The sequence below is a fragment of the Manis javanica genome, chromosome 4 (assembly GCF_040802235.1).
Source record: "Manis javanica isolate MJ-LG chromosome 4, MJ_LKY, whole genome shotgun sequence".
Taxonomy (NCBI): Eukaryota; Metazoa; Chordata; class Mammalia; order Pholidota; family Manidae; genus Manis; species Manis javanica.
In genome coordinates this window covers 72080487-72657202 of record NC_133159.1, presented here as the reverse complement: position 1 = coordinate 72657202, position 576716 = coordinate 72080487, and the positions used below count along the sequence as shown (strand labels likewise).

Below are 576716 nucleotides of genomic sequence, written 5' to 3'. Positions count from 1 at the left end.
GGGCAGCTGGGCACAGATGGGGCCTCTGATTCTTGCCCAGCCACTATGGAGTTTATCTCTGCTGTTGCTGTCGGCGTGGCCTGCCTCGGGCTGCTGCTCCAATATGGTAGAGCTGTGTCGAAGGGGAAATGGCCGGGAGGCTGTTTATCTCTGTGAGGAGTCTCTGAGCCACCCTGCTGCACAGGGGGTTAGGGTGCCCAGAGTTCCCCGGGATTCCCAGCTGCTAGGCTAAGTGTCCCAGGAAGCTTCTGTCCAGGTGTGGGGTCCCTGTCCCTTTAAGACTTTCAGAAAGCACTCACTTTTCTTTGTCCCAGGGGTGCTGGCTGCGGAGACCTGCTCACAGGTCTTACTGTCCTGTTTCCCTAGTTCCAGGACCCCCCCCCCCCCGCCACACACACACTGTGTGTCTGCGCTCCAGTGCAGATGGCTAGGGCTGGGTGATTAGCAGTCCTGGGATCCCTCTCCCTCCCTGCTCCAACTCCTCTCCTCCTGCCGGGAGCTGAGGGGAGGGGCGCTCGGGTCCCACCGGGCTGGGGCTTGTATCTTACCCCCTTTGTGAGGCGCTGGGTTCTCGCAGGTGTGGATGTGGTCTGGATGTTGTCCTGTGTCTTCTGGTCTCTCTTTTAGGCAGAGTTGTATTTGTTGTATTTTCAAAAATATATGTGGTTTTGGGAGGAGATTTCCGCTACTCTACTCATGCCGCCATCTTGGCTCCAGCTCCTAGATATGGACTATTTTTATTGCTACTCCATCAAGACTTTTCAATAGCTTTTTTTAGCTTAATGACCTTTAATGGTAGTAAAACTATATATGTAAAAATATAATCTTAGAAATTAAGGCTTTCTTTTTTTATTCTCATTTAGGAATATTTTAGACTGGTAAAATATTTTAGGCTTGCTGCCTACCAAGACATTTTCTTTCAGAACATTAATTTGAACCAATCTTTTGCTAACCACTGCCGTCTCAAATGCTACTCCTGCCCCTTTGGAACACACAGTCCATGGTGTTTTGGTGGGTGATAACCTTACAGTAGCTAACCTCACAGGGATGTTAGGAGGATTGAACGAAACAATGCATCTAATATGCCTAACATAGTACCTGGAACATATTAATCACTCCATAGATGGCAGCCATTGTTTTATTTATAATCCTTATTATCGTTACCACTATTACTATTTTGGTTAAGTGTTCCAGGCAAAAGAAATAACATATACAAAGAGGCTGGGGGTGAGAAGGCCAGCAGGCTAGGTTTAGGGAGAACACACAGAATGGTTCTGGACTGGATTCATAGGAGGATTCAAGTCCTGGCTCTGCCATTTCCTTGCTGTGTGACACTGGAAAGTGTTTCCTCATTTTCAGAATGGGATAATAATAGCACTTACCTTATGGGGAGATTGTGGCAATTAAATGAAAAATAATGTAAAATTCTTTAGCCCATAGCTGACACAAAGAAGCTTTCACCAAGTTTTAGGTGAGATAAGAACAACAGGTCAGATAGCTTTTTCATAAATTGAGCCTTCTCCTTTTCATCTTTGCAATACACTGTAGTACTAACCTAGGTAATGGTCTCTTGGTTTGACTCAAGGATTTCCTCCCCAGACACTTGGAGTGCTTCCACCTAACTTGTCTCAGCATCAAGGGAACACTTAAATAGTGGGATTCTTGATATTACTTTTGTATCTTTGTTGCAAAAAAATAGTTCCTGTTGATCCTTTTTACAGGCTTAAGTTCATTTTTCAACAACTGTACCTATGGCTTGTATTGTACTTGTTAGGTTTTAAGATTATAGTTATGCTAGCTTTCTAAAATGAATCAGAGTTCACCACCTATTTTTAAGGCTTGGAATAATACAAGTAATATAGTTATTACCTGTTTTTAAGGATTAAATAGAACCCAATTACAAAACCATCTGGTCTTGGTAAAATGCTATGTGACATATCTTTTTTTTACCTAATGGGAGATCTTTAATTATTTTTCCAATCTAGTATATAGTTATAGGTCTACTAAGGTTTCTGCTTTTGTTTTATTTTCTTTACTTTTTGTTAGGTCAATTTTGGCTCCTTATATTTTCATAGAAAATCATACAATCATACAGTTGACCCTTGAACAATATTGGTTTGAACTGTTCAGGTCTATTTATGTGTGGGTTTTTTTCATTAAATATTGTATAGTACTGTAAATGTATCTTCTTATCCTTAGGATTTTCTTAACATTTTCTTTTCTCCATCTTTACTTTCTTGGAGGAATCAGTAAGGCTTCCTGTCACCAGTACACTATTAGTAGTTAAATTTGGGGTGATTCAAAAGTTTACATGGATTTTTGACTGCATGGGTCATTAGCACCACTAAGTCCCACTTCATTTAAGGGTTAACTGTAGTTCTTCCAAACTTTCAAATTTGTTATCAGACAGTCACACAATATGATTTTATAGTTCTTTCAATCTACTTAGTATTTATGGTATCTTTCTCATGGCTAATCTCATTTGTTTTTGTTTTTCCTTCTTTTTAATGAAACTGGGTCTTTTCAGTTTTTAACATTTTTCTGTCTTTTTGGTAGTTTTTATTTCTTTCATTATTTTAATCTTTTATCATTAATAATTCATGTCTCCTGCTTTCTGTTGGTTTATTTTGGTACTATTTTTCTAATATTTAAAGTTAAATCTTTTAATTTGTGTCTGTATTTTAATAATGTAAGTTTTGAAGGAGCAAATTTTCATCTGAATTTAGCCCTAGCCATATCTCATATACTTTAATATGATATGGGCTTTTGTTACTTTCTAAATAGTTTGCTTTCACTTTGGTCTGTTGAGGATTATTGAGAGTGTTTCTTAATTTCCAGTATTTAAGTTTTTTCTATTCTTTTTATTGTTGATTACTAGTTTTGTTGGATTATAATCAGAAAATAAGTCCTGGACATTTCTGTTTTCTATACTTTTTTAAGGTTATTTATAATCAAATTCATAATCAAATAGCATAATTGCAAGAATATGTATTCTTTGTGATATATATTTTTATGTGTTTATCTATCAGATATATACATACATGTTCCCAAAATTGTCCCTATTTTCAGTATTGTAATTGAGTTCATTTGGGCCAAAGAAACCAAGAGTTTGGTGCTAACATTGTTTGGCACAAAAATATTATGTCTTGTTTGTGAATGGTACCTTTTGTTATTTCATAATAACCTTTTTCTCCTTGAATTCTTGTTTAGTCTAATATTAATATTGTAGCTATGTATTCTTTTTGGATGTATCTTCCTGGCACTTTAAAATAATCACTTAATGTTTGCCTTTTCCTTGTCCTTTCTGTTTAGGTGTGTTTCTTATTAATAATGTTGAACAGTTAGGAGGCAGATGTGCCTTTTCTGAGAAACCCACTGGTGACCACTAGCCTAGTATTTGTTTGCACAGAGCTGTAGCAGCCAGAGTCTCTGTCTTAGGCTTCCAGCAAGGACAGGTCTCCTCTGTGCTTGTGTTTTTGCTTTCACTTGAATCCATAGAGAATGAACTGAACCTGATGAGTTACTCGAGATACCTGGGAAATGCAAAGTTGCAGGCCCATTCTCCAGCAACTGCCAGCATATTCTGGAAGTTCTCTTTGATGCCTTGCCACAAGGAGCAAGGTTAGATCACGAAATAAATGCTGATGACAACGTCTTCTCTTGTTTAATAAATACATTTCAGGTGTATCTTCTTTTTAAAAGTAGCTTAAGTACATGGTAAAAAATACCTACTAAATAAAAGAAGGTTTCATCTTGGGAGATCACATGATGTTTTGTAAGCTGCCAGGCTTTACTGAAATTGAGACTCTGTGACTAATTTAACTCACTGTGTAACCTTGGTCAGGCAAATTAATATCTCTGAGACTGAATGGAGATTATAATACTTCACAGGGTTACTATGAGGATTAGATGAGTGAATACATCTAACAGTGCCAGACTGTAATAGGAATTCACTGTTTCCTTTTGATTCCTCAGGAAAATTTGATTGAACAGGAGTAGGAACTCTGTTTCTAGGGAAAGAGGGTCTTCAGAAGCCTTCTAGACCAGGGAGCATTATCACAGAAATGTTAATAAGTTCATTACAATTTTGTCACCTTAATGTATATACAAAGTATGTGTATATGAAAAATACAGCAAAGACTGCCTCCTTCAGAAGCCAAGGGACATTACTACTTGTGGTCAGACTGTCTGATTTAGGGGGTTTCTTACTTCCTTAAGTTATTTATTTATTTATTATCTATTTATCTATTTATTTATATTAAGGTATTATTGATATACACTCTTATGAAGATTTCACATGAAAAAACAATGTGGCTACTACATATTATCAAGTCCCCACCCATACTCCAATGCAGTCACTGTCCATCAGTGTAGTAAGATGCCACAGATTCACTGTTTGCCTTCTCTGCACTACACTGTTTTCCCCGTGACCCCCCACATCATGTGTACTACACATATACCCCTCAATCCCCATCTCCCTCCCTCCTGACCCACCCACCTATACCCCTCCCTTTTGGTAACCACTAATCCCTTCTTGGAGTCTGTGAGTTTTCTGCTCTTTTGTTCCTTCAGTTTTGCTTCATTGTTATACTCCACAAGTGAGGGAAATCATTCGGCACTTGTCTTACTCTGCTTGGTTTATTTCACTGAGCATAATATCCTCCACCTCCATCCATGTTGTTGCAAATAGTAGGATTTGTTTCTTTCTTATGGCCGAATAGTATTCCATTGTGTATATGTACCACTTCTTCTTTATTCATTCATCTACTGATGGACACTTAGGTTGTTTCCATATCTTGGCTATTGTAAATAGTGAAGCAATAAACATAGGGGTGCATATGTCTTTTTGAGTCTGAGAAGTTGTATTCTTTGGGTAATTCCAAGGAGTGGGATTCTCAGGTCAAATGGTATTTCTATTTTTAGTTTTTGAGAAACCTCCATATTGCTATCCACAATGGTTGAACTAGCTTACATTCCCACCAGTAGTGTAGGAGGGTTCCCCTTTCTCCACATCCTCAGCAGCATTTGTTGTTCTTAGTCTTTTTGATGCTGGCCATCCTAACTGGTGAGAGGTGATATCTCATTGTGGTTTTATTTTGCATTTCCCTGATGATTAGTGATGTGGAGCATTTTTTCATGTGTCTGTTGGCCATCTGAATTTCTTCTTTGGAGAATTGTCTCTTCATATCCTGTGCCCATTTGTTAATCGGATTATTTGCTCTTTGAGTGTTGAGGTGTGTGAGTTCTTTATATATTTTGGATGTTAACCCCTTGTCGGATATGCCATTTACAAATATATTCTCCCATACTGTAGGATGCCTTTTTGTTCTGTTGATGGTGTCCTTTTGCCATACAGATTGACGTAGTCCCATGTGTTCATTTTTTCTTTTGTTTCCCTTGATTGAGCAGATGTGTTCAGGAAGAAGTTGCTCATGCTTATATTCAGTAGATTTTTGCCTATGTTGTCTTCTATGAGTTTTATGGTTTCATGACTTACATTCAGGTCTTTGATCCATTTCAAGTTTACTTTTGTGTATGGGATTAAACAATAATCCAGTTTTATTCTCATGCATGTAGCTGTTCAGTTTTGCCAACACCAGTTGTTGAAGAGGCTGTCATTTCCCCATTGTATGTTCATGGCTCCTTTATTGTATATTAATTGACTATATATATGGTTGGGTTTATATCAGGGCTGTCTAGTCTGCTCCATTGTTCTATGGGTCTGTTCTTGTTCCAGTACCAAATTGTCTTGATTACTGTGGCTTTTACTAGAGCTTGAAGTTGGGGAGCATAATCCCCCCAGCTTTATTCTTCCTTCTCAGGATTGCTTTGGCTATTCAGGGTCTTTTGTGGTACCATATGAATTTTAGAACTATTTTCTCTAGTTTACTGAAGAATGCTCTTGGTATTTTGATAGGAATTGCATTAAATCTGTAGATTGCTTTAGGCAGGATGGCCATTTTGACAATATTAATTCTTCCTATCCATGAGCACGGGACAGGTTTTCATTTATTGGTATCTTCTTTAATTTCTCTCATGAGTGTCTTGTAGTTTTCAGAGTATAGGTCTTTCACTTCCTTGGTTAGGTTAATTCCTAGGTATTTAATTCTTTTTGATGCAATTGTGAATGGAATTGCTTTCCTGATTTCTCTTTCTGCTAGTTCATCATTAGTGTATAGGAATGCAACAAATTTCTGTGTATTAATTTTGTATCCCACAACTTTGCTGAATTCAGATATTAGATCTGTAGTTTTGGAGTGGATTCTTTAGGGTTTTTTGTACAATATCATATCATTTGCAAGCAGGGACAGTTTAACCTCTTCATTGCCAATCTGGATGCCTGTTGTTTCTTTGTGTTGTCTGATTGCTGTGGCTAGGACCTTCAGAATTATGGTGAATAAAACTGGGGAGAATGGGCATCCTTTTCTTGTTCCCGATCTTAAAGGAAAAGCTTTCAGCTTCTTGCTGTTAAGTACAATGTTGGCTGTGGGTTTGTCATTTATGTCCTTTATTATGTTGAGGTACTTGCCCTCTATACCCATTTTGTTGAGAGTTTTTATCATGAATGGATGTTGAATTTTGTCAAATGCTTTTTCAGCATCTATGGAGATGATCACGTGTTTTTTGTCCTTTTTGTTAATGTGTTGGATGATGTTGATGGATTTTCAAATGTTGTACCATCCTTGCATACCTGGAATAAATCCTGCTTGAACATGATGGATGATCTTTTGATATATTTTTGAATTCAGTTTGCTAATATTTTGTTGAATATTTTTGTATCTATGTTCATCAGGAATATTGGTCTGTAATTTTCTTTTTTTGTGATGTCTTTGCCTGGTTTTGGTATTAGAGTGATGCTGGCCTCATAGAATGAGTTTGGGAGTATTCCCTCTTCTTGTACTTTTTGGAAAAGTTTAAGGAGGATGGGTATTAGGTCTTCACTAAATGTTTGATAAAATTCAGTGGTGAAGCCATCTGGTACAGATGTTTTGTTCTTAGGTAGGTTTTTTATTACCAATTCAATTTCATTGGTGTTAATTGGTCTGTTATGACTTTCTGTTTCTTTCTTTGTCAGCCTTGGAAGGTTGTATTTTTCTAGAAAGTTCTCCATTTCTTCTGGGTTATCAAGTTTGTTTGCATATAATTTTTCATAGTATTCTCTAATAATTCTTTGTATTTTTGTGGTGTCCCTAGTGCTTCTTCTTTTCTCATTTCTGATTCTGTTTATATTTGTAGACTCTCTTTTTTTCTTGATAGGTCAGGCTAGGGGTTTAGCTACTTTATTTTCTTGAAGAACCAGCACTTCTTTCACTGATTCTTTCTATTGTTTTATTCTTCTCAATTTTATTTATTTCTGCTCTAATCTTTATTATGTCCCTCCTTCTACTGACTTTGGGCCCCATTTGTTCTTCTTTTTCTAGTTTTGTTAGTTGTGAGTTTAGAGTGTTTATAATGGATTGTTCTTCTTTCCTAAGGTAGGCCTGTATTGCAATATAATTGCCTCTTAGCACGGCTTTTGCTGCGTCTCACAGATTTTGTGGTGTTGAATTATTGTTGTCATTTGTCTCCATATATTGCTTGATCTCTGTTTTTATTTGGTCATTGATCCATTGGTTATTTAGGAGTATGTTGTGAAGCCTCCATGTGTTTGTGGTAATTTTCATTTTGTTTGTGTAATTTATTGCTAGTTTCATACCCTTGTGGTTTGAGAGCTGGTTGGTACACTTTCAATCTTTTTAAATTTACCGAGGCTCTTTTTGTGGCCTCATATATAATCTATTCTTGCAAGTGTTCCATGTGTACTTGAGAAGAATGTGTATTCTGCTGCTTTTGGGTGTAGAGTTCTGTAGATGTCTGTTAGGTCCAGCTGTTCTAATGTGTTGTTTAGTGCCTCTGTGTCCTTACTTATTTTCTGTCTGGTTGATCTGTCCTTTGGAGTGAGTGGTGTGTTGCAGTCTCCTAAAATGAATACATTGCATTCTATTTCCCCTTTTAGTTCTGTTAGTATTTGTGTCACATATGTAGGTGCTCCTCTGTTGGGTGCATAGATATTTATAATGGTTATATCTTCTTGTTGGATCGACCCCTTAATCATTATGTAATGTCCTTCTTTATCTCTTGTGACTTTCTTTGTTTTGAAGTCTATTTTGTCTGATACAAGTACTGCAACTCCTTCTTTTTCCTCCCTACTGCATGAAATATCTTTTTCCATCCCTTCACTTTTAGTCTGTGTATGTCTTTGGTTTTAAAGTGAGTCTCCTGTAGGCAGCATATAGATGGGTCTTGTTCTTTTGTCCATTCAGTGACTCTATGTCTTTTGATTGGTGCATTCAGTCCATTTACACTTAGGGTGAATATCAATAGTTATGTACTTATTGCCATTGCAGGCTTTAGATTTGTGGTTACCAAAGGTTCAAGGTTAACTCCCTTACTATCTAAGAGTCTAGCTTTACTCACTTAATATGCTATTATGAGCACAATCTAAAGGTTCTTTTTTTCTCCTTTTTCTTCCTCCTCCATTCTTAATATATTAGGTATCATGTTCTGTACTCTTTGTCTATCCCTTGATTGACTTTGGGGATACTTGATTTAATTTCACATTTGCTTAATAATTAACTGTTCTACTCTCTTTCCTGTGGTTTTATTACCTCTGGTGACAGCTATTAAACCTTAGGAACACTTCCATCTATAGCATTCCCTCCAAAATACACTGTAGAGACAGTTTGTGGGAGGTAAATTCTCTCAGCTTTTGCTTATCTGAAAAGTGTTTAATCCCTCCTTCAAATTTAAATGATAATCATGCCAGATAAAGTATTCTTGGCTCAAGGCCCTTCTGCTTCATGGCATTAAATACATCATGCCACTCCCTTCTGGCCTGTAAGGTTTCTGCTGAGAAGTCTGGTGATATCTTGATGGGCTTTCCTTTGTGTGTGATCTTATTTGTCTCTCTGGCTGCTTTTAATAGTCTGTCCTTATACTTGATCTTTGCCATTTTAATTACTATATGTCTTGGTGTTGTTTTCCTTGGGTCCCTTCTGTTGGGAGATCTGTGCACCTCCATGGCCTCAGAGACTGTCTCTTTCCCCAGATTGGGGAAGTTTTCAGCAATTACCTCTTCAAAGACACTTTCTGTCCTTTTCTCTCTCTTCTTCTTCTTCTGGTACCCCTATAATGCACATATTGTTCCCTTTGGATTGGTCACACAGTTCTCTCAGTATTCTTTCATTCTTAGAGAACCTTTTTTCTCTCTGTGCCTCAGCTTCTTTGTATTCCTCTTCCCTAACTTCTATTTCATTTATCATCTCCTCACCATATCTAATCTGTTTTTAATACCCTCCATTGTTCTTTTCAATGATTGGATCTCCAACCAGAATTCATTTCTGAGTTCTTGAATATTTTCCTGTACCTCCATAAGCTTGTTCATGATTTTTATTTTAAAATCCCTTTCAGAAAGATTCATGAGGTTGATTTCATTTGAATCTTTCTCAGGTTTTGAATTCATAATTTTACTTTGAACTAGGTGTCTTTGGCATTTTATATTTGTATATGATGCCCTCTAATGCCCAGAAGGTCTACTCTCTCAAGCTGCTCAGGCCCTGGAGCAATGTTGGGGGTCATAGGGAAGCGGTGTTGGTGTCTGTGGGGAGGAAAGAGCTATTTCCTGTTTCCCAGCTGCTATGCCTGCCTTCACTGCCAGAACCAGTGGGCCAATCACAGAGGTATTGTAGTTGCTGTAGATGGGGCTTCCCTCTGGCTGCCCTAATGCCAGAGTAGGGTTTGCCAGTTTGTGAGCCAGGTGGGGCTGGCTGGGAGAAAGGCACAGTAGGCTGCATATTGTGGAGGGGATCCTTCAAGCTGTGTAGCCAGCCAGGGACCTGGAGCACCTAAAGATTAAGAAATTTCCCAATCTCCTGGGCAGAGTGCACCTGGACAATTTTGTCTACCTGTCCTTTCTCATGAACAGTCAGCTCTATGAAATCCTTGCCCCCTTAGCAGCCCTCTTACTGCTAGGAAGTGTCTCAGACTGCCTGCCTTTCTTCTTCCCCAGAGCAGCTGGATATGGATCCCTGCTTTCCACAAGTGGCTGGGATCTCAGTCCCTCCAGGTATTCTGCCTGTTTTAGCTTTCCAACCCCCTAGTCATGACAGTACCATGAAAGCACCATGAAATGTAGGTTTGTGCTCCCAGAGTAGATCTCCAGAGTTAGGTATTTAGCAGTCCCAGGCCTCCACTCCCTCCCTGCTCTGTTTCTCTTCCTTCCGCTGGTGAGCTGGGGTGGGGGAAGTGCTTGGGTCCCACCAGGCCACAGCTTTGGTATGTTACCCTGTTCTGTGAGGTTTATTCTGTGAGGTGTATGCAGTTTGGCGCAGCCCTCTTTCTTGTTGCTTTTTCAGGATTAGTTGTAGTAATTATATTTTCATATTATATGCGGTTTTAGGAGGAAGCCTCTGTCCCACCTCTCACGCTGCCATCTTTAATCCTCCCCTTAAGTCTTGCCAGTCCACTAGGGGGCTTCAGTGCAGCTCCCCTTTTCCTTTGAGCTGGTTCACTTTCACTGGCTCCTGAGTCCTTGACGATTCACACCTCAGACATGCTAGAAACCTGAATTATTTTATGCAAGTCATTTGAAGAAGCAGCGTATCAAGTGTTCTTTCTTGGGTTTCCTTGTAAATATGTTTCTAATTTATCCACCACTTTTTCTCTATCCAACTTGTGATAGGTTGTACTATAGATTGTTTGGAAATACAGAATTAAAAGGCCTATCTGTAGCTCTGTTGTTAAAATGAGCATTTAGAAAATAATTTTATTGTAAAATGAAATTCCTTTGTTCTCTCAAAATGGCAGTTATAAAAATCATTCTCTAAGTATTATTCTATTAACTAGCATTATTTAATGATATATATTTATCTTAAAACAACAGGAAATTTTTTGCTTAGGGATAACTGCTTTAATACACATTAGGTAACATAGGACTCTTCCCTAACCTGGCCTATGCAATACCTTAAATAGCATATGACCTCATTTTTTATTTTTTGTCTGTAATCTTTTGGTTTAAATATTTAATGAGCTTTCATTGAGTTTTGTTTTTGTTTTTAATTTTTCTTCCACTGAATCATTAAGACCTTACATCAAAGATACCATCTCAGATAAAAGTTTGTTTTGTTTTTCACTGTATTTTGATGTCATATACAGTGACACTCACAAATACTCATATACAAATGTAGGGCAATTATCAGTGCCCTTTCATTTAGCCATTGGAAATTGAGACCTGGCAGGAGTGATAAATATTGGAATTAATGTTTTTAAAGCACAACATGTACAGCATTTACTCCATTTAGGATCTTAAATACAGTGAGCCATATATACTCTCTCTGTATTACCCTTGAGGTTCTTGCTTACCCTCTGCCACCAAAGAGGAAGCAGCAGCTCTGGGGCCACCTTCAGAGAAATGGCCATACACTGTGACAATTTCATGCTGCCAAAGGGCTGTTGGAGTGGCCCTGGGAAGCGCTGGCCTGGTGTGATATCTCACATGCATGGGCAGCACCAAAAAAGAGCTAGACTTCCGCATGAAAGTTATTTATATCAAACTGCCTTCGCAGAACAACATTATTTTAATGAGTGTTTGGCTTCTGATTTCAGCCTCTTTCATTCACTTCAAAGAACCTTAATGAATTTGGAGTTTGTGCTTATCGTGGTACCTGGAGGCAAACAAGCCACAGAGACTGAATGTATGGCAGGCTCAAGCCTGGTGCCAGGCACATGGAGGCACTCAGTAATAGTAGTCGTTGTATCATGGGAGAAAAGCTCAACTGTGGAAGTAGTTGTTAGACCTGGTGCCGACCTTGGATTTTCCATTTCATGGTAGAATTAGTTTTGCTGACTGAATTCTTATAGAGAGAGGGAAATCTACACACTTGCTTGGATTCACGATCATGTCTCTCAGAAACAGACTTCACCTCTCTGGGCTTCAGTCTCTTCAGTTTACTAAAACTTCCCACACTGTGGTCTGGTCTGATTCTTGTTCCATCTGCCTTCTACAGCTCCCAGCAGTCATTGTTTCCACCTCCTCACCATCCAGTGAGGCCTCTGTTCTACTGCCTCTTGCCCATGTTTTAACAAGCTGTCAGATCTTTCTTGTTCTTGAACTCTTTGCAGCAGTTAACCCAGGAGATACTTCCTCCGATTTGAAACTCTTTCTGTCTTGGTTTCCATGACAGCACATGACTCCTTTTCTAATTCCTCTCTAAGTTCCTCCTCTTCTAGACCCTTAAATGTCTGTCCTTAGTTTTCTCATTCTACAGACACTCAGCAGAATCATCCATTTCCATGACTTCAGCTACCACATACATGCTAATAATTCACAAATCTGTTTCTTTGGCAATTAGAGAAATTCAAATCTTGACATCTGAACTTTTATTCAACATCTGCACTTAACATATCACAGGCACCTCAAGTTTACATGTTCAGAATGGAGCTCAGCATCTCCCTCAAACCCAGTCCTCTACTACCATTGTCCAAGCCCCACCACACATTGCATCTAACTCTATTAAAACATGTCTTTTATATATTGTAATTGTCTTTTTTCTTATCTGTCTTGCCCATGAGACTACTTTTCATCATTGATTCCCATCATAGAATAAATGATTAAATGACTCAGAATAAAAGAATTCTAGAAAATGTTCTAAACTACTTGGGTTGTACTCATTTTAAACTGGAACACCCATGTTACCTCCTCAAAGTGTAAAGTCATGTTTAAGTTCATGATTGCAACTTTAAAGATCGAAATGTCTGCTCTTCACATGGGTAATAGATTTCTTTGTATTTAGTCTTTCTTAGGTAACATTTGATAATATTTTTAAAAGCATTCTTTGTTAAAAGTATAATTTAAATACAATAAAATATACCCATTTTAATGCAAATATGCACACCTATCATCCCAATCAAGATACAGAATATTTCCTCACTCCAAACTGTTCCTTTTTTGTAGTCAATTCTCCCTCCCTCCCTCCCATACACACTTGACTCTAGGTAACTTCTGGTTTTCTTTCTGTCCATATACATTAGTTTTGCCTGTCTTATAATATGTAAGTGAATCAAACTGTATATATTCATTGATATATGACTTTTTGGCTCAGCATAATTTTTTCAGGATTCCTCCATACTAGCATGGATCAACTGATGCTGTCGATTCATGGTATCAGTTGATTAATCCCTTTGTATTGCTGTATCAGTCAATTCATCCTTTTGTATTGATGAGTTGTTCATTACAGGTTTATACCACAGTCTATCCATTCACTTGGATTGAGAGATATTTGGATTGTTTTCAGCTTTGCACTAATATGAACTAAGCCACTAGACATTAATGTACAAATTTGTACATGTGTGGACATATGATTTTCCTTTCCTTTGGATAGTAACCTAGTAATAGAATCAAAAGACCATGTAGTAAGTGTCTGTTTAACTTTAAAATAAGCTGCCAAACTGTTTCCAGAGTGGTTGCATCATTTCTATTCCCACCAGTAATGTATGAGAATTCCACATGTTCCACCTCATCCTCTCCAGCAGTTAGTATTATCAATCTTTTTGATTTCAGCCACTCTGCTTTATATTTAATGATACCTAATTTGCATTTCCCTCATAGTTAATGATGCTGAGGACAGCCTTTTAGTATGTTTGGTGTTATTAACTGATTAGTATTAACACTATATTAGATATTACTTATTAATGAGTTAAACTTTAGCTAGAACATAAATCCTTTGTGAAGCAGTAATAATATCATGCCTTCATGTCAAATTTAAGTTTAAGTATTGATTGCCACTTACTAGTTAGGACTTTGGATAAGTTATTCTTAGCTTTATAAAATGGGGCTTATAATACCTATTCTCTAGCATTGTTCTGTGATTTAAATAATAATTATGAAACTCCTAGCATAGCACCTAATAGTAAGAGTTCATTAAGTGGCAGCATTAAATAAATAAATAATTAAATATGAAATAATTATGTAAATATAATTATTTTACCTGTACTCATATCTGTAATTAAAATAGGTGACCTTTTTTCATTTGGGAAAGCAAGTTCAAGAATATGGTTGGCATTGATATTCTCTCCAGGACAGGTGTGTAGATCAAATGTCAAGCTACACTGCTGGTTCTGATGCAAAATTAATACACACTTGAACATTTAGCATTTGGTAGCATGGAACTGAATACAGAAAATTAAACACAACTTTGAAAGCTTACCATGTGCTCTCTTCCACTGGTTTTGTTTTGATACACCAGATGAATGGTTTTGTACCATCTCTTCTTCTCTATCTTTTGCACAACAGAATTAAATAATGCTACTTTCCACTTCACTAAGCACCATGCAACTTACAAAGTACTTTTACATGTATTGCTCATTGAACCCTCACATGTGCATGAAGTGGAGTTTGTGAAACTAGCAAGGAAATCATTATTACTCTCTATTTTAAAGTTAAGAAAGGTGAAGTGACCTAAACAAAGATACAGAGAAAAACAATAAACTCAGAACTTTCTCTTCAGGTGTTCCAACTGTCAGAGCAACAACAAAATAAAAAGTTGGCAACAAACAAAAAAAAATGTTGGCATTTTGAGCATTTTACATTAAGACCATGGAATATCTCAAATGAATTAGCAAGCTCTATTTGTAAAAAATGTTATCCCAAGTATTTTTATGTATATTCAGCATTTACTTTGATAAAATGTTGTTTCTGAAAATAAACTGACTTCAGTGCTTCCAGCCTCCTTCTTATCACTATCTGAAGGGGCCTTGTTCTGATGTCCAAAAATGAATAGTGAGGCTTGCCACCAAATCCCATCACACTGTCTTTAAGCACAAAACTGTAACTCATAGATAATTTTATATAAGAAACATGTAAGTATATATTCATAAATATTCATTTATTTAGTATTAAATATTAAATGCATTAAAATATTGAATTATTTATAAAATATTTTGTTGTCTGGAATGCAAACTTCAGGAGAGCTAGTAGCTGTCCTGTCTTGTTCATGGCTCTGTCTTTGGTATGCAATAAATGGTGCTGAGGCCACAGACCTGTGGGTGTTCAGTAAATAGCTGAAGAATTATTAGTCAATCAATCAATTAATAAAAAACAGGCTCTAAGTTGCTGAGATATGAAAAAATCATAGCCTATTCCTGGAACTGCATGTTATTTAATTTAAGGGCTATGTGCGGAGTCCTTTTAGCACTTCATCTGTACTATCTGTACTGTCTGGTACTATCTATGACTTTCTACTTACCTTACCTCATTGAACTCTGATGACAACCTTGTGAGATCAGTACTATTATTATCCTCATGTATAGATGAGGAGGCTGAGGCTCAGAGAGATTAAGGGCCAACACCGGTCAATGACAGAACCAGATAGATTCCCAAAGTCTTTTGGAAGGAGTTTGAACTCTGTCCTGTGGTCAATGACAGGACATTGGAGACTTTCAGGTAAGAGTTAATTTGTATTTTAGGGGGTTCATTATAATGCAATATAGAGAATATAATGGAGGAGAACAAAAGGGAAGTCAGGAAGCTCAGTGAGAAGGCTGTTAGGCACCCCTACCTAGCAAGAGAGACCATGCAGTGACTCCAGAAAAGGCAAGAGGGGTTAGATTTAAAGGATTTTCCTAGAAGCCAGATAGAATTCAGCAGCCAAAAGATTGTGAATATAAAGGAGGGAAATGCTGAGCATGACTCAGTGAATGGATATGTGGTTTAAATGTCTGTTATCTAGTTCTTCATATGCTCCCAATCCCAATGTTTGTCAGGGTTCCCAAAGCCAAGTTAGGCATGCCTGCAGTTCCTCTGTTAGCTGGGTAGGCCTGAGAGTCAGTGCGTGAAGTATTTGGGCTGTTAGTGGTCACTGAGATCGTGCTACATCACAGACAGGAAGCACCAATGTAGAAATAAATCAGGGAAAAACAGCTTCCATAGTTCCATCTTGTAGATATCTTGTTTTCACTGACATTGCAGAAGCATTTCAAGTCTTATTCCTGTCCCATAAAACCAAGGCAGAGGTGGTTTTCTGTGTGTGTGTGTTGGTGGTGGTGGTGTTTTCTTTTCAGAGAGTTTTGTGGGCACATTTTTTTAAAGCTACACTAGATGTTCATTCAATTAGTTCATTGTTTCTTATTTACTTACTTATTCTACAGTTATTTCCTATAGTCAGAACTCTGAGAAGGAACTGAGCCCTTTCAAGGGTCTGTGTTGTGATGTGCCCAACAGTGTATTTCTGGCTCTCTGTGAAAGGGGTCAGAGCTTAGCTCCTGCCAGCCGTGGCCTCCCTTTCACTCTGCATAAAGCAGCACTATGTTGTTGCCTCTGAAGCCTTTCTTAAGATACTTCTGAGGCTTTGCTCAGCCCCAGAAATGTTCCCAGTTCTTAAACATGAATCAAGGCAGGCTCCTACCAGCAAACCAGATTATGCCATGACAAACAGCTTACAATACAAATTCTGGGCAAGTAGACCCTGAAATTGAGCTCTTGCACCCTTGAAGTTGTTTTTATTGTCTCCAGCCTGTTAGATGGTTGAAGGGAAGTGCTAACGAACAAATAATGGTTTCCGAGGGAAACCTCCCATTTCAGTGAAAGAGTGTGTCTTCCTTATTATGGGAAATGCTGTGCTGTGCTGTGTCCTAAGTGGGTGTTTTGTACTCAGTTGAATAAAAAACCAAAAAACAAAAAACAGGTCAGTCTTGAAAACTGTTAATGATAGAACACATGGCATAAATTATACCGTAAACTCCAAACAACTCAAATTATAAACATTGCTTAGTCAAGGCTTTTCTTTTAACGATGCCCTGATGTTGCTGGCATAGCCTAGTGATTTCAGTCAGTGTTATTTTACTTGAAAGGAGAAATTTCTTTTCCAAAAAAAGTCTCTCTAAGAAAAAGTTGTTTTCCTGGCCGACTTCATGAAACATCTTGCTCCACTGGCCTGTGTCATGTCTTGCCTGGGGCCAGGGCCAGGCAGTATGAGATAGAAGAGAAGGTCAGAGAAGAGAACGAGTCATGGGATGAGGAGCAACTGCGGGCTCGGTCCTGCCTTGGGAAGGAGGCTGACTCAAGTCAGCGGGAACTATGCCTAAACAGACTGTCAGGACTCTGAGCCAACATCCTTGAGACCTGGTGCAGAGTAAGCATTTAATCCAGGTCTTCCTTTGTTTGCCTATCAGAACTACTCTCTAGGGGTGGGGAAGCAGAGGGTAATATTTACATTGTTTACAACTGTCGTTTTATTAAGCACTTATGATAAGCTAGGTACTATGCCAAATACTTTATATACATTATCTTACTTAATAACCTTTGAGATAGACACTATTACTACCTCTTCCTTACAGATGGTAACTGGAGCTCTGAGAGGTTAACTTTGCCTAAGATCACACTTCCAAACAAGTACAGGAAAGCCAGGCTTCTAACCCAGGTCAGTCTGACTCAAAACCTATGCAACAATCCATTCACAGCTACGTGATATTTCCACCACAATGATTAATTAGGAAAATGTGTGTAAAGTGTCTTGGAAGCAGCAAATGCTATCAAGTGCTAGTGATGGGCTCTGGAGTCAGAAGAGCAGACCCATGAGAACTTTTAACAATTCCGAGTGGAGGTTTTTGTCAACAAGATACTTGTATTCTAGTCTGGAGAACCAGAATTCAGTCCTGGAGAGCCATAGACTAGTTTACAAGCCAGAGACCGAAGACCAAAGGCCAGCTCATCTTTGGTCACTATAGTGAGAGAGCCTTTTCTTTCCTTGCTGATCTGTAATGAGTGGTCCACTTGCCTTGAGCCTGATTTAGCTAAAGCCGCCTTACCTTTTAGGATAAATGGGAAGCAATTCCTTTTAGAAGCATTGACGCTTGTCAACCTGTAAATCCGCACGTGGTTTGCAGGCGTGGAGGGAGAGCGTGTGGATGGTTTGATCCAGCACATCCCCACTGTTGGAGCAAGGATGTGGGCCTGCCCTGTGGTTTGTGGAAAGTAACTCATTATCTGTAAACAAAGACTCTGTGCATGAAAAGTAAATTTAAGTGAACAGGAATATTATTCTTCTAAGTCGAGGACATTTTCTTCTGGCCAGAAATGGATTAGGCCATTGATCTAGCCAGCACACCTCTCCAGCCTGACCGATCCCTGCCGCATGGGGATGCTTCAGCACAGATGTTCCAAACACTCTGAGTTCATTCACATAGCAGATCTCTCTATCGTTGTACTCAATTCATTCAGTGAGCGTTCATTAAGCCTGTGTTCCTGGGCCAGGTGCTGTACTGTTTAGATGATTAACAGCCCTAGCCTCAGAAGGGGTCATAACATAGTGGGGGATTATATGAAATAAAAAATCTTAATAGAGCAAGTGTCAGCTATGAGAAAATTGTGGATAAAGTGCTATGGTGACCCAGGAAATGGAACCTGTAACTGCTCCTAATTCAGGGTAAACAGTGGAGTCAGAGTAGCTTCTCCCTGTGTTAGTCCAACGGTAGGTCTCAGAGAAGGACGAGGCAGAGACAATTTTGGTTCCCAAATCTGACTCATTTCTCATTCTCAACAGCAGACTGGGGGCATGTTGAATGGCCAAAGAAATAGGCATTTAATTAAAATCTAACATTTTTACTCCTTTGAATTTCAGTGAATGATAAATTGGCAGTCACAGCGCTCCTCCCGGGTATTGAGGCATGAAGGGAAATATCTGCATCCCTCTTAGAGGTGGTACCAAACCTAACACAGAGCAAATTCAAAAGCTTTAGTTCCACATGGCACTGCATATTTACGTAACTAATGAGAAGCCTTTAATTTTTTAAAGAATTACTTGTGAGAATCATTAATATGTCATGAATGTAGCTCATGCTTCCAAGTCAGTCCCTTTGTGAGGAGCTAAGCAAGGTGCTTTGCTTTGCTGAGTCTCAGTTCCCCCACATGTGACAGGGATAATGAAAGCCACTTAAGAGGTTTACATGTGGCATTGATAGGAAAAGCATTTTCAAATTTTAAAATGTTATGCAAATAATAATTAATGTTTAATATCTCCTTGAGCTAGTTATCACTGTTTATGTTGCCAAGAGCTGTTTTGTACCCAAACTCTGAAGGAAACCCGTGGTGGACAGGTTGGTCTTTAGAAGATGTTTTGGGAAGTACAACAAATGCTCTGAAATGTGAGCTCCTCTTCAGCCCATATTACATTTCCGTAATTTCCAGGGTAGCAATTCCTAATGACATTCTAGTAGTTGATCTGTGCTATTTAGAACAATTATCTTTGAAAAAAGATGCTCTGATCATTACCAAAAATAACTTGTAATAAGTTGGACTTGTGTCTTTTTTCCCTATTTTTACTTGCAACCTAAAAACTTTTTTTAAAAGCCTTTGTGGAGAAGAATTTTTTCTTTTAAATATGAGGACTGTGGCCCAAAATTCAATCCAAACCAAATTTCAGATGTGGAATTATAACCCCTAACTCTGAATGGAAACCATGGAACCCCTTAGCCAGAGTGGCAATTGGCAGTTCTGCCTCGGTCTCCTAGGACACATGCAGTGGGACACCAACCAAGAAAAAGAACAGGGAAGGAATATGAGGGGAAATGCTAAAACCATCTGTCCAGAGTTGGGTTTTATATGCTGCTGGTACAATAGGGTTCTTATTATTATCTTTATTAGAATCCACTCTCTCTCCCATGAGTACATTGAGAAAAAGAAACAGTAAACCTTTCTTACAATACTGATTTCAAGAGAATTCAGAGGGCTCATGGAGGGACCTCAGAATGGGGTCAGGAAACAGGATTCTACCCTGGCTCCATCATTAATGCACTAAATACTTTGTAGCAAGCCCTTTGCCATCTCTGAGACTCAGAGGCATCATCTGAAAATGAGGGTATTAAAAGTTATACCCACTAGAGGGGTCATAGTGAGGAAAACACACAGCAGTATTTACAGTATTACTTCAGGCTTTCTGCACTAGAAGGAGAGACCCGGGCATAACCCCTCTACAGACTCAGACTCTGGATGCTTCTGAAAAGAAAACATACTTGTCCTGGAGCTTACACGATGCTGTTCCTCCATTCCTTTTTCCCAGAGTCATGCCTAGAGTGGGGGATAACATACTTCTCCTGTGGCTGTGCCCACCAGCCTTACCTGAATTCAGGTGAACCAGGCAATGCCAGCAAGACAAACGGGTTACTACCTTAGTCCTGCCCTTCCTACTCCAGGAGCCCCAGTGATGGGGCCTGGCCCTGCGCCTGAGGGTGACCGTCCCTTGCCACTGCCAGCCTGCATCTATGGTCATGGACCTCTGGTCCACACAGTCTCGGGGTTATTTTTATTTTCTAGCAAGAGTTAAGCTTGTCCATTTTGAACTTCCCATTCTCTGAAGCAGGAAAATTGGTTCAAACACAGACATAAATATATGGGTCCAAAGGTAGGTTATAATGAGCTCTAAGTAAAACTAGAGAGATAAGCAGAAAAACAGAGATAAATGAAAAATCATCTGATAATTAAAGAATTATCTAATAAAGCAAGATTTGAAAGATTTAAATATGAATTTTAAATAAAAAGATAAGTAAAGGGCCTAGAAGATACTATGCTAAGTGAAGTCAGAGAAAGACAAATACCACGTGATTTCACTTGTATGTGGAATCTAAAAAAATAAATGAACAAAACGGAAATAGACTCATAAACACAGGACAAACTGGTGGTAGGGGTTAGGGGTGGGAGGATGGGCAAAAGAGGTGAAAGAAGTAAAGAGTTAAAAGCTTCCAATTATAAAATAAATAAGTCATGGGAATGGAAAGTACAGCATACGGAGTATAGGCAATACTTGCAATATCTTTGTATGGTAACAGATGGCAACTACACTACACTGATGGTGAGCATTTCATGTTTGTAATTGTCAAATCACTATGTTATACACCTGAAACCAATATAATACTGTCTTACCAAACTATACCTAAATTAAAAGGCTATTAAAACAAAAATTAGCAAGTACCTTTTGTATTTGGATATGGAAGATGCAAGTATCTGGCTGCAATTGTGCTACAGCAATATCATTTTGGTTTATTGGCTTATTGTCCCACTAAGTGGCATCTATATGCTCTTTTATGGAGAATGGTTCACCTCATGGTGGTCTTAGCTGAAGATACCCTTTGGCAACAACTGCTCAGTGAAATGGATTAGATTTCTTATTATATCATCCTTTGGTCATGGCTGCCTTCTTAACTTTCTTGCAAAATGCATTTTTGTGTAACGTGTGTGCATTTTTCAAAAGTCTCTTATAACCCATGCAGGCATAGGTACAAATAAAAACTGCCCTAGTATTTACTTGTGGACTATTTTCTACATTTTTTCCATTTCTAAATCCTCCCAATAGACCAGTTTTCTTTGGTAACAGAGAATATAGTTCTCTTTAAGGAGCTACATAAAATTCTCTAGACACATGTTTAAAATGTGTGGTCAAACTGGTATCTGTACTTGGAAATGGCCAGTGGTGGAGAATTTTTAAGTTTGTCTGATGATACCTCAAAGAGATTTTTCTAATGGAACCTTAGGCCCTCAATTATGAATTGTTCCCACATTTCTGATTTACCCAGTGGGCCTTTCAACTTTATGCTCTTTTTGTTATTAATGAAAAAAATCCATTATTTATTTATGAAGCCTGGTTTTTCTTAGTGTTTTGACTTTAGAGAAGGATTTCATTTGGAAGGTGAACCTGTGGAATAAACTATATTTCACGTGAACCCATTTAGAGACAAATGTTTTTATAATATGCACTATGTGATCAATTTATTTTCTCCAAAGAGTTGCCATATTCAGCGGACTCAAAAGGCCTCCTGTTAATGCAGAATTTAAGCTATGGAGAACTTGCTTTCCCAAACACTAAAAATATCCCTTCATTGCCTTGGAGTCCTTTGCTTTGTTGATTCAAGATGTCAAGCTATTGCAGTTACCTGATGCAGTTAAAGATTAAAACACAGCTGAAACACAGCTGAAGATTAAGAAACACTGAAGCATAATAATTGATGGGAACATATGACCCAGGCAGGAAGGAGGAAAATAAATTCATGTATTTGTAAAGATACTAAAGGAAAGAACTATGGGAGTTAGGTAGTCTATTTCACATATCAGGCAAAGTCAGAATAAATTTGCTTTAAAGTCCACAGACAGACATGAAGGTATAGTGATTAAGAGCCTAGGCACTGATACCAGGCAAATCTGGGTTCAAATCCCTGCTCTTCAGATTACTAGGTGAGTGACCCTGGATGTTTGCTTATTTTCTCTGGCTGCTTATGTAAAATTGGAAAATAATTCTGACCTTAGAAATTATTTGTTATAATTTAATAAAGATACTATTTATAAAGCTCTTAACACAACCCTTATTTTGTATTCAATAAATAGGAAGAAGCCCAGAATATTTTTCTTATATCCAAGAACTGTACAATTTACCCTTCACTCTGTTATTGAGGCATTTATATACCATAAAATCCAACTACTGTTTAATTATATCATTCAGTGATTTTTTGGTAAGTTTATAGATTTGTACAACCATCTAACAATCCAAGTCTGGTGTTAGAACATTTTCATCACCACAAAAAAATTCTCTCGTATGTTTGATCTCTGCCTGGGCAACCAGTGACCTGGCTTCCTACCCCTATATATTTTGTTTGCTGAACATCTTATATAAATGCAGTCATACAACATGTTGTTATTTGCCTCTGGATTTTTTTCACTCACAGTGTTTTTGAGATCCATTCATGTTGTAGCATGTATCAGTTTCTCATTCCTTGTAACTGCGAAATAGAATTCTATTGTATGGATATATCGCATATTGTGCATCCAGTCACTGGTTGTCGGACTCGTTTCAGTTAATTTAGATTGTTTCCAGTTTTTGGCAATGATGAATAATGCTTCTGTGTACATACACAGACATGTCTTTGTGTGGACATAGATTTTCATTTCTCTTGGGTTAGGAGCAGAATTTCTGGATTGTATAAATTTATATTTAACTTTTTAAATAACTGCTAAACTATTTTCCAGCTTTCTGAACTGTTTTCCATTCCCACCAGCCATGTAAGAGGGTTGTAGTTTCTCTACATCTTCACCAGTGCTTGGAATTGTCTTTTAGATTATAGTCATTCTAATAGGTATGAAATAGTATCTCATTGTGGCCTTAATTTGTGTTTCCTTAATGAGTAATGATGTAGAGCATCTTTTCATGTGCTTATTAGCCAGTTTGTATATCTCTGCTGGTAAAGTATCTTTTGAAATCTTTGTCCACTTCTTAATTAGGTTGCTTGTTATTATTTAGTTGTAAGAGTTCTTTGTATACACTGAATACATATCCTTTATCAGATGTGTGATTTGCAAATATTTTATCAGTCTGTGGCTCACCTTTTGCATTTAAAAAGACACCATTAGGAAAATGAAAAAAATTCAATTTTGAAATGAAAATGAAAATTTGCCTAATTGTTATCAATTTTTAATGGACTTAACGTATTATACTCTTGGTGTCATATCTAAGAACTCTAATCAGAGGCCACAGAGATTTTCTCCTATTATTTTTCCCAGAAGTTTTTTAGTTCTAGATCTTAAATTTAGTTGTATGATCCATTTTGAGTTAATTTTTGTGAAAGTTGTGAGGTTTGGATCTAAGGTCATATTTTTTTATGTGGCTATTCAATTGTCCCTATGCAGTTTGTTGAAAAGACTATCTTTTCCCCCATTGAATTATTATAATGGCTAAAAAACAAATATCCATACACATAGTTTATATTTTTAGACTTTAATTCTGTTCCATTGTTCTATATGCCTATCTGCAAGTGTCTTGATTACTCTGCAGTCCCCTCTTATATCAGTAATATAGCATCTTGATTACTGTGGATTTAAAATAAATTTTGAGATCAGGTATTAAGGCAGTGTAAGTTCTCCAACTGTGTTGTTTTTATTTTTTGATCAATGTAGAGCCTGTGCATTTCCATGTAAATTTTAAGATCAAATCAAATTCTATTAAAATGTCAAATGGCATTTGATAGGGATTATTTTGAGTCTATAGATCAGTTTGGAGAGAAGTGTTATTCTGGCAGTATTGAGTCTCACAATTTATGAACATTGGATGTGTCTCCATTTATTTCTATTTTCTTTAATTTCTTTCAACAATGTTTTGTATTTTTCCATGTATTAGTCCTTTATCAATTTTGTTAAATTTAGTTCTAAGTACTTTATTCTTTTTGATACTATTGTGAATGGAATTGTCCTCTTAGTTTTATTTTTAGAATGTTTGTGTTGCTAGTATTGCAATTGATTTTTGTATATTGATCCTGCATAATGTGAACTTGCTAACTTACTAATTCTAATAGGTGTCTGAATGGATTCTTTGGTATTGCCTAAAAATAGGAACATGTTTTCTGTGAATAATAACAGTTCTATGTCTTTCTTTCCAATATAGCTGCTTCATGGTTTCCCCCTTTTTTCATTCACTAGAACTGCCTTACAATATTGAGTGGTGAAAGCACTCATCTTGTCATGTTTCTTCTCTTAGGCCGAAAGTATTCTGGCTTCCAGCATTAAAGATGATGTTAGCTGTGGCTCTTCTGCAGATGCCCTGTCAGGTTGAGGATGTGTCCTTTCAGTCTTAGTTTGTTGGTAGTTTTTATCATGAAAGGGTGCTGCATTTTTTTCAAATGCTTTTTTTTTTTGGCATTTGTGGAGATTATCATGTGGTTTTTGTCCTTTATTCTATCAATATGGTACACCACATTAATTGATATTTTAAGCCAACCTTGTATTTTTGGCATGACACCCATTTGGTCATGGTATATAATCCTTTTTATATGTTGCTGGATTCAGTTTGATGAATTTGTATTTGTATCTATGTTCATGAATCTATATTCATGTATAATTTGTTCATGTTTCTTTCTGGCTTTGGAATCATGGCAATACTAGCCTTACAGAATGAATTGGGAAGTATTCTTTTCCCTGTTGTCTGAGAGTTTGTCATTAGCATTATCTTTTCTTTAGATATTTGATAAATTTCACCAATAAAGCCATGGGCACCAGAGCTTTTCTTTGTGGGAAGATTAATTGCTAATTGAGTTTGTTTATTTGTATAGGTCTATTATATTTTCTGTTTCTCTTGAGTCAGTTTGGTAATTGGAGTCTTTCTATGAGTTTGTCTCCATCTGAATTATCTGATTTGTTAGCACAAAGTCATTCCTTTTCATTTATATAGGGTCAATAGTGATTTCCCGTATTTCATCCTTGATTTTGTTAATTTCTGTCTTCTCTTTCTTTTACTTTGTCAATCTAGGTAAAGGTTTGTAAATTTTGTTGATCTTTTCAAAGAACCAACTCCTGGTTTCATTGTCTCTCTTGCTTTTCTGTTTTCCGTTTTATTCATTTATGCTCAGATACCTTGGAAACCAGCACAGTATTCCATATCTTACTGTTCCCTGTACTCTTAAAAACTGAAATTCTGATCCATTCAGAAGACTTTTTTAAGCTGTAAATAATGACTGAAATTGAACCAAAGAGAATCTTGGAATATGATGCTGGTCATTGAGGATTTAAAGGTGTCCTCAGGCATTCTCCAATGAGCTTTTTAAATCCTTGAACCTCCAAATTACTCTTCTGACATGTGCAGAACTTTCAATTTATTTAATTTCTCTACTCAATTCAATTGCTCAGGCAACCTCCCCCAAACATAATTTCCATAAATAGCCAGTACATGTCTCCTCTTACAATTCTATTTTGGGGAAGTCCTTTGCTTAGCAAGAGAGTGTGTTAAAAAAATAATAATCTGACAAAGGTGAACATGGTATATAATCTACAAAACAGAAGATTTTTATCTTTACCTCCTTCTTATATCACCTCATAAACCCACTCAAAACAGAAAAAGAATAAATGAAAGTCATCTTATCCCTCAGTATATAAACTTCTGGAGGAAGCCTTGGTTTTGCTCTTTTTCTGCTATTCTAAGGGTTTGTTGAGAGCTGGTAATGAGGTCAATTCCAATAAAGGCATCTGCTTAAGGATGAAGATAGAAAGGGACTGGTAGTTTTCAAAGCATAATAACTTGACAGCTGGGACCAGAAATGTGGCCAGATAAATAGGGTGATTACATGTCTGCAGGTTGTGAATACAGTTTATTTTCAGGAAGCCCTCTAAGTGGTCAAGCTTTTCCAAGGAAAACACCAAAGAAAGGAATCAAACCAAGAATACAAATTAAAGTTTCAAAACAATAGACCTAGACTGTCCTCTGGAAAACTGCCCCCTGTAAACTAAAAAATGTTAGTCAAGTTAAATGCTTGATGACCACTTTGGCTAATTTCTCCTCCCTTTTTTAGCCTCAAGAATTTTTTAAGGATTTTGATGTATTTTACAGTTTGATCAGTGGTGCCCAAACAGCTGTCAGACTGTACCTGCCCCAATCCTATTCCATGAGTGTGATAAAAGATTTGCATTCTGTGCACCAAGTATGGCAGGTTACAAGGAGCACGTTCTGGACCTAAAGGAGGGTTCTAGAATTAGTGTGGTACGAGACCAAAGGTGCGTAGGAGCCTGCTGGGCTGTCCTCCACAGTCCGTGTGTTCTGGGTTTCACTTAGCTTCCTGCTTTATATTCCATGTCTTACCTAGCTCACTCCTTCTAGCCCCACTTCCTCAGGAGTTGGCTCAAGCTTCCTGCTTCAACCTGGATAGAATCCTTGGTGCCAATACTCATGTGCAGATGAATACCACCTCTGCTCAGGGAGTTCTGGACTATCACCAGCCTGAACCAGATTGGTGAACCTCCTTGTGATCTGGATTGCAAGTGTTCCAACTCTCTCCCCTATCAGTGGTTACTTCCATCTCCCCAGCTGCCCACAATTCAGTTTAGAATTCTTGGCCACACAGAACATGACTATATCCAGAGTTTTGAGTAGCTATAAAGCAGAGGTCTTCTCACTCTTTTGGAGAAAGCTGGTTTAGGGGAAGGTCAATGGGCTTAGCAGTCCTTGTTTTTTCCCTTCTGTTCTTGGGAGCAAATCAAGAAGTCCTTCACGTTGTAATACGAAACACAGGATTTTAGTTGAGAGGTAGTAGTTATTTTCTTCTTAATTAGCCCCCAGAATAGAAAGCCAATTCTGTATCTAGCATTCTACTGTGCAATATTAGGTTTCAATAGTAGCTACACATGTGTAACCAAGCTAGGCACTGGCCCAGCAAACGAATCCCAGAACATAATCAGGGAGGTAGGATTTGCTTGGAGTAGAAGCTGGAAGGAATTAATGACAACTTTTGGTAAAGGCGGTAATGCCAGGAAGACTGGAATATGGTGTAGGAAGGGACATCTGGCAGCAGAATGCCCACCTCCTTGCTACTCTTCAATCCTGCCCCATCTAAAGCTTTACTTGCAGGAGCCTGGCATGTGAAGGAGTCCCTCAGTAGCTTTCAAAATCAAAGAGGCATGGTTGCAATCTGAGCTGAAATACCCATGACAGCAATCATAAAAGGCAAGCAGTTAAGAAAAAATTGTGGTGAATTTTCCAAGAGGAATTTCTGTGTCTGCCTGTCTCTTAATGAATCTGTCTGCTTCTTTTCTTGAGTGCTAACCAAGTGAACATCTGCATGACAGAATACTGAACAGGATGCTCAGTGGAAGCCCTCAAGGGAATACTAATAATTGAAAGTGTTTTTGCCCCTTTAAAAAATAACATCTCTGGTAGTAATAGACTTAGCTGTATAGCCAACAGCTCTCTTCCATTAAATATAATTTTAGAATTTTCTGTGTGTGGAATTCCAATAGCTGTTTCCTTCTAGTTTCTGTTGCAATATTCCAAGTGATGCCATGTCCTACCTGCCACAGAGGCTGGCTGGCTGCTCATTCCTCCATGAGCTATTGTGCATTTGGTCATTGTTTATATTCCTGTGCAGGTGTGTGAGACAGGGATATTACCTCTCAGAGTTTACCTCTAAACTTCTTAATGAAGGTCTCATTTGGCATTAAATAAATGAATAACAAATTCTACTTATTTCAGAAGACAAGCATTAGGCAAATGCATATTACAACTTTCTGTCACACAACAGGCAGAAATGGACAGTTTTGAGTCATTGTATAACCATGCACCTTTAGGAATTGAAAGTGCTGTGAAAGGGCATATAATCTAGCCCTTAACTATGGCAAGCCCTTTCTACCTGGACAAAATACCTCCAACTTAAGTACATATGGAAAATGTAGGTTTGCAGGAATTGGTGTGTTTCAAATCAACTGCCTATTTTAAGGAAGGAAAATGTAGGTTTCTCCCCTTCTTTTCATTGGGAGGCTACCAAACTGCAAGTTCCACCCCAGCTGGAAGGAGCCTCTGGCTCCACTGTAACCCTGCTGTATTTAATGGATTTAATACTTACCTGGATTTTATTTTATCTGGTCTTGATGATAGAAATTTACATGTGCATATACGATCCTCCTAATTAATTTGAAAATATAAGTATTTTAACTCTGGCTGCTTGGTAATCACTCCCCTCCAACTTCATTTTGGTCTGCTGGTCTATGGAAAGTTCTTAAATCTAACTTTTTACTCCTTGAACAAATTATGGTTTTCCCAGATACTTTTGAAGAAATGGGCTTCAGGATACATCATGAGGAGTTTTCGGCTGTCTAACTCTGACCTCAGATAAACCTTATAAAGAAAAGAGTCTAAGCCTGAGTTTCCTCACCTGCAATGTGAAGAAGCATTGAGAGATTCTTTTAGTGCTTCTCAAACCTCTTCACTTTGGAACCCCTGATGACAGGAAAATGTGTATCTATTCCCTGAGTTTGAGAATGCCTGCTGTAAGCCTGCATTTTCTTTAAATCTCACTTTTTTTTCTTAAAAATAAAGTTAAATTTGCATTGTATTCTGCAACATATCTTCTTATACAGCAGGATAACTTTTGCACCAAACTTCAAGTGAAATTAAAACTCAAGGGAACTGTAAGATGTTTATTCAATGGTTTTATGCACCCCCGGGTACTGAGAAATCTTCCTTGGCTTGAGATGCGTGAGTCAGCACTCTATGCTCTTACACTTCATGTATTCATTGTCATCTAGCCAGCATTGGTAAAATATCTACTATATGCAAAGCATATAGCCAGACTCTAGTCTTGGACAAGGGTGTTATATACCAGTACCACACTGAGGCTAACTGTTGGCCATGTTTATAACACAACTGCCACACAGAGTAGGGTCTCAATAACAATGATTTGGTACCATGATTCCCGATGGCCAATAGTGGTGATTTTCAAATCATGGCTCCTGGGCTCTCAGAGTTTAGAGGCAGGGCGCTAGGCCCCACATGGAGGGAGGACTGGGAATGGGAGGAAAACTTTCCTTAGTCAAAACAGCTTTGCTTTTTGTCTGTTTTATGTAGTAGATTTTTATATAAAGCTTTGTGTTTTGAAATATTTATCCATTCAAGAAGTTCCCTCTACTTCTAGACTTCTGAGAGTTTGGCAAGTAATTGATGTTGGACTTTATTAAGTTCTTCTTCTGCAACTATAGATATTATCATATAGTTTTCTTTTTTAGTTTGTTAACATGGTGACTGACATTGATTTTTAAATGTTAAACCACCCTTGTATTCCTGGGACATTATATTTTTTACATGTTCAATTTGTTAAATTTTCCTATATTTCCCTCTTTTCATAATGTCTGTCTCCTTTTTATGTCAGAGTAATGCTGTTTCATAGAATATATTGGTATATATTCCCTCCTTTTCAATTTTCTGGAAGATTTTGTGCAGAATTAGTATAATTTCTTCCCTAAGTATTTACCAGTGAAGCCATCCAAACTTAGAGTTTGTTTCATGGGAAGATATTTAACTATAAAATCAGCTTATTTAATAAGTACAGGGCTAATCAGCTTATCTACTTCTTCTTGAGTAAGCTTTGGTAATTTTTGTTTTTGAAGAAGTTTATCCATTTCATCTAAGTTGGCGTATTCAGCGGCATGAAGTTGTCATAACGTTCCCTTATCATACTTTTAACATCTGTAGAATCTGTAATGTTGCCTACGTACTCTCTGATGTTGGTAATTGTGTCATCTCTTTTTTTTCCTTGATCAGTCTACCTAAAGGTTTATACATTTTAGTGATGTTTTCAAAGAACCAGTGCTTGGTTTAATTGACTTTTCTCTGTTGTTTGCCGTTTTCTATTTTATTGATTTCTGCACTGATGTTCATTATTTTCATTCTTCTACAATAACCTTGGGTTTAATTTGCCCTTCTTTTTCTACTTAGGTAGAAGCTGAGGTTGTTGATTGGACACTTTTCTTTTTTTCTAATATAGGTGTTTAAGTCTAAATTTCTCTAGTAGTACTGCTTTAATCCTACACATTTAATCATCCTACACATTTTCATCTGTTGCATTTCCAGTTTCATTCAGTTCAAAATATTTTCTGGTTTCTTTTTTGAGTTCTTGTTTGACCCATAGGTTATTTAGAAGTGTGTTATTTAGTTTTTGAATACTTGGAGATTTTCCAGATATCTTTCTGTTACGTATTTCATTGCACACATGCACTGATCAGTACCAGCTGAATACTCAAGGGGATCCCTCTGCAGATTTCCCGGGGTTTATCTCTGTGCAGCTCTCTCCTCTCCTCTCTAGCAGCCTGCCCTGTGATCTCTGGCTGCCTTGCTCTCCCAGACTATTAGCTACATCACCATAACTCAGGACCTTCTTCAGGTGTCTCCTGGTGCTTTCTCTTTCCTGTCCCATATCCAGGAACTTCTCTCAAAGTATAAAGCTGGGGTAATTGTAGGGCTCACCTTGTTTTCTTTCCACCTTTTAGAAACCATTATCCTTCATTGCCTTGCCTGATGCCTAGAGTCTTGAAAACTGTTATTTTTACACATTCTATTTTCTGGTTGTTTCAGGTAGGAAAGTAAGTCTAGTTCCTGTGATTTCATCTTGCCTCTAAGTAGAAAAACATCTAGACTGTGTTTTTAAAAATTTGTTTTCATCCTTTGCTGTTTCTAGCATAGTACCATTTGCATGGAGAAACACCCCATGTGCGCAGAAGTATATAGGGGTAGGAGGCAGAAGGCCAAGGTTCTAGTCCCCTGTGCCTGGAATAACTGATTATGTGCCCTTGAGCACTCATATAACCTCTCTGAATGTAGTCATCTATCCTGCCCAGTCTGATTATTAGTAAGAATTACATTTAATGAGCATATGTCATATGGCAGGCCCTATGCTGAGAACTTTATGTAATTATCTCATTTATTACTCACAAGACAGTTTAGCAGAGTTATCTCATTTAATCCTCACAGATTTCTCTGAGTAAATTTTATTAACCCCTTTTCAAGATGAGGAAATAGTCTTTCGCCTAGTTAAGTAGCTTGCCTCAGGTCACTTATCTGGTAAATTCCATAGCAGGGTTCAAACCAATCTGTGACCTAGGTCTTATTGCCACACACTTGATAGATTTGTGAAAACTAAGAGGGGTAATGGATATAAACATGCCTTACACAATGTAAAACTTAGTGAAAAATAGCAACTACTTGGTGATAATAATTCACTATCAGTGAATTAATCTCATTTCTGACTATTTCTGCATATACCGCTAAGGAAAAAAAAGTCAGTATTACCAGTTTCAAGAAAAAAGATTCAAGAACTTGAGATACTTTGTTATTCAACGTGTTTATATTCGTCATGGGTTATATGCAAGAAGAATTAGAAGTTCCCAGGTTTGCTCAAAGTGAAGAATATTTCTCCTTATTGACTTAAATCAAAATTGTACAGATAAAGGGCCCAGTTCATTGCAGCCTTTTGATTGTCTTCACTGTACTAGTTAGTGAAGGACTTGAAGAGAATATTTTATCTTGTCATCTGCGTATCATACAGAGCTGGAGCAACAGAGCCACTTTGCCTGCCAACCCAAACTTCAGGCCACATTAGGGCCTTTGCTCCATGGGGGAAAGAATTTGATTTGACATGATCTAGGTGATGGACATTTGGACTGGCTTGCAGACCATTTCACATTTTGTTGTAAACAGCTTGGGAATCTACAATCTCATCTGAGGTTAGTATGGAAAAAAAGTGTGTTTTTTTTCTTTTCTTTTTGTTGTTGTTGAGTGAATTGTACAAGTAAGAGGAAGGAGTTAGTTGGCCCACTCCTTTCTGTCTACCCAAAAATACTGACCCCACAGTTGGGGTTACTAGAGGGAGAAAACAACTATGGGCTTTATAGACCTATTGATCACTTTTTAAGTTTTAAAGGCATGCTGTCAGGTCAAATAGCTGATTGCAAACGTCAATGCTGTGTTTTCAACGTGCTCACTTGAAGGCTGCTGAAATTCAAAATTCTACTTGTCTGAAAGGACTGTAGTGACAAACTAGGATGCTATTTATTTATCCATTTTGGAAATGAAAACCTGCTAGTTTGCTGATTGGTTTTCCCTTCAGCTTTTAAGAGCTTCAGATAGCTCTTCCTACCTGAAGAGCCTGGGCATGGAATGGATTCCTGTCCATCACTTACTTCTGGTCCTACAAGCTGTCTCATGCTAAGTAGGATTTTTCAGGACAAAGAAGTCAGACAAGCTGAGTTATATTTTCCAACCAGAAAATACCAACATGCAGCTTAAAAGATCAATGCTGCAATACTTGGCTGGCCAACTACAAATGTTTCTGTTGAAATAACCCAGAATTATTATATTTTTATTCATCATGCATCCACTAGTCTGAAAATAATTTTTCTATTCTGTTAAAATAATATGTTCTTTACATAAGCAGCTACTAGATATTCTGGTCCTATCACACAGTCTTTTCCCAGTGAGGAATAGTTTTCCATTTCTGATTTTGGTTTTAGGAGTTTTTGTCGGCGTACTAAGGGTGTCCAGGGACTAGGTGGTTATGGCAATGTGTCCTTTGGATCATCTGTGGATCAACAAGAGTAAGATATATTTCATTCCTCTTTCTTTCCAGTTGTCCAGTTCAGGGCCTTACATAGGGTAAGTACTCAATAAAGGTTTGTTGTGTGAATAAATTATGAAGATTTTCCTGTTTGGCTTCCAGTGGAAGATGACCAAAGAATCAAGAAATTATTTGCATGTTCCTTGAAAAACAGATCTTTTGGGGTATTCAGTGATGATTCAGGTTGGATATCTAGGGTCTTTTCTAGACTTACGATTCTATAATTCTTTTCAACCTTAAGGTGGTAACACTTTATTGGTTGTAAGTTGAAGTATTTCTAAGCCTTTTCACTGAAAAAGCCTTCTTGATCTTGATACTAAACTGTTTATGCATAAGACCCAGAAAGTTTCAAAAAGGTCTTCTCTCACATCAGGCTTTATCACCTCAACATTAGCAGAGCCCAGCTGTCTGAAACCAAATCAGAAAGATTGTTTGGGTGTGAAGTGATACCTGCTAAAAACATCTGAGCTCTAGAACCTATGTAAAGGCAAGTTGAAGTAATCATTCATCATCGGCATGCCCAGCCTTGTCCTTAACGCTTTGTCTGTTGGGACTTTGCTCTTGTCAGATTTTATGAGCTTCACAGGGATGATTTAGAAAGGCAATGCTGTGAAATATACTGCTGATTAATTAAGCTACATGTATTTCTTTTTCATTTTTTCACACTTCTTTAAAAAAACTATCAAAGGTGTGATTGACACAGAAAACTGTAATAAGCTACCTGAGTGGTGTACTTGTAGATCATAAGGACAAAGAAAGAAAGCATGGGTTCTCAGCCTCTCCTTGCACATGGCTCCCAGATACGTCTGCCTGCGGCCTGGCCATACCTTTTCGTCCTCACCAATGTGCCCCTTCTCTCTTTCTTGCTACTGCCTACTTCTGTCTTTTCATTTGTTTATGATTATGTCAATGGACTAGAGTAAGCATCTACATGCTACAAATGTTTTAGACCAGTGCTTCTCAAAGTTTAGTGTTTATATGTTGTTAAAGTGCAGATTCTGATTTAATAGCTCAGGGGTAGTGGAGTGGTATGAGATTCTGCATTTCTAACAAGCTCCCAGAGGATACCAGTGCTGAGGGGTGCCCTTTGAGTGCTGGGCTTTAGACTGGAACAGCTCTACCTACTATTATGTTTGAATCACCTGGAGGAGTTTTAAAAATCCTGATGCCCAGACTGTACTCCAGACCAATTAAATCCGAAGCTTTTAGGGTAGATGCAAGAGTGGTAAGCTGGTAAATGTTAGCAACTGGCTCTACTGGCAAAAACAAAAACAAAAACAAAAACATCTCCAAAACACCTGGATGTAAATACTTCCATCATTTCCTGTAACTAATGTGATGCCTCTGAACACAGAGGTGGGAAGATTTGCTAACATTCAGCCTACGAACCAGTACCAGCTGGCTTCAGCACACTGCTGGACCCTGGCTTTTGCATTTCTCACACTTCCCAAGTGGGTAGGCTATAAATGGGATTCCAGTATGCAACCAAAATGGAGGACTGCTGTTTTAAAGTTAAATGATCTCTATTATTTAAAGATATAAAAGCTTCTGTTTCTTCATTCATCCTTGGGGCCCTGGACTTTTGTATCAGCTTTTTACTATGTTACCTCATCAGCTAACTTTCATTCTCAAAACCACCTTAGGACCTGCCCAATATCACACCACCTCTAGCACAATATTGAGTTAAGTACTTATGAATTTCAATTTAATTCTACTCCTAGGACCTACTTCTACTCAGCCCCACCCCACGAGCTGGAGGATTATTCCACTCAACTATACCTGCTTTTGTGTAAGACAGTAGAATAGCAGCAGCCATGATCTGAAATCCAAAATGAAAATTTTTCCAGAGTCAGAGTGAGGTCATCAGAAACAGCACAGCAATTTCCTTCCAATTTTGACATGCAGCAACTCCATTCACTTCACTCAAGTGACATGTGGACCAGGGAACAAACATCCTAAGGATTCAACTTCTGATTCTGCTATTGACTGTTCAGTGACCCTGGACAAGTGACTTATCCTTTCTGAGACTCAGTTTCCTCATGGGCAAAATGCAGATAATAATTGTACATACTTCCTAAGTTTATTGTGAGAATTGTATTAGTTATGTAAATATATAGCCACAGTGCCTGGCACAGGGTGAGCATGCAATAAATGTTAATTATTACTACAACTGTTACCACTAGTGTTATTGTACTGCTGATGGTAACTTCATGTTCTAAGAACTCAGGGAGCACAGATAAGCATCAGAAGAGACATTGAGAAGGAAGGAGGTAACCCAGACGGTGTTCACGGCTGGCTAACAACTCAGCACGTCAGGGACAACGTGGATCCCAGGAAATGCCCATCCCCTGCCACAGCACAACACCAGTAGTTTTGTCTTCTTTCTAACCCTGACTCATAACCTCAACCTTACTTTCTTAAAATTCGGGGGATTTTATGGATTGAAACAAAGTAAAATCTGATATGCTTCCTTTTAGCCTTTCCAGTACAGTAGCATTTATATGATGATTTATTTGTGGCAATCTGGATCAGAATGAGGGAAAAGGAACTAATTTTCTATTCATTTGTTATAATCAGAAAGAAGTCTTGGTTTTAGTGTCATATGTGGCTCCCAGGGTTACTCAATACACCATGAGGACTATTTTTTAAAGGACAGACATAACATTTCTATTCAGGAAGAGGAGGTGAATGACTAAATGAAGAATTGATGTTTCTGGGGAAAGAAGTGTGGACAAATAGAAACCTCCCACATGGAAACTTTTCCTCTTCCTGCTTACTCCCTTAAATGGGAAGCTACTTCCTTTGAATTGTAGGCTGTCATTTTTCTTTTGAAATACATCCTGCTTTATGATTTATGATGATTATGTATGAAAAAAGGTCTGTTCCACAGAAAAATACAGCATGCTCGTTGTAAGTGATATAGTACACTGGTCATAGCAGTTTGACTTTAGTGAGGGGTTACATAATTCATTTTGCAAAGAAGCAAAATTTAACCTTTGGTAAACAGTACATGTTTTATCACCAAATATAAAATAAATCTCTTAAGCAAAGGGATTTTCTCTTTCAAGGCCTGCTTAAATTTCACCCCCTCCAAACTAACTCCTTGGTCCCTCTCCCCCAACAAAACAAATAAATAAACAAAATTCCTCAAACGTGTTTTGGGAATCGATTATGTGCCAGATACTGTGCTGGGTTCTCTCACATAAATCGCCTTTAGTCAAAACTAATTGCTCTCCTCCATTTTCCTAATACATTTTTTTTCCTCATTGTTTGAAGTGGGGATAACTTGAGAAAGGGAGATTGAAAAAAGACTACATCCATCCGGGTGACATGTGAGTGTCTGAGCTAAGGCTGTGGGAAGGGAGAGAAGGAACAGATTAAAGAGATGGAAATAATGAGGCTCAAGTTTGAGTAGGTGTGGAGGGAAAGGGAACGGTGGAATGACATATGAGCTCTCTCTCTCAGCTTGGGTGATTCAGAACTGAGAAGACAGAGTTCTGTGAGATTCCTGGCTTCAGGTAGAAATAAAATAAGCTGATGATTATCCATTAAAATTATAAAAAATGACTGCAGAGTCATTTTTTATATATAAATTATACATATAATTATATACATATACATATAATTATACAAGTCCTTCAGAGAAAGGATTTGTAAACATTGATACTTGATTAATAATGCCCCTCCAGTGTCTTCTAATTAAACCATCAACTATCTGGATTCACTAAGGATGGGGGGGAATTAGGTATAACCAGGTTTGTCCAGAAAGAACATCAACTACTTTTAATGCCTTAGCCTGACTTACTGCATATTTCTGGAGCATTTACTGTGTGGCAAGCCATGTACTAGGTACTGAGCCTGCACAGATGAAGAGAACTCACTGCCTGTCTGGTGAAGCTTATCAGTCTGGAGAGATGGATGTGCAAATGATTAGCTATGATAAAATGTGATAAATCCTATGGTAGAGACACAGACTAGGTAGGGCAAGACACCTTACCATCCACCCACTAGCCAAGGCCAGATGGTGCCACATGCCCTACTGGACCCATCTATAATATATAAGACTTGATCCTTGATTGCTGCCACCTCCATGCCCCTTTTTAGTCAGGTGAGGAACAGAAGCAGACTTAAGCTTTGGAGTTAGACAAATCTTGGTTCCTTGGCCAGATCCACACTTAGCACCTGTGTGATCTTGAGCAAGGTAATCTACCCTTAGATGCCTCAGTTTCCTCATTTGTAAAATGGGGATGGCTACTACTTCATCAGATTGTTGTGAAAATAAAACTTAAGATATTTTAGGTGGATGTCATATAGTAGGGATTCAAGGAATGTTAATTCTGAAACTGTATTCATGTTTCTCATTAGTGTTCATATACCATCATAGAGAGAAGGAATAGAACTCCATGGATGAATATTTAATCACAGCCTGATAACTCCTTACTGTAGAGTAAACTGAAGTCAGAACATTGGGTCTTAGCAGTGTGTCTGTCTCCAGTAAGTAATTTAACCTTGGGTAAAGCCTCTTACACCATCTGCCAATCTCTTATTTTATCTCCAAGCCTCAACTTTTATCTTTCCACCAGAAATCCCCTGTTAAAAGGAGATATTTCATACTTGCCATAATATTTCTTTTAATTTAGTTGATGTTATTGAATAATTTAATTTTTATTTTTACCCAAGTCGATCATGTAAATTTAAAAGGCTAATAATTTTATGAGTCTTATAATGGAAAAGTTAGCATTCTCTCCATCCTCCAGCTCCATTTTCAGTTAGGCACTCTCAGCACTTAACTGTTTCTTTGGGAAGTTACCTCCATATAGCTAAATAACACCCTTACACTACAGTTCTTGACTATATTTTGTTTTAGTTATTATTTATTAACTTCCTATTTTGGGAAAAGAGGATTTAACACTACTGCCATAGCCACACACACACACGTACCCCTCCTCTTCCATTCTTCATATACAGTAGATCATCAATTTTGGTTAGATGTTCAAATTTTATATTTCAATTCACAACTCAGTCAGACAATGAATATGATTACAAGCAATTGAATTTCTTTCCTTATACAACATTCTTGTTTCCCTGAAGCTAATAATTGCATTGCTTTCCTGTTGGCTTAGTTTTCATCCTTGTATCACTAATTCATCCCAAAATCTTTACAGAAAGTATAAATATCCTTTCACTGCATTTGGACATATCTGGTAATCTCTCAGTTCATGGAGGAAATTTCTCTTGAGCTTCTCCACCCTCTCATTCCAAACTGGGCTAGGTGCTTCCTAGATCTCCTCTGTGTTCTGAATTCCTCCTGTCACCATACTCCTGGGATACTCTCCCACTCATTCTGGTAATAGGTTCTCTGTTTCCTGGATCACATATCTTCTTCCTATGTGTTTTGCTCTCTCATTTTGGGGAACATATTCTCCAATTGTGTTTTCTGTAGGAGGAACCATGGCTTTTGTTTTTTAGACATTGCACATCTGAAAATATCTTTATTCTACTCTTACATTTAATTGATAGTTTGACTTTATATAGAATTACAGGTCAGAAATATTTTACCCTGATTTTAAAGCATTGCTCCATTAAAGTTTTGCTATTAGAGTGAGGTGTTATTCTGATTTTCAGTAATTCCTAGATTAACTCTTTTTGTATTGTTTTTTTGTTTTGAATCACTGTAAACTTTAAACACATTCTCTTTAACTCTAGTGTCTTGAAATCTGACAGTTATATGTTTGGTCATAGGCTTATTTTCATTTATTGTGCTGGATTGTTAGTGGACCCTTTCCAACTGGAATCTCATTTTTCTTAAATAGTGAAATTTTCTAATACGCTCTATAGTCACAAGCTCAAAAGTTACTTCCAGCTATATTTTACTTATTATTAGAATTACTGGTTCACATTATTTTAAGTGGATTAAGAGGCTGGAATTAGGGGCATATAGAAGGTATTTCTCAATAAATACTGAGATTGAATTTTCTGCAACAAATTTCTTTAACCTGTTTTAAAACAAGGTCTTAACTAGGTATGAGAGATAAACTAAACTTCACTGATTTGGGCTGTATAATGAGTAAGATCTATCCTGTTTTCTAGCCTAGACACATAACCAGGAAATCTCTTTTCAACTGAACAAAATGGAGGCCATGCATGAATAGTTTAAGTGAGAGCAATGTGCCTAGTGACTGAATGCCATGGATTTATTTCTGTCCTTAGTTCAATATGCCATTCTATCAATGAATAGACATCATTCACCCTAAGACAGGGTAATAATTAGATTTTCATTTGAACTTGTGGTAAATGTAAATTTGGTTGGGGTGTGCATTAACATGACCCTTGGAAAAATCTTGACATGTGTCTTACAAATCATTTGTTAGTGCCCCTTTCCATCATCATTCCTGTCTGGAACTGTAAAAAGAAAAGAGTCTTTCTAACATAATGAAAAAATGAGTTAAAGATTAGTTCATCTAGCATATAGTCTCACTAATTATGTTTATGAAGTCACTTGTTCTATGAAAACTCAAGGTCATTTTTTGAATATCTTTAGAAATTATCAATTCCATTGAGAAATTTTTGCATAATCCCATTTTCATTTTACCTATTTCTAATTTAACTCTTCCTCAAGTATATTTATTTGTTAACTTAACCCAGGATCATGCTTTAACAGATTCTCCCTAATATTTATTTATTCATTCATTTTGTCAGTCAACAAATAGTGTATGTATTTTCCTTGGTGAGTCCCGATCATCATTCTAAATCACTGATCAAGTCAGGCTTTAAGACTGCTTTACTCTAAAGCATCATAACTTTTTTAGTCTGAGCATCATTTCATGTACTCCTTGTGATTGTACATGATTGTAAAAATTACGTTATGTTTTATACACATTTCATGTCTTACATATTTAACAATATATATGTTTTTAAAGTAAATATGCTCCATCCAAGGTCTGGTGTTTCAGCAGCCTAACCAAATTTTACTTTCTTATCCTATTTCATAAAACCAAAAATTATTTTTTTCCTCCTTCCTATTACATTTTTACCCCCAGCATATGAACTGTCAGAAATGGCACAAAATGGCTCGACTGACTTGGGAGAAGAAGTTGCAAAGTGTCTAGAATAAATGGAAATGTAAGATTCAAGAAGAGATGTCTCTCATGAGCATTAACGATTTTTTTACCCACCATTTTCCTGAAATTAGTCCCCTGCAAAGGAACATCAACAGCACAGGAAAGGCAGGAAGGGAAGGGAAGTTGGAAGGGATGGAATGAAAAGGGGAAGGAGAGAAGGAGAACCTAAAGGTCTGCTGGCTCTGTTGAGATGACACAAAAGCAGTATCTGTAATTGATGAGGAGAAATTTTGTCAGATAAATTTCATTTCTCCCGACGTTACTAAAAGGACAAGAGAGAAAAAGAGGAGTAAAACAAGATCCCTCCCTGGGGCTGGATCTTCCTGTGTGATCAGTAGCACTTTGACAATGGTGGTGAATCCATTTGCAGTAATGTCATCTGAAGTAATGTCAGAGAGAGGCAAGGAACTGGGGTTTTCAATATCATTCAAGAGAAGCAGAATATAAAGTGCCTTATAGATGTTCAAAAGATTCATACAGATCTTGGAATCTTAAGGAAAAGCAGCCGTGGTTAGGAATGAAAATGATTCTTGCCCCCATAGAAATTTACAGTTTAAGGGGAGAAGACAGATACATACAAAAGCAAAGAAATGAAGGAGGTGGGTGGGAATGTGGAACCCCAGGCAGTCTGGACAGACTGTAGCTTAGGGGCTCCCGTGTGGGCTGCCTCTAAATTCCAGTCCCTCCGGAGGCTCCTGAGGCTCCTGAGTCTGAGGGCAGAGAGAACCTTTACCAACGATTCTGGTCTAGAGCAGGTTGTCCAGTCCCCTCCCATATTTCATCTGATAAATCAATCCCATTGAATCTTAACATCGAAGAGTCACAGCCTTGCCCTGAGCTGAAATTCAAGATCAGACCTAAGTCTGAGAGGAAATAAAAAATGTATTTTCCTGACACATCTAAGACAAGGAGAGATACCAAGGTGAAAGATTCAAACTAAGCCAGAAAACATGCTGGGGAGCCCAGCAGAGGGAGCTTCCATGGAAACATTAGTAAGGGTCCTAATCCCGTGCAGTGTAAATACAGGGAGAACCAGAGTTCCTAACTAGATTGATGAGAGTGAGCACAATTAGGCCAGGATCAAAGGGGAGGTGAGGGTGGGAGCCGAGAGACTGCCGAACATCTGCTAGCATTTGCAGCTTGATTTTATGGTTTTCTGTGGGCGTGTTAGCCTGGCTCAAAAGTATCACGGGTGGGGCAGCCACTTGGCACAGACTGGAACCACATGGACCTCCAGTGGTGGAGCTGACACACAAGGCTGGAAAAGGACTCATGGGACCACTCATTCCTTGGGGTTGCACGCCAGAAGCAGGTGAAGAAGTTTCAAATAGGGAATGTGAGAAAAAAATGGGAAAAAAAGAGTGCTTAGTATAACTGTATGAAAATGGGCGCTGAAATTGTGTTCCAACCACATCTTCACTTACTAGCTGTGTGACTTTGTGCAAGTAATGTATACTTGCTGAGCCTAAGAATTGAGATTACAATAGCCAACTCACAGTTACTGAAATAATTGCATATAATAATAAAAGTATATAAAATATACATTAACAAAATATATCAATTATATATACAAAAATTGACTTGCATGGTGCTTAGTATATAATAGGTGCTCAATAGTTAATAGTTACCTTCTTATTCTCTTTTTGTTGTCATTTCTTGACAAATGATTATATTAGTAAGTGATTACTTGTTAAGAGGTATTATTTGTATAAAAATACCTTTGTGTATTGTATTTGTATTCTAATACAGACTTTGGACTTAAGTTAATAATAATGTATTAATATTAGTTCATTGATTTAAAAAAATGTACCAGTAATGCAAGATGTTAGTAAACCTAAGACTACTATAAAAAAATACAGCCTATTAAGTTTTCCAAAATGTATGAAGCAGTACAGGTAAAAATAAAAAAAGTGAAGGATATGGTCTCTATTCTCTAGAATTTTGCAGTTTAGTTGAAAACACAGATATGCCAAAGGGAAGAGCCAGTGTAGGGGGGCAAAGCATACCTGTTTAAGAAGTTAAACCAGGGTTTCTCAGCAGCAGCCCTCTTGACATTTTGGACCAGATAATTCTTTGTGGTCAGGGTTGTCCAGTGCAGTACAGGAAGTTCAGCAACATGTCTCCGTATTTTGTCACGTGTCCCCTGGGAGACAGAATTGCTCCTGAGTGAGACTTAATCAGTTAGATAAGAAATCCTCTTCTTGCATGTCTCCCTCTCACTGACCCATTAACAAGCCCTATATCATCTCACTCTTACTTACTTGGGTCTTATTTTCTACCATGATATGTATTCATAATGGAAGCTACAAACAAATACTGATGCCTGTGTCCCATTCCCAAAAATTCTGATGTACTTGGGTACTAGGGTGATTTCTGAGTTCTAATCTTGATATTTTATACTGACTTTTCAGTTTAAGTCTCCGTCTGTGTCTAATCTGCTATAAAATCCATGTATCAAATTTTTAATTTCAGTTATAGTATCTTTTGGTTCTAGAATGTCCATTTGATTCTTCTCTCTCTTTTATTTCTTGAACATTTTAATAGTATTTCTTGAATATTAATCAGATATTAGAAATATTAGATACTTTAAAATAACTGAATCACCTGTAGGTCTGTTTCTATGTTCTTTTGATTTTTAATAAGTTGGTTGCTTTTTTTTTTTCACTAAGTGCCAGACATTCTTTACTAAAAATTATAGTCCCTGGATGGTGTTACCATGTTCTTCCAAAGACTGTTAACGTATCTTCTGGCCAACATATATAGAGCCAGAAGATCACAACAGGGCTGGTTTCAGACTTTGTTAGGGCCCGTCTATTTCAGTTTTGTTCCCACTCTTGGGTATATATCCATTACTCCTAGAGGGTAGCCTTTCTATGGTTTATGAAACTGCAAAGTATTTACCTAGAACTCAGCACCTTGTTGGGGAACTCTAATCTCCATCCCCTTAGCACTGCGTGGCTGCTGATCTCTGCTCAGTAGTTTAGCCATCATAGGTTATTTTTTGCTGAGTTCCTGGACCCTTGCCCTGTATATGCACAACTAAGCAGTTACCAGTACTCTGAGGAGAATTATACAAGACTTTCAGGTTTGCTTTCCTGAAGTCCTCACCTCTCTGGGATTTGTCTTCCGAGGAAAACGTCAATGTGAACTTGAAGCTGTGCTTCCTTTCTTTCAGGAGCCATGTCACGCAAGTTCTTCCAGAGTTCATTGCTCTTCAGTGACTTTCCACCTTTGTTTTGAAGGATTACTTTAATTCAAGTTTCTCTATCATGTCTGGTATCAGAAGCCTTGACACTGAGATTTTTTTTAAACCTTTCCAGGGGATTCTAAAGTATAGCTAAGACTGAAAACCACTGCTGGTGGTTTCAACTCTATTCATAAACAATTTGCAACAATTTGGTTTGGCCCATAAATTCAACAAACCCCAGGGATTTCACTGCCTTATTCATTGCTATATCCTTATCATCTAGAACAGTACCTGACTAATAATCAGTTGAATTGACTGATAAACAGTTTAAACATTAATATAAAAGCTATCACAAAGAAATGCCCCACAAATAAGGGACCTAAAAAATGCAAACAGAAACAGTTTGAAGAAATGAAAAAAGAACTGTGGCCTATTAATAAAAAGTTTTCCTAATAAAAAATAACTTAATGTCTCATTTCTGAATATTAATCTAAGCTTTGGAGTATTTATCTAACTAAACTGGCTTTAAATGAAAATTGAAGTCAGTGGGGCATAAAGGATGGCTTTGATAATGCCGTAAGACGTGTATGCTGAAACACTTCACCTCTGGGATCGGTAATCTCAGAGGGACCTTGCAAAAAAATGGCTTTGGCTAATGTGAGATATAGAAAATATATATTGGTTTCTACCACAGGTTTCTGGCACAGAGCTCCTGAAATCCTTGTAATTTCCTAAGTGATAAGAGTGCTTAGAGCATCTTTTGTTCTAATATTTGGTCTTTGATCCCATTCCTGACACAGGGTTCCTGAAACCTTTGTAATTTTCTGGGTGATAGGAGTGTCTTGTTCTAATGGAGTGACTCTGGGTGGGCTTCTGGATGGCTCCTAGATGAGAGGTAGTCACTGAAAAGACCAAGCCATGAATAAAGGCTTGGAATTTTCAGCCCCGCCCACCATGCTTTTGAGAAGGGAGAAGGCTGAAAATGGAGTTCATTATCCATCATGCCTACACTATGAACCCTCTATAAAAATCCCAAAAGTATGAGGTTCAGAGAGCTTCCAGGTTGGTGTATCATCCACATGAAGAGTGTGACACATCCTGACTGCATGGAAACAGAAGCTCATCACCTCTGGACCCTCTCGGACCTATGTATCTCTTCATCTGGCTATTCATCTCTATCCTTTATCATATACTTTAATAAACTGGCTATATGTAAGTAAGTGCCTCCCTGAGATCTGTGAGCCACTCTAGCAAATTAATCACACTGAGGAGGGGGTCATGGGAACCTCCTGTTTGTAGCCAAGTCAAAAAGAAGAGTAACCTGGGGACCTGCTACTTTCCATTGGCATCTGAAATGAAGTGGGAACAGTCTTGTGGGACTGAGACTTTACCCTTTGGCATCTGACACTGTCTCCAGGTAGCTAGTGTTAAAATTAAGTCACAGGACACCCAGCTGGTATCATGGAAAATTGTCTGGTGTGGGAAAAACCTCCATATACTGGTGACTAGAAGTATCAGAAGTAAAGTGTTCCGTGTGAAAGTAAAGGAGAAAGACAGAGGTAGTAGACTGGACTGAGGTTTTTTTCTTGACAGCTAAAAAGAACTAGGAAACTCCAAAGCACATGGTTGGCAACTCAGAGTTAAAAAATTGCTGATTAGAGAACCAGCTGGCCCAGCATTTGCATTTGCTGAAGTGTGAACTCAAAGCCAGCTGAAATGGTAAAAATAAAACAAAACAAAACAAAACAGAAAACTTACTGGCAGGATCTCAGAGGATAAAGAGATGAAGAAAAGACCAGGGCTGCATTCTGCACTGTTAATGTAGGTCCTGCAACTTGAATTGACATTGACCTAAGAAAAAGAGGGACAGCATATTTTCCTCCAGATGTCTGAGGCCTGTGTTAGCTCCACATACTTTTTTGAGTTCTTGCTACTTGTCACCTGGAGGGTTTTTCGTGTTGCTTTACAACCTCAGGATTACTAGTAACAGGTGAGGCCAGTGAAATGCCTTGGGAACACTTACTATTCCAGTTTTGGTTGTCTTCATTTCTACAATATAAAACCCTCCTTCCCCTTCCCTGGTGAAATTGTTAGTAAAGTCTGGCATAATCACTAATATACCATGCAAAACAGCTTTGGCCAGGGTGGGGCTGCTTAGCCCTTTGTAGAGTTTGTTACCAACAGCTCAAGGGTTAAGCATTATGAAGAGGAATAAAGACGTCTGGCAGGTAGTTTTAGAATTTCAACTGTGATATGTAGGGGTTTAGTAAAATGAATAGTGGGACTAACTCATGTGGAACTGTTTTCCTACGGTCCTTGGAGGCTTGAGGAAAGAAGGGAGATGATTTCTGGGTGAAGCCTAGGGATGACCCAGCTCTGTAAAGCCCTCCTGTTTTTATGGTGCTGACACTTTAGGGCCTCCATCACGGCTATAATCTGTGTTGGGTGTATGTTGTTAAAATGAGAGCTGTAACTTGGAGAAACCATAGTACCTTTAGGCTGAATCCATTGCCTCTGACTGAACCCAAAGACCTTTATATTATTTATACAGAGTTTCCTAGGGCTTCTGTAACAAAGCACTATCAACTGGGTAGCTTAAAAAAACAGAAGTGTATAGTCTCATGTTCTGCAAGCTAGGATCCTGAAGTCCAGTTGCAGGTAAGTCCATGGTCCCTTTGAGACTTGTAGGGGAATCCTCCCTTGCCTCTTCCTAGTTTCTGGTAGTTTACTGGCACCTTGTGCAGTTTCTGGCTTGAAGCTCCTCATCCCAGTACCTGCCTTTATTGTCACATGGCACTCTCCCTGTGCCTCTGCTTTCACATGACATCTTAGAAGGACACCAGTCATATGGGAGTAGGGGCCCACTCTACTCAAGTATGACCTCATCTTAACTAATTACATCTGCAATTACCCTACTTCCAAAGAAGGTCACATTCAGAGGCGCTTCAAAGATTACATGTATCTTTTGGAGGGACACAATTCAACTCATAGTAATCCTCATGTGGGCAACCACATTAATCACACCGGAGACGAGAAGAAAGAAAGTATCTCCTCAGTGATGGAACTTAGTTCTCTGTTAACAATATTTGGTTGGGATGGAGACATGTGACTGCATGAAACATATTTCATTTTCTCTGTGGAGCTCCCTACCCTTTCCCCTGCAATTGACCCCTCTCTGTTAAATGATACACAACAGAGACATTGCACCCAATGGTGAAGGTACAAAGCTTTTCTTGACAGAAAGGAAGCCTCTGTTGATAGGGCACAACTGACCCAGGCTCAGTGTTTCTAACTCTCAAGGACTCAGGCTTCAGGATGAAAATCTGTTCAGAGTGAGCCCCACAGTGGAAATGTGAAAGTAATCTGTCTTTTTTTCTGCCTTTCCAACTTGTTTGCCAAGGTCATGTCTCCCTGTGACAGAAGCCATTTACACTCCACATACCAGCCAGGTGACTATGGCTCTGGGGTTATTAGAAAGAGAGATGGAAGAGAAACTGCAGGGTATGTTTTTTTTTTTCCTTCTGACCTACTGGAAGAACAGACCTTTAAGATCTTTCTTAGGGAAGAGCATTTATCCTTCGAACTTCCTAACACACCTTTGTCCACAGTGAATTGAGGAGATGAGAAACAAACATCCAATTTACAGCCCTGCTGTTAAGGAGGGTTTTCTCAAGGGCAACAGCCAGCTGTGGATGAGATTGTTAGATTGTTAGGAAGAGCAGAGGGGGATATTTACATAACAGTAGTGCTCAATTTGCATGTGTCTACTCAAATTTTGTTGGCTGTTCTGAGGCAGCCCTAGAAGTTGAAACTGTCCTTATTTCTATCCTGAAACTTGGCAGTCAGCATGATGCAGCAGAAAGAGCATAGGTTCAGGGGTCAGAAAGACACATGTTTGAATTCAGGTCCCTCAAACTCAAACTCTGGTTGTCAATTTGAGCAACTCCTGAGTCTCAGTTTCCGTATTTGTACAATGTGTATGTCAGGGTTTCATAGGCTTCAGCAGCCATGCTGCAAAGGTTGTCAGGAGAGTATGCTCCTGAAGCCTATGGCTCCTAATTCAAATCCCCTAGTCAAATTCATTAAGCCTCCGTTCTTTTTCTTTAAAATGAGAGAGAATAATAGGATCTATCTCATAGGGTGGAAGAGGTTGGAATAGAAGGTGTTTTAGGTCTTCTAAGAGTAAGAAAGTGAAAATCATCCTCTTGCTGTAATTTGTGCATTAACTAAATGAATTTATTAAAATGCTTTATTTAAGCTGAGTGATAGCTATGGTTTTAAAAATGAATATGGATTACATTCATACATGTAGCATGCATTTGCAGTGTACTAAATAAGGAGCTATTCTCTTGGCTAAAACTCTTGAAGAATCACTTAATTCCAGGGAAAGAATAGGTGTTTATTTTCTCCCTGCTTCTCTGCTTTTTCTTTGAATTGTCCTATATCTCAGAGATGTTGAATGCAGGGCTTGTCCTTGGCAGAGAGAACAGAATGACATTTGAAGTCTGTTAAACCCTCTACCCTCGGTAGGATTTTCTGGAGTTTAACAATATGTCAAACATGAGAGAAATGCTTTATCAGACATGAGAAGTTCTTCTACTGCTCCTCCCTCCATACCCTCTTCACCCCACTCCATGACTAACCCAAGCTTAGTTTGGAAGGGGAACATGATCTGGAAAAAGAATGATCTGGTTCAGGGGTTCAGAGAACTGTTCCAGGACCACCTCATCTGATATACTTCCTGGACCATTCAGAGGGTACTTAGGCTTTGGGGGATGTTTCAAAGCCCATAGTGCCTTTGTGGGGTAGAGATGAACCCTTGCAGGAAACTGTGGATGGAAACAATGCCAGCCTGAACTGTTACAATGAACTGTACACCGTAGAGCTGTCTTGCCTCTGGACTCTGCCTCCGTGTTGGCCTTCCTTGACTTCTCAACCTCTCTCCTCTTGCATGGCCTGGCCTGTGTTTCCAGCCCTTGTGCTCAGAAGCACAAATGCCTTTTGTATAGAAAGCTGTAAAAAGGCAGCTCGGATGTCACTTGTTATTTTTGCAAGGAGAATTTGGCTCTCATGAAAGGTGTGGGTTTGACAGTTTCCCAGCATTTCTGACAATCACTTTTTCTTTTTCTTCCCCAGCTCAAAGCTCCTCTGCTCTCTTTGCTTCTCTGTTGCATTCATTGGGTTCCCTGTTATCACAGTTGCTCTCTCTTATTTTTGATATTTGCTTAGGCTAACATATCAGACTAGTTGTGGCATGGAGCTGGCCCAAATGAGAGAGAAAGGCAACAGAGTGGTCAGGAATAAAATCCCAAATCCTCAAAACTCTGTTAATCTGCCAAGTTTAATATTTCAATGGGAGTGAATGACCAGGCTTCCCACTCATGAGTTTGGGAAGAAAGTTAATTTCCACCTCTGGATCCATGATTAATTTTCATTTGTCTGGTGTGTTTAATTTAATAAATGACTACTCAGCACCTATGTGCCAGTCACCACAGCAGGTGCTGGGAATATAAGTAAAACAAGGCATCATCCTTGTCCCCCGGCTCACTAGCCCTCAGCCACTGAGTTGAGAGTATGCCAGTTCACCCATGGGAAGGCACAGTTCCCGTGACATGCTCACACTGCTTGATAGGCTGCGTCTTGGGCATTTGCCCCACATTCAGTACTGCACAGGGAACTTTTTTAAGCCTTGCAAGGTAGGAGCAAGAACTTCTGGGATTTCCCAGCATCTAGGAAGTGGTAATTCCACCTGACATCTGTGTGGCACTTCAGAATTTGTAAAATATTCTAATTACTAACCCCTGTAATATGGTCAGAAGTGATACTATTATTAATTTTACTGATAATAGTATTGAGGCTCAAATAGGCCACATGAGTCTTTCAAGGTCAGGCAACAAGGTAAAAATGACAGAGTTAGGACTAGAGCTAAGGTTCTGATAATTTCTCCCCCCCCCCACTTTTTTTTTGTTACAATCTATTCCAACCCAATAATCTTATAATGATAATCTAAAACTATTAATATGTCATGTGTTTATGATGGATAGACAGGGGAAAATACTATTTTAACCAATAACTTGCTACTGGTACACTGAAAATAAATACTATCTCTACATCAAAACCCCTTTTTTAGAACTAGGCAAGAAATAAAAGGAAAAAAGAAAAAAGTCTATGTGAGATGATGTAACTTGGTGGCTAAAAATCCACTCTGAGTAAGTTGATGAACTGATTAAACTTACAGTTCTTCATCTTGTCAAATAGAAATGATGTTAGTACTTACTTTGTACATAGTAAATTTTCAACAAATAGCAGCTGTAATTATTACTATCAGCATTATAATTGTAACTATACTAAACAAAATGAAATCTTAAGCCACTCTGGCTACTTTGGTAGGTCCCTAGAGAACACTACAAGCCAGGCCAGGAGTCTTGCCACCCAAGCCTGTCATTGGTCCTTTCTGCCTTGGAAAGGCATTTGCCCAGGAAGGTAAACTGTTGAGGAGTTTAGGAGAGAAAAGGAGGGCGGAGGTGAGGAAAGAGAAAAATTAGCAATGACTTTGCTTGATCAGGCTAATTTCTTTTTAAAGACACTATCGTCTCTAACGATGTGTCAGCACAATGACATGTTTGGATGTTCTCTTTGCAAAAGAAAATGGGTACCAGTGTACAGATGCAGATGCCGAGGTAGAGGCTGGGAACTGGCTGAGCTGGGAACTGATCTGATGAGTCTCGGGGACTGGGCTGAGAGTTCAGCCTCAGGCTGGTTCAGGATCTCTCAGGACATGTGCTGTGAGTCACGCACTGCCTGAAATATAGACATTAAACAGCAGCACCAGAGATTAACACTGAACACAATTCAGAGACTTTCCTGGGGCCTATGAATAAGCCACATGCGTATACCCTAAAGGAAGATAAAGTAAAACAGAACTAAATGGGAAAAGGTCCAAATTAATTGTCCTCTGAAATTATTTTAGATTGTATAACTGAAATACCAAAATACTGCAGGCCTTTTAAAAAGCAGTTACTAATTATTTATGAGTCTGGGTAAGTTATTTTGTTTAATTTTCCTAATTAAGGGACCTAAACAAAGTAGAAGGATTTTGATTCTTCTGATAGGTATTTTCAACCTGTACTATGCAGAAAGGGTAGGGATCCTGTGGTTTTGAAAGTGCCTGACCAAGAGCATTCATTTACATGCCACAATTAAGTTCTGGTTTTGGTCTTACAGTCCTTCCCCAAGGAACCACCTACGGCGGTATCAGAGGGTCAAAGTTTATTTTGGATTAAATAAAAATGAGGCATGTGAGCGGCTAACACATAGAACCTTTTTCTTATGAGGGAACCACAGTCTTTTCCATTTCCTCTTTAAAAATGAAGACTGGGAAACTCATCAAGGACACACATTCATTCATTTTAAACATGTAATGTAACGCAGGATTGTGAGACCAGGAAATGACATGGAAAAGCCATTTCTGCCATGAGACTTGCAGCAGTCTGTGGTGGGGTTTAACTCTACTCCGTTGTTGGGGATCTTTTAGCCTCATGTGGCTTTAATTCAAAAACTTTAATCTGACCACTTGTACTTGCTCTGTTGTATCTGGATTTTTGCAAGGTTGTTTTATAATCATTTGTAGATATTCATAGCCTTTATTTAATTATAACAACAGTCTAATTGCATATATTATTCACTGTTTGTAAAGCTCTGTGCTTTCAATTATGCTTAAATATTTCCTGAGGAATCAAATATATCTGTTTTCCTGTTTCCTTTTCACATCCATTACTTAAAAGAGTCTAGAAACCTCCAGAAGTATTTTCATGCCTTACAAGGAGATTATTCACATGAAGAGACATTCAGTCCAGTCAGCTCTGATCCCATTACTTTAGGCAGCTTTTTCTTTTGTGCCATGGTCTGCCATGTACTGATACATCCCTCATTTGTATAACTTCATGTATTCATTATTTTGGTTTCAATTACACTTTTCTGACTAACTATACAAAATTCATGCTCTTTCCACTTCTGTTTCTCATATTTCCTGTTGAATGTGCTCCTTCAACCCCCTTTGTGTGAGATTAAAGTCAAAGTGTATACATGCAGAATAAAATATTTTTCCAATTTGTTTGAATTTTTAAGTGAAAACACTCACTCAAGAATTCACCATAAATTGAAGCAAAATCCCAAAATAAGCTCTGGCAAACTAGTCATCAGGAAATTCCTATGGAAGAAAGTCTAATATCTAAGCATTTAAATGGGACATGGGCTTTTCCAGAATGTTTGAAGCAGGATTACTGGAATATAGAAAGTAGCTAATATATATTTTTATATTGACTTTTTTGTGTATGTGGTTCGAACACTTAACATGAAGTCTACCCTCTTAAAATTTTAAGTACCTAGTATAATATTGTGTACAACAATGTTGCACAGCACATCTTTAGAACTTATTCATCTTATATAACTGAATCTTGTTGAACTGAACACCTAGAAAATCTGACTGGCTACAACACAGAAAGCAGGTTTGGGAAAAATCAAATGCCCAGAAAAGAACTGTGGAACATTATAGCATGGATTCAATTTGAAGAAAGAAAGAAGATCATTGGAATATAGAGAATTTCAAAGTTTTTCATTTGGTTGTCAATGTGAACAAAACATATGCAGAGATTTGGGTTGTAAGTATCTTTGTTATCTTTCCTTTGAATAGTTCAGTCTTCCAGGAGTTAGCACTTACTACTCTACTCTCAAGAAGACAAATATTATTCTTATTCCAATAAGATGTGCTATTCCCCAAAGTCAAACTGGAACAATCAACATAATAATAAAAACTCAAGCTTTACTGCTATGTTTCCCTTGCCTCCCTCCAAGAAATCTGTATTTGGATGTGTTGATTTTCTACTTTCTTTTGGTCTCTACCTATTATATTTTGCTTATGAAAAATTAGTCAGTGCTAATTATGTAATCACATCCAAAAATATAAAAGATAAAATAGTGGTAGAAGCAGTATTATTATTATATTATAATATATTATAATACAGTCAGCCAGATTCCTCCTAAGTCTCCCTTGGTCCCTCCCTTGACATGAATGAAGAAAATGTCTAGAAGTTTATACAATATGTTCTAGGTCCTTATGGCACAATTTTACCAGTTACTAAGAATTAAACTTTGGGAGAATCTACCTCTATTGCTAGTGTTTTTGTTTTTAATTTGAAGTATAATTTACACATTGTAAAGTGAGAAAAATATAAATGTAGAGATCAAAGAATGATCACAGAACAAAAAAATCATGTAATTAACATTTTGTTCAAACAACAGAGTATCTCCAGCTTCTCAGAAATCTGTCTTGCACTCTCAAACACTACTTCCTCTTTCCTCCTCTAAAGCAAACATAATCCCAAATAAAACACAGGTATGTTTTTCCTGGCTTTAAACTTTATGTAAGTAGAAACACAGAGTCTATACTATTTCATAACAGAGCTTTTTTCCCAATATTATGGGTATAAGGGTCATCCATGCTCTTTTTTTATGTAGCTGCATTTTGTTCATTTTCATGACTGTTGTATTGTGGTGTGTGAATCTTGTTAATGTATTTATTCTTTCTAATAATGGATATTTGGATTGTTTCTTTTTGGCTATTATGAACAGTGTTGCCAATGAACATCCATACACGTTTCATGATATACATGTGTAGGCATTTCTGTTTGATATATACCTAGGGGTGGAATTGCAAGGGTGTAGGGTGTGCTTACATTCAACTTTTGTTGGTAATTTTAAAAGTTTTCAAAAGTGGATGTGCCAATATATATTTCTACTAGTAGCAGTGAGCATTCCCATTGTTCCACATTCTTGCTGTAACTTTGTATTATCAATCTTGTATATTTTACTTATTTTTCTGAGTATTTAGAGATATTTCATTATAGCTTTATTTTGCATTTTCCGGATAAGTATTTCTTTCACTTTTTATTGACTATTTGGATGTCCTCTTTTGTGAAGTGCCTGTTCAAGTCTCTTGCCAATTTTTCTATTGGATATTTTGACTTTTTCTTATTGATTTACAAGAAATCTTTATATATTCTGAATGTGAACCCCTTATCAGTTATATCTTCTATACATGTCTTCTTCCCTATATGGTTTGCCTTTCAGTTTCTTAATGGTGACTTTGGTGAACAAAAGTTCTTATTTTCAAAGTAGTCAATGTATCAATCTTTTCTTTTTGTATCCTGATTAGGAAGTTATCTCCTAGAAATTTTATTGTTTTGCCCTAGAAATTTTATTGTTTGCACTAGATTGGCAATCCACTTGAAAATTATTTTTGTGTATATGGTGTGAGGCTTTAAGTTTCAATATTTTTCCATGTTAATATCAATGGCCCCAACATCCTTTACTGAAAAGACCCTTTCAACACTGCTGCATAGTACTGCCTCATCATGATAAAGTGCTCATAAAAGTGTGGGCCTGTTTCCCATTCTCTATCTCGTTCTTTTGGTCAATTTGTCTATCTTTGAGCTATTTCTGTTACTATCTTGTCTCAATTGCAGCTTTATAATAACTTCTAATAACTGGAAGAGTTAAGTCTTCACATTTTGTTTTGTTTCCAGATTATTTTGAACATTCTTAGTCATTTGCATTTCCATGCTCAACTTAAAATTGGCTTCTTTAGTTCTACCACACATACATAAAATAAAGAAAGCCCGGAGATTTTATAAGCAATTTCATTGATTCTTTAATTCCATTTGGGAAAAAGTACTATCTTTAAAGTAGTCTTCTAGATCACGAGCATGGTAAATTGCTCCCCTTTTAAAATTTTTTCCAGTAATGTGAATGTGTGTGTGTGTGTGTGTGTGTCTGGGTGTGTGCAGAGAAGTCATGTACAACTTTTGCAAGAATTTATTCCTAGCTTTTTGATTTTTGTGTTTGCTCTTGTGCATAGAAACTTACCATTTTCTATTTGTTGCTGGAACATAAAAAATCAATTTTTAAAATTTTACTTTGTATCCAATGGCCTTGCTAAGATCACTTATTATTTCTAATAATTAATCTGTAGATTTCTATAATTTTCTATATAAACAATCATAGTGTCTATATGTATTGAGTTTTTCTTTATTTTCTACTGTATACTTTTTACTTGTTTTTCTGCTTTGCTAATCTGGTTAGGAATGCCATGTAATGTTAATAATAGTGGAGAGTATATTTGTGTCCCTCTCAATCTCAGAGAAAACAACTTCAACATTTCACCATTAAGTATAATATTTGCAATAGGTTTTTTTTTGTAGATAGCTTATCAAAATAAGACTACTTCTTTCTATTCCTAGTCTGCTAAGAATATTTATCATGAATATATATTAAATATTATCAAAAGAATTTCTATACATTATAGAGATAACCATATGAGTATTTTCTTTTTTTGCCTTTTATTCTGTTGTTTTAAATTACATCAATAGATTTTTATTATTAAATCAATCTTGCAGTTCTCTAAATCTGATTTGGTTATAATGTATTATCCTTTCTGTAGACTGCTGGATTCTGTTTATTTTTATTCAGTTTAGGATTCTTAGCTCTGAGTCATGGGTGAGGTTGGCCTGTGGTTAATTTTTCTTCCTTATAACATCACTGTCAAATTTAAGTGGCAAGTTTGTGTAGTCCTCCTAGGAGACTCTTCACATGCTCCTTATTAAAAGACTTAAGGAAGTAAGCTGCCATGAAGTCAGTGATCCATATACTGAGGCATGACAAGAAGCCTCTAGGAACTAAGGTTGGTCGCAAGCAGAAACTGAAGTTTCAGTCTAGCAGTGTAAAGATATTATTTCTTTCAAAGAATTGTGGGAGGTTGGGAATGGATTTTTCCCTAGTCAAACCTCCAGATGAGAACACAAACCAGATGACACCTTCATTGCAGCCTTGTAAAACCCTGAGCAGAGAGCTCAGATAAATTGCCCCTAGACACCTATCCTACAAAACCTATCAGATAATAAAAATGTATTGTTTTAAGCTTCTAAGTGTGTGGTATTTTCTTTTGTAGTAATAGAAAACTAATATTTTCTGTGTCTTTTGATATGTCCCTTTTTTACTTGAGCACTTTTTTACTTTATGGCCCAACAAGATATTCCTAGGCTCAGTTTATACCGCCTCTGAATAAACCTGGAATTAACCATTTTTCCAAGGAGCTCTGGTCCCTTTTAGTGAAGAATAGAATTCAGAAATGTAATTTAGAAAACAAGACCTAGGTTCTAGGTATACTCAATACTATTGGGGTATCTTGTTTCTACACCCTCTCACTGGGCAGAACTAGGGGATGTGTGTGTGTGTGTGTGTGTGCATGTGTGTACATTCACGTATCTATATTTATTTCTGTGTCAAGCAATGCATATTGAAAAGCATGAGTTCACACTGAAACTTCACTTCTAATCTAGCACCAGGGGATTTATTCTAGTTTTCTTTCCCTATTTGTACCTCCTTTTTCTGACAGGGGAAACCTGGTTCCTATCATAGTGAATATGTTTACTTATTGGATAAATTCCTTCATTATGTAACCAATCTGCCATCATCTTCACCCTCTCTTCCACAGATAACCTTAATTACCTTGCTCAGTCTCTGTCACCCAATTAGCTGGACCAAAGGCCCCATCACCCTCAAAGACACAGATTTTGTTAGGCTCTACCACCTATTTTGATAATTATGAGGTGAATTATCCAGGAAGGGAAGTTTAGTTATTCTTGACTGAACACCAAACATTGTATATGCAAAATTATAGAAATAATGTGAAGTCTAGAGTGATTATTCCCACAGGGACTAATTAGGCAGCTAGGAGCCCTATCAACACCAGTTTACCTTAGTGAGAATATTGGATATCTTGATGTGGGTGATGGCTACATGAGTGTATCCACACGTCAAAATTCATCAACTTGAACACTAAGATTTGTGCATTTTATTGGATGTAGCTCAGTTAAAAAAGAAACTGGACTTCCATCATTTCAAGCACCTGTTTCAATTTGACCCTTACATCTAGTTTCTAACCTAAACCTCCTCACTTTGAGAGTCCCTGAACTCCAGTTTTTGTCTCTCTAACTGCCTGAGGCTGACAGAAGCTCTGCTCTGCTTTCTAGGATCTTAGCTACCTCTTCCAGAATTGGACAAAATTCCTAGGGGAAAAAGGGTCCCCAAACTAGGTTCTCTGAATTTACTTCTTCCAGATGTTACCCCATAATATTTTACTACTTCACTTGCAATCTGATGTATTCAAGCATTTCTTTAAAAATACATTTTGTCCAGTCTCCTAGTTATTATCTCTAGGAGAGTTGATCCAAGTTATTTAGTCTGCCATTACCAGAAGAAAAGATATTAGTAGCTTCTTATTTTTAAACTAATGCATAGTCAATACTTAATGTGTTCTTTGCACCACTTAAGCACTCCATATGCTTTATCTCATTTAATTTTACAACTTTACAAAATTTACAATTTTATGAACTTGATTCTAACTTATGAGATAGGTGATGTTATTATCCCATTTTACAGTTGAGGATCCAAAGTTTGTGTGTGTAGCTTTCCCAAGGTCACACAGCAGTAAGCAGAGGTCAACTCAGGTCTGCCTGACTCCAAAGACTAGGATTTAAAACACTGAACTGTGCTGTTCCCCATCATTAGTTTCATAGTCTAGAAACAAAGCAACCTGTAGGGAGAATCTTAGTTATTAGTCTATTAAGAAAATATGGAAGGAAAGAAGAGAACAGACATTTTTTTTTTCTTAAATAACTGAGACGGAGCCAAAATAGCACCCAAGTTTGGGCCCAAAGTGCAACCTTCATCTCTTCCTGTTAGCCAAACAAGAACTGTGATAGATATAAAGGTAAATTAAAAGTCTTAAATGGGGGAACAAATGCCATCCTAAACTACCTTTCTGTACTTTGTGGCATAAATTAGCTCACAATTCAGGAGTTTTGAGTTCCCTCTCCCTGTGGTAGGAATCTGTCAGTTCACATAAAATTGTGCACCATGACTGGATATTATAAAGGCAGACAAGTAAGATGTGTCTCACTGATGCATATGGACAGGAACCCTTAAATATGGATTTCTTTTTTTAAAAAAGAAATCTGGCCACATACATTTTTATTTTTCTTCCTAGCATTGATGTATGAAAGCATAGGGCATGTTATTGCAGGTAGCACTTCTCAGGAGAGTGGTAGCATGTTTTAAAAGATTTGAGGGGCATAAAGTACTCTGGGGTGAGGAGTCAGGTATTTTCACCATAGTTACTTTTCTGAAATATATGTATTTGTATTCCTTTATGTACAAACTAGAACAAGATGGATAAATTTTCTTGAAAACTTTGGAAGTTGTTCCTCTTCCAGAAATACTTCGTATTTTCCTATTGGCAGAATTTATTAGTGAGGCCATGGACCTAGTCTTCTGGGTTCCCAGTTTCTCTGTGGACCATTACTTTTATTGTACCACCTTGAATTTTTAAATATAGCATCTATTCTTTCTTCAAAGAAGTCAGAACTCTTCCCAAGATAATGACCATCCTTCCTTACAAGATGTTTGTGAAATTTTGTGAAGGATAAAGGGCTGATGAATGTTGTTTGATTCTTCCCTGTAGACTGAGGCACTAAATGCTGACCCCAATCACACAGCAAATGTGGAGCAATAAAAACTGTCTCTTGGTATTGCAGGCTCTCTTTGCATTACTCTTTTATCTGTTTGGTCTCTTTTTGGCTCCAAGCAGCTGTTAGTAATTTTCCAAAGTAGATTCCCTTTTGGTTGGTAATATTTGATCATGGTCAAGTTATTCTATCTAGACTTCGGCTCTGGTAGATACAGAGGTACTTAACCACACAGTAGGAATCTCTTTTCTCTCTGCTGGATCTAGCAGCACATTAAGTCATCAATACTCTTATAGAGCTGCTTTTATGAAGCTGAGTGTTGGTATACTCAGGTCTAGACTGAAACAGGCAGCGGCCTTAGATAGTAATGGGACACCCATAAAACTGATATTTTCATAATATTTTTTCAATAGTTACTTGGTTGAGATGATGAAAATATGGTTTCTAATAATAGAAATAGTATACAGATGACTTTGTGTTGAAATAAGGCATTTATAACATGTGCTTACTACATGCAATTTTGGGAATTAGACAACTTCTCGGGAGGCATGAGTAAAGTATTTAAAATGTGAATAAGTCACTTCTTCCCAATAAATGCATCAGCCCATAAATTACACACATTTAGAATTTCAGCTTCACGTGCCTGAGAGATGGCTTATTTCAGCTATAACTGTACTAAGAAACTTACTCATATGTACCACAAAGACCAAATTGAGTTAGAGGTAAGTTGTGTTTTCTCTCTCCATTTTGACTCAAGGACACAGTTTTCTGCAGCAGATTCCTATTTGGTAAGTTGAATTTATATTTTGCCAGATACATATGAAGTCATTTATAACAATCTGTGTCAACTGACACTGCTGTTTCAATTTATCAAAGATGTTGGTTTATGATTCTTGTAAACTATTAACTCTGGAAAATGCCTAGCAGGCTGGCCCCTTATTTCAGCTCTGATTCTGTTATTATCAGCTATTCTGAGGACTGAATAAAATTATCTTTGTGAGGACCTTTTTAATGATGTTAAACTGTGTCATCTTTGTAGGAACATAAGAACAATTTCATTTTAGTCTTAGTTCTAAGAATTACTTCTGAGCAATTGATTTATTTTTACCTTTCGAACACTATGAATTAGCAGCTGATTAAATTTCTCCTTTAGTGCTGTTACTTAAACATTGAGCCAAATTGATAATCTATTTATAGAAAACTCATAGGCCTTTATTGGTAGAAAGAAACATTTTTAAAATTACCCTTATTCCCACTCTCATTCTATATTCCTACCGTTGTTTTTCTTTCCTACTTTTAGTTAAGCTATCAGGCTTATTTTAGGTATCCTCATAAGCTGCCCTTAATCCTTTCTGGAATGAGAAGAGGTATTTATAAATAAGACATCACAGTTGCTAACTTAGTAAAGACCTTGTCCATTAGATTTGCAGAGAGGGAACAGAGTTCTAAGGGAGTGGAACATTGTTTCATGAGAATTTGGAAGGAGGCTTTCAGGGGATCGGGCACAACAGTTTGGGCTTCTGCTCAGCAAGGAGAAAAGTGGCTGCCTGAGAAGAAGAGGGAGAAGGACTCTGGAATTGAAGCTGGCACAGAACAGATGACAAACCTGACCTGCTTCATGGTTCTGCAGAGGTGGGCCCTTAAAGTCACAGAGTGATCAGATAAGTTATTGCTGGCAGTTCTTATGGAAAATTTTTGTATGCCTCAATTCTAGTAGCATCTACTCCGCTTTGTTTCTCCTGCTCTGCAAGACATGCACCTGGGGTTCATTACATTGAAATACCTCTAACATTACTGGCTCATGATCCTACTTCTCTGGTATTTATTTCCCTTTCCATTGACAGAGTGGCCACTACCTGCTTTCTCTTCTTGCTAAGGGCAGACCACCTAATTGGACTCCTGACCCAAATTCTCTCATCTATGGGATTCAGAGATACTAGTTGTCCTCTGTCCTTTGCTTAAACAAAAAGATGTGCGCTGAGAGACTAATGCTGTCATAGCTCTGCTCATCTACAGAATGGAAAAAATTGACTTGCAGTGAGAGGTCAGGATAAAGCAGGGCATATAGAGGAGCAGGCCAGGACACTGGTGGAGTTCCAGAGCAGGGGCTTCTGATTTCCATCCCTCAGCAGGTCCTGCTAAGGTTCCTGACTCTTGTTCCTTTATCAGTATTCTCTCTGGGTGGTCGAGGTAGCTCAGGCGGCTGTCTACCCCTCAGAGGTGGATGATCCTCACTAAGACATTAGGCCTGAAAAATGTACCCAGTGAAAAAGAAATGACATGTATCCAATGGAAATACCGAAGCACTATGTTTATCTTCACCTGGAAGAAACCATTGAACCAGATATATCAGGTCACTTACTATCTGGCAGAGGATAAACCCACAAAGTAGATTCAGAGGCATGTGAAAAAATGTTTATACTGGCACAGCATTATGTTCCTAGTAAATTGTTAAGTGACTAAGGGATTTTACAAAATAGTATGTATAATACATTAATAAAATCATATATATGTGTGTACTAAAATATATGTATACCTACATGTATGTAAACATACATTTCTCTCTCAATCTGTGCATACATATTTGATGCATATGACTCACACACACATCATGTATGTGTCCAGACTGAGAGAGAAAATGAAAATAATGTGAGGACTTGAAGATTGCCAAGATGTTGAAAGTGGTTATCACTGTAATGAGATGACTGATGATGGTTTTTATTGACCTGTGTTTTCCTATCTGCAAGTATTATTTTGAAAAAATTTTTTTGAATAACCTATAATATATTGTGGGAAGTTCTCCAAATGTGAAATAATATGGGTTTTGAAAAATCTGTCTGCATACATGTATCTTTTAAGTCACAATAAAAAAATAAAATTAATAATTAACATTCAAATTTCTATCCAATGAAGAGAATGGGGTTTGGGAAACTAGAGAAACAGTATGCAAAAATGCTTTTCAATGTAACATTTTCCAACTAAATGACATTGTTAGCAACTATAGACACTTTTTATTGTGTTAGTCAACAAATATTCTTAAGTTTTTCCAAAGTGCCAGACCCTGTTCTAGGCTCCGGAGGTGCCAATAAAACTGACAAATGTCTGTGCGCTAATGAAACTTACATTCTTTTAGTGGCAATCTTTTTAGGAAAATAGAAACTGTTTTTAGGAAAATATAAACTTCAGAAACTTCTGGACTGTGGGAGACATCACCTTTAAGTGTCAGGTTTCCAGCTCTATCCTTGTACCCATAATGCCTGTGTGTATTACATATACATTCCCTGTAAGCCATGATGCTAGGCACATGGAGCCCAAAGCCTTCATGACAGAATTGTTGGCATTCAAGCATCTTTCTGTCCCAGGAAATAAATAAATAAAAGGGCAAATTCATACAGCAGGATAGGGGTTTAGCTAAGAGGGGAGCACAGGGGCATAAAAGCAGACCTGTCTTGGGCTTTGTGTTGGGCATAGGTGATAGGAAGGAAGACGTTGCTAGATAGAGACACTACCTAAGCAGAGATCTGAAAGGCAAGTGGGAATTAACTAGGTGAAGAGCCTAGAAGAAGGACATTTTGGGAAAGTGAAGCAAGGGGATGCAGGGCGTGTATCTGGGAATGCAAATGGCTCAGTATATTTCAGGCTTGTATTTTAAGTTAGAAGTGGCAAGAAGTGAAGTGAAAAGGGTAAGCAGAGGCCTTTTGTTGTTTAAGAGGTGGTGTGGTGTAATGGTGAAGGGTGTGTCCTGTGAAGCCAGACTCTACCACCTTTTAGTTGCATAACTCAGGAAAAGTCACCCAACTGCTCTATGGGTCAATTTTCTCACCTATAAAATCAGTTGGTACTAAACTCATGGGGGCTATTCTAAGGATCCAATGATGTGATCTATGGTCAGTGTTTAGAATAGGAAGAGTTCAATAAATGTTAACTACTGATTATGACATGGGCCTTAGTATGCCATGATAGGAAACTTTGTGTTCCTGTGGCATCTATGTAGTTTCTCACTCAAGTTGATAGCTAAATGGTAATGTCTAAACAGAAGCAACTCCAAGAGTAGCAAAGCCTTAGGAGGTTATATATGTGGCCACATCGTGTTTGTGCAAAGTCCCCTGGGTTTGTGTTTTTATTTAAAGTGTCAAATATTCTGGTCTTGTCTCTCTACTGAGAGATAATTTTGTGAATGTCATACTTTTCTCATTAACTGATAGTTGGCTAATTCATTGTATCCCTTGAATATATATGCTGCTCATAAAAAATGCTACAACATCTATTACTATGGTTTTGTTCTGAGAGGTAAAGTAGACTAACAACTCGTTCATGACTGAAAGCTGATTGGTGGAAATTACTTTTGGTCTAACGGGTCTAGGAATTAATCAATCATGCTCCATGACAAAAATACAGGTTGTGGTAATTCTCTTTGTAATGAAGTAATGTACATTTTAGATTTTATGTGGCTGTAATATCCCCTTTGTTTATTGTTCTAAATAAGTATCTGGTAATGGCCAGTTCAGTGTATTTTGCTGATGAGACATTCTCAAAACATGCATAACTCTTCTTTAAAAAAAAAGCTGAAAATACCCTATTTACATGGTTTTTGCAAAGAACATGTGTATGAATAGTGTAAGGACATGTTCATATATAACAGTAGAGTCTTTCTCATCCATGGTCTAGCAGGGCTCCAATATTTGTGAAGTTGTAGATGGTTATCTAGTTTCCTTCTTGGGAGAGCCTCCTCTCTGTTTGCAGCAGACACCAAAAGTTGACCTCTTATATCTACTTTCCCTTTGAGTTTTAGCTGGGTATGCATGTGGTTAGCCAGTTGGAGGCTGCATTTCTCAGCTTCCCTTGCAGTATGGCCATATGATTGAGTTCTTCCTCGTCCATGGGATGGGACTAGAAGGTATGTGTGCACTTCCCAATTCATCCCATAAAAAGACACTTCTTGCCCTGCTCTTCCTCTGGGAGTGGTTATAAGAGGCAGCTTTGACAAGTAAATGAAGGCCACACTCTAGGGGATGTGGAATCAATAAAATTAAGGAAACCTTGATGCCTAGACAACCAAAGTGACAGTCATGACTCTGTCCCACTTTTAAACCACCTAACAGCTTAGATTTCCACATAAAGGAGAAATAAACTTCTGTTTTGCTTAGGCTATTGCCATTTCAATTTTTTAAAACACCCTTAATCAATATCCCAAATAACAGTGTCCAAAATACTTTTTTGTAGTGAGATGTGAACATGAATAGACAGCACACCTGTCATGGTGAAAGAATGTTGTCAGAGCAATGAGAGAGCCACCATCAGTAAGCACAGTCTCCCAAAAGAAGATTCTAGAGCAATGAAATATGTCTGCCTTGTTATTGCATCCCTGTTACCAGAAGCAGTGCCAGGCACACATTAGGGTGTCATAGATTATTGTTGAGTATTGAATGACAGGTCCAAAGCAAAATACAGGCAAGCTATGCCAAGAATTGTTGGAAACTACTTAATATCAAAGAAATAAAGTGTGGAAACTAAGTAATGTAAGCAAAAGAAAGGGCTTGTAAATAATTTAGTACTAATTTATAGAATTAATGCCTGGTGCTGTACTAAAAGTTTTATGCATTTTAGATTTAATTCCCACAAAAATTCCATGAGGTAAATATTATTACCCTTATTTTGCAGAAGAGGAAATTGGGACTCAGAGAGGCTTTGGCTACTAAATGGCTTAGCTAGGGTTTGATCTCATGTCACCAAATTATGCTGCATATAAATGCACTGAACCATATTGTCAAGCTCATTGTGAAACCAGAGATACAAAACACTTTCCTTAGGGCATTTAAGGAGAAGTGCTTTTTCCGGGGTAAAAGGGTGGTTATGACCTATAGAGATATGTTTAGGAGTTGAGAGGAGGAATATTACCATTAAAAATTCATGGCTTTGTAGAAAAATACTTTTCATATTAACCCATTATGGTTTGTTTTTTTTTTTTTTTTTGGGTAAAGATATTGAGACACCCTGGTATATAGCAAGCCCAGAATGAGATGTAGGCTTCAGTGTGAACTTGAGTAAATTCTTTAAGTTCTTTGAGATTTGGCTTTTTTGTATTTCCCCCAGAAGGACTGGGCCAACTGTCAGTTCAGGTGGCAGGCAATTCTAACTTGCCAGGATGCTGTGATCCCTGATTGGCTTCAGGAAGGAAAACAAAATGGACACTAGATGAAAATGGGCTTCCTCAAGCTTTTTCAAATTGCATACCTTGCCCACTTTTATGACTGGTGACCAGCAGTTTAGGGGGCAAAAACTTGTGGTGAGCAAGGCTGCACTTAGAGAAAACTTGAGAAGTCAAGCAAGTTGATCTAGGTGCTTTCTCACTTTTTAGTTTTTATCTTTTCTTTACTTGAATCCTTCTAGCCACCTCCAGACTCCTCATACCTTACTCCCAATTCTGTACACTGTGCAATTTTCTTATTAGAATTTCTTCGATCATTTTCCCATGATGTTTTCCTTCCTCAGATGATGATGCCTTAGCTTTTAGGAATTTTAAAATGGATTCCCCAAGTATCTTAATTTCACTTTTATGATTTCCCAGCTGCTGGATGACTAACTACTTAAAGGAACTTGTTAGGCCATAGGAATAATGGCTGGTAGTAGCCTAATCCCTTCTTGTAATGATACGAGCCTTCAGACTTCGCCTGAAAAATCTAATGGAATAGGGGTAAAGGAGCTTTTGGGATTTGCATAAACAAGTTATATTTAAAACCAGATCTGGATTTTTTTTTTGTTTCTATTCTGGGAAAAAGATGGTGGAATAAGAAGGCAGGGCAAAAACCTTCTCCCAAAATCACATAAAACACAAAAATACAGCAAATACAACTAAACCTGAAAATGACCTGGAGACTGCAGAACTGACTACCTACATCTGGGGAAGAAGAGAAGACCCTACAGAAAAGGTTAAAGTGGCAAAGCCATGATCTGGAGGGATTCCAGGGTAAAAGGGTGGTTATAACCTATAGAGATATGTTTAGGAGTTGAGAGGAAGAATATTACCATTGAAAATACATGGCTCTCCCCATCCCAGCCCATAGATAGGAAGAAGAATGGAGTGGGGATGGAGTAGATACCCAGGACTGCTAAACACCTGGCCCTGGAGGTCTGTTCCAGGAACACAAACCCACATTACATGGTGATCTGGTGATTAGTGGGGCTGGACAACAGTGACAGGCACAATACTCGGGAAGCCTGAGATCCCAGCCTTTGTGGAGAATAGGCATGCTCTACTAGTCCCCCTGAGAAAAAGCAAAGCAGGTAGTTTGAAAGATTTACCAGCAGTGAGAGGGTTACAAGAGGGACGAGGATTACACATGTTTTCTGCTTAGGAGAAAGGTCAAGTTGACAATACCTCCCCAGCCCACCCTCAGCCCAACAGGTTAGGAACTCTCAGGAGCTTCAGATGCTCCAGCCCCCTCACTGGCAGCACAGCCCCAAGGCTCCTCCCTGTGGCCACAGCCGACCAGCAGTGAAATCAGACTTTGTTCCTGGGTAGGCAAAGGGAGACCCTCTCAGCTTTCTCAGACTTATTTTGGGCCAGCTTGGGAGCTGTATGCAGGAACCAGCCCGGGGAGCTCTTTCCTTCCAGTGGGAGCCAGTCCTGCTCCCCAGCAGCCCCTGTCACTGCATCAGGCCAGTCGGAGGGTGGCTCTGCCCACAGCAGCTCTAGCAGCAGCACCAAATCTCCTCCCTGAATACAAGGCCCACCTGACCCAGCAGTGGAGGAAGGCATTGCAGCCAGAAAGGTAGAGGGAGACCCTCCCAGTTTTCTTAGCCCTATTTTGGCCCACCCACTGAAGTACTGCAGGAGCCAGTCCCAGGAGCTACTTCCTCCCAGCACGAGCTTGTCCTGATCACCTGCAGCCCCCACCATTGCTGCAGGCTGGGTGGGGGTGGCGCTGCCTATAGCAACTCCAGCAGCACAGAACTGAGTATTCTGTCTGCTCACCCAATCAGCTGAAGGCCCACACAGTCCATCTGAAGTCAGGTCACTACAAGCCAGACAGAAAGGTTCCCCACCCACTGCATGCCAACAGCTGGGGCTCCCACACAGGAAATTGAGTTTCTGGGCACTAGAGGGTACCTCCTTCATAAAGCTATTACACCATAGGAAAAAATGAAGAGGAAGAGGAATCTGGTCCAAACAAAACTATAAGACAAAACACCAGAAAGAGGGCTGAGTGAAACTGAGATCACCAATTGTCTTCATAAAGATTTCAAAGTAAAAGTCATAAACATGCTCACAGAAAAATATTCAAGATCTCATAGAGGACCTCAACATAAAGATAGAAGACCCTGAAAAACTCACTCAGAACTGAAGAATACAGTATATGAAATGAAAAATACAATGGAAGGAATTAATAGCAGGCTTACACAGGTTGAAGAAGTTATAGGTGATTTGGAAATTAGGGAACAAGAAAATGAAGAAACTGAAGTAAAGAGAGAAAAATGATCTCTAGGAATGAAAGAATAATAAGAGCTGTGTGAACAATCCAAACAGAATAATATTTGCATGGGGTACCAGAAGAAGGAGAGAGAAAAAAGGATAGAAAGTCTCTTTGAGGAAATAAGTTTTGAAAACTTCCCCAATCTGGGGAAGGAAATAGACACTCAGGTCATAGAAGCACAGAGGTCTCCTAACAAAAGGAACCCTAGGAAGACAACACCAAGACATAATAATTACAATGGAAAATATCAAGGACCAGTAGAGAGTATTAAAAGCATCCAGAGAGAGAAAAAATATTATTTATAAAGGAAACCCCAGCAGGCTATCAGAAGAATGCTCAGCAGAAACTTTACAGGCCATAAGGGAGTGGCATGATACATTTAATGTAATGAAACAGAAGGGCCTCCAACCAATAATACTCTACCTGGCAAGATTATCATTTAAATTTGAAGCAGGGATTAAACAATTATCAGATTAACAAAAGTTGAAGGAATTCACCACCACTAAGCCAGCTTAACAGGATATGTTAAAGAGATTGCTCTAGATGGGAATGTTCCTAAGGCTAAATAGCTGTTATCAAAGAAAATACACCCACAGTAAAGTAGACCAATTAATTAGCAAGCAACTACAAAATTAAATCAACCACTCACAAAATCAGTTAAGGGATACACAAAGAGTGCAGAATATGACACCTAACATGTAAAGTGTGGAGGAGAAAGAGGAAGAAGAGGGAAAGAAAGTACTTTTACATTGGTTTGAAATAATCAGTGGTTTAAGAAAGACTGTTAAATAGTAAGGAAGCTATCCTTGAACCTCTGGTAGCCACAAATCTAAAGCCTACAATGGCAATAAGTACATATCTATCAATAATCACTTTAAATGTAAATGGACTGAATGCACCAATCAAAAGACATAGAGTGGCAGAATTGATAAAAGAACAAGAATCATCTATATGCTGCCTGTGAGACTCATTTCAGGCCCAAAGACATGCACAGACTAAAAGTGGAGGGACAGAAAAAGATATTCTATGCAGATAATAGAGAGAAAAAAGCAGGAGTATCAGTACTTGTATCAGACAAAATAAATTTCAAAACAAAGAAAGTAGCAAGAGACAAAGAAGGACATTAAATAATGATAAAGGGGTCAGCCCAACAAGAGGCTATAAAGATTATAAATATCTATGCACCCAATATATGAGCACCTAAATATGTGAAACAAGTGCTAACAGAATTAAAGGAGGAAATAGATTGCAATACATTCATTTTAGGAGACTTTAACATGCCATTCATACCAATAGGTCAACCAGACAGAAAATAAGTAAGGAACCAAAGGCACTGAACAATAATTAGAATAGATGGACTTAACAGACATTTATAGAATATCCCATCCAAAAGCAGCAGGGTACACATTCTTCTCAAGTGTACATGGAATGTTTTCCAGAAGAGATGACATACTAGGCCAGAAAAAGAGCCTCAATAAATTCAAGAAAATTGAAATTATATCAACCAGCTTTTCAGACCACAACAGTATGAAACTAGAAATAAATTACACAAAGAAAACAAAAAAGCCTACAATCACATGGAGGCTTAACAACATGCTCCTAAGTAATCAATGGATCAATGACAAAATTAGAACAGAGATCAAGCAATATATGGAGACAAATGGAAACAACAACTTAACAACCCAAAACCTGTGGGATGCAGCGAAGACAGTTCTAAGAGGAAAATACATAACAATACAGGCATACCTTAAGAAACAAGAACAATCCCAAATAGTCTAAAGTCACAATTAAACAAACTAGAAAAAGAAGAACAAATGAGGCCCAAAGTTGGTAGAAGGAAAGGCACAAAGATCACAGCAGAAATAAATAAAATGGAGAAGAACAAAACAGCAGAAAGAATCAATGAAACCAGGAGCTGGTTCTTTGAGATAATAAACAAAATAGATAAACCCTAGCCAGTCTTATCAAGAATAAAAGAGAGGGTACATGCACAGAATCATAAATGAGAAAGGAAAAACCATTACAGATACCACGTAAATACAGACTTATAGGAGAATATTATGAAAAAGTCCATGCTAACAAATTGGATGACCTAGAAGAAATAGACAACTTTCTAGAAAAATACAACCTTCCAAGACTGACCCAGGAAGAAAAAGAAAATCTGAACAGACCAATTAACAGCAACGAAGTCAAACTGATAATCAAAAAGCTACCCAACAACAAAACTCCTGGACCAAATGGCTTCACCACTGAATTTTATCAAACATTTAAAGAAGAGCTAATACCTATCCTTCTTAAAATATTCTAAAAAGTAGAAGAGAAGGGAATACACCCAAACTCATTCCATGAGGCTAGCATCACTCTAATGCCAAAACCAAACAAAATACCACAGAAAAAGAAAAACAGACCAATATTTCTGATGAACATAGATGCAAAAATACTCACCAAAAATAGTAGCAAACAGAATTAAAAAATTCATCAAAAAGATCATCCATCATGACCAAGTGGAATTTATTCCATAAATGCAAGGATGCTATAATATTCATAAATCAATCAAGTCATATATCACACCAACAAAAAGGACAAAAACATTACATGATCATCTCAATAGATCCTGAGAAAGCATTTGATAATATTCAGCATCCATTCATGATAAAAACTCTTAACAAAAAAGGTATGGAGGCTACATACCTCAACATAATAAAGGCCACATATGACAAACCCACAGCCAACATCATGCTTAACAGGGAAAAGCTGAAAGCTTTTCCTCTAAGATTGGGAACAAGACACTTTCCCCACTTTTATTCAACATAGTTCTGGAGGTCCTAGCCATGACAATCAGACAACACAAAGAAATAAAAGGCATCCAGATTGGCAAGGAAGAAGTTAAACTCTCCCTGTTTGCAGATGACATGATATTATACATAGAAACCCCTAAGACTCCACTGAAAAACTATTAGAACCAATAACTGAATTCAGCAAGGTTGCAAGACACAAAATTAATACACAGTAATCTGTTGCATTCCTGTATACTAACAGTGAATTAGCAGAAAGAAAAATCAAGAAAACAATTCCATTTACAATTGCATCAAAAATAATAAAATACCTAGGAATAAACCTAACCAAGGAGGTGTAAGACTTTTACTCTGAAAACTAAAAGACACTCATGAGAGAAGTTAAAGAAGACACCAGTAAATGGAAGTCTATCCCATGTTTATGGATTGGAAGAATTAATATTGTCAAAAAGGCCATCCTGCCTAAAGCAATTTACAGATTCAATGCAATCCAAAGTACCAAAATACCAACAGCATTCTTCAATGAACTAGAACAAATAGTCCTAAATAGACCCTGAATAGCCAAAGCAATCCTGAGAAGGAAGAACAAAACTGGAGATTATGCTCCCTAACTTCAAGCTTTACTACAAAGCCATAGTAATCAAAACAGTTTGGTACTGACACAAGAACAGACCTATAGGTCAGTGGAACAGAAAAGGGAGCTAAGATACAAACCCACATATATATATGGCCAATTAATATACATTAAAGGAGCCATCAATATACAATGGGGAAATGACAGCCTCTTCAACAACTGGTGTTGGCAAAACTGTACAGCTACATGTAATAGAATGGAACTGGATTACTGTCTAACTCCATATGCAAAAGTAAACCTAAAATGGATCAAAGACCTGAATATAAGTCATGAAACCATAGAACTCATAGAAGAAAGCTTAGGCAAAAATCTCTTGAATATAAACATGAACAACTTTTTCCTGAACACATCTCTGGCAAGGGAAACAAAAAATGAACAAATGGGACTACATCAAACTTAAAAGCTTCTGTACAGCAAAGGATACCAACAGCAGAACAAAAAGGCATCCTACAGTATGGGAGAATATATTTGTAAATGACATATCCAGTAAGGGGTTAACATACAAAATGTATAAAGAAAAAAAATGGGCAGAGGATCTGAACAGACACTTCTCCAAAGAAGAAATTTGAATGGCCAACAGGTACATGAAAAGATGCTCTACATCACTAATCATCAGGGAAATGGAAATTAAAACCACAATGAGATATCACCTCACACCATTTTAGGATGGCCATTATCCAAAAGATAAGAAACAACAAATGCTGCTGAGACTGTGGAGAAAAGGGAACCCTCCTGCACTGTTGGTGGGAATGCAAATTGGTTCCATTGCTATGGAAAGCAATGTGGAAATTCCTCAAAAAAGTAAAAATAGAAATACCATTTGAACCAGTAATTCCACTCCTGGGAATTTACCTAAAAAAATAAGGTCCCTTATTCAAAAAAATATAATGCACTGCTATGTTTATTGCTGCACTATTTACAATAGCCAAGATATGGAAGCAACCTAAATGTCCATCAATAGATGAATGGATAAAGAAGATGTGGTACATACCCACAATGGAATATTATTTAACCACAAAAACAAAAGAAATCCTGCCATTTGCAACCACATAGATGGATCTAGAGTATATTATGCTCAGTGAAATAAGTCAGGTAGAGAAAGTCAAGTACCAAATGATTTCACTCATTTGTGGAGTATAAAAAATAAAAACAGAAGGAACAAAAAAAGCAGTAGACTCATAGACACTGAGGAGAGACTAGTGGTTACCAAAGGGGAGGGCCTGGGAGGGAGAAGGATAGTAAAGGCTAGTATAATTCACAATCATAATAGAGGTAGGTCACAGTGACGGTATAATGACAAAATAGTGTTTGATTATATAACATGGTGCTATAGCCTAGACATTGACATTTAAAACCAACCATCTGGCAGGTATGGTAAAGAACAACATGGACTCAGATCATACTGTTTCATGCCTCTATGCTCTCATGCAAGCTGTGATCACCATCTGGAATGCATCCCTTCATGTTCTCCACTTATTTCTTGAATAAATTTCCTACTTACTCATTCATATTTCACCCTCTTACTAAAGTATTGACTATGAGGATGGAAAGAAGTTGGAAGATTCAGAAACTATTCAGAAAGAAGAATCAATAGGATTTTGTGGCTGATGGATTTTGAAAGTGAGAGAAAGAAAATGTGGGATAATATTCAGGTGCCTGCCTTGGGCAAGGCGACTGGTGGTGTTTACTAATGCAGAAAATGGAGGAGAAAAATATATCTGGCAGAGAAGATGACCATTTAAGTTTGGACAAACTGAGTTTGAGTTGCCTGTGAAACATGATGGAAATATGTAGAGGAAAGATAGTGCTCAGGACAGAAATCTGAAGTAAGCATACAGATTTGGATGTGTCTTATGTAAAGGGGAATTTAAACCATGGGAATGGAAGAAGTCACATAGCAATTGTGTAGAGTGAGAAGGCTGAGAGCAGAATCCTGGCGAAACATCAACATAGAAGAAACAGGCAGAGAGAAGTGCCTCTGAAGGAGACTAGAACAAGTCGTCAAACAGAAGGAAAACCAGGAAAACATGTTACTAAATACAGACAACCAGTGCTTGATAAGTCAAGTAAGATGAGGTCCAAAATGCTGTCTATTAGAATTTGCAACAAATGTTATTGATGATCTTGGAGAAAATATTTTCAGTGAAGTGGTGGGGGTGGAAGCTAGAGAGCATTAGGATGAAGACTGGATAGAACATCAACAAGGGGAAGCAGCGAATATAGACAAATTTTCCCTCGACCAATTCCATCCTCTCTGTGTAAATTAAGAGACCGGTTTTTAGATTTCGGCAGTCAGGATTCAATCAGGAGATTGAAGCCACACAGTGATTTAAACATGGGAAGTTTAACCCGGGTAGACCTCATTTTATTGCACTTCATTTTATTACACTTCTTCCTGATAGTGCATTTTTCACAAATTGAAAGTTTTTGGTAATCCTGCCTGAGCAAGTCTATCAGCACTATTTTTCCAAAAGCATGTACTTACTTCATGTCTCTGTGTCACATTTTGGTAATTCTCTCACTATTTCAAGCTTTTTCATTATTGTTATGTTTGGATGGTGATCTGTCATCAGAGATCTTTGATGTTACTATTGTAATTGTTTGGGATACTGTGAACCACACCTGTATAAGACAGCAAACTTAATTGGCAAATGTGAGTGTGCTGACTGCTCTGCTGACTGGCCCTTCCCCATCTGTCTTGTCCTCTTCAAGCCTCGCTGTTCTCTGAGACACAATATTGAAATTAGGCCAACTGGTAACCTGCAATGGCCTCTAAGTGTTCAAGTGAAAGGAAGAGCTGCATGTCTGTCATCTTCAATCAAAACCTAGAAATGATTCAGCTTAGTGAGGAAGACGTGTTAAAAGCCGAGATAGGCCAACTGCTTGACCTCTTGCACCAAAGAGTTAGTCAAGTTTGAATACAAAAGAAAAGTTCTTGAAGGAAGTTAAAAGTGATACGTCAGTGAACACATGGATGATAAGAAAGCAAAATGGCCTTATTGCTGATATGGAGAAAGTTTTAGTGGTCTGGATAGATGATCAAACCAGCCACAAAATTCCCTTAAGCCAAAGCCACATCCAGAACAAGGCCCTCCCTAACTCTCTTCAATTCTAGGAAGGCTGAGAGAGGTGACAAAGCCACCGAAGAAAAGCTTGAAGCTAACAGAAGTTGGTTCATTAAGTTCAAGGGAAGAGGTTGTCTCTATAATATAAAAGTGCTAAGTACCCCCAGATGTCCTCACACCCACACTGCTGACCCACCCTGCTGCAGCCAGAAAGCTCAGGACAGCCTCTTCCTCCTGCGATGGCCCTCTAGCCCTCTCTACTGAGAAGGTTTAACATCATGCTCACTTTAACAGAGAAATTCTTAAAGCAATTGCATCTATTACCACAGAGCATATATTTGAAGGGTGAGTTTGTTGCTGAAAGATGATCAGTAGTGGCACAGACTCCGCAATTTGCTACTTGGCTTTCCAAAGGCCTTTCTTTCCATCTCAGGTAAAGATGAATGAAGTAGAATTGAGGGAGCACTAAGAGATCATACATTTGCACAGCTGTTTGCTGCTTTAGCAGTTCATAGCAACTTGGTATAGAAATAGAAAATGCAGATATAGCATTGATCCATATTAGAATTTTGCTGGTGGGGATAAAGAGGGAGATAGTGAGCCATGTGTAAGAGTTTTGAGTGAAAGAAGAAGTTGCCAGGAGACAGTAAATGACATCATGAAGGGTTTTAAGTGGGATAGATGTGGGAGATGTAAGCGAGATAGATATAAGGGATGGAAGTGGGAGAGTGGAATGCCATGAGCCTAGAGAAGGAAAAGCTTTTACTAGAGTTGGGGAGGGGGACCAGCAGTTTGGGGGAAGCCAGCAGAAGCCAGGAGGCCAAGTCATTTTCTTGGCCCAAGAGTTTGAAGAGGTTGAAGATGTAGGGAAATGAATCAACAATGGAATAAAGGGTCCAAGGACCACAGTTAAAGGGAAGGGGATGGTCAGAAGTAGATTGTACCTCAAGTGAGCTTTCTGTAGCAGTAATAGCATGACTGGGAAGGGTGCCTGGCTTTTCACTGGGAGAATTGAGAAAAAAAAAATCATGATGACAAAGACTCGCCTCAAATGACCTCACTTTGACAGAAATCTTTTTGGTATTTGAAGGGATACTTATGGTCTCAGAGATGTGATGAGAACAGCCACAAGGTTTGCAATAACACAGTGAGGGTCCCATTCAGGGCATGGGCTTTCTCAGTGTTCAGGAGAATGGTCTGGGTCCTCCTGGTCAGGGATCCAGGATTCTTATGAGTTTTTAACTTAGTTATTTGCTTTTAAATTAGAAATTCTTTCAGTGTAAGAATAATGTAATAACTATATTGTAGAAACTTTGGAAGTCAGGAAAAAGGAAAAAAATATCATTCCTACCCTAATGTAATAATTTAGGAGTTTCTCCAAGGGCATTTTTCCTGTGTATACTTAAAAATATTGTTCTCCTTTCAGTAATATGCAATTTTATATCTTTTTACCTAACAAATCATAAACATTCTTAATGTGGCTTCATGGTCTTCATAACTACCATTTTAAAGGTTTGCATGACAATTCATTTGTTGGTTACATTCTCATTTATTTATCTTTTGGACTGCTTTTCTCAGAATTGTTAACAAGTTGCTTAGTGAAATATGATTTGGGATCATGACCATATATGACTATTCATTCATTTTTGTGCCAGATTCAGTATTTTTTAAATTCTGGTTTCAAAAATTATGGCTATTCATGATGAGTTTCCTACACTACATTTTGAATTTAATATGTCTTTGATGACATCATAGTGGACTGTCTCTTGTTCAAGAAGGGAGTATATAACTCTGATGTTTCTTTGACTCAGCATCAAAGGCTTTTATGCATTTTTGGTGTCTTATAAGTCATAAGTGAAAGAAGATAAAAGAGCTCAATGTCGTTAGAAATAACATGTTTCCATAGTGACTATAGATCTGGAAGCCTATTCAGCATGAGCATTTCTCACACCACCCCCATGCCTACTTTTCCCAATTCAACTGCAGCTGCCTCTCAGTGTTTCAGTCCTCACCTGCACAATTGGACAGAATATTAAAGGAGAGTAAAATATACTCAAGTGTGTCTTGGAATGGATCATAGTTAACCATCTATAGAAAACGAAGTTTTAAGGTGGGTAGGTTCTTTGGCAGCAAGCCAGTCCTTGAGGAGACTGCTTATTCTCACAGTAGAAATAAAGAACTGAAGGACAAGGAAGGGAACAAGGGTATGAGGAAGCCTGAAAACATCAGTGCTCAGTCAGTGCATCACTGGCTTAGGGGCCTTACAGTCCCTGAGTCTAGGCACAAGACTCATCTCAGAACTGGGAATGGTACTAGTTCTCAGATTGGGGTTGAGATTCTACCTATAAAGGTTAGAGAAATGCAGGGCAGTACAAATTAGTAAGTAGTCCTTCCATTATCACTAAAAATCTAGGATTTTGTTGGGGGTGTGCTGGAGCTGACTGGTACCAGTTCCCAAGAGCTGATTGTTAAATTTTAAGGAATTTTGTAGCTGGTTGACTCATGTTGGTAGTTTGAAATCAGCAATCATGGGAGAAATCAGAATCACAGAAATCGGTATCACAGAATTACACCAGAGAAATGCTACACATCAGGACCATTCCCCACCCAGACCTAGAGATCCATCTGTTAAACATTTGCCAGCACAGCTCTGATGACACCTCCACCTTTATCAATAGGCAGCCTCACATTTTCTCTTTTAGTTGAAGAGAAAGAACCTCTCTGAGCCTGTTATCTCATCCATAAAATGTGAATATAGAGTGTAGCTCTGAAGGAGATTTTAGAAATTATCTGGCCCAACATTTTTATTTCACTGATGGTTTTAGCTCTGATAGAAGGTCGTATTTTTTTTTCCTTAGAGACAAAGGCCACAGCAGCAACTGTCTTTTGTAGGATAATCTGCATGGCCCACTCAGTCTGAAGCAGGATCCTTGGCAATTGAAGCCCAGGGTATTGCAGAGTTTCATAACTTATGGTGATGGGCAAGGCAGCAACAGGAAACTCAACACCCAGAGTGAAGGCCTGAACTGGGAGCCCAGGTAGGCCGATGGGGTCAGAGGAGGGTCATCAGTCATTCAGGAAGAAGTAGTAGTTCTTGTGGTTTTATGGGGCAGGGTTGTATCTGATGGATTGAGGTAGAAAAGATAAGGTCCAAAACCAGACCAAAATCAGGGTTTTCATTCAAATAGGTGGAACTACCATCTGACAAAGTCTAGGTGTTAGGACAGTAGATAACAGGAAAAAGTCACTTTTCGGAAGTTGATGCTCAACTTCACAGGAAAGAAGTCTTATCATTAATAGCACTGGAGACTCCAGGGCCTATTTCAAATTGCCTAGCACACACAGTACATACACAATATCAAAGCTTGGCATTTGCCAGTATAACCTTGTATAATGGAAGGTCACCTATGCCCTTTGTCTTTAATGATATAGAGTCTTTGTAACTGGGGAAATGGTTGATTTCTAGTCCAAAGAGATCCTTGGAAGACACTTAAGAAAAAAAGTCATGGGAAGTGTACTTTTTCCCCTAGATTCTTCTGTTCTTCTTATATGTCAGCCTCTACTTTCATGCTTTTTCTTCATTCCAATGAATGTTGCAATTAATTTTGGTTGCAGAAACCTATCTCAGAATTGGCTGGCTGCTGGAAATTCACACCACAAGTTCACTAGCCTTTCTTTTCATGCAAGCAATCAGAGAAACAATTAAATGAAGTTTGGACTGAGTAATTTAAAACAATAAATCCCTTTTCATTTAAATACAGGTATGGAGTTGAAGGAATAGAAATTGGTATCATGACTAGATAAGGAATGACATCTAGATAGAAATATGGTCTCTGAGAAACAGGTACTGATGGAGACAGTTCTCATGAACTTGATTAGGAGATAGAGCCAATCAAAGGCCAAAATCAGAGCCCATTAGTGACAATTGGAGTTTTTAATTGAGGGGAAGCTTCTCAGATCACTTTGATCAGAAGAAGATTCATTCCAAGAACACAGGGTACAAGTGAATCTTCAGGTGGTGTGGACTTGGGGACACCATGAACTACAGTACTTCAGAGGAATTGGTTTACAATAGTTTCATTTTTTTCTAGTAACATTAGTGGAAGAAAAATGTCATGTCTACAAGTACCACTAATAATAGTGAGTGAATATTATTCTCCCATGAAACAGGGGTGTTTAGGCATTATTTAGTCATTCTAAGTTCTCTAGTTTCTAGAGAATTATGTCAGAATTCTATACCTCATAAATATGACACAGGGAGGCACCCTTAAGTTTATTTGGCATATAGCTTGCATGAGATTTCTTCAGTTTGGAAGATTGCTTCAGCTAAGTTGTTTCCCCATCATCTTGCCAATGGGTTTCAGCCCAGGACAAATTCACTATGCATTCAGTGAAACCAAAGAAATGACAGTGGAATGTTCTTGGGGTGTGTCTTGCCAATGGGTTTCCGCCCTGGGCAAGTTTGCTATGGATTCAATGTGACCAAAGAAATTGACAGCAAAATGTTCTTTGGGGTGAAAGGGTTTATTACCCAGCTTGTTCTCCCAGCAGTAGGTCAAGCACTAGCATCTCTGCTTCTGCCCAGAGCACTGGGCCAAGCTCTCTATATAGTGCAATAATAGCTTATTGCCTAAAGGTATGGAAGTGGTAGCCTAGCAGCAGGCCAGTTACATCATCAGGTGGTTTAAGTGAGAATCCTGGCCATAGGAACCCCAACTTCTCCACAGGGTGAAAGGGTTTATACACAACTTCATTCCCACTAGAATCCTGTCCACTTAGAGCAAGTCTGCATGCAGCAAGCCAGTCTCGGCCTCTGGGTCTCTCTGTTGCCACAGCCATCTCAGTCTCAGTCTTTGGCACTGCCACCACTCCAGCCTCCACTCCTGTAGCCTTGCAGCCATGCAGCAGCTGTACCACCATGTTGCCCAGAGCAGTGGGTGGAGCACTTGGCAGAGCTCTTTATATAGAGTCAATAACAATGTATTGCCCACACATGTGTAGTGAGCTAGCTGATCAGGGACAGATGAGAATCCTGGCCATAAGAATCTTCACTTTATCCATACCCATGTGCCTTAATTAATTGATGTCAGTGTCACCTTTATCCCATCCCTGTTGCTAAGGTCATAGATCATATCTTCATTTGGAATTCCATTAATTTCTGTTGCAGGATTAAATTATCTACATCATGCCAAATTAACCAGTGTTTGGAAAAATTATTGCCTGTAATGTGTTATTGTAGGGAAAATGGAAAAGTTATAACAGCCGGGATCCTCACCTTACCCCACTCTGCTTGATGATGTAATTGGCCTACTGCCTAGGCTAATGCTTACACATCCTCCGGCAATGAGCCATTATTGTTAGTGTTACTTTATAAAGAGATCCACCCAGGGCTCTGCCCAGAAGCAGAGACAGAGGTGGATTGTAGACTTTCCAGAGGCAGACATGGTTCCTTCTACTTGACCTTCTACTGTGAGAATAAAGCTTGGTATAAACCCTTATACCCACAATGTGGGTCTCACCAAATCCAGAGTGAATTTGCCCAGGGGCAGTGCCCCCCAGGTGAGACATTTGCTGTAGTTGGCAGGACTTACTGCAGACTGAAAAATGGAATAAGTAGCCCTCATGGGCAGAGTATTTCAGCAGGCTGCCCCTATGGATAGGGAGAGAGTGCCACTGCAAGGCACTGTGGAAGAGGCCAAGGCCATGAAGGAGAAGGATGAACTCCTGCAGGAATCAATAGAAGAGGCAGCACGAGAACGCCAGCTGTAAGGTATTGAGGAGAAAGTGAGAGAATCATTGGAGATAGTGTCACTGTGAGGCACTGTGGAGAGGGTGAAGGATGTAGCAGAGGAGGTGCTCTGCAGAACGAGAAAGCCGCCACCAGCCCCAGAAATGGTAGAGGAGCTGGAGGAAAATGAAGTAGAGATGGTGCCAGATGCACCAGCCCCTCCTCCATTGAAATTTTGCCTTGTTGTAGTCAAGAAAATAAAGATGTGGTGACTGCAGGTTCCTCCAGAAGAGGTGCAGCCCCTCCCCAGGTCATGGAGTACTCCATGCTCCCCACTTATACACAGGGGGATGGGGTCATTCTATCTGGATCAGAGATGGGGAAGCTGGTTTCCCTGATAATTCACCCTACCTTGCAGCAGCAACTGCAAAATGCACACCAGACCCCAAGGAATCATTCATTTCTCAAGTGGGTAATGGCTGCACTTCACACTGTATGGCCCAATTATAGTGACTTGCCATCTTCTCCTCCTAGATGGCAGACATATGCCAAGCTCCAACAGGTATTATGGGAGTTGGGTCTGGAAAATGCCATTTATAACCCAGTAAATTATGACCTGGAAAAGGAGCTGTTTAAGGCAGGGATGAGTGATATGGTGCTACAAAAGGCTCCTTTTTACTGCTTTGTGTCCTTAATGGCCATTCTTCCTCCTCACTTAGGGCAGCCCATACATGCAGTTATGTGTACTACGGCAGATTTAGGTGAAGCAAAAGTGATACAGGCACAGAAGGGAGTTTGATCTGCTACTGAGAAGAAGGGCTTAAAGGGCTCTGTGAAGGTCGTGAGGAGCCATTTGTATGTTTATAGGGCAGGAGCAGACAGAGAGAAATTGGATGGGAAGTCAAATAGAATCTTACTGGAGCTGTGGCAACAACTGAAGCCAGAGCAGCAGTTTGGGCTGCTGAGGACTAAGAAGCAAAGGCCAGAGACAGAGCCATAAGCCCTGCCTGTGCACATCTCCAAGACTTCCTGCTGGAGAGTGAGCAGACCTCTCCTGAATCTTCACAGGAAAACAATTGAGCAGTATGGACTGACTGAAGGGAGGATTGAGGCACCCGCTGGGGGTACTGGGTGGGGACAAGAGGCCACATGTAGAAATATCAATTCATTATTCTCCTGGGAATGTACAATGTGTCCTGGCTCTGGTGGATACAAGAACTGAATGCTCACTGATTTATGGCAACCCTGAGAAGTTTCCTGGGACCCCTGCCATTACATATGGAAATGGGGGTAAGGCTTTTGTAGTGAAAGAAGCCTGAATCCAATTGGGAATAGGGCATCTGTCCCAAAGGTGTCTACTGTGTATCTCTCTCCTATTCCCAAATATATTTTTGGGACAGATATCCTGCAAGGATTGCAGACCACTGCAGGTGAGTTCAGACTGAGAGTAGGTGTGGTGAAGTTCTGAGGGGACATGCTGAGCACCCACCCATAGTTTTGCCTGCGCCTCAGTGGTTGACTAATACCAAACAATACAAATTGCCTGGAGGGCATAAAACCCTACAGGAACTGGAGAAGGTGGGTATTATAAAGCCCACCCATAGCCCTTTTAATTCCCCAATGTATCCAGTAAAAAAGCCAGATGGCACCTGGAATATGACCATGAATTACAGAGAACTGAATAAAGTCATATTTCCTCTGCATGCTGCTATACAGGCCTTATGGACACCCTCAGTCATGAACCAAGGACATTTCATTATGTTGTGCATCTTGCTAATGCCTTTTTTTCCATTGACACAGCACAGGAAAGTCAGGAAGAATTTGCTTTCATGTGGGAATGACAGCAATGGGCTTTCACTGTCCTTCCATAGGGATACCTCCACAGCCCCACCATCTGTCATGGACTTGTAGACCAGGACTTGGTTACATGGGAGAAATTAGCAATGGTGTAGCTGTACCATTATATTGATGTTATTATGCTTCTGATTCTCTTTCAGACCTGGAAGGTGCAGCACCTAGACTGCTGCAACATTTACAGGAGAAAGGATGGGCTGTGAACAGCACCAAAGTTCAGGGACCTGGTTTGTCAGTCAAATTTGTAGGGGTTGTCTGGTCAGGTAGGACTAAAGTTTTGCCAGAAGCAGTGATAGATAAAATCCAGGTCTTCCTTACACCTACGACTGTGGAATTATTACAGGAGTTTCTGGGTCTTTCAAACTACTGGAGAGTGTTTTTCCTTAACTTGGCAAAATTCTGAAGTCCTTACACCATTTGGTACAAAAGGGCATCAGGTGAGACTGGGGTGAGACATGTGCATCTGCCTTTGCCACTGCAAAGCAGGCAGTCAAGGCCATGCAGGCCTTAAGTGTAACAGACCCATCAAAACCCTATAAGCTGGATGTTCACATGGCCAAAAATGGTTATGGCTGGGGCCTGTGTCAGTGGCTTGAACAAATTTGCCAACCTATTGTGGAAAGGAGCAGGGGTATGATACACCTTAGTAGAGAAACAGTTGGCTGCTGTGTACCATGCCTTACTGGCTATGGAGCCCATCACTGGAACAGCCATGATAAAGGTAATGACCACCTATCCCATTGCAGGGTGTACAAGACTGGACCCAAAAGTCATGGAGTGGCATGGCAAAGACACCTACATTGACCAAGTGGGGCACATACCTACAGCAGCTTAGCACCCTCTCTACTAGCCCCTTGAATGAAGAACTCCAGTGCCCACTATAGCCAGTGACATATACCAGTGAAAGGCAGGAAGAACCTGTTTTAGAGCCATTAGTAGCAGAGAGCCCTTATCAGAAGGGAAGAACCTCTATATATAAAGATGCATGGTAGGAATATAGATGACTCCAACCATGGGCAGCCCCTGAAATGTAGGTCTATAACTTTCTATCCTAAGACTGAGACAATATGGGTGGGAGATGGTGGGGGGAAGAGCAGTCAGTGGTCAGAGTTGAGGGCAGTATGATTCATGATCACCCAGGAGCCCTCTTCGCTAGTTGTCTACACTGAGAGCTGGGCCATCTATTGAGATTTGACTGTGGCTACCGACATGGTACCATGCCAGCTGGTTAGTTGGTCACTGACCCCTTTGGGGGTAAGAATTGTGGCAAGACTTATGGGCCTGTGGTCAGACTAAAACAGTTACAGTATATCATGTGATAGTCCTTTTGCCACTGGCATCCCCAGGAAATTATGAAGCAGATGAATTGGCCCAGGTGCACTGGTTAGAAGGAAAGCCTGCCTCTGATGTGGCCCAATGTTTACATCAGCATTAGTTGCTCATGGGGCAAAAGACAATGTGGGCTGTAGCCTGTTGGTGGGGCCTGCCTTTGACCTTTAAAGAAGTCAGCAGAGCCGGCAGGAGAGCATTGTAAGTCTAAAGGGACTTACACCAAGTCCTGCAGTAGTGTTGGCTGATAGTTAAGGGGAGTGTACCCCTTGTCAGGTGACAATAGACTGTACTGGGCCTCTGCCCATGTCAGAAGTGTACTGATATGTTATGACTTGTGTGGACACAGCTACTGGACTTCTGGTTGCTTTTCCTGCACATTGAAAAGACCAGGGAGCAACCAAAAGAGGCCTAGAACGTCTCTTGGCAGCCTATGGCTGACCCCAGGTAACTGAGAGTAATCAAGGCACCCATTTTACTGGGCATGCACTACAAGAATGGGTGTAAAAATTAGATATAAAGTGGAAGTTTCATGTACCATATAATTCTACTGGGGCAGGCATGATAGAGAGGTACATTGGTTTGTCAATATCTGGCCTTAAGTCAAATACCATTAGTCTATGGGATGGTCAGTCCACTTATGGACAGTGGATGGCATTTGAATAAGAAGCCCAGAAAGGGGATTGAGCCCTGTAGACATATTAACACACATTGCTGCCTTCTTTACACAATAGCAAGTACAAGCTAAGGAAAAATCGTTGAAGCAGGAATTTGGCCATCAGAATATCTTGCTACCAGCACCAACTGCAATATATCCCAGTGACTCCATTCAATGGATGTGGCATTGGACACTTTGACACATGGACCAGCTATGTATGGCCCTACTGGCACCTTGGGGACAAGGCCTGGAGCCTGGCCTCCTGGAGTGATGGCAGAGCGGCCCCCAAAGATCACAATAGTGTACACTACATGGCTGGAAGGTGAAAGCATCTTACCAAGAAGTTTTGTTTTATCTTTGTGGCCAGTGTATGCACCTCTAGTAGCATTATACATGGACCCCTTGTTAACCCCCACAGAGAGAGGGGTAAAGGTATGGTACACTAGACGCAGATGGGACCCCCTCCCTGCCATGGTCCTATCACAGGGTCACTCTCTTGCATGCAACCTACCTGATGGACAAGATTTGCCTATGTTGGTGTCTTGCCAGTGGGTTTCAGACCTGGACAAGTTCACTGTGGATTCAATGAGACCAAATAAATGACAGTGGAAAGGGTTATATTATACACAACTTTATTCCCATGGTGGCAGGTCAATCAGTAGAATCCCGTCCATTCAGAGCAAGTCTGCATGCAGCAAGCTGGTCTCTGCCTCTGAGCCTCTCTACCTCCACAGCCATCTGTCCTTGTCTCTGCTCTCCTGCAGCCTTGCAGCCATGCCACCCTGTTGCCCAGGACACTGGGCAGAGCTGTTTATATAGAGTCAATAATGACATTTTGCCTACACATGTGTAGTGAGTTAACTAACCAGGGTCAGGTGGGAATCTTGGCCACAGGAACCTTCACTTTATCCACAGGTGGTGTCATTAAAACATGTCTTATCACCCTTAAGATTAATCTCCTCTAAACATCTTCATGGATTGGACACACCCTAGCAACAACTGCTACTCGCTGGGGTACATGGAGCTATCTATCAGTTCTGCAACGGGTTGTGGAAAGTGAATCGTGAAACGAGACTGGTTTGAATACAGCTGGACTGACCATTTGGTGGCAATCAGTCCCTTCAGGCTTGAGGATTATTATAATGTTTGTTATTACCTGTATCATAACTTTTTTATTATCTGTATGTTGTAGCCTCTGTTGCTGTTGTGAAATCTGGTTACAATGCTCCAGCTTTCTCTCATGGGGACCATCGTGGAAGATTGAGGGTGCATAGATAGTAAGGCGAGAATTCTGGAGGATGGAATTTAGGGATAATGGAAATTCCTATGTCCAGGATCCTCACCTGATCCTAATCTACTTGATGATATAATTGGCCTACTGCTTTGGCTAATGTTTACACACTTGTTCGCAATGAGCCATGATTGTGTTACTATATAAAGAGCTCCACCCAGTGCTCTGACTAGAGGCAGAGATGGAGATGGATTGTGAATGTCCCAGTGGCAGACATGATTCCAACATTCAACCTGTCACTGTGAGAATAAATCCTTTCACCCACAATATTCCATTGTTCTTATTTGATCTCATGGAATCCAGAGTGAACTTGCTCAGGGGCAATCCCCCTCAGGTGAGACAATTATTAGTTTTTTTATTGAGTTTAGCTGATATTAAAGTAAATTTTACTCAATTGTAACTTAAAAGGTATTTGTTAAGTATTTACTAGGTCTTTTGTTACTTAAACCATTCATTAACTGCACTAGTATTTTTTAGAAAATGTGTAAGAGTTTCTCACAATGTTTTCCTTTCTGCATTATGAAATGCACGTTACATATTGATGAGATGCAAACTACATTATTAGAATATTGATATCATGGATTTATATATTCAACTTTTCACCTCAGGCTATCTACTCATATATATTTGATTAGTGAGGGTCCCAACATAGATGGAACAGAAGGGAATGGACTTTGGCAACTAGACAACAATTCTATCCTGCCATCCAGTAAACAATATTAAATCTGTATGACCAATGTGCTAATTATAAAAGATGCCATCTGTGATGGTCACTCAAAGAAACAGAATTTGATGAACTAATAAAGTTGAGATGAGGACAGTGCATGGACTGAAATTAGGCACAGAGTATTATTAGTCATGGGTGTTACAGGCTAAGGGAAAAAATATATTAGTGGGGAGGAGGAAGTACATAGCTAGTGTAAAATATTGCTGGATACAAAGTTGAAACCATTTTTTCTTAAGAAAGCATATCTTATCTGGCCATGTGGTTGTTGAAAAATTGGGAATTGATTGATTGCACTTCACAACTGATGGACTATGTGGAATGTACCAAATGAGCATTGATGTAAAACAGCTGTTTGTGTACTCCAATGCCAGCATCAAGAAGGCCAAATAAAATTAAGATGCTCTAGCATAAAACAAAGACATCATTGTAATCATCAGGATGCTTTTTACACATTTTTCTAAGATCATTGTGTAATTATCTGACCCTCCTGATAAATTCTTCTCTGCCACTTTGCCAGTTATTTTGAGAAATTAAACATCCATAATTTAATCTTGAAAGACCGAATGACTTTTATAAAGTAATAGCCTTGCAAGGCAGGCATTTTGATGGGTGAAGATGGTACTTCATTAGTCTGTTCCATAGCTTCTCATTGCCTTTTTCTAATCCAGTAGTGTCAAACACCCACATCAGCTGTCCCCTGACATGATTATTCAGTTCCTCAGAATGTTAAATTCTGAATTGTTTGTTGTTACTGTTCATGTTTCATAAATGTTTCTAAGATATTTCTACAACATCTGAACAGTAAATAAGCTATCTTACTTATAGTTAGCCTCATTGACTATTTTTCACAGCCAAATGAATATAAGCCCTTTTCAGAAAGAAAGACTCTGGAATGAATTAGGAATAACTGGGTTTAAAAAAATCTTGGTCAGAAAAACCTTGGTTAAACCAACCTAGTCAAATTTTCCTTGCTTTCTGAGGTTGGAATTCTTCATTAATTAGAGTTAGGCTGGAAATTTAAACTCCACACCAGATGAATTCATCTAAATACCACATTCTCCAGCAGACAAACCATATTTGAACCTTTTATCCTTAAATCAGCTTTCTAGCACCTTTGAGAGGTTCTGATTGTTTATTTGAAGGTTACCAGAAACTTTAAAAGATATTATCTGTAAAACCACATGAAAAATCTTCCATAGAGTTAATACTTAAAGTATTTCTGTCCTCAGATTTTAAGCCTTTCCTATTTAAGAGAAAAATGGGTTATTTTATATTTTAATCATCAATTTAATTCATTTTTTTTAATCAACAAGTGTTTATGATGTCTTGCCAATGGGGTTCAGCCCCAGGCAAGTTTGCTATAGATTCAGTGTGACCAAAGAAATTGACAGCAAAATGTTCTTTGGGGTGAAAAGGTTTATTATCTGGCTTGTTCTCCCAGTGGTAGGTTGAGCAATAACACCTCTGCCTCTGCCCAGAGCACTGGGCAAAGATCTCTAAATAGAGCAATAATAGCTTATTGCCTAAAGGTGTGGAAGCAGTAGCCTAGCAACAGGCCAGTTACATCATCAGGTGGTTTGAGTTCAGTGAGGATCCGGGCCATAGGAACCCCAACTTCCCCACACTCCACCCCTCCAGAATTCTTGTCTTACAATCTACATGCTTTCAATCTTCCACAATGGTCCCTGTGCGAGAAAGCTGGAGCACTGTAACCAGATTCCACAATAGCAACAGAGGATAAGAACAACTTAGAGATAATAACAAAAATTAAGATACAAGACTTTCATACAGGTAACAAAAATCATAATAATCCTCACGCCAGAGGAAGTTCCCAATCCACAAAGACCTTACGGGCGATAAGACACATGTTTAAATGACTTAGGGGTGATAAGACACATGTTTTAATGACACCAAAATAAGCAAATCTTGTCCGTCAGGTAGGATGCATGCAAGAGAGTGGTCCTATGATAGGACTGTAGCAGGAAGGGGATCTCTTCCATGTCTAGTATACCATACTTTTACTCCTTTCCCTGTGGGGGTTACCAAAGGGTCAATATATAGTGCTGCTAGTGGTGCATGCATTGGCCATAATGATAAAACCAAACTCCCTGGTAAGATGCTCCTACCTTCTGGTTGTTCAGGATATACTACTGTGACCTTTGGGGGCCACTCTTCTGTTATTCCAGGAATACACAGGAGGCCAGTTTCCAAGTCTTGTCCCCAAGGTACCAGGAGAGCCAGCCATCGTTGGTCTAAGGCCATGTCCACTCAATGGAGTCTCTGTGGTTCAGTGCAGTTGGTGCTGGCAGCAAGATATTACTCTGTTGGCTGAACCTTGGCTTGAGTGATTCTTCCTTGGTTTGTACTTGCAATTGTATATGGGGGGGCAGCCATATGTGTTAACATGTCTACGGGGCTCAGGGTTCCCTTTCAGGGTCTCTTGTTCAAACGTCATAGCACGGTCCATCAGTGGACTGACCATCCCCACAGACTATTGGTATCTGACTTTAGTCTGGATTTTAACAAGCCATTGTGCCTCTCTATCATGCTTGCTGCAGTAGGATTGTATGGCACATGAAACTTCCATTTTATTCCCAGCTCTTGCACCCATTCTTGCAATGTATGTCCAGTAAAATGGGTGCCCTGATCACTCTCAATTACCTGTGGTCAGCCATAGGCAGCAAAGAGACTCTCCAGGCCTCTTTTGGTCATCTGTTGGTCTGTACAATGGGTAGAAAAAGCAACCAGAAGTCCAGTAGCTGTGTTCACATGATTCATGACATACTGGTACCCTTCTGACACAGGCAGAGGCCCAATATAGCCTATCTGCCACCTAATGAGAGGTATCAGCCCCTTAGCTATTGTCCCATGTTGCTTTGGAACTCAGTGTAAGTCCCTTTTAGAGGATAGGATGCACTCCTGTTGGGCTCTGCTGACTTCCTCAAAGGTCAAAGGCAAGCCCCAATGATGGGCTACAGCCCACCTTGTCTTTTGCCCCACATGCCATGAATGCTGATGTAACCATTGGGCTACATCAGAGGCAGGCATAACCAATGTTCCTGGGCCAATTCATCTGCTTCATCATTTCCTGGGGATGTCAGGGGCAAATGACCTGTCACATTTTATTCTGTAATTATTTTAGTCTGACCACAGGCCCATAAGTCTTGCCACAATTCTTGCCCCCAAAGGGGTCAGTGATCAACCAGCCGGGTGGCATGGTACCAGGTTGGTAGCCACAGGATCAAGCCCCAATAGACAGCCCAGCATCAGTGCACACAACTGTAGGGGAGGGCTCCTGGCTCATCACAAGCCACATGGCCCACAACTCTGCCCATTGACTGCTCTTTCCCTCACCACCTAACATACATCTTAGGATGGAAAACTATGGCCCTCCATTTGGGGCTGCCCATGGCTGGAGCCATCTGTGAACCATGCATCTTCGGGTATAGGGGCTCTTCCCTCCTGATAGGGAGTTACTAATGGTTCAAAAGCAAGTTCATCCTGCTTTTCACTAGTATATGTCACCAGCCACCATAAGCATTGGAGTTCTTCACTCTAGGGGCTGCTAGAGACGGCACTATACTGCTGAAGGTAAGTGCTCCAACTTGGCCAGTGTGGGCATTTGTGCCACACCACTCCTTGGCTTTTGGGTCCAGTCTTGTACCCACTGCAAGATAAGATAGGTGATTATTACCCTTATCGAAGCCATTCCAGTGATGGGTTCTGTAGCCAGCAAGGTGTGATACACAGCAGCCAGTTGTTTTTCTATCAAATTGTATCATACCTCTGCCCCTTTCTACACTTGTGACCAGAATCCAATAGGTTGGCAAGTTCATTTAAGCTGCTGCCAGAGACCCCAGCCATAACCATCTTCAGTCACATGAACATCCAGCTCACAGGACCTTGATGGGTCTATCACACTCAAGGCCTGCATGGCCTTGACTGTCTGTTTTGCCATAGTAAAGGCAGATGCACATGTCTCATCCCAGTCTCACCTGACGCCCTTTCATACCAACCAGCTTAAGGGCTTCAGGATTTGTGCCAAGTGTGGGATAAACACTTTCTATAGCCCAGAAGACCCCAAAACTCCTGTAGCAATGCTACAGTTGTAGGGGTAGGAAAGGCCTAAATTTTATCTATAACTGCTTCTGGTATCACCTCCACTTGCCTCCAGTCCTGGGGTGGGGCCCAGTCCTCTAGGAGGCAAGCCACCTCAGACCACATACCCACTGGGGGACAATCCACTGTCTCCCCATTCACAGGGGCAGCCTGCTGAAGCACCCCTCCCATAAGGAAAACCTGTCTTTCTCCTTGGTCAACAGTGAATCCTGCCAACTATGCTAACTGTCTTGCCAATGGGTTTCAGCCCTGGGCAAGTTTGCTATGGATTCAGTGTGACCAAAGAAAATGACAGCAAACATTCTTTGGGTGAAAGGGTTTATTACCCAGCTTGTTCTCCCAGCGGTAGGTTGAGCACTAGCATCTCTGCCTCAGACCAGAGCACTGGGCTGAGCTCTCTATAGTAGTGCAATAATAGCTTATTGCCTAAAGTTATGGAAGCAGTAGCCTAGCAACAGGCCAGTTGCATCCTCAGGTGGTTTAAGTTCAGTTTGGATCCTGACCATAGGAACCCTAACTTCCCCACCAGAAGTCACCAGAAAGCACTGGTGAGGCATTACCGAGACCAGATTGCCCTGTAAAAAAGAAAAAAATGACACATCTTTGTACTAATTTTAAGACTAGTAAATATAATTAAGTCAATAGTATTGTAATACCATTGTATGTTGACAGGTGGTAACTAGACTTAACACAGCAATCATTTTGTAATGTATGAAAATATCAAGTCACTGTGATATTCACCAGAACTAATAGGATATTGTATGTTAATTATAATTCAATTAAAAAAGACTTCTGCAGGTCGCTTCTCAATTACCTACCATGATAAAATAGGAATACTGAAACTCAAGGTAATTCCTGCTGCTTCTGGATGTGTTTGAGGTGGACAGATGAACACAGTATCTGTAACAAGGTGCCAAGAAATACAAGGTCACTGCTTGGAGAATGGGTAAAAAGTTGTATGGAGTTGAGAGCTGTCTTTCCAATGGGTTTCAGGCCCAGGCAAGTTCGCTATGGATTCAGTGTGACCAAAGAAAATGACAGCAAAATGTTCTTGGGGTGAAAGCGTTATACTCAACTTTATTTCCAGGTGGCAGGTCAGTCACTAGAATCCCATTCACTCAGAGTGAGTCTGTATACAGCAAGCTGGTCTCTGCCTCTGGGCCCCTCTGTTCACACAGCTGTCCTCTGGGCTTCTCTGCCTGCATAGCTTTTCCACACAGCCATCCTCTGGGCCTCTCTGGACAGTCATCCCACACAGCCGTCCTCTGGGCATCTGTCATTGGCACTGTCACCACTCCAGCCTCTGCTCTGCTGCTCTCCTGCAGCCTTGCAGCCCTGCCCCCATGTTGCACCCAGAGCACTGGGTGGAGCTCTTTTGATAGAGTCAACAGCCATGTATTGCCTGCAGGTGTGTAGTGAGCTAGTCAACCAGGGCCAGGTGAGAATCCTGGCCACAGGAGTTCTCATTTTATCCACAAAAGCCAAAAAATAGAGGGAAATGCAGGTTGATTCAAAGTTAAAGTTTCAGAGTTTGGTTTTGACTGAAGAGAAAGGTGTAGATCATGGTTTTGTTTTACAACTTTGCATCCATTGCAATGATGGACAGACATGGAGATTTCACCAGCAATTCCAAGGCCATGACAAGAAATACTGAACTGGGAAACACTGATAAGAGAGTTTGACTTCTAGAGTGAAGAAGTACTGTACAGGTGTAGGAATAAGCTCTCCGCCCACTTATGTGCTTTAGTCAAATAAATTCTTTAATAATATCTGTATGTTATACTCTCTTACTTATGCAATACAAAGTTTGGAGGGCATTTCATTTGAAAAATCTTGTTTTTACCCTTACTAATTTAGTAGTTTGGTTTCCTAAAATGTATCTGTGATCGCTGTATATGCACCTGTAACTGCTTTAGGTCATTTTCATTCCTTTCAACTCCATCTGTTTCAACTTGAACTTAGCTGCTATTTTTAGCCCAAGTGTTAATGGTCTCATTAACACCACAAAGCTTTTCCCATAGCAATTCATTGGTCACAAGTAGCAATTAATTTATCCTGGCTTGAGTGATTCCTCTGGCCCTCTTGTACTCCAGCTCTTGCCAAACTACCTTTTTAAATGAAAGAATGGTGCCTATACTCAGCTGATGTTAACTCTTTCACAGATGGTTGTTTCTCACTGAGTGAGAGCTACTACACTTCAGCTTAAAGGACTCTTATTATTTGAGAAACCATTTTTAAAGGATTAAGATTACATGTTCTCATTACATAGTTTTAAAAATGACAGGTGTGGTATGGTAGAAGACAAAGCTATAAGATTTGCAGAGCCCTGCAGATAAAATGGAAGTCCCCATGGCCAGGATGCTCACCTGACACTGACCTACTTGCCTACTTGGTACACACCGTGCTGCCTCATAACTCCCCACAGTGTGCGTGCATCATGAGCTCATGCCTGTCTATTGAGCATGTGCAAGCTTGGGTAATACTTGGCCTACTGTGCAGGTGCATGCTTACCCACATGTGAATAAAGTGAAGGTTCCTATGGCCAGGATCCTCACCTGAACCTAAGCTACTTGATATTGTAACTGGCCTGCTGCTAGACTACTGCTTCCACACCCTAGGCAGTAAGCTGTTATTGACTGAGTCACTATATTAAGAGCTCTGCCCAGTGATCTGGGTGGAGGCAGAGACGAAGGAGGTCTCATACCTGCAGACTGCTGGATGCAGACCTAATTCTAGTGCTCGACCTATTGCTGGGAGAACAAGCTGAGTAATAAACCCTTCTACCCAGGAACATTTCATTGTCATTCCTCAGTCTCACCGAATCCATAGTGTACTTGCCTGGGGCTGAAACCTGTTGGTAATACACCATGTGTTGGCAATGAGCCATTATTTTCTGTGTTGCTGAGACCTCTGCCCACCACTCTAGGTGGATTGTGAATTGCAGACTTGCTGCATGCAGATGTGGTGGATGTAAGTGCTCCACCTGCCATGGCAAGAATAAAGCTGGGTATGAACCCTTTTCTGAAAGCTCTCATCATTTTTTCAGTCATGCCAAGTCCAGAGTGAAGTTGCCAAGAGCTGAAATCCGGTACTACCAGCCCTTACATGAATCAGGTGACAAGACAAAAATTCTGAAATGTCTAAATTAAGTGATATAAGGACCAGAGAGCAAGCGAGAGTGACAAGGGAAGATCATCAGTAATAGCCACAGTCAATAGAGCTAATCAGAAAGTGCACGTTCCTGGATGAAGTCATTTCAACAAGCATCTAGAAGGTCCCCAGGACTATGGCATCCTCCCTGTGCATGACCAGTGTATGACCTGCAGGCATACCACCTTCTCTGTCGACTAACCACCTGTCTTTGGACTTTCTCCACTTTGCATTAGCCCACCTTCCTTGTCTGTAGCCACAAGAATTTAAGGAACTTTCCTTGAGACCCCTCATAAAGGTGCCCTGTTTCTTGAGTCTGGCAGGCAAGCTGTTTCTGTAAACTGGCCTTGCTGCTGGTGAAGCAGAAACTTCCTGTCCTCAGACTCAGTCCTTGTCTGGCTAGCCTTGTACAGGCTCAGCAATCCTCTTATTTCAGAGATCTCTCCATCTCTAGAGTTTTTGATTTGCCATAGGTATCTGTAAAGCACTTGTCATATGCTCTTATATTTAATATTCACAATCCCTCTATTATTCAATTTTTCCATTTTTGAAAAGAGGAAATAGAGGCCCATACTTACAAGTTCTAAGAGGAAAAGCTAAGAATTGAGTCTAGCTCTGCCTGACTCTAAGACAGTCGTTCTGTTAGGAGGTAAAAGAAAAGAGTTCTGACAAGCCTGAGTGGAAGTAAGGTGACAGTCTGGGCAAAATGGGAAAGACTGCGGAGCTTCCAGTCCTGTGTTCATGACACGGAGGAAGCCTCTATGTTTCTTCATTTGTGTGCTCAGTGTTTCAAGTTCAAATATTATTAGAAGGCAAAGTTCTACAAGCAAAACAAACCTCTGATAGAACCCAAAGAGAACTAAACATTTCCCAGGACTTCTGGAAAGATTCAGACTCAGAACAAACAACTCAGAATAGAAATTTAAGCTTGACCACAGAGATTCCTTAGTATGATGCGCTTTTTTTCATTCCTTAGTATGATTTTTTTATTTTAAGGACCTTTGATCTCCTTCCCACTTCAGAAAAGACTCTAAAGCTCCACAAAGAACTGCTGGCAAAGAAAGGATTTGAGTAAGGCCCATCCTATTAATTTTATCATTGATTCTAAAGAAACACCCCCATAAAAATGCAATTCTGTCTCTTTGCTTTTGATAATTATTAGAGATAACAAGATTTGTGACCCAATATTTTAAAGTAGAATAAGTGACTGCATTGCTTTCATAAATACACAATTAATACACTTAATTATCTCATGTACTAATTCAATAACTTGAAAAACCTGAAAAGGGAAAATACATTTCTGAGAACAGAGCATTCTGAGGGTTCTCTTTTCAATAATAATAATAATAGTAGTAGCTAACACTTACCAGGCCTTTCTATATTCCAGGAATGCTTTTATTTTTGTTTTTTTAAAACAATATTATTGACTATATTCCCATGCTGTACTTTTAATCCCCGTGATTTATTTATTTTATAATTGGAAGTTTGTACCTCTTTATCCCATTCACCTATTTCTGCCATTCCTCCACCCCCTTCCCTATGGCAACCACCAGTTTGTTCTCTATTTACGTTCTGTTTGTTCATTTGTTTTGTGTTTTAGATTCCACATATAAATGAAATCTTATGGTATTTTTCTTTCTTTGACTTATTTCACTTAGCATAATAACCTCTATGGCCATCCATGTAGTTGTAAATGGCAGTATTTCATTCCTTTTTTTTTAATGGCTGAAATGTTCCATTGTATTTGTAGACCACATCTTCTGTATCCATTATCCATTGATGAGCACTTAGATTGCTTCCTTATATTGGCTCTTGTAAATAATGCTACAGTAAACATAGGGGTACATACATCTTTTTGAATTAGTGTTTTTGTTTTCTTTGGGTAAATACTCAGAAGTGGAATTACTGAGTCATATGGTAGTTCTGCTTTTAATATTTTGAGGAACCTTTATACTGTTTTTTATAGTGGCTGGACCATTTTGCATTCCCACCAACACTACACAAGGATTCCATTTTTGTCCACATCCTCACCAACAGTTGTTATATCTTATCTTTTTGGTCTGGGACTTTACTAAATGCTTCAAATGTATAACTCCCTTTAAACCTCATAATAACCCCATGTGATAAGTATTACTATTATCCCCATTTAACCTATAAGAAGTGAAATAATGTACCCAAAGCTGGCATTTAAACCCAAGAGGCCTCTTTTTTTTTATAGACTCTTTCTTTTTTTTATTAAGGTATCATCGATATATACCCTTATGAAGGTTTCACATGAAAAACAATGTGGTTACTACATTCACCCATATTATCAAGTCCCCCCCCACATCCCATTGCAGTCACTGTCCATCAGTGTAGTAAGATGCCACAGAGTTAACTTGTCTTCTCCACTACACTGTCTTCCCCATGATCCCCCCACCCACCATGTGAACTAATCATAAAATCTCTCAATCCCCTTCTCCTTCCCTCCCTACCCACCCTCCCTCACCCCCCTCTTTGTTAACTGCTAGTCCCTTCTTGGAGTTTGTGAGTCTGCTGCTGTTTTGTTCCTTCAGTTTTGCTTCATTATTCTACTCCACAAATGAGGAAATCATTTTGGTATTTGTCTTTCTCTGCCTGACTTATTTCATTAAGCATAATACCCTCTAGCTCCATCCATGTTGCAAATGGTAGGATTTCTTTCTTCTGGCTGAATAATATTCCATTGTGTATATATACCACCTCTTCTTTATCTATTCATCTACTGATGGACACTTAGGTTGCTTCCATATCTTGGCTATTGTAAATAGTGCTGCAATAAACATAGGGGTGCCTATGTCTTTTTGAACCTGATAAGTTTTCTTCTTTGGGTAAATTCCTAGGAGTGGAATTCCCAGATCAAATGGTATTTCTATTTTTAGTTTTTTGAGGAACCTCCATATTGCTTTCTACAATGGTTGAACTAGCTTACATTCCCACCAGCAGTGTAGGAGGGTTCCCCTTTCTCCACATCCTCGCCAGCATTTGTTGTTCCTGGTCTTTTTGGTGTTGGCCATTCTAACTGGTGTGAGATGATATCTCATTGTGTGTTTTTTAAAAATATTTTATTAAGTTATTATTCATATACACTCTTATGAAGGTTTCACATGAAAAAACAATGTGGTTACTACATTTACCCATATTATAAAGTCCCCACCCATACCCCAATGCAGTCACTGTCCACCAGTGTAGTACGATGCCACAGATCCACTATTTGCCTTCTCTGTGCTACACTGTTCTTCCTGTGATCCCCCTCCCCACACCATGCATACTAAATATAATACCCCTGAAACCCCCAAGAGGCCTCCTCTTAATGATGCTATGAAAGAATATCATATATGTGGATTATTATATTCTGAGGATTCAGTTAAGTAAGTCTTCAGGCTTACAGAGGGTATGTTTACTAATATTTGGGAAGATATCTTGGCCTCCTGACAGAAAAGAAATTTTAAACAAATTGTCAGAGCTGTAAAACTTCCTGGGAAGAACACCACATGGTAGTCTAGAGCAGGTAGGTATGTTAACTACTCTGTGAAGGGCTAGATAGTAAATAGTTTAAGCTTCATGGACTACAGTGTCTGTCACAATGATGAAACTCCACTGGGCAAAGGAGCTATGGACAATATGCAAATTAAATGATGTGTGTTTCCCAAAAAAGCTTAATTTACAAAAGCAAGCAGTGCATTAAATTGGGCCCAAGTGCTCTACTTTGCCAGCTCCTGATCCAAAGCATTGGTTTTCAGTGTATGAATAAGAGTATCACCAGGAAACTTGGAAATGCAAATTTGGGGGGCCCCATGCCAGACCTACTGAATCAGAAACTATGGGGGCCCACCTCTGTGTTTTAACAAGCATTCCAGAAGATTCTGATTCATGCTGTAGCTTTAGGACCATTGATCTAGTAAAAGAACTAGTGCTTATTGAGTATTTGGTTTGTGCTAGAAGTTTCCAACATTTAGTTCTTAGTGAATCCTTATAATAATTCTTTCAGTTAGGTATTATTCCATATTTAATTGGTACAGCTAAGCTTCCAAGAGGTTAAATAACTTGACAAAGATTGAATAACAATTAAGTAGTGAGCTGAGATTCAAATCAATGGCTGTCCCACTCCAAAATATACCTTAGCTAACATATCTCAAAAATAATCTTGGAGATCAGTCTGTTCCTATATGTTGAATTTACAGTTGAAAGAATTAGGGAGATTTACCCGAACCTATTTCTCATGCTCTCAATTCGGTATTCTTTCCTTTGTACCATACTGGAATTGCAAAGTAAGCAGAAATCTCCTTTAAGCACTGGAACAGAATGTGGTTACACCTGAACAGGCAATTCCAGGCACTCTAATAATGGAAAACCTCTACCCTTTCCAAGGTAAATCTAACAGGTTTCATACTGCTAAGACAGATGCTGAGATTTCCTAGTCTTTGCACCGTAACTTGGGTCTACGAACATAGCACATAGTGCTGGAATTTCACCCAGCCTTTCCCCAGTTCTTGGATGTAAAGGCAGAGAGGTGATCTGAAATGTGTTGAAGTTTCGGTGGAGAGGAAGGAGGAAAAATATTTATTGAGCATCTATTAATGCTAGAAATCATTCTATCCACTTTGTATATATTAGCTCAAATAATCCTCTTAGGAACCCATGAGGTGAGAACCAGCCTATTATAGGTGAAAAAACTAAAAGGTAAAATAAATATAACTTAATTGGTTAATGTTCTGCAACTGTCTGGACCCCATGTAACTTCAAACTCTTCTCCCCCATGCTTCCTGCTGCCCCAATTTTGGATGCCCCCACTACTGAATGACCTCAGTTGCGTGCTGATCATTTAGGGAGATGTGTCATTTGTTCTCCAGTTCTAACTAGAACTGTGATAGCTCAAAAAGTACTGTGTACTGTTTGGTTGAAAGGCTGTGTTTAAATTTAAAAATTTTACCTCCAAAGGAGATTTTTTTAATGCAAAAAAGTCAACTCCAGCAATGTGCCCAAAATCATTTGAATAGGAATGAATTTGAAGGATGCTTATAAACACTCCTTAGAATTTGGCATTTTGAAACATAATAAAGGTCACTGTGTTATGACACCTTTCCCTTCTCCCAGTTTCAGTGTTTTCTCATACTTAACACTTTAAAGTCCCAGCCAGAGACCTATAAAGCAATATTTTCCCTCTTTGTAATGGCTTCCTGTACATAGAGTTCAAAACCTTGTCTCTTGGAAAACATTATAAAGGACTTCCATGGTATTAGCCTGTAATTCACACCTCTTAAAGATCAGTAACATTACTTAAACATATCCCCATGTTTAAAACACCTCTTCCTGTAGTTGTCTTTCCATAGTTTATAAATATCATTCTCCTCCAAAAAAACTAAAAAGGAAAATGAAGTGTGAAGTTCCTGCTTACAAATCATATATTATAAACAAAATCCAACTGGAGATATTTTTAAAGCTTTGCTTCCCAGTGAGATTTTTAAATAGCACCCCCCCTTTTCTGTTAAGTTGTTGTATTGGCTTCCTAGGGCTGCCATAACAAAGTACCAGATGCTCTGTGGCTTTAAACAACAGAAATTTATTCTTTCACAGTTCTGGAGCCTTAAAGTCCAAAATCAAAGTGTCGGCCTGGGCTGTGCTCTCCGTGACAGACTAAGGAAGGACCCTCCTACCTGCTGGTGTCTTTAATGGTTGCTGGCATTCACTTGCTTCTACAGCTTGCAGCTCTGTCCCTCCATCCCTGCCTCCATCGTCATGACATTCTTCCCCTTGCCTCAGTGTCTTCGTATCTGAATTTCCCTATCCTTTCTCATATACAGACAATAGCCATTGGACTTAGGGCCCACCCTAATCTAATACACTTCATGTGACTTGATTGTATATGAAAAGGCCCTATTTCTAAATATTAGGACTTCAATATAAATTTTAGGGGTACACAATTCAGATAACCCTAGTTATCAAGTGAAAAATGTACCTAATGTTACTTCAAGCATGAGATAGGCTACAAGCAATTAAAAATTTTTGCTTATCCAAGAACTAATTTATTATTTCCAACTTGGTTTGTAGTCAGGTTTTTGGTTAATAACTAAAGTATGTGTATTTATTGTTTCTGCTTGGCATTTTTTATGAAGCTAATGGTTGGCATTTATAAACATCATTCTTATTTATTTCCCTAAAAAATTATTCAATAACAATATTAATAATTATTGAATTATAATATACACAATGATATATTAATAAAATTATAACTAATAATAAATAAGCTATAGTAGTAACTATATATGAAGATCTTATGTCTAACACATGTATAATGCTATTGTACTTTTAATCTTTATAATAAACCTATGAGGTCAGTACAGTTATTATCTGCATTTTTACAAATGAGGAAACTAAGGTCCAAAGACATTAAGTAGCTTGTCCATTGTCACATAGCTAAATAGTAATTGATGAGGCCAGAATTCAAGCATCACAGTTGGCTAACATATATTTTTTTGGTAAAGAATGCTGATTTTATTCCATTAAATCAGGAAAGCATATAAGGGCATTTGGGACTGAAGATAATGGAATGCCAATATATTGCCTTTCTTTAGAGTGTGCTGTGCCAAAGTACCTGGAGCAGGTGTCTTTTCCCAGTACTCATCCAATAGCAAAGATTTGTCAAGCACATTTTTCATGGGTTAGGCACTGAGTTAGAAATCAGGAATTTAAACAAAGTAAAGCACAGACTTTAAAGCAGCCTAACATCTAATGGTCACCAAGCTAGCTAAAAGATGTTAAATCATTATGAATTATTTCACCTTCTGCTATTACCTTCAAAGCAAACCACAGCACTTTGTTTGTCTTCATGGAACCAAGATTAGTTCAAATTAACATGCATCTATATAGCACAAATAGCAGAACGTGATTTAGTCAGAAATAAGTCATGGTGGGTAGAGTGGGGAGGAGATGATCTGCAGTCGAGGAAGGGAAAATGAGTAGAAAGGAGGAAGGAGAAAGAGAGTGAAATTGGCAAACTTGCAGCACCAAAGTGTTCCTTCTGCTGAGGCTCAATATTTAACACATTTAGAAGGGAAGCCTGAGGATACAAATCACTGTGGACCTTTGGTTCAACGCTGCAGTCCCCTTAGCTGCCAGTGTTATATGAGGAATACCAGGGACTCGATGCAAGTATGAAGCTGCCCTGCAGAGTTATGCAGAAATGGACATGGGGTAAACTCTGACAGTGGCTGCCCCTGAATGACTGGCAAAAGTATTTTAAGATATGCACTCCAGTTGCCCTTTATTCTACAACTGGAAACTTCTAGTGGAATGGTGATAGCTCAGAGATGTATGATAGTATTATTTTTACTTTAATTCCTGACCTAGCCCACAAGAACACCCAAATATATTCACTGCTATTGCTCATGTTCTTCCAGTTGTGTCAGCATCTTAGTTTCATACATGTGGTTGATTCAATGATATGTTTTATTTTAATGAGAACATGTGTGTATGGCACAGAGTTCGGTCTAACTTACCTTAGCTGAGAGGTAATACTCATGGAGGGTGGCAGAAAAAGAGAGATGCTTATTCTCCCCTCAAAAATAACCTTCAAGGTTTTCAGAAGCCACTTTGGAAACATTTTCTTGACTATAACTTTGGTTCTAATTCTGAAAGAGCTCAAGGAAGAGTAAAAATTAATGCTATTCATATTTACTTTAACATTTAAAGAGGCTATTTAAAGGCAGTATAGTAGGAAGGAATAGTTTATGCATGTATAAATAGTGATCAGTTTTAAATGTAAGTATTAATAAATGTATAAAAGTATCTCTGTTCCTATCAGCCTCTCTCACAACTCCTTTGCAACATGCATAAAACCCGAAGCATCATTATTCCTCCCCTAGAATCCCTACTGCTGTTAACGGAGCCATCACTACCTGCTCACTCAAACCAAGAGCAGATTCCTTTTATACCTGAGGAAGACTCTGTTTCTAGATGAGACTGAAACTGGTGAAGGACTGTCCTCCTGCCATAAACAACTTTAAAACTAAACAAATGTTTCCAGGCACTGAACCACAGGCAGCACAAAACTGATCTCTGAGAGGACAGTTCACAGTTGAGCTTCACTGTTGGTTCCCTCACCTCTGGGACAATTTCTTGACTTTAACACAGTTTTCTGGAGTCCAAGCAGTGTGAGAGGACATTGGAGTTCCAGCCCAATCAGAATGGAGAGACTGAGTTAATATGGCATTAACATCCCATCTGTTTAGCTGATATCCCAGTTAAGCCATACCTTTTGAGTAAGAACCATACTCCAGAATAAAACCTACTTGAGATCCACTGTAACAAAGACTCAACCTCCAAATTCTGTTTCCCCTTTAGAGAGAAATATAGCCAAGTAACAGGAAAACACCTTCACTTTCCACAGAACCATGCTAACAAAATGTTAAGACCAAAGCTACCCAAGTTCAAGTTAATAAGCTAGCAATTGAACTCCTAGAGCAAAAATCAGCACTCCAGTGTCTCTGCAGTGAATCATCTACAAAGTTTTGTATATAAACAAGAATTAATAGACATGCAGACATCCTATAGTCAAGAAAAAGGTAGTTAATATGAACCAACCCTAAAAATGTTCACATTATTAGTTTTAATAGACTTAAAGTAGACATTGTAAATATGTTAAAAGAATCAAAGGAAAACAAGTAAAGAAGCATATAGTCTTAATGAGAACAAAAAACTGTAAAAAAAAAAAAGAATTCTAAAAAGGAAAATTACAACTAAAATTAAAATTTCACCAGATAGGCTTAATAGCAGATTGTAGATAACAGAAGAGTCCATGACCTTGAAGGGAAATCTAGGCATTTTCTAATACAAAGAACAGAGAAAAAAAATTAAGGAAAAATTAACAGTTCTTAAGGGCCTGTGGAACAATATCAAGTGGTTTAATATATATATGTGATAGAGTTCCCAAAAGTGAAGAGAATGAAGATAGAGAAGGAAATCTATTTAAAGACATAATGACTGAAATTTTCCTAAACTTAATTGAAAACACTGATTCATATCCAAGAAATAAATGGTAAAGAAAAAAACCTCATCAAATTGTTGAAAGCTTTTTGGCATTCCAGAGAAAATCTGGAAAGCAGAGGGGAGGAGAAGCCATATTAAATATAGGACAATAATGATAAAAATAATGGGTAACTTATCAGAATCAGTGGGAGCCAGAAGACAATGGAATAATATCCTTAAATCACTGACCAAAAAGCATCTGTCAACCTAGTTTTTGAAGTATTTTGAAGATAGTCTTCAAAAATCCATATAATGAAAACCTACATTATGAAAAATGACAAAGGATATTCTTCAGGCTAAAGGGAAAAGATACCATATGGAACTCTAGTCTATAGTAAGGAATGGAAAGTACTGGAAATAGTCAATAAATGGGTAAATATAATATTACTTACCATTTAGAAGAAAAATAACAACATTGTAAAGTAAGGTTGACAGCTATGTAGGAATAGAAGATACAACAGTAACATAAAGGGAGGGCAGATAAGTGGAGTTACATTCTTGGAAGATTGTTACATATGTGACATGTGAAGTAGCATATGGGAAGCATGAAGAGTCCGGTAGAAAGATTGAAGTGGTAAAATATTGGACTATAAATGGTCTTTGATATATTAAAAATGCATATTGTTAGTGCTAGAGCAACCACTTAAAAATTAACAACAGAAGTTATAGTTAAGCCAATTAGGGGAAATAAAAGAAATTACTAAAAACTGAAAGTTACACTGATTAACTCAAATGAAGGCAGGAAAGGAGAAAGAGTAACAGAAACTTGATGGGACAAATTGAAAACAAATAGCAAGATGACAGATTATCCATAGCAGTCTTATTTATAATAGTCCCAAACTGGAAACAACTCAAATACCCACAGCGAGGGAATTGATAAATAGTTATATATTTATACAATGGAATATATCCTGCAACACAGAAAAACTAACACACACACATGACGACATGGATGAGTCCAGAAACATTTGAACAGAAGAAGCCAGATGAGAGTACATATTATATGGTTCCATTTATATGAAGTTCTAAAAAGGGTAAAACTAATTTATAGTGCTAGAAATAAAAGAGTAGCTGCCTGGGGCAGGGATAGGTGAGGGGATTTGCTGCAATGGGCCATGAAAGAAATTTCTAGGGTGGTGAGAATATTCCATATCTTGTTTAGGATTATGATTTCACAGGTATATACATGTGTAAAAAAACATCAAATAATACACTTAAAGTGAAGCATTTTAAAGATACATGTATGGAATCTGTTGTCTACTGCTTGGTAAGTGGTAAATCCAGGTGTCTTGATTCCAGCCCACCTTCTTTCTAGAATGTCATATTGATCCCATATAACCAGTTGCTGCTGGTTTGTAGGTTTTTTGATTATTTATTTTGTTTTTCAGTAGACATTGCATATTATCTCATCATTCTTCACCAAGAAGAAAACTTCTAGGAATTACATAATGGTAGTTAGTATCAAAAACTTACTAAAGTTTCCCTGTGTATCTGAATTTTTTCCCAAGTAAAATTCCATGTGTTGGAACCATCTGGATTATTTCCTAGCAAGGGAAATACTGGAGTGCTTTTCTCAAAGTGAAGTTTCCTTCCTGGAAAAGTAACTTTCCCCCTGAATAATGTAGAAAACCAGGGAAACTTATAAATTTCTATAAATGTGATTTCAAAAAGTTAGTGCTTTATCTTTCATTTCAATGCTTGGCTATTCTTAAGCATTTGAACATTCCTAGGAAATGCAACATGCCATAGCTATTTAGAAGTTGATTTTATTACATCATTTCTCTCCTAATCATCCTAGGTTGATGATTTAATATTTGAGTTGGAAAAAAAATCCCTGTTTATCCAAGTTTAGATAATGATGTCTAGGCATTTAATATTAATCTGTTTTCTTATTTTTCCCTTAGTAGACTTTAATACTCTCTCTAAAATTCACAGACCCACATTCACACATGTATGTTTAGAGAATATTTAATAGTAACATATTATGACAATTTTGTTTCCAACATTGTTTTTACTTAAAAGTCACATATTGAGTTATGTTTGGAAAATTTCAAAGTTTAATCTGAAAAGTAAAACTTATTTTGAAATGTTTCCTAAAAGGCTGGATTAGTAGAAGGACTTGCTGAGGAACAGCTAGAGTGGAATACCAAGATGAGAAAAGGTAAATAATCTTAAAATGCTTTTGAATATAAAAGGAGTTCTTGAGAGAGGAAAAGGTAGGAAGCATAGAGAAAACAAGTGGCAGAAGAAAGAATCCTCTAAGTCCATTACATTTAATTTCTTCCTTGAAAGTTCTGAAAAAGATGGTCATGAGAACAGCTCTCATATTGGGGTGGAATTAGATTTGACATAAGGAAGAATCACATTTGGGCCTTTTTGGAGTACAAAATGTTATTTCCTTCATAGTCTAGGCCATTTTTCATCTTGTCCAATGGCCCCATTCTTTGGTGAATTCTTTATCTTCTAAACTGTCTTAGCAGTATACTACCTGCAGCACCCAAGTAACATGGAATGTGCTAGTTTGTACGTACTTGTGATAAGCTTTCTGACCTTTGGAGGTCAACAGCTGTCCCTCTTCACATTTGTATCCCCAGAGCCTAGGATAGGGTTGAAGTAGAGTAGGTCCTCCACACTGATGATAAGATGTTGTCAGTAGAGTGTCACATGCTCCTCTGACATCTTTCTACCCAGCATTACAGCAGTTAATATCTTACCACCTGTTTGATAATGGTCTCTTTACTTGATAAGATTGTCCTCTAGACTATATGATTCTTCAGGGCTGAGACCATGTTTTTTGACCTCCTTGCTCTCAATAGCTTGCATACCATAACAACCTATAAGAAATATGTGTCAAATGACACATGACAAAGTATGAATGAGGAAACTGAACCAGATGGGTGGGTTTTAGTTCTTTACCACTAATTTTTTCAGAAATATTGAGCAAATGACTTAGCATCTACATAGACAATGGAAGTTCCTGTGGCCAGGATGCTCACCTGATCCTGATATACTCGCCCACTGTGCACTTGCAAAGCTTGCACTTGCATGTTTGCACATGTGTTGGCAGTAAGCTATTATTGATTGTATATGAAGAGCTCCACCGTGCTCTGGGGCTATGATGTGGTGGAAAAGCCTGGAGGCAGAGACCAGCTTACTGCATGCAGACTGTGCTGGAGGTGGACAGGATTCTAGTGCTTGACCTGCCACCACAAGAATAAAGCTGGGTATAAACTCTTTTACCCCAAGAATGTTCCATTGTCATTTTTCAGTCTCAGTGAATCCAGAGTGAACTTGCGTGGGGCTGAAACGTTCTGGCAAGATAGCATCTCTGTGTCTCAGACTCTTCATATATATTTTATTATATATGTGTGTGTGTGTAGCCTATATATGTTATTTATATATTATATTTTGATATATAATGAAGTAACTGGATTTGATCATAATTGAAGGCCTCTTCCAGCTAAAATTCTATGACCTGATGATGGTGGTGATAGCTTAAAAAACAAAGCTGCTTTAGTTTGAAAATGGAGTCAGTGAGCTAGACACCAACTGTTAGCAATTGGTTTTCTCCTGCTTCAAACCTCCCATCACTTGGAACTCTAAGAACCATATACAGGTCAGCATGCTAAAGATGTGGGGGCTGTCATTATGCCATAAAGAGCTCCTCATCAGGAAAAGGCTGGAGATCCCAGACCCTGGAGAACAGACGTGAAAAGATGATTCACAGCAATAGTTTAATAAGTGAAAAACGACTCAGATTTTGAACCAAAGGCTAATTTAGTAAGCATCCTTGGTCCTCTTCCAGTGCTTGCTCAGGAAGAACAGTAGGCTGATGGTTTCTCTAAACCAATGGGTACAGAAACCCTGCATATCCTATATACATTTGAGCACTATTCAGCTATACTTTCATAAGCTCTTAATGTATTATAACTCATTTAATCCCCATAACAACCCTATTAAACAAATAAGGAAACCCAGAAAAAAAAACAAGGCTACACAGTTAATGATAGAGGCAGTATTCAAATCCTGTCTGACCCTGAAAGAGTATTACAAGGGTGTAGTTTTTATAGAAACATTACTTTCTTAGGGGTAGTGCTGGAGGGTGTCAAAAAATGAGTAAGTCAGGCTTTAGGACAACAAGGATTTATTGCCTTTATTCCCAAACAGTTTGCCTATGTGTAGACTATAGAGATGATTCCCAGACTGTCCGTATTTGTTTGGAAAGCCAGTTACCATTCCTCAGAGACCAGCAATAGGATTACATTAACTGGCGATCTGAATTTCATCCAGGTCTGGTGGGTCCCAGGAGCAGACCTTGTCTGAACGAATGCAGCTGTGCTGTCAGTCAGCATGTTGAGGCAGGTGGGCCTTGTTATGAGTTACAGAACCAAATAAAGGACTCAAAGGCAAAGGTTGCTCTTTGCTTCCAGCCAGAAGATGGAATAATTTATCAAGTGGCTCTTTGGAGAGTTTTTACTCTGTTGCTTTCCATTTCCTTGTAAACCTTGTGATTTGGGAAAGAGAAGAAAAGTGATGCTGGTTTATGTTCTTATTCATATTTCCTTTATTCATTATGTTCCCATGTTCATATTTAATAACTATAAATAAAACTAACACACACAGAGCCTTCTTTTGACACAGGAGGAGCTGTCTTCTGAAGTGCTGGCGAGTTCCCTTTCTCATCTTACTGGAATCAGAGTGCTTTGGCCAGAATGTCTGAGTCTTTCAGCAAGCATTATTTATACAAAGTATCACAGTTATTAATTTGGCTTATGTTCCCAAAATATTTGCAGCAGTTTCTGAGTAGGATATGCCTAGCCCTTGACGTGAAAGACTAAAGAAGCCTCATGTATTTCTCCTTAATGAATTTAGTCAGTCCTGGAAATCTCAAGTATTAAACGAGTAAAGATCCCCTAAGATTTTATTAATTCACATTGTTTTCTGATGAAACAGTAGGTTTCTCTAGTCATTAAAAATATACTCTCAGCATGGAAACTGAACCCTTGCCGAGGAATATATCTCTCCTGTGACAGCTAGACAAATGGTTGTCCTGCTGTTCAGTAGCCCCAGGGGCTGGGATCTCACTTTCAACAAAAGAATTTTTCCCCCATTTTGGGGACAACTCTAATTTTTAGAATGTTCTTCTATTGTACTCCTGTGGATTTCACCATTCGTGGATATTCTTTCTTGTTCTTCTTTGTGGGATCCTCTTCTTCTGCCAGGCCCATAAGTTTTGGCATTTCTCAGAAATAAATATGTTTTTCTTATTTCACACACTATCCTTGGACAATCTATGGTTTCAGGGTTCACCTTATCAGCAATAAATTTATCTCAAGTCCATACATTTGTGCTGAGTTCCCAGTTGATACATTTAACTACCAAGGAGGCATATCCACTTGGCTGCCTCGCAGGTACCTCATATTCAGTTCTTCCAAAACTGGTTTTGCTTTTCCTTAAACTCCTGAATTTGGTGACTGATGCTACCATCCACTCAGCTTCCTCTGTCGGAAACCAGGACATCGTATTGGATTTCTTCCACTCATAGCCATCAACCATCCAGTACTTTGATACTGCTCTGTTAAATCTCATGTTTTTCTTTTCCTCCCCAACTATTCTACATAAGGTCTTCATTGTTTATTGACTGATAATTCTAAAAACTTCTATATTGTTGCCCTGTTTCAGACTTCATCCCCTTCAGTCTTTCTCCTTAACTTTTCTAGAGTGAACTACTTAAAGTTTAAATCTCCTGATATATCTGCTCACAATTCGTAAGTGATCTCATCTTGTGGGAGGATAATCCTAAATGTATTTGACAGCATTTAGGATCCTATAGAAACACCCATTAGGATAGCTGTTTATGACATATCAAGAACTCCTAAAACTCAACAAATAATCCTGTTTTTAAAACGGGCAAAGACTTGAATAGACATTTTTCTAATGAAGCTATACAAATGACAAACACTTGAAAAGATGATCATTATCACTAATTAGTAGGGCAACTTAAACCACATGAGGTACCATTTCACACCCATTAAGATGGCTACTATTAAAAAAATAGAAAATAAAAAGTGTTGACAGGGTGAAAAAATGGAAACTCATGTGCACTGCTGGTGAAAAAGTAAAATGGTGTCATTGTTATGGAAAAAGTATGGTGATTCCTCAAAAAAATTAAAAATGGAATTACCATATAATCCAGCAATTCCACTTCTGGGTATGTACCCAAAAGAATTGAATTAGGGACTCAAACAGATATTTGTATATCCATGTTTATGGTGGCATTATTTACAAGAGTCAAAAGGTAGAAGCAATAAATAAATAATGGATAAACAAACTGTGCTATATACATACATACATCAGTTAGCTTTAAAAAGGAAGGAAACTCTGACATATGCTACAACATTGATAAACATTTGCGGAGAAAGTGGGAATTCCTGTGGTCAGGATGCTTCCTGGACCCTAAACTGCTTAATGATGTAATTGGTCTACTGCTAGGCTAATGCTTGCACAGTGCCTTGCCATGCCGCTGTGTCATTCTGCAAAGAATCTTTTACTTCCTCCACAGCAACTCGCACCTTCCATTCTTGTGCTGTCTCTTTTTGTACTTCTTACAGGAGTACTTCCTTCTCTTTCATGGCCTTTACCTCCTCCACAGTGCTTCACAGCAACACTATTTTATTTTTCAACATATCTTTTACTTCCTCCACAGCACCTCACAGCTCATGTTCTCATGCCGTCTTCTCTCATATTAATGCCATTTCATTCTTCAACGAATTCACAGCACTTCACAGCTTACATTCTCATGCTCCCATTTCTCATGTCTCTTGCAGGAGCATGTTCCTCTCATCTTTAGCCTTTTTTAATCCTGTGAGAAACAGCCAACCATGGTTCCCACCACCTCACGGGCACTCTGTTTCTCAAAGGACCTCTTTATTATGCCAAGAGCCAACCCTACTGCCTCAAGAGTCACCTCTACCTGCCTCCAGTCCTGGGGAGGGGCCCACTCCTTTAGGAGGCAAGCCACCTCAGACCACATGCCCACTGGGAACACTTAAATGTCTCCCCATCCATAGAGGCAGCCCACTGAAGCACCCCCTCCCATGAGGGCAGCCTGTTACATTCTTTGGTCTACAGAGAATCCTGCCAACTATGCCACTTATCTCACATGAGGGTTTTAGCTCTGGGCTGGTTCAGTGGTGTTGATCTAGATTCAGTGAGACCAAGAAATGACAACAGAACATTCTTGGGGTAAAAGGGTTTATAGCTGGATATATTCTCACAGTGGTAGGTCAAGCACTAGAATCACATCTGCATTCAGTAGTCTGCAGGTCTGTAATCCACCTCCATCTCTGCCTCTTCCCAGAGCACTGGGAAGAGCTCTGTATATAGGGACTCAGTCAAAAATAGCTCATTGCCAACGGGTGTGGGACATTAGCTTAGCAGGAGGCCAATTACATCATCAAGTAGTTTTGGGTCAGGTGAAGATCCTTCCATTTTCCCCACAAGATTGAAGACATTATGCTAGGTGAAATAAGCTAGTCGCAGAGGGAGACATATTCTATGATTCCACTTATGTGAGGTATTTAGAGTGGGTAAATTCATAGAGACAGAAAGTAAAATGGTGGTTGTGAGGATCTGGGAAGCAGTGGAAGTGCAGAGTTAATATTTAATGAGTACAGAAATCAGTTTGGGAAGGTAGAAAAAGTTCTGGATTGGGTGGGTGGTAATGGTTGTACAACAATGTAAATATACTTAAGGCCACTCTGCACTTCCAAAAGGTTTAATCAGTCAGCTTTTTATGTTATATAAATTTCACCACAATTTAAAAAAAGGTCACACTGAACCCAATTCCCAGCTATATGTTCTTGTCTACTAACACCATCTCCAGCAACCCTGAGATACTTGTAGCTCTTCAAATATACTAGGCTCTCTCATGAATCAGCACTTTTCTGCATTACTCTTTCTCCTAGTCACTGTTGAAATCTAGGATTATTAACTGCCATGTTGATTTACCTGGGACTGAGGAATTTACCAGGATTCAGGACTTTTCAGTGCTCAATCTTGGAAAGCCTAAGGCAAATTGGGACAAATTGATTACCCATCTCCAATCTCAACATTGTAGCATCTCCAAATTTGATCAGCATGGTCAAATTCCTCACTATCCTCACTCAAGAATTGAAAACTTCAACTTGGAAAGAGCCAACATCAAAACTCTATAGTGTATTAGAATATATGTATGCAGATTTGTATCTATTTGCTAATTAACATACATTGAGTAATTATATATTCTTTGGCTTGTGTTATTATCTAAGACATATTTATCTCTTTTCTCCATAAGAGCATCATAAAAATTTAGTCAGATGCCTTGCTAAGATCCAGATATCCTGTACTGAAATGCATTCCTTTGATCCACCAGTCTCGCCAACCTGCCCAAAGAGGAAATTAGATTAGCCTGTCAGATCTTGTTCTTTGTGAACTCATAATGGTTTCACATGGTTATAGTGTGTATGTATGAGTGCATGTGCATGCAATTGCACATTCTGTATGTCTTAACAGTCCTTTCAGTTAACCCCTTTGGAACCTTATCTTGGATCAACATTGATTCATTCATAAAGAAGCATTATACTATACCCTGTAACCACATTGCCACAGATTTCCTAGGTATTCAAAAATATTGAAGACAATAAAGGGAATGAAGGAATTTCTTGTCCTGACCGAGCTAGGTTTAGTAGCCAGTAAAATGGTGTCTATGTCACGGATATATGTCTCTCATAGCACAGACATGGGCTCTGCCTGGGAATACCTGGTGAACTGGGAGAATCTGAAGCAAGTATATACTCTAGGATTCATAGGAATATTTGTTTCACATGTAAACAAGCTATATGAATACACATTCATTTATATGGATATAAATGCAGGTCTTGATTAGTGGCAAGTCATCTACATTAAAACTAGTAACTGTAGAGGTTTGGAGGCAGATTATCTCAGTTTAAAATAATATCTTAAATTAATTGCAGTTTTTGTTTTGTTTCCAAGTGAAAACAAGGCTGTTTCTTGTTGTCCTGCTCTTGAACCTTGCAGCTAAGGAAGAGAACCTTATCCCTCTTATGAAAGGATAGTTTATTTCCTGCCTGCAGTGTAAGCTTCACAGGAGCTGCAAATAAGAAGCAAATTTCAAACTTGAGGAAGAAAAAGGGTTTATTATTTAGTGTACAAGAGTGGATAAAGTGAAGGTTCCTGTGACCATGATTTTCACCTGGCCCTGGTTGGCTATCTCATTACACACGTGTGGGCAATGCATTGTTAGTGACTCTGTATAAAGAGCTCCACCCAGTGCTCTGGGTGGCATGGTAGTATGGCTGCAAGGCTGCAAGAGAGCAGAGACAAGGACAGAGCCTGAGATGGCTGAGGTGAGTAAGGAGGTCTAGAGGCAGAGATGGGCTTGCTGCATGCAGACTCACTCTGAGTGGATAGGATCCTGAGTGGACAGCATTCTAGTGATTGACCTGCTACCATGGGAATAAAGTTGGATATAACCCTTTCATCCCAAGAACGTTCTACTGTCATTTCTTTGGTCACATTGAATCCATAGTGAACTTACCCAGGGCTGAAACCCATTGGCAAGACAAGATAAATTCCTGGAATTGAAATCTTTAGCTACTCAATATGTTCAATTCCAGAAACTTCTGCCCTATTTCTTTTTATGGCACAGTGAAGGGATTTAATTTCTTAATCATGACACCATTCCTGAAGTATGTTATGTTTTAGAGTAAAATGTCAATCAGTCAACCAACATGGAAGTCATTATCTAACAGTAGTAAACATAAAATAAAGTTACTACCCTTACTATTATTATGATTATTAGCAGAAAGACCTGTATTCCTAATGTGACTCTGGTACTCATTAGCTCTGTGACTACAGCTTTGTCTTCAAGTCTGTTTGATGATTTGTAAAACTGGGATAACCTGGACTGCAAATGCAAAGGATAGTTGGAAGGCAGTAACACTTGTTGAGCATGTGCTGTGTGCCAGCGACTGTTTGGCAGCTTCTAAGTGACAAAGCTAGGATTTGAGCCCATACTGTGCTATGTCCACTCTACCATATCACATGTAAATGTACATGAGCTTTTTCACCTGTAAGCTGTAGACCTGCCTGTAGAAATGTAGGTACATGAAAAGAGCACTGGTTCTCTCATCTACAGTGGGAGGGGTGCTTTATAGATTCCTATGGATTTCCTAAAAATCCTGTATAATTTCACTGATTTCTTAAGTGAAAAGTAATGGGGTTAGCAGAATCTTTCAGAATATCATAAAACAAAGGTGGTGTTTATATAATATTCAAATGATCACCCATTATATACATAAAATGTGCTTAATATCACAATGCCTTTAAAACAAACATTCTACACAAAACAGATGTTCATTCATGATCTTTAAGTGCTACTTAGCTTTCATATAATGGAAACAATCCTTTATGCAATCTGGGCCACGAGCCTAACAATTCTTCCTTTCATACTCCTTCTTTATACAATGCTGATCCAGGAAAACAAATCATCTTAGCTACTGTGGTCCAACACTGTTTCTCTTGCATTTTATTTAAACCAAAGACTTTAAGGGAGAATATCCATCACCTAGAATTAGATTGTTACTCTTGAAGACATATACTAATTTTTTCCATTTCTTGTATTTCCTAAATATTTTCTATCCACGTTTAGTATTTTTTTTAACCAAAGTAATGCCCCATATTTTTGGCTGGAACTAATGGATTTCTAAATGCTTTCTCCTTGAATGTATATGCCAAAGTATATTGTTCAGGTCCTAGGCAACAGATACTATATTTTACACATTGGATATAGTGGTTGAGGATGGGAAAATTTAAAAAACTAAATACTCTCTGAGAAGAAAATAATCAGTGATTTCAGGGGGCATATACTATCTGAAATCCCTAATTATGAGAGAGTTTAAACATCAAAGTCTTTTTGCATTTCTTTTAGTTTTATTCAGTATTAACACAACTATTCCATTAATTTAATGAACTATTAGAGCTATTATAAAGTTACTAACGATGATTAAAATTTCCTTTGAGGAGAGAAGTGTTACCCAACTAAAACCTGCCTTCCAGTCAATTTATTCTAAATTAAAATGTGGAGCAGATAATATGAGCTGAATAGGTAGACTTAAAGAACAGCAATGTAAGAGAAAGAAATTGGTTCTTGAGCCTTTTGTCTCAATTTCTTTACCTGCACACACACACACACAACAGGTACACAGGAAAGTAATTTTGATTTAATAATCTGTGTGCAAATACTAAACAAAATAGAAGGAAAATGACTACATGATGAGTTCATATAGATAGTATAAGCTTTAGTGTTTGCTTAGACAAAATGGGAGGCATGCTTATCATAGAATTATATGTAAGGAAAAATAATTTTAGAGGGTGCATTTCAAATGCAGATTTAGAAAATTTCATTTTGGAATTCTTACCAATCTGAAACCTTTGAGATCTTCACATAAATAAAAGTATGACTATGTTGGAAATCTTATTGCAGAGGTTAAGAGGATCTAATATAACTGTTTGAGTTCACTTTCCCTTTTGAATGAGAGCCAGTGGAGTGAGGTTATATTGAGTCCTGCTATTAATCTCACATTCTTATTTTCAGGTCTGGGAAACAACTGTGGCAGACAGATTGGACTGGTACAGAGAGATCAGAAATGGGGGAACCCTGTCTAAGCAAAATCAGAGGTGAAGCTCAGAGAAGGAGTTCTGGACAGACTAGACAAATGTAGAAATGCTTAAAGCTAAAAACTAAATGGTTTATCTTCAGTGGAAAATGAAATAACATAACCCCCACCATAATCTTTCACAAAACCATTAGGTAAATAGTAATTCTTCATATATTTGAAAACAAAATTGTTTCAGCTTACACCTTTTAAGATTTTTTTTTTAAATGTTAGAAGATATGACTGGGGCAGGGGTTGGGGGTGGATGATTGGGAGTGGGGCACACAGAGGCTTAAAAGTACTTATAGCGTCCTATTTCTTATATGTACTGTTGCTTTCTTCTTTAAATTTTATGTACACAAATGATGTACATTCTTCAATAATACATTTCTTGATAAAAAACTTTTTTAAAATTATGAGATGCCATATTTTGTGCTTCTATGATTCTAAGCACCCTAGTTAATCTGTTAACATATCTTCAAACCATTATTTAAAAAATCATTTATGTATATGTAGAACAGTATCACACTTTAATTAAAAGATGGAACATTAAACATATTTTTCTACAACTTTTAGACTAGAATTTGTCCTATGAGAAATTTTGTCTCATGAGGGAATTGCCAGAGGAGATTCAGGAAAAGTAACTCTGAGTAGAAACTTCCCTTTCACTCCTGAAATACTGTTATTCTCATAATACGGCTCTATAACAATAGTTCTGTAAAGGAATTTGGGTGGAGATACCCTGAAAGGTTTACCAAGTATGAGGATTCTCCCCCAGTCATTCTCTCTTCTGCTTCCAAAATGCTACCACATCTGGTATCAGGAGCACATTGTAGCAATTATTTTTTAATGGAAAGAAGGAGTTGGGAGGAACTCCTGAAGTTTCAAAGGCAAACTGTAAAGTGCCAGTTTTAATTTAACTTTACATATACATTTGAAAATTAATGGGCCCTCTGGTAATGCTGTAGCTTTTGGAATTAATTCAGAAAGGCCTTAAAATGGAAATGACAACAGACTGTGAATTTCAGTGGCATGAATGATACTGCTGGAGCACTTTACTACCGAGGCATGATGCCCATTGTAACAAACATCCCTATGGCCATATTTTAATTTTTCTTTAAACTTTAGACCCACACACTTGTTTGAAGAGCAGACCAAAATAAAATATCAAAGTACTTAGTGGGACAAATAACTGTACTTATGTGTTCTTTTATTTTATCTTGATTGGTGTTTGGACTCAGATTATTCTAGTCCCTTGGCTATGACCTTAAAACTGATTAAGGTTCCCTGTCAGAGAAGTGTGAGTTGCTTTAAAGCAATTGGTAACCTCCATTTAGTTTACTTCACAAATGAACAGTACAGAATTTGTGATAAATGGCTAGAACACTGAGCCATTATATAGCAGGAATAAGAAATAGGTAACTATGATGGCAGAAATAAGTAATTAAAAAGACAGTGGGCTTCTCTTAGTTCTGGGTACTTCTAGGTTTTGTTTGAATAGGTAAGCTAGGCTCCAGTAGGTGTGAAATGATCAAACTGGATAACCTTGAGACTCTGCTCAAGGGATGTGGTTGGGTTGGATTGGAATGGTGGATTCTTAGTATTCTGCAAAATGTGTCAAGAGTGTCTGTGTTTCTGTCTGCTTTTCAGGGCTAGTCCCAATAAATATGTAATACTTCCTACCAAAAGTCAGAAAAGAGCACTCTACCAGCACCACCTGGCCCAAAGCATGTTGAAGACCATGGACATCCCCATAAAGGAAGAACAAGTTATGTAGAGCTTTGTAGCTCTTGGACCAGCATACCAAGAAAGGAAGATTATTTCTGCCAATTGTTTTAGACACACATGAGTAAATTCATGAGAGAACGCAGGACCAGAACAAAGGAAGAAAGATCTGAGCATAAACCAATTTGAGAAGGAAAAAGTGGCAGCAAAGAAGAGCAACAGAGTCTGAGCAGTAAAAGCCAGGAAATCCATATTGGATTAGAACTGAAAAAATTTCCTCACTATCTAAGTTAAGTATTTTCAGCACTTTCTCTAGTAAAGGGGGATTGAGGGATTTTATCATTTGTAATCCATTGTTCATAAGCATAACTAAGTTAGCTATGCAACAAAATGTGTATCATTCTATTCCAAAACGATCCAGTCTTTTTGTTACCTTCTCAAAGTCTTCGGTTAAAGAATCCTTCCAGCTATTGGCCTGGGGTCCCGCCTGCTTATTGCAGCCAGAGGAAGCATTAACAAAATGTATGTCCCTAAGGTGCATCATGTTTTAAAGACAAAAAAGAAATCTTAACTTCCTGGGCCCATATTTAAAGGTGAGTGAAGTTTAAGCACACATCTGTCAAATATTTCATCAGTTTCCAGGGAATCATGGCCATTTACACTAATATAAAAGATTTCTTTTTAGCGGGAGCCAAGATGGCGGCGTGAGTAGAGCAGTGGAAATCTCCTCCCAAAAACACATAGAGCTATGAAAATATAACAAAGAAAAATCTTCCTAAAATAGAGACCACAGGACACAGGACAACATCCAGACCACATCCACACCTGCAAGAACCCAGCGCCTTGTGAAGGGGGTAAGATACAAGCCCCAGCCCGGCGGGACCCGAGCGCCCCTCCCCCCGGCTCCCGGAGGGTGGAGAGAAACCGGAGCAGTTTTTTTTTTTTTTTTTTGGCGAGCGCTTTTTGGAAGCCTTAGAGGGACGGGCCCCCGTTGCTGGGGAGGCAGGGTGGCGGGACCGGTGAGGAGGTGCCTGGGAACGGCGCCGGAGGACAAAGAATATCCCGCGTTTCTCCCTGCGGGACCGGCGGGCGGGTGCCTGAGACCGGTGCCTGAGGACGGAGGAGGTCGCGCGTTTTTCCCCCTTTTTTTTTCTCTCTTTTTGGCGAGCGCTTTTTGGAAGCCTTGAAGGGACGGGGACCCCAGTGCTAGGGAGGCACGGTGGCGGGACTGGTGAGCGGGTGGCTGGGACCGGCGCCTGAGGACAAAGAATATCCCCCGTTTTTCCCTGCGGGACCGGTGGGCGGGTGCCTGAGACCGGCACTTGAGGACAGAGGAAATCGCGCGTTTTTCCCCTTTTTTTTTTCTCTTTTCTGCGAGTGCTTTTTGGAAGCCTAAAAGGGACAGGGACCCCGGTGCTAGGGAGGCAGGGCGGCGGGACTGGTGAGCGGGTGCCTGGGACCGGCACCTGAGGACAAAGAATATCCCGCATTTTTCCCTGTGGGACCGGTGGGTGGGTGCCTGAGACCAGCACCTGAGGACGGAAGAAATCGCGCGTTTTTCCCCTTTTTTTTCTCTCTTTTTGCCGAGTGCTTTTTGGAAGCCTTGAAGGGACAGGGACCCCGGTGCTAGGGAGGCAGGGCGGCGGGACTGGTGAGCGGGTGCGTGGGACCAGTGCCTGAGGACCAAGAATATTGAGCGTTCCTTCCCTGCGGGACCGGTGGGTGGGTGCTTTTTGGAAGCCTTGAAAGGACAGGGACCCTGGTGCTAGGGAGACAGGGCAGCAGGACCAGTGAGCGGGTGCCTGGGACCGGCACCTGAGGACAAAAAAAAAAAAAAAAAATCGCTTGTTTTTTCCTTTTTTTTCCTTTTTTTTTTCTCTTTCTTTCTGTTCCCTCTCTCATTGTTGCTGTTGTTGTTTTGGTTTGGAGAGTGCTTTTTGGAAATCTTAAAGGGGCAGGACAGGTCACTTAGACCAGAAGCAGGGAATCTGGGGATCTCTGGGCACTCCAACCCCCTGGGCAGCAGGGAGCACAGAGGCCCCTTACGGAGATAAATAGTCTCCTGGCTGCTCCCCCTCCAACGGGGCTCCACCATTTTGGAGGAACAGCCCCAGCCAGGCCAAGCCCACAGCAACAGTGGAGATAAACCCCAAAGCAACTGGGCAGGAAGCAGAAGCCCTGTCTGCGCACAGCTGCCCAGCACAAGCCACTAGAGGTCGCTATTCTCCCAGGAAAAGGCTACAAACCAACAAGAAGGGAAGCTCTTCCAGCGGTCACTTGTACCAGCTCTGCAAACTATCTCTATCACCATGAAAAGGCAAAACTACAGGCAGACAAAGATCACAGAGACAACACCTGAGAAGGAGACAGACCTAACTAGTCCTCCTGAAAAAGAATTCAAAATAAAAATCATGAACATGCTGACAGAGATGCAGAAAAAAATGCAAGAGCAATGGGATGAGATGCAGAGAAAAATGCAAGAGCAGTGGGATGAGATGCAGAGAAAAATGCAAGAGCAGTGGGATGAAGTCCGGAAGGAGATCACAGATGTCAGGAAAGAGATCACAGAAGTGAAACAATCCCTGGAAGGATTTATAAGCAGAATGGATAAGATGCAAGAGGCCATTGAAGGAATAGAAGCCAGAGAACAGGAACGTATAGAAGCTGACATAGAGAGAGATAAAAGGATCTCCAGGAATGAAACAACACTAAGAGAAATATGTGACCAATACAAAAGGAAAAACATTCGTATTATAGGGATACCAGAAGAGGAAGAAAGAGGAAAAGGGATAGAAAGTGTCTTTGAAGAAATAATTGCTGAAAACTTCCCCAAACTGGGGGAGGAAATAATCGAACAGACCATGGAATTATACAGAACCCCCAACAGAAAGGATCCAAGGAGGACAACACCAAGACACATAATAATTAAAATGGCAAGGATCAAGGACAAGGAAAGAGTTTTAAAGGCAGCTAGAGAGAAAAAGGTCACCTATAAAGGAAAACCAATCAGGCTAACATCAGACTTCTCAACAGAAACCCTACAGGCCAGAAGAGAATGGCATGATATACTTAATGCAATGAAACAGAAGGGCCTTGAACCAAGGATACTGTATCCAGCACGACTATCATTTAAATATGATGGTGGGATCAAACAATTCCCAGACAAGCAAAAGCTGAGGGAATTTGCTTCCCACAAACCACCTCTACAGGGCATCCTACAGGGACTGCTCTAGATGGGAGCACCCCTAAAAAGAGCACAGAACAAAACACACAACATATGAAGAATGGAGGAGGAGGAATAAGAAGGGAGAGAAGAAAAGACTCTCCAGACAGTGTATATAACAGCTCAATAAGCGAGCTAAGTTAGGCAGTAAGATACTAAAGAAGCTAACCTTGAACCTTTGGTAACCACGAATCTAAAGCCTGCAATGGCAATAAGTACATATCTTTCAATAGTCACCCTAAATGTAAATGGACTTAATGCACCAATCAAAAGACATAGAGTAATAGAATGGATAAAAAAGCAAGACCCATCTATATGCTGCTTACAAGAAACTCACCTTAAACCCAAAGATAAGCATAGACTAAAAGTCAAGGGATGGAAAAACATATTTCAGGCAAACAACAGTGAGAAGAAAGCAGGGGTTGCAGTACTAATATCAGACAAAATAGACTTCAAAACAAAGAAAGTAACAAGAGATAAAGAAGGCCACTACATAATGATAAAGGGCTTAGTCCAACAAGAGGATATAACCATTCTAAATATATATGCACCCAATACAGGAGCACCAGCATATGTGAAGCAAATACTAACAGAACTAAAGAGGGAAATAGACTGCAATGCATTCATTGTAGGAGACTTCAACACACCACTCACCCCAAAGGATAGATCCACCGGGCAGAAAATAAGTAAAGACACAGGCACTGAACAACACACTAGAACAGATGGACCTAATAGACATCTATAGAACTTTACATCCAAAAGCAACAGGATATACATTCTTCTCAAGTGCACATGGAACATTCTCCAGAATAGACCACATACTAGCTCACAAAAAGAGCCTCAGTAAATTCCACAATATTGAAATTCTACCAACCAATTTTTCAGACCACAAAGGTATGAAAGTAGAAATAAATTCTACAAAGAAAACAAAAAGGCTCACAAACACATGGAGGCTTAACAACATGCTACTAAATAATCAATGGATCAATGAACAAATCAAAATAGAGATCAAGGAATATATAGAAACAAATGACAACAACAACACTAAGCCCCAACTTCTGTGGGATGCAGCGAAAGCAGTCTTAAGAGGAAAGTATATAGCAATCCAGGCACACTTGAAGAAGGAAGAACAATCCCAAATGAATAGTCTAACATCACAATTATTAAAACTGGAAAAAGAAGAACAAATGAGGCCTAAAGTCAGCAGAAGGAGGGACATAATAAAGATCAGAGAAGAAATAAACAAAATTGAGAAGAATAAAACAATAGCAAAAATCAACGAAACCAAGAGCTGGTTCTTTGAGAAAATAAACAAAATAGATAAGCCTCTAGCCCAACTTATTAAGAGAAAAAGAGAGTCAACACAAATCAACATAATCAGAAATGAGAATGGAAAAATCACGACAGACTCCACAGAAATACAAAGAATTATTAAAGACTACTATGAAAACCTATATGCCAACAAGCTGGAAAACCTAGAAGAAATGGACAACTTCCTAGAAAAATACAACCTCCCAAGACTGACCAAGGAAGAAACACAAAAGTTAAACAAACCAATTACAAGCAAAGAAATTGAAACAGTAATCAAAAAACTACCCAAGAACAAAACCCCGGGGCCGGACGGATTTACCTCGGAATTTTATCAGACACACAGAGAAGACATAATACCCATTCTCCTTAAAGTGTTCCACAAAATAGAAGAAGAGGGAATACTCCCAAACTCATTCTATGAAGCCAACATCACCCTAATACCAAAACCAGGCAAAGACCCCACCAAAAAAGAAAATTACAGACCAATATCCCTGATGAACGTAGATGCAAAAATACTCAATAAAATATTAGCAAACAGAATTCAACAGTATATCAAAAGGATCATACACCATGACCAAGTGGGGTTCATCCCAGGGATGCAAGGATGGTACAACATTCGAAAATCCATCAACATCATCCACCACATCAACAAAAAGAAAGACAAAAACCACATGATCATCTCCATAGATGCTGAAAAAGCATTTGACAAAATTCAACATCCATTCATGATAAAAACTCTCAGCAAAATGGGAATAGAGGGCAAGTACCTCAACATAATAAAGGCCATATATGATAAACCCACAGCCAGCATTATACTGAACAGCGAGAAGCTGAAAGCATTTCCACTGAGATCGGGAACCAGACAGGGATGCCCACTCTCCCCACTGTTATTTAACATAGTACTGGAGGTCCTAGCCACGGCAATCAGACAAAACAAAGAAATACAAGGAATCCAGATTGGTAAAGAAGAAGTTAAACTGTCACTATTTGCAGATGATATGATACTGTACATAAAAAACCCTAAAGACTCCACTCCAAAACTACTAGAACTGATATCGGAATACAGCAAAGTTGCAGGATACAAAATCAACACACAGAAATCTGTAGCTTTCCTATACACTAACAACGAATCAATAGAAAGAGAAATCAGGAAAACAATTCCATTCACCATTGCATCAAAAAGAATAAAATACCTAGGAATAAACCTAACCAAGGAAGTGAAAGACTTATACTCTGAAAACTACAAGTCACTCTTAAGAGAAATTAAAGGGGACACTAATAAATGGAAACTCATCCCATGCTCATGGCTAGGAAGAATTAATATCGTCAAAATGGCCATCCTGCCGAAAGCAATATACAAATTTGATGCAATCCCTCTCAAATTACCAGCAACATTCTTCAATGAATTGGAACAAATAATTCAAAAATTCATATGGAAACACCAAAGACCCCGAATAGCCAAAGCAATCCTGAAAAAGAAGAATAAAGTAGGGGGGATCTCACTCCCCAACTTCAAGCTCTACTACAAAGCCATAGTAATCAAGACAATTTGGTACTGGCACAAGAACAGAGCCACAGACCAGTGGAACAGATTAGAGACCCCAGAAATTAACCCAAACATATATGGTCAATTAATATTTGATAAAGGAGCCATGGACATACAATGGCAAAATGACAGTCTCTTCAACAGATGGTGCTGGCAAAACTGGACAGCTACATGTAGGAGAATGAAACTGGACCATTGTCTAACCCCATATACAAAGGTAAACTCAAAATGGATCAAAGACCTGAATGTAAGTCACGAAACCATTAAACTCTTGGAAAAAAACATAGGCAAAAACCTCTTAGACATAAACATGAGTGATCTCTTCTTGAACATATCTCCCCGGGCAAGGAAAACAACAGCAAAAATGAGCAAGTGGGACTACATTAAGCTGAAAAGCTTCTGTACAGCGAAAGATACCATCAATAGAACAAAAAGGAACCCTACAGTATGGGAGAATATATTTGAAAATGACAGATCTGATAAAGGCTTGACGTCCAGAATATATAAAGAGCTCACACGCCTCAACAAACAAAAAACAAATAACAAATAAACAAATAAACAAATAAAAAAACAAAAAACAAATAATTAAAAAATGGGCAGAGGAACTGAACAGACAGTTCTCCAAAAAAGAAATACAGATGGCCAAGAGACACATGAAAAGATGCTCCACATCGCTAATTATCAGAGAAATGCAAATTAAAACTACAATGAGGTATCACCTCACACCAGTAAGGATAGCTGCCATCCAAAAGACAAACAACAACAAATGTTGGCGAGGCTGTGGAGAAAGGGGAACCCTCCTACACTGCTGGTGGGAATGTAAATTAGTTCAACCATTGTGGAAAGCAGTATGGAGGTGCATCAAAATGCTCAAAACAGACCTACCATTTGACCCAGGAATTCCACTCCTAGGAATTTACCCTAAGAACGCAGCAATCAAGTTTGAGAAAGACAGATGCACTCCTATGTTTATCGCAGCACTATTTACAATAGCCAAGAATTGGAAGCAACCTAAATGTCCATCTGTAGATGAATGGATAAAGAAGATGTGGTACATATACACAATGGAATACTACTCAGCCATAAGAAGTGGAAAAATCCAACCATTTGCAGCAACATGGATGGAGCTGGAGAGTATTATGCTCAGTGAAATAAGCCAAGCGGAGAAAGAGAAATACCAAATGATTTCACTCATCTGAGGAGTATAGGAACAAAGGAAAAACTGAAGGAACAAAACAGCAGCAGAATTACAGAACCCAAAAATGGACTAACAGGTACCAAAGGGAAAGGAACTGGGGAGGATGGGTGGGCAGGGAGGGATAAGGGGGGGGAAGAAGAAGGGGGGTATTAAGATTAGCATGCATGGGGGGGAGGGAGAAAGGGGAGGGTGGGCTGCACAACACAGAGAGGACAAGTAGTGACTCTACCACATTTTGCTAAGCTGATGGACAGTAACCGTAATGTGGTTGTTAGGGGGGACCTGATATAGGGGAGAGCATAGTAAACATAGTATTCTTCAGGTAAGTGTAGATTAAAAATTTAAAAAAAAAAAAAGAAAGAAAGAAAGAAAAGGGGGATTACTCCTTAACAGGATAAAACTATTGGTAAATCAAAGATCAACGCATGCTTTAAATATCCTTAATGTTGATCACTTAAAGGGTGTCAGATGATCAGCTATGGAGGTACTCTTTTCTGATAATATTCCTTTCTCTTAATTAAAAAAAAAAAAAAAAAAAAAAAGCAGTTACTGTGTGCTGACCTCCAATGAGTTCTGCACAGTGGTATAGAGGGCATGTCAAAGTGTGGGCAAAGGGTCTGTTTGTTTCTACGCAGAAGATCAAGGCCTAGCTTGGATACCCAGAAAATGAACTAAGATACGATATGAGGAGGAGCTTCCGGCATCAGCACTCTCTGGAGGACTCGTGCCGGGGGATGATCATCAAAAAGCCTCCACAGGGATCCGGACGATGCTGCGGTTGTGGCTGCATCCAGCCCACCGTCTCCTGGACTTGCCATAAGAAGGAGGAGGGAGATGTCTAGGCTGGCATGTGCATACAGTGAGACAACGAATTTGACTGGATCTGTACTGTTGGAACTCAACCAGGAGTTGGGAGGGGTGCAAGTTGTAGCACCCCAAAATCTCATGACTATAGACTATCTATGGTTAAAAGAACATATGGGATGTGAACAGATCCCAGAAATGGGCTGCTTTAATTTGTCTGATGGTTCAAGTACAGTTGGAAAATATCCATCATATCATAGATAAATTTTCACAAATGCCTAGGGTGCCTAAATGGTTTTCTTGGCTTCACTGGAGATGGCTGGTAATTATAGATTTGCTTTGTTTATGTCACCGTATTCCTATTATGTTAATATGTGTGTGCAAATTAGTTAGTAGTTTAAAACCTATACATACTTAAGGTACTATACAAGAAGATATGTCAAAGAAATAATCAATCCTCCCAAGTTTCCTTCATATGCTACATCTATAGCTTTTCTTCTTCCTTCCTAATTACAACCCTTAAATAGAATTCGTGCCTCATATCGAATTTACCGAGTATCATAATTCCTCCAGGTGGTAAAGATACCTCGAGACAAGTGCTGGGCATAGAAGCCACAGGGCATAAATCTGCAAAGAAGTAAAAAGCTAACCTTTGCAAACAATATGGCTTCTCTCTCACTTACCAACTTTACATTTCCCTGTATGGCCCCGGAAGATGACTGGTTAGCCAGAGACGGGTAAGATTCCTCAAGGGAGGAACAACCTAAGACAGGCACAGTCGCAGGGGGGCCATCAGGTGAGAATTTGGGGATCAACAGAGGTGAGGCTCAGAACCTCACCCCCCCTGCTTTGAGAGAAATCTTCTGCATCCGTGGATGTCTTGCTGCCCTTGTCTAGCCTGGATTAATACTTAGTCCATAGGCACACACCTGATCATCTGATCATCTACATTTGCCTTCTTACAGCACTAAACTATGTTTTCTACCTTTATCTTGCATCTACCTACCACTTCAGCATTTTATTAAAAATAAAAATAATAATAATAATAGGAGAAATGTGGGATCAACATATAAATCAAGTACAAAAATCAAATGAATATTCATATTTGACCTGATGGTTTATAGGTCATATTGCATGATCAAAACCGAAAGTTTCTGTGATGAATGCCCTTGTACTGTTCACCATGTAAGAATTTATTCACTCTGTAAGAATTCGTTCACCATGTAAGAACTTGTTCGTTATGCTTCAGAAGATTGGAGACTGACGAGAATTAGGCTTGAGATGGATTAATGATTGTACATTGAGCATTGACCCCCCTATACTGAATTTTATTGTTGTTAACAACCATTTGATCAATAAATATGAGAGATGCCCTCTCAAAAAAAAAAAAAAAAAAAAAAAAAGATTTCTTTAAATTGCTCTAGTCTAATGGATAGAGAAGAAAATTAGGTGAAGTCCAAATTCTTAAAAGATGCTTATATGAGATGCTTTTATGTAATCTTTTCAGCCTCATCTCTACATTTTAGCCATTCCAACTGCAGGTCCCTGATCGTAGTGCCAGGGCCTTTTGTACCTACATGATATTGTCCATGCTGACCCCTCCACCTGCATTGGCTTGAACTGTCTACTTGGCAAATACCTATTCATTTTTAAAGACTTGAGCTATGCATGTTTTCACTCAACTCTCAATAGAATTGTGTACTATCCCCTTTGTTCCTCAACCACTCTGTATCACCAGTTGGTTATTCTTGCCATTTTTATTAATTTCTATACCAGTTTTTTTTTACTTGATTCTGTCCCTAGCAGGTTATAAGCTTCTTATGAGTAGTAATAATGCCATTTTTTTCATAACCTGAGGTCTTAGAATATTGTCTGATACATGGTAGCCATGCAACTCTTTAGTTATTCATCATGCAATCAATATTAAAACATGGAATTTTAATTCAGCCACAATTATTCTGCTCAGGTACATATAAACAAGAGTACTTACTCATTAAGAGATTTCACAGACAATCAATAGGTATTGTGTTTGGTAACTAAATCAAGAATCGGCTGACATGTTAACATGTGATCACTAATCTCTGTGCACCACAGTCACTTGTAAGACTTGTTTAAAATGCAAATTCCTATGCCCCACCTCAGACATACTCAGTCAGAATCTTTAGGCATTTGACTCAGGAATCTGTAATTGTAAAAAGCAACTCATGACTTATATGCACACTGAAATTTGAGTATCACTCGGTTCCAAAGAGCACGGCCTTTTAAAGTTGATGGAGCTGGGCCAGGGTTCCATACAGCTCTACCATTTATTAGCTGTGTGACCTTGAAGTAAACTAACCCTTCAGAGCCTCAGTTTTTTTACTTATAAAGTGAATATAATAATGTCTTTTCATTGGGTGGTTGAGAAGATTATAATAAGATGTGTTAAAGCACCTAGAATTGTGTCCATTATGGAAATGCTTGGTAATATCAACTCCTTCCCTGTCTTCATGCTTCTGCTTCACTTTGCTCCTCAAAGTCTTTACAGCAATGAAAATACCTGAAAATAAGCATCCACCTGCCCCTTAGATATCCTCTGTGCAGAATCCAAGCAATCTTGGCATCATCATAATAATTTTGAATATCATTGGTTGAACTTTATATACATGCTAAAATATTCACAATGCTTTTTTACCCCTTATGGGACTAATCAAACTTTGATAAGAGTTTTACTTTGGCAGAAATGGATATCCACTTTCTAATGTATGCCAGGACTTGCAATCATGTGACAGGATCTGTAGGCATTTGTTCCTTCCTTATTAATTTCAGAGACTGGCCTGGAGCAAATCATCTTTTCCTCCTCTTCCCTGGAAAAACCGATACTTTTATGATCTTTCATAATATTTCCACTATTGTTGCAAGAATCTTTTTCCAAAATATGGAAACCTTTCTTCCACTTCTTCACCTCAGACAATAGTCTTACCATTCATTTTCCCTTTTTTGAAAAAGTGTGGGGGCTTTATTCACTTTGAAATTGTTATAAAAGATGAAATATAAATGTTCCATATTAAATCTTGTAATGCAATCAGTAAGATGGAAAGAGTTTTAACTGATAGTGCTAATAGAGAATCATTAGTACATATCAAAATTCTTGTGCACCATCACAGGCAGATGACCATCCACAACCAGTTCTTGTCTGACTTGTGCTGATGCTATTGCATTGCTGCTTTCTATAAATCAGGTTCTCTGTTAAAGTCTGCAGTGTTTTGTATGAATACTCTTGTCAGTAAAATATACCAAACACCGACATAAACTGTTGGGAAATGACAGTGCTGATTATAAATGGGGGAAATAAACCTTATTATGAAAGAACAAAGATAGAATGAAACGTGAGAGAAGCAAGACATCTTATTTGGTCCTTTAATACTTCCAAATGGAAACTATTATTTGTATGTGTTTACAGGGAAAGTATATATCATAATCTGCCTTAAATTTGAAATTGAAATCTAAATTTTTTCCCTTACCTCAGCCTCTTTGTCACCATCTAAAAAAGAGACCATAGGTATGCAAGCAAATATTTACAGTTGCTGTGCAATGATTTCACCTCTGCATTCCCTGCAGTCTACTTCATCCATCTTATCCTTTACATTAGCAAAACAATAACCTTTCCCCTTACACTACATGACTTTGAAAAATTAATTTCTAGTTAGTAGAAAATTGGTATGAGAAGCACTGAATATTAAAACGACTAAATTCATTTCTGTGTAGAGGCATGTAAACCTGTTATTTTATAATTTTAAATATTAATTATACACTTTCTGGAAGACCATTCCAGTAAAGTGCTCCAGCTTGCTTAGGATGTTATGGAGGAAAAATCATAGGGAGGTTTTCTAAAACAAACTAGCAACATCACATTTGAAAGCAGAATTTTCCCCCGACATGACTATACAAGTGTGTATGTATTTCACTACATATTTGGTTTTCCTAGAGTCCAGTTCATTTATGGATCTTCCTTTCCCCAGCTATACAAACTCACTTTAATCCATTTATTATATCCTTTTGCTTATTCCCTAGCATATTCTTCATTTTAGTTATTCCAGACCATCCACATGCTTCTCAGGAGTCCAATCCAACTATTTCCCTCAATCTTGAAACTTTTATTAGTTCTTTTCTGATTTATGTAAATAATTCATATTTATTGTAAAAAACAGAAATAGAAAAATAAAAAATAAAAGATAAAATTTAAATCATCATCGATAATTTCAACATCCAGAAATCATTTTTGTGCTTCTATTAATATTTTGGTATATTTCTCTTTAGTCTTTATTCTAGGATACATAATATAGTAACTATACACACCCCCATGCATTGTATGTAGTTTCTAATCCTGTTTCTCCACTGTAAATATTTGAACAATTTTTTTCCATGTTGGGAAATATCCTTGAAAATATTGTTTTCATTGTTAGATAATATTACATTATATGGACATACCATTTTGTTTATTTAGAAATACAATAATATATATTTGCAATGATCATCTTCAAATATACATTTTCATGGGCAAATCTGATTATTATTTCCTTAGGATATATTTCCAGAATCAAAATCACTATATATTAAGAAATATAGTATATTTAATGGTCTGAATCTGTTTTGGCAAATTTCCCTCTATACCTATTTACAATCCTCCAGATGATATAAAAGTACCAACTTCACACTACCCTCATCAACACTGAATGTTATACTTTCTCTGAAAATCTTTGCCATTTGCTTTTTTAAAAAGTGGGAGTTTTTTGTTTTAATTTGCATTTCTTGTGTTGGTTAAATATTTTAATATGTTTTGGACCAATCTTACTTCTTCCTGTGTAAATTGCATGTTCCCTTTACCCATTTTTCTACATTTCTGTATTTATTGTTCTTGTTAATTTATAAGAAATCTTTATGTATTAAATATATTGATATAATACCAAACTGAAAAAAAAAATAACCTGAATGCTTTGAAACTATCCTGGTTTTCCTGAAACTGAGCGGGGTTCTGAGGACACAGGATTTTCTATGCTAGAATTTGGGTAAATGAGATGTTTGTCACCCTGAGGAACTGTTCCAAATTTAAAAATAGTAAGTGTGATACTCAACATGTGATCCTGAAGTAGGAAAAAAAATCTAGAGTTTGCTACTGATATAATTGGTGAAAACTGAATAGGTCTACAAATTAAAGAATCAATATTAATTTCCTTATTTTGATAACTGAACTGGGGTTGTGGAAGAGAAATCTTTGTTTTTAGGAAATACACACTGTATTGTTTAGGGGTAAAGTGGTTTAATGTCTGCCATGTCTCAGACGATTGGGGGAGAAAGAGGGAGAGAAGGAGAGGGAAACAAAGAGAAAGAGGAGAAAGAAGGAGAATATGATAGAGTCAACATGGTAAAATGTTAGCATTTGGGTACCACAGGGCGAAGGGTATTTGGAAATTCTTCACACCATGTTTTATAACTTTATATCAGTAATGATTTCAACATAAAATGTTCTGTAAAAAGATATTGTCTGCTTTGTACTGCAAATATTTTCTTCAAGTTTTCATTTGTCTCTGTTTTATGTTGTGTGACATTTGTTATTTCTTTTTTATTTCACGCTTGGATAATTTAAATCATACTTCTACAGGCCTGTTTTTCTGTCCTCGAGAGCAGTCATGTCTGCCTGATGAGCACTCCAGTTCTTAATGTTGGAAACCTATTGCTGTTCAATAATTATTTGATAAATACATTAATAAATACATTAATAACTATAAGTAATCTTCCCCAATTCTAAAGAAGATACATTTTTACACATGGGTATTTCTAAATCTCCACAGAGTGTAATATTTCTATAGCCTATTAATGTATCTCGAACTTATTTTGTTGTGTACAGGAGGTGGAGGAAGGTTTATTTTCCCCTGAAGACTAATTGTTTCAACACTATTTGTAAAGCAGATCTTCCTTTCTAGAGTTTTGAAATGTCACCTTCATTATATGCAGTATCTTTTTTTTTTAAAGACTTCAGATACTGTAAAGGTTTTCATGAAATCATAAATCATCATCCAGTGGTACTTGTGTTCCTTTATATCACAAAAGCTCCTTAATCTTTCATGTAATCTTTACTTTTCTGACAACAGCATTGCCTGGCTGTTTTCCACATTAGTCACCAGTTATCCAAAGGGATTGTAAATACACATTTACAATTAAATTAAAAGGCCAAAACGAAGAAACGAAGAATGAAGACACTTTAAATGGGTTTCTCTTCCTAACCCGTAAGATCATTCGTAGGGTGATCATTTCCAACTGATATGAACTAATTCTAGCATTTCTAGTTGCCAAAAAAGAGGGAAATAGAATGCAAGTGATCATGCTATTCATTGGTGAGTTGTCTTCTTCCACTTCAAAGTATTTTCAAGCAATGGCTAATTAATGATTTACCTAATTGGGCATTTGTTCCTAAAGGTACTTTATAAGTTGTACTTTTTAAACAAAAGCTTCACAGAAACTGGAATCTTTATTATTATTTCTGCTGATGCTTCATGTATGAGTTTTTATTAGAATTGTTTGTCTTCTTTGGTCTTTCAGTGAATGAGACATACACACTTCTCTTTTGACTGATCCTGGTAGACTAAATTATTTTTGTCATTGCAAGATGCAAGAAAAAAATCTTAAAAGGAGACCGCCATGTCTTCTTTGCCCACCTCATCCTGATTTCCTTAAATTTGTACTTATTCCGCCTCCACCACAAAACACCGTCTCTTGTACTACTTTGCAGACAAATCTTGCTCCTTCCTCTACCCACCGTGTTATCGCCAGTTCTGCTTGCCAAACAACATCTTCTCTACCTTTCAGTTCACACTACGTCCTTTGTCAAGATGTCTCAGGGAATGATTTGGTAATGCTATTTTCAGAGGTGACAAAGAGGGATGGGACATAGGCAGCTCTGACATTTCAGTGGATGTATTTTACCAGCTGATGGTGAGGGAAATGTTTGGACCTATTATGTTCTTGAGGTAAAGAGGCAAAGCTGTACAATCAGAGATTTGGGTTCTAGTCCTACCTCCATTTAAGCCCAATTTCCTCATAGAAATAATATTTTTATTTCTTAAAAACATTGAAATATAAGTGACATACAATATCATATTAGTTTTAGGTTTCATCATAGTGATTTGATATTTTTATGCATTATGAAATGATACCCACTGTAAGTCTAGTTACCATCCACCATCAAAGTTATTATAATATTATTGACTATATTCTCTATGCTGTATATTACAACCCCATGACTTATTTTATAAGTGGAAGGTTGTACCTCTTAATCCCCTTCATCTATTTCATCTGACCCCTTCTGGCAACCAACAGTTTGTTTCCTGTATCTGTGAATCTGTTTCTGTTTTGTTCTGTTTGTTCATTTGTGTTGTTTTTTAGATTTCATGTATAAATGGAATCATGCAGTATTTATCCTTCTCTGTCTGACTTATTTCACTTAGTGTAATACCCTCTAGGTCCACCCGTGTTGTTGTATATGCTGAATCTGATACCCTCATGAGGATCTGTATCAGAAGGTTGTATTCTATTTCAATAACTCTTGTCTTGAAATTCTTTTCTTCTGAGAAAAAGGGAGGGAGGGAGGGAGAGAGTGAAGGTGGGAAGAGGAAGGGAATTAGGAAGGAAGGAAAAGTGGAAGGGAGGAATTTTTGAGAGTATCCACTTTCTCCAGAGTCAGTCTGCATGGGTTTAAATCTCAATTACAGGTTTGTGATCTCAGGCAATTTAACTCATCTTTTTCTGCCTTCATTTCCTCCTCTGTATTATAAGGATAATACATAGTACCTACTTAATAGTATTGATTAAGAGAAAAAGATGACTTATTATTTGTAAAACATGCATAGTAAGCATTATGAATTATTTGCTATGTCTTTAGCCCCTTTACTATTATTTAATAGTGCTATCTGCTTTTTGTTATGTCTACTTATATTCTGTATTATTTCTCCTGGCTTTCTGTAGTTTATGTCCATGCTTTCTGTTCTCCATTTCATTATTCCTATATTTGAAAATAGACTCCAATGTTAAGGCTTCAAATACCATTTTATGCAGATAATGAAGAAACATAAAACTCTAGTTCTGGCCTGTCTTCGAGTTTCTAGTTTTTGAATCCAACATATCTTTGGATCGTTCCAGTAGGATTTCCTACCAAAATTGCAAACATAATGCCACAAACTGAATTAGTCATCTTCCCTTTGATGTTGGCCAATAGCATAATATCTTAACATTCAGACATAAAATTTAATCTGTATTTCCTCCCTTCTCAATCTAACCAGTTACCAAATCTTCTTAACATTTTGTAGCAATGATTCTCTTGAGCTTTTCTATCATTCCTCTCATAGTTAGTTCAACATACTTTTATATTTCAACACCTACACTTAACTTATCCTTCAACTTTTTCTCTTTTCAATCTTGGCATCTGGTGACCAATCTGCTTAAAATGGGAATTTGGAATATAATCACTTATCATTTTGAAATTCTTCAATTAGCTTCCTATTGCCTATAGATGAATCTTAAATAGAATGGAATCTCTACAAAGGGAAGAATTTTCATGCATTTTGTTCAATGATGTAACTCAGTGCCTAGAAGAGTTCCTGGCGCATAGTCTATAACATGATAAAAAGGTTTATTGAATGACTGAGTGAACCCTAATCCTGGCATTCAGGGACGTCCATAGTTTGCCTTCAGTGTTTAACCCAAGCTAGTCAATCTCCTCCTTTTCCTCTTAATTTACACAACTCCATACCTTCCTCTCACCCATCTGCTGTTAGTCTTCTACTGTGCTTTGAAGCATACTGTCTTTCTCCTCTCCACCTATGTAAATCCTCTTCACTTTTTGAGGCCCGGCTATGTCCAAGGTCTCTGATTAACTGTCTTGATCAATTAAATCTATGCTAATCTCTACCATCCTAAAAAGTGTATTCCATTTAAACCTTACATTGCTTACTTTTTACTGAGCAAACAACTCCTCTCCAGCAAACAAATATACTCTACTTGAGGATATGTGTACCCTTTGGCATTTTCTGCATGATAAGGGATCTATTAACCCTAACTAGTAAATGTTATACCCAAAGAATCTGAGATACATTTTAATAGTAACTCCATTTTGCACAGCATTCAAATATTCAGACTCAATACTGTAAATAGAAAAATTATGTTTTTAATTGTTAAGTAATTGATGGGGGAATGGAGACAAAGGTTAGGTGAGTTACTCCTAAATTCTTATCTATTCTTTCCACCAAACCAAATTACCTCTCCTTTAGTTGGCCAGTAGTCAAAAATGGTTTGAAGCTTAAGGCTATTTAAAACAACTTTTTTCCCTCGGCCCTGGATTTCTAGGATGATTCTAGAAAGTTGTGGCTATTTGTTACAAAAACTGGTGGGGAAGAGTGGGATTTTACAGTGGCTACACCTGACAGGAGGCAACTTAACTGAGTGATCAAAATTAACATTACTAGTAATAAGATACATCAACATTATGTATACCCAGTATGATGCCCTGAGAAAGATATATCTCTTTAGTGGTATTTATGCTGAAAATATATAATATAACCTGAATGTAATCATGAGAATATGTCACACAAATCCAAATTAACAGACCTTCTACAAAATGACTTACCAGAGTTCTTTAAAAGTGTCAAATTCATTAAAGACAAAAGACAGGACCTTCCACAGATGGGAGGAAACTAAGGAGATATGGCAAAACCATTTAAGCACTCTTTACTAATTAACTAACTAAACCTAATGGAGGAACCTGGGCCAGACAAAGGACATTTGAGAAAACTGACAAAATTTGTAGAAGCCCTATAAGTTACTTAATAGTATTGTATCATTGTTAATTTCCTGATTTTGATAATTGTACTGTGGTTCTAGAAGATACTAGCTTTAAAGGAAGTCAGCTGAAGGGGATACAAGAACTTCTGTACTATTTTTGTAACTTTTATGTAAATCTAAAAGTAATTCAAGATTAAAAGTTGACAAATTAAGGGAGAGGAAGACGACTTAAATTATATATTCTTGGAGAAAAAAAATACCCCAAATTTTTCTTGGAGGAAAAAGCTTCCCAAATTCCAAGGGTCATATCAATCATTTGCATCCACGTTGTAACTTTAATCGTTATAATATGTTTGTAATGTGGGATGGTTTCAGTATGTGGAATGGTCGTTAGCTGTAGACTGTATTCAGAATAGACAAGGAAAACTTAGAGAAATGATATTCAGTGTATTCAGTGGTATTCAGTGGTCAGTCATTAAACAGACATGCCCAGTAGTATTTTAGGTGCTGAAAATACAGGGGGATCAAGATAGTAGGTCCCTGGTTTCCTAGAATTTCCAGTCTTATTAATAGGAAAGATAAAACCAGAACTCTTGTTTTTGCAAAGATTGTAAGGTGGACTTCTCAGCAAGAAAAGGCTGTTGGGATATCAGGGCTTATATAGAAAAAGAAATTTGTTACAAACATTGGAGAAGGTATTCAAATTGGTAAGGCCCTGGTCTGTTAGCATGTTCTTAGGATGCCTACGTGCAGACCATTAATCCATGGTTGTTTAATCTGCAGAAAGCAGAAACGTGGATCACGGTAGAGAAACATCAGTAGAAAGGAAAGGAATGAGTGAAGGGGAGGCAAAGTAGCCATGAGAAGCGTCGTCGTCAGTTTGTACTGTGACTTAGGCAGCAAGCATCACTGCAAGAAAAGCAAGTCGAGGGGAGTGAAGGACTCCGACGAGCTGAGTGAGGTTTCAAAAGGTGCGTGTGAAGAGGCCAGCCAAAAAGATTGGGGCTGGGAAACATGCAAGAGGAGAACATCAAATTGGGGACTGCTGGAGAGGGAACGGTACACCGACACTTCCACGAAGGAAGGCTGCTAGCCACCTACTAGCCTCGGAGTTCGGCGGGAGCGCGGCGTGGGAAGGAAGAGCGTCGGGGCGGCGCCGGGCGGCTGCGTGCGCACCCGGGGCCCCGCGGGCCCGGGGGCTTGCGGACCCGGGCGCTGGAGCTGGGCGCGGCGCGGGGGGACGGATGCGGGGCGGAGGGGGAGGTGTGCGCAGAGTTTGGTGATGTCACTGCAAGTCGGTGCGCGGTGAAATTTAACACCGGCCTGATGTGCTTGGCTCCTCTCCTTCCAGGCGAAGCTGCCGGCCGTAGTCAACGCTGAGCGCCTGCAGTTGCCACCGGCCCCCTCGCGCGGAGTAGATTTTCGAAGTGGGTGTGTGCGCTTGTCTGACAAATGTTCCGGCGCGGGTTGTTTCCGAGGACTTCCTTCCCCCAGCCCCCACCGCTCTCTCCTCCCAGGCCCAAGGCAGAGGACTCCACTGGAGTCACAGAGTCGCCTTTGAACCGCAAGTGAACTCGAGCGCTGCGCCCGCGGCCGAGCTCCAGCAGCTGCCGGCGTCCCGCCGCCTGCCAGTGAGGTCTCCCTCCTTGCCTGCCCTCCTGCGGGAGCGCTCTCCCCCGGCTCGTTGGCTACCGAGCCTGGGAGTTAGGAAGCCTAGCCGTCTACCCTGCGGGCGCTGCGCCTCTCCCCCCTTCTATACCCCCCTCCCTTTGTTGTGGTGGTGGGGGGTGGTTTTGGAGCATCGTTTTCACGTGATTTTCCCCCCTTTTTTTCATGGACAGTACCTGTACCCTTAGCAGTTCGGAGCTGGCTTCTGTTTTCCGTTAGCGCTTCGCTGCAGGGTCAAATGCATACAAATGCATTTAGGAGCCCACAGGACAAGGCGTGGAAAGGTCTCCCGCACAGCAAAAACGTAAGTAGCCCACCCTCCGGGGTTAGAACAAGCTCCCTCCCCGCCCGCCCGACCGCTGATGCAGTTGGAGACCTGTGATCTCGCTCCTTGGCACTTTTTGAAGGTGGGAGCCTGTGAGCAGCCGTGGCACCCTCTTCTTGTCTCCTCAGTTTGTACAATACCGTGTTTGAAAGGAAGCCCCCTGCCAATGGGTTTTTCAGACAGTTTGTACTAAAGAGATCCTGCGGCTCGGAAGGAAAAGCTCGCTGGCGCATGTCCCGACGCCGGCGGCAGCGTTTCCCGCGGCTCCGGAGCGGGCTCGGACGCCTGCCCGGGCTCCCGCCGCCCGCGCGCTCCTTGCCTCTCCTCCCTCAGGGCCCTGGCTGAGGTCTGCGCGTCCAGCCTGGGGACTGCTGGCGCTGGCGGCCCCCTGGCTCTGCGCTCGGCATAGGCGTGGGACGGGGCTGCTGGATGAGGGAGAGGGTGCCCGCAGGACCTCAGGCATCAGGACGCTACTAGATCCACGCGACTCAGAGGCAGTCGCCTCCTGTCTTTAAGGAGGCTAACAAACGTGCTGCCTGTCTGGGGTTTAGATTGCGCTCTGATCGCCAGTAAGTCACACGGGAAAGGACCGGTCGCGGGGGGCGGGGCCGCTCCTCCCCGGGAGGGTTGGCTGCAGCTCCGACTAGCTCCCCGACGCCTCTCTGGGCGCTGTACCTGCTCCCACCCCTCACTGAGAAAAGAGCGTGGGTGGGGCGGGGTGCATGGTCTTGGCTGGCTGCCCTGGTCCCGTTGCAAAAGGTCAGTGGGTAACGCACGTTTGTTTCTGGTCTCGGGACGAAAGGGAGGAAAGTGGCTGTGTCTATCTCTGCCGCAAGGCTGCTCCTAGGAGGAGGACAGGGGGCAGTGCGGACCGTGCCAGATAAAGGCAGGCGCAGGCGGGATGCGGAGAAAGACCGCCTTGTGGCAGTGTTTTTATGAACATGTGCTTCCCAGCCGCGTGCAGCCGAGCCTGGATGGGGCTCGCGAGCTCTGTCCTCCGACCCCTGGAAGCCCTGGAAGCTGGCTTTCCCCACCGACAAGCAAACACCTCCTCACGCGCCAGCATCAGGGTGAATCAGTGAGGAGGAGATTAGCAACCTCTCCAAGCCCGTGCAAGCCGCGAGGTGCAGGGGGTCATGGAGATACAGGCCGAGAAATGGTCAGGTTCTGCGGGTTACCTCCCCACAGAGGCTAACGCAGGTTGCAGTTGGTTCCCAGGCAGGCTTCCTGTCACTTTTCTTGATAAAACGCCTCTGCGTAGATCCACCTGGAAAGCGGGACTTGGGGGGTATGGCCAATCCCGTGGGACTGGGCGCGTCTTCCTTTTGATCCCGAGCGCATGGGATGGTGGAATGGGACCCCGCAGGTCCAGAGCCACCAGGAGAGGCTGGGCGAGGCCTTCTACCTCCTGTCGGACCGCAGCTCTCTCGTTCATCCTTGTGCCTTTCTTGCCTTCCCTGACAGCTTCCACCCCAGGTGTTTCCTTTCGCCACTGAGCAAGGTCTAGCAGCTGCCTGACGTTGCCCTTGATAACTGTGACCAACTCCGAGGATTAAAGCAGATCTTCCGCTCCTGGCCAATGTCTGGTCTGGTTTACACTTCCCTTCCAGACTCTCCCAGAAAAGGCCCTGCGTAAATTCTTGGGCAGTTTGGGGTTTGTAAATTGGGTCCAGATGATTGGGCGGAGGGAGGCAGAAGAACCAAACAGAATGGATTACACCGAGGAACTTCGGAGGAAAAGTTACACTAGTGCAATGGGAAAAGAACCCTGTGGAGAGGCCCTGGGGTTGGTGGCAGATCCTGTGTGAAGAGGCTTTTCTCCCTCAGCCTCCCAGAGGGCCTCTTTGCCAGGGGCTTTGCAGCCTCCTTGGGTATCCAGTCAGTTGCCAGTGCAGTTGGGCTGCAGGGAATTAAGGGTAATTCAAGGTTACATCAGATTGCAGCCCCTTGCAACTCCAACCACACATACAAAGTGGGGAAAAGGTAGTTACTGACTGAGCTGAGAAAATTGTTTCTCAAAAAACAATTTTTTATAAAGAATTCTGTGTTCTTCAGTTGAAGAAGAAGAAGAAGAAAAGACGCTACCAAACATATAGGGAGGGGACTTGGGAGAAGCACCCTAAGGTTTTAATTTTCCATGATTCTTTTATGGTAGTATTTTGTAAAAGCAGGGGCAGTTTTTTAAAATCACCGTTCTGATTAGTCACCCCAAAACATTCTCTGTTTTAAAACTGTATCCTTAAAGACATTTTATTTCATAGGTTGCTTTTAAATAGGTATCTAGTGTGACTTTGTGGAATTAATAAAAGGAAATTAACCCAAAAGTCAACAGTAGATACACTGATTTAACATATTATCAGAAAGCTTTCCAGGCAGGCAACTGTGGTAATTAAAGGGTTTCTGTAACCAAAAGGGGGACAGGGGAGTTTTGGATATAAAGATCTATTTCCTAGCTGGCATGAAATTGTTTTTTAAAGTTGCTTAGTTTTCTCTATGTTTAACTAGAAGTTTAAAATAAACTCATGTCTTAGGGAGGAGAACTGTAATTTATGGGGAGTAATTTTGAATGTTGTTCAGACATTTTGTTGGTAATCTGTGAAGTTTCAGGAGAAAAATAAATTTGTATTTATGGGAATTACAATAGCTGTGCTAGTTTCCTTGGCATAATTTATAGTAGTTATTTTAGAATTTGTAACTGAGTGAGAAGTGTAGACCATTTCATTTTCATTCTCATAAAAGGCTAGCATTATTCTAAATAAGTCATTCATTTACTTATTGTTCATTCATTCATTTATTCAACAAATGTTTACAGAGCTCCAACTATGTACCCAGCATGGTTCTAGTTAGAGGGATACAAGAGTCAAGCAAGACAAAAACACAACTGCTGTCCTCCCAGTGTACCCAGTGTAGTATAGGAAACAGAAAATGAAACAGCTAAGAATAGCAAAATGAGATATGGATGTATAGAGGAGAACACCTTGCAGTCCTGGGTAGGGGATACAGGAAAGGATCATACTAGAGGGCATGACTGACCAAAGGAAATGAAATCTAGTCTGAGACCTAAGTTGAAAAGACATGAAACTTGCCAGAAAGAGAGAACAGTAAAAGCTCAGAGACAGCACAGTACATTTGAGGGCCTGAGAGAAATGGAGTTGGTTGGAGCATACATTCTAGGGAGGAGAGCCCAGGGCTGGTTCTGGAGAAATAAGTGGGGAATAGATTATGAAAGGCCTTTGAACCAGGTTACTTACCTTAATAAATGGAAGTTAGGATGACCTGATTTCTTGATCTTGGAATTAGTGTACAAGTAGAAGATACTAGAGAAGTTATATGTTGTAACTCAAAATCACCTGATAGTCTTATTGACTGAAAATTGGCTGATTTATTCACTTATTTAAAAATCTTTAATAGTAGTGTGTGAAAGGAACTTTGTTAGGCTAGGCGCCAATCAGTATAATGATTTCTGTGGTATTATGAGGACAGATTAAATATATTTTTCTTCCCTGTAGTGACTGGATTCAAGGCCTTTTGATTACTTAAACTCCTTAAGCATTTATCTCCCTTGTGCTTCATGAATTGCCTGCATGCTTGGAATTCAACCAAAAGCTCTGGTGTGCTTCACAGAGCATTAGTTATACAAGTACCTGTTGACTTGAATTGAGAGTCTAAGAAATTCATTGTTTTTTAAGTTGATGACAACACTTTACTCCCTGACTCGTCCAACTTTATCCTTACTGCTGGGATAAGACCTGTTTTTCAGTTATTTGGGGGAACAAAGGACAGAAATTTTACTATTTCTGGATCTTAGCAGCTAATAAAGAGTAAAAATTTATAAGCTATTATGACTTAGAGAAGTTTTTGGCTTGTAAATATTGAAATTACTCATGTATATCATAGGTGTGTGTTTTTCAGATAAGTTCACCCTTTCCAGTTGATTTAAATGAAAATTATCAACTCACTAAGAAAAAAAGTTTCCTGTTCCCAATATTTTACAAGTCCTTCTTACTATTATAAATTGAATCTATGTAGGCACAAGCATCAGTAGCCTGACATGCATCATGTTACTTGAGGGTCTCATGGGAACCCTAAACAAAAACATGTCTGGGATTCCATTAAAGTAACTTAGACCCTCCAGATAAAGAGAAAGTTGAATAACTCTTAGAATTATTTAGGGAAGATGTCTGGGATGGATATTAGTTCCTAAATATTTTGAGTATAGTCTTTGGATATCTATTTCCTGCCTGATTCCCATTAGGCCTTTCCCCTCAAATGTTTGGTTATGTTTTAACAGTGGCTTATATAAAATTAAAAATATGGCTAGCAGACCAGGCACATAGTATTTGATATTTTGTTGGATGTCTTCAGATATTAATATCATAGTGTCTTGCCTGAGGGTTTCAGTCCTGGGCAAGTTCACTATGGATTTGGTGAGACTGAGAAATCACAACAGAAAGTTCTTGGGGTAAAAGGGATTATATCCAAATTATTCTTATGATGGTAGGTTGAACACTAGAATCAAGTCAGCACTGAGCAGTCTGTAGGTCTGTAATCCACCTCTCCCTCTGTACCCACCCAGAGCACTGGTCAGAGCTCTTTATATAGTGACTCAGTCAATATCTCATTGCCTGTGAGTGTGGAAGCCTTAGCCTTAGCAGTAGGTCAATTATATCATCAAGTAGTTTAGGGTCAGGTGAGGATCCTGGTTATAGGAACTCCCATTTCTCCACACGTGGATTGTATTTCCTGAGCCTTTATTGAGTGTTTGTTACATATTGTTGACTTCTTTTAGAAATGATCTGAATTTGTTAAATGTCTGAGTATATGTACTTTTGATACTTTATATTAGGGATATACTGTCTAGACTTAGGAAAAAGTAAACAAAGCCAGACATGCTTTGAATGTTTGAAAAATATTCATATGTAATATGCTAGTATTTTTGTTAGAGTAAACTAAATATATAAACAAATTAGCAAGCTATATTAGGTTACTTAATTAAAAGAGTATTAGTCAAAACTGTAGGAAGACCTTCCCAGATTTGTGGTTAAATCTATACATAGAGATTTATAACATCTTGCTAAGTAATTTTATCTTTGTCCTCTAATGCTAGTATACTAATAGGATCCCACCAAACACATAGATTTCAGGGTTTTGTATTTGGAAACATAATATATGACTCAGCTAAGATTCAGAAAATTGAAAGATCCCACACATTAGAATTAGGATTAGTTTTTTGACTGCCAGTCTAGTGTTATTTTTTAATTAACCATGGTTGTTTTCTCTCCAGCAACTTACTACAGCCTTAATTCTAACTTACTCAAGGACTCCAGCATGTCTGATGACTAATTAACTGCACAGCACAGGGAGACACAAAGTGCAGCTGCTGCCCTTGGGAGCTCTATCATCTACTGTTAACATGGAAATGTGATATTTTTTCTTTACTAAGGAAATGTGTAGTAAATGTAATATGGGGGGTGGCAAAACCAAAGAAATAAGCAAACCAACCTGTCTTGTCAATGGATGTCAGCCCTGGGCAAGTTCACTATGGATTCAAGTGACCAAAGAAATGACAGTAAAAGGTTCTTGGGGTGAAAGGGTTATACCCAACTTTATTCCCACAGTGGCAGGTCAATCACCAGAATCCTATTCATTCAGAGCAAGTCTGCATGCAGCAAGCCATCTCTGCCTCTAAGCCTCTGTGCTCCCGCAGCCATCTCAGTCTTTGTCCTGGGCACTGCCATCACTTCAGTCTGATCTCTGCTCTCCTGCAGCTTTGCAGCCCTGCCAGTGTGTCGCTCAGAGCACTGGGCGGAGCTCTTAACATAGAGTCAATAATGACATATTGCCCACACGTGTGTAGTGAACTAGCCAACCAGGGCCAGGTGAGGATCCTGGCCACAGGAACCTTCACTTTGTCCACACAACCCATTAGGCATTTCCCAGAAAGTTTAGATTCATTAGTTTTGAATGGAGTTTGGCTCTTCATTAAACTTATATCAATTTAGCTTGATGTGTTCTCTGCTTTCTCACTTCAGAGATGAGAAAAACAGTTAAAATTTTTAAAAAGAAGAAGCTTTACCCTACCATAGCAGATTAAAAAAAACTTCTTTCTCTTTGGACATCCAACTATAGTACCCTTATTTTACTTTACTTTTCTCAAGTGTTAAAATAATTAGTTCCATAGGGAAGAATTGAATTCCTCAGTCATTAGGAGATACTATTGTTATTCCTTTTCAGTTAAAAAATATTATTAGGTGTCAATTTCATGTTAGAAAATGGATGAAAGGTGAAGACATATTACTTGCTCAGATATTTACTTACTAACTAATCATAAAAGTAGAACACACTCAGGCTACAATAAAGTCACAAGTAAAGCATGAAGAGTACAGAGAGGAAAGATCCAGTCCTCTTTAGAAATGATGGAAAACTTCATGAAGCAGAAGTTGCTCAAATTAGGCTTTAAGATTCTGACAGGTGGAGACTGAGAAGCCATTTCACACAGAAGTCTGACCAGCATAGTGTGGTATGGCTGGAGCTGTGGGGTGGATGTAGCGGATCCAAATTGCTAAAAAAAGGTTGGAGCTGAATGATAAAGCCTTGAACATCTGGTAAGTAAGATGACTTCTCCTATTCTTCCTTGGTTGGTTATTAGTTTTGAGCATAATTAGAAAAAGAGGAAGAAAATCTATTTCAGTCATCTATCTCTTCCTCCATATTAGTCATCAGCTTTAGTACATAGGTACACTTACATAAGGTATGGCTCAACTGATTTGTCATAATCCTTAAAACCATCTGGCTAAGAGATGATGTTTGATGTGTTCAGGTTTTCCTGCCTTATGCCAGGAATAGACTTGTTAACATGTCTAGAAAGAACTTTATTTTCTATTTTTCTCCCCTGAGGTCATTGGGGAAGTCTGTGAATTGGCTGGATTGCTAAGTGAATAGTGCTGGTTGCTGTATTTTTTATTTAGTTAGCTGTATTTTGAATGGAAAAGTGCCTGTTGGATAGTTTCTGAGCTCTAATGAGCCAAATTACCTTGGGCAGATGAGACGTGCTTCCTTTCACATTCCATTTTGTGCTACAACAGCACAATTCTGATGTACTCTTCTCAGTAACTGTAATCCAGATCTGTTTTCTAATCTCACTGATGTACTGTCTTGAAAATAAAAATTTGAAAGGAAAAAAGCCTCCTTTTACTCAAACTTTAGATCACATTGGGAACCATCCTGAAGAACCCACAGAAATGTTTTTAATCTTGCATGGTGGTCCTCAACTTGTTTGCACATTAGAATGACTCGGGAAATGTTTAAAAAATCCTGATACCTCAGACAAATCGAAATCTTAATCTCTGGAGGTAGGGATGAAGAGAGCTATCAGTATCAGTAGTTTAAAAATCTCCCCAGATGATTCTAAGGTAAAAAGGAGCAGCTAACATAAAAAACAGATCCAAAATAGGTAGTGCTTACCTCATCTCTTGAGTATGGCCAGATCAGTGGTCCTCAGAATGTGATCCCCACATCAGCAGCACAGGCATTGCCTGGAAACTTGTTATAAATGCGAATTCTCCAGCCCAACCCAGGCTTAGTGAGTCATAAACTCTCAGGGTGGAGCCCAGTAATCTTTCACAGGCCCTTCAGGTGATTCTGAGGCACACTAAAGTTTGAGAACCATTGATACAGAACAGTAGAACAGGATTAAAAAAAGGAGAGGGTCAATTAATCTTATGTCATAAAGTTAAATATATGTGATTGTAGGGAAAATGCAAGTTTCTATGGCCAGAATCCTCACCTGACCCTAAACTACTTGATGATGTAATTGGCCTACTGTGTACACACCCATTGGCAATGAGCCGTTATTGTCTCTGTTACTATAGAAAGAATTCTGCCTAGAGGCAGAGAGGGAGACAGATTGTGAACTTGTCAGAGACAGACGGGATTCCAGCACTGGACCTGCCACCAGAATAAAGCTTGATATAAACCGTTTTACCCCCAAGTTCAGTTGTTGTTATTTGGTCTCACCAATCCAGAGTGAACTTGCCTGGAGACAGTCCCCCTGAGGCAAGGCAGTGATTTAAGTAAAATAATATTTAAGTGAATTTTAAGCACAATGTAAGTATAAATAGTATGTGTTCTAATTGTTTTTTCCGAGTTTGGTGTAAAATCTGTATTAGAATTCCCTAGTCAAAAATGTTTGCATCCTGAGGATATACTCCAAGTTTATGAAGCATAAATCTCTACAGCAAAGCCCAGAATCCACCTCAGGTGGTTCTCTGTCAAATCAATTTCTCAGAACCATTGTTCTAAATGGATGACACCATATGTGAGGAATGATTTATGAGCTTCATTAAAATATATGGTTCATGTCTTTGATATATTAGTTGAAGTATCTGTAATCATTTAGCTGACTGGTTTGTAAAGTTAATGACAGTTATTAAGTATTCTATCAAATGACCATAGAATATGCAATATTCACTTACTAAAAATGGTTAATGCCATTTTAATATGAATGATATTTCCATTATGACAAAGAGAATAATATAATTTTATATTGTTGACTACTTTGTAAAAGATCATCTGTCTGACATTAAGATGCTCTTGTACTACTTGAAAAAGGTAAAAACAAATTACTATTGATAATAAATAGAAAATGTAGCAATTAAAACTAGTATATCAAGAACTTAATAAAAAGAGAAAAATGATTTTTGGAGGGCTCTATAATCATTCCTTACAGAACTGTATTTTACAGACATGTTATTTGGGGAGTCCCTGGGCTAGAATAAAAAACAGAATCAGGTTTATATTAGCAAGAATTAGGTAATATTGTTTTCAGTATGCTCACCATAACTTTTTGAAATTATCTCTGTGATTTTCACTTGGGAGATAGACACAGCTAACTGTGAAGACTATTCAGTAAGATCTGTTAAGTTTGGTTTTTCTAAAAAAAACCCCAAAACCAAAATATTTTTACTTAGCTTATCAATATATATGAGCATGTTGATTTACAGTGACTGTGTATTGTGCTCACAATGACTATGAATCAAAATATTGAATGTTGACATCTACAGGCCAATGCTACTTTTTTAGAACTAAAGCATTATGAATCTAGTACAAGTGATTTGAATAGTCAAAAGGTTTTTACATATAAACATTCCATCTAAACAATTCACTGGTTCCATCAATTTATAATCTCATGGTTAAGTAACTATACATTGCGTTAATATATAGTGTTAACAATAAGAAGTATAATACCAATACCACCTCTAATAATAATATTAATAATAAGAAAAAGATCACCTACACTAGTTCATATTTATTGAGCGCTTTTTATGTGCCAGGTACTGTTTTGTGTGCTTTTTATGAAATTTATCAGTTAATTTCAAAAAACCTATGAGATAATAGTTCACAGATGAAGAAAGCAGCATAGAATGATAAAACATGTGCCCAAGTCACATACTAAGTGGCAAAGCTGGAACTTAAATTCAGAGCCCTTGTTCTTAATATGAATGTTAAAGTACTGTGTTAATTTAAAATAATGGTTTAATTATTAATCATGCACTAGAGTTCAATTTGGATTTTATGATTTATAGGTTCTAAATGTCCAACTAAGTTTTTCCCAATTGTTTTTTTTCTTTAGGAAACTACTTCTTCACTTCATTGTGCTATGTGTGGCAGGGGGTGCTGGTCATGCTCAAGAACAAGGTAAGAAAGAATTATCTTGTTAACTTACTTGCTTTTATGAAAATTCTGCTTCCCAACAGAAAACATACAAGACTTGAAAGCTATCATAACCTTAAATTCAGCATTAAATAATAACAAATTCTACCCAGTACAATGAGACTGTAAGGGTGACGAACCCAATTTTGGGGGGAAATATGACCTTTTAAGAAATTACTCAGATCTTCCATCTGTGGAATTGCTTACATTTTTAAGCAAACTCTTTATAAAAGGAAAGTTTTGTGCAGCAAAAAGGCTTTGCTTGTGACTTCATTTTAAGTGGGAGTTCTTGGGGGTGGCAGACTGTGACTGAATTACCTTTGCACTTCTTGAAACAACACAAGCATATACTAAATGTTCCCTCTAGATTTTCATCATTAAGAAACAAAATAAAATTTGCATACCAGTGGGTTTGGATTTTGTTTAATTCAAATGAAGATGTCTGGAAGATAGTTGAATGTTTTGTTCTGTTTTTGTTTGCTAGCTAATTGCCCTGGTAATATGGCAACGGAGTTTCAAGAAACCTATATATACTCATATTCCCTTAATGTATTCATTTATTAAACATTTTTAAAGTATCTTCTGTTTGCCACATAATATCTTAATTGCCAGTGATTGAAATATGAATAAGATAATGTCTCTGGCCACAAATTTTTAAAAAAGTGCATTTGTCAAAGGTCAAACAAAAACAGTCAAAGAAAGAAATCTCTGAACTTTGCTGGATCTATAGACAGTATCACTATGGCCCCAGTTTTTTTCTCCTCTGCCTTATATCAAGCAGGGCTGCCAAATTGTCCATTCTGACATATCAGTTTTTCAGTCCAGTGACTGGTTCAGCGAGCTACTTGTTAATTTGTTCAATCAACCAAATAATAGTAAGAAAAAAGCAAGTAAACAAAAACAAGTAAATGAAATACATGTAGGTAGAGAGAGGGCACAAAAGAAGGGGTGATACTGTATCAGACTGACCAAACTAACAAGTGGACATAGGTAAGTATTCTGTCAAATAGCACGTAGGTGAGTTGAAACGTATCTTAGAAGGCATTTGCTATTTCCCTTTTATGGAGAAATTGTTAAATTAGGCAACATGTCACGTGCAACTTCATGAAATGCTATTTTTGAGGGAGTCATTTCTGTTACTTAGTTTTTCTCCTCTTCTTGGCTACTCAAAGCAGAAATAATCTCTATTTTTTGTTATTACTGTTACAGTTTCTAAGAACTTATTGTGTACTAGTCACTGTGCTGGTAGAATATATATTTTTTCACCACTAGTTCATCCCAGAGTTTTTATAATTATGCCCATGATAGAATTGCTGAAACCCAAATGAAGAAGAATAAGTAACTGCCCCAGTGTTACAGGTCATTACACAGAAGAACCAAGAGTTGAACTTAGGTATTTTGACGGCAGAGTCTACAAATTCTCTAAAATTAAGCTTCTTGGACCAGAGAAAATAAAGAAGAGAAGGAGAAATGCCCTTATTAATTAAATACAAACTGTGTGTCCTGTTGGTAGCTGAAACTTTACAAATATGCTAATGTTTATAATGAACCTGCTGAATAGGTATTAGAGATGAGAAAACTAAGGCTCAAAGAAGGGACTTATCCAGGCTCACATAGCTAAGGCTTGGATATAGGTTGGTCGATATCTGATGATAGAAAAAGCCAAAAAATCCCCCAAAACAAACAAGCAAAAAAACTCTTTCCACTATCCATCCTCTTGCTTCATAGTTACCATCCATGGGGGTGATGAGTTTCATAATTACAAAATGTATCACAAAATATTAAAAACCTAGGCAAAGAAAAATATAAGGAAAACTGAATATTTATGAAGTTTTCTTAATTCAGAACCAATGAAAGGAGTAAATGAAAAAAATGATATCTATCTCAGCCTTAAGATTTTACTTACAGAATACAAAGTGTGCTCCTTTATTTCAGGATGAACATTGTAATTTTTAACCTTCCTATAACTATGAAATTTTGCTGTGAGTTCTTAACAAAGGTAAAGATTTTTAAAAACCTCTTGAGTTTAGAAAATTGTATAGTTTTGAGTACAGAAAAGAAATGAAAGTAGTAGTATGTTATCAGAAACTTAGAACCACTTTTTCTTAAAGTAGATTTTTTTTGTTAAATTGGTAAAATATAATAATGTAACATCTAATCAGGAGATTAGATTATTTTAATGGAAATTGAGATTTTATAATGACCACAAATATCATTTGGGACCTTGATGCTGCCAAATATGTTATTTGAGCTAGAGCTTATCCCAAATTAGACTTCTCAGTAATAAATATATTTGTGCTTATGGGTCTTTTCAAAATTTAAAAGAAGTATCAAAGTAATGTAAGAACATAGTTTAAAAGTCAGGTTGTACAACAGAACATCACAAAAAAACAGTATCCCTTGATCTACCTACTGCTGCAGCCCTCTACCCAAACTCTTTAAGCACCTTCTTTTGGTGTTCTTTGCTAACCATGTTTAACCCCAATATTTCTTAATAGTGTATATTGTATTGACTCCCTATTTTTGATAATGAAGATTTAACATTTTTATACTATCCTATACCCCCTTTTCCCTTTTTTGCATCCTCTCAATATAGTTCTTTCAAAATATTTTATTAATATTTATAATTTCCCTTATGACCATGTGTGTATTTTTTTAACCACTGAGTCATGTACATTTATATTTCCTTTCCTGTACAGTATTACAAGATTGCCTCCTTTTTTTGTTTGCTATGTTTTCCATGTCACTATCACTTATTCATCTCATATACTCCAAAAGGATTCCAAAACTCTTTGAAAATATTTTTTAATAAATACACCAAATACTCTAACCATTGTATTTTTCCCCCCTTGGAGATATTCCTTCAAACAGCTAAATTCTTGAGTTCTACTGTGGCTGGGAGTTTTCTAAGTTTCCTGTAGAGGTGATGTCCTTTACCTGTATTAGATCCAGTGCTGTAGAACTTATATTGTCCTTTTTCATTATCCATTTGCTTATTTGAGGAGCATGTCATTCAGTAGCATCCTGAGAATGTATACTTAGGTGGTAAACTTTTTTGCAAAATTGCATCTTTGAGAATGTGTTTATTTCATTCACCCATATGCTTGAGGGTAGTTTCGGTGGATATAGAATTTTATATAAATAGTGTTCTATCAGAATTTTAAAGGCTTTCATCTATAGTCTTCGGGCTTGCAGTTAAAGAATCTGATGTTCTATTTTTGTTGATTATTTATAAATGATGTTTTAATTTTTCCCTCTAAATGCTTAGGATTGTCTATTGTTAGTGCAGGCCTTTTTGTATATTGTGCTGGGCACTCAGTAGGTCCTTTCATTGAGGAAACATCTTTCATTTTTTGGGAATTTCCTCTGTTCTTTCTGATACATTTATTTATTCTTCCTGCAAATTCTGCTGGTCAGCTATTGAATCTCCTGGATCGAGCTCCTTATTTCCTTATTTTTAGCTCCTATTTTACATCTTTGTTTTTTATTCTATTTTATATTAGATTTTCATTAATCACTATTCCAAACATTCAAATTTTTATTTCTGCTGTATTTACATTCTTAGGAGCTTTCTCACTCAAATCATTTATTAAAAAAAAAAGCATCTTGGTCTTCTTTATTTGATGTAATATCTACTGTTATCTCTCTAAAGAATACTTTTTTTGAACTTTTCTTTTGCTCTGCAGTTTTCTTTTTTTCCCTAAACATTTTTGTTTGTTTGGTCTTTTATGTTGGAAAAGTTCTATAGAAGTCTGTACTACTTGTGCTATCATTGTAAAGCAAGGCACTAAAAATATGCTTGGAAATCTGCACGGGCAGGCTTATTAACTAGTATATTTTACATAGAGGGTGATAAGGTAGGAACTTAGCTGACCATCTTGTTGTTGAACCACAAATGTCTACGTCTGTGCAGTTTAGAGAAGAATTCTCCAATATCTTACTTGTAGAATACAATCCTGGTTGCCCCGGTTATTGGAGTTAAGTGATATGAAGATGTTCTTGCAGAAGACAAGGGGCTGCCCTTTCAACATTTAGAATGTAGATTTTAGCTGAACCCCTTTGTTCTTATTATGGTGCTACTCTTCCATCTTCTGCTGTGATTGATTTAATGTTTGTACATAAGTAAGCTTTAATCTTCTGTTGTGGTCTCAAAGCTTCTTACACAGACTTTCAAACTCTTCCCTCCTCCCCCCATCTGATGCCTCTCTCCTGAATTCAGTGATTTGTTGCGTTCAATTCTTGAGCCATTTCTGGATGTTGCCATAGGAATTGGCCCACCTATCATTAACACCTGCCCCTACAAGCCCTTAGTGTTCAGTTTTTTCAGCTCTGCTAATTTCTTCATATGCTTTTCATCTTCCAGAACTTTCTTATCTCTTTCCCACTATTGTCTCTTCTACCCATTCACTTTGCCAATGTAGTTTTAAATGATATTTCCTTATTCTCATTTTAGTGAGAGTTTAAGACTAAGCAGAGATAAATATCTGTTATTTGCCATGTTTTCAGTTATTCCTTTAAATCTTAACTCAGTAAGAAAGTCATTTAAAATGTCCTGTTAATAAAAGCCACAGTAATCAAGACAATTTGGTACTGGCACAAGAACAAACCCATAGACCAGTGAAACAGACTAGGCAGCCCAGATATTAATCCAAGAATATATGGTGAATTAATACACAATAAAAGAGTCATGGATATTCAATGGGGAAATGACAGCCTCTTCAACAACTGGTGTTGGCAAAACTGAACAGCTACATGCAAAAGAATGAAACTGGATTATTGTCTAGCCCCATACACAAAAGTAAATTCAAAATGGATGAAAGACCTGAATGTAAGTCATGAAACCATAAAAGTCTTAGAATAAAACATAGGCAAACATCTCTTGAATATAAATATGAGCACCTTTTCCTAAGCACATCTCATCAGGCAAGGGAAAGAAAATAACAAATGAACAAATGGAACTACATCATGCTAAAAAGCTTCTGTATAGCAAAGGACACCATCAACAGAACAAAAAGCATCCTACAGTATGGGAGCATATATTTGTAAATGACTTATCTGACAAGGGATTAGCATCCAAAATATATAAAGAACTCACATACCTCAACACCCAAAAAGCAAATAACCCTATTAAAAACTGGGCAGAGGGTATGAACAGACAATTCTCCAAAGAAGAAATTCAGATGGCCAACAGGCACATGAAAAGATGCTCCACATTGCTAATTATCAGGGAAATGCAGATTAAAACCACAATGAGATATCACCTCATACAAGTTAGGATGGCCAACACAGAAAAGACTAGGAACAGCAAATGCTGGTGAGGATGTGGAGAAAGGGAATCCCTCCTACACTGCTGGTGGGAATGTAAACTAGTTCAGCCATTGTGGAAGCAGTATGGAGGTTCCTCAAAAACTGAAAATAGAAATAACATTTGACCTGGGAATTCCACTCCTAGGAATTTTCCCAAAGAAAGCAAGATCTCAGATTCAAAAAGACATATGCACCCTATGTTTAGTGCAGCACTATTTACAATAGCCAAGATATGGAAGCAACCTAAGTGTCCATCAGTAGATGAATGGATAAAGAAGAAGTGGTACATATACACAGTGGAATACTATTCAGCCATAAGAAAGAAACAAATTTTACCATTTGCAACAACGTGGATAGAATTAGAGGGTATTATGCTCAGTGAAATAAGTCAGGCAGAGAAAGGCAAATATCAAATGATTTCCCTCATTTGTGGAGTATAACAACGAAGTAAAACTGAAGGAACAAAACAGCAGCCAAATCACAGACTCCAAGAAGGGTCTAGTGGTTACCAAAGGGGACAGGTGGGGAAGGAGGGAGAAGGGAATTATGGGGTATTATGATTAGTTCACATGGTGTGTATGGGGGGTCATGGGGAGGACAGTGTAGCACAAAGAATACAAGTAGTGACTGTGGCATCTTACGGACAGTGACTGCAATGGGGCATTGGGGGGTACTTGATAATATGGGGGAATGTAGCAACCACATTGTTTTTCTTGTGAAACCTTCATAGGAATGTATATTGATACTCTAATAAAAAAAATAGACAAACATTCACTAATCAGGTTCTTGAGAAGCACCAAGAACCAAGACCTCAATAATAAAACTGGTCAATGATACCCTAGTAAAAAAAAAAAATAGATGAACATTCACTAATCAGGTGTCTGAGAAGCAGCAAGAACCAAGGCCTCAATAATAAAACTGGTCAATACTTAAAAAAAAAGTCCTTTTAATAAATTTAAATTTTGTATTTGTTTTATAACCAAGTTTTAGGTAGAGCCTAGTGAATATATTATTCTACTTCAAGAAGATGACTAATAATTTAAGTCTGAGTTTTCTGAGGACTAGACAAACATAGGTCCCTTTTCTTATCTGATACAGTCCGTTTTCCTTCTTACTGTCTGTAGTGGTGGGCTGGCTGCCAGGGAGATTGACATAGCTGCATCGCTTCTTCATGATAATTCACACCATGAGAGATGTGTAACTAATTCTCTACATACACAGCATTCTTAGGTTCATGATCCCTATGTGTTAAAAACACGTGTAGAAATCTCTACGTGTAGAATACTCATCTACGAGGATAGTATTTCCTGTAAATGAATCAAAAATGTGTTTATTGTTAACAGAAGCAGTTCATAGCTGCATTAACTCTTATTTTTTCCCAAACCCCGTACAGACACTTAACCAAAAATTTTACACATAGGTCAAGCTTCATTTTCCATTTTATAAATTAGTTTGCTTTTCTTTCTTTATCCAGAATACATGTGTTATTTACATTAAGAATACTTTAAAGTCACAAAGCCACTTTAAAAATACACAGGGTAACAGAGGTACTGAAGCACAGGTGAACCTATTTTGTTTAACTCATTGTTCTATATGTTGGAATAGAACAGTTAAACAAGATGAAGTCCTTCCCTCATGGACTTATATTTCAACATGGAGCAAAACAACAGCCAAGTGTGTATATAAATTCCCCTAAATTTTCGGTGTTATGAGGAAAAAATAAAGCACCATAAGACTTCTGAGAAGATAGAGAGTTATTGACGCAAGGGGAATGACTCTTTTATATTACCAGTAATGTGGTCAGGGAAGACCTCTCTGAGGAGGTAACATTTGAGCCTAGATGTAAATAAAGTTAGAGCCTTCTAAGCAGAGAGAACAGTAACTGTAAATACCCTGAGTTAAAAAAGAGTTTAGTGGTTTTAAGGAATAAGAAAAAAACAGTTTGGCTGGAGCAAAGTAAAATCATATGAAATGAAAGGAGATGAGATCAGAGAGGTAGGAAGGGTGCTAATGACATGGGTTTTATACACTATGTAAAGAATTTAGATTTTACTTCTGCTGTAATGGGAAGCCATTGGAGGATTTTGTTCAGGAGTTATATCAGTATGATATAACAACACTATAAAAATACTACTCTGGCTGCTGATATGGTAGTGGGACTCTGCACTGTGAGAGGCACTAAAATAAGAGGAACTAATTTTGGGAAAACATACTTATTTTCCCCAAAATTAGTTAAAAGTGTCTGCGGGACATCTGATCTCTATTGGGTAAATTCAATAGACAGTTGGAAATGCAAACCCAGAAGAGAGGTTTTTGAGTCAGCATATGTGGTTAATGAAACCATGGTTTGGATGAAATCATTTGGCTTGGTGTTTACAGTAAAAAGAGTAAGACGTTGTCTTGGTGACACTATGATTTATTCTCCATTTAAGAAGCAAATTGGTGAAAGAGATATAATCATTTCTGTTGTTAGACAATATATGTGTTCCTAAAAGTTGCTTTGCTAAGAGATTGGCTTTAGAAGACTGTTCAGATTCTACCTCTGTACTTCCTATTTGGGGGATGTTGGGAAAATTATTTAAATTCTCTGTGACTTAGTGTTCCTAGCTGTCAGATAGAGTTAGCAATAGTAACTACCTCAGGGTTGTTGTGAGAATCGTGTGGCTTAATGGAGTGAAGTTTTTAGAACAGTGCTCAGTACATGCAAATAATTTAATAAATGCTGCTGTTATTCTTACTCTTTTTAAAAAATGCAAAGCACCTAATAAAGTGCCTGGTTGATAATCAATATTCTTTAATCATAACTGATTTTTGTGGCTAGGGCTACTCATAAAACAAGTAACTTACTATAGACAAGTAAGTTGTTTCTTGCTCTATTCATTGGTACCAAATATCTAAATTTAACCCCAAAATTACAATGCGTATATCCAGAGCCAGGCTACATTATGTCCTCTGATAGAACCCTTCCTCTTTTCTTCTCCTCTTCTCCCCATCCCCTCTGATCTGTGCCTTCTGTCCTTAAGAGTCCTCTATTCTCTCTTCTATATCAGCAGCTGTTTGAAGCATTTGCTAAGCTTACCCACACTAAGATTTGAAAGCTTAAAAATAGAATAACAATTAGACTTTACCTAGGGTACCAACTCTGGTGGCTACCTAGAGAATGTTCCCCACTGTGTAACTTCTGTGGGGGGAAATAGCCCTGTCGTGATTAACTAGTGGGGCTTTCCAAGAAAGAAGTGAGGTAGTTCAGAGAATACAGAGACTGTGAGTCAGCATGGTGGAGGAAAGGCTGCAGACTTTGAAGTTAGACTGGTTGGGTTCAAATCCATTTCTACCATTTATCAGCTCTGTGACTTTGACCAAGTTATTTAATTTCCCTGGATCTTAGATTCTTCATCTATGAAATGGGTATAGATGTTAAGTGTAAACTTGAAGCCATGAGATATTGTCTTCCCACTTTTGTTTCTGGCTACCAGACCAAAGAAACAAGGTGAATGAATCATAAATAAACCCTTAAACTCCATTTCAGTAAAACTAGAGGACTGATATAATCTGTGAACTCCCAAAATATGAGAAAAGCAGATGCCATATGGAGTAAAACCATAGTAAGATTTCAGGAAGCACAAGCAAAACCAAACTTCTTAAAAGGTGAGGGGCACACCTTGAAGTACTTAACCTTTAGCCCTGTATTAAACAAGTGCTACAGGATCTGGGGACAACAGAAGCTGTCCAGGAGGAAGTACCAGAAAGAAGCACAAATAATAGCTAAATGGCTCCGTGGGGTAAGATCTCGAAAAATGCAAAAATCTATTTCCTGAGGCGAGGAATTTATTCTGAAGTGTCACCAATGGGCATGGATACAGGGGAAGGAGAGTGAGGAGCTGTGAGCAGGGCTGGCTGTAGAAGTCCTGGACTAGTTTGGTTCAGAGAAGAAGGTGGGGCTATTTTGAGGAGATCTGAGAAGTTAACGTTGGTAATGCTGAAATGGAGCCCATTTTGAGATTGGACAGTATGGCCCTCTGTCTTCTCCCCTCAGATCCTTGTATAAACTGCTGGGCTATGAAATAATAACTAACTAAAAGCAGGTGGCACAAAATAAATAGAAATATGCAAGGTAAAATGTAGAGAAAGGTAGCAAAAATGAGAATGCACACATAAGAAAACAATTATCTCCATGAAAAAAGATCATAAAGCAGAAATATAAGAACTCAGGAAAAGGAAGAGAAGCAAGACATTAAAAGGATATGAATTGTGAGCTTATGGAAAAGAAGTTGTGGGGAAAATAAAGCCTTTTAAAAAGTCAAGATGAAATTGGAAAAAACAGAAAGAGAGATTAGATGTTGTAGGAAACACAGTGGAAAAAGAAATGAGAAATTCAAACAGAATGGAAAATAAACATTTTAAAAGATTACAAGAAAATGATAGAGACAGAAGATAGCAGCAGTGGAGATTCAACCTATTCATAATAGGAATTTTTGAAGAAGAAAACAAACTGTAAAATTGAACTAATATTCAAGGATACAATTAATTAAACTACTAAAAACAACAACAAAACTTGAAACTATATAACAAATGGGCATCCTGCAAACATTTATCCAGAGTGGTCAATAGGAAGTTTTATTCCAATAGAATCAACACACTTCAAAGAAAAAGAGCAGCTTTTTTGGACATGCTGTTAAAAAATTGAGTCATTTAGAAGGAGAAATTAGCTAACTTCAGATTTTTTTAATATTCAACATCCTAGGACCATGGGACCATATCCACAAGATAGTCAAGGAAACAAAGTATCAGTAAAGAATTTTATAACCAATGAAACTTAAGATGCAAGGCTACCAACAAATAATTCTAAAAAATTAAACACTCAAGAAAAGTTCCCATGAATGCTTCTTGAGAAAACTAACAGAGGACAAACTTCAGCAAAAAGGAAACAACTGAGAAAACAACTGCAAAACACTGTCTCTATTTATGAGAAATGTGGGAACAGAACAGAATATAAATGCCATATGAACTAACGATGTAGGAATGGTACCACCACCAAAACATGGGGGGAGAAGAGGAAATTTGATAGGCAGTTGATTAAAATTGCTGCTTGGCTGGGAATTAAATAATATTCTCCAAAGCTGACAACCCAAATAGAAATACTATGGTACATAATGATACAGTAATAAGCAAACAAACAAACAAACACACAAATAAATAAATAAATACTAGGGTAGTTAATAATAAAAAGGTAAATTCTCAGAAGGATAATCTTATTGGCTAATCATAAGGGAAAGGGGAGAAAGGGAGAAAAAGGAAAAGGAAACATTGTTCATAGTAAAGAAGTAAGAGGTATGTCTAAATAAAGAGGACTAGGGACATTGTGTACCTTTATAACTTTAAAGGTAACTCAGAATAAAAATACAAATCTTTCCAAATCTAAATGAAACTACATATAAAACAAAGCAAAGGTAACAAAGCATAACAAAGCACATAGTGAAAGACTTGAAAAAATTAACATGGGACAACAAAATAAAACATGGGACAACAAAATAATATGACACATAGATTAAATGAACCATCAGATTACTAAGTGTAAATGGATTTAATTTTTATATTCAAAGGAAAACATTTTCAGAATCAGTCACTAAACAAATCAAGCTCCTTCCTTTTTACCTAAAACACAGTGTTTCAAAGTAGATGAAAATAAAAGTATGGCCAAGAGTATATCAGACAAACGCAAACGGAAAGTGGGGAAAAGGAGCTTGGTCTCAACAGAATATGGTAGAAGTTATACTAAAAAAATTAATAAATCAGACGTAGAAGTTCTCTTTATAATTCAAAAAGGAGCAATAAATACCCATTGAATATATGAATTTTATGATTTTCTATATAAAATAGCCATAGCATCAGTATTCATAAAGCTATGACCCCACAAGGTCTAAGGTCACATAGATACACAGTAAGAGGCTTTCATTATCTCAGTCTATGACAGATTAATTGTATAAAAATAAACAAGGATATAGAGCATATAAATACCATAAACAGTGAAGTTCTGCTGATTGGTATTAAATTCTGTATGCTGAAACATCTTTGTAAATGCATTTCAATAAAAATTGACTGCTTATTAGGCTGTTTCAAAAATAGAAAGTGCAGATTAGACAGCAATCTCTGATCACAATGCTACTAATATTCTTATATTTTAATAACAAAGAAAAAACTCTTTTAGCTATAAATTAAAAAAAATTTTCTCCTTAATCATTTAGATCAATGGGAAAATACAAGTAAAAATTGCATAGCTTCCAGAAAACAACAAAAATGAAATTATCATTCATCAAAGTCTATGGAACACAGCTAAAGCAGAACTCAGAATTTGTTGGTTAAATGCTATAATGAACAAAGTACTCCTCTTCAGAAATTAGAAAAAGAATAAAATACACCAAAACAGAATAGGAAAAGATCACTATTTCATTAATATAAATGTGGAAATTAATGATATAGAAAACAAAAATAAAAGAAAGATAGACAAATCCAAAGGCTGTACTTTTGAAATGACCAGTAATAATACTGAATTAAGAAAAAATAGATCCAAATATTCAAAATCAAAAAATTATATAGGGAACCACAGAAATAGAAAAAAAAAAGAATTGTAAGGAGTATTACATGATGATCTCTGGGAAATGCAGTTGAAAGCCTAGGAGAAGGTTGTTATTTCATAGAAAAGTAAACATTTTAAAGCTGATTCAAAAAGCAGAAGAAAATTAGAATGTATCAGATAACATGAAAGATTAGAAAAGCGAATGAAAACTATTAATAAAAAAAGCCAATATGATAAGTTTGGTTTACAGCTGAGTTTTATCTAACTTTTGAGGAAAAAAAGATAATTCTAATGGTATTTGAACTGTTCTAGACCATAGGAAATAATGAACCTTAAATATTGTGGTCTGATAAAGATAAAGATAAAGTAAAAGGTAAAGTATAGTAAGTGAAATACCACACTCTTAACTCATAAATATTGATGCAGTAACAAGATATCAAAAGAATAATATATAACTATCAGGTCAATTTTATTTTAGAAATGCAAGGATGGTTCAATAATAGGAACTTTATTGAACAGTAAATGCTCAAAGACATTTGATTTGTAAAAAATCCCTGCTATTTATCATAAAAATTCAAATAAAAAATAGAATTGAAGGAAATATATATGTATATATAAAGAAATATGAAAACACATATATGTGTTCTAAAGTTTCAATTAACTCTTTCCAATAGTATTTCCTCTTAATAGAATCAGAAATTTGAGGTGGTAGATAGCAGAAGGTATTATTAAATGAAAGAAGAGATTTTCTTTAGGTAAGGAGCAGCCCTTGATATCATACCAGATAAATGGGGCTTTTATTTTGTGTGTGTCTATGTGGTTTCCCAGAATGATACTTTTCCCATACTTTCTGACTATATGTGCTGTGAACATTGTGATTTTCACAAAAGCAGTGTTTCTTCCATAGTTTAGTCCTTAGATTGGGAGAGGTAGGTAGCATTGGGCAAGAGTACCCAGAGTCACAGACTGAACATGGTGTTTTTCAGGAGTATAAATTTTCATTGAAACTTGAGGATGGGAATAGTTAACTGAGATTTAGCTGGTAATGCATATTTTATATTAAAACAAACATAGCCATATTATGGAGTAAAATTAAGGTTTTTAATAATTATGAAACATGAAAAATCAAAAGATATTTTTTATGTTTTTATGGGGCTTCTTTAAAATATTTCCCCCAATCCTTGGAGATGCATATAATTTTAAGCTGCTGTTAGGAATATTTTGGTGGAAAAGTTTGAGAGACCCTGTCATACAACATCCTAGTTACATTTATAGTATTTAAAACTGTTATTAAAATTACAAATACTGTAGAAATAAAATGATGTTTCCTACTTTAAATAAACCACTTGAGTGTTTGTAAAGCTAATGAGAAATCATTTTAATTTTATTGCTAGGTTACGAATGAGTGATATTCAGTAATTTCATTGTATATAGTTGTCAGACTTGGGTCTGACACTTGCCATTATGTTTGCTAGTTGTAATTAATATGAATTACCAAATATCTACTAATTTCCTGTAAAAGGAGAATGAAATGGTGCACAATATTCCTGCCTAATTTTCAGAAACTTATTTTCCCTCATTCATCACAACAGTGAATGAACAATTATTTGCCATTCCTTGTTGCAAATGATTATATATGTACAAAGATACAGATGGGAGATTTATAACCCAAAGAGTAATAAAGGTCAAATGGATGACTAAGCTGTTCTAGATCTTGAAGAAAGGATTCATCATTCTTTACAAGTTATATTTAACTTAATAAGACTCTGGAGATAAGTATGACATCTGATCAGATTTTAGTTGGGAAAATCCATTCATTCTAGAATTACGGAACTATTTACAAGGCAGATGTAGTGGATATCCACGAAACGTTCAGATGTAGAATCTGTCCAACAAAAGTTTGTTATTGAAAGGTAAGCAGTAACATTACAATAATAAATAAACCAGAAAAATCCATAATTATATAAAATTCATATTGTATGAAATCTATATTATATAAAAACTATTTAAGAAGAGTTTACAAATTGTTCAGATAAAAATTATTGACATGGAGTGGGAAAAAATGGAAAAGAGAGAAACTTGGGAGAAACTCTCTTAAATGTGTCAGAGAAAAAGTATGGTGATCATCAACAATAGGAATTTAAATTCTCTTGTCCAGGAGGTATCAAGGTGACTGGGTACTTTATGTGTAGTGCACACATGAGATATTAGACATAGGGAGAGCTCTTGTGTGACTTGTAAGTTTCCAGAAAGCCTGAAGGGGAAACAGCCTGAAAAATCACAGTTTAAAGGACTATGTAACCTTCATTTATAGAATAGTTTCCAAATTAAAAACTTCCTTTTGTGTGTCCCCATTTTCTCTTCAGCATAGAAGTGATAGTTTTAAGTTCTAAATTAAAGAAGTAATATTCATTGGTGTACCAAATAAGATTGCTAATTGGGGAAAATGAGAGAATATTTATTACATTTTGATTTTAGGGATATTGATGTGTGTGTGTGTGTACATGTGTGTGTACATGTGTTTCAAATTTTTTTAATATAATATCTTACTGTCCTTCTCCATCTCTGTCATCACCTAGAATTGATAGAGTGTGCTCATTGTAGGGATTGCTGTTGATGGGAAGATTTTTCTCATACTCATTTATATGAATGCATGAATGCATAAGAGTAAGATTCTTTCTCTCTTTCTTTTTCTCTCTCTCTTTTTAATTTCCAGGCATAGATATTCTTCATCAACTAGGTCTTGGAGGCAACGATGTAAAATACTCATCATCAGTGACTGCGGTACCATCATCATCTACACCATTACCTCGGGGGGTCCATTTAACAGAATCAGGTGTCATTTTAACAAATAATGCTTATTTTGAGTCACCTCTCAGAATTTTACCAGTCAAGTTAGAACAGCCATTTACGATATTAATTGGGTTGCAGTCACATAGAGTAAACAATGCATTTCTCTTCAGCATTAGAAATAAAAATAGACTGCAATTAGGAGTACAATTATTACCTAAAAAATTAGCGGTATACCTTGGAGGAAAGCAGTCTGTATTTTTCAACTACAGTGTTCATGATGAGCAATGGCACTCCCTGGCAATTACTATTCAAAACCAAGTTGTCTCAATGTTTGTTGAGTGTGGAAAGAAATACTTTAGCAGAGAGACTCTTTCAGAAGTTCTGACCTTTGATGCTAACAGTGTGTTTACCTTAGGAAGTATGAATAATAATTCTGTCAATTTTGAAGGAATACTATGTCAGTTGGATATTGTTCCTTCTGCAGATGCATCTGCAAACTATTGCAGGTACATGAAACAGCAGTGTCGTCCTGAGACAAGGCTTCTTCATACAACTATTGTACCAGCTGAGATACCAGAAAACTCTCCTTTGCTTAAGCAGTTTGGTGAAAAAGTATTGGCAGAAGATACACTTAGTAAAGGCAAAAGTATTCCAAATATTATAAATAATGATTCTGCAACAGTGCATAAACAACAAGAGTACCAGATACCAAGATCTCAGTTAACTTCTCATCATTCAGGGAAGGTCTCTGCTGTGGATCTTGTGAGCCATGGGATTCAGTCCAAAGAAATGATCACTGAGGAACATACTCAGACCAATTTAAGCCTGTCGATGACCCATCATCGCTTCAATGAAGCAAGAACAAATAGCAAGGGGAAATTGAGTTCTCTCATAAATGTATCCAATAATATCACACAGCATGATGATAGAGTAACTGGGCTGTCACCATTTAAGAAGATACCATCTATTCTTCCTCATATAAAACAAGATACAATTGCTAATCTCCAGGAGACTATCACAGCAAATCTACACACTAATGAACTCATGGAACTACAACAGATTTCAAATACAACCTTACACAGAGTGACAGATGAGCCATCTGTGGATAATCACCTTGATCTAAGGAAGGAAGGTGAACTTGATCCTGACGCTACTTATGCCATCGAAAATAGCTATGAAAATGAGTTTTATGATTATTATTATTATTATGAGGATCTTAATACAATGCTGGAAATGGAGAATCTGAGAGGGCCAAAAGGGGATCCTGGACCTCCCGTAAGTTGTTATTGTTTTTAAAATATGTCTTAATGCACTAACTTAACATCCATTTCAGAAAGAATTCTCTAGACTGAACAATTCAGAAAAGAGCACATTTGTCTCAGAAGTATATCCTGGACACATGAGTGAATTTATGGTTCCTATAACACGTCTAACCAGAATGCAACCCTGGCTCAAAAATTGTACTTTTTTGTTTTATTTTTATTGGCAGGCTGAAAAGGTTACTTAATTCTGGTAAAGTGGTGAGTAAGCTATATGTTTTTCTTCTTCAGTTGAAATTCAACCAGGAATTCAACTGCTAAATACAGATCAGCATATTAAACAAAATTATAGGCTTAATGCATAGTCATGTTAAGAGAACAATATAAAAGTTATAGTAGAATAAAGAAAAATACAGATCAATTAAATATCCTTTCAGATAATAGTATTAAATGAATTAAAATAAGAGTGTAAAATTTATTTTAGTTAGAGATAATTTTGTAGTGAGTAACTGGGAAAAAGCTTTATCATTCTTAATGGAATATTTTAATTTCCATGGAAGGGCATATTCAAATTTGTCTTTAATGATAAAGTCAATTTACATTTAAGGATTAATAAAAATTCCATCTCCCCAATAAAAAATATAGACATTCAGCCCATCAGTCTATTCAATGAAAAAAAACAGCCAAATCACTTATTTAATAATGTCTGAACAAAACTACAAGATAATGGACTGATTTTTTTCAGCTCTGAAATTCTTTTGTTGTGTAGGTGCAATTACAGATGAATATTTGAAAAAGGTCTAAATCATTTAGAACTCTTAGCTATTTAAAACTACAACATTAGAAGCGTTATGCTTTTACCTTTCATATCCATAGACCTAAAGTTATCAGCCTATATGTTTTTAGAAATTGTTTTTAAGTTGCAAGTAGACTAAAATATATCTTAAAGTATTTTTTTATTTGATGGAAATAAAACTGGAGTCATTGTTTTAGTTCTAGGAACCACAGAATTGAAGAAGGTGATGTTTCTTGCTTAGCTTGTGTTTCCTTCGCGGCTATTACTCAAAGTGATTTGATAGGTTTTGAGAAGCTCTTATTAGAGTGAATGCTTAAAAGTTTTAAAATAAAATATGAAGAACATATTATTATAGAGAAATAATAATTTCAGCTATGACAATTAATTATCAATATATTAGTAATAAAATTTATGTACTGGATACTTCATATTAAATTAATAGTTATCAGAAGAAAACATCAGTATGATGAAATGAACATTAATCTTCTCTATGAATCCAGAAATAATCATTTCAACATTGGTAGGTGAAGCAGTAATATTTGACAGATTTTTTTTATTGAAGTATCATTAATGTACGATCTTACATTGGTTTCAAATATACAACACAGTGGTTTAACAGTTACCCATATTATTAAATCCTTACACCTACTAGTGTGGTTACTATCTTGACAGATATTTACTTAATCTCTGCTATGGGCAAAGCAGGAACACAAAATATGCCTAACCCAGTCAGTGCTCAGAAGGGGCTTACATTTCAATAACGGGAATACAAGAAGTACATTTATAATTATAATTCATGATGAAGTGATATAAATGCCACTGAGAGATACCAATTAAATATATGGTGTACAAACATTCAAAGGTAAGGAAAAAAGTTTTTAAGGGGATTCCAATGAAAGATCACTTAAGTTTGAGTTGTTCAGAATAGTTCTTGTGGACAAACTTAGTTATAACCTAGACCTCAAAGAATAGATATGATCTGATAGGTGAAAGGAACTGGTATAGTTTTCATATGGTAAAAAATAGCATAATAGCTATCATTTGACTTTTTACCTTGTGGTAGATGCCCTTTACATTGATTATATTAACTTAAAAGATTTCAGAGGTTGGTATTATTATCCTCATTTTTCAAGTGAAGAAATGGAAGTCTAGATAAGTAAATTTACTTGCTCATAACCACATTGCTAGTAAATGATACTGGCAATTTAGTTCAGGATTTGGACACAGGTTTTCTGTCTCTAAAGCTCAAACTCTTTCATGGTATTAGGCTCAACAATATTAGACATATATAAGACCCAAGTTAGATGTTGTAAGTTGTAGAGAGACTTAATTGTTAAACTGATAGTTCTAACTTTATCTTGTTCTTAGTGTGGAATTTTGCAGGTTTCAAAGCAGGGATATTTATTAATAGGGCAGTCAGCCTGGCAGCAGTCCCAGAACAGAAGGGAAGTTCCTGCTATTATCCTGATGTTTAAAGACTAGGACATTATCCAGAATGACAGCATTGAAATGCCAAGAAAAGTAAAATTTAAGAGATTTGAAGGAAAGTTTAGTAGAATTAGGAAATTAGTTGGACCTATGGACAAAGCAAAAAGGAAGAGAATCAAAGATGACTCTAAAGTTTTAAGCTTGTGGTTTGAGAGAATGGTGATACCATAACTAAAAACACTAATTAAGAGAGAGAGTTGCTTTAAGGATAGAAAACTAATTTGAAACATTTAAAGTACTATTGGCAATTCAGTAAGCCGTTGGATAAGTTGAAGAAGCTGAAGCAAAAAAGGTCAAAATAGGAGATAAAGATTTGGGAGTCTTCCCATCGATATTATAATTGAATCTACAGGATTGGATAATTTGCAAGGAATGGAATTTGCTATAGGGTCATGAGTCAAATCCTGGGGAATATTTGCTTTTGGATTATGGAAGAAAAAAGGCAGAAATGTGATAGAATAGTCAGAGAGATGGGAGAGAAGAATATATTGTACTATCACAAAAGCTAAAGAAGAGATTTGAGAAGAAACTGATCAGCAGTGCTAAAACTACAGAGAAATCAAAGGAGATGAGGACAGGGAAAAGGGTGGGGGGAGGAGAATCCATTGCATCTTCTGTGGGAAAATCATTGTTAAATTTTGAGAATCTCATTTCAGCACAGTTGTAGAAGACTAAAAGTAGATTTTAGAAAGCTAGTGAGAGAATGAATGGTGATGAAATGATGAACTTGGTCGAGGTTGTTCCACTGCTTTTTAAAGTGGATGTTAACTTTGTTGAGGCCAGCGTGCCTTTAATGATTTTCCAGTTTGTATTTGATCAGTTTTCCTTGCTTCTGACATGGCTTTCATTTATGCTGGCTTCTTTTTTCTCTTTCATATTTTTCTTAAGCTCTTATGGTTCACATTTCATTACCTTAGTTGTAATTTTTATCTCTCATAACTCTTCTGTGAACTCTCTTATAGAAAAATAGCATTTGAAACTCTTTGAATCTACAGTGAACTATAGTCATTATAGTGACTGAACTTTTTCCTCTATTGCATGGAATAGTTCCTCATTTGGTAAATGATTTTCATTTATTTTAATTTATGTTTCTGTCCTCACACTTCCCCTCACTATTTCTAGATCCCTTGCTAGTTTCTTTCTGAATATTACTTATTTTTAAATAAATACAACTCTACCTGGGCCACTATTTGTTTTAGAATAGTATAGGAAGAGGCAAAGGGAAGTACGTGGGGTGGTACTCAGTGTCAAATGGAGGCAGCTGCCTTACATGCCATCCTACCATATTTATTCTGCCCTCTACCCAGTCACATAGCTCCTCCTGTTTGCATGTACAATTTGTTGTGAAGCCCTTTATATCACAGGCTTTCTGAGAAGTGATATGATTTATGCTCTTGTCTTTTACACTTTCTCACCACCAGATATCTCCTTGAGATTAGGAGATTTGGTTGTAGATTATAAAAATGGTGGGTTCTTCCTCCTCAGCTCTACCTTCCTTACTCTTGTCTGTTTGGGTCTTTACTGGGTCATGAATTATATTTCCTGTGGCTTTCCTATTCGCTTAAACCCCATCACTGCAATCAAAGGATTGGTGGAATGAATTTACCGGACTGGTGTGCTTTCAGATTTCTGCAGTCTGTCCAACGGCTGAGGGCCAAGAGGGTTTTTGTGTTTTTTTGTGTGTTTTGTCATCTTTCAACATCTTTCCTTGCCCCAGAGTTTCTCAGCATTTGGAAGATAATTTTCATATTTTGTGGTTTGTGGTTGTGGTATTTTCCTTGTTTCATTGGAGATGTTTTTTGTTATTTTTCAGGTGGTTTGGAGAGAGGGAGAGTAGTTTAAAAATTGTTGTTATTCTGTCATCTTTTACATAAATTCTCTAGTGTTCATTTTTAAAGCATAAATCAGATCATATCATTTATCTGCTTAAACTCTTCAGTGCCAAAATAAAAAGCAGTTATAATAAACTAAAAACTTTCATGACCTGTGTGGTCATATCTGATCTGGCTCCTGCTTAACTCTTCAATCCCATCTTGTTCCACTTTTCCTTACTCTCAGTATTAGTTCTCTTTTAGTTCCTCAATAAGACTATGTTTCTTGTTTTGTTTTGTTTTACTCATGCCCTCATTCATTTTATTCCTGTTTCTGGAACTGTATTTTCTCCTCTTTTCTGACTCCTATGCATCTTTTAGGTTTAACTTAGCACTTTCTCAGAGAAGTCTTTTCTGATACAATATAAATGAGGTGCACTGTGTTAATCTTTCTCTTGTTTGCTTGTTCTTTTCCTTCATATCACTAAGTAAAAAGTATAGTTATGTATTTATCTGTTAATGTGTGTCTTTTTCTCTACACTGTAAGTTCCAGGAGAGCTTGATGCTTACTAATTGTTTATTGAGTAGGTGAATGCACGAATTGGTAAATGAATTTAGAAAGGAATTTTAGATGCAGGGCTTCCAAGATAATTGACTGGGCATTACTCTCTTAGATTACATTTGCCTTAGTGTATGTATTACCATAGAAATAATAATATTATAACTAACATTAATTGAGTGATTGCTGTGCCCCATGCATACCTTAAAAAAATTAGCTACTATTTATCATACATAGTGACAGATATTTTTATACAATATCGTTAACACTCACAATAACCCTGAAAAGTAGGTTTTTATCAGTATCGTAAAGATGAGGAAACTAAAGCTTAGAAAGAGTAACCTATTTGTCCAAGTTCATTCAGCCACTAAATGATTAAGACATGGTTTGAATCTAGATTGGACAATTACAAAACCATTGTGTTTAAATGGAATTATACTTTCTCTTACTGACCAATAATCTGAAAGTTAAAGTACATTTTCTAGTAATTAAGTTTATATATAAAAAATTATTCTTCTCAAGAACAGTCATGCCATATAAAATTAATTTGCTTCTCTGGTTTCTAGAAGATGCCTATTTGTAACTTGTTCTCAAAAGATTTGGAAATGCAGAATTGTGAAGACCAGTTAAAATTGTTTTCATTTAATGCTTACTAAGCAATGAAAATATTTCAACATGATATAAAATAGACTTTCTTTTCCCCAATATCTAATACTAACTGTAATACTACTTTCTCAATGTGAAATAGTTTTTTTTTTTCACAAAGTGGTATGATAGGACAATAAACCAAACTGGACATTTGTTTTAATTTTCCATTTAGTTTTTCATTTTTATTTATTTTCTGGAACTTGATTTGAAATCAACAGCAGTTAACTTCTGATTATAGCAGCAGAATCAGAACTTATTTGAAAAGAATTTCAATTAAAAAAAATAAGTGAAGGTCAATTTTTGATGGATGCTAGTGATATAATAATAGCTGTTGAAGTATTTGAATTGCTTAGGAAGGAGAATACCCTCAGTTTGGGGTTGAATAGAAGTAGTTACTTCTCTCTCAATATTAGGAAAAACATGAAAGGTTTTTATCAAGTATAGTGTAGGAGAAGGAAATAATACACTTGAAGGACAATGGATTTTTCCTTCAAATAGAACTGCAAAATTACTATAATTCAATAAAGGAGAAGATTTCAAAGAGTAGTTAATATCAAGAGTTATGAAAAAATTAATAAAAATGCGGCTCATTAGGTCATGCTACTAATTAATGGTAGGGCTACTTTGATATGTCTAATTGCAATGCTCATACTATTTTACTGCCCTGTTAATGAATATTTGTAAAACGGAATATGTGTATTTTCTAGAGATAGCAAGCATCATTCCCTATCAGAGTGCTCAGTAACAATTAAATGAATGAACAGATGAAAGAATGAATATATTAACCACATCCCAAATGAACATTTATTCTTCCACTGCTGATTATTAAAGGAAGAAGATAACATAAGGCATGAAGCAAAGAAGTAGTTTCCTATCTAATAAGCTAAGTGTAAAGAACTCAGGACACCTTAAAAATTTATCACTTTTTGCTTTCACACTTTGTTTTACAAACCATTTAATTCTATTAGAGACTACCTGGTATGGTATGCTGCATTTGGTATAAAGCAGATTTATTACTGAATATACTAGAAAGATCTCACTATAAAAGTTTAACTCATTACACAGGTCCTTGGTATAAGTCTTTTAAAAGAATGTAAAATTGTGGGTGCTCTAATTTTTAAAGGCAGGCCTTCTTTTGAAATGTGTTTGAGAAAACCTGTAGTTGCTGGTCTCCAAACCCTAAATTGAATTCCTCTTTCAGTAGCAAAAGTAAATTTAGGTAAAAATTACCCACAAAACTACTAGTTATGGTGTCTGTAAAAACCAGATAAAGTGGCTATAACCATAAGTCATAGACTTCCTGCTGCCGTTTCTGGCCAGATGAAAGAGCACACTTGGGTCTCAGCTCTCACCCCTGCTGATTAGAATGAGGGAATTCATGTTACTTTAAAAATCATCATCAGCTGGGAACTGGGGACTGAAAATGAGCCCTGGAGTGAGCATCTTAATAAGGCTTGTGAAAAAATATGTGTCTGTTATCATGCCTAATATCTTGGCATTTATTTCCCAAGGGTCCACCTGGTCCAATGGGTATCCCAGGTCTGGCAGGGAAAAGAGGTCCACGGGTGAGTAGATGGGCTCCTTTTCCCGCTTTCTATTAAAGCTAGTAACTTTCCAGTATGTTTTTTGTTGTATTGTACAGAATGTGCTTCCTTTGGAAACCTGCCTAGTTCTTCAAACTTAGCCCTACCTTTGCCAATTTAAGGGAAGCTTAGGAGTTCCTGCAGTTTATTTACTTGAATTTAAACACCCAGCCAAAGCATTCTCTGTGAACTTGCCAAAGAACGATTATCAAATTTGTAGATTAGTGGTTGTTCGAATGGTGCTACTTGTAACATTATTCTTAGTTATGAAGTGATCTCATCTGTAGTTGATCGTCCAAGGTGGGGTTCATTTGCTTTGGGAAATGAAGAGGAGTGGGCTGCCTTAAAATAGCACATTCCTGGGTTACATAGTGGAAAATACTGGAGCTATTGACTAGAAAAATAATTGTCCTGATGAAAAAAGCTGCCTTAAGGATCAACAGTAGTGTCTCACGTTACACAGATTCAATGAAAGATTTATTGCTGTGTTAGAATTAATTTCTTTCAAACCTAAAAAATAAAGGTGGACTTTTACTACCAAAAATTCTTCAAAGAGTGAGAAAAAGAATTAGGCATTTTAAAGACAAATGCAAATACCATATATAATACATTTTCTTTTTATCCTGACTTTAATTTCTCATATAAACAATATGTTCACCACCCACCATAAAATATTATTTTATGTTGTCCATATTCACATCAAACTCCTGTCTGTGTGAGGCCTAAGATGAATGCCCTCTGGATCCTAGCTGTTCTTTAGCATTTCTTTTATCTCTACATAATTAATGGCAATCACATTCCTCCCAGGGTCTCTTCTGAACCTTGCCCATTCTCCTTTAGAATTAATTCCATTCCCGATTCATTACTAAGGCTGTTCCTCTTCCACAGCACGACCTTCAGTTTCTGAATCTTCATCTAGTCTCACAATTCAGCAGTATCCTTCCCTAGTTTCCATCTTTTTTTTGGACTTTTCCAATCCTTCTTTCATTAAGGAAGGAATAGTATTCTTCTTAAGACTCATTATTACATTTGTGTTCCTAATTTTATCTCCATTCAATTATTTAACTTAAAACTTGTAATTTCTCATTTTTTCTCTTCCTAGGTTTTATCTCCTTTGGCAACAGACAATACATTGACCCTTTAAAAAAATTCTGAACTTCATTAATAGGACTTTTTCCCAAAGTTATTATAGCTGTTTACTCTTGTACTACTGAGCTTTGTGAAATAATAGTTTATACCCATTACCCTTATATCTAATTAATAGGTCACTTGTTAATCCCCATAAGTTTTTCCATCTACATTATTACAATTTATTTTTTGAACACAGTTGCTTGTACATAGTAGGTACTCAGTAAATAGAAGTAGTTATTCAATTTAAATTGACATTCATTGAGTGACTACTAAGTGCTAAATACTACATTGGTAATATTAAAAAGTCTCTTTTCAAAGAATTTATAATCGGGCTAAGCAGCATGTCAGTAAGGTAATTCATATAACAATAAGATGTTTAAATAACAGATTAGAGCTGTATAAAAATTGTCTCAAAGCAATATACAGTTGATTGAAAATACATTTTACATTCATCAATTTCTATGGAAGTTAGTAGGAACGAGAAACTGCTTCATGCTAGTGTACCCAAGATTTAAAAACGATGTGGGATATCAGGTGGCACTTGAATGATTTGGGTAGGTGTGATGGGGCAAGGTTACATGAAGTCAGTCTTTAAGGCATACATAGTAGCATAAGCAAAACTCCAAGTGCAGACAGGGTTAATACGTGTATTTACTCACAAGTACACTGTTATTTTTAGGTTTCTTTCTCTGCACAGCTTTGACAAGTAGCATTAAGAAAGGTGGCTGGAAATGGGGGTGGTAAATAAGAGGGGTAAACATCTTGAAGCAGTGTTTTGAAGCAAAAGATGGAAACCACAGATCTGCTCTCAGATTAGTGTAGCTCTCCTTTCCAAGACTGAAATATCCAATATCTCAGAAAATATAAAGAATTTTGTTAAAAAAAAGGCAATGTTTATATTAATGAAATTATATTAAGTAATATTTATTTGAATGTTATAATAAACACTATGAATTGTATCTGGATCTGTTCTAAGAATGATCTGACTTCCTTACTATTTGCAGGGCATACCAGGGCCACATGGAAATCCTGGGTTACCTGGATCACCAGGTCTAAAAGTGAGTGATTAACAGTATCACATCATTTTCCTGATATTATTAAAAATGGTTCTTTTCTTTTTAAATGAGGCAGAATTGAAATACAATATTAGTTTCAGGTGTATAGCATAATGACTTGCCACTTGCATACACTGAAAAATCAGCACCACAATAAGCCCAGTCACCATTTGTTACCATAAAAAAATTACCAAAAATGTCTTTTTCTTGCGATGAGAACTTTCACAATCCGCTCTCCCAGCAACCTTCAAATATACATTACCATACCATTGACTCTAGCCACCATGCTACACACCACATCCTGTAATTTTTGCATTTCACAACTAGAAGTCTATGCCTCCCTATGCACTTCATCATTTTACTTATTCCTCCCTCCCACCCGCCACCCCCTCAATCACCATTCTGTTCTCTACATCTATGAGTTTTAGTTGTTTGTTTTGTTTTTAGATTCTACATATAAGTGAGATCATTGTGATGTCTGTCTTTCTCTGATTTATTTCACTTAGCATAATGCCCTTTAGGTCCATCCATGTTCCAAATGGCAAGATTTCCTTCTTTTTTTGTGGCTGAGTAGTTTCCATTACACACACACACACACACACACACATACACACATACACACAGACATATACATGCACCACATCTTTATCCATTCTTCCATCAATGGGCACTTAGTATGTTTCCATATCTGGGCTATTATAAATAATACTGCAATGAACATAGGAATATATATATCCCTTTTTGTGTTAATGTTTTCATTTTCTTCAAATACTCAGAAATGGAATTTTTAGATCATACGGTAGTTCTGTTTCTAGTTTTTTGAGGTCCTTCCATACTGTTTTTCATACTGGCTGTACCAAGTTGCATTCCCACCAACAGAGCATGAACGTTCTCTTTTCTTCACATGTTCACTGACACTTGATATTTCTGGTATTTTTGATAATTGCCATTCTAACAGGTATGAAATGATACCTCATTGTGGTTTTCATTTGCATTTCCCTGATGATTAATGGTTTTGAGCATGCTTTTATGTGCCTATTGACCCTCTGTATGTCCTCTTTGGAAAAATGTCTATTCAGATCCTCTGCTCATTTTTTTAATTGGATTTGTTTTTTATTTTTGCTGTTGAGTTGTATGAGTTCTTTATCTATTTTGGATTTTAACCCTTTCTCAGATATATGACTTGCAAATATTTTCTCTCATTCTCTGGGTTGTCTTCATTTTGTTGATTTTTTTTGCTGTGCAGAAGCTTTTTAGTTTGATGCAGCCCCACTTGTGTATTTTGCTTCCGTTGCCTTTGTATTTGGGATCAGATCCAAAAAGTATCACCAAGACTGGTGTCAAGGAATTTACTGCCTGTGTTTTCTTCTAGGAATTTCATGGTTTCAAGATTTACATTCAAATTTTAATCAATTTTTAGTTGATTTTTGTGTATGGTGTAGGATAGTAGTCTAGTTTCATTCTTCTGATGCGGCTGTCCAGTTTCCCCAGCACCATTTATTAAAGAGTCCATCCTTTCTCTATTGTATATTCTTGGCACTATTTTCATAAATTAGTTGACCATAAATGTATGGGTTTACTTCTGTGCTCTCTATTCTTTTCCATTGATCTATGTGTTTCCTTTTGTGACAATAATACACTATCTTAATTACTATACCTTCATGTTATGGTTTTAAATCAAGGAACACAATGCCTCCAGCTTTTTTCTTTTTTCTCAACATAGCTGTTTGGGGTCTTTTGTGGTTCCATACAGATTTTAGGATGATTTTTCTATTTCTGTGAAAACTGCCATTGGAATTTTGATAGGGGTTGTATAATCTAGATTATTTTGAGAATTTGAACATTATAACAATATTAATTCTATCAATCCATGAGTATGGAATATCTTTCCATTTATTTGTGTCTTCAATTTCTTTCATTAATGTCTTAGTAGTTTACAGAGTGTAGGTCTTCCACTGTCTTGTTTAAATTTATTTTGAGATATTCTTTCTGATGCAATTGTAAATGGGATTCTTTTCTTAATTTCTCTTTCCTATAGTTCATTGTTAATGAATAGAATGCAACATATTTTTGTACATTGATTTGTACAATATTAGTTTATTTATTTCTGTACAAAAGTTTTTCCTGAAACTTTACTGAATTCATTTACTATTTACAACAGTTTTTGATACTCTTTAGGGTTTTCTGTATATAAAATCATACTATCTGCAAATAGTGAGTTTTACTTCTTCATTTCCAATTTGATGCTTTTTATTTCTTTTTATAGCCTAATTGCTGTGGTCAGGGCTTCCAATATTATGTTGAATAAAAGTAGTGAGTGAGCATCCTTGTCTTGTATCTAATCTTACAGGAAAAACTTTAAGCTTTTCACCATTGAATATGATCCTAGCTGTGCATACATCTTTTAAATCCATCTGGCCTACTGTGTTGTTTAAGTCCACTGTTTCCTTATTGATTTTCTGTCTGGATAGTCTATCCATTGATGTAAGTGTCCTGTTCAAGTTTTCTACCATTATTATATTACTGTCAATTTCTCTCTTTATGTTAATTTTTGCTTTGTGTATTTAGATGCTCCTTTATATATGTATGTTTGGACTGACCCCTTTGTCATTATTAATGCCTTCTTTGTCTTTTATTACAATCTTTGTTATCTCTCTTTTAAAGTCTTTTTCTTTGTTTGTTTGACATAAGTATACTCCTTTTTACTTTTGGTTTCTGTTTTCATGAAACATCTTTTTCTATCCCTACACTTTCAGTCTGCATGTGTCCTAAGTGAGTCTCTTAGAGGCAGCATATATATATATATATATATATATATATATATATACAGGTAGGTAGATAGATAGATAGATAGATCTGTTTTTTTTAATCCATTCAGCCACTCTATGTGTTTTGATTAGGAAATGTAGTCCATTTACAGTTAAAGTAACTATTGGAAGGCATGCACTTATTGTCATTTTGTTCATTGTTTTCTGGCTGTTTTGTAGTTCCTTTCTGTTCCTTCTTCTTTTGCTCTCGTCCCTTATGGTTTGATGACTTTGTTTAGTATTATGCTCAGATTCCCCTCATATTATCTTTTGTGTATCTACTATAGACTTTTGCTTTGTGGTTGCCATATGGATCACATATGACAGCCTATATATATGTGTATATATATATATAAATAATATATGTAACACTCTATTTTATGTTGATAAAAACTTAAATTTGAGTGCATTCTAAGCCCTGCCCCATGTTTTATGTTTTTGATGTCACATTTTTAAAAAAGTAAAAATTTTCATATTTTATGTATCCCGATTATTTTTATAGTTTTTTACTACTTTTCTCTTTTAACCTTGATACTAGCTTTATTAGTTATTGATCCACCACCTTTATAATATAGTTTCCTTTACCAGTGAAATTTTTACTTTTATGTTTTCTTGTTACTAATTAATGTATTTTTTTCCACTTAAAAAGTCTTTTTAACATTTGTTGTAAGGCTGATTTAGTGATGATGCACTCTGGTAGCTCTGCTTCTCTAAAAAAACTCTCTCTTCTTCCCTTCTAATTATAACATTGTTGGGTAGCATATCCTTGGTTGAAAATTTTTTCCTCTCAGCACTTTGAATACATTGTGCCACTCCCTTCTGGCCTGGAAAAAACTTATGCTGAATAATCTGCTTCTAGTTTTATGGGGACTTCCTTGTTTTTCTCTTGCTGCTTTTTACATTCTTTCTTTAACTTTTAACATTTTAATTATAATATGTCTTGGTATCTATCTTTTTGGGTTCATCTTTTCCAGAACTCTCTGGGCTTCCTGGATCTGGATGTCTGTTCCCTTCCCCTGGCTAGGGAAGTTTTCAGCCATTATTTCCTCAAATAAGTTAGAAGGTCTTTAACTTATAAAGTCAATCTTGGTACATTGAGGATCCCTGTTATCTCCAGAGCAATAATATAGTCTTGGCCTGGCAGAGACGTCCTTTTCCCTGAAAGTGTACTACACTTTGAGATTTATATGATTTATCGTAAAGTCAAGTAAAGTCTTGCTTTGGTATTCCAAAGCCTTTATTGTCAAAATATGATGACAATATATGGAAACTTCTGAAACATACAGATTATGATTTGAGTAGTTTACCTTAAATCAAGACCATTTCAATGTGTAAATAAATAGTGAGGAAATAAAAGCTCATTTGTCTTCCTGTTTCATATTCCCCTGATATTTTCATGTGAAAAAAGACCTGTGAGGATATTTAGAGAATAATCAAGTTTTTATGATAAATAACCTTAGAGCCTATATTTCTGAGCATATATAGTAGTATGATAGATAATAGTTTGATAGATAGTTGTATGAGTAGAGAAAAAAGAGTAGTAGAAGCATATGTACCAGGCTGGTTACCTTGAGAGGAGGCACAAGAATGGAGAGATAATTTATATACATATGGGATTAGTTAAGCATTAGGGTCTTAGTTGCTAGTAACTTTATGAACCTTTTCAGTTCATTAATTACCCTTTTGCTTATTATGGTCACACTCAGAAGTAAACATATGATAATAAAAGATAGGGGTTAAGAACACAGGTTTTGGAGGCTGACGGATTTGGGCTCAAGTCTTAGCTTTCCAGATTTGGAGGACTAAAAGCAAATTACTTGCTTAGCCTCTTTCAACTTACTTTGCTCTTCTAAAAAATGAGGAAAATCATAGTACATCTTCATAAGGCTGCAGTGAAAGCTAAATAATTTAATGTGAGTAAAGCAGTTAGTATAATACTAGAATGTGAGAAATCCTATCACTATTAATAAGTAATAGCATCATATAATTAGGATAACATATATAAATTTCCTGAAGTTTTTTTTATCATTGCCAACAATTTTATGGGCTCAATAAAAAATGCTCAGAGATTAAAAAGACTGTCTAGTTCAAGTCTAGAAGTTTAACAGTGAGAGAAAAGACAGTTAACTTCTAAAGAAATAATTTGTTTTTTAGTTTGTGATTCTCTAGCCCTTCAAGATTTATTTGGGGACTTTAAGGATGTTTAGACTAGTAAAAGGTTAACGTAGCTATACAAGCCCAGCTCATATTTCTCCACAGAGCGGAATTCCAAGGGGCTTACCATCCAGCTAAGAGTCTCACATCCACATTACTAAGGAACACAGAGAACATGAGGGGGGGATTTCTACGTGGCTTGTGTTCTCTTCCCCACTTATCTACCTCAACCAATAATATGTAATAGGTAATCAAAACAAATAAAAAATATGGAGAATAGGGTGAAGAGAGATGAAGGTAGAGATGTAGAAAGCCATTCATTTAACTGACTTCTTAAAATGTGCATACATATTAGAATATATTTGAGAAAATGAAGAACTTTGTATCAAATAAAAAGTACTTTCCCAAGATTAAAAACTGTATTTTTCAGTATTGACTAGCACAAATATCTGTCTTCAGTAAAATAATCTAGGAGAGATGAAAATTTGAATCTCAAAATTTCTCTTTAATATTATATTTAGTAGTGTGGATATAATTTTGACTATTTATAACTATTCACCAATAAAATATTTTTAGGTACCCATATATGAGGAATTTAAAAAAAGCCCTACTTCTATTTTGTGAGCAACTAATTAGACTTCATGAGGACTTAATCTTATAAACCTGAATATTGGTCTTTAATTCATATTTAGTTTAATAATTTGGTAACTTTCTCCAAGATACACCAAACTGACTATGACTTGGTTTAACTGTACATACTTGTGGAGGACATTAGATTTGTGATAGGTGTTAAAAATTACCACTATTTTAACTGTATCAAATAAAGCTTGCAGTGTGTGGTTTTGCAAAATCAGTTTTCCTACATATTTAATATATGTTTCAGAGTAATCTATACTAGTAGAATATTTAAGCTTTCTACTTTATAATCCTCATAATGTTTTTTCAAGATATTGCAAAAGATTATGGATTGCATGCTTTTGACAATAAATTTTGACATGTCAATCACAGGATTTATTTTCTTTCAGAGAATAAAAATTCCTTTTAAAATAAGGAATTTTAGAGAATAAAGACAATTCTAGCTCTCTTTCTTTTCTCAGTTATTGTTTAGCAAAAATAACAAAAGTAGAATTATTGGCCTTTAAGAAAATTAGAACATCACTTCATCATTTGCACAAGAAATCATCTGTCCATTTCGAAAGGAGTTTACCTGAACCTTTTCATAAAAGAGCAAATTAAGGTAATTGAAAGTTTAGAAATATTCAACTGAAATGGGAAATGCAATGCATCATGGAACCTTTGTACAACATTTGGACTAAAGTGCTTTATAAAAATTGTTAGAACCAAAACGTACTTTATATGAGTTAAATGATGTGAAGCATTTAAAACCTCTTGTGGAATGCTGGCATATAGTTGACATTTAAGAAAATTCTCTCTCCCTTCTCGTGAAAGAGCTACCCGTAAGATGACTAGATCAATGAGAATGCAACTTTTAGTGAAAATACCATGTATATTATTTGTTAAATAAAACAAAAATAGTCTTGTGGCTCTTACTATATCTTAAGATAGTTTAAAATTATGTTCTGTGCATAAGGCTGCTAGGGCAAAATGTGTAAATCGATTCTGGTAGTCCTCAGATTTGTTCAGGTGAAGTGAATTTTCACTTACATGTTTGTCTTTTTTAAGAGACTTTTAGTAATATGAGTGTAGGAGCCAGATCTGTTTCATCTTTGCATTTGTTCTTAGCCCAGCACCCAGTATGTCTTGGGCATCCATAATGTTAAACTGAACCAATAAGCTGACTTAATATTAGTGATGAGGCATGGGTATCTTAAGTAAGGAGAACTAAAATTTATTGAGCATCTAATATCTGACAATTATTTTATGTGTGGCACCTCATTCAATTTCATTTCAATTAAGAGTATTATTCAGAGTAGGCTTTTTCACCTCTCCTTTGTAGAGGAGAAAACATACTCAAAGAGGTAAGTACTTACCCAAGGTAACAGTTTGTAACTGGTAGAGTTGGATTCAAAATTGGATCTGTCTTATTCTTTCCTTTAGACCAGGTTGTCTCCCAATGTAGCAAGGAATTCCTTTATAAACACCATTTTAAGGAACCAGGGTGGGAGTGGGGTAATCTAATGGAATTTAAAGACTTTCCAAATTCATTTACGAATATTAACAAGGCATGTCTTTTCCAAGGTTCCAGCTCATCCTGTAGATACTGATAATAACATAAGCTCCATGAAGAGTCCCCGAGAACTCTGGTCCCTGAGAACTATGGTGTTATACTGCTAAAAATTAGTAGAATAAAGTACCACACAAGGTTTTAGTCAATACATAGCAAATTTTTTCAGCATTATTAAGACTAGTATAATTTAAAATAAAGACAACTGAGCTCATTAGCTGAAATCATTAACTGAAACCAGGAGACTAATGGTAGGAATAATGTCCCTCTAAAAGTAAATTCCATTTCCTATTTGTTAGAGGGAATGGCTTTTTTCTTGTCACCAAATGCCTTCTTGGTCCACAGTTTATCATATTTATCTATTTAATGAACTTTATTTTCAAGGCAATGGAATTTTTATTGCTGTTAATTAAGCACATGATTGCTTATGCAGTAGACCTTTGAATGTGAGTAACAAACAAGGAGTCTATATCTTCAGCCTACCATATACTTATAATTCTAGTCCAGGAAATCAATGTGTGGTCAGGATAGTTCCTTTCATGAAAATGCTTCTTTAAAGGAAACATGAAACCTTCCCACCAATATTTACCACTTATTTTATATTAACCAAGTCCAATAGTTCCTTCAAATTTAATCCAGTTAAATGAAAACATCTAACCTTAATAAGCTGCAACAATGTCCCATTAATAATATTAAAATTCTATTAATAATATTAAATATTGAAACTGAAAGAGTAATATATTAGTGCTATGTTCTATTACTGGTTTTGGCCCTATGATACCATGTCTCTGTTTTGTATTTCCCTAAATTACAAGTCCTATTTTCCTTGCATGTTAATTAAATAAATATATTGAATATAGATGGTGACCCATTCTAAGAAGTTTTTACCAAGTCAGATTGCTATGAAACAATTTCAATCCAACATTCTGAGAATGTAGAGTGTGATAAAATTATGAAGACTGAGTGCTCCTATTATTATAGACAATAGAAACCCTCTTACAAAGAAAGGAACAGACAAATAATACAATCCTTTGATTCTGTGCTTGTGATTTCACACATTTAAAATATGACTTAGATATATTAAAAATGCTTTCTTCTAGCTATCAAAGACTATTAGGATCATAGTTAAAGGATTTAAGAGCCAATTTGGAAAGGCTTCCACTAGCCAAAGAATGGTGTACTTTGAGCATTATTTAAGCCTAATAACTGCAGTAAATTGAATCATATTAAATAATCTCCAAAACCATGAGTTATAATGATGCTAAAATCATACAAACCAGAAAACTTTCATTGGTAGCCTTTAATCCCAGTTAGTGTCAGACTCTACAGATTTAAGAGCTCAGTCCCACACACACTGAGATGCCAGCCACAGATGTATTGCCTGACTACTCACACTTTTGCCTGGCTGACTACCAATTCAGGGGTTCAGGCAATGGCCCCTCCCCCGACACATACACCTCAGGTTTGATATTTTGCTAGAACAGCTCCCAGAACTCAGGAAAATACTTCACTTAGGTTTACCAGTTCATTATAGAGGATACAACTCAGGAAAAACTAAATGGAATATATGCATAGGGCAAGGTATTGAGGGTGGGGGCTCTGAACTTCCATGCCCTCTTCAGGTGTGCCACCTTCTTAGTACATCAGTGTGCTCATCAACCTGGAAGCTCTTGGAATCTCTTTGTTCAAAAGTTTTTATAACCCAGTCTCTAGCACCCCCTCCTCTCCCTGGAGGTTGGGGAAGGACTGGGACTAACTTCTCACCCTCTAATCACTTGTTTGCCTTTCTCATGACTAGCCTCCACCCTGAAGCTATCTGTTGGCACCAGTCAGAGGCATCTCATTAGCACAGGCCCAGATGTGGTCCAAAGGGCTTATTTTAAATTAAAAAGGACACTCCTATGACTCAAGAAATTCCAAGCATTTTAGGAGCTCTGTGCCAGGAAGCAGGAACAAAGACCAAATATGTATTTCTATTACATTACAATATCATAGATGTATGATACCATTTTCAAAAAATGGTAAAGAAAAAAAAAGAATAAAAATTTTCTTATAAAATTGCTTTGCTTTTCATATTGAATTGAATCTCAAGGCAACCAAATAGTTAATGAAAGGAAGTTCCTCTTTATAGAGAAAGCAAGTAAGTGAAGAAAGGCTAGAATTTTAAAAATCACCATTTTTGCAATCCTGATGAAGGAAAGGTTGACAAATAACAATAAAAACAACTAGTAACTCCAAAAGGTTTGAGGTAGAAGGTTGCTTGGCAGTCTTTGAAGAATAGCTTGAATGAGATAAATGGAAGGAGATAGATAATGTAAGACCTTGTAGTAAGGATTTTCGTTGGGTTTTACTGTGTTGGATATTCATTGGAGAGTTCTAAGTAGATAAATTGCAGCACTTTGCACTTTATGTTGTAGGAGTATAGTTCTGCTGTCATATGGAGAATAGATTGGGGTAGGGAAAAAGTGGAGAGGTTTTGAGTTTGCAGACTAATTCACTAGTCTAAGCCCATGCTTTTGCTGATAATGGGATGGGGTAGTATGTTAACAGTGAAGGTGGTGTGAAGTGGTCAAAATCTAGATATATTTTGTGGCATAGTCAACATGATTTTCTCATGGATTACGTAGTGTAAGAGAGAAGAGTATTCAAAGATAATTTAAGGCGTAAGCAGTTGAACAGCTGGTATTATGGGAGCTACTGTGTATTAGAATGAGGAGAAACATGGTTTCAGGTTTTTGTTTGGCTTATTTTGTTTGTTTTTTTGCTTGGGAGGAAATCAAGAGTTCATTTCTATTAGTGTGTTCAAAGGACTAACTTTTGGCTTTGCTAATTTTTTCTATAGACTATTTAATATTTCATTGATTTTAGCCCTATTCTAATATAAACATTTAGAGTTATAAATTTCCCTCTAAGAGCTGATTTAACTGCATCTCACAAAATTTGATATATGTTGCATTTTCATTATCATTCAGGTTGAAATATGTGCTTTCTTCTCTGACTCGTGGATGATTTAGAAGTATGTTGTTTCATTGAATGAAAGTTAGAAGTTTTTCTGGTTGTCTTATTGTTATTAGTTTCTAATTTAGTTCTACTGTAGTCAAAGATCTCATTGTGGAAAGTTCAATCTTAAAATTGATTGGGGCATTGTAAAGCCCAATATGTGATCTTTCTTCATCAATATTCCATGTGTATATCAAAAGACTGTGTATTTTGCAGTTATTGGATATAATGTTCTATAAATGTCAATTAGATTAAGGTGGTTGGTGGTGGTGGTCAAATTTTTTCTATCCTAAATGAGACTTTTTTGTCTTATTACATTAATTACTGAGAGAAGTGTGTTAAAATATCCAACTGTAATTTTGGATTTGTCTATTTCTCTGGTTACTGTTAAGGTAGTGTTTAGTCAGTGTTTGCTCCAGGTATTTTGAAGCTCTGTGTTTTGCATGCATGTCCAAAAATTGTTATGTCTTCCTGATGAACTGACCTTTTTGTCATTATCAAATCTCTCTTTATATCCAGTAATACTCCTTTTCCTGTAGTCTAGTTTGTCTGATAGTAACAGATACTACCAGCTTTTGTACACATATTGTTTGCCTGATATACATTTTTCTTTTCCTTTACCTGTTTGTATTTAAAGTTCATCTCTTATAGACACTATACAGTTGGATTTTATTTGCTTATCCACTTTGGTAATCTCTGATTTTTAATTACAGTGTTAAGTCCACTTACATTTGTATAATTATTGGTATGATTGTGTCCTGGCCTACTGTATTGTCATTTCTTTGACGTTTATTCCATCTGTTCTTTGTTCCATTATTCCTCACTTTCTGCCCTCTTTGGGGTTAATCAAATATGCTTTAGTGTTCCATTTAATTTCTCTATTGGTATTTCAGTTATATCTGATCAATTGATTGGTTGTTGCTCTAGGGAATACAATATGCATCTTTAACTTACTCTAGGTTCCTTAGAGTTAAAATGTAGCACTTCATGTAAAATAAAGTACAAAATAAAGTCATGTAAAATAAAGACCCTCATGACATTATGTTATGTTTACCCACTACCTCCATCCTTTGTGTTCTGCTATCATTTCTTTTACATCTCTGCCATTATAAGTCCCATAATACAATGTAATAATTTTTGTATTAAATAATCACTCTTTCAAAGCAATTAAGAGAAAAACAAACAAGGGAGTCATTCATATTGCCTTGTTTATTTCCATTTTCAGGGCTCTTCATTCCTTCCCACTGACCTGAGTTTCTACCTGTGTCATATCCCTTAGCTCATTGAATTTCCTTCAATATTTTTTGGAGTGCAGTTCTGCTGATATTAGAGTCTCTTGGTTTTTGTTTACCTGAAATTTATTTTGTCTACATCTTTTTGAAGGATATTTTTATAGCATATGAAAAGCTTGGTTGAGAATGTCTTACTTTCAGCACTTTAAAGATGCCTGTTCTCATCATTTGACCTCCACTGGTACCAATCAGTTATCACTCACATCGTTATTCTCTATGTGATGCATCATTTTTTATGGGTGCTTTTGAGATTTTTCTCTTTGTCTGGCTTTTAGCAGTTTGACTATGAGGTACATAGGAGTGGTTTCCCTTAAATATTTCTTGTTTGGGGCTCACAGAATGCTTTGGATCTGTAAGTTGTTGTTTCTGTTGTTATTTTTAAATGAATTTGGGACATTTTTGCCATTATCTTTCCAAATAATTTTTCTGTCCCTTTCTCTCCTTTCCTTCTGGGACACCTTTTACTTGTATATTAGACTAAATATTTTGCCCCGCAGATCTCTAGGGCTCTGTTCCTTTTTGTCATACTTTTTTTTCTCTCTTTTTTCAGATTAGGTACCTTCTAGGGATCTGTCTTTAAGTTCACTAAACTTAACTTCTGCTTTTAATCTCATCCGGTGAATTTTTCATTTCAGATATTGTAATCAGTTCTAGAATTTTACTTGATTCTTTTTATATAGTTTTCATTTGTCTGCTATTTCTTTCTTTTTACTTATTATGATAAATTTTTCCTATAAGTCATTGAGTATATTTGTAATAGTTAATTTTAAATCCTCACCTACTAATTCCAACATCTGGGTTCTCTTGGGATCTGTTTGTGTTGACACCTTTTTTCTTTTACTCAGGTCAGATTTTTCATTTCTTTGTATGTCTACAAAAATTTGATTATATACCAGATATTATGGATAATACATGGAGGGACTTTAGATTCTGTTATCTTCCTCTAACATTCTTTGATGACTGCTGATTTTTGTTCTGTAGGCATTTAAATAACTGGCTTATCACCTTAAACCTTTGCAGGTTTGGTAATTATTTTCAAGGGCAGAAATAAGTTTCTTTCAGTTTTGCTCAACTATTAATGTGAATCCATTAGTCCAAGGATATAGTACTTGCTTCTAAAGTATAGCCCTACCTGAATTTACCAAAGCTATTTACCAAAGCATTTACTATGTCCCTCTAAAATAATGTAGCTTAAATCCCAAACTGTTTCCCTTGTGATAGCCAACCATTGAAATTTATGTTCAATTATTTCAGCCTTCCAGTTGGTGCTTTCTACTGAGTTATTTAGAATCTAATTCAGCCACATTATCAGTATCAGCCAAGAACTGAAGAGTCAGTATCTAGGTTTTGGGAAAACTTTTCTTTCTTTCTAGGACTTTCTCCTCAATTAAAAAAAATTTTTTTTATTAAGGTATGATTGATATACACTCTTATGAAGGTTTCACATGAAAAAACAATGTAGTTACTACATTTACCCATATTATCAAGTCCCCACCCATGCCCCAATGCAGTCATTGTCCATCAGTGCAGCAAGTTGCCAGAGATCCACTACGTCCCTTCTCTGTGATACACTGTTCTCCCCATGATCCCCCACACCATGTGTACTAAACATAGTACCCCTCAGTCCCCTTCTCCCTCCCTCCCCACCTGCCCTCCCACACCCTTACCCTCTGATAACCACTAGTTCATTCTTGGAGTCTTTGAGTCTGCTACCATTTTGTTCCTTCAGTTTTGCTTCATTGTTATAATCCACAAATGAGGGAAATCATTCTCTGCCTGGCTTATTTCACTGAGCATAATGTCCTCCAGCTCCATCTATGTTGTTGCAAATGATAAGATTTGTTTCTTTCTTATGGATGAATAGTATTCCATTGTATATATGTACCACATCTTCTTTATCCATTCATCTACAGATGGACACTTAGGTTGCTTCCATATCTTGGCTATTGTAAAAAGTACTGCAATGAACATAGGAGTACATATGTATTTTTGAATCTGAGAAGTTGTATTCTTTGGGTATGTTATATTACAAGAAGTGGGATTCCGGGCTCAAATGATACTACTATTTTTAGTTTTTTGAGGAACCTCCATATTGCTTTCCACAATGTTTGAACTAGCTTACATTCCCACCAGCAGTGTAGGAGGGTTCTCCTTTCTCCGCATCCTCGCCAGCATTTGTTGTTCTTAGTCTGTTCGATGCTGGCCATCCTTACTGGTGTGAGGTGATATCTCATTGTGGTTTTAATTTACATTTCCCTGATGATTAGTGATGTGGAGCATCTTTTCATGTGTCTGTTGGCCATCTGAATTTCTTCTTTGGAGAACCATCTCTTCATATCCTCTGCCCATTTGTTAATCGGGTTATTTGCTTTTTGGGTTTTGAGGTGTGTAAGTTCAGTATATATTTTGTCAGATCTGTCATTTACAAATATATTCTCCTATACTGTAGGATGCCTTTTTGTTTTGTTGATGATGTCTTTTGCCATACAAAAACTTTTTAGTTTGATGTAGTCCCATAAGTTCATTTTTGCTTTTGTTTCCATTTCTCGAGGAAATGGGTTCAGGAAGAAGTTGCTCAAGTTTATATTCAGGAGATGTTTGCCTATGTTGTCTTCTAAGAGTTTTATGGTTTCTTGACTTACATTGAAGTCTTTAATTCATTTTGAGTTTACTTTTGTGTATGGGGCTAAACAATAAACCATTTTCAATCTCTTGCATGTAGCTGTCCAGTTTTGCCACCACCAGCTGTTGAAGAGTCTGTCATTTCCCCATTGTATGTCTATGGCTCCTTTATCATATATTAATTGACCATATATGGTTGGGTTTATATCAAGGATCTCTAGTCTGTTCCATTGGTCCATGGGTCTGTTCTTGTGCCAGTACCAAATTGTCTTGATTACAGTGGCTTTATATTAGAGCTTGAAGTTGGGGAGCATAATTCCCCCTGCTTTATTCTTCTTTCTCAGGATCGCTTTGGTGATTTGAGGTCTTTTGTGGTTCCATATAAATTTTAGGACGATTTTATCTAGTTTGTTGAAGAATGCTGTTGGTATTTTGATAGGAATTGCATTGAATCTATAGATTGCTTTAGGCAGGATGGCCATTTTGACAATATTAATTCTTCCTATCCATGAGCATGGGATTTGTTTCCATTTATTGGTATCTTCTTTAATTTCTCTCATGACTTGACTGTCTTGTAGTTTTCAGAGTATAGGTCTTTCACTTCCTTCATTAGGTTTATTCCTAGGTATTTTATTCTTTTTGATGCAATTGTGAATGGAATTGTTTTCCTGATTTCTCTCTCTGCTAGTTCATTGTTAGTGTATAGGAATGCCATAGATTTCTGTGTATTAATTTTGTATCCTGCAACTTTGCTGAATTCAGATATTAGATGTAGTAGTTTTGGAGTGGATTCTTTAGGGTTTTTTAATGTACAATATCATGTCATCTGCAAAAAGGGACAGTTTGACTACTTCCTTGCCAGTCTGGATGCCTTTTACTTCTTTGTATTGTCTGATTGCCATGGCTAGGACCTCCAGAACTATGTTGAACAGAAGTGGGGAGAGTGGGCATCCTTGTCTTGTTCCTGACTTTAAGCTTTCAGCTTCTCACTGTTAAGTATAAGGTTGGCTGTGGGTTTGTCATATATGGCCTTTATTATATTGAGGTACTTGCCCTCTATACCCATTTTGTTGAGAGTTTTTTATCATGAATGGATGTTGAATTTTGTTAAATGCTTTTTCAGCACCTATAGAGATGATTATGTGGTTTTTGTCCTTTTTGTTGATGTGGTGGATGATGTTGATGGATTTTCGAATGTTGTACCATCCTTGCATCCTTGGCATTAATCCAACTTGATCATGATGGATGATCTTTTTGCTGTATTTTTGAATTCGGTTTGCTAATATTTTGTTGAGTATTTTTGCATCTATGTTCATCAGGGATATTGGTCTGTAATTTTATTTTTTTGTGGTGTCTTTGCCTGATTTTGGTATTAGAGTGATGCTGGCCTCATAGAATGAGTTTGGAAATATTCCCTCCTCTTCTATTTTTTGGAAAACTTTAAAGAGAATGGGTATTAGGTCTTCACTAAATGTTTGATAAAATTCAGTGATGAAGCCATCTGGTCCAGGAGTTTTGTTCTTAGGTAGGTTTTTGATTGCCAGTTCAATTTCTTTGTTTATAATTGGTCTGTTCAGACTTTCTGTTTCTTCCTTGGTCACCCTTGGAAGGTTGTATTTTTCTAGAAAGTTGTCCATTTATTCTTGGTTATCCAGTTTGTTAGCATATAATTTTTCATAGTATTCTCTAATAATTCTTTGTATCTCTGTGGTGTCTGTAGTGATTTTTCCTTTCTCGTTTCTGATTCTGATTGTGTGTGTAGACTCTTTTTTTCTTGATAAGTCTGGCTAGGGGCTTATCTATTTTGTTTATTTTCTTGAAGAACCAGCTCTTGCTTTCATTGATTCTTTCTATTGTTTAATTCTTCTCAATTTTATTTATTTCTGTCTAAATTTTATTATGTTCCTCCTTCTACTGACTTTGGGCCTCATTTGTTCTTCTTTTTCTAGTTTCATTAATTGTGAGTTTAGACTGTTCATATGGGATTGTTCTTCTTTCTTGAGGTAGGCCTGTACTGCAATATACTTTCCTCTTAGCACAGCCTTGGCTGCATCCCTCAGATTTTGCGGTGTTGAATTATTGTTGTCATTTGTCTCCATATATTGCCTGATCTCTGTTTTTATTTGGTCATTTATCCATTGGTTATTTAGGAGCATGTTGTGAAGCCTCCATGTGTTTGTGTGATTTTTCATTTTCTTTGCATAATTTATTTCTAGTTTCATAGCTTTGTGATCTGAAAAACTGGTTGGTACAATTTTAATCTTTTTAAATTTACTGAGGCTCTTTTTGTGGCCTAGTATATGATCTATTCTTGAAAATGTTCCATGTGCACTTGAGAAGAATGTGTATTCTGTTGCTTTTGGGTGTAGAGTTCTGTAGATGTCTGTTCTATTGTGTTGTTCAGTGCCTCTGTCTCCTTACTTATCTTCTGTCTGGTTGATCTGTCCTTCAGAGTGAGTGGAGTGTTGAAGTCTCCTAGAATGAATGCATTGCATTCTATTTCCCCTTTTAATTCTGTTAGTACTTGTTTCACATATGTGGGTACTCCTGTGTTGGGAGCATAGATATTTGTAATGGTTATATCTTCTTATTGCATTGACCCTTTTCATTATGTAATGTCCTTCTTTGTCTGTTGTTACTTCCTGTGTTTTGAAGTCTATTTTGTCTGATCCAAGTATTGCAACTACTGCTTTTTTCTCTCTGTTAGTTGCATGAAATATCTTTTTCCATCCCTTCACTTTTAGTCTGTGTATGTCTTTGGGTTTAAAGTGAGTCTCTTGTGGGCAGCATATAGATGGTCTTGTTTTTTGTCCATTCAGTGACTCTGTGTCTTTTGATTGGTGCATTCAGTCCATTTACATTTACGGTGATTATCAATAGGTATGTACTTATTGCCATTGCAGGCTTTAGATTTGTGGTTACCAAAGGTTCAAGGTTAACTCCCTTACTATCTAAGAGTCTACCTTAACTCACTTAGTATGCTGTTACAAACACAATCTAAGGGTTCTTTTCTTTTTCTCCTCCTTTTTCTTTCTCCTCCATTCTTTATATATTAGGTATAATATTCTGTATTCTTTGTTTATCCCTTGATTGACTTTGGGGGTAGTTAATTTAATTTTGTATTTGCTTAGTAATTAGCTGTTCTACTTTCTTTACTGTGGTTTCATTTCCTTTGGTGACAGCTATTAAACCTTAGGAACACTTCCATCTATAGCAGTCCCTCCGAAATAGACTGTAGAGATGGTTTGTGGGAGGTAAATTCTCTCAGCTTTTGCTTATCTGGAAATTGTTTAATCCCTCCTTCAAATTTAAATGATAATCTTGCCAGATAAAGTAATCTTGGTTCCTGGCCCTTCTGCTTCATTGCATTAAATACATCATGCCACTCCCTTGTTGCCTGTAAGGTTTCTGATGAGAATTCTGATGTTAGCCTGATGGGCTTCCCTTTGTTTGTGATCTTATTTCTTTCTCTGGCTGCTTTTAGTAGTCTGTCCTTATCCTTGATCTTTGACAATTTTATTACTATATGTCTTGATGTTGTCTTCCTTGGGTCCCTTGTGTTGGGAGATCTGTGGATCTCCATGGCCTGAGAGACTACGTCCTTCCCCAGATGGGGGAAGTTTTCAGCAGCTACCACCTCAAAGACACTTTCTATCCCTTTCTCTCTCTCTTCTTCTTCTTCTTCTTCTGGTATCCCTCTAATGTGAATATTGTTCTGTTTGGATTGGTCACACAGTTCTCTCATTATTCTTTCATTCTTAGAGATCCTTTTTTCTCTGTGTGCCTCAACTTCTTTGTATTCCTCTTCTCTAGTTTCTATTTCATTTATCGTCTCCTCCACTGTATTCAACCTTCATTTAATACCCTCCATCGTGCTCTTCAGCAATTGGATCTCTGACCTGAATTCATTCCTGAGTTCTTGGATATCTTTCTGTACCTCCATTAGCATGTTGATGATTTTTATTTTGAACTCCCTTTCAGGAAGAGTTGTAAGGTTCATGTCATTTAAGTCTTTCTCTGGAGTTATATTAATTTTACTCTGAGCCACGTTCCTTTTGCGTTTCATATTTGTATATGGTGCCCTCTAGTGTCTAGAAGCTCTACTCTGGAGCTGCGCTGCCCCTGAAGCAATGTTGGGGGTTGCAGGGGAGCAGTACTGGTGCCTGGGGGGAGGAAAGAGCTGTTCCCCGCCTCCCGGATGCTGTGCCTGTCCACTGCCTTAACCAGTTGGCCGAGCACACAGGTATAAGCTTTTGTCCCAGAGCAGCCAGATATGAATCCCTGCTTTCCACAAGTGGCTGGAATCTCAGTCCCTCCAGGAATTCTGCCTGTATTAACTTTCCAACCCGGTAATCATATGAGTATCATGAAAGCACCATGAAATGTAGGTTAGTGCTCCCAGAGAAGACCTCCTGAGCTAGGTATTCAGCAGTCCCAGGCCTTCCACTCCCTCCCTGCTCCATTTCTCTTCCTCCTGCCAGTGAGCTGGGGTAGGGGAAGGGCTTGGGTCCTGCTGAGCCATAGCTTTGGTATGTTACCCTGTTCTGTGAGGTCTGCTCTTTTCTCCAGGTATATGCAGTCTGGAGCCATCCTCTTTCCTGCTGCTCTCTCAGGATTAGTTGCGCCAAGTATGTTTTCTAATTGTATCCAGTTTTAGGAGGAAGCCTCTGTCTCTCCTCTCACGCTGCCATCTTTAATCTTCACTGACTTTCCCCTCACTTTACAGTAATTCTGGTAGCCCAGTGACACCATTGGCCAAATGGCCTATGATTTTCTGCTTGAATTCTAGTTACTCTGTGCAGAGTGGGGAGTGTCATTAGGAAGAGATTTGTATAAATTTGTACTATACCAAGTGGTGTTCTTTTCTTTCAAGAGTTGAATTCCCTCCAATATGTCCTGTTTTGATTGCTGTATTATACATTCAAGTATGTTGTTTTATGTATATTTTCCTGATAATTATCCTTTGTAATTATTGTCTGCAGGAGGATTAGCCACATAATAATAATGGCTACTCTGCCACTATCTGAACCAGAACTCCCAAGAGTTCCTTTTTGGACATACTCAATTTGAGATGACTGTTTGACATTAAACTGAAGACATAAAATGGATATAGGAATCTGGAGTTCAGGAAAGATGACATAGCTAAAAATATAAATTTCAGAGTTGTCAGTGTATATATGGAATTTAAGCTATAGTGCTAATGAAATCACATATTCATCAATGTAGAGAGGGGAGAGAAGAATCCAAGGACTTAGTCTTGGGTTACTCCAGAGTTTAGTATATTAGCAAGAAAAGGAACTAGCAAAAGATAAAGAGAAAGAATGACCAATGAGCTAGGACAGTGTTAGGGACAAATGCCTGAGTGGAGTGGGTCCAAGAGAGAATAAAAAAGAGGAAGTCTCCTAATTAACATTGAACATTTTCTAGGAGTTTTGCTTTGAAAAGGAATGGTGTAATGGAGTAGAGAAGGGAGTTCTGGGCTCAAGGAAAGTTGTTTAAAATAGGAGAAATTAAAGTGTGTTTACTTGGTGATGACAATTTTGCTAAAGAGAAACAAAAATTTGGGAACACAGTGCCAGTCATGTCCTGGTGCAAGACAATGGTGGGTTTGATTCTGAAGGCAGAGTACTTTGAAGCAGATTTAAAAGTAGTGGATTTGGTTGTGAGAGCTTGTGAAAGTTGAAAGCAAGTCCATTAGCTCAGAGTAAAAATGAGAGACATTGTGAAATTATTATCTATGTAAATGGGAAAGTGGGTTGACTAAGGCAATTTTTGGACACACCAATAAACAAAACAAAATGAATCAAAACCAGTTCATGTAAGAAGTTATAAATTTAAAGTGAGATTTGTTAGCATGATTTGTTTTTGCTTAGTCACATTCAACTGCTAGGGGACAGAGGCAGAGTACATGGAGAGCTGAGATTGAAAAATTGCCAGGTAAGCTTATAAAATGGAGAAAGAAGTAAAGGTGTCATATATGCATGCAGTAAAGTGATTATGTCAAATCCTGGTATTTAGGCTGACTAAGGACCAGAAGTGAAGCCATGTGGTTGATGAAAGTGAAAATATGGTGGGATAACAAATTTACAGTTCCAGTGGGTCAAGAAATTGTTAAAGTTATAGGGGCTTAAGGAGAGTAAACTCAAAAGATAGGAAGTGTTAGAGAGTGTAATACTTAAAATTGAGATTATGAATCTTATGTAGTTATTAGTAATAAAGTCAAGACTATTCAAGTGATGCTACCTCAAGATCATGTCATTTAATATTTCCTTTATGATCCTCTCCCAGTTTAGCTCATCTGTACTATGTATTTTTCAATTCCAAATTCTTTCCCATTAAAATTTTGCTTCTCCTTCAATAATTTATTCGAGTTGTGTTCTCTGCTTTTCAAGATAGTAAAAATTGTAAAATTGATTGTAACGATTGTCTTTTTAGTCTTGTTATTTTTAATACCAACTACTACTATCTTCATAGAAACTATGATCCTACATCTTGCAAGCTAATCTAGATAGGTATTATTATTATTATTCCCATTTTACAGAGGAGAAATGCCAAATTCAGAGCAGTCTTTTCACTCCAAATCCTGTTTCTCTTTCTATCGTATTGGGTTGACTGCAATCTGATAAATCTTTTCCAATGTGTTAATGGGTCTAGTACCTTAGGGAGTTTCCCTCCCTAGACCAAAGGCCCTCTGGAGATTCAATAACAGTCTAAAAGATCTACTCTGAAAGTAAGGATTTTAGACTATGAAAGTAAGGATAGGTGGGATTTTTGGAATCCTTTGAGTAATAAAGCATTGGCAACTTCCTTTTCCTCTTATTTATACTCAGTAGGATATACAGCTCCTTTAACAAAAGCCATATAAGAATAAGTAGAAGTCAGTATTGAAAGCCAAAGTCAATTATGATTAATTTATAAACATTATGTTTAATTTCAAGGAGGATTTGAAAAGCCAATCAGGTATTATAAGAGTGTATCAGGAGTCATAGAATTAATACAAAATGAAAGAGAAAGTAAGGAAGTCTGGAGTATTCTTCAAAGCAGAGAAAAATGCCCTGCTTCTTTGAAATTTCAGGACAAGTTGGCATGTTCAGTAATCTCTGCTTCATGCGTTTATTTTATCCTGAGAAGGATCAGTCCACAACTGACCAGGTTAAGAGCATTTCTGTCATGCTGACTTGTAATTCTAGTTCTAGAACATGAGTTGATCAATTAACTCAAGCATATTTGTGTGGGAATAAAAGAGATTTGACATATCTCTCTTTAAATAGGCTGCCCAGATATTTGAAGCTTATGAATAAGATAGAGCTCTGTCTTTAAGTCTATTTATTGCAAAGTGGATTACTTTTGCCCACTCCTTGAGTTATTTTTTAAATAGAGGATGAAATATTAAGTTAGTTGATGGTATTAAGGAGGCTGATAGATAATAGAAAATTCAGATAGAACCTAAAAATAAGAAATTTTAATATGAGATTTATAAGTTAGCAACATTGGCCACAGAGGATTTTATTGTATTTAAACTATTCAAGGGCTATAATTTTTAAAGTTCTTTTTAAGTTTTTTGTAAATACTGCCTCAAAACAATTGGCAAGGTTTTATAATAAAAGGTTAAAGCCTACAAATACAATTTTTATTTCATAGACGTTGTAGTATCAGAAAAAAATGACCTGGTTTGCTAATTCTTTACTAAGCAATCTTATGCAAGTTATTTAACCTTTCTAGAACTGATTGTTTCTTTAGATATAAACTGTGACTTACTAGATATGCTTTAATATCTCTTATAAATTCTAAATATATTACTTTAAAAAAAATAAAGTGTTGAGTTCCTATGTATTGAGAGATCACTAAAGCTGTTTGTTTCTCAGGTCCATAATCTTGTGATCAATGATTTAAAATTATAGCTGTAGTGGTAGAAGTGGTGACAGCAATGGAAGGAAAGAGGTCAGCATGTAAAACAACCATTTCTTTAAAAATTTTCTTTAACTCTAGAACATAGGACTCTTTGCCAGTGACTCATTTCTAATTTGTAAAGCAAAAGTCTTGGAGAACACCAAGAAGTTTTTGTCTGGTCTTCCTTCTTTTCATAAGTGAGAGTGCTATCTTAAAGCATCCCTGGATTTGTGAAAGAAGACCTATTTGCCTATTTCCCATAGAGTAAAAAGAGTATTTATAACTCTGTAGGAATGGAAAATTATTTGTTAGTTGAAAGGGATAAGGAAATCAGAATTTTAATCATATAAAGAGTCTCAGCTGTGGTCTCTTAATTTTATGAGATGTGAAATAGTTAGAAAAAGAGATGCATTGCCAGTATGTATAATAAAAAAGATTAATACTGTACAAAAAATTTTGTTGAAACATAATGTATGTTTCTCTTGAAATGAAAAAGATAGATTCCCAGAGTATAAAAATACCTATTTTTATAAGAGAATGAAAAAGAATTTTGACAATTGGAGTTTATTTGGTTATTTTTCTCTTTAGTATAAAAGTAATGCATATACATTTCAAGATTTTGAAAAATATTTCAACTTGGAGTGATGTATTAAAATTTTAAGAATTACTATAAGCAGTTTTCTTTTACTAAAAGTTGCCAGTTTTCTAATGCTAAAATAGGAATTATAATTCAATGTGTCACAAAAATGGGAAAGTTAATAGAGCCATTATTAGGTCCCTTAAAGAAAGGTGTTTCAATAGCAATATAACTTCATTAGATTTGAAAAATCAGCTATGTCTGGGGAATATCTGGGATTCTTCTCAGTATTTAAAGTAAGGCTAAGAAAAATATACATTGAAGAAATAAATAATCCTAGACCATCTCAATTTGAAATAATTTTAATAGCATATAATGTGTGTAGCATCTGATGATGCATACATCTGAAGAAGTATGATATACCGTATATAATTTATGCTTCACCAAAGTGTTTTATAACTGTTTTTTCTAGGGCCCCAAAGGAGATCCGGGGTTTTCCCCAGGTCAAGCTGTTTCTGGAGAAAAGGTAATTGTTCATGAAATAAAATCATGATGATAAATTTTAAGCACTTAAAAATTATTTTTATCTTTTCTAAATGTAGATTTTACTTGACATCAGATAGGTAAGATACAGAATTAGTAGATTTTAATGAAGGAAGAAATATTTGAAAAATTAAGTAAATTATATTGTAAACTTAATTTATCAACTTAAATCTTAACATTACTTTTATTGTCTACTGTGGCCTGACATTGTGCTTCCTGCTAATTAGGAATGGATGGGACAAAAATTAGAGTAGGCTGTGGTCTTAACCTCAAAAATTTGCTGTTTATATGCATGCACACAATAATATATAAATTCCAGTGCCATTTTACACCTTTTAAAGGACAGTTCTACATACTTTATGTTATTTAAGTCCTATAGTCATTATTATCTTGTTTTCCAGTTGAGAAAACACAATTCATAGAATTTACATGACTCATGGATAATAAGTGGCAGAGTTAATGATGTATTTATGTTTTCTGACTTTTAGTCCAGTATGCTTTTCATTTAATCAAAATGCTCTTAAGCACATGCGGGCGCGTGCGCGCGCACACACACACACACACAGAGACACACACACACACACACACACACACACAGACACACACACTTAGTAAAAAAAAAAAAAACAACTAATGTTTTAAAGTGAAGGTAGCAATAAAATTGTTATTAGGAGGATACCATTTTCCAATGAGGATGAATACAATGGACTCTTTAGAAATAACATAACATCTGGGAAGCTTTATTTAGACAAGCCTTTGATGAATGGGATACAATTATAGGGTGTTTTTGTTGATGTGGTATACATTCAGAAACTTCTAAAATCCCTGAATAATTTTGGTGGTTCTTGGGGTGAAATCTGATGATTTAATTGGCTTGCAGAATTCTTGTAAACTTAAAAAAATCACATTATATTAATGGACCTTGCAGATATTATACTAAACATGTTAAAAAATTTTTAATCTATAATCTTAAGAATTTTATTGCTGTGGTGGAACTGAATTTACTGAATCTGAATAACTGGGAAAGAGAATAAAAGTTTATTATTAGAAACACAATATTGTCATTGGTTCCTTAATTACTGCATGGAAAAAAATCCCATAATTTGGGAAAGAAACATAAATACCATTTTTAAAGTATCTAAATACGGGACATTTTAAAAAATTTCATAGTGAAAACTTAGAAATTAGAGGCCCACTCTGTTTTGGTGACTGCTTTAAATAAACTCCCCAAATTAAGCATTCACATTTATTTTATATTATATACTTAGTTTTATCTTTCCTTGAGGCTTCTTTGTACAAAATACAGGGAGGTTCAGTATGTGTACAGTATCTGTATAAAATATAGGGTTGTTCAGCATGGGAGTTGAGGCTTACAAGTATGTCAGTCTTTTTTTACTTTTTGAGTTACTTATTTACAAATTGTGGTTAATACTATATAGGAGAAATGTACTAAGTTATAGGATTTATAGTATGTTGTCAGTGAACTTTAAATGCAATCCAGCTTTTGAAGTTGAGAGATACACTTCTAAGAGGGTAAAATTTTAAAATATTTAAAGGAAATTATATATACATTAAATTGCATTCAGATATACCAAGGATGTTGTATGTACAATATGAATACATTTAAAATACAAACATTAAATTGGTGGGAGTACAGAGCAATTGAGAAACAATTGTGTTTTATTTTGAATCATTTAGCCATTTTTGCAATAACTACATGGTCAATGATAAAGCAATAAAAGAAATGCAGGAACTAGTCCTTTAGCATGTAACATCCACTAAGTAATATTTAACATAGAACATACATACATGATTAAGTCCTTAGGGACCTTAGTGGCATGCAAATATAATTTTCAAATAGTGGTAATTTTTCCTTTCCCTAAGAAAGGTGAGGTATTATTATTTTCATTTTTCAGAGGGAGGAATTTTGAAGGGAAATCACCTGATCCACCCATGCTTAGATCTAGTGGAAGATAGGCCTCCAGTCTCCTGTTTCCTAATGCAGTTTTCTTTTTCCTCTGTCAGAGTAATAATGTATAAAAAAAGAAAATACAACTATCTGTATAAACTAGTCATCCCATGGCAAATGGAAGCCATCTTAATAAAATGTTGGGAAGAAGCATATTTGTATAAATGGAAACACATTTTTCCCTTGTGCTTGTTTAATTAGGTGACATATTAAAGTAGGTAATGACTTATAAATTAAAGAGAATATAAAGAGACAGAGGAGTTTACTTATGATTATTACCTAAGTACTCTTTTTTCTTTCAAACTTTTTTTTCACATGATAAATTTGTTGCAGCAGAAAGAGGGAGAGGAAGGGAGGTAAAGAAAAAGCAAACTTGGAGAAAACTAGCTCAAGATGTTCCCCCCATTTCTTTTTGACATGTTTTTTCCTTGTCAATTCACACAGTCTCCTGTCTCTCCTATTGTCACTTTACTACCACAGACACTCCTTTGCCCTCACAGGTTCACTTTGTCCTCCTACCACAGGATGGGCTTGCAGGCCCTCATTAATGTTATGGCGGGTGGCGTCCCTAATAGGTAAAGTCCAATCTGCTGTAGTCACACACACGGGTCCCCAGGACAGTTTCATAACTGAAAGCGGAACTGTGAGAGCAGAAAGCGCCAGTGAAGCCCGGAAGTGGAAACGACCCTTTTCCTGGTGCACCATGTGAAACTAATGGGGAAGGCCTGAGCCCCCCAGGCTACTGTGCAGAGTGCTTGTAGAGTTTTTAAGTAAACCCCTTTAGATTTTTTTAATACAGTAAACCTTGGAACGACAGGAATTTGGAGAGTAAGGGCATTCCTAGAGAAAAGAACTTAAGAGAAAAAGTTGCAGGGGCCTGGAGGTGGGGAGGTGTAGTGCAGGTGTTCAGCACTGGAGAGAGAAAAGCTGGGAGCCTCCCGGAAACGTCTCAGCAAGTCTCAGAAACGAGGTGGAAGTTGAGCCAGATTGTGAAGATCAGAAATGAATGCAGTAAGATTTTTACATCCATGATGAAATCCTGCATTAAGGGAATTCTAATTTTCAGTTCAATTTCACAATATTAAACCTCTTGTGTTTTGTTCTCAGGGTGATCAAGGCCTTTCTGGTTTAATGGGCTCCCCCGGTATGCAAGGTAATAAGGTAAGATAGAGTTTTACTGTGACATTATTGGATGTCATGGATCTGGGAGTTCTTCAGCTCCTAAAATCTCATTTCAAAGTTAAGCCCAAAGCCAGTGTTTTAAATTCCCTTTTCTCAGCAAAAGGAATCAGCTTTTTCTCCTAATCCAGGAAAGGGATGCCCACAAAAGGCAGGGTTTTATGAAAAAAATTTTAAAAAGCCTTCAGTTAATGTTGGGCACAAAATTCACATGTGGAGAAAGTCAAAGTTACTGAAAAAATATTGTAGGTTTTCTCTTTTTTTATTCTATTAGAACAATAACCTACTTTTAAAACTGTGAAGTCATTTTTTAACTTTTATATGTCCCAAGTGTAAGGTACATTGGTTATATACTTGGCTTTATTTAGGATGTTCTCATTTTCTTAGGAAATAATAATCTTTGACATGATATATGTAGATATATGTATCATTCTATATAGCTATATATAAAAATATAAATGTGAAGCCTGAAGGGTAGGGTAGAAGTGAGGATTAGGTATAGCTAGCAAAAAAAAAAAAACACACAACAAAAAACAGTAGACATATGCAAATGACTAGGCTTTTTTCTGAGGTAAAAAGGAATACTAACACAGCTGGCATAATTATTTCAGAGAATATGATGTACAGTTTCCTGGATTCTCCTCTGTATATTTGGCTTTTTCACACCCCTCCCCCTGCAAACTCTGAGTTGTCGATTTCCTACAGGGGATAAGAAAGACACAAAATTTCTTTCTAAGGTATTAAGGACCCCAAAATATTGGAGGGTAGTATTTGACATGATATGGAAAGCTAAATGCATATAATAATGATCTGTGTCAGTGTCTTAACATGTCATATTCCTTTCCTCTCAGGAGATATAGGTTGGAGGTGGTATTCAGATCTTTACTTGGTTCAAATCCCATCTGCCATTTTCTAGGTACCATCGACCTTGGGGAGGTTGCTAAACTTCTCTCAGCTTCAGTTGACTTATCTGTAAATGTGGAGCTACTACTACCAACTTCATAGGGAATTGTTGGGAACATGAAATGATATAACCCAAGGAATACTGTGTCAGACAAATAGTAAGCCCTAATAAATGCTAACCACCAACTATTTATCTGGTTTTGGAAAAGATCCTGACCTTTTTGCTTTTCTTCATAACCCTTGCTGAATTATAAAATGATGAAGAAGGTCTTGATCTTATGGAGTATTTTTCCTCCCATGACCACACAAACACCATTATCTGTATGATCCTCAGACTAGTCTTCATCTTAGACAGTATGTAGAACCTGAAAACTTCTTTGAGATTGTTGGTTGCTCCCATGGAGATAGAAATTGCAAAGTGATAATTTCCAATAGAATCAGTCTTGATATACAGCAAAGAATCTGTTTGATTAATGCTACTTAGTACACCTCTGATCACTAAGTATACCTCCCAGGAAACTGTACTGATGAATAGCATCAAACAAAGAAGATCTTATAAAATGGAAATTATCTTTATTTTATTTGATATTAAATTTATTTGATATACAGTTATTGCACCCTAAAGGCTGACACTACATATGAGAGAAAAACAAACTAATCATTACTTTCTGAGCTTAAATGAAGCCTGTGGTTTATGAAATTAGCAATCCAGAGAAGGAAATACTAAGTAAAGGTTGAGTGGTTGTTGTGTGAGGAATATACAGAGAGATATTATTTATAGAGGCAGTTTTAAAAGGCTGATTTTAACCATTAGATCAGATTATCATTTTAACTTTGAAATTGTACTTACTTAAAGCAGGAGATACTAGCTTCCAAACACCTGTGTGCATACTATACAGGTCTTGACCCATCAGCACTTTAAAATACTAAGATTAATGTGTTCTTATTGGTCTGTGTAAATCTAGTAAAGTGAAATAAGAACATTATTTTAAACACACTGTGCCATGGATTGAATACCTTTCACAGAATTTTACATGATTTTTTAAGTTTTAAAATTTGGCTTTTATCATTAACTAATTGAGCCTATAGAATCCAAAGAGCTTCATATATTTTCATTCAGCAGCTGTAGCTGAATTTTTTCTGGAGAAATTTCAGTTGAAAGTATTTAGTAACTAAATTACTTTCTGATAAATGAAGTATCCATGGTTTACTACAGCTTGACAGTAGTTCACAACGTTGAAATATTTGAGATGATTTTGTAGTTTTTCTGAGAATGTTTTCCCTTTTTCAGAGTGTGTCTATTAATGGAAACTATATACAGATTTAAAAAAAAACAAGATTTCTAGGAAAAGGACAAGAGGAGTCCATGTAAACGTAAGCTAATTCACATAGGCTTGTGACAAGTTTCTATCACCCTGTCTATGTGCATGTCTTACTTCAATAAGAATACACAGCAGAAATATATTCAAAATGAGCTTGGTAGACTGTTCATGCAGTTTGTATGAAAGGGGAACAGGCAAGATTGATTACTGGGTAGAATTTATTAATTTTGTTTCATTTTTGGAACCATCTCAGTCACTATCAGAGTTACTTTCAGCAGGTAAGAAGATCTAGGAGAACCTGGAGTAACTGCTCTTTTAGCTCCAACCTAGGGACGCCTATTTCCCTCACCATTGCAATTCTAACTTTAAAGTACTAGATGAATTCTTAACGACAAGACAAGAACTCATCCATTTTGTTAGTGAGAAATCTAAGATAAGCCCTGAGTGGTCAGAGAATTCGCTCAGCGTCACTCAGAGTTATGGTAGTATCAAGAGATAAAATTTACTGAGCCCATTGTATTTTTAACTACTCTGTGCCCATAAAGAGAGATAATAAGGTGCTTGAGTTTTGATTAATATGAAGTTTATGAATCTTTTCATCTATTAAACAATTTTAGGAATTATTAATATAATTATTACTACTGATATTAATAGTAACTATTTTATTATGTACAATATTCCAGGCCCTATCTCTTTTCATCTTTTCCATTGGGACAGAAACTATGTTCAGTATGTCATAAATAAGTTAATGTGTAAAAAGGTTAAGTCATTTACCCAGTGCTACACAACTATTAATTGGCAGAGTTAGGACTCAAATCCAGGCCTGTTTGACACATGACTGTGTTCTTAGTGTTCTTAATAACTTTGAATGCTCCTTCCCATAAATTAATTAATTCATTAAGCTAATATATGTTAGATGTGTATTTCAATATTTCTGATTATCTCAAGTATGTATGCACAGGGAAGTAAAATTTTATCTTTCATGAAAGCCAAGGGAATAAATACAGTTTTGAATGACAGATAATAATGACTTCATTATTCCTTTTCTCTGGAAGTATCTGGAAATGTTAAAATTTTCCTTATGTAAGCCATATTCAAATTGTCTTTAAAATGGCTGCAAGAAAGTTGTATAGAGAACATTGACAACTCATGAAAACTGTTTGAATAAAAAAATATTAGAAGATTAATGTAAAAAGCATTGTGAAAACTACAAGTAATATTGAGATAGAAATAACAAAGCAAGAAAATCATCAGCAATATTTTTCTTCACTCTTCAGTGGATTTTTTTGGTTTGCTTCTTTCTTTTCCACTTATCTCTCTTTCCCTGCCTTTTTTCTTTTTTAGCAGTTATCACCATCTTTAAGCAGCAGTGTATTTCCCCAGATTGGTTGCCTCAACTTAGCCACCATCATGTAACTCTTATTTTCCTAGGAACTGAAGTATATTTTTCACTTCCCACCAAGTGTCTAAATTTGTGCCAAAAAGCAGATAAGTTGGATCCAGAGTACACGCTGGGCTGGATGGAAGACAAGAGTCATAATTCTGAGCTTGACTCCAGATGGAGTTTTAAATTGTTTTTTAATATAGCCAATCAGTTGCTATATTAATATTGGAAGTCTGCTATTTAAAATTATAAGAACATTAGCAGTGATTTCAGTTGAAGCAGTTTTTCTAGGACCAAGAGAATAAGCCAGATGGGAGCAATTAAGTACATTTTGGCGTGAAGATACAACTCAGAGCAATTGTGAAATATGATATGCACATTACAAAACAGATTTTTATGAATAAGATATAGCAGTTTTTTTTCCTGAGTATCAACAAATTGTTTTAGTGATAATTATAATCAGAGTGAATTCTTACTCTGTTTTGATGAAATTATTTCAATTATTTAAAAAACCTTTCCATTATATAGGAGGTACACAATAAATATCTATAAAGTTAGAAGAGCAAAAAGAACTGAAAGCATTAAGTGGAAGATATGATTTATCAGTTGCTCAAAAAATATACAGCTTTTCATAATCTAAAGCAAGGACAGCACTAAGGAGCTACAACAATACTGAACATAATGAGATCAGCAATAGAAAATCAGAATTGGCATAAAATCAGTGTCTGGAGAGAGAAATAAGGAGAGTTCTGTTGTTTCACAGTTAACTTTGTAGATTGTATCATCTTTGCCTTATCCCTATAAAAATCTGCAAAACTACATTTTACTTTGGGTTGATTCCTGGTCCAAGTGTAGTACTGAAAGTCTCATACAAATGCTGCTGTTTAGAGACTGTGCTGTCACCACCATTACCTTTTCCTCTGCAGTTCACCATTCCCACTGATTGTAGGGGATGCTGAGAACAAGGCAGCACAGTACTGAACTCCCCCACAGGCAGGCCGGTGGTTGCCAAAGTGGTGTAGTTTGTGGGACTTTGAAAACTACTCTTTGTCCAGCTATTTTCTGTAGTCTGGCTCTTGTGATTGACAGTATAACATTAAGGATAAATTCATTTGACTAAAAGTATTTCAGTTCTAGAAGTTTTTGTTTGTTTTCTTATATTTCTGTGTCCTCAAGCAAAACCTGTTATCTGTCATTTAACACCATTTTGAGAATTAGTTTATTATAAAATTTTTCTCCTTGAGAACTGTCTGAGAAGAGCTATAGATAGCTAGCATTGATGGGATCAAAGTAAAAACTGAGTACTAATTGAAGGGTATTAGTGGATCAATATTGGGAGAAGTTTGGGGCAAAGACTGGTACAAATATGTGTGTATAAGGGGAGTCTATTCCAAGAAGAAAGGGAGGTGGAGGAGACAGGTTTGTACGGTATTTATCCTATAATTTGAGTCTCCTCAAGCACTTCAATTATCTGGGATCATGCTTCTATTTATTTAGTTGTTTTTAAAATAAACTCCTTATTCCTAGCAATTCAGGACATTTATTGCCTTACTCCAAGAAGTGCCTGCTTTCTCATGGTTGTTGATTTCCATCTCATTCTGAATTCTTGCTTAGGATTTCTGTTTTAATCAACTATGGTCATCATCACTATTTCTCAGTTTTGTATAGCTTTCTCTGCTTATTTTGGCCAAAACATATTTATGGGGCTTTTTCTGTATTCCTCAAGGCATTGCTGGCATGAGTTCTGTACTGTTTGACAAATTTCATTATAGACTTAGAATTACCTAATCTGTAAACTAATGTTATTACATTATAGAAAGAGAAAATTTAATATTGGCTTTCAGACAACAGTGCAGTAGCAGTGACTAAACAGAAATCTATCTGTGATTTAGGAGTCCTTATGTTAAAGGTATGGCACATATTATTAGTGAATAAATGAACATCGCTACTCATCAGTTTAACTGCTTGCATCGTTTCACCCAGTGCTGATGGTCAACTTCCTCCTTATGGTTTTCTTCTCAAATCAGTGTCATATTAAATACTTGGAATCTATTTTCCACCCAAGTAGCACTCATGTCCATTCAAGTCTTTCCATCAATTCATTCATTCATCCAAGTGTCTCCATCAGTTCATTAATGAACGTTTTAGTACTGCTACTCTACTCTCTGCATCTGCCTTTTTGTGTTACTTTCTGTTTTCTTTGACAACAGCTTTCTTTCTCAGCATAGTTTCTGCTTACTCTGAAGCTTTTACTTATACTTTGGCACCCTAACCTTCCTCTTAAACTTTCTTTGGGAATCTTTCCAGCTTCAGTGCCCACTACTTTCTTTCTTTCCTATTTTAATAGTTGAACGATTTTTTTTAAAGAGAGAGATTGGCCCAGTTTCTCCCTACTTAGGCAAAACTCTTCATTCCAAGTGACCTTATAGGCTCTTGACTGGATCGTGTGTCGGCCACCCTTGGATGGAGTGCCGTTTCCCGTGCATTTGAATCTGAGCCAACTATGGGCATATAAAGTAAATATGTTACACCAGAAGCGGGAGGCTCCAGCCCTTAGGCCTACATTGTAGTGGAGGCCTGTTGGCTATGTGCAGGATATAAATGAAATGAATGTCAGATATGGCATAAGGCAGATTTATTGAGGCAAAAAGTATAGATTATACGACAAAGCATAGCAGACTACTCCATAGGCAGATTAACACCCCGTTGGTGGACTGTTAGCACTCTTTTTGAAATATAACCAGTATATAAAATAGGAGGTGGAATAGTCATGATTTTTCTGGGGAGATTCTTAGAAAAGGGAGCTTTTCCTTATTAGGTCACTTCCAGGAGGTTGACAATTATAAACTGTCATGGCTCTGACGGGCATTATTCTTACTAGGTAACTGAGATTGTAATGAAGTTAGAGGTCTGTTCTCAGGCAAATTGCATCATCTTGGTTTGTTTGATCTTGTTCCAGCTGTATTTTTCTGCTGCGTCTTTCTTATCAGTCTCAGGCCTTTCTGACTGCAACTTCCATATCTGGCTAATTAAGCCAACTCAGGCCCTTTGTGTGTTTCATCCTGCCATTCCTCTGTCCTACCTCAAACAGAAAGGTAGGCAGGCTACTCAATTCTTGATAAACCTATCAAGCCAATATGATTCCACCTTACTACCTACACGACTTTGGTGAAATCATCTAATTTCTCAGCTCAGTTTTCTTACTTGTAAAAATGGAGGGACACCTGCTTCATAGCATTGTTACAGAATTAACTAAGTGAGGTATTTGAAGTGACAACATATTCCTCCTTATGTGCAGAGCAGTTTAGTGAAAGTGCTTTTGTTCCTTCCTTACATTTCCCCCTCTTTGTAACCCTTCTTTCTCATCACCACTTCTCTGATCTCTTTCTAATAGCCCAGTCGCAAAGGAACTGAGGTCCTGGAGGACAGGCCTTTTCTTCTGCCCTGTTTCTTCCTTCTGTTACTTCCTTGTTACTAATATGCTTTTATATAACATACAGGTGACATGAAAGTCTTTGTCTCCAAACTTGCTTTATCACTTTTTCTGGTCTCTCAGGTTCTCAACAGACTTCTTTCTTAAACATTTTATTGTTGTTTTAAGTTTAACATCTCAAAAGCTGCTTAAATCATTTCCCTACTTTTCAAATAGGTACCTCTTCTGATTTCCCCATTATCTAACCAAAGCATCATTTCCTTCTCTAATTCATTAATCCAAGTTGATAATCTCTTAAGTGTTTAATCCAGAATAATTCTTTTCATTCCTTTAGTCTACATGCTGAAATGCCAAAAACTTATTTGAATTTGCAGTATATTAATTTGAAGTTTTGGATATTTGTAAATTGTAACTTATTTCAATTTTTTTGTGTTATAATTTGTTTAAAATCCTATGAGGTTCTTAAAAAGGGGAACTTTTTCTTGTTTTTTTTATATAGGCCAAAATGTAGTAAACAGTAGATTGATTTACTGATTGTTGATAAGCGATATACAAATAACTCAAAAGTGTTCCTGTATTGCTTTCTTCCTGTCCTTCTTTAAGCTTCTTTCATTTTGCTCGGAGAAGATGTTTCTAGAGGAAAAAGAATAATCTATTATATATGTTCAGGTGTTAATAATTGATATTAAAGATTTGATTTTGGCTCTATTATTTGAATTTTTTTTTTTACTAATTTCTTAGCCTTATAAAACCCCAGATGATGGGCCTGTGAGCAGCCTCCTTCATTTGTCTTAGCTCATAGATGGAGTGTTATGACAATGATTTGGATTAGGGAAACTGCCTGGATATGATCCAGTGTTTCTGTAATTACAAACAGATTATATCTGAGGGCATTTTGCTTCAGCATTAATAGCTAAAACTAACTTTTAAAAAGTCTCAGCGAAATTTAGGAAATCTATTGCTGGATACCTGCCTTTTCTAAAAGAGGCTGTTTTTTTATTCTCTATTCAATCCTAGTCTGCCATTTTAGTTGATAACACAACAGTCAAAATTAATTAAGAATTAAGAATTAATATATTACTTAATAAAAATTGAATTCCTATTACATTAAAAAGATTAAATTTAATAAAAAATAAATTAGAATTAAATTTGTAATGATGAAGAAACCAAAAGTTGGGATAAAAGACAACTTAGAACATTCTACTGTGTTAGTTTCTTGATTTACGTGGGTTTACTTTTCATAGCATGTCTTCACCTTCATCCTTGCAGGGTCTCAAGGGGCACCCAGGGCTCCCAGGACTCCGAGGTGAACAAGTAAGTACTCCCTTCATAAAACGTGTATATCCTCCAGTAAAAGACACACATTAGGGAGCTGCATTGAGAGATGATTTTACCCTATTTACTGTTTCAGTTTTTCTTCTCAATGATTTTTACTCTGTTCAGTGCAGAACAAACTTTTAATTATCTGTCACAGTTTTGTTTTTGTTTTTTCAGATCCCAGAATGACTTTCATTATCTGCCTAACATGTTCCAGAAAAACAGTTCTTAAACCTTTGTGATTCATAACCCCTTTGAGAACTCATAAATGCTATGAACCCTTTCCCCAGAAAATACACATATTCTTGCACATGTGTGCACCTGCCCATGCACACATGTGATTTTTTTGTACAGTTTACTAAAGCCTATCCATACCTGTTAGTTTCCTCACCCTTGCATGAGGGAATGCAAATAAATTTTAATAATAGTACAAATTTGAATGGCATATATGCTATTGTCCATTATACACATATAATATATTTAAAAATCAAAATAGCTGGCGACTGTTTAGTTCCCAAATTACTGACCATGTTATTCCTTTTCTCTCCCCCTACAAAGAAATAATATATCATTATGTTATAGGAAAAAATAAAGTCATATTTCTTAGTTGCAATGCAATGTGTACTAGGCCAGTATGAAAAAAGCAGTAAAAAGGGCAGGAGATTAGAACCTAGGGTAATGGATGCCGTTACTAGAGATTCAGCAAAGAGCCCCAGGGAGCCCTAAAGGGAGCTCCAGAAAGAAATGTGATGGATTGTCCCTGAGGGATAGATATAAATGAAGAAATGAAGCCAGTTTTCTCTTTCACTGATGCCAAGTGGGACGGTACATTCTGTTCAGTCCCTGAGGCACAATTTTTCAAGATTACTAATCACTAGACATGGCAAGCAGAGCAATATACTATTGAACCTTGAACAACCTGAGTTTAAATTGTATGGGTCCACTTAATATATAAATAAACACAGCATATTGGAAAACTTTTTGGAGATTTGTGACAACTTGAAGAAACATTCTCTTTTCTCGAGCCTTTTTTATTGCAAGAATACAGTATATAGTACATACACAGTTTGTGTTAAAATCAACTGCTCATGTCATCCATAAGACTTCTGGTCAGCAGTAGGCTATTAGTAATGAAGTTTTTGGGAATCAAAAGTTATACACAGATTTTCGACAGTACGGGAGACAGTGCCTCTGGCTCCCACGTTGTTCAGGGGTCACTGTATGTATCCGTAACAGGTGCAGTCTCAGTGGCCTGAAAATCAAACATGCTGAAAAGCAATTGAGCATTTATGGGAAAAAAATCAGAAGGCCAGGGTGGGAGGGATTAGTCCTTGGAGATGGGAAAAAAAAAATCTTAGAAAGCTGCTTTGGCAGAAACATGTGGATTCCAGTGAAGAAAATCTGATATTTCACAAGTAAGTGAAAATTTGATCATCTGTCAGTACTGATCAGTTCTCTTACAATTGCTGTGTAACCAGTTCTCTTAGTACACATGCTGTTGTCCTGAGGCATGCTGTTTAGAGAAGTCTAAAATCAAATTTAAAGGTTGGAAACTATATTTTGGAGTCAGTTCTTTCCTATTTATTTTCAGGAAAACAGCAAAGCTGGTGATAACTGTGAAGAACAACTAAAATCATTTTGCTTTTCAACTCTGAGAACACTGGACATTAAGAGGGGCATAACTAATTTGTTAAGAAACATTCACTTCTGGAAAATTTGTAAATAATCTATAAATTGCTCAGCAAACACTTGGGAAAAGTAATTATATCATCTGTGCAAGCTCTAATAATAAGAACTGTCATTTACTGAGTCTTTATTAGTTGCCAACTGTACTGCTATTAACTACAACTTCTAGTAGTATAATTATTTATTGAATATTTCCATATGTTAACTAATTCAACACACTAAGAATTATTGCAGTTACTTCCACTTTTAAGTATACTTCCACATACTGCCCTGTTTTCATCGCACAATAATCCTGTGACCTAGGTTATTATTCGATTTTACTGATAAGAGCCGAGATGTGGAGCAGCCCCGTGGAGTTGTGCTGGGATCCTCAGTGGAGTCTGACTCACTCAGAGTGTGTGCTGCTATGCTCAGAGTGAGAAGATGGGGCAGACTTCCTAGTCCTCATTCTCCAGGGGCTGGAGATAGAGCTTTCTGTCTACATTCCTCCGTTCAATCTACATATTTAAGTGGACCAACTTATTTTAAAACCATTTTTAATTAAATATTTAAGTCATAGTGTTGTTTTAATTTTTTTTTTTTGAACTTCTGTGAGTGTCTGATATTAGGGTTGGTTGGCTTAGAATATGTTTACCCCGCATAAAACTATGCTGAATGCTTATTGTTTACTTTGTTTATGGCTGTTCCAATAAAGCAGAGTTTAGCCATCCAGCCGAATTCTTTTCTGTGTTTTTCTCTGTGCTGCTGAAATGTGTTAGATCTCTACATGTTGCCTTAACAGCCTCTATGAAAATCCATTCAAAATCAGATTTCACTTCTGTCTTAAAACAGAAAGCTTTTTGATAGAAGTCAATCTAATTTGGTTAGAAAAGTAATAAAAGGGATGGTAGTTGGCCTTTGCCAGAGAGTGACCTACGGAATAAAAACGACCTTTGTAATTTGTTTCACTCCTTTCTATTGGCATACCCAAATATAACAAGGTTTTATGAATATCTGGATATAAGCCTGTGTATTTTAGAATTGCATGAGGCGTAAAGGAAATGGTTGTAAATGGACTGCAGCAAATCTCATAGTTGGAGGGTTTTCCCTAGAGTACTGTTGGAAGGTATTTACACTTCCAAACTATGCTAAGGAGGCAGCTTTGAGTGGTGGTCTCCAGGGTCAGACTTAATTTAAATCCTGGCTTCCCACTTACTAGCTGAGTGACTCCACCAGTGACAAATGCTTTTATGTCTCATTTTTATCATCTGAAGGATAGGGATAATGATACCTTACAGGGTTTGAGCAGTTTGAATGAGATAATACATATAAAATACTTGAAATAGTGCTTGACACATGATAGGTGCTCAATAAATGGTGTTATAGGAATAAAATATCATATACTGTATATAATATTATTAAGGTAGTATTTAGTACATAAGCATGATTTCTGAGAGTCATAGGATATAACTCTCCACATATAGGGAAAAATTTTATTCTATAATTCTCAGAAAGCAACTTTTTATTTACAATCAGTTAAATTATACATTGTTATATATATATATATATATATATATATATATATATATATATATATATATAGATGTGTGTGTGTGTGTGTGTGTGTGTGTGCGAGAGAGAGACACACGTGCACATGACTTCTGTCAGATTGTCTGGGTTCACATGCAGGCTTTGCTACTTATTCACTGTGGCATCTTGGACAAATTTCATAGCTTGTCTGTACCTTAGTTTCTTCAAATGTGGAATGGAGAAAATAGTATTTCCTAGATGTGAAATAGGTATAAAGTGCAGAACATAGTGATTATCACATAAAAGGCACTCAGTACATGGTACTTGTTGGACAAGGGAAGGAGGGGTGAAAGGGGTGAGACTCATAAGAGAACAAAATCAAGAGATGAATTCTGAGAAAAGTGAACAGACATTATTAGGATCCTATGTCTCTAATGGAATTGGAGGGCAAAAGCTTTTCAACTATGATCTTCCATTTATTTTTCCTTGGCCTGTTCTTTCTCTAGATTTTCCAAAGTTTGAGGAGTTTTATAGTGTTCCTATACTTAAAATGGAGGTAGCACTCTTCTGTCTATGCCCGAGCAGAAGAGCAAAGAGCTAGTATCTTTTATTATCTCTTTTACAACTATGAAATGAATTTTACATAATACATAAGGAATCTGTGAAATTTACATTGTCCTCACCATTTGTGACAAATAAAGGCAGCTCAGCATACATTCTTCTGGTATTTCCTTGGTTCAAAAATTATTTAGTAGTTGTTGACTGAATAAACGGATGAATGGGTGACTAATGTGTCAGTGAAAGAAAGCAGAGACAAATGGAGCTATTTCTTCTCACTTTTCTATCCACTTCTGCAACAGGTCTCCTTTCTTATGCTTTTGAGTTTTTATCAGCTTTCCTTGAGCAAACCTTGTTTTAAATAAAAAATTCACTGTTGTCAATTTAAAATGAGTTTATTATCCAAAATTTACTGAGTGAAGTTTTAGATAAATCTATGTCACGATACAGGCATTTACTACTTAATATCCATTTACTTAGACTTGCTGTAAGAATAGGTTTACTTTAGAAAGGAAGAAGAGGTTGGTTTTGAAGTTTCCTGCCCTTTTAGTCTCTAGGTCTCGTGCTCAGACAATTAAGGAGAGTTGTAGAATTATTTAGACAAGAAGGAATTCAATCCAGAAGATACTGGTTATTAAGGAATGTACCAACTCTCTCTAGAACAAATATCTTCTTTATTTGTGTTGTACTAGATTTTTCCATTCTATATTTATCATTATTAATTGTCATAATTAGTCATTGGTATAACATTTAGGGTCCTAGTCAAAAAGTTTTATGCATTTTTGTTTAACAATTTGGCTCATTTTAATTCAAATAGATAATTTCAATCAGATAAGCAATGTGCAGGATCCTTAGTATTTTTATGGGTAAAAAATTCTTTCCAAGCTTGGGCATTATAATTCTATCAAATTTGTTTCATTGGGCTTTTTTTGACTTTGTTGTATTGTTTTATTTATTTTATTTCTCATTTCAGGGAATTCCAGGATTCACTGGTAATATTGGTTCACGTGGTTACCCTGGCAGGCAGGTGAGGTAACTATATTTACACTTCTTTTATGTTCCTCTTCAGTCATACCCTGTATGTTTTGATTTCTGGAGTTAATGTTGAAATGATAATTGGTTTATTTTTATTAAATGGTAGATTGCACAAAGCAAAATAATTTCAATATCAAAATTATAAAAATTCTTCACAAATTTTATTGCAGGAAGTTTTATTTAAAATTAGTTTTTAAAATATGTTTGTTGTGATGTAGAGTGGAATCTTCAAAATTAAATGCCCAAGGTTCTACTGAGATCTTAAAGTAGTCCTCCTGCTGATTTTGCAATACTGCCACTGACTAAAATGATGTAATGGTTAAAGTAAAGAGTTAAAACTGTATAAATCATATCATTTTTTATTAACACAGGTATAAGAACTTGGGGCACAGATGGCAGTGCTTCATATATATAATACCCCTGCCAAATGCTTCTGAGTTCACTCTTTATGTACTACTTTAGAAAGTCATTTTAATTCATTTCATATTTGTTTCCCTTTAATTTCTAACTTTCTCTACTTCATGTAGACTAATAAAAGAACAAATTTTCTTTCCTAGGTTTTCATGCATTGATTATTTTGAAATTATTCATTTAGCATTCTAGAAAACTCATTTGTAATCTCTTTTAAATGCCAAAAAATAATCTATTGTTCATAAAATTCCATTTTTTTAGGCCTTAAAAATATATAGAGGGTATTGTATGTCAGAGTCTTACCACCAAGTGATGATTTGTGTTATCTGAAAAACACAAAATATACTCAAACATATAGACATTGATATGAACTTAAAAATGTATTTCTTTTAAAAAGTTTATGAGATGTATTTTAGATAAGTTAGTGTTTTAAAATGTTTCCAATAAGAAATAATATAATGAAAAATTACTTTTTTGTGTCTAATGTGTGTTAACTTACATTATTTAAATATCAAAAATATACTTGTGTATAGATTATATACAGTGTGACTTTTGGTTCTGAAATTCTAAAATTCCGTGAACATATATAGTCTTCATTAGGTATACAGAGTTCTGAATTTTATAGTTGTGAAAATGATACCTCTTTATATGCCCTTTTTTATTAATCTGTTTATTCACAACTCTTTAAAAAATGCTGTAATATGATTATTATGTCTTTTGTTCATTCTAGGGTTTAGCTGGAGCAGAAGGAAATCCAGGTCCCAAAGGTGTACGAGTAAGTAAGAATTTCATCATCTTGTTAATCATGCTTGCATAAAAATAGACTGAAATATACAAACTACCATTTTCACTTTTTTGTAGGAATTTTGTATGTAATGCAGATTTAGCCTGAAAATAAGTATGCTTGTTTACTAGACATTTTCACTGTGAAGCCACAGAAAGCAGTCATATAGTGGTAGGTTTTACATCATTCTTTTCTGTTATTTTCTAGTTCCTAGCGTAATGTCTGTTTTATTAGAATACGTTTTCTAAACACCTGCAGTATTGTTTATACATGCATATGTATAGACCTAAGAAATCATGATGAAAAAAACATGAAGAGGCAAAAAAATTTACATTAATTCAAGGCTGAAATAATATGATGATGCAAAAACTATCTGGAGTGAAGAAATATCTGTAAAGAAGGAAATAAGCTTATCGTATCAAGAATATACCATTGCATGCCCAAACCATTAAAGGAGTTGTTAGGCATTTTTATCAATCATTAAGGGAGTAAAAAAAAAATTACTGTGGTATGTTATATAGTGTGCTAGAAATTAAAATTAACACTTGTTATAGAAAAAATTAGTAAACTAAAATTTTTGTTTTTAAAATTCTTTATTTTTAATAGCTACTTACTTTCCAGAATCTACATCTGTGCCTTATATTATCTAAAATACTTTTTTGAAATAAATAAAGTATAAAGTATTTAAACAGTGAGCCCTCTAATGTTTTAAATTTTTTTAATTCTTAAATATTTTCAAATACTTTAATATAGATTTTCTTCTTCTATTTTGCTATCAGTGCTGTGAAGCAGGAGAATAGTCTCCATTTTATAGATGAGATAATAGTAAGCTGAGGAATTTACACAAGTTGGCAAAGTCATAACTGGCCACAACTAGAACCACGGTCTTTTCACCTTTAGTTCTTGACTCCTTCTGCTATCCCATACTGTCTTCTGCAAACCCTTGCATTAAAGTGAAAATATGGGAAAAAGTCACTTTTTTTTAATGAGAAACTGCATCCAAAGCACATGTTAACTTGGATTTGAGAAGCAAGAAGAGATTAGTGGTTAAGAACATGGGCTTTGGAGTCAGAGAAGCCTGCTTTTTTTTTTTTTAACCCCTTATTTACTAGCTTTATGACTTCAGATGTCACTTAACCCTTCTGTGCTTCATTTTTCCTAAATCATTAAATGGTGATAGTGAAACTTACCTTTAAGGTAGTTATGAGAACTACCTAGGTTAACATTGTTAAAGCACAGTGCCTAGGACATGGCACACACTTTCTATGCAGAGTCTGTCATTTTATTGAAATTGGGGAGTTTCTTCTGTGTAGCCAGAGTAACTCCAAGACATGTTATTTTGCACTATCATGCAATTTTCTCTTATTGCCTCTTTTCGTATTGCCTCATTGATTCCTATAACCTTTCTAAATTTTTCTTTATACCATTTTTGCACTATATTACACATTCTTTCCTTGTTGCTTTTTTCACCATTTGCACTGGAAATTATTGTCTAAGTTGTAACTTTTAGATTTTGATGGCCAAATTCATAAAAGCATTTTAAAAAATAACAAATTTAATATTTTTTTCTGAAACATTTTTTTCCTTGGGAGTGTTCAGGAGGGCCATTTGTAGGTTTCACATTCACAAAGAGTCTCAAATACAGATTTTTGACATAAACTCTAAATGTATTTAATAAGACAAAAGTCATAAAAACATGCTGACAGGATTATAATATATTTTTAGTCTAATTTGTGTCCTGTTATTGGACTATGCCACACTTAATGCACTGTAAATTAATATTTTATAAATCATGTAATAATGATCTTTTGGCTGGCACATTATCTGATTGCATTTTTTGGTGCTAAGATAATTACTTTATTAGATGTAAATATTTAAAGCAGGTGATCATTTTGTAATCCTCCTTTGGAATTCCTTGGGTATTAATATGTGCAAGGTGCCTCAAAAAATAGGTGTGTAGGGTCTCTTCTGGCCTTTCAGTGGCCCTGCTGGTAACACAAAAATGCCTCCAACTGCATATATGGCTTTTAATCCAAAAAGCAAAAACATACATATATATTTTATGTTCTTTGTTACATTATACAGTAAGGGTGGAGTTTTAAGAATGTCTACAATGCTATGCGATTTCTTTGGTGGATGCTGCTGAAATTTTATTTGTTAGAATTATCATGATAATTATATAGAAACCTTTGTGAAACACTTGTGTAATTACTCATTAAAATATTTACTTCCAAAACGTTGTGTTTGTACCCTGTGCAGAATATGCTGAGTAGAAGTCTGACTTTTCAGCTCCTGAGTTCTCAGTTGATTATTTAGTTTAGTGATAAATGTACACCAGTTAGGGTGTCTGTTCTTTTTATTTATAAGCAAAACTCCAGTTGTATATATTAAAACAAAAGTTAACATTTTTAAACTTGAAGCCATCTGTTGTTAATGATTCTGAGAAAATATGTGCAGCTTGTCATCATAGTCCTAAATGTTTTGGTATCAGAAACACTCTTTGATGCTTTATTTTAAAAGAAACCTTCCCCATCTCCAGATGCCCAGCTTTCAAGCAAACAAATTATAGCTGATTCACTTATTAATGTTAAGTAGAAGGAACCTACAGTTGACCCTTGGAACAATGTGGGAGGTTAGCAAAAATCTAAGTAGCCAACAATCTGTGTATAACTTTTGACTTCCTCCAAACGTAACTACTAATAGCCTGCTATTACCAGAAACCTTACCGATAGTATCATAGTCAATTAACACATATTTTGTATGTTATATGTACTATATACTGTATTGTCAAAATAAAATAAGCTAGAGAAAAGAAAATGCTATTAGGAAAATCATAAAAACAATAAGATACATTTATAGTACTGTACTGTATTTAATAAGAAAAATCCATGTATAAGTAGACCCACACAGTTCAAACCCATGTTGTTCAAGGGTCAACTGTAATTCTTTTTCTTTTTCTTTTTTGCTTGTTCTTACAATCTGTAGCACATAGGGAATTTTAAAGGTATTTTTCCTTGTCATAGAAAAATGTTCCTCTTCTCTTGGAAAGGCCTAACTAGCTTTCACCCTCAGGAACTAAATCTCTTCCAAGGTTCTTATTCCAGGCAACATAGAATTGATTCCTGAGACATCTACTTTTTAAAATAATTGTAGTAAAATATACATAATATCAAATTTTCCATTTTGGCCATTACTAAGTATGCAGTTCAGTGGTGTCTTAATTCAGGCTGCTATAAAAAATATACTATAGACTGGGTGATTTAAAAAACAAGCATTCATATCTCACAGTTCTGGAGTCTGGGAAGTCCACAATCAACATGCTGGCAAATCTGGTGTCTGGTGAGGACCTACTTCAGGGCTTGTAGACAGTCGCTTTACTGCTCTATCTTCATATGGCCAGAGAGCAATCATCTATCTCACATCTCTTCTATAAAAGCACCAATCTCAGTCACGAAGGCTCTACTGATCTAATTACCTTCCAAAGGCCTCACCTCCAAATACACATTGGGAATTAGGCTTTTCATATGAGTTTTGAGGAGATAATTCAGTCCATATCAGGAGGCATTAAGTACAGTCACACTGTTGTGCAGCCATCACCACCATCCATCTCCAGAACTTAATCTTCCCAAAGTGAAACTCTATACCCGGTAAAACAATTACTGCCTTCCCTCCAGCCTCCGGCAAACATTCTGCTTTTTATCTCAATGAATTTGACTACTCTAGGTACTTCATTTAAGTGTAATCATACTATAACTATTCTTTTTATTCACTTATTTTACTTAACCTGGTTGTCTTCAAGGTTCACCCATGCTGTAGCTTGTGTCAGACTTTCCTTCCTTTTTAAGGCTGCATAATATTCTACTGTATGTATATACATTTTGTTGATTTTGTTTATGAACACATTTTGTTTATTCATCTGTTGAACATTTGCATTGTTTCTAACTTTTGGCTATTATGAATAATGCTGCTATGTGTCTACAATGACACTTACTTTATTAAAACTTGAATAATTTTTTAAATATATATTATTATGGAAGCATTTACTCTGAAAAGTCACCATTCTCTGATTCAAAAATAAGTAGCCCTTATTTAGAATTTAGTCAAAATAGTCTCCTGTATCACTCCTATGAATTCTTTTATACCTTGCTTTTTTCTGTACCAATAAACCATTCTTTTTGTCCCATCTCCATTTCACCATCTCATTCAGTGATATTTTTCTGTTTTCTCCTTGAGCTTTCATTTACCCTTAAGTCTTCTGACACACCTGTTCCTCAAATGTTATCTCTCTCTATGAGCTTTCTATGCATCCCTATCTCCAATTCCTTGCCAAGATAGTAACATTTAAATGCTTCAACATCATGAGAATTCAAAATGACCAATAAAACTCAGCCTCTTTCTACCAAATTCTGCCTTTTTATTTGTTTTCCGTATTTCTGTCAGTAGTTACCATTTGCTTATTAGCCCAACCTTACAGTCATCTTTGCCTCCATCTTAAGAAACATATACAAAGACGTGTTGACCCATTGTAATGCTACTGAATTTTATAAATCTCAAATCTGATTATATCAAAACTATGCCTAAATGTTTTTAATTGCTCACAGTATAAATTTAAAACTGCTACCCTTTCCAGCCCTATCTCTTGCCAGTCAACCACAGAGAACTATTTGCAGTTCTATGAAAATGCCTTGTCATTTAATTCCTATTGATTTATTGAATGATTGATTAATGGCAGGCACATTGTTAGCTGTTCCTGGAATGCCTTTCCTTCCCTTTAAGACTCAATCAGATGTTGCTTCCTCTTTCCTAAATCTTCCCTCTGGGCAAAGTTGGTCATTCTGCCTCCAAAGTTTCCACTGTATCTTGTATTTTTCACATCGCATATCACATAATCATGTCACAATTATCATATGATATTATAATTATTTATTTACATGACCCTCTTTCTTAATAAGCTGTGAACTTTTTGAGGGCACTGACTTTCATATTCATCTTTATAATGCCAGTTCCTGGCACACAGTGGGCACTAAAGTAATATTTTTTGAATCAATGATCCAGACTCATTTTCCTTCAACTTTGGACCATTGAACTCCTAAGAAGTTTTTCTACATTCAGTGTTTCCTATCTCAGATGTATTCTGTATCCTATCAATGGATTGATATTTTAGAAATTCAACTTGGTACAAGGGCACTACCACACTTACCCAAAGTTACCACTTAAAAATACTCCCTGAGTTCTCTCTGTTATGTGTCTGCTTGCTGAAATTGCTTTGCTTGGAGGGATCTTTCTCCATCCTCTGCTTATCAAGAGTTTCCTTGCTCTGTAGACCTATCTCAAGTGCTGGTCTCCTTTGAAACCTTCTTTGATTACTTTTATCTCCTGCCATATTGGAATTAATCTCTTTCTTTTCCATACTTCTTATCATCTTTTGATACTTCCATTCTGCCTTAACATTTTATTAGTTAATCATGTACATATATTTTCTGCCCAATACAAAATTCATAGAAGAAAAGGACTTGGTCTTGTTAAATTGTTAGCTGCCATGTCTCATTACATTCCTTACTTTTATTTTTAATAAAAGATTGATCTGTAACTTCTGAAAGAAAAGTAATAAGGTGAGCAGAAGTTATTCATTCTGTTAAACCTTATGGTTTCATATTACTATGAAAAAAATGTGTATCTCTATTTGGAATTATTACAGAGTATATATTCAAATGAAACAATATAGAGATTATTTACTTACTTTAAGGGTTTCATTGGCTCTCCTGGAGAAGCAGGACAACTGGGACCTGAAGGAGAACGAGTAAGTCCATTTCCTTCAATTATTATTTATAAAGTGATATACTTATAATAACATACAGTAAGGGTCATAAACTCAGCTGTCTTTCTGAGTGAAGCAAGCTAGCTTTAAGAAAAATCACCTACCAAAAATATAATTAGACTTCCTTCAGTTTTACTGAATTTTGTTTTAAGGAAGGAGTTGACACTATTTTAAATTCAAATAAAAAAATTGGACTATTACAATATGAAATTTTTGTTTTATAATTAATTAATTTTTAAGTATGTTTTTTATAATTGTTTAAAAATTTTTTACATTGAGGTACATACAATAAAATACATAAATCTTAGTGTACAGCTTGATGAATTCTGACATGTGTACACACTCATGTAACCATTACCCAGATCAAGATATCAAACATTCTTACTAATTTTTTTTCCTTTTTCTATTTCAACCTAACTATAACCTCTTGACAGGTTATATATTTTACAAAGCCTCAGAGATACATTTTTTTTCATAGTTTAGTAATAGGTAATAGCTGTTCATAGATAAAGGTACTTATGAATAATGACAGAATCTTTGCAAAATGCTGTGTTATACTTAAGAATTAAGTTATGTACAGAATTCTGGCATTCCAACTTGAGGTACATACAATAAAATACATAAATCTTAGTGTACAGCTTGTAACTTCATTACATCTGATTTCCAGGTCCATATGCAGTTCAGTGATTTCTTTTTTACATTCCTTGACTTAAACCATTAATATTAATTGAAAAAAAAACAGAATTGAACATTACCATTACCATAAGGCTTAAAAATAGAGAACTACATTCAGAAGTTAACATTCAACTCTGTTATTATAGCAGTACTGTTCAGGCCAAAATTTTCATTTCTGGAAACTGATTTTTGTCAATGTAAGTTTAAATAATTCTGTGCAAATATATATTTTTTTCAGTGAGTGAATTGAACCACACTTTCTTGTAATTATTTGTGAATATTTCCACAGAGAGGAAATATTCTAAATTTAAATGTACTGTGATTTGGACAATCAAAATGTTCTGTGTTCTTTGGTGAGATGAGGTGAAGATTTTCCCTTGATGAACATACAAGTCATTTCACTTGCAAAAAATTTTCTTCAGTGTGATTCCACAGCTAAGCCACTTAACTGCCATGTGATTCAGCCTACTTAAAGATGTTTCAAATCCATCATGCAAAGAATGAAACTGCTTCTTACTGATGCAAAAGAGAATATACAGTTTACGTTGTTTATTACTCTGCTGCTTATGATACAATCTTGACCTTTTGGCATGAAGTTATTTCTAGTAAATGATGCTGGTAAACTTTTTTTCTAGTAGATAAACCATAATTATGTGTCCTTGCAAAATGTTATCATCTTGGATTTAAGGATCCCAGTGTTGACACTGACCATCAGTAGGCATACTCACTAAGTTTGACTGGTCTGTATAAAACTATCAAGTCCTGTCTTAAATCATAACAATAAGACCATTTTGTGATATTGTGGTACCATATCCTAATATTATGGGATACTTCAAAATTCTCATTAAAACTATGGATGACATAACTAACTGGGTATTGGTTATAAGACATTTAAGTAGAGAAAAACAGAAGAAAATAATATAGTGCTAATCATTCCTGAAAATAAATGGGAAAAAAGAGTCCTTTCTGGAAGTCAATAATATACATATGCATATTTATATGAAAAACCGCTTATATAATTCTGTCTTCATTATCCTTAAGTTTCCTGCTGAGATTTAGTGAAACTACTAAAGTTTTAGGAAACAATTATCTTAATTTTTATAAATAGTTGGCTATATATATTGTGTAAAATGTATTAAGTCCTAATGAAATGAGTGCTACTTCTCACCTATGAACTCTTGATAGAGACACGAAATAAGTACCTAATGAAACACCGTTGAGTTGACAGATTATTACTTTAACAAATACTATCTTCTAATGTATGTACTATAAATCCCAAGCTACATAATTCTGTCAGATTTCTTACTCTAAGGGTTATATGTGATTATAAGTTTCAAAGTGATTATATCAGTTAGGATGTTTTGGGCTGCAAGTAACTGAAAACCCCAATTCAAACTGCTTAAAGATGAGGAAATTTTTAACAATGATAACAATAATAGCAAATGATTATTGAATGGTTATCTGTATACAAGGTACTGTACAAATACTTCGTATGAATGAACTTCTTTAATGCTCACAAAAAAACCAGGAAAATAGGTACTACTATTATTCTCACTATAGATCAAGAAAATGAGGCATGCTGTGAGAAAGACTTGCCTAAGACTATATGCAGGCAAAGAGAGCAGAGCTAGGATTTGAACATAGATACTCTGGCTCCAGTGCCTGAGTGTTTAAGTACTACGCCATACTGCTTCTTCCATGACCAGAAAACTGTACGGTAGGTGGGAGCTAAGCACTATATGATCTTGAGCGCAGTGACAACATCGTCCTTCTCTCTGGTTTGCCTCGTCTAATGGCTTTACCTTAATTCTGCTTCCCAAATTGCAGGATTGCCAGTGCAAAGGCTAAATGGACCTTTGCTTATGTCCAGCCAGAGAGAGAGGGAGACAGAGAGGAAGTAATTGTCCTGTAGGTATGGAAAAGAAGACCTTCCTGTTTCTCTGGTTTTGGTCATGTGGTCATGTGCCCTCCTCTGGACAAATAATTATCACCAGAAGACTGTCAGGATCCCATTGAGAAGTACAGATGGGACGGATTCCTGAATAAGATCAGGATTCTGTTATGAGGAAGAAAAGGGGCCACTTTGGTTAAATTAATATATTGAAGTTTTTCTAAGTATGACACCAGGTTAAAGAACAATTTATTTCTCTCTTTGGTGTATTACTTTAACTTATGTTTAAGGAAAAAACATCTGTTATGTCTAATTCACTTACTCAACAAATATTACCCTTGATTTTCTATGTTTTAGGGAGTTCCTGGGGTCCGTGGAAAGAAGGGTCTTAAGGGAAGACAGGTAATTTAGTTCTTGCTTCTTGAGGTTCATTTCAGAGCAATGTAATCTAATTATGTGTATATTTCTTACCTAATAAAATATGAATGTACTTGTTATCCTTGTCATCCACAGTCTATCTCATTCAACAGAGTTTAATTTTTGCCACTTTAATAATCTATCAAATAATACCTGAGAATGTAAAAATAAATTAGATTAAAAAGTAACTTGAAGTTTAACACTTCTAACCCATTTAATATAACAGTGGAAGAGATTTTTATCCCCATGAAAAAGGAGCTAAAATGTCACAGAAAATATATGAACAGCTTAAAATATTAATGATAGCACTATTCACCCTTGTATTTTACAGGTTTTGTAAATGCCTTCTTCATTTGTTAGCTCAGAAACTAGTTTCCTATAGCTTCTTATCATTTCAGATTTTTAAAAAATCAAGGAAAGTGAATTTTTCCAGGAAATATAGTAATTTCAGAGATGGGAGGAAATTTTGACATTATCCAATACCCCATTATTTAACAAATGAGAAAACTGTGGTCTGGGAGCATCCTCAGGCTATCCTGGCTGAGGTAGTACAGCTAATTAGTCACCTAATTTTCACTTGTGCTCATTTTCCTAGTGTTGAAACCTTTTTATTAGCATAAGATTCTGTGCTATGCTGTGTTCTCTAGTCTGTGAGGAGGAAAATCGAGTTTTTCATAGCAGCATTTCTAAATTTTGGGGTATATAAATAAAATCTATATAAATGCTAAATGATTACAAATCTCACCAGAATATTCATACCCTTTTAAAGCATTTTATCCATTAAACTTTGTAGTATTTCTTTAATGTAGATTAGAATAAGTATGAATATAATCAACATTAGACAGGTGAGTAGAATGAGGCTCAGCCATGATAAGTACTTGCTCAAAATCTCATTGTTAAAAGTGGTAAAATCAACTTTTAAGCCCAGCTTCTCTGGTATAAATTCAGGATCCCTTTCTTAGATGTTTCTGTTGTTTTCTACTCATAGTGCTTAGAAGAACGTGGTTTACTTTTTCATGACTTCTGGCAAAAATGTGATAAAATTATTTTTAAGTTTTACTTGAAAGATTATAATATATTAAGGTAAGCTTACAAAACTGTCAAAAAATAAAAAATAAGCCAACCATTTTGTTTTCTTGCATTTACATTCAACTTAAAGCCAATATTATAGCAGCTATAACAACAGAAACTGTTACCATTACCATCATTACCATTTTTTATTCTCAGGCACTCTGCTAATGATTCTGTATGCCAGTTCATTTAATCACACCCTATTATACTTCAGAAAGTTAGTATGTGATTTCCTTATGTGTTAGCTCTCATACACATACCCCAACAGAAATACCTGTCCTTAATTTATACCAAATATTTAGTCTAAATATACAGAGGTAGGCTGTCTCCAAACTGACAAGTGAAGTTTAGTTTTTTCATTCTTCTCTTTTCCATTTTGTGTCTTTTTATCCATTCTCCTTTTAAACTATGCTGTCAGTAAAATAACTAAAAAGTTATGCTACTATATATAAATTATTTCCAATAGCTTGAAATGTTACCTTATTTATTAGTAATTATATCTTAAGCATAGTTTAAGGTAAAATAAGTCATTTGCAATGGTGGAATTTTAGGCCTTGGTGAGAAAATAGAGTATTTTCTGAAATTCCTGTTATAGATCACTTAAATAGCTACCAAGTTCATTTATTAATACAGCAGGTGTTATATGGATATTAGCTTTATCTTGGCAATGTATAGGTAATTTCTAGATTCACACTCCATAATGAACTATAAAGCTATCCATGGAAATTTAGAGATAACTGCTGGCTTCTTAATCCATAGGGAATTATGAAATTATCCAACAGATGCTGTGAACTCAAAAGGGGAGTTCAAGGAAACTGGAAAAATAAATGGAATGATTACTGGATTCTTTGCACTGTTCTTTATATTACAAAATTTGTATAGTTTTATTGCTTTAAAAATATATGCCTTTAAATAGATTTAGATCCTTAGAAAAATTACATTTGAAAAACACATGTATCTCATTTTTCCTAAATAGTGTTTATAATAGAAAATCTGTCTGGTGCTGTAATATGTCATGTATACTATATGTACTTTCTCTTGTTTTTACCACAAATTATTTGGCCATGATTATGAGGAAATCACTAAACTTAGAGTAAGATATAGTTATAACCACAAGTCAAATCATGCCAAGGCTGACCTCAGTGACTCTTCCAGATTATTATCCTGTGTTATGCTTATTATAAGTAAAATCATATTCAAATAGCTTTGGCATTAAGGACAAACATATTAGCATTGGGATATTATGTATCAGGGGATACTTGTATGTCAATTAAGATTATTTAAATTCCATGAGAAGAATGGTCGCTTACTGGTATTTTAATAACAGTAAAAGGAAAATATCTTTTGATAATACATACACTGTGTTTATTGTGGAAATTATTAGGTGTGTGGGATATAAATATGGTCATTTTCAATTTATTAAATTATGTATACTATTTGTTGTTATATATGAAGTAGATATTCAAATACAGAGGCAGACCTAAAAGGTTTCAGATCACCATAAAGAAGATGACAGAAACCAATGGATCTGAAAAATATGACAAAAATCTGGAAATGCTGAAATCTGAGAGTACCCATATCTAAGAAACCTATGGCTATGCATGGACTGTTTTCTGCTGATTTCAGAGCTATTTAGAAGTACAGACTGATGCTTCATTAGGGTACTGCTGTGAGGATCCCATGTTATTTCATTTACTATCAATAGTATGAACATTATTAGATATATTTTATTGCAATTACCACTTCTCTTTAATTAATTTAATTAGTCTAAATGAACTTGTTTCTTCAAATTTTAGGCTGAAAATTATTGTATCATATGAACATATGATATGACTTAGTTTTAAGTAACTGTTATAATATGTAATTTGTAGAACAATGGTGATTCTTTTTAGATAACTCTGTAAGTTTTATAAAACATTTTACACTTAGATTTTTTTAATTCCTAAAATTAAGGCCAGAAAGTGGTAGAATAAATTGTTTCACTTTCTACATTATGTATATGAAACACTGACAGTCAAATTAATAAAGTAATAGGCATAGAAAACCTCTAAATCTGAATTCAGGAATTTCTAAATATTAATGAGTATGAGCTTTAGATTACTGAGTTGGTTTCTAACCTGTTTATTAAAGCTCTGTGTTTGATATGAATAGTTTAAAAAATATTAAAATTTATATGTATATATAACATGTGTGTATCTACACATATCTGTATACATCATATCCTTTCTACATATACCACAGAAACAGAGAGGAGTAGTAATGTCCTGTCCCAAACTATTCAGTAACATTGCTAAGCTTAGATTTGGAAAGATGTTGCTGTAAGTCATATGCTTACACTGCTGGCCAAGTGATCACTTATTTCCTTGAGTAAACACTAAGAATGGAAATCAGTTGTATGAACCAACTTCCTTAGTGTTGTCTGTATTTTTTTAAATGAAATTATGGACTTACAAGTGAAAGATATGTCCTCCTAGACACTGTAAATAGTGTACAAATGCTATCGAAATGGAAACATCTTAAAATAACATATTATTTTGGTTGTTGAAGTTATTTATTATTCAGACTCATACATATTTTTGAATTTAGTTCGTGTTAAAAGTTACTTCATTTTAAATCTTACTTCCCAGAGAACTCTTTTCTTCCAAAAGTATCTTTGAGGAGGTAGTTGTTGAAAACTTCCCCCATCTGGGGAAGGAGATAGTCTATCAGGCCATGGAGGAGCACAGATCTCCCAACACAAGGGACCCAAGGAAGACAACACCAAGACACATAGTAATTAAAGTGGAAAAGATAAAGGATAAGGACAGACTGTTAAAAGCAGCCAGAGAGAGAAATAAGATCACATACAAAGGAAAGCCCATCAGGCTAACATCAGACTTGTCAGCAGAAACCTTACAAGCCAGAAGGGAGTGGCATGAGGTATTTAATGCCATGAAGCAGAAGGGCCTGGAACAAAGATTGCTTTATCCAGCAAGATTATCATTTAAATTTGAAGGAGGGATTAAATAATTTCCAGATAAGCAAAAGCTGAGAGAATTTACCTCCCACAAACCATCTCTACAGTCTATTTTGGAGGGACTGCTACAGATGGAACTGTTTCTAAGGTTGAATAGCTCTCAACAGAGGTAATAAAACCACAGTTAAGAAAATAGAACAGGTAACTACGAAGCAAATGCAAAGTTAAATTAACTATCCCCTAAGTCAATCAAGGGATAGACAAAAAGTACAGAATATGATACCTAATATATAAAGAATGGAGGAGGAAGAAAAAGGAGGAGAAACAGAAAAGAACCTTTAGATTGTGTTTGTAACAGCATACTTAACTGACTTAAGTTACTCTTAGATAGAAAGGAAATTAACTGTGAACGTTTGGTAACCACGAATCTAAAGCCTGCAATGGCAATAAGTACATACCTATTGATAATCACCCTAAATGTAAATGGACTGAATGTACCAATCAAAACACATAGAGGCACTGAATGGATAAAAAAACAAGACCCATCTATATGGTGCTTACAAGAGACTCACCTCAAACCCAAAGACATGCACAGACTAAAAGTCAAGGGATGGAAAAAGTATTTCATGCAAACAACAGGGAGAAAAAAAGCAGGTGTTGCAGTACTAGTATCAGACAAAATAGACTTCAAAACAAAGAAAGTCACAAGAGATAAAGAAAGACATTAATAATGATAAAGGGCTCAGTCTAACAAGAGGATATAACCAATATAAATATATATGCACCCAACACAGGAGCACCAGCATATGTGAAACAAATACTAATGGAACTAAAGGAGGAAATAGAATGCAATGCATTCATTCTGGGATACTTCAACACACCATTCACTCCAAAGGACAGATCCACCAGACAGAAAATAAGTAAGGACACAGAGGCACTGAACAACACACTAGAACAGATGGACCTAATAGACATCTATAGAACTCTACATCCAAAAGCAACAGGATACACATTCTTCTCAAGTGCACATGGAACATTCTCCAGAATAGACCACATACTAGGCCACAAAAAGAGCCTCAGTAAATTCAAAAAGATTGAAATTCTACCAACCAACTTTTCAGACCACAAAGGTATAAAACTAGAAATAAATTGTACAAAGAAAGCAAAAAGGGCCACAAACACATGGAGGCTTAACAACAGGCTCCTAACTAATCCATGGATCAATGACCAGACTAAAATAGAGATCAAGCAATATATGGGAAAAAATGACAACAACACCACAAAGCACCAACTTCTGTGGGACGCAGCAAAAGCATTCTTAAAAGGAAAGTATATAGCAATCCAGGCATACTTAAAGAAGGAAGAACAAACCCAAATGAATAGTCTAACATCACAATTATCGAAACTGGAAAAAGAAGAACAAATGAGACCTAAAGTCAACAGAAGGAGAAACATAATAAAGATCAGAGAAGAAATAAAATTGAGAAGAATAAAACAGAAAAAAATCAATGAAATCAAGAGCTGGTTCTTTGAGAAAATAAAATAGATAAGCCTCTAGCAAGCCTTATTAAGAGAAAAAGAGAATCAACAGAATCAGAAATGAGAAAGGAAAAATCACAACAGACCCCACAGAAATACAAAGAATTATTAGAGACTACTATGAAAACCTATATGCCAACAAGCTGAAAAACCTAGAAGAAATGGACAACTTCCTAGAAAAATACAACCTTCCAAGACTGACCAAGGAAGATACACAAAATCTAAAAAAACCAGTTACCAACAACGAAATTGAAGCAGTAATCAAAAAACTACCAAAGAACAAAACCCCCGGGCCAGATGGATTTACCTCATAATTTTATCAGACATACAGAGAAAATATAATACCCATTCTCCTTAAGGTTTTCCAAAAATTAGAAGAAGAGGGAATACTCCCAAACTCATTATATGAAGCCAACATCACACTAATACCAAAACCAGGCAAAGACCCGACCAAAAAAGAATAAACTACAGACCAACATCCCTGATGAGTGTAGATGCAAAAATACTCAACAAAATATTAGCAAACCGAATTCAAAAATACATCAAAAGGATCATACACCATGACCAAGTGGGATTCATTCCAGAGATGCAAGGATGCTACAACATTTGAAAATCCATCAACATTATCCCCACATAAACAAAAAGAAGGACAAAAACCACATGATCATCTCCATAGATGCTGAAAAAGCATTCAACAAACTTCAACATCCATTCATGATTAAAACTCAACAAAATGGGTATAGAGGGCAAGTACCTCAACATAATAAAGGCCATATATGATAAACCCACAGCCAACATCATACTCAACAGCGAGAAGCTGAAAGCTTTTCCTCTGAGATTGGGAACAAGACAGAGATGCCCACTCTCCCCACTGTTATTCAACATAGTACTGGAGGTCCTAGCCATGGCAATCAGACAAAACAAAGAAATACAAGGAATCCAGACTGGTAAAGAAGAAGTTAAACTGTCACTATCTGCAGATGACATGATATTGTACATAAAAAACCCTAAAGACTCCACTCCGAAACTACTAGAACTGATATCGGAATACAGCAAAGTTGAGGATACAAAATTAACAAATGGAAATCTGTGGCTTTCCTATGTAATAACAATGAACTAATAGAGAAATCAGGAAGACAATTCCATTCACAATAGCATCAAAAAGAATAAAATACCTAGGAATAAACCTAACCAAGGAAGTGAAAGACATATACCCTGAAAACTGTAAGACCCTCTTAAGAGAAAGTAAAGAGGACACTAACAAATGGAAACTCATCCCATGCTCTTGGCTAGGAAGAATTAATATCGTCAAAATGGCCATCCTTCCCAAAGTAATATACAGATTTGATGCAATCCTTATCAAATTACCAAGAACATTCTTTCAATGAACTGGAACAAATAGTTCAAAAATTCGTATGGAAACACCAAAGACCCTGAATAGCCAAAGCAATCCTGAGAGGGAAGAATAAAGTGGTGGGTATCTCACTCCCCAACTTGAAGCTCTACTACAAAGCCACAGTACTCAAGACAGTTTGGTACTGGCACAAAAACCGAGCCACAGGCCAGTGGAACAGAATAGAGACTCCAGACATTAACCAAAACATATATGGTCAATTAATATTTGATAAAGGAGCCATGGACATACAATGGGGAAATGACAGTCTCTTCAACAGATGGTGGTGCTGGCAAAACTGGACAGCTACATGTAAGAAAATGAAACTGGATCACTGTCTAACCCCATACACAAAAGTAAATTTGAAATGGATCAAAGACCTGAATGTAAGTCATGAAACCATAAAACTCTTAGAAAAAAACATAGGCAAAAATCTCTTGGACATAAACATGAGTGACTTCTTCATGAACGTATCTCCCTGTGCAAGGGAGACAAAAGCAAAAATGAACAAGTGGGACTATATCAAGCTGGAAAGCTTCTGTACAGCAAAGGACACCATCAATAGAACAAAAAGGTACCCTACAGGGAGAATATATTCATAAATGACAGATCTGATAAAGGTTTGACATCCAAAATATATAAAGAGCTCATGCACCTCAACAAACAAAAAGCAAATAATCCAATTAAAAAATGGACAGAGGTGCTGAACAGACAGTTCTCCAAAGAAGAAATTCAGATGGCCAACAGACACATGAAAAGATGCTCCACATCGCTAGTCATCAGAGAAATGCAAATTAAAACCACAATGAGAAATCACCTCACAAATGTTGGCAAGTTTGTGGAGAAAGGGGAACCCTCCTACACTGCTGGTGGGAATGTAAATTGGTTTAACCATTATGGAAAGCAGTATGGAGGTTCCTCAAAAAGCTCCAAATAGAAAGACCATTTGACCCAGGAATTCCACTTTTAGGAATTTACCCGAAGAATGTAGCAGCCCATTTTGAGAAAGACATATGCACTCCTATGTTTATCACAGCACTATTTACAATAGCCAAGAAATGGAGGCAACCTAAGTGTCCATCAGTAGATGAATGGATAAAGAAGATGTGCTACATATACACAATGGAATATTATTCAGCCATAAGAAGAAAACAAATCCTACCATTTTCAACAACATGGATGGCTAGAGGGTATTATGCTCAGTGAAATAAGCCAGGTGGAGAAAGACAAGTACCAAGTGATTTCACTCATATGTGGAGTATAAGAACAAAGAAAAACTGAAGTAACAAAACAGCAGCAGAATCACAGAACCCAAGAATGGACTAACAGTTACCAAAGGGAAAGGGACTGGGGAGGATGTGTGGGAAGGAGGGGATAAGGGCAGAAAAAAGAAAGGGGGCCTTACAATTAGCATGTATAATGGGTGGGGGGGCCATAGGGTGGGATGTGCAACACAGAGAAGACAAGTAGTGATTCTACAACATCTTACTGCGCTGATAGACAGTGACTGTAATGGGGTTTGTAGGGGGGACTTGGTGAAGGGGGAAGTCTAGTAAACAATGTTCTTCATGTAATTGTAGATTAATGATAACAAAATGAATTTCAAAAAAAGTATAAGACAAACTAAAATCTGAGAACTGAGGCCCAGACTATAGCTAGGATAACAGTGAGCCTGACTTGGTGCTAAGTCTCCAAGAATTGGGCTAGAACTCCTTAAATTCCTACCTAAGTTGAAAATTAGTCCCAACTATCAGGTCATGGCTGACCCTTGAAGTATGTTACCTGTGAGAAAAAGAAAGGGGCAGAGATGGAATCATCAGAGTACTTTACACTCTAGCCTTTTCTTGAAGTAATTGTGTTTTGTTTTTGAAGGACTTTTAAATATTAGGACTTTTTGCTAATATGTATTCACATATAGAATGTGTAGGGTTAACTTACTACCAGATTTTATTTTAATGTTTCTAATGTTAGAAAGTTAGTTTGATCTTCTGTTTGCATCTTAGTCTTGAAAAAAAAGTTGTATTTCCACTTTTAGCAGTAATGCCTGTTTAATATGTAATGCCTTTTATGATAATTTTTATCTGTACTTTAGATTGAATGTGTTATTTCTAAACAATTTTCTTTAGAAAGAGCAAAATGTTCATAGTTAACTGTAGTTTTTAACAGAAAAATTTTGCATTGCTTTTGTTTTCTAAAATTCCATAAATGTAGTTTTTAGTATTTTTGGTTATTTTGGTCCTCATGCTTTCCTAATTATTTTATATGCAATAATTTTCTAATTTCTTTGGAGAACTAGGAAAACAATCCTTTTACTAGACTGCCTAAACAATAAGTTTTCCACTGCTTCATGTATTTAGATATACTACCAAGTATATTTATCTGTATGTGATCCAAAATATTACCACTACATGAACGTTTAGGCATACTAAGTCTAGAATACTTTTGTTCTTAATGTTTGATAACTGCCATGTTTGATAAGAGTACCATTGCCAGACCTAGACAAGTGAGACCTTGACCACTTGATCTAGGCTCTGCATTTTAGAGGGCTCTCTGCACATTACAAACAAAATTAATGTGTTAAAAAACACTCTAGTGACCATATCTCTCAGTATCTAGCACTTAGCATTGGCATATTATGATCTGTAATCCTAGACATCCACTCTTGTTACTATGTATTAGTTACCTATTGCTATGTAACAAATTACTACAAGTATTCTGATTGACCTGTTTGGGTGGGCAACCATGAGGTTGTGATCAAGATTTTGGGCAGGACTGCAGTTATCTGAAGACTTGACTGGGTCTGAAGGATCTGCTTTTAAGGTGGCTCACATGCTGACTGGCCAGATTGGTCCTAGTTGGTGAGAGGCTTCATTTCCTCTCCATGGGCATATCCCGACATGGCAACTCAAGAGTCTTTACTACCTGGGTATTGGCTTCCACCAGAGTAAGTCATCCATGCGAATAAGGTGGAAGGTGTAGTACCTTTTATGACCTAGCCTCAGAAGTCACGCACTGACAGCCATTATTCAAAATGGGAAAGGACTACACAAGGGTTAATATCCGGAAGTAAGAATCATGCAGAGGTCCATCTTTGAGGCTGGCTACCACAGTTTAATAATGTTCGGACATCAGAGAAATTCAACCTCATATTTGAATGCCATGAAAGTTTGTAGGTGGTACCACTGTCAACGTTAGAGGCAGAACTGCTCAATGTACTGTGGTGAGGATTTGAGCAGAAGAGGAAAGATGAATTAATTAACTTTTCTAATTCTCCTTTCAGTATGAATACAATAGAATCTTGTATAATGAAATACTGTTTCCTGGTAATGCAGAGCTTCTATTTTCTTGCTTCTATTTGTGTTCTGATTTATGTTTTCAGAGGTGGTAGAATTAGTGCAATATTTGCAATAGTTGCACCCAGAAACTGAGTGCAACTTTTGCATCATTAAACAGTTCATATTACTCTTACATTTGCATTTCTTAGGTTCAAACACATAATTCATGAAGCATTATAAAAATTCTTTACCTTAGGAACTCCTAGATGGATATGGGGTGCTAGAATGATACTGTTTTTTAAATGTAAATATTTAATTAGATTGTTAAAAATTGTGAAGCAATGTACAAGTTTTAATTTCTTTAATATAGTAATTAAATTTTTGACAGGAAATAAAAAGCAACAGAAAATATTCAAAGATGTTGATATACTTAAATTTTAAAAATATAGAAACAGTGTGAGTAGTCTTATATTGAGCATTACCACATAGTAAAATTTGCAATCAGGATTTCACACATACTTTATTTAAAGATTTAATTACAAATTTTATTAGTTTGCTATCTATTGCTGTGTAACAAATTCCACAAACTTAGTGGCTTAAAGTAACACCCATTTATTATCAATTTTTGTAGGCCAGGAGTCAAGGTACTACTTAACTGGGGCTTCTGCTCAGCATCAAAAGGCTGGATTAAAGTGTCAGCCAACTGCATGATCATCTGGAGGCTTGACTGGAGAAGAGTTCACTTACAAGCTCATTCAAGTTCAGGAGAACTCATTTCTTTGAGGGTCTTGGCTTTTTGCTGGCTCATGGCTTTAGGTTACATTCAGGTCCTGTGGACTGTCCACTGACTTGTCGGTGTCTTCAGCACAGCTGCCTACTTCATCAGGCTCACAAGGGAAGTCGCCAGCTCCAGCCTGCTGAGATGGAGTCTTAGAGAGTGTGACATAATTTCAGCAGTGACTTCCTGTCACATTTAATACATTCTCTTTGTTGGAAGAAGGAAGTCTTAGTCCTACCCTCATTCAAAGGGAGGTAGGGTATCACACAAGTGTGAACAGCAGGAGGTGGGAATCCTTAGGGGTCACTGTAACATCTGTCTACTACTCTGATCAAACAGTGGAAATAAGCAAGGAAACCATTCACAACTTGAAGACATCAAATGAAATCCCTGAAATGTCATATTTTTCATAAAATGATCCAAACAATTGAAATATGAAAAAGAGTTATGCACAACACAGAAGCAACAGTACAACTCTGGCATCCCTGTTAGGAGATGATCATCACATTCATGAAATTGGCAAGTTGGGCAAAAAAGGCAAAACCTTGAGCTTTCCTATGGATGACAGACCTGGAAAATAGTCACTATTTCTTTTGGTAGTGTGAGGGTATATTTAGGAAAATGCAGTTTGATTTAAATCAATAGTTACAATGTTCTACTAGGCAAATATGAGAGAAAATTTAGTATTTTATTTTACAGCAAATTCCTTCAAGTAGATAAACTGTAGAAACTATCTTTCTTTTTTAAATTTTATTTTGGTATCATTAATCCACAATTACATGAAGGACATTATGTTTACTAGGCTCCCCCCTTCACCAAGTCCCCCCAACATCCCCATTCACAGTCACTGTCCATCAACATAGTAAGATGCTGTAAAATCACTACTTGTCTTCTCTGTGTTGCTCAGCCTTCCCTGTGCCCCCCACACACTATACATGCTAATCATAATGCCCCCCTTTTATCCCCCCACCCTTATCCCTCCCTTCCCACCCACCCTCCCCAGTCCCTTTCCCTTTGGTAACTATTAGTCCATTCTTGGGTTCTGTGCTTCTGCTGCTGTTTTGTTCCTTCAGTTTTCTTTTGTTCTTATACTCCACATATGAGTGAAATCATTTGGTACTTGTCTTTCTCCGCCTGGCTTATTTCACTGAGCATAATACCCTCTAGCTCCAACCACGCTGTTGCGAATGGTAGGATTTTTTTTTTTCTTATGGCTGAGTAATATCCCATTGTGTATATGTACCACCACTTCTTTATCCATTCATCTACTGATGGACACTTAGGTTGCTTCCATTTCTTGGCTATTGTAAATAGTACAGTGATAAACATAGGGGTGCATCTGTCTTTTTCAAACTGGAGTGCTGCATTCTTGGGGTAAATTCCTAAAAGTGGAATTCCTGGGTCAAATGGTATTTCTATTTTGAGCATTTTGAGGAACCTCCATATTGCTTTCCACAATGGTTGAACTCATTTACATTCCCACCAGCAATGTAGGAGGGTTCCCCTTTCTCCACAACCTCGCCAACATTTATTGCTGTTTGTCTTTTGGATGGTAGCCATCCTTACTGGTGTGAGATGATATCTCATTGTGGTTTTAATTTGCATTTCTCTGATGACTAGTGATGTGGAGCATCTTTTCATGTGTCTGTTGGCCATCTGAATTTCTTCTTTAGAGAACTGTCTATTCAGCTCCTCTGCCCATTTTTTAATTGGATTATTTGCTTTTTGTTTGTTGAGGTGTGTGAGCTCTTTATATATTTTGGATATCAACCCTTTATTGGATCTGTCATTTATGAATATATTCTCCCATACTCTAGGATACCTTTTTGTTCTATTGATGGTATCCTTTGCTATACAGAAGCTTTTCATCTTGACATAGTCCCATTTGTTCATTTTTGCATTTGGTTCCCTTGCCCAGGGAGATATATTCAAGAAGAGGTCACTCATGTTTATGTCAAGAGATTTTTGCCTATGTTTTTTTTCTAAGACTTTTATGGTTTCATGACTTACATTCAAGTCTTTCATCCATTTTGAATTCATTTTTGTGTATGGGGTTTGACAGTGATCCAGATTCATTCTCTTACATGTAGCTGTCCAGTTTTGCCAGCACCATCTGTTGAAGAAAGTGTCATTTCCCCATTGTACATCCATGCCCCCTTTATCGAATATTAGTTGACCATATATGTTTGGGCTAATGTTTGGAGTCTCTATTCTGTTCCATTGGTCTGTGGCTCTGTTCTTGTGCCAGTACCAAATTGTCTTGATTACTGTGGCTTTGTAGTAGAGCTTGAAGTTGGGGAGTGAGATCTCCCCCACTTTATTCTTCCTTCTCAGGATTGCTTTTGCTATTCGGGGTCTTTGGTATTTCCATATGAATTTTTGAACTATTTGTTCCAGTTCATTGAAATGCTGTTGATAGTTTGATAGGGATTGCATCGAATCTGTATATTGCTTTGGGCAAGATGGCCATTTTGACGATATTAATTCTTCCTAGCCAGGAGCATTGGATGTGTTTCCATTTGTTAGTGACTTCTTTAATTTCTCTTAAGAGTGTCTTATAGTTTTCAGGGTATAGGTCTTTCACTTCCTTGTTTAGGTTTATTCCTAGGTATTTTATTCTTTTTGATGCTATTGTGAATGGAATTATCTTCCTGACTTCTCTTTCTATTAGTTTATTGTTAGTGTATAGGAAAGCCACAGATTTCTGTGTGTTAATTTTGTATCCAGCAACTTTGCTGAATTCCGATATTAGCTCTAGTAGTTTCAGAGTGGAGTCTTTAGGGTTTTTTATGTACAATATAATGTCATCTGCAGATAGTGACAGTTTAACTTCTTCTTTACCAATCTGGATTCCTTGTATTTCTTTGTTTTGTCTAATTGCTGGGGCTAGGACCTCCAGTACTATATTAAGTAACAGTGGGGAGAGTGGGCATCCCTGTCATGTTCTCGATCACAGAGGAAAAGCTTTCAGCTTCTCGCTGTTCAGTATGATGTTGGCTGTGGGTTTATCATATATGGCCTTTATTATGTTGAGGTACTTGCCCTCTATACCCATTTTGTTGAGTTTTAATCATGAATGGATGTTGAAGTTTGTTGAATGCTTTTTCAGCGTCTATGGAGATGATCCTGTGGTTTTTGTCCTTCTTTTTGTTTATGTGGTGGATAATGTTGATGGATTTTCGAATGTTGTAGCATCCTTGCATCCCTGGAATGAATCCCACTTGGTCATGGTGTATGATCCTTTTGATGTATTTTTGAATTCGGTTTGCTAATATTTTGTTGAGTATTTTTGCATCTACACTCATCAGGGATGTTGGTCTGTAGTTTTCTTTTTTGGTCGGGTCTTTGCCTGGTTTTGGTATTAGTGTGATGTTGGCTTCATGTAATGAGTTTCGGAGTATTCCTTCCCCTTCTATTTTTTGGAAAACTTTAAGGAGAATGGGTATTATGTCTTCTCTGTATGCCTGATAAAGTTCTGAGGTAAATCCATCTGGCCCGTGGGTTTTGTTCTTTGGTAGTTTTTTGATTACCATTTTAATTTCGTTGCTGGCAATTGGTCTGTTTAGATTTTCTGTTTCTTTCTGGATCAGTCTTGGAAGGTTGTATTTTTGTAGGAAGTTGTCCATTTCTCCTAGGTTTCCCAGCTTGTTAGCATATAGGTTTTCATAGTGTTCTCTAATAATTCTTTGTATTTCTGTGGGGTTCTTCATGATTTTTCCTTTCTGGTTTCTGATTCTGTTGATGTGTGTTGACTCTCTTTTTCTCTTAATAAGTCTGGCTAGAGGCTTATCTATTTTGTTTATTTTCTCAAAGAACCAGCTCTTGGTTTCATTGATTTTTTCTATTGTTTTATTCTTCTCAATTTTATTTATTTCTTCTCCAATCTTTATTATGTCCCTCCGTCTGCTGACCTTAGGGCTCATTTGTTTTTCTTTTTTCCAATTTCGGTAATTGTGACATTAGACTACTCATTTGGGATTGTTTTTCCTTCTTTAAATATGCCTGGATTGCTATATACTTTCCTCTTAAGACTGCTTTTGCTGCATCCCACGGAAGTTGGGGCTTTGTGTTGTTGTTGTCATTTTTTTCCATATATTGCTGGATCTCCATTTTAATTTGGTCATTGACCCATTGATTATTTAGGAGCATGTTGTTAAGCCTCCATGTGTTTGTGGCCCTTTTTGCTTTCTTTGTATAATTTATTTCTAGTTTTATACCTTTGTGGTCTGAAAAGTTGGTTGGTAGAATTTCAATCTTTTTGAATTTACTGAGGCTCTTTTTGTGGCCTAGTATGTGGTCTATTCTGGAGAATGTTCCATGTGCACTTGAGAAGACTGTGTATCCTGTTGCTTTTGGATGTAGGGTTCTGTAGATGTCTATTAGGTCCATCTGTTCTAGTGTGTTGTTCTGTGCCTCTGTGTCCTTACTTATTTTCTGTCTGGTGGATCTGTCCTTTGGAGTGAATGGTGTGTTGAAGTATCCCAGAATGAATGCATTGCAATCTATTTCCTCCTTTAATTCTTTTAGTATTTGTTTCACATATGTTGGTGCTCCTGTATTGGGTGCATATATATTTATAATGGTTATATCCTCTTGTTGGGCTGAGCCCTTTATTATTATGTAATGTCCTTTTTTATCTTTTCTTACTTTCTTTGTTTTGAAGTCTGTTTTGTCTGATACTAGTATTGCAACACCTGCTGTTTTCTCTCTGTTGTTTGCATGAAATATCTTTTTCCATCCCTTGACTTTTAGTCTGTGCATGTCTTTGGGTTTGAGGTGAGTCTCTTGTAAGCAGCATATGGATGGGTCTTGCTTTTTTATCCATTCTATTACTCTTTGTCTTTTGATTGGTGCATTCAGTCCATTTACACTTTGGGTCATTATTGAAAGGTATGTACTTATTGCCATTGCAGGCTTTAAGTTTGTGGTTACCAAAGGTTCAAGTCTTTACTATCTTACTGTCTAACTTACCTCACTTATTGAGCTATTATACACATGGTCTGATGATTCTTTTTTTCTCTTCCTTCTTATTCCTCCTCCTCCCTTCTTCATGTTAGGTGTTTGTTCTGTCCTCTTTTTAGGAGTGCTCCCATCTAGAGCAGTCCCTGTAAGATGCCCTGTAGAGGTGGTTTGTAGGAGGCAAATTCCCTCAACTTTTGCTTGTCTGGGAATTGTTTAATCCCTCCTTCATATTTAAATGATAATTATGCTGGATACAGTAATCTTGGTTCGAGGCCCTTCTGTTTCATTGCATTAAGTATATCATGCCATTCTCTTCTGGCCTGTAGGGTTTCTGTTGAGAAGTCTGATGATAGACTGATGGGTTTTCCTTTGTAGGTGACCTTTTTTTTCTCTCTGGCTGCCTTTAGTACTTTGTCCTTGTCTTTCGTCTTTGCCATTTTAATTATTATGTGTCTTGGTGTTGCCCTCCTTGGATCCCTTGTCATGGGAGTTCTGTGTACCTCTGTGGTCTGAGAGGCCATTTCCTCCCCTAGTTTGGGGAAGTTTTCTGTAATTATTTCTTCAAAGAGACTTTCTATCCCTTTTTCTCTCTCTTCTTCTTCTGGTACCCCTATAATGTGGATATTGTTCCCTTTCGATTGGTCACACAGTCTGTTAAAATTCTGTCATTGCTGGAGATCCTTTTATCTCTCTCTGCATCAGCTTCTCTGTGTTCCTGTTCTCTGTTTTCTAGTCCATTAATGGTCTCTTGCATCTTGTCCATTCTGTTTTGAAGTCCTTCCAGAGCTTCTTTTATTTCTGTATTCTCCCTCCTTAGTTCTTGCATATTTCTCTTCAAGTCCATCAGCATGGTTATGACTTTTGTTTTGAATTCTTTTTCAGGAAGACTGGTTAAATCTATCTCCCCAGGTTCCTTCTCAGGGGAAGATATAGGAGATGTCGAAGCTGTCTGGGTTAGTCTTGTCTGAATCAAATTTTTTTGCCTTCTCATGTTGATAGGTGCAGTGGTATGCTATTGACTCATCTGTCAGCTGGGAGAGCCAAGTCTTTCCACCTGCTCCTGGCCTTTCTTCACTGGACAACTGCGACCCCTAGTGGCTTGTGTTGGGCAATTGCGTGTAGACTGAGTCTCTGTATCTTGCCCCGCCGGTATGGAGGAAGCTCCTTTGCTGTGGGCGTGCCCAGCCTCAGGCTGCTGCTCTGCTATGGCGGGCCCCAGAGGGGTAATGGACCGGAGGCTGTTTGGCTGTTTACCTCTGTGAGGGGTCTCAGAGCTGTTGCCCAGGGTGTTAGTGTACCCAGTTTTCCCTGGAATTTCCAGCTGCTGGACTGTGACCCGGGATGCTTCCGTCCAGCTGTGAAGTCCCTGTCCCTTTAAGACTTTCAAAAAGCACTCGCTTTTCTTTGTCACAGGGGCGCCAGCTTCAGGATCTGCTCACAGGTCTTACTGTCCTGCTTCCCTAGTTTCCAGCACTCCACGCATGCACTGTGTCTGCGCTCTGGTGCAGATGGCTAGGGCTAGATGTTTAGCAGTCCTGAGCTCCCTCTTCCTCCCTCCTTGCTCTGATTCCTCTCCTCCCTCTGGGAGCTGGGGTGAGGGACCTCGGGTCCTGCCAGGCTGCAGCTTGTATCTTATCCCTTTCACCAGGCACTGGGTTCTCTCAGGTGTGGATGTAGTCTGGCTGTTGTCCTGTGTCTTCTGGTCTCTCTTTTAGGATTAGTTGTATTTGTTGTATTTTCAAAAATATATGTTTTTGGGAGGAGATTCCCACTGTCCTACTCATACCGCCATCTTGGCTCTGCCTCTACGTAGAAACTATCTTTTGTTTTCTCAGTTCAAAGGTAAAATGTTTTATTTCTATAGGTTCATATTTCACAAACAATCCTTAATATTGTTTTTTGATAGTAGATATTTGTGGCTGCAAAGCTTTAGGTTCCTTTTTAAAGGAATACAAAACCTCTACTGCATTAAAAAACAAAAATCATGGATGTAGTTACTAGAATTGAAATAACTGAAGAAACAGCAAACAAGCAATGACATTTTCAGCAACATGAAACATTGGCATGATGTTTTTTCGAAAGAAAATGTAGGTACAGTATATAACCAAATAATGATGCTTTTTATTGCATTAAGTGTACTGTATTTCATAAAACAAGAAAGTGTGTCTAGATTTAGAAATTATTTCAGAATTTGATAACATGAAAGTCATTATGTAAGAAGGATAAAAATAATAAGATGAATGGAATTAAAAATGAAATGAAATGTTTAAAGGGTATTAAAGTGAGAGGAGAAATAATAGATAAAAATTTTAAAAGTGAATATTAGTTCAACTAAATTGTTTTAGGGGCAAAGTCAAGGTGACCAGCTAATACTTATTATGCATATTATTGAACTACTAGAAGAACAAGTTGAAATTAATAAGCATTTCTTCATTTTTACACTGCTTATAGAAAGTAACACATTTTGTGATAGATGGAGAACCATTCAGAGTTCTCTCCCTTTCCTGTCTCCTACCTGAGAGACCACTATTTTGTGGGAAGCTGACTGGAGACCAGCTCATCCCACTGAACAAGGATGGGAGCCCATCAGTCCAAACAGCATATCCTCTGGACGGTCCTGTGTGAGTCCCCAAGGATGTTTTAAGAAGTCCCCTCTGCCTCTAGTTCAGATGGAGTGTGTCTTCATTTTTTAAGAAAAACTTGTTGAATCATAATTCACATAGCATAAAATTTACCCTTTTAAAATACACAGTTCAGTGGTGGTTAGTACATTCAGAGTTGTGTAGCCATCACACTCATTTAGACTATTGTCGTCCCTCAGAAACAAACCCTGTACCCATTAGAAGTCACTTTCCTATTCTCCCAACACCATTGCCCCAGGCAACTGCTAATCTGTTTCCTGTCTTCTATGGATTTGCCTATTCTGGACATTTCACATTAATAGTATCATGTAATATGTCCCCTAATCTTTATTATTTCACTGAAGTTTCTGAAAAACCTACTTAGGCTCTTTCTAAGAAATCAATCATCTCTTATGTTTCAGATTTATTACAGAATTTTTCCTCTACTTTTTCCATTACCTGTGCATCATAAATGCTTTCAAATACCCATATTAGCTCATCCTGAATAGAATGATGTATTGCAGATTTGTGAGCTTGTTGACAATAGAATTTGACTTCCAAGTACAGTGAAAGCAAAAAGCCTGCCTGAACTTCAGCTGACTTTGAAGGGAGTATAGCTACAATATGTTTGACTGCACAGATGGTGTTTGCATTATCCTCTGATTACAGAGTGAGAGAAACTGCTTCTAGTATGAGTAACCTATGTTTTAGGAACAGCATACATATTTTACATTGTTAAACCATCTTTTTAATTGGTTGAAAAAATCTAATAAATAAATCTATTAAATATGTAACATTTAATACTGGCTTGCCCAAATAAAAAGATCGTAAGAATCTAATAATGTACTTCTACTTTTTTTTAGTTTTTAAAAAAATTTTTTAATGAATGTTATTAAAATGTTATAATAATAAATCTTATACACCATTTGTAAAGTAGCCTTTTAAAAAGGGACCTTTAAAGTTGATAAATCCGATGATAAATCTTTACAGAAAAACTTAGTATGTAAAGTAAGAGTAACTGAGTAATTGAGTTACTTTAAGATAGAATTTATAATGAGAAAGTGTGTGACTTTCCTTTCATAGTATTACAGTGTAGAATTCTCAGTAGGCATTTGGGAAGCTTAACTTTGAGTGGCACCACATTTTATGGTTGCAATATTTATACACATTATGCCTTTCCCCAATAAAATAGTACTTAAATGATTTTTTTTACATGTTGTATCATATCTTGGAATGGTGAGTTAAAGTAGTCACTATAGCACAGTAGAAAGAGCATTGACTCAGCAAACAGACTGCCTCCAAATCTCAGTGCCAACTGTCACCAGTAGGTTCAAGGGGCTTAGCTTCTCTGTGCTTTCATTTCTTCAACTGCAAAATGAGGACAATATTCATTGATTCGATGTGTTATGAAGATGAGGTGAAGTAATGTGTACATGATAATGTGTATAAAACCTTTAGTATATGGTAAGCATGCTAAGCACATGCTTAACTAATATTCACCATTTCATTCTTTGTGGTGTGGGTATGGGAACAGCATGAAGTAGCAGAGATGACAAATGGACTGGTCAGCTAGAAATCCTGGTTATGCTTCCTCTCACTCTTTGTAGACTGGTGATTCTTTTTATACTGATGAATAAATTTCTATTTTCTCCAGCTTAGCTTTTTGTATATATTATGTGGCATGTAAAGTAATTTTTATAAAATATAGAATTATTGTTCTTAAAATCAATGAAGCATTATAAAAACAAGTACAAATTTTTGATGCACTACAGTTTAGGGGTTAGGAAGTAAATATGTCCTATTACTAAGTTCCTTACCAGAAAATTATTTATGTCGGCTTTAAAAGCATTTCTTCCTCTCCCCTGGGCCAGGGTTTTCCAGGCGACTTTGGAGGCAGAGGCCCTGCGGGTCCGGATGGCAGTCCCGTGAGTACATTGGGATGGTCCGCCTTGCACTCTCTCATCACTCAGACTGCAGAGCAGCTGCGCTGCCACCGGCGATGCCACACTTGTAGTTAGGGACTGTTGGCCAGACAGTTTCAACACCACTGTACACATTCCACTTCGATTTTTCAACATAGGAAATAAGCCAAAAATGTTATGAATAAATTTTATCTTGAGAGATAATCCTTAAAATTAATTATTTGACCATGTTAAATGTGACTGCTTAAGTAAAATATTAGAAATATCCATCTCTAAATATTGGAAGTTACATTTCTAAAATATTAGAAAAATATTATATTTCTAATATTTATAAATATTTTTAAAATATTCTTTTATAAATATTGAGAAAGTATATATTACATGCTGACTTGTATATTTTTCAGGGGTGGGGGGCATGTGGGGAAGAAGCCTTTCATGTACATGAAGGTACTAAGAAGCCTCAGGTAAAAATTGTGCTCTCAGCAATTGCTCTTTGGGGCTCAAAGCTATCATTAATATACCTTACTTTTCAGTATTGTGTAGAGAAGTCTTTTCTGGGAGTATTCAGATACCAATGTTCAGATTAGGGTATTCCCATTCTACAGTTAAATTACATTATCAAAGAGTGATGATTGATTGCTGCTTTTTGACAGAAAAAATACCAAAAATCTTTACTTTTTGGTTCTCAAGGTGCATCCAACAGCTACCCCCAATCTATTCCATACACACATTCTTTCTATAAGATTTTAATGTGAATTAGAATCAACCACAAAATCCTTACAGCCTAAATAAGGAAGAGTTCCTCCATTTAGATAAATGTAAATTAATAGCATTTATACATAAAATAAGGTATTTGAAAATAATTTCTTCTTTATTTATTCTTCTAAAATGTAACTATATTAGTTTATTCAGTTCATTTTGCCAAAATTTTGTCACAAGGCTTGGTAGATAAGGAAAGAGTAGAATTGATTTCCAAGTAAATTGTTAAAAGCTTGAATGATACTTTAGGTAGAGTATTTCATCTTTTTCTTGCTCATGATTCTGGAGAGCATATCATTTCAAGCATAATAGAGTAAGTATTATTGACTTTTTTCTTTAATAACATTTATGTTTTGCATACCCAGTGTGAAGGCATCTTATTTAATTTTAAATAGTCGGTTAAACATACATGAACTTTGGCAGGGATGGGTTCCCTTCCATATTTAAAATTTTTTTCTTTTTGAAATCTGCTCTTTAAATATATAACATAATGCTCTTGAAAAGCATTCTGAGTGTTAAAATCTTTAAAATGTAAGAATAAACTTGGTATTTTTAGTTTATAGGTTTATTTCTCTGTATTTTACTCTGTCTTCATCTCAAAACAGAATTTAAAATACAAAATAAAAAAGAAGAGGGGGCTATTCTTCTACCTTCTATCATGTAAATAATGAAACAATGACGTGGAGTGGGTTAGGAATTACCTTAAAGACCATCCCAAATCAACTAGAAAAATTAATGTTGATAATTTAATCTCATATTTATGTAAATAATTTAACAATGTTGGTAATTTTCTACCTTTGTTAAGTGCTTTATGAAAATTTTCAAAACCTCTTATACATGACAATTTACATTGTGATCTTTATAACAATGAGAAAAATATTATTCCTGTTTTTATAAATGAGAAAACTGGCTTCGAGAATTTAAATAATGTACTTTAAAGGAATTGACAGTGTTTTAAACTATCTGAAAATGTTCTTCTAATCTTATATGCTGGCCACTTATCTTTTCATACAGTATATAGGCTAGTTATGTCTGTAATGCTGGTTATTAATGGGATTTACTCCCTTTATTAGATATATAGGAGACATAGGAAATCTGTGTCCGAGCTAGGTGGTAATCCTAGTATCCAAAAGCATGGAGCCCAGGGCATTTTTGAAGGACATAAAGTGAAATGAAAAGGCGCCAAAGATTTGTGCTTCTTAGTACAATGCATAAGAGTAGGGAAATGTCAGAGTTAACTACAGAGGAAGGTAAAATTTGGTACTTTTTTCCCTAGAAATTTTTGTCTTCATCTTTAGAAAATACTTATCTAGTTTGGAATCATATTTAACCAACTTTGCACATTTCTTTTACATAGGGACTTGTGGGTAGCATTGGTCCTTCAGGATTTCCTGGACTTAGAGTGAGTACCAAATATTTTGTTTATTTGTATATGTTAGATACGTTTTAATAACTTTAGAAAAATGAGAGGTTTCAGTGACATTGTTTTATACCAACCTTGCTCAAATGTATTTTTCTACCAAATATGCGAATTAAAGCAGTGATATGAATCAAAAAAGTACTTATACCTTACAACGACTTGAAATAACACATTTCTTCAGATTTATGTGAACATCTGTATTTATGTCTGGTCTCATTAAAAGATACTTAATTAGCACCCAGTTTCTTTAAAACTATGACATAGAACAGCTACTTCTTTTATTTGAGATAGTCTTTCACATCATCTGTTCCAGAGAGACACGGGTAGGTCTAAATACCATGCCATGCCATACTACCGTAACATACCACACCACACCACACCATACCACGTGGTAACTGTAAACCTGATTTATGGGATTAAATTGGATAAATGGTTAAAAAGACCATTGTGAACAAAAGGTATTTACTGGACTTCGATGTTGTTAAACACTTTAATACCTAACTTATTTATTATACTAAAAATAAAAGTGACTATATTATTTATATACTTAATCAGGTTTTAAACAGTGAATTCAACTCTAAGTTTCACTGGAGTTTCTGATGTAGGCAAAATAAGGTTTAGTAACAGCAGATCTATGGAGGCCGAAGCAGTAAAATCCAGATATGTAGCTTTCCAGTAAACTTCAGACTATTCATTGGAGTAAACAGACTGCTACTTCTGATATATCTTTATAAATACATTTCTCTCAGCCAAATTATGGTTCATGACAGGGACATGAATTGCAGATATTTTAAATAAATTTAGAGCCATACACTTTAACATTCAGCTGGGCAATAGGCAAGATTGATGTACTTTTCTCAAATGTAAGGAGCCTAATGAAAATAGAAGTGAACTGTGTATCCATATAAAAGTAGGACATAACCATGGGCAGAGGGAAGATTTTCCTTAAAGATTACTATGGAGCTTTTGCTCTAAAACATCAAGTACATAGTTAAGACTCTAGAGTTTTATGCCACAAACTGTAGCCACAGCATTTTTAGCTTGAACTTGAACACAGGTCTTCCGACTCTAAATTTAATGTTCTTTCCCCATCTTAACTTCTCCAAAGCAGAAGATGATAACTGGGCTAAAGGAAAATCAGCATAACAAGTTTTAACTTGCTTTGGGGTTGGCAAGAGGATAGAACTAAGAGTCAAAGACTCTGAGTGAGTCTAAGAAATTTAAACTTTTCTCTTACATGAAATATTAGTAGAGTAATAATAAAATTAACAACAACAGCTCATTTTTATTTAGTATATTCTATGTTCTAGTCACAAGTGTTAGGTCACTTAGCTTACAGGTGTTCAGCCCAGATTTGAGGCTAGGTGATCTAAATCCAGAGTCCAAAATTCTGTCCATTATGCTATAATAACTCCTTAAAACTTAAATTACTTGAAAATGAATACTATTTCTCTTCTGAGATTTCTTTAGATTCCATAAGAAGCAGTATGTGAAGGTGGAACGCAAAGTATCACATTTTTTTCTCAGAATAGGGTTACCCTTGTAGGTGGTAGTCAGTGGCCTTAGTGGTGGGAAGAAAAAGCAAATGGGAAGGGAGTTGGACTCCAAAGATACTCTTCATGCACCTTTCAGCTCAGAAGCTTATGTTGTTACACTTAAGATTACTACTAACATTCTTAGCGTGGCCTAAGGTGTTAAGGCTGATCTGGTTTTTACCTGCATCTTCACAGCGAACCGTGTGCACTAGCAAAGCTGCTCCTTCTCAGCCTCCCATCCGGCCTTTGCACTTGTTTCCCTGAAGCTCTCTACCCTACTTTCCTGCCCAATAGTTAACTCTTACTCTTTCAGTTCCAGGACTAAGCACAGAGCCAACACTAACAGTGCTCAGTAAAAATAACTGGGTTTTCTTTTCTTTCTCTACTCAGCCTTTGTAGACGGGAAGAGATTCTACAGAAAAGAAAATAGTTTCTGACACTAGCAGTCATTTTTGTAATCCTTGTACAGGTAGTACTTCATACTTTTCAAAGTATTTTCACATAGACATCTCATTTGTTCCAAATGAGTTTTAAAGTAGATAGAACAGGTATTACCACCTCCATTTTGATTAAAACATTCAAAATGATGTAAGCACTTACTATGTATCAAAAGCTGAACTAGGTGCTAGGCCTAAAAATACAGACAAGTGAAGATTTGTATTTTTGGCCACATTTTAATCTAGTGGCATGGATGAAAAATAAGCAACATCATATAAAGTGATTACTACTATAATGGACAGAAGTAAAGCCACTGAGAAAGGAGCCATTTGTATTATCCCAAGAAGTCAGAGTAGACTTCATAAAGCAGATGTCTTTTAAGCTGTATCATGAAAATTGTGCATGAGTGGGATGGAGTGGAAAAGGGAAAGGGGCTCTGTAGGCAGAAGAATCCTTTTCGAATACATAGAAGAGGTGATAAATGCAATGTTTGGAAATGGAAAGAGGAGTAGAGGGATTGTAGCCTAGGAAGTATGGGGAGATGAGAGCAGAGTGGAAGGAGATGAGGTTTTGAAGCTTATTGGGAAAGATTATACAGAACCTTTATATTTCATAATAAACAGCTCATCTGCTTGATCAAAGCTGCAGCCTCTGCTTTCTCTCTCAGGTGTTCCCTTATAGGAAGTACAGTTTCTGAGAAGAGACAATAGTGCTTTCTCTAAATTATTTTTCCATGTAATTGGTTGTTACTATCATTTGCTTTCTTAATTAGTGACAGTGATTATCATCTTGAGTGTGGGTGGTTGTGGTTGAAATCCCAATGTGAAACTCAGTCTTTTTCCACAATATGCTCACTCATATGAACTCTTTAAGTCACTGCTGTTTTTATATAAAGACCTATCATTGGTTCTGTTTTTGTTTTCACTTACTTTGCCTCAGAAGCTCTCTACATTTATGCCTGTGTGGGAGGCCCTGCTGCCTCTGGTGCTATATCCCAGACACCCTCAGCTAAGGTCCCATACATGAAAGTATTTCCTATGTCTACTCCATCTTCTCATGGAAAAGGAGTGGGTGGGTGGGGAGCGCTGGGGAACCTTCAGATTGTCCTTAGAGAACTGCAAACTGCCCTTAACCTATCACGGGTTGCTTTTAGAAGGCTACAGTTTTTCAGGATTAGGATTTTCAATACAATTTGTGACAAGCCGGAATGTTTGATGTTTTTTGGAAATTTCTATACCTGTACAATCTTACTTTTTAATTCTCTATTTTACTAAATCTTTATAACATATATGTTTTTTTGATGTCTCCCAATACTTGCTATTTTGTGATATTTCTTTTAGTGTAGCTCTTTTACACTAAAAAGTAAAATAGGATACTATACATACAAAGTACATACATCTGAAGATAACAAACTGTGCACAGTAATGTATTAACTGAAACAAAGTTAATTTTATGTTGTCCATTGAAAAAACAAGGACAAAGAAATGTTTGTAAGGTATTCCTTTCTATACTTACATAGATTATTGCCACATAATTTCCAAAGATGTTTGTTGCATTTTTTGAAACTCTTTTAAGTTTTAAAGCTATGAACTTTGAATAAACTTGTCACTGTAATTATAAAAGTAATTGTTTCCAACTGGCAGAATTTGTCAATGATGTGTAAATATTGCATGTCTGTTTGTTAAGTTGGAAAGTATTACTCTCTGCCTCTCACAGTCCCAATGTATTTCAAGATTCAAGTTGGAAATGATTTCTTAGTTTTATTTTATAGACTTTAGGACTCTCTCAGAAGAGGTCATATTTTCCATCTTGAAATTTATGTTGTATAAATGTGATCTATTAGAAATGCTCTGTTATTTTGGGAGATAGAACTCTAGAAATCACTGTTTTAATTTTATTTTTAAAGTTGACTACTGCCTCGAGTATTTATCCCATACTTTATTTGAAAATATTATGTGCCAGTTACTATTTCAGTCTAGGAAACAAAAAATGAATAAAACAGGAATCTATTCTCACTGAATGGGCAGACCAAAGATGGCAAAAAAGTACAGTGTAATTTAATATACTGAGCGTAGTAGAAGGGCATTCTGGTATTGGTAACCGTATCCTCAAGGGTTTGGCACATGTGATAAAGAGAGCATATTCTGAGAATGGAAAACAGCCCATTGTGGATAGCATGTCAATTTGGAGGAGGGAAAGTAAAGAGGGAATAGGGGTAAATGGAAGATTAGTGGAAAGGGTTGGTGGAAACCTGGTAGTGAGGGCCTGGGATACTATCCTATGAAATTTGGCTTGTAACTAAAAAGGGCAATATTTTCAGCATAATACAGCTTTAAAAGTACCTTAACATTTGGAATCCTTAAAAGCGAGACATAAAGAAACGGTCTTTGAGGATGAAGTGTGCTGTAGTAGCCAGGCACAGAGAGGTAGCAAGAGAAAGAAGAAAAATAAAGGTGTCAGTGACACAAAAATTCTAAGTGATCCCAAATACATCGAGAGATATCTACCATTTTTAAAAATTTTACCTTCAAATGCCCTTATTGTTGCTATTGTCCTCTGTCATCTTAGAATGATGATATATTGAAGGAGTTTTTTTAAGTAGGTCTTTCTTGCAGAAGATGACAGTGGTAGTTACATTTTTGAGGAATCTCGCATTGAAGCATTAAACTGAGAATCTTTACTTTGGTGACTATGTATTTCTCATCTTTATTTCCTCAACACTACTACAGTGTCTGGTACATATTATGCTCAACAAATATTAAATGATGAATGAATGAGAGAAGCCCAGAAGAGTAGCATCTTTTGTTTAGTAATCAGTTCATCGCTGAAATTATGAATTTCATTCTGAAAATAAAAATCATGAAATAAAATCATTGGAATAACTGGAACATAGTAACCTCCCAATAAATATTTGCTGAATAAACAGGTGAAATAAAAATCTCAGGCAATCCAAGGCTAAATCTAATAAAGATTTAAGACTAAATAAATGAAATATTTATTGAATCCTTCCTGGGCACATTGAACTAAAACATTTTCCCTAGCTTCAAGATATTAATCTAGCTGGAGAAATATTTCAAAATGTTTGTCATTGGCAGTAAGTATTATAGGAGCTCAAGGAAGGGAAGGATCATTTTGTACTAGAACAATATTAGTACGCTTCATAACAGGTGGACCTCATGAAAGTTTAAAAGATTGGTGTAATTTATAAATGGGAAGAGTAAAAGAAGTTGTTGAAGAACAAGGCATGTGTGGAGATTCAGTGAGATGAACGTTGTGGGTCAATTCATTAGTTTTACCATATTCTCTTTCTAATCTTAGGGGATGCTTAATTATATCATTTTGTCTTACTGATTTTCAGGGCAGTGTTGGCCCTATGGGACCAATTGGACCTTCTGGAATTCCTGGACCAGTGGTATGTTTCTATTTGCAGAATGGATATTTCCCTTTAATTTCTCTGTGATATCACAGTATATCATTTTCTTTTCTTAGGGTCTTTCCGGGAGTAAGGGCCTACATGGAATCAAAGGTGATAAGGTGATTTAAATATTTACATTATCATAGAGATAATATCATATCACATTAAATTTTCTTCTGTTCAGTCAACTCAACTTACAAAATATTTTGTTTTGACATATGGGATCTAATCTGTACTATTAATTATGTAATTTTTCTCAGAAGTAGGAAAAATAGACAAACTACTCTTCTGTAATCAGTATTTACTTTCTTCTGATATTGCCAGATTTGCTTTACTTAAGTGTCTGTATGAAACTGTGCTCTGTAGGGTGAACAAGGCATTGCAGGAGAGCCAGGAGAGCCAGGGTATCCTGGAGACAAGGTACTTTTTTTTACCATTAATTTATATAAATACAAAAAAAGCTAGTGGAAAGTATAAATTCTTTAAAAAGAAAAGAACATTTATTATCTTAGCCATGTATTTTGTCAGGATATGGTATGATTCTAGTATTATAGGTCTTGCTTGAAACAGTTTTCTCCTTTTTTTAAACAGTAATTCCAAGAATATTTTTACTAGTTTGCATATAGAGGCATATCTGCCTTTTGCAATATAATAGCTTTTCTCTTTCCTCCACTATTCTCTTTTAGGGTGCTGTTGGTGTTCCAGGACCATCAGGGATGAGAGGAAAGCCAGGACCTTCAGTAGGTTTGAACTTTGGCTTTGCTCTTTCTGTTTGCTGGAGTGCCCACCATGGCACAAGCCTTCATACTTGTTGGTATTATTGGTAGAACATAAGAAGTAGCATATAAGCCTACCAGTCTGGTATTTTCTGTCTATGGTTTTAGAATATAGCTCAATCCCTCAAGTTTCCAGCTTACATTCCATAGACTGTTGACTATTGAACCTCACCCTCCCAAATTTCTGTGAGCCCTAACAATTTTTAGTTGATCTATTATAATTGGCATTTTAATTAAACAATGGACTATTATGCCAGAAAATATAAAGCACCTTAATTAATATTTAATTTTCTCAGATACCTGTTTCATTAAGAAAGATTCTGAAGAAAAGATAACATGTCACCCTCTTGTGGGTCCAAATATTCTAGTTATCCATCTTTTTGTAACCCTTAATCATCAGGTAGTTGAAAAAAAGGGATACCTTCTACTGTAGTTAACATGAGACCTAAATAATTAAAATCATTGAAATAATGATCAATATGTGAGTTAAAAGTTTATCTCTGAATATTAAAAATCATCATTATGATAGCTGAATGTTATTATAATCATCATTATAATTTACTGAATGTTTACAAAGTACCAGGCACTTTTCTAAGTCTGTACCTCTAATTTAATCCTAACAGAAAACATGTGAAGTAGGTAATGGTATTTCTGTTTTACATATTAGGGCCACTGCTATCCAGAGAGTTCAGAAACTTGCTCAAAGCCCCATAGCTAGCTGGAGGCCATTTGGGAAAACATAGGTAATTCCATATGTCAGAGCTCATGATTTTAGCCACTGTGCCAAACTGTTTCAGGTTTTAACATTGTAATATTGTTAGGATTTTAATATTGATTACACGTCTGTGAAGGTGAAGGTGATTGAGGATAGAAAAAATTAGATAGTTATAATATATAAATATTCACATTAAAATACACATTTTAAGAAGCTTTGCTTTCCTGAGCCATTCACCATGTTCCCTCTAACTCCACCCTCACATTTCAGGGTTGTTTATTTTTGCATCAAAGGAAGCAGTCTTAAGTTACAGAACTTTAGATAGCTCATTCTTTATGACTTCTAATAGTAACAGCACTTCATATACATCTCTGAGGAATTATTTAATCCAAAGGATAATTTTCTGCATCTAATGACATGAAGGTGATGAGTTTCACTTTTACTAGTTTTCACCCTGGGCTAAGGAAACCTGGTCAGCCATATACCCTGAAGTTAAATCTCAAAAATTCTAAAGTGTATAAATAAGGAGCAGGAGATTAGATCATGATACCAATAAAAAGCTTCTGTTTTTCAAGGATTCTAAACCATTTAACAGGGGCTTCCAATATCTGTAATAGTTGGCAAAATAAGACCTTAACTTCTTACAGCTTTATTTTTTATAATATGAGGGTTTTCTAACTTTTGATAATAATAAAATAAAATGGTACTACATTTTCTAAGGCCAATACTAAGTAATAAATGATGTCAATATTACTTTTTTATGCTTTACAACTAATTACTTCAGAAAACTAGAGTCAAATATCATGCTTATATAAGGAAAACCTTTTTTTAATGTCTTCCTTGCTCTTTGATTTGACTTATATTGATAACATGTTTATTGGGGAAGTAGAGGAATCACTGGTCTGAAAAACAGAGACTTGATTCTAGTCCTAGCCCTAACCTTGACTCGCTGTGACCTTGAACATTTAGCCACCATGGTATGTACTTTCTCATGTTTAAAATGCAAGTCACGGCATATCATATTGAAGGTTCCTTGTAGCCCTGTAACTTTTTGACATTTTCCTCTGTTATCATAGTGCTTTCCAATAATTCTCTAGACTAAGCTGAAGAAAAGTCAGAGTCTATTTCACCTTCAACATATTGTCTAAAAACCCCTACTATTTTTTTTTTCTTGGGATAAATCACTAGAAACTAATGTGGTTCATTTAGGGCACTGAGGCAGGGAGCATGAGATTCTGAAATACTTGCTCATTAGTACCTTTCTGTACTATCCTGATTTAAAAAAAAATTTATTTTAATGTCAGCAGGGATTACCTTAGTAGGAGATACATGACCGTCTTTTGTTTTGTCAAATCTGAAAAAATATATATTTTGGACTGAAGACAGGATAAAGACTTATGAATTAGTATTTTTCTTATGGCCTTGTCTTGATTCTATCATGTTACTTTTCACTAGGTTGTATCTCATTAATAGAAGAAAAATGTAGAGGTTTGCCCTACAAACCTTTCTTAGTTATGGGAAGAGACACCTGTTTCATGAAAAATTGCTGACCAAGAATCAGTTATCATATTAAAAATAAATTATACAAATCACTGCTTATCTAAATCATTTGTTTACTCTTCTGGAAGGAATGCCATAGTTATAAGGATCTCTTTCTTATTTTATTTCTCCTGCTTTTGATTTTCTGTTATCTAAGAGGCTGGTGTTACTGATGCTATTTCCAAATAGATGTAAGTTGTAACATGAAAGAATATTTTTAAGATATGAGAAAGAATGTCCTGATCCAGGAGGTTTTTATATTTTGGAATATGGAAGCTTTTTACTAGGCAAGCAAAAAGCTAGAGAAAACTACCAATCTCAGGTTGTTAAGAAATATTCTTTCCTTAAAACAGAGAAAACAAAGGTAATTGCTATGTTCTTTCCATTATTTTAACCAGAATTTCTGTCAATTATAAAGGTTTACAATCATTTTCAATCCTGTAACTTTAAAACTCGGTTTTTATAATGGAGAATTGACGTTCAAGGAATCTTGCAAATGAAGTTTTTCAAAGTGAAGAATTATTTTTAAGAATGAATAAATCTACAATTTATGTGTTTTAATATCTGGTTGTCAGTCAACTTTTCTGAAAACAGGCCTAGGGTATGCTATTTTTAACTCAACAGCTTGTAAATTTATCTTTTTGCTTGGTTTTTTTTGCCACTAGAGGGCCCAGTGAGAGCCCCATGTCTCTTTAAGAGAGGTACTTGTCATCTCAAGAACTTGACTTCCCTATACAGCATGGAGAATCTAGTCAATGATTCTGTAACATCTTTCTATGTTGATAGATAGTAACTGCACTAGTGGGGTGAGGTTTAATAATGTGGGTACCTGTTGAATCACTGTGTTGTGTACTTAAAACCAATATAATATAATAATCAATTGTACCTTGATAAAATAAAAAAAATAAAAATAAAAATCATTACCAAAAAAAAAAATTTGACTTTCCTAGATACTGATGATGATGGATTATGATTTAATTTATTTAGGAAAGCATAAATGAACTTTGCATAATATTTCATTACTTTTCTCTAGATTTCACTGCAATTGTTGTATATTGTTTTGTCAGATACTCTAGCACTACATGAAAATAGATTTAGTGTATGTGGAAAACTGCTTTACTTCTAGGAAAGAAGATAAACATGTATCTTGCAATTTATGTAACCTGAGAACTAAAGTCAAATTTGAAACTCAAACAGAAATTTAGTATGATAGAAATAATAAAATCAGTAGTTTTTCCTAATAAAGACAAGGGTCTCAGACTACTGGCCTTCGCCATTCTACACTTTCATCATGAGAGTGTTGCTAGCCCTCTCTAGTTTCAGGCTTTATACCCAACTCTCTCTCTTCTGCCATCCTCTTCAACCCTCAAAAATGTTTCAGAGATGTTGAAACCAAATCTTTAAATTTTTAATTAAATGATCAAAACCATCTAGGAATTCTAGGTATCATCCAGGAGAGGAGAGTAGAAGAGAGGATGTGAGGGGAAGGAGTAATAGTTATAAAATTGGTTAACATTTAAAGAGTACTTTTATGTGACAAGCACTGTGTTTAGTACTTTACATATATAGTCTCATTTAATCCTCATAATAACTAAGAATGTATTACTATTATTTATTTTACTGATGAGAGAACTGAGGCTTAGAGAGATTAAGCAACAAGAATTTAAATCCAGGTGATTCTTAGTTACTAAATCAGGTCCTTTATAATATGAAAGGAGAGAGGAATTTTCAGACAGGACTAGAAATGAAAGCAGTTTCTCATCTGGAGTCCCCTACCTTGTTGAATCAAACTTTATTGTCTTATTTCTCAGTAATACACATACACAGTTTTTTCCTGATTTGAGCACCTAATTCATTAATTTGTTTATATCTCTAACACTTAGAATTAAATATATATCAGTACACATTTTATTTAAATGTTTTCCACAGTGATAATGGTTACAAATTAAATCTTTCTGAATAGTCATTACAACTTTGTTTGACATTATACATTGAATATTGTTTGCTAAAAAATCATTACACCTTTGTGTGGTTTAATATATCAAGTACTTTTTGCTTACCATATATGTTTCCTTTTAAAATTGTATTTATTAATGTTTTTATTTTGATTCCTTCTGCACCCATTTTAGGGCCAAGCAGGTGACCCAGGATCTCAAGGACCATCTGGCCCTCCAGGACCAGAGGTAAAATTTTGTGGGAAGATAATAAATTTGAAACAAAAACATAGAAGTTAAACTGTATTGGTAAAATATGTTTTTACAAAGTAGGCTTAAGAAAGATTCTCTTTAAAATTAGTATCTTTGTAAGTAGTTTGGACTGAATTTTTTCTATTATGTTGGAAGATATGTAACAGTGATCCCAAGGACCTAGAAAAGCTATAGTCCTGATTACATCACAGATTATTTATTCTGTACACTATTAGTAACACACACTTGGGGCTTGAAATCAAATTTTGGGACATAAACTCGACAGAATTTGTAATGCAACATGCTTCTAATTTTTGCTATATGCATATATCATTTATATCTCATATTCTAGAATAAATATAATTAAATCTATAGTTCACAGATCAAATTTGCTTATATATTCCTTAAAATTTTGACTTTGGCTGATGATGTAGAGCAACTTTTTCCCATAGACCACATGGGACATAAGCTTCTGATTATTAAGCATTTGAGTTTTTAAAAATTCATTTCATGATTCAAAGATAAACTACATAGGGATAAAGCTTCTGAAGCTCACTCTAGTTCAGAAATAAAATCCAAAATATATACATGTATTCAGAGTTATAGATGGAGTAGTAGAGCTGAGAAAATTTGCCTTCAGAATGAATATCTCAGAGCAATAAAGTCCCCATAGTGTCTGAATAGTAGGCAGAGTTTCTAGGAACAGTACTGTACTAATGCTTTCTCCCTCTCTTTGTAAACCATAGATCTACTTCTTACTCCACAACTATCTTTCAGGGTTGGCTGATTTCTTTAGCAAATACCTATTCTTACTTATTGTCTAATTTAAAAACACATTGGATATTGATAATTCAAAAATCTAAAACATTACATTGTACCTAGTTTTCTTAATAGGGAAGGAATAGGAGGTAAAATACAACAATATAACGATGTCATCATTCTGGGAAAAAAGAAATTCTTTTGAGTAATTCAACAGTAATTAGCAGATAATTAAAATAGTGATGTAAGTTTATTTCTTAAGCCTGCATGCTTTTCACTTTTCATGAAAACCTTCCTGGAATGAATCATATTTACCTGCCATCTCATATTCAGGGTACAGAACCTTTTTTATCTTTTATTATGTTTAAAAGTTATTCTCATAAATATGGAATGTTCTAGTGTAACTTGAGTTATAGATGTTACATGTGCTGGGAGGAACTGTGTCACCTTCTTACTATTAGTATGGTTTTGGATAATTTTCTTCTTTTTCATAAAGACTAAAGGATGCATAGGCCACATTTTTACTTATTACTTTGTTTTGCAAAGACATTTCTTTTTCTCTCTTGTCTTTGAGATTTTATGACTTATAATCACCACTCAAAATATTGTCTCATTGTCTTTGATTTCAGCACTACTAATACAAGGTCCAGAGCTTGACCTTGTCAGACTGGTCCAATTCTTCCTTCTTACCTGTATTCGGAATTTTTATGGGGCTAAAGATGTAACTTGTACTCTCTCTAGAATTGGTACAAGGTTGTTTTAGCAAGTAGGGCCTAATCTAAAAATCATAACTTCTTGACTGTAAGAGTATAATATATAGGCAATCATATATGTGACAGCATTTTTATCCAAATCCTTCTCAACATTAGGGTTTTAATATAATTGCAGGTCCAAGAATTTAAAATAGTATGCTTAATAGTAGATAAGCCTGAAAAGTTTCTCCTTGCACTGTAGATAAATTTTCTCAGATAAAGGGTCTTTTGTGTTATGCTAAATTTGGACTTTATCCTGTAGGAGTGATCAAAGATTTTTAAGCAAAATGAAGTTAGCAGACTTGTTTTCAACCTATGCATGGTAGCAGGAGCAAACGTAAAAGGGAAGGAGAGAGGGAGAGGTGACCAGAAGGGAGATGTGACAAAACTAATTAAAGATGATATAGGTAAATAATCCAAGGCTGGGGAGTAATGATGAGGTGCTCATGACAATGGACAGGAAAGGATGGTTTCGAGAAGTAATGGGAAATGTAGTTCACAGTACCTGAACTACTCATTCAGTTCATTCACTCTGTGTGAGAGAGGAATAAAATACAATTTTAATATTTCTTGCTTGAACAGTTGGGTAGAATGTAGATCACTATTGTAAAAATCAAGAATAAAAAAGAAGAGGAAGATATTCAGGATAGATGGACATACTTTGGTTTTGAATTTGTTGGGCTGAAGTGCCTGTAAGACATACAGGAAATTAGTTTCATAAGTGTGTAAAATTGTAGGCTTGAAACTCAGGAGAGAGGAGTAGATTAGAGATATGTATTTATGTGGTTATCTACATGAAGTATTAGATGAGGCAATTGTAATAGATGAAATCATTTAAGGAGGGTTTATGAAACAAGGTTTGAAAGTAGTGCACCTGGACATTCACTGCCCAGAAGACTACATTTTCTGTCTACAGTGCAATTAAATTTTAAATTTACACCATAAGGGCAGTAAAATAAACTTTTGGTAACTTAAAAACATACAGAGAAGAAAAAAGTGACAATGGAAACTAGAATATTTAGAACTGAATGAGAAGAAATCATAAAAACTGAAAGCAACATTTAGAGGGAAGTTCACAGCCTTGAGTGCATTTCTCTAAAAAGAAACATTACAAATAAATGAGATACATAGCACAAGTGTAGGGATTTGTTTCAGGAGAAAGAATTTGAAAGAAGTCAAGTAGGACAGACTGTTTTCTGTATGAGGCTATATCCAAGAATAAGAAAAACGTGTGCATGTAGGAGGATGCTTGAGTTCTGTGAAGAGTTGGTAGGGGAGTTACTGGGGACTAATAAGATCGTATCTGAGATGTGTTAAGAACTCAGCTGAAACTGTAAAACCTTTTCCCCAAAATACAGCATGAAGTCCTGTACACTCCATTGGAACTGGACTGCACCTTTGAGTCTGGACTTCTTAACTGGCCAAAACAATGAAGCATTATCACTTATAAATCTCTTTATTCTTGGATGAAAACATATTAATTGCTCAAAAGAAAGGCAGCAGTTCATGGTATTGTGTAATTTCCATCTTTCAGTATAGACTGATATCATAATGCCAAAGTACAATTCAGTAAAAGTAATTCTGTTAGGGGCCAAAGTGATGAGCCCTGGGTATATAACTACTCTGAATGCTTTTGTTAATTGTTGGATGGGAAAAGGTTTAAACTAATACCTGAAAATACCATACTTTTGGGATTAACACCTTTTGAATGAGAATTGAGAAGTTTGCCTAAGAACCTTGAGCAAATTATTTGAAAAATTTTTTATTGTGAATGTTGTGTATATATGTGTGTATGTGTATTTAATTTTATCTTTTTGTAAATGGCTTATTAAATGTCCCAGAACCATTTGTTAGACAATTCTTCTTTACTTCAGTGATTTTAAAATACCGTATCTATCATATGCTAAACTTCCATGGTACATGGGTCTGTACCTGGACTATGTTTTCTGTTTTCCTTGAATGGTCATCTATTTCTGCATAAGAGCCACAGTGTTTTAATGATAGAAGCTTTACAGTATGTTGTTTTAAACTTTGTTGAGGAATAAATGGGAATAATTGACAAACATAATTGTATATATTTAAAGTATCCAAGATGATGATTTGATATACATGTACATTGCAGAATGATTACCAAGATCAAGATAATTAACATACCTGTCACCTTACATAGTTTACTTTAAAAAATGTTTTTGTGGTGAGACTGCTTAATATCTACTTTCAGCAACTTTCAAGTATATAATGCCTTATCTTTAATTATAGTCCCTATGTTGTACATTAGACCCTCAGAACTAACTCTTCTTATAAGTAATCATTAGTATCCTTTGACTTACATTATCCTATTTCTCCCTTACCTCCAGTCACTGACAACCACCATTCTATTGTTTCTATGAAATTGGCTTTTATTTTTTAAGATTCTGCATATAAGTATTAACATACAGTATTTGTCTTTCTCTGTCTGGTTATTTTACATAGCCTTCCAAGTTTATCCATGCCATCACAAATGGCCAGATTTCATTCCTTTTTATGGTTGAATAATAATTTTATTTGTATATATAAACCAGTTTCTTTACCCATTCGTACATCAAAGGACATTTAGATTGTTTCCATACTTTGGCTATTGTAAACAATACTGCATTGAGCACAGGGGTGCACATATCTTTTTGAATTAGTAGTTTCATTTTCTTCAGATAAATACCCAGAAGTGGAATTACTGGATCTTATGATAGTTCCATTTTTAATTTTTTGAGGAACCTCCATACTGTTTTGCATAGTGGCTGCACCAAGTTACATGGCACCAACAGTGCACACTTTCTCCACATCCTCACCCAAATTTGCTATTTCTGGTCCTTTTTATAATAGCCATTCTAATAGATGTAGGGTGATACCTCATTGTGAATTTAATTTAATTTAATTTCCCTGATGTTAGTGTTGAGCACCTTTTCATGTGTCTGTTGGCCATCCATATGTCTTATTTGGAAAAATGTCTAATCATATCCTCTGCCCACTGCTTAATTGCATTATTTGTGGGGTTTTTTTGTAACTACGTTGTATAAGTTCTTTATTTATTTTGGATGTTAACCCCTTATTAGATACATTGTTTACAAATATTTTTTCCCACTTTGCAGATTGCCTTTATAATTTTATTGTTTCCTTTGTTGTATAGGAGATTTTTAGTTTGATTGTTGTACCACTTGTTTATTTTAGCTTTTGTTGCCTGTGCTTTTTGTGTCTTATCCAAGAAATCATTGCTAAGACCACTGTCAAGTTTTCTGCCTGTGTTTTCTTCTAGGAGTTTTATGGTTTTAGGTCTTGTAGTTAAGTGTTTCATCAACTTTGAGTTAATTTTTGTTGAGTTAGTATGAGATAGGGGTCCAGATTTATTGTTTTACATGGGGACATTCAGTTTTCCCAATACCATTTATTGAAGAGACTATCCTTTCCCTATTGTGTATTCTTGGTGCCCTTGTCAAAAATTGACTGACTGCATGTGCATGGGTTTATATCTGAGGTCTCTGTTCTGGTCCACTGGTCTATAGCCCAAACAATCCTTAGAAAGAACAAAGATGGAAGTTGTCACAAAGATGACAAAGATAGTGTCACACCTCCTGATTACAAGGTACATTACAAAGCTATAGTAATCAAAACAAAACTTTGATACATTGACTTTATTTGTTGTGGTACTTTGGTACCTTAAAGTACTATGACTTTATGATATGTTTTAACATCTGCAAAGGCTATCTGTTCTCTTAGGTTTTCTTTCTCAGTGTTTTCCTGGCTACCCTTGCATACTTGTTTTTCCATATAAACTTTAGCATCAACCTATTTAACTCACTAAAAAATATTGTTACTATTTATTTGGTTCAACTTACAGTTGTAATTTAGGGAACAATGACATCTTTTTGATATTGATTCATCCTCTGAAAACAATGGGTATCTTTAATTTGTTAAAATCTGCTTTTATGTTTTTTAAGGAATGTTTTAACGTCTTCCTCATACTTGTTTTTGTATACTTCTTATCAAATTTTTTCTGATTTTTAAATCTTTTTCTGTTGCAGTTATATATGGGGTTTTCTTTATCATTGTATTCTCTAATAGGTTTCTGTCCAGATATGAAGATTACTGATTTCTGAGTGTTAATTCTACATCCCACTACCTTAGTGGTTTCTTATCTTTGAGTTAGTTTTACCATTGATTTTCTAAAATTTTCTATGTACTCTTATGTAATTTTCAAATAGAGATTACTTTAGTTATTCTCTCTCAGTTTTCATACCTCTAATTCAATTTTCATATCTAATGGCATTGTAAAACCTCACAATGTTAAAATTTTGGGATTAGTGTGAATCTTTGCCTTGTCTATGATCTTAGTGAAATACTATAGTCATTCTTTATGAAATACAGGAATTAAATATGCATATATTTTATGATATTAAGAAATTTTTATGAATTCCTATTTCTTGAGTGAATTTTATTTGAAACAGTTTATAATCTATTGAATATACATACATTTTGCTAAATTTTTTAAAAAGTATTTTCAATATCCAGAGATAATTATTTTTTCTTCTTAAATCTATGAGACATAATAATGGATTTTCTATTAACTTTTCATGTAATGAATATTGCTATATAACTTCTATATATTATTTCTATTTAATTACAATTTTCTATTGTATTTTTGAAAAATTCTAGTTGATCATGGTATATTATTTTCCTAATATAATACTAATTCTAATATTACTTCTGCACCAATATTTATAAGTGATACTGGCCTTTAATGATTTTTTCTACTCTATTAGGTTTAGGTATCAGTGTTATATTTATTTCATCAAAATAATTAGAAAGTCTTCTTCATTTTTAGTGCTCTGGAATAACTTACGGAATATTGGGACTATCTTATCCATGAGGCATTAGTAGAATTCCCCTGTGAAACCATCTGGAATTGAAGCTTTTTTTATTGTGGTAGTTCCTTGATAACTTTCTCTATTACTTCTGTGGAAATCAGTCTATTTTTAAGCTGTCTATCTCTAAAGGCATTAGCTTTGTTAAATTGTTATTTCCCTAGGAAATTATATGTTTCATCTCAGTTTTCAAATTTACTTCCATATAAATTTGCAAAATAGTCTCATTATTTAAAAACTTTTCATTTTAATGGTTGTTTCCATGTGCCATTTAAAATTTTAAAAACATTTTTATATTTGTGCTTTCTCCTTTCTTTTTTCGTGATTAGGCTGTATTCAGTTTGTTTAGTTTGTTATTTTTTTCTAAAAAAAATTCTTAAATTTTTATTGTCTTTTGTCTTTCTTTTCTTTAGTTCATTCTTTTATTTTTATTATTTCCTTGAGATTCTTCTGGTTTATGTTGTTCTTTTCGAGTTGGGAATTTAATTTTATTTACTTTTATCCTTTTGTTTTTATGTCTACGACTGTTAAGGGCTATGATTTTCCCTCTGATCATTGCTTTACTACATCCCATAAATTCTGGGAGTATTAGTATGGAGTGTTTTCATTGCTGTTATTTTTTAGATAGTTTGTAATTTCAGTTTTTATATCCATTTTCATCCAAGAGTCATTTAAAAAGGAGTTTTAAAATTTACAAGTGGAGAGCCTGTTAGTTTTTATTTTGTTGATAATTCCTGGTTTATTGCATTGTTATCAGAGCCTGTTTTGTTTTAGGGAACTTACTGATCTTTGCTTTGTGGCGTAATATATGATCCCTTTTTGTGAATGTTCAATATGCACTTGACAAGCAGGTATATTTTTATTGTCAAATGTGAAGTTTAGCATATAGTGACTTGCACTTCCTTATTCTTTATGTTCTTTGAGTTTTGATGAATCTGCACTTGTTTTTGGTTTAATTGATCTATTTTAATGGGATCAATAGACAGCCACTATTGATCCATTTGCTCTTGGGGGCCACAGCTGGACTCATTTCTTCCTCCTTCACTATTCATTTTAAATTCCCTCATTCTCAGCTATCACCACAATGGGTCTTGACAGCTTATCTGACGGTACCACCTTAACCTTCATCACTGAAAGGCATGGACTTTTGATGGGAGTTCCAAGAGGTGGTCAGCATGTCACCCGAGTTCTCCATGTATTCCTTCCTTCCTGTTTGTTTTGCTTCTTTTTGCTTTTTTGGGGCCAGTATGGTTGTTTGCCCATACCTTGTCATAAAATAGCCAAAGTGCCCTAGTGATAACCAGAAGTTTTAGTTTAGTGGAACCTTTGCTGTCTCCTGTCAAGAGAAAGCCCCTTTGGGTGATAGATCTGCAACCCTAAAGAGTTCAAGGTGTGGGAACAGAAAGCTCAAATTTAGTGTGGCTGTGGGAGTAATGGTAAATAGGAACACAGCTGCCTCTATTCCTTGATTATGATTATTCCCAGATTTGTGTATCTTTTTTATTAGGGACAAAGCACCATATACAACTTTCTGATTTAATAAATGTACTGTATCCCAAAGGATGGCACTCCATCCTTTCATATTGTTTTCTCTAAGCAGGCATTTCAGTTATAACTTTACAAGACAGTTCTTATGTCCTATGAGGCTGGCTACCTCTAAATAGTATAGGATGTAAGACCAGTGGATAGTACCAGGGGGCCACTCTTGTATGTCCTTCAATGTAGAGAGGGTATCCTGTTTAGATGCTAGGCTCCTGTGGGGTTCTGTGCCTGTGGATCAAGCATTCTGCAGTTCCCTAGATAGTGTTAGTAGTTGAAGCTCTAAAGGAAAGAAAGGCAAATTCTTTGTTTTTTTTTTTTATTAAGGTATCATTGATATACACTCTCATGAAGGTTTTACAAGAAAAAAATGTAGTTACTACATTCACCCTTATTTTCCAGTAACCCCTCAACCCCATTGCAGTCACTGTCCACTACTGTAGTAAGATGCCACAGTCACTACTTGTTTTCTCTGAGCTCCACTGCCTTCCCCGTGACCCCACACACACCATGTGCACCAATCATGATACCCACAATCCCCTTCTCCCTCCCTCCTCATCTGCCCTACCCAAACCCTCCCCTTTGGTAACTAGTAGTCCCTTCTTGGAGTCTGTGAGTCTGCTGCTATTTTGTTCCTTCAGCTTTGCTTTGTTGTTATACTCTACAAATAAGGGAAATCATTTGGTATTTGTCTTTCTCTACCTGACTTATTTCACTGAGCATAATACCCTCTAGCTCCATCCATGTTGTTGCAAATGGTAGGATTTGTTTCTTTCTTATGGCTGAATAGTATTCCATTGTGTATATGTACCACATCTTCTTTATCCATTTATCTACTGAGGGACACTTAGGTTGCTTCCATATCTTGGATATTGTAAATAGTGCTGTGATAAACATAGGGGTACATATGTGTTTTTGAATCTGAGAAGTTGTTTTCTTTGGGTAAATTCCTAGGAGTGGAATTCGCAGGTCAAATGGTATTTCTATTTTTAGTTTTTTTGAGAAACCTCCATATTGTTTTCCACAATTATTGAACTAGTTTACATTCCCACCAGTAGTGTAGGAGGATTCTATTTTCTCCGCATCCTTGCTAGCATTTGTTGTTCCTATTCTTTTCTATGTTGGCCATCCTAGCTGGTATTAGGTGATACCTCATTGTGGTTTTAATATGCGTATCCCTGATAATTAGCAATGTGCAGCATCTTTTCATGTGCCTGTTGGCCATCTGAATTTCTTCTTTGGAGAATTGTCTGTTCATGTCCTCTGCCCATTTTTTAATCAGGTTATTTGCTTTTTGGGTGTTGAGGCTTGTGAGTTCTTTATATATTTTGGATGTTAACCCCTTGTCAGATATGTCATTTACAAATATAATCTCCCATACTGTAGGATGATTTTTGTTCTGCTGATGGTTTCCTTTGCCGCACAGGAGCTTTTTAGCTTGATGTAGTCCAATTTGTTCATTTTTTATTTTGTTTCCCTTGCCTGAGGAGATGTGTTCAGGAAAATGTTGCTCATGTTTATATGCAAGAGATTTTTCATTTCATGACTTACATTCAGGTCTTTTATCCATTTCGAGTTTACTTTTGTGTTTGGGGTTAGGTAATAATCCAGTTTCATTCTCTTACATGTAGCTGTCCAGTTTTGCCAACACCAGTTTTTGAAGAGGCTGTCATTTCCCCATTATATATCCATGGTTCCTTTATTGTATATTAATTGGCCATATATGCTTGGGTTTATATCTGGGCTTTCTAGTAGTCTGTTCCATCAGTCTATGGGTCTCTTCTTGTGACAGTATTAAATTGTCTCAATTACTGTGGCTTTGTAGTAGATCTTGAAATTGGGGAGCATAATCCCCCCAGCTTTGTTCTTCCTTCTCAGGATGCTTTGGCTATTTGGGGTCTTTTTTGGTTCCATATACATTTTAGAACTATTTGCTCCTATTTGTTGAAGAATGCTGCTGGTATTTTGATAGGGATTGCGTTGAATCTGTAGATTGCTTTAGGCAGGGTGGCCATTTTGTCAAATTCTTAATTAAAGTATGTGTCTATCTTTGTGAAGATGAACTGCTGATACTTCCAAGTTGGAAGGAGCCCACATGAATGCAAATTGTTTTTTATTCTATTTTTTAATTATAAAGGAAAATAATGCATTTGCCAATTCAGTGACTACTGAACATGTATGGAAGGCCTTGGTAACCTGCTTTAGTAAAAATGCTACATCTGACACAGCAGTTACAGACTGGGGCTGTGGTAGTCTAGTCATTCTCCAGAATCCAACTAATTTTTGTAGGGGCAGTGTGGCAAATTAAATGATGCTCTGAGACCACACCCTATACATATTTTTAGATCTTTAATGGTGGCACTAATCTCTGATCTCCCCACAAGGAGTAAGACTGGCAGTCATGTATATGTGAATATGATTCTGCTTTTAGACAGTCCAATTCTGATTATTAGTTTTCAGTAGATCTTTTGAGATACTCACTATATGTTCACTACTAAAAAAAATGCTGAGGTGCATTAGATTAGGGCCTGACTTCAAGGAGCTTTATATTCAAGAAATCAGTATTCAATTTAGACTGTGTCAGAGCCTCCACTGTCTCTATTTATCTTTTTCTTAGTTATCATGATTAATTATGTTTGATAAAATAAAAAATAAAAAATTAGGTCATTCTTTAAAAATCTAGAATCAGAGTACTCCTCAGAGAAAACTGTAAAATGGCCAAAGAATCTCACTCCTGATGCCCCTGGATGAATTTCGTATCCATTTCAAACAACCAGTGTCTCTCTTTCTTCCCACAATTTATCCTTCTTATCAAAGACTGTTTTTAGAGAAACATCTGATAAATTTATTTCACTCTGAGCAGTAAATGGTTAACAGCTAAATTCAATGTAATCTCTTTTCAAGTATACTTACATTTCAACACTTAACAGAAACATAGAAGTAATACAGTGAGTCTTGAATTGTAGACTTTTGGTGTCATTTGCTCAGCAGAGAAAAATTTGTGGGTGATTAGAGACTTTGATAATCCTCAAATAAATCATACCATAAAAATGGTCATCTGTACTACCAACAAGGACAAGACTAGCCAATAGTTCTTGCTAGCACTTTCTAGTTGGGGAGCTCAGATGTTCTTAAGAGTTGGTGAAAGCAAAGCACTGTGAAGTTTTTGTTGCAAATGCCAAGTTATTGGCCATTGGCATAGAAGAGAACTGTTCATTAAAATAAAGACTATTGAAGAAATTTCACTTCAAACCACTTCAAAGTTTTTTTCTTGCTTCTTAGTGTTTTACTTATTCTAGGCAAAATATCAATTGCTGTAAGAGGGAAGTAAACATGTCTGTGCATTAGGTATTCACAGAATTATAAATATTTAGAGGTGTTCCAAGATAAAAATCACATACTTTAAACATAAGATTAAAATTTTTTCCATCTTGGTTCCTTGTTTTTAATAAAAACATATGGAAAATTCTGTATAGGAATCTTTTCTATTTCATTAAGCAGAGGATCAGTTCTGAGCACTAACTCCTTGCTTCCTCCCAGTTCTGGCAGCAAACCACCTTCAAAATTGGTAGCAGGATAGTTAGAATGTTTGTTGATTCAGCTGTTAACCTCCCTGGACTATAGAGATTGCTACATAGTTGAATTTTGGATGATCTTCTCAATAAATGCGGCTAGTTTACTACAAGAATGAGCTAAGATCACTAATCACTGAGGTACCAGAAGTGCCAAGCAGTGGGTCCTTTCTTTCCACCAGGGTGGTCTTCCTTAGAGACAAAGACTGATGTTCCTTTGGCGAGCCTGCTAACACTAAGGAAAGGCATGCATCTAAACATACATTTTAGCACCTCAGTAAATTTACCTGGAATAATCTAGCCTGTGGCCAGCTACATTAGTTGAGCAGATCTTAATGCAGGTAAATTCTCTTCATTAAAACAATTCCTTCTTTTATCACTTGGGTTTAGTTGAGAAATTTGGTGTGTTTCGTTATTGCTCAAAAATTGGTACTGAAAGGGAATGTGATTAAATCAGTCAATAAAAAATTATTTCTTGAGTTCCTGTAGTGTGCAGAGCTCTGCCTAGTAAACAATGTAGGATATATACAAAACTAATATATTATCTATAATTTGGGTCAGTTTACCATCTCAGGATAAACAAGATACATATATGTATGTACATATGCTGTTAGATAATGGTAAAGGCATCATATGAGAATTAATTAAATAAGTAGTTATTATAGTTTGGTGTTAGTAGAGAGAGATTAACCTGAGATGGAAGAATTAAGGAAGGGTTCATGGAATAGATGGATCTTGAATTCAATTGTTGATGAATAAATGGCAGGAAAAGGGAGGACATTCCACTCAGGGTAAGTCACATGAGGAAAGCCTAGATAGACATCTAGGTAACATGCATGGTGGATTTACAGAATAGTGAATAAAACTGACTAGCTATTGTAGATTTCTGTGTTGGTATAGAATGACAGATAAGGTTTAGAACTAGATTGGTACCAAATTGCAAAAGACATTTGATTCGAAGCTATGTCAAAGGCATAGTAATCAGTAGCTTGGTAGTCAGGACTAATATCATAATTCTTATATTATATCTAGATATATATATATCTAACCACAGGCTAGATTATTCCAGGTAAATTTACTGAGGTGCTAAAACGTATGTTTAGATGCATGCCTTTCCTTAGTGTTAGCAGGCTCGCTAAAGGAACGTCAGTCTTTGTCTCTAATGAAGACCACCCTGGTGGAAAGAAAGGACCCACTGCTTGGCTACTTCTGGTATCTCAGTGATTAGTGATCTTAGCTCATTCTTATATTGTGAAAAAATATGGAATCTACCCTTATCACCCAAGTGAACCAGCTAAAGTTTTGTTGGTTTGCCTGGTTTCTGCCCATCGTGGTCACAAATTTCTATCCTTTCATACTCTATGTAGGTAAGAGTCTCTATAAATGTTGTCTGAAAGGGGATGGAATCTTTGGACTACCCAGGATGGATCTTAGTACTATTAGTTACTATTACTAATAGCACTTAGTACTGTTGTTACAATGAGGCGGACCTGAGGCTGCTCACCAGACTGATGAGGAAATCTTTCTATCCAGAGGAAGAGTCAGCAACAACTAGGGCAACTTTCTTTGAAGATATTTTCTATTCCCAGTACTTGGTCCACAGCCATCTCCCCAAGTCCCATCTCTTAACAGACAGTGAAGTGGAGGACCATTTATTGTCAGTTTGACTGTACAGTTTGGTCAGTATGCTCACTGCCTATTCCCATGGACTTTCCTCAAACCCCATTAATCATCTGATGAGGCCATCAAACTTACTCTTTTAGAAAGCTATGTCTCCACCAGTATCCTGTCCTCATCACCAGAACTGTCTAGGACTGTGAAGCATCTGAGGTTTTATCCTATCTGCAAGCCAAAAATTAGCCTGATAGTTTCACAGAGTCTGATAGAAAATAAAAGACTCTTGGAACAGAGGCAAAAAACAGTTTATTATTCTTAGCAATAGTATACTTTCTAGAGTTTCAGCATTTTTATACTGTTTAACTAAGCTTATTCTCAAAGGGCGATGTGAAGAGGACTAGATGACCTTTGCATAAGCAATGGGTTACATTGTATAAGAAGAACTTCAAGCTTAGAGAAACCAAATCTTTTATAATGGACAATTATAAAAAACCATGTGTTCTTGAAAAAAGTATTATTGTATGGATATTAACCATTTCTGTCTTTTGCTACAAAGAGAGACGCTATCTCTATCTTTGCTATACAAAAATCCCTGAAAAGATAGACTGGCACAATAGGTAGTCAGTACCTCATTTGTGTAAATGTGCAGAAATGCAAAGAACCAAGAGAATCATCTCCCAGCAACATGTTAAGGTAAATGTTGGAGGTATAAAGATAGGTAAGATATATTCATTTTCTGCTATATGCTCATATTTAACTGGAATAAAGGAACACACCTTTAATTATGCTGTGTAATATAGTGTAATTAGTACTAAATGGCTATATTTTCAGAATTCTGTAGGAATATAGTGGGATAAGCTACTGATTCTGACTAAATGGAACCATGAAAGGCTTCACAGGTCATGTTTAATTTGAGTTAGTAACAAACTGAATGATGGAGGAACCTTGGGCAAGGAGTTAAGGAAGACTTCCAAGAAACGTGGTTGTTTGAGCAAAAACTGGAAGAAATAGTAGGGATTTATCAAATGGAAACTGGGGGCAAGGACATCCCAGTATAGGTATATGAAGTAGCTAGGTATATTTTAAAAACTGCAAAAACTTGTGTTTTGGTCAGGTCTATTTCCTAAAACTGACAAAATCCTAACTCAAACAGTTTTAAGCAAAAATCAGAATTGGCTGATGTATTAAGGAAGTCCACTAGTGCATGTGCTTAGAGGTTTAGCTGGATATAGAAGTTTGATGAGTATAATCAAGACACTCCATCTCTTAGCCTTTACTTATATCTGTTGACTTCATTCATAGGAACACACTGTGTAAAAGGTGGTCCTTGGCAACCCGAGGCTTATATTGCCCTCAGAGTTAATATATTCTTAACAGTAAGAAAAGCACTGTTCTTTCCTTATAGCTCCAGCAAAAATTCAAAGGACTCCAGCCAATCTGGCTTGGACTACATGATTATCTTTAAATCAGTCACGGCAGCCATGGGACTGGAATATTGTAACTGGCAAAATTTGAGTCACTTACTCACCCCTGGAAACTGGGATGGGCACCAGAAGCATATGGACTGTAAATTGAGGAAGAGTAGTTTTCCAAAGAGAAAAAAAAAATGTCCTCTACATGTTTTATCTTTGATGCCCAAATGCTATAGATACCCTTCTACCTACTTACACAGTTTTTAAAATACCCCTGGTAACATAGTGCAGCCGACCGCACAGCGGCAAATATACTCTCCCTTCTCTAAAGGAACACAACCCAGTGTATTTGTAAGTTATTGCTTACAGCTCCAAGTCCAGGTTCTTGGAGTAAAGGTACATTCTTTTCAAAGAGGCCAAACTATAGGTCTCCATCTCAGCTAACCAGTATATGATTTTAGAAAGGAGCCACAATATTCATTCCATTTGGAAAAAGAGAGAATGGGAAATGGCATAGAGTATCCCAGGCCCATAGCTGTGCATTTAGAACAAAAGTAGGCAATTGATTTTTGTCAGTTCCTCATGACTATGTAAATCAGCTTTTTAAAATCACTTACCTTCCCACTCCCTGCCACAAACATACACACACTGAAATGGGGGAGAAACTGAGATAAAGAGTCTCCAGAATACATGTTCTATGAAATCAGGGGATATTTTTGTTTTCTAGTGTATATTCAGTGCCAAGAACAATGCCTAACACATAGTAATGGGTTGAATGGGTGAATTGACTTTCTTAAGACACTCAGAAGAATTTTAAATGAATCAAATATATAGACATCGAATACCTAAAATGATACTTACCAACAGGTAATTATCAAATGATAGTCTTGTTACTACCTCCAAAACAGTTTGAAATCTGAGTTTTCCTGATTTTTATCTGAGGAAAAGTCCTCTAAGGATCTTCAAATGTTTGCAGAGTGTGGTCTCCCAAAAAGCAGTAATGATCTAGCACATGCAATACCAATTACCTTTTGTTTTACAGTTTTTTTTAATTTTGGTATCATTAATCTACAATTACATAAAGAACATTATGTTTACTAGACTCCCCCCTTCAACAAGTCCCCCCCCACATACCCCATCACAGTCACTGTTCATCAGTGTGGTAAGATGCTGTAAAATCACTACTTGTATTCTCTCTGTTGTACAGCCCTCCCCATGCCCCCCACACACTATACATGCTAATCATAATGCCCCTTTTCTTTTTCCCTGCCCTTATCCCTCCCTTCCCACCCATCTTCCCCAGTCCCTTTCCCTTTGTTAACTGTTAGTCCCTTCTTGGGTTCTGTGATTCTGCTGCTGTTTTGTTCCTTCAGTTTTCCTTTGTTCTTATACTCCACATATGAGTGAAATCATTTGGTACTTGTCTTTCTCCGCCTGGCATATTTCACTGAGCATAATACCCTCTGGCTCCATCCATGTTGTTGCAAATGGTAGGATCTGTTTTTTTCTTATGGCTGAGTAATATTCCATTGTGTATATGTACCACATCTTCTTTATCCATTCATCTACTGATGGACATTTAGGTTGCTTCCATATCTTGGAGAAAGGGGAACCCTCCTACACTGCTGGTGGGAATGTAGATTAGTTCAACCATTGTGGAAAGCAGTATGGAGGTTCCTCAAAATGCTCAAAATAGTAATACCATTGTTTTACAGTTTTATGAGATGTAATTGACATGTAACAAACTGCATATTTAAATTGCACAATTTGATAATTTTTTAAATGCCTGTTCATAATACCATCGCCCAAATCAAGAGAGTGAGCTCAATCCATCAAACCCCAAAATTTCCTCGCTTACCTTTGTAATCCTTCAATTCTGTTGCTCTTGTTCCTTCCTTCCCCAGTTTATTACTGGTCTGTTTTTTTTTTTTGTCAGTGTAGGTTATCCGAAGTGTCAAATGATGGTCAGAAAAATTTATTTTTAAATTACAAGGTTAGTGTAGTTTTGTGTGGGTTTCATAGTACAAAAGTGGACTTTGCAGTTGACTTTGTAGGTTCTTTTAAGAGTGACTTCAAACATACTGTGAATACTGTTTAAACAGTCTTATTTAGAACAGAGTATATGTTGTGTCATAAGGAATTTTATTCTTTGTAGATTTTCTCTGCTGAATTTTCTGGATGCTACAAATAAATGAAATTCAGCTGTGCTTTATTTACTGCTCAAATATATAGAATTGCAAAAGAGAAAATGTATGACTAACAATAATCACTTGCAAAAATTTTCAGCAATATCATAATGAAAAAATATCTGTTTTTGATGGAGTTTTAGATCTAAAACAGCAAAAGAGAATAAAACAGAGCCAAATACCTAGATGAATTCCTCATTTTGCCTTTATTTTTCCAGAAGTTCATATTTTCTGTTTGTGGTTTTCTCAGAAGACAGAACAGTTCCTTAATTTGCAGTTGCACATTGCCCTGTGCTAAAGTTTAGTTTCTATAGTTAACTGGGAAAGTGAATTTATTACTTTTACTCTGTTAAGTATTTTTCTTGGCATTAACTTTTGGATGGATCATTCTCACTCAGAAAAAGTCATTTTAATCTTTTTTTATTACTTTCCTACTTGGACACACCATATTACTGACATGGCATGTACTTCCACAAATGTTAAGGAACAAAATCTTATAACTGTTTTTGGATCCACATCTGAAACCAAATTCTCCTCTTATAGAAAGAACCTTTCTCTGGATGGATTCATTCTTGTTTGCATATGTTAAATTTCAATCCTATTTATAGAAGCTATGGTAGTTGGTTTTTTGTTTGTTTTTTAGACAAACGGTAACTTTTGAAACTGCGTAATTGAGATTAAAATTATTCAATTTGTTTTTAATTCACTCATCAATTCAAGCCATCAAATACTTAATATACTAATGCCTAGCACCGGACCAGGTTTTGCATAACTGACCTTTAAGAATTTCATGACTTATATGTTGCCCAATCATAAATAATTTGTTAATTTTATCTTTTCTTAATATGACTGTTTTTCTATGTAATATATTCATCTCTACTTTGTTCAGATTTATAAACTATTAACAAGAGAACTTTAAGGCAACCATATTGTGTTCTTATATATTTAAAGCACAGTGAATATAAAAAGCAATAAAAATTTGAAATTTTTCGTGAGAGTTCAATGGCCTGACACTCTCATCAATAACAATAGAGTATTTTAAAACTATCTTATAAAGTATCAGAAAAGTTTAAATTCCCCAAATATGTACTTTATTTTCAAGCTATTATAATTGAACATGCTGTTACCTCTAAGACAATCCAAAATCTGAAATTCACTGATTTTTATCTGGGGATGAGTTCAGTGAATATCTTCAATTTTCTTTGTAAAGGTCTTCAAATCATTTTATGCTGTTGCCTACCATAAAGCAAATCTTTGGGTATTGGGTAATTATCTAAAACATCCAATACCAATTACCTTTTTTGTTACAGTTTGAGGTATAATTGACATAAATAAGCTGTATATATTGAAACTGCACAATTTCATAATTTTTCATGAATGTGTAACCTATGAAACCACCACCAAGATTATGATAGCAAAATGTCTGTCAAACTCAACAAGTTCCTTGCTTACCTTTTGTAATGTGTCTTTTCTGTCCTTCCTGCACCCATCTTTCCCAGGCTACCAGTCATCTCCTTTTTGTCATTGTGGATTAATTTGGATTTTTCTAACGTTTTTATATAAAGGAACTGATGGAGTGTGTACTCTTTTTTGTCTGACTTCTTTTACTTAACCATAAGGCATTTAAGAACCGTCCAGGTTGTTTTATTTTACCAATATTAGTTTATCCATTGGATTTTTTTATTTGTGGATCTATTTATCCATTTACCATTTTTAACCATTTTTTAACCAGAAGGAATATATATTTCAGTAGAAAACAGAGACTCTATCATTCCTACTGAAGAAGTACTAAAATGCTCAACGTATGCCATAGAGCATCAGGTACTTATCATGTACTTTTGGGACACTCTGGCTTCCAAACTTCTGACGACTGTCAGAATAAGAATGACAATATTTTACTTTAACGATTTCCCAAGAAACGAATAGAGTCACCTAGTGCTTTCATTCCCAGGTTTTACTTGGAAAAAAATGCAGCTGAATTAGTCTCCAGCCTTTAATGATTGGAGAATAATGAAAAATTATTTTTACTGAGAGAATGCTGAGTCACTCTTCTCAGTGGAATAAACAGATGTGAAAGGTCTGAAAATAGAAGACACATTTTCCACTTACTATTTTTAAAGCTACTTCAGTTTTCTACTTCTCAATAAAAATTGGAGATTAAACTATTTCTACTAAGAAGGCATCAGACACAGGATACAAATTCACTATACAAAAACCAGTCATGTTTCTATACACTGATAATGAATTATCAGAAAGAGAAATTAAGAAAGCAATCCTTTTTACAATTGCATCAAAAAGAATGAAATATCTAGGAATAAATTTAACCAAGGAGGTGGAAGATGTGTACACTGACAACTATAAGACACTGATGAAAGAAATAAATGGCAAGATATCCCATGCTCATAGACTGGAGGAAGTAATATTGTTAGAATTCCATACTATCTAAAGCTGTTTATAGATTCAGTGAAATCCCTGTCAAAATTGCAATGGCATTTTTCACAGCAATAGAACAAACAATCCTAAAATTTGTATAGAAACATAAAAGACACTGTATAGCCAAAGCAATCTTGAGAAAGAACAAAGCTGGAGAGAGGTATCACACTTCCTGATTTCAAACTATATTATGAAACTGTAACAATAAAAAAATTGTATAGGCAAGACATAAAAACAGTCACATAGATCAATGGAACAGAATAGACAGCCCAGAAATAAACCCACCCATATGTGGTCAGTTAATCAATGACACAGAAGCGGAGAATATACAAAGGGGGAAAGGACAGTTTATTCAGTTAATGGTGCTGGGAAAACTGGACAGCTATGTGCAAAACAATGAAATTGAAACACCATCTTACACCTTACACAAAAACTAATTCAAATAGATTAAAGACTTGAACCTAAGACCAGAAACTATGAAACTCTTAGAAGAGAACATAGAAAGCTCCTTGACATCAGTCTTAACAGTGAGTTTTGGATTTGACACTAAAAGGAAAGGCAACAACAGCAAAAATAAACAAGTGGGACTACATCAAACTAAAAAGCTACACAGCAAAGGAAACCATCAGCAAAATGAAAAGGCATCCAACTGAATGGAAGAAAGTATTTGCAAATGATACATCTGAGAAGGGGTTACTACCTAAAATACAGAACTCATATAACTCAATAGAAAAAACACAAATATGCTAATTAAATATTACACTTAAAACAGAAGGAAATCCTACCATCTGCAACCATTTGGATACACCTTGAGGGCGTTATGCTAAGTGAAATAAATCAAACAAAGCAAGGCAAATACCATACGATCTCACTTATATATGGAATATATAAACATAAAAACAAAACTCATGGATACAGAGACCAGACTGGTAGTTGTCAGAGGTAGGGGGCGGGTTGGGCAAAACAGACGAACAAGGTCAAAAAGTACGAATTTCCAGTTATGAAACAAATAAGTCATGAGGAGTGTAATGTACAGCATATTGACCCAGTTAATAATACTGTTGTGTATTTGAAAATTGCTCAAAGTACATCTTAAAAGTTCTTACCACAAGAAAAAAATTTATAGCTATTTGTAGTGATGGATGTTAATTAGACATGTTGTGGTGATCATTCACAAAAAGTACATCATTATGTTAAGACTAAAACTAAAATGTGAATTATATCTCATTCTTTTTAAAAAGGTGCCAGAAGTCCAGGTGTTCTTCCTTTTCCTAAGATGTTATATTTTTCAGATGTGATGTGATGACTTAGCTGAGATAGTAAAGCCCTTTGTGGGAGAAACTATATTTACTTTTCAATGGTTTCCAAGTTTTTTTTTTTTAATTTACAAGAAGAATTAAAGCATCTTTGTCAGATTTTTAGTTTTAATTTTCTTCCTGTATAGTTTCATACTAACATAATTTTTAAATGAAAATTACAGACTCTGAATGCTGTACTTCCTATGTTTCAATCTGCAAGATCTCTGAAATGGCTACTTGGCAAGGAGGGATGTGTCCTGTCATTTGATTTACATTTTGAATTACGAATTTAAGAGTTAAAAAAATTCCTTTATAGACATATGTTATTCAAGTTCAGTTGACCCAGTTAACTCTGATTTTTATATTTAAAATTTGTTATTTAAAAGGCAAGATCTCTACTTGGTAGTAACTCAGGTATGAATTTTTAAAATAATAAAAATGTTCTCTGACCAAATTTCTAATATATACTATTTGAGGGGGACATAGAGATCACCTTTTCTCCTTTTGATAATTGCTGATGTGTTTCCGAACTCTTACAGTTTAATTTTAAAATATTCCATTTATATGACTATATAAGATCAGATTTGTTGGCATTTTGTGTCCTATTTCCCTGATCTTTGGAATTTTATGTCTTTTTAATATTTCTTTAGTATTGTTTTAAAATCTAAGAAAGAGCAGATACTCATGCATATACTCAATATTCCATGTTTACTCATGTCACCTCAAAAACTTTTTTCTTACTGTTTTATTGAAAATAAAATACAGACATAAAAAACTATATAAAACAAATGTATATCACAAACAGTTATAAAACAAAAACTTGTTAAGTACCACACAGGTCAGGAAGAAAACTGCCAGTTACTCCCAGCAGATTTTATAGATTCCTCTCTTTCCCCCCAAAAGTAAACAGTTACTCATTTTCTCTTTTATGGTTTATCTCTGTGGGTAAAATTGCAATATTTCCAGAATCTTTCTCCTGGCCTTGGTCCATCTCCATATAGGTAGGTGTTTCCAAGGGGTGGAGAGGAGTCCATCTTCATATCAGTAGGGGATTACAAGCGGGTGGAGAGCAAGCCTACACCTGGACTACAGAGATCTGATGGAGCCTTTTGCAGCCGGGTCACAAGAGTCACGGACGAGCAGGAGAAGACAACTGCTAGTTGACAATAAATGGGTTTCTCTCACTTTATTTCTGCCTTTGACTGATTTTGGCTTCAAAGGTTTATTTGCCCCGGGCTGGGAACCTATTTTCCCCCCCGAGTTGCAATCTCTCAAGTGTTCATCTTTTAAAACTATAGTTTAGGCTTTTTTGTTTTATTGCTGTGTCTTTCAATCTACAATTCCATTCCTTTTTATCCTTTACAAGTTAGTTGTTGAAGATCCCCAGTCATTTGACCTGGCTGATCACATGCAGAGGCATGGTTATATTCTGTTTTTTTTTGTTTTTGCAAGTCTGCAGGTGGTATTGTGTTCTTTCAACAGAAAGCACATAAAGTCTAGTTATCTCTATTTTTTGTGATATTAGTAACAGTTGATTACTCAACTACCTACATCTATTAGATCATTCAGGTGATTACAAAATGGAGATATTCTTACTCTATCGTTTCTTTTTTTATCTATTGGCTGGAATATATCCAATTATCTACTATTTGGTTAGTAGTGGTATAGTATATATAGGAAAGGTAGAGTCAGTGCTTGGCTCTTGACCATTGTTAACCAGTTTGCAAAATTATGAATTGGCTTCCCTTCACCCTCTGAATAGGGATGGTTGTTTGATTGTATCGTTATGAACTTAAAAATTTAAGCATACTTGATATGTTTCAATCCATTGCAATTCTTCTTCCTATTGAAGTTCATACTGTCCTGTATTTGGCCATTGGGATCCTTTTCAAGCTCCCAGAGTTCTCTTAACAGGACCTTAGATTTGATGCTGTTGAGAGCTTTCTTGCTTTCTGATATGACACTTCCAGGCTCATCTGGAATATGGACAGAAATTATAAATTTATCCATGGGGATTCCCTGAGCCAGTACGTAGGTACCAAGTAGCCACCAGACATGTCCTTTCTTTCAAAAGAAACAAATCAGTTAGTCACTCAATAACAACAAAAGCAAAATAATTTCTGTTTGCACTTTTGATTCTTAGCCAGGTGTTGTATTCCTTAAGAAGACATAGAACTGCCCTTAAGGAGTTTACAGTCTGATGAGGATAATAAAAAAAGCCAAAACATTAGGTTAAGTGACCTTGTAGGAATACAGGCTGGTGTGAGAGTTCCTAGAAAGGACCAAACTCATGGTATGGTTCAAAGAAAGATTTGCAAGTAAAATACTATTCAGTCTTCTATTTAAAATATAAATCTTCTCCAGTAGAGAAAGATAAGGGAAAATTATTCACGTCAGAGACAACATAGGAGAACCTGATTTCCTCTAATTAGGAAAGCAATCACCAAGTCTGTATTAAACATTCTATTCTGAAACTTCCTGAAATTTGATCCTATGACCAGTCTTTCTGTTACCACCACATTTTCTCTTGTCAGAAATGACCCCAAGTAGTATTTTTCTCCATAGAATTAAAGTTTAAATCTGAGTCAAGGCATTTCTGTCCTAATCTATGCTGGATGACTCAATCCAGAGACTTTCATTTTACTTGTAAACGTTTTTATTACCATCCTATTTACCTCTCCAAATGAACTACCTTTTCTAGCTGATGTTGATATTTAATTGCGACCTTCTTTACTTTATAAGCTGATTCTTGTACTTGTCTTACTTTTTATTCCTTTGTCTGTGTTAACAGGAAACACTGGAATAGATTTATCTATGGCAAAATCAACACAAAGCTATAATTATTAGCTTGTTATCATTATTGAATCTGATCATGATGAATCACATTCTAATTCATTATTTCAGCAAGAATATCATTCTAACCATTTTAGAGCAACATTGTAGGCCTTTTCCCAGCTCAAATTTTATTTTACACTATAGTTTATTTAAAGTTTTTGAGCTAACACGTTTAGACTGCTAAAGTATAATTTCCAAAAAGGTAAAATTATGATTCTTAGGCAAATATAAAGTAAACACAGGTTAAAGATTTACTGAACTCATTAAATAATAACCAGTAAGGTGTTAAGATGAATTTAGAGAGCATTTGAAGAGCTAAATATAGACACGTATGGGAATATTAGAATAAGATAGTTGAGTAGCTACAAAACTGATTTATATCCTGTATATTAAACTGTAACTTTTGGGGTTACATTTTCCCCAGACAGAAGTTATTTGTATGTCTACCTAACAAAAATATACAAGTTACTATATAGTTAGTGAACAGTGAGTCTAACAAAGTATATTTCCCTCATCTTTGGGTGGCTCTGTGCCCCATATGACAATTGAAAGAACCTGTTACTAACCTTTTTGCCTTTTTTCCAAGTTGAGGATAATTTTTTAATAAGACTTACCTTCTCTTAGGCTGCTGAGAATTTTATTTGGGTCTGACGATTGTTTGTGAATCACTGAAGTAAGCTCTGTTTTAGGACACTTTATAAGTTTTGTATTCCAATGTTAAACACCAGCCTAACAATCTTTAATATAGAGTTTTTGAGGAGTATAAATTACTTTAACTGGGCATTAAGTAATGACCAAGTGAATTTTTATACACTTAATAGATTTGAAGTAATTTTCCATGTGAATAAACTCTACATTATTGTGTTCCCTAGGGTTTTCCAGGAGATATTGGGATTCCTGGACAAAATGGCCCTGAAGGATCAAAGGTAAAAAAAGAAGTGTGACATCTAGAGTTTTCTAATCTCAGATCTTAATGAATGGGTAAAAAAAGATTTTAGACATATCAGAACATTTCTGGATATTTTTGAGCCGGGACAGATGCATTTAGTAAACTTTGTACAGTTTGTTTAAGATAATCAGGAAGCAGTTTGCATGTCTGGTTGCTCTTTCGGTGCTGTTTTGTTAGAGGATGTTATCCGGTCTCTCAGGTTCAGGTCGTTGGAAATGATTTTCCTGCTTTGGCATGGACTTAGATTAAGGGAACAGTATTTGCAAATCTTGAAAAAAGGATTTCTTGGAAGAGATGGAAAAAAAACCAGCAACAACCCTTAAAAGTCATTGCATACAGTAAATGGATAAGAGTTTCCTGATGACTGAAACCCTTTAGGGCCGCCCGTAAAATAACCCCTAATTAATATAAAAGAAAGCCTGCCGTATCCTGGAACTTACAGCACAAAAGAACTGAAGAAACCTAAGTATTTTAAACTTCTTTTATTGTTGTATATATATATACTAGGAAGAAATTGTCTATAGAAAAAACTTATTTATTATTGTTCATTAAAGTTTATGACATAAAATGGCCTATTAGTTTTGATATCCATCATAGTGGTTTTGATAATTTTATACATTATGAAATGATCCCTACAATAAATTTAATTACCAGCTGTCATCATATAAAGTTATTATATTATTTAATATTCCCTATCTTATACATTATATCCTCATGACTTGCTTATTTTATAACTGTAAGTTTGTACCTCTTAATCCTCCTTACCTATTTGGCCCACTCCAAACCTCTCCCACTCTGGAAACCAAAGTTTGTTTCTTGTATCTGTGAGTCCATTTCTATTTTGTTTTATTTGTTTTGCCTTTAGATTCCACATAAAAGTGAAATTAAATGGCATTTGTTTTTCTCTATCTTATTTCACTTAGTATATTATCCTCTAGACTGATCTATGTTGTTGAAAATAGCAAGATTTCATTATTTTTAATGGCGAGTAATATTTCCTTGTGTGTGTGTGTATATGTATATATATATATATCACATTTTTAAATCCATCTATTTGTCAATGGACACAGGTTGTTTCCATATCTTAGCTATGATAAATAATGTTACAGTGAACATAGGGCTTCATATATCTCTTCTAATTGGTGCTTTTATTTTCTTCAGTTAAATACCCAGAAGTGGGATGGCTGGATCAATGGCAGTTCTATTTTTAATTTTTTGAGTGATCTCCATATTGTTTTTCCATGGTGACTTCACCAATTTATATACCCACCATAACTATACTAGAGTTCACCTCTATTTCTTTTATTTCTGCTCTGATCTTTATTATTTCCTTCCTTCTATTAACTTTGGGCTTTCTTCGTTCTTTTTCTAGTTCTTATAGGTGTAAAGATAGATTGCTCATTTGGGATTTTTCTTGTTTCTTGATGTAGGCCTGTATCACTATGAACTTCCCTCTTAGAACTGCTTTTGCTGCATCCCTTAGATTTTGGAAAGTTGTGTTTCTGTTTTCATTTGTCTCAAGGTATTATTTGATTTCCTCTTTGAAAGGAAAATGCTGGGGTTACCCCAGGCTACACCATGCTGGAGCTACCTGGGCTCAGGGGGAGGTTGTATCAGATGTAGGCCAGGACTCCCCAGAGCATGCCATGCTGGTGCCACCTTGTTGGGATAACTGGAGGTGGGGCAGGAATGGGCTGGGATGCCTAGGCATGTCACACCAGGGCTGCCTTGACGGGATGGCTGGACTGGACCTAGATTGAGGAGGTCCCAGAACATACTGCACTGGGCACAGTGGCAGGATGGCTGGAGCTGGGGTAGGCATGCCATGCTGGAGTCATCCTGTTGGGCACAGCTGGATCCAGTATGGATCTGGGACTCAGGGCTCACTGGAGTAGCCCTCGCACGTTGGCTAGGGTGCCTGGACATGGCTCCCATCTGTGCTATCAAGGTGGAGGGGGAACATGAAAACTACAGCACTTGCCAGCACCCTGAGGAGAGTCCCGTAGTTTCCTGCCCATTCAGTTGTTGCTCTAGGGTTAGTACATGGATTTCCTTTACTTATAGTCTAGTTTCCCTTTTAAACATCTGTTTGTTTTGCTGTGCCCCAGGGTGGGAAATCTATTAGTGAGCCCTTCAGTGATATCCCTCCTGCATTCAGGTCACTGTATTGGGGGTAGGGTTCTGTCATTACTGGGTCTCCATCTCTCCTATCTTCTTTATGTGATCTCTCTGTTGTACAGAAACTGCTCAATTAGCTCTCAGTTCTTCTTCAGGAGGAATTGCTCTCTATGTAAGTGTAGGTTTGGTGTATCCATGGGAGGAAGTAAGTTCAAGGCCTTCCTCCACTGCCATGTTGGAACATATTTTCATGGCAAAATTCTAAGTACCAAGTTTTACCAGGCAGGCTGACATAGAATGAGCATTGTAAGCAAATAAAGCATTGTGAATAAAGAGATGGAAGGATGAAATAATCTGAAGTTTGGAGATATCCAAGTAATGAAGTATAATCAGCTGCTGTGGAAGGTTATCAGTATGAGCAGAGTGGAAATGCTAGGAGATAAAGCTGAAAGGGAAATTATTAATAGCTATATTTGTTAGTGTACTATGGTGTCAAGTAGTATATTACTATAGTAATTGTTTTACAGACATCTCATATAATCTTCACAATAGCAATAAGAGCTGTATTTTATTTCCATTTTACAGATGTTTTAAGTTATTCCCTCATAGTCACATAACTATCAAGTGACTTAGTCAGAGTTCTAACCCAGATATGACTTCAGAGTCTGACTTATGAGCACTTAGCTTTGGGATTAAATTGTGGAGAACATTCAATGCCATTATGATGAGTTTCTGCTGTATCCATGTCATCATGAATAATCAAAGATATTAAGTAGGAAAGTTTCCTAGATGATTTATGTTTAAAAAAATTATCCCTTTGTAAGCATGGAGGATGGTTTAAATAGGAGATAAATTGAAGGCGAAGAGATGAGGTAGAAAAATCTAGACAAGAAATTGTAAAGATCTGATATAGAGCATTTGTTTTTATACACATCACAATCCTGCAATGATCTCCACAGCTTCCAGGTTAAGGCTTGTACTTCTCTACTTTTTTACATAAGGTTCTTTACAACCTACCCTTTCTCTTTAACTCTCTTGTCATGTAGTTACATCTACTATTACTCTTCCAAAAGTGTTACTCCAGCTAATCTATTTAGAGTACCAAAGTATGCCATATTTCTTCAAACCTCATGCTTCCTATACACTGTTCTTTTGTCTGGATATCTCTTTACTTTCCTGTGCCCTGTTTAATCTCACTAATACCTGCATATCACATATGACATTGTCCAGGAAGCTTTGCCTGGTCTTCCTAAATCTAACTGAAATATCCCTTCTCTGTATTTCTGAAAAAAAATTTACCAAGCACTTACCTGCATATATTATAAGTGCTCATTTGCTTATCTATTAGAATATAGATTTTTGAGAGAAGAGTCTAATTGATTTTATACACATCACAATAGCACACAGCACATAATAGGAATGCAATAGATAGTGGCTGATTGGATGATTGTTGAATGACTATTTAAAATCAATTTTGGGGAGAGGATTAAAGATGGTGGCATGAGAGGAGAGACAGAGGCTTCCTCCTAAAACTGTATACAATTAGAAAATATAGTTGGTGCAACTAATCCTGAGAGAGCAACAGGAAAGAGGACTGCACCAGACTGCATACACATGGAGAAAAGAGCAGACCTCATGGAACAGGGTAACATACCAAAACTGTAGCCAGGTGGGACCCAAGCCCTTCCTCCATCCCAGCTCACCAGCAGGAGGAAGAGAAATGGAGCAGGGAGGGAGTGGAAGGCCTGGGACTGCTGAATACCTAGCTCTGGAGATCTGCTCTGGGAGCACAAACCTACATTTCATGGTGCTTTCATGATACTTGTGTGATTACGGGGTTGGAAAGTTAATACAGGCAGAATTCCTAGAGGGACTGAGATTCCACCCACTTGTGGAAAGCAGGGATCCATATCTGGCTACTCTGGGACAAAAGCTTATACCTATGTGCTCGGCCCACTAGTTCAGGCAGTGGAGACAGGCACAGCAGCCAAGAAGCAGGAAACAGCTTTTTACTCCCCCTAGGTACCAATACCACTCCCCTGCGACCCCCGACATTGCTTCAGGGTTTGAGCAGCTCCAGAGAGTAGAGCTTCTGGACACTAGAGGGTGCCATATACAAATATGAAATGCCAAAGGAACCTCGTCCAGAGTAAAATTAATATAACTCCAGAGAAAGATTTAAATGACATGGAACTTATGACTCTTCCTGAAAGGGAGTTCAAAATAAAAATCATCCACATGCTAATGGAGGTACGGAAAGACATCCAAGAACACAGGAATGAGTTCTGGTTGGAGATCCAGTCGTTGAAAAGCACAATGGAGGGTATTAAAAGCAGTTTGGATATGGTGGAGGAGATGATAAATGGAATAGAGACTAGAGAAGAGGAATACACAGGAGCTGAGACACAGAGAGAAAAAAGGATCTCCAAGAATTAAAGAATATTGAGAGAACTGTGTGACCAATCCAAATGGAACAATATTCGCATTATAGGGATACCAGAAGAAGAAGAGAGAGAGAAAGGGATAGAAAGTGTCTTTGAGGAGGTAGTTGCTGAAAACTTCCCCCATCTGGGGAAGGAGATAGTCTCTCAGGCCATGGAGGTGCACAGATCTCCCAACACAAGGGACCCAAGAAAGACAACATCAAGACATATAGTAATAAAATTGGCAATGGTCAAGGATAAGGACAGACTATTAAAAGCAGCCAGAGAGAGAAATGAGATCACAAACAAAGGAAAGCCCATCAGGCTAACATCAGACTTCTCAGCAGAAACCTTACAGGCCACAAGGGAGTGGCATGATGTATTTAATGCAATGAAGCAGAAGGACCTGGAACCAGTATTACTTTATCCAGCAAGATTATCATTTAAATTTGAAGGAGGGATTAAACAATATCCAGATAAGCAAAAGCTGAGAGAATTTACCTCCCACAAACCATCTCTGCAGTCTATTTTGGAGGAACTGCTATACATGGAAATGTTCCTAAGGTTTAATAGCTGTCACCAAAGGAAATAAAACCACAGTAAAGAAAGTAGAACAGCTAATTACTAAGCAAATGCAAAATTAAATTAACTATCCCCAAAGTCAATCAAGGAATAGACAAAGAACACAGAATATGATACCTAATATATAAAGAATGGAGGAGGAAGAGAAAGGAGAAACAGAAAAGAACCTTTAGATTGTGTTTGTAACAGCATATTAAGTGAGTAAAGCTAGACTCTTAGATGGTAAGAGAGTTAACCTTGAACCTTTGGTAACCACAAATTTAAAGCCTGCAATGGCAATAAGTACATACCTATCGATAAACACTCTAAATGTAAATGGACTGAATGCACCAATCAAAAGATATAGAGTCACTGAATGGATAAAAAAAACAAGACCCATCTATATGCTGCCTACAAGAGACTCACTTTAAACCCAAAGACATACACAGACTAAAAGTGAAGGGATGGAAAAAGATACTTCATGCAATAGAGAGAAAAAAGCAGTAGTTGCAGTACTTGTATCAGACAAAATAGACTTCAAAACACAGAAAATAACAAGAGACAAAGAAGGATATTACATAATGATAAAGGAGTCAATCCAACAAGAAGATATAACCATTATAAATATCTGTGCTCCCAACACAGGAGAACCTACATATGTGAAACAAATACTAACAGAATTAAAAGGGGACATAGAATGCACTGCATTCATTCTACAAGACTTCAACACTGCATGCACTCTGAAGGACAGATCAACCATACAGAAGATAAATAAGGACATAGAGGCACTGAACAACACAATAGAACAGATGGACATAACAGACATCTACAGAACTCTACACCCAAAAGCAACAGAATACACATTCTTCTCAAGTGCACATGGAACATTTTCAAGAATATATCATATATTAGGCCACAAAAAGAGCCTCACTAAATTAAAAAAGATTGAAATTGTACCAACCAGTTTCTGAGACCACAAAGCTATGAAACTAGAAATAAATTATGCAAAGAAAATGAAAAATCCCACAAACACATGGAGGCTTCACAACATGCTCCTAAATAACCAATGGATCAATGACCAAATAAAAACAGAGAGCAAGCAATATATGGAGATAAATGACAACAATAATTCAATACCACAAAATCTGTGGGACGCAGCCATGGCTGTGCTAAGAGGAAAGTATATTGCAATACAGGCCTCCCTCAAGAAATAAGAACAATCCATATAAGCAGTCTAAACTCACAATTAATGAAATTAGGAAGATAACAACAAATGAGGCCCAAAGTCAGTAGAAGGAGGGACATAATAAAGATTAGAGCCATAATCTTTAATAAAATTGGCCAGAAATTAGAGCCAGAAATATATAAAATTGAGAGGAATAAAACAATAGAAAGAACCAATATAAGCAAGAGCTGGCTCTTCAAGAAAATAAACAAAATAGATAAACCACAAGCCAGACTTATCAAGAAAAAAAGAGAGTCTACTCACAGAAACAGAATCAGAAATAAGAAAGGAAAAATCATTACGGACACCACAGAAATACAAAGAATTATTAGAGAATACTATGAAAAATTATATGCTAGCAAACTGGATAACCTAGACTAAATGGACAACTTTCTAGAAAAATAGAACCTTCCAAGGCTGGCCAAGGAAGAAACAGAAAATTTGAATAGACCAATTATGAGCAACGAAATTGAACTGGTAATCAAAAACCTACCTAAGAACAAAACCCCTGGACCAGATGGCTTCACCGCTTAATTTTATCAAACATTTAGTGAAGACTTAATACCCATCCTCCTTAAAGTTTTCCATAAAGTGGAAGAGGAGGGAATACTCCCAAACTCATTCTATGAGGCTAGCATCACTCTAATACCAGAACCAGGCAAAGATACCACAAAAAAAGAAAACTACAGACCAAAATCCCTGATGAACATAGATACAAAAATACTCAACAAAATATAAGCAAACTGAATTAAAAAATAAATAAAAAAGATCATCCATCATGATCAACTAAGATTTATGCCAAGGATGCAAAGATGGTACAACATTCGAAAATCCATCAACATCATCCACCACATCAACAAAAAAAGGACAATAACTACATGAACATCTCCATAGATGCAGAAACAGCATTCAACAAAATTCAACATCCATTCATGATAAAAACTCTCAACAAAATGGGTATAGAGAGCAAGTACCTCAACATGATAAAGTCCATATATGACAAACCCACAGCCAACCTTATAATTAACAGCGAGAAGCTGAAAGTTTTTCCTTTAAGATCAGGAATAAGACAAGGATGCCCACACTCCCCCCCTTCTATTCAACATAGTACTGGAGGTCCTAGCCACAGAAGACAACACAAAGAAGTAAAAGGCATCCAGATTGGCAAGGAAATAGTCAAACTGTCCCTGTTTGCAGATGACATGATATTGTACATAAAAAACTATAAAGAATCCACTCCAAAACTATTAGATATAATATCTGAATTCAGCAAAGTTGCAGGATACAAAATTAATACACAGAAATCTGTGGCATCCCTATACACTAACAACGAAGTAGCAGAGAGAGAAATCAGGAAAACAATTCCATTCACAATTGCATCAAAAAGAATAAAATACCTAGGAATAAACCTAACCACAGAAGTGAAAGATCTATTCTCTGAAAACTACAAAACACTTATGAGAGAAATTAAAGAAGATACCAATAAATGGAAATACATCCCATGCTCATGGATAGGAAGAATTAATATTGTCAAAATAGCCATCCTGCCTAAAGCAATCTATAGATTCAATGCAATCCCTATCAAAATACCAAGAGCATTCTTCAATGAACTAGAGAAAATTGTCCTAAAATTCATATGGAACCACAAAAGACCTCAAAAAGCCAAAGCAATACTGAGAAGGAAGAATAAAGCAGGGGGCATTTCGCTTTCCAACTTCAAGCTCTACAGCAAAGCCACAGGAATCAAGATAATTTGTTACTGGCACAAGAACAGACCCATAGACCAATGGAACAAAATAGAGAGCCCTGATGTAAACCCAACCATATGTGGTCAATTAATATATGATAAAGGAGCCATGGATATACAATGGGGAAATGACAGCCTCTTCAACAACTGGTGTTGGCAAAACTGGAGAGCTACATGCAAGATAATGAAACTGGATTATTGTTTAACCCCATACACAAAAGTAAACTCAAAATGGATTAAAGACTTGACTGTAAGTCATGAAACCATAAAACTCTTAGAAAACAACATAGGCAAACATCTCCTGAATGTAGGCACAAGCAACTTCTTCTTGAACCCATCTCCTCAAGAAAGGGAACAAAAGCAAAAATGAACTCATGGGACTACATCAAACTAAAAAGTTTTTGTATGGCAAAGCACATCATTAACAAAACAAAAAGGCATCCTACGGTATGGGAGAATATATTTGTAAATGACATATCTTACAAGGGGATAACATCCAAAATATATATAAAGAACTTACACACCTCCACACCCAAAAAGCAAAAAACCCGATTAACAAGTGGGCAGAGGATATGAAGAGACAGTTCTCCTAAGAAGAAATTCAGATGGCCAACAGTCACATGAAAAGATGCTGCACATCACTAATCATCAGGGAAATGCAAATTAAAACCACAATGAGATATCACCTCACACCAGTAAGGATGACCAGCATAGAACAGACTAAGAACAACAAATGCTGGCGAGGATGCGGAGATAGGGGAACCCTCCTACACTGCTGGTGGGAATGTAAGCTAGTTCAACCATTGTGTAAAGCAATATGGAGGTTCCTCAAAAAACTAAAAACAGAAATAACGTTTGACCCTGGAATCCCACTCTTTGGAATATACCCAAAGAATACCACTTCTCAGATTCAAAAAGACATATGCACCCCTATGTTTATCACAGCACTTTTTACAGTAGCCAAGATATGGAAGCAACCTAAGTGTCCATCAGTAGATGAATGGGTAAAGAAGATGTGGTACATATATACAATGTAATACTATTCAGCCATAAAAAAGAAACGAATACTACCATTTGCAGCAACATGGATGGAGGTGGAAGACATTATGCTTAGTGAAATAAGCCAGGCGGAGAAAGACAAATGCCAAATGATTTCCCTCATTTGTGGAGTATAACAATGAAGCAAAACTGAAGGAACAAAATAGCAGCAGACTCAAAGACTCCAAGAATGAACTAGTGTTTACAAAAGGGGAGGGGTGTGGGAGGGCAGTTGCGGAAGGAGGGAGAAGGGGACTGAGGGGTATTATGTTTAGTACACATGGTGTGAGAAATCACGGGGAGAACAGTGTATCACAAAGAAGGGACTTAGTGGATCTCTGGCATCTTGCTGCACTGATGGACAGTAACTGCATTGGGGTATGGGTGGGGACTTGATAATATGGGTAAATGTAGTAACCACATTGTTTTTTAATGTGAAACCTTCATTAGAATGTATATCAACCATACCTTCATAAAAAAATTTAAAAATAAATATAAATAAATAGATAGATGATATAGATAGATAGATAGATTATAGATAATAGATAATAGATAAGATAGATAGATAGATAGATAGATAGATAGATAGATAGATAGATAGATAGATAGATAGATGATAGATAGGTAGGTAGATAGATAGATAGATAGATAGATAGATAGATAGATAGATAAATAAAATCCATTTTGGAAAAAAGACAATACAGTTTGGTAACTGATTCAATAAAGGTGATGGATGAAAAAGAAGTCAAGGATAAAACAGAGTACAACTGGGTTACTGATGTCATTAGCTTAAATAGGGGACTAAGGTGGAGCATGTTTGGAGGGTGGAAGAGACAAGAAGTTTGACTATGGGTATATTTAGTTTGAGATGCCTATTTTACATCAAGGTAGAAATAATATCCACCAATAAGCCAAGCCCAAAAATAGAAATAGTAGTGTGTAGGGATGTTAAGAGAAAGAGAAAGGTAGTACAGAGAATGGAGTTGAGAATTTCTTATGTATAATTTAGCCCTTCACCTGCTATATACTTAGGAACTTAAACTATTGAATCATATATTAACACACATACCAATTCATTCAATAATTCACTCGTTTAACATCTATTGAATTTATTTTATGTGTTGAGCCAAGTACTAAACATGGGATTATAAAGCTTTCTAAACATGGTCCCTCCCCTGGATGAGGTTACAGTTTAGCGATAAATACCAAAAAAGTATAACACACAATATTATAAGAGTATATAAAAGAGCTGGTAAAGTACTATGAGAGTCTAGGTAATTGAGCAACAGATTCTGTCTTAGGAAACTGGAAATTACTTCAAGAGAAGTGATAATTGATCTTAATATTTTTAGGTATTCATATTATACTAGTGAAGAACAGATAGCTTTCTAAATTCTTTTGAGTTTGGAAATGTTGTTTCTCTTGAAGTTTTGTCAAGAAAAATATCAGAGAACGAAAGAAAACCAACTGACCTCCTGGATCTTACTACAGTAGTGATCTTTAAAACTTCCTTCTCACTACTTCCTTTAGTCTTAGTATTACAACATTTAAAAGGGAAACAGAAGACCTGAGAGCCAGACATTTTAATGAACAGCAATGGTTTCATTTCTGATAGGTAATACTTCATTTGATGTATTCAATAAACATGAGCTTGTAGCCTCATTTGCACCAACTTCAGACTAACTGATGTAGTACATACCACTGAATTTTAAAATAACTTAGAAGAGGTGATTTTATCAAAATAATCTGAATGTTTTGAAGGTACATGAATATGATTTTATAGTTTGTTGGTTGAGAAGGATCTGTTTTTGGCTTTTTCATCCTTCCTATTGTTCTTAAAATCATTTCTAAAAGCAGAAGGGCTAAAGTCAAACATACTGACACTATTAGCATGATGTGTTCCTTTCGTTTCACACACTATATCATGGAATATTTTTTCATGTATTTGTTTTCATACATATGTCTTGTTAGGAAAGTGAGGACAATATAAATAACTACAGCTCTTTTGAGGCTATATGAGGTGGTCATCAAGAAAATTATGTCCATTCTATTTTAAATGCATGGTTACCCTATTTTCAAACAAATTGGATTCTTTCCAGAGCAATTTGGCACAACTCTAGAAAACCTGTTATTTTCTCTTCATTTTCTACCAGTTAACTAAAAACCTCAAACTAAGATTGGAAACTTGTATTAATTATGGTTCTATTGCTTCTGGGGTTACATATGTATGTATATATATTATGTAGATACAAAACATACTTTGGCAAGTCTTCTTAAGAGTCACCCAACTTAGCAATCTGCTTTCAAGCATCCTATACCATTATCAAAATCATATCCTTTGCTACTTAATGCAGAAACTGAGTACCCAATAAATAGTCTCTGTTCTCCAGTAAATAGAGGAATAATTTATCTGTTGCTATAATGATTTGTATTGTAACTTTGCGTATGGGATTAGGGATGGTAAAGCAAGCTGTTATCTGTTATATAACTACCTGATAAATTTTTAGAGAAAGCCTATTATTTGTTACATCTTGGCAAAGAATATATAGAAATAAATTTTACACTGAATTATTAAAGTATGTCATGCATTTATCTGTATAGAGGTGAACTTAGTAAGCGGAAAATGTAGAACTCTAAATAATTCTCAGAGATCACCTTGACCTAGCCCTGAAGAATCACATTTGATATGTTATCAAGATTTTATACACATACTTCTTATATTAATCAATTTGTTTTCAAAGCAGCATTTAGTCAGATGAGAACTATTTATTGAGTGTGCAATAGGAAATGTACTGTGTTAAATTACTTTAAAACAAGATTAAAACATAATCCTCTATGTGCTAGGAACTGTAATCTTCGGGGAAAGTAATAATAAGGAGCTTAGTAGAAAGAATAACCTATTTTGCCATTTTTCTCAGAGACTTCTTAAAGAAATTAGGATTTTGAGTTGAATGGGTTGGATTTAGCCAAGTAGAGCCAAGAGATGAGAGATTCTCTGCAAGTACAAAATGAACACAGAGATGGAGGGTGGGTGTAAACCTACCTAACTTTAAAAAAAGGAATTTAAGAGATAGATTGTGCCAGCTCTTAAATATAAAGTGGAAAAGTCTGAATGCTAATAAGCCCATGGGAGATTTTTTATGGTAGTAAATACACATAATATGATATTTATCCTCTTAACAAGTTCTGAAGTGTACAGTACAATATTGTTAATTATACGTATATTGTTGTAAACAGATCTCTAGACTGTTTTCATTTTACATGACATATACCCATTAAACAGCAACTTCCCATTTCCACCTCCCCCAGCTCCTGGCAACCTCCATTCTCCTTTCTTCTATGAATATGACTACTCATACAAGTAGAATCATGCATTATTTGTCCTCTGTGACTGGCTTATTTCACTGTAGTATCAGGTCTCCATCTTATAGCATGTATCAGAATTTCATTCTTGTTAAAGGCTGAATAATAGTCCATTGTCCAGTAGTCCCCACATCCACATTTTCTCTACCCATTCATCCATTGATGGACATTTAGGTTGTTTTCACCTTTGGCTATTATGAATAGTGCTGCAGTGAATATGAGAATGCAGAAATCTCTTTGAAATTTTGTTTTCAGTTCTTTTGAACAAATATCCGAAAGTAGGATGGCTGGATCATATGGTAGTTCTATGTTTAACTTTTAGAAGTACTTCCGTACTGTTTTCCATAGTGGTTGTACCACTTTACATTCACACCAATAGTGTACAAGGGTTCCAGTTTCTCCACATCCTTGTCAAAACTTGTTATTTCCTGGTTTTCTTTCTTTCCCTTTAAAAAAAATAATAGCCATTCTAACAGGTGTGAGGTGACATCTCATTGTGGCTTTGACTTGCATTGCCCAGATGATTTCTTGATGTTGAGCATTTTTATGCATACCTGTTGGTAATTTGTGTGTTGTTTTTTTGGAGAAACCCTATTCAAATCCCTTGTCCATTATTCTAATTGGGTTATTTGGTTTTTGCTAGTAAGTTGTAGGAGTTTCTTAGACATTTTAGATATTAAATCCTTACAAGATTCACAGTGTGCAAATATTTTCTCCCAATCCATAAGTTGCCTTTTCACCTTGATTGTTTTCCTTACTAAATTTGTTGGTCTATTTTTGCTTTTGTTGCCTTTGCTTTATGTACAAAAAATCATCTCCAAGACCAATGTCAAGTTTTCTGTCCATGTTTTCTTCTATGAATTTTATGGTTTCAGGTCTCACATTTAACTCTTTAATCCATTTTGAGTTGATTTATGTAAGTGATATTAGGATGCAATTTCATTCCTTTCTATGTGGGCATCAGCTTTCCTAACCCCATTTGTTAAAGAGACTATTTTTTCCATGTTGTGTAGTCTAGGCATCCTAGACATGACCATACATGCATGGGTTTATTTCTGGGCTTTGTATTCTCTCCATTGTTCTATATATCTGTCTTTATGCCAGTACCAAGCTGTTTTGATTATTGTATCTTTTTAATGTTTTGAAGTCAGAAATGTGAGGCCTCCAGTTTTGTTGTTCTTTCTCAAGATTGTTTTGGCTCTTTAGGGTCCTTTGTGGTTCTATATGAATTTTAGAATTGTTTTTCCTACATCTGCAAAAAATGCCATTGAGATCTTGCTAGAGATTACATTGAATCTATAGTTCACTTCGGGTAGTATGGGTATTTTAACAATATTAAGTATTCTAGTTCATGAACATGGGATATCTTTCCATTGTGTGTATCCTCTTTATTTCTGTCACCAGTGTTTTGGAGTTTTCAGTGTAAAATTCTTTCACCTCCTTGATTAAGTTTATTTCTAAGAATTTTATTTTTTTGATGCTACAGTAAATGGGATTGTTTTCTTAATTTCCTTTTCAAATTGTTTTTGTTAGTATAGAAATGGAACTGATTTTTACATGTTGATTTTATATTCTTCAACTTTGCTAAATTCATTTATTGGTTATTAGTTTTTTGTAGTATCTTTACAATTTTCTACATACAAATTCGTGTTATCTGTGAACGGAGATTTTACTTTTTCCTTTCCTATTTGGGTGCTTTTTTTTTCTTTTCCTTGCATAATGGCTCTAGTTAGGACTTCTAATACTGTGTTGAATAGAATTAGTGATTGAACATCCTTTCCTTGTTCCTAATCTTAGAAGAAAACTTTCAGTTTTTCACTTTTTATTGTGGAATTCTCATGTATGACCTTTATTACATTGAGGTAATTTCCTTATGTTTTTAGTTTGTTGAGTGTTTTTTATGTGAAAGAGTATTAAATTTTCAAAGGCTTTACATGTGTCTAGTTAGATGATCATGATTTTATCCTTCATTCTGTTAATGTATTATATCACATTGATTGATATAATCTTGAACCATCTTTACATCCCAGAGATAAATCCCATTTGGTTATGATATATGATCCTTTAATGTGCTGTTGAACTCATTTTGCTAGTATGTTTTTTGAGGACTTTTCCATCTATATTCATCAGAGATATTGGCCTGTAATTTTCTTTTATTGTAGTATCTTTGTTTTTGATATCAGGGTAATGCTGGCCTTGTGAAATGAGTTTAGAAGTGTTCCCTCCTCTTCAGGTTTTTGTTTGAAAAGGATTTACATTAATAATTATTTAACTATTTGGTTAAATTCTCCAGTGAAGTCCTCTGGTCGTAGCCTTTTCTTGTTTGAGAGGTTTTCATTACTGATTCAGACTTCTTGCTAATTAAAAATCTCTTCAGATTTTATATTTCTTCAAGATTCAGTTTTGGTAGGTTGTGTTTTTCTAATTCTAAGTTATCAAATTTGTTGGTCTATAATTATAACCTATTCTAGGTTATACAATTTGTTGGTGTGTAATTAATTATTTATATTAGTCTCTTGTCATTTTATTTCTGTGGAATTAGTTCTAATGTGTCCTCAATTCATTTCTGATTTTATTTGAGTTATCTCTTCTTGGTGTAGCTAAAGGTTTGTCAATTTTGTTGATCTTTTAAAAAAAACTGTTTTGTTCATTTTTCTATTGTTTTCCTATTCTCTTTTCATTTATTTCTGCTCTAATCTTTATAATTTATTTCCTTCTCTTATCTTTGAATTTAGCTTATTCTTCTTTTTCTAACTCTTTGAGGTGTAAATTAGGTGGTTTATTTGACATCTTTCTTCTTTATTTAATGTAAGTGTTTCCACTATAGAATCCCCTCTTTTGCTGCATTCCATAAATTTTGGCATGTTGTGTTTTCATTTTCATTTGTCTCAAGATATTTTCTAGTTTCCGTTTTGATTTCTTCTTTGATGAACTGGTTCTTCGAGAGAGTGTTGTTTAATTTCCACCTGTTTGGGAATTCTTCAATTTTCCTCCTCTTATTAATTTCTAGCTTTATTCCATTAAGATAAGAAAGGATAGTTGGTATAATTTCAACTTTATATTTATCAAGACGTGTTTTGTGACATGATGTGATCTATGCTGGCAAATGTTCTGGTGTACTTGAAAAGAACGTGTATTCTACCGCTTTGGGTGGAGTGTCTGTATATATCTGTTAGGTCCCTTTGGTCTTTAGTGTTGTTCAAGTCCTCTGTTCCTTTATTGGCCTCTATCTGGTTGTTGCATCCATTACTGAAAGTAGTGCATTAAAATTTCTTGTGTTCATAGTATTGCTCTCTATTTATCCTTTCTGTTCTGTCAGTGTTTGCTTCATGTATTTGGGTACTGTGATATTTGGTACATATTTATTTATAATTATTATATCTTCCTGGTGACCATTTTATCATTAGTTAATGTGTTCTTTGTCTCTTGTGACAGTTTTTGACTTAGTATGTTTTGTATGACATAAGTAGGGTGACCCCTGCTCTCTTTTGGTTATCATTTGCATGGAATACATTTTTCCATCTTTCACTTTCATTCTATGTGTGTTCTTAAATCCAAAGTGAATCTCTTATAGATAGCATATAGTTGAATCTTTTTCTTTATCTACTTAGTCACTCTTTAAGTCTGTTTATTGTACACTTTAGTCTATTTATGTTTAATTACTAATAAGGATGTACTTACTATTATCATTTTGTTAATTGTAATTGTTTTTTGTCTTGTAGCTTTTTTGTGCCTCCTTTTCTCTCCTGTCTTGATGCTTTGTTGATTTTCTTTGTAGTGATGTGCTTTTATTCCTTTATTATTTTGTGTATCTTTTATAAATATTTTATTTGTGGTTAACCATGGGGCTTAGAAAAAACAGCTATAATAATCTATTTTAAGCTGATAACTTCAGAAACATATGAAATTCTTCTCTTTTACTCTATGGAAGATTTTGGGAGCAAGATGATGAAAAAGATGTTTTAAGAAGAATAATAAAAGTAAATTATTAATATGAATGTGGTTAATGTATAGGGAAGATTCAGAAACTGTTGCAAACACTAATCAATGTGCAATGCATAAGGAGAAAGAAATTAGTATTTATTGAGTCCCAGGTATATTTGATTATAACTTATAATAGTATCATTGTCATATAACATAAATGAAACTTATAAAAGCATCATTTTATTTATTGCAACAACCTTGTGATGCTGGTGGTATCAATCTATGAATAAAGAAACATAGATAATTCCTTGACAAGTTTCAGAGCTGGAATTCAAATCCACATCCAACTTCAGATTCTATATAATTTAAGTTAAAAAGTATTTTGGGTGCTTGTAAAGACTTTGCAAACTCCAATTTGAGGATTCAGTGTTCTACATTTGGCTATTAGATCAAGTTTGTTAATTTTGTTAGTTAAGTCTTCTCTATTCCTACTGATTGTTATGTGCTAGACCTACTGATTTCTAAGAAGTAGTTTAAAATTTCCTTCTCTGATAGTAGTATTCTGAATTTGTCTTTAATTTTCTCTCAGTTTTCCTTTATATATTTGCAATTTATGTTACTAGATGCATAAAAATTGAGTTTTTATCTGTTCCTGGTGAACATAGCATTTTATCATTTAATGATCCTCATAACTTTAATAATCTTTTTTACCTTATAGGCTATTTGACCTAACATTAATATAATTATTTTAACTCTCTTTGGACTGATAAATCTCTTGCATATCTTTTTTCAGTTTTCAACTCTAAGTCTTCTATATTTTTGTTTTAGATATGTTTCTTGAAAATAGCATATAAATAGTTTGGTTTTTTTCTCAATTCAGCTTTAATTACTCTTTTATAAGATCACAAATTGGTCTTGGAAGGGGAAGGAAAAAGGAAACTGGTTTATCTGCTTTCCAGAAAGATTTAATTTTGTTTCTTGGTCAGTAGTGCCACTCCACTATGGTAAATAACTACAATGAGAGAATAGGGGAGCCTAGTGCCCTCTGAACATACAGCCCTCTCTGATTTCACCCTGAATATGGAGCTGAGCCAGCTTCTTACACATACACTTTAATATAAACTGTATGTTCATCAATGGCTTTTGAGTCCCAGTAGTTGTTTATAAGTTTTTGGTGTGTGTTTATTTTTAGCTACAAGCTTATATTAGCCTATCATAACTCAAGACAAAATTATTTTATGTATTAAAAAATTTCTCAACACCTCAGAAAAGATTTTGCTACCTAACTTCCCTATTATACTTTGCTTTACTGCTATGTCTATTACAACACTTATTTACTCATTTTTATTTTAAAGTGACATCATCCATAATAAATTATTAATTCATTTTGAATAGGGACTATGTTTCATTTGTATTTGTATACTTATGGCCTAATGTTGTATTGTTCATTGGACCTTACACATAGTTGAAAATTAATAATTGTTGGATGAGAAAAAGGAATGAAAAATAAATTAATTAATTAAACATTGCCTGTCCTGTGGAGGAATTTAAATATCACACCATTATGATTCCATACCTCCAGTCAGTCTAAACACCTAAAACTTAACACAGAAATATCTAGAAGAGTATTTTGGTTACTCAAAAGAGCTAGCTATTATTTTATCAGTTAGGATTCTTTCAGTTCTAAGTAATGGAAATACAACTTAAATATGACTATATAAATATGAGAAAAGTTTAGAAATTCTAGTATAACTGAATCCATAACCCCAAATAGTATCATTAGAACTCAATTCCACCTACTCTCTCCTTTTTTAAATTTATTGATTTCTTTCTCAGGCCCCTCCTTTCATGGTTTCTTGCTGTTTAGTTTTATATCATCTTTGTTGTTATCCTGTCCCCCCATTTGTTCCACTGCAGTCCAAAATTGGCTTCAGTTAGACTAATTTGGGTTCCTGGCTCATTAGTGAACCAACCACTATCATATTTCTAGAAGTGCACAGTATGCCAACTTAGGTTCATGTCACATCTCCACCCTTAAATTTAGTCAGGGACAGAGTCATCTCCCTTCAAACCACAGGTAGTAAAACCGAGGAAAGAGTGATTCCCTAATGAAAATTAGGATGCTTTTGTCTGATAAAGAGATGTATGTTGGGCTCATATAAAACAACATGCCCATTTCAATAATCTAATACATATCTTCCTATTAAAGATAATAAAGCTGTACAAAAATGTTAAGTTATTGCCTAAAGTGATGCAGTTTCTTGAATGGTGCTATGTACATAATAATATATTGTAGGTTCTTAAATTGACCAGGAATTTTCATTTTTTGATTGTTAGAACATAGCAATGACTGAACAAGATATAATATGAAGGAAAGATCTGCTATTTACCATAGTTATTTATTACAGTTAAAAATTAGATAAAACCTTTTAGTGACTATAAATCACTAAAAGCAATAATGCAAAAGCTAGTTCTTAAAAGAGATTTAATTAAATTTTGCTAATATAATGCATGGTTTGGGGAATAGAACTAAATAAAAAAATGCTGCCACATTGAATAAATGCTATAGGGTGTTTTCTGAAATAGGAAGATTTTTTTTAAGTTACTTAAAAAATTTTTTTATTCAGAAAGTATTTGGTTTTTAACAACATGCATTTTGATTAACAAAAGATTTATTTTAATACTGAAATTCCTAGTGATGTTGAGATTGTTACTATCCTCTGCAAATGCCCTCTCTACCAGCCTGTATCAAGAAGGGAAATGAGTTGAAGAACATTTTGTATGAATAATGTGGTCCTGACTCTGCTAGTTTATTAACAGATATTAAGACACTATATGTCTCCTCCATCTGTTTTCAGATTTTGTAGACACTCTTATGTATTTATTTTACTAGTATCAGAATAACAATTGGACCCATTGCTTTAAATTTAGAAGTGCTTTTTCTGAAAAGGCATCTGGCTGAAGAGTAACATACCAGGCAGATTATCTGAACATTAACATACTCTTTAGAAATAAGATTATCCTGTGTTTCCTAACTTTTTGAATGACCTATCATACATATTCTGCTTACCTACCCTCCCACCCCATTTTGATAACTTCTTAATGGGAAAAGAATGGTACCAAATAGTATTGTCTATCTCCAAATTAATGCTAATAGAAAAAATGTTAACTGAATTAATAAAAAAAACTTTAATTGCATGTGCTTATATTGTTTTTACAGGGACTCCTTGGAAATAGAGGGCCTCCTGGACCTCCGGGTGTTAAAGGAACTCAGGTATGGAGGAAATAAATATCCAATCAGCAATTTTTTTAGTTCAAATTTCCCTTTTTAGTTATTACTTAAAGAAACATGCTTTAGTGTAGACAATTTTTGTCATGGAGGATTTCAAGCTACCAGTTTTATCCTGGCAGTTAAGAAATGGGATTTGGAATCATTTTACAATGTTCTGAACTCATGTAGTGATTTATGTCAGTGGTCACCATGAAATGTCAAGAATCTGAGCCTAGATTATCACTCATATGTACTAGAATCTATATTTACCTTTAGTGTCTATTTTATATTTGTGACCCAATCAATTATATTTAAATTGAATTTTGAATTGAGCAAAATGTTTTTAACCAAATAAATAAAATGGAATGTGTGATCTAGAGAAGACTATAGTATAAGGTATCAGATGAGATAAAATCAACTTTTATTCAAAGGTGAAAAATCAGTATATTTAGAAAATATGTACATACATTGAGTAAAAATATTCACTACTTTTTTATTTTCTTAGAGAATAATGTATAAAAATTCTGTATTTTTCTATGTTCTATTCTCTATTCACCCTTACAGTTTTTATCCTTAGAAGAATGTACAAGATTTTATATTTTATAACATTATAACTGATTTGACCCCAAGAATATTGAACTTGTAAATTAGTCAAGAGGAAACTCTAGACATTAAGCTCCATTTGCTTGGGACTTGATATACCTTTTTTATCTCTAAGGCTTAAACCAGAGCTAAGGCCCAAAACATGTCTGTGAATGAATGAAGTATCAAAATGGGCCAAGAGCAAACATGTTCTGTACCAATAATTTTTTAATATACCAATTGATTGCATTGAGTGTATTTATTTCCATCTTTTAAGAACTTAATTTTCTCTCTATGTCAGAGGGAGACTGAGTCCAAAGAAGTAAAGTTTATCATTAATTTGTGGTTTCTGTGATTCCTAATCCTGATTTGTGATACCCTAATCACTTTCACTCTTATCACTATTAATTTTCTCTATATAATTTCTATCATCTACCATTTTAAAAATAATCCAACAATATATGTTCCCCCTCTGGGTAGATGTGGGTTTGTCACACACAAAAACCAAAATGTTATGGGATGATATAGTTCTAAAACACAAGGGGGAAAAAAGCATTACTTTCATCACATCTCAGAAAGAGCTTCAGATTTCAAAATAAATAGAATAAGGGCTTACATTTTTAAATACTTATTTTAGGCTGTTATGTGTTCTGATTTTCTTTAAGGGAGAAGAAGGACCTATTGGACCCTTTGGAGAACTGGGGCCAAGAGTAGGTATCAGAACAACTGTTCTATAACTTTTTAATAGTAAAATTATAGCAAAAGACAAATTATAGCCATATGATCCCCCCAAATTAAGTAGGCATATAATTGGAATTTTCCAGGATATTTTAAATCATATTGTGCCTATTACATATTTACTTGTTCTTTAGTGGTCTCTTGGTCTTAGTAATTTGTGCAGATTATTTATAAAGTTTTTCAAAATATAACATGAAGCTAGATACTTTAGCCATTTTAGTAATATTCAAGGAATTTCTATTTTATAAATGTGTCTGTAAAATTCTGGAAAGCTAATAAGATGTATTTTCTGCCAACTTTTTCTTTAGAAAGTATTGTGTAGAAATATATAAATTACTTGTTTTTAAGTTCTGAAAATGAATTCTTTAGGAATTTGGGTGCACATGACCAAAGTTTACATTATCATGAAGTAATTAAGGTGTGTGCATCACATTTATTTTAAGAGCTGTTTATTCACATGAAATACGTCTCATTCTTTTTCCTTGAAGAACATCATAACATACAGGGTCTTGGAATACTTTTCCATTTTAAGGGGACAGTAATTCTTTCTTTTACACCTTTACCTCACTAGCAGATATACTGCTACTATCCCATTGAAAGAAAAAGAAGAATTTTTATTTCATTTTTTGTGAGGTGAGTTATATAAGAAAAAACTGTTGTTATTTGAGCCCTTAATAATTGATCCTATTTAAAATTACTTCTCTAGAAAGCAGGAGAACCATGTTCACCTCTTACCTACTCAGTCTCAATACTTATTATTATTGTTGCTACTATTGGTTGAAGGTCAATTTAGCACTAGTGTTGTTCTAAATATGTCACATGAATCATCTCTAATCCTGAAAACAACTCTGTGAGATATTGTCTGCTTTTTTTAGATTGAAAATAAGCCTGTAATATTATATGGTTAAGTATAATGTGCTCAAGATAAACCTAGTATGACAGAACTTAAACAGGACCAGAATTGATGACTCCAGTACTGATGCTCTGAATCACTTCATTTCCAAGAGATTATTATAAACATGCTGATACCAGATTCCAGTGAGATTCTTTCTAAAATGTAGATATGGCATATAACTATTTTTTAATATACTGGAGTGCTATGACATTACTAAGATGAAAGAAATATTCTTGCCAGGGCTTTCCCAAAATAGTGTCAATAAAATGTATTATTAAAAATTTTTTTGTAAATGTCATAGACAAATGTAATAATTTAAACTCTTAATTATATTTCTTCTGTATATGCAAATTGATTAGAGAACAATTGATATTTAACAATAATAGATAACTTTTGATTATTTGCTTTACTTTGTGCTTGATAGGAAACCACTGGACAGTTTCAAACAAGTCATAGGCAATATTAGAATAACTTTGGATATAAGTTCTAAATATAATTTTAAGTAGCTCAAGTTTTTATATTTAGCCAAAACAGAATGAGAGTCAGAGGATTGTTTTGTTTTATCGTATTTCAAGAAAGAAAAGCATGAGAGTATATTTTCATGGGTAGGAATACTTGAATTCAAATCTATAATGCCTAGTAGATATTAAAAATTAGTGTTCTATTTCACAGTCTCTCCCCACACTTTTTCTACACGTGGATTTGAATTTGTCCCACATTGATTGAGGCACAATGATCTCCTTAATCAAATTTATATCATCAGATATCTGTTGTTGAATATTAGAAACCACATACTATAAATCAGTCTACCCAGTATCCAGGATACTACCTCTCCTCTATGATCTTACCCTCCTCTCTTCAGGTGCTAATTGCTGTGGTCATACCCTTTACCTTGTCATTCCCAGTAACAGTAATCACTCCTTATTTTCAATTTCCAACCTCTCATTCCTTCACCACCATCCATCATTGCCTTTCTCTCTGATACATTCTGTCTCATAACCCAATTCACCTGTACTGGTAGGAATTTCAATCCATTGATCCTATCACCATTCCATTATTCCTTAACTCCCTCATGACCTCACATCCCTCATCATGCTTAAAACAGCACAATTTTCCTTTTGGTTACATTCTGGATTCTATTCCAATACCTATTTACTTTTCTAAATTATTATTTTATATTTCTCTCTCCTCAACACCATTTACCTCTCTGTCATCCTCAGACTTAGCCTTTTATTTTGGTTCCTTATTCCTTTAGAAGATTCTAAAAATCAGTAGGGAACTTCGCTCAAGTTTCTACCATCACTTCTACCACATCCTGTATCTGTACTTTTTACTCTGCCTTCTCTCATGTTATTGTGGATGAATAGGCCATTTTTCTAGTTAAGGCCAAAAGTTCCACTTGTTTACATTTATTATCCTCTTACCAACTGAAGATCATTGATCTGCCAATCCTCCCCAGTCTCTCCTGCATCTTAATTTTGTTCCCTTTACTGGATCAATCCTATCAGCATATAAATATGCTATTATTTCTTCCAGCTTCAAAACAAAACAAAATTTGTATTGACCTTGGTTTTTCTTCCAGATGTTATCTTTCTCTCCTTCCCTTTACTACAAAGCTTCTTTAAAGTGTTGTCTATACATATTCCTTCCAATTTTTCTCATCACCCTATCTGCTGAAAGTATTCTTGTCCCTATCAGTCTAAAACAAGTGATCTTATGAAGGTCATCAGTGACCTTCATGTTGCTGAATTCAGTGGTCATTTCTGAGTTTTCATACTACTTAATACTTATTATATTCCTCAGAATTTAATGTGATCCTCCTAGAACACTTTCCTGACTTGCATGATCTTCCTCCAAATTCTGACAGTAAATTTGAATATTTTCCTCATTTCTTCAAATTCTAAATTTTGGAGGGCCTCAGGGCTTAGTTTGTGGACTTCTTTTCCTTTTTACTTATACTCACTGTCTAGATAAGCTGGTCTGGCCTTATGGCTTTAAATACTATCAAAATCCTGTTGATTTTCCAAGTTATATGTTTAAAGCAGAACTTTCTACTCCTTGAATTCTGGGCTTGTGTAACTACCACAAGGTCTCTCCCCTCAGATATCTTAACAAGATTATCAAACCACTGCCAAAACTGAGCTTTCAGGTAACCCTCACCTATTCCTCCCACAGTCTTCCCCATTTCATTTGGTCTTTTGAGTTCATTCTTGACTCTTCTCTTTCTTTCACATTCTACACATGACCTGTCATCAATTTGAGGATGCTTTACTTTCAAACTATATAAAGAAGCTTATGTCATCTCTTTGCTGACCTTCACTTATTCTGCACCAGCTGCATTGATTCTTTGTGATTTTTCCAACATGCCATGCACACTCTTGTGTCAGGACCTTTGCACATGCTCTTTTTCTCTGCTTGGAATCTTCTTCCTTTAGACAGACATATAGTTCATTCCTTTTTTAAGTTTTTACTTAACTGCCATCTTCTCAGTGAGGTCTTCCCTGGAAATCTTACAAGAAATCTCAACAAAAAATCTGCAACAGTTCATATTTCCCTTCCTTGCTTAATTTTGTGTCCTTCACATTTACCACTACCTAAAGCACTGTAAATTTTACTTATTTTCTTTAAAAACTCTGTCATCCTCACTAGAATGTAAATTCTATGAAGGCAGGTATGTTTAATGCACTCCTCAATCCCCAGCCCCTAGAATTATGCATGGCGCAAAGTAGACGGTCAAACATGAATGGCTAATGAGTATAATGAAATACATTTTTCAAATAATTTTGAAGTGTTTCATCTTATAGAATAATCTGAATTTCATAAATCTTAGGAAACTTTCAAAGATGAGAATGATTAAACATATCTCTATTTTATGTTCTCTTCTAGGGAAAACCAGGTCAAAAGGGATATACGGGTGAACCAGGACCAGATGGCTTAAAGGTAAAGCAACTGACTTTATTACCAGTTATAAAGTATAATTTGCAAAAAGATAAAATTATGACTCATGAAAATATAAAATCAACACATGGCAAAGTTTTTATCAACTCTTAACTAATGAGGAAACCAGTAGTATGTTAAAACTGGTTCAGATAGCATTTGAAAGCAATACATATTTATATCTCTATCCATATCTGTATCTATAAATATCTATGACCATGACTATGTTGATATCTGCATCTATATTTGAATAGTTATGCGACTTAGTAAAGATATGTGGTTAGGCACAGGATAGTAGACCATAACTTTGGGGGCTTTTCTATTTTCTATTCCACTGAACAAAAATCTATAAGAAGTCTGGGTCCTTTAACCAATAATATACAGTAAGTCCAAGTATATTCCCTAATCATTGGGTAGCCTTCACCTTTTTTATGACACTGAAAGGATGTGTCACCTACTTTTTTGCCTTGCTTCCAAGTTACATATTTTTTTGTAACACCAGAAAATGTGAAGTAATGTAATTGTTATATATATATATATATATGGGCAGCATTAAGATCTGAATATTAGGTTTCAGTGCTTAAAATCAAAATTATCCAGTAGAGTATATAATAAGAACCACAGATGTGAGCCCAGTAAAAAAGTGAAAAGAAACAGGTAAGATTAATTTTTGTAATATATATGATTTGACTTGAGATATTAAAATATTATTTCAACATGTAATCAACATTAAAATTATTAAGGAGACTCTTTTTTTTTCACAAAGCCTTTGAAATCTTAGTATTTTATAATTGTATCACATTTCAATTCAGACCAGCCAATTTCAAATGATCAGCAGGTACATGTCATTAGTGGCTACAATATTATTTAATGTAATTTAACATTTACTACTCCATACTGCAATATAATTATTAATTTTTAGAGAGCAGCTGGTGGTTTAACCTATTTCTGTGAATAAAGGTATACATTACTGTCAGATTCACTATGTATGGTACCCCAAACTTTAATCCTCTACCTTCCATCAATCTATGCCTCTGTTCATCCTATACACATGCCATTCCGCACCACCAAAAATGGCCCTCCTCTTCACCATGGAAAATCACCTATTCTTGATGTCCCAACTCAAATATGCTTTCATAATCCATTATTTGAAGTCATTAATGTTTTGATTTTCAATATGGTGTTTTTTATTTAACACTACCAGCAAGTTATGGGACAATATGCCATAATTAGCCACATTAATATTTCTGTGGTGAAATGTAAGAATTTTCATATTAATCAAAGTAAATCAAGATATATAAGTAAGCTTATTCAGAACAGGTAAAGCATTGCTGCTAAACTCAGGTTAGGTCAAGTCTGCTAACCAGATGAGTTGTAAAAAATGGTTTCAGAACTTTCAAGACTGCAGAATTGCAGCTAAGGTTATGAACATACATAGCTTCCCTGGGGAAGCCAGCTCTAGCTGCACCAGCCCACAGGGCCCCTCCTCCCATGATTTCCCTTACTGCTTACCTGCGGCATTGCTATATAATGAGTTACAAGAAATATGTATTTGGTCATTCTGATGACCAAATGTATATTTGCCAGGTATATCTGGCCTTCAGGCACAGTTTCTGAAAACACTTCAGGTTCAGCCTTAACGAGTGAAATGGGTGTCTTGTCATGTTAATGAGAGACTTTTGGACCCCCACCCAAGGGCCAGGACTGGAAGTTGAATCAGCCAGTGGCCAATGATTTAGTCTATCATGACTCTGCAATGAAGCACTCACAAAACCCCAGGGAAAGAGCATTCTCGCTCTTGCATCCTGTTTCTCTATCGGAGAGAGTTTCTATTCTTGGGGAACCAGAAAGCTTCCATGTGCGACCAAGCCAGGCCCCAAGCTCCATGAAGACAGAAGCTCCTTTCCTTGAGACCTTGGCTTGTGAATCTATTCATCTGACTGTTAACATGTATCTTTACTGGTATCCTTTTTTAAACTGGTAAACGTGTATTCCTGAGTTCTGTGATCTGCTCTGCCAAATTAATCAAACCGGTCATGGGAACCTCCAACCTATAGCTGAATGGTCAGAAGCACAGCCTATCTAACACACACACACACACACACACACACACACACACACACACACACACACACACACACACACACACACACACACACACACACACACACACACACACACGAATCAGGTCTGGGAACCTGAAAGGAGTTGTACTACTGCTGCGTGGAAAAAAAAATACAGGCATGTATTCTGTTCTGCTTGGCACTGTGAAGTTATCTTATCTTCTGAAGCAAATAGAGCAGCCTTGGGGGCAAAGGCTTTGTTTTTATTCTTCTTAATATCTTCTACAGTCTCTGCCATTCTGCTTGTCCAGAGTATACCTCAGTAAATAACTTGCTTTAAAATTTTTTTGTAAAAGTGTATTAGAAGGGATTAAAAATCATAAAAATAAGAATGCGATATTTGAATGAAAATAGGAAAAGGCCATATTCCATAGAAATACTATGAACAGACATTTTAAAAACAAGGTTTTCTTTGCCTTTTCCTAGATCATGGCTAGATAATTATATTAAAAGTGATAACAGGAATGCTGTCATAAGTAATCTTGTTTGGAAAAATAATCATTTTGTAACCATATTCTTTATTAACAGGGAGAAGTAGGAGATCAAGGCAACCCTGGAAAGACTGGTGAAACAGTAAGTTTATTTTATGCTCTTTCATTTTTTAAATCATCTCTATATAGTTTTAGGAATCATGTTGGCTATGACATATGCTTATAAAATTCAGAATACAAAATTACTATTTACTGCAAATTTAAACTCACTTGTGATGTTGCACATAAAAGCTATTATACAAAAGTGAAATAAGGAAAAACACAGTTCCTGATATTTTTTGTCTAATAGAAATTATATTTATGATCTCAGGAGAATGCTTGTTTCTAATATTGGTCTTTAATTTTAGTTCTGATCATTTTATCCTAAATTTGATCATAATGTTTTTCATTATTAAGAAGGTACAAGTTACCAAACCATAAAATAGTCATATTTTGAAGATTTTTCTTCAGATTTTAAAAATTGGAGAAAACCAAGATGTAATGAATTGGAAGGATATTATAATTTCTCTACTCAAAAAAAGTTTGACTTGTTTAAATTTACATTACTGTGAAAGTAGGAGGCTTCTTGTTTTATTTGAATCAATGTGTTGCAAGTAAAATTGACCTTGAGCAACGTGGGTTTGAACTGAGTTGTCCCCCTATATGAAGGTTTTTTCAATAATTATATTGGAAAACTTTTTGGAGATTTGTGGCAGTTTCAAAGAAGCATTTTCTTTTTTCTAGCTTTATTGTAAGATTTTCTAGCGTTATTGTAAGAATACAGCATATAATACATGCAGCATACAAAATATATGTTAATTGACTGTTTATGTTATCAGTAATGTTTACAGTCAACAGTAGTAATTAAGTTTTGGGGGAGTCAAAAGTCATACACAGATTTTCAGCTGCAGGAGTCAGTGCTCCTAGACCCATTTGTTCAAGGGTCAACTATAATTTTATTTTCTACAGTAGGGAAGGCCAGCTAAAATATTCTCTAACAAGTGAAACTATATAACATATATAAAAAGTCATAAATTAAACAAGGCAAGTGAGTTTATTTACAAAGTATGCTTGCTAGGTTGTCATAAACCAAGTGGTATCATTTAGCAGGTTAAATGAACATATTCAGTTCCCTGTAACCTATCTATGACTTAAAAATAAACTTAAAAAAATTGTATTGTAAGCTTAAGTAATTAATTATATTTTCTAGTCTTGCAGTAAAACAGCAATACATTTCTCATACTCTTATTTTTTGTCATTACTTATAAGTAAAAATAGGGAAAGATTCCATTTAATCTTAAAAGATCATTGCCATACCAATGAAACTGAGTCACTAGACTTATTCGTTTCTAGATTTATACAAATTAGAAAACCTACTTTGACATATAGTGTGCGAAACATAGCAGTCTCATCTGTATTTCTTGTCTTAATACCTTCATTTACTGAAGGTAATGAATTAATTTCTAGAAATGTGCCTTAATTAAGTCTCTAATTTCAAAGGATGTCCCCTCATCCTTTTCATGCTAGCATTCTAATTTTTACAAATAAATTTGGAATTATCCCTCCTTATATGCCAGTCTTCTCTGTCTTTGGCTTTTTAGAAAAGTATTTGAAGAGCTGTACAAGAGAAAAGAATGTACTTTCTCAGTATTGGTCAATAGTCCAGAACTAGGATCAATAGACATTGTAAGGGAACAGCCGTTTTTATAGGCAAGCATATTTTAATAGAATTTCTAACACTCAGACTCTTCCATTGTGTGACTGAACAGCTCATTCTTAGAGTGTTTGGATTACTTTCTTCAGTTGTTCATCCGATAGATGTTTATGTTTATATTCAGGCACATTTATTAAACATATGATCCCTTCCTTCATGAAACTTACAGTCTATTGGAAATTTGACACATTAAATAAATAATTGCATAAAGAAATATATAGTTAGAAATTGTGATACATTCCGTAGAAGAAAAGTTTAAGGGACTGTGACAAGTGTGACAAATTTAGATCAGGAGGTGAGAGAAGACTATTTTGAAGAAATGCCATTTAAGTGTGACTATAAAGAATGGTAAAAGCTGGGGAAGAGCGGAGATGAAAAACATTCCTGGAATATGCAATATAACATACTTCCCAGTCTTGCCATGTAACTTCCTTTATTTTTATTTTTTAATATTTATATTATAAATAATATATGTAATTTATTAATTATTTATTTATATAAGTGATTTCTCTAAATATTTGTTTTCTCAACAATAAAAAGAAGAAAATATCTGCCTAGAGTGTCTTATGAGTAGTACTAATGCACTTGAAGCAGTTAGCACAGAGCTGGCCACTTAAATACTTAACACATGTCAGCTGTAATGGCGGCGGCGGTGGTGGTTATTGTTTTAAGTGATGATCCTAAATGGGAAAGCATTTGGCTATTTTGAAGAACGGAAAGAAAGCCGGTGTGGATATAGCTTGATGAGCCAAAGGAAAAGCAACATGAGGCGATATTAGTAAAGGAGGCAGGAGCCAAATCATTCAGAGCCTGTTTATTACTCTGGACTTGCTCCTAAAGTAAATGGAAAATCATTGAAATAGACTAGGTGAGCCAATAACGTGATTTAATTTGTGTTTTGAAATCATTTTGGTTGTAGTGGTTTGGGAAGTTGGAACATGGTTGTGAGGAGCAGAAGAAAGGAGGGTAACCAGTTAGGATGCTATTTTTGTAGTCTAAATGAGGGAGAAAAATAACTTGAGCCAAGGTGATGGCAGTGGAGATGAGAGAAGTGGATGTATTTGAGATATATTTGAGGTGATAGTTTGGATGTAGGCTGCAAAAAAGGGGAAGGTTCAAGTTAGTCCCCAGCATATAATAACTAAACCATATATGATTTATCAGGAATATTCTGGAAGCACAAGAAATTGTTATATATGATGTCTGAGGTTGATTCCAATTCTAAGAATCTGCGACTGTTTTCTAAGAATTTTAATACTTTTTAGTTCTCCTCTTACCTGCCAATTTGGCTCCTTCTTTCTGGCTCTCCTCCAGTTTCATTATGTCTTTCTGGAGTTGGAGCAAACAGAACTAAAGTTTTAGAGGCAATGGCTCCAGACAGCCTTCTCTGTGAATGGGATCTTCACTTCTGTTGTATTTCCTTTATTGTTGACAATGCTTAAAACCATGCAGGTTTTTTCCTATTGTAGCAGGAAACTGGGATGTCTTTGGGAAATGATCAGCAGTCACTCCCAGGATCCTTTGCTGCTCTGTTATTTTTAAATATAACATTTGGAATCTTTTTTCCTAAAGTAACCTTAATTGCATTAAGTTTCAGTTGCCACTTTCTGCCCACTGAAGAGTCTTATGATTGTCTAAAGTCTGGCCACACTGATTTATTTCTTAAAATATAACCCAACATATTTGATATCAACTCATTAATTCTTTAATTTATCAATTTAGCAAGATTTCATGAGCAATGTGCTGCGCCCTCTCTGTTTTTCTGCCTGCCCTCTGGTGTGCTAGTATATAGTAAATGACTGGTGAACAGGAAGGGAGAGAAAGAGGAAAGGCCGTGGATAATCCTCCAGATCAGGTGCTCCACCTCCCATACAGAACCTTGACAGCCATAGAGCTTCTAGTGGCTGATTCTAAACTGAAATTACAGCCAATCCATTCAAGACCAAAACTAGGTGGATTCAGAGGAAGAAATAAAAGGAAATAAATCAGTTTATTGAAGACCTATAATCTTAAAACAATGCTTGTAAGATATCTTACTGACATTCTTTCTGTAAGTGGGGAAACTGAAATTTATTCAAGTTATTTGATGTGTTCAAATTCTTACAGTTAGTAAGCAATAGATCGGGATTTCACATCTGCTCCTTCTACTTCCAGTTTCAAGGTTCTTTTCTCTGCTTCAAGCAATCATCGATTCGTCCTGTGTTTAGATAGAAACTTTAAGTGTATCCTTGGGAATCTATGGTTAGAAAGATTTGGAAAAAGGCAAAGTAAAATTTTACTCGGATCTCCTAGGCTAAGCTGGCAATTAAATTTTAAAATACCATCTAAAGTTATTAGTTTTTGAGAAGTACTGAAACATAATTTAATCCATCGTATTTACAATGGAATCAGGAGAGATTTTGAAGGATCTGGAAGGAATTATTTTAGAAGCGCTCATCACAAAGCTTCATCTGATACAGTGGCTGGTTTTGCTGCTCTCTGGTAGCATTATCATGAAATTATTATCAAACGGGATACAGGTTGATTTTATTTAACGAGTTTCATTTTTCCTTTCACTAAGAGAAAATGCTAGTTTAGTTGGACCTATCTAAATCATAAAAAGTGACTCGGGTTCCTTGAGGGAAAGTCTGCGGAGCTGATGGTACCATTTAACCAAACAGAAGAACAAAGAAAACTTCAGTTACCCCTGTGGAGCCTCTGTAGGCTCAGTGCCTTTGTCTTCCTGTTTTCAAGCTGCACATGCCTGTCACACAGCTGCAAAACTATTGTATATCTCCTACATGGCAGAGAGTGGTAATTTTTCTCAGAGAATGGAAAATTATAAGAAATGTATAGCTATAATACATTCTATCATGACAAGGATGTTTACCTGAATATGACAAAATGACTACTGTTTATTGAAAAATCTGTGATATGCCATGTACTTGGCATATATTATGTTCAGTCCTCACAAAGACCCTGGGAAATAAAAATTACCCCTATTTTATACAAAAGAAAACTTATGTTTTAGAGGAGGTAAAAAACTTGTGCAAGGTTAGTGAAGTAGTGGAGCAGGGACTGGAAAGGAGTATCACTGACTTCTCACTGTGACCCTGATTCTTCTTAGCTAGGAAGTGAGGATTTCCTGTTGTTGTTCTAATGAATACATGCTGTACTATTATTACTGTATGAGGATAGAGGTTATGAGGATGCAAGTACCATACTGTGGTTTGAGAACTGACTCAAAAACATGGTTGTGTTAAATTTACCATGTTTTAGGATCATGTATTTGACAGTTATCTTTGAAAGGTATAAATAGCATCACTCATTCAATTAAGAAACCACAGTGAGTTAATTTCACTATAGTATAAGTCTACGTAAGTATAGAAAGTCAGAAGTATAAATCAATGAAATCTAAAGGGAAGATACAGAAAGTGTGGACCTATCAGTGGATATGAACAGAGAAGTATGGGACATTTCATTTCTAGGTAAATTGAAGGAAAGGGTTAAAAGAGACCATTTATTAAACCTACCATTCCTGAAAAGCAGGTGCATGTAACTGCAATGTGAACTATTTATGAATGAAATGCCAATTATATTTTAATCACAAACACAAGAGATTTATCTAAGAAAATGAGTAAGCAAGTTCCTAGGAACAGCCGGGATGCTTTCAAAAATGGAAGAACATCTAAGTCCTTTGGGCTGTAAGATAGACCATTTTCCTGACATTTATGACATCTTGTTAAAAGCAGATTGCTTGAAAATAACAAATACTGTATTAGATGTGGTACTTCAGAACTTTTTTCTGCAGCTATGAGAGTTAAAGGGTATGAGAAAATGAAGCCAACAGAAAGTTGTTCACATCATGAAAGCAAATATGGTAAGAGATAGAACAAGATTATATAATGTGTAAAATGGCTAATAAGGGGAAACCAACAAAAATGGAAAAATTTACATGATTATACAATAAAAGCTAGAAGCAAAATTTGTGTCTATGGGTAAAGGGAATACATGTAGGATGTGATACTACAAACTAAACACAGAATTTATTGAGGGCTAAAAATATCTTGAGTATATAAAGATATATATTTTGTTTTATATTAAGTGTATTTTTCTTTTATGCTTACTAAATATGTATTTAGTGACTATTAAAAAGTAAGACATTCTCAGAAATGGAATAAGAACCAACATTTAAGGAGTAATATAGTAAATAAGGTATATATCATTTTGAGAGTAATAAATAAGGGTACCCTTCTTAGTCTACTAAAGCTTCTCAGATCACCCGATTTGGAATAGCAATAAACTGCTTCAAAAGAATCAAAAGAGAAATTAAAATGGAACTTTGTACTTTCAAACACTAACAATACCATCAGTATTTTTCAAATGTAAACATTTAGTGTGCATACTGCCTGGGCACTAAGTTTAATTAGACTTTTGACTAAGGAAACATAAATTTAATCACTTTACCTACTTTGGAATTGATAGAAATAATTATTTTTTAGTTCCCTTTGGTTTCTAAAGATTTATTACTAATAAACCACATTGAATGTAATTCTTTATTTGAGCCTGGGACATGAAGATTCAGAATCCGTATAGTTTTAAAGATTATTATACTATGATTTGCAGTAAATTAATTGTCTACAAGTATATATGTATACATCACACGTTTTTCTTCATCATCTACTTCCATTTTGGGGTTCTGGAAGGATATTTTGTGATTTTTTTTTACAGCCAACAAAAATGAAAGACACTGGTAAACTGATTTCTTTTATTTATTCTATTATTCAAAAGATACTTATTGTGTGACAGATATACAACCAAATAAAGCTTGATCCTTAAGTGATTATCATTTAGAAAAGGAATAAAAAATGTACTTTCACCAAAATGTTAGTCCTGTTTTGTAAGCTACTTTAAGAAAAAGAAGTAAAAATTGCTTGTCACTTGCCATAAGGATATATATGTTAATAGAAAAAAGCTGGCCTTGTCTACCTAAAATCATGTTACTGTTCTCTTAGCCAGGCATATTACAAAATGGTAATCACAGCTTTTGAGGAAATGGCAACTCCAAATTCCTATATAGTAGGGTCTAGGAGTGGTATTTTGGTTGGAAAGAGTTGTTAAGGCATTTCCTTTAAAGCTATTTTCACATAGAAACTACACTATTTTCATTTATTACTAGTGCACTAGTGTATTTTTATTTTGATTATACATCAATAAAAATAGCACATATTTCTAATGATGTTTTTATGCTCAGAATTTATAAGATGGAGAATACATTGCTTATTTATGTCAAAGAATGGGATGTACTGATAGAAATGATAGAGATCAGGGTAAAGGTGTTGCTTTGAGCTATCTGTTGGCACTACCACTCTTACAGAAAGTGAATGCAGATTTAGAATCTGAGAGTAAGGCTAGTGAAAATCTTTGTGGTTCTGACTTAAAAAAAAACACATAAGGTCTATATAACCAATGTACTAAGTATTGAAACTTCTGGAGTTAAATTCATTCTAGATCAGGGGTCAGCAAACATTTCTGAAAAGGGCCAGATATTATATATTTCATGTTTTGGGGCCATACATTCCTTGTAACAACTACTCAGCTCTGCTGTTGTAGTGCAAAAGCAGTCAAACATAAATGAATGAGTCCAGCTGTGTTCCCAATAAAACTTCATTCAGAAAAACAATCAGTAGGTAGGATCTGGCCTACAGGCTATAGTTTGCCCTTTCCTTCTCTAGAAAGTTATACTACTTGGGATACACCAGTTTTTATTAAATTAATCTACCATATACAATTCTGTTTCATTAGTCTTTTATATTAACAAAAAAAGCACTAACATGAGTGTGATTTCTTCAAATCAGAAAACAGATTGAAAATTCAAGCAGAGACCTATCCCTTGGGGGCCAGCTGTAAAAATTGGAGTGTAGTCATGTATACAAACTCTTTTCAGGGAGATACTGATGACTTGGGGCATGCTGGAGGGAGAAAGTGGGAGAGGTGTCCACCGGCTTCTCCAGTCTCTGGGGAAGATTACAGCCAACCAATAGATACCTGCTGTAGATTAGAAGCCTTGCTCCCAGGCAGCAACTTTTCAGACATGCAGGTAAACCTCTTTCAGGAAGAGATTGGATATGGGTGATTTTGACCGCTCCTTTTACACTGACACCTGGGGCAATAGATGTGGTGAGTACTCATGCAATCATTAAGAATTGCTTCTTCGTTTGCTATAATCTTACCAGTCTTGTGGACATAAGCCCTGTTGGCTTTCAGAGCTATGTGTTTAGAGAGCCCATCTCTCTTGCAGGAGTCTTAAAAGTTGGGACATTAGAGGTAGGGTCCAAACCCTTCACTCCTTGGGAAAAAGCTAAAAATTCGGGGTTTCCTCTCAATTGTACAGTACTGTGCCAGGGATAGAGTTTTGCGGTGAGAGTATCTCAGCCTTTCCAGCCATTTTGATGTGGGTATTTTCCCACTTGCTGATGTGTAGGAGTTGCTTAGCTGCTTTCTGGATTTCTTTCAGAGGGAACTGATCTATGTATAGCTGTACATTTGGTGTGACTATGGGAGGAGGTGTGTTCAGGAGCTTCCTACGTCTCCCTCTTGGCAGACTCTATTCCTCTCAGCATTTGCTGTACTTGATGCCACCACCATTTGGTTACCCAATATTGAAAGCTCAGCATTTGTTTATATTTTCTCTGTTCTTTTTATATTTACCTTTTAAAAATGACTGTTTTGTCTGTTCCATACTTGTAATATATCTTGTATCCATCCTTTATTCTATAACCTTAATTCACTCTTTTTTTAAGACTCTCACTATTCTACAAATATTAATTGTATACCAAATATTTATCAAATATTCTGTTAGATGCTACAGATAAAAGGTAAATAAATGGTTCTTGCTCTTGATGTATTAGTGGGGAAACACGGAGAAAATAGTTGCAATAAAGTAATTATATAGCTGTAAGTAAGATGCCCTGAATTCTATATAGAGAAACCAGGAGAAGGCTTTGAAAGAGGAATCTGCTCTTGAGAGGGACCTTGGATAATGTCAAGCAGTTTTCCTAGAACAAGAGCAGGGCTTTAGGCAGGACTGTAGGCAGCAGTCCAGACCAAGGATAAGATCGTAAGAGAACCCAGCATATACTAAATTGCTATTAGTTTGCTTCTATTACATCATACCATGAAAAGGGAGGAGAGGAAATAGTCTGGGCAGGTAGACAATGACCAAAGAATGAAGAGCCCTATTTATATGTCATCCACATTATCTTGTGGATGGTTCACATTTTATCTTATATGCAGTAAGGACATGGTAAATTTATAGGAATATGATAAAATAATCATATTAACCGGATAGACATGACATGCTGACTGCAAGGTGGAAGATAAACTGAAGATAGAGGGATAGCATTAAAGAAGTAACTGCAGTAGTTTTAGGGAGAGATAATAGTCAAATATTTTAACTAGGACTTTGGTAAGGGAAAATTATCCTATTTAAGAGATACAGTAAAAGCTCCCTACACTCAGCATTTGTTTATATTCCCTCTGTTCTTTTACACTTACCTTTTAAAAATGTTTTGTCAGGTCTATACTTGCATTGTATCTTGTATCCATCCTTTATTCTATGACCTTAATCCACTCTTTTTTTTTAAGGCTCTCACTATTCAACAAATGTTAGTTGTATACCAAATATTTATCAAATATTCTGCTAGATGCTACAGATAAAAGGGACTATATCTTACATACAGTGTGTACTGCATAACATGTATTAAATAAATATTTATTTGAAGATTAATGATTGAGATAGATTCTTAGTTCTGTTTTGAAATGCCCCACCCTTCCATCTGTGTACATCCAAGTCTTTATCTTTACCTTATCATCAAAGACCTAGCTCAAGCAGTACCTACAGGAAATTTTCTGTAAATCCCTAAGTAAACTTTCCATCCTATTAAGTTTCATAAAACATAGTCTTTTTGCATTTTTAACACTTTAGTTTTTGTGTGTTAGATATAAACATGTATCCCTTGGCTTTCTTTTTTATTAGAAATGTCTCAGAGGAAGAATCCATGTTTATATTCCTATTTATGCCCATCATACTATCTAGCACAAGAATCTTTCATTTGCTAGGTGTTCTAGCAAGTTAAATATTTGTGAATGAAATAGTGAATATCATATCTAACTATGACTATGGAAACAAAATACGCTAGATCAGTATAATAAAGTGGTAAGAATAAGGACTCTGGGACCAGACTGCTTTTCAGTCTAGCAGAAGATACTGGATCATGGAATCTCAAAAAGTAATAAATTCATAATAGAAGAAACAGGATAATAGTGAATGTCTTTTTTTTAGCTACTAAAAAATGTATAATAAATAATACGTTTACTAAAGATGATCAAAGTAGTGAAAGCTTAGGGAAGTTTAAGGTATTCAAGAAGGCTTCTAGAAAGAGCTAAGATGTGATTTGGCCCTCAAAAAGCAAGAACAGTTTGATTATTCTCATCAGGGTACATGTACCACACTTTATGGGATAATTGATTTTTTTTTATCCTCATGACTTATTTTTTAGCTGCAAGTTTGTACCTTTTGGCCCCCTTTACCAGTTTCACCCACTCCCTACCACCTGCCTCAGGCAATCTGTTCCTTTATCTGTGAGTTTGTTTTTTGCTCTTGCTTGTTTTCTCACATATAAGTGAGATTTTACAGTATTCATCTTTCTCTGTCTGAGCTCTTTCACTTAGCATAATGTCCTCAAGGGCCATCCATGTAGTCACAAATGGCAAAATTGAATTCTTTTTTATGGCTGAATAGTATTCCAGGTTATATATGTACAACACATTTTCTTTATCCATCACTAGATTTATGTTGTTTCCATATCTTATCTATTGTAAATAATGCTGTGATGAGCATGGGTTACTGTTGTCATTTTCTTTGTATAAATACCCAGAGGTGAAATGCTGGATCATATGGTAATACTATTTTTAATCTTTTGAGGAAATACCATACTGTTTTCCATAGTGGCTGCATCACTTTATGTTCCCATGAACAGAGCACAAGGGTTCCCTTTGCTCCACAACCTCGTCAACACTTGTATCTTGTCTTCAATAGTAGCCATTTCAACAAGTGCAAGATGATATCTCATTGTGGTTTGATGTGCATTTCTCTGACAATTTGGGATATCGAGCACTTTTCTCATGTACCTGTTGGCCATCTGTAGGTCTTCTTTGGAAAAGTTCTGTTCAGATCCTCTGCCTACTTTTTAATTGGATTGTTTGGTTTGTCACTGTTGAGATGTATGAGTTCTTCATATATTTTGGATATTAATCCCTTACCAGATATATGATATACAAATATTTTCTCCCACTTTGTAGGTTGCCTTTTCAATTTATTCATTGTTTTCTTTGCTGTGCAGAACTTTATAGTTTGATGTCATCCCACTTGTGTACTTTTGCTTTTATTCCCATTGCTTTTGGAGTCAGATCTGAAGAATCACCATCAACACGAATATCAAGTACTGATATCTTTCTCATCTGTAGATATACTGACGTGACATGCCCAGTGTGAAAACCTGTCCAATACTCATTTATTTTATTTTCATTAAATTTCTAGTTAATATAGCCTAAATAAAACTGGGAGAATTATGTATAGTCAAATAAGGCAACTTTGCCTAGTTAGATTTCCCTTCTCTATGCCTCCTATATTTTTGCCTGTATTTTTGCCACTCTATTGGAACTCTAGATTGTAAACAAGGTTTCATCTTAGTTTTCTAATTATCTAGCACATGCCTGGGATATGGCAGAAATTCAGTAAATAAATCTTGGATTGAAATACTTGCCATTCTGGTGGCAATTAGAGTCAGTTCAGTTCCACATGTATTTGTCAAGACTACTGTGTGCTCATCTAGTTGTGGTAGACAAATCTAAAATACCTCAGTGTCACATAGGAATAGGGATAAGGATGTTAAGGAATTGATCAAGTCACCAAGGCACTTCCTTACCTGCAAGAGAATAGTGACTAATGATTATTAAAGCATCTGTTGATGCCATGTGCTAACACTTGTATATTTAATATATCATTTATTCTCAAGGGTTTGCAGCCCAGGATCATTATTCCCTTTTTCCAGTGCCAAGAGCATGAAGTACATATCAAATGGATTTCTTTCTTTCCATAGTCATTATTTTTCCATATTCATTAGTCAATATGCATATAACACAGAGAAAAATAGGAATTTCAATTGAATAATAATTCTGTTTAGTTTGAATATTGAAGAGCAAGCAGAAAGTACTATATAAAAAAGTTAAGTAATTGTTACATACAAAGGAGAAGGAATGGATGTGATATTTTAGAAAGAGCATGACATTTGACAAAATATAGATTTGAATTAATAAGGAGTAAGATTATTTGGCTAGATTTGATACCCCCAGGTAACTGAGAGATAGCTGAGTTGGACTCTCATTGGATAAATAAATTAATATCCTCCACACAGTCAATGTTCAAGGACCTGTTTTCTACCCAGAGGGTTTTCTACCTGTAAAGCAAGATCACCAGTTTACCCAGCATATTCTACAATGTAGCAAAACAGAAACCAAATGTCTCTAAAAGTCAGTACTAGGAATTAGTGAGCAATATCATAGACAGAATGATAGACTCAGAATCAAGCTAAGATTAGGCCAACCACTTGGTGAGTCCAAAACTATGTAACATAAATATTCAGAACTAGCAGGAATAAATGATACAAGAAGAGATTATAATGCAAGAAATAAATGAGAAATGTGACCCATTATGATTTCATTCTGGCAAATGATACCTTCACCTTTCAGAAGAGCTTTCTAAGTTTTTCTGCGGTGTACCTTAAAAATGTTCCCATGCACTTGAGCCCTAAAACGTCATGTGTGTCAATCAAAATAGTCTTGCAAAGAACCATAGTTGGCAAAGAAGTTCGAATGTTTTTGTAACTGCCTAAAGATAGAAGAAAGATAGTCTCTTGAGGACATCCTTCTTCCTGTCTGATCTGCACTTCCTTATTTTTTCCATAACTTAAACCAGATGAGTAAAGATCATAACATTCCTGTGTGTAAGTAAACTATGGGAACTTTCACAATTTCAATATTTTAATTAAGAATCTAGCATACAGTCTACACTATTCGTTCATTCTACAGATAATTATTGAGAACCTGCTATGTGTCAACTATGGCACTAGGCAATGAGATGAGCTGAGATGAACATCGAGATTAACAGAGCACAGCTTCTACTTTCAAAGACATGGTTCTTCTACTTCTAACACATGGCTAGAAGATAAGTTTTTTAAAAAATTAATAAGCAACAAGATTAAAGAAAACAATAAAGATCTATGAGAAGTCACAAAGTCTGTGTCCTGTAGATGTCAGTAAATGTCGCGACCCTTCAGGGACCGAAGCAACACGCCCAAGGTCTTGATTCTTCTTTAGGCTTTATTCTCTAATCTCTCACGGCGGTTACAGCAGTTGTCGGGAAGCTTTTTTTCCCTCCCGGCGGGCTCCCTTATATTCAGTCACCCAACCAATCCGGGACAGTATCATGCGTGACCTTTAAGCGGATAGGTGTCACGCGCCACTCTAAGCGGGCAGCACGAGCTGTGCACGGGTAGGAAGTCTGCTCGGCCAATCCCCAACAGGGAAGCAGGCGCCATCTTTAGGGCATTGTCCAGCTGGAGTGGGGCTCAGCCTTGGCCGTAGACCAGGCCCCCACATCTCCCCCTTTATTGTTTTATAACCAAAGGGCTGTCAGGATTATGCCTGTCTTAGGTCGTCCGGAGTCTGCGGCATTCTTACCCGTCCTCAGGCAACAGACAGCTTAGGTCTGCGCCCTGTCTTAGGTTGATATGCACAGCTCCCGATCTTACCCGTCCGTGACTACTGATCCAGCATATTAAGCCATACTCTAGGGGAGATGCCTTCCTCTAGTGCTGCCATGGCCTGCAACAGGACCTTCCGTTCTCCCCGTTGCTGTTTTTGTATGGAACAGACTTTCCTCCCAAGCACGAGGAGGCCCACAATTAGCAATATTCCTATGACACCTACACCTGACCAGGCTTTGGTGGCGTTTAACATCTTGCCTAACTGTCTGGACAAGTTGGCAGCTTTAATACCAGTAATACACCCTCATATACGCAGCTCACAGACAAAACCTCCCCCAAGAGGTCCAATTGTTCTTGAAGAAGGTTCAGTGGCCTGGGACAGACCATTCAGTGTCTCTGCCGTAGGAATGGTGATAGTCAGCGTGGCGGTGGCTGCAGCTGCAGCTCGGCTGTCACTGCTGTAGGATCCACGGCAGGAGCAGAAGCAGTGTGATCATCTTGTACCTCTGCTCCGGGGTTTTCCACTCTGCGTATCAGACGTTCAGGCACCCAAATGGGGTTCTGCTTGTCCTGTGGAAAAACACAAACCGAGCCTCGGGTCCAGATTATCACTGGGTCCGGGCCTTTCCATGTTCCTTCCAACACATCCTTCCACAAAACTTTAGGCATGTGTTTTGGATTGGATTGTTGGCCGTGCCACTCTGCTGCACTGCGGCCATTTTTGTCCAGTGTTCTAAAATCTTCTCCTATTCCCCCTTTTTGTTTATATAAGGCATTCTTGAGGGTGAGGTGGGTGCGTTCCACCATACCCTGACCCTGAGGGTTGTCTCTAGCTCCCTGCTGCTCTCATGACACAAAAGGATGTCATCTATATAATGATAGATGATTATCAGGGGAAACTGTTTCCTGACAGTTTGTAAGGCCTTCTTTACATACACATGGTGGGGCTATTAGCCATGCCCTGTGGCAATAAACCTTTGACAGTCTCTGGGGTGAAGCGGGATGGAGAAGAAACAGTCTTTGATAATCTCCACTTGCCAGACTTTTTCCTAATTACAAAAATAGGTGTGTTCCATGGCGAGGTAGAGGGCTGGAGGTGACCAGCTGCTATCTGTTCTTGTACTAAAGTGTGGGCTGCTTCCTTCTTTTCTTTGATCAGGGGCCACTGAGGTACCCACACGGGCCTTTTTAGGCTGTTTTCCCTCAGTGGCCCCGAAGAAAAACCCAATCCTGGTCCTCCGTCCCCATCCTCTCTCTAAAGGGGCAAGTATCCTAGTTATGATTTAGATGGACTACGTCGCTAATTCCGCGAACCTTTTGATTTCATCGCCACTCTGCGAACCTTTTGATTTCGTCGCCACTCTGCGAACCTTCACTGGCGCCTCCGCATTCCATATATTATAATAAACAATGTCACAAACACTAACAGGACACACACACTACACATAAACACCGCAATTGCCTGCTGTCTGCCCTGCCACGTATTCTTTCAGTTTACTCGCCGATCCACTCACCCTCCTCGGTTCCCTCTCCCGGTCTGGCCAGCCGACCGAACGGCGTCCAGCGATGTTCGGCAGGCGCCAGGGTCAGCGGATCAGGTCGCGACGAGGTTTAGCGATTCCCGGGGTTCGGCACCACTTGTCGCGACCCTTCAGGGGCCGAGGCAACATGCCCAAGGTCTTGATTCTTCTCTAGGCTTTATTCTCTAATCTCTCACGGCGGTTACAAAAGTTGTCGGGAAGCTTTTTTTCCCTCCCGGCGGGCTCCCTTATATTCAGTCACCCAACCAATCCGGGACAGTATCATGCGTGACTTTTAAGCGGATAGGTGTCACGCACCACTCTAAGCGGGCAGCACGAGCTGTGCACGGGTACGGAAGTCTGCTGGGCCAATCCCCAACAGGGAAGCAGGCGCCATCTTTAGGGCATTGTCCAGCTGGAGTGGGGCTCAGCCTTGGCCGTAGACCGGGCCCCCACAAGTAAATAGCTTCTTTATTGAAGAGCCAGAATGTTAGGTACACCCTCTTCACTATGAAATAAAAATATTCCCTTTTTCTAAAAATTTGCATCTTTTCCCATTTGTTTAAAAATGTTAATTACCTTTAAATACTTGAGTGCTTTTCATCTTCCTGATGGTTAAATTGTAGAATTTTTGAACTGGAAAGTCTGAGAGGAGTTCGCTACTCCAGCCTCTCTGATTTTTAGAATTGGGAAAATGAGACCAAAACTAGTCCCATGACCTGCTTCAGAATTAAAGGTCTGAACAGGAACTCAGGTTTTTAGACTATTTATCCATCAAAACCATGCTGTTCTTTTCTTCATTTTTAAGTACAGAGATTTGGGTGGAAGAGGGAGTTGATGGGAGGCATCAGACAATAGATTTTCTGTCTCTCATTTTGTCTTCGAAAAGAATCCATAAAGAACTCAACACCTGTGAGTTCTGCATGAAAGAAATAGAGAACTAATTTAATTCTTTATATGGGAAAAAATTTGCAGTGATTATAAGCACATATTTTCTGTGAATGATCTGCTAGTTATTAGAGTCTTAGGAAGAACTTGCAATTCGAATGTTTTGCAACACAAGTCACAGCAAGGGAATTCCTCTTCTCATGCAACTTACTTTTTTTTTTTTAACTAGTAACCTAAGAAGTTCAACCAAGATAAGTGATAGCCCTGTGCTGATACTGATTTTATCATCTTTGATATATTGCCAAGAGAGACATGCAAAGAGCAGAGCATGTGAACAATACTGGCCAAGCAATTCCGTGCAAGGAGGACAGCACCAATTGCCTTTCTATCCTTAAGCTTCTTATAACATAAGTATGAGTAAAAGCATCTGTTGAATAGACATTCCAGGCATATTCTTTTAATCATTGTCAGACCTTCCTGGGGCAAAACTTCATTCTGAAATTTTATTTCATGACTGTATGTGTAATCCCATGGAATAAGAGTCAAATAGTTAGGAAAATGTCAGAAACTGAAATCCCTATTTGGATACTGAACAGACCATTGAGTTATATCTTTTAGGAAACCTAAATATGCAAATGTGAAGAGTCTGAAGTGGAGGAACTGTGTTGCCAAAACAAACTGTTGTCCAGTCAAGAATCTCTAAAATAATGAAGTGCTTATCTACATTCTAAATTTAACTGACCATGTAAAATATTCTACATTGTAATTTAATGCTTGGCATGTGTTATATTCTCAAGTAATGCTCATTGACTAAATGAATGAATGAATTTATTTTATGGCACTAATATACTTTTTAAAGTGTTAATTATGCAGGCTTTTTATATAATTGTCTTTAGTCACCAGTGTTTATAGAGAATACATCTCCAGTTTTCAGAAACTTTAATAACGCTAATTAGGCACAGTCTTAGTTTCAAGGAATCAGTAGATAGCACAGGTAAGAAATCAATTGTTTTTATATACTTATACTCCTATATAAGGAAAAAAAATTAAGAGAGCTATCTTATTTCCTATGTTCAGTAGCAGGTATGATTTAGCATAATCTCTGTACTACATCATTTCATCATTTCGTTTTTTGAATTCTTTAGGAACTAGATACTCACCTAAAATGTCCATGTAAAATGTCGCGTACCTTACTTGAAAGGGAAGTAGGCTTAAAGAATTTTTTGTAAAGTGAGTCAAATATTCTGAAAAAAAAAGTATGATAAACTATCATCTTTGCTACCAAATGTTCATCAGGCTTTGATGAGCCCCAGAAACTGTCATCCCCAGCCTGTCCAGAAAAGATTTATCACTCATACAGAGAGAGGGATAAATATCTCACTCCAGATGCTCTCTCAGAGAATCTTCCTCATGTTGCATCCCAAATGCTGTATTTTCTTGTACTTTAGACCTGTGAACCAATCCCCAGAAACCAAATATATGTAAAGAACAGTGAAACAGGATAAAACATTTACTTGTCCTGAGGATGATGGCAGTCATTACAAGCAGGTGTAAGTGTATACCTTGGTAGCCACACTACTAAGTATAACAATTATATCTTGCATTCATCAAACTTAAGAGAATATTGAATACAGTTAGAAATTCCCCATGTTTTTCCAGAGCCTCAGGCTTTGTTTACATGGGAATCTGCCTTTGTTTATTAATTCAGACATACTCTTATCTTAGTGATTTTCAGTGTTTTCAAGAATAAAGATAGTTTTTACAGGCCAACAAATAGTAGTTGTGCTTTTACGTATTTAGGATATTCTCAGCACCTATATATGGACTCACTGACACTTTGCAGTAATTCCATGGCCTGCAGTGGATGGAGGCCCACATGGTGAGCACAAGTTGGATCCTCCAGAAGCAGACTGCTGAGATGGCATTTGCCACAAGATTTATATTAGGAAGCAACACTTGAGAAAAGAGGAAGAGGAAGCAAGATTGGGTGGAGGGAGAAGTTAAGCTGATATGGGCCCCACAAAGTTTCAACCATCCCTACAGAAAGCTCTGAATCCTTTATAACCCATTATGCTGGGCTGAATGGTTGGGCTTTTACACTCTAACTCAGCAGTTATTGTATATGCACCACTCTGGGAAAGCTGTGCCTTTGCTCAGAAAGGCGCTCTGAAGCTGAGGCAAACTATGAAGCTGATGAGAGCTTGGGCAATACATTCTTCCTCAGAGGAAGATCTGGGGGACCGCAGTTTGATTGTGTGTCCTGGACCCACTTCTTCAGACTCTTCAGGGAGATGATCCTCTAGATTCTGGTGGATCCTCTTCCAGGAGGACACCTGAGGACTTCATGGTACATATTATAGCCCTTGACACTGCAGCTAGTTTTAGGACCACAAACAATATCCATCTTCTCCCTCTTCCTGAGGATCAAGGTGAATTAATTGTGCCAAGATAGTGACTCTCCCTGGCCTGCTGGTACCTGGATGCAGAGAACATGAAGTGTTTGGGGGCAGCCATAGCTTATAGTTCAAAAGAACCCTCTCTGTGTCACCTGGTAAAAATGTGTCCTCCTTGTGGACCAGGACCTCCATCCCTGCAGAGCTTACCCTTTGTGGGGACAATAAGCATGGGGTCCTCCACAGAGATACTGGGAGTAATAGTAAGTAGGATTAATTTTGTTTCTATCCTTTGGTTCCAAGACCAATGAATATTTCCTGTTGGAGACCCAGAACCATATAAATGTCTTTGATTCACTACGTATGCTTTTTCATCCTATAGGATGTTGTTTTATCCTTATAAAGTATCACCTAATAACTGGCACCTTGTCCTATTTCAGTGCTCTGTCAGGTTGGAAGCTTCTTGGTGACATGTGACATAACTATTAGATCTACAGACATGTGACGTAACTATTAGATCTACAGACACTTCCACACCTTAGTTGTTATAAAACATCTAACACAATATTTTGGGGGATCTTGTGTGGTAGATTAGACACTTTGCAGGCCATCTGACACTGCTGCTAATTAAGGCCTGAGTGGAGGAAGGCAGCCCATTGTCAGAGTATTGTCATTTCTATTAGAATAAATCTTTGGCTCTTACAGAGTGAACTTGCACCCTAGCGGCTGCTTGGTCTCCTTGAAGAATTACATCATATCACAGAGTCAGTGTGGTTCTCTGTTGTTGGCAGTGTGGACATTCAGTGGCAGCAGTGGGTAATGTACCCTTGTTAAATGGGAACCCATGATGTCAGGCCCATGTGTACCCTCCATATCTCCCACCATGCCCATCCCACTCATGTGCCCATATGCTCAGTTACCAGCACTGAGGTGACTGATCACCAAACTTGCTGACATCAACTTTCTGAGTTACTTTATCTCCTTCCCGGTACTCATCCATGTTTGACCCTCTTTGCTAGGCATTAACAGTTGACACCAAGAACTTCATACTTTTTGTCTAGTTACCCATCCATATGCCTCTTAATCCTTGTTCCCATCTTACAATCTCCTTTCAAGTACCTAACCAACTAGTTGGGTGACTCACAAATGCCCATTCGTCTGTACATATTCTAACATTATGACACTTCTTCCCACAATGTGGATGGTCTGCCAGACACTCTGCCCATTAGAAAGATGTCCCCTTGCCACTGCCTCTTATGGCATTCCCGGGTAACTCTGCAGTGCAGCTTCCACCCATTTTCAGTCTGCACCTACACACTAAATGTTGTCAGTTTGGGCTGCTGTAATGAAATATCATAGTCTGGGTAGATTAAATAACAGATGTTTATTTCTCATTCTCTGGATAATTAGAAGTTCAAGATCAAGGCATTGACAGATCCATGCCCAGTAAGGCCCTCTTCCTAGTTTGCAAGTGGCTTTCTTTTTGCTTTATCCTCACGTGGTACAGAATGAAAGGACTAGCTTTCTTCCTCTTATAAGGATGCTGATCCCATAATGGGAGTTCCATTCTCATGACCTAATTACCTCCAACAGGTATACCTCCAAATACCATCATGTCAGGGCTTTAGCATATGAATTTTGAAGATCTACAAGCAGTCAATCCCTTGCACTAAGCCTACCACCCATAAACCAAGTTCAGGTGTTTTCCCTTCCCCATTAGGTGGTGATAAGGATGCCCCAGATAGCCAAAGCTGTCAGTTAAAAAAAAAGCATAGTGGTTGGGGATCTGAACTACTTGTTCAGTCAGTTTGCCTGCACCTGCATCCTCATGTTCCAGACTGCACTGGAACTGCTTGATCTTATGTCTGATACCACTCAGCTTATGATAGGTGGGTCTGGGTGCGGGGTCAGTGGTGTCCAGTTGCTGGGTGCTCAGTCTGTGCTGGAGCCTGCTCGCATACTAGAATTTGCCTTTCAAAGCACATTTAATTCTGTGCTGCTGGTGGCCTGGCCTTGCTTCAGAATCCCAAGAGCCTTTATTGTGTGCTTCCTGTCGAGGCTTGCCATAAGCTCTTCATAGCTTTCTTTCCCACCACTGATGTCTCTAACACCACTGACTCAGTAATATGGCCTGAGGGGCAGAGTGCTTACTTCACAGTTTGGACTTGCAGCTTTGCACAATACCTTGAGGTCCTTGCCTGGGTGTTAAATCCTTTCTCTTGGAAAAGTGCTCCCAAATTAAAACTCTTCCATGTCTAATTTGATGTTATGTTTACGTTTTTTATGTTAGAGCTTCCTTGATCAAGTACCTGTAGAATCAGGGACCACCCTTGCCCTCCTAGCTCCTACCAGTACATTTTTATTAGATCTTTCATTCCTTCGGGCTATAGTCCCTTCTTATATGAAGTGCAACAAGTTCCCCAAGGGGTTATGCTGTGACTTACCTCTGTTATTGGCACAATGGCCAGAAGAGGACATATGGACAGATCCTAATTGGGACACATGTTTTTTTACAGAGGAGACTGATAGCATGAACAAGGAGAGGTAGACCACATTTTAAGAATCTGTTGGTTCAAAATCTTCAGGGACTTCTTTCTGCTGTAGTATCACAAGTGTCAGGGTTCCATTTCCCCTGCTCTCCCAACCACCAAGGCCCTGATCTTAGAATAAAAAACTTATCTTGATTAGGGATTTAATATTTGCTATAGTTTTGTTACTCTGTCTAAAAAATCCTGGGCTTTTGCTCAGTTTTCTCTGCCCTTCCACTGACGGATGTAAGAACCCAAACATCCATTAGGGAGCTCAGGGGCATGTATGGGCCATCAGAGTAGTCTCATTAGGCAAATGTGGCCAGGCCTTTTTGTACCCTCACTAATTAGTTTTTAGATATAAACCTCTCTGCTGAATCCTAAACTTGGAAACATTTGATTACAGAGGTAAAGAAGGTTATTCTTAAAGGGTAATGTGGACAGCTTATCCCTGTTTCCCACCACTACTCTTCTATCTAATTTGTTCACTCATTCAGTCAACGCATATTTATTAATTATGTCTGTATTCCAGGCAGTGTGCTAGGCATACAGAATACAGTATCAGAAAAGACATCATCCTTGCTTTAGAGAACATGCAGACTAATGAACTTAAAGTCACATCTTGCTGAATGGTGAAGCATGGGTCACAGTGAGCTGAAGCAGCTCACTCCAAGTCACACTGTCAAAGGAATGTATCCTTAACTCACAGGTTTCATTTGAAAATAGGAATGAAGTGATCCAAGGGTTAGTGATGTATTTACAAATGAACAGAAAAGGCTTTTTAATTCTTGTTAAGTCATAAAATATTCTCCAGTGAAAAGGTCTGAAGAAATGTTGGACAAAAAAACAAATAGACAGTGCCCTCCTTTTAACAGTGTGCTTGGTTTCTGTGCATGGTCAACTCTGTCAGTTTTCTTATTCTCAACCTGCTCCTCAAATGTTATTGTTTTTAGCCTTTTCCTTTTCTCCTTCTACCTACTATCTGGTGAGTCATCTACTCTCTCAGTCTTTTAACTATATGTTTGCTGATGATTCATAGATATCTTTCCTTAGCCCTGGAGCCACATTATTCAATTGTGTAGTGAATATTCTTACCAGAATGTCTCATAGGTATCTCATATTCATCATATCTAAAAAATTCCTCTTTCTTACCCAAATGAATTACACACACTTTCTTTCCATTTTTCTCTATCTTCTCCCTTATCTTTCTACACTGACAATAGTGTGTATCATTGTCTTCTTGTACAAAAGTGTCAAGGTACAAGGTCTTGAGGTGGGGAAATAAATATTAGGTATGAAAGCATATTTTCCCATGTGGTACTTGAAGTTATCCCCTCATTTGTGGCCAATCTTCTGTTTCTTCTGCCTTCAAGAATTTGTGCTAGATTGTATCATATAAAATTCCTATTTTTTAAAGTAAAAAATAGTCAAGTATCAGTAATTTCATATAGTACACCCAAAAACACTTTTATTATGGTAAGATGACTTCTAAGATTGTTTTATTTTTAAACAAAGTAAGCACAATAACACTAATGCAAATGCTGCAGTTAATATGTTTCCACAATAAAACAGAACTAAATCCTAGAGAATTAGCATTGTATGTTGCATTTTCAAGTGAATTTGAAAGGCTTTGGGGTTGGAAATTCTTTATCCTGTAAGTGAAGCTGTTTACACACTGAAAAGAAAATTTGAAACAATATAGAGAAGTTCTAAACCATAGTGAAGACATGATGAATTTAAGATAATTTTCAAGCCTAAGAACTTTATATAAAAAAATTAAACATTTTAGTTTCAACTAGGAAATATTCTAATTTTATATCAGTCTTTAGTGAATAATAAGCAGGATGTGGTTTACTTTTATAATACAGAACTACAGTATATTTAGAGTTTTTACTGACTTTGGAAAAAATAGTATTTCTTTTCAATTCTAACACATGATTTGTTATACATAGGCTTATTGGCCTTATGAATTTCTTCCTTAGCTAACAAAATCTTTAATGTAGACCATTATATATCCTTTTTTGAAAAAAGTAGAATATTTTTAATTATTGTAGAGTTGTCTAGATCTTAACACACAACATGTTCTGGTTAAAAGCTTTGTCATTTTCGTTAATATGCATTAGATGTGGACTCAGTGTTCTGAAACATTTTTAATGAATATTCTTGGTCAAAAAGCTTTAAGATGCTTGTAATTCTTACAAATGAAGGCTATGGCTTCTGTGATTGCTTTGTATTAACCTTAAACACCCATCAGCAATGGTTTGGGTTTTGTGGACCATACAGTCTCTGTTGCAGCTACTCAACTCTTCCTTCATTAGGTGAAAGCAGCCATGGACAAAAGGTAAACAAAGAAGTTTGACTGTATTCCATTGAAACTTCATTTACAAGAACAGGCAGCCAGGCCTTGGGGTCACAGTTTACTGACTCCTACTTTATCTGATATTCTATAGTACTTATCTTCTGGCAGTTTTTGCCATCTACTTTATATTTTAGTTACTAGTTATTTTCGAATTGAGTAGTATAGTGCTCTATACATGATACATAATCAATAACTAATGAAACAAAAATGGAGCTTTATGCATTTCATCTTTGGGAAAATGTGTATCTTCCAACAGTGATAATCTAGAATGTTCCTGCAGAAGTATATAACTTGAAAATAGATATAAGAAACTAAAGAAAACTTTTGGGAGGAATAAAAGTCTTAATAAAATATCCATTCAAACCAAGAATAAAATGTAGTCATTGTGATGGTTTTAAAATATGTCTGCAAAATCTTTGATATTCTTCCCTCCAAAAGGTGGAGTCTTCTTTCTACCTCTGAATGTGAAGTGGACTAGGTGACTTGCTTCTAATGAATAGGGCATGGTGAAAGTGGTCATGTGTGATCAGATCATAAAAGACATTGCAGTTTCTTCCTTGCTCAGTTACTCTCCTGTGGCACTTGCTCTGGGGAAAGCCATCTACTGTGTAGTCAGGCCCTATGGAGGCCTACATGGTGAGAAATTGTGGCTCCCTGCCAATAGCAAGTGAGGACCTGATGTCTCCAGCCAGCAGCCTTCTTTGAAATGTATTCACTAGCCTCAGTCAAGCCTTCAGATGATGGCAGCCTGTGTCAAATCTTGCCTGCAAACTCAGGAAAACTCTGAGCCAGAACCAGCCATCTAAGCTGCTCTCGAATTCTTGACCAACAGAAACTGTGAGATATTAAGTGTTTATTGTTTTAAGCCACTAACTTCTGAGGTAATTTGTTAGGCAGCAATAGATAGCTAACCCCAATAATGTAAAAGGTTTCAACATTTGTTTAGAAATGAAGAGTGAACTGAAAGGAACAGAAATAGAAGTCATCATATTTTTATACTGAAGGCCCAGACCCATAGGTTAAAAAAAAATACAAATAAATTATGGCTTTTTTCACATACACATAACATGCATTTGAGCACTGTAAAATTGGAAATATAATTGTTTGCCCCTGGCTGTCATTCATATATATATATATATATATATATATATATGTGACATATATATATATATATGAATGATGGCTTAAATATATATATATGGCACTTGAGCTTTCATGGAAAAAAATTAGAACGAGTCACATCACTACAGCCTATCCTGTTAAACAGTGTTTCTGCTAATAGAACAAAAGGTTATGGGGCAGCTTTGCTCAGCACATGACTTTCAGCTGTGAGTTCTGCGACTCACAAAGCATTCCTAGCATAAGGACACTGTCTAGGGACAGGAAGCTGACTAGGGCATAGCCCTCTGGAGCAGATCCTCTTGCCACTGTCTTCCCTCTGATACTAATGTGTTGGTTCCAAACAATCAAGATGGATTAGGCCATAATGTTAGCCTGTTACAAAAATTCATTCTATGAAACAAAGCAAAGGGTTGGTCTTGAATATAATTTCCTTCTATTCAGAAAGCATTTTTCTTTCATAGATGAGTTGCCTTTTTTGGCAGACAGCAACAAACTAGATTCTAAATAGAATAATTTTTCAAATTCTGTTCTCAAGAAGTTATAGTGCCTCCTCCTTTTTCCTGCCAAACATCTTAAAAGAATAAACTACACACTTTTTTTACCACTTTCCCTACACGCATGGTCTCTTGACCCTTTGGCAAACATATTCAAAACCACAAAAGCTACTGAAATTGTTCTTGGAGATCACCAACAACCAAATGCTTTGACTTTGTCTCAATGCTCAACATTCTCAGTCCTTCCCGCGAAACACTGCTTCTCTCTCCTGGAAACTTGACCCAACCTTAACTTTTTTACTCATTCCTTGTTCTCCTCCTGTCTGACTCTTCCTTTTGTCTTCTATCTCTTGCCTCCAAAGAATCTTCATTAAGATTCTCTCCTGTGTCCCTTCTACTATTATCATAGGTACTGCGATTTCAGTAAATGATTTTTCTATGGACTCACAAGTTAATATTTCAGGACAGAGTAAGAACCACAACTACCCCATGGCATAATTCATCAATTTTTCCTCTACTTCTGGCTTCTCCCATTTCTTTGAATCATGATACGATTGTCATAACAGTCATTACACTGAAGTCGGACTATTACAATAGCTTGTAACTCTCCACCCCATTTCTATTTTTTTCCAAACATTAGCACAGTGTTGTTAAATTACTATCCATTCATTGTAGATATAATTATATTCCTCCTTTACTCAAACCTCAATGATTCTTCTACAGAGACAAATTCTTCTGCAAATACCATGAACACAAATGTCTCCCTTGGCATTCAAAGTTGTATTCAAAGACATGAATAGTTTATCACCAATTTATCTATCCCAGTCTATTTCCTACACAAATCCTGTATCCCAGACAATCTGTATTTACTTTATGTTTCCCAAATGTTTTATCATTTCTTACTTCTCACCTTCTGTTCATCATTCCCTCTAGCTTGAATATGCTTTCACCATCTATCTTGACAACATTTAGCTGTATCTCAAACACAGTCTTTGCTGTAAGCTTTTCTTTGTGTTCTCAACCAGTTATAATTCTCCGCCTCTGCATTATATAGAATTAAAATTTTTCTTCTCTTAATTTACAGAAAATTTGCGTTTACCTTACCCAGCTTTTTAGGTTATGAACTTCTTTTTTTTTTGGTATCATAAATATACAGTTACATGAGCAACATTGTGGTTACTAGATTCCCCCCATTCTCAAGTCCCCACCACATACCCCATTACAGTCACTGTCCATCAAGGTTATGAACTTCTTCTTATATTTTGTTCATCTTTGTACCCTCTTCAAGTCTTAGCACAGGGCTTATTACACAGACAAATAAGTTTATGTTTAATATTTTTTTCTTCAGGTCATTGTGCATTTATTGAACAGGTTGACTTGCAATCTAACTCAGAAGTTGTTTCAGTGCATTTATGCCAGCTTCATTTAGATATATAGAAAAGAACTAAGTTGGATTCCTATCTTATACTCTGTGAAAAAGGTAGACTCCAGATTGGATTAAAGATCTTCATAGAAAACTTGACACTGCAGAAAGAATGCCCGTTACCTAATGACGTAAAAGTATGGAAAGCCTTCTTAAAAAGATCCAGAAAATATAAGGCAAAAAACTGTTGGATGTGACTACATCAAAATTAAGGATTTCTGTCAAAGAAGGACATAAAAAATAACCTCACAGATGAGGATCATGAGAAGGAATTTACAGCATCTGAACCAGCAAAGAGTTTATATCTTGAATGTGTAAAAATTCCAAAAAATATACAAAAATCATTATGAAAAATATAGGAAATCTTCAAAGCAAAAACTGAGCAAAGGATTTTGATATATATTGTACAGAATAAGTCTCTAAGTCCACCAAGTATGTGAAGGAAAGTTCAGACTCACTAGTTATCAGAGAATTTCAAATTAAAGTAACCTTGAGCTACCACTCTATATATATGTAGACATAAGTCATTTTCTAAAGTTTATCCTTCTCATGGGTTTTATGTCTTTAACAAACCAGACTATTATGTATGTAAAATTTTGCACAAAATGGTTTCATAATGAAAAGGATCCTTTTGAAAGTGATGTATGCTTTTTCTTACTCAACATTATTTTCTTAAAATGTTTATTCATGTTGATATATGTTGATCTATCTGGTCTATTAATTTTAGCTGCTATTGAATTTTTCCATTGTATGAATAAATTTCAGTTTATGTTTCCATACTGATAATTCATATGGTTCTATTGTTTTATTTAAGTAATGCTGCAGTGAACATCTTTCTGTGTATCTCCTAGTGCATACATGTAAGAGTAGAAACCCATGTAAACAATTTGAAATGAAAGTGCTAGGTTGTAGATTAAGTCCAACTTCAGTTTTACTACATCCAGTAAATTGCTCTCCAAAGTGATGTATGAATTTATACTCCTTCCTATGTATGAATTTTTTCCCCATATTCTAGACAACACTTTTGGTGTTATCAAATTTGACATGTTTGTTATAGGCCTTTCAAGGTCTAGCAATAGTGAAAGGAACCATTTTAAATCTACATTCTTCAATTTAAGTTTTATTAAATATTCCTTGTGGTCATGAATGTAAATCTATGAGCTGCCTATTTTCCAATGAGAACCTGTCCAATTATGCCTTTTGATGGATTCAAATACATCAGGGATGACAAACTCAAATGACCTATTCCTGGTAGCAGGAATCAGTGAAATGGGTCAGGTATAAGAGACAAGAGAGACTGGTGGGGACTGTGGTGAACTAAAGAGCACTGGTGAAGTTGCTACTTAGAGCTGTAGATATTTGCCTTGGAGAATGATTGTCTATACTTGCTAGCTCACCTGAAGCTAGGAATCTTATGAATCTTTATATATAAAATCTCTAGATTTTTAAATCTTAGCACCTAATTTAGTTTCTTTTAAGTAGTAAGTAAGTGCTGTGGGCTAAGCAGAATAGGTGGTATTCTGTGGTGTCCATGGTCAATATTGGAATAAGCTAATGGGCCTATTCCATTCACTCACCTAGATTATATATATTAGAAAAAGGTTTATTTTCCCTGGAGCACGATCAGTCTGTTTTCAGGTTCTGCTATTTTTTTTACTATCTCACAAAAGAGTTTTATTTGACTGCTCCTGCTCAGATTTGAATGACTCACCATTTATCATTGATTGCCTCACAGTGTAAGTGTTCAGTCTTTTAAACTTAATAACCAAAGAAGTAAATGCAGATCACTTCCAGTTGTAAGTAATCATTAATATTCACATAATATTTAAGAATATATATCAGTGCTGTCCAATTGAAATGATAAAGTAAGTCACAAATGTAATTCAAAATTTTCCAGAAGTCATATTAAAAAGGTAGAAACAGTTGAAATTGATTTTAATAATATTTAAGCTGGTGTATCCAAGGCACTATCATTTTAATATGTAATCTATAAACAATCATTATTTAGATACTTTGTATTCTTTTGTAATAAGTCTTCAAAATTTGGTGTTTTTTATATTTGCAGCACATCTCAATTTTGACTAGCCACATTTCAAGTGCTCAGTAGCTACTTAAACTCATTCATACTACTTAAACTCATCTACCTCAGCAAGCTGCTTAATCATTTGCCTCATCTGTAAAAGGGGAATCATGGTAACAGTACCAAATATGGTTGTTGTGGGGATTAAATCAGACACATAGAAAGTGCTTAACATATATTAGTATATATGTGATCACAGGATAAATAGATTAATACATGGGTAGGGAGGTAGATAGATATTAATACGAATAAGGACAGATGTTTGTGGATAAAATTCATGCCCCATGCATTAACTTCAGTTAGCTTCAGCACAGCAAACCATTTTTTCATGATTCTAGTGCTTTCTGTATTATTATATGATAATCTATTGAAGCAGATCTTTGCTTCATAGTTCCTGAAAAAAGAAATGTTTCACACATCTTTAAATAAAGTGGAAAATATCTTCTTCATAATTGAAGACAGGAGAATGATTTATGCTCTCCTTGTAAAGCTTGCTCTGTTAATCTTTTGCTTTCTGTGCTGGGGGAGGTAGAATCCATAAAGACAACCGTAGATGAACCTTGACCCTTATTCACTCTGAAAGAGTGTTACCGTTTGCTTTCTTTCACTTCTTCCAGTACACCAAATTCATTTTTTAATCAAGTTACTCTGCCTAGAACACTCTTCCTCCGTTCTTTACTTGGGTAGCTGGCCTCTTCTTACTCTTCAGCTTTCAGAGAGTGTCAGGCCTCAGGTTTACCTAACCATCTTTCCAGAGATCTTCTCTTATTCTCCACCTCAGCATCATAGTTGTTTCTTTTATGAGTCTGTATCATAATTTGTAATTATTCAGTTTTTAATTTAGTTGTTTTTGTCTCTCTTACAAGTATCTTCACCTCATAAGGACAGGGTCTAAGTCTGCTTTACTCACTAGTGAAATCTCAACAGCTAGCGGAGTGCTTGGCACACCTCCAAATATTTCTTGAGTAAATGAATTCATGGGTGTGTGCTGTTCCCTCATGTATTCAGTAGCTTTCAAGGAGGGAACTCACAGAAATGATTTCTTAAGCTAATGTGACCACATCAAAAAGCTATGGAAACTGCAGAAGTTTTTATAGTACCCACTAGATTGTAAATTCCACAAGGACTAAAACTGTTTGGGTTTGAAACTCAGTGCGGCCCAGCACAGGGCCAGTCACATATGACACATTCATATGTATTTGTTGATGGACTGAATAGATTAATTAATTCTGGTATGAAGCCTTAGGCTGGACACCTAAGCCAGGAGAATTTTACTTTAAGATAAAATTTAGGTTCACTTACAAATATAATGATTACAGGTGATTTAAAACTAGGGTGCTATAATAGCAGTGCAGTAAATGTATATTTTCTGTTTGTCTTTTTTTCCTAAAAGGGACCTGTTGGTGTACCTGGAGAAGTTGGGATGACTGGAAACATTGGTGAAAAGGTAATTTCTTTCATTATTTTGTCCAGTAATAAGAATTCTAGGTTTAACTCAAAGGAGAGACATCCGTATGATATTTTATGTTAATTAGAAGTCAGTAATAACTTTAAACACATTACCTGCACTGAATCTCTTAAATATATTGAAATATAGCTAGTATTATATATGTTTCTAATTTTTAAAGGGCAGAATACTCTTTTGGTTGTAATGATATGGTCTGGAGAAAAAAGATGAAACTGATGGTCTATGTTTTGACTAGAAAATATTTAAATCTAATTTTAACCCATCTCTTCCCAATTTCTCTTTTCTTTTAGTGTGCATATACCTATCTCTGTTCTTTAAGATTTCCAGAATAAAGTAATCTCATCTTTGCAATTACCCATTCCTCCATCCTCTATGCCTTTTCTCTTAGCAGGTCTTAGAGTTTTCTCTTCACAACTCATCCTTTCTAACAGTCAACCCAAAGCCACCCCCTCAGACATTCTTTTATCAATTTGTCTTAAATTCACGCTTTCTCACTTTTATCCTGCCCTTTCCCTTTGTGTAGTCTAGTCCATCCTACATAATATAATCAGAGGACCAACTTGATGAGTCATGATGAAACATTCTGAAACACCATTGGCTCCCTGTTGTTGACCCTATTAACTCCTCTGTCTGCTGTCAAGATGCTGTATAATTTTCACTTAATCAGTTTGTACAACAAATTCTCTGTCTTCCAGTATAAACCTTCCTCTCTTCCCTGTCTCATATACTTGTTCCTATTCCTAGTCTTGCTATTTTTTGGTTTAGAATATCCTCTCCTCTTCCCTCTCTTTATTCAAAGCCAATTTGTAGGACTCAAATTCCTATCTCTTCCATATAGTCTTCCCAGATTTTTCAAATTTTTCCTGATTTCTTTCCTTCCTGGACTTAAAGTGCCAGATAATTTAACATTTAATTGTGCTGGAATTGATTCAACTTTGTTAATGTCATGTCTCCAACTAAGGATACACTCTAAGTCAAATTTCTATTCTCTCTCTCCAATTCACTTATTACATTAAAAGTGCTTAATATATATTTATTGATTTTTATTAGCAATATAGCATTGATTTTTAGTATAACAATATAAAAATAATAAAATGAGCTAGTTAAACAATTTTAGTTTTATAGTTTTTTCATTCTTGTTTAGTTACTTCTGGACTAAGTCAAAACTTTTACACTAAGATTTTGACAATCCTGGAAATTTTAATGTGAACTAGTTTAATCTTTTTAATCTGCTATTGCATATTTGACTGTCATGATTATACTTAATTGTGGTGGAAAGACTACAGAAATAAAATTTTGTTCAGTGTTCAGGTTAGTTAATATTTGCAATATGCCTTACTACCTTTTTTATATTTTGTCTCAAAATTATAAGCATTTTTACTTACAAACTAGCACATGATACACAATCTTTTTTAAGTCCTGTTTATTCATAATTTCTATTCATTTTAATAAGACTTTTAATAGTTTATCCCTTGAAAAATATTGTAAGAGGATTTTTATTGTATTAAAAGTCTACCAATTTTAGGATAAAAATGCAAATTTTGTAGATTTAAAATAATTAGTAAATTAGGAATGAGATATGCATGTAAGATATGATTATGACTGACAACAATTTTCCAGTCTAGGCTTAGCTCAATCATGACTAATTAACATACCTCAATATTTCTCTCTCTCTTTTTTTTTTTTTTTTTGTTCTAAAAGGGAGAGCGTGGAAGTCCAGGTCCAGTAGGTCCTCAAGGGGAAAAGGGCGCTATGGTAAGATCTCAGAGATGTGAAAGATGTTTCCAGAGATCATAATAAGGTTAAGGTATTCTAGAAGTGGAATTGCCTTGAAAGGAATTTATATAAAAGATGCTGTTTTTATAGTAAATTTCCATTAGGATTTTCTTTTCCTTTAAACAGTTTACCTTTGAGAATTCTAATTGGATCTAAAAAGCATGCAAATAAGATGACTTGGTCAAATGAATCTATAGTTTTAAGAGAAGAATTAAATCACAATAAATTAGCTAAAATAAATGAAGAAGAAAATTCAGTTCGGATTCTCCTTTCCTCTTACAGCTTATATGGCAGTTTAAATGGCACAGATCATCATTGTCACTCTTCATGAATTTGTGGTCATGCTGTAATTCTTTCATATATGAAAGATCATAATCCATAATTCATCTTTAAGATAGTAATTGCTGATAAACTTTATGTCTGGATTGCATCTTTTTAGTTTATTGAACAGTGTCTAAGTGTGATAGGGACTAGAACAAATAACTATTATCAATAAAGAATCTTGCTTTCAGAAATAGATTGTAATGGATCTGGTGGTATGTAATACTGTTTATAAATTAATTTTATCTAAGTTATTCTTCAGTTTCAACTTCTATATTATTAGAAGATTTTTTTACCATCTCCAGTTGCTGTTAACAGGAAATTTAATATACTCATGAAGCTAATCAGTTTCAGAAATTATTACCTCCCAAGACATTCCTTGAATCCATTTAATACCATAAAGGGTGTGGTCCTTCTAAACTTTAACAAGCTAAAGTATTTCTACATATTCACGCTCCTTAATTATAGAATTCTTTGACCTCAAAACTGATACAGTTTCATTATCTATATACCATACATCTATTCATACCATAACATATCCTACAGAAAGATAAGATGCCTATTCTTTTCCTAATAGATTGTAATATATGATACTGCCTAGCAAATTTTTTCCCTGGGCAAAGAGTTGCTAATAAAAGGACACATAGCTTCTCTGTAAATATTTTTTATATCTGGTGTCTATCTGTGGAACATTTCCTGTGGCTTCTATATCTTGGAAAGAAGAAGAAAGTGTTACCAAATTATCACTATCTATTACTATTTATCATTTACTGATTTGTCCTCAGTGAGAATAATTAGATTTGATGGAGTCAATGTTTTTTCTGTTCTCACTCAAATCATAGGGTTATCCAGGTCCTCCTGGGATTCCAGGACCCACTGGTCCACCGGGATTACCTGTAAGTACTGAAAAGACTTTATGTTCCCTTGTAGAATGTCTGTTTAAATTTAAATCCATGACTTTGATTATGCTCTATATTTTTGTTCTTATGCAAAGTAAGTAACATGTAAACTGAAGGAGGATTCTTTTTTTCTAAATCAATGCAAGATATTCTAGAATATGTCATAGTGTCTTGAACTTCCTCTCCTCTACTTGCTAATTATTTACTACTCAATTCTAATAGTACCATTCTGCAGCCTAAACCTAAAAAACACTTAACTTTCTTTTGAATTACCACATGTAAGAAAACATAGTAATGAACCTTGGAAGTGAAACCAATTGTGTAAACAAATCACAAGCATAATAAGTTCTGACATATTTTTCTTAGAAATTTGTAAATATCCTCAACCAGATAAATTTCATAGAAAATATACCTCTATTAATCAGAATTTGTGCTTTGAAAATAGTCCCTTTGTTGTTTACAGAAAGATAATGAAATCTTGTCTCTAAAAAGGGAAAGTTCATTTATCAGAATTTGACAATTATTGTAATTTTACATATGAAAAAAAATCAGCGTTCATGATCCCTTAAGCAGAACTATCAACAAATATGATTTATACTGTTTTGTGTAGCTTCTTTTTGTAGGTAAGCTTGATATTCCAGTAGATTGATAAACATGTTGCTAACTTCTAAAATTAGCAGACTGATCTAGGGCACAGTTGCCCATCTTTTTACTTATGTAAGATAATAAATAAACTTGAGATCCTGTAAAAGTTCACTGTTTTTATCTACCTAGTGTTAAATAGATAAATAAAGTACATTTTCTAGTGAAGTCTTTATTGAAGATTTTCAGGTATAAAAATAATTCATTGTAATTGGCTTAGTAATGATTTAATCTTCATTGTAGGTTATTTTTTTGGCATTTTAATTTGGAACATTTTTCATGGTAACAGGAAAAAAGCTGTATTTATGTGATGGGATTATCATAAATGTCTAGAATCATGAGAAAGAAATCTTATAGCCATAGCCATTGCTTCTTTCATGGACCAAGCAGGTCAGTTAGACTGATCAGACCAGCTATGTGGGTATCTCTCTACCTTCATTCCCTATTTGTTCCCCTGAAAACTATTTGCTTAGCAAATAATAAATCATCCCATTCTTTTTCAGGATGAAACACTTAGAAATGAAATCACTCCAAGTAGTAAAATATGTGTAAAGCAAACTATTGGGGGAGAGGACTATGGTATTTAATAATTAAAACATATTTTTTAAGGCTAATCAGTTTTATTTTGAGAATTTTGAAGGAAAATTACATGTTATAAGAAAGGTGAACTACTATTCTGATAACATTCCTGTGAATTCTCTAACTAATTTTTAAATTTTCAACATGTAGGGTCCTGCAGGGGCAAGAGGACCACCTGGGGGTCAAGGTACTAAAGGACAAAGAGTAAGTTATCTGATGAAGGATGTACACTAACCTAAAAAAAAATGACTTCATGGATGGTGATGTGTTCAGCAAAAATACCTTTATATCATTTAGATTGTGCTTACACACATTGGGTTTTTCCTTTGTTTTCATTATATTAGATGAACTACCTACACTAATGAATATGACTCATCTAAAACCATATTTTTTCTGTTTAATGTCTTACAAATTTTGCTTATTAATAAACAATTATTTATTTCTCCAAACTTCCAGTTCCATTATTTTGGGGAATTATAAGATGTTTAAATAATTTTTCTACTCACAATTATAAAATAAAAACAATAGGAAATGGAATGAAAATACACAGGGTGATTAATAGTTCATTCATTGTAAATCAGGAGTGATATAATCATCGTCTGATAGCTATGCATAAGAATTAAATTAAAATCTTCCACTCTTTAAGTCATTTAAACATCAGAAATGCTTTTTCTTTTAAGAAATAAGAACTGCGGTTTAATGCATGCCTATCACACACCATGCGCTTTTACATATATTACCTTACTTAATACTCAGAAGCACCCTAAAAAAGGAGAGGTGTTATCTCACATATAACAATTTAGGAAATGCGTCTCAGAGAGTAAGTATATGGCTTGTAGACATACAGAGAAACGGTACGACCAGGATTCAAACTACAGTGCATTTCATTTCAAAGCCTGTGCTTATTTGATTCAAGGGACTATTAAGAACTTTTTCTTAATTAACTTGAATATAGAGGCTTTAAGAATTCTCTTTTCTCCCTTGGCTTTACTTTGACTTTTAGAGCTAGTGAAGAAAATATTTACAAATTCTAAAAACATGGCCTTCAATTAACAAAGATTAAAAACAAAATAAAAACTGCCATTTTCCAGTTGGCAAATGAGAGAAAAGTATTACGAATGTCTAGTTTGAAATAATATCTTTAATTTCATGTCCTATGTCTTAGATAAAAATTGAAGGAAAAGAGCAAATTTGTCTTTAATATTATTTCTTTTTCTATTTTCCTTACCAGGTTATAGATATGCAATCTATAAATAATCCTGATGGCCACATTTATTTTAGTTCAAGTGAGATTTAAGATAACAGAAAGTGACAGTGGTTGACCTGGACCCAAACTGTCATTTAGTGGCCTGTGTTTGCCGCAAGTCAGTACTTGGTCAGGTCAAATGTGTTTATTCAACTTTGTATTAGCCATACTGGGGAAGTTCGCCAGTTTTGTGACAGTGAAAAAAGAAAAATACTTACTTATGCCTTCTGTTAATTAAGTAAGTGAGGTTTTATTGATTATCCAGGTGAAGACATGTACCTAACAAGATCTCCTGAACTACTTGTGTTATCTCATAAGTCATACAGAAAGTTCATTTGCTCTGCAGTTTTCTAACATCCCCATGATCCCTGAATAGATTAGTACTGTTTCCAGATTTGCCACTTTGTCCTTAACTCTCACCTCCTCAAGGGTCTATTTTACTCTCATTCTCCAAATCCAGTTTACTGATTCTCTCCTAAAATGGTTTCTCATATTAAAGTTCTCTCTCAGTACTGTGTAAACAAGGAAGCCTTGTTAAGAAATAAGGGGTTTGTTAAGAGTAAAATTGCTTTCTTACAGATTATTTTGGGCAATCAGTGAACACTGGGAATGCTAAAAAGAAGTGATGACCAGAATATTTGAGAAAGAATGTAGTATTAGCAAGTTCCATTCTAGTGTCACCTAGTATCTGCCTGTTCCTATTCTCTTCTCTCATCACTACATTCTCCACTATGAATGTGCTCTCGATACCCTAGATCCATCTTCCCAAAGGTTTTCACTCATAGAAAATGCGAATATACCCCCAGCCCATGTGAAAAAAGTATGTGCTTGGGAGTTCCTGTGCCCAGCCCTTCCCTGCCACCCAAAGGCAGAGGGGGTGGCTGTTTCTAGCACACCTGTAACCCCTTCATGGCACACAGTCTGTCACAGTACACTGGAGAGGAGGCTGTGCACTAGGTACATTTTCACTGAGACCACAAGAGAACTATCATTGTGGATATATATGTGCTTATATGCCCCTGCCTGCTATTCTGCCTATGATTTATAATATCATCAAATGGCCATGTGAACATCTTGAATAGTTGGACTTCTCCCTAGGGAGTCTGCCTGCCCATCTGCTTCCCTCCAACCTAGTCATCTAACATTTACTGATTTCTGACAATTAGTCAGACATTCACCTCATACCATAGAGGATTCAAGGTTAACTAGCCCTTAGATATAGGCCACATGGATTTTATAGTTTAAAATCCTGAAAGAGTGACCCAAAGACTGAAGAACAGATTGCCTACATCTGGGGAAAAGAGAAAACCTCACAGAAAAAGGGAAAAGTAGCAAAGCCCCTGTCCAGTGGTTCCTCCCCCCACCCCAGCTCACAGGCAAGAGGAAGAGAAATGGAGCATAGAGGGAGCAGAAGCCCAGGACTGCTAAACACCCAGCCCTGAAGATCTGCTTCAGGAGCACAAACCCCCTTACATGGTGCTCTGGAGATTAGTGGGGTTCAAAAGCAAAGACAGACAGAATTCTCAGAGAGACTGAGATCCAGCCACTTGTGGAGAACAGGTATGCACTAACAGCCACTCCAGGACAAAAGAGACTTCCCAACAGTGAGAGGAGTGCTAGAGGGGCAAATATTACACAGAGCTGACTGCTCAGGAGAATGGGCAGGTGGACAATGTCATCCTCCCACACAGACCATCAGGTCAGGAATTTTCAGGAGCTTCAGATACTCCATCCCCCTGTCTGGCAACACAGCCTCCAGGCCCCCCACTGTGATATACAGCCTGCTACTCCTTCCTTCTGGAAGGTACCGATCTGCACACCTGCTGCCCCTGCCATAATGCAAGGCCAGCCAGAGGTGGCCCCACCTGTGGCACCCACAGGGGCATAATGCAGAGGCTCCTCCCTGCATGCTCAGCCCACTAGACCTGTCAGTGGAATCAGGAACTGCAGCGGGAAAGCAGGAAAGAGCTCTTTCCTCCCAGTAGGACCCATTGCAACTCACCTGTGACCCCATCAAAGCTCTAGGTGCTCAGCAGCTCCAGAGAGTAGAACTTATGGGCACTAGAAGGAACTATAAACACAAAGTTATTATACCATAAGAATCACTAGAAAAATGAAACAGCAAAAAAATGTTGTACAAAAATTCAGATGCCAGAAAGAGGACTAAGTGAAACAGAAATCACCAATCTTCTTGATAAAGATTTTAAAATAAAAATCATAAACATCCTCACAGAAATACAGAAAATTATTCAAGATCTCAGGGGGGACTTCAAGAAAGATAGAGACTTTGAAAAATACAGTATCTGAAATGAAACATAGAATAGAGGGATTTAAAAGTAGATTAGATGAGGTAGAGAAGATGGCAAATGAAAAATAAATTAGAGAACAGGAAAACAAGCTGAGGCACAGAGAGAAACAAAGATATCTAGTAATGAAAGAATAATAAGAGAAGTATGTGACCCATACAAATGGAACAATATTCATATTTTAGGGATACCAGAAGAAGAAGAAGAGAGAGAGAAAAGGGATAGAAAGTGTTTTTGAGGAAACAATTCCTGAAAACTTCCCCAATCTGGGGAAGGAAATAGTCTCTCAAGTCATGGAAGTACAGAGATCTCCCAACATAAGGGACCTAGGAAGACAACACCAAGATATATAATAATTAAAATGGCAAAGATCAAGCACAAGGAGAGAGCATTAAAAGCAGCCAGAGAGACAAAAAAAGATCACATATAAAGGAAAGCCCATCAGGCCATCATCAGACTTCTCTACAGAAACCTTACAGGCCAGAAGAGAGTGGCACAATATATTTAATGCAGTGAAACAGAAGGGCCTCCAACCAAGAACACCTGGCAAAATTATCATTTAAATTTGAAGGAGGGATTAAGCAATTTCCAGTTAAGCAAAACTTGAGGGAATTTACCTCCCACAAACCATCTCTATAGTGTATTTTAAAGGGACCACTATAAAAGAAAATGCTCCTACGGGTAAATAGCTGTCATCAGAGAAAATAAAATCACAGTAAAGGAAGTAGACCAATTAACAACTAAGCAAATGAAAAGTTAAATCAACTACACACAAAGTCAGTCAAGGAATGCACAAATAGTACAGAATATGACACTTAATTTATAAAGAGAGGAGTGGGAAGAAGAAAAAGAAGAGAGGGGGAAAAAAACGTTCAGATTGGGTTTCAAATAGCATAATAAGAGAGTTAAGTTAGACTGTTAGATAGTAAGGAAGGTGCCCCTGAACATTTGGTAACCACAAATCTAAAGCCTGCAATGGCAATAAGTGCATATCTATTGATAACCACCCTAAATGTAAATGGACTGAATGCACCAATCAAAATACATAGAGTTACCAAATGGATAAAAAAAACAAAACCCATCTATATCTTGCCTATAAGAGACTTGCTTCAAACCCAAAGACATACACAGACTAAAAGTGAAGGGATGGAAAAAGATATTTCATGCAAATAATAGGGAGAACAAAGCAGGAGTTGCAGTACTTAGACAAAATGGATTTCAAAACCAAGGAAGTAACAAGAGACAAAGAAAGACATTATATAATGATAAGGGAGTCAGTCCAGTAAGAGGATATAATCATTATAAATATCTATGCACCCAACACAGGAGCACCTACATATGAGAAACAAATACTAACAGAATTAAAGGGGAAATATAATGCAATGCATGCATTTTAGGAGACTTCAACACACCACTCACTCAAAAGGACAGATCAACCAGACAGAAAATAAGTAAGGACACAGAGGTACTGAACAACACATTAGAACAGATGGACCTAACAAACGTCTACAGAACACTCCCCACAGAAGCAGCAGAATACATATTCTTCTGAAGTGTACCTGGAATGTTTTCCACAATAGATCAAATACTAGGCCACAAAAAGAGACTCAGTACATTCAAAAAGATTGAAATTGGGCCCACCAGCTTCTCGGACCACAAAGGTATGAAACTAGAAATAGATTATGCAAACAAAACAAAAAAGACCACATGGAGGCTTAGGAATGTGGTCCTAAATAATCAATGGATAAATAACCAAATAAACACAGAGATCAAGCAATATATGAAGATAAGTGAAAACAATAACCCAACACCCCAAACCCACAGGATGCAGCAAAGAGAGTTCTAAGAGGAAAGTATATAGCAATACAGGCTTACCTCAAGAAAGAACAATCCCAAATGAACAGTCTAAACTAACAATTAAAGAAACTAGAAAAAGAAGAACAAAGAGGCCCAAAGGCAGCAGAAGGAGGGACATAATAAAGATTAACACAGAAATAAACAGCATTGAGAAGAATAAAACAACAGAAAGAATCAATGAAACCAGGAGCTGGTTCTTTGAGAAAATAAACAAAATAGATAAACCCCTAGCCAGACTTATCAAGAAAAAAAGAGAGTCTACAACACATAATCAGAAATAAGAAAGGAAAAATCACTACAGACACCACAGAAATACAAATAATTATTAGAGAATACTATGAAAAAGTATATGCTAACAAACAGGATAACCTAGAAGAAATAGACGACTTTCTAGAAAAAAACAACCTTCCAAAGCTAACCCAGGAAGAAACAGAAAATCTCACCAATTACCAGCAACAAAATTGAATTGGTAATCAAAAAACTACCAAAGAACAAAATGCCTGAACCAGATGGTTTCACTGCTGAATTTTCTCAAACATTTATTGAGGACCTATTACCCATTCTCCTTAAAGTTTTCTGAAAATTAGAAGAGGAAGAAATACTCCCAAATTGATTCTACAAGGTCATCATCACTCTAATACAAAAACCAGGTGAAGACAACACAAAAAAAGAAATTTACAGACCAATATCCCTGATGAACATAGATGCAAAAATACTCAACAAAATATTAGCAAACTGAATTCAAAAATACATCAAAAAGATCATCCATCATGATCAAGTAAGATTTATTCCAGGGATGCAAGGATGGTACAACATTCAAAAATCCATCAACATCATCCACCACATCAACAAAAAGAAAGACAAAAACCACATGATCATCTCCATAGATGCTGAAAAAGCATTTGACAAAATTCAACATCCATTTATGATAAAAACTCTCAACAAAATGTATACAGAGGTCAAGTACCTCAACATAAAAAAGGCCATATATGACAAACCCACAGCCAACATCATACTTAACAGAGAAGCTGAAAGCTTTTCCTTTAAGATCAGGAACAAGACAAGGATGCCCACTCTCCCCACTTCTATTCAACATACTACTGGAGGTCCTAGCCATGGCAATAAGACAACACAAAGAAATAAAAGGCATCCAATTTGGTAAGGAGAAAGTTAAACTGTCCCTGTTTGCAGATGACATGATATTGTACATAAAAATCCTAAAGAATCCACTCCAAAACTACTAGAACTAATAAATAAATTCAGCAAAGCTGCAGGATATAAAATTAATATGTAGAAGTCTGTGGCATTGCTATATTTTAATGATGAACTAGCAGAAAGAGAAAGCAGGAAAACATTTCTATTCATAATTGCATCAAAAAGAATAAAATACCTAGGAATAAACCTAACCAAAGAGGTGAAAGACCTATATCCTGAAAACTACGAGACACTCATGAATGAAATTAAAGAAGACACCAATAAATGGAAATACATCTCGTGCTCATGGCTAGGAAGAATTAATATTGTCAGAATGGCCATCCTGCCTAAAGCAATCTTCAGATTTAATGCAATTCCTATCAAAATACCAGCAGCATTCTTCAACAAACTAGAGCAAATAGTTCTAAAATTCATATGGAAGCACAAAAGACCCCAAATAGCAAAAACAATCCTGAGAAGGAAGAAAAAAGCAAAGGGGATAATGCTCCCTGACTTCAAGCTCTACTACAAAGCCACAGTAATCAAAGACAATTTGGTATTGGCACAAGAACAGACTCACAGATCAATGGAACAGAATAGAGAGTCCAGATATAAACATATATATGTCCAATTAATATACGATAAAGGAGCTCTCATATACAATAGGGAAAAGACAGCATCTTCAACAATTGGTGTTGGCAAAACTGGACAGTTACATGTAATTGAATGAAACTAGATTATTGTCTAACTCCATACACAAAAGTAAACTTGAAATGGATCAAAGACCTGAATGTAAGTCACAAAACCATAAAACTTAGAAGAACACATAGGCAAAATCTCTTGAATATAAACACGAACAACTTTTTCGTGAAGATATCTCCTCAGGCAAGGGAAACAAAACCAAAAATGAACAAATGGGGCTACATCAAACTAAAAAGCCTCTGTACATCAAAGGACACCATCAGCAGGACAAAAAGGCATCCTATAGTATGGAAGAATATATTAATATATGACATATCTTATAAGGGATTAACATCCAAAATATATGAAGAGTTCATAAGCCTCAACACCCAAAAAGCAAATAACCCAATCAAAGATATGGGTGTAGGATCTGAACAGACATTTCTCTAAAGAAAAAATTAAGATGGCCATCAGGCACATGAAAAAATGCTCCACATTGCTAATCATCAGAGACATGCAAATTAAAACCACAATGATGTATCACCTCATACCAGTTAGGATGGCCAACATTCAAAAGACAAACAACAGCAAATGATGAGGATGTGGAGAAAGGGGAACCCTCCTACACTGCTGGTGGAAGTGTAAATTAGTTCAAAACTTGTGGAAGGCAGTAGGCAGATTCCTCAGAACATGAAAAATAGAAATACCATTTGACCCAGGAATTCCACTCTTAGGAATTTATCTGAAGAAAAGAAGATCCCTGATTCAAAAAGATATATGCACCCCTATGTTTCACAGCACTATGTACAATAGCCAAGATATGGAAGCATCCTAAGTGTCCATCAGTAGATGAATGGATAAAGAAGAAGTGGTACAATAACACAATGGAATATTATTCTGCCATAAAAGAAAACAAATCCTGCCATTTGCAAGAACATGGATGGAGCTAGAAGGTATTATGCTCAGTGAAATAAGCCAGATATGAAAGGACGAGTACCAGATTATTTCACTCTTTTGTGGAGCATAACAACAAAGCAAAACTGAAGGAACAAAACAGCAGCAGATTCACAGACCCCAAAACGGGACTAATGGTTACCAAAGGGAACTGGTTGGGGAGGTGGGTTGGGAGGGATATAGAAGGGGATTAAGGGGTGTTATAATTAGCACACACAATGTATGTGGGTCACAAGGAAAGCAGTACAGCACGGAGAAGACAAGTAGTGGTTCTATAACATCTTACTATGCTAATGGACAGTGACTGCAATGGGGTGTGGGGAGGGACTTGATAATATGGGTGAATGTTGAAACCTTCATAAGATTGTATATCAGTGATACCTTTTTAATTTAAAAAAATTTAACAGAGGGGTCAAAGACAGGTAAATATGGTTCAAAGGAAATATAAATTTACCTGATCCAAATTAGAAAGATATTTGTTCTGTGAATAAGGGCTGTTTTTTTCATTCAGATACTTCCACTTGTTAAAAGTGATTACAAGGTGATATAGATGATCTTTTAGTTCTCAGAAAAACTTCCTACATAAACCAGTATACAGTATATGTCAATGTTTCACTTAAACATATTTTTTTTCTTTTAATTGTAGCATTTATATAAAGTAGTGGTTTTTGTCTCCTGTCATCTAATGCATTTAGGATTATAATCATTATAATAATTATAATGATTATAATCATTATAATGATTTTTCAGGAATTTGGTTTAATGCTTGTAGATTATTGCTTATAAATCAAATACTTTTTACTGTATAAAACACACTTAGTTTAATATAACTGAGCTATCAGAGTTTATTCCAGAAATAATACTACTAATAGGTAGTATTTAGAAACTACTAATAGCCACTCATTGTAGCTGACATTAACTTTTATAAAAGAGGATAAAAATCAGATTTTTTATATGCTTTAAATGGTCTTATTTCTCCATTTCAAACAGTGCTACAGATTATATAAACTCTTTTTGTTGTTTTAGTTTAGTTTAGTTTTTTAATATATTTTATTATATCATAAATATTACATATAATATATATTATAGTTGATCATATTATATTTGTTTCAAGTATACAACCTAGTGATTCAGCAGTTACATAACTTATTAAATTCTCACACCAACTAGTGTGATTACTGTTAACATAAAAAGATGTTTCACAACTATTGACTCTATTCTCTATGCTGTACTTTCATTTCCATGACTAATTTATATTAAGATTGAGATTTTTACCTCTTTATCCCCTTTATCTCTTTCACCAATCCCCAACCCTTCCCCCATGATAACCACCAGTGATTTCTCAGTGACTGTGAGTCTACTGCTGTTTTGTTCATTTTGTTTAGTTTTGTTTTTAGATTCCACATATAAGTGAAATATATGGTATTTGTCTCTCTCTGCCTGGCTTATTTCACTTAACATAATACCCTCTAGGTCCAGAAAAGATCAGATATTTTATTTAGCCAGCATACCTTCTCCAAGAGCCTTATAGGTAATCAGATATTTTAAAGCAAGTATTAAAAAATAATTTTATGTCTGCTTAGGTGCCTATTATAACACTGTTCATCTAACTTTCTTAGAGTTTATCCTAAAGCTTACTTTGTCTCAGGAGTCAAAGACGACAGGCAGAGTAACCCAGGTGTAACTTCTACCTCAATATCAGATTGAAACACAGATGCTGATAAAGTTAGGCTTTTAGTTAATTAACTTACCCTTAACTGAAACATAGCGAATACTAAACTTTCCTAGAGTTCTGTCAGCCTTAACCTCTCCACTAGCAACCTTAGTCTTTTTAGTCTTTATTATAGTTGCTGTATTTAGAGCTTTTTTTTTTTTAAACTAAATGTGATTTTCTTTGTCATCATTGTAGAAGAAACTTCCCTTTCTTCCCTGTGTAGTCCTGGTTTAGTGAATGAAATAATAAGTATCAAAGTATTTTTTTAAAGGAAAGCATTTTTTGATGTATAGCATTATAAAATGAATGACTATAATTACTTTATGTATTCCTTAATTTTGGAAAAAGATTCTTTCGATTATAATACCAATAATTCTTTATTCTTCATGTTTAGCATTCATTTTGTAAACCTCTTCTAAACTTCAAAGCTTCTACTTCAGCCTGAATTTGCTTGCTAACAGGATTAACCTTTATTTCTTTCTAAGATCTGAAAAAGTATTTTAAACCTAATAAGGCACAATTATTCAAAGTCTTTGGACATTAGATGCTATGTGAATCAGGCAATTTACCTGTACCTAAAGGCTTCAGTTTCTTCATCTTATAAATCAGGGTTTAGACTAGTTCAGCCTTGAAATTAGGTGATTTATGGCCCAAGGTAGAAACTGGCAGTTAATTATCAGACTTTCCTCCTGAGCTAGATGCAGCCTTTACTACATATGTATTTAGGCTGCCACTTAATCTATTTTTTTCCAAGAAAGAGACTTATTTGTCATCTTTGAACCAATCATTTTTCAAAATTCTAAATTTATAGTTCTGTGTCTGAGGGATCTTTCAAGGCTTAATCCTTCTGGCTGCTACCATTTAAACCTAATAGAATGACTTTAACTTTCTAGCACTAGCCTTGGACATATCTGCCTCCTCGTGTGTGTCTAGAGTCAAATTCATTATCTTCTCCACACTACCCCCTTTACCCCAAACAAACTTCCACCTCCAATTTGTTTTTCTATTCATGTTGTCATCATTCTACCAGTTACTTATTGACAAAATATTCAAGAAAAACAGAAATTTCAGGTTGCAGAGGATTAAGTGCCTAATTACCAGTAGACACATTTTCAATCTAGATCTTACTTATTTTCTGCAATATTTTAGAATGTTGACCACTCATTCCTTTTAATACTCTCTCAGCTACCTTCTGTTAATACTCCAGAAATTTTTGTAAAGTGTTTTCTTACAGGGCAAAAAAAAGCAAAATAGGCATAAAAGTTGTCAGAAAAAGAGAATTAATACAGGCTGCTGAATTTTTAAGATGAGGGTGATTATTAGAGCAAAGGTCCTGAAAGATATTTGCACTAAAAACTTCAGAGTCATTCTGTAATCATTTTTTTTACATCTTCAGTTATAGTTGTTAAACATTCCAACTATGCCTCCACCTCAGGACCTTTGTGGTTGCTATTTCTTCTGCCAGAATCATCTTCCCCATGTTATTTGCAAAGTCTGCAGTTTTACCTCCTCCAGGTATCTACCCACATGTCAGTGCAAAATAGGGCTCTCCACCTTGGATTTCTCTAGTTCCTTAACCTCCCTTTTCTTGATTATACATGACTCCCATTGTCATTTTACATGCTAATTTTTTTTTTTTGCTCATTTATAAATTCCAGGATTGTCTCTTCTCCCTACCATATTCTCTGAGCCTAAAACAGTGCCTGACTTATGTGGTCACCCAGCAAATGTTTATTGAATGAATAACATACTTTGAAAAAATCACTAATTTATTAAATAAAGTATGTACTCCCCACTTGACATTTAAACCCCTGCACAATAAGACTGTAGTATAGTTTTTCAGTCTTTTATGGAAAAATAGGGCAGAAGAGGAATCTGGGGACAGGTCATGGAGTACCTTAAAACAGACCGGGAAATTGTAGGTCTAGAGCTGTCTTTAACTTGACTATGACCAATGGAACTGTAGATCCTCCTGGAGTGCGACTCTCCTCTCCAGTCCCATGATGTGCCCAAGAGGATCAGGAAATGCACTTCTGCTGAGAGTACCTAGGAAGACAGTCCTATTACAGCAAGCAGCTCTTTAAGACCACAAAGCTAAACCAGGCTATCTCAGATGGGATACAAGAGAAAGTGCTGAAGTGTAGGGGCGGCCTTCAGATCAGCATGTTGTTATTGGGAGATTTGTTTCACTGTTTTGTATAAAATTGTTCAGTACCTCCTCATTGCCTATTGATTAAAAAATAAACTCCAGTGCTTCACCTTTTAAGTCCCAGTCTTTCCAAAATTATTTATTGATAATCAAGCAAAGAGTTCCATTCCTAAAACAGATTCCTGGATGGCTGCTGAATAAATGGTCAGGTGAACAAAATACTGAGAGAAATCTGTATGATAGCCACCTCAACAACTGAAATGGCTGATTTTGTGATCATGTGATTTATTATTTGGCATTAAATCTTAAAAACACTAGCTTGATTCTCCCATGCAAATAGGCGCATCCGTATACCCAGCTGTGTTCGTTTCTGTGGTCATGGCACAGAAACAAGCAGAAGGACTTTGTCAACTAAAAAACAGCACAGTGTGTTCATCTGTAAGGATGCATAACAGTGAAAAGAAACATTTCAAATTAACAACAGAATATTTTTTCCATCTCTAGGGACCAAGAGGACCAGACAGTCTCCCAGGGGAACAAGGTATACAAGGTACCAAGGTAAGTCTTGGTTTTCTCATTTCATATTCAGTAAAGTTTTTTGAGCCCATATGTCCTACCTGTCTTTAAAACTGATGTATTTCCTTATAAAAGTATGGGTCCACATTTTCTTTGTCTAAATATGAAACACATAAATTTTTACTACACACACAAATGTTTTACAAACTATATACTTGGTGTCTTAAAAAAATTATATATAAGTGTATGCTTGCATGTGTAAGACCACAATTCACATTCTTATTAACTCACCTGGTATTGATACTTTGCTAGGGTAAAAAAGGAGATCAAGGAAAAAGAGGGCCTCATGGTCTTACTGTAAGTAGTGAAACATTTCACGTTAGAGATAAACATTTAAAATCTCCCATGTTTTTCTTGGTGTATGACTAGTATTTGGGGAGGGAACTACTTGACAGAACATTTTCTTTCTCATTTAGGGTAAGACTGGGAACCTTGGGGAGAGAGGAGTTCAAGGGAAACCAGTAAGTAATTAAAGATGATCAAGCTATGAACAAATTTTTTCCACTTTATTTTCTGCCACAACTATTGTTTAGTATTCAGTGTTAGACTAAAAGAATGAAAATTCTTGGCCTCCTTTAATCATTAAGTCAGTGTTTTATTTGGGCAAGTAGCTCACTCATTCTAGGCACGGGTTGTACCTAGCTGCAAACTAGTGGTGACAACTGTTACTTTTCCTTTACCCTAGTGTGAATAAATTAGTTTTTCTGTAAAATCCATTCCAAAATATAGTGGTGTGATATCACATAAATATAATGGAATATTAATAAAACTAACATAACAAGAATCTTCTTTGAAGTTTCTTGCCTCGTTTCATAACTCAGCTTGAGTGTGTTTTTACACCCTTGGAGTGTGGAGCTGTGTCATCATGCTTTCTCATGGCACTGCTCTAAGAAAGAGTTTTTAATATCATAAAATACTATTTTCCTACTATTAGAAGTCTTTTCAAAAGTATACATTTCTTTTCCTTGAGAGGCAGCAAGTTCTTTTCTGTGGTCATGGCACAGAAAAAAGCAGGAGGATTTTGTCAAGTAAAGAGCACAATGTCTTCATTCATTAACTGAGGGGGGAAAATGTTTAAAAACAAAGATGCATGTATACATATGTACACACATACATATATTAAATTATATATATTATATAAACATAATTTTGAGCACATAAGCTTAAATGTATGGATATTTTTACTTTAATTTGGAATCAAATTTTATGATAATTATATTTTATTGATGACATTTTGATTTGTTGTATATATATTTATGTATAGTTTAAAGTTATAAAATTAGATAATAATTTAAATGGACTGTAACTGAAGAGTCAGAAAAGGATAAGAGAAAAATGTTTTTACTACTATTTAAATTGTCATTAACACCACCACTTGCCTTTATTTGCTCCTTTTTGAAATCTGCTGCCCCCTGCCTGTAGTTTCCCATAATAGCATTATATTAGACAGTGGTCAATCCTAAGTACCCAGAGACCCTAAGAGAAAAACGACTATAATCAGCGAAAGAAATTGTGTGTGACATAGTTATTAATAGAAGTCATTCCCACAGAACATTCCTTCAGTATTAATATTCATCATCTGGGTTTCTGTTATATAAACGTAAATGATGTTTCGGTAGATTATTTCCAATTTGTTACACTGTACACAAAGCTAATATGTAGCAATCAATGGAAAAATTCGGAACTCATCAAGTCATTCTTCTTTTAGAAAACTGAGGCAGAGAGAAATAAAATTGCTAACTCATTTTGCACATTGTTGACATTCCTTAGAATTTTTCCGTCACTTTCAGCCTATCAGGTATGCCTGTGTAAATGCAAATATGATATTTGACTTCCTCAATCAAATAAAAGACACTAAAACCATTTCATAACCATAGCTCATAGCATGCAGGTTTCATAGACTACCTTAGTGGATGACATGGGTTGGACATTAATTGAGGTTTACTTAGTCCTGTATTTACAATGTCTACTTTATTTAACTAAAATAGACTTTGAGGACTTAGGGAAACAAGGATCAATTATCCAAATGGCCCCAAAGATTTATTTGATCCTGCCCCGTAATTCCGGTGTCTGTAGTCATTTATGCACTGTCAACAAGCAGGTAGTGCTGTATAATAGGAAAATACACTGGAGGTCAAATTGACCCTTGTTTCAGTGCATGCTCATAGCTGTATAGTATTGGTTAAATTGGTTGCCTGTCTGGATTATATTTTCTTAGTGTACAAAATAAAGAGACATTTCTAAATTGTCATAATTCTAAGCCAAGCATTAAATGAAAAATAGTAAATATATAATATATAATACTGTAACATATAATAGTAACATATATTCTCCTAGTCCAGATAACCAGGAAAAGTATATTTGTCTGTGGGCCAAGTATGTTTCCTATACTTGCTTTCTATCCACACTTAGATCTGAGTCAAGGAGCAGCAAGAGGAGAGGCTATCCATTGTGTTATTAAGTTGATAAAGCCTGGGTAGCTGTTTTTAGTCTTTTAAATAGTAAAATCTATAACAGTTCTTACATTGTTGATTTTTTATGTAGATATTTTTTTAGTTAATGAGAGAAAGGTAATAAATAAATTGGTGTTTCTCTAGTTCTTTAATTCTGTCAAATTTTGCTTCATGTATTTTGAAACTCTTATTTTTACAGTTCACATTTATGATTATTATATCTTACTAATTACTGACCATTTTAACTTTAAAGAATTTTCTTCTATATATGCAACAATACTTTTTATTCCCAGAAATACTCTTTGTTTTTGAAATCTACTTTGTTTGATAGGTAGGTCTCTCTAGGCATTTTATGCTTGCTGTTTGCATGGCATATCTTTTCCATTCATTTACTTTTAACCCATCTGTGTCTCATTGGTTGGACCTTGCTTTTTTATTCATCCTGAAAATCTCTGCCTTTTATTTAGTGTTTGATCGATTTGCATTTACTGTAATTATTGAATGATTACATGTAGGTCTACCATTTTATGGTTGTTTTTTCTTTGTGGTGGTGGTGGTAGTGCTGTTTAGTGCCTTCTTTTGGCATTGAATAATTTTGAGAACTCCATTTTAATTTAGATATTACTCCTTTAGCTGTACTTCTTTACATTATTACTTTTAAGTGGTTATTCTAGGTCAGGAGTCAGAAAATATTTTCTATAAAATGCCAATATTAAATATTTTATGCTTTGTGGACCAGATGGTCTCGGCCACAACTTCTCAGCTCTGTCATCATAGTGTGAAAGGGGCCATAGACAGTATGTAAAGGAGTGATTGTGGCTCTGTTCTAATAAAACTTTTTTTCAAAATTAGGTGACGGTCCAGATTTGGCCCTTAGGCTGTAGTTTTCCAGTGACTAGTATAGGCGATACAGTATGCATCTAGCTTTCCATAGCCTACTTAGGGGTAATATAGTAATACTTAACATAATTGTAATAAACTTGCAATGATATAGACCCATTTACCAACATCCTATCTTTTATGCTCTTATTATTTTGTGTATTACATTGGTATGTTATAAACCCTATATTACAAAGTTAAAATTTTGTTTTAATATGAATAAATATTTTTTTGCTTTAATTAAAATATGTATTTTAGAGATGTGTAGGGGAAAGTAGTGTTTCTTTTTTTATTTATCCATGCATTTACTCTTTCTTGTTCTTCTTTCCTTTCTTTATATGTGCATTTCCAAATGGTATCAGTCTGTATTTCCTTTAGATTTCTTATAGTCAAGTTCTGCTAGTGATGCATTCTGTTAGTTTTTATTTCTGAAAATGTCTTTTATTCACCTTCATTCTTGAAGGATATTTTCACTGCATATAGAATCCTTGACAGGGATTTTATTTGCTTTCATCTACACTGTAAACATGACATGTCATTTTTTGGCTCCATTTTTTCTGATGAGAATCCACTCTTATCTTTATCATTATTCTTCTACATATAATACATCATTTTTGTCTAATTACTTTTAAGATTCTCTCTTTATCTTTGGCTTTCAGCAGTCTGACCATGATGTGCCTAAGTAAATTTTCTTGCTTTTATCCAACTTGAGATTTACTGAGTTTCTTGTGAGTATTAATTTGTGTTTTCACTAAATTTAGAAATTTTTCACCTTTATTTTTTCAAATACTTTTTTCAACCCCATCTTCTCCTGTTCTTCTTGGATTCCAATTAAATATATATTAAACAGTTCAATATCACTCCTTAGGTCCCTAAGACTCTATTCATTCAAATATCAATCTTTTTTTCCTGTTTCCTTTTTTTGATCGGGCAAACTGACTCTGTCTTCACAGACTTATTAAGCCCATTCTGTGAAACTTTATGATACTGTACTTTAAAACTTTACTTCAGATATTTAATTTTCAGTTCTATAATTTCCTTATATTTTAAAGATGCTATTCTTCTGAGATTTCCTATTTGTTTACTCATCATGAGTATTTTTTTATTTTTATTTACATTATTAACCATATTAAAAAAAGCAACTCTTAAATCCTTATGTGATAAATACAAGATGTGGGTAATCTTGAGTTTGGTTTCCATTAACTGCTTTTCTTATGAATATGTTGACATTATCATGTTCAGGAATTTTGAATTATACCTTAGACATTTTGAATGATTCTTTATAGAGATTCTGAATTCTATTATATTTCTTTGAAGAGTATTGCTTGTTTTATTTTTTTAAATTCGCAAGCAGCTAACTTGGCTGGATTCAAACTCCATATTCTCTCTCCTCTCTGATAGGTGACTGCTGACATGTCTGTTCAGTTCTTTGAGCCTTGGCTAGGCTTCCTGAAGTCTGCCACACTAATACATATATACTTCAGATGTCAGCAAGCAGTTTAAACAGAGCTTATACTCAGAATTTGAGCCCTCTCTGGCTCTTTCTCCCATCATTTTCCAACAACTGTGGTTACTCTAAATTCTGCCCTCTGGTTCTCCATGCCAGAAAAACTATAGGTGTCTATTCTCCTTTTAAAAATCATCTTGGAGGGTGGAGCCAACATGGCGGCGTGAGTAGGACAGTGGGAATCTCCTCCCAAAAACACATATATTTTTGAAAATACAACAAATACAACTAATCCTAAAAGAGAGACCAAAAGACACAGGACAACAGCCAGACTATATCAACACGTGCGAGAGCCCAGCGCTTGGTGAAAGGGGTAAGGTACAAGCCCCGGCCTGGCGGGACCCTAGCACACCTCCCCCCAGCTCCCGGCGGGAGGGAGAGGGAGCCCAGGACTGCTAAACACCCAGCCCCAGCCACCCGCACCAGAGCGCAGACACAGTGCATGCGTGGAGGGCTGGAAACTAGGGAAACAGGGCAGCAAGACCTCTGAGCGAATTCCGAAGCTGATGCCCCTGTGACAAAGAAAAGCGAGTGCTTTTTAAAAGTCTTAAAGGGACAGGGACATAACAGCTGGATGGAAACAATGAAGGTCACAGCCCAGTGGCTGGAAATTACAGGGAAAAACTGGGTACACTAACCCCCTGGCCAACAGCTCTGAGACCCCTCACGGAGGTAAACAGCCAGACAACCCCCCCCCCCCCCGGTCTATTACCCCTCCGGGGGCTGTGAAAGCAGAGAAGCAGCCTAAGGCAGGCCTTGCCATCAGAAAGGGAGTTTTCTCTATATCTGCCGGCAAAACACAAAGACCCAGTCTACACGCAATTACCCAACACAAGCCACTAGGGGTCGCAGTTGTCCCAGTAAAGAAAGGCCAGCAGCAAGTGAAGTTTGGCCCTCCCAGCTGACAGTCAACATGAAAAGGCAAAAAAATATGATCCAGACAAGACTAACCCAGACAGCTTAGGCATCTGCTACATATTCCCCTGAGAAGGAACCTGGGGAGATAGATTTAACCAGTCTTCCTGAAAAAGAATTCAAAACAAAAGTCATAACCATGCTGATGGACTTGTAGAGAAATATGCAAGAACTAAGGAAGGAGAATACAGAAATAAAACAAGCTCTGGAAGGACTTCAAAACAGAATGGATGAGATGCAAGAGACCATTAATGGACTAGAAAACAGAGAACAGGAACGCAGAGAAGCTGATGCAGAGAGAGATAAAAGGATCTCCAGGAATGAAAGAATTCTAAGAGAGCTGAGTGACCAATCGAAATGGAACAATATCCACATTATAGGGGTACCAGAAGAAGAAGAGAGAAAAACGGATAGAAAGTGTCTTTGAAGAAATAATTGCCAAAAACTTCCCCAAACTAGGGGAAGAAAAGGCCTCTCAGACCACAGAGGTACACAGAACTCCCATGACAAGGGATCCAAGGAGGGCAACACCAAGACACATAATAATTAAAATGGCAAAGATCAAAGACAAGGACAAAGTATTAAAGGCAGCCACAGAGAAAAAAAAAGGTTACCTACAAAGGAAAACCCATCAGGCTATCATCAGACTTCTCAACAGAAACCCTATAAGGCAGAGGAGAATGGCATGATATACTTAATGCAATGAAACAGAAGGGCCTCAATCCAAGACTGCTGTATCCAGCACGAATATCATTTAAATATGAAGGAGGGATTAAACAATTCCCAGACAAGCAAAAGTTGAGGGAATTTGCCTCCCACAAACCACCTCTACAGGGCATCTTACAGGGACTGCTCTAGATGGGACCACTCCTAAAAAGAGCACAGAACAGAACACCCAACATATGAAGAAGGGAGGAGGAGGAATAAGAAGGGAGAGAAATAAAGAATCATCAGACTGCGTTTATAATAGCTCAACAAGTGAGTTAAGTTAGACAGTAAGATAGTATATAAGTTAACCCTGAACCTTTGGTAACCACAAACTTAAAGCCTGCAATGGCAATAAGTTCATACCTCTCAATTATCACCCTAAATGTAAATGGACTGAATGCACCAATCAAACGACACAGAGTAATAGGATGGAATAAAAAGCAAGATCCATCCATATGCTGCTTACAAGAGACTCACCTCAAATCCAAAGACATGCACAGACTTAAAGTCAAGGGATGGAAAAAGATATTTCATGCAAACAACAGAGAGAAGAAAGCAGGTGTTGCAATTCTGTTATCAGACAAAACAGACTTCAAAATAAAGAAAGTAATAAAAGACAAAGAAGGACATTACATAATGATAAAGGGCTCAGTCCAACAAGAGAATATAACCATTACAAATATATATGCACCCAATACAGGAGCACCAACATACCTGAAACAAATACTAACAGAATTAAAGGAGGAAATAGAATGCAATGCATTCATTCTGGGAGACTTCAACACACCACTCACTCCAAAGGACAGATCCACCAGATAGAAAATAAGTAAGGACACAGAGGCACTGAACAACACACTAGAACAGATGGACCTAATAGACATCTACAGAACTCTACATCCAAAAGCAACAGGATACACACCGTCTCAAGTGCACATGGAACATTCTCCAGAATAGACCACATACTAGGCCACAAAAAGAGCCTCAGTAAATTCCAAAAGATTAAAATCCTACCAACCAACTTTTCAGACCACAAAGGCATAAAACTAGAAATAAACTGTACAAAGAAAGCAAAAAGGCTCACAAACACATGGAGGCTTAACAACATGCTCCTAAATAATCAATGGATCAATGACCAAATCAAAATGGAGATCCAGCAGTATATGGAAACAAATGACAACAACAACACTAAGCCCCAACTACTGTGGGACACAGCAAAAGCAGTCTTAAGAGGAATGTATATAGCAATCCAGGCATATTTAAAAAAGGAAGAACAATCCCAAATAAATGGTCTAATGTCACAATTATCAAAATTGGAGAAAGAAGAACAAATGAGGCCTAAGGTCAGCAGACGGAGGGACATAATAAAGATCAGAGAAGAAATAAATAAAATTGAGAAGAATAAAACAATAGCAAAAATCAATGAAACCAAGAGCTGGTTCTTCGAGAAAATAAACAAAATAGATAAGCCTCTAGCCAGACTTATTAAGAGGAAAAGAGAGTCAACACAAATCAACAGTATCAGAAATGAGAAAGGAAAAATCACGTCGGACCCCACAGAAATACAAAGAATTATTAGTGAGTACTATGAAAACCTATATGCTAACAAGCTTGGAAACCTAGGAGAAATGAACAACTTCCTAGAAAAATACAACCTTCCAAGACTGACCCAGAAAGAAACAGAAAATCTAAACAGACCAATTACCAGCAACGAAATTGAAGCAGTAATCAAAAAACTACCAAAGAACAAAACCCCCGGGCCAGATGGATTCACCTCAGAATTTTATCAGACATACAGGGAAGACATAATACCCATTCTCCTTAAAGTTTTCCAAAAAATACAAGAGGAGGGGATACTCTCAAACTCATTCTATGAAGCTAACATCACCCTAATACCAAAACCAGGCAAAGACCCCACCAAAAAAGAAAACTACAGACCAATATCCCTGATGAACGTAGATGCAAAAATACTCAACAAAATATTAGCAACCAAATTCAAAAATACATCAAGAGGATCATACACCATGACCAAGTGGGATTCATCCCAGGGATGCAAGGATGGTACAACATTCGAAAGTCCATCAACATCATCCACCACATCAACAAAAAGAAAGACAAAAATCACATGATCATCTCCATAGATGCTGAAAAAGCATTTGACAAAGTTCAACATCCATTCATGATAAAAACTCTCAGCAAAATGGAAATAGAGGGCAAGTACCTCAACATAATAAAGGCTATCTATAATAAACCCACAGCCAACATTATACTGAACAGCGAGAAGCTGAAAGCTTTTCCTCTGAGATCGGGAACTAGACAGGGATGCCCACTCTTCCCACTGTTTTTTAACATAGTACTGGAGGTCCTAGCCATGGCAATTAGACAAAACAAAGAAATACAAGGAATTCAGATTGGTAAAGAAGTTGTTAAACTGTCACTATTTGCAGATGACATGATACTATACATAAAAAACCCTAAAGACTCCACCCTGAAACTACTAGAACTGATATCGGAATACAGCAAAGTTGCAGGATACCAAGTCAACACACAGAAATCTGTGGCTTTCCTATACACTAACAATGAACCAACAGAAAGAGAAATCAGGAAAACAGCTCCATTCACAATTACATCAAAAAAATAAAATACCTAGGGATAAACCTAACCAAAGAAGTGAAAGACTTATACTCTGAAAACTACAAGTCACTCTTAAGGGAAATTAAAGGGGACACTAACATATGGAAACTCATCCCATGCTCGTGGCTAGAAAGAACTAATATCGTCAAAATGGCCATCCTGCCCAAAGCAATATACAGATTTGATGCAATCCCTATGAAACTACCAGCAGCATTCTTCAATGAACTGGAACAAATAATTCAAAAATTCATATGGAAACACCAAAGACCCTGAATAGCCAAAGCAATACTGAGAAAGAAGAATAAAGTAGGGGGGATCTCACTCCCCAACTTCAAGCTCTACTATAAAGCCATAGTAATCAAGACAATTTGGTACTGGCACAAGAACAGAGCCACAGACCAATGGAACAGACTAGAGAATCCAGACATTAACCCAGACATATATGGTCAATTAATATTTGATAAAGGAGCCATGGACATACAATGGGGAAATGCAGTCTCTTCAACAGATGGTGCTGGCAAAACTGGACAGCTACGTGTAGGAGAATGAAACTGGACCATTGTCTAACCCCATATACAAAAGTAAACTCAAAATGGATCAAAGACCTGAATGTAAGTCATGAAACCATTAAAGTCTTAGAAAAAACATAGGCAAAAAGCTCTTAGACATAAACATGAGTGACCTCTTCTTGAACATATCTCCCCGGGCAAGGAAAACAACAGCAAAAATGAACAAGTGAGACTATATTAAGCTGAAAAGCTTCTGTACAGCGAAAGACACCATCAATAGAACAAAAAGGAACCCTACAGTATGGAAGAATATATTTGAAAATGACAGATCCGATAAAGGCTTGAAGTCCAGAATATATAAAGAGCTCATACGCCTCAACAAACAAACAAAAAATAACCCAATTAAGAAATGGGCAGAGGAACTGAACAGACAGTTCTCTAAAAAAGAAATACAGATGGCCAACAGACACATGAAAAGATGCTCCACATCGCTAATTATCAGAGAAATGCAAATTAAAACTACAATGAGGTATCACCTCACACCAGTAAGGATGGCTGCCATCCAAAAGACAAACAATAACAAATGTTGGTGAGGCTGTGGAGAAAGGGGAACCCTCCTACACTTCTGGTGGGAATGTAAATTAGTTCAACCATTGTGGAAAGCAGTATGGAGATACATCAAAATGCTCAAAACAGACTTACCATTTGACCCAGGAATTCCACTCCTAGGAATTTACCCTAAGAATGCAGCAGTCAAGTTTGAGAAAGACAGATGCACCCCTATGTTTATTGCAGCACTATTTACAATAGCCAAGAATTGGAAGCAACCTGAATGTCCATCGGTAGATGAATGGATAAAGAAGATGTGGTGTGTATACACAATGGAATACTACTCAGCCATAAGAAAAGGGCAAATCCTACCATTTGCAGCAACATGGATGGAGCTGGAGGGTATTATGCTCAGCAAAATAAGCCAAGCAGAGAAAGAGAAATACCAAATGATTTCACTCATCTGTGGAGTATAAGTACAAAGGAAAAACTGAAGGAACAAAACAGCAACAGAATCACAGAACTCAAGGATGGACTAACAGGTACCAAAGGGAAAGGGACTGGGGAGGATGGGTGGGTAGGGAGGGGTAAGGGGGGAGGGGAAGAAGAAGGGGGGTATTAAGATTAGCATGCATGGGGGGGTGGGAGAAAGGGGAGGGCTGTACAACACAGAGAAGACAAGTAGTGATTCTACAGCACTTTGCTATGCTGATGGACAGTGACTGAAAAGGGGTTTATAGGGGGGACCTGGTATAGGGGAGAGCCTAGTAAACATAATATTCATCATGTAAGTGTAGATTAATGATAACAAAAAAAAAAAAGCAGTTCCTGTGTGGTGACTTCCAATGAGTTCTACACAATGGTATAAAGGGCATATAAAAGTGTAGGCAAAGGGTTTGTTTGTGTTTATACAGAGGATCAAAGCCTAATTTGGCTACCCCAAAAATGAACGAAGACACGGTATGAAAAAGAACTTCCAACATCAGCACTCTCGGGAAGACTCATGCCAGAAGATGATCATCAAAAAACCCCAACAAAGATACACGCACTGCTACAGGTGTAGATGCACTCATCCCACCAGTTCCTGGACTTGCCATTGGAATGAAGAAGGAGATATCTAAGCTGGCCTGTGCATACAGTAAAACAACAAATTTGACTGGATCTATACTGTTGGAACTCAACCAAGAATTAGGAGAAGTGCAAATTGTAGCGCTCCAAAATCTTACAACTACAGACTGTTTACTGTTAAAAGAACATATGGGATGTGAACAGTCCCCAGGAATGGGTTGTTTTAATTTGTCTGATTTCTCTCAGACTGTTTAAGTTCAGTTGGTCAATATCAACCATATCATAGACAAGTTTTCACAAATGCCTAAGGTGCCTAACTGGTTTTCTTGGTTTCACTGGAGATGGCTGGTAATTATAGGTAAGCTTTGGTTATATAACTGTACTCCTATTATGTTAATGTGTGTGTGCAATTTAATTAGTAGTTTAAAACCTATACATGCTGAAGTTACTCTACAAGAAGATATGTCAAAGAAATAATCAATCTTCCCATGTTTTCTTCCACCTGCTACTTCTATAGCTTTTCTTCTTCCTTCCTAATTACAACCCCTAAATAGAATTCGTGCCTCATATCAAATTTACCGTGTATCACAATTCTTCCAAGTGGTAAAGATACCTCAAGACAAATGCTGGGCATAGAAGCCACAGGGCATAAATATGCAAAGAAGTAAAAAACTAACCTTTTCAAACAATATGGCTTCTCTCTCACTTACCAACATTACATTTTCCTGTATGGCCCCGGAAGATGACTGGTTAGCCAGAGACGGGTAAGATTCCTCAAGGGAGGAACAACCTAAGACAGGCACAGTTGCAGGGGGCCATCAGGTGAGAAATTGGGGATCAACAGAGGTGAGGCTTAGAACCTCTCCTCACCTGTTCTGAGAGAAATCTGCTGTATCCGTGGATGTTTTATTGCCCTTGTCTAGCTTGGATTAACACAGTCTACATGCACACACCTGATCATCTACATTTGCTCTCTTACAACACTAAACTATGTTTTCTACCTTTATCTTGCATCTACCTACCACTTCAGCATTTTATTAAAAATAATAATAATAGAGAGAAATGTGGTATCCACATATAAATCAAGTATAAAAATCAAACAAATATTCATATTTGAACTGTTTATAGTTCATAATGCATGATCAAAACCGAAAGTTTCTGTGATGACTGCCCTTGTACTGTTCACCATGTAACTTATTCACTATGTAAGAATTTGTTCTCCATGTAAGAACTTGTTCGTTTTGCTTCAGAAGATTGGAGACTGACGAAAATTAGCCCTGGGGTGGATTAATGATTATACATTGAGCATTGAGTCCCCTATACAGAATTTTATTGTTGTTAACAACCATTTGATCAATAAATAGGAGAGATGCCCTCACAAAAAAAAAAAAAGTACACACTTCCAATTGTAAAATAAATAAGTAACTGGGATGTAATGTATAGCATAAGGAATATAGTCAAAATATTGTACCAACTTGTTATGGTGATAACTGGTACCTAGAATTATCATGTATATAAATGTTGAATCACTGTGTTGTACACCTGAAACTAATGTAATACTGTGTGTCAACTACCCTTCAATAAAAATTAATTATCTAAAAAAAATAAAAATAAAAAAAATAAAAATCATCCTGTATGGCTTACCTTCTGGCTAAAGGCCATATTTTAAAAATCAGAAACTAGAGGCATTCCTTTCTTCTAAGTGTAGCCCCCTCCACATTAGTTTTTGCCTATTTTGGGTCTTTCTCCAAATCATTCAGATCTTTCTTTTTTAATATTTTATCCTGAGATCATAGTTATTTGTATGCAGGTTGGTTTGATAGGAGCTACTGGACTAATATTGGAAGTAGAAACTCATTAAGTGTTCTTCTTTAAATAGAGTTTTCTCTGGAGTGACTCAGAATACTTGAGAAAAATTTATTTCATAATCTTATAATACAGAAAGTATATAGTAATAACTATATTCTTCCCCATCCTTCAGATAATAAGACAGCATGCACGGTTTTCATGATCCTACAATAAAAGTATAGCTATGGAAATAAAACTTATATGCTCCATTGCTTATTCTTGTAAAAAGGCTTTGAGGATATCATACATGTTTCCTGAAAATGGAAAAAGGATTGAATGCTTTATTTCTCATTGAAATCAGTAGAAAGCAGTTTAGTATAGGGGAAGCACACAGCCTTAGAGTCAGACATATTGGAGGTCACATACTGGTTCTGCCATTTACTAGCTATTTTCACTTTGTACAAATTATTTAACCTCTTTGAACCTCAGTTTCCCTATTTAAAATGAAATACCTTTCATAGTTCTATCAAATAATATTATGTGCTTGGCACAGGCTATAAATAAACAGCATACCCAAAAGTCATTATCCTCATGGTCATCATTATCGTAATTGCTGAGTTGAAGTAATAAAGCAAGGAGTTCTACTAAAATAATATATTTTCAGTAGCATCTGAAAAATCTTAAAGGGAATTTTTATTTTGTGCCTGTTCTTTTCTTCATCTCCAATAAAAATGGAGTCCCCTTAGACTGCTTCACAACCTTACCAAACAGCCTCTGGGCACCATTAACAGTGTTAAAAGTATATATTAAGCCCGATATTGTGTTCAAACACACTTTATAAAGCAAATTGGGCTTTTAAGATTTTGAAATTATTTCAGTTGGCATACTAGGCACAGAGAGATCCCTTATATAGATGTCACCTCTTAAGTAGGTGACCGGAGTGAATGGGTAGCATATAGTTTTCATGACTAGGATGACAGGGCCTTAGTCAGATGAGAGTCCATGATTAGACATACCCTCCTTTCTTTAACCAGAGAACCATACATAACTGAACGTAGCATTGATGATTATAACTTAGAAGATTGTATGTTGCTAGGTATTTTGAATATTTTTGCTTCCAATTAGTATCTTTTTTTCTTAGCTTTTAATTTTAAGATAAAATGATAATTGTGATCTGCTGTGTAGTTGCCCACCTTCCCATGGTCAACAATGTAAAAGGGGCAAATTTCAAATACACAAGAGCAGTATTTTATATCACCAGTAGTCATTAGTGCCTGGCACACAGTACATGCTTCATAAATCTTTAAATAGGATGATCAAAGGAGGGTCAAACCACTATTTCTAAGAGTCAATTTTTATGGTACCATAGGTGTCATGGTGTAAAAGTGGAGGGAAATGAAGGATGTTGGAAAGGTCCAATTTAGTCATTTCTGGTCATCTAGGTTCTGAGACCCCTGTGCCTTGCCAGGTCTTAAGGGCATAAGACATACTTCTTAACACATCACAGGAATATTATTTTTTTGGGGAAAAGCTTTTTGATATTGATATTAAAGGTATTAAATAAAAACCTAAGGTAATTTGGGTAAATTATTCATCACATAAGAGTGGGGTATATATATATGTAAAAGAATATAAGGTAGATATAAGGAATTCCTACAACTCAACAACAAAAAATAAGCCAATGAAGAAATGAGCAAAGGACTTGAATAGACATTTCTCCAAAGAAGATATTGCTCAATATCACTAGTTAGTAGGGAAATGTTAATCAAAACCACAATGAAATATCACTTCTCACTCATTAGGATGCTTGTTATTTAAACACACACATCCTTGTTGGCAAGGATATAAAGAAACTGGAACTCTTGTGCATTGCTGGTGGGAATGTAAAGAGGTTGAGTCAATACAGAAGACAGTTTAGTGGTTCCTCAAAAAAGTAAAACATAAAATTACCATACAGTCCATTAATTTCACTTCTAGGTATATACCCCAAGAAATTGAAGGCAGGGACCCAAACAGATATTTGTACACCAATGTTTATAGGAGCATTATTCACAGCAGCCAAAAGAAAACCCAAGTGTCCATTGATGAATGAATATGAATTAACAAAATGTGATATGTACATACAATAGAATATTATTCAGCCTAAAAAGGGAAGTCTTGACACATGTTACAACATGGATTAATTTTGAAGACATTATGCTACATGAAGTAAGCCAGACACCAAAGAACAAATACATGATTCCACTTATATAAGGTACCTAGAGTAGTCAGATTCACAGAGACAGAAGGTAGAATGATGGTTGCCAAGGGAATGAGGGAGAGGGCTAGGGAGTTATTTAATGGGTGTAGAGTTTCACTTTGGGAAGATAAAAAGTTCTGAAAACAGTTAGTGGTGATGGTAGCACAATAATGTGGAGGCACTTAATGGCAGGGACCTGTGCACTTAAAACTGTTCAAATGGTAAAGTTTGTGTTACATGTGTTTTACCACAAAAGAAAAAAAATAATAGAGGTAGACAGAAAATTTAGGTGTGAGAATTGTGAAGGGAAGCTGAGGTAAGGATACTGACTAAAACATTTTTAAGCATCATTCTTCAAGTTTTGCCACTGTTTGTTCAGGGTTTACAAGGACCTCCAGGGAGTGCAGGAGACAGGGGACTTGAAGGAGAACCAGTAAGTTTATCTTTATACTTACATAATTGTGTTTTTTTAATAAATGCATTTACTTTTTTGTTATTTTCCCTTCTTGTGTGTGGCTGGTATGTTTGAAAACAGTATTTATCATGGACACCTAATTATATAGGACAAATATTTAGCTGTGAATATAGTTTTTAGAGCCCTCCTGTTTTTATATGGTCAAATCCTGTTTTTCTGATACTGTTAAAACTTCACATATTTCTATTTTTGAAAAAGATAATTCTGTTTTATTGAATCTCAGAAATTTCCTTTCCTAATGGCTTTCTGTTTATGGCAGTAATTATTACACTGCCACATGCATACACAAACATATTTATGAGGCCAACTCTATAATAAAAGACCAGAAAAGCCAAACTATACACATGATGGGCCAGAGTGTACAAATGGCGGAAATGCTGGTACATCAATAATATAAAAACTTACGTCACAATTTCATGAATGTGATCCAATTATAGCATTTCCATGGAAAATGAATAGTGAAAAGGAAAGATCTTGTCGTAACTACTTTCTCACAATTTATTCTTTATTGCCTGTGACGTCACTCTTCTAGTTAATGATGTCAGATGTAATATGCTATAACATGCTTCTAATATTTACAATACAATATAGTCCTTCATACTGCTGGGCTGGTCTTATCCATGAGTTGATGCAAAGGTTTACAGGTGGCCTTTGCATAATTCATTTAGCAAGTAGCAAGTGGAAAATTCTAAAAGTCAGAGAGATGTTCTGACCAAACTGTTCAGTTCCTCCTTTACATATTTAACCTATGCTATAAGCTCTACAAACAGTAAATAAAGGTTTCCATATGTCCCATGTATTAAATATTCCATATATTAAATAATATATATATATATAATATTCTCTGCAAATAGTCTTAGATAAGGTATTGGTTTTATCAAACTAAATCCTTGGTTTGCTCTCTGGTTTGTATCTCAACTTGCCATCTCAATCCTAATATTACTTCATCAAAAATAATGCAATTCTCTTTAGCATTATATACGTAAGTATCTTTTTCTTCTAAAAAGTCTGTAGCTCCTTGAAATCAGAGACCATTTCCTTCAACTTTATAACCTTCTTTCCTGGTGTAGTGTCTGGCAAAGTATATCTTCTTAGTGCTACTTGTTAAATGGAATTGACAAAGGCTATATACCCGAAGGCATGATTATTCAGCCAGTATGTTAGATGAAGTGAAATAGAATGAGAACTAATTTAGTCTTAATAAATAAAGAGCATACCTAAGTAAAGGTAAGTATGTTAACAGAGTTATGGCAACAGTAGAGATATTATCTCAGGCTTTATACAGGTCAATATTTGTTATTGTAGCCATAATGACTAAATGGCTTATCAGCACCCAAATTTGATATTACTATAATAATTTAGAAAAGAGTTTAAGATAACTAAACATACCACAGTTTTTCTTACCATTACTACATTTTTAAAAATTAGGTCTTCACAAACTGTTAGAGTATAATCTCATAGAAAATTTTGTCTTGTTATTTTCTGAATCTGAATAAAATAACTTCTTCGTACTATCTTTCCAGAAAGATCAAACAGTGTAAGTAGCTCCTTTGGGTGGCTGTGGCAATAGCATTATAGTATAGTTATTAAATAAATATTAATCTATCTAAAATAATTCTAGCCAGTTAAATGGCTTCCATACACAAAGAAGATCCTTTATGTTCAACAATTTAATCTTTATGCAATAAACAAATTATTCAGTGTTAGTTTACTTCTAATAATTGCTATACAATATTACAGGGACCAATATTTCCATTAACTTTGCAACACATTTTATTGCTTAACTTTATAATCATAAAGATATATTGCAAACCTTAGTGATTGTCCCCTGTAAACATTGTTAGATCTATTCATATGAAATAGAGGAATTGTTGAACTGGATTCACTACCATAATAAAGTATGACAAGCAAACTCCAAACTACTTTTACTTCAATAGAGACCGTGTTTGCTTCTTTAAAAATCCCATTTTTGTTTGTCTTAAAAAATTGTATCTACACCTGTCATTCCCATTAAGTAGTTAACTTTGGAAAGCCTCTTAGCACAATGTTTTACTCTTATTAGGTGCTTGATTAATGTTTATTGAGTGAATGGGTGAATTAGGGAATAAAAATGTGAAAGGTATTATACTTTTTTTCCTTTTCTTTTCTTTTGAATCCAAGCATAGCTTAATATTGCTCACGCACACACAAGACCACAAATGCATCAGATATTTAGACTGCAGATAAAATTTTGTTTATAAAGAGAGTTAAGTAATACATAGATAATATGTATTTTCTTACATATGATGTAATATAAATTTCCTATTTAGATTTTTATGTTCATTGAAATCTAGAGTAAATTTTGACTTGGATCTTAAATTTTATTTTAATATAGGGACCACGAGGACTGCAAGGTGTTGCTGGACCTCCTGGAGAAATGGGTGCTGAGGTAATGATTTTGTAGCTCTTTCTTATTTTTTAAGAAATCAATAATTTTTTAAGACTCCTCTAAGGCAAAGTTGATATATCAGATACATAGTTTGAAGAATAATTCTAATAATGTTTTGTTTCATACTCAGAAAATAAACCCTAAAATCCACTAAAAGCAAGGATCACTTTTGAATGAATATAATTTTATGCATACAAATTTCTCTTAACAACTCATCTAAAAGATAGAACAAAAAGTGAATGCAACTTTGCCTTCACTGATTTAGAGTTGACTTAATAACTCTTCTCTCTAAGATGTTCTGTTTCCTTTATAGAAGAATATTAAAGTGACCCCTGTTTGGATGTATCTTGGAATAATAAACCTTACTTGTTGTAATTATAAACTTCATTTCTGTTTGTTAACTTTAGCTCTAATTAAGTTAAATGTAAATTGTCTCCTTTGGCTTCTGTGAAACTTCTCTTTCTTAATTCTTCTCTTTTCCTTCCGATTAGCCTTTGCCTGTCTTTTGTGAAGCTGTCCTTCCTCTTCCCTTAGTTTAGCAATCATATTACTGCCGTGACTTTGATTCCTCATAACATGCTGACAGCTCTCAGCGTGACAGCTCTAACCTACGCTCTTCTCTTCAGCTCCATCTTGTCTTACATATGCACCTTGCTACCTACAGACTTCTCAATTCAAATGTCTAAACCAACCATCACTTTCTCACTGTTCTTCCTCCTTTTATTCCTATCTCCCTGACAGAAACCTCTTATGCCCAGGAACCCAAAACTGAGAATAATCCTGGATTCCTTCTCCTACTTTATTCTCTCCAATCAGACATCTTTATCCTTTGAATAAGCCTCTCTGATGTTTCAACTGTATGCTTTCCTTTTCATCCCTGTTGCCAGGGCTCTAGTCCTCTGCTCTTACTCCGTGTCTCCTCTAACTCCCACTATTCCTCGGCTGCCCATCAGTTTATCTTTGTCATATTATTCCTCCCTTTGAAATTTTTCAGTGGCTTTCATAGCCTTTAATAAAATATCAATTTCTTAACCTGATAATGTTCTACATTATCTAATGTAGAACCTGTTCAACCACATCCAAATAAAACCTTATTTACCCCTGATGTGCTCTAGTTTTGTTGACCTGTTTCTAATTCTGCGATTATGCCGTATTTTCTGGATATGTCCTTAGTATTCACTAGGGATACAAGGGTGGCTGAGATTTGGTCCCTGAGTCTTTTAGGAGTTTATAATCTATTCCAGAAGGTAATCATATAAGATATCACTGTATTTCAGTGTGTTAGATCCAATGATGGAGGTCTTCATGGGCCAGTATAAGAGCACAGTCATGGGCACTAACTTCACCTGTATAAGAAGAAAAAGATTTGTTGGGGAAGAAGGGACAGGGAGGGGGAGTGATGAGATGAACTTTATGGAATGAGTAGGAGTTAGCTGTAAGAAAATTGGGAATAAGGATAAGGGAATTCCAGAAAAAGGGATAATATAAGTAGGAACTTTCAAACATGAGGCAGTATGGATTCTTCAGTGCTAAAATCAAAACAAGGAGTGGTAATTGATGAAGTTATAAAGAAATGGTTGGACCATGAAAAGTCTTATGTACTATCTTAAGAAGCTTCAGCTTTTTATCTTATGGGCTATAGTAAGTCATTGTAGGGTATAAGTAGGTCAGTGATAAAGTCAGATCTGTATGTTTGGAAGATGATTCTAGCAACCTCATGGAGGATGTATTTGGGAAAACAAGAGTGAAAACAGGTACACCTACTAAATGGCTGTTGTATTCAACCAGGCAAGAAATGATAACCTTCTGAACTAAAGTAGTAGGCATACAAAGGGAAAGAAGACATGAATTTGAGAAATGTTTGTCATATAAATTCCGCAGAACTTGCGTATTTGTGGGATATGGAAAATAAAGGGAAAAGACAAGTCAAAAATTATTCCCAGATTTCTAGATTGTGCAACAGGATAGATGTCAATACCCTTTGCTGAGACCAGAGAAGAATGTTAAGGAGAATAAGGTCATAATCTGCTAATCTACACAAGGTAAATGATTAACAAGTAGCAGAACCTGGCTTTGCATCCATATCTGAATCAAAGCTAATGCTGATAACCTGTATTATACCACATCCTCTGAACCTAAAGAAAGCTGATAGAAGTCATACCTTGTAATGAAGTTTTTTAACAGAATAGAAGACAAGAATTCTGTTGTGATAAGGAATAGGGTTGGGTAGGTCAGCTGAGGAAAATATGCTGGTTTAGAATAGTAGTTGAGGATAATGATGTAACTATTAAAAAATTGGTGAAATGATGGTGAAACAGAGGGAGTATAAAGGAACTAAACTTTTAGCAAAGTGATACATCAGGAAGTAGAGGTATAGCTCTTGAGTTTTAGAAGTAACCACTAGGAAAATTAAAATGAAAAATTATTTATAAAGTAGTTACTTCTGATGAATGGGACTGAGACCTTTCATTGTAAGTCCATCTGTGCCATTATACATATATAGCTTTTATTTTGGTAAAAAGCAAGGTGAATATATGTTGCAGAAGCTGAATCAAAATGCAAAGCTGAGCTTCCTGTCATCTGAAATGCTGTAATTTTATAAAAGATATTTTAATCTCTAATAATTATAAGAAATATTATCACCAATGAGATCAGAACTATTATGGAATCCCTGAAAGATAGAAAGCAAACAGAGAACTTTTGGTCAAGATTGTATTGTGAATGAATGCTTTAAATTGCCCCTCTACTCCAAAAACATAGGAATTAGAGAATACATATGTATGTTTATAATTGTGCACACACACACACAGAGTGAGAGAGAAGAGGAAGCATGAGGAAGTCAGGGGCACGTATAACATGCTCATCAATGAGGTAAATATCTCCGAGAGACAAAAAGAATTCAACAGCAATCATAGGTGTTCCAGGCCTAGAAATAGCCAGAGTTTGCAAGAAGTTGTATGTTTTCAAGGGAAAAGGAAACAAATGCTTCCCAAGTGGACCCATCCATGAAAAGAGAGTGGAAAAGATGCTGTATGTGTCTTTTATAATGTGAATAAATTCATATCTTCTTTGTGTGATATATTTTATAAAACCAATAAAGAATACTGAATTTTTTTAATGAAGTGTATTCCAAAGGACTCAACAGAAATGGATATCAAAGTAAAATGATCACACAGAACAGTAAGAGTATGAGGGTAGAAAATTAGGAGAGGAATGTAGTTTATCTTTTACTAAAGATAAAAGGATGAGAAGAAGGATTAGAAGAAACTGACTTTGAAGGTCCTGAGTGCCAGTAATGTTGCTTTGGCATTTGAACTGATACAATGCCCCTTAGATTATCTAGTCTTAAGCCATGAAGTTTACAAAGGAGCAAAAATGACATTTTCCTGGACCTGCCCAAGGGTAAAAATTACTACCAGCTTCTTATCAGGTTGTTATTGCCTTTGTAATTGGAGAGGGAACAGATACAAACAATGTGTGACATAATTCTCTTCTAGGGACCTTCAGGTATTGAGGGAGAATCTGGTCTGCAAGGCGAGCCAGGTGCAAAGGTAACCTTCCTAAATAGTAAAGGGGAGGGTCTTAGAGAGTCTTTAAACTTTTACCAATCAATCCCCTATGTTTGCTAACCCATCCTGAAAGCAGGTGGAAGACAGCAGATAAAAATGGGAAGTGTTCTCAAATGAGTTAGAAAAATTTGTCAGAAAAAATATCAGCTGTATATTTGCATACAGATGTACACACATATGTATGAATACAAATAATAAAGCCTGGGGAAAATATTATCATTAAATGAATCTGGGCAAAAAGAAAAGGGACGTTTTGGGACTCCTCTCCTCATGATTGCCTTCCGTACTTGTTGGACATGCAGCTCTGGTAGGGATATAATCCTTCCCCTTGTTTCCTCAGGGAGATGTGGGACCTGCAGGCAGCGTTGGAGTTGCTGGGGAACCAGGGTTATGGGTAAGTACCTACTGGAAACCATTTTAATACACTGGCCTGCCTATTTTGGGAATCAAAACTTAGCCTAAAGACTTGAAAAATTACATAATAAACATTCCTAGTGCACTATAGAAAATGTTTGTCTTTATTTCATAATGTCAAAAGCTGCATGCCAAACCATGTTCACATTGTAATTTAGTAGTGTTTAGAATCCTGACCTCTTACATCCTTTGTCATCTGAAGAACCCTGCCAAATAGATGGAATCACTGTGATTGTGACTAATGTCAGCATTAAGAAAAATTCACAAATACTAGTGACAACTCTCAGGATATTTATTGACTTAACAAGACAGGCAAAAGATTGAAATCTAATTTATGTTTAAAAAAACAACTACAAAAACTAGAGTCATGCAAAGTTAACAAGATTCAAGGAAATAATTGTAAATTGTAATCGAATAGTTTACAGAAATTATTTTAATGTAGACAGCCCTTAATTGGAGCTGTGGTAAGGTTTTTCCTAAGATAACAGTGCCCAAGAGAATTTTAAGTGACATTTATTTACTAAAAGTCAATCTCGGGAGATGTATTTTGCACATCTTTCTTTTTCATTTTCCACTTTTTTATATTTTTCAGGAGGCAGGCAGTACAAGATCAGGGTAATGCGAGTGTTAATGATGGGAGCAATGGGGTCACTGTGAAGATGGACTGATTAATTCACTTTTAAATAGTTCAGGTGGCAAGAGAGCCAGTGCTACTTTAACAGCTTCATATAGTATGGCTCTACATTTCTGTACAAGTTTTATATGTAGGAGATAGCTTCTTGAAATACCAGGGCCTTAATTGTTATCTCTTCTCTATAAAAATCTGGTACAATGATTTTAACTGAATTAAGTTGTATTAATCCATGTAAATTCAGTATAGCAAGATACTGTAATTTTATGAGATACAGTATTTACAGTCCCTCAACTCAGAAACACAGATGTGTAGCTGTATAAATTTCTAGAGCTACCAAATGAATGTATATTACCTTTCACTATCTAAAAGTTATTAATATTCTGGGACCACCTTGTATTTGAATTTACAGTATGACTCTTTACATCATCTTCAGAGCTAGTCTAGGCAAATTAAATAATGCTTATTATATTACCAACTACTCCTTATAAATAGGTAGAAGTAGGAGTAATTATATAGAAACACATTACTTTCTATAGATAGCAGGAGCAAAGAATAAATTAAGAGAAGTGATTTAGAAGAATAATAAATCTTGCTGTTTCTGCTTCAAAATAGGGTGAACCAGGAACTGCTGGAGAAGAAGGTCACCAAGGAAAAGATGGATTAAAGGTAAATTACACCTTTAAAACTATGATTAAGGTTCATTTTGTTATGAAATCTTTAAAATACTACACATAATTATTTGTATCATCCAAACAAAAATCTGCTTATTGTGTGGTATAATTGTTTCAGTGCTTTTCCTTTCATAAAAATTTTTATTGGGTTACAGGGAAGCCCAGGAGGAAGTGGACTTCCTGGAGAGGATGGAGAAAAAGGAGAAATAGGTTTACCAGGGACTGTGGGGTCCTTGGGTAGACCAGGTCTAATGGGCCCTCTGGTGAGTAATGCTGGGTCCATTTTCAAAGACTCAGTGAACTCAGTTCCCTGTGTACACACACACACACACACACACACATTTTCAAAGACTCAGTGAACTCAGTTTCCTATGTACACACACACACACACACACACTGACTCCCTTATTTGTCCACCTGGTAATTGGTAGGGTGGAACTGTGGCTTGAGAGAGGGACAGACCAGACACTGATTATAAGCCTCAACATCCAAGGCGAAAAGACACTTTTTCATGTGTCTGGAACACAAGCTTTCGAACCTAATTTTTTTCTCCTGCTTTATTGAGATATAACTGACATATAACACTGTGTAAATTTAGGGTGTACAATGTGATGATTTAATGTGCATATATATTGCTAACTGATTATCATAATAAGTCTGCTTAACACATCCATCACCTCACATAGTTACCTTTCATGTGTGTGGAGAGAATTTTTAAGATTTACTCTCTTAGCAACTTTAAAGTATATAATACAGTATTAAGTATAGCCACCATGCTATGCATTAGATACCCAGAAATTATTCATCTTTTAACTGGAAATTTGTACCCTTTGACCACTTTCACTGATTTCCCCCATCTCTGCCCCTGGCAACCACCAATCTACTCTCAGTTTCTGAGTTCAGGTTTTTTAGGTATCACATATACATTACATCACACAGTTTTGTCTTTCTCTGTCTGACATATTTCACATGGTATAATGCCTTCAAGGTTGATCCATATAGTCACAAATGGCAGCATTCCTTCTTTTTATGGCTAATAATATCGCATTGTATATATAAATCATATTATATGTATAAATAATATATATTGTATTTTAAAAATAGTTACTGTATATGCATGTGTTTATTTCTGGGCTCTCAGTTCTGTTCCACTGGTCTATATGTTTGTTTTAACGCCAGTACCATAAAGTTTTGATTAGAATACCTTTGTATTAATATAATTTGAATTTAGGAAGTGAAATGCCTCCAGCTTTGTTTGTCATTCTCAAGTAGCTTTGAATAGTATGGGCATTTCAATAACACTAATTTTTATGTCCATGAACATAAGATGTCTTTCCATTTGTTTGTCTTCTTCAATTTGTTTCATCAATGTCTTACAGTTTTTAATGTAGAGACATTTCACCATCTTGGTCATTTTTATTCCCAGGTATTTTATTGTTTTTGATGTTATTGTAAATAGGATGGCTGTCTTTCTTTTCCAGATAATTCATTATTAGTGTATAGAAATGTGACTACGTTTTCTAGGTTGATTTTACTACAACTTTACTGAAATAATTTATTAATTCTGACAGCTTTTGGTGAAATCTTTAGGGTTTTATGTATATTAAGATCATTCATATGCAAACAGATAGTTTTACTTCTTCCTTCTGATTTGGATACTTTTTATTTCTTTTTCTTGCTTAAGTGCTCTGGCTAAGACTTCCAGTACTATGCTGAATAGGAGTGGTGGGAGTGGGTATCCTTGTCTGGTTACTGTTCTTAGAGAAAAAGCTTTCACCACTGAGTGTGATGTTAGCTGTGGGTCTGTCATATATGGGCTTTATTATGTTGAGGTAGGTCCCATGTATGCCCAATTTGTTGAGAGCTTTTATCATGAAAGGTTACTGAGTTTTTAAAAATGCTTTTTCTGTATTTATTCATATGATCATGTAATTTTTGCCTTTAATTCTGTGAATGTAACTTTCCACACTGATTGTTTTATGAATGTTTGTTTAATCATCCTGTCATCTCTAGAATAAATCCCATTTGATCATGGTATGTGATCCTTTTCATGTACTGTTGAATTCAGTTTTCTAGTATTTTATTGAGAATTTTTGAATCTATATCAGTTAAAGATATTCACCTGTAGTTTCCTTTTCTTGTAGTATCCTTATCTGGCTTTGATATCTGTGTAATATTGGCCTTGTAGAATGAGCTAAGGTTATCCCCATCTCTTCAAAATGTTGAAAGAGTTTGAGAAAGATTAGCATTAATTCTTCTTTAAGTGTTTCATAGAATTCATCAGTGAAACCTGGTTTTTCTTTGTTGAGAAGCTTTTCAATACTAATTCAATCTCCTTACTTGTTGGTCTATTCAGATTTTCTATTCATTCTTGATGTAGACTTGGTAGGTAATATGGTTATACAGATATATCCATTTCTTCTATGTTGTCCAATTTGTGGGAAAATTATTATATATAGGAATGGCTTATGAGCCTTGGTCTTTTTGTGGTATCACTTATAATTTCTCCTTTTTCATTTCTAACATTGAGTCCTCTCTTTCTTTTCTTGGATAGTCTACCTAAAGGTTTATCAATTTTGTTTTGTCATTTCAAAAACACCAACTCACAGTTCTATTAATCTTTTTTACTCTTTTACTTATTAATTTTATTTATTCTCTATTTTACTCATTTCTGCTCTAATCTTTATCATTTCCCTCTTTCTGCTAACTTTGAGCTCAGTTTTTCTTTTTTTAAAATTGAGTTATAGTTGATACACAATTTATATTGGTCTCAAGTATACAACACAGTGGTTCAACAATTACCCATATTATTAAATCCTCACCCCCAGTGCAATTACAATCTGTCAACATAGGAAGATGTTACAGAATCATTAGCTACATTTTCCATGATGAGCTACCATCATTGTGACAACTTATATTATGATTGAGAATTTTTGTGCCCTTTTATTCCCTTCAGGCTCCCCACCCATGGCACCCCACCCCAGCCCCCATGGTAACCATCAGTCACTTCTAAATTTCTATGAGTCTACTGCTCTTTTGTTCATTTTGTTTTAGATTACACAAATAAGTGAAATCATATGGTATTTGTCTTTCTCCACCTCACTTATTTCATGTAGTATGATACCTTCTAGGTCCATCCATGTTGTTGCAAATGGCAGGATTTCTTTCTTTCCTATTGCTGAATAATAGTGCATTGTATATATGCAACATCTCTTTATCCATTGATTGATTTCCCCATCTTGGCTTTGGTAAATAATGCAGCAATAAACATAGGGGTGCATATATCTTTTCAAATCAGGAATTTTGTTTCTTCAGGTAAATTCCAAGAGGTGGAATTACTGGGTCATATGATATTTCTGTTTTTAGTTTTTTGAGAAACCTGCATACTGCTCTCCACAGTGGCTGCACCAATTTACATTCCCACCAACAGTGTAGGAGGGTTCCATTTTCTTCACACCTTCAACAGCACTTGTTATTTCTTCTCTTTTGGAAAATGGCTATTCTGACTGGTGTGAGATTATATCTCACTGTGGTTTTGATTTGAATTTCTCTGATGATAAGTGATGTAGAACATCTTTTCATGTGCCTGTTGGTCATCTATTTTTTCTTTGGAAAAATATCAATTCAAGGCCTCTGCCCATTTTTTAATTGGGTTATTTGTTTTTTGCTTTTGAGGTTTATAAGTTCTTTATATATTTTGGATGTTAACCCCTTATTGGATGAGTCATTTACAAATATATTCCCCCATACTGAAGGTTGCCTTTTTGTTTTATTGTGCAGAAGTGTTTTAGTTTGATGTAGTCCCACTTGTTCACTTTTCATTTTGTTTCCCTTGCACGAGGAAATACATCCAGGAAAAAGTTGCTCATGCTTGTGTTCAAGAGATATTGCCTCTTGCCTTCTAAGAGTTTTATGGTTTCATGTAGTACATTCAGGTGTTTGATCCATTTCAAAGTTTAATCCATTTACTTTTGTGTATGGAGTTATACTGTAATCCAGTTTCATTTTCTTACATATAGCTGTCCAGTTTTCCCAACACCAGCTATTGAAGAGGCTGTCTATTTCCCACTGTATATTCATGGCTCCTTTATCATATATTAATTGACCATATATGCATGGGTTTGTATCTGGGCTTTCTAGTCTCTTCTATTGATCTATGGGTCTCTTCTTATACCATACTGGTTTGTGTAGCTTTGTAGTAGAGCTTGAAGTCAGGGAGTGTAATCACCCCAGCTTTTTTCCTCTTTCTCAGGATGGCATTGGCTATTCAGGGTCTTTTGTGGTTCCATATGAATTTTTGAACTGTTCTAATTAATTGAAAAATGCTGTTGGTATTTTGATAGGAATTGCATTAATCTATAGATTGCTTTGGGCAGGATGGCCATTTTGACTAATAATTCTTCTTATCCATGAGCATGGGATAGATTTCCACTTACTGGTGTTTTTAATTTCTCTGAGTGTCTGATGTTTTCAGAATACAGATCTTTGATATCCTTGATTAGGTTTATTCCTTGTTTTTGATGCAATTGTAAATGGAATTGTTTTCTTGATTTTTCTTTCTGCTAGTTTGTTGTTAGTATACAGGAATGCAACAGATCTCTGTGGGTTAATATTGTATCTTCAACTTTGCTGAACCCAGTTATTAGTTCTAATAGATTTTGGTGGAGTCTTTAGCGTTTTCTATGTATATCATGTCATCTGAAAATAATGACAGTTTAACTTTCTGCTTACCAGTTTAGATACCTTTTATTTCTTTACCTTGTCTAATTGCCATGGCTAGGATCTTCAGTACTATTTTGAATAAAAGTGCTGAGAGTGAACATCTTTGTCTTGTTACTGATCATAGAGGAAAAACTTTTCTCTATTAAGTATGTTAGGTGTGAGTTTGTCACATATGGACTTTATTATATTGAGGTACTTATCCTTTGTATCCTTTTTGTTGAGAGTTTTTATCATGAATGAATGTTGAATCTCATCAAATCCTTTTTCAGCATCTATTGAGATGATCATGTGGTTTTTATCCTTTTTGTTAATATGGTATATATGGCATTGATTGATTTGCAAGTATTGTACCATCTTTGTATCCCTGGAATAAATCCCACTTGGCCATGATGGATGATCCTTTTGATGTATTTTTGCTAATATTATGTGAGGATTTTTGCGTCTATGTTCATCAGAGATATTGGTCTAAGATTTCTTTTTCTGTAGGATCTTTGTCTGGTTTTGGTATTAGAGTGATGCTGGCCTCATAGAATGAGTTTCAAAGTATTCTCTCTTCTACTTTAAGAAGGATGGGTATTAGCTCTTTTATAAATGTCTGGTAGAATTCTGCTGTGAAGCTATCTAGTTATGAACTTTTATTTGTTGAGAGTTTTTTGATTACCAGTTCAATTTCATTGCTGGTAATTGGTCTGTTCAGATTTTCTGTTTCTTTCTGGGTCAATCTGGAAAGGTTGTCTTTTTCTAGGAATTTGTCCATATCTTACAGGTTGTTCAACGTATTGACATATAATTTCTCATAGAATTCTCTAATAATTCTTGCTATTTCTGTGATATGTATTGTGACTATTTCTTTTTCATGTCTGATTTTCTTTATTTGTGTATGCTTTCTTTTTTTCTTTTTTGTCTATTTTGCTTATTTTCACAAAGGACCAGCTCTTGGTTTCATTGATATTCTTTCTATTGTTTTATTCTTCTCTATTTTATTTATTTCCTCCATGATCTTTATTATGTCCCTCCTACTAACTTTGGACATCATTTGTTCTTTTTCTACTTTCTTTAATTATGAGTTAGGCTGTTTATTTGGGATTGTTCTTATTTCTTGAGGTAGCCCTTTATTGCTATGTACTTCCATCTCAGGACTGCTTTTGTGACATCCCACAAATTTTGGACTTTTATATTTATGTTTTCCTTTGTCTCCATGTATTGCTTGATTTCTGCTTTTAGTTGTTCATTCATCCATTGATTATTTAAAAGCATGTTGCTTAGCCCCCATATGTTTGTGGACTTTTTTGTATTCTTTGTGTAATTTATTTCTTGTTTCATACCATTGTCATCTGAGAATTTGTTTGATACAATTTCAATCTTCTTGAATTTATTGAGGCTCTTTTTGCAGTCTAGTGTGATCTGTTCTGGAGAACATTCCATGTATATGTGACAAAAATGTGTAATCCTGGTTCTTTGGTGTGGAATATTTTGTAGATACCTGTTAAATCCATCTGATCTAATGTGTTGCTCAGTGCCTCTGTTTCCTTATTTATTTTCTATCCAGTTATCTGTACATTTATGTAAGGGGTGTGTTAAAGTGTGCTAGTGTGAATAAGTTCCAGTCTACTTCCCCCTTAAATCTGTTAGTATTTATTTTACATATTTAGATGCTCCTATGTTGAGTGACATATTTATAATGGTTCTGTTGTCTTGTTGGATTGATCCCTTTGTCATTACGTAATGTTATTCCTTGCCTCTGGTTAGTTTCTTTGTTTGGAAGCCTATTTTGTTGATAAAAGTACTGCCACTCCTGCTTTTTTTCTACCTATTATTTGCATGAAATATCCGTTTCCATCCCTTGACTTTCAGTCTGTGTATGTCTTTGGGTCTGAAATGAGTCTCTTGTAGATACATATAGATGGGTCTTGTTTCTTTATCCATTCTGCCACTATCTGTCTTTTGATTGGTGCATTAAGTCCACTTACATTTAAGGTAATCATTGATAGGTATGTACATATTGCCATTTTATTAATTGTTTTCTGGTTGTTTTTGTAGTTCCTCTCTGTACCCTTCTTCCTTTCTTATCTTCTTTTCTTGCTATTGATGGTTTTCTATAGTCATATAATTAGATTTTTCTTTATAAATTTTTTGTGTATCTATTATAGGCTTTAGGTTTTTGGTTACCATAAGGTTCAAGAGTAGCTTCCTTACTATGTAATACTCTATATTAAACTGATTTATTTCAAACATAATCTAAAAGTTCTTTTTTATTCTTCTTCCTCCTACACACTTTATGTATTAGGTGTCATAATCTGCAGTTTTGTATATCCTATAACTGACTTTGTATATAGTTGGTTTCACTACTTTTGTTTTAATTTCATACTTGTTGGTAAGTAATTGTTCTACTACTTTACTGTGGGTTTATTTTCACTGGTGAGAACTCTTTAGGCTTCAGAAGATTTTTCATCTGCACAACTTCCTGTAACATATCCTGTAATGCAGGTTAAGTGGTTGTAAATTCCTTCAGCCTTCATTTATCTGAAAAATGTTTAATATCTGCTTCAAATTTGAATGATAATCTTGCTGGATAGGCATTCTTGGTTGAAGGTCCTTCTAATTCAACACAGTAACTCATGCCACTCCATTCTGGCCTCTAAAGTTTCTGCTGAGAAGTCTTCTGATAGCCTGTGGAGTTTCCCTTACAAATTATCTTTTTTCTCTCTCTGACTGCTTTCAGCACACTCTCCTTTTCCTTAATCTTTGTCATTTTAATTATTATAAGTTGATGTTGTCTTCCTGGGGTTCCTTTGTTAGGGGCTCTCTGCACTTCCATGACCTGGGTGTCTATTTCCTTCCCTAGATTGGAGTTTTCAACAATTATTTCCTCAAGGAGAGTTTCCATCACTTTGTCTCTCTTCTCCTGATACCCCTATTATATGAATATTGTTTTGTTGTTATTGCTGCACAGTTCTCTTAGCATTCTTTCATTTATAAAGATTCTTTTTCCTTTTTTGTTCCTCAACTTCATTGTTTTCCTGTTATCTAATGTCCATCTCATCAATTGTCTCCACTGCTTGCAACAATCTCTTATTCATTCCTTCCATTATATATTCCATTTCAGTTACTGCATTCTTCAGTTCTGAGTGGCTCTTTTCCAAGTCTCTCTCTGTTGACATCTTCTCTGAGATCTGCAGTAATTTTCTGAAGATCAGTGAGCATATTTATGACTGTTATTTTGAAATCTTTATCAGTAAGATTGGTTATCTCTGTTTCATTTAGCCCTCTTTCTAGTGTCTTATCCTATACTTTTGTTTGGGACATATTCCTCTGCCTCCTCATTTTCTCAGGGTTTCTGTGTTTCTTTCTTATATTAGATGATTCTATACTTTCTGGTCTAGAGTAATGGCATTATGAAGAAGGCCTCCTGTGGTGCCCAGAAGCTCAAGACTTTGTACTCTTTAGTGCCTAGTTTGCCTTTACAGTGGAGCCCCAGTTGCTGTTAGTGAGCTATTAGGCTGCCCTTCTGTCTACCAGCAGTGCTCTATCTCAGTCCTCCACCAATGGCACTTTGCCTCAGCTGAGCTTTTGTGATTGGAGCAGCTGTACTTCTGCCGGGATTGTTGTGTGCAGAGTCACCCTCTATGAACCCTGCAGCAATGGAGACACTACTGGGCTAACGGGTTGGATGTGGTGGTCCATGGATCTGGGGCTGGCATGGGGAAAGTCCCACTGTTGCAGCAGCAACTCGCACATGGTTGCACGGCATGTGGTCCTGCTGTGGTGGTGAAGGGTCATGTGGCACCCAGCTGGGCTGCCCGCATGGAAGAAGGAGTACTGGGAGCTGATTCCTATTGGTGCCTTCTAATTGGGCTAAGACAGGGTTGAGAAAGCTGCGAAAGCCTCCCTCTGCCTTCCAGACACCAAAGTCTGACACTGCTGAGCTGAGTGGATGAGTGGGTGGTTGCACTGTGGGGGTGAGCTGCCATGCCAGATAGGGGAATGGGGCATTTGGGCCTTCCGTGAGTGCCTGACCTGATGGGCCAATGGAAGTCTGGGGAACTGTCATCCATCTTCCCTTTCTCCTGCAGAGAGTGCTTCCTCCAACCTTTGCCTTCTGGTACCTCTCCCATTGGCAACAAATATTTCAAACTCCCACCTTTGCATTGGTTCTCAGCAGAACCTCCAGAGTGCACTTGTCCTCCACAAGTGACAGGAGACTCAGCCTACCAGAGAGCTCCGACTCTTCCTCATGTCCAGCCCTGTTAATCACCAAAGCTTGATACAGTGTGGACTCATGTTCCCAAAGCATATCTCCAGGACTAGGTTTGCAGAGTTCCTGAGCACCTTACCTCTCCTTTTTCCATTCCTCTTTCCCAGCTTTTGGGGATGGACAGAGGATGGGCTTGGGTCCCTTCTGATCATGGCTCTCCCATTTTACCCTTCTCTGTTTGGCCTTCTTTACCAGATGTAGGGAGTTCTGAAATCTTCAGGTCATTTTCAGGATTAGCTGCAATTCTGTATTTGCTTCTTTGATGTGTATGCATAGGAGGAGGTTTCTGTCTTGGCTTCCTATTCTGCTGTCTTTTTTCCCAGAAACCCCTTGCTCTTCTTTTTCTAATAAAGTTAGGTTTTTGAGATCTTTTCTTTTATTAATATAGACATTTATCACTATAAATATATCACTTGCCTCTTAGAACTGCTTTTGCTGCATTCCATAATTTTTTTGGTATCATTAATATAAAAACTCATGAGCAAAATTATGGTTACTAGGTTCACACCATTATAAAGTCCCCACCACATACCCCATTACAGTCACTGTCCGTCAGCATAGTAAGATGCTATAGAGTCACTACTTGTCTTCTCTGTGCTATACTGCTTTCTCTGTGCCCCCCACACATTATGTGTATTAATCATAATGTCCCTTATTCTCCCTATGCCTCCTTTCCCATCCACCCTCCCCAGTCCTTTTCCCTCTGGTAACTGTTAGTCCATTCTTGGGTTCTATGAGTCTGCTGCTGTTTTGTTCCTTCAGTTTTTGCTTTGTTCTTATACTCCACAGATGAGTAAATTCATTTGATGCTTGTCTTTCTCCACCTGGCTTATTTCACTGAGCATAATGTTGCATTCATGTTGTTGCAAATGGTAGGATTTGTTTTCCGCTTATGGCTAAATAATATTCCATTGTGTATATGTACCACATCTTCTTTATCCATTCATCTACTGATGGACACTTAGGTTGCTTCCATTACTTGGCTATTATTAATAGTGCTGCAATAAATATAGGGGTGCATATGTCTTTTTGAAACTTGGATCCTACATTCATAGGGTAAATTCCTAGGAGTGGAATTCCTGGATCAAATGATATTTCTATTTTGAGTTTTTTGAGGAAGCTGCATACTGCTTTCCACAATGGTTGAACTAGTTTCCATTCTCACCAGCAGTGTAGGAGGGTTTCCTTTTCTCCACATCCTCACCAGCATTTGTCATTCCTAGTCTTTTCTATGTTGGCCATCCTAACTGTTGTGAGATGATATCTCATTGTGATTTTAATTTGCATTTCTTTGATAATTACTGATGTGGAGCATCTTTTCATGTGCCTGTTGGCCATCTGAATTTTTTCTTTGGAGAAGTGTCTGTTCAGATCCTCCGCCCATTTTTAATCAGGTTATTTGCTTTTTGGGTGTTGAGGCATGTGAGTTCTTTATATATTTTGGATGTTAACCCTTTGTTGGGTATGTCATTTACAAATATATTCTGCCATACTGTAGGATTCCTTTCTGTTCTACTAATGGTGTTCTTTGCTATACAGAAGCTTCTAGTTTGATATAGTCCCACTTGTTCATTTTTCCTTTTGTTTCCCTTGCCCATGGAGATAAGTTCATGAAGAAGTTGTTCATGTTTATATTCAAGAGAGTTTTGCCTATGTTTTCTTCTAAGAGTTTTTTGGTTTCATAACTTACATCGAGGTATTTGATCCATTTCGAGTTTATTTTTGTGTATGGAGTTAGACGGTAATCCAGTTTCATTCTCTTTCATGTAGCTGTCCAGTTTTGTCAATACCAGTTGTTGAAGAGGCTGTCATTTCTCCATTGTATATCCATGGCTCCTTTATTGAATACTAATTGACCATATATGCTTGGGTTAATATCTGGACTCTCTACTCTGTTCCACTGGTCTATGGGTCTGTTCTTGTGCCAGTAACAAATTGTCTTGATTACTGTGGCTTTGTAGTAGAGCTTGAAGTTGGGAAGCGAGATCCCCCCAGCTTTATTCTTCTTTCTCAGGATTGCTTTGGCTATTAGGGGTCTTTTGTGATTCCATATGAATTTTAGAACTATTTGTTCCAGTTTGTTGAAGAATGCTGTTGATATTTTGATAGGGATTGCATTGAACCTATAGATTGCTTTAGGCAGGATGGCCATTTTGACAATATTAATTCTTCCTAGCCAAGAGCATGGGATGAGTTTCCATTTGTTAGTGTCCTCTTTAATTTCTCTTAAGAGTGTCTTGCAGTTTTCAGAGTATAAGTCTTTCACTTCTTTGGTTAGGTTTATCCCTAGGTATTTTATTTTTTTTGATGTAATTGTGAATGGAGCTGTTTTCCTGATTTCTCTTTCTGTTGGTTCATTGTTAGTGTATAGGAAAGCCACAGATTTCTGTGTGTTGACTTGGTATCCTGCAACTTTGCTGTATTCCGATATCAGTTCTAGTAGTTTCAGGGTGGAGTCTTTAGGGTTTTTTATGTATAGTATCATGTCATCTGCAAATAGTGACAGTTTAACTTCTTCTTTACCAATCTGAATTCCTTGTATTTCTTTGTTTTGTCTAATTGCCATGGCTAGGACCTCCAGTACTATGTTAAAAAACAGTGGGAAGAGTGGGCATCCCTGTTTTGTTCCCAATCTTAAAGGAAAAGCTTTCAGCTTCTTGCTGTTAAGTATTATGTTGGCTGTAGGTTTGTCATATATGGCCTTTATTATGTTGAGGTACTTGCTGTCTATACCCATTTTGTTGAGAGTTTTTATCATGAATGGATGTTGAATTTGTCAAATGCTTTTTCAGCGTCTATGGAGATGATCATGTGGTTTTTGTCCTTCTTTTTGTTGATGTGGTGGATGATGTTGATGGATTTTTGAATGTACCATCCTTGCATCCCTGGAATAACTCCTACTTGATCATAATGGATGATCCTTTTCATGTATTTTTTAATTTGGTTTGCTAATATTTTGTTGAGTATTTTTGCATCTGTGTTCATAATGGATATCAGTCTGTAAATTTCTTTTTTTGTGTTGTCTTTGCCTGGTTTTGGTATTAGAGTGATAATGGCCTTGTAAAATGAATTTGGGAGTATTCCTTCTACTTTTTGGAAAACTTTAAGAAGAATGGGTATTAGGTCTTCACTAAATGTTTGATAAAATTCAGCAGTGAAACCATCTTCTCAAGGTGTTTTGTTCTTAGGTAGTTTTTTGATTACCAATTCAATTTTGTTGCTGGTGATTGGTCTGTTCAGTTTTTCTGTTTCTTCTTGGCTCAGCTTTGGAAGATTATATTTTTCTACAAAGTTGTCCATTTCTTCTAGGTTATCCTATTTTTCATAGTATTCTCTCATAATTCTTTGTATTTCTGTGGTGTCTGTAATGATTTTTCCTTTCTCATTTCTCTCATTCTGTTTATGTGTGAAAACTCTCTTTTTTTCTTGATAAGTCTGGCTAGGGGTTTATCTATTTTGTTTATTTTCTTGGAGAACCAGCTCCTGGTTTCATTGATTCTTTCTATTGTTTTATTCTTCTCAATTTTATTTATTTCTGCTCTAATCTTTATTATGTCCCTCCTTCTACTGACTTCAGGTCTCATTTGTTCTTCTTTTTCTAGTTTCATTAATTGTGACTTTAGACTGTTAATTTTAGATTGTTCTTCTTTCCTAAGGTGGGACTGTATTGCAATATACTTCCTCTTAGCATGGCCTTGGCTGTGTCCAGCAGATTTTTTGGTGTTGAATTATTGTTATTTGTCTCCATATATTGCTTGATCTCTGTTTTTATTTGATCGTTGATCCATTGATTATTTAGGAGCATGTAATTAAGCCTCCATGTGTTTGTGGGCTTTTTCATTTTCTTTGTGTAATTTTTTTGTAGTTTCATACCTTTGTCATCTGATAAGCTGGTTGGTACAATTTCAATCTTTTTGAACTTACTGAGGCTCTTTTTGTGGCTTAGTATATGATCTATTCTTGAAAATGTTCCATGTGCACTTGAGAAGAATGTGCATCCTGTTGCTTTTGGATGGATTGTTCTGTAGGTGTCTTTTAGGTTGATCTGTTCTAATACGTTGTTCAGTGCCTCTGTGTCTTAACTTGTTTTGAGTCTAGTTGATCTGCCCTTTGGAGTCAGTGGTATGTTGAAATCTCCTAAAATGAATCCATTGCATTATATTTACCCATTTAATTCTCTTAGTATTGTTTCACATATGTAAGTGTTCCTGTGTTGGGTGCATAGATATTTATAATAGTTATATCCTCTTGTTGAACTGACCACTTTATTATTATGTAATGTCCTTCTTTATCTCTTGTGACTTTCTTTGTCTTGAAGTCTATTTTGTCTGATACAAATATTGCAACTCCTGCTTTTTTTCTCCCTGTAGTTGCATGCAATATCTTTTTCAATCCTTTTACTTTCTGTCTGTGTATGTCTTTGGGTTTGAAGTGAGTCTCTTGTAAGCAACATAAAGATCGTTCTTGTTTTTTTATCCATTCAGTGATTCTATGTCTTTTGATTGCTGCATTCAGACCATTTACATTTAGGGTGATTATGGATAGGTGTGTACTTATTGCCATTACAGGCTTTAGATCTGTGTTTACCAAAGGTTCAAGGATAATACCCTTACTATCTAATGGTCTAATTTAGCTCACTTATGATGCTATTACAACCTAAAGGTTCATTTTTTTCCCCTCCTTTTTTCTTCCTCCTCCATTGTTTATATATTGGGTATCATATTCTGTACTCTTTGTCTATCTCTTAATTGACTTTGGGGGTAGTTGATTTGATTTTGAATCTGCTTGGTTATTAATTGTTCTACTTTCTTTGCTGTGGTTTTATTTCCCCTGGTGACAGCTATTTAGCCTTAGGAACACTTCCATCTATAGCAGTCCCTCCAAAATGCACTGTAGAGGTGGTTTGTGGGAGGTAAATTATCTCAGCTTTTGCTTATCTGAAAATTGTTTAATCCCTCCTTCAAATTTAAATTATAGTATTTCCTGGTAGAGTATTCTTGGTTCAAGGCCCTTCTGCTTCATTGCATTAAATATATCATGCCACTCCTTTCTGACCTTTAAGGTTTCTGTTGAGAAGTCTGATGATAGCCTGATGGGCTTTTCTTTCTTGGTGATCTTACTTCTCTCTCTGGCTGCTTTTAATAGTCTGTCCTTATCTTTGATCTTTGCAATTTTAATTATTATATGTCTTGGAGTCATCTTCCTTGGTCTCTTGTGTTGGGAGATCTGTGCACCTCCATGGCCTGAGAGACTATCTCCTTCCCCAGATTGGGGAAATTTTCAGCATTTACCTCCTCAAAGACACTTTCTATTTCTTTCTCTCTCTCTCTTCTTCTTCTGGTAGCCCTATAATGCGAATATTGTTCTGTTTGGATTGATCATACAGTTCTCTCTATTTCATTTCATTCTTAGAGATCCTTTTTTCTCTCTGTGCCTCAGCTTCTTTGTATTCCTCTTCTCTAATTTCTATTCCATTTACCATCTCTTCTACTTCATCTAATCTGCTTTTTAATTCCTCCATTGTGTGTTGTATTTCATATATGGAATTTCTAAATGATTGAATCTCCATCCTAAATTCATCCCTGATTTCTTTAATATTTTTCGGTACCTCCATGAGCATGCTGATGATTTTTATTTTGAACTTTCTTTCAGGAAGATTGGTGAGTTCAGTTTCAATTGGCCCTTTTCCTGGTGTTTCTGAAATTTTTCTTTGAACCAGGTTCTGTTTACATTTCATATTTGTATGTGGCATCCTCTAGTGCCCAGACCTCTAGTCTCTGGAGCTGCTCAGCCCCTGGAATCATGTCACAGATTTCAGGGGAGTGGCACCAGTGCCTGGGGGGAAGAAAGAACTTTTTCCTGCTACCTGGATGCAGTGCCTATCTCCACTGTCAGAACCAGTGGTCTGCTCACACAAGTGTAAGCCTCTGTGCTTTGCGTCTGTATGTGCTGTAGGCAGGGCCTTCCTCTGGCTGGCCTGATGCCAGGGCAGGGATTTCCCATTAAGCCAGTGCCTGCAGGCCAGGAGGAAGGCTCAGCAGGCTGTGTATCACAGTGGGGGGCCTCAGAACTTAATAGCCAGCCAGGGGGATGGAGCACCTGAAGCTCTTCAAATTCCTAATCTGCTGGGCAGAGCACGCCTAGACAACCTTGTCCACCTATCCCTTCTTCTCACAGCAAGCTCCATGAAAACCCCGCCCCTTCAGCAGCCCTCTCGCTGCTAGGAAGCCTCTCAGACTGCCGACTTTCCTTTGTCCCAGAGTGGCCAAATGTCAATTCCTGTCCTCCACAAACTGCTGGAATCTCAGTCTCTCCATGTATTCTGCCTGTTTTAGCTTTCCAACCCCACTAATCTCTAGAGCACCATGTAATGTAGGTTTGTGCTCCCAAAGCAGATCTCCAGGGTTGTGTATTCAGCAGTCCTAGGTTTCCACCCCCTTCCCGCTCCTTTTCTCTTCTTCCCGCTGGTGAGCTGGGGTGGGGAAAGGGCTTGGGTCCTGCTGGATCAAGGCTTGGGTATGTTACCCTGCTTCCTGAGGTCTGCTTTGTTCTCCAGGTGTGTGAAGTCTGGTGCAGCCGTCTTTCATGTTGCTCTTTCAGAATTAGTTGTGTTAACTATATTTTCATATTATATGTGGTTTTAGGAGGAGTTCTCTGTCTCACCTCTCATGCCGCCATCTTGAATCTCTCATCCCATATGTTTTTATACGTTGTGTTTCCATTTTCATTTGCCACAAGATTTTTTACTTCCCTTTTGATTTTTTTCTTTGATCCATTTTTTATTCATTAGTGTGTTTTTTAAATTCCATGTGCTTGTGAATTTTCCAGCTTTCCTCCTATTCTTGACTTCTATTTTTTTACCTGTGTGACCAGAAAAGTTACCTAATATAATTTCTATCTTCCTGAATCGGTTGAGACTTATATAATGATCTAGACTTGAAAATATTTCATGTATAAGTGAGAAGAATATATATTCTGCTGCTGATAGATGGAATGTTCTGTATATGTCTGTGAGGTCCGTTTCATCTATAGCATTGTTCAAATATACTCTTTTCTTAATGATTCTCTGAAAGATCCAGCCATTGTAGTGAGTCAGGTATTAAAAGTCCCTAACTATTATGGCATTGGTTTTTATTTCTCCTTTTTTATTGCTGTTAGCATTTGCCTTATTATTTAGATGCTATGAGGTTTTGATGCATAAGTATTTATAGTTTTTGTATATTATGGATTAATAAACCCCATTATCATTATATAATGAACTTTTTTGTATCTTGTGACTATTTTTACTTAAAGTCTACTTTGTCTCACAGAAGTATAGCCACCCATGTTTCTTTTGGGTTACCATTTGCTTGAAATATCTTTTTCCATCCTCCCACTGTCAATGTCTTTAAAACTTAAGTGAGTCTCCTGTAGGCAGCATGTACTTGGGTCTTTTTTTAAATCCATTCAGACATTTTTTTTTTGGTTGGAAAACTTAATCCATTTATAATTAAATTAATTATTGATAAGTATGGACTTCCTGTTGCCATTTTGTTTAATTGTTTGCTGACAGTTTCATAGATCACTTCCTCATTGCTTCCTTTTTTTCCATCTTCCCTTGCAATTTTATGACTTTGTATCAGTATGCCTTGAAACCTTTATTATAATCTTGGGTATTACTGTATGTTTTTTCTTTATGGCCTACATAAAATATCTTATAATTCAGGTATCCTATTAAACTGGTAACAACTTCATAGCAAAGAGAAACCTTTAATTTCTTCCTCCCCACCCCTCACATTTTAGGCTATTGATGTCACAGTTTACATGTTTTTATGTTAACTATCCCATAACAAATCATTATATTTATAGTTATTTTTAGTACAGTTGTATTTTAATTTTTTATCTAAAGCTGTAAGTGATTTATGCATCACTCTTACAATAGGAGAGAATCTAGCTTTGAAAGTATATTTACATTTACTGGTGAATTTTACACATTCTTTTATTTTAGCTTTATTACATTAAAGAATACTAATTACATTCTTTTATTTTACCTTTAGCACTTCTGGTAAGGTATGTTTAGTGGTGATGAACTCTTTAACTTTGTTTGTTTGGGAAAGTATTTATCATTCCTTCATTCCTGAAGGACAACTTTGCTGGGTATAGTATTCCTGATTAACATTTATTTTTCTTTCAATATTGTGAAAATATTATTCTACTCTGTCTACCTATAAAGTTTCTGCTGACAAATCTACTTATAGTCAGTGGGGCTCTATTATATGTTATGAGTCACTTATGTTTTGCTGCTTTCAAAATTCTCTTTGTCTTTTTAACAATTTAATTATGATGTGTCCCAAAGTAACCCTTTTTGAGTTCCACCTACTTAGGGTCCTTTGGGCCTCAAAAATCTGGATGTCCATTTCTTGCCCCATGTTTGGGACATTTTCAGTCATTATACATTTAAGTAGACTCTCTGTCCCTTTCTCTTTTTCTGCCTTCTGATACTTCCATGTTGCACATGTTTCATCTGGCACTGTCCCATAAGCACAGTAGATTTTCTTCACTCTTTTTCATTCATTTTGTTCCTCTGGAAAATTTCAAGTGACTTACCTTGATTTCACTGATTCTTCTGTTTGATTCTACTGTTGTTCTTCTCTGAATTCCTCAATGAAGTCATTGTATTATTCATTTCCATGTTTTTTTATTTTGTTAATTTTTATGGTTTCTATTTATTGAGCTTCTCATTTTGTTCATACATTATTTTCCTAATTTATTGTCTATCCATGTTCTTACAGTTCACTGAAGTTTTTTAAAAGGATTATTCTGAATTCTTTTTCAGACAGTTCATAGATATCCATTTATTTTGAGTCAATTGTTGAACCTTTATTATTTTCCTTTGATGTTGTCATGTTTACCTGATTCTTTATGATTCTTTTATCCTTGCATTGATATCTGTACATTTGAGTAAATGGGCTCCTCTACTGGACACTACAGTTCATTTGGCAGGGAAAGACCTTCACCAGTCTGCTTAGCTTGGGGTGCTAGACAGGTTAGCTAGTAGCCTCTGTGGGCAGATGCAGGTTGCAGTTGGGATTTCTAGTTGGGTGAAGACCCTACCCTAAGGACGGGGAGAAGGTTCCACTGACTGATGTCTGCAGTTGGTTGATCCTGCCAGCTGGGTTCCATGTTCAAGCAGGACCACTGACTAGGTACCCTGGTTGGGCAGGGGTGCTGGCTGGGCTCTGTGGTCAGGTGGGGCCACTAGTTGTGCTCTGCAGTTACCTGTGGTAGGGCCAGTTCTCAGACTGTGTTTTCTGGAAGAGTAGTACCACTGATTGGACTCTGCAATTGGGAACAGGTGCTCATGTTGTGCTACTTAACTGGATAGAGCCACTGGCTGGACTCCACGTTCAGGCAGGGCTGCAAGCACTGCTTCTTCACTAGATGGAGCCACAGTCTGTGCCCCAAGCTCAGACAGTTGCAGGCTGTATTTCATTATCATTTAGGCCACTGGCTTTGTTACTTTGCTGTGCAAGATTATCAGGCTCTCTGGGAAAGTGGGACCTCCAGCTGTATCTCACAGTTGATTGGGCCTAGAGACTGTGTTCCACAGTTAGATAGGACTACATGCTAAGCCGTACAGTTGGGCAAGGTTACAGGCTGTATTTATAATTGGAAAGGGTCAAAGACTATACTCCACTGCTGGGAGGAGCTGTTGGCTGGGCTTTGTGGCTGGGCAATACTATAGACTGGGTTCCAAGGCTGCCCATGGTCACTGTTCAGGTTCCTTGATAATGAAGGGCTAGAGGCTATTCTTAACAGCTGAGCAGGGATATTGACTTGGCTTTCTGCCTTCAAAAGCTGTAATATGCATTCCACAGCTTCCCAAGTTCTCTGGTAACACATCCTCATTAAGCAGGATGGGAGACTATGCTTAGATGTGGGGCCCTGATTGAGCAGGCTTAGATGATGGGCAGGGTTTCAAATTTTCTTCCCTGCCCAGGCAGGGCCACATAACAAGACTCCATACCAGGTATGACCCTTTGGCTGGGGACCTAAATCATGCAGAACCACCAGCAAGTTCTCTGATTGGACAGGACCACCAGCTCAGCTCTGCAGATAGGTAGAACCACTGGATAAATCTCTGCTCAGGGGTCACTGCAAGCAGGAATGAAATCCACCAGATCCAAGTGCTGGTTGCTGTTAAGTACCACCACTTTTCTCTCTTTGTGAACCGCAGTGGTGAAGCTCCCAGTTTCCCCCTGTGCTCCTCCTTAAGCAAGACCTGAATGGGCTGCCCTGGAAGCAGCCCACAGTGCTGGGGTTACTGAATGTCTGCTTTGGGTTCTTTTTTCCCCACTGGAGAAACTATAGGCCAACGGCTCCACTTGGTGTGGTGGTGTGACAGCCTGGGGGAAGGACAATGCATTCAAAGTGAAACCTATCCTCTTATCCTTCTGATGTTGTGCTTCTCAGTCTCTGTGGTTCAGGCATGCTTCAGTCTCACCTCTAGGTTCTAGGATTTTCACAATGGTATCTTATCTAAGGATAGTTGCCACTTGATCTTTTTCTGAGGTGGGGCTGAATTTTGAAATTATGTATCACTATCCTGATGATGTCTCCTCAACTATGGAACTTCTGTCATAAAGCATTTGAAGGGGAATGTTTTGTGTTGATTCAAACTTACTTTGATTGAATATTTCTGGTTCTTATTCATAGAACTGACATTTTCCTGTAGAATAATTTTCTATATCCAGGATGAAATAATAAATCCTTTGCAGCAGTATTTAAGCTATCAATATCTGATCCTTAAATTCTATATTACTTCAAGGGAAATTATGTGTCATATTAAACAAATTCTCTCACCTCAGAGCAATGAAAAATGTAAACTAATAATAATAACAGCTCTCTCTTGCTTAAATGCTTCATTTATGAAATTTGTTCTATTTTTCCAGATAAGGCCTCCTTGGTCATTTTACAGTTTTGCTTTAGTGTTCCCTTTTCCTTGTCCATATTTTTAAATGTGGTTTTCCCCCAAATTATTCTCTTAACTTCTCTAAGCATTCTTTCCTTTGAGGCTATTCTCCTATCTTAGTAGTCATCACTTTCTTCTGCACCCTGGCAGTCTTATTCAGCCTTTTGAGGATTATAAGTTAACTTTAAAGCCTGTGGGTCTCTTCTTCCAAAAAGATCATAGCTCTTCAAAAATACAAGCTCTCTTTAGTCCTTCCTATAGTACTTTTGTACTCCACAGATTTCTACATGCGGCTTAGTAAAGACTGAGGAACTAATCATGAGTAAGCCAATCACACAAGCCAACTGGATACAAAATAGTGGTTTACAAAATTTACAGTCTTCACATTTTTTGTGTGTGTATTTCTCCTCCTTTGGCTTCTAACCTCCAGATCATTGAATGTCCTATCAGTAATAGTCCCTGCTCTAGTCATTTCACTTAGCTTTCTAAGAACTAAAAGGAAACTCTATCTGGAGGAATACAATGAATATCATAACTGTAACACAAAATGCCCATCTCACCATTCATACCTTTAACCCATGATTATAATTCCTTTAGCAACAATTAAGATACTGCCATACACCTCTTCCTCAAAATAAAAAATAGTTGTACCAGTACATTTCAAAATGATATTTGAAGATCAAGGATAAACCAGAAATGTCATCTGTTTTTGGAAGACTGGAAAATTTAGTCTTTTTTTCCCTCCAGTTTTACAGAAGTGGTAAAGTACCCATTTCTCCTCTGTCCTGCCCCCCAGACCTGGAAATCTATGATGGGTTGTACCACTACAGCAAATACAAAGCATTAGGGATTCCTCCCCTTCAAATTATTTTAAACCCCATTGTTCCAGACACCAAGCAATATAAATTCACTTATATTCACTCAGATAGTCCTTCCAATAACCTGTAGATACCTTTTATCACCCATTTTACAACTGAAAAAACTCAAACTCAGAGAAATCTATGTAAATAAGATAGCAGATAGCAAAGCTGACTCTACTTCCTTTATTTTCTGACTTCTGTGTCTCTAAGTCACACTTCTGCATGAGATAACCAGCCTTGGGCTTATATTTTGTTTTTCTAGGGCTCTTGGTAGTTTTCGCCTTTTTTAGAGGACTCCTGAGGGATGAACTCAAAGAGAAGCCAAGTAACAGGTGCCAAAATAGTGGGTGTTCTTCCTGAGAATTCTTATCAAATTTATTTTTATATGCCACTAACAATTATTAATAGCATTAATTAATTAGGATTTTTTCCAATCAACTAGCCTACTCCCCTGAAAGTTGGTGGGTAGAAGGAACACAGAACTAAGAAAAAGAAAGCTTAACCATGCCATATGATAACCCCAGACAGGGATGACACAGCATGACAGCTGCTGATGGGCAGAGTAGAGATGGAAAAGGGCTCAAAGCAAGACATGGGAAAATGATAAACACAGATTTCATCTGCTTCATAATTTTTCCCAGGAACAATCCTGCCTTCTACACATCTTCAGTGCCTTTTTTAGTAACAACACATGTGTGTTTCTTTTTTATTCTTTTGTTATTCTCCTTGGAATTTTAAATGCTTTTCAGCTCATAAACTCAATAAAAATACCATGACATATTTTTTTCAAAAGAATTTTATGATCCGAGGAACTATTGCTTAATCAGACAGCCTGATGTTGGACTTATTTTTGCACTTTAAAAAATACATCCTTAAGCAATGTCACAAAGATGCTACCTTAATTCTTGAAAAATAAACAAGAAAATAAATGAGATGGGGAAAAAAGCACCTTTATTTCCAGTAAAGAGATACTCTTCTTATTTTCTAGAAGACTGAGAAATAAGATTCAGGTTGAAAAAAAAGTCAAGGGAAGCATCAGTAACAAATTAATAAATCCAAGATATAGACATCATTGAACAGAAGAAAAATATGTGTATTTTATGCCTGAATTTTATGCTAAACTGTTCTGAATTGTTTCATCATAGAGCAACACAGAAATGTAGATCACCCTGTGTTGATCACTATGCAAGAACTGTTCAAATCCCTAGTCTTCCACTAAAGAGCTGTGCATTATTAGGTGAGCCATTCTTTGATATCTCCGTTTTCACATTACACATAATAAGGGAGTTGGAGCTACAGAACCTCCCAAGATGATTGTGTCAGGGAGGATGCTGAATGGGCAGAACTCTCTGTTCCTTCTCCTCCTACTTGAGTCTGAAAAGATTCTTGCATATATATTTACCATATTTGGTAAGACTTCCAAAAGTCTTTCTTAGGAAGAAAAGTTTCTGTAACTTTAAAAAAGTATTAGCTTGGATGTTTCTAAACTTTCATTAACCATACAGACTGTGACTGTATAAAATGTATTTGTCCACCTGTTAATTCAACAAAGTTTTTGAGTACATTCTGTGAGCCAAGAACTCTACTAAACCCTGGATACCAAGGGGAGCATGATTACCAAGATCCCTGATCTCATATTTTATATCTTTGGAGAAGACTGACAATAGAAAAATCATTGCAGGTTTTTGATGAATAAATGATGGAAGCAAACATGGTGAATGAAAAGAAAAACTGGTTAAGGGAAGGTAAGTCAACTAGTTAAGGGTAGGGAAGCCTATTACCACCAGGGCAGTAAGGAAAGGCATCTTTGGATAGGGGAGAATTAAATTGTGACCTAAAGAATGAAAAGGAACCAGTTATGCAAAGAACTTTGGGGGATTCTTTAAGGTAGATAGAATGGTAAGGGCCAAGGTGCAGAGGTGAGAATGATCTAAGTATTTTTGAAAACTTAAAGAAAGCTATTATAGCTGCAGCATAGTGATTAATGAAAAGTTGTTAGAGTTGAGCTTGAAGAAATAGATAGGAGATAATGAGGGACCCTTTAAACCATGGTAAGGAGTTTGGGTTTTATTCAAAGTATAGTGAAAAACCATTAAAGGTTTCAAGCAGAGAGGAACATAGTTTCTGAGGGAATCACTATGACTTTCAAACTCTGTTTAGCAGTATCTAGTGCTATTGGCTATCTCAAGGGATAAAATAAATTCTGTAAGAAATAGTAGAACAAAATGAATTTGAATTACAAATGAATGTGGTGTGCCAAGACAATTCAATGAGGGAAAGAATTGTCTTTTCCACAAAGGGTGTTGGAACTGGATACTCACATGCAAAAGAATAAAGTTAGACTTTTATACTACATGCAAAATTAACTTGAACTAGGTCATAGACCTAAATGTAAGAGCTAAAACTATTGGGCTATGCAAAGTTTTCATAAACAACACAAAAAGTACAAGTGACAAAAGAAAGAGGCAAACTGGACTTTATTAAAATTAAAAGTTTTATGCTTCAAAGAATATCATCAAGACAGGGAGTAGACACCCATGGAATAGGAAATAATAATTGCAAATCATATATGGTAAGGGACTTGTATCCAGAATATATAAAGAATTTTTACAACTCAATAATAACAGACAAATAACCCAACTGAAAACCGAACAAATATTTCAGCTGAAAAAGTATTTAAACAAATATTTTTCCAAGTAGATACACAATTGGCCAACAAGCAAATGAAAAAATGTTCTACATCATTGACTATCAGAAAAATACAAGTAAAACCACAAAGAAATATCCCTTCACATACCCTAGCATGGTTATAATTTTTAAAAAAGAAAATATAACAATTGTTGATGAGAATGTAAAGAAGTTGGAACGCTTATACATCACTAGTGGGATGGAAAATGGTGCAACTACTTTGCGAACTAGTTTGGCAGTTTCTCAGTATGTTAAATATAGGTTTACCATATGACCCAACAATTCTACTTCTAGGCATATACCCAAGAGAATTGAAAACAGGGTTCAAATAAATACTTGTATGTAAATATTCATGACAACATTATTTATGACAACCAAAAGTGGAAACAACATACATGATCAACTGATGTTTATTAATAAGTATAGCATGTCTATACGTACCACATTTTATTATTGCTGGCAATAAAAAAGGAATGATATGCTGATGCATGCTACAACATTGATGAACCTTGAAAATATTATGCCTAGTGAAAGAAGTGAATTGGAATATACCACATATTATATAAAATATCCCATATAGGCAAAGCAATAGAAATAGAAAGTGGATTAGTGGTTGCCTCAGGTTGGGGGATGGGAGAGGAAATGGGAAGTGACTGCTTATAGGTACAGGGTTTCTTTTCTGGGTTGGTGAAAATATTCTAAACTTTATTGTGGTAATAGTTATACAGAACTCTGTGAATATACTAAAAACCATTGAATTGTATACTTAAAGGGATTCATAATGCAGTATATGAATTATATCTCAATCAAGTTGTTGAAAAAGTAGATGTATTCATTCTGAGGTAATACACTTTCACAAAATTTAAAGTAATCAGTAGGGAACCCCAACTCCTTCTATTTTATAAGTAGGGTGAACCTCAAGCCAACTATTCTCTGTCAAAATACATTTACATGAAAGCATTCTTATTCTTGTAACTATTGAAGAAATCTATTAAAACATGCACATTGTAGAAAATGTTACTATTTTTCCAGTCTGCCCTGCAAGCCTCTAAATAAACAAATGCATTGCAGTGGGTCATGTTAACTTTTAAAAGACAACATTATGCACTTCACAACAAGCAGTAAAATAAACTAACGTAATATCAATGGAACTTTACCATCCCATCCCAAAAGAAAAGAAAAACAGTATTTGAAAAGAAAAAAAATGTAAGCAAAATAACCAGTGGCAGCCTTTCTGATTATAATCACAGAAGAAAATGAAGTATAGAATATAGGCGACCCTTTTTCTCACACATGATAAGTTCTTCAAATATGTGCAAAAGTTTATGGTGCAAAAGGTTACTACTAGGTCCATAGTTCTATTACCTAGAAGCTAAAAATTACTATAAAACTCTCTCACTTCCCTTTTTCTTTATTCATAAACTTTGGTTTTACTTCTATCATTCCATACATGTTCTCTAAGGTGCTATTTCTTGACAAATACCTAGTAGACTAGCTGAGTGATTAAGGCCATATACATTCTATCATTCATTTACTTGTTTATTAAAAGTTTATTAAGCATTAATTTTATTCCAAGCACAGTTCTGGGTGCTAATGTTACAGCAATGAACAAAACAGTCTAAGCCACTGCTCTCCCAGAACTTGCATTGTAGTGTAGGAAGGGGATGTGAACAAGAATGAAAATGTCTTGTAGTGATAAGTGCAATGAAGAAAATTAAACATGGAATGGGATAGAGAGTGACTAGGTAAAGTAGCTACTTTAAATTGGGGTGATCACAGAAAGACTAGCTGCGGTCACTGAGCCAGATGCCTAAGGATAAGAAAAAGGCAGTCATCTGAATATCTGAGAAAAAGCTTTCTAGGCAGAGGGAACATCTAATGCAAATGCTGTGAGAGAGGATGTTTATTAAATGCACTATTAGAGAGAAAAAAAAGACCACGTACTTAACTACAATGTGGTAAATAACTGGAAAACATGGTGTCAGAGAAAAAGGAGGGGCCAGATCATATAGAGGAAGATAGATCATACTGAAAAGTTTGGGTATTAATCTAATTGCAGTGGGCAGCCATCTGGAAGGTTTTAAACAGGGAGAGATGTTTGATTAACATTGTCAGTAATCATTTGGGATATTTTGAAGAAATGAACTATGAGGGTAAAAGTGGACCAAACCACTTAGAAGGCTGTGGCAATATTGTAGGTGAAAATGTCATGGTGGTTTGGAATTCAAGGGAGCAAATAGGGATAGTGAATAGTGGTCAGATTCAAGACATATTTTGGAGATGTAGCTAACTGAATTTGCTCATGGTGTGGATGCTGAAAAGAGGGAAAAAGAATAAAGAATAAATCCTGGTTTTTAACTGGAGCGACTGAGTGATCAAACCATTGAATATGTAACAAAGATACAAATTTTTATACAAATGCAAATATGAAATTTCTTTCTTTCTAACTTATCTGGTTTTCCTCACAAGCCTTAAGTTACCAGTTAGTGAGGAATGGTTGGGGAACTGATGGAGATAGAAAAGTTTAAATCCAATTCACTTGAAAGCTTATGGAAACAATCTCTTTCTATAACTTAATGGTCTCTTTAAGTAATGCTCAGACTCTTATGATGCTTAGTCTCAAATTTATCAGTCCTCGACCTCCCTCTTTCAGTCCTTTCCAATACAGAGTCTGCATGCCTCATGGTAACAAGAATGAGGATGAGTCTAGGTGTAGGTGTTACTCATACTGATAGGGACATGGGGATGTCCCTTGGCAGGTGCTTACTACCTACCCTGCTTTGATGATGTCTACAGCTGATAATTTTCACTTCTTCTTTTTTTCTTTTTTTTGGCAAGAATGCCTAGGGGGTGCTCCCTTCCTGAACTAGCCTGTCAGTCTCCACTAATCTGTAGATCTCTCCGAGGTTTTGCTGTGATTCTCATTCAGGTCTAGCCCAGGCAATCTGCTCATCAGTCCTTCTTCTTAGAGTAATGATAACCCTCCACCCAAAAGCTCCTCAGGTATTTCTAAGTTTCTGTCTGCATCAGAGAAATCGAGGAATAGTTCAGGAAATTTTTTTAAATGATCTTCCTCATTTTGACTTTGCTGAGCAACCAATTGTTTTTATTGAAGTATAGTTAATATGCAGTCTTACACTGGTTTCAAGTATACAACACAGTGGCACAACAGTTACCCTCATTATTAAATCCTCACCCAACCAGAGCAGTTACTCTCTGTCAACATAGAAGATGTTACAGAATCATTGACTATATTCTTCATGTTGTACTTTCCCATGAACAACTTACATTATAATTGAGAGTTTTTGTGCCCCTTTGTCCCCCTCATACCCACCCATACCAACCACTCCCCATAGTAACCACCTGTCACTTCTCAGTGTCTATGAGTTACTGCTGTTTTGTTTGCTTGGTTTTGCTTTACTTTTATATTCCACAAATAAGTGAAATAATATGGTATGTGTCTGCCTGGTTATTTCACTGAGTGTAATACCCTCTAGGTCCTTCCATGTTATTGCAAATGGCAGGATTTCTTTTTTTCTTATAACTGAATAATATTCCATTGTGTATGTGTACTGCATCTTCCTTATACATTTATCTATTGATGGACATTTTGGTTGCTTCTATAACTTGGCTATTGTAAATAATGTGGCAGTAAACATAGGGTTGCATATATCTTTTCAAATAAGGGTTTTGTTTTCTTCAGGAAAATTCCTGGAAGTGGAATTACTGGGTCATATGGTATTTCTATTTTCACTTTTTCAAGGAACCTCCATACTGCTTTCCACAGTGGCTGCACCAATTGACATCCCTACTAACAGTGTGGGAGGATTCCCTTTTCTCTACTTCCTTGCTAACACCTGCTATTTCTTGTCTTTTGGAGAGTGGCCATTCTGCAGGGTGTGAGGTGATACCTCATTGTAGTTCTGATTGTATTTCCCTGATAATTTGTGATGTAGATCACCTTTTCATGTGCCTCTTGGCCATGTGGATTTGTTCTTCAGAAAAAGGTCTATTCAGATCCTCTCCCCATTTTTTAGTTGTATTTTTTTTTTTTAGTGTTCAGGCATATGAGTTCTTTTATATTTTGGATGTTAACTTCTTATTGGGTAAATTGTTTACAAATATATTCTCCCATACTGTAGGTTGCCTTTTTGTTCTGCTGATGGTGTCCTTTGCTCTACAGAAGATTTTTAGTTTGCTATAGTCCCACTTGTTCATTTTTTAAATTTTGTTTCCCGTGCCTGAGGAGACATGTCTAGAAAAAAATTGCTCATGCTTATGTTCAAGAGATTTTTATCTATGTTTTCTTCTAAGAGTTTTATGGTGTTGTATCTTACATTTAAGTTTTTAATCCATTTCAAGTTTACTTTTCTGTATGGAGTTAGACAGTAATTGACTTTCATTTTCTTGCATGTAACTATCCAGTTTTCCCAACACCAGTTATTGAAGAGACTGTATTTTCCCTATTATATATTGATGGATCTTTTATCTCATATTAATTAACCATATATGCATGTGTTTATATCTGGGATTAGCAGCTAAACTGATATGATCACAAACCAGGTGATATCTGAGAAAAGACTTTTCCTGAATCTTAAGTGGACAGTGGGAAATAAGAGTCTTTCTCTGCCAAAACTTATAATGGAGAAAATCTGAACACCTATGTCTCTCCCTCTCTCTTTGCCTTCCCATATTCTCCTGGGGCCAGAAGAAAAGTACATACTTTTTCTTGACTTCCCCTGGGTCATATCCTCATCCTCTACCATCCACTAAAAGCCTTAGAGTCCTACTGTGATAGATGGAAAGTGTGTCTTCTCTACAATACAGGACAGCCTTGTGTGATCAGTGCTCCGGGACAAATTTGTGAAATGTTAAAGTTGGAAACAAAGAAAATAGAGTAATCTCCTCTCAATATATCCAGCCCTTAGACCCACAAACCCCTCAGGCTGAGAAAGTCCATGTACTCAAAAAAAGCAAAATAAAAAAGTATTTTAATAATTTTCAAAATATTGCCCCATTGATTGGAGAGGGGGAAGACTAGGAGAGAAGTAGTTTAGGGTTCAAGTGAAGAATTCAAGAATTCATTCTGGGACACAGAGTTTAAGATGCTTATTAGAAATTCAAGAAGAGATGTTGGTAGATAGGGCAGTCAGAAGGTCAGTGGTGCAGTCAGGACAGAAGGTATAATTTTAGAAATCATTAGAATACAGATGGTACTTAAAGCCACAGGGGCAGGACGAGGTCACCTAAAAAGAGCAAAGAGAGGAGGGCACACATTGAATGGCTGGGCAGAGGAAGAGCATATAAGATGTTGTAAATAAATAGAAAATCAGGGAAGCATGCTGCAATGAAAACAAGGGTTAATAAAATAAAGATTTCAAGAATGAAAAAAGGTTCAGATAACATGAGTTAGATAACTGACCATTGAATTTGGCGAATTTGGCTGTATGGAAGTCATTTGAGGCCCTGAAAAAGAGCAATTTCAGAGTTGCGCTAAGATTAAAAGCCCAAATGAAGAGAGTATGAGAAATAAGGAAATAGTGACAATGAGCATAAATAAGTCTTTTCAGAAAAGTTTTGCTGTGAGGAGGAATCAGAAAATGTAACTTGAAGTACATGAGAAATTGAATGAGTGGATGGAAGGGAGAAAGGAAGGTCAAGAAAGGATGGTTTTTAAATGAGTCATATCTACCGTATTTGAATGCAGTTGGAAATGATCCAGTCAACAGAGAAGAATTGATATTGTAAGTAAGAGAAGGATGTTTCCAGAAGAGAGGTCCTTGAAGAGGACATGGGCTTCAGGTACAAGTGAGTAGCTGGCCTCACACAGAAAACAAACACATCTTTTGTAAGAGAAGGGAGACAGACTCTGTGGGTACACAAGTAAATGTGTTGGTAGACTGGACATCAAGAAGAGGAGATGGCTCTTGTTTGATCCCTATTATATATCAGTGAAGGATGAGGCAAGGTTATTAACTTGAAAATGAGATAGAAATGGAAGTTTGAAGGTAGAGATGAATGTGTAAGTCATCTTGCAAAGTAATGATAACAAATCTCAATTATACACATCTGTGAGATTTACTTTTGCCACTGTTGTCCACTCTTTTATTTTTACATTATCCACAAATTGTTATGAATATTTAAACATATAAACAGTTAAAATAATGCCTAAACTGAATTGATGGTTGACAGGTAGCATTTCCATGCAGTAGTGTCAGCTGATAGCTGAATATTTGAATTCAATAGAGTTGTGAAGTGCAATATAATAAAGGGGTTTGTGAATTCCTTGTTGTACCAGTATTGCAACAAAGGTCTTACATGTTTAAATATTACAAATTTAAGTCACATATTTACAAATTAAAGAAAAAATGTAATCATTTTCAATAGATGAACTAAAATTTTGAATGAAATTTAATATTCATACATTGACTATCATAATTAATTGTGAAACTTCAGAGATACGAGCAAAGATCAACAGTCTTCACCATTTCTATTCAACATTTACACAGTCCCAACCAGCAGTAAAACAGGAGAAATAATCTACTGTCAAATTATTAGAATTAATGAGAGTACAATAAGAGGCTAACTATAAGAGTAATATACAAAAATAAATTCCGTTCTTCATAAGCAACAGCTAGAAAACTTTTCAAAATACAACTTACAATTCAATCAGCAGCAAAATGAAGTATCTAAGAATAAATGCAACAAATGATTTATACAACTGAAGGAAACTAAGTTTACTAACAAAGACCTAAATAATTACATATTTTATATTCATGGATAGGAGTATTCAATAGCAAAAAGTTACCATTTCTCCCCTAATCTATCATACAATTATAGGCAAAATCCCTGTAGGTCTTTTTTATAGAACTTAATTGATAAAAAATCATTTAAAAATTTATATGGAAGATCAAAGGGCCTGTCTCAAGGCAGTTTTCAAGAACCCGTTGAAAGGGGCAGAAGGGAGTGGTGTGTGAAAGGGAGAATCTGCTCCACCTGACATCATAGCTTACTAGTGAAGCAGAGTAATTTAGTCAAGTTTCATGATTATTCACAGGTAGACAAATGGAATCGTGGAAATAGAAGATAAACTAGACTCACATCTAAGTATATTTGAAACTTAACGTTTGATGAACTGATTATGTATTGCAGAGCATTAAGGAAAGAATGAAATATTCAATAACGGGGAATGATACAACTGGTTATCCAAATGAAAAAAAAACCCAAACGCTTAAACACAAAAGAATGAAATTCTAATTCAATTAAAGACCTAATTGTGAAAATAAAAATTTTAAATAGGAGAACATTTAAGAGACTATTTTATGACCTCATGAAGGGAGGGAAAATAGTAAGGATCTCTTAAACGTTAAAAAAAAATAAGAAAAAATACTGATGAATTTTATTACATTAAAATTACAAATTTTTGTTAATCTGAAGTTATACTAAACAGTGAGAAAATAAAGTACAGCCTGGGAAAAGAGATTTGTGCTATAGAATTAACAAAATACTAGTATCAGTAATATGCATAAAAACTTTTATGTATAACTCAGTAAGAACAGTTCAGCAGAATACTGGGTAGAAGGTAGAAGCTAAAGACTCGCATATAGATATCAAATAACTGTGGATAGATATTCATTTCTCCTTCTGACTCAGGAATATACAAATTGAAACCACAAATAACATCATTTTACACCAGTGAAATGGACAAATTTTAAAGAATAATTGGAATTCTTAAACTTTGCTATGGGAACTTAAGTTGACAAAACCACTTTGGAGAACAATTTGTCAATATCTGTGCTCTTGGAAATGCCTGTATCCTACAACCCAGCAGTTTTCAACTCCGGGTCTATACCCCTCTATACCAAAAATCTCTTAACTTACTGAGTTACACAGAGGCAAGCACAGGGTGTTTATTGCAGCATTTTCTGTAACAGAAAAAAGGAAAAAACCACACACAGACACACACTAAAAATTCATTAGCATGAAAATGATTAAATAAGTTGCATTTTGATAATGAAATGGAATCCTGTAGGAGTGAAAACAGTAAGTTAATGGATTAAAGACACACTGAATAATTCCAAAACAAAATGTGTTAAAAGAAGTTTCAAAAGAATACATAAAGTATAATACCACTTATTTAAAGTTTGAGCAGATGCAAGATAACCGTATATTGCTTGAAAATACAAACAAATGGAGTAAAAGTATAAAGGAATGCATGTGAGTGATAACCAAATAGAGGGCAGTGATTATACCTGAGTGAGGAGAGAGGGTGATTATGTTTGGAAGGTACTTCAAATATATAAGTCAATTATATACTCAGTATGTATATAGGGATACACACACACACACACACACACACACACACACACACATAGCTTCTGTTTCTTAAAGTGGACAATGGGTACATGGGTATTTATTGTACCTTTTAATATCTTTTACACATATTTAAATATTACATAATACACTTCAAAATGTTAGTGAGAACATTTTTTGAGCTCTTCAGTATAAGTCTAATACTTTCTAGGTTTGCACATTATCTCATTTAACCTTAGTAACCCTTTGAAGAGGTATTATTATACCCCTTCTGTATAACAATAAACTAAGGCCTCTAGAAGTTCCATAATCTACCTATGGTCATATAGCTATTAGGGGACAGACCCAGAATATGAAACTGGAGCAGTCGAACTTTTAAAACTTCACACTTAACCTCTATGATTGTCAGTCAGCTTCTTTTGAAAACTCCATATTAACCCAAAGAAATCTCAGGTTAGTGCAACTATCATTTCAACCTCTGGATGCAGCTATAACTACAGCAATAGAATTTAACCACTTTGGCTTCTAAATTAGCTACTTTCTGAGGCTAGAAGGGCATTTTCTCAGGAACACAGGGCATGACTCATTTCCTTAGGTATCTGTTTATTCATTTAACAAATATTTATCAAGAGTCTACATAGCACAGTGGTAAACCACAATTTATTTCTTGTCTACAAAATTTTTGCAGTTTGCCAAACTTTGAGACACAAATTTGAGATATCCATTTTCATTTCCAACTAATGCAAGGAATGCTGTGATTAATTATTAGCCACTTTAGAATTGCAACCTGGCTTACTGTGGATCTCATTTAAGCCCCACTGTTGTTGAACTGTGAATTCACATCACATCTAAAATATTCTAGCCACTTTTTACTTTAAAAAACGTATAAATTGAAAAATTTTAGTCTACTTTTGTTCAAAGTACAGATGATTACCTCCATTTTCTCCATGTATTTCCTTCCTTTTTTCCACAGATCCAAGAATATATCTTTAATCCTCTACTTCAGTGAAATTTTGTGATCCTCCTTGACCATGTATTGAATATATTTTATAATCCTATATGTTCAACAGGATGTTGAACCCACAGATGTAGCTCATACTGGGTCCATGTGGATGTGAAATGGATGCATTTGGGTTTACTTTTATTACATTCTCATTAGTTAAAATGGTTATACTGAAACCAAGTAATTTTCTTCCTATTATAAAAAATAGTTTGTCTATCTTGGCCAGTTTGTGAGCTTTCTCATTAGTAATAGTGATACCTTTAAATCATCATGACCTCTTTTTAAATAATTATACAAATTATCATACAACAATATTGTTGAACAGTAACTCTTATTTTTAATTAGTATTCAGTTCATTGATTGTTTGAGATGAGTATTTAAACATTCCATCTAGTCTTTTCTTTAACAATTTATTTCCTTTTTTATGTTGAATATTCAGGGACCTGAAGGAATTGTGGGAATTCTGGGACAAAGAGGTCGTCCAGGAAAAAAGGTAATTTAAAAAATACTTTTAAGCTGTTTTTTTCTTCTGATGGGCCCAGAGCTCCATAGAATGCTGTGATGTTTTTATTGGCACTAGATATAAAGTAATAAAGAACTACAAATTTGGCTTAAAAAGACACATTAAATTAATATTTAATTCCACTTAGGAGTACCTATCACTTAAATTATTTGAAGGCAAATTTTCTACTTTGTAGTTTCTAAAAGATCTTTGCCTTGCCTTCTGTTTGCCAAACATTCTTCAGTAGAGAGTGGGCGGGAAAAGAGAGAAAGGGAAAATAACTGTTTGTGTTACTCAGTAATAATTTAAGTGAAATGTTTACAGGAAAGAAAATGATTAGATTTGTTCTGGGTCTATTATTATGTTTTTCTAAACTGGAAAGATTAATGAGTGATTTTACCTTTCCCATATATGAACTAAGAAACGCAAATCAAGAATATGTTTTATTTCATCTTTCTGTGTTGACAGGTAGTAGCTGCACACTAGTTGGGGTGAGGATTTAATAATATGGGTAACTGTTGAACCACTGTGTTGTATACTTGAAACTAGTATAAGATTGTATATCAACTATACTTCTATTAAAAAGAATTTAAGAATATGTTTTATTTGCTTTATATTTTACTTTAAAAAGTGATGTATTTATAAAATTCTAGTATATTATAATGAAATTTTCATCTTTTTATGAGGTCAAGCATTTGTTCAATTGTTAGTGAGACATAGAAATGATTCTCCCATTGTACTACAGCAGTTTTGAATATATCTACTATAATTAATTACAAATCACACCATATTAAGCTCCTTAAGTAATTCTATTATTTATGCTAATATATACCTAGTCCATCTTTCTCATAATTTTGGGACAGTATAAGAATAATAAAAGATGAAGAAAATTAATGAGGTAAATTATAATTGCCATTCTTGCCCATGAGAATAACCCTGGTATTGAAGTCTGTTTTCATCATATATAATGTTATGTCTAAGTTCAACATTAGAAGTGGGACAGTGAAGGTCCTCAAAACAATTTTCTCCCCTGAGAAAGCCTGTAAATTATCCTGAATACCCAAAATTTCCTGAATATGATCATAGTTTAGTGTTTCTTTGTGTCTACTTAATTATCAATAATAAAATAGCTTGGCTCCCACAATCAGAAAAATGAATTACAAAAATTACTGTTGGGTAAGAATAGCTGTATTTTTGTGCTAGGGAATGACCGATCAGCCTAATGGAAAACGGAAGGTAACTAGTTTTCAGAGAGATATAAAATGTTATAAAAATGTTACAGACTTTTAAAGGCAAACTTCACACAAGTGAGTGATGATCTTGAATATACAGAACTACACATTAGAGCTTTTTTGCATTAAACATCTCTTTATGGCTTTGAAGTTCTCTGCAGAGAAAGGCTTCTCATAAGGGTCTGTGTTTTCCCATGATAACAATAAAAACATGCATGCATGCATACATGCATGCATAACTAACTTCAAAACAAGAAACTTGCTTATTTATAACTCAACATGAGCACCAGATCACCCCTGCTTTTATGGCCAAAATTATTTTTTTAATGTTCTTTTTCCAAAATTACTTTTAATTATTATCTTTAAGATAATCTAGATGGTGATGGTATGTTACTATTGTCAGAGGTGGTCTGTGGTACTATTAAATTAAAGGAAAGTTATTGTTTATAGAATTCTGCTTACAAAATATCCTCTGGAGTCATTCAGGTATATGATATAGTTAGTTAATCTATTTAGAAAAAATAAATATGTTTTTTCTTACTTTTCTCTCCTGCTGATGACATCCACAGGGTGATAAAGGACAAATAGGGCCCATAGGAGAAACTGGAAGCAGAGGTGCTCCTGGACAAATTGGGGAAAGTGGTCCTAAAGGTGCCAGAGGAACTAGAGGCACTGTGGTTAGTATTTGATTTGTTTCCAAAACTAAGTTCACTGTGATGGAAAAGAAATGTATCCTTGTCCTTAAAGCTTCATCCCTTGATTAATTTTACAGAGAAAGCAATAGTTCCATTGAAAATAATCTACCTCTGTGGGATGTGGAGAATTGTAAGCATTCCACAGTACTTAAATGGCTTAGTGGTTTCTGGACATGAAAAAGGAAAGGAGAAAGAACTCAAAATGGAAATACAATATGAAATGAGGTTTAAAAAAAAAATCAGGTTATAACTCCTAACAGTAGGAAAGTTTATAAGCTTTGCATTTAAAATCAGTATTAATTTTCTATATAAAACTATGCTGTCATTTGGAAATGGGTTTTATTTATATGCTTGGACTCCACATGCTTATCTAGAGATTTTTTTTAACCAGCTGTGATTAAAATTAATCTCTATAACATCAAATAATATTTAATATTTTGCATAAACTTTGCATGATGTGAAAACAAGGGTAGCATGATACTTCTGAACATACAATAGCCAAATTACATTGCTAATATATTTGAACCTTCTTGTAAAGTCACAACATGAAAGCTGCAAAATATTTAAGAGATTATCCAATTTAGTCTTTTCACTGTTTCATAAGCTTATTTATAAAATGCAAGTATATTCCCTAATTTCAATGTAAATGTCACAAATGCTAGACTTTTCACCAAGGCCTTTTACAGAGACTGCATAATCCTATCTCTTGTCTCTGAGAAAATTTTCTCTCAAGGTCACTCTAAGTATTCCATGCCTTACTGTCATCTTACCACTCAAGGTCTTTCTTACTTCCTTTTATTTAAATTACTAATATATTTCCTTTTTCTATCTTTGGCTTATGTGCTTAAAAACATTATATAATGTAGTTAATTTTTTAATAAACATGGGAACTAAATTATCCAGAGAATATTGTCTTCACAGTAGGCTCTTACTTTGGATTTTCTCTAAAAAGAAAATTCCCTTTTTAAATTTTGACACCTTTGCAAGATACCATCCCAAGAGGTTTCACCAAATTTACACTCCCATCACCAATACTTCATATTAATTCTTATGATGTTTGATAAATGAAAAAGTGTATCTTATTTTCTTTCTATTTACATTTCCCTGATTTCAACAAAGTAATTTATATTTTTCTCTCTAGAAACTGCCTATTCACATGCATTTACATGTTTTTCTATTATGTTGTCTTCTTTTCTTATTGATTTGCAGTAATGTCTTATATATTTTAAAAATATATTTTTGTTAGATATGTTGCAAAATATATTACAAATATATATTTCCCTTTCTGTCATTTATCTTTTAATATTGTTTATGATATCTTTTGCTTTACAAAAGGTTTTAATTATTACATAGTCAAATTTGTCAGTCTTTTCCTTTCCAGTTCTATTTATTCATTAGAATGTCTTCCCTACTAATGTAACTAAAAATGTTCTTCCACATCCTTCTTCTGATTCTTTTATATAACTTTATCTTTACCCTTGGCTTATATGGAGTTTATTTTTTTACTATAAGTTGTAAAGGACTAGTTTTCTTTTTTCCAAATCGAAAGTCACTTGTCTCAATACCATTTAATAAACAATCAGTCTATTTCCCACTTTTATGAATTGGTACCCTCCTTTAAACTAAACTCTGAAGTATTTATTGATCTGTTATTTTCTACTTTCTTCTCTCAATCTGGAAGACTCTTGCTAGGCCAATTCCACACCATTTAAATTATTATACTATTACTATAAATTATTATATTATTAGTATCTTTTAATATCAGTTAAGGAAAATACTTCATATTTCATTCTTTTTAAATTTCCTGGCAACTTTAGAATCAGCTTGTCAAATTCTTTTTATATTGAATATTTTAATAAACACCATATGTCTTTGCATTTACTCATATATTCTTATATGTCCTTTAATAAAATCTTGTCATTTCCTTTATTTCTGTTCCTACACTTTTCTTGTTAGGCTTATTGTTAGTTTCTTATGGAATTTGGTATTTTTAATGAAATCATTTTTCTCATTACATCTTTTTGTTGGTGCTGTATAAGAATTCTATTTTTATATTTTTATGTTTATATGCACTTTAAGGAATGTAGGTGAGTCTCATGGGTTCTTTAAGTAAATAATCACATTATCTCCTCATTTATTATTCTGACCTATTGATTAGAACTTTTGGTTAGTGTGATATTTAATTAGTCACGTACCTATTCTTTGCTTTAATTTCCTTATCTCCTATTTATTTTGAGATTCAAATAGTACAGCTGATGTTGAAGCTTTCTGATAACATGAGAGATAGGACATTTTTAGGATCATTATTTTTTGCTTTTTTGCAATTGTCTGAGTCACCTTTTCGGTAGTTTGGGGGACTTTTACTGATTAGCCTTTAAAAATATGGTTTCCTTATCTGAAAAATACTGATAATAAGAGTAATAATAGGATGATTATTGCACATAAGTTGTCAAGTATTTCTATTTTAGCAACTTTGATCAGAGCTGAAACATTGTTCATCAAAGCATCTGAAACTATCAGTGAGTATTGAGTTCTTAATTCATCATGACAATATCAAAAGCTATTAGGCTTCACTCTCTATATTCACTGATGTACTTCCATCACAAACTTTGGCAAATACAATCTATACTTCCAAGAATTTGCTAGAAACCATAGGATTCCAACAACTGAAAGTATTTCTCTTCATATGATTAAAAATATTTATACTAGATGTAAACCAGAGATAATTTTTTGGGGGGGACTTCTGTGGTTTGTAAGAAAAATAAAACTAAAGTTGATATATTATTTTTTGTTTTCCCATTTCAGACTAGCTAGAATTTCATACATTGAAAAATCCAAATTTTAAATAATAGGAGTACAAATTTAAAGAATTAAAAAATTATCTGTTTTCTCATCAATATTTCCTTTGTTTTTTAGGGCCACTTAGGATTGATGGGACCTGGTGGAGAACCAGGAATTCCAGGATACAGGGTAAACATTTCTAATTGGAAATAATAAAGTGTATATTTGCATGAAGACATTTATATAAGATCTTATCCCAAATATGCAATTTAAGTCGAAGTTTCTCTGATAACATATTTATGCCTCTTCCTGTAAAGTGAATCCTATTTTTCTTTCTGAATAGTGAAATACCTGGACTTGATGGTAACAGGTAGAGCATGCACAAATAATATGGAGAATGTCTACATACTTGTCTTTTTATTAGGGCCATCAAGGTCAACCAGGACTTTCTGGGTTGCCAGGTCCTAAAGGAGAAAAGGTATGTGTGTATATTGACTTTAATCCTCAAACACTAAATTTACATGTTCTTTCTGAAGATATGCATGGAAACATTTTCAAAAAATAAAAGAAGCACTTTCAACTTGAGAAGTATTGCAAATTCTGTAAGAAAAATAAATAAATAATAAGGGATAAAAATTTAAATAAATCACTAAAATGTCTTCATAGGTTGTTTCAAGATGGAAGTGAAATAATATATGTTAAAGTACTTTGCAATCTGTAAAGCTTTGTGAAAGTAAAATCAATTACTTCTTAAAAAAGACTGTAAAATTAGATTAAATGGCTGACTATGGTATGTTTGTAGTAAAAATGTTTATGAGTTAAGAATAACTACAACAGTATTCCTCTTGATTTGTAATATCATTGGAAACCTGATACTTTGAGAAAATTTCCTGGGCAGATTTTTATGTAATTAAAACAGACTGACACTTCCAAGAATGATTTACAAATTATAACTGTGTATAAAATATGTGCTGAGTTTTGAAGGTAAAAGTTTTCTATTTAAAAAAGATAGGCTCAGATTGTGTATTTAATAACATACTAGAAAGTAATAGGCTGTATATTTCAAAAGTTATTTATTAATTTGCTTTTATTTATAAGTCATTGTCTCATTATAGGGTTATCCAGGAGAAGATAACACAGTGCTAGGACCACCTGGGCCTCGAGGTGAACCAGTAGGTCTCTTTCCAAAAATTATTTTGATGTTTCAAGATAAAATGCAATTACAATAAAGATTCACAGTACCAATCACATCTTTTCAAGGAGCTTCATTTTGTTAGTTTTATAACACAGTTTCATAGAAGAGCAGTATTTGGAATGACATAATCTAAATATGAACACTATGTCCAGGTTAAGATTATTAGTATAGTATATAAGTTTAATAAAATGAGTCTAACTTTCCAAGTCTAACTTGCAGCATCAAATGCATGATAAATTTTATGGATATTATAAAAAACACTATACTCTAGACATTTTAGGATAGATATTTTCTATTTTTTTTTAAATTTTTTTATTAAGGTATCATTGATATACAATCTTATGAAGATTTCACATGAACAACATTGTGGTTATTACATTTACCCATATTATCAAGTCCCCCTCCACACTCCATTGCAGTCACTGTACATCAGCATAGTAGGATGCTATAGAGTCACTACTTGTCTTCTCCATGCTATACTGCCTTCCCTGTGACCCACCTACATTATGTGTGCTAATCATAATGCTCCTTAATCCCCTTCTCACTCCCTCCCCACCGTCCCTCCCCATTAGTCCCTTTGGTAACCATGAGTCCCTCCTTGGAGTCTGTGAGTCTGCTGCTGTTTTGTTCCTTCAGTTTCACTTTGTTGTTACACTCCACAAATGAGTGAAATCATTTGGTGCTTGTCTTTCTCCGCCTGGCTTGTTTCACTGAGCATAATACCCTGTAGCTCCATCCATGTTGTTGCAAATGGTAGGATTTGTTTTCTTTTGATGGCAAAATAATATTCCACTGTGTTTATGTACCACTTCTTCTTTATCCATTCATCTACTGATGAACACTTAGGTTGCTTCCATGTCTTGGCTATTGTAAATAGTGCTGCAGTAAATATAGGAGTGCATAGATCTTTTTGAATCTGGGATCTTGTTTTATTTGGGTAAATTCCTAACGGTGGAACTGCTGGATCAAATGGCACTTCTATTTTTAGTTTTTTGAGGAACCTCCATATCGCTTTCCACAATGATTGATCTAATTTACATTCCCACCAACAGTGTAGGAGGGTTCCCCTTTCTCCTCATCCTCACCAGCATTTGTTGTTCCTTGTCTTTTGGATGTTGGCCATCCTAACTGGTGTGAGGTGATATTTCATTGTGGTTTTAATTTTCATTTCCCTAATAATTGGCAATGTGGAGCATCTTTTCATGTACCTGTTGGCTATCGGAATTTCTTCTTTGGAGAAGTGTGTTCAGATCCTCCACCCATTTTTTAATCAGGTTATTTGCTTTTTTGGGTATTGAAGCATGTGAGCTCTTTATATATTTTGGATGTAACCCCTTGTCGGATATGTCGTGTACAAAGATATTCTCCCATACTGTAGGAAGATGTTTTTGTTCTGCTGATGGTGTCCTTTGCTGTACAGAAACTTTTTAGTTTGATGTAACTCCATTTGTTCATTTTTGCTTTTGTTTCAGGGTAGGTATTTCTTTAATCATCAGATTCAGACTAACCTTTAAAGTATTTTAAGAATCTTATCTCTATCCTTTTTTATAGTAGTTTACACAGTTACCAAATGTTTTTAAAACTTATATAATTGGTTATTAGAAATAATACTGTTTAAAGATCATGATCTATACTCTTATAATTAAGCATTTTAAGGGTTAACTCTAACAGTGGTTACTGAAAAGGAGCTTTTATAGCTTTGATCATCTTAATAAATGTCTCTATGTTCATGTTTGACAATAACAATCTTAAAGGACATGTAAATTAAATGGGTAAAATAAAAATGCTTATTTCACAGAAGTACATATAATTTTTTATATTTTTCATATTCCACATATTATGTGGAACAAAAGAATCATAAAGCAGAAGGGTCTGAATATGTAATCACTACTGATATTTTGATCTGACTTTTTTGGAGATGGTTGAAAGTTATATTTTGTTTTAAATAAAGACAGAAAAGATTCTACAATTTTTCCAATTAAATCAAATCATTTTTTATAGAGGCAAGCTTTTCTGTGAGAATATGTAAAATTCTTTATAGATATGTTCTGGTCTCTCTAAACCTCTATGGGAGAAAATATGAAAATAATGCAAAATTTAAAAGCAAGTAGAAAAATTTGGGCAAATGGAGTATAGTATTGCTTATTTCTCCAAATGAGGTATACTGGAGTCAAAGAATGTCACTGAGATATAATAAGTATTTTAAAAGTCTGATCTAGCAATGGTCATTTTATCTAGTAGACATGGGATAGATGTGAAACTTAAACTAAGAATATTCTAAATAACTAAAGCAGAGTCAGAGCTTATTGTCTTTAAATTATGTCTAGTACTTTATCCACATGAGAATAAGTTAAAACTTATCAATTAATGGTTTAAATTAAAATTTATGGTTTTGGCAACTAATTTCAATTTAAGTTTCTTTTTAGACATTAGGCCATAGTATGTGCTAATTGATTTTTCAGGTGCACTTTAGACTAGGTAACATAAACAGCTTATCATATCAATGATTTTATATTAGGAATGTTTGGAAGAAAGCCTTAAGAATTAAAATTAATAAATGTAATTTCTGTTAGGTTAGTTTATGTCTTAAGAATTAAAATTTTCAGATTAAAGAATAAACAATAGAATCTATGATAAAGAAAGGTAAAGTAGAATTAGCTATTAGATACTTTTTTAAAAGATCATTAAATGATGCCCTGCCAAAGTGGCTCCTGCCCTGCCATACTCAGAAAGCAGCCTTGGCTAGGACTGTGGGCACCCCTCTAAAGTGACTGCTGCCCAGGGAGGCGGGGGTTAGGCCTTTCCATCAGCATGCCTACAACAATCACAGCTAGCCAACTATACCAGGGTCCACTCCACCCACCATGTGCCGACAGCCAGGCCTCTCAGCAAGTCACAGTAGGGGCCAGTGCACACACAGCTGTTTCAGCCCAGACACAATAGGACAGTGCACACAGAGCACACAAGAGACACTCCTGGTTCTGGAGACCAGGGGTGATGGCCCTTGTGGGCCCCACAAGACATTTTTTACATGAGGCCACTCCTTCAAGACCAGTAGACCAATAGTTGATCTACCTAATATATAGAAACAAACACAGAAGGTGGGGCAAAATGAGAAGAAAATGTTCCAAACAAAAGAACAAGATCTCAGGAAAAAAAATCTAAATGAAATAAGTCATCTACCTGGTGAAGAGTTCAAAGTAATGGTCATAAAGAATCTCACCAAACTAAGGAGAAGATGGATGAACACTGAGATTTTCAACAAAGAGATAGAAAATTAAAATGAAAGATATACTAGAGAGAATGAATAAAATATTAGTGGATACAGAAAAAAAGATCAGTGATTTGGAAAACAAAGTAGTGGAAAGCATCTTGGCTGAACAGCAAAAAGAAAAAAGAATTTTTAAATATGAGGATAGTTTAAGGGACCTGAGAGACAACATCAAGAATACTAACACTCCCATAATAGGGGTTCCAGAAAGAGAGAAGAGAGAGAAAAGGGCAGAAACATATTTGAAGAAATTATAGTGAACACCTCCTTGACCTGGGAAAGGAAAGGAACACCCAGATCCAAGAATCATAGAGAGGCCAGAGAAATCCACATAATAATTAAAGTGTCAAAAAATAATAAAAATAAAGAAAGACTCTTAAAAACAGCAAGAGAAAAGCAGTTAAGTTGTACAAGGTGAACACCATAAATCTGTCAGCTGATTTTTTAGCAGAAACTTGGCAGCCAGAAGGGAGTAGCATGTTATATTCAAAGTGCTAAAAGGAAAAAACCTACAACCAGACAAACAAAAATTAAATAAGTTCATCACCATTAAACTGTCTATACTAAAGGTACTTTTTAAAGTGGAAAATAAAAAATCATAACTAGAAGTAAAAAATTATGAAAAATCTCACTGGTAAAAGTGAATGTAGTAAAAGAAGTGAATCAACCACATAAAGCTGGTATGGAGGTTAAAGGCAAAAGTAGTAAAACCAATTATATCTAAATAATTATTTAAGGGTTACACAAAATTTTTAAAATGCAAAATATGATGTCAAATACATAAAAAAGGGAATGGATAGTAAAAATGGAGTGCTTTTAGAATGTATTCAAATTTAAGTGACTGTCAACTTAAAATAGACTTCTGTATACATAGGGTTCTACGTATAAGCCTCATGGTAACCACAAGCCAAAAAACCTATAGTAGATAAACAAAAAATGAATAAATAAAGAGAAAGGAATCCAAACATAAGACTAAAGAAAGTCATCAAATTATAAGGAAAGAGAGCAAGAGAAGAAGAAAGGACCAAAGAATCACAAAAACAACCAGAAAACAACAAAATGGCAATAAGTACATACCTGTCAATACATGCTTTAAATGTAAGTAAACAAAATGATCAAAAGACATAGGGTGACTAAATGAATTTTTTTAACAGACCTATCTATATGTTGTCTACAGGAAACTCACTTCAGACACAAAGACATATACTGAAAGAAAGAAGGTGGAAAAAATATATTGAATGCAAATGAAAACAAAAATAAAGCTGGAGTAGCAATACTTTACACCAAACAAAATAGACTTTAAAATAAATTCTGTAACAAGAGACAAAGAAGGACATAACATAATGATAAAGGGATCAAAGAAGAGTACATAACAATTATAAATACATATGCATTCAAGAGCACCTTAAAGGTATATGTAAATATTAACGAATTTAAAGGGAAAAATTTACAGTAGTACAATAATAATAGGATTTTTAACACCATTCTTACATCAGTGGATAGATTATCCAGACAGAAAATCAATAAGAAAACAGAAGCCTTACATGACACATTAGACAAGGTGGACTTAACATAAATACACAGAACATTTCATCCAAAAACAGCAGAATACACATTCTTTTCAAATGCATGTGGAATATTCTCCAGGATAGAGCACGGTAGTCCACAAAACAATAAATGTAACAAGACAGAAATCATATCAAACATCTTTTCCAACCAAAATGTTATGAAACTAGAAATCAATTACAAGAGAAAAATTAGAAAACACACAAACAAGTGGAGGCTAAACATGCTACTACATACCTAATGGGTCAAAGAGGTAATCAAAACACCTTGATACAAATAAATGAAAACACAATGTCCCAAAATCTGTGTGATGTAGGAAAAGAAGTTTTAAGAGGGAAGTTTATAGCAATATAGATCTACCTCAAAAAACAAGAAAAATCTCAAATAAAAAATCTAACCTTACATCTAAAGGAACTGGAAAAAGAATAACAAACAAAGCCTGAAGTTAGCAGAAGGAAGAAAATAATAAAAATCATAATGGAGATTAATGAAATAGAGACTTAAGAAACCAGAGAAAAGATCAATGAAACTAAGAATTGAAAAGAAGCAAAATTGATAAATCTTTAGCCAGACTCATCAAGAAAGAAAGAGAGGAATCAAATACAATTAAAAATGAAAGAGAAGTTACAAATGGCACCACAAAAATATAAAGAATTATAGGAAATTACCATGAACAACTATATGTGAAAAATTTGGACTGTCTAGAAGAAATACATTCCTAAAAATACAATCTTCCAATACTGTATAAGGAAAAATCAGAAAATCTGAATTACCAGTAATGAAATTGAATGAGTAATTCAATTCAGAAAACTTAAAGTCCAGTAAACAGATAGCTTCACAGAATTCTACCCAAACATTTAAAGCAGTTAATACCTACCCTCAAACTATTCCAAAAATTTAGAGGGAGGAACACTTCCAAATTTATTCTATAACGCCAGCATTATACTGATACCAAAATCAAACAAGGACACTAGAAAAAAAAAGGAAAACAGGTCAGTATCCCTGGTGAACATAGATGCAGAAATCCTCCACAAAACATTAGCAAGCTGAATTCAACAATATTTAAAACAATCATACACTACAATCCAGTGGGATTTATTCCATGAATGAAAGGATGGTTCAATATCTGCAAATCAATCAACATGGTATATACCACATTAAGAAAATTGAGGATAAAAACCATATGATGATCATCTCATTAAATGCAGAAAAAGATGTGACAAAGTTCAGCATCTGTACATGATAAAAACTCAACAAAGTGGGTAAAGATGAAATATACATCAGTATAATAAAGGTGACATATGACAAACCCAAGCAACATCATACTGAAAGTTGAAAAGCTGTAAGTGTTCTTACATGTTCAGGAACAAGACAAGGATGTCTACTGTTGCCACTTTCTTTCAACATAGTACTGGAAGCCCTAGCCACAGCAATAAGACAAGAAAAAGAAAAAAAAGACATCCAAATTGGTAAGGAAGAAGTAAAACTATCACTATTTGCAAATGGTGTGATACTATTTATTTTTTAAAAACCTAAAGACTCCAAAAATACCTGTTAGAACTGATAAATGAATTCAGTAAAGCTACAGTATACAAAAAAAACACAGAGATCTGTTGCATTTCTTTTTACAAATGTAAGAGAAACAGAAATGAAGAAAACAATCGTTTACAATTGAATTTAAAAAGTACCTAGAATTAAATTTAACCAAAGAGGTAAAAAACAATCCTAGAACAAACAATCCTAAAATTTTTATAGAAATACAGAAGACTCCAAGTAAACAAAACAATCTTGAAAGAGAAAAAAAGCAAAAATGGAGATATCAATGCTTCCTGCTTTCAAACTATATCACAAAGCAATAGTAATCAAGACAGTATAGTACTGGAACTAAAACATACACATAGATCAATGGAACAGAAAAGAGAGCTCAGAAATAAACCCATGCTTATATGGTCAATTAATGTACAACAAAGGAGACAAGATCATATACACTGGGGAAAAGATAGTCTTTTCAATAAATTGTTCTGGGGAAACTGGATGCCTACATACATGCAAAAGAATTAAACTGGACTACTTTCTTACACCATACACAAAAAAATACTCAAAATGGAATAAAGACATAAATATAATACCTGAAGACATAAAACTCCAAGAAGGAAACATAGACATTAAACTCTTGGACATCCATATTAGCAATATTTTTTTTGATCTGTCTCCTTAGGCAAGGGCAACAGAAACAAAAATAAACAAGTGGGGCTACATCAAACTAAAAAACTTTTGCACAGTGAAGGAAACCATCAACAAAATGAAAAGGCAATCTACAGAATGGAAGAAAATATTTGCAAATGATGTATCAAAGAGGTTAATGCCCAAAATATATAAAGAACTCATACAACTCAATAGCAAAAAATACCCCAGCAATCTTAGTTTTTAAAATAGGAAGAGAACCTGAACAGGCATTTTTCCAAAAAAGATATGCAGATGGCCAACAGACATATGAAAAGTTGTTCAACATCACTAATTATCAGGAAATGGAAACCCAAACCACAATGAGATACCACTTCATACCTGTCAGAACGGCTAATATCAAAAAGACAAAGAAATAGCAAGTGTTGGCAAGAATGTGGAGAAAACAGAACCTTCATGCACTGTTGCTGAGAATATAAATTTGTGCAGTGACTATGGAAAACAGTATGGAGATTCCACAAAAAATCAAAAACAGAAATACCATACAATCCAGCAACTCCACTTCTGGGTGTTTATCTGAAGAAATTGAAAAAACTAATCCCAAATGCATCCCTATGGTCACTGTAACAATATTTACATTAGTTAAGATAGGGAAGCAATTTAAGTGTCCATCAATAGATGAATGGATAAAGAAGAAGATATGAAATGATGGATAGATAGATAGATAGATAGATAGATGATAGATAATTGATAGATAGATGATAGATAGATGATGCTGATAGATGATAGACAGATATAGATAGATAGATGATAGATAATAGATAGATAGATAGATAGATAGATAGATAGATAGATAGATAGATAGATAGATAGATTAGATAGATAGACAGAGATAGATAGATGATAGATGATAGATAGATAGATAGATAGATAGATAGATAGATAGATAGATAGATAGATAAAGAAATATTACTCAGCCATAAAAAAGGATGAGATCTTGCCATTTTTGACAACATGATTGGACCTGAAGGGTATTATGCTAAGTGAAATAAATAAGACAGAGAAAGATAAATACTGTATGATTTCAATTATATGTGGAATCTAAAAAAAAAAAGAAAAACAAACAGAAATAGACTCCTAAAAACTGATGATTGTCAGAGGGGAGAGGGGCATAGGGATGGACAAAATAGGTAAAGGGGATGAAGAGGTACAAATTTCCAGTTATAAAATGAATAAATCAAGGACATGTACAGTAGAGGGAATAAAGTGAATAATATTATAACAGCTATGTATAGTGGCAGATGTAACTAGACTTATTATGGTGATCACTTTTTAATGTATATAGATGTTGAAACACTGTTATATGCCTGAAACTGATATATTATATGTAACCTGTACTTAAATAAATAAATCATTAAATATAACCCTTTCTCATTAGTGGAAAATTAAGTAGCTGGTCCAGCTTAAATATTTTTCAGTCATTTTAACATTAAGTGAAAATGAAAGCTATTCTCATATCATGTATAACATATTTTACTCATCTGAAAATTCATATTATGTAACTGGACTTCATTCCTTCAATGCTTTTCATAGCAGAATCATTATGAGATTCTCTTTATTTTAAATAATTCAGTGCTTATGATATTCTTGGTGTCATTGAAATTCAATCCTTTGAAATTATTTAGTGGAGTGGAACTAAAGAAATTATTATACATTTGGCTTTCTATTTTTGGAGGAAAAAAAATATTCCACATTGACTGTATCATCTGAATTCACAAATACTTAGATCCAGCTGCGAAATTGATTATTTTTGCATGTGGTCTCTTTAGGGTCCAATAGGGGAACAAGGAGAGAGAGGAGAGCCAGGAGCAGAGGGATATAAGGTAATACAGATTTCACACCTCCTGTATTTCATTTGGGCTCTCTGGTTCTGTTCATTTTCAAATGAAAATGAGCATCATTGATGGTAATTAGACTGTCTTATGGTTTTGATCCTAGAAGCCTACCTCTTTGTACTTTCTGTTTCTTCTTTCCAGAAACACCTTCATTTCCTCCCTTGCTGCTTTTTTTCTCATCATTCAGATCTCAGCTGAAATGTTATTTCTTGAGAGGCCTTCTTTATCCATCACTTTTTGTCATGTTTCTTGATTTCTTTCATGACCTTTAATGCTATGTGTATTATTTTACCATTTTTTGTACACATTCTTTTTGTTTATTGTCTGTCTTCCTCCACCAAGGTGTAAGATCTATGAGAATGAGACTCTTATTTGTTTTTTTTATCATTATATCCCCACTTTCTAGAACACAAAGTTCCCAGTATAGTAACAATTCAATAAAAAGTCAAATAGATGGGTGAATGCCATTATATTCTCAAGCCTTGTGTCAATTCTTACCCTCTTCCATTCTTGGAAAGATTTTATGTGGCCAACTTCATAAGCCAAGATTATATTAGACTATGTGTAAAATTTATTCAATGTCATTTTCTATTAGCACATTTGTGTGAAGGGTGTTCTGTATTCCTGACTTACTGTTCTTTTCCCTTTTGTTTATGATGCCAGTTTCTAAACAAAATGTTCATTTGCTAACTCTCTCTTATAGTTCCTTTTTTCCTTTGCTCCCAATATTCTCTGCCTGCTTACAATATTATATAACCTTTACTTAAATAAATCCTATCTATTTTATAATCCAGTTCAAACCACTTTTCCCTTGACCCACTCTAGCAGCACTCTTTCCCTCTTTGTAGTTCTATATTTACTGTTTATAGAAACTATTCAGTACAAGTATTTTTGACCATCTTCTGTTGCTAATTATTTTTAATGTGCAGATATCTTAGCTCCCCAATTTGCATATGATTTCTTTCTTATATAATGTCTTTTTCTGAGCCCTGTACCTAATAGTATATAAATGCACATAAACATAATTCATTTTTAATAGTGAATTAATGGGTTATTTGATCCAATATATACCTCTTGTGTGTATAAGTTTTGTGATAACGTCTGAAATTAAGCCTTAAGTAGCAGGGATGAATGAACAACTGGTAGGTAGATAACTACCATTAATAAATTGATTTTCTCAAGCCCAAAATGTGAAAAATCAATTTTCACCTCCTAAAACTCTCTGAAGGAAATGATGAAGATAGCTATAAATGTTTGTGAAATTATTGTGATGTCCATCTTATAATTTTTCCAGTTTCAGAGAAACTTTTTTAAGAAAGATATACACATATTCTGTTTCCAATTTTATAAAGTTTGTATGTACAAATGTTCCCTAATTGAAGAAATCCAGTGGATTTACTTGAAGTACCTTTTCTTTGGGTTGAGAAGCCAACCCACTGCTTCCAGCATAATTTGAAAAGCTTCTTAAATTTCCTTTGCTTTTTCTGTGTAAGACTTCTCCACACATGCTCAGGAAATCAGGTTATTGCAGTATCTTATTTTGGCCTCTACCAACTACAAAACATTTGGTAACTAAATTAGCATATTTACTGGCAAACAGTCTACTCTTCTATTGAAACAGGAAAAGAATCTCTTCACCTGATTAACAGAAGAAAAACTCTGCCCCCATTATTCTGGATAATCACACATTCTTCAGAAATTCTTCTTTAGAGGAAAACTTTTCCCTAGGCTCACTATGGAACCTATTTTTCCTTCCTCATTCCACACATACTCCTGATGAAATTTTCAACTGTGGATGTTTCATGAACTAGTTTGATCCACGTCTTCTCTTCTGTTGAATTCTATCCTTTGTCCTTATGCTATAGGGATCATTTTATCATTTGTTGGTAGTTTGTACTATATAGCTCTCTCCTGCCAGGCAACCACACCAATTTTACTGCTTAGACATCTCAAAGTCATGAAATTCCCACACTTATCCCCTGCCAAGTTTTCTCAAGCACAAATTTGATTCATACAGGGGAACCATGCTTTATTTAGAGTTGGAGTATTCTATTGTAGCCTTGGGTGATATTTTTAAAATGTTTGCTTTTTTCTTTATGGATATTGTATATGCTATCATTTTACTCTAGTAAACTGATGCTTAGCATTACCATCAAGCTTTTTCTCTTATTGTGCTAAAGTACACATAACATAAAGTGTACTGTTTTAACCATGTTAAAGTGTACAATTCAGAGAAATTTAGTACATTCACAGTACTGTGTAGCCATCACATGCTACGTAGTTTCAGAGCACCTTCATCACCCCGGGAAGGAAACCTCATATCCATTAAGCAGTCACTATTTCTCCCTGCCTCTGGCAACGACTAGTGTTGTGCTTTTTTGTCTCTATTGATTTATCTATTCTAGATACTTCATATAAATGGAATCATAAAATTTAGAACCTTTTGTGCCTGGCTTCCTCACTTAACATAATGTTTTCAAAGTTCATCCGTGTTGTCGAATGTATCTTACAGCTGAATAATCACCAAGCTTTTTAAAAACACTTTATACTTCACAAATATTCTTACAGTTGTAAGAACTCATGATTATCCCATTGGAGAAAAAAAATAGAATGAATAATGCAAATTTTGTTTCCATTTTGCTGTCAGAAATTTTTTTAAACCCCTCTCTCCATCCTTTGCTTTTTTTTCCTCTTTAAGAAACTAAGACTTACAAAAGTCAAGTGTCTTGCTCATTATCATCAATAAATACTAATTAGATGTCATTATATGTGACATATTTATTTCCTCTCACATAAAAAGTGTCATATATTAGAAAATCTCTGGTCATTCAGCATATATTTGAGTGTCTGCCATGGACCAGGAGCAGAGCCAGGTGCCATAAATATAACACCGGACAGCCCAGACACAGTCCCTGCCTTCATGGACATCACATACAGCCGACATATAGAATAAGAACCTTTAGTTAGTATAAAAACAGGTGTAGTAAGTTATACCTTTCACCCAGAAAACTATACATCACATAGGTCAAGGTAAATTCATTTGAGGCTTGAGAGAGCCAGAGGATATAGTGGGAATAGCATGTTATACTGCCAACATCCACATTTAAAACATGAAGATACTTAAGATTAAGTCAGACTAAACTTGAGTGAGATGAAGTCCTAGAAGTACATTGAATAAATTGTGTTGTATCTCAACTTCATTTTACTTTGGTTTGGCAAAGGCCATAGAATTTTTTGCACACAATAAAATAACAATAACTAAATCATCACTTGGTCATCACTTAGAATCATATCCAAGTAGCTATTGGACATGATTTCCAGGCACCTTAAACTCGGGATGTCCCAAACTGTAGTATTATCATCCTCCCCAAACCTTATCCTCCTCTTTTTATATTCTCAGTCCAGTGAATGGTACCACCAGACATCCAGATGTCCAAGCCAGTAAATGAATCCTCTCTCTTTGTCTTTGTCATTCTGTCTGTCTTGATTCCTCTCTTTTCTCCCTACTATCTCTCACTCCTCTCCTTCTCTGTTCATCTCTCAAATTCAATGGACCACTTCTTTTGACTTCTTAAGTATCTCTGGAACTTAAGGCTTTAAGCATTTTTGCCTGAACTATTTTACTAGTTTTCCAACTGGGCTTACAATCCTGGGTCATAGCCCTCTCAAGTTCATTCTCCACTCAACATGTTCTGTCAGATGAGTCTCCAGTTATTCCCCCTACTATTCCCTCTGCCAGAATATCTTCCTTTTGCTTTACTACTTGGAATAGTCATCCTCCAAGATTCAGCTTATCACTTCCCTTGAAAAAAAAATCCTTTCCAGGCTTCCCTCAGCCATCCAATTCATTCCACCACTAACATAATCAGGCAAAATCAATCATTTCCCCATATCCTTTTCTCTATACATTTATAATAATATTTACTATAGCATATTCAGTTTTTACCACTGCAGAAAAAAATGGCTTCTGCCAAACTTTATCAGAATGGAAAGCACCAGAGGGAGTATAGAGAAACTCCTAGAAAACAAGTGTGTTTTTGATTGAGATTTCTGTCTAGACTTCACAAAGCCAAGAGAGGCAACTGGCTATTCTATGATCATTCTGAAAAGGTCTCTGTAAAACTACTGATGAGAATGGTGGCAAAATCTTAATTGGCCACTATTGTTTTGAGTTTTGTGGTTTGCTTATATTCTTACTCTCACTTCACTCCATAACTTCAGCTTTTCACCAATTACTTCTCTCCTGATTCCTATTTAATCAATAACATGTAGTAGTCATTTTCCTTGTACCAAGTTCCTTCTTGATTGACTCAATTCTGTTATTTGCTAATTCCGTTTATGTTTTGCTGAGAAGGGTCATGTATGATACTGGTTTTCTATAGTCCATGTGCTATAGAAAGCTTTCCAAACTAGCCTTTCTCTCTTGCCACTGTTCAGTCCCTTAAACACAATTTCTGTCCTTCATCAGGAAATTGGATCTCAAAATCATAAACATTTGTCTCAATGCAAACAAAGATGGCTTCATTTTGATCTTTCTGTGAGAATACTGTTAGCTTATGTATGCAGTCCTTTCTTCTTCTAGCCCAGCAAAAAGAGATATACCTGTTAACTGTCATCCCCAAGACTTTCCTTCTATAATATACAGAGAGTAGGAAGAAATGAATCTGAAGTGACTGTAGGGGAAGAGATGACAGAAATACTATGCTGAATTATTCATGTCTACCTCTCACCTGACATGCCTTTAGGTTGTTGCTAGTTTCTGTTTACATGCTTGTAAAGGGAAATGTGGTAAGTCAACATTTCCTCTGAGGAGGGCTAGGGTAGTGACAGATTGCTGAATGTCAATTGATGTGTCTTAGCATTATATACAGTAACAACTCCCAGTCTTCAGCCCAGTAAATCTATCCAAACAGCTCTGAACTTCATAAAATGGGGGCTATAGTACATTTCTACATTGGGAATAGAGTGAAAAAGAAATTTATTCTCAAACTATTTATTCCTTTGGTTACTTACTGCATTGGTTACCTGAGCCTGCCTTTACAAATGATCACAAACTGGGAAGCCAATAATAAAAAATTTATTTTCTCACAATTCTTGATACCAGAACTCTGAAATCAAGGTCAACAGGGCTATGGTCCCTCCAGGGACTCTAGGGAAGAATCCTTCCTTGCCTTTCCCTGCGTCTGGTGGCTGACGCTGTTCTTTGAGGCTGTGTCACTCTGGTCTCTGCCCCTGCCTTTGCAGGCCCTCTTCTTTGGCTTGTTACTGTCCCCCCTCTCTGTGGCTCTTTAGGGACCACACGGATAATCCAGGATAATCTCTTTTTAATATCCTTAATTTAATGATATCTGTAAAGACCCTTATTCTAAATAAGATCACTTTAGCAGGTTCTGGGGATTAGGACATAAACATCTTTTGGTGGGCCACCATTCAACCCACTGCAGTGCCTATATGAAAAATAAAAAACTCTATTACTTTCAGTAATCCTAATATCTAGTGACTATTATGTTCTATACTATTTCCAAGAGAGAATCATAATCTCTGATATTTAAATAGAATTTTACAACATTTTGCTACCATTCTAAGCGATGATACCCTATGCTCTAAATCACATGTCTTTACTGACTCCATAATAATCTTTTCTATTCCTAGGGTCATGTGGGTTTAGCAGGACCAAGAGGTGCCACTGGACAACAAGGCCCCCCAGTACGTTTTGAAAGCATTCTTTCTAATTCTAGAATTTAAAAAATATGAATTTTAATATATCTTATTTGGTCTCTGCTTCATATGTGATTTCTGTTTTGGTTCCTATTAAGGGTGAGCCAGGTGACCAGGGTGACCAAGGACTAAAAGGAGAGAGAGGATCTGAAGTAAGTTAAAATTGTTTAAGATAATTTGAAATTTATTGTAGGCTTGAGAAAGCAGAGGCACAATGAGTTGCTGTTCACTGTAATTTAAATGATAATTCTTCATTCCAGATCCAGGATCACTGTAGGCTCTGCTCTAAACAGGTTATTTGTCAATAATTGTGCTAAAACATGATTATTTATTAATTCATGTGTTTTGACTGCCGTCCAATTTCCCTTTACCTGCCGCCTACTCTGGCTCTGTGAAAATTGCCTAAGGTTGTCCCAAACTAATTATCTCTCCTTGGGAGTTCAAGCAGAAATAGCAACAAGCCTTAAAACCATCATTGCAGAGTGAAAACCCATCAGTCAAATCTATTAGCTGTTGTAGAAAGGTAGAAATATTTTGACTATGTAATAAAGACTCATAATTACTAAAGTATTTTTTCTGTACAAATCAATAATTTGTTATTAAGCAAACTAAAAATCTGCTGGCTTATGGAATTGAGCCATCTCTTTCCCTGTTCATTCACAGGTGTTCCTCAACCTCCTTGTAAATTTGTTGCATTACAACCTGGCTTTGTAATTTGCACCATCAGTTCATTGCTGCTCTGCTTTTCATGACATTCTGATTTCACCTGCTGTTTATTAAATTAAATTTTTAGAAGATGGCCTCAATTTCAATAATAAATTAGGTGAGAATGAATAAAAAATCATGAATTTAAGACTATGTTTCCCCTACTTTGTTAAGCAGTCATCACCCACATTTGGATTTCCTACTTGTGGGAGTAGGTAATAAATGGACTAAGTAACAAAATTGGGTTGAATCTGATATTACATGAGAATTCATTCACCTAAAGCTATTTTGAATAATCTTAGCATCTTTCTAGTAACTCCCTGTCAGCTTCCCTAATAAATAAGAATTAATAATAAACAATGAATAAAAGTAACCCATTGAAGGCAAGCATTACCAAGAAAAAATGCAGACAAAGAAGATAGTTGTCTCACTCACTCAGAATTCTTAATACCCAAATCGGCAAAAGTAGTGGAAAAAGAGGTGAACCCAGGACACTGGGACTGCTTAGTGCCTAAAAACATGAGTGCTCTCCCAAGGTTTGATTCTAACATATGTAATTTTTTACAGTTAGTACTTTCATATTCTAGTGTTTCGTTGTTTGTCTTTTGTTTCGTTGTGCGTTTTTTTTTTGAGGTATCTCAAGAAGAATTTTTTTTAATGTTTTTAGTATCTGTCAAAATGTTACAGTGAAAATCAAATATTCTTACTAGACAGCTGCATTTCTAGCCTACCCGGTCAGCTCATCCTGGGTACTGTAACTGAAAGGTGATGAAGAGCCATGGTTTAAATTCTGTATAATCCAGGGGAACTAGTTCTTTCCTACTTTGGGCAATACTGGCATACAGTCCAAGGTTACATTTAAAAGCCTCTTAGAATTTAATATAGTAATAATTGCTACAAGAATAGTCATTGACCAAGTATTATTCACTAGGGACACCTTCGGTGGGTCCTGCCCAATTGCTGTCATCTTGTTTTTGCAAAGCTTTAAATTTGTGTTTTAGTTTTAGAAATTGTCCTTGAAAATCATCTGGAGAACCCTCTCATTTTTCAGATGAAGAACTTTAAGTCTCAGAGAGATTATGAATTACCTAAGACCACAGAACTACTTAATAGAACCAACAATAGAAATTTCATTTCCTGACTCCTATTATTACACAAAAGCCTTCTATTTTGAAATATTTTATAAATTAAATAAAGTATGGATTAATTTTACTTAACCAACTAATTCATTTGTTGAGCCCTCAGTGGTGAATCGGCAGACAACTGTAAAGAAAAGTTAGAGCAAGTCAAAACCAACTGCAGAACCATTATGTTTTTTAGAAGACTTTTGTAATGCAAAGGTAATAAACTGGGTTGTAATGGCTTTCAAAAACTAAGACTGAAGCCAAAATCTTACTTTTCTCCCAAAACAAAATACCAGATTTTAGTGAATTGAAATTTCTTGGTTAAAAAAAAAGAAGAGAAACAGTTTAATTCTTGCCTAACTCTTTCAGTCTGTGTTTATATGTTAAAGCTACCCTCTCTAACAAAATTAGAACTAGCAAAGTATTGCAGTAACTGTCCTTCAGCTTCATTTAAATAAAAAACAAGCCAACAAGGGTTTGGACTATAGTGACACCTTGTCCATTATTGGAAGAGTCAAACTATCTTCTCTATAGTCTGTGAACTGATACAATCCCAATGAACAGAAAGCTGTTTTAAATGGGTCTTATTTCAAATGGGCCATTCTGTTTTTCAAAGCTAGCCAAACCAAAAAAAAAAAGCACAATTTTACAATCACTCTAAAGACTATATGTAAAATTAACTTGCCTTTCTTATTATGAGGATAGAAAGGTCTGTTTGTACAATATGAGTAAGTTAAGTTTGAAAGTAGTATAGAATACTTAATAGCTTTATTATATTTGAATTCTGGGATTGGTTGAAGAGTGACTTTTTATTCCGTCTTATAATACCAAATTAATCATCTACCAACACTTTATAAAACAACATATTTTCTTTGTCTTTGACCCAATCTGTAATTTCATTCTGAACAGACCACCTCTGTTTAGGATTAATGTGTACTAGTGTTTGGCTTTTACTTTAGTTATGGGACTATCCAGCAATTCCAATTTTAAGATTTTTTGTTAAATGCACATGTTCAGAAAAGGTACCAATGTTCTACACTTTGTTGATCTCTTTGTATTTAAAACCACCTTTGTTAAGACTGGTTTTTGTAGCTGGCCTATTTCCTTTTAGTTACGGTGCCAACAATTGTAATAAGGATTATTACTCTTCTGAAATAATCCCTAATGTAATGGTCATCCCAAAGTGTGATTCATTTGTGATGATATGTGAATCTCTTTGTTTTTATTTTGGTATTTGAATATTTGAAGTAAAAACACTCACATACACGTGTAGCATTTCTGAACCTTATGCCGTTAACCCAGGTACACTAAAAGTATAGCTTTGTTTATGTTCTTTATAACAGAACTTTAACATTTGTCCTCATTGCCCATCCTGCCTGGAAGTAGAAACCTGATGGGTGGAAATTAATCAATTGATTGTCTTTAACTCCATCCACTCAAATATCCTGTGTCTGATTTAGAGTTTTCCCCATTTGCTCTTCAGTCATATGTTCACATGAGTGGCCACTGAAATGCTCCTCATCCCCCTGGGTCCCCAGGGACCATCATCCCACTACGTTGGCATCTACTTAGGCCCTTTTGGCAGCAGCTCTTTGATCTATGCTGCTGTGTACAGCTGTTTTCTCATCTCAGGTACAAAGTCTCCTTAGCCTCTAAGGACCATATACTCCTGTTCTTGGCCTCATGAAAATTACATTCTGCTATTTCACATACCACACTCGGTGCCTGGGGGGCTCAGATTTTCTCAAACCCACTAGACATCTTATGCAGATATTCTACTCTATTACTGACAGAGCAGTTTATGTGGACTTCTCAATGAGTCTCCCTAGCTATCATCTCAATCCAAATTTGTCTGGGGGTATTATTGTTTCTTTACACTCCAAGACTTGAGGGCAGAGTTGGGTCAATGGCTCTTCTCAGAGATACCTGTCAGTGTCTAACAGTCTTGAATCTCTTCTGTTTTTCTTCTTACCTTTCACAAATTTGCAAATTTTTATATCCCCTTAGGCAGGAAAAGTTCTCTTACATTATTATAATTCTTCTAAATTTGTTCTTTATGGCATAAATTTTATGACTTTATAACCTTGTTTTTGCGTCCTTTATAACATTATTTTTGATATTCAGATAGACTTTTAATATTTTAAAATCAAGTTTTTGTATTTTAAAAATATATTCTTCTCAAAGTACTAAATTATTCTCAAACTATTATACCAGCATGAGTTTCAGAGGACTATTTTGAAATTTGTAAGATAAGGAAAAGTCTATTTTAAAAATAAAAAATGTAAAATAGATCTGGCACTTTGCATAAAAAGAAATACCTTGAAGGCAAAAGCACACTGACTGACATATTTGAATATCATCACAATATATATACTATATAATTAGTGCTACTCAAGATAATTGAAATCAAATTTTTTTCAATATTTATAAGTCTTTATTTCCTTATTTTACTTCTTTATTGTGTTCTGAAAGATATATTTTATTATAGGGATCTTATGTTCCAGAAATTGTACTTTTCTCAACTAAATCTAAAATTTGGCCACCAACTGTCCCATTTTCTGATATCCTTACCCTTAAAAAGACTTTACATTGGTGACTTTTTAAGGCAAGTAAAATAGTTTTCGAAACTGAAGATAGAACCCTTCATCTATTATCTCCCATTATCATATTATAAGAAAGTTGGATTTTTATCTCATGGAAAATGCCCCTTTTTCTTAGTAACTGCGTATACTGTTTCTTAAATTTGTTTAAGGTCATTTTTAGAAGATGTAATATGCAATTATTTATTTTGTTATTGTTGTCAAATTGGATCTCTGATACAATTTATCTTCAAACTTGAGTAACTTAATATCCCATTTTGGTGGAATTATCCTGTTTGTGAAAAACTTTTGATGAGTTCTGAGAAGTTTATCTGGTAGTGACAGGGTGCTCCTTTTTCTTATTTGTGAAGTAGGTCACTCTCTCCCACATTTTTCTTTTTAAAACAATTTTAGATTATCATCAGAATAATGGCATGATTTGCAAGTACAAAGTTCCTAACTATCTTGGCCAGCCAGTTACTGCTGAATCAATTATGATTTAAAACATTGCACACATGGAAAAACAAACAGTTCCGTGGGAAATAAATATATTTTCTTTGATTCACATGTTCTTCTCTGTGCTTCCAGATAAACACATTTTTTGGTTATTGGTTCATGACCCTAGCTACACCATAAGTACCTTGCAATCAGGAACTTTGACTTTGCATCCCAGCACATAATCAAGGCCCTGATACATAATGCTCAATAAATGTTTACTGAAGTAAGTACTCAGACACTTAATTCAACAGGAGATAAAGGCCCTGCCTGAAACTAGGGACATTTATTAAATAATCTATTTAGTCCCCTTTTAGAATTATAATCTAAATTCTTAAATCATAGAATTGAAATTAGATTTAAATTCATAGATGATCTAGCCAAATTCTCTCATTTTCAGGTGAGGAAAATGACTCCCAGGAATATGAAATGACAATCCCAGTGATAATACAACTAGTTGGCAATAGTACTTGCTGGAGTGTCCCAGTCTCAGCATTTTTTTCTATACCTCCAGCTTTATTAAGTTTATTACAATCAATTGACAACTATACTTAACATTTTCAGGGGCCTGATGGGAAAAAAGGAGCTCCTGGTCCTTCTGGGAAACCTGGGATTCCTGTAAGTAACAGGGCTTTTTCACCTTTCTTGTTTTTCTAAATTTAATTGGCAACAGTAGCAAGCCAAAAAGTTTGGGGCCAATTATGACAAGTGTTGGATAAATCAGACTGTCTTAAAAAATAATAGTTAAGCCCATGCTGGAACACAGAGGGAACAAAATATGACCATTAGCTCAAGACCAAGCTTACTGTTTAAATGTGAGCCTCGGTGACTGCAGGATACTATTTTTATGGTGTTATGGAGCCCTCTTTGTGGACTCATGCTACTCTGATGGTGAACCGTTAAAAACATGGAACTTGGCATCATGACTAAATGGTTGGTGACAAAGGTCAGAGATCTTCAAGCATGAATAAAAAGACATGAGCTGGATTTTAATTGAAGGACTTGGCTTTTCATTTTCCTGGCAATTAAAAAAGAAAGACTTAGAAAAAATATTCTTAATCCTTTCACCACCAAACAAAGATTAATTTTATCTTAGCCATTTGTTTTCTCCTCTGGCCTAGTAAATATGTGTTGACTGACTTATTAGCAAAGATTTGCTTCCTGCTGGTCTCACCAAACCACAGGTTAGATGCCTGTTGTGGGTGGCCTGTGCTGGTTCAAAAAAAGTAGAAAATATGAAAATAAACTATAAGCACATTTAGATCAGATTCCTATAGGTAATATCATTTCCCAAGAGTAGAAACAAAATGTTCATACCTTTACTCAATCATATAATCATCCAACTCAAAGCTCAACAAAAAAGAACCATAATTTGTTTCTTGGAAAAATAATACAATACAAGGTTTTGCAGATGGTGAATGACAGCCTGTATCCTAAGCTGACAGCTACATATAATTGACCTTTTTTCCATTATCGGATAAAGTGTGGACTGGCACAATGAGAAACAGCAGAGTTACACTAGAGCTGAAACGGTTACTCAGCACATTGCTGATTAGCTTGGCATTTTGGCTTCAAGAACTTTTAAAGACAGTTACCTCATCTGTTGAATCCAAATAGTAAACCATTAAGGAATCCATCCAGGAAGCAGAGGAAATTTTTTTCTGGGATAGAGTATTAAAAATGTAAATATCCCACCCCCACCCCCAAATATAAAGATACTTGTCATTTAAACACCTATACAGCATCTCTCTATAATCCAAGTAATTTTTAATTACCAAGGGACTTCCAGGTTTACCAGGGTCAAAAGGCATGCAAGGACACCATGGAGCAGATGGCATTTCGGGAAACCCTGGAAAAGTTGGGCTACCAGGAAAACAGGGACTTCCTGTGAGTAGATTGAATCTCTCTTTACTTTGTATTTATTATGCATAAGTGTCTCCTTGCTAGACAATAGATATTTTGGCTTTCCTCAATTTGACACTAGCTCAGATTAAGCCAATTATTTCTTTACTAGTTATTTTGGAATTCATGATTTCCAGGGAATGTCAATGAGTACATTCTCTTGGGTATTTTATATCTGATAACCCATAGTATTAATAATTTACATCATTTTTACATTTTTGTAAATAAGAACCATAAAGAAGCAAAATTTTAGAGACTCTACAACCTGGCTGTGTTTTGAGTTCATCAGATATCTTAAGCTGTCCTTCAAACATTTAAGTCTTGGCCGTAATTCAAGGTAGGTTCTGCCAAAAGTAATTTTCTCTTTACTTTTATGCCCTCGGTACTTTATAAAAATTGTGATAATGTTTTCTCTGTGTTCATCTAGTGGTGATGAAATGGTATAGATTATCTTACTTTTATGTAAATTTCTATCTGATTCATTTTATCAGAAATTTTAAAATCATATTTTTGTTCATTTAGCCATTTCTCCCTTTTCCTCCCTTAAAGTCATGATAGTCTAGATATTTTTTTGTTATCCCATGTTTTGTTTTCACTCAAAATATTAGAATAATTAACCACTTTCAAGAACAGTAAAATTTACCTTTTACATTTCCACATTTGGATATTGTTATCTATTGACCTATTTTTCTTTTCTTAAACAAAGATCAATCTTAGTGATTTATTTACATGTAGCATGATGATGTACATAAACTCAAACCCAAACTTACAGTCTTTTTTCACTATGATGAGTTATCTCATTTGTAAAATAAAATAAAATTAAGAAACTATTACCTAGCCAATTTAATTCGGTCAGAAATAAATACCTAGCCAGATTCTGAAAAGATGAGTATTTTTGAGAGGGCACGGTTTCTATTTGTTTTGGAGGCAATATGTCAGGACATCAGATCATTAGGGTAAGGCCTAGAAAACTTTGACAGGGAGTGATTTTTTAATTAAAATAGACATTTTGTAGACTTCTGCCATTAACATCCATCTGGTTAAGAGAGGGCTTCCTTTTGAGATTCCACTCTTAAAAGGAGCTTATGCACTAGATCTTCATTTTCATGCTGCTCTCCAGGCTCACCAGATAATAGTCTTAAAAAGAAGTTGTGAATTTTTAAAAATAAAACACTTTGAATTGGTCTGAGACTGTATTTCTGTGGATTAAGTTTTATGGGAAATGTTATAGTCTTACCCTATGGTTTTGAATAAAATTTTGAGACTTGAAACAAGGAAATACACATTTCAAAATATTTCATATTTCTTGCTGCTGAGCTCAGGTTTAATTATGGAGGTGGAGTGTGTGTGAATGTGTCTAGTAGTTTATAAGACTAAAAAGTGAATTTTAAATACTAATAAAGCAAACAGATTTATTTAATTACTAGGAAGAGAAAATCATTTGTTCTCTGGCTAAAATGCTACCCATCCAGATACTCATTCCAGATATGAATAATAGAAACCAGGTTCCTACATGTATATGTTTAAGAAAATTTTCAGATATTTAGTAGATAAGATACTAATCAGACATTAGTAACAGGTCAACTTAGTTACTTTTTACATCAAGGTCACTTAATAGTTCATGTGACAGACAGCTTATTTCTGGCAATACGGGAAACCTGAAGTTCCCCCTAGAAAGAATTGAATTCCATGGAATGCAAACATTGATTTGGATTACAAAAATCTGAACCTTTTTCTCTGCATAAAAACAGCAATGTGGCGGTAATTGTGATCTGCTGCTGGTTTCTAGCAACAAAATAAACATTTTCTAACAACCCTACATCCTTCTGCAATAGTGCAATAACACTTAAAGGACAGTAATTTGATGGCTAAGAGAAAATTGATACTAAGTGTATATAAAATACTCTAAACCTTATGCCTAGAATCTGCCACACTATTTTGATTATCTGCATGTGTGAAGGCTCATCCGTGAAATAAAATCACTGGTTCTATGTAGAATAGACAAGAAGGAAGGGGACTTAAGGTCAGATGCTAAGGCCACTTGCACACTGAGGGTGATTCCAAAACCCATTTAGGATTCTTGATTATCAAAGGGCTGTTTGGTTACAACCAACCAAACGTGGGTACATGAATTGCCCATTTGTATGGATTGCCCCAAGTTCTGCCCATTGGAAAGAGTTTTCTTCATTGAGATCTTTCAGGCTTTAATGCAACAGCCATGCACTTCTACCTGATACTGACATTCAGTGTAGCTCTTTCTATAAATTAGGCCTGAGCTTTTTCTTCCTCTATTAACTGGCAAAGGTAATTCTCTGGGAAGGCTAAAGGAACAGTAATATCCTGGAAATCTCAATTGCCTGCTTACATATTTTGTTCATGCTTTCTGGACCTGCCAGGGCCCAGTCTCAATATATACTATTTCCATTTAGGAGTAGAATGCTACTGTGCACATCCAATTTTATGATTCAGGGGGTCAGATATCACCCAGTTCATAATGGGCAGTTCAGGGCACATAGCCATTTGATGTTTCAGTGTCAGTTACTCAATTTTAACCAGAGCAAACCTGGAACTTCTTTCTAAATGGGAAATTATGTTTGACAAAAGAAGGCATGGTTTACCTCCAAAACTTCGTGGATATAAGTTATGATTCTCTTATGAGGGGTTGTCAAAGATCCCTATAGCATTTCTATCAGCCACGGATCCTTCTGTTATCACTGAATCTACTCACTCATGAGGTGCAAATTACAAGGTAAGTTACAGAGCATCCTGAATCTGCTGCAGTGCCTTCTCTCAGGATCCACTCAAAACTAGCAAGCTGGCAAAGAATAGGTATCTTTCCAAAGGAGATACCCAAATAACCAGTAATCACATAGAAGATGCTCAACATCACTAATTATTAGATAAATCTAAGTCAAAACTGCAATTAGATACCATTTCATAACGATTAGTCTGGCTATTATCAAAAACAAAACAACACAACAGCAAACAAACAAAAAAACAGAAAATAACAAGCATGGGTAAGGGTAGAAAGGCATCAGGACCCTTATGTATTGCTACTGGGAGTGTAAAGTGGTGCAGGTGCTGTGAAAACAGTACGGTGGCCCCTGAAAAATGAAACATATAATTACTGTATGATCCAGCAAATCTACTTCTTGAGTATATGCCCAAAAGAACTGAAAGCAGAAATTCAAACGGATTATTTGTACACCATTGTTCGTAACAGCATTATTCACAATAGCTAATGGGCGGCAATAACCCAAATAACCACGGACAGTTAAATAGATAAACCAAATGTTTTACATATTGACTCCAAAGTCCAGAGATGTTCACCAAACATTGTGCTCCTTGCACTGCGATGAGCAGTACAAAGGGCAGTCACTTGCCTCCGTTTCAGAGGAGATGCGCTGGTGTACCCCCTAAACCACTGCTCCTAGAAGCTTCTTCCATTTAGCAAGTCCTGAACTTTTCAATCCTAGCCTCTGGCGTATCTTTAGGATCCTTGTTCTTTTTCAGTGTCCAGCCCCAGTTAGTATGATGTCCTCAGTTTAATGGACCTGCATGATTTTTTGTGAGATTCCAAGATGATAAAGGTAACCCTGGTCTATTTTAAGGACAGAAAGGAAAACTGAGTTGACATAGCATTGAGGTAAGGCATTAAAGGGATACAGCTCTCCCTGCCATACGAAGGCAAGCAGACTGCTTGTGCTGCTTTACTGAAGGAATGTGGGCAGGATGTGGTGTTGCTCTGTCAGTAGCTGCTGTTGCTAACAGCAGTGTTGTTTTGTAAAGATGCCATTATCAGAAACTGCAGCTGTGACTGGCATCCACACACAATTAACTTTGTAATTCTATTTGGTGTTTGCAGCAGCCGAACAGGTGAGTAAGATGGATATGGGATATGGTAGGATCACTACCTTGCATCTTTCCAGTCTCTGTGGTAGTAGCATACACAGTTTTCCTCAGGGGTGAGGTTAATAAGCACTGTTTTCTGCAGGAATGTGCATTACCCTGGTTTACTGTAGGGAGAGGTCAGGGAGAGGTAGCTTGAGGGGCTTCTACTTGTCTCTCCCCTTCTTACCATAATAGCCTTTACTATGAGTTAGGGATTTCATAGTGCTCTGAGATTAGAGGAAAAAAGCAAATAAACGGGTTCACAGTCCCCCTGGATCAACTTGGAAAAGAAACTGGGCCCAAACTCCACTTAACACCTGGCCTCATAAACTTCCACTAGACAAGAGTGCCATGATGGTATTTTGGATTTCCAGGTTCAAATCCAGTCTTCATCAATCCAAATCCAATGTCTAACAGCCCTCAGGAAAGCAGAGAGTTTCTTTTCCCAGCGTTAGGAGACCTAGTAAATGACCCCTGGTCCCTCTGAAGAATGCTTGGGGAAGGAGTCACTGTATATCTCTATAAGTGCATTGCAGGATTCCTCTTCAGAGAGAACCTGCCTCCCCTCAATCAAGTGTTTCTGGTCTAGGAACTGGCTTGGATCTGGGAAATGAGTGAGAGGCCATGAATCCCAACTACAGTGACTTGAATTAGGTTTGTGCCCATTGGACCTAGAATTCTTACACCTATATATCTATCAATATATTGGTGATAGGCTGAGCTGATATATTTAATTTCTATGGATCTTTGGTCAGTTAACCATCACTGCCTACCATTCTGATACCACTTCATCCTATGGCTTATTGTGATAATTGTTCCTACTTTTTCTCTGGTAGTAAAACACTATTACCTAGACTCTATCACTCATAGAGTCCAATATTTCCATTTAAATCAGGAGACCTTATTCTCGTGACATTTGTGACACCTTGGTAAAGAGTGTTCTTTCATCCCTCCAGGGGCTGTATTTAGGGGATGGTGATTACATTGTGATGACAAAAATTTATCCCCACATATTTATCCTTAGTTTTTGGACCTATACAGTATTCTAGGGAAGCTGTAGCATTTCAACCTCATTGGCTGTAGACCACAGTTGAATCCACTCTTCGAATTGCAAGTCTACCAAACTCTTCATGGGGCTGCAAAGTGCTTGAGCAGGGCTGCTTCCACAGGCAAGAAGATTAAGAGGGACAGGAGGTTCAGAGTTCTTAGCCTTGCCCATGTCTGCCTAAATATCTCAATCCTTTGTCTTGGAATTCAGCTCTTTCTCCACCCATTGTCCTGATCTTGTTAATACAAATTATAGGAAATGTATTTATTGCTAAAGGAGGGAGCCATTTAGCAGAAATTCAGATCTCCATTAGAAGGATTCAGCCAATCAACTGCAACCCAGCAAAGGCAGAACCAGGGGAATAAATATCTCAGTCTCCCTCCCCTGTCCTCCAGTCCCCTGGCAATATATTCAATAGCCAAACTCAACCAAATAACCATGGAAAATAGGGGCAGTCTGTACGAACAGGGACGACTCTTTTATTACTGACATTGTTTAGAATTGCCAGTGTATAATGATGAAAAAAAAAGCAGTTTTATTATTATTTTGAAAATTCACCACTGACAGTGAACTTCCTCACCGTCTGCACCAAGCATGGGCTTCTTCCCATCTGCCTCCCCTTGGTGTCACAGCCCAGCAGCTAAAAGGGAAGGGAGTTTTCTGGGTCATAGAGTAGGGTAAAGGAGGACAGAGATTAGATCTCAAAAGACAAACGGAAAACATCCAGCCAACTCTATCTAAGTTCTCATTTATATATGGTCTCTATCAGCAGCCTATTCCGGGTGTCAGTAGACCATACCCAGCGAGGCAAATTGGCTGATTTTTATGTGGCCTGTGAGCCAAGAATGGTTTTTACATTTTCAATGGTAGAAAAAAATGAAAGAAAAATGATTTGTGACACATGAACATTACACAAAATTTAAAGTTCAGTATCCACAAATTAATTTTATGGAGCTTAGCCACCATCATTTATTTACATATGGTTGCTTTTGAACTACCATGGCATTGTTGAGTAGTTGCAACAGACATCAATGGCCCACAAACTCTAAAATATTTACTGTCTGGTCCTCTTACAGAAAAAACTGGCTGACCCTTTGTATTATCACACTGTTGTTATTACTATGGCTTTGTAATGTGTTTCCTTATTTAGTAGCTCATGTCTCCCTTCTTTACACTTTTACTACATACATTTGAGATTTGAGATTAAATCTGTAAAAAACAAAAACTTGAATGTCATTTGGTTTGCCTTAAATTTATAGGTTTATTTGGGGAAAATTAATATCACCATTTTAGCTATTTAATAGATTAAATATTTATTCTTATCTTCTCTTTTCCTACAATAAAGTCTCTCATAATAATAATAGCAAAAACTCCTATATTGCATTGTATGTGTCAGCTACCAGGATAAGGGTTTGGCTGTATTAACATTAATCTTTACAATCTTGTAAGATAGATGTAATGATTATCCTTATTTTATACATGAAGAAACTGAGGTCAGTTATACCTCAATTTTTAAATAAACAAATAAAAAAACTGAGGCACTGGGAAAGTAGTCACATAGCTACAAAGGCAGTCTCACTGCATATTCTTTGCCTTATCAATGTGCAGTATTGCCCCTCAATGAAGGCCTTATGCATTCTTAATTTTTATTTTATTTTCTAGTTTGTTATTACTGGTTGAACTATTACTGATTTCGGTTATATTTATACCACCAGATATTTTTATTTCTAAAACCTTATTGCTGTGATTCTACTTGGTATTTAGGTAGGTAATATCATCTTCAAATAATGGCAGGCTTATCTCCTTCCTTACACTCATCTCTTTCTTTCGGCGCAAGTTGTCAGGGGCTTTCAGTGTTATATTAATCAATAGCAACAAGCAACAATAGTGTACATCCTTCTATTCTTCCAATCTCAGAGCCAAGGTATCTAGAATTCCTCCATTAAGAATGTTTGCTATCTTAATTCTGTATTTTCCTTGTCCTATACTATCTTTTTTGTTGTTGTTTCTTCTTCTCTTTCCTGAAGCCCATTGGATAAGCTGAATTTTCTTTTGCTGCTTTAAAAGTTGCCCATTCTTTTTTGGCTGATGTTCTTATAGCAGTTGCATTGAACTTAAGAACCAAATATGTTTTTATTTAAATATATTGATTTATTTAATATGTCACTGTCTGTATCTCCCTTCTAACAAAAGTATTTGTGTGTGCTCTTATGTCTATTTATTTATTTTGCTTATTATATACATTGTTTTTATAAGCCATTCCATGCCTTCATCATTTTTTGATATTGCCGAGAATTTTGGCTTTTAGTTTTCATGCTTTCACTTTCTATTACCTTTGTTGTTTCTTCTTAAAGAGAGTAGCAAACTTAAAACTAATCCCTATTACATTCAATATCCCTTGTAGAATCTCCTGAATTTGTTTCTATTATTGAGTACTTCCTCCAAAAAGTATTTTCAGTATCGGTATGTGTGAGGCACCTTCTGAGTCCTCATATACATACAGATAATGTTATTATGCTCTCACATTTATATGACACATCAACACTGTACTAGAGGTTCTAGTCAATGTATAAGGTTCTAATCAGTGTAATAAAAAGAAATAAAGGCCATCCAGACTGTAATGGAGGAAATAAAACAGTCTTTAATTCACATCATCACCCATGTGGAAAAGCCTTCAGAATCCCCAAGAGAACTAAGAAAATTTAGCAAGGTTGCAGTATGCAAGATCAATGAAAAAAAATGAATAGCATTTCTATATACCAACAATGAACAATCAGAAGTTGATATTTAAAAAGCAGTACTTACAATAGTGTCAAATGAGATAATCTAACCAAAAAAAAAAAAAATGCAAACCTGTGTGCTGAAAACTGTAAGACATTGATGATAGAAATTAGAGACCTAAATTAGTTGAGTATATAGTATGTTTATGGATCAGAAGACAGCATACTATTAAGATGTCAATTATTCTATCCATTGGCAGTATATTAAATTGTTAAATATTTACATATCATGCGACCCAGCCATTCCACCCCTAGCCAAGAGAAATTAATGCATAAGGCCACAGAAACACTTGTACATGACTATTCATAGCAGCTGTCTTGCTAATAGCCCCAAACTAGAAACAACCCAAATGTCCATGAAAAGGTGAATGGATAAGCAAATTATGGTATATACATACAATGAACAATTAGTTTGCAATAAAAAGAATGAGATATGAATATGTGCTATGTGAATGAATGAATGAATTTCATAAAAAAATTTGCTGAGTGGGAAAAAAGCAAGCAAAAAATAGCACATAATATGTGATTCCACTTAGATAAAATTCTAGAAATTGCAAACTAATCTGTATTTACAGAAAGCAATTCAGTGGCTTCCTATAGATGGGAGTTTATGTGGGGAGGTGTGAAAAGGAGGGCTTACAAAGGAACATAATATTTCTGTGGGGAGAGAATTTTATCCTGACTGTGGTTTTGCAGGTGTATCTTTTATGCCAATTTATCAAGTTATATACCTTGCAATTTACTTCTTGTCAATTATACCTCAATAAAATGTTGTTATATAAGGAGGTAGGGGGAGAGAGAGAGATATGACACTGAACAGTAAGTAGGAGTTAATAATTAGGATAATAATTGTGAGTGAGGAAAGGAGATTGGCTCTGAAGGAAGAAGTAGGACAATAAATAAATAGATTAAGGTAGAAAGTTAATTTTAAATGAGAGAACCTTGAGTATATTTAAATGCAAGAAGGACCTAGTGGAGATGGAGAGGCTGAAAACTTAATCAAGGGAAGGAGAATCTGAGACTGAATTAGACAATAAAACTTTCATATTCTTCCTCCATTTCCTAAATTATTCTGCTGGTTGGTGGATCATTTTTAAAAAACAGTTTCTGAGCCACATGTCCCTTTATGTAAGACTAATGTAAAAAGCTCATTGAATTTTGTGATGAAAGAAATTGAAATGAATTACAACAATGTTGAAAAATGCTGCAGTACATCTTCCAGGGCCCTGAAGTTGAATGGCATCTGGTTTTTGCTATTAATAAGCAATTAAATATCAGATTATAATTCATCATCTCCTACTTTGTAGTATTTTCAAAGAGTAAGTTAGAAATACTTCATATGCATACTTTGGATATTAGGATGTCATAGGTATTGAAGTGTTTTGTATCCATCAAAATAAAAGCAAAATAGCTTTCCCTTGAGAAACCCCCTTTTTTTAACTCCAAGGTTTGCACATGCTATTAGTATTTATGAATATGGAATATTTCCTACAAATGTCTCTGCTCCCTGTAGAATATTTGGTATGAAATGAGAATGATGATGCTTTATAGGGAACTGGTTTGTTCAATGAAGTTAGATAGCAATGGCTAATTAGGCATTAGGGAAAATTATTTTTAAGATAATTATTTCTGAAACCTACTATGGTCATAGAAAAACCACTTAAGAGAAAGTAATAAAATCTCTAAGTATTAGCAAATTCACTGGAATATTTTCAACAAAGGATAAGGACGTCTTTCCATTGGTTATTTTTTTCTTTTTTCTTCTTCAATCATGGCACCATGGTGTTTCTTGGCTTACCTTTAAAGACTGCTGGATTTTTCCACTGAGAAAAATATTTATTCTGGGATTTCCAGTATTATGCAACTGCCTGATTTTCCTAAACAATGTTCTTTCTTTTTTTGATGTGGCCAACGAGTTAAAGAATTTCTGGCATACTCACTCTGCAGTTTCAATATTTTTTCAAGGTCATGTGACTATACCTGAAGGATAGTATTGAGGAGGCTCACAGTTGTCTGTGTGAATTTCCTCCTTATAAATGAGTTTTGAGACTAGTCAACTTAGCACATCTGTAGTAAATGAGTCTACCATGCTGTTTTCATTGAGTTGGACTTCTGCACAAGCACAGTCCCTCAATCATCTATGAAAAAGAAAAACAACTTTTCCCTGCAAAGATCATAAATCCATTTGTCATCAAAACGAAGGCTTACCAGTCTTTATTTTTTATTGCTGCAACTAATAAAATTGGTTATTGGAAAAAGGGAAAGAAACAAAACCAACAACTTGACTTAGGACAAATCAAGGCCTTTCAATCTTGACTTTACACTTTGTCAGATGAACACAAACTCAAGTGTTTTCTAAAATGAGACGCTTGTCCTAAAAGAACATCTAGGTCTTTAGTTGTGGGTTGTGTCCAGTGTAGGAAGGAAAAACACACTTCACCAGTCCACTCATAATCCAAGCATAGAGTAGCAGGGTCACCATGGAAGACTTTATTAGAAGCCCAGCAGCCCTGCCACCATCCTGGCTATGGATTCTCTAGTCTTTGAGCTAGCTAGTCATACTAAAGAAACTTTTGTTTCTAAGAAGATACATTTCTTTCTTCATGGTTTTGGGGAAACAAATATGCCTGCATAGGCCAAATTTACATTCAGTCAATCCTGTCAACTCTTCTTATTCAGAGGTTGATAATCCAGTTACGACTTACCTGATTGCTACTCTCTCCTCCTTCTTCTCCCTGCTGCTTGTTTTGGTCCATCTGCTGTTCATTAGCAACTCTTCCAGGACAGACAAAACTCAGTCTGTTTGGCTGCTTATTAGCAACAAAATGAAAGATTTACTTAAGGATGTAGCTTTCCTAGTTGAATCCTTCCATGACTCTCAATCCCGTAAAGTTGATATTCTTTGTGGAGTGTTGTTGCTTCATGATCTGGCCTCTGTTTACATTTCCAGTCTTGTATTCTTTCCCTGCACATGTGCTGTGCATTTCAGTCATAATAACAGCTAACAATTATTAAATGTTTACCAAGTGTTGGGCACTATTCAAGGTGCTGTGTAGGTATAAAGTTATTTAATCTTCACAAGGGAAGTATAGCGATAATCTTCAGGCTACAGAAAAGGAAGGTGAGACTCAGAGAAACTAAGTAAAGTGTCCAAGTTCTCACAGACAACAAATAACAGGGCAGAATTCAACACCAGGCAATCTAGATTAAGGACCTATGTTCTTAACCACTATGCTAAACTCCTTCAAGGACCCTTAATTACTTCAACATTCCCCCTGAAACAGTGGTATTTCCCTCACTTTCATGCCTTTTCTGTGTAATTTATGCCCTGTGTTTGGAATGTTCTTCATCTTTCCTTCTAACTTTAGGTTGAAGAACTTCCTGATCTTTCAGGACTTAATTCAACTCTTGTTACATCCTTCAAACACTCTTCCTCGGGCTTTCCAGTCAGAGTTAAACATGCCTGTCTGAACTTGTCTACTCTCTGCACACTGCTTCCATCAGAGCATGGATCATATGGTTGCCAATTACTTATTTTCATGTCTTTCTGATCTGAAAGATTGCAAAGTCCTATAAAATTGGGGTTGTGTTTTATTCATGTCTATCCCTAGCACCTAGCACAGGTGAAGGTAGTAAAGAAAGGTTTTTACTTGCACATAGATGTTCAATAAATATATGAGTAATGAGTATTCTTTGCATGATAACTATGACTTTAGAAATCTGATTTTAAAGTTAAGATGTGTTAGCTACTTAACATCTTAAGCATCATCTCTAAATGAGAACAATAATAATCAATCATATGATTCTTATGAGAATCAAATGAGATATTGTACATGAAGTGTTTAGTAGACTGTATGCACTTACTGAGCTGTTACTATCTTTCCATAATAATTATTCATGTTTAAATAGCATTATTTCATTCAGCTAAGACTACCTTCTTAGTCTTAAAATGAGCAGTGAGGAAATCTATCAGTGAACAAAATGGGCAAAGATCTGTCTTCATGCAACAGCAGGAAATATTTTTTATCTAAAAAAGTCACAATGCACTATGGAGCAATCTAGTAACTGGATAGTAGTCTATAAATAAAAACATCAGGTAATTCCAAATTGTGGTAAGTGCTATGAAAGAAATAGAGTTTTGAGATGGAGCATAATGAAAAGTAGACTATAGATGGAGTAGACTGTGGAGGCCTCTCAGACAAGATTATACTTGAGTTGAGGACTGAAGGTAAGACTAAGCCAGGTATGTAAAGACTGAGGGAAGAACATGCCATGTGAAGGAACCAAAATGAAAAATCTGCAGTCAGAAAAGAGTTTGGCATGTTCGCAGGATTATCAGAGGATCAAATGAAATAGCATGAGTGCAGATTGTTACTTTTGAAATAAAAGACATTTATTTTTTCATATTTCTTCCTAAACAAGTCTAAGAGCCAAAGTATAGAAGAAATATCCTGTTTCAGGCCCGGTTAGTCCTGTAATTATGGGTTGAGACCTGGGTAAAGATGATTTCGTAAGATATACTAATTTTGACCAATATTATAGTGGCATTTGCACTGTCCATTTTGAAACACTGAAAAACCACCAGTTGTTCTAATGGAAATGTATAATTTCTGTGAGTTAAACAATGTTGAAATGCCTGCATTCATTAAGGCTGAACAAGAGGTAGTTTTGTATACTCTTGGAAACAGACTTAAGTCAAGAAGACAGACCTTTTGTCTTCCCTACCTTAAGACTTGCCTCGACCCTGCTCCAAGTTCCATAGCTTCAATGCATTTAGAAATTCGAGACTGAAGTTACCTCCCAAGTTTGGCATACAGCTCATTCATAATTCTTATTTCTAGCATTTGGCCACATTACTTATTATTGTCACTATAGGAAAATATTATAAATGCTACATAAATAATGCCCTGCAAATAATCACTTAATAATTACAATCCCACATACTCTTAAACAGCCAGTTCTTTCCTAGGAAGGATATATTTAGTAAACCAAATAAAATGATAAATTCCTATTTAAACAGAAGTATTTTAAGGTGCTTGGAATGAAGGAAGCAAATATTACTTTCATAATTCATTGGTTTGCTGGTGTAACAAAAAAATACAGTATGTGGCCTAATGCAAAAAAATTTGAGGGCATCATAATTACTCTTTTTTACTATAGAAAGTAAATTAATTTTGGTTACTATTTCTCACACAGTAAATAACAAAAAAACAATACTGTGAGTGCAGAGGGTGCTTGGCTGTAGGGAAAGGAAAAAGCTGTTTTCCTAGTAATTTTCAATGTGATAGTAAAAAGAAAAACATCAACCAATTGAAATTCAGTGTCAGTTTTAAAATTATGATTCTACTGTTAATAAATAAATGAGTTAACATAAAAATATTTATCATTTCACTCAACATAATTATAAAGATAGTATTCCTTTGCTAGTCCTCTTTAAAGTGTGGCTTTCTGTTATTGCCTGTGTTTAACAAATTTTCTTCCTTTCTTCCTTCTTAATATGCTTGTTTCAATCCCTATTAGAATAAAATGGCTAACCTAAGAGTCCTGGGGAATAACAGAGTGGTATTCTGTTTGGTATGTTTTATTATGATACACAAACCAGTCACTGTTCCAAAATCTCTCTGTGTATGTGTTTTTCTTTTTTAAGTGTGTGCAGTGGGACACTGCACCTTCCTGTATCCTTCATGCAGTACTAGAAAGAAGGCAGATTTATACCTAAACTACTCTTTCCTTTCCCCACAGGGAAGTCCAAGTGAAAGGCAACACCCTATTTTCTTAACTGACACCAGATTAAATAAAATGATACAACTATATTGCTGTTACAGCTTCTGATATGTAGAAGACACAGAATATAAAGTGACTTGTATGGTTCATGTTGTTCTTATTGTCATTACTGATCAGAAAATTTGTTTCCTTAGAATCCTAAGGCTTAAGCAGTCTTAGATTTCAGTCTGGCCAAAATTGACACTTACCTGCAGGTTTAAACCAATGTAAGGATATAAACTTACAACTAGTAGATAAATAAATTCTGGAGATCTAATGCTCAGCATAGTGATTACAGTCAACATTACTGTGAATTTCAAAGATGCTAAGCACTAAAATCTTAACTGTTCTCAACATTAAAAAGATAACAATGTTGCATGATAAAGGCATTTGCTAACAGCTAATGTAGTTAATTATATTGTGATATATGAATGTATGAAACCAACATGATATACACCTTAATCTTACGTAATATTTTATTTCAGTTATTTCTCAATTAAAAAAACTGTTTCAGCTGGGAATCTGGCTTCTGTCAGGAAAATGAAAGTATCTGACTATGAGACATCACGTACTCTTATCATTCTGTTACTTTTTTAAAGACTTAAGTAAACTGTTCATTGGTTTCAGCATCTCAACAAATTAATAATAATTGTGATTTTAAAGCTTTTCAAAATTTGCTCAGAATGACTTACCATTTACTGATTGGATGTAGACAAATCATTTAGAAGACACTGGAAAGAATGTCTAGGGATTAACATCTGTTTCTCTTGAAAGAAAATTACTCATCCATCTGTGTATTCATAATGAGAAATGTTTGTTCTCTACTTGTATGAAATATTATTTGGACCTTTGTACAGAACACTCTGCTATCCTCAAATTTCTCTCTAAGAAACCAACTTGCACAGTAAATTACTTGGAGCACATTCGTTGTGGTGTGTTAAATGTCTGATAGCACTGCAAGTAAAATATAGTTTCTAGTATACAGTTAATCCTAAGGATAAGTTTTATGGTCCTTAGCAGTCTCAGCTAAAAATACCTATTGGCTTCAGCAGTACCTTAATGTCCATTGTCCAGGCATCACCCAAAAGATAGATTTAGTTTTCTGATGGAGAATAGATGTCTTTAAGATTGCCTAAAATTACAAGTAGAGTGAAGTGAAGTAGTACTATTTTGGAATTCTGGATTGTTGAGGTATCCTAAAATCATCTATGGTAATCTGTCATATGATGCATATCCTCTCCCTATGGTACCCATTACTTCTATACTTCCAGGGATAGGATACTCATGGCCTTGCAAAACAACCTACTTCTTTTTGGAAAAATTCTTACACTGATCTATATTCTGTAATTTAACTTTTCACCTACTTTAACTCTGGAGATACTTTGTTGGACTAAGTCTGTTTATTTTGCTTGCTTACATACCCTTCCTTCCACCTTTTATATAAGGTGTTTTAGAAGCTGTTTCCTCTGCAGTCCTCCGGTTTCTTTAAATCATTCACCTGTTACTGTTGTTTGGCGGGAGAGTGCTTGCTATTCATCACAGGTCTATTTTTTAAAACTTGTCTTCCCTATAAAGTTATATCCTATTAGAGACCTGGCCATTGATATAACACCTATGTCTTCTCTGAACATTTTTGAAATAGTATACCCCAAGTCGCAGACCACTATGACTGGATTTGCTTTCATTTGCTTTGGTGAACTCTGAAATGACACCATCTCACAACACCAAAGTTCTCATTGTTCATGGGGAAAGGACACTACTGATAATCAAGCCCAGAGATATGGAGCAAAAAGGCTCACAGATCAAATTAAGTCAAATCAATGTAAAGCACTAAGGAGCAAGGGGAAAGAAATGGAGTAGGTTAACGCACTGAGGATAAGGTGCAGGCAGTGTGAAGAACCATGCCACCTGAATCCTAAGTCCACAATGTAGATCCCTCTCTCCCTCCCCCTTCTCCTTTCCCTTTCTCTCTCTCTCCTCCATCTCACCCTCCTTCCTTCTCTCTCTGTTTCTATACTCCCTTCTCCAGTCCTCTATAAGGATTTTGTCCTCATAATGGTTCCTTACAAATATTGAGAGCTACTAATATAAAGAAATGGTGAGAGATAAAGTGTTGAAGTAGACTGAGACAAAAAAAAGACACAAAGTCATGAAAAATATCAACCTATATTCTATAGGTACCTCCCTAGAAATACCTGGTGCATAACACCTAGTGATATAAAATACATTTTTATTTTTTGTTCTGGTGTACTTTGTGGTTAGGAAGAAAATCTACTTAGAAAAAGTAATTTAAAAATTACATTGAATTAATTTTACCATAAGTAAGAGAATAAAAGCAAATGTGATGATATAATTTGGAAGAAATAGTATTGGGGGGGGGAGGAAAAATGCTCTAGTATTAAATTCAAAACTGTCTTTACCTATAAATCCTATAACCCTAACCAGAACTTCCACAGAAATGACTCTAGCTTATCTTGGAGTAAATCTTCTCTCCTACCACATTTATAACTTTGAGGACATCTTTATCATATGATCCAGTTCCACTCTGCCTTCTCAGTATTTCCTTTTCTGATTAGCACCAAAGGTAACTTCCCCTTTTCAGAACCTAGTCTAGTATTTAACTTGTATGCCTTTTCTCATCTGGAAAACTCTTTTTTACTTTTCTGCCTTTATTATAACTATTTACATATTAAATTCTATCTTCTTCACTTAATTTTAAACTCCTTGAAAACAAAAGCCATATTTTATTTATATTTGTATTCCCTACAGGGATTCCCATGGTACTTTCCTTACACATAGGTGATACTCAACTAATAATATTTATTGAATGCATGGAAGAACCATTGTACAACACAACTTAGTATCCCAGGAATAAACTCAGAAAGTAGCAATTTCTTTGAACAGGAGTCAGCAAATTTTTCTGTAAATATTAACTATTTTAGGCTTTACAGGGGATAAAACAAAATCAAGGGTATTACTGAAGTATGTAAGTAACAAGAAAGAAAATATATTTTCACAAAATTTTTCTTTATGAAATTCAAAATGTCATTTAGTACAATTTTTTATGATATGTTTACTAATGAGGAAAATAGGACCCTTTGAGTGGGGGTGATGTGAATAACATTCAGATTATTTTAGTTCCCTATCATGAAAATTTTGTTTTCATCTGTTAATGCTGACCTCTAATGAGATTTTGCATATTTTCCATAGTTTGTCTTTGAAAATTCTTTTCACACAGATAGATACTCCAAATACTGTCATTCATGAGCATAGTTGAGAGTATTCATTGCTTGGAAGAAATTTATAAAATTCTGTTAGATTCTTCTTTTAATAATTTGCATTTTAGCATGTCATTATGTTGTAGATTAGCCATTTCCAATTGGATGCTAGGTGGAAACTCCTCAACTGCCACCTTGGATTTTGAAATATAGAAACATCTTACATCTAGTGCTAAAAAATTCTGCTGAAACTATTTGAGCTCAGAAAACCTATCCACTTCAAATTTGTATGGAAATGAAGATCGCACTGTTTTCATTTTTAACACCACAGAAGTGTATAAAGTTGCTTTGACATTACTAGTGATTCAAACATTAGTTGTCATCAAAATGACTTTATCACAGTATATATATCACATGTAACCATTGTTTTGTCTACTAATATTAGGTTGACTTGATTAATAAAATTATAGAGGCTGCATCAAAATCTAATTTATAAATCCATTCATCATTCAATAATACAGACTGAGGTTGGTTCTTTTTAAAAAATATTTCAATCTTGGTCAATATTTCAAAAAAAATTCTCAGTAGAACTTTTTCCCAGCTAAGCCATCAAACTGCTGTGTAATAGTCAAGATATTCAGTTTCCATTTTGATTTTAAAAAATTTCACAAAACTGATGAAGGTTAAATTTATGAGTTAATGGAGTTCACTCTTAACATTACTGATGCAGTAACACATACTAGATTCAAGTATTTTCCTCATTGTACCTGATGGTGAATAATATAATGAACATCCATAGCTTCAAACACCTTACATTTTCACAAGTTCTGTAAATTTATCCAGTAAGTCTTTTTCCAATCCGTTGCTATCAATTTTATCACATTTTAGCAGGTTCCACTTCAGCTCGTACTGATTTAGTGTTCTAATTTCTTTGAAAATATTCTCACTTGTAGTCAATGCACCAGCTATTCATACTATTTATTTCTTCAGTCACTTCAACTCAGCATTGGCTTCTCAAATATATACCTGAGCAGTATTTCTAACATCTATTGATTCATCAAGAGGCAAGGAAAACCACTCAAAAGCATTTGCTTGTTTTATAATTGACTGTTGATGCTGCTCCAATGTCCTGAACATTTCAAACAACTGTTGTTGCCAAAAGGCAAACAATCATATACAAGTTTATTTTGGGAACATAGTTTAATTAGGTCATTACCAATAAGTGACTTTCCTTGTTTCATTTTTTGTGAAGAAGTTTCTTCTGTTGTGTTAAGATACTCCATTTTAAATTGCCTAATTTTTCTGTTACTTCCTGAAGTGGTAATATCTTGTCAAGTGCTTGGTCTGATAATGTTGATGTATATTGTATTTTTTAGCACAGCTATAGTGTCAATGCATAATAAACTCAAAGTTCAAAGATCTAATTTGATAACAAAATAATCCATATTCCACCATGCCTTAACACAACATTCAAAGTCCACTTTTTCCTCTTTTTTTTTTGTTTTACCATGACCAATACATACTGGTAATAAAACAAATAAAATAAAATGTCACAGTATTAAACTGTGGTAAATTTTTTGGAATTGTGTGTAATTGAGGAATAGAATATTTTTTGAGATATAATTGATATGTAGCATTATATTAGTTTCATGCATACAAAATAATGATTCTATATATAGAGAGAAAAATGATCACCACAATAAATCTAGTTACATCCCTCAAAATGTTCTTAAGGAGATATTGATCAGTTATTAGAGTTATGTACACCAGAGTTTAATACAAAAAATTAGAATACAGCAAACATACTTCATACCTAGGCTACTTAAGTCAGAATGTACTTGTGGATGTTGTACTGCTTCAGTATTTTCATTTTAAAAACCAAGGACCATTACATGAACTATAATATAATTAGAGATTTTAGGTGAGCCAAAACATTATGTAAACATTTCACTTATTTGTGAAAGTAGCCTAGGATAACTCCCAAAACTTGGCAGTGTGTCAACAGCAGCCTTTCAGAACACCAACCCCTCCTACATTTAACAAGCCTCTGGATTGATTTTCTAGGAATTGCCCGAATTTTCATTTCTTATCTATGCTATTTAGGGCATCAGAGGCAGCCCAGGAACAACAGGACTGGCTGGGTCTCCAGGTCCTCGAGGAGCAAAGGGTACATCAGGCCTGCCAGGAAGCTCAGGAGTTCTAGGCCCAAAGGTATTTTAATGTTTTGTTCTTGATGGATGAGCAGTATTGCCCATCCTTACCGGTCCAGAGTTCATTGGCTAGATCACTGGATGGTAAGATTAATACCTTTTAATAAAACTTGGCTAGTAATACAAACATACTAAGAAAGAAGGAAAATGTGTGGCTTTGACATCCCCATCTTCCGTGAGAGCCACGGTGCATGCAATTTGCCAAAACAGCTCATTAACCCAAGACTGGAAATGCTTTAAAAAATGCTCTTTAGCTCGTTTTTGTTCTTCCTCCCTCTTGATCATCCACCCTTCTCTCCAAAATAGAGAAATCTTACTCTCTTTCAGATACATTCTTTCTCAGATACACTTCCTTTCCTCTAGGTCTGAACCCAACCACACCATTAATAAATCCGGAAGAGTGCGAATTATTTCTTAGAGTCAATGTGATACTAATTAAGTCCTGCATTAACATTCATTGCATGGAGTATTGTCACATGCCAATTGGCTTCCCGAACAAACCTCTTTCAGAAATATCGCAATGCAAAATTGACCTAGACAACCAAGAGACAAGTCCAGTGTCTAAAGCTATTTTATAAAAGCCTAGGATTAAGACATTGACACCCTTATAATTATTACTTCCTGATGTAATTTTCATAGTTCTACTTCTAAGGAATTTTCATGTATTTTGATCCATATGGGTAAACTGAAAATGATGACCCAGCTGTTGACTGTTTACAATTTGAGGCTTCTGTTAATATTTGCACCATGAATATCCCTTTCCACTAAAACTCAATATAGCTGAGCAAATGCTAACACCAGGTCAAGAATAAGATCCCTAACTCTTATATGTGAATTTGCAATAAAAAGGATATATCTTTATCAAGCCCCAAAGCTCTATCTCTGTCTCAAGACAGTGGAGGATAATTTGCTAATCTTAAAGAACCTTTGGTCAAAGTTTGCCTACCTACCAAGCATTATTTTTCATTAGCCTGTCTCTAAACTCCCCTTGATTCCTAAGTTTATTTTCAGAAATGATGTGAAAGATATTGCAAGTCTCATTTCAAAGACAGACAAAAATAAATTTCAAAAAGATTTGATTTATGAAAATAAATAGTGGTGATTAAGTACATCCTTAAGGTGAACTTTAGGGATAAAAATGTTAAAGAAACCTGGGGAAAGAGAGAATAGAAATGTCTTAATGATGGGATTCAAAGATGATCATGGCACAAACCAAAGTTCACACTTCAGGAGACTCTTCTCTGTTTCTGGCATCAGTTGAATAATCTCTGCATGGTAAGGAATACACAGAAAAATAATGTCAATTCCAATAAAATACAAGTTCCATCACATATAAATACCCCTCACATATCACTCCCTTACCTCTCTCTCTGTAGCCTCACTATCATTCTCCTAGAAGGAGGTCCCCTAGAAACCCCTCTGTAGGTCCCCCCTTTCCCTCCCTTTCCCACACTTATAAGCACAGTCTCTGGAATTTTCTTTTTCCGCTGTTACACTACTTGTTTATTATAACCAAATATTACTTATGTGGAAAATAGTGGTGGGGAAAATGATCGTGCAGAATTTGATTTCCCCAGTGCCTTGTACTATGCCTAAGGATGAGCTTGTAATTGCATTTCATTTAAAAGCCAGTATGTTTCACAGGTTCTAAAGTTAGCATCACCTTTCTTTTTTTGCCCATAGGGTGAACAAGGGCCACCTGGTCAACCTGGAATTCAAGGTAAAAGAGGTCACCAAGGAGCACAGGGTGATCAAGGACCACATGGAGAGCCTGGCCTGAAAGGGCAGCCTGTATGTGCCAACTCAGAAATTCACCAAGCCCTTATTCTGCAGACCATTACACAGATAGTGACTATCATATCTATCCACATTGCAGGGAGAACGTGGTGCTCCAGGTTTAACAGGTTTCCAAGGATTTCCAGGACCCAAAGTATGTTTACATGTTTTCTCTCGTCTTCTGGTTATCTAGAAAAAAAAGATGTTGAAATGCCAATATTTAGTTCTGACTTGAACTTTAATTTTTTTCATCCTGCAAAATTTCAGTTGATACAGAGTCATGTATTTGAGTTTTGAACACCTTAATTTTAAAATTTACATAACTATATATTGTTTTAACAATATTACTGAATATTTTGCTTTTGTCCCCCTCATTCTGTTTTCCCAACATTTTTATTATGAAAATTTTCAAGCATACAACTTAGTTGAGAAAATAAGTAAACACCCAATGTACCTATTACCTAGACCCTACCATAATATTTTACTTTACTTGCTTTGTTATGTACCTAGCCACCTACCCATCTCTCTCTCTCTCTCTCCCTGTCTCAAACCATATTTGGTATATTTCAAAGTAAATTGCAGCCCTCAGCACAATTCTTCCAAAATACTTAAGCATGTATATTATTATCACATTCCATTTTTTAAGAGTCAATTCTTAATAGATTGGTACAAGATTTTTTCATTTGTAAAGTGTTCATCTAGAGCTAAAGATTTTGACTTTCTGTTTTTATTGTGTTTCTAGGGTCCTGAAGGAGATGCTGGCATTGCTGGAATACTAGGTCCTAAAGGTCCTATTGGACTGAGAGTAAGTGTAAAGACATCCTATCTACCCAGAAACTATAATTCTTTTGCTGATTGTAGGAATTAGGGTTAAGCACCCTAAAGTTAATATGCTGCAAATTAATTAATAACTTAATAAAGTGACTTTTAAAATAGAAACTCAGTAGAGCACATATAGAGGTTCTCAAACTTTTTCAGTTTATATATTAGTTTGAGCAAAAGACCCCATAGACTACTCATATTTCCCAGTTCTTTAAAAAAATCATCAGAATTAATATGCATACTGGGTAATGTATTTATTAATGAAACATAAAGCAGTTTTATGTCATAAACATTAATATGACCAGACCACTCCCATGCACCACCTGGAGGAGGCTTGCCTGTGACTAGAGCTCCTCAAACCACACTTTGAAAACTATTGCCCAGTAGCTGTGTTTCCCCAGTTCTGGAGTGGGTGCCCGCCGAGAGTGATGAGGAACTGCATAAAGAGTTGCAAAGATCAGGGTCTGAAGAATGCCAATTAGCTGCTTGGTGCCTGGAATTGCAAACTACAGAGAACAGAAATGGGATAGATAAGCCACCAGCAGTTACTGGGTATTTTTTCTTTGTTTTATTTTTCTTTTTTCTTTTTTGTTTTGTTTTTATTAATCAGTCTCCTAATTGATGAGATGATTTATGAAACTGAAGAGAGAAAAAAAAGCTGTAAAATGTCAAACAATGTCTTAACTGTAGTGGCAGCCACTCTAACTAACAGCAGCTGCTGAGGCACATGCAGAGAGCAGAGGAAGGAGGAAGAGCGGTTTGCATGCAGGGGAAAGGAGGACTCTTGAAGAACCTTACAGCTGAAAAGCATGGTCTTATGCAGAATTTTAAATGAAAAGTCAAATTTTTGACATCCTGCTCCCCTTCCCCAACTCTTACAATGAATTCTTTTCAGTAATACAAAGAACAATGTTGTCATGGTAAATGTTTGTTTAAAGACCCTTCTCAACATTCCTTCAGGTGCAATTTATTATTTTTATGATTTTATGTAAAGTCCAATTCTTGATTATTCACAGGTACATAATATGTGGTTAGGCTTTTCTATAATAAATATTGCCTTTTTTAAGTTCTTTCATATATTAAGTTCCCCACTAATTAAATCCATTCATTCTAGTTTTATTAAGTTCTCAATTAATTAAGTCCTTCCTTGATATTATCAAAGAGAACCTGGCTGCCTGCCTAGGCATCTGTCCTAAGCAGTCTCACCAAGTGCTGGGTCCCCATAGGCCATGGTCTGAGCCTATGCTGCTTTGCAGCTACAGAAATTTTATGAGCTCATCTGTAGTAAAGGTCTGGTGACTGGCTCACAAGTACTGATGTATAAGTGCAGATATTCCTTTATTAATTCATTGCAGAGACAAATAAAATGTCTCGGGTTCATATTTAGCAAAAAAAAAAAACCAGTATGGAACAGATACTGGTGTTCAATTTGTGTCCCTTAATCTCTTTTAATCCTCATAAAATTCCTGTGAGAGATGCTATTACCATTTTGCAGGTGAAGAACTTAAGTCTCTGAAAAGTAATTTGCTGAAGACCAAATTTGTAGAGGAGCCAGAATTTGAATGCACATGTGACTGACAAAATTATTTGTTAGAAGGGTGTTTGCTAATTACATGATTAAAATATAAAATATATACTAAGTGGCCTAGTGTGTAGTTCTTGCTCAATAATGAGTAAATATTTCATGATTAAATTAATTGATACAGGAAATCTGGATTATTTTTCCACCTTTTCAAAGATGTATTTATGTAGTTAACTGGTACTAACTATTAAACCATAGTATCTCATCCTTTAGACACATTTAGATTAAAAACAGACAATTATTTTGCTCTTTTGGTCTACTTTATTCCATCTACTTTTGCCTCCCCATTCTTTTAACAAATTATTATTTCAGAGAGTCAGAACATGGTCAATTTTATTCGATTAAAACTTTCTTGGCTTTTTTTCAGTGATAAAGCAATCTAGAGGATATACTTGATTAGATTAGGGAATCAAGTCTTTCCTGATTTCTTTTGGGTATGGATCTTTGAGATTTAGGTACCATATTTACAAATCATGTTGACATTTATGTTTAAAGGTGATCCTATTACATTTAGAATATAAGTTGATTTCTCTTGCTCTAGGCCTACTTAATAGTAAACCTATCTATCATTGAGCTGCATAGCATTATAATTATCTCAATTAACAGAATATTCTGTACCTTGGCAGGAGTTAGATAAAAAGAAAACCTGTTAGATATTTACATTTATCTGTTCCAGGTTAAGTGTGAACCACAAAGAATCAAATTTTCAGCTAGTGGGAGGAGGAGTTGAGGTTGAAGGAAAATAATTAAACCAGGTATTTTGTATTAATTAAGAAAGGATAGATTCCTTTCCTGTAGTTAGTTTGGAAGGAGTTGACCAGAGACCCAGCTTATTCAAGTTTATTTCCATAATCAAATAACAGCTTATGGTATCAAAATCACTTTTCACATTTAATTCACCCAATGACCTCTGAAGTAGCTGTTCTTATTTAACAGTTGAAGAAACTGCAGTTTAGTTGGTCACATATGATGCCCTCTGGTTCTCATGTTTTCTCATACTTTCTCTCAACTCTATGTGGCATGTCATTCAAACATTTGCAACTTCAACATCCATAAAGAAATGTTTTCAAAATTTTGTTTATCATTTCATGTAGTCTTTTTTATATAAAGTATTTGCATTTATGTAATGACACATAAATAAAATGGCATCATTGAAGTTGTCACCACAAAAACATTGTTCTGTTGATTTATCAATTTCTTCAAAACTATACAGATAGAATTCTCCTGATAAGAGATAGTAAGAACTCAAATCAAAATTACTGATTTCTGATAATCCTATATGATTTTATAATACAAACTGGAATTAGTTAGACATGGACTGTTTTACCATTGTACCATAAATTTTCTAAAATTTTCTGAATTATACTGGCAGTGAAACTGTTTTTTTTTTACCCCAACAGGGAAACACTGGACCCTTTGGCAGAGAAGGTATAATAGGCCCAACAGGTAGAACTGTAAGTTTGTCACAATACAGGTCTGTCTTTTCTTTTTCATATTTTTTTCCTTCATTCCTATTTCTAGAATAATCTGCAAAGGAGCACCCTTGGTATTTGAGAAGCAAAGGGCAAAAATAAATGTACATTTTTGTCTGGAAGGTGATTCCTGAGAACTTAGAGATCATATGTGTAATGAAGAAAGTGAATATAGTGAGGTAGGCATTTAAAACTGAGGTTGAGAAAGGGAAATACAACTGGAGCGGGAGAAGAGTTGGGCCTCATGAGCAGAGAAGTGATTGTGAAAGCAGTAAAAAGACTCCATTTTCTGAAGGAGAGAACATAGCAAAAGAAGTACAGATAGCCAAGATCTGAGTCTTTGAAAGTTCCTGGTATAAAGAAAAGAAATAGTTGGTGGGAATAGCAGGAAAACCAGAAAATCACCAGGTTAAAATAGATGAATCAAGAAAAGAATAAAGGTGATCGTTCAAAGAATTTGCAGTAGAACATAGAGTACAGATTATAGTAAGGAAAGAAACAGGTAAAAATATTTAATAACTTTTCTCAAATTCTACAGTGAACTTTTGGGGTAGGTATTTTTATTTCCATTTAAGACAGAGGAAACAGAGAGGTTTATAGAGGTTCATCCAGTTACTCAAGGTGATACAGATCATGAATTTCATAGCTGATATTTCTTACTTCAAGATTAGTGCTCTTTCCACCCCATTCAAGCTGTGTCTGGAGAGGGGATTGAGACAGTTAGTATATGCTGGTGTCTTAAGAAATTTGGCTGTGAAGTAAAACGGGAATAAGGTAATGGTTGGGAGATGGTCATGGAGAGTTTTACAATACTAACAAATAGTGTAACCATTCAAGAGGAAGAATGCAGTAGGAATGGGCAAACTGTGACTTGGAGAAAAAAGATTCATTCCCTACAGGGAATCAATATTTTGAATCATTTTTAAATGTTGTATATAGAGACAGTTTTAAATTATAAAATGGAATTCTTCATGTATTAGATACAACTATTCTCTTCAATAAATTTAAAGAGTTCACCAGCAAAGTACAGACTTTAAATTTTAAAAAATGACACAAATAGCTCAACATTTCTCTAAATTTTCAGCATTTTATCACTCAGAGCTATATAGTCTATGGGAAATTGAAGTGGGAGAATTCTTATATTTCAGTGGGTGGTTCCTCAGCAGGTAAGGAACACATACTGTTCTGATTATAGAATGATTGTGTTCCTCTGTCAAAACTGTGAAATATTAATTGGGAAGAAAAATATGATAAAGAAATGCCGCAATTAAAAAATCTTACTGTGTTTTGTGTTTATATATAGTTCTGAAAGGCCCTTATAATATCAACACGTGCATCAAATTTTTTCCATATTCTGTTTTTTCATTCTAAGAAAGAACCTCTAAGAAAAGGTCATGATGAAAGAATAAGCATTTGAGAACTGTCAAAACACTGTGGTGGAAAAAGTAATAGTGGGGGATGGAGGACTTGTTTTTCCAAATAAGAAAACGTTACTTCAAAGTCATTGTACATGAAACTATATGGTAAGACAAATAAATAAATAGACCAATGTAACAGGCTAGAGCCCAGAATTAGATCTCAGATTATATAGGAATTTAATTATGACAAAATAGTATGTCAGTTAGGATGGTTTGGGCTGCAAGTAATGGGAACCTTCATTAAATTGGCTTTAACAATAAGGAATTTATACATTATGGGAAGTCCAGAGGTAGGATGGGTTTCAGATTTGATTAATTTAGGAACTCAATCATGTTATCCAGACCGGGTTCTTTCCATAGCTTCAGTCTCTCATCCTGAAAGTTAGCTTCATAATTAGGCTTATAGCAAGATGACTACAGTTTCTCAGGAGTCACATCCAGACATAATTAACCAAAGTGAAAAGCAATCTGTAGCCCTGTCTTAGAAAAACTCAAACTTTTTCCAGAAGTCTTCTATTTCTGTCTTCCTCATATCTATTGATCAGTCAAATACCTATTCTTACACCAGTGACAGGGAAGGGAGATGGAATTACTTTTAGTCCCACTATTGCTGTAATGAATTGTAACCCTATTTCACCCAGTTGTTTAAAATCTCAGATGAATTTTTAAAGACTTAAATGTAAAAAAATAAAAAATAAACAATTAGAATCTTAGAAAAATAACCTAGAAAATTAAAGTATAGCTTAAGGTCAGAGAAACCTTTTATGTAAGATAGGAAATCTGAAAACCATAAAAGAAGAAAATATACTTGAATGCTTGAAAATGTTTAAATTTTATATGGAAAACAATTCCATAAGTAAAATGAATATAAGAAGAAAAAAGTCATTGCCATGCATACAACATGTAATGGGTTATTGTATAAAGGGTTTCTATAAAGGGTTCTTACAAACTGGCATGAAAAAGATAGAAAATAGAAGAACAAATCCAAAAGGTGGATGATTGTTTGAAAAGATGCTTCCTAACTTTTAGTCAAAGAAATGCAAATTAAGGTAATAATGAGATACTACATCCTCTAGTCTCTCAGAAGGGGACTGAAAGAGAATGGTACTCTTGTTCACCACTAGAAGAAACATGAATTACAACTTCTTTGGAAAGGTATTTGTTAAAATTTAAGTGTATATATAGATATAGATATAGATATATATATATATATATATCCTTTGACCAAGCAGCTCCACTTTGAGGAATTTATTCCATAGGAAATTCTACAAAGATTTTTTTTTACAGCACTGTTTGTATTGGCAAAAAAGCTTGAAATCACATGAATGCTCATCTGTAGAGGAATGGTTGAGTAAATATTTCATGGAATATTACACAACTATCAAAAATTCATTACATCTGCCTCAGTTGATTTGCCCTTGTTTCATGATGTATTGTCAAGTGTAAAAAATATGGTACATAGAAGAGAATATGATATCAGTATCATACAGTATGACCAAATGCCCCATACATATGTAAATATATTTGTTGATATTTGATTGAAAAAAGTATCAAGAGATATGTACCATGTCATTTATATTGGTCTGGAGGTAAAGGTATAAAAATAAGTTCTATAAAGATAACTTCAAAATGAGTTTTAAAAGTTAATATACTACTAGAAAAATACAACCTTGAAAGGCTGACCCAGAAAGAAACAGAAAATCTGAACAAACCAATTAGCAGCAATGAAATTAAATTGGTAATCAAAAAACTACCTAAGAACAAAATCCCTAAACCAGATGGCTTCATTGCTGAATTTTATCAAACATATACTGAAGACCTAATACCCATCCTCCTTAAAGTTTTCCAAAAAGTAAAAGACGAGGGAATACTCCCAAACTCATTCTATGAGGCCAGCATCACTCTAATACCAAAACCAGGCAAATACGCCACAAAAAAAGAAAAGTACAGACCAATATCCCTGATGAACATAGATGCAAAAATACTCAACAAAATATTAGTAAACCAAATTCAAAAATACATCATAAAGATCATTCATTCATTATGTTCAAGTAGGATTTATTCCAGGGATGCAAAGATGGTATAACATTCGAAAATCCATCAACATCATCCACCACATCAACAAAAAGAATAACAAAAACCACATGATCATCTAAATAGATGCTGAAAAAGCATTTGACAAAATTCAACATCCATTCATGATGAAAACTCTCAACAAAATGGATATAGACGGCAAGTACCTCAACATAATAAAGGCCTATATGGAAAACCCTCAGCCAACATCATACTTAAAAGTGAGAAGCTGAAAGCTTTTCCTTTAAGATCAGGAGCAATACAAGGATGCCCACTCTCCCCACTTTTATTCAGCATAGTTCTGGAGGTCCTAGTCATGACAATCAGACAACATAAAGAAATCAAAGGCATCCAGATTGGCAAAGAAGAAGTTAAATTGTCTCTGTTTGCAGATGACGTGATATTGCACATAAAAAAACCTTAAAGAATCCACTCCAAAACTACTAGATCTAATATCTGAATTCAACAAACTTGCAGGATATAACATTAATACAAAGAAATCTGTTGCATTCCTATATACTAATGGTGAACTAGCAGAAAGAGAAAACAGGAAAACAATTCCATTCACAACTGCATCAGAAAGAATAAAATACCTATGAATAAACCTAACCAAGAAACTGAAAGAACTGTACTCTGAAAACTACATGACACTCATAAGAGAAATTAAAGAAGTTACAAATAAATGGAAACACATCCCATGCTCATGGATAGTAAGAATTAATATTGTCAAAATGGCCATCCTGCCTAAAGCAATCTACAGATTCAATGCAATCCCTATCAAAATAACAACAACATTCTACAATGAAGTAGAGCAAACAGTTCTAAATTTCATATGGAATCACAAAAGACCCCAAATAGCCAAAGCAATCCTGAGAAGGAAGAATAAAGCTGGGGGGATTATGCTCCCCAACTTCAATCTCTACTGCAAAGCCACAGTAATCGATACTGGCACAAGAACAGACTCATAGACCAATGGAGCAGACTAGAGAGCCCAGATATAAACTCAACCATATATGGTCAATTAATATATGATAAAGGAGCCATGGATATACAATCGGGAAATGACAGCCTCTTCAACAGTTGGTGTTGGCAAAACTGGACAGCTACATTCAAGAGAATGAAACTGGATTACTGTCTAGCCCCATACACAAAAGTGAGCTCAAAATGGATCAAAGACCTGAATGTAACTCATGAAACCACAAAACTCTTAGAAGACAACATAGGCAGAAATCTACTGAATATAAACATGAGCTACTTCTTCCTGAATGCATCTCCTCAACAAGGGAAACAAAAGCAAAAATGAACACATAGGACTACATCAAACTAAAAAGCTTTTGTATGGCAAAGGACACCATCAACAAAACAAAAAGGTATCCTACAGTATGGGAGAATATATTTGTAAATGACATATCCAACAAGGGGTTAACATCCAAAATATATAAAGAACTCACATGCCTCAACACCCAAAAAGCAAATAATCCAATTAAAAATTGGGCGGAGGATCTGAACAGACACTTCTCCAAAGAAGAAATTCAGATGGCCAACAGACACATGAGAAGATCTCCACATCACTAATCATCAGGGAAATGCAAATTAAAACCACAGTGAGATATCACCTCACACCAGTAAGGATGGCCAGCATTGAAAAGACTAAGAACAACAAATTCTGGTGAGGATGTGGAAGAAGGGGAACCCCTCCTACACTGCTGGTGGGAACGTAACCTAGTTCAACCATTGTGGAAATCACTATGGAGGTTCCTCGAAAAACAAAAGTAGAAATACCATTTGACCCAGGAATCCCACTCCTTGGAATTTACCCAAAGAATACAACTTCTCAGATTCAAAAAGACATATGCACCCCTATATTTATTGCAGCACTTTTTACAATGGCCAAAATATGGAAGCAACCTAACTGTCCATCAGTAGATGAATGGAGAAAGAAGATGTGGTACATATACACAATGGAATATTATTCAGCCATAAGAAAGAAACAAATCCTACCATTTGCAACAACATGGATGGAGCTGGAGTATATTATGCTCAGTGAAATAAGCCAGGCAGAGAAAGACAAGTGCCAAATGATTTCGCTCTTTTGTGGAGTATAACAATGAAGCAAAACTGAAGGAACAAAACAGCAGCAGACTCACAGACACCAAGGAGGGACTAGCTGTTACCAAAGGGGAGGGGTGTGGGAGGGTGGGTTGGGAGGGAGTTGGGGATTGAAGGGCATTATGTTTAGTACACATGGTGTGAGGGGGCATGGAGAAAACAGTGTAGCACAGAGAAGGCAAATAGTGAATCTGTGGTATCTTACCACACTGATGGACAGTGACTGCAATGGGGTATGGGTGGGGACTTGATAATATAGGTAAATGTAGTAACCACAGTGTTTTTTCATGTGAAACCTTCATAAGAGTGTATATCAATAATGCCTTAATAAAAAAATATATATGCATATGTATGAAAAGGTTAATATCCTTGTTTAAAATGAGTTAAAGACAAGATAGAAAGCATTGAAAAGAAACGTATTAACATAAGTGGTAAATAGGTAATGAGATAGTACTTTTAGTTGATATGATTGACAAAGAATGTCAGTATGTGGCACATATCAGGAGAACTATCCCTCCCATCTGTTGCAGGGATGCATGCAATTTCAAACAAAACTGCCTGGAGGACAATTTTTATCAAAAATTTTAAGAGTACAAGGATATTTATTTCAGTATCTTCATGACAAAAATTAGAAACAAAATAAAATTCAATAAAAATATTATGTTTATTAAATACTAGGTAAGCACTATATCTAGGGGAATATGGACTGATAGGGAAAAACATTTGTAGTATATTGTAAAGATGTAAGTTCATGCTGTAGAAAAGATGAATAGCATTATATCATTTTTAAATAAAAAATGCATGTGTAATTTCCACAAGGATAATCACAAAAATGTTAACAGGAATTCTCAAAGCAATAGGCCCATCCAGCAACAGCAGATTATTCATTCTCTTCAAGTGCACATGGGACCGTTAGCAAAATAGACTTTATTTTACTAACTTTGAAAGAACTGGTCATATAAGGTATGTTCTTTGGCCATAAGGTAAATAAACTAAAATAGAATAAGCTAGGATGATAATAGGAAAATCTCCAAACACTTGGAAATTAAGCCACATGCTTCTAAATAACTTCTAAATAATCCATGGATCAAAGAGGATTCTCAAGAAAAGTTAGAAAATATTTTGAATGGAATGAAAATGTATACAACATATCAAAATCTGTGTGGCGTATCTCAGAAGGAGAGCTAGCAACAGAAGACAAAGAAGGAAGAAACCACACTCGGAAGATTTTGGAAGCAACCTAAGTGTCCATCAGTAGATGAATGGATAAAGATGTGGTACATATACACAATGGAATACTATTCAGCCGTAAGAAAGAAACAAATCCTACCATTTGCAACAACATGGATGGAGCTGGAGTATATTATGGCTGTGGAAACAAATTTTAGAAGAATTTAACCCTCTAACTTCCTTTCTAAATCGTTTTGTATTTGATTATCATCAGCTGAATTGAATGAATAAGTAGCTTGTCATCCCTATTGCACTTTATGGTGGAGCTAGGGATAGAAAAACAGGTAGCACAATGAATCAATAGATTGGTTTTGTTTTGCTTTGCTTAACTTAGGGAAAGAAAACTAGCATTTATGTGAATTTATTAAGTCTTGCTAGAAAGAAAAAGCAAAAACATAAATTTCCATATACAGCCTCAACTACATTTAATAAATACCTATCAGTAACACTAAACTTTTTTTTTTCTTTTAGGGACCTAGAGGTGAAAGAGGCTTTAGAGGTGAAACTGTAAGTTTGTGATTTAAGTATCACTTGCCACTAGGCTATAAGCTCTGTGAAAGCAAGGACCTTGTTTAATTCTTGCATTATGCCTCCGATTCTTACAGAATAAAAATAAAATTATATATATAGTTTTCAGGAAGTAGAAGTAATCTATGAGATTTATGGCAGTAAAACCTGGTAAGCCCTAAACATATTTAAGAACCTGCCAGTCACATTCTTCCCAGATCACTGTGTGAAATGAAATATTTGCCTTCTGAGGACTTAGGAGAGGAGATGCGAGCCTTCTTCACCAGCGCCAGAGCAAGAGCCCTGCCCAGTTACTTTAGGCATATACCAACTAGGTCACTCAGCACCCAGGAGGGCTGCGCAGCAGAAGCCATCATTCATTGTATATTTCAGCCAGTTGGAAACCATGGGGAGAGGATGGGCAAAAGGTCCACAGCCACTTTCAGGATCTATCTATCAGGACCTATCTTCTCCAAGTACTGTAGCTGAAACATAAAATTCCACTAGGATTAGAAAACTTAAGTATCTGTAACAATATCATAAACATTTTCATATGGAAAAAAATGCAGTGGCTCTGATGATTTAGAAATTCAATAGCTTATGCCTTCCTGCAAGTTATGGCTTATACTGGTCCTGTTTCCCACTCTTCTGGGATGTCGATTCTTCCAAGTTAAAGAAGGTATTTTGTACAGGGGCCACTTTCCCGAAAGAGATCCTACTGAGCTTATTAAAGCGGCAGCCATAAACAGAAGGCAGGTGAGGAGTGAAATGGGGGATTGAAACCAAATATAGAAGGCATATAAGAATAAACTTAAGATAGCAATAAAGTCTTGATTTCTAGGCAGTGAGATTACATAGTGACAGCTAAGATTTTTGCTTTTCATCAGAGAGTATGTTTGGGTTCAGAATTATGTAAATTGCAGTTACATCGATTAGTTGAAGAAGAGAAATTATGTGATTTCAGATAGCCTAGTAATTTCAAAGGGCACTAAAATAGATGCATTTAATTTGCAGAAATATGGCCCTCATATTTTCTCAGTAGACTTACTGTAGCAGAAAGCAAAGGTGTATTTATGAAGTGAAACCATATCCCCCAAGAAGAGTGGAAAAAGAAAGGAAATGTAGGGAGGCTCGAAATTTGCCCATTTTCCAGACCTGTCTGTCTCTACCTGCCTCCCTGACCTATCTTCTCCAAGTACAGTAGCTGGAACATAAGCTTCCATCAGGATTAGGAAACCTTAAGTATCTGTGACAATGTCATAAACATTTCATATGAAAAAAAAACTGAAGTGGCTCTGATGACTTAGAAATTCAATGGTTTATGCTTGCCTGCAAGTTTAGGTTGCACTGATAGAAATATGGCATCCAGAAAAGGGAAACATGGACAAAATTAAAGTACATTCAGAGGAGGGCTCTCTCAGATTGGTGATGTATCTGGGAGCTTTGTCTTGGAAAAAACAATTAAAATATCTAAGATGTTTAGTCCTTGTCAGACTCTGCAGCCTGATCATCTTCTCTTTGCTCTCTCTTTACTTGCTGGGTTTTGCACATGCTTTTTCTTGCCCATACTCTTTATCCCGGTAGTTCCTACTCATCTTGAGGTTAAAAATTAAAGATAATTTGCTTACGGCAGACTTGCTGATGTTTTATCTTCACCCAGCTGCCACCTGTGGACATAATACTGAGGACCAAGTACAATGCCTGGCAACTCTTCCTCAGTCTTTGCTTAAGTGTCCCTTAATCAGAGGCTTTTTCTGACATTCCATCAAAATAGCAACACTCCCATCTTCCTGAGATTCCCTTTATTTCCTTAATGTGTTTCCTTACAACCTGACATACTACATACTTATTTGCTTTTTTGTATTTTGTATTTCCCCTCTCTAGAATATAGATGCCATGACACAGATACTTTATCTGTTATTTACTGCTGCGTCCCCAGCGCCTAAGATGGTGCCTGTCTTCTGGCTGGTGCTCAATAAATACTTAATACCTTATTAGTGAGTGAATTAGAGAAGTTTAAGGTTGTTGGGACCTGATAGTTATCTTTAAACATTTAAAAGTCAAGGAGAATATGTATAATATGAGTAACTCTAGGGGATAATATTAAAATGATTTATTTCTTGAATGTTCAGTTTCTGGGCTGAGCTTCCTGAGAGATGGTTGAGTTTCACGAGGGCTGAAGTGTGTTTGATACTGTGTGATCCCCCAATTTGTGAGAGCACCTAACACACGATTAGCTTGGAATATAGCCTGATTGACTAAATGAATGGAATGCTGAGACCAGTTTCAGCTCAATATAATAATGAATTGTCTAATATAATAACAAACTGCTTTAAAACAAAATAGGTTTTGTGAGATAATGAGTGGCTGTCACTGAAAGCCTAATGACTGTCTCTCCGAGTTACTGGACTGGGATTCTTGCACTAAGTAGGGAATTAGAATATTAGAATATATTCCTCTGAAGCCCTTTCCAGCCCTAAGAGTCTATGATTACACATAAACAAACAAACCCCTCATAAAAGAACCAACAAAGACAGAGAACCTAACGAAGAGTTCTTTAAACGAAAAGTTTGTCCTTGTCAGCCTCCCATTCTGAATCCATCCACCCCTCCGTTTTTCATCACCAACACCCTTGTCCAAATCACACTGATGGCCTCCTGACTTCTTGCTACTCCTTCCACTTCTCCCCACTGCAGTCCATCCTCTGGAGTGATACCATTAAACCAGGATCGAATTGTCTCGCTCCCTCTTACCTAGGGAAGTCTTTCACCTGCTCTTCAAATGACTGATTCTTATCTCATTATTCAGGTCTCTGCTCAGATATCATCTTAGAAAAGACATCCATACTACTCTGTCTTGTTATTCCTGCTCATTCTCTTTTACAATATCCTGTTCTGTTTTCTTTTACAGCATTTGCACTATTTGAAATTACCCGTGTCTGCCTTTTTCTCTAGACCATAAACTTGAGGGCGGGAACTTTGTCTGACACACTTGTTATCAGCGTCTGGGACAGAACCTGCCATGCAGTAGGCAATTTTGAGAAATGAATTCCTAAATAGAGGAATGCTTACCCTAAAATTGAAAAGTTAGCAACTGTTTTCCAATTCTAGATGGCAAAGTAGCATTTCTTGAACATACTTACTAGTCTTTTGCTGTGTGGGCTACAATAGTTCTCTTTATAATAGGATGCAAACTCCCAGTACCCAGAGAGTACAAAGTGGCACTTTGTGTAGACAATAAAATTAGCTGTTGAATAAAAAGGATTAGCTAGCACATTAGAATTATGAGTTTATTCTGTTTTATTGTTGAATAATTGGTACTAAAATATCTTTTCATCATCTTTTTTCCTTTGACTCCATTATGGTTTAAGGAGCTTTATAAAAGTAATCTTTAAATTCCTAGAGATCATCTACAGTTAACTTAATCCATAAAATATGTGCAGTTAGACCATCGTCTGCTTTCATTCTATGGAAAAGTTAAGTAAAATTTCTTACATTCTCATTAGGACTTTTTCAGTACATTGTACGGGTTTTTCTTTTCTTTAAGGGAATGGTTTAAATAATTCACTGGCTAAAGACTTCTAATTAGCTGCTATGTTTCAGAATGTAATATTGTCAAAGGGGTCACCCTCAAATAATACTAATACATTGGGGCATTTTTGGAATGAATGTTATTAGCCAAGATCTATCATATTGAGACAAATATGACATTCCACTCTTTGTACAAAGATTCAGAATCACAACAATCTATCATACTGGCTTATAAATCTTACTTAAAATTTTTCCATGAAGCTGGCATAAGAATTCATTAGTGATTCTGTGCTTACCAAATTTTTTACCAAAACCAAATCATGATTCAGTGCCTTAGAAAAAGAAAGTTACAGCTTATTACACAACATGTGACAAGTATCTCTTTTAGCATAAATTTGGGTTGCTTGGAAATTTCGTATCTTCTACAATTTAACACTGTAAATTCTACTGATCCCAAATAGGCCCACTTCAACAATGACAGAGTTGTTTCTGTATTGCCAAATAAAAAAGAGTTTCTTTCCTTTCTATTCTATACTTGGTCCATGTCTGCCTACCTATAGACTATTTTAAAAATAATTCCCTGGATTCGTATATATATATATGAGTATGTGTATGTATATATATATATATATACAGACATGTATACATATACAGATAGGTAGATATAGATATATATAATTATAAAATTAGAGTTTTATGACATCCTGAGAAAATTCCCGGGTAGATAGAACATAGAATTCCCTCCTCTCCCCCTACTTCAAAATTATCATATTAATGGCAAATTAATCTTGAAAGGTTACAAAAATCTTCTAGTTTCCATGGGATCCCAAACACTTGTAGAATATGATTAATTTCTCCAGAAGTAATGCAAGAAGGATTGCTGGAAATAATGAGATGCATTTAATAAAAAGTAAAATTTTAACTCATAGCAGAAATAATATCCTAGTGTCAATCATCTGAAAAGGATTTTGACAAGATAACACAACTTGAAACATATAACTCAAAGCCACAGAAGTAGAAAAAAATAGAGTGAAAAATGCCACATGAATTTTTAGATTAGCTGCTTCATTTTTTTAATGGAAGTATAGTTGATGGTACAATATTATATTACCTCCAGGTGTACAACATGGTGATTCAACAATTATATACATTACCCAGTGCTCACTACAGGAAATGTATCATCCATCACCATACAAAATTATTACAATGTTATTGACTACACTCCCAATGTCATACTTTCATTTGCAAGACTTACTTTATCATTTTAAGTTTGTACCTCTTTATCCTCTTAACCTATTCCACTCATACCCCCAACCCTTCCACTAGGGCAACCATTTTTATAGCATGTTATCTAATTAAATTAATGAAATGTTGAAGAATCACATCGACATCTTCTCAAATATTACCTCTAAGTTAATATGTGTTCACAATTCTTGATTAATGTAATTATCTCTTGCTTCCAATTTGAAAGCAATGGGGATGGTCTAACCATTATAAGGAAAAACTAAATTATGGAAAAATATATCCTAAATATTAACAAATTAAGAACTTAAAGCATGTATGTATATGATTCTTTCTAAAATTCAAATATAGTATAATTTCATTCAAATGAAAAATTATCAAACTTTTAAAATTCAAGTACTCATTCCCCTTACATTCATATAAACTTTAAAATTCCCAACTTGTATGCATGTGTTTACCTTCTTTCTCCAAATACAAAATATGAGGAAGAATATTAATAAATGGCTTGAAAACCAAAGTTCTAAACTGAATCTTGGAGATTTATCTTCACTAGAGAGTTACAGTTATGTTACAGTTGAGAACTCAAAGATCAATATGTACAGCAACTCATTCAATGCCATATAGCTAATTACATACAGAGGTAGGAGCAGAGCACATGGCTCCTGATTCCCATGCCATTGCGTTTTTTTTATTAATCACAGTACCTCTCAGAAAATAAGGGTTAAGAGCACCTTGGGTAAGGAAGATGCTATATGCATACTCCTCATCTACATTAAGAGTTGCCCAGCCACTCACATGACAGATTCCACGTGAATAGATGTCTGATTTGTAGTTTTCCTCTTTGCCTTATAATTCACTGATTCCATCGTATTTGCATTACTGTCTAATAAAACATTTAATATCACTAAATTCCCAATTAGACCCTCTAAACCACTGGTTCCCAACCAGGAGCCATTTTGCTCCCCTCTCCCAGAAGACATTTGGCAATATGTGGAGATATTTTTGTTTGTCACAACAGGGGAAAAGAAAGAGCTGCTAGTCACATCTACAGGGTAGAGACCAGGGATGTGGCTGAATAACTGACCGTGCAAGTTTCTCAGTTTATTAATGGGAAAAGGGAAGTTCTTGGTACCTAAGCAAGAGTAAAGATTATGTAAATGCAATCTTGATTTAGTTTCATAAAGGCAAAATCTAGCATGCATAAGTTCAAAGACATGCATTTATCAGTATTTTTATAAAGTCTAATGAAAAACATATGTTACTTTTGGAGGTATTATATATAAATTCTGGGATTAAATGGAGAGAGAGTCTATTTTCAAATGTGGTGCATTCACTATAGCTAAATAACCACCATAATCATTTACATTAATTTGGTTTCCCTTTAGGAAATTAACATAGACAATCACAGTTTTATTATAAACTGCTTTAGATACTTTTTCATATACTCTCTAGAGACAATGAATAACTTTTCCTTAGTGGTGGGCTAGCTAGAGGAAGAAAAAGAACTTTTATTATACCCCTTTTTTATTGGAATAATATTTTGTTTTACTCAGCTAATTGCCTTCTTCTATTCAGTTGTTTCAGTGGGGTTGTCCTGCACTGTCTGGTTTGAAGTATTTCATTGGATCATATTTGTGATCTGACTTGTTTCTAACAAGCTGAAATTAACTCAATAAAATCAGCAGTAGAAATAGTTTTTTCTTCCTATGATAAATTCCTCTTTCAAATTAAAAATAAGGTATATATTTTATACTGAACTATAAGTGAAATATTGCAAATGTCAGAAAGATGCTAAGTGGGGTGAAATGTTAACTGTTTATTTAAATGATGTTGATCCAGAATGTAGAAAATTAGCCAAATTCACTCTGAGCCTCTATTTATTTAAAAGACCATCTCCAACATGACATTTCTGTAATTTATCATGCAACTTCTGAGGTACAGTTTTGTACATTTTCTGCTTTAAATTGTAATCATAAATCATGAAGACTAAGAAATGTCCAACAGGCACAGTATTGGAGTACTCTACATTTTTTAAGTTACTATGCATTGTTTTTTCTAGGTTTCACAGTATATTTATAGCCTTTGGCAATAAAAAAACACTTAATACAAGTCAAGCATAGCATCAATGGTATTCAAAACTCAGCTAAAGATTTCCAAACATATTTTAACTGTTCTAATTTCTAAATTAATGTTAGTCAATTTTAATATTATTCGCTCAACAATTTTTGAACACCTACTGTGTATTAGTCACGATTCTTGCTTCAGAGAATGAAAAGGTGATTAAGATACTTTTAAGGGTTTGGGACTTGCCAATGTGAATGCACAAGTGGTTAGTTGAGTAGGAGGGAGGTAGCATGGGGATAAGCAAAGTGGGTATTGAGTTTTAAAGGAATAGTGGAGGAGGAATGGGAGTTAAACAAATAGAAAAGGTAAGAAGATGCTTTGCTGGTCAAGAAAATAATGTATGCAAGAAAATGTATGTGTGAAAGAACTTGGAAGATTTAGAAATCTACAAGTAGTTGGTTATAGATGTAATGTAATATGTATTGGGGGGAGAGTAAAAATGAGGCTCAGACCTTGAAGAGGAGGCAGAGGTGCACATTGATTTAAGAACACATTCTTTTGTGTCCAGTTGACTTGGATTTTAATCCTAGCCCTGTCCTTTATTCACCAGCTGCTTAACCATTCCATTTACTTAAGAGTTAAATGGAAATAAAGCATACAACTTGGCAAACAGTGTGTTCTAGCACACAACTTGGCATGTGGAATTCTCAATAAATGGTAGCCATCACTGATAGGTAGTTTATACTTTATCCTTTAAGCAATAAAGAGCCATTTAATGATTTTGACTATGATGTACTTAGATTTCCATTTTATAAGTAGAATGTAGTTAGCATAGTAGAAGGAATAAAGTCAGGAAGTCAAATTAGAAGTCCAAGCAAACTGTGATGTCTTAGTGGGCTGAGGCTGCTATAACAGACTGCCATAGACTGGGATGCCTTTAACAACAAATATTTATTTTTCACAGTTCTGGAGTCTGGAAATTCCAAGATTAAGATGCTGGCAGATTCCATAATTAGTGAGGGCCTTCTCCCTGAATTTTAGACAACCTCCTTCTTGCTCTATCCCCACATACGGTGTAAGAGAGATTATATCTGTCATGTCTCCTCTTACGCTGCAGTTTTTGAAAGAGCTCCAGGTGATCTAATTATCTCCCAAAGACCCACCTCCAAATACCATCACATTGGCTATTAGGGCTTCAGTATATGAATTTTGTGGGGATACATTCAGTCAAGAGCTTATGGTTAGCACTAAACTGAGACTGTTGCTGTGAACATGGAGAAGTGGTATTTTGAAAAGATTTGGAGGTGAAATCAACAGTAGTGTGTAACCAAATTATAGGTGGATGTTGAAGGAAAAGGAAGTATCTAAGAACACTGAAGTTTCCATCTTTGACCATTAGGTTGATGGTAGGTAGAAAACAGGAAAAACATACTTAGATAGTATTAACATTTTTAAGTGTTATATTTATAGTAGTTTATTAAAATGAGTAAGTTTAGCTTCCAGTAATATCAGTAAAACACGAAAGTAAGTATCTGGCTTGTTTATGAATGTAGGTGATAGCTAACTGCAAAGGACATATAACTTCAAAATACCAAAACAACTTTGAATCATGACTTGCCTCACACGAAAAAGCAATGATAGGGGCTGAATCTTAGCTGTCTTCTTTATACCAAACCAAAAGTATAATGTATACATATCGTGCTTTGTCTGCATTTCTTCTAGGGTCCCCAAGGACCAAGAGGGCAACCAGGGCCTCCAGTGAGTTTATTTACATTTGTATCTTTTTACTGTTGATGCCAAAATATTTGTGTAGTTTGAGACATCTACTAAATAAATACTTTAAAAAATTTTTATAGGGTCCACCTGGAGCACCGGGTCCAAGAGTAAGTTTCTTGGCTTTGTTTTTCTTAGTATGTCATATTAACTTTTTAAACCTCTTCTATTAATTCTGTTCTTCTATTAACTTCTACTAACTCTTCTTGCCTACCTCTGTTCATTTTGCTAATCTGATGTGTAGCCTTCCCAACTGTAATATCTTGAAACCCAAGCCTCAGACTTCTTGTCTGTAAAATGGGGATGGCACCTCTAACTTTAGTGGGTGGACTTGAATTTTAAGTAAGAAGTGAAGCACTCAGCACATTGCCTGACATAAGTGCACAAAAAATACTAACACCTACTTCTGAGTTCCAGCTTGCCTTTTAAAATGTTCTCTTTTTTTTTTGCCAACCAGTTATCCACTTCTTAGGCTTTACATGAATCCTTAGTTGCTGACTGCAGAAGCCCTCAGACTTCTCATGGATTTGCTTGTTACATATTACAGCCCCCAAGTTGTTGCTTTTATCTTTGAGGCAATGCTTCTGTTGCCTAATTATCAGCTATGATCGCTGATATAGTTGATAATACAAAGCATAAGTATTGAATACCTATAGTGTGTCAAGCACCATTCCTTTCTCATTTAATCCTCCTAACATTTCCTCAAAGTGTATAGTCTCATACACATTTTTTTCAGAGCAAAAGGCTCTCATGCATCCTACTTCATTTTGGAATGAATGTTCCAAGCTTGGTTTCTCTTATGCTTTGTATCCTCTCTCATTCTCAGTAATCTCTTTGTCTTACTGCTTCCTTCAAGAGGTCTCCTCCCATTCCCAGCCTCACCTGTACCGCACTCCTACAGTATCCTGGTCAAATAGAATGGTCCTTGATCAGATTTCCTGCCTAAAGGATACACTGTCCCAAATAATGGTGTCCCATGCCTTCCAAGGCTTACTTGTTTCCACATGCTGCTCTGGTGTCATTTGGATCTCTTATGGTTCTAGTTGTTGAATAACTGTGGTCTACTCACAGCAGGCTAGGAACTCTTCATTCTCTTCAGCTTTTCATCAGGGCAAGAAATAACTTTCAAGCAAAGTGCCACAAGGAAGATTGTCTTCTTGGAAACAGAAGATCCATTTCTCTTTGATTTTTTAAAATTACTACTCCTTTCTGACCATCTGATTGATGGAGATTGAAACCTTCCTTGGTGTGAAGATCAATGAGAATGTCTTTCTTTAATCTTCGAATTACTTTCCACTTCTCTGTTCTTTCTTTCCCCCTAGATCTCCACAATGCATGGGTTACAAATAACCTCATCAGTTGCCTTCCCATGAAAGACTTTGATATATCATAGCTGCCTCCCCATGAAAGAACAAGTTCCAAAAGATCATACATTGGCAAATTAGAGATGTGTAGAGAAAATTTTGACATTGAAGTGCTGTACTTTGGGACACCATACCCATCTCAAATGGAAAATGCTTTCATGTGTTCATATATAGCCATGAAATAAGATGCGTGAGAGGTTTTTGCTCTGAGAAAAATGTGGATAAGAATATACCCTTTGAGGAAATATTAGAAGGATTAAATGAGAAAGGAATTGTGTTTGACACACTGTAGTTGCTCAATAAATGTTAGTTTCTTTGGTTCTTTTCTTCATTTTTTTCCTTTCTGTCTTCTTTCTTCTTGGCCAATATGAAAAACTAGTATAGGTTTTCTTAAAAATAGTATAGGTTTCCTTATACTATCTTTTTAGGAGTTGCCAAGCCCACTGTAGGAAAGTGGTAGCATAGCCTTGAGAATACTACTTCCAGAGCAGAAGTTTAAATGTCAATGAGAAAATAACTGCATATTCCTGGTAAAATCAAACTATGATCATATCTTCTGTGAAACTTCTTAATTCCTTCCTTTCATCTCACTGCAAATTAAAACTGATCATTCCTTCTTCATATACTCATTTATTTTCCTGCCAGTCTTCCTGTTTAGACTGCCAAATCTCTGAAAGTATGGACAATTTTTTTAATTTCATTTCCTTTCAAGCCTTAGTAAGTGTTGGCTGAATGAACAAATGAATAAGTACTAAAAGCAAGTTTCATCTCATAGAGAATTTCAGTGGGAATACTTCAGGATAGAAGACTTCACTTGGAGGGAAACAGTGTCTAGAATAGAATAGGATCATAGAATTAGAAGCAGAAAAGTCCTCTTAGTAATTATTTAGCAATTATTTCATACTATGTCGTGACTCATTGGTCAGTGGATCCCAAGACCAGTTTACTGAGTCTCATTTAGCATTGTTTTGAAATGAAATTATATGAGATAGGATAGAAAAAAATAATGGGGAGTGACTGCTTAATGGGTATATGAGCTTTCTTTCAGAGGTGACAAAAATGTCCTAAAATTAAATAGTGGTGATGATTGCACAATGTGGTGAATCTACTAAAAGCAACTAAATAATATACTTTAGAATAGTTAATATGGTGAATTTTATGTTATGTGAATTTTACCCCACTAAAAAAAAGCAAAAGAAAAAATTGGTTTATCACCACAATTAAGAAAAAGTACGGTTTTTTAAGTTTTCAATTAAATATATGTATGTTTGTGTGGACCTTGTCATGATGTAAAAATGTATTTCTTAACTGTGGGTCAAGATCAGAAAAGTTTGAACCTCTAATCCTGTCCAACACCCTCTTTTTAAGACCTATGGAAGTGAAGTAACTTGCCCAAGTTCCTAAAGTAGAATAGCTAAAAGGGAATGTTTCAGGAAGAGGAATATATATTGATGGTGCTTTTGAATGTGAGGATATTATCAGAGTGATGGCCAGACCACAGCGCACATGGTAAGATACTTAGAAACTCACAAAGAAACCTACAGCATGATGTCAAAGTTAACCAGAAATGATTGTGGGGTAAAGGAAGAACAAAACAGGTATGTGTGTCTCTGTGTGGAATGAGGGGTGGAGACAATTGTCATTTAAAAATCACTAAATGAGATAAGAAATGTTCAACTGATTTGTTCCAAATAATGGTTAACTGTAAAACCTGGATTGGTAAGTATAGAGGTTGCAGCTGCTGGTATAGTCCTGGTTCCCTAGAACAAGCAATTACTTCCACCATGGAGAGGACATGACCTGAAATCAGTTCCTATCCCATCAATGTTTTCACTATCCAGTGATCTTAAGACTTCAGATGACTCAAAATACTGGAGTGCCCAGACTGCCTCTACATTGCATTCAAATACATCCAGAGAGGATTGCAAAGATCACATTCCCCCGAGGTATAATGAATACTGATTTCCTTCATTAGTCCCAACAATCTGGTTACTTCTTATTCACTGTATTTTACTTCATGTGCACATTTTTACAAACATTAAGTGATTGTATGAGAATCTGTGCTGTTTGCCTTGAGTACATGGAGTAAGTTATTTCTTTTAGATTCCCTTAATGCACCTAATGAGAGTTTTACACTCACATAAGGGCACTTAGATGTTGCTGAATGACTTCCTAGGCAAATTCTTTTACTACAGTCTCTTTGAGCCTGTCCTTCCTAAAATCTGTCCTTGGGGAAAAAGTTTAATATCTTCAATAAATTAAATGCCTATTATGCACCAGCTGTGAGCTGGGCTTTGGAAATTATACAACTATGGATATTGCCAAGAAAATTTATGAGTGGCCAAGTGTTATGACATTTCTCTTCTTGCTAATTCCTGTGGGAAAAAATAGCCTTGTTCATTGAGGTGATATTTACACTAATACTGGCTCAAATTGCTTGGTACCTTAGCATGAACAAGTACCAAACTCTGCACTATTAATCTACTTAAAGTCATTGTATTCTTCTCTGCCACACACTCACAGAAAATATAATCATTTTACTTAAGAATATCCTGCAACTTGTTTGTCTAGTCCTCTGTTGATGGGCATTTAAGTTCTTTCCTATCTTTTTCTAATACAACAATACAAATCATTTTGTACATATACATATCATTTCGCAGAATATCTATAAGACTATTTCCAGAAGTGGGATGGTTAAGTATAAGAGATAATGGGCATATTTATTTATTTATTATCTTGAATTGTGGTAAAATATACGTAAGAGTTACCATTTTAACCATTTTCAAGTGTACAGTTCAGTGGTACAAAGTACATTCACATTGTTATGCTTCCATCACCACCAACCATCCCCAGAACTTTTTTGGACTTCCACAACTGAAACTCCATATTCACTAAACAATAATTCTTCATTCCTACCTTTCTCAAGCTTCTGGCACCCACCATTCTACTTCCTACTTTTATTAGTCTGACTACCATAGGTACATCATATAAGTGGAGTCATACTGTAGTTATTATATTTTGACTGACTTGTTTCACTTAGCATAATGTCTTCAAGGTTCATGCATGATATGACATGCCAGAATTTCCTTCTTTTTTAAGGCTGAATAATATTCCATTATATGTGTATAACACATTTGATTTAGCTAGGTAGACACTTGGGTTGCTTCTACCTTTTGGTTATTGTGAATAAGACTACTGTGAACATAGGTGTATAAATACCTGTTTTAGTTCTTGCATTCAGTTCATTTTGGTGAATACCTAGAAGTGGAATTGCTGAATGATATGGCAATTCTGTTTAACTTTTTGAGGAACTGCTATACTGTTTTCCATAGCAGCTGCACCATTTCACATTCCCACTAACCCCGCACAGAATTCCAGTTCTCTACATCCTCACCAGCAGTTGTTACATTCTTTTTTAAATCACAGCCATCCTAATGGGTATCAAATGATATATAATTGTGCCTTTGATTTATAGTTCCCTAATGACTAGTGCTGTTGAGCATCTTTTCATGTGCCTATCACCTTATATTATCTTCTTTGGAAAAAATGCCTGTTTAAGTCCTTTGCCCTTTTTTGAATTCGGTTGCTTATTTGTTGTTCAGTTGTAGGGGTTCTTTATATATTCTGGGTATTAATCCTTTATCAGATATATTATTTGCAAATATTTTCTCCTATTCCATGGGTTGCCTTTTCACTGTGTTGATAGCATTCTTGGCACAGAAATTTTTAATTTTGATAAAGTTCAATTTACCCTTGTCTTTAATTGCCTTGTTTTTAGTTTCACATCCAAGAAATTATTGTCAAATCCAATGATATTTTTCTGTTTTCTTAGTTTTATAGATTTAGCTCTTAGGTTTAAGTCTATGGCCCATTTTGAGTTAATTTTTGTATATGATGTAAAGTAAGGGCCTAACTTCATTCTTTTGTATGTGGATATCAAATTTTCCCAGCACAATTTGTTGAAAAGACTGTTCTTTCTCTATTCAGTGGTGAACCCCTTGTCAAAATCATTTGACCATATAGGTGAGGGTTTACTTCTGGGCTCTATTCTGTTCCATTGGTCTGTCTTTATGACAGTACCACACTGTTTTGATTCCTGTATCCTTGTAGTAAGTTTTGAAATTGAAGTGTGAGGCCTATAATTTTGGTACTCTTTTTCAAGGTAGTTTTAGCTATTTGGGATCTATTCTCTCTTTTTTAATTACTTGTATAGTTACCTTTACTAGTGCTCTCTATTTTTTCATGTGTATTCAAGTTTCTACCTTGTTTTTTCAATTGCGACTTGAAGGACTCCCTTTTTCACTTTTCTAGGGAAGGTTTGCTAGTAATGAATTCTTTTAGTTTTCCTTTACCTGGAAATGTCTCACTTTTTCCTTCCTTTTTGAAGAATAGTTTAATTTGACATAGAACTCTTGGTTGCCAGACTATCTTTCAGCATTCTGAATATGTCATACCACTGCCTTCTTGTCTTGATGATTTTGATGAAAAAATTGCCATTAATCTTATTGAGGATCTTTAGGGAATGACAAGTGTCTTCTCTTTTTGCTCTCAAGAGTCCGTTTGTCTATAGCTTTCAGTAGTTTATGATGTCTCTGGGGAGTTCATTGAGCTTCGTAGATGTGTAGATTAATGTTTTTCATCAAATTTGGGAAATTTTCAGTCATTCTTTTTTATAACTGAGGCAACACTTTGTATATGACATTATATCAGTTACAGGTATTCAATAAATGATTTGATATTTGTATATTTCACAAAATGATCAGCACAATGTCTAGTTGACATCCATCACCACATATAGTTAATTTCTGTGAATTCTATAAGGTAATAGTCCAGTTTCATTCTTTTGCACAAATGCCCAGTTCTCCCAACACCATTTACTGAAGAGACTGTCTTTTCCACATTACATATTCTTGGCTCCTTTGTCATGAATATATGCATGGGTTTGTTTTTGTGCTATTTTTGTTCCATTGGTCTATGTGTCTGTTTTTATGCCAATACCTTACTATTTTGGTTATTATAGTTTTTAATATAGTTTTAAATCAGGGAGTATTAACGCCTCTAGTTTTGTTCTTTCTCAAGATTGCTTTGGTTATTTGGAGTCTTTTGTGTTCCATACAAATTTTAGGATTGTCTATTCTGTTTCTGTGAGAAATGCCATTGGTATTTTGACAGAGATTGCACTGAATCTGTGGACTGCTGTGGGTTAACAATAACAATCCATGAGTATGGAAGACCTTCCCATTTATTTGTGTCCTGTTCGATTTCCTGTGTCGATGTCTTACAGATATTATCTCTTAAAATCTTCTTTCTGCCCCTTTTTCTCTCTCTACCCCTTGTGAGACTCCCATTATGCATATGCTGGTATTCTGGTTGGTGTCCATAGGTTTCTGAGTCTCTGTTCATTTTCTTCATTTTTTCTTCTTTACGCTCTCTTGAGTGGAAGATCTCAATAAGCCTATGTTCCAGGTAACTGATTCTTCTGTCTACTGAAATCTACTGTTGAGCCTCTCTAACAGATTTCCATTTCATTTATTATATCTTTCAATTATAGAATATCTATTTGGTTCTTTTCTGTAATCTCCGTCTCTTTATTGATATTCTTTATTTATAGGACCTTTTTCATACTTTCACTTAGTTCTGTATTCATGGTTTCCTTTAGTTTTTTTAACATACCTAAAACAGCTAATTAAGGTCTTTGTTTACCAAATACAACATCTGGGCTTTTTCTAGGGCAGTTTATATTGATTGACTGTCTTTTTACTTGTATATGAGCTATACTTTCATGTTTCCTTGCATGCCTTAAAAATTTTTAATTTTAAATATTTTATATATACATATTTATGTTTATGGTCAGCTAATGGCTGGAGAGAGATTTCCTTAAATTGCAAAACTGGTCTCCCAGTTTTTGCCATATGTCTCTATATGTTGGAGCACCCCTTCAATGCTCAGTCAGGCAGCTGACAGCCATGCCTTAGCCTTAACTTCCTGATTTCAGAGAGTGAAAGCCAGCCAGAGGAGAGAGCTTAGGGCCTTCTCAGGTATTTCCTGAACATGTGCTCATCCCAGTCTATGCACATGGACTTCTAGATTCTCAGGAATATGTTCAAGCTTTCCATAGTCTCTATGGACAACTCTTTTCCTAGCTTATTCTTGTAAACTTTTTGTTAGCCTATTGTTTACCCTGTTTTCCCCTGCTTCAGGCAACCATAAAGTTAAACAATTCCCTGTCAATACTTTTGAAAAATGCTCCTAGGGAAAAGACTTTTTGCATTGGATAAGATATGAGTCAGGTAAAATAAAGAAAACCTTGCAAGTGGTGTCTTCCAGGGAACCACCAGGTAGGTCAGATAATGACAATTCACTGGGAAGAGGCTTTGAAGCAACTCCAACTCCATTCTGCTCCCTCCTGTGCTTCCAGCTTCTTGATTTTACTGTGATTACAGGCTTTTGGTTTTTATGGCTACCAAAGAGCTGGAAAGAGACATGGGAATAGAACAAATTAAAGCTCCACAGAGCTCACTGCCCTTAGTAAAATTAAGCTATTTTTTTAAAATAAATTCTCCCCAGATTGTTGCAAGCATTTTCTTATGACCCTGAAAAACCTCATTCTGACGTTTTTTTTTAGTTTTCTTTTTGTTTTTATAAAAGAAATTTCTGGGAAGGCATTTTTCCACCATTTTTGCTGTCTCCTTAATCTCTTAAGTACATACCTTTTTAATATTGTGTGTGATGAAATGAAAGAACATATAAAGCACTTCTGCTCCTTACTGAGGTACAATGGTTGCCTCAAATAAAAGCACATATGCAGTTTTTGAGCTGCCTGCTCTTTTCGTGTAACACCATTTTTACTTGACAGGCTAACAATGTTACTCAGACATTGTTGAAATGACAAATGAGCCTGTCATTTCAAGGAAAACTACTGACAAACTTTGATGCCAGTCGTAAATTTCAAACTTTCAAACAAAAGTTAGGGAAAACTTGTATCTACAACTTGAGTTTGAGAGCTTTACGTTTTCTAATGAGGCTGGTGATGATGTTAGCAAATGTAATTTTTTTATATTACATAATGTAATATTTTATTTTTTATTTTGGTTTTATGTTTTAAAAAATAAAATATATTATAAAATAGAAACTTTAATACATTTTATATTATATTACATATTATATTTTAAATAAAAAATATAGCATTTTTGTGTTACATGATGTAATGCCGTATTTGAAATATCTGCTAATTCCATGAACCAGTATTTTCTGAATGATGAATGCATTATGTTAACAAAATCATGCATAAGTAAAAGATTCTTTGGCATAGATATTGATAAAAGAACAATAGAATTTAATATAAATGAGCATAAAAAGTTCATAGACATGTTTTCAGATTTCATACTGAACCCTTAAAAATTACCATTTGTCAAGAATTGGTATTGTATCAATGAAGAATAACCACAATTACCTAAAAAGGTTACTAAAAAATACCTTATTTCCAACTGCATATCTCTATAAGGCCAGACTTTCTTCATATATTTCCACTAAAATAACACATTAGATTGAATACAGAAGCAAATATGAGAAACTAGCTATTTTCTATTAACCCAGCCACTAAAGATAAGTACAAAAGTATAAAACAATGCCAATCTTCTCACTATTTTTTTTTTGTTCTGGAAAATACAATTATTTTTCATAAAAAATATTTATATTAACACATAATGGGTTTATAGTCATTTTAAAGCAATTAAATAGTTTAAAATTTTGTGCTTTCTTTTCTACTACAGTATATATCAAAAGTTATGTTACATAAATAAAAATTTTTTAAACCTCAATAATAATTAAAACTGAAAAAGGTTCCTGAATCTGGTGAATGTGAGAACTCCTTTGCTAGTTTTCTAGGATCAAAGTCTAATCACAAACCAACTGGAAAATATAAAGTTGACTATTGTGTAGTAGTTAATTCAGTTGCCCATGTTCACTGCCAGTTTTTTGTGTGACCCATGTTTATAATTTGCCCGTTCATGAAAGCTTGATGGTCAGAATTATTTAATCTACACAGAATTTTTTAGGCCGGCCCTTTCTGCTTCTTGAATAGATCATGCTTCTCTATCTCATGGCCTTTGTGCAAGGTCATTTCCTCTGCCTGGAAAGTTCTCCCACCCCGTCTCCTAAAAATTCTTATTTATTCTTCAAATCTCAGCTCAAATGTCACTATCTCAAGGACACCTGAAGTGTGCCTTCCAAACCTCTTATATCCTCCAGGTTCCATTAAGTCTCCCTAATTTCTCCCATAGGTCCAAGCACTTTTCTTTCATAGCACATATCACAATTTGTAATTATGTAATTTTGAGATGAATTGATTAATGCCTTTCTTCCCCTTCTAAACTTCAGCTCCACCAGGGCAAATATCTTTTCTGCTTACCATTTTATCCTCAATATATATTACAGTGTTTAGCAGTGTATATATATATATATATATATATATATATATATATATGTGTGTGTGTGTGTGTGTGTGTATGTGTGTGTATTATGCAGAATGGGTCCAATTATTTTCCAATATGAAAACCACATGTTGAGACAGTGAAAAGTGCATTTTATTGGTTGTCCCATCATTTTAGGTAGTTTTTTAAATTATCAACCATGAGTTATGAGAGAACTGTTGAAAACAGTTTCTATTGTATGTACCACCAAGTAAAAAGATATCTTAGCAGTATAATTATCACGAAAGAAATTAGACTTCTTGATTTGCTTACACAGATGCCGTTTCATAGATTTTCTCCCAACTCATGTTTCTTAGTTTCCAAGCTTTTTAAAAAATAAATACAAAAAGACTTATTAATGGTTATGCTGAAACTTCCTCTAAAAATATCTTTTATTAAATACAGGAGGAGATTGGATTCATGCTGTATTATTTCTTTTGGGACTAAGGGTACATTTTTCAACTTCAAAAATTGTTTTTAAGACCGCAGAAGTATCAGATTAAACTACTGTGGTAACTACCTCAGGACAGTAGTATTTTATTCCATTTTCATTCCAGGAATGTAGCTGTTGAAAATTACTACAGTTATTTATTTTTCACTCTACAATTTATTAGCTGAGAGGATCATATTTCATTTTTCACCCATTTGAGTAACTTCTGTGTGTGTCCATACAGCAGAGACAAATAGTTTTTCATTTGAAAACTCTAGACTTCGGTCCTGTTTTAATTAAGAGATTTTTGAGATTCAGATGAAGGCAGCATATTGTCCTTTCAAGACAGCCAGGCAATATTTGCAAGATCTGTCTAATCATAAGAGTTACAAACCCCGTTCAGATAATAAGTTTCATATACTTTAACAGCCGTGCTTTCAGAATTTATAGCTTTGACTTTAGAGCACTCAGTGTTGATCATATTGCTGATGTCAAATGGTTTTGTTTTACATAGAAACAAATGGATATCAATGCTGCTATTCAAGCCTTGATTGAATCACATACAGCTCTACAGATGGAGGTAATATATCTGACTTTATTTACATTGGCACTCTCAATATACAAATTAAGCAGAAATCTTTTTCAGAGGGCAAAATGTGGCTTTATCTCAAAGATTATATTTAAAACAGATTGAAAATAATGAAACCATTGTTTAAGGACAAAGTAAGCAATTGTAAGAAACAGAAATATATGCATAGGATATCTTTTAAAGAAAACATTTAAAACAAAAATATAATATTGTTTAGGGATTTTTAAAATAAGGAGTTAGGTACTATTAAAAAATAGTTAAATGAAATTAACTATTTCTTAAAATGGGATCTATCATCCCTACTCATTTTTCCTATTTAAACTCTAATTATTCAATATATAATTTTTAAAAAACATTATACAGTAGAATAGTAACAGTTAAGTTTTATGTAAGCTTGAAAACTAGACTTTTAAGTGTGAATTTAATTGCTTATTTGGAATCAAGATTAATAAAACATATTCATATGCCTATATTTAAATACAAACTGTCTTTACATCCTACTCCCACTCATTGCACAGGAATACATTTTTCTTCTGCCATGATCCATATTCATCATTAGGGTTGCATACTAGTGATGACTACTTAATGCTTTTTTGTTAATATGATTTCTATGATGACTTGGCAGAGCTATCAGAATACTGAAGTTACTTTAATTGACTACAGTGCAGAGATATTCAAAACCTTGAACTACCTAAGCAATTTACTGCACAGCATTAAGAATCCTCTTGGCACACGGGATAACCCAGCACGAATCTGCAAAGATTTGCTTACCTGTGAACACAAAGTATCAGATGGTAAGTTCTTTATTTCATCAAACTCTGATGTCTGATTTCATTTCATCATTTCAGTGTGTTGGAGATGCAGTATTTTCATTCCAATTCTTAATCATTTTGATAAAATATGGCAGAAGTCATTGTAATATCATCAAGAACCAAATACTCTTAGAAGGTGACAGCTTTTGATGTCAAGGGTTCATATTACAAAGGTATATATCCTTCTATATAGCCTTATTAATCCTCAACTTACCCATCCCTCCCAACTATGTCCCTTGTTTATTGCACTTTGTGCTTGGAGCATGTCACATTCATGTTAAAAATTAACCCTTTCTAGGGTTAGCCTTTGGGTTGGCAGACAGTAGCATCTGTAGGAACCACCAAAGTTGGCAGCATAAGAAAAGATAGAGAAGAGCCCCCTCCACCGCATCTTCTATAATTTTTATGCAAGACAAAACTTAAATGCCTCATTTCAGAATCAGTGACCATGAAGGTGGAGTTATCTGTTGTTCTTGGAAGTTTCTCATCCTTATATTGATACTCTAAAATCCACTCACCAGAGATGCAAAAATGAATTTAGAAGAGAGCCATCAAGGAAGAGTTTAAAGCAAGTGCAGCAGTTACCATTATGTGATGATAAGTAGGAGAAACTTTGTCTGCTACAATATGTCATTTGATTTTAATTTCTATTGTGTCTATGGTCAATGGTTCAATGAATATTGGTAGTTAACACCTTTTACTAAAAACTCCATTCCCAAAAAAATGACACATATGCCATTTTGAAAAACACTATGTTATGTTATTCTGCAGGGTGAATAGTAGTCCACATTTTATTTATTTTAATTTTATATACACATACACACATGCACACACATGAAGGTTTATAGATAAATAGAAGGTTTATAGATAGATAAATCAAATACATATACATATATATATATATTCTTATTCAAAAACATCTGCTTCCATTCCAGGAATGCAATGAAAATATTCATTTTATTTATACTAATAAAATGCTTAACTTGTAGAGATATCCTGCGCTAGATTACCACAAAAACTAAAATAATATTTTCAATTAAAGCTGCCTATAATAATTCTAAGTTCAATTCTTTCCCATATTTAAAGGCATAAAAATGCAATTCTATGCAATTGAAAGGAACAAAGACATTCAAATACATACAAATCATTGAAATCTAATTCAAGGTCTGCCTTCCTTGTAGAAAAAATGGCTAAGCGGTATGGATTGCAAGGTATCAGAAATGTCTTTAATCCCCCAAAATACTTTCATCACTAGAAGACAGTAAATGGTATAGAGAAACACAAAACAGCAGGGGAAGGAGATCTGATAGAAAGTGGAAATAAAGGGTGAAGTTTTAAATAGAGTAGTTAGAAAAAGAATCTCTTAGAAAGCGACATTTGAGCAATGTTAGAAGGAGGTACGGGAAAAAGCTACAGGAAATCTAGAAAAAGAGCTTTATGGGCAGAAAGAAGAAATTCAAAGGCCCTGGGTCTGAGAGTATACTTTGCATGTTCTAGAGTTAACAAGAAGGCCACTTGACTGGAAGGGAATGCATAATAGGAAAGGCAGGATATGAAGTCAGAAAGATATTTAGAAACTAGATTAGACAGGGTCTTATAAACTACTCAAAAGACTCCAGCTTTTACTGTGATGATTAGAAGTCACTGGAAATTTTAGGGCAGAGGAATGACACAATTTGACTTAGATTTTAAAAATTTTACCCTAGCTGATGTATTGCAAATATAAAAAAGACAAAGGTAGAAACAGCCTCTGAGAAAATTTGAAATAATCCAATAGACATGATGATGGGTTAGACCAGAGTTGGTAGCAGGGGAAGTGATGAGAAATGGTCAAATTTTTTAATATACTTTAAGACTGAGCCAGCAGTTTTTGTTGATAATTTGGATGTGGATTATGAGAGAAATAGAATGACAAAGGATGACTCTAAGATTTTTAACTAACATACTGGAAGGGTGGGATTGCTGTTAATAGCAATAGAGAAGCAAGTTTGGAGAACAGATCAGAAGTTCAGTTTTAGATGTATTAGTTGAAATGTCTGTTAGACATTTAAGTAAGAATGTCAGGTAGTTTGTTGGCTATTCAAGAGAAAGTTCAAGAGAGAGGTCCTTGCTAGGGGTAAAAATTATGAAGTTATTTGCATAAATATTATCTATTGCCCTAAGACTACTTAAGACTACCTAAAGAGTAGGTAAAAAATAAAAATAAAGAAAAGAGGTAAAAAAAAACTGTGCTTTAGGGCTCTCCAGTGTTTACAGATCAGAGAGATGGGGGGCAGAAGGAGAACTAGCAAAAAAACGTAAGAAGCTATCTCTGAGACACATGGAAAAGTAGACGAATGTGGAATGAAGAAAATGTTTGCCTAAAGAGGAATGGATCAACTGGTTCAATGTCTAGTGAGAGGAAGACTGAGAAAGACTACTGGATTTAGCAATATGAAGATCTCTGATGATCTCCACAGAGAAGTTCAGAGGAATGGTAATGGTTAAGACCTTATCAGATTTTAAGAGAAAATTATAGAACCAGAGAGTTTCCATTCCCAGTAATGAAGTAAGTAATTCAAGTTGCCTGGCTAAAATTTTTTTTTTTTAAAGTGTCAAATAGCTAACAAAGTAGTGAGGAACTTTTAAGCCAAAATGTTGAAGAAGAAAGAGAGATAATCACAACACTTAAAGTTACTTTTGCCCTTGGTATGACCAGAAACTGAATAGTGCTTTTGGTGGCTTTATTGGGTAAGGGCTCAAAAGTTAGAATCTGTGGCCCACCAAAGGTGAGGCCTTAGGCTGCTGAAGAGCTCTACTCCAAGAGTAAAGATAAACTGGAAGAAAAGAGACATTCATATAAACTGTAGTCTAGCTTCACATCATTGAGATGGCTCAGAAAATCTCAAGCTTTGAACTTGGACTAAGATGGTTCCTGACTGCTAGTATAATGACAGAAACAAAACTCATCTATAAAATATACTGTCATCATGAGGCTCAAATTATTTCCATAAACAATGTCTCAAATACAGTTCCAGCATGATCAACAATAACCACACATACAAGTTGACAAAACACCATGAATGAGAACTGGCAGAAGGAGCAGACAACAGAAAATATAACAGGAGGAATTTTAAACGGAATGTATAATAGGCAAGAAAAGCATTATATAGGAATAGGAACACAGTTTATTCACAATAATAAGAGAAGGCAGAATATGTGTGTGCAAATACAGATAGGTGATAGGGCTTATAGAAGTAAATACAGATATAGTAGTGGGAGCTTATATAAGTTTCCTTCAGATTTCTTCAGTTGTCTTATTGAAATTGAAAGTTTACCTGTCAAGAATAAGGATGAAGGAATAGGTATAATGAATTTCAGGGGAGAGAAAAATATTTCAAGTAATTAACTAGGAAAATGACAGAGGAATGGACTAGAGAAACATAGTATTACTAAATGGCAACCTTACAAACATTTAAATTTAAAGTGAGGTCAGTCAGCATAATTGTATGTTCTTGCTACATTTAACTGTGCAGGTATGGCTACAGATTAGGCGTAAAATTAGACTATGTAAGGTTCGGCTTTTATAAGACAAGTAGAGTGAAGTGAGGCAGGGAGGGAATGTTCAGTAAGTCTCTAAGGAAATTAATTGCAGTAGAGGATTGTAGGTTTTCAGCTGGGTAGGATGGGAAATGAACATACAATTATCCATAGATGGTAGATCTTGAGGGGATAGAAGAACTATGGGAATCAGGACACTAGAGGAAATGGGCTGAATAGAAAAGAGAGGTTTAATTATGGAGGAATTATAGTCTTAGGTAACAAAGGCTAGGGTATGGCCTTGGAAGTTAATGGTGAAAGTAAATGGGGCAGGGGATGAGGGAGAACACAGAAAGGGTACGAGAACATTGGTGGAAAAGAGTTAACAAACTGAGAGGCCAAGGTATTGGAAGTATCATTATTGTAGATTTAAAATCATGAAGAATTAAGTCATAAATAGATTTTCTGAAAGTGATAGCCAGCCAAAGCTAAGTCTTCAAAGAATTACCATGGAGCGATTTTTGGGAAAAAGTAGGATGGTCTGGAGGTGGCAATGAGAAGTAGAAAGACACCTTCCCTGCTCCAGCTGCTTTGCTGTAGAGGCTGTGGCAGAACTTGAAAGAGCTGCAAGGGAAGCAGTGTCCTCAGGGAAAAGCCAGTTTTGAGTTAGAATATTAAGAGGGTACAAAAGATATCTTAATGGTATAATGCTTTATTTATAGTTCAGCATACCTTGAAAAAATTATGAAGCCCCTACCAGTTCACCATTGTACAACACAATACCTGAATTCAAAGCATTCCACCCCGGATAAAATGGCAGTTTGCTTGGTGGAAACCTTTTTTTTTAAAAGAATTTATTAACTCACATAGTAGTAGGAAACTATTTCCTGGAGAAGAGATGGTGAGTACAAATATGTGTTTACCCTATTAGGTAAGACAGAAAGCCTATGTCAGTCCTGGTGAAAAATCCAGCTCTAGTTCCTATAAATTTTACAAAATGTTCAAAATCCTGATGAAATGAAGGGAGAAGGGATCTGGGGAGTAGAATCTCTTTTATATTTCTTTCTTCCATATTTCAATAGGTCAGTGGTTCTCCAAATGTGGTTCCTGGACTAGAATTAGATTTTAAAATGCAGCTTCTCAAGCCCTGCTCCAGACTTAATGAATCAACAACTCTGGGGGTGGGACCCAGATATCTGTGTTTTAACAGATGGTTCTCATGCCTCCAGTGTTTGAAAACCACTGCAACTTGGAGCTACCAATTCAGCAAGTGTTCATTTTGAAAGATTAGTACAATAGTAAAGGGGAGAATAGTTGAGGATGTTTTAAAAGCCAAAATAATGGACTGGAGGAAGCCCAGGATGAGCTAGAGAAATCTTTGCTGTAGGGTAAGGGTGGAATGAACAAGAATTTCTACCTACTGTAAAAAATGACATTTGAGAAAACTGTTTAATTGTCTTGCCACTTTAATGCAAGAAAGCAGGGATACCTCATTGAAAAATACCTTCCTTTTGCTAAATAAGGTGCTATTTCAATGTTCTGAGCCTGAAAGTTAATGGTTAAAGTAAAGAGGGTGGGGAGTGCAGAAACAATCTTAATTCTTCCTAGAATTAAGATACAAGCTCAATACTTCTTCAGCCTGAGTATTTCAGCTTGGATAGGCTAACTTTAATTCTCCTGGCACTTGATTCTCCTGGGCTGTCAGTGGAATGGTTTCCCCACCTACAAATCTACTGAAGAATGCACAAATATGACAACCATTTAATTGTATATTTTCTTTCTGAAAACAAAAAATGTTTTATTTTTGATTATCATAAAGATGCATTTTATCTCAAGAAGTTGTTTCTATTTTTTTAATACTCATTTTTATCTAGAATGACATAGAACAGAAATATACATATACACCACATTAACTGCAGCTTTCATATTAACTATGTAACTTTGGACAATTCACTTTAAGCTGCTGAGCTCATCTCATCTGTAGAATGTGGCAATAAATGCAGCCATTCTATCCTTCTTTATTAAAATGATGAAATGCCCTCAAATTGATAGGTGTGTGAATTCTACAATATTTTCAGTATCAATTTTACAGAATGCTTGCATTCACTCCTTAAATGTAAATATCTTTCTATCTTCTAAGTTTTTTTATGGGTAAGATTGAAAATACATATTTAAAGTATCATGATAATTTGTAAGGATCGTTCAAATATATTTTAGCATGGCATTTAAGTATCTTTATGTTTTACAATAAATCAACAGGGAAGTACTGGATTGATCCCAATCTTGGATGCCCTTCAGATGCCATTGAGGTGTTCTGTAATTTCAGTGCTGGTGGTCAGACATGTTTATCTCCAGTTTCTGTGACAAAGGTATGCATTGAATTTTAGAATACTATTTCTAAAATATAAATACCTTACTATTTGCCCAGTATCAGTGAACAATTATTTTTAAAATCCTATCAGTTTAAATAATTACGAATTTTATGAACAGAAGCAAAGGTATCATTCTCTACCATATACAAGAAAGAAATTTTTTGTTTTTAAAAAATTGTCCTAGTAACTCTTGACATTTTTGTTTGTGTATTTTTATGATTGGCTTATGATGGCTTACTCTATTGATTATGCTTTTTAAATTCCTTTTAAAAATGTGAAACATATGTTTTCTATGCACACACATACTTTAGAAAATCCCCAAATAGCTGCAGTGTTTGTAATAGTAGCCAGTTACCTAAAGTTTTACTGAAAATGACATCATCACTAAAAGCCAGTGATAAGCCTTTACCTGCACACCACTGACTGACTAGCACTTAAATACCAAGAAAAGTATCTTTCTCAAGGATACCTTTCAAGGACTTGTAGGTTTCTGAATTGCTGCATCTTATAACCTGCATACTGTTTCTATGACATTAGTTGGAGTTTGGAGTTGGGAAAGTCCAGATGAACTTCCTTCATTTACTGAGCTCAGAAGCGACCCATATCATCACTATTCACTGTCTAAACACTCCAGTGTGGACAAGCACTCAGACAGGTGGCTCAGGATTGCCTATTGGTTTCAAGGGATGGAATGGACAGATTTTTGAAGAAAACACTCTACTTGAACCTGAAGTGCTTTTAGATGACTGCAAGGTAAGGGAATGGCATTTTTAGAATTGTTCAGTGTAACTAACTTAAAATTGATAATAATATAAAATTAAAACAATGAGAGTAAGACTTTAACTGCAAACTGCAGATACAGAAGGGTAGGAAGTTTTAATGTGCCTAATTTGTAATAACCTTACATTTTTCAGAATCCAGTATTTGCATATATCATATTTTGTCAACTTTTGTCATATCCATTGGTCATGCATGAGTTTTTCTATGCAAAACAGGTATTAATACATAATTTTTTATTCCCCATATAAAATAATTACATCACACCTGGATAGATACATAGAGTATAGAGATAAATAATTTTTTGTCATTTATTTCACCATTTTTACTTCATGGAAGACAGGCTATAGAGGCAAGTCAGTTTTATTTCATTTTTGTCAGTCCCTATATCTATACCAAATATGGGCATAATGCAGTTACTGGCTCTATCAATCAGTATTTGAATCATTGCCCAATTTAACCATTAAAACTAAATAATGAATGTTATGAAAAACCAATAATATAAAAATATTCCATTACAGAGCAGCTAACAGCAAACATTAGTCCACTGACCAAATCCAGCCCACCATTCTTCTTTGTAAATAAATGTTATTGTAACACAGCCACACTCATTTCTTTGCTTATTAACTATGGCTGTCTCACACTACAAAGGCAGGGTTGAGTAAATCTGACCCAGAGACTGTCTGGCACACAAAACCTAAAACACGTACTATCTAGGCCCTTTCAGAAGAGTTTGCTATCCCTTGTTATAGAGAATAGAGTTGCCCACTTTCCATACATATCATTAACGACTTTAAGTAGCTTAGTTTCCTGCTCTTGTGTGCAATGAAGCCTGTGGTTTAAGATCTCTTATCATTTCCAGGGAACTCTACTTCATCATAACATTTTATTTCCAGAAAAATAGTGCTTGGGTATTTGAAAAATCATAGGCAAATTGTCAGACACTGTTCATTCTCCCTAAGCAAAGAGATCGCTACCAACAAATTAACTTTTACAATTTTGTCCAGAAACTCAGTGACTCACTACTATCTCTGAGACACAGTCTAAAATTATTAGCTCTTTATTCAACACTTGGAAGAGACAGTCCCCAATCTACCTCTCCAGCTTGGCTTTCTCTGCTGATCCACCCTAAGCCATGGCCCAACTGATCTATACATCACCATGATAATGACGGGAGGAACAATTCCTACAAGTAATTATTGGTTGCTTATTAAATGGCAGGTACCCTAGTATTACATACAATATTTTAATTAATTATATCAGCTTTGTGAAAAAGTTATTATTGTTTATAGGTAAGATAGTGAAGCCACAGACTGGTTAAGTAACTTGCTCAAGTTCATACAGCTAAGTTTGTGGAGGAGGAAGAAATCAACCCCAGGTGTATATAACTCCAAAGCCCATACCACACTATCCTGCGAGGTACTTTTAATTGAAACCTCAATTTAATCCTTATGACCCTTTTCATTTCCGTTTTATATGTGAGAAGAATGCTAGTACCTAGACTTCTATCAAAATCTGTCCCAGGCCAAAATCTGTACTTGTACCCCATGCCCCTCTTATTTTCAAAATCACCTTCTACTTTTCTGCCATTTTTGGTTTTTTTTATTCATGTCATTCCCTTTCTCTGAAATGCCTTTCTCTACCTCTCTAAAAAAGTGGAAGTTTGAGGCATAATTGAAGGCCCACCCTAAATTCTGAATCCTGAATTCACAAAGCTTTCTCTGACTACTCCAGTTGGAAATGAGTAATTTAACACTATTGTCTACATTAGTTATATTGCACTTACCATTTATAGTCTTAGAGCTGTTTATGTTTTTTCTCCCTCTGACTAGATTTATAAGTTGATAGAATTCAGAAGGCAAAATCACTTTATTCATCTTTATATTTCCCAAGTGCTGTAAGAAAATAGGGGATTATATCTTATTTAACTGTGCCAGAAGAACTTAGTATATACTTTCAATAAACATTGCTTGAAAGATTTGAGTTAATCTATAATAGTGTTTTATACACAGAACTCTAGTTCTTGTTATCACACCAAGCTATGACTTTAGTAATATATCTTCAGTGAACTTCAATTGCTGTAACTTAAATGGACTTTATAGCTTAAATAATCTCTAAAGTTCCTTCAGTTTCTAAACTTTATATCATGATAGTTCTGTGAATAAGTGAATAAACTGCCAAATAAAAAGCTTCACAAAACCATTCCATTGTGTTTCTCTGTTTTGTATTGTTGAATCTTAATAGTAGGATATTTTGTGATATAGTTTTATTCCATAATAGAATTTATCAGAAATAAAGAACATACAATAATTAGAGAAAGAGAGACGCCTAGAAAAGAAAGTATAAAACATTAACCACAGAATAGAAAAAAAGAAAACTAAAAGATGATTCAACATAATTATAATTTACTTCTGACTGAAGTGATTCTGATTATTTCCTGCCTAAAGTACAGAGGGGTTGAGGTAGTTTATTCCGTTTCATCCAAGAAAAATGACTATCCTGAAGAATCAGTCCCAAGTAAAGGAACACAGAACAGATGGGTATTACTCACACTAGAGTGGTATACTACCTCTTATTTGTTGCCTTTTTGTGTTGCTTGGTGCTTTTCTAAAACAAGGTGCTTGTGGCTTTCATAGACTATATTTATATCTGTTCCAATGATACCCAGATAACAGAACTGGAAGTCTAGCCTTAGTCTCTGAAACTGAAAAATTAGAAGGCGCAATACCATTTAAAGAAAGTAATAAGCCCACATTTTCAGTTACTCGTAGTAATCATTACCATTTAATAAGCACTTACTCTGTGACGGACATTGTTCCAGGCACTTTCTAGTCATTCCCTCTGAACCTTAAAATAAATCTACATTGTCTGAAGTGCATTGTCTGCTGAAAATGACTGCTAATAAAGTAATTACATATAAAATAATGTTGTTCTTATTTTACAGATTCAAGATGGCAGCTGGCATAAAGCAAAATTCCTTTTTCATACCCAGGACCCAAATCAACTCCCAGTAATTGAAGTACAAAAACTTTCTCATCTCAAAACTGAAAGGAAGTACTACATTGAAAGCAGTTCTGTATGCTTTCTCTAAAGTCTAAGAATTAGTTCAGAATTCATGCTGTTGGCCAGGTAATTGCTGCAGAGAGAAAAATATAAATGGAAAGACACTATTTGTGAAATGCATGATATAAAGCATTGGCTAGATCTTAAAGAATCTCAGGAAGAAAAGACTTCCTCTTAAGAAGGGGAAAGGCATTTTTTAAAAGACTATAATTGATAAAGTATTTAATTCTTTTAAAATTTATATTGATCTGAGCTTTCTTAGAGAATTCCCTAGAACTGAAAATTTATAAACATGGAATTCTTCAGGTATCCTATATATTTTGACTGTCTGAGAGCAAAATACCTATTAGACAGCTGGAGACGCAGAGCACTATGGAGCAATACTGGCTAATGCTCCCAAATGTGCAATGCTTCTGTCTAAAAATCACACCACAGTCTAATATGTGTTATTTTCCTAAATACTAAGTTGTATTCAGGTCCCCAAAGGGCATATACATCTTAGCCGGTGGTATACTACCTCTTATTTGTTGCCTTTTTGTGTTGCTTGGTGCTTTTCTAAAACAAGGTGCTTGTGGCTTTCATAGACTATTTTATTTCTTTTTTCGTCTTTGTCATTCTGTAAGACTGTATGTACTGGTTACATCAAGATGTTTGGTGGCTACTTATTTTAATTTGTTTGATCACATACTTAATAACAAGTAAAATATTATTTATATGAAATCCTTGTTCTATTTTAAAATTCTCTTTGTGAATATGGAATCAATACCAGTGCATTGTAACCTGTACTTATGCATAAGAGAATTGATAGGTTTCTTTTGTTTTTGTTTTATTTTTTAAGTTGTTGTAAAGAATATTACAGGCCAGCTACATTCAGTAGTAGGTTTGGATTAGAGTTTGGGAATTCTGATACACTATTTTTAAAAATCCATGATCATCTGGAATGATACTTTGTATATATATATTTTGTAAAGTTTTAATTCAGCAAATCTTTTGAAATTGCTGTTGTTTTAAATTATAAAAACTTTATATTTCTGCTTCATAGAAATCACATGTTTTTGTATTAATTGTTGATTTTCTTTTGCTGTTCTTAAATTTAAATAAGTTGGGACCTAAAAGAATGAACTTTTTCAGTCTTTAAAGCAACATGCAGAAGAAAACTAGTCTTCTGCCATTGAAAATAGGCTCAGCCAGTTCAGACTTTCCTTGTCAGAAAAATGTTAGTCCAGTATTAAAAGCATAATATTATACATTTTGGTACATAGAAAAGCTTATACATTCTTTATAAACATACCTTTAGCCACAGCAAACCACACTCAACTATAATAAAATTATGCTTAAATATTTTTTGGTGGACTTTGTTTTTCTTCTTTTTTTACCATATTGTTTTATTATGTATGATAGCCCCTCTGGCATAGCCCTTCTGTACTATAAATGCTTACATTATTAGAACATATGTTACATACCTATGAACGGATTTCATACCTGTGAAATAAGGCCTATTTCCTATTTGTACAAAATGAGGTCATGGCACAGAAATAAACTCTTTCATATATGGTCAGTTGATTTCTAATAAGGGTGATAAGAGCTTTCAATGGGAAAGGGCAGTTTGTTTCAACAAATGGTGCTGAGAAAATTGGACATCCACATGCAAAAGAGTGAAGTTGGACCCTTACGTTACATTACATACAAAAATTAACTCAAGATGGATCAAAGTCCTAAATTTCAGAGCTAAAACTATAAAACTCTTAGGAGAAAACATAGGGGAAAGGCATCATGACATTGGGTTTGGCCATGATTATTTGGAAATGACACCAAAGGCACAGTCAACAAAACAAAAAGATAAATTGGACTACATCAAAATTAAAAACTTCTGTGCATTAAAGAACACTACCAATAGAGTGGAGAAACATCCCACAGAATGGAGTATTTGCAAATCATATATCTGATCAGGGATTATATATATATATAATAATATAAAGAACTCCTACAATTAAAAAAAGAAAAAAAAAGCAACCCAATTGGAAAATGGTCAAACAACAGATGTTTCTCCAAAAAAAGATACACAAATACCCAAGAAAGGAAAACATCACTAGTCATTAGGGAAATGAAAATCAAAACTACAGTTAGTTACCACTTTGCACCTATTAGGATGGCTGGTATCAAAAAAAAAAAGAAAAGAAAAGGAAAGAAAGTGGTGGTGAGGATCTGCAGATACTGGAACCCTTTTTCATTGCCAGTAAGAATGTAAAATGGTGCTGCCACTATGGAAAACAGGTTGGCAATTTCTCAAATGTTAAACATGGAATTACCATATGGTCCAGCAATTCTACTTCATCTACATACTCAAAAGAACTGAAAGAAGGGTTTCAAAGAGAGCTTTTTGCTTTTAAGGGTTTTTTTTGTCCTTAGTTTTTAATAGTTTTCTTACAATGTACTCAGGGTAGTTTTCTGTGTAATTAGTTGCTTGGGATTCAAAGTACTTCTTGAATCTATGACTTGATATCTCTTGTAAACCTTAGAAAATTTTTGGGCAGAGTTTCTTCAACCTTTACTATTGCCCATTCCACTGTCCTCTCCTTTTGAAACTTCACTTACACATATTCTAGACATACTCACAGTGTCACATCTATCAATCTGCTTCTGTATTTCCCGTCTTTTTCTTTTTATGCTTCAGTTTGTGTATCTTTTTCATTTATGTTTTAGTTACCTGTGCTGTGTGTTCGTCAAACCCATTTTTGAGTTCTTAATTTTAGAAATTGTACTTTTCAATTCTAATGTGTTCATTTCATTTTTTATAGATTCCAGTTCTTTGGGGAAATTTTCCACCCTGCCATTTATCACTTATTAAGCATATTAATAATCATTATTGACTGAAAGTCAATATCTGAGTATTGCAATATCTGTATGTCCTAACATTCTTTTTCTATCATGTATTTTGTCTTTTAGTTTCCAGCATTTGGTCTTGTCTCCTAGCACATAAAACAATTTTTATTAAATGTCATACATTCTGTGTGAAAATTTTCAGAAGCTCTAAATTATAATAGCTCCCTCCTGAGAGAATTTAATTTCCTTTTGGCAGGTAATTTAATCCAGTCAATGACTGAGATGGTTCAAGACTGGGTTTTAGGCCTTCTGTGAGCTGGTCTATCCCTAGTTTTCCATTACTCCAAGGGGGAGTCTTTGAGGTGTCCTTAGAAAACCTTTGGTACAGAGATATCCTACTTTGTCAGTCCTGAGCCCCAAGTTTCATCTCACTCTCCTCCCCACCCCATCAGTCCTGAAAACTGCCCAAAGTTCTAGGATAATTCTTTTTTAGCACAGCAATTTCCTCAGGGGGAAAAAAGTAACTGGAGAAGGTCCAGTTTACTTTAATGTATTTCATTCCCTTATTTCTTGTCTAGCCCTAGCTGCTTTGGATGAGCATGGATGCTGTCAAACATCTATTTTATATCTTATCCAGATTTTATAGTTGTTCTTAGCAGCAGTTTTGGTCTGATACGAGCAATTCCATCAAAGCAGAAGTTTCCTCATCTATTAAGAGGAAAAAAAAAATCCTGCCCTTTATTCTATTTCTTAGTAGCTGCTGAGAGATTACAGTATTAAGCTATAATTTATCACAATTTGTTTACAGGTACTACTAAATTATTTCAAGTGAAATATGGGAAACTTGCAATAGTATACTTCCACTTAATCCCCTCATCTTTTGTGTTTTTGTTGCCATATGTAGAGAACCTATATATATTATAAATCCAGTAATAAAGGGTAATAATTTTTCCTTTAAATATACTATTTTTTTAACTAGGGGAATCAAATTAAATATATATAAATATTTTTCTGTAGATCCATGTTACCATTTGGTGTTATTCCCCTTCATCTGAAGAATTTCCTTTACCATTTCTTACAGTGTAGGTTGGCTGGTGATTAATTCATTTTTGTCTTGAATTTCACAAAAATTTCAAGAAAGTATTTTTGAAAGATATTTTTTCTAGATAGAGAATTCTTGGTGCAGTTTTTTTCCCAGCAGTTTGTATATGTTGATCTAATGTCTCGGGCCTTTATTGTTTGTGATGAGAAGTTAACCATCATTCATGTTGTTATTCTCCATGTATAATATGTCATCTTTCTCTTGTTTCTTTCAAGATTTCTCTTTATCTCTTCAGCTTTGAACAATTTATCTGTGACATGCTACGTATTTACTTTATATTTATTCTACTTGGAATTTATTGTTGCAGGTCTAAAAGGCTTCATATAATCACAGTGCAACATTTTTCACCTATAATTTCTTGTATTATATTAGTTCTTATACATTAAAAGCATGAATATCACAACCAAAACACTTATGCACACAGGGCCAAGTAACCGTAAGTCAAACATAAAATATTTAAATTCACAGATTATACTGTAAAAATATTTTCCTGTTGGTGAAATGTTAGCACATTAAGCTAAAGCCTAAAAACTACAAGTTAATAAAAGTTCTATCAAGTTCACTTAAAATATGCTTTCTGTAAAGAAAGAGTAAAAAAGCTAATAAAGGAGTTACCATGAACTAATAAATTTAAGCTTTAAATAAATATAAATTTAATAAATTTAAGCTTTACAGCCCTGAAGTAGCCTTCAAAATATCTTTACAGGGACACTTGTTTGTAAAGTTTGCAAAAGTACAGTAATTTTTAGTTTTTCTTCCTAGACAGGACCCTAAACTGTATGAGCCTCAAGCTTCACAAAAGCTAGTCCATCTGTGCTTTTAACCTGGAATGAAACATAACTGTAGTTCATTCTGTAGGAAGTGAAAAAGGTTGTTTTTGTTTGTTTGTTTGATGACTGCAATAAACAAAGGGAGGATGCTCTAGTGGCACAGAAATGACCTGAGCAGTACGTATGGTGTTTGGCAGCAGGCTCTTTAGCAGTCCTCATTTTCTGACCAAAATATATGAGTTTGGTTCTCCCACATAAGACTAGCATTTTTTATAATTTCAGAAATGTAAGTTAATCCTTCAACGTATGGTGCTTCATCCTATTAAAGCATAACTTTTCACCATGACCTACATAGCAATTGCTATGCTAAGTATGATGAAGATTTCCCAGCAGATCTCTCTATTTTGATTAAGTACGTCTAGGGAGAGGCCCAGAAATCTGTTTCTGATGAAATACACCGGGTAATGCTATAATGCAACAGTGCATGGACAATCACTAGGGAGTTAGTGCATTGGCTCAAAGTTGTGAATGTGATAAAACCTGTATGAATATAATGAAGCCTGTTGTGTCCTGGGAAAATCTGAGCAATGGCATGGAAAGACCAGTAGGAAGGATATTTGGGACACCCTTCAAATCATTTCAGAAATTTATTCCCATCATTATTTTCCAGAACTTCAATCTAGCAAATCAGTTCCTGAAAAGATAGCAAATAACAATCCTATTGCCTCCTGGAGTCCTCGAGTATAACCTGAAGACATCATGTAAGTGAGAAAGTGGTGATGGATCTTGGAGCCTGACTCAGAAAATCTGAGAACCCCCTAGGAAAAAACTGCCACTCCACAATACCACCTCAACCTCTGAGACCGTTAAAATACAGCCCACAATGTTGATCAACTTAGGCAAAAGACTAGCTGTGATGCTATCAAGGATCCTTACTGTTTTAACACCTTTTGTTCAGTGACTCAAAAAAACCCACACAGATTACAAGAACGTATGTGGGGAAATGAAAGTTCCAAAATCTTATAAAGTCTTTATGCTTCTGGTGAATGATCTTTAGTTCTGGAACTTTCTCTGTGATCTTAAATGAATATTCAGATTGCTTTATTCTTTTGAGAATCAGCCCTCCCTCATGTTGCTCCCATCTTCCAAATCTTGTCTTTAGCAAGGCCACGTGGATTTCTTTCTGTCATTTAGCCTCTTTTTCTAGTGTAAATGTGTAATCTAGCCTGAAAATACAGTCAAGCTCTCTGACTCCACGAGCAGCTGGCACCTGTAAGTACCTGCAAAAGAGACTGTCCATATAATTCCTGTGGAAGCTTCTTCCTCACAACTCACAAGATTTTATTAAACTCTCTCAGCTTACTTCAATGCTGCTTCCAATACTGCGTAATCAGTGATGCCCTAAGGTTTCAAATTTACCTCTTTCTCACTCTTCCCACTCAATCAAAATTGCCATTCCCAGGCTAACTTGTGAATGAGGGTAAGAGCTGAATACCCTGTAAACTATAGCAGGACTTGAGGTAGCACAAAGCAACCTATAGCTAAAGAAGCCATTTCTTTGAAGTATCCTTATGCAGAGAGAAAAATACATATCTCACAGAAATGAAGTGAAGATTAGGTGAAAGTAAGAAATGTGAATGTATGTCTCACAGAAATGATGTGAAGATTAGGTGAAAATTAATGCCCAGTATGTAATAATAATAATTTTTTTAAGTAATTGAAACAGATGTGAGAAGGGGGAATTTTTTTTTTGTATTTTTGTGTGTTTATTTTAGATCTTCTAGTCCTGATGGATTTAACTTGTGTTTCCATCTTTAAATATATTTTTATGTATTTAATTTATATATTTACACACACACACACATATTATATACACTCTCTTAAAATTCTGTAGGATGCTAGGGACAGAGAAATGGCTGAGGGCTATTACTGACAAAGTATTGAAAGAATAAAAGTTAATGCCCTCTTTTCTACCTGAGACCTATAAAGATTCCCAGGAATAACAGTCACTACATGAGTTTACTTCAGGCACTGCTAGCTTGTTTCCATTTAATTTTCACAATAACACTAAGATTTGTAATACCATCGTCTCTAGGGTGTAGGTGAAGAAACTGAAGCCGGGACATAGTATTAGATGTATCCGTCATTTTCACACAAGATTAGGTTTAATCGTTAATCCAAATCAGGGTGGGTCGTCCAAATCCAAGAGTAAACATTTTGCTTCTCTCCCCCCCAAGTCTCTTCCTCTCTATTAATTGAGTGTGGCCACGGGCCGAGGCTTCCCCCAGGGCGGGCGTTCGGCGAAGCTCCGCCCAAGACACCAGCTCACAGTGGGCGTGGTCCCACGGAGGTTCAGACCTCCGCAGAGCCGTAAAGAGCTCTATGAGTCGTGAGGTGGCGAGGTGCGGAAGCGTTGCTTTACGACAAATTGGTCGGAACGCTTTGGCCCGGCGTGTGCAGATTGTGACTTCCCAGCTCACACGTGGGTCGCTGTTGGTGTTCTGGTGTGTAATTTGTTCCTGTTGGCGTGGACCAGCTACATTGAAGGACAGAGTGGTCCCGGGGACCAAGGGTCGTGAGCTGATGGATTTTGCTGAAAATACACAGACATTGGGAGTAGGTCTCCAGAGTGGAGCTGAGGGGGCGCGGCTGAGTGTTAAGCCCGGTAGGGAAGGAGTCAGGGGCAAAGCAGGGACTAGGGAGGCCGGCGGTGGGGAAGCGGGGAATGGATTGACAGGGATGGAGAATACAGGGGTTAGAAGAGAAGGAAGCGGACAAAGGGCAGAGGGAATGCGAGTGGACCCCACGGTTGTGAAGCAAGAAGTTATGGATTGGTCGGAAATGGAAGAAGGTATGCTGGGCGGCCAGAGGGTAAAGCAGGAGGTGGAAGATGGGCCTGAGGTGAAGGAGGAGAAACCGGGAACGTTGGAGGTGAAGGAGGAAATGAATAGTAGTTTGGTTGTAAAAGAAGAGAAGGTGAATGAACTAGAGGTAAAAGAAAAAGTGAAGGTGAAGGAAGAGGTAATGGACTGGCTAGAAGTGAAGGAAGAGAAAAAAGATAACTTGGAAATAAAACAGGAGGAGACGTTTGGTGGTCAAAACATAAAAGAGGAGGAAATGATGGATGAAGTGTGTATAAAAGAAGAGAAGTATTTCCCGAAGAAAGAAGTGATGAATGATACAAAAGTGAAAGAAGAACCTCAGATAAATCCTCCTGTGTACTTGAAGCGGAAACTGGCCATGTCAAGGTAGGGCAGGGAGAAATCCACTGGGAAAATAAAACTGAGAAGTTATCTGTTGTCTAGATTGAAGGGAACTACACTACCAGCAGAGTGTGGAATACAGAATAAATGCAAGCCTGGATCCCTGGAGCCTGAGTGGTGGTGGGTGGGGGTGGAATTGGAAAGGGAGGGTTTTGTCAGATGACAACAAATTAAGTGAAAATAATGTGTGCTTGGTAGTGTCCAGTGGGAAGGGACCAAGTTAGGATGTGAAAATTTTAAGACCAAAAAACCCTTGGATCAGATTCTGGCTTGATATAATATGTTCTTGACTCAGTATTTCTTTGAGAGGCTAGAGATGAGGAAAGGTCTAACAAAACCAACAACAGCAAAATGGATTGTGTTAAAATTAAATCCACCCAATTGTCTAGTTTCTCTACAGGTACTATGAAAATTTGTTGCTTTTGATATAACTTCCTTGTGTGTTATCATGTGACCGCATAGGAAATAAGGAGTGGTCAGATTCTTGGGACTAGTACTGTCTAGAACACTGAGACAAATAGAATTAGCTGTAGTTGGATTGTTAGAATCCCAAGATTCTAGAAGAGCATTGAGGACAGATAATGCAAAAGCATTTCTAGATTATTTTGGTGCCCATTCTAGGTTGAGTGTGGAGTTGGGGGAAAAAAGACACAAGTGCTACTCCTTAAATGACTGAGTGTTAAATTCTTTTTCTGATGTGCGTGCTTTTAAGGTGTCTAAACATAGCTCGTAGACTGGAATTCTGGGTATACGCAGGTAAGCACGCATAAATGTACACACGTACACACACACACGCAGTCATTAACAGATTGCAAGGAATTACAAATTGAAGTATCAGTGGTTAATCTCATTCTCTATAGTGGAAAAAGAATTAAAAAGTGAGATAATCTTTTAGAGTGTATTACATTTTCTTGAATTATGTATCATTAACAGCATTGTAAATGCAGTGTCATTTGGACACGGTTTCCTAGAGAATTTTTTTAACAATGTCTGACAGCTGTCAGGTATTTTATCAGTTACTTGTATATACTTTATTCACTGTGCTAACATCTGTAAATTTTGACAATTGACTCAGCATTAAAATTTTATAAATAAGTGGTTAGTATTTGGTAATTTATTAAGTTTCATGTGGGTTTTTGTAGGTGTGGGACTTGTGGTACAAAAGAAGCAAAGTACAGATGTCCACGTTGTATGCGATATTCGTGCAGGTATATATGTAATTTCCTACTTTATTACCTCTGTCTGTACTCTCCTTACCTCACAGTATAAAAGCACCCTCTCTTTGTCTCTTCAGTTTGCCCTGTGTAAAGAAACACAAAGCAGAGCTGACATGTAATGGAGTTCGAGATAAAACTGCATATATTTCAATACCACAGTTTACTGAAATGAATCTCCTGAGTGGTAAGCCATCTTAGACGTAGCAGATTGATGCTTCCTGGCTACTGGCATATGTCATTTGTTTAGTTTCTGTTTTGAAATTTTTAGATTATCGATTTTTGGAAGATGTGGCAAGAAAAGCAGACCATATTTCTAGAGATGTTTTCTTGAAAAGACCAATAAGCAATAAACATGTAAGTATTTCTTCTAATCTCTTCCAGTTAGAATTCCTTGTAATCAATTAGATTCGTTTTTTCACTCATATGTATTAAGTGGCTACCATGATGTGGGACTTCTCAGTTGCTAGGGATAAGCATTGACCAAAGCAAAGCCCTTCCTTCACCCTTGTGGAGCTTGTATTGTAGTGGGAGAGACAGGAGAGAAGTAGAGCTATGTGCATGTGGAAAATAAAGAAGGCACAGGGAAGTAAAGAAAATAAAAATGGTGTTGGGAGTAAGTGGGGCGGTACTATCTTTAATACAGTGGTCAGGAGAAGCTTCTCTGAGATGACATTTAAGCAGCGATCTCAATAGTGAGAAGGAAGCAAATTATGTGAACATTTGGAAGAAGACTATTCCAGGTAGTAACAAAACCAAAGACTGAGTCAGGAATGAGGTTGGTGTGTTTGAGGAATTAAAAGAGGAGCAGGGTAACTGAAGCATAGTTGAGAGAGGAGGAGAATGTTGAATATGAAATCAGAGAAACTGGTGAGGGCTTCTAATGTACTCTAAGTGGAAATAGAAGCTATGGAAGATTTTGAGCACATTTGCTTTTTGAAAGATCATCTTGCTGCTGTTGGGCAAGTTAGCGGGGGAGGGTAAAATATTGGAAGCCGAGAGACCAGTTATAAGGCTATTGCTGTTGTTCAAATGAGTGATGATGGTGGTTTGGATAATGCTGTTAGAAATATTGACAAGTAATAGGAGTCTGGTTCTGAAAGAAGAGCTAACAGGACTTGTTTTAATGTACCTAATTTTCATACTCATTCATCCCTTTTTCATTAAGCACTATGCAGAAGTAAAACTTAAGAATTCATCACAATTTTTTTTCTGTCTTTCCATCCTTATTCTTTTATAATCTCTTTTTTCTTGCCTTATTGAAATAGCTAGGACTTCCAGTTTAATCTCAAAGACTATTGATAATAGTAGATATTTGTGTTGATGATTTACTAGAAAGATTCATAGAACTCAACGTACTGTTGTTCTCGTGGCTAAAACTTGATACAGTGAGAGGATACAGAGCAAAAATAATAAAAGGGAAAAGCATACAGGGCAAAGTCTTGAGGAATCCAGACATGAGCCTCTAAGGGCCCTCTCCCATTGGCATGGTTAATTCCTCAGTTTGATAACACATGTAATGTATTATCTACTAGGGAAGCTCATTAGTAATTCATTTCCCAAGGCTTTTATTGGGGGCTGGTGAAGCACCCTCTAAACTAGCATATACCAGATTTCCCAGAAGTAAAGCAGATAGAATCACTTTGTTTATGTAAACGATTTAGGCACAGTGAACCATTCTTAACATTTTAAGAAAAGTTTTATGTCAGTGTAGGAAACCATTTACCGGTCAGTCTAATTCCTAGCTGCAGACCAGCCTTGTAAGCAGGACCTTCTAAGGATAACAGTCTTGAGCCTGCTGTATTAATGTTTCTGTACACCTTGGTTTTGTAACTTCTGATCACAAAGGGAAAACTTCCAAGCTTTCACAAAGATGTTTGCTCTTAAAGTTTTATTGATAAAATTTGACATCTAGATTAAGAAAGTTATATTGCTATTTACTAACAGATTTCATCACAAATGGTAGATACATTTTACCAAATGATATTTCTGTATTCAATTACTTCATTTTTGTTCTTTTAAACTATAATACTTTAATAGTAATAATATAATCTCTTAACTGATAGTATTTTAATAATCTAGTAATAATATAATAATACTATCTTTTGGTTTACTAAACTTGTGTGCTATATTATTCTCATAGCATATCATGTTTTTTATACTTCACAGAATTCTGTTCTGTATTGTGTGAAAAATTCATTCATTTGTATTTCTGTTGAGTGGGATTGACATCTGATTTTCCTTTTTGCTATTCTCAGATTTCCATATCAATATGATTCTAGTTTCATAAAATTATTTGGGAATACTCCTATTTTGTTCTTAGATACCTTGACTAAATGTTGGAACTATTTCTTCCTTGGGAGTTAGGTAATTTATTACTGAACCAATATGGGCTTAGAATTTGGGCCACTGAGGTGTATTATTTACTATTTATGGTGCTGTTCGGGTTTCTTGTGTCTTGAATCATTGTTAGACAATTATGTCTTCTAAGAATTTGTCCATTCGACTTAAATTTTCAAGTTTATTAGCATGAAGTTCTCCATAACATTTTCCTTTACATGTCTGTAGGAGCTCAACAGTCATTTCATTTGTGATACTGATTATTTGCATCTTCTTGTTGCTATTGTATTTCTTTTTTTATCTTCTTAATGTGTCCTCTTAACTTTTGTTATATCCTTTTTTATGTTTAGTTTAATTGTATTGTGGTCAGAGAACATTCTCTGCCCTGACTTAATTCCTTTAAAATACATTAAGACTGTGTTTATGCCTAGCATGTGGTCAAGTTTTATAATGTTCTCAGTTTGCTTGGAAAAAAAGTATTTTACAGTTGCTGAATATAGATTCTGTGTATCTTTTTTAGATCAGGTTTGTTAATTATGTTGTTTGAATTGTTTATGACATTGCTGGGTTCTTTTTTTTATTTTATTTTGTCTGTTTCTTCCTATCAGTCACAGAGAGAGAGGTATGTTAACATTTCCCAATAGAGATAGTCAATAGGATTTGTATGTTTCTCTGTGGTTCAAGTAGTTTTGCTTTATATACTTTAAGGCTAAATTATTAGATACATAACTCAGGGAATATTTCTTCTTGGCGACTTAACCTTTGGCATTACAAGGTAACCCTCTCTAGCTTATATCTTTTTGTGTACCTTGTCTAATACTAATAAAACTGTATCATTCCTTTGCTTAGTATTTGCATGGTGTATTTTTTCCTTTTATTTAAGCCCTTTCTGTATTCTTACGTTCTGTATGTCATTTCAAAGCACCACATAGTTGATTTCTGGTTTTTCCCCAGTCTGATAATCTATAACCTTTAAGTGAATCGCTAAGCTAGTTTACATTTTAATAAAATTACCTGTATGTTTGACTTTTAATGTATCACCTTATATGTACTATTTGTCCCATTTGTTTTGTTTTTTTCTTCAGTCTTTTAAAGTAATCTTTTTTCATTGTTTGAATTTTTTCTATCAGTTTAGAAGTTATATACCCTTTTTCTATCCTTTGTTGTTAAACTAGACATTACAACATGCATACTTAATTTACTGGTATCTAAAGTTAATCAATACCTTAGCTCTGTACATTGATAATGCAAGGACCTTAGAACCAGAGTTGGCAAACTTTTTCTTTGAAGGGTCAGATAGTAAATATTTTTTCAAATCATATGGTTTCTATCACATCTATCCAACTTTGCTGTTATAGCAAGTAAGCAGCCATAAACAGTACATAAACAAACGGGTTAGGGCTATATTCCAACAAAATTTATTTATAAATATAGGCAGCAGGCAGGATTTGACCCCAGTTTGCCAGCAGTTAATTTAGAAGAGTAAATTCCATTTAACCTTCTATTGACTTTTCTTACTGTTTCCAGGTATTTAAATTTACTTTTTATAAAAATTCCCAGACAAGAATTACTATTTTATCCAGTTAATGTTTATTTTGATTTTTCTTCATATTTTCTACTTCCTTGCCCTTTATTCCTTCTATCATAATAGACCTTTCATATGAGAGATCAGTGTCTTTCTGCCTAAGTACATCTTTTCAAATATCCTTTAGAGGGTTTGCTGTTTGCCAATTCTTAGATTACTCTATCAATATTTGTTCAAATTTTTATTTATTTCATCCTCACTCATAAATGACTTTTCTCTGTAGAATTATTTTTCCATTATCAGTTGGCTTCCATTGTTGTTACTGTAAAGTCATCTGTCTTTTATAAACTGCCTTTGGAATCTTTTTTCTTGCATTCTTTTTATCTTTGGTGTGCATTTTTGCTATAATGTAATGCAAATTTCTTATGCATCTTGGAAATTGTTAGACTTCTTCAGTCTGTGGAGTATCTTTCCTCAGTTCTGAGAAATTATCAGTATACTTACATTAAAATACTGCCTCTGCCTTACTCCTTCTCTTCTCTTCCAAAAATACCATTAAATGTGACTTACTCTTTTCTCTACATCTTACTTATCATTTAGCCTCTGACTTTTTCATTCTATTTCTGTAATGCATTCTGAACATTTTCTGGTTCTATTTGGTTCTTTTAAAAATACGCTAAGTCACTTTTTGTAGTTTTTCTCCACTGCAGATATTTTCAGGATTTCTTTTATTACTTTAAATTTTTCAGAGCTGTTTTATAATCTGTGTGTAATCTCTTCATGTCTGAACATATGGAGAACTGTCTTATCTAACTCTTTTGCTCTTTTTGGTTTCTGCTTACTGAACCTTGTTTTCTTATTTATCCTTATTTTTTATTGAGTACTGTTTTTTTAACTAAAATTATTTGTAAGAATTTTTTGAAGACTGGGACAAATAGACTTTATCTTTTGTTCTACTAGGTACCCAGGAACATTGCAAAGTAGGCCTATCTTAAACCATGTTAAAGGCTTAAGATTCCCTTGAACACACAAGCAAGGCATATCATTTCAAATCTGAGCAAGGGCTTGCCCATGACTACAACTTCTAATGGGTTTTCCCCCCTGGTTCCATTTAGACCAATACAAATTTCGCATGCTCTGGGATAGAGTTTATTTCCAATTCATCCTTATCCAGAGGGTATGTTTTTTATGACTTGGCTTCGTTTGAGGAGAGTTCCCAGAAGATTGCTGGGTCTTGATGAGTCTCTTGCTAGGGAGGCTGTTGAAATAGGAAGCCTTAGCCAAAATCTGTACAAGTGGCTTCATTGCTTTACTTACCTCTCTGGGTTTTCACTTTCATTGTATCAGCCTGTATTTAACTGTTTCTCTGTTTCTGTCAGGTCTTCAATGCTTTTAAGGTGACTGTAAAATATATTTTATTACATATATGTATTGCCTCCATTATCTGGTATTCTTACGTGTTTTCACTGGGTGTGGTGGTCCTTACAAACCACTGCCATTACTGAAACCAAAGTCTCATAAGTTATAAAATTGCATGTAATTTCTTAAATCATTTTCCTACTTAGCTAATGGTTTATTGCTTAATTGTCTAACTTTTTGTATTGCAGATTCTAGATCTCCATTCACTTAAGCAAAACTTGCATTTATACTTCATTTCTTTGAGTGATCTTCCTTCTGTGATGGTATTACTTCCTTCACTGCTCTCTGGAGTTGACTAGCTCAGCTCAACCAACCCAAGTGGTTGGAGTCACATGTCAGTGGCAGAATGTTGTCATATCCCATTTTGTACAGCCTCCAACAGTGGCCACTTTAAGTTCGGCCTTGTACTAGGCAGTACCACAGTTTCTTCTGAGTGAGCTACCTGTTTAGGCATAAAAGCAGCATATATACAGCTAACTAGGGTATAAAAATAACAGTAAAAGAGGAAGAACTATATAGGTAGCCCCTTTGGTTGCCAAATGACCTGCATTTTTTTAAATCCCCATAAAATCCTTCCTTTGGCTTATAGAGCATATGGTTAAAAGCACAGGCTCTGGAATTAGACAAACTTGAGTTTGAATAAGGCTCTACCTCTCAGAAATAGCTGTAAAATGTTAGCATCTCATTAATTTTTATTGCTCAAATTGGGGTAACTATCTCATAGTATTGTAAGGATTAAATGAAATATTGCTGCCTACACAGTTTGTGAAGCATAAATACTCAAATCTTAATCATCATATTTTGAACATTGTTTCATTAATTTTTGAAATTTAAAGCATTTTAAAACTTGTCTGTTTTTGGTTGTTAGATGTACTTTATGAAAAATCGTGCCCGAAAGCAAGGTATTAGCTTAAAACTTCTACCCAACGGATTCACTAAGAGAAAAGAAAATTCAACATTTTTCGATAAGAGGTAAGTTTTGAGCATTTTTTGTAGTATATCAGGTATTCCAATTTAATCATGAACATTTTTTAATGTTTGGTTTGTTAATGGAATATTGCCACCCAGATTGTGGTCTTTGAGCTGTTACTGGTCCATGACAATATAATTGCACAAATTGAAAATAAGCATTTAGAAACTTACACTAATTTTGTGTTACACGACTCATAAAAATATGTGCTTGCAGAGTTTATGCGTGTGTGTGTGTGTGTGTGTGTGTGTGTGTGTGTGTGTGTGTGTGTCTCTAAGACCTAAGATACCGTGGAAATATTTCAGAGGTTTAAGGGGCAAAGTGAAGAGTCAAAGCAAGACCTCTGCACAGTTTTAACTGGAGCAGCTCAATTTTTATAATCTTTTCTGTTTTGGAGTTCCAAATAAGAATTCATTTGAAATCTAATGATGGGGAAGAAGGGGATTTGGGACATTTACTCTGTAGTGAATCTGTGAACAGATGATAAAACAGATATTAGTTTGCTGCCTTCTTAAAGTGTAACTGTGAGGCCTTGAGTGAATTACTTCCTTTTCCTGGGCCTCATTTGTATGATATGGGGGTTATGCTATAAGAAGATGGTGTTATCTATTTATTTTATATTTTTTAAGACATAAATATTTGTAAAGGTGGTTTTCCTTTTTCCTCGTTTGGCTTCTAGAAGTAAAGCAATGCTGTTTATTAATTAAATATGGGATGATTCCTTTGTGCATTTGCAAACTGGCATATTTTAAAATTGACAAAATTTGTTTGAAATCTAAGGTAATTGTTTTGCCTTCTCAAATATAAAGTGTATTCCTCTTTCAGAATGATTGTGATCAGAACTTAGTCCTCAGTACTTAAAAAGCATACAGCCTCAAATGTAAAATTTGGGGGTATGTAATTTTTTATAAGAATATTACATTCAGTATTTCTGAATATATGTAATTTTGCTTTTAGGATCCAGATTTATACTTTGTTTTTTTGGAACAACTCAGATCTCAAAATGGCAAACTGAACTTTCCTTGCATTATGCCTTTTTTACTCATGAATGTACAATGATTTGGGGTTTTCTTATATTTTTAGTGTTTTCTTAAGAGGACATTAGCAACATACTACACAAAAGGCATTAGAGTCAATTTCTTAGCTGCTTTCACATCTATAAAATGAAGCTAATGTTTTTATATTAGTGTATTATTTTATGCTACGATATTATTAGTGTTTAATTAGTATGTTAATTTAGTTATATGACCTTTAGTATATTAATCTACCTGGCTACTTGAGTATAGGAAAGAATCAGTATATACAGTCATTTCTAAGAATGAAACATTCTCATCATAAAAAAGTTTAAAGGAAAAACAGCACCCGTAATTCCACTAGTGATGAGCACTAGTAACTTTTCACATTTCCTTCTAATCATGTGTCTCTTTTTTCAATTAATAAAGTAAAACAAAATAATTAAATATTCATATAGATAAAAAGTTACATGGCTTTCTTCAAGTTAAACATTACCTTTTATGAATAGACACACACTCTTTTTCTGCATCTAGCTTTTTTCCATTTAACAATATATTGTGGACTTCTTTCCTTATACTACAAATCTTCCTCTATTTTGAAGTATATATTCCAACTACACTGCTATATCCTAGTATTTAAATCCCATATTTGTGAACATTTAGCCTATTTCTAGGTTTTATTCATTAGAAATAATGCTGTAATAAACATCCTTAAACAAATTGTTTTGTGTTCTTACATGTGACTATCTGTAGGATCTATTCCTGGAAAGCAGAATTACTGGGTCAGAGACTACAGACATATACATTTTTGAGAGAAACCCCAAATTGTCCTCCCAAAAATAGTACCACTTTGTACCTTCCTCAAAAAAGTATGTGAGGGCCTTAGTTATACCTGCACTTTAATTGAAAATTAGTAACCCTTTTTGCATAATTAATTATTAGAGATGTTGAGCTCTTGAATTTTTCTTTCTATAAATGTGTGCTTGTTTATGTCCCATCTTGGTCTGTTACATAAATTGTGGATATTTTCACCAGTCCGTTCATCCTTTAATTTTTTTCTTCCAGTCATTTCTGATGTATTTTAAATAGTGGTAAAAAAAAAATTCTGTGTGAATAGAGATAGTAAAAGGGAGTGGTTAAGAGTACAAATTGGAGCCAGTCTGCCTGGGTTCAAATTCTGATCTTCCTCTTCCTAACTATGTGATCTTAAATTAAACTCTCTAACTTCATTTTGCCTTAGTTTCCTCCTCTAAAGTGGAACTAGTAGTGATGAACTAGGATTAAAACTAGTTTTCATTTCCATTTGTAGTATATGAGAATACCTGTTTAAACATCTCACTAACACTGAGTTCTCTTTTTTTTAATGAAAAAGGATTATAATGACAATTTGTTGTAATTTGTTTGTATTTAATTGCTACTGCAATATCTGCCTGTGTATTTCACAGTGATATCTTGAAATTCAAATGTAAAGTTTGACTTAATCCAGTTCATTGTGATAAGATGATCTTTCATTCATAGAACCATCTGGGGAGTCCAGTGAACAAATTTAGTCTGTGTAACTGAAATTTTCCATTTGTTCATTGTTAAATTGCCTGTTGTTATTTTTAGTGGAAAATGGTTTTGCTACTACCTGAATTTAAAATGTCTGTATTCAGATGTTAGGTGAATACAGTAAAGCTTTAAGGTGAGTTCCCAGCCAGTTGAGAGCCGTACTTAAAGAATATATTGCTGGTTAGTTGATTCATAGCTTGAAAATCTCTTTAGTATATCATAATACTTAGTTCATTTTTGTTCAGTGCTTTCAACAGTGATTTAGATCATAATTTCTCTCATCTTGACACTGTTAACATTTTAAGCTAGAGAATTCATAATTGTGGGAAGCTGTGTTTCCCACTGAATTTTGGTAAAACACACACACCACCACCACCACCCCCTCCCACCCCCCACCACCCCCCCATGTGACAGCAAAAACCATCTCCAGACATCGCCAGATATTCCCTGGAGTAGGGACAGGAGCAGAAGCAAAATCACCTTTATTTGAGAACCACTGCATTTTAGATGAGTACTGAAGACATACTTACCGAATTTCATGCATGGCAGAAAATTTTGATTGCTAAATGGTAATGTATAAGTAACACTAAATATATAAGGTCCTGTACTTTTAGGAGAAATAAATGAAAAAAAAACATTTAGATGTACCTTCTTTGAAATATCTGTTTTCTCAGCCTTTCATATGAAAATGAACAAGGGTATAGTATTATTTGGTAAAGTGAGAGGAGAAGGAGATATCAAGACTTCTCAATTCTTTTCACCTCCCATGCCCTCAGTATTCTGTTTTTAAGAGATTCATTTTCCATGCTTCTTTTCAACTTTCAAAAGTGTTTTAAGGTTTCACTCAGACAAACTGGAAATTGAATATTGCCACTGCCATTTGGTACAAATTAAGTGGTGTTGGGCAAGATCCAACTGGGTTATCAAGAGGATTAAATGAAGTAACACCTAAAGTAGTACGTGGCACTTAGTAAATAATATACAATGACAATTAAAGGTATACATTATCTTACCTGAAATCCTTGGGGATATGGTACATTTACTATGTTATATTCATCTTTAGTAGGTCTGGGACAACACTGCATAATCAAACAACACTGTTTATGCAGTGATACCTACAAATGTTCACATTAAAATGGGTAATGACCATAAACAGGCTCAGATTTTGCTGCCAAGGGAGTTAGGAAGAAACTTTTAAGTTTCAGAGATCTGGGGGTTTGGGAATTGTTGATACAAGATTTTGGTCCTGAACTAAGATTATTATTATTCCCTAGGTATTAAATTGGTCCTTTGCTTGTTTAAGCAGCTCAAGTTACAGTATAGTCAAAAGTTCACATTGAATTTGTTTAAAATTAATATTTTGCAGTGGCAACATTTGAACAATCCAAGTGAAGAATTCTTTGTAGTGTTTTTGTAACTTTTCTATGAAGTCTGAAGTTATTTCAAAATAAGTTTAAAAATGTATATGAGTAGCCCTATGTGAAGTGTGAAATGCTCCACTGTGCCTGAATTACCTTTCTAGAACTACCAGCAGGTTATATAGCAGCAGATGTAATAGATACCTCAGAAGCATAGGTTCAATCTAACCCAGGCAATCCTTTGTGGCAGGAGTTTTTGACCAATATGACTCTGAATCTCCTAAAATCATAAGGCAAAATTGTGTGATGTATTAATTTTTCTAAGAATAGGAACTGTAATTTTCATCTTACAGTCTAAATGGGGAATAATATCAGTCTGTGAGCTCAAAAATGTGTTTAATAGCAATGAATTTTAGAGGACTGGTGAATTTGTAGGAACTGTCATAATGGATAATTTTAATGAACAAAGAAAAGTTGTTTTCTATAAGAAGTGATTATATATTAAGAATATTGGCATTCTGTGTTAAAAATAGAGTAACTTAATAAGGAAATGTGTACAATCCAAGGTTGCCATATTTTTGTTGGAGCAGATCCCAAACTCCTTTAAAATAGTGACTCTTTCAGAGTTAACTGCTTTACCTTATCTCTTCATAGGGCACGTAACATATATTCACTTGTACCTAGTATAATCAAAAACTGTTGAAAGAAATGTCAAAGATCTATATGAAGAAAAGTTAAATTCTACTGAAAAATTTGAACAAATGGAAAAAAATTCCTTGTTCTTAGGAGACTCAGTATTACCAAAATAACATTTATTCCTTAAATGAATTATCTTTAAATATGACATGATCCTAATACAAATACTAGTAGACATTTGTTGTTTTTGATTTGGGTTTTTGTTTCTTTTGAGAAGAAGGAAAGGGGTCATGAAATTACTTAGGTTCATTGAAGAATAAGCATGGGAATGCCACAGGAAAAAACCTGAAAATGAGGAGTAATGAGTCATTAAAACTTATGAAATTCTAGTTAATTTTTAGGATGTTGACATAGAAATCTACAGTTAACTTTTAGAAAGTAGACATAAAGCTCTAAATTGTGACCAAAATAGCATTTCAGATGAATACAGATACTTATTCAGTAAATGGGGCTGAGATAGTTCCCTTGCCCTTTGGCAGGGAAAAGCTGGATCTTTTGCTAGAAATTCCAGGTGGATCAAAATCTTAAGCTTGAAGTTAAAAATACTGGAGTATTTTCATAATCTTCAAGGAAGGAAACTATCATCCAGAGCCATAGAGGAAAACTAAATTTACATAGTTCAAAAAAAATTATATGGCCACAAATAACAATAAAGTCAAAAAGACTAGGAAAAAAAAAAGAACCCAAACCTTTAACATATATGATGAAGAGTGCTTATGCATTAACAATAAAAAAGACTTGAAACTTATTACAAAAAGGGGAAAAGGATAGGAAAGACTGTCATAGAAAAAATATGTATGTACATACATTGTAGAAAGGTACATACTGTATAGCTGGTAAGCATATAGTAACAATTTCTAATAAAATGAAGGTTATGGGTTACCCAGGCCATTTTGCTCTTCCACTGTTCTTGAGAGTATAAATTAGGAGTCATTTTAGAAAACAATTTGGTAGTATTTCTCAAAATGTTATACATGGATTAACATTTAGCTTACAAGGAATTTAAGGAATTCAAGGAATTTAGCTTACAAATGTGTTAGTACTGTTCACAGAAATATATGTACACATATACTGCAGCATTGTTTTTAATAATGTAAAAACTAGCAACAACCTCAAGTGTCAGTAAGTATGGAACTGACTTAAAGATAGTACCTTCATACTATGACTGAAATTCTATGTAGCCATTAAACAGAAACAGAATTAGATGTAGGAGTATTACCATTGAATGATATCCATGATACACTCAGTAAAAAAGAAAAAAAGAGTTTAAACAACTGTCTGAAAGATATGAAGCTCACTTTCCCTACTGAAAGTCTCCTTGCAATGAAATGCACAAATCTTAAGTGTACATTTCTTGAGTTTTGACAAATGCATATACAGGCACCTCCATTTATTGCCACTTTTTTGTGTACCTGTTGCCTTTTTTGCAAAGTGAAGGTCTGTAGAACTCTGTGTTGAGCAACTGTACCAGCATCATTTTTACAAAGCATTTGCTTACTTCCTGTCTCTGTTACAATTTGGTAATTCTTGCAATATTTCAAACGTTTTCATTATTCTATTTTTTATGGTGATCTGTGTGATCTTTGATGTTACTATCGTAATTGTTTTGGGGCATCAGGAACTGCACCCATATAAAACAGCGAACTTAATAAAAAATTGTTGTGTATGCTCTGATTGCTTACCCACTAGCCATTCCCTCCATTCTCTCCATCTTCTAGGGCCTCCCTATACCCTGAAACAAAGCAGTATTGAAATTCGGCTAATTAATAACACTGCAGTGGCCTTTTAGTGTTCATGTGAAAGGAAGAATCACAGGTCTGTCACTAAGTCAAAACCTAGGCCTTTTGTGCCAAACAGGTAGCCAAGTTGTGAGTGCAAAGTAAAAGTTCTTGAAGGAAATTAAAAGTGCTACTCCAATGAACACATGAATCATAAGAAAGCAAAACACCCCAGTCGCTAATATGGAGAAAGTTTTAGTGGTCTGGTTAGAAGATCAAACCACAACATTCCCTTAAGACAAAGCCTAATCCAAGCCAAGACCCTAACTCTCTTCAATTCTGGGAAGGCTGAGAGAGGTAAGGAAGCTATAGAAGGAAAGTTTGAGGCTAACAGAGGTTCATTAATGAGATTTAAGGAAAGAAGCCATCTCCAAAACATAAAAGTGCAGATAAAGCAGCAAGTTATCCAGAAGGTCTGGCTAAGATAATTGATGAAGATGGCTACACTAAACAAAAATTTTCAATTTAGATGAAACAGCCTTATATTGGAAAAGTGATGCTACCTAGGACTTTCATCGCTAGAGAAAAGAAGTCAATGCCAGACTCCAAAAACAAAGCCCCTTTTAGGGGCTAATATAGCAGGTGACTTTAAGTTGAATCCAGCACTCATATACATACATAAATTCTAGGGCCCTTAAAAATAATGGTATACCTGTGCTGTAAAAGAACAAAGCCTGGGTGACAGCACATCTGTTTACATTGTTTACTGAATATTTTAAGCTCAATGTTGAGGTCTATTCAGAAAAAGATTCCTTTCCAATTATTACAGCCCATTGACAATGCACCTGGTCATCCAGGAGCTCTGATGAAGATGTGCAACAAGAATAATGTTTCCATGCTGCTAACACAACATCCATTTTGTGGCCCGTGGATTCAAGAGTCATTGTCACTTTCAAGTCTTACTATTTAAGAACTACATCTTATGAGTCAATGGCTACCTACATAGTGATTCCTCTGATGGATCTGGGCAGTCTTTTGAAAACCTGGAAAGGATTCACCATTCCAGATGCCATTAAAAATATTTATGAATGTTGGGAAGAGGTCAAAATATCAACATTAAGAGGAACTTGCAAAAAGTTGATTCTAACCCTAATGGATTACTTTGAGGGACTCAAGATTTCTGTGGAGACTCAAGATTTACTGAAGATGTGGTAGAAATAGAAAGAAAACTGGAATTAGAAATGGAGCCTGAAAATGTGACTGAATTAATGGCAGCAATCTGAAGATAAAACTTGAATGGATGAGAAGTTGCTTCTTATGGATGAGCAAAGAAAGTGGTTTCTTGAGATGGAATCTACTCCTGATGAAGATGCTGTGAAGATTATTGCAATGACAACAAAAGATTTAGAATATTATATAAACATAGTTGATAAAGCAGTGGCAGGCCTTGAGAGGATTTGTTTCAGTTTTGAAAGTTCTGTTGTGAATAAAATGGTACCAAATAGCAACATATGCTACAGAGAAATTGTTTGTGAAAAGAAGTCAGTTGATGCTGCAGACTTCATCTTTGTCTTATTTTAAGAAATTGCCAAAGCCACCCCAGCCTTCACAGCAACCACCACCCTGATTGGCTAGCAGCCATCGACAGTGAGGCAAGACCTTCCACAAGCAAGAAAATGAGGACCCGTTGAAAGCTCAGATGCTTAGCATTCTTTAGCAGTAAAATATTTTTAAATGAAGGTGTGTACATTGTTTTTTCAGACGTAATGCTGTTGAATAGTTAATTGACTACAGTATAATATAAAACCATAACTTATATGCATTGGGAAGCCAAAATTTTATTTGACTTTGTTTATTGTAATATTTTCCTTATTGCGGGAGTCGGGAACCAAAGCCCTCAGTATTGCAAAGGTATGTATGTCTGTATAACCGTGTGCCTATGAGTATATATAGAACATTATGATCACCCCAGAGTTTTTCTTCATTGGCTCCTTTCCTCCCCAGAGGGGGAGGAAATTTGACTTAAGTTGACATTTATTTTAGTACTGCAGTTAAGTTAGTTATACCACTGTCTTTTTACTTCTTTTATCACTTTGAATAATGCTATGTTTTATGTAGGCTTTCTCTTTCAGTTTCTTTGAAGATCTTCACTTTTGTCTTTGGAGTTCTGCAATTTCACTATGATATGTGTCTTCATGTAATTTTTTAAATTTTATCTTGCTTGGAATTTGTTGTGCTTTCTGAATATGACAGTTCTGGAAAATTATAATCCATTTTCTTAATCTCTTATTTTTTTGTCTTTCCTACATTCAGGGTAAGTTATTCAGCTATATTGTCCATGTCACTTTCTCTCCTCAGCTGTGTCTCATTGATCTTTAGCCCATGCATTGAGTGTGTGGTCAATTACATTTTTCATTTCTAGAAGTTCTGTTTCTTTCTCAAATCTGTCCGGCTTTTTAGATAGAACTGCATTCCTTCCTCGTGTTTTAAGCCTCCTTTGCTCAGTAATTTAGGACATTTATTTCCTGTGCAATAATATAATGTAATTCCAGTATCTGAAGTTATTGTAAGTCTGTTAACTGCTGTCTGCTGTTTCTGCTGATTCTTGATTATGGCAGCTTGTTTCCTTGTTTTGGTTTTTTTTATCTAAAATGTAATTGTGAACTCCAGTTCATGTAGAAAGTGGTATGCTTTTGCTTATGACAAATACCACATGGCACATGTTAGTGTGATGTTCTCAAGACTATACTAGTAGCAATAATTTGTACCCCAAACACATTTGAGGAAGCGATAGTTAAGCATTCTCAATTGAAACCTTTCCCCCATCCCTTCTGCCTTTTTCCCTAGAGCCCAGTTTGAGGTCAACAAGTTTCCTTGTTGTCTCCCTTTCCTAGTGGGCAGGATCTTTTTTTTTTGGTTTACCCTTTCACTGGTTTTATGCAGTCATCTCAGTTTGAGGTCTCCAGCTGATGTGGGCCCAAGGTCTTGTATCATGTCACCCAGTGGCTGTTGAAACGCAAGCCTGTTGGTTACCAATGTTGGCCAGAGGACTTCTGGGCAGGTGTAGGTAGATTCCACGTTCTACTGTGGTTTTTAGCTCTTGCCTCCTTTGGCCCCTGAAGTTTTTTTTACTTGCTGATGTGCTCTATATGTTGATTCCTTAATGTATGCTACTGAGAGGGTTTTCAGGTTACCTCTTCTACGTGATGCGCTAATTGTTTAAAATAAACACTGGCCCCAGTACTAAGGTGAGGTCACTAGGTGGAAAAGAAGTGGATTGGGAAGGCATGATAATTACTTTTTCACCTAACAGTTTTACTTCTGGGACCTTATCTGATAGATATACTCCTACATAAGGAAGTTGAAATATGTACAAGGATATTCAGCACAACATTATTTGTACTAGCGAAAGAGTAGTATGAATCTAAATATTCATCGATAGTGGACTACTTAAATAAATTATGGTACACCTTTATAATGGAAAAAGAAGGAAGCAACTCTGAGTTTATCAATGTAGAATAATTACCAGAAATATTAAGTGAATAGAGATAGATGTAGAACCATATCATTGTATGTGTGCTACCATTGTGTGAAAAATAAAGTTTATATATGTAAATGATTATATTATAAACTGGTAACCTTGATTATCTTAATGGGGGGGAGTTTTGTGGAGGTGGACAGAGATGGGAATTATGTGCCCTTTTGTACCTTTTTTAATTTTAGATCATGTGCCTGTATGCTTATTTTAAGAATAAATAAGTTAGTTTTTAAAAATAATAATTTTAAAAGATGTTGATAGGTGTTAGCAGGGCCATTATACATTTTGAGCTGTAAATCTTTGAAAAGTACAAAATGCTATGTTTTTATCCATGGCTGCCCCCCTTTTTCAGTTATATTTTAGGGTATTGCTACAGGAAACTGGGAATGTCACACCTGCAGACTGTATTGGTTGTGCTTGGATAGTTAGTCTCCTTTAGTTCCCAAGTCCCTCATTCTGTTTTCCTAGCTGTTGGGTCTGAGGATTCAGCAGTGAGGTGGGGAATGCACTTTGACTTGTCAATTGGAAAAAGATGTAGACTGAGAGACCCCTTCCGAATAATACCTTTAGCTTAATTCTTGCCTTGGACTCTCCTGTGGACTAACCACCCATTCCCCAGAAATGGACTTCCCCTCCCCCAGTTTGTCTCCACATGACCTCAACCTCCAGTTCTAAGCAACCCAGTCCTTCTTGCCATTTCCTCTATCACTGTCAGCTTAGAACTCAGGTTTTAACTTCCTTTTGGCCCAGTGTTCTTTAGCTCTCTGTCAATGGGTCTCTCTTAGACTGAGAGTATTAAGATAGAAGAAATGTGCCCATTATTAAACAACAGCATGAATTAATATTTGAGCTCCAGTTCCTGTTTTAGAAGCTAGCCACTAGATGTCTCTCTTGTAAAGAAATAACCTTTTACATATTCAAAAAGCTACTTTTTGTTTTTGGATAAAATTACAGCATTCAAATTATATTGCAATGATACATCCACCCACCTCTGTGATTAATATCAATAGCACTTTTTTCCTTATATAGTTTTGTTTAAGTACTTCTTAAAGCACAGTACTGTTTTTTTTTTTTTTTTTGCGTGGTGTCTTATAAGTAATACATGTTTATACTTTGCTGCAAACTGACTTTAGAAAAAAGCAAAGGAAAGTGAATTGACGTGTTTAGCAGTTATGGTCATGGGGGAACAGTGGATTTTGCAGTGATCTTTGCTGGGGATTACATAATAGGTGCTCAGTACAAACTGGTTAACTATTTGAAAATGTTTAGCTCTATGGTTTCTCTGCCATAACAGCTTTGGTACAGTCTGATGGGAAGATTTCAGAGCAACAACAGGGACTTACAAAAACTGAAAGAATAGAAGCCTAATGGTTTCTCAATAAGACATTTCCTTACTGGGGCCATGTACTCAGGTAAGGAAGTTCTTGTGACTTGGCATCACAGAAGGTGGATCTTTTTAAAATGGATACATCTTTTTAAAATGTGTTTTTACTTTGATAGTTGCCTGCCCACAATCCTTGAATGCTTCTGTGCCCGCAGGAGTTATTAGCTCAGAGATACCTTCAATGGACAGGGGTAGAATTGCTAATAGGTGAAATTTTATCATCTCATCTCCTGGCCTTGGACTATCTAAAGCTCTCAAATGTTGTACCCCATTCCATAGCCTAAAATTAACTCCCTTTTCTTATCCTCCCCTCCCTCCATTTGAAATTGCTATCTTTCAGGCAGTTGGAAATGTAATCTGTTTCAAGTATTTCTCGTTAAGCAAAATAATGTAAATCTTCCTCAGTGTATTTGCTCTTTAAAAAGTGGGGAAAAAAATTAAAGGAATAACAATGCCATTAATAATCAAATGTTTATTTTGTGGTTAAACATGACAAAATTTAATTTAATCTTTATGTATAAGTTTTCTTTTCAAGTTACTCATTTCACTGTACCTGTTGCCTTGTTTGTAAGATGGAAACAGTAGTGCCAGTTTTGTGTATGTGGCTTTCAATCTAGAGTGCATGTCAGAATTAACATAGGCAACTTCAAAATGCAGATACCTGAGCCTGACCAACAGAATTGCTAATTCATTAGGCCTCAGAGTTAGGCATCTTTTTTTTTTTCTGTGTAATGTGTTTCTTTTTCATTTAATTGAAGTATAATTCAGATACAGCATCATACAGTTTCAGCTGTGCATCATAATGATGTGACTTGTATATACTGCAAAATGATTACCACATTGTCTGGTTACTATTAGTCATCAAAGTTACATTTTTTTTTTTCATGTGATGAGAACTTTTAAGATTTACCTTTCTCAGCAACTTTCAAATTTGCAACATAGTTTTGTTGACTATGGTCCCCATGTTGTACATTATATCCCAAATGGTTTATTTTATAACTTGAAGTTTGTACCTCTTAATACTCACCCATTTCACCCTGTCCCTCAATCTGCCTCCTCCAGTGAGAATCACCAATCTGTTCTCATGAGTTTAGTTTTATTCTTTTAGATTCCAGATATAAGTGAAATTATATAATATTTCTCTCTGTTTTATTTCACTTAGCAGGAGGTTTTTCCATGTTGTTGCAAGTGGCATCTTTATTTTTTGAAAAGCATTGGATGAGCCTATGCTTATGTGAGGCAGAGGATATAAGGAAAATTTCTACCTTCTTCCTTTTGAGTTTGCTGTGAACCTAAAAATGCTCTTAAAAATAATGTCTTTCATTTTTAAAAAATCACCAAAGATGATTCTGATGTTTATCTCTACCTGAAAACTACTGATCTATATGCTAATAGTAAGTCACTGCCCTCAAGTAGTTCAGTCAGTGGGAGGCTCAGCAGACCTTTCCCGGGTACTGTGGTTGATGCTCCCGTGAAGTGCTGTGAGAGCACAGAGGAGGGCTCACTGCTGCAAGCCCTTAGGAATGGGGAAGTGATACTCCCTGAGCTGAGGGTTGGAAAGGTCTCCCAAGGAAGATGGAATTTAAACAAAGTTTTGAAGGATAGGAGTTGTTTTTAAGTGTAGGTTTTTATTCAGATGGAAGGAAAGGATGGCCTTGTGGTGAGAATATCAAATAGAGGAGCAAATTTAGACAGTGTATGTAGTTTGGTGTGTCTAGAAACAAGGGTGGGCGTTGGTAAATGGTAGGGGATAAAGCAGGAGAGAGCCCCTCTGTGGATGCCTTACAGGACCTTATATTCCATGCCAGAGAATTTAGACAGTTGTATGTGAGCAGAAAATTTTCCTGCTCCTATGAGGAACCCATACTAAATATGAATCTTCATAGTCTGTCCCACCCAATTTCCTAATGTATTCAACTAAATGTGCCCAGGCTGGTCACCATCCTTATTCCTACAGTGTTGTCCTCTTCCATATTTCCTAGCCATCTGTGAAAGTACACATGGTAGCTCATCTCCATTATTTCTCCTCTGCTGGAGTTCTTATAGTACATATTTCATATTTTCTCTACAGTTAATACGAAACAGATGTCAGCATTTAGTGCTCGTATTCAGTTTTTGGTGTGCATGTATCTGCTCTCCTTTTTGCATTCTGGTGTTTCTTGGTAGGGGCTCTATTGGCATTTTGAACAGGACAATTTTTTGTTGTGTGGGACTTTGCTGTACAGCACAGGAAGGTTAGCATTCCACTAAATGCCTCCCATTCTTGGAGCAATCAAAACTGTCATTTCCAAGTACCCCCACTCCTCAGGTTGGTACCACTCCTAGTTGAAAACTACTTTATTAAGTGCTTAAGTATTTATCAACTGTTTACAGCAAAAATGTGCTTTTTCATTTCAGTCTTCCTTACTACATCCATTTTCTTAATAAACTGTCTACTACTAAGGCCAGTACCACATACTTAACCTGTTTCCTACTATCATATAGTAATGAAACTAATTTTTTCAAGAGCAAAATATATGTAACTGAAACTTTTCAGACTATTTTCATAATGATGTGAAACATAATGTTATGGTTTTCATTCTCCCCAATTCCAGTAATTTTTAATCCATTCTAAGTAACTTCACAGACCCTTTGTATCCACTCTTCCAAAAACATTTATTATGGTACCAATTCTAATAAAATAGGTGGACTATTTTTACAAAGAATAGTTACATTTATTTTTGAGACTTTAAATTTTGATCTTGCAATACATTTTGAAAGATGAATGCCTGTGAGTGAAGAACTGTGTAGATACTTTGTACATTTGGTATTCCCTTGAAGGGCTTTAAAATTTGGTAAATTTTCTTCTTGCTTTCAATAAAAATAAGATTTTATAACTGACAGTGGAACAAAACACTTTTTTCCTAAAAATTCCATCACATATTATTTGCTGCTTCCAAATCCTGATGTACTATCTTCCTTTTTTATTGCTTAGTAGACATGAAAGATGAAGCCTAGAAAGAAGAAAACTGATGTCTTGTATCAGGATGTTTTATGTTGCATGAAACAAAGTACCCATGTCAAACCAGTTTGACTCTGAAAAGGGTATATAGGCTCCCATAACTGAATGTCCAGAGGTAGGATCGACTTTAGGGTTAATAGATATATTGACATGATTATATCATCAGGGACCCAGTTTATTGCTGATTCTCCATTGAATCTAATATGGTGTCAGCTAAATCCTCATGGTCATAAAATGCTCCTGGTAAAAGTTTGGATTACAGTAAATATCCAGAAGTGCTTCTCTCTATAATAATTGAATAGGAAACCTGAAATTCACCATGGTTGGATCACCTAGGTCATCTACTCAATCCTGAGCCATTGTTTCCAGAAGCATAAAATAATGATTTTTTTAAGCCATCCAGTAAGTGCATACCCCTGAAAGTAGGGATAGAGTCCATTCATCAAAGTACGTGTTGCATGGATTAGAAAGGAGGATGGTAGTAAGGGATTATCAAGTAGAAAATCTAAATGTCTACTGTGACTCTTAAAAATGATGTTGAAATATGGAGGCAAATATTTAAAATAAAATATAATTAAAATATAGTTGAATTAGCAGTACAGAAAAATAACATGGTTTGCTGTTGTACTTTCTGGAAAGTTCATAATAGTATAGTGTTGGAACATAGTCTGTAGAGTTATTTACTGCCTGGGTTCAGATCCCAACTCTGCCATTTTCCAGCTGAATAATGACCTTGGATGAGTGACTTTCTTCTCTCTAGTTTAGTGTTCTCATCTGTACAATGAAATAATGACACAGAGTTACAAGAATTAGATGAATTAATACATGAAAAAATTTTAAAACAATATCTGATATATAAAAAGCATTTAAACTATTGTTTAATGCTCGCAGTTTTCATAACCTGTAGACTTTACTAATTTAATTAGTGGTATAGTATTGTGAAGATCAGACATGCAAAGTCCAGCTTTAGCTTACTTCATGGAGTCATCTGTATTTAAAAATTGGAGGTGAAATAATTTAGACATATTTGAACTGACATAATATGTGAATGTACTTCTCAAAAGTCATGGAAATGCTTCTCTTAATAAACAAAAACAAGGGCTGGAAAGATAATGTCCTGACTATACCATAAAAACACTAATTAGGAGAGTTAAATAGTAGGATGAGGGGTCTCCCTCTAAGGTCATCATTTCAGTTTTCTTTAAAAACCTTTGTTGTTGGTACATTAACTACAGAATAAAATCCATTCTGTTTAGCAGAACATTCAGGGCCCTTTACAGCAAGGTCTGTACTCATATGTTGTATTCATCCACATGTCTGGTTTCATCTCTAGCCACTAAACACTAAATTCAGAATAGGTAGAGTTCGGGTCTGAATTCATGGTAAAATGTTCTCAGTTAAAGACCCTGTCGGTATTTTCTTCATAATTCAGGACATTGAATTGAATGTAGAGTTATAACAATGGTCATAATAATAACTAACATATTTTATTATTGTTCTGGAATCTTGACATGTATTTGTTCATTTAATCCTATGGCATAAATACTATTGTTATCCCATTTTACCGTGAGAAACTGAGGCACGGAGGAGGTGTGTCTCTTGCTCAAGGTCATATCAAGTGACAAATTAGGAGTAGAATTCAAACAGAGAGTCCACTTGACGTCTGCCCTGTCCTACCTCTGGGAATTACAGTATATTAGTATTCTTCTTCTGTACAGTGCTCAGTAAAGAAGAGGGTGCTTTCATGTGAAAACTCTCTACTCTCAAAATGATATGGAAGGAAAAATGCAGTGCCCAGGATTGGTGGTTGATCACTGCCCTAAAAAGAAATCTGCTTTGGGCTCATCCCCTCAGTCTAATTGTGCCCCTGATGCCTAGAGAGCCCTCAGAAGTGTTCCTTGAGTATATAAATGTTGGTTAATCAGTAACAGAATGGAATGAGAATTGGTGAAGTTTTTGTTTTTGTTTTGAGGAAAATATGCAAATTCATTTAAACTTTATTAGAAATCTTAGTTCTTAGAATTCAGCCTTCCCATGTAACTCTTGTTTGTAGCATATTTCTTGAGGAAGATAGCTTTGATGTTGTCTAAATGATTAGATAAGTAACTCAAGTTCTGGTTGGGTAATAATTTCTGAGATAAGAAAGAAACATCTTAAAAGAACACTTCCAATAAAATATTTTTTAAGTTTAAAAAGAATGTTAAAATTCTTTCTGTCCTTCCTATGACTACCATCCTGTGCTTCCCCATGGAAACATTTTTTACTTTGCTGATTATAACAAGGAGCAAATCATTATGTTGAAGATTTATTTAATACAGGCATACAAAGTAAGAATTAAGTCTTTTTATGATGTCAAGAAGTAACTAGCTAAAAGTTTGAGGCATATCCTTCATACTTGTAAATACATATATGAATATGTATTTTAAATGTGAGTGCCATCATTCACAAAACACAAGCACATTTTTGTACCTCAGTGCATATTCTTCTGCCTCATTTCTAATTTATTTCTGTTATGAGAAGTGGTACAGTGGACATTTTGTACATGTATCATTACTTGTCCAATTATTTCCTTGGGATAAATTCCTGTGAATAAAATTGTTGAGGAAAAAATACATGTTTGTTTTTTTTCATGATGAACTTTTATTTATGGCTTTTATGAAATTGAACTGCCAGAAGCTTGCACCAGTTTATATTTCTGTCAATAATAGTGTCCATGCCACCATACTTCCCTAGCATTTCTAATTTTAACAACATCCTTCTAAATTTGGTAGGTGAAGATATTTCATTGGCTATAAATGAGTTTGAACATCTTATTGTATTAAGAGAGCAGTGCAATTTAAAAGGATCTGATGACTTTTGATTTGAATCTAATTTGGAATTATAGTAGCATTCCAGAGATTAAAATTACCAATTTTAAGTCAGTAAGACAAGTATGAGTATATAGGTAGAGAACTTCCTTCCTGCCGTCTCTGTGTCATCATTTACATATTACTGTTTTGAAATTTGGGAAAGAATGATCCTTAACAGTTTCTAGTAAGCAGGAGTTTATTAAATAAGTGTCCTGTATTAACTCACTGAAACCTGGTTTAAAATGATACTTTTTTCCTCACTTAATATATGTACCATTTAAGTGTTTCTCAACTTTTTTTTCATTATCTCCTCCCAAGGAGCTGTTTTAGACATTTTACCCTCTAGTTGCTGTCCCCTATCCCCATGGTATTTTGATACCACAGGTACACTGCATATCTGTTTATGTACAGTGGCCCTATGGAGGGCCACAAAACATACTATTGATGAAGGTTTTTTTAACTCTCCCAAGAACCAGTTTGCACTCCCTTTAAGATGATGGTGCTCCCATTGAGAATATTCGATGTGTGTGTTTTGGGTTGATGCCCTGGGGGAGGAGGAGGAAAAGCTTTGCTATGCGTGAGTAGTTACTTCCATGTCATGGGTCTCACAGAGAGGTCAGTATGGCTATTATTTTGTCAGGTTGTCCAGAATGTAACATTAAGTTTAATAATTGTCATCCTTACATCATGAGTCTGTTATCAAATGCTAAACATAATGCCTTGGGGTGCTTGTTACCTAGAATATTCTGGGAACAGAATTTCCATCCTTGAGAATGTTGATAAAAATGGCAAGGAAACAATGACATTATTTTTTTTTAGATCAGTATATTTATTTATTTATTTATTGTTATCATTAATATACACTTACATGAACAACATTGTGTTTACTAGATTCTTCTATTATCAAGTCCCTACCGCATACCCCATTACAGTCACTGTCAATCAGCATAGTAAGATGCTATAGAATCACTACTTGTCTTCTCTGTGCTATACTGCATTCCCCATGCACCCCCCTACATTATGTGTGCTAATCGTAATGCCCCTTTTTTTCCTTATCCCTCCCTTCTCACCCACCCTCCCCAGTCCCTTTCTCTTTGGTAACTGTTAGTCCATTCTTGGGTTCTGTGAGTCTGCTGCTGTTTTGTTCCTTCAGTTTTCTCTTTGTTCTCATACTCCACAGATGAGTGAAATCATTTGGTACTTGTCTTTCTCTGCCTGGCTTATTTCACTGAGCATAGTACCGTCTAGCTCCATCCATGTTGTTGCAAATGGTAGGATTTGTTTTATTCTTATGGCTGAATAATATTCCATTGTGTGTATGTACCACATCTTCTTTATCCATTCATCTACTGATGGACACTTAGGTTGCTTCCACTTCTTGGCTATTGTAAATAGTGCTGCAATAAACATAGGGGTGCATATATCTTTTTCAACTGGGCTCCTGTATTGTTAGGATAAATTCTAGGAGTGAATTCCTGGGTCAAATGGTATTTCTACTTTAGTTTTTTGAGGAACCTCCATACTGTTTTCCACAATGGATGAACTAATTTACATTCCCACTAGCAGTGTAGGAGGGTTCCCCTTTCACCACATCCTTGCCAACGTTTGTTGTTGTTGTCTTTTGGATGTTGGCCATCCTGACTGGTGTGAGGTGATATTTCATTGTGGTTTTAATTTGCATTTCTCTGATAATTAGCTATATGCAGCATCTTTTCATGTGCCTATTGGCCATCTCAGTTTCTTCTTTGAATAAGTGTCTATTTACATCCTCTGCCAATTTTTAATTGGGTTATTTGCTTTTTGTTTGTTGAGGTACATGAACTCTTTGTATATTTTGGATGTCAACCCCTTATCAGACATGTCATTTATGAACATATTCTCCCATACTGTAGGATGCCTTTTTGTTTTACTGATGGTGTCCTTTGCTGTACAGAAGCTTTTTAGTTTGATGTAGTCCCACTTGTTCGTTTTTGCCTTTGTTTCCCTTGCCTGTGGAGATATGTTCATGAAGAAGTTGCTCATGTTTATATTAAAGAGAGTTTTGCCTTTATTTTCTTCTAAGAGTTTTATGGTTTCATGACTTACATTCAGGTCTTTGATCCATTTTGAGTTTACTTTTGTGTATGGAGTTAGACAGTAATCCAGTTTCATTCTCTTACATGTAGCTGTCCAGTTTTGTCAACAACAGCTGTTGAAGAAGCTGTCATTTCCCCATTGTATATCCATGGCTCCTTTATCTTATATTAATTGACCATATATGCTTGGGTTAATATCTGGACTTACTGTTCTGTTCCACTGGTCTTTGGGTCTGTTCTTGTGCCAGTACCAAATTGTCTTCATTATTGTGGCTTTGTAGTAGAGGTTGAACTTGGGAAGCAGGATCCCCCCTGCTTTATTCTTCCTTCTCAGGATTGCTTTGGCGATTCGGGGTCTTTTGTGGTTCCATATGAATTTTAGAACTGTTTGTTCCAGTACATTGAATAATGCTGTTGGTATTTTGATAGGGATTGCATTGAATCTGTAGATTGCTTTAGGCAGGATGACCATTTTGACAATATTAATTCTTCCTACCCAAGAGCATGGAATGAATTTCCTTTTATTAGTATCCTCTTTAACTTCTCTAAAGAGTTTTATAGTTTTCAGGATATAGGTCTTTCACTTCCTTGGTTAAGTTTATTCCTAGATATTTTATTCTTTATGATGAATTGTGAATGGAATTGTTTTCCTGATTTCTCTTCCTGCTAATTCATTGTTAGTGTATAGTAATGCAACAGACTTCTGTGTATTAATTTTGTATCCTGCAACTTTGCTTAATTCAGCTATTAGATCTAGTAGTTTTGGAGTGTAGTCTTTGGGTTTTTTATGTACAAAATCATGTGATCTGCAAACAGTGAAAGTTTGACTTCTTCCTTGCCAATCTGGATGCCTTTTATTTCTTTGTGTTGTCTGATTGCCATGACTAGGACCTCCAGTACTATGTTGAATAAAAGCGGGGAGAATGGGCATCCTTGTCTTGTTCCCAATCTTAGAGGAAAAGCTTTCAGCTTCTCACTGTCAAGTATGATGTTGACTGTGGGTTTGTCATATATAGCCTTTATTATGTTGAGATACTTGCCCTCTATACCCATTTGTTGAGAGTTTTTATCATGAATGGATGTTAAATTTTGTCGAATGGTTTTCACCATCTATGGAAATGATCATGTGGTTTTTGTCCTTCTTTTTGTTGATGTGGTGGATGATGATGATGGATTTTTGAATATTGTACCATCCTTACATCCCTGAGATGAATCCCACTTGCTCATGATGTATGATCCTCTTGATGTATTTTTTAATTTGTTTTCCTAATACTTTGTTGAGTATTTTTGCATCTATGTTCATCAGGGATATTGGTCTATAGTTTTCTTCTTTGGGGGGTCTTTGCCTGGTTTTGGTATTAGAGTGATGCTGGCTTCATAGAATGAGTTTGGAAGTATTCCCTCCTCTTCTATTTTTTGGAAAACTTTAAGGAGAAAGGGTACTATGTCTTCTCTAAATGTCTGATAAAATTCAGTAGTGAATCCATCTGGTCCAGGCGTTATGTTCTTGGGTAGTTGTTTGACTATCGACTCAATTTCACTACTGGTAATTGGTCTGTTTAGATTTTCTGTTTCTTCCTGGGTCACTCTTGTAAGGTTGTATTTTTCTAGAAAGTCCATTTCTTCTAGGTCATCCAGTTTGTTAGCATATAGATTTTCATAGTATTCTCTAATAATTCTTTGTATTCCTGTGGTGTCCGTAGTGATTTTTCCTTTCTCATTTCTGATTCTGTTTATGTGTGTAGGTTCTCTTTTTTTCTTAATAAATCTGGCTGGGGGATTATCTTATTTGTTTATTTTCTCAAAGAACCAGCTCTTCATTTCATTAATTTTTTCTATTGTTTTATTCTTCTCAATTTTATTTATTTTCTCCTCTGATCTTTATTATGGTCCTCCTTCTGCTGACTTTGGGCCTCATTTGTTGTTTTTACAGTTTCAATAATTGTGAATTTAGACTATTCATTTGGGATTGTTCTTCCTTCTTTAAATATGCCTGGATTGCTATATACTTCCCTCTTAGAACTGCCTTCACTGCATCCCACAGTTGGGACATTGTGCTGTTGTTTTCATTTGTCTCCATATATTGCTTTATCTCTGTTTTAATTTGGTCATTGATCCATTTATTATTTAGGAGCATGTTGTTAAGCCTCCATGTGTTTGTGAGCCTTTTTGCTTTCTTTGTACAATTTATTTCTAGTTTTATACCCTTGTGATCTGAGAAATTGGTTGGTACAATTTCAATCTTTTTGAATTTGCTGAGGCTCTTTTTGTGGCCTAGTATGTAGTCTATTCTGGAAAATGTTCTGTGTGCCCTTGAAAAGAATGTGTATTCTGCTGCTTTTGGGTGGAGAGTTCTGTAGATGTCTGTTAAGTCCATCTGTTCTAATGTGTTGTTCAATGCCTCTGTCTCCTTACTTATTTTCTGTCTGGTTGATATGTCCTTTGGAGTGAGTGGAGTGTTGAAGTCTCCTAGAATGAATGCATTACATTCTGTTTCCCCTTTTAATTCTGTTAGTATTTGTGTCACATATGTAGGTGCTCCTGTGTTGCATGTATAGTTATTTATAATTGTTTATCCTCTTATTGGATTGACCCCTTTATCATTATGTAATGTCCTTCTTTGTCTCCTGTGACTTTCTTTGTTTTGAAGTCTATTTTGTCTGATACAAGTAATGCAACACCTTCTTTTTTCTTCCTATAAGTTGCATGAAATATCTTTTTCCATCCCTTCACTTTTAGTCTGTACATGTCTTTGGGTTTGAAGTGAGTCTCTTGTAGGCTGCATATAGATGGGTCTTGTTTTTTTATCCATTAATGACTCTGTCTTTTGATTGGTGCATTCAGACCATTTACATTTAGGGTGATAATCAATAGGTATGTACTTATTGCCATTGCAGGCTTTAGATTTCATGCTTACCAAAGGTTCAAGGGTAACTTCTTTACTAAGTCTAACTTAACTCACTTAGTATGCTATTACAAATACAATCTCAAAGTTCTTTTTTTTTCCCCCTCCTTTTCTTCTTCCTCCATTCTGTATGTATTAGGTACCATATTGTATACTCTTTGTATACTCTTTGTATACATTTGTATACTCTTTGTCAATCCTTTTTTATTACCTCTGGTGACAGCTATTTAACCTTAGGAACACTTCCATCTGTAGCAGTCCCTTCAAAATACACTGTAGAGATGGTTTCTGGGAGTTAAATTCTTTCAGCTTTTGCTTATCTGGAAATTGTTTTATTCCCTCCTTCAAATTTAAATGATAATCTTGCTGGATAAAGTATTCTTGGTTCTACACCCTTCTGCTTCATTGCATTAAATGTATCATGCCACTCCCTTCTGGCCTGTAAGGTTTCTGCTGAGAAGTCTGATGATAGCCTGATGGGTTTCCCTTTGTATATGATCTCATTTCTCTCTCTGGCTGCTTTTAATAGTCTGTCCTTATCCTTGTTCTTTGCCATTTTAATTATTATAGGTCTTGGTGTTGTCCCCCTTGGGTCCCTTGTGTTGGGAGATCTGTGCACCTCCATGGCCTTAGAGGCTATCTCCTTTACCAGACTGGGGAGGCTTTCAGCAATTACCTCCTCAAAGACACTTTCTATCTCTTTTTCTCTCTCTTCTTCTTCTGGTACCCCTATAATACCAATATTGTTCCATTTGGATTGGTCACACAGTTCTCTCAGTATTCTTTCATTCTTAGAGATCCTTTTTTCTCTCTGTGCCTCAGCTTCTTTGTATTCCTCTTCCCTAATTTCTATTTCATTTATTGTCTTCACCATATATAATCTGCCTTTAATACTCTCCATTGTGTTCCTCAGTGATTGGATCTCCGTCCTAAATTCGTTCCTGAGTTCTTGAATATTTTTCTGTACCTCTATGAGCATGTTAATGATTTTTATTTTGAAATCTCTTTCAGGAAGATTCATGAGGTTGATTTCATTTGAATCTTTTTCAGGTGTATTCATAATTTTGCTTTGAACCAGGTTCCTTTGACATTTCATAATTTGTGTATGGTGCCCTCTAGTGCCCAGAAGCTCTACTCTCTGGAGCTGCTCAGCCTCTGGAGCAATGTCGGGGGTCGCAGGGGAGCAGTACTGGTGCCTGGGGTGAGGAAAGAGCTGTTTCCTACTTCCTGGTTGCTATGCCTGTCTCCACTGTCAGAACCAGTGAGCCAAACACACAAGTGTAAGCTTCTATGCTTTATGTTTGTAGCTGCTGTACACGGGGCTTCCCTCTGGCTGGCCTGATGCCAGGGCAGGGGTTGCCGGTTTGCGAGTCTGTGCCAGGTGCAGACTAGCTGGGAGGAAGACACAGTAGGCTGTGTATCACGGTGGGGAGCCTTGGAGCTGCTTAGCCACAGCTTTGGTACGTTACCGTGTTCCATGAGGTCTGCTCTTTTCTCCAGGTGTATGCAGTCTGGTGTAGCCTTCTTTCCTGTTGCTCTTTCAGGATTAATTGTAATAAGTATATTTTCATATTATATGTGGTTTTAGGAGGAGGTCTCTGTCTCACCTCTCACGCCACCATCTTTAATCCAATCATCAATGGCTTTATTATAATTAAAGGCATTTTGTTGAATTTTGGGAGCAGAGGTCTTAATGTATTACGAGTAGTAGAAATGTGTAAATTTCTGTCCTGATGGTTCTCAAACAGTGGTGATTTCACCCGCTAGAAGACATTGGCAGAAACTGGGTGCATCTTTAGTTGTCACACCTGCACAGTGGGTGTTGGTAGTGGCATCTCATGGGTGGAGACTTGGGATGCCGCTAAACATCCCACAGTGCCCAGGACAGTGTCTCCCACGCCCAACCACCTAACAAGGAATTCTCTGGTCCAAAATGTCAGCACTGCTGAGGTTGAGCAACCCTGCTCTTTCCTAGTGATTCTACTTCTTGAAACCTATCTTCAGAAAATAATCCAAAATACAAAAACAATTATATATGCTCAGAGGTACTCACTGAAGCATTACTAACTTTAATTTTTTCCTTCACAAAATGTGTTCTTTTAGAAAGTGTACAAATATAAACAAAAAAATAAAATTACAGGCTCCCTCATAAGGAGTGTTGCTGGGATTTTGGTGTATGTAAATTATTTTAAGTGGGACATGTGTCACTGCATACAATTTTGAGAGATGGGAAACAAAGTTAATTTTTTGAGACTTGGAAAGAGATGTGATTACCCATGTCAGAACTATCTCAATTTCAGCAACATCAATTTCAGGAAATCTTCATAAGCACCCTCCAACCTCCCTTTGTCTACTTTCACTTAAATCTAGTCTGAATAACTGCTCTCAAATGCCTCATACTACAGTAGAGTAAAAGAGTACAAGCAGTTTTTCAGTCAAGTTAACTTTTAATTCATTGTAGCAGTAGAGATAAATGATCTCCTTCCTGGGTGATATTGTTTTATTTTTTTCTTTAACTTAAGGGAAAACATGATAAAAAAATTGGAAGCAGTCATAATGTCTATCAGTAGAAAATGGATAAGTAGATTTTGGTATTCTTCACACAATGGAATACTGTACAACAGATAAAATTGATGAATTTATATGTACCATCATGAATAAACCTCTAAAGCATAATGTAAATGAAAAAGCAAAACAGAATATTTAAAGTTGACAACATTGAAATTGTTACCATCACTCAAAATACAATTTATTATGAATATTAATATTCATATTATTACCATTTATCAGTAACCTTAGATTAGGTTATCAGTAGCCTAATCTCATTTCTTAGGGGAAAAAAATCTCAAATATAGCAATATGCAAGTTGGTTAAATCTAAGTGTTACAGTGAGTGTTCTTTATATTTTTTCTTTGTTTTGAAATACTGTAAGATTACATTTTTAAAAGTAAATGTACTTTTCAAATTTGTTCATGTAGTTCATTAACTATAGTAAATAAATTATTTCCAAGGTCTATTCTTTCTCTGTTTTGGCAACATGTAAGTACTTTCTGAAGGTATTTAGGGTCAACTGAATGTTAAGAAAGGTGAATTGTTCTTTAAATTACTCGGTTATTGGAGTGATTGAGTATAATTTACAATTCCACAAGATGACAAGTTCATAACCTTTTTTTTCCCTTGTAACTTAATTAACATGGAAAAACAACTGTATTGAGAAAGAAACCGGTACGCTTTAAGATTTTAAAAGTCAATTTATTTCTTACTAAAAGAGAAATGTGATTATCTCTTAGCTGCTTTGCCTATTTCACAGGTAACCAATGTTGAAAAGGTGTTTTGTTTTCAAAGAATTACATATTTAAAACCAATGACTTGCATTTGCATTCAGATTTTTTTGTGTGTGTTTTTCCTCTTGAGATTTTACACATCTGGCCTTTAAATTAATAAAAGGTGCCCTACAACTTTGTTCTATCAAAAAGATAATGAACCTGATTGTTTCTTGTATGATGTGACACTATCAACATAAGCAAAATCAAGCATATTTTTCTCTAGCTAATGCCTAAAACTGTCTTTATTGAACAAAGCTTCCATGAGCAGACCTGTGATAACTTATCCAAATAAAGAAGGGTTTTTACTGGATTTTATGGTCGTTGCCTCCTGACAAAAATTTGAGTAGATCATATCAATGTTTGGTAGGAGATACTCTACTAGATTGTTTTTAAAAAATTATTTGAGATTTAAGAGATGCTGGCCATTGCTTAGACATGTTGCTGGCCATTTATTTGCTAATGTGCAGTAAGCCATCTTGTAGTGAAGACATTTAACTTTCTGTAAATAATTCAGTATTTTGAGTATTAAATTTTTTTCAAAAGTAATGGTGTCTAGTGTCACCAAATTTAGATGTGTTAAACAGAACATATGGCTATTTACTGAGGTTAGATATTCAGTGAATTATTACTGTTGATCCTACGTCAAGCCAGAGTTTAGACCTGAAAGCAAAGGACTACAGCTCAGAGTGCCTTCTGCTTAGCAACCAACTTGTTGTCTACTGTTTTGCTGCTGAATGCACGACACACTCATGGCTCAGGAGTGCATCTGTAGCCAGCTGGTCTCAACCCGATAATACTTCATTCACCTAATTTCCAAACTAGTCAGGCAAAGACATCAGTTCATTGTTTTGTTCATGAGGAAATTTATTTGTAAACTTAAAGTAGTAGGACACTGATCTCAAAAGCCCCTGAACTATGAGAAATTGCATCCTATTTCAGGAATATGAAGTCCTTAGAATTCAGCACTGCTGCACTTCTTTTTTTTCTCTTTAAAATCTTTGCTAATATAGTGTTTAAAAGAATAGCCCCCAAAATCTTCAAAAACAGAAAAGAGACTTAGTAGATAAGATAGGTTAAATTCTAAGAATACTTTTAGAATTACCACCTGGAAGTTTGTGTTTAGACCTTTCATTGTCTCCCTTGATCCTCACATGATTATTTTCTTTCTTAGAAAACAACAGTTTTGTTGGCATGTGAAGTTACAATTCCCTCAGAGTCAAGCTGTGTACATAGAAAAAAGGTATCACCACTATTAAGAATTTACTTGTTTTTATTATGTCTTCCTGTTTGACAAGCTGTTAATTTAAATGTGATGTCAGTAGTAGAATGGGTAACTTAAGCTGTAGTATATTGATAGAGTGAAAATGTTAAGCATCACTGAAAATGAATGAACTATAGCTACACACATCAACATGGATGAATCTGAGAAATAACATTGAATGAGGAAAACAGGTTAAGGGATGATGCATAAAGTATGATTGGAAGGAAAAAAAACCAAAACTGTACTTTTTTAGGAATACCTACAGAGATAGATGGTAGAACTCTAAGGGAAATGATTAACACAGAAATCATGGTGGTGTTTACTTGAGCAAGCAAAGTAGATATAAGGAGGGAGACGCAGGGAGACTCAAGAAGGCTAAAAACTTTCTATTTCTTCAGCTGGGTGGTTATATAGGAAATGAGTAATGGCCCCACATTCTACTGTGCAAAAATTATTACTATTGACATCATAGTGTGTCTCTTAGAAAATACATTATTTTAGACACATATATATGTATATTCATAATTAGAACAATTTGCATAAACAGTTTATTATCCTTCATATTGTGAACATTTTCAAGTGTCTTTTAAAAATTATAGTGGTTGTGTACTATTTGATCCCTTAGGTTAGGAAAATTTTAAAGTGCTTTTTAAGTAATGTATTTACAATGTCCACATTTTACATAAACTGTATTTGTCATATGGATTTTAATGAAAATGTTCTTTGAAATACTAAAACAAGGAAAGGACTTGAGTTTAGAGATAGAGATATATTGCACGGTAGTGTATGTGAGTATGTATAAATGGTTGAGGAAAGTTATTCAAAACAACGTCTTAATTTTGTCTCTACAGCTTTATAGTTTAAAACAATGTGCATACCTATAGGAAAGTTTGGAACCCTGAAATGTTTTGTTTTCAAGGAAAGGAATATCAATTTTCAACCCAGTCTTTTGATTTAGAATGAATAAACTTGAACATGCACTGAAATTAGCAACATCTTTTTTCAGATTTTTTATTTCTGCAGCTTTCAAGTATATTTCATCCTGACTTCTTTCTTTTTCATCTTTGGGCACAGATGTGTGCTAAAAGAGACTTTGTATTTTTATAATTCATTTATAGGGAGCTTTCCAAAATATTGTTCTTTAGGACTGAGTTAATATATCCAAGAAGTCCTCTTGAGCTTTTTTCATAAGTAATTTTGTTTGAAGGGATGTTATATTTTGCCAAGAGCAAAATAAAAGTCTTTGTTCAGTTTCTTTAAACAAAGAAAACACAAGATTTAGTAATTATAAGTTAACACTCTAGTAGAAAGTTATAAATAATACAAATTCTGTTGGTTTTTTTCTTTTTTGAACAGAGTACCAGAAGATAAAACTATTAGTGAAATCCTAAGACCTTACATTGATCCTGAAAAGTCTGATCCTGTAATTCGTCAAAGGTATGTTTTAAAATCTCCTAATTTTCTAAAATTATTAAAAATGTTGAAGTATTTGTTGAGTGCATATTTATTATGTAAAGCCATAATCTTATTAGAATTTTATGTGTTAGTGCATTTTACTGTCTGTGCATTTACATTCTGTTTCCACAGGCCTTACCAGGCAGAGGTGATCCTTTTGGATAGTAATGAAATAGTATTTAACACTTACTGTTTTCTGTGGTCCAGAAACTCTATGAAGCAGATGCTAATAAATGTATTAATTCACTTAATCCTCACAGTAATTGTGTAAGGTAGATTAGTGCTACTATACCCATTTTACAGATGGGAAAACCAAGCCTTAAAGTGGTTTAGTGACTTCATATAGCTGATAAGCAGGAAAGCTGGGATTTAAACCCAGGCAATCTGGAGTCAGAGTCTGCACTCTTAACATTTAAACTAAACTAACTACCTTTCAAGTTGAACCAAAAGCTCTGAAAATTAAGTTTCCAAGTAACTGTTAAAGACAGGAAATACTGTTTTAGCCAAGTCTTCATAAAACTAAGATACACTAGCCTCCTGTCCAGAAATACAGCATGGACAGAAATGGTTAACATAACATAGTGGAAAAATTCAGTAATGAATATCTGGGTCAGAAAGTTAGCTGTTCCTTATTAGCTGTGTCACTTAACTTATGGTTAATTTTTTCCATCAGTGAAATGAAAATTACATATCTACTAGATAGGGTTCTTCAGAAGCTTTAAAGAAAAATAGTATATATTAAGTTCCTAGTACAGGACCTAGCACATGTAATCAGTGATCAGAAAAGGAAACAATTTAGAGTGTGAATTAGTAGTGGTCCTGGACAGGAACCCAGTTGACTTTCTTTTTCTCTGGATGGTATTGCCTGGGATATGAATGTTTGGTTTGGTTCCAGAGTAACTTAATGTTTAAAATTTAGACTGGGTGGGTTCTAAATTGTCCAATCAAGCTTAGTTAAATCTCATCTTCTACTTTTGATAAAAGGTAGTGCACAGACTGAATCAGATCCATATCACATGTCAAGCAGTCCATTTAGCACAGATGTAATAGTTGGATTTCTTTCCCTCTTATTACTGATAATCCATTTGTTACTCTCAGTCATATAGTTGGTAGTAAGTCAAAACACCTGTCACTTAATTGGATACATATTTTAATAAGAAATAAAGTATCAAGGTTTTAATTTACTGCAATATGTGTTTTATTTTAAGATATTTAGTTGTACAGAGGGACGAAAGGTAATTTTTAAAAATTGAGATCCTTGGTTAGAAAGTGTCTTTAACCCCTTTTCCATGCTTGAATAGATAAATTTTAAGTATTATTAGCTGCTCATAAAGCTTAGTCTTTCATAGATGCTGTCTTGAGATATAGTAAACATCAATTTTGCTTCCTTCAATATGACACTTTTATTTCAGGTTGAAAGCCTACATTCACTGTCAGACTGGGGTCCAAATTTTAATGAAGGTTGAACATATGCAGCAAAATGTAGTAAGGTAAAATTGCTTCTCTCCTTACTTCTTTAGGTATTTTCTTATTCAGTAATGTAAGTAAGTAGCTTGGTTAGCTTAAGATGGGAATTGATAAGTTATATCAATATGACTTGGAAATTAAAATTTTAAAATAGTCATACTTATCGTAATAGGTAGGGTAAATTCACTTGAAAAATCATCCTAGTTAGAATATTTTAAAATAACATCATGTGCAACTAATAGATTCTTAAATTCCATTTTAACTTACTTCCAGAAATTTTCTCTATAATAGAGTTCCAGGGTTCATGTAATCAGCTGACAATTGCATATATTGCAGTGGAAAGAACACTGCAAAGAAATGTGAAGAGAGCTGTGTTCTAGCAAATCATGATTTGAGAAAGTTCTTAACATCACTGGGCTCTGTTCCTTCATTCCTGGAATAATGAAGTAGACTACAGTCAGTGGTGTCTGAGAGTCCTTGCAAAGTCTGCTGAAGTGCAAGTTATGTGTCAGCATACAGAATTGCAAAACACTGATCTTTTAAGACCTATGATGCTTTTCTTGTTTTCCATTGCTTAATTAAGAAAACTAATAGATCCAGTTCAAACTTGATCTGGTCAGTCTTATCCATGATTTGATTTGCTGTGAAAGCTGAGCTGAGTCCAAGCTGTGAAAGCTGAGCTGGGTTTGAATCCCAACTCTGTCTGCTTCCAATTATGTTAACTTGAGTAAATTACATAACCTCACTTGCCTTAGTTTCCTTATCTCTAAGATGGGAATGATAATAATAATAACTGTAAGATTGTCACAAGAGATTAAAGTAATACATTCAGCACAAAGTGCATACTTTTATTATTACTACTATTACTATTATTGCTACTACTACTACTGCAGATAAATGGATTCTTACAAAAGGTCTACACATCAAAGTATAAGACTTTATAGGTAAGAATGGATCTAAACACAAAATCTTGATCACTTTTTTTGCCAATATAATCTCAAATACTCAACTTTATACATTGATCATGGTTCAGTGATGAAAAATTCCAATTTTTCTTTCACAGTCCTTTCCCTAGAATTCTTAATTCAGCATATTTACCTGTAACTCAGGCTTTAGCTCTCCTCCTACCCACTAAAAGATTTGATGAAAGAAGAAAAAAATGAGAGAAAATTTTGTGGTTTTTACCAAGATAGTTATCCAGAGTTACAACATCCATATTAACAGAATTTGTATTTCTGAAATTGGTAATTAAACAAATATCTAATTAGTGAGGAATATTGATATAAAACAAAACATTCTTTCAGTTTTGTTTAACAAAATCTTAAAGTGAATTCCACACAATTCATGTTTAAACAAAACAATTTCCATTGTTACTGTGGAATATCTCTGGTCATTCCTAAAATAATTCTTCTTTTACTATCTGTTATTATCTCATCCAAATTCAGTTCTTAACACATACCATATTTTATCCAATTAGTTGATGTAAATGTTATTCATGATTCATACTATAGTACGTGCTCGATGAGTATACTCTCTCTTTAGTCTCATAAGCCTGTTAAGAGAACACTTCTGAGGGTGAAAGCAACCTCTATCATTTCATTACAACTGCTAAAAAAAAGGTTTGGACTTTTCCTCTTTTGTAATTTTAGTTTGTTATGGTTTTTTTTTGTTTTGTTTCTTTGTTGATTCTATTTTTATTTTCTCTTTTACCTGAAAGGGAAGATTTGTTATACTCCCATTTTAAGTCAAGGCAAACTGGGCTATGGCCAGTGAAGAAATGTGCCAGCTCACTAAGCCAGTCATACTTGACTCATCTTCTTTCCAAATGTAAGGAAACCAAAATTACATGAGGTAAATGTAGGATACTGAGTATCTTAAAGTTTATAATATAGAATGAACTGTTTGGGCCCAGATATCATTTTTAACCTGGAAATGTGTACTGTAAATCCATGAAGAGGCAAGGGGTATGGAGATCTCAGCTTGTCCCAGCAGACCAGGGTTTTCTAGGAGTGGCAGAAATGCCTATAGCATGACATGATCCAGAGGGGAACAATTGGGAAAATTGTTTCATGAAGTTGCATTAGAAAGAAATCAGGGTACATAGAGACGATGACACAAATTGTTATAATTTAATTTTAACGAAGAGGTAAACCTGAACCAAAAAAAAGTCAAAAGAAGTGTACTGAAATGAAGATCAGATGACCTAATTGTAGGTACTCAACTTCTCCGTGCTTCATTCACTAAGGTCCCTTATTTTCCCTTACTTTATGTCCTTCCTTCTTTAGGAATCCAAAGAGAATCAGAGTTGGGCCTTGGATAAACCTTAATACCCAAAGGAGAAGGAATGATAGATTAATAAAATAAACAATGAGTGGTATTGACTTTAAGAAATACCTAGAATTAACTATTTTGATACTAAACCTGAGCCAGAGTGAATAACAGGAAAAAGGTACTTTGACTTTACCTTATTAGTATAGAAAACTTGTCATCCAAATTTCCTCCATTTAAGTTATTTGCTTGAAGTCAATGGTATATGAAAACACCATTGAAGAAGAGGAAGCAGAAGGTTATATCCCAGGTCCAGGAATTTTGGATTTAGAAATTGCCACCCTATTTAACTTGGAGTAGTGATAGCATAACTAAGGCAATAAAGTATCAGAAATTCCAGCTGAGGTAGCTTTTGTCCTGAAGGCGGACCTAAGCTAGTACAAGATACATGCTTTTATTTCTGATTGTTAAATCAGGCTTAAGACAGTTACTCTGATTTCTACAAGACTTTCCAGTTTCATAAGTATTTTCTAACCATGAAAAAATAAATTAGGTACTATGGGAATAAATTCAGAAATGGGTTTTTATTTTTTAATTAAAGATTTTTAAACCACAGTGTTCTCCAGAAAATACATACATAGATAGGGTAAGATGGGCATTTATATTTGTTCGTATACTTAATTACAGTTACATCATTAAAGGAAAGAACATTCAGAGAATATCTAAGTAAGATTATTACAGGTTATAAAATGTTAAGCTTCTAATTTAAGATAAGCATCCTAAATAGGAGGATTTTATTATTATCTGAAAAGTACTTAGAAGGCAGAAAATGTTTACTAGGTTCGAACTTTGCCATACACAACTTTTATTTTTAGATTTAGGTGATCATAAAATACATCTATCTCCAACCCTAGGGAATTTGCTGCTGATCCCTTTGGGAGTTTTCTTTTCAGAATACACGGGGTTTGAATTTGTATCATCTGATAAAAGCTTATATGGCTTCTTAAGTAAATTAATTTATTCATTCAGCAAACACTTAGTGAATACCCACTATGGTCCAGGGTCCCTTCTACACATTAGGGTGAAAGCATTAAGGACAACTGTTTCTGCCCCTGTGCAGCTTACATTCATGGTGGAGAATTCATATATTGTGCTTCTGTTAGCAAGGCCACACTATGTATGCCCTTTTGCCACATCATTTCTTACCAGCCCTTTATTCTCAAAAAATAAATGAGTGGTTTTAAAGCGGAAAAGCCTATGTTGGTGATGCCTGGTACTAGAAGAGGCAGCCAGTGTATTGCTGTTTACTTATTATTGACTGAGAAGAATTTAGAATTCTTCCAGCTTTTATACCGTCCATTCAATTGTATTTTTCCAAATCTGTTATATTTTAGGCCTGTGTTTTACTTTTTCTTATTAATGGAGTCATTTTCCATAAAGGAGCTGAGATACATTTCCTATTCTTTGTGTTTATTTTGCCGCTTTGGTGTTTATATAAGGTAATGGTTTTGATAGAGATGTGTTTAAGCTGTTGCAGGATGATGCTTTCCAAATTTATTTAAAGACCATTAATTAAGCACATTTATGTATCTAAATAAAAATTGAGGTTTATACAAGATTAAATACAGAACAGTTAGTTCTATTGTAGTAGGTGAAACAGAGCAGAGCTGACTGAAGTTCCTGGCATGGATCTGTATTTTTGGACAGATGGTGTCAAGGCCAGGAGAAGTGTAGGCATGCTGACTTACAAGTAGAAGTGGTATCATTTTTTAGAACATTATTTTCAAAAAGAATGGCCTTTATATGTACTAATTCTTCATTATTAGATCCCTTTAGATTGAAATTATATCGTATTCCAGTAAGAAATAGTGATATTATCCTTCCAAAATACATAATCTATGGAGTAGATTTTTCTTTAAGAAGTCTCAGACTATGTAGACCAAAAGTTTCCCTATTACATATACTAAATTTATTAAATCACTGCTTCTCAAACCTAACCCAAATTATGTCATGTTCCAAACTAACCTCTTTGCTTTTATCCAAAAACCTATATACCAAAGTAGATTTTCAGTAAAGTCAAAATAGTGCTATAAATTTGGTACAGACCTTGGAAGTTACTAAGACTTTGTTTTCCCACCTGAAAGTGGGTAACAAGACAGAAATGATACTGCACTGTGGTGAAGATTACTTTGAGATAATGCATGTCAGCTACTTAGCATCGTGCTGGGTACATAGCAGATGACTCTCAGAAAGTTTGTGTTATGGATTGCAACATTCAGGTCAATATCTTGCTGAATTGACTTGATGAATATAAGAATTTTTGCTGGTGTTTTAATCCTAGAGATTATTGCCTTAGTAAAGGAGGAATCTGTTTGAAACAAAAAGTTCCACATAGCTGGCAGTTGACTATATTAATGAATTACTTATTTAAAAATAAAACTTTTCAGCCAAATGATTTCTTATACTTCTGGGGAGTACTCTAAGTTCATCATTAGCTATACTCCCAACAGGCCACTCACCACTAACCACAAGGAAGCAGAGACCTAATCATTAGTTTTCATTTCTTTTGACAAAATCGGGTTTTGGAAGAATATGGTGTTTCAGAGGCTTGTTTTTTAAAGATGTCATCAACTGTTACTTCTATACAAATAACTCCCAAAGCTAAATATATTTTCAACCTTTCTCCCAAGCTCCAAATCCTGGTTTGAGATCTCTTCACTTACATAGCTCATTAAATTTTAAACTCAACATGTCTAGATCTCATCACACCACATCCATTTCTTCCTGATTGTGTGTGTGTGTGTGTGTGTGTGTCATTTTAAATGATGGATTAAATGAACTGATAATGTTTCTGGCATCTAGTAAACAGTCAACAGATGTGGATACTCATTCCTTGTTACTGGCACTGTTCTAATAAGTGAAACATAAGACCTTAGACAGTTTCTTTTGCTTGTCCCTTGCCACCCTGACTTACATGGTTGGCCTCTGTAATGAGGCTTCTGCATGCTCTCTCCATTCTTCTGAGTTGTTTCAGTGTCTACAGTGGTGCCTGTCCCTCCCCAACCTTCCCCCAGCATGTAATTTCCTTATCCTTTGAGCCTCAAAAAATGTTTTTTACTTCTCATAAGTTCCTCTCCTGTCCTATTTTATCCCAAAGGAATTTATCCCATATGGTGATAAACTCCCTTTTGAAGACAGTGACTGCCACAGACATCTTCATCTCTGTATTCCTACTGTGCTGAGCCAGTGGCTTTTCTGTAGTTGAAATTCAATCTTGATTTTTTAATAATTTATGCACTAATTCATTTAAATATATGTGTGCCTGCTACATGCTAGGTGTCGATAACGCTTTAAAGCAGGGTTTGGACAACTGTTTCTGTAAGTGACCAGAGAGTAAATCTTTATGGCTTCATGGCCATACAGTCACAACTGTCAGCTCTGCCGTTGTAGCACATAAGCGACTATAGATGCTATGTAAGTGGGTGGATATGATGTGTTCCAGTAAGATTTAGTTTACAGAGTCAGATAGTGGGCTGTATTTGGCCTGCTGACCACAGTTTGCTGATCCCTGCTCTAAAGGACTTATTTTATTGGTCATTTGTGAGTGTATATCATTCAACCAATTGGGGGCTTCAGTTCTAAATACGTAAAAAAGAGAGACTGAGATTTTTAACAACTGCCGGGCATAATTTAAAGTTCCTTCAGAAAAAGTAGCACCTGCTCAAAAGATAGGCTTTTTGATATATGAACTTGACCAAAAGTATCAGTGGGTAAAGACTGATTAAGTCTGTATTTTTCATTTATTCAGTTAATATTCATTGACTCCTTTCCATGTGCCAGCACAGTGTTAAGCCCTAGAGATATATAGACATCTAAAAGACTAGCCTTTAAGGAGCTCACTGTCTAAGAGAGAAGACAGATATATGATAAGTGCTACAGAAAATATGTATTTAATATATAAGACAGAACAGGTGCCCAGTGGAAGGCACAGGCATCTTTGCATGGACATTCCAGATGTAATTTTTTATGGAAGCACGCACCAGTTACCTTCACTCTACTTCCAAAGATTCACTTATAAAATAGCCAAGAGTTTAGACTTTAAACCCAAGCCAAATTAAAGCATTATCTAGACTTTGATTTAATGAATGTCACAGAAGACTCTTACTCTTCTTGGGGTAATACCCTATTGTACTTACACAGACAGATTCTGTTAGTTGTTTCTGACTGTAGTGGTTGTAGTCAATAATTTTGGAACACTTTTTTGTTGTTTTTTTGGAAAACAACCAGCAAAAGTATGAGCTATTGCTCTTGCATGATTTAATTTCCATGCTGAGATGTTTTACAAACAAAAAACTAAGGCTACTGTACTTTCTTTGGATCTGTAACATGAAATATTTAAAAATTATTTACAAAGAAGTTAAGAGGTAAGATGCTTTTTCCTATACCCTTTTTGAGAAATTGATTTTGCCTATATAAAGATCGCAGGTGAAGCCCACCTGATCTCTTTCGGGCTTTCATTAACACACACCTACCAGCAAGCAAAGACCTTTGCAGAGCTGATCCCCCAGTTCATGTTACTTGATCAGATTCTGACTTCCTGTCTACAGGACACCACTTCTCAGCAAGCTAGTTTTAAGAGCCTGGTCTCTTGCCTGCCTCACCTCATAGTTCTGTATCAGAGTACATTAAAGCAATTCCAGAATTTCTAAGAACAACATCAACTTCTTTCTGATGCTTCTATAAATAGCCAGAGACCATTTTTGCTCTTTTGTTAAATCCCTTGAAAAAACTGTGATGAAGGAAGAACTAGTGAATAACAGCGGTGTGCTCTCTAGGTGGGCTTACTTAAACTTCTCTTGTTTCCTTTTGGAATTTGCTTTTATTAATGACTACTGCAGAGATAAGGAGAGATCACTTAATCTGAGAATCTTGCATATAGTAGGAAATGCCATCGTCGGTGCTTGCCTGTCACATTAGGAGATTCATTTCCAGTAAAATTTTACTTTTAAGTGTGTTCTCATCAATTTTATGCCAATAAGATTTAAAATTATTCAATCCAAAGAAATTTTAATATTTAAAGCCTTTAGGTCATAGGTAATAAAATTAAATTTTTAGCTTACATACACATTTTTGTTACAGAGAAGTATGATTGGGCAATCACTAAAAGATTTTCAAGCAAAAATATAGTATTTAGGATGAAGGTCTGTTGGGGAATTGGAATGGAAATACAAGTTTAAGGAAAAAAGGAAACAACACAAGATTTTTAACTGTTAAGGAAGGGCTTGTTCATATGTACTTTAAATGGACAATATTGTTATCAAATTGCCATGGTATTTAAGTTCTAGTGAATTTACTTGAGTGATATAAAATTTTCACTTTAAATCATCAATATTTACACTACACCATAAATAATGTTCTTTACATCTAGTTAACCTTATGAGTAAAGATTTTAAATGAAATTTTTTATGTCTGTTTAAAAATGTACAAGTGTATCATTGCCTTCCAAAATTATTTTAGACCATGTATAAGCCAAAAAGGGTAAAGATCCTGAATAAATTTTCCCAAAGACACAAAAATATATTTGCTGCAAGTGTGAGTTAAAATCAAGGTTAAATCTAGAGGCAAAAAGGTATCCTTATGGAGCATAATTAGTATTAATAGCAACCTCTTATTGAGTGCCTCCTACTGTTTTTTAGATACTCTGTTAAGCCTTTTATATACATTATAATTATGTTACATTACAAATACATTATATATTTTAGTGTATTATAATTGCATGGAGAGCCCTACCTGTGGCTTTTTAACTACTAAAGGGGTGGAACCTAGATCCAAACGTAGGCCTGCCTGCCTCTAAAGCCTTGGTAGGTTCTTTGCAATATAGCACTCTCAGTGCTTTAAAGGGCCATATTCATGTTCTTGGATTGTGTGAATCCCATCTGTAAAGGTTCTTAGGTTTTATATTTTGGGGATTGTTGATTATTTTTCAAAGGGAGAGTTCTAATCAGTATGAATATGTGCTCAAAATAGTATTAACCTCTGGCTACATTTTGGATCTAGACTCTAGAACAAAGGAAGCAATGGATCATTTGAGGACTAGAAATGTTAGACTCAACCTAAAGAATGTCCACATACATAGAGGAAATATGTAGAGCAGATACTAAATATTTTTATCATCTCAGAGATGATTTGTCCAGTGATGGAATGGGTGTGTATGTATGTATGGCATTTTGCTTGAAGCACTTTTATGATAAGAATTGAAAACTTAGCTCAAAGGAAGGTGAAGCTCTGATTGTGGGTACAACTGAGTGTTTATAGGACAGACACAAGCACAACTATTGAAGTTTTCAGTAGCTGTGAGAGCTGCAAATTTAAGAATTTTAATTTGAGAGTGTACTGAGGAGTAGATACAAAGTGTTATAATGGTCCAATTCTTAGCAGATTATAAGCCTACAATTTACCTAGTGATAATCTCATTTCAAATATATGCCGTTTTGATTATTAGTTAAGGGAATTATGTGAAATAAAGTGAGAATTTTCAATAACACAAATATATTTTAAATCAACTTGATGTTAATCTACTACATTTATCCACTCTTATTATGTTATGTAATTAACCAGTTACAGAAAGTAACCAACTGTGTATGCTTTTCAGAGAGAATAATAGCATGATTAATTGAAATTTCTAGGTGATTCAGATATTTTAGCCAAAGAGCTTCAACCTCCTCTCCAACCAGACCTCTCACTGTAATATTATATAAGTACAAACCTATTGAGTTCTATGTATATTCATTCCCATACTCGCTCTCCATTCAGTCCTGTATACACCTGGGTTATTCCTGACCATGTCTACCTTGTACATGTATAGTACCTTCTTCCTAGAAAGGCTTCATCCTTTTATCTCTAGTGAATACCTGACAGCTCGCCACTGTAGTCCCAGGGTCTAGAACAGTGTCTGGTACATGTTAGACCCTCTGTAAGTATGTTTTGAGCAAGGAATAAGAAGACAAGCAAACTGTTGAGTGAAGGAACTCAAAAGATCCACTTTATAGTCCCGACTCTGCATCTCCTTGAGTGACCCTGATCAAGCGACTTCCTTCAGTGCCCTCACTTGGAAAAAAGGCTACAGTAAGTTCTTGCCAGCTGTAAAATAATATAATTCTACAGTGTAGTTAATTCATGAACCATTTAAACTTCAAGCAACAATTTCTTGAGGAACCTAGTCATATTTTGGAAATGCTTCCTAATACAAATGGAGAATATAAGAGTCTTGTACTGACCAGACTCTCGCATTCAGCTGAGTACCAGATGAAACATGTTTTGCTGACAAGAATAAGGCTAATTAAAATTCCATGTTTAATTAGGATAAAACCATGGAGGAGAAGGGATTTTAAGAACCAGTTAAGGAGGAAGGGAGATAGGGCTAACAAATGAAGTGTCTAGATATTGAAAGCACTGTGCAGCCTGAAAGACCATTTGGAAGTAGATAAGGAACAAGAGAGAATGTTTAGAGTATCTGCTTAGCTCTAGATGTCTGTCATGACACTTGTCCCAACAAAATGTGATATTTTTTGACTGGCACCCCTAGTAAACCACAGGTTTATTTCTGTGAATTTCTGTTACCTAGGAGACTGCCTGTACCTGGTGAACAATAAAGATTTGAAAAGTGAATTGATGAATAAGTGCCATTCAGAGTGCTTACAATGTTATCATGTGCATTAATTCTAATGAATACCGTATCTCCACATTTTAAGATAGAAATCTTGGGTTCTGAGAAATTGACCTAGCCATAGAAACTAATTTACAGTTAGAAAGCCAGGATTTGGACTCAGATCTGTTGGTCTATAAAGTTCATGCTTTTGTACTAACTCATCTCATCATACTAGAGCGTGAACATCACTCCCAACAAGTATGCTGTTGCCCTGTCAAAGGTGCTGACTTGCCTTTGGACTATAAAATCTTATTCCTGATACTTTAGTTTGCTAGATTCTACTTTCAGAAACATTTTTACCTATTACATTTAATCTTTACAAGCCAACTGTTGAATAGATAATTTTTCCATTGTATACTAATGAAGGAAACTGAGTATCCCTGAGGAGTCACAGTTTTAAAGATCAGTGATACTGATTGGAACGCAAGCCTTCTGAATTTAAAAGTAATTGAGTTTACCAGCGAGAATCAGAAAGACTGAACAAATGGTATCTAGAACAAGAAGGAGCCCTGTAAGGCCCTCTTTAAAGCTTTTTTTTTTTTTAATGTATAACTGCTCAGTTTATTTCTCCACATCCCATACTCTTCTATCATGGATAGACTAGGATCATTTCCCAGTGCACTTCTGAACTACTGAGTTTTCTGAATAGAGGCATCCGTCGGTACTACCCAGCTCATGACTGGTGCTCCATGTCAAGCATGTGCTGTCCTCATTTACATGGGTACATAAAAATACAAAGTGCAGCAAACCACTAATTCACCTACTGTGTGGTATGTTTTTTTATATGAAAACTGAGAGATTATGTAAGAAAAAGTGTAATTTTGACAAGATATTTCTGATGTGACTTAGAATGAGTTGCAAAAATTGTCACACAGGAGTATTATTTGGGGAAATAATACTTTGTTTTAAACAGTTAAAACTGGTATTTGTACTTAGTTTGGTCTTATATGTTATAGTTTTGAGTTTATATATATTTTTTTCTCCTATTTGGGTCTTCATTACAGTTTATTTTCTTTCTTTTTGAATTTTGGAAGCCAGTTCATTCTTTTTCTACTCAAAGTAAGTTTAGTACTTCTAAGTTTGTATTATTTTAAAGGAATTTGATGTGTGATTTAAAACATTTAGCTATCAAATAACAATAAACTGATTAATATTAAGGTTAATTTTTTAAACAAAGATTCAACTTTGTACATTTGGAATCAGTTGTTGCACTTTTAATCCAGAAACCTAGATTGAGAAACAAATACATCTATTAAGAATATAAGTTAAGTGGTACTTTTGGCAGATAAATATCAAAAACTTGTAAGATTTTAGATCTGGAGGGATCTTGGTATCACCTTATCCAGTGGTGGCCTTATTTTATAGGGATAAATTTCATGGCCTAGGTACTGCTGTTGGACTGTTAAATTTGGAGAATATTCAAAACTTAGTTTCTGTATGTTTTAGGGGGTGGAAGGGGAGATGATCTAAGGGGTCAGTGATCATCCAGGTGGGAAATAAAAAGATTTGTGACATCTTTTTAAAAATGTTCTGCCTTCTGAGTTATGAGGAGTTAAAAATATTCTAATTTGCTAAATAAAGTGAGGAGAAAGAAGTCCAAGAACTTGGCTGGTTTCTTTGAAAGTTAGTAATAGAGCTTAGATTAAAAACATAGCCTTGAGTATCAAGACAGCTTTTAATTTATATAATGTCAATCACTGTAACCACTGTTTGGCCTACTGAGCCATGCTGCCCTTACACTACTACCCCTGTGATGCTACCTGGAGCAGGGTCAGCTAGTGAGCCTGTGAGGGTAAGCAAGTGAAATAACAAGAAGAAATGTCTGAGAAGGGTCCCTAAGGGTAAACCAAGAGACAAATGGTGGTATCTTAATTCTTCTAAACCTAAGTGGTTTGTCTTACAGTAGCAGGAGCCATTCTACTAATGGAAACACCAGGGTTCATGAAAATTTTCAGAAAGATAAAGCAATCCCATAGCATTCAGTGAGTTAATGGCTCGCAAAGGAGTTAAAGCCTAAATGGTTTAGACATTGCCAAACTAGACTACACCTTGCCTCAAGATAATGGAAATAGAAACATTCAAATGCTTTTAGCCTCTTGGAAGTATATGTGATATAGAAAAATGAAGTTGATGCTGAAAGGCCTGTAGCTACATTTAAAATACAAAATGCTTAAAAGCAAATATGTTTTGCAGTGTTTCCATAATAAGTGCCCCTCTTTGAACTGAACTAGTTTCCATAAGAATGTGTTATTTTAGGTAAATACAGATGTAAAAGTGTGTTCACGTGATAAGTGAATGAGCTGACAGTTTGTCTTTTATCATTTAGCCCACAGAATAACTCTATGAAGTGATTCTGTCATTTATCTCCATTCTCAGGCATAGAAACGAGGGATTAGAGAATTCAAGTAATTTGTCCAGAATCACAGACCAGTAAGTGAGGAAGCCAGGAGTTTAATTCAAGAGTGTTAGACTCCAAACCCAAGCAACCACTGAGAGTTACTGCTTCATTTAACTAAACTTAAGTCCATAGAACATTACCCAATGTGTGTAGCCTTTCTTTATGAAGTATTCATGATTTACTTTTAAATCACTGGCATATAATAAATGGTATGCTAAGATTAACCAGTAGTAGTAGGAAAATCAAATTCAGAATTTCAGTTAGAAGAGCATCTGGGGCAGTAAAACCTCTTTAATTTAACAGTCTGGAAGGCTGAAGCCTTAGAAGCTGACTAATAATAGCAGTATTCCCTATGAGAAGTTCGCAATATTTTAGAGTAAACACTAAACAAAATAAATGGTTCTACACCAGGTTTTCATTGCATTTGAATAAAACATTTTTAAAATTATTCAGTGTAAATTCTTATACATCTTTGCATCCTAAGTGCTTTGTATAATGCCTGCTTAAGCACATAAAATAGGGACCACGTTTTTTAATCAAACAACTGTAATCATAGATATAAGATTGAAATAATGTATAACTTACTACATGGTAATTTTTAAGTGTCTCTAAATATTCCTCAGTTAGGAACATAGTTTTATACTGTATCAGCAATAAAAGGCTTTGGTTACAGTGTGGCTTTTTTGATAAATTTTTAAAAAATTGTTTCAGCTTTGGAAACAGAGAAACCTAACAAAGATTTAATACTATAAAAAGAAATAATATACCTGAAGCATTAGGCATACACTGAAAATTATTTACCAAAACCTGAAATTAGTAGGAAATATTCCCTTATTTGGGAAATTTCTCTTAATAGAAGTCTTAGGATTCAGTTAAAATACACAGAAGATAAGTTACAGCAAGTGTTGGTAGGATACTACTTGAAAACTTAAAATTTGAAAATTCAAGTCTTGTTTCTCTCCTGAGAAAAATTTTGTTATATCCATCTTATACTTTATAAATTCATCTTATACTTTGATATTTTAATTCAATCTACTTTTTCTCTCTTGTATAGTTACTGCTAACGTTTTTTAAAATGCTGTTGATTTCAAAGAGAAGTAAGTAATGTTTAAAAGATGTGAAGCATTTAATCTTTGAATGCTGGAACCACTTTTAAAATATTGTAGGCACATCTGTATTACATTACATAGGGAAAAGAATGTATTCGTTCTCCGGCCTTCAGGCACTAGGGTGGCTGGTTTAGGAAAACTCAGTACTTTGCTTTTCAACATAAAAAATATTCTGATTCTAAAATGAAGAATTTACTTCAGGGGTTGGGCATATGTCAGGCAGACATAAGTAAAGTTTTGGTTTTACTGTTCTCTCACTTGTTACCTACTTCTTAAAAAGAAATCAGTTTTTATAGCAGCTATGGCTTTGCATTTTATTAAGCACTTATGTTTTTTCCTTTATTTGAAAACTGTTGCTCAGGACAAACTTAAAGAAATCACTATACCAAAAGTTCTTAATAAGTATGCTTAAAGTCCCAGTTAGGTGTGAGTTAAAGTGCAAATAATTTGTTACTAATTAAGAAATACCAAAGTTTTTGAATCATTTATTCTTAAAACAAAATTAGAGCAGATTCAAATGTGTCCCAGTTGTGACCTTACTCTTCTGATCACTTGTGTTCCAGTGTGCTTTCTTGATGGGGAGGGAAAAAGCTGGAGTTAAAACTGTCAGCCTGGGTGTCTCTTGGGCTGTGTGTTTTGCCTGTGAATTTCATCCCTGATTGGTGGAGATGGAGAAAAAATGTTGGAGAACTTCTGCACTACACTGGTGGACATCTTCTCAACTGTTTCTTCTTTGACATGATAAGATGTTCACTTGCCAACACATTCCCATGTACAGTTCCTAGTGAGCAAGCTGAAATTCCACTTTCTCTCTTACATCAGAAAGCTAACAAGGAAGAATATTCAGAGTACACCTTGAATCAACTCATTCTTTTTAAGTAATGACCTGAGAATTTCATACTTTAAGGAATATTAGCATCTAATTATCTGTGACACATTTGGCAGCTGTATCATGAAACCATGACTGAAAAAACTCCATATTTCTTCAATTTTGTGCTTCAGCCTCATTCAGAAACCCAAACCTGGTTTTTTAAAAACTCAAAATAAAGAATGCCAAATTTAATTGTATGGCAATATAAATTTCTGGAAATTATTTATAATTAGAATGAACTTTTTACAGAAGTATTTAGTAGCCAGTTATTTTACTACCATATATCACTAGAAATTATTTATGATGGGAGAGTTGTCTGTTTTTTTTTTTTAAGGCTTAAACTAAAAATACTTGAGGAACTTGAATTCTTAGCTAGTCATTGTTTTCTCAAAGAAAAATTCACGACACATTAAACATAAATATTACATAAAAGTTAGTCTGTTGTAGAGCAAGTTATTCCTTACTTGATATGAAAATGAGTGACTTGTTTTAATGCTTTTCTAATATCAAATTATTTTATATGCTTTTGATTTAGTTTTGGAACCTCTATAATAATAACTTTTTACCTGGTTTTCTTAAAGGTATTAAACTTTACTATATTACAAGGAAATAACTACTGAATCATCACTATTTAAAATTTTTTTAATTTAAGGGATTGTCTGATACATTTTACTTTCAGTAATTTTGAATATTAAGGGGTTTTTGCATTTATTGTTGTTTTGCTTTTTTAAGATATTATGAACTAGATCCTTACAAAAGTCTTCTTGACAATTTGAGGGACAAAGTGATCATTGAGTACCCAACATTACATGTGGTTTTAAAAGAATCCAGTAATGACATGAAAGTCCTTCACCAAGGTAAGTGTATATTTGTTCCTAAGATGCTTAGAATAACTACAAAGGTCCATTAATTTAGAAGCAGCAAGTAAATTTCTCCATTGTTCCAGGATAACTCAAGCAAATATATGAATGTCTTTATTTCTTTTTGTATGTGTTTTCTCACTGTATTTATATACTTGACTTAATTTACTCTATAGCTATAGTTAATACTATGAAGAACCAGTAATATTTTTATCATGTAAGACATTTAAGCTTATAATATAAATTTTAAAATGAATTAATTGGTTTGAATATCTGGCTATAAAAGGACATTTTTTGCATGATTGGAGTTCTGTGGGTTACCATTTTTTTAAAAAGCCAGTCGTCTTTAAGTAAAAGTCTGTCCATGATCAGATAAATTTGGTCCCTAATGAAAACTTCTTTAGCAATTTCTAAGATGAGGGATTACAGACATTTTCAGCAGTATATATTTCAACCTATATATAAGAGCTTTTTTTCTTGGCAAAAGTTAATAGGCAATTTTTTCAAAGTGGCTAAAATTTTGTCAGTGCCACAATATGAAACTAGATTTATAATTAACAAACATGAAGTTTCTAATAATCATTTATGGGTATCAGAATTCTTGATGTATCACAGTTTGAGAGTATCCAATTTTATTTTCTCAAATTAAATTAGAAATTTGTTTTAAATGACCAGTTTCACTGTATTTAAAGCTGTGTAAAAACCTTACTTTTTCCTTAATATAATTCACATCACTCTCTAAATGTTGGTTTCAGGGAAAGTTGTTTAGTAATGTGGGTTACTAGCCAGGGCAAACATTGTCTCTGTAAATAAACACAGCACACACAGATCCTCTTTCACCTTATTTAGGAATGCATATTGAAGTAAGACTTCCTGTAACGAAGCAAAAAGAAAAGGGATTTTTGTAGTGTACTTGGAATCTTATTAAGTAAAACTTGCTAATTTTTGGTGTGTGTTTATGATGTTTGACTTACAGGAAGCAAAAGTAATTTATGCTTTCAATATAGAGGATTATTTAGAGCTGCTGTAGCAAGGAACTAAAGATCTGACAGGATTTAAAGACTCTATCATTTATGTCATGTCATAAGTACACACACTTTAGAAATAATGCCAGGTCCTCCTTTGCATGCCTTTCTTTGTGTAAGCATGGCTAGGTGTTTTGCCTTTGTACCGTCTCTCACAGCTTTGGGTACTGTGCAGGGTGGTCCCTTAATGCAGGAGGATGATTATAGAAGAACAGAGCATTTTCTTTGGAAAGCCTTGAAATTCTTTCTCTCTCTGGAAGCAAAAAGTTGGATTCTGGTCTTGAGTTCAAAGCACAAGGTGTCTCTCTTCCAGTTTGGGGAAAATGTGTTTCTGGGCTGGGATTCAGTAGTTTTCACACATGATGTTTGTTAGAATGTTTGTGACGATTATAGTTTGCCAGTTTATTTTTTCAACAGTCTGCCTGTATTGATGGGCAATAGGCAAGTTTATTTGTTTGCTTTTTGCTTTTTAAGGAATGTAAAAGGTTGACTGAAAATGTAAGCCATTAAGGTAGCCCACTAGATTGGAGATGTGGGGTGCTGAACACCCATCTTGTTTCAGTCCAGTGGGAAGTGCTCAGAATGGTATTATTACCTTCACAGGTCTTTGTTTGCCATAGTTAGCAAGTAGATTTAAGTGGCTTGATAAAAACATACAGCATTTCAGTATAAGGAAAACAGAATGGAGCTCTGTTAAAAAATGAAAACTGGGCAACTTCAGTAAGAAAGGAAAAGGAAGAGTTTTCCCCAAACTGCAGTGCCAAATACTACAAAGATCCATTAATTTAAAAATAGCAAATAAGTTTCTCCATTGTTCTAAGATAACTCAAAATTAGAAAATACTTCTTCTACCTTTTGAGAAGGAATCCAACCTCAAATTGATAATTTGAATTAGGGAAAATACCTGGCATAGCAGCTACTCATACATCCATCTCTTGTTGGTCCAATAAATCCTTTCATCCATTCTCCTCCTTCTTCCTCCCCTCACTTCTCCATATCCCTCTTTTCCTTCCTTTCATTGTCAGTGTGTGTGAGAGGAAGGGAGAGAAGGGAAAGAATGGCTCTTAGGTGCAAGAACACGTGTAAGCTTTACGGTGAAGTGGTGCTGTGACGGACTCTGCGTGAAGTGCACAGAGAGCCAGAGGAGGAAAGACCGGCATCTGAATCGTGGAGGCCCTTGGGGGACTCTGTCAGGAGTTTATAAAACCCCATAAGGACTGGAACCATATCTGGGATTGAACCAGTTTCAATGCCTCACTCATAAAAAGAACTCAGTAAACACCAGTTGAGTTGCTGTGGTATAATCTCAAATCTTAGGTTCCATGAGCAAATACCAGGAACTTGGCTGTTGGAATACAAGGCAAGATCCAGGTTTATTGTTCTAGCAGCAGCTCGTTTTAGCTGTGGACGCTTCAACATTCACTGTTCTCTCTGAGCTTTATTTACCTTATTTACATAATGGGAAGAAACTGCTATAAGCCTCAAGCAAAATAATCTTTATTTTAACCTTACTTTTCACAGTGTTTTCACTGTACAGTGAAATAAATAGAGCAGTTACTCTGGTTCCCATTTTGCAGATTAAGAGAAAAAAGATAGAGTGACTTGCATTTATATTGGTTCAGCAAACATGCTACACTGGGGGAGTAGATACAGGGAGGAAAGGTCTAGTCTCTATCCTCAGGGGCGCACAGTGAGTGAATCAGTCTTGTTTGTTCTGTTCGAGACAGCTCTTTTAAAAGAGCTCCATTTCCACTGTGAGTCTTCTTTCCTGTGAAAGGAAGGAGATGGCGATTAGCTAGTCTTCTGTCAGCCCACATGCACTCAACATATACTGACCTTCAATTTTAAATTTTAAAAAAATCATGGAAAAATTTATTCCAACCACACGTGGCCAGTCTGTGTGATAGTAGTGATATATTCAGTAGTACAAGTATAGGATCATTACCACATTGTGAAGTGACCATTCCCAAGTCTTCCACAGAATCAGGAAGGATGTTACCTCACAAAATATAATTGCCACTCTCAGACATTATTTCTCTATTTATTGTGGCCAGAATGGTATAAGTTAGCTGCCTGAGACGTGACATGGTTGGTCTGTCCCCATGAGCAGTGCTGTTGGTATGCATCAGGAGGGAGGAGAGAAGAGGGAAAAACAGACCAGGCCGAACAGAAACAGTACAAACACTTGACTATGTTAAAAATGTTTGCTTATTTTTTTTCAGTGAAAAGTGAATCTAACAACACTGGCAATGAAAATTGACTACTTCTTCTGGAGGAAGAAGATGAAAACTCAGACAATTGCAGAGGACAGTGCATTGACTAGTTTGATATTTTGGTGTATTTTCAATGGGTGGTTAGTATTCTTTGTTTCTCTAGAAAATAATTCATTAAAAAAATTTTTTTTTTAATGTGTTTTCTGGGGTCTTGAATAGCCTTCTAAGGCTCTCCTTCCTATTAACAATGCTTTTTTTTGCATCTGATAGGCATAGTGCTTATTTTAATTAGGTCCTGGCTTTTAATATGCTTAATAGGCTGAAAACTTCTCATTTATTATTTTAATACAAGACCAAACCCAAGGATCAACGGTGTTAGCCACAAAGTTGGCATTCTCTTTGGTGAAACCTCACTCAGCAAAGACCATGGAGAGCGCCACGTAGCCACAGGACCAATCCATCAATTGTCTGTTCTTGTCTTTGGGATTTATATGTAACTTATCCTCGAAACTACTGAATGCATGCTTTATACTTGGTTAGCACCCAGTATGATGTCATGTATAAAGGGTGAGTAAATACTATTCACTACAATTTCTAATATTCAGTTCAGAAAATGACCAGCTCTGCATTGTTGTTCATTCCATCAGTGCTCACAAATTTGGCCCTACTCACTCACACCATGAGGTGTGGCCTTACTATGAATTCTGTGCCTTTCATTCCAGTCTTACTCCACTCTTGTCATTATCACACAGGAGTGTTGTGATGAGCAGTTTTATGCTGGGTTTGAAACATTAGCAATAACTAAAGAAAAAACACTAGGATCTCTTCAAAAGTGTTATTGGAATGTATATGTGTATTTATGTATATACATGGCTTAATTTATACCTAATGGCAGCTCTGTATACATTATGATCTCACATACTAATATTAAGGTGTGCTAGTTTTATTGGAACTTATAGTTATGAAATTGCAGTATAGCTATAAAAGAGTAAAGATTATTACATCTGTGTTGCATCTGTGTACTTACATAGTTAAGAAAACAGTGATAAAATTGGACATTAGTGAAATCCATTTTTCATTTACAACTGGCAAAATTTGAGACCAAAAGAAAACCAGAAGGATTGAATCAAGAGACTTGGAAAGATTAGATATGAAAAAATAGTGAAAAGAGGAGCATAGGAGAAACTTGTACAACACAGATACAACTTGGGTCAAAATAGAAGAAGAGAATCCAAAAATAGTAATGCCACAAAGACCTGGTATAAAACTACTAATGAAAATGTGATTCATAGACAATAATGCCTTGCACTTTGAGAAATATATGTACTTCCTAAAGCAACTTCAGAAATCTTCTCCCTCATACAGGAAAAAAGGAATTTGTAGAATTATATTCACAGTATTACAGGAGAAGACAATTAAGTGGAATTTCAAAGGATTTGTACTCTAAAAGTGAAATTTGTCTTTTTGAAACAGGTAACAAATAGGATGAATTGAATCAGATGTGTCACAGAATTGTTATTGGGAAAAGTGGGATAAAGTACACAAAAAGAACATGTGACCTGAATATCAGGGTGGAGAGGAATTTCCTGACAGTGAAATCTGCTGTGATGTAGTTTCATTTCCAAGAAAAGTGTTGAGTTCCATCCCTCTTAGAATTTAAATTGAAAACTGGACAAAAACCAAAGGGTTTATTTTATCCTGTACTTTCCTCCTGAGCAGAAGGAAAAAGAAGAAAAAATACCCACATGATCAAATGCATCTTTGCCATCTCTGTGCCCTAGAGTTCTGTTAGGCTTTTCACTTTTAGACTGTTCCTTAGTAAGAATTCAACTATCAGAGTTCCCTTAAACATAACTATCAGCTAATTTGGTTAATATGTACATTTATTCCCACAGGGTTTATAATAAGCATGTGTTTCAGTGAATAGACATGTAAATTGCTTGGAGGGTGTGAAATTGGAATAATTCACTGAGAGCCCCAGAAGTTTGTAGTATTGAGACCATTGTTTTTCATAGGCCCTTCCATTTGGAGTCTGGACAAATTCTGATGAATAAACAAACTCCCTGACTCATGTTCAGTTCAACATCCTGCATTTTGTTTATGAATAACATTTTAAAAAGAGAAAAGCTCCACCTGTCGTTTATTTTTTAAACAATGATATCAAAGGAAAAATAGGCCTTTCATAATTGCTAATTATTACATATGGGATTAATAGCCATATTATGGTAAACAAAGTTTGCACCTGTTCATATTACAAATATGAATTAAAGAAAGGTACTATAATAGATATTTAAGGTTCCAAAGTGTAGCTGAGCCAGTTTGTTTCTCTGTATAAAGTAGTGAGATTCAGGTTTCACAATGTATATAGTAATATGTTAAACACAGTACTATAATGCCAGTAATTTCCTCTATAAACTTGGTTTAATTTGGTTGACGTATACAGTGTGTTGTGTTTGATTTCCTGTTAGTTATTAAATTGTAAGTAAAGATACCTAGTCTGCTTTTATGTAGACATATGCTCTCGCATTAAAGTATGTTAAGTTAATTTTCAAATAGGTATTGCACATGTGATTGATTATTAACCAATGGTCCTTCAGTTCCAAGTAACAGAAAATCAAACTGGTATAAATACAAAGGGCAATTTATTGGTTCATATACAGGGAAGTCCATACATGACTGGGTCCAAACACCCAAAGAAGCCATTATTCTATCTCCCTTACTTAGCTCTAATTTTATTTTTTTCCTGGATTGGTTTTCTCTTCCAGGCAGGCTTTGTGTAGATGCTCTTTGCAGTGCATGGCAGTGAGATGAGGGTGGTAGATGACAGCCATTAGCAGTTTCAGCTCATGTCATCATAACCAAGGCATGGCAGCAAGTGAGTAAAATTTTGGGGGAAGAACTTTGATTTTGCTAGGTTGGATCACATTCCATTTCTGAGCTGATCAGGAGAGGAGTTGCCCTAAAGGAAGGGAAATTGTTAGAAAAAGGAAGCCAGCAAGAGAGAAAAGGTGGTAACTGAGAATACAAAAATAACATGTCTTCTGCACCCTATTTGAATTTGAGTAGCAAGAGGTTTCTGATTTGAAATAACATGAGTAAAAATTCAGAATTAACCTGCAAACCCTCATTTCCTTTAACAGGAGATTTTAATTGCTACTGGATGCCATTGTTGCTTTGAGTTGCCATTGTAGACTTTTTAAAAATGCTTCCCATTTGCATTTGACATTATGGTGCTACTGGTTTGATCACATGGACAGCACTGATCCAATCGATTTCCATTACAGATTTGGAAACTTACAGTTTCATCAACATTTGAGAAATACTGATTTTGGAATTAGAGTTGTGCGAGAAGAAAATGCTTCAATGAATGAAGACTACTTAAATAAAAGTAGGCCCTTAAATAAACATTTGGGGGTTTGTACTTAAGACTACAGACTATTTTCTCTCAGCTTTGGTCAGGGAAACTATTTAAAGTATGTGTACATACGGTCTTTAAAGTGAACCATGGTGTAAACATTTTCCTTATTGGAGTGTGGCTGGCTGCGCTCATTTTGAACATCATAACTAAATATCCTTTAGCCTTTCATGAGCTACAACACAACTCTACTATTGCCAGTTTTATTTTCTTGTGAATAAAGTACCAAACTCCTTACCCTCCATAACTTGACTCCAACCTAATTTTACAGCTTTTTTTCTTTCTCCTTTCCTTCTACTCCTTCCCCTTTCTCCCTTTCTCCTTTCCCTCTTTTCTCATCCCTTCCCTTCCCACTTCTTAACTCTGTTTCAGTCACACAAGACAACATGAAGGATGTCATGTATGTATCCCAGGCTTTTCCCCCCTGAAGTGCCTTTCTCCTTGCCATCTCCACATGAGCATCTTCTACTTACCCTTAGAGAGCTAATTTGAGCAGTAAGCTCCTCCCATGTAGAAGTCATAGTTAGGTTCACACTGTATGTGTCTCCTGATTTGACTGATACTAATGCCATACTAGTTGTTAAATGTTTTTAATATCACATGGATAATGAGAGTAATAACTAACATGTATTTACAGTGTACTAAATTCCAAGCACTTCAAGTATATCAACTCATTTAAGATTTCTCACAACAGTCCAATGAAATAGATGCAACCAAGAAGTCCTGTAGTAAGTAGGTGCAAAAAATTCAGTAATACGAAATGGGTTGCATTGTTCCAGGCTGAAGGAAATGACAGGGTGAGCCTGCACTGCTAACTATCCAGAAGTTCCTGTCATCTAAATGTAGGGTAGCAAGTCCTTCCTGTAATTCGGCACCATATGGTGGCACATACCCACTCAGGCTAAAATACCAGTGGGGGCGGTTCTGCCTCAGTTTTGTGTCTAACTTGTACTTCTAGGATAACACATTACAACTGGTAATCACTGACAGCTCACAATCCTCTGAGGTAGGTACTGCTATATTTCATTGACTCTTAAATGTCATTAATTATAAGATACGCCATTCTATATAACACTAAGAAAATGCCAATTATGACATTATTCTTTTTAAAACCTTTTAGAATATTTCTATTCTTTTGAATGTTAATACTTATGTAAAGAGCTCTTTTAGGTATTTTATTTCACAAATCTAACATTCCATAAATTGTAAGACACATCATTTTACATATCACCAAGAACAAAAATGGCTTAATTGTATGACACATCCTGATCTGAGATGTTCAGTATGAAAAAATAGCATAGAATTTATGTAATATGGTATTGGGACCAAATTTTTTATCATCGCATGCTTCTATAAAAACTAAGTGAAATAAACTGGGTAAAGCATTCCTAAATCTTCACCTTCAGTTTGACATTCTTGACCCAGACCTCGTGAAGCAACACTTTTAGTGAATTGTTCCGTCATTATCACTGTAATTTTCTTCAAAGTTTCTTGACACCCATCTGCAAGTCTGATTCTGGTGATTTCTTGATCAGAAGGTGTTAATAGATATCTGTCAACATGGCAATGATTTTTGGACTAAATATTGAAGGGTTGCAGTGGTCCATTTCTGCCACAAGAAACAATCACCAAGTCCACATATGCACAAGCAGTGCCAACTACATGTTGGCTGTGGCCTGGCCAAAAACTATTTTAAGACTAAAGATTGCAGAGATGTTGTTTTCTGAAGTCTAGAGTCAATTAAGTACATTTCATATGGGCAAGGAAACAGGTTCAAACATATTGGTCACATGGAAAGTAAACAAGTTAAGCCAGGATTCAAACTAAGGCAAGTTGGGCTTCAGAGGTTATGTCCTTAACCAACTGGCTACATGGCCTTGCTTGGTGGGCTCCATCCAGGTCTTCAGGCCATCCTAAATTAGCATACTGTTTCATGATGATTTGGAGTGAATACTATAGTTTACTGCTACTTAAAAATGAAAATAATTATTTCAATAGGCTGCTTATTTTTTGAAAAAGTAGGACACTTTTTTCATAATTTGTGAAACTGCTTTTCTTGGAGGTTTTTCTCTTCAGTGATGGACAGCAGACTATTTCTCCTAGCATATTTAGTTCCTGTCTTGAGTATTTAACTGTATTACTCACATATTTTGTTTGGGGCATAAAAACTTCAGTCACTTTGGTTAATTTGAAACCAGCTGCTCAGGCTAATGCCAGTTTCTTTCCGTGGATTCCAGGATTTTATTATCCATTGTCCTTTATGAATAATGCACCTGAGACGAGCACTGTTTAAGGTGGTTGCAACAGACCTCGGAGAATATGGCTACCCAGGATTACCTGGTGAAGGGGCCAAAATGGAAATGATGTAAGAACACAAAGACAACTGCTAGTGATTGTCACATTGACTTTATGTCAAGGCGCAGGAGGAACATGTGCTTGACATGCTGGTGACCCCTACTGAGAGCTTATGGTCATTGTCTCTGGACAGGACAGGCTTAGGGGGTCAGGTCTTGGGGGAGTTAGGACAACCCCAATAGAAGAAGTATAATTTCAGGACCTTTTGGAACTCTGGGGAAGGCCTTCAGAAATGCAAATGGGATGGTTGGAGAAATCCATGCGAAGAGCAGACAAATGAAAGACCTTGTAAACAGTGAAATGTTAGTCTGAATTCTTAATTTCACAGAATTAAAGGAAGTTTTTATGCTCTGAACTGTATGACCAAGGAGAAGTAAACTAAGCCATGTAGTTTTTGAAAGGAACATGTCCCATCTCCCACAGGTAATGCAGGAACTATCAAATAATGGTTTCACTTTTAATTTAAGTAAAACCTCCTCCCAGGTTTTTGCTAGCATTGGAAGTTATTTTTACCATGAGAAAAGATTGTTACACACCACCTCTTGGTATCACAATTTCTTTTGGCTTCTTGAACAGTTGATTCTAGCTTAAGTCCATATGGAATGAATCTGTGGTGCATAGATAGTCCCTAAAGCCCAATAACTTCTTATTTTTCCTAGAGCCTTGTGCTCCTACCCTTGACTGCTGCTCTGTGTTCCTAAAGAAAAACAGTAGAGTCTGAGCGCTTGTGTTTTGAAGTTTTGGTGGTTGGTTAACCAGTGTGTGATGCTATGCTTCAGGGTCCCTGCCAACACAGGAGAGACAGCAACTTGTTCCATGTTCCTGACAGATTGGAAGGTGTTTTTTCAAATTCTCTGCTTCTGATCTCTTCCTGGAAAGGTTGGTCCGTTATTCAGCCAACATCCTTGGCTTCCACAGCTGGTGCAGCTTAGAAGCCTAAATAGTTTCTGCCACTTTTGGACCCTCACAAACAAAACTTCTAAGCATTAGAAATGGAAAACTTGAGGTGGTGAGGAAAGCCAAGTGAGAGTGGGCGTCCAGTCTTCCAGGTAGTGAGTCAGTGGGACTCTGTAAGAAGGAAGCTACTGTTGGTGGCTGACCTGTGTGTGGACAGTCAAAGGGAGAGCATGATCCAGAGGTTCTTTCCTCACTCTCCTAAGTGACAAGGAAAGCAGTTGTGAGGTTTGATTTTTTTTCTAAGCAATCAAATTCTCTGTTCCCCTACCAAACTTGTGTGCCCATAGGAAAAGGAAAGCAAGTTATTTCTCAGCTCCTTTAGTGCATCAAAAATACTTTTACTTGAAATTGAGTGGCTATAACTTAGCCACCCAAAAGTATTTAATATTCTGTAATTCTTTAGTCCTATTTAATATTTCTAATAAGCGTGGTAATGACTTTATAAAGCTTAGGCCAAGTAATGGCACAAGTATCAGTTATATTAATGGTAAAAGTCTATTGTTTACTACCCAACATGCACCTCCCCAGCCCCCTCTTGGTAACCATACCTTGAGTTCTGGGAAAGTACCAGCTCCTGACCTCTGCCATCTGCTACAGGTTGAATAAGCCCCTAAAGCTCCTGGGTGGGCTATCATTAGCCTGAACAGATCAGAGTATCCACTCCTGTGATTACGTTTGGTTCAAACTCTGCAGGTGATCTATGCGGGTGCCAGCTGAGGAACTACAGCACAGGCAGGACATAGACTCTCCCTGCTGTACAGGTATAAGGCCAAAGGGAGGGTAGCCGACCTTGCTGTTGTAAGGAGAGCCAGCCTGAGGCGGCACAGTACAGAGGAAGCCGAATAGCTCTGGATTAAGTCAAGTCACCTTATCCCTGTGAAGTGCTCAGTTGTATTAGCCAATACATTCCTTTACTTTTCTTACTTAAATTTTTGTTAGTTGGATTTTTAGTCAACTATATCAGAATTTGATACCAGGAAATGAAGTGTGGCAAGTTATAGGCTGTGGATTATGAAATTGTATGAATCAGGATAACAAGAAGAACCTGTATATCCTAGAATGTTAGTAGGAATTACACTGATCTGTGAAAGGAAAAATAATCTTAACTGTCCCTTAAGGATATTTTATGAAGTTGCACACAGCATTTCTATCGGTATCCCATCTGCAGACCTTCTCCATGTAGTTGCACCTACTTGCAAGGAAACAGAAGAAAGTCTTTTTCTGGGTGGCAATGTGCCTAAGTAAAACTTGTGAGTCTTCTTACTAGGGAAAACGAATAAACAGGTGTTGGGGAACAAGTTACAGTCTTCACCACAGTTGGCCACTGGCAATTCTTGTTCTGTGTGCTATAATAGTTGCTCATTCCATTGTCTAATATATATTGGGACCTTCAGCACATATGTCTCACTGGGCTGCAGCATTAAGGGACTTGGACAAAAAGTTCAGGCTGTGAGAGGTACTTGGTTATAGGTTGATGCTTTTGTAAGTCTTACAAGAAAGATTTATTTTGAAACTAATGCCTCTAAAAACTAAGGAGGAAACATTCTTCCTGTGACCTGCAATCCTAGTCAACTTAATGTAGTAGTAGTATGGATCCTTGACTGAGTGGAGAAGCCAAATTCCTTCCTGAAGTTGTTAGTTTGAGCAAAAGAAGGGAGAAGGTAAAGGTACAGTAAGGAAAAATTAGGACCTGGAACAAGTGTGAGCTCCCAGGCCTCTTCTAGAATCCTCTTGTTACACCCTTCCAACAAGTCAACGGGATTCCCATGCCTCTTGGAAAGATGCAGTTGGTGTGCAGCCCTCCTGCCCCATTCCTCTCCTCTCCAGGTTATCGCCTTTTATTGCCCCCAGACGGAGGCCAGGATGGAAGCAGAAGCCATTAATTTACGGTCATCGCAGACCTGTATTCTAAGTGAAAAATTATCAGTCACCTAGATCTCTACCTTTATTACTAACCCATGGAATTAATCATTGATCTTCAGAGAAATAGAACCAATAATATATATACATATATATGATTTATTATAAGAAATTCCCTCATGCAATTATGGAGACTGCCAAATCCCAAGATCTGCAGGGTGAAATGGCAAGCTAGAGATCCAGTAGAGCTGATGTTGTCTCAGTTCAAGTCTGAAGAAATGTCCCAGTTGAAATGCAATCTGGCAAGAGGAATTCTCTTATTTGAGGGAGGGCCGGCCTTTTTGTTCTGTGCAGGCCTTCAACTGATGGGCTGAGGCCCACCCACATTAGCAAGGGCCATCTGCTTTATTCAGTTTTCAGTTTTCTGATTTAAATGTTAATCTCATCCAAATACACCCTCATAGAAACATCTAGAATAATGTACCAAATATCTGGGCACCCTGTGACCCAGTCAAGTTGATACATAAAATTAACCAACACAACCAGAAATACATAGATGAGAGCCAGCTAAAGTCATGAGTGATTTGTATCACAGAGAAACCTGCAACTCTGACAAAAATGACTGTGCAACCCCTAAACCAGTCCTCAGAGTCATATCTCCCAACACCCATACATTCCCGTTCACACCAACAAGCAGTGGCTACTTAAGCTGTACAGTCCTCTGAAGAGGCTCTCTCATAGGAATAATGGACAAGGAAGATCGTCTTGGAGGGTAGAACTGAGGCAGCCTGCACTATCAAGTTAGGGAGTCTTTGCACCATTTCTGCATGATTGTAGTATGTGTGAGGATTGATGGTCACTGGATGTTTTACACTCTCCCCTTTGCAATTTGGAATTTTTATTAATAGGTCTGATTTCTTTTTCCTGTTTCATAGAGTATTGTTGAATTTATTATTTACCCACAGATCAATGAGCCATGAAGAGTCACTTGACATGATTAACACATTGAAATAATCCCCCTTTGGAGGATAGTATGTGTGGAAGCTGTGGGTTGATGTTAGGCAGTCAAGGGTGGACGTGCAGTATTGCATGGTCCTTCTGTCTGGCACTCCATATTTCCTTTAAGAGCCACTTGCCCTCATTGTCAACTGTATGGTTTGGTTGGGATTGATATCCTCCCCATCCCACCCTCTCAGCCACAGTAATTGATACAAGAAGAGACATGTAAGTTTGTGCTAGGGTGAGCCTCCAGATTTTTACTAGGAACACTGGGGCTCTACCTCTCATCCTATTGGGAAAACCTGTGTGAGGGTGTGAGCTGTAGGACTGCTCTAACCGCTGTTGGTGTTGCAAAGGGAGCCGGCCTAAGAATCAGCCTAGAAGTAGAGCTGAGAGATGGATCCTGGTAACATTTTCCTTTCACCTCTGGTCATTCTGGAGTGCTGTCTCATTTACAGCTATAACAAAGCTTCCCAAGCACTTAGAGCATGTGTGGAAATTCAAATAAATACCTCCCTTTAGTGGTCTTGTCATCTCTTCCAAAGAGCTACCCTCTGTGCTCACTTCCAGTGTGTATGACTGGAATCTGCAAAACCACAGACTCTAAGGATCTGAGAACTCTCAGGATCATAGAGAACTAGTCCAAGGCCTCTCAGGGCATCAGAGGGTGGACAAGGTGATTTTTAGGTGATTCATGAATATTTTTTATAATTAATACAATTATTGTAATAAATCCTAGTAAAATACAACTAGCATTTTCATATCAAACTTATGACCTCCCAGGTTTTATGCAATGCTTTTACTAAAGGGGAAACTGAAGCTTTGAGAGATTAATGGCTTTTTTAGGGATTGCCCAGATGGTAAATGAAGGGTGAGAGATATTAAGTGTGGAATCATAACTGGAGGGGTTCCTAGAGATCGTGAAATCACATCCCAACACTCACCCACCTCCAGTGTCAGAATTCCCTCCGAAGTGTCTCTCACAAGTGGGCATCCAGCCTCTGCTTGAATACCTCCAAAGATGGGAAGCTTATCACTGTTTGAGACAGTACATTTTGTTTTGGCAGTTCTGATTGTTAGAACATTCTCCTTTATACTGAGCCAAAATCAGCCTCTTGAAATGTCTTTCCATTTGGATCCAGTTCATCCTTTTGAAGCCACTCCCATCTTCAAATGTTTCAAGACAGTTACTGTGACCCCCCTCAGATTTCTCCCTCAACACATGCACATGCGTGCACACACACACCCCAAGTCTCTTTTCATAGAATATGGTTTTGAATCACTCTATCATTTTCCTATCATTCTTTTTTGATTTAATATGCAAATGTCTTTGATGCTATTAAAGCTGTGTATCTAGCAAGTAGTGACTCTCTGGCATCTTACTACACTGATGGACAGTGCATCAACTTTTTAAATTATTTTGTGTGGGTGTCAATAATATGGGACTCGATAATATGGGTGAATGTAGTAACCACATTGTTGTTCATGTGAAACCTTCATAAGAATGTATATCAATACCTTAATAAAAACATTGTATATTAAAAAATAAAAAAAAGCTGTGTGTCTAAAACACAACTTACTATATTTACAGTCTAAGCTAGAGCTTTCCCACCCTTTGTCCTGGACCTTATGTTTCTGTTAAGGCAGCCTGAAGTCACCAGATCCCATGGTTGACCATTGAGTGACAATATTCATCATTTTTTACCATCATTCTTTTTTCAAATAGCTGACTAACTGAACCTCAGTTCACAACTTGTAATCTATTCTTACTCTTTTTCATTCCAACATTTCAGTCCATTGAGACTTTCTTTGGATCTTGACTCTATCAGCCTATTTATTAAAGCCAAGAATAACAGAACATGAGGACTTCCTTTAAAATTTCAGTAATTTCAGGATACATAAAAATGTAGTGAGTGAAAAAAATAATAAACTTACAGAACCTAATATCCAAGAGATTAATGAAGACAATGTAGGTTTAACAGAGATCAATGAGAGATTAAGAGATATTTAAGAGATTATTCAGCATTTTAAATACAATGTCCTAACCTTGCTTACCTAATGTCTCTGCTGGTCAATATCAGAGACAGAACATTGAGTTAATTATATTAGTCAAAGACCTAACTCAGCATGGAATTTCTTACCAATTTTTCCCTGTGCAGAAATAAACCTATCTTTGGCCCCTGAAGCCAATTCAGTATACTGATTGAAGGAACTCGTTTGGAAGTAAACAGAACTAAGTTCGAATCCTGATCTATGTACAGACTCTCTGATCTCTGAGCCTCAATTAACCAAGGAAACAATATGGTAACCATCTCAGGCTTAGTATAATTACACCATATATATATATATGGCATCTGGCAAATGGTAAGCTCTCAATATACTGTGGCTATGATTGTTTCTAAATCTATTGACACACAAAATAATTTAAAAAGTTGAAAATAACAATTAGACCATGAAGGCTGGGCTGTCCATCATGACTTTGTATACTTTGGTCTGGTTGGTTTCTGCACTGGAGTGCTTCAATCAGGATCCTCTGTTAAACTGTTGAAGAAAATTCCTAACATCCTAGGGCCCTCCATCTCTGCCATGGAGCAGAGCTATGAGAGGTTCAGAGAGCAGCTTTGATGAAAGAGCCAGCAGAAACCAGCTGGAGATGTTTCCTTCACCAACAGGCTAAATGCAGAGGCGTCCCTTCCGTTAGGAGGCCACTCACTCCATGTTTCACCTAGAGGCATCAAAGTACTTCTAGACTTGCCATCCAAAGGGCTTTTAAGGAACTAATGGGCTTGGGAGCAAAGAGACAGAAAAGGAGCAGCAGATGGGTTGTTTTGTTTCCCAGTTTGTTTTTTTCAACACTATGATTTGCCATCCTACCTGAACACAGATTTGAACTTAAAGAAGTATCTGAGTGCATGTGTCCAGGCCGGCACAACCTTCTAAGGATGGAGCTTTCAGAAATGGACTGGGCTTGCCAGGATTGGACAAGTGTGGCCTCATGTGATCTGAGGATTATTGTCAGGCAGGAGGGTTTTAAAAATTTAAATCCCAGATTTTTAATACATACAAGAACACCTGGCTTCCTACCCTGGGAAACTGATGGTTTTCATTGGCTTTCCCTTTTTTTAAGGAGGTTGAAGATCTAGTGTTTTATTTTCATCAACAAAAGAGCAATCAATGCTTAGATATCCATCAATGGGCCCCACTGTTAGGACTTACAAGGCTCCAGATTTACCCCTCCTGGTGGGTGACCCCATGTTTATGCCAGCTCCCCACTGCCTGCCATTCCCTTAGCAGTAAGTGCTGACTTAGTGAGATAGGAGTGCAGACAGACTTCTGCACTTGGAGGTTTGTGGGGTATTTAATCACCTTCATCTATAGATACTCACAGGGTGTGCATGTTTGTGTGTGTTTTGTTCTTGTTGTGCTTGTTGTGGGATTTTTTCCATTTGCACAGCTCTTCCTCCCTGAGGGGAGGTTACACATTCATCACTTAATCTGCCTCTCACTTCCTTTGGTTGGGATCACATAGCCCTTCCTGAGGTATTACCGTTTTTCCATTTCTTCTTTGCTCCCTTTCTTTTAATAACTCTGGGAGACAGGGAGGCACCTTGTAAAGTTAATTTCCTCCAAAGCTTTCAAAGCAAAGGCATCTCTCAGGCCAGACACCACCACCCCTCTCCACCCCTCAGCGAAGACACACACCCCTCCTCGAAGCCTTAGTCACTCTGGGCTGTGCCCGCCGCCCAGGGCTCTCCATGCCCCAGCTCTGTCCCAGGGGCATAGTGAATTGCTCTGCCAGTGACTCTTTGGTCTGGGTGCAGTCACCCTCGCTGGGAATAACGTCCACACTGATTTACTCTGTTCCTTCCTCCCCTTTCTGACCTCCTAACTATGCCCCCCTTCCCCCTCACTACTTTCTGCTTCTCTCTGGTACTTTCAGGCCTCGAGCTGGCTGCCTGCCTGTCCCAGAGTTGGCATTTCCTCTTCAAAGGCCTGTGGCCGCAGCCACCCAGCTCTACCAAGTGCATGGACCTCCAGAACTGCTGTGGCTTTGCTGCCTGCCTGCTTGGTAGGCAAGGCCAGTTTCTTAAACACCCCCTTGGTTTCTTGGGGTGAAGCTTTTCTTGATCCTATTTTATTTATGTTAACATGATCTGTGGCTTTTTAATGTTTGCTTTTGAATGTTTGTGTTAATGGACTAAGCTGAAAGCGTTTCCTCTTACCGGAGAGAGGGCCCTGCATAGCTGGGGGCCAGGCCGCTTAACTCAGGCAAAACTGTCCCAAGACGAACAAGTCGCCAGCCAAGGCAGCCTGCAGGCTCTGAGGGGAGTTCACTGAGGCCTTCAAGGGCAGCAGCGGTCAGAGCTAGGATCGCAGACTGGCCTGTGAAGCTCAAGCATTTCCTTTGATTAACAGAGAGGGCTGGGCTGGAGACACCTAGATTTTACAAATATATTTTGTAAGTTGTGCATGTATTTTCCAAAAGTGCAATTTTCAACAGCTTGGATGTCTGATCTTCCTGCCCGCGTTCCTAGCTCTCTGAGTCACTACTGGCAGTATTAAGAACTCCAGTACTTGGTTGATCCCTGATTCATTTGTTTGCAGGTGACCTGTCACCTGAAAGTGTGGCAGAGTTCTAGCTCAAGCTGGTCATGTGCTTCCCGTATATTTCCTTTCTCTTGTCTTTTCCTGGCATCTAAGGACACTTCAGATGGAAACAAAAACAAAGATCCAAAGGCTCCCCTAAATCTTCCCATTTCCAGTGACTGGACAGCAGCACCAGAGGGAGGAAGGGTGGCAGGAGAGGGGCCCATGGGGTGGGGGAAGACTGTGTGCAGGGAATGGGGTCCTCAAATCTGGCATGAAGACCAGGGGAAAGGAGACGAGATTCAATGAGGGCTCCTCAAGGGCGGACCCCTGCCTCCCACCACCACCCACCCAGAGCCCATGTAGGCCAGGAAGCCCGGAAGCCCTTGAGCCGGAAGTCATGGACTCCTCTGGACAATCTGTGTGAGGATATGGGCATGATAAGGAACGCCTCTCTCTCCAAACAAGTTGGATGTGAACACAACTAGCTGGGGGCCTTTCTACAAGCTGGGCCACATGGAGGATCTGCAAGGAATGTTGCCTAAGTTATTAACCACCTTAAATAAAGGGGCTGGCTGTTGCTGAAGAGTATAGGAAAATGAAGCAGAGAAGAACTGATGTGGGGCTCCATGGAAGAGAGACGTTACAGTTCTTGAGGCAAAATATTCCAGGGTTCCTTCATTTAAAATTGAAATTCAGTGTTGGTGTCCCTCTCTGTTCAATCTATACCCTCCCCCTGGACAATGTCTTCCAACTCCTTGGCTTACTGACCACTGATAATTCCACAAACTGAGTCTCTCTCCCGAGCTTCAGACCAGACACCTACCTGCTTACCTGACATGAGAAAAACACATATACACACTGAGCCTCAGAGCTAATGTATCCTTTTCTCCTCCTGCCCTGAACCAGCTCCCCATTGCCATCACCACTCATCTAGTTGCTCAGACCAGAAATGTCAGAGTTATCCTCATCTCTTTCCTTTCCTATAGCCTCCTACCACCTGTTCCTGTTCTTTCTGCCTCCTGACTATCCTTTTCCCTGACCACATTTCTACATTGCTTTGGCCACCAAACTAGTCCAGACCACCATCTTTCCTCACCAAGCTACTTCACTGGTCCCGACTGGACTCTTGGCCCCTGTTCTTACTTCCTTGTGGCCCATTCTCTGCATGCCAATTAGAATAATATATCTAAAATATAATCTGATCATGTTTCTTGCCTGCCCAAAACCACTGAGTACCTTTCTACTGCTTTTCAGATAAAGTCCGAAGTCCAGTCCCAGCCTTGTTTACTCCTCCCAGTTTCATCTATTACCAGGATGAAGACCTTGTCCTTCCATTTCATTGCTGTTCCCTCCGCACCTATAACAGTGTCTCGCACAAGGTTGCTCTCTATGAACAGTGGTTGCATGGAAGAATGAATGAATAAATGAGTACACAGGATTTCTACACATTCAAGGATAGCCAAGGAGAATGTCGAATGAGTGAAGGCCCATATCAAACCTCTCAGAATAATTATTCTAAGACCTAAATAAACACTTGATTCCAGGGCTGAAATAGTGGAAAGTACTTGAGTAAGCATTGCATAAAATACAAAGAATAGGATGATCTCCATCATTTTGCCCAAGGGCTCCCATTCTGGATGTGAGCAGCCTGCTGTTTGCCAGACTGTCTGGGGTGACTGTGAGAACTGGGCATGTTTTTAAGAGAAAGAGAAGAAATGGCAATTGGGAAGTTTACTGTAGGGGATAGTTTTGTTTGTCTTGTTTTTGACTGACTAGCATCCATCCCACTTCCTAACAATACCCCAATTTCCTTTTAAAGAAGGATCTTTTTCCTGTTGAATTCATTCTGTTGGGACTGAAATTAATAGCCTCCCTTCACTTGACACCCAAGTAGGTAGTCACACAAGCTGCATGCTACCTAAAGTTTTATGTACTTAATAAGTTGAGGGTGGGCTGAAAATTTGGTTCGAGTTTTCTAGTGGTCAATGCAAAATGGGTATGGTCAAGTACAGGATTAAAGTGATAGTCTTAGTTTTCCAAATAATGAGAGGAAAAAAACTACTCAGTGAATATGAATACATACATGTACATACAAATATGTTTATACAAGAGATTATATGTGTGTTTGTGTGTGTATCTAGCTGAGAAGAAAATAATCCTACAGTCTCATAGACTTGAGAGCTGAATCCTAATGTCAGTTGAATTATGGTCCTTTTCTAAGGCAGCAATAGTTTTCTTCTTTCCTATGAATTACTTTGAGTCACTGGGTCCCCTTAAACTGTTGTCCCCCCTTCCCAGAGGGATGGTTGTCCCTTCTCTCAGAGCCACAAGCCTGAGGGAGAATACCACTTTGTTCACGTTATTCTTGATTATTTTGGAACGTCCTAGAGCTACTGTCATGTGGCTCCAAGTTTAACCATAGTCACTCTGGACGTGGTTTTGTTTCCACAATGATGTATGTCAGCAACCACAGAGTGAGCTCCTTGTATTTTTATATCAATATGATACCCATTGTTTATTCGTTCCTCAGAGGTTTCACTTTTGCTTATGTAAGGGGCTATGGCATTTTTGGGGCCTTACCTCATGCTGGGATCTCCTTTTCCTTTGTACCTCCTGACGTGTCATGTTTCTGACTCCCTACTCCTCTGGATCTCTCAGACATGATGCTCTGAGCTGGTGGGCAGCAGTGGGCAGGAGCCAACTCGCTTGACGACCTCTCCACCCATCCCCACACAACAGCTGCCTGGGTTTGTCACCAAGTCTTCTGGCCTCCCTGAAAAAGCACACTGGTTTAAAACTACAGCAGCTACCGAAAGCAGCAGGTTTCAATGGGCCTGGAGGACTCCAGGCTCCACTTCTGGGCTAGGCAATAGGTCAGGGAGAGTCTCCTGTGCTCAAGCCATGTTGACTCTATTCCTAGAGTGGTCTGTCCCCTGTGTGTACCTCTGTCCAAGCCTACACTATAGAAACATCTTGGTGTACACACAAGTCTCAAAGTACGACCATTCCTTGCCTTGGGGCTCATTTTCCTGAACTCCTCCATATTCTTACATACAACTGTCTACTTAGATGTCTGATGGGCAGTTCAAGCTTAATATGCCCAAAACAGAACTCTTGCTTCATGTTCCACCCTATCCCTACCCAAGTGTTATTCTACTCTTCTCCATGGAAAATGACACCGTTCTTCACCCAGCTGCTTAATTCAAAAACTTAGGAATCACACTTGAGCCTACCTTCCCTTCACTTCACTTTTTACATCTACTTCAAATACCCTGTTGCTACTTTCAAAATATATCTAAATCCATCTACTTTTCTCCATACTCACAGCTGTCA

The 576716-nt window shown here is 35.9% G+C and overlaps 2 protein-coding genes across 5 annotated transcripts; both read left to right on the top strand.

Annotated features, from left to right (window-relative positions):
• The first annotated feature begins 132603 nt into the window (after positions 1-132603).
• On the top strand, positions 132604-497073 carry COL24A1 (collagen type XXIV alpha 1 chain). 4 transcript variants are annotated; one of them, XM_073234226.1, is made up of 63 exons: positions 132605-133457; positions 133548-133661; positions 133872-134002; positions 143655-143719; positions 158335-158454; positions 158896-159686; positions 166484-166537; positions 168691-168744; positions 191741-191794; positions 194888-194941; positions 203271-203315; positions 208045-208098; positions 209248-209292; positions 215048-215101; positions 218043-218087; positions 238569-238622; positions 240736-240780; positions 246130-246183; positions 246261-246305; positions 246553-246606; positions 246873-246926; positions 251346-251399; positions 275573-275626; positions 295269-295322; positions 296567-296611; positions 300421-300474; positions 303123-303167; positions 332786-332839; positions 334562-334615; positions 335800-335853; positions 337228-337281; positions 349683-349736; positions 350007-350051; positions 350171-350215; positions 365380-365433; positions 367850-367903; positions 371401-371454; positions 371813-371866; positions 373133-373186; positions 373347-373454; positions 406423-406476; positions 408287-408394; positions 411329-411382; positions 411618-411671; positions 412309-412365; positions 421239-421292; positions 426957-427010; positions 427121-427174; positions 432490-432543; positions 433705-433812; positions 452631-452738; positions 454421-454528; positions 454614-454667; positions 455256-455318; positions 458318-458371; positions 465691-465726; positions 474285-474320; positions 474419-474445; positions 485115-485180; positions 485815-485983; positions 491780-491889; positions 492430-492645; positions 495614-497073. In XM_073234226.1, the coding sequence occupies exons 3-63, from the start codon at positions 133947-133949 to the stop codon at positions 495758-495760; spliced, it is 4686 nt and encodes a 1561-aa protein (XP_073090327.1). In that variant the 5' UTR covers positions 132605-133457; positions 133548-133661; positions 133872-133946; the 3' UTR covers positions 495761-497073. The 4 variants fall into 4 exon arrangements, with proteins under 4 accessions (XP_073090328.1, XP_073090327.1, XP_073090326.1 ...); XM_073234225.1 differs by having other exon boundaries at positions 132605-133461; XM_073234227.1 differs by lacking the exon at positions 133548-133661 and having other exon boundaries at positions 132604-133461.
• A 5762-nt stretch (positions 497074-502835) lies between these two features.
• On the top strand, positions 502836-559406 carry ZNHIT6 (zinc finger HIT-type containing 6). Its single transcript, XM_017661173.3, has 10 exons — positions 502836-503675; positions 504833-504898; positions 504985-505091; positions 505176-505261; positions 511057-511160; positions 537744-537812; positions 539190-539270; positions 540701-540778; positions 555842-555966; positions 559217-559406. Exons 1-10 carry the CDS (start codon positions 503011-503013, stop codon positions 559252-559254), a joined length of 1419 nt encoding a protein of 472 aa, XP_017516662.3. The 5' UTR covers positions 502836-503010; the 3' UTR covers positions 559255-559406.
• Positions 559407-576716: the final 17310 nt, after the last annotated feature.

What these genes read in the sequence shown, in the direction of transcription:
- COL24A1 (XM_073234227.1), top strand. Translation starts at nt 133,947, where the DNA reads ATGCATTTAGGAGCCCACAGGACAAGGCGTGGAAAGGTCTCCCGCACA. An exon ending in GAGGAACTAGAGGCACTGTG is followed by an intron (nt 408,395 to 411,328) that starts GTTAGTATTTGA and finishes TTTGTTTTTTAG; the next exon opens with GGCCACTTAGGATTGATGGG. An exon ending in ATACAGCTCTACAGATGGAG is followed by an intron (nt 485,181 to 485,814) that starts GTAATATATCTG and finishes ATGACTTGGCAG; the next exon opens with AGCTATCAGAATACTGAAGT.
- ZNHIT6 (XM_017661173.3), top strand. Translation starts at nt 503,011, where the DNA reads ATGGATTTTGCTGAAAATACACAGACATTGGGAGTAGGTCTCCAGAGT. An exon ending in TGTATGCGATATTCGTGCAG is followed by an intron (nt 504,899 to 504,984) that starts GTATATATGTAA and finishes TTGTCTCTTCAG; the next exon opens with TTTGCCCTGTGTAAAGAAAC. An exon ending in GCTGTGTACATAGAAAAAAG is followed by an intron (nt 537,813 to 539,189) that starts GTATCACCACTA and finishes TTTTTTGAACAG; the next exon opens with AGTACCAGAAGATAAAACTA.